The sequence below is a fragment of the Nomascus leucogenys genome, chromosome 17 (genome assembly GCF_006542625.1).
Source record: "Nomascus leucogenys isolate Asia chromosome 17, Asia_NLE_v1, whole genome shotgun sequence".
In the NCBI taxonomy this organism is placed as follows: domain Eukaryota; kingdom Metazoa; phylum Chordata; class Mammalia; order Primates; family Hylobatidae; genus Nomascus; species Nomascus leucogenys.
Window position 1 is genome coordinate 25,062,193 of NC_044397.1, and position 576,716 is coordinate 25,638,908.

General features: G+C 39.9%; 3 protein-coding genes and 1 pseudogene across 21 annotated transcripts; 1 reads left to right on the plus strand and 3 right to left on the minus strand.

Annotated features, from left to right (window-relative positions):
- Positions 1-2,240: 2,240 nt before the first annotated feature.
- On the minus strand, positions 2,241-41,255 carry ARL6IP6 (ADP ribosylation factor like GTPase 6 interacting protein 6). Its single transcript, XM_003274967.4, has 4 exons — positions 40,104-41,255; positions 38,424-38,477; positions 28,322-28,454; positions 2,241-3,658 (listed from the first exon to the last, which is right to left on the minus strand). Exons 1-4 carry the CDS (start codon positions 40,501-40,503, stop codon positions 3,565-3,567), a joined length of 681 nt encoding a protein of 226 aa, XP_003275015.1. The 5' UTR covers positions 40,504-41,255; the 3' UTR covers positions 2,241-3,564.
- A 262-nt stretch (positions 41,256-41,517) lies between these two features.
- On the plus strand, positions 41,518-107,404 carry PRPF40A (pre-mRNA processing factor 40 homolog A). 9 transcript variants are annotated; one of them, XM_030795997.1, is made up of 26 exons: positions 41,635-41,907; positions 43,014-43,145; positions 64,557-64,637; positions 66,105-66,135; positions 68,802-68,818; positions 78,260-78,370; positions 79,819-79,939; positions 80,181-80,234; positions 81,810-81,834; positions 82,505-82,879; positions 85,578-85,686; positions 86,247-86,311; positions 86,669-86,833; positions 87,912-88,020; positions 88,914-89,064; positions 90,020-90,153; positions 95,028-95,142; positions 95,301-95,404; positions 95,513-95,629; positions 96,125-96,262; positions 96,598-96,693; positions 99,937-100,023; positions 100,104-100,200; positions 100,284-100,345; positions 101,256-101,381; positions 102,759-107,404. In XM_030795997.1, exons 1-26 carry the CDS (start codon positions 41,698-41,700, stop codon positions 102,849-102,851), a joined length of 2,925 nt encoding a protein of 974 aa, XP_030651857.1. In that variant the 5' UTR covers positions 41,635-41,697; the 3' UTR covers positions 102,852-107,404. The 9 variants fall into 9 exon arrangements, with proteins under 9 accessions (XP_030651854.1, XP_030651857.1, XP_012351919.2 ...); XM_012496465.2 differs by having other exon boundaries at positions 41,636-41,907; positions 95,313-95,404; XM_030795992.1 differs by having other exon boundaries at positions 41,682-41,781.
- A 1,909-nt stretch (positions 107,405-109,313) lies between these two features.
- On the minus strand, positions 109,314-425,132 carry FMNL2 (formin like 2). 10 transcript variants are annotated; one of them, XR_004026384.1, is made up of 29 exons: positions 424,521-425,132; positions 239,335-239,418; positions 218,247-218,327; positions 211,956-212,032; positions 202,205-202,288; positions 198,464-198,616; positions 183,981-184,089; positions 180,202-180,278; positions 178,605-178,698; positions 152,332-152,406; positions 148,138-148,248; positions 144,764-144,913; positions 142,583-142,684; positions 140,622-140,934; positions 140,071-140,292; positions 137,220-137,240; positions 134,273-134,397; positions 133,103-133,305; positions 131,281-131,515; positions 130,088-130,156; positions 129,905-129,985; positions 127,376-127,505; positions 122,886-123,049; positions 121,783-121,884; positions 119,395-119,493; positions 118,537-118,660; positions 115,592-115,717; positions 113,652-113,698; positions 111,317-111,343 (listed from the first exon to the last, which is right to left on the minus strand). XR_004026384.1 is itself a non-coding variant. In XM_030796005.1 (28 exons), the coding sequence occupies exons 1-28, from the start codon at positions 424,635-424,637 to the stop codon at positions 111,305-111,307; spliced, it is 3,288 nt and encodes a 1,095-aa protein (XP_030651865.1). In that variant the 5' UTR covers positions 424,638-425,132; the 3' UTR covers positions 109,322-111,304. The 10 variants fall into 10 exon arrangements, 9 of the variants coding, with proteins under 9 accessions (XP_030651864.1, XP_030651865.1, XP_030651861.1 ...); XM_030796005.1 differs by lacking the exon at positions 115,592-115,717 and having other exon boundaries at positions 109,322-111,343; XM_030796001.1 differs by lacking the exon at positions 115,592-115,717 and having other exon boundaries at positions 109,322-111,343; positions 113,605-113,698.
- On the minus strand, positions 372,013-373,221 carry LOC101177284 (annotated as a pseudogene). The gene has a single exon (XR_001113411.2). The product of XR_001113411.2 is annotated as a nuclear migration protein nudC pseudogene (transcript).
- Positions 425,133-576,716: the final 151,584 nt, after the last annotated feature.

The window sequence follows — 576,716 nt, forward strand, 5'->3', positions numbered from 1 at the left end:
GCAGGCTGCACTGTTGGCTTCCCTTCCTTTGAGGTTTTGGGACTCGGACTGAGCCACTACTGGCTTCCTTGCTCAACTTGCATACAGCCTATTGTGGGACTTCACCTTGTGGTTCTGTGAATCAATTCTTCTTAATAAACTCCCTTTCATGTATACATACATCCTATTAGTTCTGTCCACCTACAGAACCCTAATACAGATGGTTTCTGGTACTTGACATAACCAAGAGAATGGGCAGAAATAGGAAAATAGACAAATATAGAAAATCTCTTTTTAAATCTGACTTACCAGAAGTCTCTCAATCATATCTTTTCCAGGAAACGACTTTTGGCATTGGATATTGTCCCCACTTCTTCGGTGTGAGTCTCTGTTGATTGTATCCTTATCTTTCCTATTTCCAATCTTTCTTGTGTGTGTGGTGGGGGCGGGGGTGTTACTCTGCTGCTTGTGCTTTTTATCTGCATTCTTAGCTCTTTAGTTTTCAATCGTACTTTCATACTGATAAATGTATTTGAAGTTATAAATTACCCTTACACAGTGTTTTATCTAGGTCCTACAAATTCTGACATGTAGTATTTTCACTGTAGTTTACGTATTTTGTTAAGTATTCTTCCCATTCGACAGGTAAGGAAACTGGGAAATGCTAAGATATTAAGTAACAGTTGTAGTTTAAACTCATTATATTAACCAAAGAATCATATCTTGATAACTACAGTAATATTCTTTCTGATAACACTTAAACAAGGTAGAACTGAATTTGGGGACATAATAATATCTTGATCAAACAGCAAGATTAATAATAACTAGCTTAATTTATTCTAAAATGTCTTTTCAAGTCCCTGAGACTAATCACTAGCCACAGGAATACTTACACCCTGTTTATCTTTCACAAGTAACTAAATAGAATGCTGTAAGCTACACATGAAGAGATGAGATCATCTGAGTCAGTTTCATAATAGTAATGGATTCCAGCTGCTAGATAAGCTCATTTTGACTTGTTTTGTTGCAAATGACAAAAGCCAATGTTAACAGCAAAGGCTAAAAGAGAGAAACTTATTGACTCACGTATCAAGAATGGCAGGATTGCCACTGGGCTTCAGGGACCAGGGTAATGCCATTAGCAATATCCGTATCAGCCTTATTCTTTCCCACTGAGCCTGGCTGAACTACAGCTGCCAGCATTTCCTGGGCTTGTACTTTCCCAGCTTCGTCACATCTTAATTTCAAGTTGAAAAATCCTGGGAAGAGACATACTTCATTGAAGTCATTTCTCTATTCTATTCATTGTAGCCAGGCAAAATGACATTAGGATTAGCTCAGCCAGAGTTAGGTAACTATCCTTGCCTAATCATTCTGCATATGGATGATTTATATTTTAACCCTATGTCAGACTGGAGAGAGGAGGGTCATTTCCCAAAAAAGGGCAGTAACAGTCCAGAAGAAATAGGATTCCACAAAAATATCTTACAGATACATATCTCTCTATTTCTATATTAATATATATCTTGTAGGTATATATAGTCATGTTTGGCTTAATGACAGGGATATATTCTGAGAAAAGCATCATTAGGCAATTTCATCATTGTGTGAACATCAGAGTATACTTACACAAACCTAGCCTACTACACACCTAGGCTATATGGTATAGCTTATTGCTCCTAGACTATAAACCTGTATACATGTTACTGTACTAAATATTGCAGGCAACTGTAACACAATGGTACATATTTGTGTATCTAAACAGAGAAAAGGTATAGTAAAAAATGCAGTATTATAATCTTATGGGGGGATTCACTATCCTAAGTACAGTTTGTTGTGACCAAAATGTTGTTAATATGGCACATGACTGTCTAGGGTCTACATATCTCTGGGGTCTACTGTTAATAACTTTCTTAGTCATTAGACACAAAGAATCTGGAGGGAGTTACTCACATTGGTGGTGGGTGGGAATACACAGGGGTGGAGAGAAGATAAACTGATTCTGTCACTTGTATACATCTTTGCAATGAAAGGGCTCTTTGGAGTCAAAGGGTGAGGAGTTTAAGCGTGCAGGAAGGCAGGCAGGGAGTGAAAATAGATTCACGGCAACCACCACTCTGGTAGGAATACTTAAGCCATGGGATTGATGTTTAGATACACACACACACACACACACATACACACACTTCAGATAATTTAAATTGGAGCAGTATTAGTCATTTCCAACCAAAGAGTTTTGAATAGTAAAAGAAATGCTAGACTTTTACAAACCTTGTTTAGTCGGTAACAACATTCAGTAGATAATAAGGGAGCGCACTGCACAAATTCATTTCCCACTTAGCCTGAATAAGCAGTTTGACTACATAATGGTTTCTTATTGTAAGTTTTCCTATGGCCAGGCAAAACAGCTTTGTAAATAGTCCATCTTTCTAAAATTGAGGTAACTTTCTAAACATTAAAAGTCTTTAGTAACAGAGGGGAAAAATTAAGGCTTAATTACTTAGAAAACAAAATATCACAATTACAGAAGTGCATTTAATTAGGAAAATTATAAAATTATATGAACTATATGTAGTTTTTAATATCTAGTATCAAAATACCTCTTCTACTTTGTTAACTAAATTTTTGAGATTAAGAACAAACTAGTTCAATCATTCTCACATATAAAAATTTCATGTTTATATTTATTAAAAACAAAATAATGCAAGTTCTGTTAAAGTAACAATATATACACCAAGATAAATATTTGGAATTGTGGAAATAGTAAAAATTTCAAATTTCTCAATATTTTAATGACTTAAATAATTTACCTTTTTTCGGGCATTTTTTGTTAAAAATAAACATTTAATTTTAAACTTAGGTCAATGTGCTTTTTTGTGTTTTTTAAAGAAAAAAATTAGTAAAAATGGCAGGTACTAGGTTTGCACTAGCTAAAAAAATAATGTTTACAGTTGTCTAGATGTAATAATTTTAAAAACATACAAATTCAATATGTAGTATGAAAATACATTAAAAAACACATAAGGAACTATGCCCCATAAAAAATATAAATGCAACTTCTATTAATTATATGAATATCAAAAATTAAATATTCTGATTTAAAAGTAGCTTCTATAAAAGTCGGAGTAGTAGGCATTATTTGCTTTCCTAAATGTATAAATAAGAAGTATTTCTAGCTCAACTAAACAGAAATATCAGTATTTCTTAGCAAAAAATGTAGTACATACATGAAAAGGCAAGCATTGTCCTGTATTCAAGTTTTTGAGTTTAAATTCCATTAAAATGTTTCCTACAACTTGAAAGAACTACACATACAGAAGTAAAAAGATGAGGTGAACATCTTATACTCTGAAGAAAGTACTTAAAACTTAATACTCAGATATTCCCAATTAATCTGTATCTTAATACTCAGACATTCTAAAACAATGCTTTAAAAGGTCTTCCACAATGATGACTGTGATAAATATCTGAACTACATAATGAACAGCAGGTTTCTCGGTCTTGTGAGTAGACAATGATGCTCCTTCTTGTTATTACAAAGCAATTATGATTAAGTTTTGCCAACAATATTGCTCCAGTGTGGGTTTACATGAGGCACCACGCCACAGTAAGAGCAGCTACAATGCCATTCAAAATCGCCATGCTATAGCCCATGTGGAAAGAATGTCCAGTCAGTTTCCTAGAAAAAAAGAAAAACAAATCAAAAAAGAAAAATGTAATGTGGTATAACAAAGACACCAAAAGTTTTCATCGAAAATACTTAGACCTTGGAGTGTATTTCCCAAATGTTCACACATGAATACAAAACTTAAAGAAAGAATATTGGACATCTGCAGGATAAATAGTGGACAGATCTTATTAAGTCCTGTGTCAAAACTGTACTGGTTAATAATTATAGTTGTTTCAAATCATTACTGATGAGTAATGCTGAGTTTCATCCCTGTATTTCTTTACTGTGTTTCATTGTCACTATGTGTAGCCATAACCTAATTCTAAGGTATAAGTTTTGTTATTTTACAAACAGTTCTTTCATTAATTAGTGGTGTGTTTCCGTGCTGTCTGTTCTTACTTTGATTTAACTTAAAATACATAAGTATTTGTTCTGTTTGCACCACTTTTAGGTTATATGAAGGAACTCCCTATGTCTTTTATAGATATTTCAGCTATCATTCTAATAGGTTACTTAACTGAAATGGTTTTCAATGAGTTCTTAAGAATCAGCAAAGACACATCTCTTTTATGATTGCTAGGAGTGCCAACTAGTTTACTAACTCTTATGTGCATGAATATTCCCTGACATTTGTTTCCTTTATCTTGTAACAATCTTAGAACAGTTTTTCCCACTAACTGTATTGCAATAATACTATTTGCTTATCCTAGTAAGAATGAGACATACTAAAAAGAAAAGAAGGTAGTATCCAATTGAGACTCTCTAGAAGGCAGAACAGAATAGTCTCCTTTCTGGAGCAAAACAAATTGAGGACATACAGGAAGGTGCACTAGCAGAAGTAAAAGCCAAAAGACAAAAGTAGTAAGGGCCCTGGACTGAGACGGTCATAAATACCCATATCCCCTCCTCCTTTCCTAAGGAGTAGCCAAAGACAGAGAAGCACTTAGCTGTGAATTAACACTTGAAGAGCACCTCATAGTGATTCCAGTCGCACAATATCTGTGGCAGAGATTGAAGAAGGTACATTCTTCAAAGAAGAGCCCTTTGCATTCATCTGAAGCTACATAGACCCTGATGCTTCCTGACAGTCCCTTGCTCTGTTCCAAGGGAGTTATTATTTACTCTTGTGACTCAACCTTTCTTTACCCAACTATGGCTAGTCTAAGATGCTTCTCATGTGCTATTAAGGGTTAATCTACCTAGCTATATTACCTATCTACATTGTAAAATAGGTATAATGCTTTGTCCCTTTAAAAAACAAATTCCTCAAATATATATTGATGACTAGTGAACAGAAACCTAATCATAAAATTGAACAATCAGCATTATCATTCATCATAAAATATTTAGTGATGATCCAAAAAACTTTTAAATTAATAGTTCGGTCTTCCGTATCAGTGGGTTTCACATCTGCGACATGAACCAAGCAGGTAGAACATATTTGGACCAAAAAAATGCATCAGTACAGAACACATACAGACTTTTTTCCCTTGTCAATCCCTGAACAATACAACAACTATTTATATAACATTCAAATTGTATTAGGTATAATATTATAAATAATCTAGAGATGTTTTAAAGTATATGAAAGGATATGCTTAGGTTATATGCAAATACTAAGCCATTTTTGAATGAGACGTTGAGTATCCTCAGATGTTGATACCTGTGTGGAATCCTGGAACCCATCCTTCACAGATAAAGGGGGATGAGTGTACTCACCCAATAAAGTTAATCATCAAAAGCTTTCCAGAGTTAATTGTTCTATTTTAGTAGTTTGTGATCCTCACAATCCCACAAAAATAGAAAAATCTTTAAAGTTCAGTTTACTAAGCCAACAACTACAATGTTGGTAGAACTGAATTTTACTGAGATGTACATGCTCAAATGTTCAGTGACTTCCTTACTAAACAGGCAAAGCAATGCATTTTAATGGCAATGAAAACATACTCGGGAGTAGTGGTTCCTAGTCTTTCTGTCATCTCAAATGTACCATATTCCCACTGGGAGCACTGTAGCAATTATCACAGACTACTGTTAGGTAAAGGACTTAAATCTTTGAAGAATCACTTGCTTTAATTTAAAGCTTCTTCAAAATATTCACCATGATTTTCCTCTTTGGAGGAAGACACAGACAATCCCTGCAGGCTTTCTCTCTTGTGACTCTCATTTGTGATCTCTAAAGTCTGTTAATAAAGACTGAAGCAATTATGGTTCTCTTTTGTCAAAACTCTATAGAGGACTTGTTTAAAATTGACTCAAGTAAAATGAAAATATTATCTTCAATTAATGAGTTTAATATCTTCAATAAATGATAATTAAATACAATGTCTACCTCATCCAATCTATATCTATACACGCATTTCACTTTTTTAATTAAAGTATACCAGTAAAATGTAAACGTCTAACATTTATATACAGTTCAGTGCATTTTTACTGTGGTAGACTCATATACTCACCAACCACATAAAGATAGAGAACATTTCTGGCACTGCAAAAAGCTCCCTTTTAAATATTCAACTTACCTCCTGCAGATCTTGAGGTAACTGCAATACTGAGGGCTGTCACCATGATTAGTTTCACTTGCTCTTGAAACTACATCTACATGGCATCATACAATATATATTTTTCTGTGTCTGCCTTCTTTTGCTCAGTACTGTCTTTGTGAGATTCATCCATGTTGTATGTAGTATTAGTTTGTTCTTTTTTACTGCAGTATATAGCAAAATGTATTTACCCATTTTACTACTGATGGGTGTTTCCAGTTTGGGGCTCCTAAACATAGAGATACTATCAACATGTCTTCGGTGGGTGGTGGGCATCTGCACTTATTTCTCTTGGATAGATTCTAGGAGTAGAACTGCTGAGTTACAAGGTAGATATACGTTAGGCTTTAGTAGAAAGTATGAAACATTTTCCCAAAATAGTTGTACCAATTTACACTTTCACTAGCAACATATGAGTTTAAGTTGTTCCACATCATCATGAACACTTGGTATTATCAGTGTTTTAAATTTTAACCATTTTAGTGGGTCTGCAGAGTATGTTGTAGTGGTTTTAATATTTATTTTTCTGATGATTAATGTACTTACTGACCATTCAGAAAGCCTTTTTTGATGTTTGTGTTCAAAACTTTTTCTCACTTTTTCTATTGGTTTATAGAGTTCTTTACATATTCTAGATACAAATCGTTTGTTAAAGATTATGTGTTGTGAATAATGTTTATGGTGTGTCTTTTTTTACTCTCTTAATAAGATCTTTTGATGAACAGAAGTTCTTAATTTGAATAAAGTCCAGCTAATATTTTAAAAAATGGCTAGTGCTTTTTTGGTGGCTTTTTCATTAAATCTTTGACTACTCCAAGGTTATGAAGATATTCTGTATCTTAATAAGGTTTTACTTTTCTTCTTTTGATATTTAGCTCTATAATTCATCTCAAATTAATGTGCATTTTTTGTGTTATAGGACAACTGAACACAAAAGAATGAATTTGGTCCTCTACCTTACACAATATACAAAATATAGTCAAAATGGACCAAAGACCTAAATACAAGAACTAAGACTATAAAACTCTTAGAAGGAAACATAGGTATAAATCTTCATGACCTTGAATTAAGCAACAGATTCTTAGATATGACAACAAAAGCACAAGAAACTAAAGAAAAAACATAGACATCATCTAATTAAAAACCTTTGTGCTTTCAAGGACATTATTAAGCGAAAACCCACAAAATGGAGGTAAAATTTGCAAATCATATATCTGATAGAGTCTTCTAAGATATAAAATAACTCTTATAAGTAGAAAATAAAAAGACAAAAAGTCAAATTTTTAAAAGGGCAAAGGATTTAAATAGACAATTATCCAAAGAAGATATACACATGTAAGGTCCAGCCCCACAGGGTCGGTGGGTTTTCTCCCTGTGTGTGGAGACGAGAGACTGTAGAAATAAGGACACAAGACAAAGAGATAAAAGAAAAGACAGCTGGGCCCGGGGGACCACTACCACCAAGACGCGGAGACCGGTAGTGGCCCCGAATGTCTGGCTGTGCTGTTATTTATTGGATACAAAGCAAAAGGGGCAGGGTAAAGAGTGTGAGTCATCTCCAATGATACGTAAGGTTACGTGGGTCACGTGTCCACTGGACAGGGGGCCCTTCTCCGCCTGGCAGCCGAGGCAGAGAGAGAGAGGGAGAGAGGGAGGCTTACGCCATTATTTCTGCATATCAGAGACTTTTAGTACTTTCACTAATTTTGCTACTGCTATCTAAAAGACAGAGCCAGGTGTACAGGATGGAACATGAAAGCGGACCAGGAGTGTGGCCAATGAAGCATAACACCACAGGGAGACGGTCAGGCCTCCAGATAACTGCGGGCAGGCCTGACTGATGTCAGGCCCTCCACAAGAGGTGGAGGAGTAGAGTCTTCTCTAAACTCCCCCGGGGAAAGGGAGACTCCCTTTCCCGGTCTGCTAAGTAGCGGGTGTTTTCCCTTGGCACTGACGCTACCGCTAGACCATGGTCTGCTTGGCAACGGGCATCTTCTCAGATGCTGAAGTTACCGCTAGATCAAGGAGCCCTCTGGCGGCCCTGTCCAGGCATAACAGAAGGCTCCCACTCTGTCTTCTGGTCACTTCTCACTATGTCCCCTCAGCTCCTATCTCTGTATGGCCTGGTTTTTCCTAGGTTATGATTGTAGAGAGAGGATTATTATAATATTGGAATAAAGAGTAACTGCTACAAACTAATGATTAATGACATTGATATGTAATCATATCTATGATCTATATCTAGTATAACTATTCTTATTTTATATATTTTATTATACTGGAAAAGCTCGTGCCCTCGGTCTCTTGCCTCAACACCTGGGTGGCTTGCCGCCCACATACATACAAATAGCCAATAAGGACATGAAAAGCTCATGATGGTCAATGTCATTAGTTACATGGAAATGGAAATCAAAAACCACAAGAGATACTGCACATACTACTTGGATGGTTATAATTTAAAAAAAGAAAAAGAAAACAAGTGTTGGTGAGGATGTGGGGAAATCAGAAGTCTTATACATTGCTGGTGGGAATGTAAAATGATACAGCTGCTGTAAGAAACAGTTTGGAGGTTTCTTACAAAGTTAAACATAGAGTTAACATATGACCCAACAATTCCACTCTAGGTATATATCCAAGAAAACTGAAAACAAGTCACACAAAAACTTGTACCTGAGTGTTCATAGCAACATTATTCCTAAGAGTCAAAAAGTAGAACTACCCAAATGTCCGTCAACTGATGAACGGATTAAAAAAATGGTATATCCATACAGAAAACAATGCAGCCTTAAAAAGGAATGAAGTACTGACATACGCCACAATATGGATGAACCTTGAAAACAGTATGCTAAGTGAAAGGAGTAAACACAAAAGACTATATTAAAAAAAAATCTGTATGATTCCATTTATATGAAATGTCCAGAATAGGCAAATCCATAGAGACGAAAAGTAGACTATGGGTTTCCAGGGGATAGAGGGAGGAGGAAATGGTGCAGTGATTGCTAATGGGTATGGGGTTTTCATTTTGGAGTGATAGAAATGTTCTAGCAGTGATGGTTGCTGAATATTGTTATTCAGTAGTTTTTAGTGAAAATATTAAAAACTACTTAATCCTTTTAAGAGAGTAAAGTTTTATCCTATGTAAATTATACAGAAAAAAAAAAAAAAAACACTTTACTGTCAGACATTAAAAGAGGACCTGGGCCGGGCGTGGTGGCTCACGCCTGTAATCCCAGCACATTGTGAGGCCCAGGTGGGTGGACCACAAGGTCAGGAGATCGAGACCATCTTGGCTAACACAGTGAAACCCTGTCTCTACTAAAAATACAAAAAATTAGCCGAGTGTGGTGGTGAGCGCCTGTAGTCCCAGCTACTCACGAGCCTGAGGCAGAATGGTGTGAACCCGGGAGGCAGAGCTTGCAGTGAGCCGAGACTGCACCACTGCACTCCAGCTTGGGCAACAGAGTGAGATTCCGTCAAAAAAAAAAAAAAAAAAAAAAAGAGGACCTGAATGAAGGGAGGTCTCCACCATAACCTGGGAATACTCAGCATTGTAAAGGTGTCAGTTTCTTTTTTTTTTTTTTTAAATAAACACCTATAAATTCAATGAGATCTCAGTAGTAGTTCAATAGGATTGGTAGAAAATTGGCATTTTGGTACTCAGTTCAACTGATACAATAAATGTGCAAAAAGAATAAATATTCTAAAATTTCAAATTATAACCTAAAATCAAAGTAATTTTAAAAAGAAGTAAACTGATACAGAAACAAAAAAGACATCTGAATAGACTACAGCATCTAAAAACAGATCTATGTTTCTGAGCGTATGTATGTGGGTGTTGGTGATGAGAGGTTTTACCAATAAGGCATTTTTAGGTCAGAGGAACAAAACTTATAATTATTTCTTTACAGGTTCCTTCCTTATTCCTAAGAATCAGTTTTTTATTTAGCAGTGTAGAAGTAATCAAGATTCAGCTTATTTTCAAAAGAGCTGTCATATCTACATGGAGTAAAAAGAATGGTGGCTTCCTTTCAGTCTTCTGCTTTTTTTTTTTTTTTGAGACAGGGTCTCACTCTGTTACCCAGGCAGGACTGCAGTGGCATGATCATGGCTCATTGCAGCCTCCACCTCTCGGGGCTCTGGTGATCCTCCCACTTCAGCCTCCCAAGTAGCTGGTGAGGCAGGAGAATAGGGTCTGGAGGCAGGGAATCTAAGGCCAATCTGTGCTAACTTCCTAAAAGAGAAACACCAAGGTCTAGGGGCAGGGAATCTAAGGTCAATTTGTGATAATTTCCTCAAGTTCAATCAAAGGGAAAACACCTGGGTCTAGGGCAGGGAACCTAAAGCCAATTAACGCACACTTCTTAAAGCTAAACTGAAAGGAAAAGCCCCATCTCCCCACACTGGAGTAACAAAGGATCAAAGACTACTTTTCTCCCTACAACCTTCTCACTTCCACTACACCTCAGATGGAAAGGGCAAATGTCCTGCATAGGGTGCCAATTCACCTCAGCCTTTAATCAGCAAAAGACCAAATCCTTCATCCAGATGAAGGGCAGCCAACAGGGACCTCAAAAGGTGTACTTAAAACCCAGAAAACTTTGTAACCAGGCCCTTGAGCCGCTTGCTCGGGCCCAATTCCACCCTGTGGAGCGCTTTCTCGCTTTCACAAATCCCTGCTGTCGCTGCATTATTCATGTATTTTGTTCCTTTGTTACTTTGAGGGTTTTGTTCAATTCTTTGTTCAAAACGCCAACGACCTGGACAACTTACTCAAGGCATTCCTTCAAGTAACCCTGGTACTACAGGCACGCACCACCAAACCTGGCTAATTTTTTGTAGAGATACAGTTTTGCCATGTTGCCCAGGCTTGGTTTCAGTTTTGTTCAGTTTCATCATGGAGTCTACTATGGATTCCAAAATGGTTCTTATTATTGCAGGTCATGACTTTTTATTTCCATACTCTAAAGCAGGAAAACACTGTTAGGCAAATGGTAACAGAAGGGTAGAGGGGTTTGAAAACACTGAATAGAGAATATGTAATTTTTGTTCATTGGTCCTTCTACAATTTCATGAAGAGAAAGATAAGGGAAAGGAAAGGACCTAATCCCAGAAGAATAAGCCTGATTAGAAGCAACTTACCTTTATTACGTAATTTAGATCAATAAAGCAAAATGACTATAATTTCTGAAATCCTGTGTAATAGTCTAACATGGTGATGGGAATATAAATTAATATAGCCATTATGGAAAACAGTGTTTTCTCAAAAATCTGAAAATGAAACTACCATATAATCCACCAATTCCACTACTGGGTATTTATCCAAAGGAAGGACAATCAGTATATTCAAGAGATATGTGTATCCCACGTTTACTGCAGCACCATTCACAATAGTCGAGATATGGACTCAATCTAAGTGTCCATCAACAGATGAATGGATAAAGAAAATGTGGTACATATACACAACAGAATACTATTCAGCCATTAAAAAAAATGAAATACTGTCATTCCTGGCAACATGGATGAGTCTGGGGGACATTAAGTGAAATAAGTCAGGCATAAGAAGATAAATATCACATGTTCTCACTCACATGTGTAAGCTTAAAAAAAATGGGCTCATAGAAGTAGAAAGTAGAACCGTGGTTATTCGAGGTTGAGAAGGGTGGTGGGGTAGCCGGGGAATAAACAGCAGTGGGTGGGGTGGGGGAGGATAAGCAGGAGGTTAGTTAACGGATACTAAATTACAATCAGAGAGGAGGAATGACTTCTAGTGTTCTATAGCACTTTAGGGTAAATATGGTTAACAGTAACTCATTGCATATTTTCAGAAAGCTTTAAGAGAAGATTGTGCATGCTCACAACACAAAGAAATGATAAATGACAAATGATGGATACGCTAATTAGCCTGATTTGATCATTATACACTGTATGGAACTATCATTCATTCCGTATTCCACTAATGAATATGATTATTATGTGTCAACTAAAAATAAAAAAAAAGTCAAACATGGGAAACTTGATTAGATAATTAAAAAATTTCCGTTCAAGTAAAACTACAGCATTATTTATTATTAATACTGCCAAACTTCAAAAGTGGGTAGTAGATAAGACTGCATTACTGAATGAGGTAAAAGAAAAAAACAAGAAAAAAAATCCCATGGTTTCACGGCAACATAATAGAAATGTTTCACTTTGAAGACCTTCCATTTTACTTAAAAATTTACAAGGCTTATATACTTTTTGAAAATGGCATGACTATTTGTGGAGATGTTACTACAATTATTATTTGCATATACAAATGTGACAGGTTAAAACAAATTCACAAAGAAATTCTAAGTTGCTGACATTCTCTCCATGTACTTAAATACATTGTACAGATGAATTTTCCTAAAACATTCCTTTGCTTTAAAATGCTTTTGTGTTAACTGGATATAAATGTAAACGAGCAGAGCAAACAATATTATTAACAAGGTTAAGTTTCCTTAATAATACAAGTTTTGACCCAGGTTTTAAAAGGTACAGCAATGGATTGACAGACAAAAGACGTATCATTGTGTAAAAGGAAAAGAACCAGAAGTGGAACTCCAACTTAAGATTTCATGCTTATCAGGAGAAAAACTGGACCAGATGAACCTACGGTCGCTTCTATTTCCTTCCATTTCCTTCCTTGCCCCCTCTCTCCCTTCCTTTCTCTCTCTCTCTTTTTTTTTTTTTTTTTTTTGGACAGAGTCTTGCTCTGTCACCTGGTCTGGAGTGCAGTGGTGTGATCTTGGCCCACTGCAACCTCCGCCTTTCAGGTTCAAACGATTCTCGTGCCTCAGCCTTCCAAGTAGCTGGGGTCACAAGCACACGTGCCACCACCATGCCCAGCTAATTTTTGTATTTTTAGTACAGATGGGGTTTCACCATGTTGGCCAGGCTGGTCTGGAACTCCTAACCTCAGGTGATCCACCCAGCACTCCCAAAGTGCTGGGATACAGGCGTGAGCCACTGCACCCGGTCTCAGTTCTACGTTTCTGTAAGTATTCCAGGTAGCAAGAAATAATCCTAAAAAATACCTCAAAGAGATTTTGTACAGTTTTTTACCTATTAAAACAGGTTATTGGTCAACATTACCTGTACTTAAAACTAGAACAATGATGCAGAGGATACAAATATTTCAGTCCCAAAGAGTCAATTAAGGAGACCTATCTATGATGAAAATTAATGGATATACTTTAACCTGCTACTTCAACATTGTAAGACGTGACTGTTCATTTGACCATATGAAAGAATTAGTAGCAAAATAAATAGAGTACTCAATGGCAAAACCAGAATGTTTCTTCAAGTAAAAGTCAGGATTCCTAAATGTGGATTTTATTATGCTGAGACAAAGTTCTTTTATACGGCAAAACATTTCTGAAATAAAAATGAAAATAAATAAAAATATTATTCAATAAGTCTAGAATGCCAATGGAGACGGAGTTACAAAGAAAGGCTCATTACCAACAGATCTACTTCCATATTCTGAAACATAAGCTATATAGAAGGTATGATCTTTTTCTGGTTCTGGAGAATTCCTTTCAATAATAAAAAATTCTACAATGAAGTACTTATGTAGTCCCTGATAGTGGTTAAGAGTTCAAGCTCTATGATTAGATAAACACGGGTCTGAGTGCCAGCCTTGCCTCTTACAAGGGGTATGAAGATAGCAACATTGTTTGACCTCTTTCACCTTCAATTTTCTTCTCCATACAATGGAAACAAAAATAGAATCTACCCTTACAAAGCTGTTGTGAATACCAGGTGTCTGGCACATAGTAAATGATCAATACATCTTAGCTATATAGTAAAGAAACTTAGCTACAGAAGAGATTTTTAAAAATTCTTCTGACCATCAACTTAGATTCTCCCTTCCAAGTAAAATACCTAAACCTAAGCTTGCTTTAAAACCAAAACAAAGAAACAAACAATAGTAGCATAAAAGCAAATCCAAGAAGTAGATGGAAGAAAGAAATGGGAGAATTAAAGGTCTCTCTCTTGTGTGTGTGCGTGTGTGTGTGTGTGTGTTTCTGTTTGATATTACCCTCTTCCTACATAATGACTTCTTTTATAATTCACTGGAGAACCCAGACTTCCATTATTTATATCTAGATTTTGTTCTGTGAAAATATAATGTCTAGCAATATATTTACATTACTATTAAATAGTAACTTGCAAAGTGAATATATTATAAAAGAATTATATTTTAATTATTTTCATTTTTCAGGAATGGAATACATTTAAAATATAAGATTCAAATGAATTCAATGACTGGCAATTTAAGTGACTACATTCTTACATTTTGAAGCATAAATTAAAGCACTGAATAAGCAACTTCCAAAAATTCCAAATAAATAAATTACCTTAAAAAGAAAGTTAGAGACAGAATAACAGAACTGAGCAGGTCTCTTGTCATGTTTCAGGTTGTTTATTGTTTTTATGCTAGTTTTGGTTGATCTGAACTGAATCTCTATACTATAGTACTAAACACCAGACTCCACTGTTAGAATAATTGTTCCATGCACATTTATTCTGTATTTTCTTTCCCACACAGGTATTCCCACGTCAGAGATGCTTTTATGACAGAACTCTTGTAATTTAAAATAATAACTTCATTTCCAGCTGACATTGCTTTAAGCAGAAAGCTCTCTGTGCTTGCCAGAATAAGAAGTTATGTTAAAGGCTCATATTAAGACCCAACTGGCTATTCGTTTCTGTGTCTGACTGGCTCAGAGGGAGAAGGGATGAGCTAGATGGTACTAATCTATTCCCCTTTCACACATCTGAGCTGCCTTTGATTTCTCATTCTATCTAGCCCAGGAATCTCCAATTGCTACAAGTTTTTAAGCGTATAAGCTTTGTTTGGAGTAACTACCAGTTAGTTCTTTATCTGGAATCAAAAGATCTTAACACTAAACCTGAAACTTGGAAAACAAAACAAAACAAAACAACAAGCAACACCATATTTTATTAACTTAAAAAGTATTTCCTTTTTAGAAACATAAAACTACATTAACTTTATTGTATCCTTTTGTCCTAAAAATTACTTGTTAGAAATTGCTGAAGAGCAGACAAAGTTGTATTTCAATGAACTTGACCATTGTTTTTAAGAAATTAGGGTTAGAATTTTAAAGAGAATGCTTCCCTACACTTCTTTGCTATGTCTCTCATTAAGGAAAAAAAACACACATGACTTTACCTCTAACTTTTTACTCTAAAGTTCTTTATAACTTTCTCAATTCCCTTTTCATTCACCAAGATTTACAGAATACTCGGTATCAGGTATTAAATTACATACAGGAGATAGAGAAAAGAGTAGGGCTGGATGTGGTGACTCATGCCAGTAATCCCAACACTTTGGAAGGCTGAGGCAGGAGGATGGCTTGAGGTCAGGGGTTCCAGACCAGCCTGAGCATATAGGGAGATTTTGTTTCTACAAAAAAATTTTGGCCAGGCATGGTGGCTCAGGCCTGCAATCCTAGCACTTTGGGAGGCCAAAGTGGGTGTATCACGTGAAGCCAGGAGTTTGAGACCAGCCTGGCCAACATGGTGAAACCCCATCTCTACTAAAAATACAAAAACTTAGTTGGGTGTGGTGGCCTGTAATCCTAGCTCCTCTGGAGGCTGAGGCAGGAGAACTGCTTGAACCCAGGGGGTGGAGGTTGCAGTGAGCGAAGATCATGCCACTGCACTCCAGCCTGGGTGACAGAGTGAGACTATCTCAAACCAACAACAACAACAACAAAGAGACATGAGTAAGGAGTCAGTACTGCCTTCGAAGATAACAGAATCTAGTGACATAGTAGACTAAGTTTTGCAGGCAGTATTACCAGAACATAAAGGAGCCATTCAGCTTGTAGAAAGGGAGAAAAAAATCCAAAGAAGAGCTAATACCTGAACTAAAATTGAGTATGAGGGATTTAGTGTTCTTAACACCTAACGGTATGCGCAGAAGCAAGAGACAACGGAGAGTATAGGAAGCTCAATTGTTTAATATGATCAGAATGAAAGACCTGGAAAGCTAGCTCTCTCCTCACCGAAGTTTAGTCATGGCTGTACTACTCACAGAACTATTTTAACCTACTAGAAAATCTAATTCTCAATCTTTAAAATGAGGATAATAATTCCTTTCATTAGTGTTCTTATTAAAACTAAATGAGATAATATTAACAATTACTTGTTGGCTGGGCGTGGTGGCTCATGCCTGTAATCCCAGTGTCTTGGGAGACTAGGGCAGGAGGATTGCTTGAGCTCAGGAGTTCAAGACTGTCCTGGGCAACTTAGTGAGACCCTATCTCTACAAAATAAAAATAAAAATAAAAAATTTAGCCAGGCATAGCAGCACTCGCCTGTAGTCCCAGCTACTTGGGAGGTGGAGGCAGGAGGGTTGCTTGAGCCCAGGCAGTTGAGGTTGCAGTGAGCCATGATTGTGCCACTCCGCACTTCAGCCTGGAGCAACAAAGCAAGACCCTGTCTCAAAAAAAAAAAAAAAAAAAAAAAAAAAAAAAAAAAAAAAAAAAAAAGATAAAATCTCAGGATAAATAACAATTATCCAAGAAAAGATAACTGGCAACTTGTGGTAGGCCACGGTCAGACTTCCAGCTCAAAAAACCTTAAGAAAAGAAAACCTCTGACACTATATCTGCTTTATCATCTGACATATCTGTTGCTTTAGTAAACTTAAACACATTGCCTATGAGGGTACCATTATTTTTACTCCATTTTAGAGATGAGGAAGTTATAGCTTGGATACACTAACTGACTTGCTCAAATGTCCTTCTGCTAGGGTAGGCTGGATTTGGAAGCTACCTCTCCCGACTTCAAGACCCTTTTTAATTATATCAGGCTGCCTCTGGTAATTTATAGGTTGTTAAACAAACAAAAAGGGTTCCAAGTACAAAATTGGCAAGCACTGTCGCTCAAGTATTTCTTATCAGTATTGCTCTGGGCATATGGACACTTGTGCCTCTTCAGCTACTCATATCTAACACTGTAAACAGCACAAGCAAGAGCAGCTGGGCAAGGTGGCTCATGCCTGTAATCCCAGCACTTTGGGAGGCCGAGGCAGGTGGATCACTGGAACCCAGGAGTTCGAGACCAGCTAAGGCAACGTGGTGAAACCCCGTCTCTATAAAAAATACAAAAATTAGCCAGATTAGCCAGATGTGGTGGCATATGTCTGTGGTCCCAGCTACTCAGGAGTCTGAGGTGGGAGGATCGCTTCAGCCCAGAAGGCAAAGGTTGCAGTCAGCCAAGATCATGCCACTGCAATCTAGCCTGGGCAACAAAGTGAGAACCTGTCTTAAAAAAAAAGGTACAAAGCAAGCACTCATTAGCTGTATCACTTTATGAAAACAACAAAACCAACAGTTAATACAATTTCCTAGAGGATTTTGTTACATCTATGTATATCTCCATTCAGAACAGTAATGAAATATATCTTACAAGATATGCATGTACTTTAACCCTTTACTTCAAGAAGCCGCAGTGCAATGCCATCAATATATTCATTAATAGTGACAGCACTGTAATTGATGGCTCTGAATAGTCCCCAGACAATGAGATTTCATGATACTCAAATATCAAGGCCAAGTTCCTGAACCATCTCTTTTGTCAGTAGCTTTTCTCTCCTACTGCAATTAGCCATCTGACATCTGTTTCATTAGTTCATGGCAATAAAGAATCTGATTCAACAAAGAGGCAGCTCTCCAAAATCTGTATCAAAGAGTAGTAGAGTCAATTCATTGTGCTCAATGTTAAATCTAGTCTGCATGGAAAAGAAATTTCTAATTTGAATACTAACTAACCCATTGTTTTTGACCTCCAAGGTTTATATATATGCCCAAGTTAACCTGTAACACTTGTATATTATGTTATGCTAAAGATGTCCACATATACTTATTTCCAAGGAGGAAAAGTCAATGTTTGTATTTAGTTATGAGGATAGGCTAACTGTATTAAAGAAAATTGAGTGCTGCTGGAAATTTCAAATTTCAAGCAATTCAAACAAAAATCAACTTGTTCCCTTTTCTTGAATTGCATATTATGATTTAACTGTTTTATTTGTTCTCTATCTGCCTAACCCTCAATGTGAAGAAGTCAGAGAAAACCCTAATAACAATATTTTAAAGACCCAAACTAATGTTGAATAGAAAAGTAACATTATAATACAGGATGCCAATCCTGAATCCTGAATGTTCCAGGAAATTCGCATGTCAAAGTATTTTACTATCTGCTGCTCCCTGCTACAGTTAACAACATGCTCTCACACACAAATGTTAGCATCTAATTACATACAGAACGCTTTACATAGGAAGTAACACATGTAAAAGAGTAATAGATCATGTTACTTTCTAAAATAGTTACTAAAAACAATTTACCAAAAATTAATTCAAACTAAAATTAACTTGTTCCCTTTTCTTTCTCACTTATAATTTATTTTGCAGATTCTAGATTGCATTGTAAGGCAATACAATTTTTTTAAACAAGGATGCATATAAATTATGTTACATTAAATAAAAATTAAAAGCACGTTTTCTAAAATTGAGTGTCTGGATATTTATCAAATGTTATTTGTGGTTGGAAGAAGAAATGGAAAGATGGATAATTCATAGTGATCAGATAATAAAGATTGATAGCATGAGGAAGGTAGCAGATACCCTTTGATTTGTATATTAACTGTGAAATAATGCAAATTGCCAATCTAATCTCATAGATTATATTTTAGCAGGCATTTGTGAAAAAAAGACACCACTCTTTACCTTGGCATATGCCTAGAAATCATGATGTAACACTAATAACTGTGAAGTTTCCCTGCACTTTGACCATGAACCCTATATCAAATAAGCCATAAATACAACCAATAATAATACATCTAAAGAGGAGATACCAAACTTCAAACTTCTCTAAAAATGTAAGAGTAAGTTTATGCTGACTTCTATAAAATAGACATTCAAATGTGTCTTCCAATCTGCCTAGGAAATGCACAAATGTAATAATTCAAAGGACACCTGAAGAATACTGTAACTTAAAACTGAGTCTAGTTATGATAAAAATATAATAATTTTGCTTGACTTCTGATAATTCAAAATGACTGTCTGTGAGATGACTTTGAAGGTTTTGGTCTCTTTTAAAAGCTATCTAGGAAAATTTTAAATGATGCCTTTAAAAAATATTTTTAGCATCAACATAGATGTTTGAGGTCATTTAACTGAACAAAGAGTTGTACTCAAGGTGGAGATTTCTTTTCAAAACAATTCAATCTATGCCTCAAAAAGACTCATGTTCAGTTGTAAGATTCAGGATAAGAAATCTCTTAGCATAGAAGTCAATTGAAGATTTAAAAACTGAGACATGCTCCAAAAGCTACAATGCTGTGACTGCAAGACATGCTATTTCTATTGCATTTCTCAAAACAGAGAGAAAATTATTTCAAATCAGTTTCTCACTGGATGATTCAACAATCCAGGCTTTGGATTCAGATATCCAATTCACCAGAAATCTTACTTTTATATACCTTTGATCAGCATAAGCTTGCAATTTGAAATTTCCAGCAGTACTTTATTTCCATTTATATAGTTGGCCTATCCTCATAACTTTAAATACAAGCACTCATTTTTTTTCCTCCTTGGAAATAAATATCTGTGGATATCTTTAACATAAAATAATAGTCCTATTAAGGAGCTTCCTTGGCATAGTAACTCCCTTCACAATGATTTCAGCTACGGAAATCATTACATGCTAGGGGCGCTTGCCACTGTACTCTGTATGCTTAGGTTATACAAATTAACTAGATTTAAAATTAATAAACCAACTTTACTTGCCAAGAATGACTTATTTTGGAATTCCCAGGTTGTTTTACATTCCTACAATGTTAATGTCCTACTGTGAAGGTTATTTGAGTATATGCTGTTAAATTTGACGTTTGATCTAAATAGTGAACATTCTTTCATGTCAGCAATACGACCCATCACTCATGTTATCATTTTTCCACTAAGCTTATTACTATAGAGTAACATTTCTATCCTAGATGTGACATTTATTATCAGAGTGGTTTTTATTTCTAGCACACTGAATAACTATTAACCTGCAGCTACATACTTTCACCACTATAGGAAGCTTGAGCATAGGTGATGTGAACTGTGGAGTGCAGTCTTAAAGTGGAATAAAGGTACTAGGAGAAAACAATGGAGAAGACAGAGAAAGTCTGATGTTAAGAACAGATTTTGATTTAGCAATATTGTGGGGGCAAAACTGCCACATAGCAAAAGCTCAGAGTGCCTGTTAATTGTCAATAAAATGATGCTGTTTCAATGAGTGAAATTTCTCCCATTGATGATTAATTTCATCATGCAGAGGAGGTAAGTTAGCTAGTATGATGAATAAATAACACACAGTTGCAAACTATGTTACTTGCAAATTAGTTGACTTTGTGCAAGTGGCTTAAACTTCTGAGACTTGGTTTCTTCATCTATTAAAAAATGGAAACACCAGACTAATAGTAACACCTATGAGATGGGTGGCTTAGAAGGGCATTAGTTCCCCCATAATGTTTAACAGGACTCTCTTAAGACATCCCTAGAAATCCTAGAATATTAGCTTAAAAGGTAGACTTGTTCAGAAAAATTCACTGTAAGGCACAGCTGGTATCCACAACTAACATTTTCCCAATCAAGAGGACTTAAAAGTTCTGCTGCCAATGGCCAAGCCTAGAATGAACCCCAAAGTTCTTTTATTTTTTTTTCTTTTTAAGAGCGTATCTTGCTCTGTCGCTGAGGCTGGAATGCAGAGGCACGATCATAGCTCACTGTAGCCTTGAACTCCTGGGATCAAACAATCCTTCTGCCTCAGCCTCCCAGTGGCTAGGAATACAGGCTCATTTCACCACACCTGGATGATTTTTAAAATTTTTTGTAGAGGCAGCGTCTCACTATGTTGACCAGGATGGTCTCAAACTTCTAGGCTCAAGTCATCCTCCCACCTCGGCCTCCCAAAGTGCTGGGATTACAGGCATAAGCCACCATGCCCAGCCCATGATTCTTTAAAGTTCTAGCTTTTCTTTGTATGCAGTATTTTTCCATGGGTAGGTAACACAGTTAGATGCATTAACTCCTGAAAACTATAATTAAAGCTGATAACCAAAATGTTAAATACTGACTATATATACAGTTATATTTGTCTCTTGGAAATCACTCACAAAATCCAGACAATGAAAAGGGAAAAGTGATGAGAAATGCACTGGAGATATTGAGTAGGTAGTGTAGATGAAGCAGGATAATGAATTATAACATAGTGAAACATGGGAATGCCTATTTAGATATTCCAAAAAATCTAAACTTACTGCCTCTGCCTCTTGTTCTTTAACACTGTTAACAAACCTTTAATAACAACCAAAACAAGACTTTCCATCCAGTCTACTGGATTAAATACACAAAGAAAAGGATAGCTTACTAATTGACAAGTTTATATATGTGATATTGCACTATACTTTTTAACTTAGCGAAGTTCACAAATACATGGAAGCATCTTTCCAAAAAATATGCCTGTTGAAGTCCATTAAGTACCTATCTTGAAATATATCTTGCAAAGTTCTCTATCTTGTATTTCCTAAACATCTTGTGCTTATGTAAAAGTGAAAATTGCTAAGATTTATCTAATATATAACAGTAAACATAAAACATTTTAATATAAAATGCTTTTATTTATAATCCCAACCTCTTCTTATGAATTATTGATCCAAACTGATGATTTCATTAAATATGTCACCTAATATTTACTAAACAGTAATAAATGTTACTTTTTTTCTTCCTCTGAGGGGTTTGTTTCTAGGGAAACACAATTGATTGTCACAGTAAATATGGTCTTCTCAAATGGTTTTCCCACTTCAACTATTCTGTTAAAAAAAAAACAAAACAAAACCCAGGTACTTAAGTCTGCCGAGATAGCAAAAGACTACTATTTTAACAAACCAGTTATATATGATTTATTTTACTCTCTTACAAAAAAGTATATACATTGTGATCCCAATTTCGATTTGTAAAACATGCATAAAGAATGGAAAAATATACGTCAAAATGTCAGCAGTAATTTTCCTTGATTATTTCCATTTTTCTTTTTCTTTTTTTTGGAATTTTCAACAAAGAATCTGAATTACTTTTATATAATTAGGAAAAATGCTTCCATTAATATTATTGCTTATTTTAGGTGATAAAATACATAACCTGTCACAAAGATATTTTTATAAAAGTGTGATGTTGCATATTGATAAAATATATCAATTTCATTTTGAAGAAAATAAAGTCTGAAGATTTCAACTTTCTCAAAATGTGGAGAAGTTGTTTCCCTGTACAAGGACTCACTCTACTGGTGACATAGAGAATATACTTAATCTGACATTTCTGAAATAACGGCATATTTTCCATAAACACTAGAGGGCAGGGTTTTGACTATAAAACAACTTCATTTGTATTTGTGTGTGTGTGTAAATATTTCACTTATATTGGGTATATATATCATTTATATTTGTACACATATGTACATTATTTTGTACAAATACAAAATGTATATACACATTATTTTGTATAATAAACTCCTGGGCTCAAGCAATCCTTTTGCCTCAGCCTCCCAGTAGCTAGGACTACATAATATATATATGCATTATTTTGTATTTATACACATTTATAATGTGTATATATATTCTATTTATATACAAATATATACACATACACAAACACAAATATATATACACGTCTTTTATATTTTGTATTTATAGAAATGAATGTATATTTTATCTTATTTATATTTTGTATTCATTTGTGCATATACAGCATATATTTTGTATACATTTCAAAACCATCTTTAGAGATTTATTAATAAGTACATAATCTAAGACTCTAATATGACACCATATCATATTAAAACTGGATCACTAGGCTGGGTGCAGTAGCTCATGCCTGTAATCCCAGCACTTTGAGAGGCCAAGGTGGGCAGGCTGCTTGAATTCAGGGTTTTGGGACCAGCCTGGGCACATGGCAAAATCCTGTCTCTACAAAAAATACAAAAATTATTTGGCATGGTGACACGCCTACAGTCCCAGCTCATTAGGGGGTGGAGGCAGGAGGGTCACTTGAGCCTGGGAGATGGAGGTTGCATTGAGCTGAGATCGCGCCACTGCACTCCAGCCTGGATAACAGAACCAGACCACACCTTGTCTCAAAAAAGCCCAAAAACAAAAAATGCTAATTACTAATTGATATGGTTTGGCTGTGTCCCCACCTAAATCTCATCCTGAATTGCAGTTCTCATAATCCCCACGTCATGCGAGGGACCTGGTGGGAGGTAATTGAATCATGGGGGTGGTTACCCCCATGTGGCTGTTTCGCTAATAGTGTGTGAGTCTCTTGAGACCTGATGGTTTTATAAAGGGCAGTTCCTCTGCACATGCTCTCTTGCCTGCTGCCATGTAAGATGTGCCTTTGCTCCTCCTTCACCTTTTGCCATGATTGTTAGGCCTCCCCTGCCATGTGGAACTGTGAGTCAATTAAACCTCTTTCCTTTATAAATTACCCAGTCTCAGGTATATCTTTATTAGCAGTGTGAGAACAGATTAATACAGTAAATTGGTACCGGCAGAGCGGGGTGCTGCTGTAAACATACCTGAAAATGTGGAAGCGACTTTGGAACTAGGTAACAGGGAGAGGTTGACATAGTTTGGAGGGTGCAGAAGAAGACAAGAAAATGTGGGAAAGTTTGCAACTTCCTAGAGACTTGTTGAATGGCTTTGACCAAAATGCCGATATTGATATGGACAATGAAGTCTAGGTTGAGGTGGTCTCCAACAGAGATGAGGAACTTATTGGGAACTGGAGCAGCAAAGGTGATTTTTGCTATGCTTTAGCAAAGAGACTGGGAGCATTCTGCCCCTGCCCTACAGATCTGTGGAACTTTGAACTTCAGAGAGATGTTTTAGGGTATCTGGTGGAAGAAATTTCTAAGCAGCAAAGCACTCAAGGGTTGACTTGGGTGCTCTTAAAAGCATTCAGTTTCAGCTGGGTGTGGTGGCTCATGCCCGTAATCCCAGTATTTTGGGAGGCCAAGGTGGGCGGATCATGAGGTCGGGAGATCGAGACCATCCTGGCTAACACGGTGAAACCCCGTCTCTACTAAAAATACAAAAAAAAAAATTAGCTGGGCGTGGTGGTGGGTGCCTGCAGTCCCAGCTACTCAGGAGGCTGAAGCAGGAGAATGGCATGAACCCAGGAGGCAGAGCTTGCAGTGAGCCAATATCGCGCCACTGTACTCCAGCCTGGGTGACAGAGCAAGATTCCATCTCCAAAAAAAAAAAAAAGCATTCAGTTTTATTCATTCACAAACACATGGTTTGGAATTGGAACTTATGTTTAAAGGGGAAGAAAAGCATAAAAGCTCAGAAAATTTGTACCCTGACAATGTGACAGAAAAAACAATTTTCTGAGGCGAAATTCAAGCCAGCTGTAGCAATTTGCAGAAATAATGAGGAGCCAAATGTTAATTGCCAAGAAAATGGGGAAAATGTCTCCAGGGCATGTCAGAGATCTTCATAGCAGCCTCTCCCATCACAAGCTGGGAGGCCTAGGAGAAAAAAATGGTTTCATGGGCCTTGCTGCTTTGCCACCAGTTCCTGCCAGGCAGAACTTTCCAGGGGTAACCCGCTTGGTGGTCCCCAGGCAAGAGATGGTACTATAGGGATGAAATGCCTAGATGTTCAGGTAGAGGTGTGCTACAGGGGTGGAGCCCTCATGGAGAACCTCTCTGCTAGGGCAGTGCAGAAGGGAAATGTGGGGTGGGAGCCCCCACACAAAGTCCCCACTAGGGCACTACCTAGTGGAGCTGTGAGAAGAGGGCCACCAGAATGGTAGATCCACTGACAGCTTGCACTATGTGCCTGGAAAAGCTGCAGACTCTCAATGCCAGCCTGTGAAAGCAGCCAGGAGGGAGGGAGGCTGTACCCTGCAAAGCCACAGGGGCTGAGCTGCCCAACATCATGGAAACCCACCTCTTTCATCAGTGCAACCTGGATGTGAGATATGGAGTCAAAGGAGATCATTTTGGAGCTTTATGATTTGACTGCCCTACTGAATTTCGGACTGGCATGGGCCTGTAGCCCCTTTGTTTTGGCCAATTTCTCCCATTTGGAATGGGTGTATTTACAATGCTTGTACCGCCATTGTTATCTTGGAAGTAATTAACCAGCTTTTAATTTTACAGGCTCATAGGCAGAAGAGACTTTCCCTGTCTCAGATGAGACTTTGGACTGTGGACTTATGAGTTAATGCTGAAATTTGGGGGACTGTTGGGAAGGCATGCTTGGTTTTGAAAGGTGAGGACATGAGATTTGGGAGGGGTCAGGGGCAGAATGACATGGTTTGGCTGTACCCCACCCAAATCTCATCTTGAATTGCAGTTCCCATAATTCCCAAGTGTTGTGGGAGGAACCGTGTAGGAGGTAATTAAATTATGGGGGTGGTTACCCCCATGCTGCTGTTCTCATAATAGTGAGTGAGTTTCACAAGATCTGACAGTTTTATAAAGAGCAGTTCCCCTGCACACGGTCTCTTGCCTGCCATCATATAAGATGTGCCTTTGTTCCTCCTTGGCCTTCTACCATAATTGTGAGGCCTCCCCAGCCATGTGGAACTGTGAGTCAATTAAAACTCTTTCCTTTATAAATTACCCAGTCTTGGGTATGTCTTTATTAGACAGCATGAGAACAGACTAATACATTAATAAATACATTGACAATTGAGGCTCTTTATTAAATTGATTCTAATTTAATATAAAATGCAAAGATAATTTTTTTAAAAATTAGTTAAATGCCCTCAGAACAGCAGATCTTTAACAGAATACTAAAACCTTCTCTAACCGCAAAGGCTTCTTACACTTATAAGGTTAATGAATCGTGACAGTGGTAAAAGACAACGTGAAAGGGAAAATGATACTCCAGGAAGAGAGAACAGCAAGAGTAAAATCATGACATCTCAAAATTGCATAGTTTATGAGGGGGATGTCAAGCTAATCTGGTATGTGACTACAATATAGGGTGTAGTAGGGAAATAGCTGAGGTTGGAAAAGTAGGGTAGGGTCATTTGGGGAAGGACTGTTCTGCTATACTTAAGAGTTGGACTTTATTCTGAAGGCAATAATAAAGCTACCGAAGGCTTTTAACCAATAGAGGGCTGTGACTAGATCTCTTTCTGTTAATGGAAAGACAGCAGTTCAGTTGTACCTTGGTATCCACTGGGAGATTGGTTCCAGGATTCCCACAAACACCAAAATCCATGAATGTTCAAGTCCCTTATATAAAATGGCATGGTATTTGCCTATAACGTATGCACATCCTCCCCTATACTTTAAATCATCTCTAGATTACTTATAATGCCTGATATAAAGTAAATGCTGTGTAAATAGTTGTTATACTGTTTTTTATTTGTATTACTTTTTATTGTTGTATTGTAATTTTTTTTCCCAAATATTTTTTATCCATGGTTGGTTGAATTCAAGGATGTGGAGCCCATGGATACAGAGGGCTGACTGTATATAGGGTGAATTAGAAGAGTGAGAACTTAGAGGACAGAAGGCCAAGAAGTCAAATACACTAGCCTTAAATAGTACAAAAACAGCGAAAATGCAAACAGGAAGCATTCTAATGACATTTAAAAAGTCAGGAAGGACTGGATTTGGTGAATGGACAAATACAATGAATAAGAATTTCAAGCTCTGGTGAGTGAAATGGGTGGATATTGATGGCTTCAAAGCAAAGACAAGAGTTTTAATCACTCTAAGTGCAAAACACTTTCTGAAATCCAGGTAGCAAGGTCTATTAAACAGCGAGAAACATGTGGCTAGAATTCAGGGAAGTGACATATAAATAAAAGGAAAAAATATAATTACTTTTTTGGTGATTTTTGAAATGAGTCTCATTACCTTAGACTTATACCCATTATTAAAGTAAACTTCTAATTGAGTGGTACCCATGTAAACTACGGGATGGTATTGTAATGTTAGGCTTAACTCTTAGTCAATTTGGATTATTATTTATCCACCTCAAAAACACAGAACTAAAATTTATTGGAAAGCATATGACTTATATTTCATATACACATAGGGATTAAAACATTAAAAATATATAGATATACATAATACACATATATATAAATTCACATTTCATTTGAAGTCAAGCCAAAATTTTAAAAGATATATTTATGAGACAAAAAAAATTGGGAGTTTACTAATAATGAAGGCCAGTAGTACCAATGATTATTAATAACTATACTAGTATAACTTTGCTTTTATAAAGTCTCTCAAGTAAATGTTTTTATCTCTACAACTTGTCCATGAGGTAGGCTAGAGCTGGTAGTAACAATAGTAAGTATTAGAATAACATACATAAATTTAATATAATTTAGTTTCTTGTCCTCATGTCCTCCCCAAATTTCCAGAATAAACTAAAGATCTTAGATGTTCTTATTTCGGAATTTATATTTAAAATCGGAACTTTCCTGGCATGAATAAACTAGATTAGAACACTACTGAATTTTCTAAAATTCTCTGAAACATGGAAAATATAGACCAAAGAAATTTAATACTGTTCCACTATGAAAAGCATCCAATCTGGTCTAGACATATAAATTGGGTACCATAAACGTTTGCTAATTATTACACAAAGTTAAAATCCTAAGGAAAAGTCCAATCCAATTATTATGGTTTTGTAAGTCTGACCATGTGTGAACCTAGTAAAACTTTCAAATTGTTGGCATTAATTTTGCCTTTATAAACTGTTCTAAATCAAATTCTATTCCAAAAGGACAAATAGCCATCAAAGGTTCTTAGCTCTGAGATAAGCCCCTGAATTTCAGTTTTTAGAAAACAAAGCATTATCTAGATATAGAATTTTAAATATTATTCTCATGTATCTAAAGGCTGAGCCTACAAGCTGAAAAGTCCTATGTTATTAGTGCTTTATAAAGACTGGAGCCTTAACATATCTCACAATCAGCCTCTTGCTTCTGTGTATTTTAGTATTTTCAAGAGTTGAAATGCATTTAAAAAAAAAACAGGAAACAGGAATACTTACTTGAACCTGGCAGGTGAAAGAGGAGTAGGAGGAAACATTCCCGGTTCAAAAGAATCAAAGTAAGTCACTGTCCAAGAAAAGCTGCAACAGGAGAATCCAGCAGTTAGGGATATTATAAGTAGAGTCCAGAATCCTTAACAGAAAAAGAGAGGGGAAAAAGTAAATTACTAACACCAAAACAATTTAAATTAAACCAATATTCTCATGTTCAGATCATGTATATTTCTCATCTTCTAAATTAGATGGACCTGATATTTTAAGAGATTTGAACTTATTGCAAGCTAACTTATGTAGAAATAAGTGTATATTACTAAAGCACAACTAGAAGTCGTAACATTGAATATTTTAATTAAATGATAATACATGGGAAAAAAGGGTAAATTCAACAAGAACATAACATCTTCAGTTTTATAAAATTCAACTACAGAAAACGTGGTCAAAACATTTCACAAGACTCTTAAGATGTCTTGAGGCCAGACAAGGTGGCTCATGCCTGCAATCACAATGTTTTGGGAGACTGAGGTGGGAGGATGGTTTGGGGCCAGGAGTTTGAGGTTGCAGTGTGCCTCGACTGCACCACTGCACTCCAGCCCGGGAGACAGAGTGAAACCCTGCTTCGAAAAAGAAAAAAAGGTCATCAGATTTTTCATTTAATTTCATAAATCATACCTTGCTATCTTCACTATTTAGTACTAAGTGGTTCCTTTCATTCCACACCACGCACTTTTGAAACATGCCTCAATTTGGGGGTATCTCCTCTTTACAGTTTTCTTATGAACATTATAAACCTATTTTGATTCTTTAACCTTGCTCAGTATATGAACAAAAGTTGACTCCTGATTTACAAATGTGTGGGACCCTAGATTTTATTCGCACCGTGGAACTGTATTTTCTCACAGAAGTCAAGTCAAAAGAACAATATTATAATGGACTTAAGGAAAAACGGTTGAGAAGAAGAATAGGAGGCATAAAGGGAAAAGAAAGGAGTAAGTTAATTTAAAGGTTTTTAGATACTATTCATAACCCATTAAGAATAATAAAAGGATAATGACTTGTTCTTGTAGTTATAAGAAGACAGGAAATACTGATATTTAAGTGGCCAACTCCCTTTAGTAAGAAGTACAACTTTATTTTGATGTCAAGTTTTCAAAAATTTTATAGATTAACTCACTTATTCACCCACTCAATCTATATTGAGGGGCTACTATGTGTTGATTATTGTGCTAGGTAATGGGGATACAGGGGTGAGCAAAATAAAAAAGATTGCTGTCTTCATGAAGTAATTCTAGTGGGATAGAAAGATAATAAAACATGTAAATAAATTAACGAGATAACTATACATTGTGATAACTATTTTGAATAAATAAGACGTTACCACTTTAAGGAGGTAACATCAGAATTCAGATTGAAAATGTGAGCATATTTTTCTTGGAAGAATAATAGTTAATTCTAAAATTCACATGAAATAATAAGCAAAAATAGAGACCAGTCCAACCAAATATTGAAATATTATAGGAACTGAATACCTACAACAGTGTGTACTGATACACAAATAGACGACAGGGCCGGGCGTGGTGGCTCATGCCTGTAATTCCAGCGCTTTGGGAGGCTGAAGCAAGAGGATTACTTGAGGCCAAGAGTTTGAGACCAATCTGGCCAACATGGTGAAACCACCTCTACTAAAAATACAAAAATTAGCTGGGCATGGTGGTGCATGACTGTAATCCCAGCTACCTGGGAGACTGAGGCAGGAGAATCACTTGAACCCAGAGGCAGAGGTTACAGTGAGCCGAGATAGCACCACTGCACTCCAGCCTGGGCGACAGAGTGAGACTCTTTCTCAAAAACAAACAAACAACAGAACGAAGCAGAATACAAGATTTGGAAGAAGGTGGAAGAAGGCCCAAATAGATTAATAAAAAATGTTACTAATTCAATGGGGTGACCACTTACAAAAAGGAAAAGAAGCTAGATCCATACTAGATACCCTATACCAGACTAAATTCTAAAATGTACCAAATAATCTAAATATAAAGTTGTGGAAGGAATCACTGGAAAAGTCATTTATAGCCTTGGAGAAATAAAGCCCTTTCTAACCACAATACAAAAATTCAAGACTCATATAAGACACAGAATTTCAATTATATACAGTCAACCCTTCCTATCCACAAGTTTCATTATCTGGAATTCAACCAACCTTGGATGAAAAATATTTGGAAAAAAATAAAAGTAACAATACAACAATAAAAATAATGCCAATCAAAACCAATACAGTATAACAACTATTTACATAACATTCACATTATATTAGGTATTACGGAGAGTAAATGGGAGGATGTGCATAGGTCATATACAAATACTATCCAATTTCATATAAAGGACTTGAGGATCCAGATTTTGGTATCCACAGGGGGTCCTGGAACCAATTCCTCATGGATACTGAGGGACAACTGTATATAGGTAAACACACATACTACTATATATGCATAGCAAAATAAAATGTCAAATTGAATGACAAAAAATTTTTAAATAAAATATATCTTTGCAACTTACAGCATAAGGGAAAATTTCCTGTTAATACAGATAATTCCTAGAAGCCAATTAAAAAAAAGACCAGCAATCCAAAACCCAAATATAAAGTTAAATGCAATCGCAGAATAAAAACTCTAAATGTTAAAACATGAACAGATGCTCAATTCAATACCATTAATCATCAGAGAAATTAGGTATCATTTTTTCATCAACTGACAAAAATCAAAAAGTTGGATAACATTCTCTGATGCTGAGGCTGTGAATAAACAGAAACTCTTCATGCATGGCTGTTTTGGAGAGTAAATTGTTATAGTTTCTATGGAGAGCAGTTTGACAGTATCTGTTAAAACGATGCACGTATATGTTCTTTACTCCAGTAATTTTACATGTCTTTAGGACAATATATCTCTGTATATTATAATATACAATTATATATATATATACCTTTGTATATTATACAAACCTGTATAAAATGATGTATATATGAGATTGTTCTCTGTAGCTTTGTTTGTAATAACATAGATTAGAAACAACCTAAATAATCAGTAATGAAGGTAAAGGATTGGTTAATTAAGTACATCCAGACAATAGAATACTATGCAGCTATAAAAATGAATGACAAAGCTCTTTAGGTACTGATATGGAAAGATCCTGAAAATATACTGGTGAGCTGAAAAACAAAGTTCAGAACAGCTCTAGGCATTTGTATAAATAAGGGGAAAATATGTATTATACACATACGTATGTGCATATGTTGTATATATGAAGAAATGTATATTGTACTGAGATATTTTAAAATATTTCTGGAAGGATGTAAGAATTTAACATTGGTTCTCTGAGGAGGGAGGAAAGAGTGGTTGGGAGAAAAGAGTAAGCCTTTTCAGTCTATACTCTTTTACACTTTTTGAATTTTGACCCATATGACTATTCTACCTATTCAAAATAGAACTAAGTAAACTTGTAAAAAAAAAAAAAAAATTCAGTCAGGTAGTCCTTTTTGGACAGAGGAGCAGCAGGGAGGTCGTATCAGAATCTTTGTGGACTCATTTTTAAACTGCATCTTTAAAACAGGTTTCTCAGAGTGTGTTCCATGCCTCAAGAATATAGGAAGAGTTGAGAACACTAGCAGATGACTTACGAATTGTCAAATTTCCTGACTACACAAAATTATCCACCAGTCTTATTTTAGCAAGAAGCAGGTTAAAAAGTACATGCAATGGACTGTTTGTAAATCTTGCGAAGCTCAGTAACAGACTGAAAAAACTGTTAAAGTACAGACTCAGAAGAATTATTAACAGAAAGTGTGGTAAATTATTTCTCCTGATAGTTCCCTCCTCCCATCTCCCACCTGATAAAGAGCTAATGGGCTCTGTGTTCATCTCTCCAGAGAGGGATGTGGCAAAGCAGAAAGAAGAAATAGCCTGTTTTTCTACTTTTACATTGCACAATATTTACGGAAACTAGTGTACAGATATAATCAGGGATAGGAGTGTGGATAAACACAACATGTCTTGAATGCACAGCAAAGACAATGAGTTGATTGGAGTACACATAAAATGTTTGTGTGGAACAGGGAGAAAGAGAGTGAGGGGCTTATCGACAAGTGAGAAAGATTTCCTTAGTTTATTTAAATAAAGTATGTTGTATGCATGTTTGCACTTATGTGTGTAAATGGGGAAAGTGAGTAGTGCTACTGGGGCTTCCTGACAAAAGCATCTAGAAAAGCCCACGCAAAACCACACAGGGAGTGTAGCTATGTACAGTATCTTGATAGGTAAGTACAGAGCCAAGCCTTCGGATGCCTCTGCCCTAAGCCTGGCATAGAAACACCACATGGTCATGTGGCTGGAAGTTGCTACATCTGAAAGACCATCCTGACCACAATAAAAGATATTTCGATACTCACTAGAGCAAATGTCTTGAGGATTAGTCTGCACCTTCACCCCAATATCCTGGCACGGTATCCACCTCTAGCACCTCAACCCAACCTGGAAACAGGTGAATAGAACCTTAGAATAACCTTCCTACCAACCCATCAGGATTGAGGGTCAAAAAAAAAAATTATAAGATTTAGTCTACAACTACAACTTATGGGTTGCTATATTGCCAAATAGCTGTTATTTGCTATTATTTAGATGACTATGTCTGAAGAGGGGAGAAAATAATTGACAAGTCTAAAGAGGGGAGAAAATAATTGACAAGTTTACTCAAAGTTTAACCTACTTCTCCAGAACAAAGATGATAGTTAAGAAAAATAAAGTGTTTGGGGACTGCTATAGAATGATGAAACTTCTAGACAAGTGAGGAAAGACACAAAGTAACATAAAAATAATCAAATGTGAGGCTTTCTAAAGCCTGTTAAACTTTTTCACTTGAGTGCTTTAATAGGGTACCTGTCAAATTTAATACAAGAATATTCTTGAGTTTTTCCAAAATTACTATTTCACAATCTAAGTACTTACTTCGCATTGAGCATTTTAATTATTTTATGTTCATTTTAAACTAATCAGAAGCTGCATTATGGGTAAGTCAGGTCACAATGATAGGGGTTAAAAAAGTACATTGCAATATTGTGGTCTAGAAGTGTTTATGACTCGGGAGATTACCTAATTCATTTGCAAATAAGCAGAAAAGCCACAGAAAATGGTAACTCCCCAACAAATAAATTTTTTACAAGTCAGTACCTGCAGAATCTTCATGCTAAACTTTTGATGTTTTGTAAGCCCATTTTAGAAAGAATTAACAACTTTAAAAAGGATATAAAAATGAAAGCATATTAAGTGAAATTCTTCCTTCCTCAGTTTGCCAATTTCACTCCTAAAAGTGATCAGCTAAGAGTCTGTTGTGCATCTTTCCAGAAATTATATACATATCTAGGTAATATAGGTACATATATGGAGCTAGTTATATATAAAACATATATATATCTTCTCAGCTTACTTTCCACAAGTGAGATTCTCACCAGAAAAATGGTTCTGCACTTTGCTTGTTTCACATATTCTGGAGACCTTTCATATCAGTACCCACAGCCACAGTTCTGTTGTGTTTTTTTTTTTTTAATTCTAGTTTTTCTCTATTACAAACAATGGTACAAAGAACATTCTTGTATTTAAGGGTAAAGTTGTACAAGGACATAGATGTTACAAATTTCCAGAATAACTGCTGCCAAAAGTTGCAGGCTTTTAAATAAATACACACATCCTTCAATTCTTCTCTACAGCTCAATATTCATCAGTTGATGAATACTGTACATATATACATATATTTGGTATTATTTAAATGACTATGTACATATATATACATACACACACACACACACACACACACACACACACACACACACACACAGACGAAGTCTGGCTCTGCCGCCCAGGCAACCTCTGCCTCCCAGGTTCAAGCAATTTTCTGGCACAGCCTCCCGAGTAGCTGGGATTACAGGCGCCCGCCACCACACCCAGCTCCATCTCACGCTACTGGGTCAGATATTCTGCACCATGTGAAGAGCAGCAAAATTTATCTTTCAGGTGATTCTGATGCCAGCAAACTTTTGACTTCATTAGCCTAAGAAACGTCCCTCCCAACCACCAAAGTTGACTATGGAGTACCACAAAATGTCAACCTGATTTATTGAGATTTAGGGGTCCTAATGTCTGGTTCTTATTACTGCTTTTATGTGTTAAGAAGAGTCCTGTAATAATTTCATGACTAATAATTTAGCTGCACATGGCTAATTCTTGCTGATAACCCATTCTTTTTCTGCCTTGCTATACTACCTAGACTACCTATGGTATAAAAATTATAACACATACTTTCTTGAGTTTTGGTTTAGAAGAAAATAACATTGATGGATACAGTGTAGTTGAGAATACTAGAGGAAATAACACACAAATTAATGGTTTTTGGCATATTGTAAAAGTGCAATAAATGGTGTTATTGTTAATTATTGAAACATATTATTCTCTAAACTCAAATTTGTGCTTTCCCTTAATCAAAGTTTTTCTTATTGCAAGTTACACTTATACATTGTAGAAAATAAAAATAATAAAAACAACCAATCAATTTGGAAACCCAGATAAACTAACATTTTGATTATAACCTTCCAGTCCTTTTTGGCTTTCTTTTTTTTTTTGGCCTTAGTCATCATTTCTTAAATAATACAAATAGATAATACAATTTTACAAAAATTGTGCTACAGAATAGGATATTTGTGACTTTTTAGATGAAATATTAGAGCTACCCCACCCAGCCACAGATGGCACTGTAACATTTCCTTAACAGAGTATAGGTTCAAATTATAAAGTCCACACACTGGCTAAAAAGTTTGAGTTCAGAGTTTCAATCAATTTTCATTGTAAGGATGAAACTGAGTTTTACTCAAGTTGTGTCTTTTTAAGAGAAAGGGCCACCTCCAACACATCCTCTCTCTTGGACATTTTTTAACACTTCTAATGTTTTGTATCATGAAATCATGATGGCCGAAACAAAATCTACAGGTGCTTTTAAAAAAGCAAGTCCCCAAGTGATTGTTACCCATACCAAAATGAGAATTGCTGCTATAATCTGTTCTGACTGCCATGCCAATCTTGGACTAGGATTAAATTGCAATTAAATTCTGCAGTGTACAACATTTTTATCAGTCTGTCTAGAAAAAGAAAGAGAACTCTTTCATGGTAAAGCAGTTACTGTGCTCACGTTGCTTTTTCTAAAAACCAACCTACTTTCAAACAAAGAATTGAGGCAATTTGCAGTAAATTTTAAATATGAGTCATGGAAATATTAAGCTAATAGCATGTATGGGCAATAATAAGTATGCCAAAAAATAAAGAGTAATATACAAAACAATCAAACATTATTACATTTGGCTATGAGGTTCCTAATAAACAGGACAAAATAAATAGTGAAATATAATAAAATCATTATCATCTGATAAAAGGCTGCATGGTACTTTTCCCAAACATAATGGATGACTTCAACAACATTTTCTTATTAAATATTTCAAACTGTTTCTTCATGTGAAAACTGTCTTATTAATTGTAAAAAGGATATAACTTGATAGACATCTCAGAGGTAAACTAATGAGGCAATTTTTCTTGATATCTAAGTTAATCAACTCAGCATTGATTCAGATGGAAGTCAAGTTTGAGAGAACCATCCTACCTTTTCAATTATCAGTTATCTCAAGAGGAGTTTTAACCAGAGGACAGTAGTCAATTCAAAACATTCTGTAAATAAGCTAACTTGTATTTTTCTTGAAAACAGAGAATTACAGCTTAGAAAAAAAGGCAGATGTTACCACAATCACCTCGATCTTTTGTTTTGTTTTGAGTCGGAGTCTTGCTCTGTCTCTGAGGATGGAATGCAGTGGTGCAATCTTGGCTCACTGCAACCTCCACCTCCCCAGTTCAAGTGATTCTCCTGCCTCAGCCTTCCGAGTAGCTGGGATTACAGGCCTGTGCCACCATGCCCAGCTAATTTTGTTTTTGTATTTTTAGTACAGGCGGGGGTTTCACCATGTTGTCCAGGCCGGTCTCGAACTCCTGACCTCAAGTGATCCATCCGCCTCGGCCTCCCAAAGTGTTGGGATTACAGGCGTGAGCCACCGCGCCTGGCAGATCACCTCAATCTTGGCCCTGTTTCACTGAAACAGATTTTTAAGACTCCTCTTCTGGTAGAGACAACTATTCTCTATCCACATGTTATAATACATATATCTGCTATAACTATTCTTTAAAATTAACCCCCAGGAAACTGACTGAATTAGCCCATTAAATGATATTAACTATTTTTATTCTCCATCTGATCACTGGAGCTTATCTGACCATTGGTTCAAAATAATGAGCTTTATTTTGGCATAGCTGTTGGGTTTTTTTCACCATAAAGATACAACACTTTCTGCTCATTCCTGACTCTTGATAATAAATTCATGCCATTAGCAAAATCTTAATGATCTTCCTATTTGCTGTAAAAACATTAAGTATCTATCATTCATACCTAAAAGCAATATGGGATTATTTAACCCTAAGTGGAAAAGGAAGCAGGACCATGTCAAAAGACCTATCACATTCCTTTTGATGTTGAGCAAGCCATTCCTTCAGATAACAACTGCCACTCATTCTACTCCTAAATGAGAAGTCAGGACAACTTTTAAACAGCAAAAGGTTTAGAATTCATGCCTAGTTCACAAGATTCTGTTTCCACTGCATCAAGAGGTGACAGATCAATAAAAGCTCTGAGAAGCCTAATAATCTTGGCTTATTTCTAGAGATAAAACAATGTAAAAACATACACTGATAAAATGAGTAAATAAAAAGTATGTTTTCTCATGCAAGAAGTTGACAAGAACAGACAAAAGTTTCCATGCAATATCTAGGAAACCAACTTCTTTGCAATTTGAAGATAAAGAGTTCATGTTTCCCCTTCTGCCAAAATAAGGTACACTATACTTAGTGTCACCATAAGGGTGATTAGCCATAAAGTGGTAGATTAGAGAGTTTAGGAAAGAATGGGAGAGGGGAGGACATGTGTCATAGTATCTCAACTACCTATCTACAGTGATCAAATCAAATGATTTAATTTAAAGTGATCGAATGTAGAGTGATTAAGTTTGATCTCCCCTCCCCAATTTAGAGTGATCAAAGCAAATAGGAGTAAAATACGCTGGACAGGTAAAGTTTTTAACTCTTCAGAATCATTTTGGTGGAGAGAAATATAGAACAACTATTTTCACTGGAAACCTGTGAACTATAGCATTCTACAGACACTGCAGAAACTGAGGTCTGACTCTCCTAGTCATTAACCTGTGCAAGGATGGTCAATGCTTTAAAAAAAAAAAAGCTGCACATAAAGATATTTGAACTTAAATTCCTCCTGAAGCCTACATAAGACATTATTTACCTTTGCTAAGTTAGTGAGGAAGTTCTTTTGTTTTTAAATTCCTGAGAAGAGTTGTGGGAAGCCTCTTCCAGAAGGTAATTGGAAAATGTTAAATATTTCTCTGGACCTGAGTCACATGCAGTTGTGTTTAAAATGTATTACTAGTGTGTGTGGTATATATATACACCAGTACCCATTAAAAAATTATTATTGTTTCAGACAGGGTCTCACTCAATCACAGTTCACTGCAGCCTTGAACTTTCCAGCTTAAGTGATCCTCCCACATCAGCCTCCCAAGTAGCTGGCACTACAAGCATGAGTGAAACCATGCCTGGCTAATTTTGTTTATTTTTTGCAGAGACAGGGTCTCACTATGTTGCCCAGACTGGTCTCGAACTCCTGGGCTCAAATGATTCTACTGCCTCAGCTTCCCAAAGTGTTGGGATTACAGATGTGAGCCACTGCACCTGGCCCCATTAAGAAATTATAGCAAACACAGCATATACGTACACACATACTCCACATATATAAAGGAAATCTAATAACATTTATCACCAACATATGCAAATGAAAAACATAAGACTGAATGACTGCACACAGAAATATATTAAGTATTTTATCCCAAAGTTAGTTCAAATATGATCTGGAAACATAAAAGTGAGCTCAAAACCAAAGCAAGCGGCAATTAAGTCCATACCTAATAGTCCAGTGTCTACAACATCTTCATTTTTCAAATTCTCAGCATGCAACTCTGCAAATACAAAGAGGGACTTAGGTAAGAAAGTAATATTATAATTTGAAAAGTAACTCAAGGGCTGTGAAGGCATTGTGGAGCTGTGGAAAGTGCTCTGGAGTCACAAAGAACTGGGTTCAAATTCTGATTCAATTTACCAGCTATGTGACCTTCAGCAAGCAAATGAACGTGTTGACCACTATGGGAGCCAACAGCCATATACTGTACATAGGATGAGAGTACTGTTTATTCCCTAAGGCAGTGGTAAACACTAAAGGGCATACTAGGTGGAGTTCAGTTCCCTTCTCTATTCTTCAAAACAAGCACAGTTCAATGTCTTCTGCAATGGAATTCCACTTATCATGGTTTTGTGACTTTATGATACAAAGGGAATGTCTCCGAGCAAAAGAGAAATAAACCACCTAGAAGACAAAACTATCAGAATTGCAAAAAAGGGTAAAAAGGGGGGGAGGGGAATGATAAATAATAAATGAAACATTGGCAGCCAATCATTTAAGACTGAATTTACATTTTATGCACATTCAAAAAAGGGTAAAAAAGGGGGGAGGGGAATGATAAAGAAATGAAACATTGGCAGCCAATCATTTAAGACTGACAGTTTGCATTTTATGCACATTCAGTTTACCATTTTATGAAGAGGTAAAACCCACATCAACTGGCCAAAGTGTCTTCTGTATGAAAATCAAGCATTGTAAAGGTTTTAGATGCCATGCCATCTGCAGCCCACTAAACGCTGGGAGGCAATGAGGACAAACAAAAACTGCAGTTAAATAGATTTAATTATATTTAATGAAGTACAAAAATAACACTTCAGTGACAACGTTTTGGGTGTTTTTCATACAACAAAGTTTTGGTTTTTTTTTTTTTTTTTTTTTTTTTTTTTTTTTTTTCAGTAACTTGGCAAAGGTCACAAACTAGTGAGAATGGAAATTTAAACTTAACTGCTTCTTTCCACTATAACATACACTAGCCAACTAAATTATACAACCGTATGCCTTGCAATAAACTTTCAACCCGCCAATATTTCAACTTCAGACAGAAAAATAAAATTATTAGAGGAAGAGTGGACTATACTTCCTGCAACAGAACTCCGTGCACTACACCTGGATACAAACTTAAAAACTGAGAGACTAATTATTTTACCCATAAAAGTAGAAATTTGGACTATGCGATGAAAATCTTTGTCCCTCAGGATTCTGTGTAGAGGAAATCGTGGACGGCACATCTTTATTTGTGGATGAAGGCCATTGAATATAGATAGCCCATTTTAATTATATGCACTTTTCACTGTCTCCTTTTAATGGTGGGTGTTTCGCATTTTGTTTAATCTTGACAATATTTCATCCTCCGTGTTCAAGGACTTGAAGATATTTCTTCAAGAGTACCCATTTAATCAAAAGATCCTTTTTAAAAATACGTCTCCTGATCATGGATCAGGACGCTCCACTTAGAAAAGGCAAACGGCTGGAGAGCAAAGAAAGATGCAAATGAGGACTGTGGGTGAAAGCAGCTGCCAGCCTGCGGGCTTAGGCAGCGTGAGGGAAAGGGAGATGGGTGGAGGCGAGAGCCATACCCTGGCTCAACTTTACAATGGACAGACTTTCAAGGCCTCGGCTTCAATACCTTTAACGATCAAGTAGGCGATGGCGAGGAGGAAGGCGAGAAGGATGGCGAAGAGCAGCGAGCAGAGAATAGAGAGGACCTGGACCGGCCACCGCCGAGGCTGGGCTCTGCTGCCCGCGGCCGCGGGAAAGATACCATTGCGCTTATAGGGCAGAACAGGCGACCCGTCCCCGTCCGGCGGGAGCACCGAGCCCTTTCTGGGCTCTGACCACGCCCCAGCCGAGAACTCCGCCCGCAGGTCGCGGGCCACTTGGTCGCATCCCTCCTCCTCGTCGACTTCGCCTTCACCCCAACTGTCCCCCTGAATAAAGGAGGAATACGTTGGCCGAGCCACAGGGCCCGGGGTGCCGGGACCACGGCGCCGCAAAGCCGACCGCCACCCGCTCTCCGCAAACGACATGGCGCGAAACACAACGAAACCCGCGGTGAACGAGCCTCTCCCACCCGCCCCGCCCCGGGTCCGCAACAGCCAATCCGCGGCAGTGGCCTCTACCACCAGGCCTCAGAGCCCAGGGGTAAACCACGGAGAGCAAAGGAGGGCGGCGGGTTGCAAAGGAAGCCCTAGGGCCAGAGGAGAGGCGGAATGCGCTTGGACCAGAGCTCGACCCCAGGGCTGTAGCCGGAAGCGGGAGCAGGAAAGCGCGCAGGGAGAAGTGGGCGGAGGCCCAAGGCTGTCGAGTATCCACTCCCTGCGGGGCTTCGTCCGGGCCGGAGAGCTCCGCCACCGCCGCGTCACCAACGGGAGCACGCGCCCCGACAGCCCCAAAGCCGCATCTTTTCGACGCCGGGTCCTAGCGCCCGCTCGCGCCCTCCGAGACACATTCCCGAACCTATTTGTCTTCTCCCTTCTTCCCCTCTACGCTCACACTCTTCTCTAGGTTCCCCCATTGAGGGCAGCTGTCTGCCTAGCGCTCTCGCGGTGCCCTAATTGCTCACCCCCATCTTCCTTTAGTGTGGTTCTCCCCACCCGTACCACAACTTCCCTCACGCTACTCGACACGCCTCCTTCCCCCTCCGCCCAGGCGCGCGCTCTCCACCTGGTGCGTACGGAGATCGAACCCTCTCCTCGGAACCCCTCCTTTCGCCTTCCCCGCCCCCTCCCCTCCGCCTCGAGCCCCGCGCGCGCGCATTCGGCTCCAGCCACCGCTAATACTAGAGGCTGCTTACCCCCGCCCCCTCCACCCTACCCCTGGCGGCCTCAGGTTTGTGGGGCGTACGTAACTCGGGCGGGGAGGGTGAAGGTGGCAGACCCCCACTGCCCCACTCCCTACGGGGTGAGGCGGTCTAAGCTCGGGAAGCTGGGACACGGTTGTCTTCCCTTCCCCTGGGGAAGTTGGTAGAGTTTTCCCGACGGAGGACTCGGCGCAGAAACTTCCTCCGTCCTCCTCCTTCCCCCCTCCCCATGCAGGCGACGCCGAGTGAGGCTGAGGCTGGGGGCGAATCGCCGCAGAGCTGCGTGTCGGCGGCGCATTCTGATTGGACAGCGGGGAAGCCCGTCAGCCTGTTGGCCCCGCTGATCCCGCCCCGTAGCGCAGGGCAGCCTTTAACCTTTAGCCCCAGTGGGCGCCAGCCACTCAGATCGCTTCTTGTTGGTATGTGTAGCGGCAGTGGCCGCCGGCGGAGCAGTCTGAGCCCGACGATGAGGCCGGGGACGGGAGCTGAGCGTGGAGGCCTCATGGTGAGTGAAATGGAGAGCCATCCTCCCTCGCAGGGTCCTGGGGACGGGGAGAGGAGATTGTCCGGCTCAAGCCTCTGCTCCGGCTCTTGGGTCTCTGCTGACGGCTTCCTGAGGAGACGGCCCTCGGTAAGGGATCAGTGGGGCAGGGGGAAGGCGGCACAATGAAAAACGGAGTGAGAGAAACAGGAAGCTTTCTCCGAAAGGAGAAGAAGATAAAAGTGGACGAAGGAAGAACTCGAGATGGTGGGATATGTTCTGAGGGAGAGAAGTGGAGGGTGGGGATGCACAAAGAGAAGGATGTGAGACCCTGGAAGTTTCCCCGTGGGCTTGGCCTAGACAGATGCGTGGTGAAGGTGCTGGCTCTTGGGCGGGGTGAGCGTCTTGGAGCTTTAGGCCCAATTTTAGCTGGGAGGGGGAGGCAGGGGCTTGATACTGCAAGACTTTAACAGCGGCTGCCAAAATTTGTTTTCATTAGTCGTCGGGGTGGTCTGCAGGGGGAACTGTTGGGACAATTGGCAGGAGATAATTAGCTGGTTTTAATTTAAAACATGGAACAATGGACTCATCGGTAAAGAAAGTAGTTGTCTTTTTAAACTGCGTTAAAAAGGATGAATTAGTTGTTTGCATTTAGTGTCCGTGAGTGACAGAACCTCAGTCTTTGAAAATGTATTTTTGGCAGAAGGAATTTTACCTGTCTTAAAGGTTATGTTAGGAAATAAGTTTGTTAGGAGTGAATTGTGCCTGGGTAGCCATACCGTTTGTGTTTTATAAGACTGACTCTCACCTGAGTTAATTGGATAGAGCATTTTAAAGTTTAAAATCGGTAGTGTTATAAAGTAACAATAGCTGGCTGTCTTTTATATCTGCATGAAAATAGGAGAGTTGTTGTTTTCACCGTAACAGTTTTAAAATTAGTATTCAATGTGTATCCTCGAAGCTTAGCAAGCCAGTTAGTAGCTGGTTAAGTCAGTGCTTAAAAAAAAGAGAGAAAAACCTATGATCCAGCTGTCCAGGATTCATCTTAACTTTTCCCGTTTTGTTACGGAATTTGCAAGCTCGTTTTAAATACTAGCAGAATGCATTTTGTTTGAAACAAGGTATAGACTAATCCGATGATGTTATTACACATAAGCTTAATATTATGTCGCTTCAGATAACTGATTTGTTGAAATGAGATTTTTGAGAAGCATTTAGTATTATTTGCTCATTTAAAAATGTTCACTGTTTTTCAGATGGGGCACCCTGGCATGCATTATGCCCCAATGGGAATGCACCCTATGGGTCAGAGAGCGAATATGCCTCCTGTACCTCATGGAATGATGCCGCAGATGATGCCCCCTATGGGAGGGCCACCAATGGGACAAGTAAGACTGTTTTTGTTTTATTTTGCATTTATTTATTTGTTTTTGCCTCAGGTATTCTGTCAAGATTTCAGAATCTAGGTCAGTAGTTATAGCTGTTTAGTTATTTGTTTATGCCCGAATAATTTCAAATAAGCCAAATGTTGAATCATGACTGTAACGGAAATTTGAGTAATGAAAAAGTCTTCTGAGAAATTTACTGATGACCTCAAAACTAAGAATTTTTTTCTTTATTATTTAAAATAAAGTGTGCATCTAGGCTTTTATTTTTAATGATTATTTTTTCAAGAATGCCAATTGAAGTTAATGGTCTAAGAGTAAATATTATCTGATACAGCAACATAACTGATTTTGGTGGACCATGTAAATAAATAGAATCTGAAAATAGCAATTGTTTTGGTTTAGAGCGAATTTTATTCCTGAAATATCTTCCTCTTTGTGTGTTGGAGGGTGAGGGAGGGTGGGGAGTTTGTGCTCTATAATTCTGATTCTTCGTAGGACAGTGCCAATAGGCAGTTCATTTTCCACTTACACTATTTTTTTTTTTAATGCTTGTTGCTTCTACACTCCTGCTTATGAGCTGTCCCTTCCATCTCTAGCATAAATTGTAAATGGACATTTTGTAGGAGTGATTTGGATCAAAAGGTTTTAATGCTGATTCAGTGATTTCGGTAGAACTGAGTTTCTAGAGAAGCATCCAAGAAAGGTAACAGGTTCAGTTACCATGAGTAATTTTGTGCTTCATGTTAAGTTCTATAATAGATCTTTAGGTGGCTGGGTTATTTCCATTTGAGTATTTCCATAAATCATCAAAAATTTAGTCTAACAAAATATTTTGGAAGCCAATTTCATGTGATCTTTTGCTAATTAGTACTGTTTGATAATTGTTTAAGCTTTCATGGTTAAAGTTATTGGTGAAATTGCAGTGGGAAAAGGAGCTTGCTATGTGTCTGTCTCTTTTTACTTAACCTTAAGAGTAGAAGGGCTTACTGTCAAGTGATTTTCCTCTTTTTTTTTTTAATTTGGAATATTGCCCTTAATTTTGTTAAAAAAAAAAAAAAACCTTTATTCAAAGGCACCAGCCCCAAAAGATTCTGCTTGCAGGAGTTCTTTAAATAAAAGAGCCTTTTATTCTGTTACTCTAGAATAATACAAATTTTAAAACTCTCTAGGTGATGGAGAAACAACTTTGATTCCTCTTCTGTTTCTTTCCATCTAAGCAGCAAGGAGCTCTTCTTGTTTTCTTGGTAGAGCTGCTCTAACTAGATAATGAGCTTTAAAAATATTTATTCTTTAAATGCTCTGGTTCTTATTTAAAATTAGTTTCTTTCCACAGAAAGATAAAATAAAACAATTTGCTACTGCCAGATGCTTCTCTCTTTTCTGGGGCCTTCTGTTTCCATTGGGCCAATCAAGGTAAGTTTTGCAAGGGATTGACCTGCTTACCCTTGCTGTAATGGTGCTATTGCACTACCAAAACCAAGATACCAGCTAGTCATATTTCTAGTTAAAAAAAAAAAAAAAAAAAATGCAGATTTTATTTTTTAAAAGTACTTTCATGTATCTGATTGACATAAGCTGGTCACAGTTTGCTTTATGGCCCTTTCTCTTTAGCTGTATCAGTGACCATCTTTCTAGTAAGTTTACTTGCTACTCGGTACACATCCATTCAAATAACTGATTTTTTTTGTGTGGTTTTCTTCTACTTTTTCCTAGGCTAATATATGCCATGTGCCTTTAAGTAGACCTAATTATTTAGATGTTTAGAATTCTTCTCCCTCTGAAGGCTCCTGTTAGTATAATAAATAAATGTTTTAGTACGAGTTATGCTCTGAAAGTCCCAAAAGAATCTCCACTGTTTTTGTCAGAATTATATAATTCCCTTTTCTCCCCTGAATATTTCACTAACAAATATGGGGCCCAAATCTTGGTAAAACAAATTCTTGTTTTAGCTTTATAACAGACTGGGAGAGCATGGATAATTTGAATTCTCAAATCAGAAATCTTATTTGAAACTCTGTAAACGTTGCTTTAAAAATTAAAGGTGATAATAAATAGGACAGTTGATCCTTTTTCCTGCATTATTTCTTCTGCCACTCTCGGAAGTACTCAGGAGCAGTAAGTGGTCAGAAGATAATTGAGAAGAAGCAGGATGTCTGTCTGTATCATTCACAGTAGTGACAGTTGGGAGGGTTCTGCCATGCAATTTAAAAAAGTCAGTTCACAAATTCTTTAGACTTTGGGACTGAAGGTTATGAAAACCTTCATGTATTGACTGGTTTGCATGAACATCTCATGCTGGGACTAGCTAAAGACTAAAATTGGTGGCAGTCTTAACTTGCCAAATAATTGTGGTCTTTGGAATGTTACCAATATGACATGAAACTATAAAACTTGTTTGTAAAATAATATGCAGACTGGGTAGCATAATGATGTACGGAAGCCAGGGTTCATAATTTCTCAAATGCATCAAGCTATTTAGCTTAAAGAAGTGGTGCGTTCAAATTTTTTTTTTCTTAATTCATGAGATGACCTAGAGTGCCATCTCATGCATTTAGGCTCACTCTTAGTAGTTATAAATATTTGATGATTATCAAATTGAGCTTAATATTCTTTCAGGTTTATTTCAGTTTTCTATCTTGTAGATTAAATTTGCCTCTTACTCTGTATAACTTTATAGGAAAGTCATACTTTTGGTTATAGGATCTTATAGCTGAAAGGGACCTTACAGGTTGTTTAAGCTTTAAAAAATAAGTGATTTAAGATGCTTTGAGGATCACTGGTTAAAAATGTTAGTAAAGAAAGATAAAGAATTTTCCCTGCTGGATGGCAGTACTCAAAAATTTCCCATTGGGAGGCCGAGGCGGGTGCATCGCTTGAGCTCAAGAGTTGGAGACCAGCCTGGGCAACATGGTGAAACCCTGTCTCTACAAAAACTATTTAAAAATAAGCTGGGTGTGGTGGCGTGCATCTGTCGTCCCAGCTACTTAGGGGGCTGAGGCAGAAGGATTGCTTGAACCCAGGAGGTCGAGGCTGCAGTGAGCCAAGATCGCGCCCTGCATTCCATCCTGGGTGACAAATTGAGGCCCTATCTCAAAAAAATAAAGATTTTCTGTAGAGATTTCTATCAATAAAATTATGTGTGAGGCTGTCTTCTTCCTCAGTGTCCATGGTAAATAATGTTTTCATTTCTTACTCTTTTGTCTTTTCTACACAAAGGACATGCAGGTCCTGCCATCTTTATCACAGATGATTATGCCTTTGCCCCAGAGAGTCCTGCTAGCTGGCTGTTTTTTTTCTCCCTATTTTGAGTCTTCATTTTCCTCTGTCAATGAGAAGAGTAGAGTAATTGAGTTAAGGTCCCTTTTAGCTCTAACAGCCTATGATTCAGTTCAGATCATTTGATAAGAGTAGATATCAGATTTTATGGGATGATATGGAAATAAAAGAACAGAAAATTCCTTTAGTAATGCCTCCCTAATTCTAATTATTCAGTACTTTTTTTTGGTCTTTGGTCAGTCAACTGATAAATGAATAATTGCTTTTTACAAATGAGTTTGATTTTCTTGCTCCTATATTGAGTAAGGCTGGCTCTAACAGATCTTATTTTATTTCAGTTCCTGCTACCACATGAGCCCAAGTCGTCACTCCCATGCCTAGGTTATTCAACAGTTTTTGAGTTGAGTTGGTTTTCTTGCTTCAAGGATGCCTCCCTGCCCCCACAAATTTTAGATTTCAGTGTGTTATCTCCTTGCCCAAGAATCTCCAGTACTTTCAGTGCTTATAACATAGTATCTAAATTCCACAGCTTAACTTTAAAGAACCTCCCATAGTACATGTCAAAGCAGGATTCAAGGCTGCATGTCTTTACACTCCCTAATTTGAACTTAGGCTGGTCTTTTCAGAGTGTCTTGAGTGATTACCTTAGTTCACAACTTCAAACTTAGGCTGTTCTTCTTACCCTCCTGCCCCCCGAGCTCAGTATCACCATGAGCTTTGCTTTGCTTACCTATGTTGTACTATTTCAAGTCCTGCCTTCTCCAAAAGTTTCTCAAAAATGACTTTTGCCAACATATACCTCCCCTTCAGATTATTAAAGAAAATATATGTAATCTACCCATAACTCTTACTGTTTCACTTATTTTGGCCTAGTTATTGACTTGTTTTATGGTTTCTTAATTTGCTTTAATTTTCCAACAAGTAATAGATTGTAAGCTCTTAGAGGGCAGGGGCTATGTTCTGTACTTTTTAAGAAGCCTATAGGTGCTGAGCACAGTTCTTGGCACATCATGGGTGCTCAGTAAAATACTTGTTGAATGAATGAAACAAATACACAGGTATTCTTTCCTGCAGTATAAGCCCATAAGTCAGTCAGTGTTAAATGTGACTGTTTGCAGTGGTTACTTGTGACTTTACGTTGTTACTATTTATTCTTGTTTTTAGTGTCTGCCTCTTTACTTTTACTTTTTCATTTGACAAAAATGGAAGATAAATAAGATGAAATAAATAATTTTTGTTTGGAGAATAAAACTAAAATATTTCCATTTGCAGTCGACCCTCTGTATCCAGAGATTCAAGCAACTGCGATGGAAAATAGTCTTTAAAAAAGCAACAACAAAAAAATACAAATTTTTAAAAATATAGTATAATAACTCTTTTATAGCATTTACATTGTATAAGGTATTATAAGTAATGTAGAGGTAATGTAGAGGAAAAATAATAAAGTAGAATATAGGCCTTGCAGAGAAATTCAGTGTATTGGTACCTTAGACTTACCTGACTGATTTGACAAATTTATTTGTTGCTGTTCCTTCTGAATTACCCTTCCTTTTGAGTAGCTACAGGATCCATGCCATTGAATTGGGCATTAGCCAGTGACAAAAAAGAGATAGAATTTTTGTTTTTTAGGTCATCTGCTCCTAATTCTTGAATCTGAGTAACTTCTGGGTACATGGGGATGACTCAAGCAAGTGCTTTTAAAAAATGTCTTAACTCAGACCTAATGTCTGTAAATTCTTGACTGAATGTGGTTAGATTTTTGACAAATGTTACTAGTGACACTACAGATAAGTTTATTTTAATTATCTTTAGAAAGCAGTTCATTTAAATATGAGCTCATCTATTCACAAACTTAGGGTGGAAAGATCTAAGGAGGACCACATCAGTTGAGAAGAATGACCTGTATCCCCCCCTCCCCTTTTGAAATTCACAAGGCATAATATTTACTAAAATGATGAGAAGTCTGGCAGAAGCCTTTTACAATTTTTACTTAGTATTTCTGTCTTATTTGACCACCTCCCCCAATCCCCCTTTCTCTAGTTTCTCTAACTCCCTGTTACCTGTTTGTTTTGCTTTATGTAGCACATTGTATGAATTAGCATTTTGTGAGAAATGCTGAATTAGGGCCCTTTGTTCTTTTAGTTTGCTCTTTAGGAGAAAAAGGCAACATCAAAATAAGTTAGTGTTAACACACATATGCATAAATGAAGCAGCTTGTGGAGTACAATGAATGTATTCATTAGATAGTGGATCAAAAGAGGGAACAAGTCAATAGATTAACCTTTGATTTTTAAATTAGGCTTGTTGAATATCATGATAAGACTAATAGTAGTATTAATAGATAATAAAGATTTGAGGCTGAGCATGGTGGCTCACGCCTGTAATCCCAGCACTTTGGGAGCTCAAGGTGGATGGATCACTTCAGGTCAAGAGTTCGAGACCAGCCTGACCAACACGGTGAAACCCCATCTCTACTAAAAATACAAAAATTAGTGGGACGTGGTGGCGCACACCTGTCATCTCAGCTACTTGGGAGGCTGAGGCAGGAGAATTGCTTGAACCCGGGAGGCGGAAGTCACAGTGAGCTGAGATGGCGCTATTGCACTCCAGCCTAGGCAACAATAGCAAAACTATCTCAAAAAAAAAAAAGATTTGGTACATGTGCATACACCATAGCAGTGTACTAGGGATTTGGGGGGTTTTTGTTTGTTTTGAGACAGAGTGTCTGTCACCCAGGCTGGAGTGCAGTGGTGCAATCTCCACTTATTGCAACCTCATCCTCCCAGGTTCTCCAAGCAGCTGGAATCACAGGTGTGTGCCACCATGCCTAGGTAATTTTTTTATTTTTATTAGAGTCAGTGTTTCACCATGTTGGCCAGTCTGGTCTCGAACTCCAAGGCGCAAGTGATCCTCCTGCCTTGGCCTCCTAAAGTGCTGGGATCACAGGCATGAGCCACTTTGCCCAACCTGTTTTTAACCTAGAGAAATAGGTCCGTGTTGTGAAGGTTTATAGGTAGGAATTAATAGATGACATTCCATGTAGAAATTATTAGTCTTTCGTTCTTATTTTTTTCCTTACCTTTACTTTTCTTTTATTCAGTACACATTTAAGTCTCTTGGGTGTGGTACCTAGTGTACAGGTGTTGTATGCCCTGCTCTCAAGGAGGTCATTCCTGAGATGCCATTTTGAACTCGTTTTTGTCTTCTAACTGCTGATTTGGTTGTTATGGTATTTCCGTACATTTGGAAATCTAGTAGCTATGAATATTTTATACAGGTTGAGTATCTGTAATCTGGAAACCAGAAATGCTCCAAAATCTAAAACTTTGAGTGCAAACATGACACTCAAAATAAATGCTCATTGGAATGTTTCAGATTTTTGAATTAGGGATGCTCAACCAATAGGTAAAAAGGCAAATATCTGCAAATCTGAAAAAATCCCAAACAGTCTGGTGTCAAGCATTCCGTATAAAGGCTACTCAACCTGTATTTGCCTTCTTTCACTGTCTGGTCAAGTACTTGTACATTATGTGTCACTTATTTTAAACAAGTTAGTTGTACTTAGCAGTTATTAGAGATGTGATTGTTGGAAGTAAATGTTCAGTGTTGCAAAGTGAAAATAGCACTCAGGCAAAAAGTTTTCTCAGCAAGGCAGTTTACTTCTGTAGAAGGGTGCGTCTTGCAGATGGAGCAATCGTGAGATGGACAAGGGAGGGGAAGAGGTTCTTATTCCTAACGCAGCTGGTCCCCACTGTTGTGTCTTTCCCCTACTGGCTAGGGTTGGACCGCACAATCTAAACTGACCCAGTTGACTGATGTTTGAAGTTGAACCCAGCTATCTAGGCTGGAAGGGGAAGGCTATCCATTATGACACAAGGCATGTCTAGGAGAAGGAAGAGTTTGTCTGAATAAAGTGGAGGAGAGCTGAGGAAGGTTTTGGTGAGAGCTGTTTTTATAAGTCTTTCCACTAAACTATGAGTACAGGGTATGATACAGCATTCTGTAAGAATGAGCACACCTATAACAGCTGTAAGAGAAGGATTGAGGCTATGATTCCTTTTCATTTACCGAACTACCTCTCTAGCCATCTTGAGAAAGGGTTATCGACTCTAGAATTTTTAGTTAGTTCATTGGATAAAGCGATAAGTCTTTGTAAGACCCTTGTTATGTTCCCAGTGGGGTCGGTGTTGTTTGGAATAAAGGTACAACAGTGAATTTTAATCATAACACAAACACCCCCTTTTTCGGCTAATATATCTAGGGCCATTCTGTTTTCCCAGGACATCTGGCTAGTGGGCCCCAATTGTTCTGTTACCCTTTGACAGCATCCGTGGTGTAATTAGTAAACCGCTGCTGATTATAATAAATGTAATTTATCCAATCTGTGTTTTTATTAGTTGTCACTCACAAAAATATTGACTCAAATCCTACAGCTATTTGATCTTGAGTTTTAAATTTAAGATGCATTCGCATCTTGATATCCTGTCTCAGTTGCCAAAGTTTGTTTTAGGTCTTTAACTTCTACAATAGCTACCTTGGTCTTTTCATTAGATGGAGGAGTAGCAATAGTTTTGTTGTGAGAGGTTTTGGAAGAAGGCTTAGGGGAAAGTGTAGGCAGTAGGGGATCAATGCAGCATATTTCAAAGGATCTGATAGGTTCTGTTCCTGAAACCTCAGCCCCCATGCCATAAAACCGTCTTAAAGAAGGGAACCAGCTTATAGAAGGGGAAGAACTTGGAGAGTTTGAGATAATAACCTGTATTGGATAGTACTGGTTTAGCTCACAGCTAGGGGAAGCTGTTTGTTTAGTAAAATGAATGTATGGCTTTAGGAAATTACAACTACTGGTTGGGGTTGTCTATCCGTGCTCTTTAGTGGTGTACAGAACGTTACAACTACTGGTTGGGGAAGTCCATCCGTGCTCTTTAGTGGTCTACAGAACGTTGGACCAACTGCGGCATAAAAGCCCTGTCTTGGCGGGGTGTGGGGGGCAATACTCCCAGTTGACATTGGGGTCTTTATTGAAACCTTTCCAGACTAAATGATCCCCATTCACTAATGTCCTGTCTGAGCAGAGCCAGGAAAGACAGAGGTACTTTTTTGGAGTGGAGAGCTGTCTTTGACTTGACAAGTCTCCACAGGGTATAACAAGACAAGCATCAAATATAATAGTTTGAGGTGAAATTGACTCGGTTACATTAATAATGAGGTGGTCAGCAATAGAGGAAAGAAGGAGTAATAGAATAGATGAAAGAGAGTTAAATTTTCCTTAGCTTTAGTTTGGTAGGGTTTTCCCCTGGGACTATGGCCCATGACTCTGGAGGGGGTGGCACTTTTTTGACTCGGGTGTGATGGGTCCATCCTTTTTTTGCTGTCTGGACTGTGGTTTCAGTAGTTAGGTGCACTAGGTATGGTCCTTTCCAGGCCAGTTTGAGCTTTTCGTCCTAGTTTTTGATGAGGACGTGATCCCCAGGCTGATGTTGATGTACTGGGAACTCCAGGGGCAGCGCCTGTGCTAGGAGACCTTTGGTTTTAAGAGAAGAGAAAGTAGAAGATATACCAAGTATATAATTTTTAAGGAATTGGTCTTTTGTTTCAGAGGTAGGAATGTCAGCAATGGAGTGTAAATAAGGCATTCCATAGAGCATCTCATAAGGGGAAAGACCAATATCTTCCTGAGGGGCAGTTTGGATTCTTAACAAGGCAATAGGAAGACATTTGGTCCATGGTAACCGATTCTCCAGAACCAACTTGGTTAAGTGGTTCTTCAGAGTTTGATTCATTCTTTTTACCCTCCATGATGAAGGTGGGTGTCAAGGAGTATGATATTCCCATCTAATCGCTAGTGTTTGGGATAGCTTTTTAATGATGTGTGTGGTAAAATGCGTTCCACTGTCTGAGTCAGTATTTTCTATTAACCCAAACCTAGGCACTATATTTTTAATAAAGGCTTTAACTACATTATTGGCTGTTGCATTTGAAAAGGGGATAGCTTCGACCCAGTGACTGAGGTGATCTGTCACTAGTATGTATTTTAGACGCCCTATTGGAGGCATCTCTGTGTAATCAATCTGGATACTTTGGAATGGACTTAAGCCTGGACTCCTTCCCACAAGGGGTAATCTTTTTATAGTTTGTTTATTAGTTTTTTTACAAACTAAGCAACTATCTGTAACCTGTTTGGCCAGGGTATAAATTTCTGTGCACCCATAAACTTTGAGGACTCCGTCACACATGGCTTGGGGCCCCCAATGGATCTCTTGATGCAGTTAGGGTAAGATTTCCCTCATAAGGGGTTTGGATAACATTTCTCTCTGGTTTGGCGACATCCATTTTCCTTCTGAATTCTCCTTGGCACCTATTTTTATTAGGGTTTTTTTTTTTTCCATTAGAAGAAAAAATGGGGATCATGGTAGGAAGAGGAAGGTAAGGAGTTAAGTGAAAAATAGGTGTTTTAGAGGAAACGGCAGCCTGTTTGGCTATCTGATCTGTTAGGTTATTTCCTCGATTTTCAAAAGAAAGGCTTTTCTGGTGTCTGGGGACGTGGACAATAGGTATTTCTTCTGGCAACTGAAGGTTATTCAATACTCAGGTGGTTAGCTCCTTATGAGCAAGGTCTTGACCTTTACTATTAATGAAGCCTCGTTCAGTCCAAATTTTTTCAAATGTATGAGCCACTCAAAAGGCATACTTAGAATCTGTATAGATGGGTCTTTCCTGGTTCTGCAAGTACTTTAAGGTTTGTCTGAGTGAACAGCTCGCAAGTTTGGGCAGACCAATAACTGGGCAATTTTTTTTGACTCTCTTTCTTTGAGAGTTTTTCTATCAACTACTGAATACCCATTGTGTCTTTTTCCCTCAATCACCTGGGAGGAACCATTTATAATAAGTGTCCTCCTGTCCTGAAGGGAGTTTCTCCTAGGTCTGGTCAGACCTTTGTGTGGTAATCGATTAAATCTAAACCTGTGTGCTTTTTCTTTAGATTTGGATCCCCTGTTAGGAAACCTGCTGGGTTAAGCAAATTATCAGTGGTTAATGTTAAATCATGTTTTTTTTTTTTTAAACGGAATAGCCTCATATACTTTAAGATTCTTGAGTCAGCAGGCCACCTCCCTGCTTTCTGGTTTAAGATAGTTCTAACTTAGTGGGGCGTGCGTACTGTCAATTTTTCTCCAAAGGTTAAGTTTTTGGTTTCTTTGACCAATACTGCTGTAGCTGTAATGGATTGGATGTATTGAGGCCATCCACAAGTAACTGGATCTAAGACTTTTGACAGGAAGGCCACGGGCTGCCGAAAGCCACTGTGTTCTTGAGTAAGCACTCCCAAAGCTACCGCATTATGCATGTTCACAAAAAGGTGGTACAGCTTTTCTAGGGAAGGCAAGGCTAAGACAGGCAGTTATGAGCGTTTCGTTCAGCTCTTTGACCTGATCGACTTCCTCAGAAGTCCACAGGCGATGGTCAGGCTTCCCCTGGGGAAGTTGTTGATACAAAAGTTTACTGTGCATATAAGTCAATCCATAAGTGGCAATATCCAGCTAACCCTAAAAATTTCCTGAGTTCTTGTTTAGTTTGAGGCAAGGGTAGGGACACAGTTCTCCCAACTCGTTCGGGCCCTAGTCTGCACTTACCAAGTGGCCTAAATATTTAACTTCAGGCTCCACATACTGAAGCTTTTCCTTTGAGAGTCGTAACCCCTCGAACTGCAAATGGTTAAGAATATGTGTAGAGAAGCCAGTTACTTTCTCTATATCCTCACCAGATATAAGAATATCATCAACATATTGGAGTAGGCATATTTGTTTTGGGATGACAACTTTTTCTAATACTTGTTCTAAAATTTGACCAAAAAGGTTAGGGGAGTCTGTGAACCCTTAAAGTAAGACGGTCCATCAATACTGTTGTTTCCGCCCTTAATGGGGATCTTCCCACTCAAAAGCAAATATATCTCGACTGTCTTCAGCCAGGGGACATGCCCAAGAAGCATCCTTTAAATCTATTACAGTAAACCATTGATGATTATATGGAATGTTGCTGAGAATGGTGTAAGAATTAGGGACAATGGGGTGGGTAGTTTGGACTATTTGGTTAATAGCTCTAAGGTCCTGTACCAGCCAGTATGACCCGTCTGATTTCTTGACTGGCAATATTGGGGTGTTATAAGGGGACATACAGGGCTCAAAAAGCCCGTCTTTAATAAGACCTTTAATTATAGGTTTCAACCCTATCCTGTCCTCTGGATATGGGGTATTGTTTCCTCCTTACAACTTCCCCGGGGGATTTTAGCTTGATGTGGATTGGAGAGACTCGGAGTTTCCATCAGTTCTCCTCTTTGGACCAGACATTAGGATTAATGTATTTTTCATCTGCAGTGATGAGTAGGTTTAATGAGATGAGGAATCCTCTTGGGCTGACTTGTAGGCCTATGCCTAACTTCAGCATTAAATCCCTCCCTAATAAATTAGTCCCTGCCTCAGGGATTAACAAAAACTGAATATGAGCTGATCGATCCTGGTATCTGACTTATGTGTTTTTTAAAATTTTTCTTTAAATCCTTCTCCTTTTACCCCAGAGACCAAAAGTTCCTCCAAAGAGTAGGCAGTATTAGATGGGGGAAACAAACAGGAATGAGCTGCCCCTGAATTGACCAAAAAGGTGATAAGCTCATGCTTAGGTCTCACTTCTAAATTTATCAAGGGCTCCTGGTGGGACTCAAGATAAAAGAGACAGGGCCTCTGACCCCCCTGTTCTTCCTCGAAAGTCATGAGTGTAAGGGCTTCTTTCTCCTTTTTAAATTCAGGACATTCTGTCTTGAAGTGGCCTGTTCTTCTACATTTGTAGCACCTATCTTGCCCTTACCCCCTCTCAGTTCTGGGATTCTTTGACTTTGCTTCCCCATACTCTTTAGAGGGCCTGGTAAACAAGACCCTTAGTCCTTTAAAGGAGGGTTTGGACCCTTTATGGTTCTGGCCCCTTGAAGCTCTGTTTAGAAGTATATGGGTTTGGAGTCATCTGTTGGAAGGTGGATAGCATAAGTTTTGTCTTTGTTTTTGCTTTTCCTCGTCTCTTCTCACATACACTTTTTGAGCTTCCCTGAGAAGTTCACTTAGGAGGTGATCTTCCCAATTTTCTACTTTAATTTTTTTTTGAGATGTCTGGCCATCTTCTAGTGACAAATTGGAGTTTTAATATTCCTTGCCCAAGGGGATCTTCTAAATTGAGGCCTGCATATTGTCTCATTTGCTCTTTCAGTCTATCTAGGAATCTCATAGGCCCTTTATCCTTTTTTTTGTTATATATCAAATGCTTTAGAGAGATTTGGGGTTTGGGTACTGATTCCTGAAATCCTTTTATTATCATCTCCCTTAGGTCCTGCATGTTTTTATTTTCCCACTGGGGGTCTCAGGCGGGGAATTTCTGGTCCACAGTAGGAACATTTTGACTGGGAGGACACTCATGTTCTCAAATTACCATAGCAGCCCTATGAATCATACTCTCTTTTCCTGAAAAGACGCTGTCCAAGATGGACATTAACTCTACTTAAGTGTGTAACTGAGGTCCTAAAAATTGATCAGTTTGATCTGTCACTCCATAAGGGTCATCTTGCAGTGGCTTAAGCTCTTTCTTTAAATTCTGGACCTCTGAACTGGTTAAGGGAGCATTCACAGAGCCAATGGCTCCCCCTCTTTATGGCATTTCTCTTAAGGGAAAGAGAGCAGGGGCTGACTCTTGAGTTGTAGAGGGGAAAGGGAAGTTCTGGATATCCTTTTTACATTGCTGTATTTCACACTGGAGTTTCTTTAGGGAGGGGTCCTTAGGCTGATAGGGGACAGGCTCCTGGGATGATAATTTCTAAGAGTCAGGATTGTGAGGAGGAGGAGTAACATGAGTAGGTGAAGGATCTAGAGCAGGATCTGGGGCAGCAGCAGCTGCCTGAGGAGAGGGGTTGGGGTCACTGAGCAGGGGAAGATGGTCTAGGGGATCCCATGTGCTGGAGTCTTTGAGCATTGGAACTAACTTACCTAATTTTTCCTTTTGTGATGCTAGATCAGGTTCTTTCCTAGTTGTCTCTAAGGGAAAAAGGAGGACAGGTCCCTGCCTCCAACAAAGAGCATAGTCCGTTTCCTCTTGAGAAGCTGGGCTTTTATCATTGACATATTGAATCAAAAGCTGACACATGGCACATGGCACTCTCATTCGGCCTAAACTTTGGCCAGAAGATTGAGGGTTTGAGGATGGGTCCCTGAGTCCAAATAAAACAGTAATATTTTATCATTTGTTGCTGCTTCTTATGTTTAGTCTTCTCATTATCTTTCCAGTCTTTTACCATGAGACCTAGGGGACTATCGAGGGCAATATCTTTACTGCTATCTTTATCCTTTTTACTCCCTGTCTGGCTTAGGGTATTTCCCATATCAGGTCCTAGTATTAGAGACTTCTTGCCTATTCTCTGGAGGCTCGTTAAGGCTCAGTCCCTCGTATTAGAGATTTCTTGCCTATCCTTTAGCCCCACCTCCCGGAGGCTCCTTGCATCCTTCTTTTGCTTCATCCACTCTGGCCACTTCCCTCGTGGGAATTTAGGCCCCTCTTGGCATTGGCATGCCGGCATGAACCCCACAGCAGGATCCGCCCTAAGCTATATGAAGTGACCACAGAACCGCAGATAGGACCCACTCACTCTGCACAGCAGTGGTGCTTAGTACCATTCACATAAGCAGCACTACAAGCAGTAGTGCTTGTGATCATTCACACACACTTTCATCCTCCAGAATATCCCAACCACCAAGGAAATACTTTGTCACCCCTGCGACGTTTCTTACCTTGGTCTGTACACAGAGTTACCTGGTTGCTGCAGTATATAAGAATCCTTTCCCCAAGCTGCTGGCCTGTATCTTTTCTTGTTGCTGAGAGTCTGGGTTTATTTGTTGCACTGGGTGGGTTCTGACCTCTCACACTGAGGCCACTGCAACGAGGCAATGGGATGCGCCTCCCCACGAGAAATGACCAGAGACCGGTTCCCCTGAGGAGAATGGGAATCCTGGGCAGGCCCCCAAATTGTTGGAAGTAAATGCTTGGTGTCACAAGGTGAAAATACACTCAGGCAAAAGTTTTCTCAGCAAGGTAATTTATTTCTGTAGAAGGGTGTGTCTCGCGGATGGAGCAATGGCAAGAGCACACCGGACAAGGGAGGGGAAGGGGTTCTTATTCCTAACAGCTGGTCCCTACTGTTGTGTCTTTCCCCTATTGGCTAGGGTTGGACTGCACAATCTAAACTGACTCGGTTGGCTACTGTTTGTAATTGAACACAGATATCTAGGCGGGAAGGAGAAGACTATCCCTTATGGCGTAAGGCACGTCTAGGTTTGTCAGGGCATGTCAGGGCGCGGCAAGGGCAGGAAGGATTAGTTACAGCATAGATAACTATAGAAACCAGAGAAACAAAGAACTAGAAGAACTGGGAATTAAAACCTTTTGAAGAGGAATTTACCATCTCTGTCGTGATATTTTGCATTGGTGGATTTAAAAGGAAATCCACTTCGGCTTCTTTCTTACTCAGTGAACTCAAAGTGGGAATATGAATCTTCTCCCAGTCTGAATGATTTTATTAGTCATGAAGGACTAGTGAACACTGTCTTGAGTTGAAATTCAGTTTGCTCTGTCTTAGGCTTTGATTTTTGTTTTTATTTTAACAAAATTCTTATATTTATCTTAGACTTTGATTTTTTTTTTTTTTTTTTTTTTTGAGACAGAGTCTTGGCTTTGTCGCTAGGCTGGAGTGCAGTGGTGCGATCCCAGCTCACTGCAACCTCCACCTTCCGAGTTCAAGCAAGTCCTTTGCCTCAGCCTCCCGAGTAGCTGGGACTACAGGTGCGCATCACCACACCTGGCTGATTTTTTTGTATTTTAGTAGAGACGGGGTTTCACCATGTTGGCCAGGATGGTCTCGATTTCTCGTGATCCACCCACCTTGGCCTCCCAAAGTGCTGGGATTACAGGCGTGAGCCACCGCGCCTGGCCAACTTTGATCTTTTTAAACAAAATTCACATTACATCGTGAATGGGATCCTTATCATTAGGTCTTAATCTTAAATTTAGGCTAAGACTTTTAAAACTAGCTTTTGATAAATGAATGAGCATTAAGTTCTTGTTTGCAAACACCCATTTGGACATGCAGAATCAAGAAAGTTGTTTCTTTGAAAAATGATTTTTCAGCAATCTTTAAGTCATCGTGTATTTGTGATCATGTATTTCTTAGGTATAGAAAATTAGACCCTTATACTGAAATAAAGTATAAATATTTAGCTTGATATACTACTGAATCTAGCTTGAAAGACTTGGGGAAGGGGATAATAATGGTCTTGTGTCCTTGTATACTTTTGTCTAAAAGAAAGCTTTGATGACTTTTTAGAGTAAGTTTTAAAGTCATTCTATGACTTAATTGAGGCAGTACAATTTTTGTGTATCCCCAGTTATGATTAGAGCTTTTTAAAAAATAAAGTGATACAGTTTATTGTCATTTAGCTCTATTTGTAAATTGTGTCACATAATTTGTGTCAAGAAGAATTATAACTGTCACCATGCTTATATAAACTTTGAGAGATTCGTATAGCCTATTGAATTTGATCCTCCTGACTGACAAGTAGATTGGCTAGATGGCTTGGATGTCCAGTTTACAAATGGGAATTGGAAGGCCCAGAGAGTTAGTGAGTTATTCAGTGACATTGCAGAGCCAGCACTAAACGTGATCTTAATCTGAGATTGACTTATTAACATGTATTGGTTCCTATTGAATATTATCATGGTTTTACAATATTTTCCCTAGATACCTTAAAAGAACTGAAGTACTTGAGAGCTAGATAAGGAATAGATGAGGGAAGGGACCTTGATTAAATGGAGAGCACTGATAATACCTATTATGTTATTTATTAAGCCCGTTTCTAAGTGCTCCATCTGTATTATCCCATTTGTTGTCTATAATAATCTTATCAGATGGGTAATGTTTTTTTTCATTGATGAAGAGTTTGAGGTCCAGAGAGGTCAAATAAATTAGCCCAAGATCACACCTTTGTTAACTGGGATAGGAATTCTGCCAGTCTGACTTCAGACTGCATTATCTATATATATCAGTATAAGATTATGTAATTGAGTTAATTTCGTTAGACCCTGAAGGGGTTGCTGTACTTCAGCAGTTCTAAATTCTGTAGGTTGAGAGAGTTTAGCAAATTTTGAATACTGGCACTTGTCTTATTACATGGTAAGGTTCTATTCTGCATGATAACAATTTGTACAAATATTGTCTACCCTTTATCTAAATATTTCTTATCAAAAAATGATGTTTTGAATTTATATTGCTCTAGATCAGGGGTATCCAGTCTTTTGGCTCCCCTGGGCCATTTGGAAGAAGAATAATAGTCTTGGGCCACTCATAAAATACACTAACACTAACAATATCTGATGAGCTTAAAAAAAAAACAGCCAAAAAAATCTGAATGTTTTAATAAAGCTTACAAATTTGTGTTGAGACACATTCAAAGCTGTCCTGGGCCACATGTGGCCCATGGCCTGCAGGTTGGACAGGCTCGCTTTAGATGAAGAGGAAGTAGGTTAAATGATTTCCACAAAATGCCACCAGTTACTTTTGGTTGCTAAGGATATGCTTTAAACATAGATATTTCCATTTATTTCCAATCGAATGAATATTTAGTTCTCTTTAAAGATTGGGTTTGTGCATTTATTCAGGATTTTTGGCGTTTATTTGTATGTTCATAAAATAATTTAGTGGTATATGAGATAGTTGTTTTAAAATACTAAACAGCCTTTGTAGGTTGTACTTATCTTACGGAATTTTACTTTAGCACACTTATGAAGAACCCCAAGTAAAAAGGCAGATGTGAAACTTATTTGGATTATCAATTTGCTACTACAGGTTTGCAGCAAGAATGGTTTTTAAAAAACCACCAGATTTAGGAGTTAATATTTTTTTCAGGTGATTTTGTTTGTACTACTAGACAAAAGATAGGTCCAATTGTTTGTGATTTCTTTCCAGCAGGAAAAACTTTAGTGAATAACGAGAAGGAAAGAACTTGTGAAGTCCCCATGTGAAGTTCTTCAGTTTTAAAGTGCTTTTTTTCATATCATGGTAAAATTGGATCAACCGAATTTCCACTTTGTAAAATTCACTCACTGTAGCATTGATATTGCTTCATTACTACCACTTTTTATTTTCATTTTTTAAAATATGTAGAGTGATAAATATGTTTGTTTATATCTAACATTAGAAACTTTCTGGGATGCTAAGAATGACTGAACAGGTTGTGTGATGCTTCCCTAGTGTTTTGTTCATTTATTTTTTATTTTCTTCAAACTGATGATTCTTCTGAGAACATCTTGATAATTAGTTTTATACTTATAAAAAGAATAGGAAACAGAAATGGTTTACATAGTGTAAATATACATATGGTTGGCCACTTATGAATTGTATAAAATATTATATATCAGCTATGTTTTTTAAAGGTGCCAAATTGTTCATAATATTCAGAAGTTTAACATTTTAGGAAATTTAGTTTATGTCTCAAACAACTAAAAATTTTTAATTACAGCACTTTTACATATTTACCAAAGTTGTTTAAATGGGAATTTGTAAAGCAGTACATGGTTTTGATTTTATAGTATGCTTCACATTAGGTAAATATGAACTCCACCACTTTGTAGCCTTAAGAATGATGTGGCTCATGGAATTCATTGTGGCGTTATTGTAGCCACTAAGTTAATAATTTTTCACCTTTATTATTTTGAAGCAACATCCCATTTTCATTGAACTTCAATGGTGAGACACAGTATTACATTTGTGGGCCACATAGTGCCATATTGGTAAATGACAGACTGCATACACAATGGTGCTGCTGTTAGATCATATACTACCTTATTTTTACTATATCTTTTCTATGTCTAGATATACAAATACTTAGCATTGTGTTACCGTTGGCTATAGTATTCAGTACGGTAACATGTTATAAAGGTTTGTAGCCTAGGAGCAATATGTTATGCCATAATAGCCTAGATGTGTAGTAGACTATAACCATCCAGGTTCGTGTAAGTGCATTATATGATACACAATGATGATATCTCCTGATGACACAATTCTCAGAACATATGGTCATTAAATGACACATGACTGTATTTTATGTGCCCCTAAAAGTGAAAAAAAAAAAAAAAAAAAAAACCTAAATGGAAAATCTGAAACATTCAACAGATAAAGTTGAGACACCAAAGGGCTATACCCTCCATGGAAAGAAGAAGTATACCTACCATGCCAGAGGAGACAGTAAAGAAATTTGAATGTTTTAACTCTTATTGGGATGAGGGAGGAAAAAATCACTTCTGAGGAGTTGAGCCGTAGCCAGTTCTCATGAGTTTGCATCCTGTATTCCCATTAACAGTAAGTGTTATAGATAGCTTAGAAACTTTTAATGGTCTTAGATTGATGGTGCTGCCAAAGTGACTGGCATAAATCAACACAAATTCTTTAAAAGATTCAGCTTCAAAGAAAGAGATTATAAAAAGTATATGTTGTGTATATCCTAGAATGGATAGAAAATGGGAATCATAACATTGCCACAAAGTAGATTTTTTAGACTTTGAAAAACAGACTTTTCTGGTATGCTCAGTCCTCTAAAGGAACTCTAAATTTCTCATATTCTTACAATAGTTTTTCATACAAAATACAGTATTTTGCATATTTGTGGTTTTGTTCTTTGGTTTTATGTAAACATCACAGTTTGGGTTTAAATTACATTAATGATCGATTTACTTTCAGGATATTCAGTTATATTTAATTTAGGACTTGCAGATTAGTTTGTCGGGTAAAACAAGACTAACTGGTCTTCACCCTCAGAATTTACAGAAATACCAAGGGAGAATGTAGCTTTTTATTTGACATTAAATCTCATTCTGTAATCAATACCATGATTTCCAGTCTAAAAGAACATTTTTGAGGTGTTTAAACATTTTAGGTATGGGAAGAAGGACAATTAAAGAGAGAACTCTGTCAAACTCTGTGTTCTTTAGTGATTTTCAAATACTGCCTACTGGAGGTCTCATTGGCTTGGTCTACTAAACTCTTAAATATTTGTTTTTTTGTGGCTTTGGTTTTAAGTAAGATTTTATGTGTGTGATAAAGTCAGGATATTTCAATTGGAATTTATATTTATTTATACAGTCTGCTGCTACCATAAGAGAATGTTCTTCTTTTTTTTTTTTTTTTTTTTTTTTTTGAGACGAAGTCTCTCTCTGTTGCCCAGGCTGGAGTGCAGTGGCGCAATCTCAGCTCACTGCAGCCTCCGCCTTCCAGGTTCAAGTGATTCTCCTGCCTCAGCCTCCCAAGTAGCTGGGACTACAGGCGCGTGCCACCACGCCTGGCTAATTTTTTGTATTTTTAGTAGAGACGGGGTTTCACCCTGTTAGCCAGGAAGATCTCGACTTCCTGATCTCGTGATCCACCTGCCTTGGCCTCCCAAAATGCTGGGATTACAGGAGTGAGCCACCACACTCGGCGAGAGAATGTTCTATTGCATTATGCAGATTTTACTCGACTTTAAAAAATACCTTTAATTCTTACGAGAAGTTACTTTGATTGGTTTTTCTCTTCAAGTTTTCCGACCTTGATCTCAGTTTAGCTTAGAATTCTAGTTTTGATTATGTTACTAGCTTTTGATTTTATGTATAGGTTACTTAAAGTAGCAGGCTGTTTCTCTGTTGCCTGTCATGGATCTTGGTTGCTTTCCCACACAACCAGTTATCTGATTCAGCGTATTTTACATTGGCCTAAAGCAAATTAATTATGAGGATATATCTGTTGGTGGGAGATGTATGGGCTGGTAGTAAGCCTAGTTATAGTTCTTTCTCATTTGATTGTTGTATTTTTTCTCCTTACTTTGTAAATTATTTATCTGATTCTCTTAGTCTGGATGATGGAGGCTTGCCAGTGCTGCAGTTTTCAAATTCTGTACCTTAAAAAAAAATACATATTATTTGGACCATATTCCAAGTCAGCCACCACATTCTTATAGTCACAATTTTTGTCAAAAAGTTCTTGTTTAATGATGTTTAGACAGTTTATTGGTTGTTTTTAACCCATTAACTCCATGCTACTTTATTTTAATAGGTGCTTTAGCCTCGTTCAGCTTCATGGGTTGCTTTCACAAGGAATACAATTCAGTGTATGAATGTTCTTACATACCTTTAGAAGGCTTGAATCTATATGTTCCTGCTGGCCATATGCTTATTCTTTTCTGTTGTTCCTATTTTTCAAAATGTTCATTTACTTTGAAATTGTTTAATAACTGGTTACCTTGTTCCAATACCTGTGATTATTGTATGTAATTTTTGTCCCCTTCTGAATTTCCTTAGTTCTTCTTAATGGTCATTAAAATCCAAATTGTAACGTGGGATTATACTAATATAGACGAGCATTGGGTCAAATTCTTGAGAAACTTGTGTTAATTTTCAGGATTTATATTCCAACAGTAGAATTAATTTATAGATTTGAATGGTAGTTATTGGTAAACTAGATCGAGCTCCCAAACTAATATCTTCAGATATTTATGTATGTGCCTTAAGTTTTCTGTACATGAGAGGGGATAAATGACTTGTGATTTAAAAAGGGTTTTTTAAAATTATTTTTTAAGTCATTGTTTGGATATTAAGCACCTTTGATCTAGGATTTTGAAATGTGTCACATTATAAAATTTATTCAGTGCATATATTAAAAATCAAAGGTGAAAAACACAGAAAAAATTTTATCTTAAATTCTCTTGCTCCAAAGAAGTGAGAAAAATATGAATGTTGTATTATAACTAAAAGGAGATTAATTTTTTTTTAATTCAGGCTAGAAATAACATAATAGTCCAAACTTTTAAATTTACTTGTTAAAATAATTTTGACCATATATATAAACTGTGACATAAGTATTAAAATAGATTATCAATAAAGTACTTCATTCATTCAACAAGCACTTACTAAGCATACTATTCACATGGTATAGTGTTTAGTGGTTTTTAATCTTAAGTTATGGGATTCTTAAAGTCATATTAAGTGCTTTGGTCTTATGGTAACCTTTTTTTACTTTTGTTTTAGATGCCTGGAATGATGTCGTCAGTAATGCCTGGAATGATGATGTCTCATATGTCTCAGGCTTCCATGCAGCCTGCCTTACCGGTAATCATGTGAAAATAACTATTTTCTGTGAAGTAATGTTTTGATTGTTTGCTTTTATATATGGAATAATGTCTATGTACTTTATAGGCAATCATGTTAGCTGTTGAAGTACCTCTGTAGTACTGTAATAAAATATGAGAATTACCGTGGACTTTCAGTTTCAGTTTCTTTTCTTTTCTTTGTTTTTTTGAGACAGAGTCTTGCTCTGTCACCCAGTCTGGAGTGCAGTGAGTGTTATGATAACAGCTCACCACAGCCTCAACCTCGTGGGCTCAAGTAATCCTCCGACCTCAGCCTTCTGAGTAGCTGAGACCACAGGCACGTGCCACCACGCTGAGCTAATTTTTAAATTTTTTTTGTAGAGATGAGGTCTCCCTGTGTTGCCCAAGCTGGTCTCAAACTCCTGAGCTCAAATGATCCTCCTGCCTCAGCCTCCCACAGGAGTGACAGGCATGAGTCACTGTGCTTGTCCTGGATTTAGTTTCTGTAACTTCAATGATAGGCATTTACATTTTTTCCTATATTGATATTATATGTACATCCTTAATTATTAGGTTAATTCTGTATTAAGACCAGAATACTGAAAAGTATACATTGTGAGCCAGAAGCATTTTATTGGTCTGGTAACATTTAAGTTTTAAAGGGTAAACATTTACTTCACTGAGTGCTAATTAAAAATTGGTATAATGTGATTTAATACTAGATTTGGAAATCAAGATTTAATTGGAAATCCACATTCTGAGACTTCAGCTGTCGCAAATTAATTAGAAAATCTATTGAACAGCCTTACCACCTCTGTTGGGTAGTATAGCAATATAAATTATTATGAAATTCAAGTTAGTTTAACTTCTTTATTCTTTATGTGGTTGTAATAAACAGATGTGGCATACTCCCTTGGGGTGCTAAGTTTGCAGTGTCTTTCCCAAAACCCTAAGACCAGATATATTTCAAAAATTCTTTATAATACTGGAAAGTAACACATTGCGTATAATATGTAAACATTTCCTGTGGGATCCAGGGCAATGCTGTCTAACTTAATAATGTTAATATTTTTGCAGCTAAACAAAACGGATATTCACTCTGAAGTGGGATAAATGAAGATTGTGGAGTTTCATGTTCATGTAGAGCAGGTTTTGCCACTATAGTGAGCTTTGGTACCATACTTGAAAAAAGTTGGTTTTCAGAGGGTTTTGGTTTCCAGAATTGTGGGTAAAGGATTGAGGACCTTGTGTACACTTGGTGACCATATAACATTTAAACTAGTCCCGTAGCCTCAGTTGCTGATCTCTTTTACAATTTATAGCAAGCTCGGGGAACTGAGACCACTAAAAGTTTTGCTAAGAATCTGAGTCAGAGGCTTGAGGATTATACATAGCAGGTACTGATTTCACTGTGCTTTATGAGGAACTTACATAAAATACACTTTTAAAAAGATGAATAATAATAATTTCATTTTTCTTCTTACAGCCAGGAGTAAATAGTATGGATGTAGCAGCAGGTACGTGTACTCTGTATGGTGGTATGTGTTAGACCTCATTTGGACAGTAGCAGCCCTATTATGAGGAGTAAAAGCAGTATCTCTTGGACTTTATATAACCTTCTGTTTCTTTTTTCCACAATAGGAAATTGGGATAGCATTGATAATTGAATTCTGTTTTTGTTGTTGTTTTTTTGAAACGGAGTCTCGCTCTGTCACCCAGGCTGGAGTAAGTGGCGTGATCTCGGCTCACTGCAGCCTCCGCCTCCTGGGTTCAAGCGATTCTCCTACCTCAGCCTCCCAAGTAGCTGGGACTACAGGCACATGCCCGGCTAATTTTTGTATTTTTAGTAGAGACAGGGTTTCACCATATTGGCCAGGCTGGTCTCAAATTCCTGACCTCGTGATCCACCCGCCTCAGTCTCCCAAAGTGCTGGGATTACAGGCGTGGGCCACCACACCCAGCGATAATTGAATTCTTAGGAAATTTTTACAGTTTTAGGTCAGGAGTTCTGGACCGAATTTGGTCTGCAGATATACTTTGGCCCACACAATGTTCTTCAATTTTGTAATTATTGCTAACATTTATAGTCTGCAGATTTTGAGTTTGAATTTATTTTGAAAAGTTGGATAATCTGACTATTCAATACTTAACAGTAGGCCGGGCGCGGTGGCTCAAGCCTGTAATCCCAGCACTTTGGGAGGCCGAGGCGGGCAGATCACAAGGTCAGGAGATCGAGACCATCCTGGCTAACACGGTGAAACCCCGTCTCTACTAAAAATACAAAAAATTAGCCGGGCGTGGTGGCGGGCACCTGTAATCCCAGCTACTCGGGAGGCTGAGGCAGGAGAATGGCGTGAACCCGGGAGGCGGAGCTTGCAGTGAGCCGAGGTCGCACCAGTGCACTCCAGCCTGGGGGACAGAGAAAGACTCCGTCTCAAAAAAAAAAAAAAAAAAAAAAAAAAAAAAATACTTAACAGTAGTCCTGTCAACGCAGTAGGTGCTCAGAGAGTATACATTAAATGAACTCTGGTTGAGTTCATATTTGTACTCAGCAAACACTAGAATGACGTAGTGGCTCCATTCTTTAGGTGTTTAGTCTGGGCTCTCCTTGGGGTTCTAGACTACTTCAGAGTTACTTTTCTGTCATCTCCTTGGCTCTTGTATTAATAGCCATTGGAGTAAATATCAGTTACCAATAACTGGCCATTTTGACTAGTGAGATTTTAATACATAATAGTAATGGCCGGGCGCGGTGGCTCACGCCTATAATCCCAGCACTTTGGGAGGCCGAGGCGGGCGGATCACAAGGTCAGGAGATCAAGACCATCCTGGCTAACACGGTGAAACCCTATCTCTACTAAAAATACAAAAAATTAGCCGGGCGAGGTGGCAGGTGCCTGTAGTCCCAGCTACTTGGGAGGCTGAGGCAGGAGAATGGCGTGAACCCCAGGGGACGGAGCCTGCAGTGAGCCGAGATAGCGCCACTGCACTCCAGCCTGGGCAACAGCGAGACTCCGTCTCAAAAAAAAAAAAAAAATAGTAATGCCTCCAGTCTCATGAATATATAGTTTTCCACATAAATTGATATTCCAGATGCCGAACTTTATCCCATGATTATGACAAGATTTTTTTTGTTATAAACAGTATTGGTCGAAAGGTGTTGAAAATGTACTGTGTGCTTTTCTGTGGGTTCAAATGGGACTAAATTGATTTTTTAATATGTTTCACAGATTTCATTATTTAAACTAAAATGTTCTGAAATACCTAATACAATTATTTTCTTTTATTTAGATATCTAGAGCTGGGTATTGTTACCCTCAGTAATCCTGGAAAATTACACAATTTTTTTTTTTTAGTTACTTTTAATAACTCTACAGTTATTTTCTATAGTAGCTTCTTTTGAGTGTACTCAGTATATATGAACTTAGTTTTGTTGTACATACAATCTCCGTCTTCTTTTTATTTACATGTTTAAATTACTAGTTTCTAAAGTTTGAGATTATTATTAGGAGTTTTGTGACTAACATGCATTTCAAAATCCCTTAAGGAGTTTTCTGTAGTAGTATAGGACAGTACCATCTAATAGAACTTTCTGCAGTGATGGAAATGTTCTGTAATCTGTACTGCTTAATACAGTAGCCTCTAGACACATGTAATTATTGTGTATTTGAAATGTGGCAACTGAGGAACTGAATTTTTAAATTTTTATTTAATCTTAATTTAAGTTTTAATTTAAAGGGATGTCTGGTGTCTGATCGCTACTGTATTGTACAGCACAATCTGTAATTTAGATAAAGTTACCAGGAATCTAAAGCTAATAGAATCAATGGTTAGAGGTGTTATTGTGCTTTGGTAATATACTTAGTAGAGAAGGAGGAATAAGAAAGATAGTTACCTATTATAGTAGGGAAAAGAGAAACAAAAGGCAAAGTTGAATACTTATCAAACTGCCTCCAAGTGAGTTTATACATTGAAAGTTCAAACTCTGAAAATGTTTTGCACTATAGATGTTTATTTTGTGGGAAAGATAGCAAGCACATAGGTTATATGAGACAGTCTCAGAATCTTTAGAGAGGATGAGGAGGAATAAGTACTATGAATATATGAATAAATACTAAAGCTGTTATGAAGGAGAGCATGATTTATCATGGTGTAAATATTTGGCCTGTTTTTTATTTTTTAGGTACAGCATCTGGTGCAGTAAGTACTCTTTTAACCTTTGTAATATTTTAATTTTACTATACTTTAACCTACTTTACAGTTATTCTTATTTCTGTTCTAAGGATTGTCTGCTAAATCTTTACATTAATCCATAGTTTTCCCTTTTTTTTCTATGACAAGGATTGAAAAATTGATTTATTTTAAAATCTGGTTTTGGTGGGACTTAATGAGAGATGAGAATTACATGTATCAACTTTTAAAAGGATTTAAATTCTTCTCATCACAATTAGAAGGGAAGCAGAACTTGTAGGTACACAGTGCTTAACCTAGTAATTACAAGTTAAGCGTTACATTAGGAGATAATCTTTTTTTGAGACACAGTCTCGCTCTGTCACTAAGATTGGAGTGCAGTGATGAGATCTTAGCTCACTGCAATCTCCACCTCCCGGGTTCAAGTGATTCTCATGTCTCAGCCTCCCAAGTAGATGGGCTACAGGCACCTGCCAGCATGCCCGACTAATTTTTATATTTTTAGTAGAGGTGGGGTTTTGCCATGTTGGCCAGGCTGGTCTTGAACTCCTGGCCTCAAGTGATCTGACTGCCTTAGCCTCCCAAAGTGCTGGGATTACAGGCGCGAGCCACAGTGCCCGACAGATGTTAGATGATAATTTTATATATATATATATATATGAACATTTATGTACCTTAATTTAAAAAACCCTTTTGCTATACCTTCTTAACACTGTGTTAGAAAGAAAAATGGAATATTCAGAAAAGCATTGATTTTTATTTAGGAAAGGAGAGAATAATATTTAAAGATAGCTATTTTATGCCTCTTGATATTAGCCCATGCTTTAGCTTCAAGGATTTTTTTTTTTAATTTGGCTATTCCTTAAAGATCAATGAAAGGAAGAGTTTTGTTTATAATCTCACTTAATCATAACGTTCCTGAGAGGTAGCTGTTATGCTACTGTTAGAATTAACGGAATTGATTGCAAATATGTTATTTTCGCATTTGGGGAGAAAATTTTAAAATAAGAATTTTATTTAAATGTTTTTAAAACATTCTTGTGTCTTTTGCCTTAAAAGTTGAATGGTTGCAAAATACCCTTTTTTTTTTTTTTTTGCTTGTTTGTTTTTTTTGAGACAAGAGTCTCACTCTGTTGCCCAGGTTGGAGTGCAGTGGCTTACTGCAACCTCTGCCTCCTGGGTTCAAGCGATTCTCCTGCCTCAGCCTCTTGAGTAGCTGGGACAACAGGCATGTGCCACCATGCCCGGCTAATTTTTGTATTTTGTAGAGATGGGGTTTCACCATGTTGCCCAGGATGGTCTTGAACTCCTGTCCTCCAGTGATCCGCCCACCTCGGCCTCCCAAAGTGCTGGGATTACAGGCATGAGCCACCATGCCCAGCCCATTTGGTATTATTCTACTATAAGTACCTGCTTTTATTTTTGAGAAAGGATAACTTAATGGTTTGTTCGTTTTCTTATTTAAATAATGCAGGCTCATTGGGAGGAAAACAAAGCAGACATAAGTTAAAAAGAAAGTAAAATTTATCCTTAATTTTTTGACCATGAGGGAACCGCCACCATTAATATCTTATCTGAAGATCTTTTTGCATGTTACTTAAGCATAGACAAATACATACACATTTTACATAATTGGTTCACGTTATATATGCTTAAGTTGTTAAATACACTTTTTCTTGTTTAAAACTTTATTGTGAAAATCTGTGTAAGTTCCTTAATGTAGATGTAATTTTTTAAATGACTTTATAAAGTATTCTTCGCCATAGAGACACATTAAACCATTCACTTATTAATGGAAATGCAGTTTACATGTAGGATCCCCTCCCAATTATGAATTTTTTTTTTTTTTTTTTTTTTTTTTTTACACCTAAGAAGGATTCCAGGAATAACATATTTGGGATGGAGAGTATGTAACCAGGAATAACATATTTGGGATGGAGAGTATGTAACTAGTCATGTTGTTTTTCAAGAATATAAAAGACATATCTAATACTGGTGTAGTAACATGTCTTTTTCTTCAAGAATCTCTAGCAGTAATAGTATCACTCATTTGAATTTTAGTGAGTGGACATGAGTTTAAAGTGATAGTTTTTCTTTGACTCTTAATGAAATTGAACATTTTATTTGATATTTGGATTTCTCTTCTGTTAACCTATCCCTGTCCTTTCCTGTTTTTAGGTTGGGTTATTTTTTATTTTTTCTTGTAAATTTCATTTTAAGAGTTTTTCAAATGTTATTGATGTTAACCCTTTAATAATCATGAATTTCAAATATTTTTCTTAGTCTGTCATTCGTCTGTTGATTTCGCTTTTAATGATCTTGCCACACAACCTTTTAGTATGTTAATGTGGTAATTAGATAGGTTATCGTTTAGCTAATGAGTTTATTGAAATTTTTACAAAGGTTTCTTCATTCTTATATTTTTTTGGAAGATTCTTACTGCTTTTTTTTATCATTAAGCGTTTGATTCATCTGGAATATCTGTCTATAAGATGGATAGCCAGTTGTGTCAGCTATCAAACCTTTTTTTCCGACTTTAATTGAAAGCTCTTTATTGTCGTATCTTAAATTCTCACATATTCTGGGATTTATATCTGTGTTTCGTTTTCCACTGCTTATTTCTATTTGTGTTTTTCTAAACCAATATTAATACTTTTCCTGGCCAGGTGCAGTGGCTCACACCTGTAATCCTAGCACTTTAGGAGCCCAAAGTGGGAGGATTTCTTGAGCCCAGGAGTTTGAGATCAGCTTGGGTAACATGGTGAAACCCCATCTCTACAAAAATACAAAAACTAGCCAGGCATGGTGGCACACACCTGTAGTCTCAGCTCCTTGGGAGGCTGAGGTGGGAGAATTGCTTGAGACCAGGAAGATCGAGGCTGCAGTGAGCCGAGATCACACCACCACCGCACATTAGTAGGGAGACCCCATCTCAAAAAAAAATTTTTTTTTCTTTGTTAAGGGGTATGTTTTTCTTGGTTTAGGTTTATAGCAAAATTAAGTGGATAGTTGAGTTCCCAGATTATACCCCCCGCCACAGGTAACTTACTGCTCTCCCACACTGTCAGCATGTCACCACAGATTTGGTACATACGTTACAGTTGGTGAATATACATTGACAAATTGTTACCATCCAAAGTACAGTTTATACCAGGGTTCACTGTTAATATTGTACATTCTATATATTTTGACAAATGTATAATGAATATGTATGTATCAGCCCTTGCAGTATCACACAGAATAGTTTCATTGCCCTAAAAATCAGTGCTCTGCCTATTCATTTCTTCCGCCTCTACTCCAGCAACCATTGTTTTTGTTTGTTTTTCTGCCTCCATAGTTTTGCTTTTCTAAGAATTTCATATAGTTGGAATCATACAGTATGTAGCCTTTTCAGATTGGCTTGTTTTACTTAGTAATATGCATCTAAGTTTCCTCCATTGTCTTTTTATGGCTTGATACTTCATTTCTTTTTCTCACTGAATAATACTCCATTATCTGGATGTACCACACTTTATCCATTCATGTACTGAAGAACGTTTTGGTTGTTCCCAAGATTTGGTCATTTTGAGTAAAGCTGCTATAAACATCCATGTGCAGGTTTTCTGTGTGAACGTAAGTTTTCAGCTAATTTGGGTAGATAATAATAACGAGGAGCACTATTGCTGGATTGTATAGTAAGAATATGTTTAGTTTTGTTAAGAAACCTTGAAATTGTCTTCCAAAGTGGCTGTACCACTCTGAATTCCTAACAGCAATGAACGAGAATTCCTGGTGTACCACACCTTCACCAGCATTTGATAATATCAGTGTTTTGGATTTTTGCCATTTTAGTAGGTGTATAATGTGGTATCTTGCTTTAATTTGTGGCTAATTATATGTGATGTGGAGCATCTTTTTATTTGCCATCTTTTCATCTTTGGGAAAGTGCTTCTTTGGATCTTTTGCCTATTTTTTAATCAGATTGTTTTATTATTGTAGAGTTTTAAGATAACAGGTTTTTATCACATAAGTCTTTTGCAACTATTTTCTCCCAGTTTGTGGCTTATCTTCTGATTCTTCAGACTATCTTTAACAGAGCAGAAGTTTCTAATTTTAATGAAAACTAAATCTGTTATTTCAGCCCATCAGTTATTTCATGGATTGTACCTTTGGGGAACTTTTTTTTTTATGAGCTATCCTTACTGCATTATGATCAGAAAGTACAGTCTCTAAGATGTAAAGTTCTTTACAGTTTATTAAAGCTTCATGTATGTTCTTGTTCAGGGCTAGTTTTTAAGAATATTCTGTGTGCTATATAAAGTTACTTTGTTATTCCTGCATCTTGGCATGTCTTTCATCTGCTTGGATCTACATAAGAAGATAGTGAATTAAAATCTTTAACTAGAAAAGATGAGTCATCTGTTTCTCCCTGTATTTTTCTGTTGCCTCTCTCTGAATTTCAAGGTTAAATTGCCATATGCATATGTGTTTAGGATAATTTTTGATCTGTTACTTTTTACCAGTATATAGTCTCCCACTTTTCCATTATGATTTTTGTTTTAAATTCTGTTTAGGTAAGGTAAATAGGTACCCTATTTTTAAAGTTTCTGTTTGCTTTGTAAAAATGTGTTACAAGCCTGGGCAACAAAGTGAGACCCTGTCTCTACAAAAAATAAAAAATTAGCCCAGCATAGTGGTGTGTGTCTGTAGTCCCAGCTACTGAGGAGGCTCAGGAGGGAGGATCTTTTGAGCCCAGAAGCTTGAGGCTGCAGTGAGCTGTGATCGTGCCACTGCACTCCTTCCTGGGCAACAGAGTGAGACCCTTTCTCAAAAAAAAAAATGAAAAAATTGTTACATTGTGAGTACAGTATTTCTCCTATTTTTATTTTAACCTAGTTATCGTCTATTCAGATTAATTTGTGTATTTGTCTTGTAACCAATGACATAACTAGATTTCACTGGAATTTTATATGTATAAAAATAGTAAAGGCAAGAGAACTTTACTTCTCCAAAATTTACACCAGTAATTTCATTTTATTGCTGTGGTATATTTGCTAGAATTTTAGTGATTCCAGGCATGTTTTTGTGATTTTAATGGAAGTGGCTTTAGGGTGATAACTGATTGCCTTTTAATCATTTAGGTTTTTTATTTCTTAAATTATTTCATTTGAGCATTTTGTTTTTATTTTTTTATTTTTCCAATACTTGTGAACTTAGTTTTCTGGGTGTGATTTGATCATACAAAGTTTAATAGTGGGATCACGTATTTTTTTATTTGATTAGATAGTGGAAATAATTTCTTCTGTAGATTTTCTAATATTGAACTATTATTGCACTTCTACAGTAAATTCTGCTTGGTCAGAGTGTATATGTTGTTTAATTTAAATTCATGATGCTCTTTTGGTATCTTTTCTGCTTCTTGTTAATTAATGGAGAGCATTTCATCTTTTTTTCCCCATAATCTGAAATCATGATGTAACATTGCAGTTCTGTGTTCTTTAAAGGTTGTATAACATTCTGCTGTGAAACCATCTGGTTTTGTATCTTTCTGTTGTGTCTGTGTTGTTGGGATGTTCAAGTGTGATGTGCTTTTTCTGGGGTCAATTTTGGTAAAGTGATTTGCTTGGAAATCATTTTCTCTAGGTTTTGATTGGTTGTAAATCTGTATCTGTGATTGTATTTTTCCTCAATTATGTTTATTATTTGGCTTTTTCTTTTTCTTTCTTTTTTTTTTTTTGAGACAGAGTTTTGCTCTTGTTATCCAAGCTGGAGTGCAATGGTGCGATCTTGGCTCACTGCAACCTCTGCCTCCCGGGTTCAAGTGATTCTCCTGCCTCAGCCTCCTGAGTAGCTGGGATTACAGGCATGCACCACCACGCCTAGCTAATTCTTTGTATTTTCAGTAGAAATGGGGTTTCACCATGTTAGCCAGGCTGGTCTTGAACTCCTGACCTCAGGTGATTTGCCTGCCTCGACTTCCCAAATTGCTGGGATTACAGGTGTGAGCCACCATGCCTGGACGGCTTTTTAATATTTTCCTTATTTAGAGTAGTGAGGGGATTTTTCTATTCAGTGTTTGGATTTAGCCATTTTTTCTTAGTTTTCATAAATTCAGCTTATACATTGTACAAATGCGTGTGTATATGTGTTTGTCTCCATGACACACAGAAGGTTGAGTTTGAGTATATTGAATTTCTTTAAAACTGTGTCTTGTTGACTAGCTTTTTCTGACTCTGAAGAGCTTATTACTTGTGATAGTTACATGTGTATGCTTTTTTTCCTTATGCCCAGTTTTCTTTGCATTTCAAATGATTTTTCTGTATATATTTTTGCCACTGTATCATTTGGCACTGCATTTTAGACATTTTCTATTTTATTATAAATAAGATAATCAGTAATATGAATGGACCATAATTAACCTGTTTTCCTATGGGTGTACATTGAGTTAACTGTAATTTTTCACCATTACACGTAATAATCTTGTAAACAACGTCCTTGTACATGTTTGCAACAATATGAATGGAAGTTTTCAGAGTGAAATTTCAGGTTCAAGTGGTGATGTTTGCATTTTTAATATTCGTAAGAACTGCTGAATTGCCTTTATGCTAATTTCATTCCCAACAGTAGCACATGAGAGTACCCTTTTTCTCACACACCTTTCGCATTGTATATTAATGGTCTTTGTCATTTATCTGATGAGCAAAAAGTTTTTATTAATGTGTGGTTTTTTGATTGGCTAGTGAAGTCAAACATCTAATATAATAACTATTCTGTCTGTGGCCATGTTTATTTTTCCATTAGACTGTTTTCATATTGATTGTAGATATAGTGAGGATAATTTTATCCCTTATTTTGCTGATACACTCCCAGTTTACCTACTCCCCCAAAAAATGTTGTTTTAATTGATTTCCCAGAGCTGCCGTTTCATATCTAATTTTTTATTAGCATAATAACTGTTGGTAATAAAATAATTGTGGTCTTGAAAAGCAGCTCAATGTTCTAGTGTCATTTCCCAAGTCCCTATGAGCAAGTTACCAGCCTTGCTAAACCTTGGTTTTCTTATGTATAGAAAGATAGTGATTATACCTGCTTTGTAGTGTAGTTAGTTATAAGGCTCAAATAAATAGAGAATATTAAGTTGATTTCTATTTGTTTTACTAGCTTGTGTCTCCTCTCCCTCCTCATCATTTGGTCAACTATACAGTGTCCTTTTCTTTTTTATTCTTTTATCTCCTTGTGGTTTTGCTGATTTTGCTCTTTCCTTGATGCTCCTTAGCAGATGTGACTTGAAAAGTTGAACATAGTCTACACAGTTTTGCGGCTTATGGTAGAACTCTGTTTAGGTGGTGGTGGTGCAGTTTTGAGATGCTACTGAGATAATTAGTTGTTTTTAAAAGAAAAATATAAACCCCTTTATCTGTCTTAACACCATCTAATTTGTGAAATAAAGCATTACCATATAGTTGAAGTTTCCACATTTGTGTTTCTAATCACACCACCTTTTGATGAAAAGAAGTTAAAGCAGGCTAATAGCAGAAAGCCAGATTATTTTTCCAGCACCTGTTTTATATTTGCTTAAGAGATATTATGGTGGTTTTATCCAGTTTAAAGTGCTAGAATTTAACACAGCTTTGGAATTATCTAATTATCCTGCTACAGCATGCAGAAATTTATTGCAGATGGGACCATCTAGTTGGGAGACAGTGACAGATCATCAGGCATTAGATTCTCATAAGGAGCATGCAGCCTCGCATGCACAGTTCACGATAGGGTTTGCACTCCTATGAGAAACTAATGCCACCGCTGATAGGACAGGAGGCAGAGCTCATGAGGTAATGCGAGTGATGGAGAGCGCCTGCAAATACAGACGAAGCTTTGCTCGTTCACCTACTGCTCACCTCCTGCTGTGCGGCCCGGTTCGTAACAGGCCACAGACTGGAACTGCTCCATAGTCCATGGCCTCGGGGTTGGAGACCCCTGCTGTAATCCATAGTGTCTGTGACCTCCGTTGTCAGGGTAGTAGTTGTGCATGAGTAAACAGCAAAAGTGCCAACATCAAAAGAATGGATGTCATTGGTTTCAAAGAAAATCATAAAAGTAATGGCACTCCCTTAGGAGCTAGGAATAAAATGATTATGGTGAAAAAATTGGTAAAGAAATGAATCACATCTGTTCAGTCACATTCCCAAAACAGAAATCAAAACTAGGTCAGCTCTTACTCTTTAAAGCTGATAAGAAAAAATAAAAAATCAGCCTTTTAAATAGGTACAAAAGACATTAAGAACCAGTACCAGTGATTTTTTTCACTTGTTTTATGATTTTTTTTAAGATATACTCTATTACCAACATATTTGATGCTAAAGAGCTTATATTTGGAATATGAAGGATATCAGCAACTCTGACACAGAAAGTCTCAATGTGAGGAAATTTAAGGGATCTCTTAAGTACTTTATTTGCCTATTTTTCTCATTATGTATGCATAAAAGTGGTATATGGTAAAATTAATGTGCAAGTAAGACTAACTTTCAATAAGTTTAAAGTAAAATCTGAGTGGTAAAAAAGCATATGATTGTTTGACAGTGAGTTTATTTTTTCTTAAGAGATCTTAGATTTGAGAAAATATTACATAAATCATTTTTGTAACCCTTCAAGCATAGTTAAATTTATCACCATCTGGAAAATCTGGTGCTTGAAACTAGATTTACTACCTTTGATATCATTTAGTAAATCATTCATTCATGATGCCTTTTAAAACTTTTAACCAACTTTTATCTGAGGGATGTATAGTGTTGCCTGAAGTATCATTAGCAACTTCTAGTAGGTTCTTAGTGTGTTCTGTTGACCTTAATAGTAGATTTATATTCTATAGTTTCATTCATGTAAAATTTTATCTCACCTATCTTGTTTTGAGGTATTTACATACACATTTTATCCCTGTTAAATTTCATCTTGTTGATAGTTAAATTCTGATTATTGTCCAGAAGCTGTGTTTTGACGGCTGTGTCTTTCTTTATGGCATGTCAGTTAGAACTTTGTCTAAGTTGATACAAGTATTCCTTGGACTAGAGTAGATGAATAGATGATCACATGGTCAGTTCAAATATATTAGCATCTAGTTCCTATATTTTCTTTATCCACCAGGCACATATTTGTATTCTGAAAGATTGTCTTGTGTATGTAAGCTATAAAGTTACTGTTCTTAGGAGAGTAGTCTTATCTTTGTAATTCAGACAGATCCTGAAACTTGAATTTACCCATGCTGCTTTTGAAGTACTCTTAAAAACCTTGTTTTTCAGTTCCCTTCCTACTTGTATTGATGAATTATTGTAGATTACTTAAACTGTCAAAATATGCCCAGTTTTTACTTTTAATTGATTTCTTAGTATATTTATTGCCTTGGAACTAATGATACTGATATTGTCAATGGCATTGTTACATAATTTACATCTTTTTATAATCTTCATTCTTTAGAAATCAATGTGGACTGAACATAAATCACCTGATGGAAGGACTTACTACTACAACACTGAAACCAAACAGTCTACCTGGGAGAAACCAGATGATCTTAAAACACCTGCTGAGGTAAAAGTTTGAGAGCTGGAATTCAGGGACTGTCAAGCAGACTGGGGCATATTTTTTAGGATTTTGTAAGTAGTCAATTAGCAAAGAGCAGTGCTGCTTAAATGTCAGAAGAGGATCTGTAAAGGCATTCAGAAAAAAAGAGGGTTAGTACAGTCACACCAGTCGGGAAGAAGAGCAATAAAACTCATCAGAATAATTTTATTTACTGATTTTGCCCTTGCTTAGAAAACCTAGTAGAGTGGGATCAATTTTAAAAAGGTGATTTAAAGAATAAACTGGAAGTGGGGAAGACTGTTTCTTTGCCTGCCGTTTGCTTTTTTTTTCTGATTATAGCAAAACTGGGTGATTTTAAGTGACTTCTACAGAGTTTGTAAATTTCCAGTAGGGTTAAGAGTAGTGGAGATGAAATTAAGTTACCTACAAATACTTCCTTCTCTTAGAGTGGGAAGTTTTCTCTTTGTAGGAAATACCCTTTTAAAAAGTGTGTTTTTATTTTGTGTTTTATTGTGAGTTTTATCATTCAAAATATACAGATATTAAAGAAAAAGTTAAGGTTGAAGGAATAAACTGAATTAAGCAATGTCGCATGTTGTTTAATTAGAAACTCTGGGGTGCTAAGTAAGTAAGAGTTGATCTGGCACTCCAGGCTATGCTTAAGTTTCATTCGAGCTGGGGTACACATTTTTGTTTTCTTCTCTTCCTAATGAAGGAATTTGAGAAGGAAAAAGTATTTTCCAGGTTGCCGTACTAATAAGCACAGCAGTGCTTGGGAGGGGAGGTTGGCCGATATTTAAAAACATGTATTCCAGTACTGATTTATAGCCAATGATATTAATTATATACTTTGTCCAAGACACTCTTTGTTGGGATTCACGCTTTGAATAGATTTCTCATACTACCCTAACAGGTTTTGTTTATTAGATTTTAAGTATATTATACCTACATGTTTTCTTACATAATAAGTTCATTCATTCCTAAACTACGAAACTGAAATCTAAGCATAACTAAACTAGATTTTGTTTTTTTCGAACTTTTATGGTTTTCCAACTAGTATTAGTATCAGAGAAGTCTGTTAAATATGGATGATAATCTTGACCTATAATGGGGTGTGAATGGTTACAGTAAATAGGATTTGAAATTCATATAGAACTGGTTTTGAATCTTGTCTCTGCTTTTTAATGGGTATATTACCTTAAGTTACTTTCTGACTTCAAGTAACAGTCCCTAGATACAGAATTATGTTACACATTTTGCAGTGTTATGAAGATTAAATAATGTATTCAAATGGCATCACTCAGTGAATATTCAATAATTGATAGTTTATATTATTACCATCATCTCACAAGTTTTAGAATTGTATCCATTGGTAATTTCTAGTGAAAACAGCCATGCAAATGATCAGTGATGTTAAATATATTATTATTAACAAACAGTTTTTTCCTCTTTAGCAACTCTTATCTAAATGCCCCTGGAAGGAATACAAATCAGATTCTGGAAAGCCTTACTATTATAATTCTCAAACAAAAGAATCTCGCTGGGCCAAACCTAAAGAACTTGAGGATCTTGAAGGTAAAATGGGGAAAAGTAGTTTTCAGTGTATATGTTTTATATATATATGCCATTCACTTTGAAACAGTTCCTCCAGAATAGGATTGTTCAAACAAAGGCCTTATTTTTTTTTTAATTAAATGATTAGAACATTTAAAATGGCGTATAACAGTTTTTTGGGCTCTTATTTTCTTGTTGCTTTAGATCTCAGTTCTATAGATTTTAAATAGATTTTTATTTGATTTGATTCCACTGAAACTAGGATACCAGAATACCATTGTTGCTGGAAGTCTTATTACAAAATCAAACCTGCATGGTGAGCTGCTTTGATAATTCATTTTCTGTCATACTTAACATTTTTATTAGAGTATGTCACTAATATTCACTAACCATGATTGGATAAATCTGCAGTGAAAAATCTCTAAGAATTCTTTTCATTAAAGGGTTATATTATAAATGAGCTTGTAGCTTTTAAAGTCGTACTTTGGTTTTTAGAAAAAAAAATCGTTTATCATTCAATTGAACAAGGAGTTCATATACAAAATTTCCAAATCCTACTGTGAGTGGTGCATGCATAGAACATGTGTTTTAACTCATTTCATGGTAATAGATAGTAGAGAACCTTGAATCTGTATCCATTTATATTTTGTTAGCATATTGTCAGACTATATATTTAATGCTAGTTTTGTTTAGCATAGCCTTGCAAAATAGCCTTGATATGTTCTTTATGGAAGAATTAAGGTAAACCAAGTATCATGCCTCACTTATAAAGGGAAAATTTTTCAACATTGGAACTAATCAGAATAACCCTTAAAAATCTAGAAATACTTAATGCTAAATATAAAACCTAAGACTTAAAATAGAGATAATGAGTAAGGATTGAAAATCTAGTTTTTATACTCACTTCTAATAGAATCTAGTGCATAAATTATACAAAATTAGAAGCAGCAGATCGTAGGAGAATGGGGCTAATAAAGTAGATAGTGATGTGGAATGACATCTGGCAAGAAAAAAGAATAAAAATTTCCTAAAAGACTGTCATATTAAGCCCCTTTACGTTTTCCTTGTGCCACCTCGTTAGATAGATCATCATTGTATCAGAAAAATGTTAATTTATATTACTAATGATAGCTTTTTAAGTATGTTTTTTCAGCCATCCTAAACAGATTTTCAGAAATGTTTTTCTTTAAAGGGTGATAAGTTTTAAAAATATTTTTATAAAGAGTTAGGCTTGTATTATTACTTAATGTGGAGAACCTCATTCCCTAATAATGTTAAATAAAAGATATTTTTGTTACATCCAAAGGAAAATTTACTGGAATGAAAAATGAAATTGTGCAGATCTTTAAAGCTCAATTTAAGTTATCTATACTAGCATTGGCTAATAATAATATTGTAGATAGGTAGATTCCCAGTTGATCATTTACGAAGTATCAAGCTCATTTCTGATATAACCCTACTGCAAATAGTTGGTGTGCATAACTATCTATCTACTTGTCAATGCTAGTATATATGTGCTGGAATTTTATAATAAATTTGATCCCATTTTGAACTGAGTATCTTAAAAATATATCAAACTAGTCTCATCCCTGGAGAAAATACTATTTTCTTCCAGAATTATGCAGATACTTTCATAGAGTTGTTACAGCAGCCTTTGGGAAAGCAGCAGCATGGAATAAGCTTTCCTAGTAATTACTCTTACTTAAATTTGTTTTATTCTTTATTTGCTATACTAGACTTTTGGAGCAAGAATTTGTTCTATAAAAGTGATTTTTTATTTTTTAGGATGGTAAATGAAATCCTATTGTATGATACTTTATCTTCTTTTAAAGTTTGTTTTCAGTGATTATATTTTAAAACTAGTAGGTGACTTTTTTTCTCTTTTTAATAGCAATGATCAAAGCTGAAGAAAGCAGGTAAGCAATTTTGGACATCAGTTTTTATTTACAAATTTGGTCTCCTATGATATCCTTGTGTTTTCTCAATTTTCTTCATAATACAAATAATTAACATGTTAGGCTTGATATTTTGATGTCCTTGTAGCATTTTGTTGAGGAAAAATTAGGGAGGGCGATATTTACTCAATTTGATGCTTTGCTATACAGTAATTATTAGAATTTGGACTGTATCCCTTAACAAATGAAGAAGACTGTTTACAGAAGAGTCCTAAATTCAGTTTGAGTTGATTAGGGAATGGACGAAATATATCTGTGTATCTCTTCCTTTATATAGGGTTTCCTCTAAATGGGCGAATTGGAGAAAATTTAAAGTTCTTAGAGAAATTTTTAATACAGGTCATATTTCATGGTGTAATACAGTCTGATAGATTGGGTAATTTATAAATGTGAACGCTTACTGAACTTTTGAGTGCCTTTAATACATTACCAAGAATGTTAACGGAATTAAAGTAGTACAGTTACATTCTGTGGTTTTAAAATCTTTTTTAATGGGTTTGGCATTTCTTGCTGTTTTTTCCTTCAATTATTTTTCTTACTATTTGATTTTATGACCATTTTAAAGCTACCTTTATTTAGCTTTCTGATTACGATAATGAAATGACCAGTGTTCTCTTTTTTTAATGTATAGTAAGCAAGAAGAGTGTACCACAACATCAACAGCCCCAGTCCCTACAACAGAAATTCCGACCACAATGAGCACCATGGCTGCTGCAGAAGCAGCAGCTGCTGTTGTTGCAGCAGCAGCAGCGGCAGCAGCAGCAGCAGCTGCAGCCAATGCTAATGCTTCCACTTCTACTTCTAATACTGTCAGTGGAACTGTTCCAGTTGTTCCTGAGCCTGAAGTTACTTCCATTGTTGCTACTGTTGTAGATAATGAGAATACAGTAACTATTTCAACTGAGGAACAAGCACAACTTACTAGTACCCCTGCTATTCAGGATCAAAGTGTGGAAGTATCCAGTAATACTGGAGAAGAAACATCTAAGCAAGAAACTGTAGCTGAGTAAGTTTAGTAACTTGTCTTCTGAAAATCAGTACCAGATTTCATTAATAAAAGTAATTGCCAGTTTAGTTAGTGGCCATTAATTGTTTAAGTAATTTTTTTTGAGAATCGTAATATCAAGCCGTTAAGACAGTTGATCAGTTTTCAGGCCGAATTTTGGAGGGTTATGCCAGCAAACTTGAAAAATAGTTCACTGAAATTTTAACAAGTAGAGCCAAGGCTAGGGAGTTGGGGCACAAATCTAAAAGATTGCCAAAAACCTTAGTAAGCAAGATACATCATATTTTGATGCAATATTTTACATGAGATCAGTGCAAAAATTCATGATTAACAAACTATCAGTATTTTCAGTTAAGACAGGTATATTGTTTCTTCTTTAGTTATTGGCGTTTTGGGTTTCAACTTCCTATAAATCGGTTAAAAAAATACAGCTTTGTAGAAAAATGAATTATGGGGGAAAAAAAGCAGTTTATGGCTGGGCATGGTGGCTCACACCTGTAATCCCAGCACTTTGGGAGGATGAGGCAGGAGGATCACTTGAGGCCAAGAGTTTAATATCAGCATGGGCAACATAGCAAGACTCTGTCTCTACAAAAAATTTAAAAATTAGCCAGCACTTGTAACCTCAGCTGCTGAGGAGGCTGAGGCAGGAGGATCACTTGAGCCTAGGATTTCAAGGCTGCAGTGAGCTATGATTGCACTGCTGCACTCCAGCCTGGGTGAGACAGCAAGGCCACCCTGTCAGTCTCTCTTTTTTTTTTTTGCACATGGTCTCCCTCTGTCACCCAGGCTGGAGTGCAGTGGCGTGATCAGGGCTTACTGCATCCTCGACCTCCTGGGTTCAAGCGATTCTCCCATCTCAGCCTCCTCCTGAGTAGCTGGGACTACAGGCACACACACCATGCCTAACTCATTGGCCTGCCTCAGCGTCCCAAAATGCTGGAATTATAAGTGCGAGCCACTCCACCTGGCCAAGGAAAAAAGGCAATTTACGGAGAAAGAAAGTTGTCTAGGAAGTATATGAAAAGCCATTCAGCCATAATAATAAAGAAATACAAGTCAAAATAATACTGTGATTATTTTTCTAAGTGAAAGTCAAGTAGAGAAACATTTAAAAGGTAACACCAGATACAAGAAAACTCTTTTCACTTTTAGTGAGACTATAGTAATACAACTTTTTAATAAAGCAAAGCTGTTATCTGTCAGAGTTCACAGTTTGTGTGTATTTGCATACCCTGTAGTCTAGTACGTTTTATATGGCTATGCTTTATAGAGCTTTAGAAAGTGAGGTCAAGCTAAATTTCTTGACTTTAAGGGTGCCCTCATGTTTTAAAAAAAAATAGTTAACCATAATCTCATTATTGAAACATTATCCATGTTAATATTTAAGCATGTTGCCTTCATCCATCCATCCCCTATTTTAAGTGTTCTTTTGTTTTTCGTATGTTAGTTTCCCAAAGTCAAAATAGATTTATAACTTTTTCTGATGTTTCAAAAGTTTTAAAAGAAATCTGTATGGTGTATTTGAAGGCATGAAAATGAAATTAACATTTTGTTTTATACTTTCTCCCCCTTTTCTCTACATTTAAGATACACGAATATATATCTAATATATCAGAGACATCTTCCACATTGTTAGAAATGTGTACCCATCATGTCAAATGATGGGTTATTATCATTTGATTGTGCATAAATGGAAGTGCTCCCCTATCAATAGATATTTAGGCTTTTTGGAATAACTTTATTTTGCGTCTTGTCATACTGAAAGTTTTCTTCAATAATGTGTTCCGTAAGTTTAACATTAAACAGTTGTATCCTGCTTTTTTTCATACTAGCATTTCCTTGGTATAGTGTCTGAGTCATTATAATACGCTTTTGATTTTAATTACTATAACAGAGATCATTTTTTGTCAGTATCTACTACAGTGTCTCTTCGCCTAAGCATTCTACTTATTTTTTTTTTCATCCCCCGACCCCCACCCCATGCATTCCCTTACTATGTAGAAAGTAATGTAAGGCTTCTACCATTCTTTTCTCGTCAGGAAAACCCCCAATTATTAAACAAGTTAGTACTTCTGGGTAGTGTTAAATTTTGTTTGACATCAGTATTCAGCAAACTTTCATGAAATATTAGATTGGAAATATTTTTGGATTATTTGTGTCATACAGTCTTTATATGGTGACTGAATTCAGCTGTGGTAGCACAGTCAGCGATAAACAATGTGTAAACACATGAACATGGGCATTTTCAAGTAAAACTAATTGCAAAAATTAATAGGCTGAATTTGTCTAGTGGGTTGTAGTTTGTCAATCCTGATTTAGATTGATCCTTACATCTTATTTATCTTCACATTGCCCAAATCCTTAGTTATTATAGCACTAATGTGAAACCACTGAATGAGTTTAATAAGCCATTTAAAACTATTAATCTATGGCCAGAGGAGCTAGTGTTTTAAGTCAGTTAAATGTTTATTTTGTCATTTGTCCAGGGTCTTAAAAACTGATTTAATAACTGAAGTTTTAGGAAACGATTATCTTTATTTCTTTGTCTTCAAATAAGTATTTTTAGAGTTCATATAGCTTTTATTCTAAATGTCAAATTTTATTTCAACATCAAACATTTAAACAATTTAGGCATTATTTTTCTAAGTGAAGCAAAAATTTATTTGATAAATACCACATTTGAATTTCTCTCTAGTTTTACTCCCAAAAAAGAAGAGGAGGACAGCCAACCAGCAAAGAAAACATACACTTGGAATACAAAGGAAGAGGCAAAGCAAGCTTTTAAAGAATTATTGAAAGAAAAGGTATTAATATTACAGATTTTTATTGTTTCTTAGCTTTTTGACATCAAGCATATATTATAGATTTTTATGTGATGTGTAATAATTACCCAACAAATGACGTTACTCTTTAATTAAACCTTGATGATGGTATTGATAATACCAATCTCATGAACTGTTGTAACTGAAAAGCAACTAAATATGTCCTGTTTTTTTTTTTTTTGGAAGAACACTTTTGTGAAACTTTCAACACAAAAACTATTGTGTACAAGGTACTACACAACCACATTTCTACCCAATATTTAATGTAAGGGTTTTTTTTAATTCATAATAATTATCTTTTATCCATAGTCTAAGAAAAAAGCATTTATGCTCTATTTAGATTTCAGTTAAAGTTTTCATTTTAGTTCATACGTGTATTACATAGATTTGCCTTCAATAAAAAACTATTTTTTTAAACTTATTTCAAACTCCTGCAAAGGGAAATGCTTGATGTTTGCAGTTAGTATTATACTCAGTTTCCTATTATGTGACTTAAACTATTCTTGTGTGAAATTTTAATTTTTCATTTAAATTATTTTCAGCGGGTACCATCGAATGCTTCATGGGAGCAAGCTATGAAAATGATTATTAATGATCCACGATACAGGTAGTACTTCAACTTTTTATTTACTTTTCACTTTGAGCATAGCAAGCCTAGCACATTTAAAGTTGTGTAGAAAGATAAAACATTTAACTGTTGAATTCTGTTTAGGATACCAAGTATAGAGTTGTTTTATGTCTAATAACCAAAAAGTCAAAGGCTTATCAAACAATTTGAGTACTCCGCTATATATAAAATAATAATTATTTTAAAAGTAGAAATTACTTTCTACAATCATTTGTCTTTAATAAAGTTTTGAAAAGTTTAAAATTTATATGCGTAGACAATTTTATTATTTTTTTCAAACCACTAATATTTGATTATTTTGCCTGTGTTTACTCTTACATGGTATTTTTATATTAGTGCTTTGGCAAAGTTAAGTGAAAAAAAGCAAGCCTTTAATGCCTATAAAGTCCAGACAGAAAAAGAAGAAAAAGAAGAAGCAAGATCAAAGTACAAAGAGGCTAAGGAATCCTTTCAGCGTTTTCTTGAAAATCATGAGAAAATGACTTCTACAACCAGATACAAGTAAGATGTTTAGTGCTGCATGGCCTGTGTTTACTACATTGTCGTTTGTGTCATACTTTTCTGCCATGTGCAGTAGCTGATCCAGAGCTGATTAAATAAAACTAGATGATTATGAACGTGGAAACTTCATGAGGTATAAAATAAATCTATAGTTAAATGTAGAATTTAACTTGTTGACTTAGTAAGTTTTTTAGAGACTGGAAGAAGGGGAGAAAGACTGTATTCAGTAATCAAGTTGGAGGCCAGACGTGGTGGCTCACACCTATAATTCCTACCATTTGGGAGGCCAAGGCAAGCAGATGGCTTGAGCCCAGGAGTTCAAGACCAGCCTTGGCAATATGGCAAAACCCTGTCTCTAGGAAAAAAAAAAAAATACAAAAATTAGCCAAGCATGGTGGCACATGCCTGTAGTCCCAGCTCCTTGGGAGGCTGAGGTGGAAAGATCACTTGAACCTGGGAATGTCAAGGCTGCAGTGAGCCATAATTGCACCACTGCACTCCAGGGTGACAGCGAGACCCTGTCTCAAAAAAAAAAAAAAGAAAAATCAAATTTGATTGCCTTTTACTTAAAAACATTGAAATTATTGATATTTGTGGAGTAAAAAGAGGCTATTTTCATTAAGTAGGCATAGCATTTTGAATAATTGTTTTATGTAGCATTCTTCATTTTAGATTGCTCTATTATGTAAAATTGTGGGTAATTTAATATTAAAGTTTTTTCGATATGTTATGAAGCCAATTTTCTGTATGTATTTGTTTGATCTCCTCAGTATTCCAGAGAAGTCTGTAATTTAGTTCTGTAGGCAGTTTGGTAGTCTGTGTGGCTGCCCTTAGATATAGAGGTAGTCTAGACTATAAGCAGTGCCTAATGTGAATTATCCCCTCTATCGCTAAGGAGAGAGGGAGGCATGTGTTTTTGTTTTTTTGTTTGTTTGTTTGTTTGTTTTCATAATTATCCAGGAGTTTGTCTTTAATGTATTTATGAACTTGGAATAGGAAGTATTCATTTTGTAGTTTTAAATTTAGTTTAAAAATTGGTTAAAATTAATTTTTATTGTATAATAATTTTTTTTAACAGAAAAGCAGAGCAAATGTTTGGAGAGATGGAAGTTTGGAATGCAATATCAGAACGTGATCGTCTTGAAATCTATGAAGATGTTTTGTTCTTTCTTTCAAAAAAAGAAAAGGTATTCTTTATTCTTAGTTATTGGTATTTATAGATAACACAAGATGTTTCCTCATTCTGATGAGGATTGGTTTTATAATATGTACATTTTTGTGGCTTAGTTTATCCACTTTATGTGGTATAGCAGATTTATTTATTGGAAGTAAAATTTAATGATGGAATGTATAGCTTCTATAATAATAACCTTTATCGTTCATGTAGCATAGTAAGTACTGATGTAGACTCAATGGGTATTCATTCAACTATTTGTATTGTCATTAATTGGCTATCTTATGCTCACTTTGAAAAAGAAGATACCTTTTTTGCCCATTAGGTTTAAAAATGCTGGGTTTTTTTGCTTATAACAAGCATGATTGTTACAAGAATGACAGCAATGTGCAGTTGTTTCTACTAAACTTACAACATTTTAAAATACCTATTTTACTCATGTCTCTTTTTCATTGTGCACTATTACATTTTATGTTATCTGGTTTTCAAGGAACACATATAGATGCAAGTATTATCAAATTTAAACATAGCTGAAGGTCATTGAAGACTTTAGCATTTACCTGCAATGTGACTTGTCCATAGTAACCTTAGTTTCAGACTGTCTGTAGTGCATAGTGGTAGAAAGGTTTATGTAGTATGGGGGAAAAGCCAAAAACATGGTTTCCAGATTCTGGCTTTTAGAAGGAGGTGGAAAATTTGAAGCTAAGTACCAAAGCCAAGCGCTTAGGCAAGAGCATTAGCAAAGTTAGCAGTGTGGCCATTTAAAGTAAATGAAATTTACTTGAAAATTGACTTAACCTTTGAAATTTGGTCATCCATTAGAATATAAAGAAACCATCACTAATTACAATTTAAATATCTTAATTTCTTGGAACTTTGAAACACATATTCATACTTTTGCTATAGGAACAAGCAAAGCAGTTGCGAAAGAGAAATTGGGAAGCCTTAAAAAACATACTTGACAACATGGCTAATGTAACATACTCTACCACTTGGTCTGAAGCCCAGCAGTATCTGATGGATAATCCAACTTTTGCAGAAGATGAGGAGTTACAAAGTAAGAATAATGGCTAAGTAAGAGAAATAGTTTTAAACAGCATCCTCCAGCAGCAAGGAATTATTTTCACTTTTTATGTGAGATAACTAACTGAATTTTATGCAGTTGTTTGTTTATTTCTGAAAAAGTGTTGTATTTATTTCCAAATAGGATACTTCTTTCTGATTGAGTCTGTGATTCATGACAAAATATTTTTTCAAATTTAAAGTAGCTTTATCAGGCAATCCTTGAAATATTTTAATTATAGGTCAAATTTGAAATTATGCTTAGCCATTTGTATGTAACCTGGTAAGAACTAAATGAATTACCGCATTTTACTCATGTTGTTTTCTTGAGGTAATAACATTATAGATTTGTAAAAAGAGAAAAATGTATTAGAATTATCTTACATTAGGCTTCCCTAAGTACTCTTTCTGAGTTAACCAATTGCTTTTTAAATTATAGCTTTATCAGCTACCCCTCTAAAAGTCATGCTTCAGTAGATTTTTTTATAGGGTGTACAGTTCTATACTTTGAAAAGCTTCTGGAATAATTTGATATTGCAAACATTTTATCATAACACTTTTATTTTCATTAGTTTTGCCATATGCACATCCTTTGTTTTATCCTATGACATGTTTCAGAATGTCTTTTATTGAGTTCTTCGTGAAATTTTCCTTAAAACTTTAATATGCAGATGATCACAAATCATATATGAATTTGAATACAAGTTTGTTTGTTTGTTTGTTTAGAGGCGGGGTCTTGCTGTGTTGCCCAGGCTAGTCTTGAACTCCTGGGCTCAAGCAATCCTCCCACCTCAGCCTTCCAAAGTGTTGAGATTACAGGCATGAGCCACCGCACCCTAGCCTAACTACAAGTAGTTTTGACAGGTGATTTTGAAATTTTGGGGGAGCTAATGCAAATAAACTACTTGTTGACATTTGACACTCTAAATTTTAACTTGCAAATACTTTAGATATGGACAAAGAAGATGCATTAATTTGCTTTGAAGAACACATTCGGGCTTTAGAAAAGGAGGAAGAAGAAGAAAAACAGAAGAGTTTGCTGAGAGAAAGGAGACGACAGCGAAAAAATAGGGAATCTTTCCAGGTAAAAGAAAAAGCTCTCTTTTCTAACTTCGTTTTATATTATACTTACTGAACTTTAACAGTGATACAGAGAGTTTTGAGACAACTGTTCCCAGATCATAGACTTAGGCTTTGTGATGAGGACTCATACACATTTAACTCTTTAAGTTCTACAGATGAACATTGATAAATGAGGTTTCGGTTGAGAAAAACAACAGGAGAGATGACTGGAAACAAGATATGTGTGGCGAGTCAGTAGTAGATGATATTTAGTCTCTGGAGGACAAAGGGACTGTTAGGGTATAGTTTGGGGATGGGCCATAATTTCTTAAACACTAAAAAAAGGACCTGGGATTGCATGGTTTTTAGCTAGTAGTTCATTTTCATCTTCAAGTATCATTTTTATTTTCAGTGATAGAAAATATGGAGCAATGAATTTTTTGCATTTCATATCTCACCCATTTCAATAATTATAATAGCTAATATTCTTTGATTGCTTACTGTCAATACAATTTACATTTGTAATCTCAATTTTTATGACAGTCTTGCCTTATAAGGGTACTTACTGTTTTTGTTATATAAGTTTATATAACTAAGGAAATGGAGAGGTGAAGTGACTTGCCCAAGTTCAACAGCTGCTGAATAGTGAAGCCAGAATTTGAATCCATGCAGTTTTCACTACAGGGTCTCTTCCATTAACCATTGTATTAGGATAAATGCTAGGTTACAATGGCTTAAATAAGTTTTTTCTTGAAGTAACAGTCTTTTTGGTCTAGGGCAGGGCATATTGCCATCCCTTAAGGCGGTGGTTCTCAAAATTCAGTGTGTATCAGAATGAAGTGGAGGACGTTTTAAAAATTTCTTCTGGCCAGGCACGGTAGCTTATGCCCATAATCCCAGCACCTTGAGAGGCTGAGGCTGGCAATTGCTTGAGTCCAGAAGTTCAAGACCAGCCTGGGTAACATGATGAAACCCGGTCCCTACTAAAAATACAAAATAATAATAATAATAATTAGCCAGGTGTGGTGGTGCACGCCTGTAGTCCCAGCTACTCAGGAGGCTGAGGTGGGAGAACCTGAGCCCAGGAGGTCAAGGCTGCAGTGAGCTGCAATGGCGCCACTGCACTCTAGACTGTGCGAAAGAGTGAGATCCTGTCTCCAAAAAAAAAAAAAATTATTCGCGCTGTGCCAAAGGTTACTGTCTTAAACGTCACAGCCAGTAGAATGATTTCAGTCCTTATTCAATGAAAACTTAACATTTACTACTCTTGATAGGTTCCTTTATCTTAGTGACTTCCTAGACTTGATCATGTTCTACAATGGTTAAAAACACAAATTGTTTAGCCCTACCTGAAGAATTTGAATTAGTAAGTCTAGGGTGGAGTCTGAAAATTTACATTTCTAAATTTCCAGGTGATATCGATACTGTTGGACCATACTTTGAGAACCAGTGCCCTAGCATGTTAACCTTCTCTGCAGAGTTAGGGGTATGCTGCCCCCATTTCACATTTTAACTTGGAAAAAGTCGAAAGAATAGTTCTTTTTAAAGCTAATGATGTAGAAGTTCTGCTCACCTCCTTCATTTGGGTTCAGTTGCTGAGAATTTAGTCACATGGCCACAACTAGCTACACAAAGGAGGCTAGAAAACTTAGCTTTTAGCTAAGCAGCCATGTGCCCAGGAAGAAGGGGAGGACAGATTCTTAGGAGGGCTATTATACACTCTTCCACAACTTAAGCTTTAATGTCTCTGATGAAGGTTTTGCAGTGGTTTAAAATAAGGAGACATATATGAAAAAATAATAATACAGTGAAAATAAGGTCTGGGTCATAGAAAATATGAGAATATAATGTAAACAATACTGAAGATGGAGACCGTGAGGCAAAATTTTGATGTAAAGGCTGTTACGGTTCCTTAAATAAGCCTAAATGTGGCTTTGAATCAGATTGCTATGTGTCTGGCATAGTTTCTGATTGCTACTAATATAATTGGTGTTAAGGTATTAATATTCTTTCAGATATTCAGCCTGGTAATTTTCCTGTTCTGCTACTTGAAAAGATTTATTTAGGACTTTAGTGAAATGAATTAAAAGAGAAGATTGGCATTAGACAATAAAAGATCATTATTGGAGAGCTTCTCAGTAATTACGGTTATGATGATGACTATCTTTTTATTTAGTGTTCATTTGCTAATCAGAAAATTCATCACGTCTATGACAAGGAAACTATGATCTTGTTTTTCTTCTGTCTTAAAACTGGTATTTGAAGTCAATGTTGTCTGGAAAGGATTGATCTGAGGCTTTCAGGGAGAACCAGAGGAATGTATAGTGTCTCAGAAGCCAAGAGTTTGGAATTTTAAGATAGATCATGATCCCCAGATGCACAGAATCAGTATCACCTGGGAAATTATGAAAATGCATATTCTCAAACTCCACGTCAGACTTACAGAATCAGATTCTGGAAATGGGACCTAACAATATGATTTTTTTAAACAGTCTTTCAAATGAGTCTTTGAGAAACCCCTGAGGTAAAGGAATCCACCTAAAGTAACATGTTAAGAAATTTTTATGGAATGAGGACTGAAAGAATACTGTTAAGAGTGGCATTTAAGGTGTTAAGAGTGGCGTTTAAGGTGTTTAGTGACCATTGGCATGGTAGGGAAAGTTAAAGGTCTGCCAAATAGTTGAAAGATATTCAATAAGGTGAAATTCAAATAAGCTTGCGGTTAAGAGAAAGGCTTTTCTTGGGTAAGAGAAAACCAGTTAAGAGGGAGAGAATGAAGGAAGAACTGAAAAATAAGGGTGATTCTCATTAAACGAAATCTCGGAAAGTCTGGAATTCAAGCATATATATGAATACAGTTACATTGAGAACAGTATATAAGAACAAAAAGAAGGATGAAGATGGAGAAAAATTAATACTGATTTGGATCTAAGACAGTGGTGCTCAACCAGGAAAGATTTTGTGATTGTCACTATTTGTGGGGAACATGCTACTGGTATCTAGTGTGTAGAGGCAAGAGATGCTGCTAAACATCCTGCAATGTAGTACAGGGCTCAAAAATACCCTGCCCTCAACCAAGAGAAAGAAAGAAAAAAGAATTAGTCATCCAAGATGTCATTAGTGCCACGAGAAGAAGAAACATCAAGCTCAGCCATCTTTGAAGCAACTTGCTTTCCATAATGTAAAAGTCAAGGCTTTTTCACCCCTAAAATGGGGCAAGTAAAGTAGAAGAGAATAAGAACCATACAGTTTTGTCAGAGTGGTTTTCAAACCTGAATTCACATCGGTCATCTTCTAATATTCCAAATATCTGGATATTAATTCATATTGCTTTAAAAAAAATACTCCTCAGGTGATTCTTTCAGGTTAGGGATCCACTATTGAAATAATTTCAGTCTCACACTTTGACTTTATCAGACAGATCTCACCACTCTGGAAGTGTAAGAAACACTAGCAAAACAGGTATGATAGAGTGAGGTAAGTTCTAAGGTACTAGAGCATCACTGAAGATGGTTTCCAAACTATTTTAGAGACTCAGAAGAGGGAGCAAGTGAGGAAGCTGGTGAGCACAAGAGTGGTTAAGACAAAGTTCCATTTATGTTGAAGTGTAAGGGTAGTTGACAAAAGGGTAGATACAGACAGGGTTTGAGAAAAGAATTTCAGAGTTGCAAGGGAGTATGGACATAAATCTTGTTTGAAGAGGAGTGAGTGGAGTTGTAAGTGCCTGATGTTACTTTAGGACAGCTCTATCCAATAAAAATGTGAATGCCACAAATGCGATTTTAATTTCTTATTTATTTTAGTAATTTAACCCAATATAACCAGATATTATTTTAACACGTAATCAATATTTTTAAAAATTGCTAATATTTGTGGTATTAAATCTTCAAGATCATTGTGTGTTTTATACTTAACAGCACATCACAACTCAGACTAGCTACATTTCGTGTACCCAGAAGCTACGTTTGGTCAGTGGCTACCTTATTGAACAGTGCAGGTATAGGAACTGTGGGAACACAATATAAGGTTACAGTTTCTTTTAGGCACATTTGTGTATAGCAGCGGTCCCAACCTTTTTGGCACCAGGGACCAGTTTAGTGGAAGACAGTTTTTCCTAGTAGGGTGGGGTGGGGACTTGGTATCATCAGGCATTAGATTCTCATAAGGACCACACAACCTAGATTCCTGGCATGCTCAGTTCACAATATGGTTCGCAGTCCTGTGAGAATCTGATGCCGCCACTGATCTGACAGGAGGTGAGCTCGGGCGGTAATGCCTGTTCCACCACTCACTTCTTGCTGTGTGGCTTGGTTCTGGTTCTGTGGCCGGAGGTTGGGATCCTCTGGTGTATAGGATTAAACTCCCTAAGGATTGGGTTGGAAGCAGGAAGTGTGGAAATTGAAACTAGACATGGGTTTGAATCCTAGGTCTCCAAACTACTTTGGGAAAATTACACATCCTCCTCTTAAGGCCCCTTGTTTTTAAAAGTAAATAAAAATACCTAGAACACATTAGGCACTATTTTTAAAGACAGAAAGTATACATTTAAGGAAACATGCATATACATTCTTTAGCCTCATCATTTGTAATTCAAGTTAACTTTTACCTTTTTTTTTTAAAGCTAAAAATTAGGTTCTATCTTAAAGTGTAGGAAATAGAACCTTAGGAAGATAATGTGCTGTTTCAAAAGTTACCTTCTCTAAAGGACAAAATATTTTTTTGCCTAAAGGCAATTGTTACTTTGCCCAAATAGCAAATATTCTTTGTACCCAAACAGGTTTGGGATAACATTGGTAGAAGAGTTTTAACTATGTCAAAGTTTTTGTGTGTTTTCATGTTAGACTCTTATTTCTCATGTACTTGAGATGACTTTTCAAATATAATTTTTCTCCCTAGATATTTTTAGATGAATTACATGAACATGGACAACTACATTCTATGTCATCTTGGATGGAATTGTATCCAACTATTAGTTCTGATATTAGATTCACTAATATGCTTGGTCAGCCTGGTAAGATTATTTTCTTTCCTAATTTACCATTATGGTGGTAGTTGGAATGGGCCAAATGCAAAGGTGATTGTGTTGGGGGAAAGGGTGCTTTATTTTTGTTTTTTAAACAACAAAGTAATTGCAGCTCTTTGGTTAGAGCTAGCTTTTGACTTCTTTAGTTTTTTCATTAGGATCAACTGCACTTGATCTTTTCAAGTTTTATGTTGAGGATCTTAAAGCACGTTATCATGATGAGAAGAAGATAATAAAAGACATTCTAAAGGTAAATAACTATATTTATTCTTACCTTTTAACCAATAGTATATCTTAAAAGTTAGTACTGTATTCCTTTGATTTATGCATTATTAATGTTAAGATTTCTTTTTTTTAGGATAAAGGATTTGTAGTTGAAGTAAATACTACTTTTGAAGATTTTGTGGCAATAATCAGTTCAACTAAAAGATCAACTACATTAGATGCTGGAAACATCAAATTGGCTTTCAATAGTGTAAGTTATTTTTTCTGTTGTAAATAACTAGTTTAATAGCATAGTTTTTAATTTATTCAGATAAAAGCAGCTAAGTTGCAGAGTATTGGAATAAGGGAATATGAATAGAATTTTACAGAGTAGTAGCCAGTCTTTCAGGTAAGGTAAAACAAAAAACTATATTTAGATGATGGATTGATATTAAACTTCCTTTGCTCAAATTAACTGGTATTATACATAAAATGGCCATTATAAACCAGGCATTGGGTCACACATAAAGTACACTAATGATAGCTGATGAGCTAAAAAAAAAAAAAAACTTGCAAAAAAAACCTTATAATGTTTTAAGAAAGTATACAAATTTGTGTTGAGCCACATTCAAAGCCGTCCTGGGCCACATGTGGGCAAGTTGGGCAAGCTCATTTTAAACAATGCGTGATTCCTAAATTAACAATAAATTATTTCAGCTAATAGTTATGGTAGTATTATAACTGATTAAATATGATTTTCTAATAGTTACTAGAAAAGGCAGAAGCCCGTGAACGTGAAAGAGAAAAAGAAGAGGCTCGGAAGATGAAACGAAAAGAATCTGCATTTAAGAGTATGTTAAAACAAGCTGCTCCTCCGATAGAATTGGATGCTGTCTGGGAAGATGTATGTATACCTGTTATTTTTTTCTAATGGAATTCTTTTCTTTACAATTGAGAAATTTAAAATATTTTTATTTTTCATTTTATAGCCACAAAAATAAGCTAAATTTATTTGTAGAATATATTAAATATATTTAGAATGTAATGAAAGCATTAAATCAGCTGTGACTGCGTTTAGGAATATTTGTAAAGAGTGGTTTGGACTTTTGAAGGGAGGAAATAATGGACTTTAAGGGGACTGATTCATCGCAGTTTTCACTTGCTGTTATGATTTATTTTAGATGTATTGTTGTACTTTTGTTGGTATTCATATATTTATTTTGTATCTGAATTCTTCAGATCCGTGAGAGATTTGTAAAAGAGCCAGCATTTGAGGACATAACTCTAGAATCTGAAAGAAAACGAATATTTAAAGATTTTATGCATGTGCTTGAGGTAATTTTAGAATTCTCATATACAAAATATATAAAATATAAACAAATTGAACTTAGAATGATGAAAGTACGTTACTTAATATTCACTGCTTTTATACCTGGACGGTTAGATAATTTTTTTTTCCTATAAAAACTGCTTTTAAGTGAAAGAAACTGTAAGTTTCCATGGGAATATAAAGATTTGTATGTGAAAACTATTTGTTTTGTATTTTTAGAAAGTTTTAGAAATTGAGCAGTTTGGCAGCCACATGGATTGATTGACTAATAAAGAAAACTTAAAATTTTTCTTGTAAAGCAGATAGAAAATAGTTTTTAGGCACATTTGAGGTATTATACCACATTAGAAAAGAAAGTTTCTGGAAAATAATGGAATAAATGGTAAGTTTTTGTTAAAATAAGCAATGAAACAATAACATCTCAGGTCACTTTAATAGGCAAGCTTCACTGGGCACGGTGGCTCACGCCTGTAAAACAAGCACTTTGGGAGGCTGAGTTGTGTGCTGATCACCTGAAGTCAGGAGTTTGAAACCAGTCTGGCCAACATGGCGAAATCCTGTCTCTACTAAAAATACAAAAAAAAATATCAGGGAGTGGTGGCGGGCGCCTGTAATCCGAGCCACTCAGGAGGGTGAGGCAAGAGAATTGCTTGAACCCAGGAGGCGGAGGTTGCAGTGAGCCAAGATCATGCCACTGCACTCCAGCCTGGGCAACAGAGCAGGACTCCTTCTCAAAAAAAAAAAAAAAAAAAAAAAAAAAAAGTATTTCGATGACAGTTTCAGTTAGGCCCTTGTAAGTATGCTGAATTGACCGATAATTATTGAATATTAGTATTTGATGCCTATGTTCTAATTGCTTTATGTATATGAACTTAATCCTTTCAATAAGCCTATGAAGTTAATAGGTGAACAAACTAAGGCAGAGAGAAGTGAGTTACAGGGTTGGAAGCCGGGCATGTTGACCTTGGTCAGTGCTTTTAACAAGTATGCCATGCTGTCAGTTTTAGAGTAGCTAATACTTTATAAGCTAAAAACTAGTATGTGCTTAATATTATAGTGTTGCATTGTAAATGGGCATAGAAGGTTACTAAATTGACTATTTCCTATTTCTTGATTTATTGTTCTTGATTAATGTAATGTTAACCACAGTTTTTTCTGTAACATGTACTCATATAGGCCCTATATTGTTTCACAGCTGCCTCTAGATGTGGTCCTGTTGGCTTTTTTTTTTTTTTTTTTTTTTTTTTTTTAAGCGGGGTCTCTCATCCATCCACTGCTAGGCCAGAGTGCAGCGGTGCAGTTATGGCTCACTGCAACCTTGAACTGTTGGGTTCAAACGATCCTCCTGAGTAGCTGGAACTGCAGGCACGTGCCATCACACTTGGCTTTTTGTGGGGTTTTTTTGGTTTTTGTTTTTATAAAGATGGGATCTTGCTATGTTGGGCAGGCTGACCTCAAGCAAGTCTCCTGCCTTGGCTTCCTGAAGTACTGTGATTATAGGTGTGAGCAACCATGCTGGGCCTCTAGATCTTTTCTGTGCCAAATGTAGTGCAGAACAGAAGCATCTGCATTACCTAGGAGCTTCTTAGGAGTGCAGAACCTTAGGCCCCATGGGGCAGAAATCCTGCATCTGACTCTTCATTTTAATCAGATTCCTAAGCATTAAAATATACATTTAATTTTGAGAAGCTCTGCTCTAGATATAGTGACTTACCTATTTTCCCCCAGTTCAAGAGTCCCCCAGTTCAAGAGTCTCCAGATTCTTTCATGATCTATACTTGGGGGTAAAGTAGTTAGGTGGTAAATGGAGTAAAAATGGTACCATAAGGAAGGGCTGAACACATTCAGATTTTGGGGCCTTAATAATCTGAGGCTTGAGGTATTAAAGAAAGGTAGGTTACCATTCAGTGAGATCAAAAGGAGAATAGTCCATTCTGAGATCCAGATTTTCCATTTCCACTTCTGTAACTGAGGTAGAATTTACTCTCAAAGCCACAGAAATGCTCAGGGGCAAGGAGCTTATACTGTAGCACCCCCCATCACTGCTAACCTAGTAATTGTTTTAATAAGTAGAAATCCACAAAGACAACATATGGATGTCTAACGATGTCTTGTTTGAGGAGGAAGGAAATGGCTCCTTGGGGGAGATGAAAGAGGGGTAGCAGATTTTGCATTTATTCTGACATCAACCTTACATATCTTAATTCAAGGATGGCTCTCAGGTTGTTCTTTATCTTAGTGCTTGGCCTAACTTGCTGACCAAAGCCAGATTGATCACAAAAGCCATGCCTGAGTGTCATTGTATTTCACTGTCATTAAAAGCAGACGTGACTGCATATTACACTTTTCTTCTAAACCACACCATTCTCATTCTTAAAAAATACTTTTTCGGGCTGGGCACAGTGGCTCACGCCTGTAATCCCAGCATTTTGGGAGGCCGAGGTGGGCGGATCACAAGGTCAGGAGATCGAGACCATCCTGGCTAACATGGTGTAACCCCGTCTCTACTAAAAATACAAAAAATTAGCCGGGCGTGGTGTCAGGCACCTGTAGTCCCAGCTACTTGGGAGGCTGAGGCAGGGGAATGGCGTGAACCCGGGAGGCGGAGCTTGCAGTGAGCTTAGGTCATGCCACTGCACTCCAGCCTGGGCGACAGAGTGAGACTTCGTCTCAAAAAAAACAAAAAAAAAAAAAACTTTTTCAGCTGGGTGCAGTGGCTCATGGCTGTAATCCCAGCACTTTGGGAGGCCGAGGCGGGTGGATCACCTGAGGTCAGGGGTTTGAGACCAGCCTGGCCAACATGGTGAAACCCTGTCTCTACCAAAAATACAAAAGTTAGCTGGGCATGGTGGTACGCACCTGTGATCCCAGCTACTCGGGAGGCTGAGGCAGGAGAATTGCTTGAACCTGGGAAGCGGAGGTTGCATTGAGCCAAAATCGCACCACTGCACTCCATCCAGGGTGACAGAACGAGACTTCGTCTCAAAAAAAACAAAAACAAAAAAACCCTACTTTTTCTACTAATTTAACATTGTTTTGTTTAGATGTCTAAATGAGTGGGTATAGGATGGGCAAGAAGAAAAAGAAAAAAAAATTAAGTGACAATTCTTCACAGTTTCAAGGGATTACATTTCTATGTATTGTAGAGTTTTACTCTAAGAACTTACTTCCATAGCTTTTTAAAGATTCTTTACAGTCTGTCCACAGTAAGTGTAAATTCTTGAAAATTTTTTTTTTTGTCCCCATAGCATGAATGTCAGCATCATCATTCAAAGAACAAGAAACATTCTAAGAAATCTAAAAAACATCATAGGAAACGTTCCCGCTCTCGATCGGTAAGGGAATTTATTATATGGTGCCATGAGTGTATTAAAGTGTTAGCATTATTATGAATGAAATTATTTGTGTTTTTTAGGGGTCAGATTCCGATGATGATGATAGCCATTCAAAGAAAAAAAGACAACGATCAGAGTCTCGTTCTGCTTCAGAACATTCTTCTAGTGCAGAGTCTGGTGAGCGTTTCTGTTTATTTGATTAAATCATTGACACTGATAAACTCAAATTCTGACACTTTTTATCCTTTTATGCTACTCAGAGAGAAGTTATAAAAAGTCAAAAAAGCATAAGAAGAAAAGTAAGAAGAGGAGACATAAATCTGTAAGCAAGCTTCTGATTTTTACATTTCACCTAGGCTTTTGCCCTTAACTTCCTCAGAGATCATAGAACCTTTTTCTATCTAGTTCTCTGCAGCCCAGGACAGTTCAGGTGGGCACATAAACTCAGAGTTTCGTTGTTGCTCTTCACGTTAATCTTCCATTAAAATCATTTGGTGAGCTTTGAAAAAATACACACACCAGTGTTAGGATCCCCATCTTGGTCTTTAAAATTAATCTTCTAGAAAAGAGACTCGTGCGTGCATGTGTCTTTGTGTATGTATGTATATTTGTGTGTATGTGTAGATTGCAGTTGTTGTTGAGAACCACAAGTTTAAATGTTAAAACAACCACTCTACTCTTGTAGTTCTTAATCTTAGGTGTACATTAGGATCCACCTAAGGAGTTTTTTCAAAATCTGAAGGCCTGGGTATCACCACAAACCTGTTGAATTACATTTTTTTTTATTGGAATTTGTGCATATCTAATGAAGAACCATTTAAGCACTAACGTTAAATTTTAAATAATTCCCACTCAGCAATTTCAAGAAAATAATTTTATTAATACAGCTCTCTGCCTTACGTGTTAAAGCTAACAGCAGTATACTATGTACATATATAAACCAGTATTATATTGAGTTGGTGAGAAATGTAATATCTGTCTGTATTTACGTAATAGATATTACACATATTATGTGGTAGTGAGTCTCATGAGTGGTATTTTATCCTTCCCAAGGGAAAGCTGTCCCCATGAATCTTGGGTAAATTTTACCAAATCCTTGAGGTTAACAATTCACCTTTTATTTCATCTCTCTAAGAACACATAACCTGTTACACATAGATGTTCTTAAATATTACCTATGTAAGAATGGTATCTTCATCAAAATGCTAACCTCTTATTTTCTATTCATACAGGACTCTCCAGAATCCGATGCTGAGCGAGAGAAGGATAAAAAAGAAAAAGAAAGTGAAAAAGACAGAACTAGACAAAGATCAGAATCAAAACACAAATCGCCTAAGAAAAAGACTGGAAAGGATTCTGTAAGTATTTAGAATTGTTTCATGCCTGTATTTTCAAAATGCAAAAATGGATTCTGTGCTTAAACCATGATGGTGTTGAAAGAATAGACTTTTTTCCAGGTGTGCTACCATTGAAGAAAACAGTGAAAATTCAGTTAAGTACATTTCACACAGTATCATAGTTTTTGGTCATGAATGATCCTAGATTTTATTCTCCTAAATTTGATATTTTTTAAATACAGCATTTCATAACTATAGCCTTAACTCACTAAGAAAGGATATGGTCACTAAGAAGTGCCACTGGACATTTTTTACCTAATTTTCAAATTTTCTTTTTAAGTGAGAAACTAAATCTGGGATTCTACAGATGTCTACAGTTGTCACTGTTATTAAATCCTTTGTTTCAAAAGATAGCAATTCCAGTAACTTTTAGAAATACTGATTTGGGGTGGACGAAGGGCAAATAAATAGGAGAGGAAAATATAAGCCAAAGTTAGTATTTCAATAACAGATACATAATTAGTCCTTTTCAAATATATATATATATATGAATGACAGAGCCTAATAATGCAAATGCTGTGGGTTTAGCAAGGGTAAATGCCTATGAATCATCACTGGAGAGCATAAACTATGTAGGTAAAACCTTATTAGGGATCTCTGGATATTCTGATTCGTTGGTATAGGGTGGGTTTTTTTTTTTAGAGCTGAAACTTGTGAGTCTGAGTCACATCGTAAGTGAAGAGTGAATGCTTCCTTTGTACTTCTTAGCAGCTTATGGTGGGTTAAATGAAATCCCTGGAGTGAATGAAAGAGGACGATATGTGAACTATCCACTTTTCAAAGATTGTGTCTTACAGCGCAATATTATTTTTGTTTGTTCAGCCTAAATCTTGTCCTGCTCATAAGTCTTGTGTATTTATTTGGCACAGGAGTCCATATGCTTAAAGCATACTACTTCTGTTTCTGTGAAGTATTCTGCTATGCCAGCCTGGCCAACATGGCGAAACCCCATCTCTACTAAAAATACAAAAATGAGCCGGGCTTGGTGGCAGGTGCCTGTAATCCCAGCTACTCAGGAGACTGAGGCAGGAGAATTGCTTGAACCCGGGAGGCAGAGGTTGCAGTGAGCCGAGATTGTGCCACTGCACTCCAGCCTGGGTGACAAGAACAAGACTCCATCTCAAAAAAAAAATTAGCAAGGAATATATTATCTAGGAAATGAATACCTGGCTTCCATTAAATGGAAATATTGCTTCATATTCACACAGTCTTTAAACCCTGTGAAATGTGTTTCTTTGGAAGAGAGTTTATATAGATACTGGATTCTTTTTTCAAAGGCTCAGCCCTTAAACCTCTGAGTACTGATGTCAACTATAATTGTAATCAATGTCTTTTCAGGGTAATTGGGATACTTCTGGCAGTGAACTGAGCGAAGGGGAATTGGAAAAGCGCAGAAGAACCCTTTTGGAGCAACTGGATGATGATCAATAAATTATACCAAATATATGTTTACAGTATGATTTAAAGTCTGATTCAGACCAGGGACTCTATTTTAAGTTCAACTGAAATAACACTGGGTTTTAATTATATCACAGGAAAAAAAGTGCATTTAAGTATTGTTATTGTGGACTTTATAAAAGCAAAGGAAATTGAAAATAACTTTTGATTCTGTATCAAGAATCATATTTTCATACAGTCATAACTGTCTTTCTGTGACCCTTTCACAGGGCACTGTAGGATGGATTAAAGGTGGCAATTTACTGATAACTGCAGATGTCTCTACTTTGTTCTAAAATCTAAGTCATGAGGTGATTTGATTTACTTTATAGAAGCTGGATTTTGAAGATATAATGAAAAATTTTTTGATAATACAGTAGTACAAAAAAAGCACCAGCAACTGATAAAAACTGCTTTTTTGTGCACTACCCAACTGGTTAAAGCCAATGTGATCTTTTATGGTGAAACTCCTAAGAAATAGGTGGTTTTGCTAGAAACTTGGTAGACCCTTAATTATAGTGGTGCTAATGAGCACTACTGTAATATGAAGCCACCATTATTTTTTATCAAACATCTGAATACATTTTACAAAGGCTATTGTGAGGGCATTATTTTGAGCATCTATTTTGAGGTGATGTTTAAAAAAACTTTAACATCAAATCAAATTGTAAATTAATTTAAATATATTGCCTTAAGGACCTACTAAAGAATGTGCCACCAGACTTTAAGTGATAGTTGCAATATCCTTGTCTAAAAAAAAAAAAAGTTGACTTAAACATTTTCTTTAACAGTTGTCTTTTTTTTCTAAATTCAGTCTTTCTCTTGCTTTTTTTTCCCCGTTATTGAGGAAGTATTTTGCCTTCCCTACTCACTGAGAAGTATTGACTTCGTGGTACACATTCTAAAGGATTTCTGATTTGAATATTTTTGTACATTTTTATCAATTATTAAACCTTCTCTTCTAGTGTGTACTAGTATTTATTTCTACTTAAACTGCTCAGCTCTAAAGAAATTGTATGATCATTTTAAAGGTACTAAATCCCTGAAATTTTGCTTCATCTTACCCATACTGCTAGTTTACTTTCCTTTTTTAATATTTAAGAATATTATAAATCAGTGCATTTGAGGTCCCTAGATTTGTTTTTCACCTATGAATTTTTTTACAGACTATTTTAGAGAGGCTGTGGTTTGAAGACAGAATACTCTTTACATGCTAACTTTGGAAGGTTGGTAATGTAATTTATACTATTTTCCTTCAGTGCAGGAGATTTTTTAAGTAAATAAGTAAATTTTAGCACCTATTCTTTGGTATTATCTGTGTTATTCTTTTAATGTGTACACTTGAAGAGATCCCATTTCAAGTTGGGATTTAGAAGAACAAAAAGTTTTTTTCTTACCCATCCTATTGAGTTTTGAAAGTGGGCCTGACCAGAATGTTTCTTTCCCATTTTGCCCCGTTTGAATTAAATATAATGTCTACTCTTTAAAGGCTGAAGGGGTGGGTGAGGGGATTGTTTCTCATTTTGTCTCCCAAGTCATTTTTCTGCTGTGAAATACGACCAGGCTTGTAGGAAGACTCATCTTGGAGAAAATGTGAAGTAATCAGATTGCTTGAGATTAGTCTCCTATTGTATATTAGAGCCAAAACACATAATAACTTTGGCAACAGGGAGTTGTCTAGACTCAATTTTCAGAGGTCCCATTGTAGTGAGTTAATATTGCTAATCATGTCAGTCACTTGACATGGAAATCAGTGGCAAATCTTTAAAGTATGCGTTTGATATTGGCAAATATATACTAGTGATGTTTCACAAAAGAATCTTAGAATCTGTAAAAAACATTAATTACTTCCATGAATTTCTAAAGTACAACTTTAAAGTTTTGATTTTTCTATTTAAATAAAAAGCTATTGATGTGTTTTAGCATGTCCTCAAAATAGATTCCTGTATTTCTTACAGAGATAATCTTACTATAACCGCAAATCCCTACAACACAATATAAAGTTTCCTTGTAGTTCACCCATGAAAATTATTTAACTTAAAAACAACCATAGTAGTAAACCGATTGCAATTCAAAATGCAACATACTTGCCATAAAATTGTAATTTTAAGTGACTGTGATCCTTTGTCTACCTTTCAGGATCCCATCAAATGGGATTTAGTTGCCAGAAAGATACTTGACAGTCTGAAGGCACAGGTGATAAGATTTTGTTCTCTGTGAATATTTTTTAACTAATAGATTATGTTTTTAAATCTTCAATTTGGTAAAAACTGAAACATCTTGGAATATTGGTTCTATTAGAGTTAAATATGTTAAAACAGGAAAGTGTGTTTATTTTCAGATAAGGGGAATTTATACTTTTCATTAAAGCCTCGGAGTCTTAGGAAAATGTTGAGGGTTTGTCTTCCCTCAGTGTCATTAATACTAATGAACTATTAGATCAAATTCACTTATACATTTAATATCATAGTTATTCAAAATCAGGACTTTAAATATTTTTTCTCCCAGTTCATATTTCTTTGTGCGAAAATTGAATTTGTATGAAAAGTTAGATAATTAAGCTAATCAAGTATTAAGTATACACTCTTCCTAAGTGAATTTAAATAATGTAATGCTTTTAAATAAAAGCAGTGGTCCCACCACATTTTTTTCAACATAGTAGCTGGCATTTTGTTATTAGCCAGAGTAGCTTCAGCATGTAAGTTATTGATGTTTTCCAACTTCAAAAGTGCATTTTATGCCTCCCAGTAAATTTGATAATGATTTGTCACAGCTTTGTCTTCTTTTGATTTTTGCTTATGGGCCTTACTTCGTACAACTATAACATGAAAAAGGATTGTCCTAAAGTAAGGGAATCAGTTAATGGTAGGATGAAGAAACTGTAAAAACTAGAAAAAAATCTGTGTGCGTTTTTCTGGAAAGTTTTCAGTTTCAAACTGTGTAATTCGGTTTTCATTCAATTATGTAATTTGGTTTTATGCTTTAAAAAACATTTGTTTAAGTGTTCCCGGTTTTCTTCTGGTCTTAGAGTCAGCTGAGTGCTGGCTATGCAGCCACTCTTATTTTTGCATCCAGAAAGGAGTAACCCCTTTATATGAAGATTTTTTTTTTTTTAAGCTTAGATGCTATGTAAGAGAAAACTATTTGAAATCACATAGTACCCAGGGAGGAGTGATGAATGCTTTTTTTAAAAAGGATATTTAAGTATATTATGTAATTTAAATATAAATTATAAAACTAAAAAACTTCAGCTTTTAAAACTGTTTCTAAACAAAATGAAGCAAAGTATATTAATTCCTTCTATCTTAAATCAGACTTTTTATTTTCCCTTGGGTATGTATTTCTGTCAGTGTTAGGTAGATTTTAATTCAACCATCCTACATTCTCTACATAAAATTACACTCATTTTACATGAAAGCAAAATAATGTTACTTTCATGGAACTGTGTTCTAACAGGGTTATAATCTCATTCTGTGCTTCTGGTAATGGCGTATACCAGTCTGATGATTCTTACCATCCTTATTACATTACTCTTCCAATTGTTTCGACTTAACTGGTGGTCATTAAGTTCCTCAGTGGCAGGGATTTATCTGGTTCATATACTGTTATATATCCTTGTGGAATAGGACAGTGCCTGGCATATAATAGGCACTTTTGGAATGAATGTAAAATACTAGTTGAAATATGTATTCATCTGGCATCCATGGTACCCATCATCTGTATTAAAGGGCTTAAAAAAGCATCATCGCAATAAACCATACTAACCCACCACTAAAGTCACAGTCATAATTGAAGTGCACCCAAAATAAAGTCTAGTGACTGTACCTTAGCTTTTACTTCAGACATGTCCAAAACTTGTGAGAACATACAATTTAAAGTTGAAAACTAATCATTTTGGGCTATTTTTGAATAGGGCTGAAACATGGTGACATGTCAGGCACTCAGTTTTTTGGAGCTGTCTTAAAGGTGAGGTGGAAAGTGAGAGATGATTTTGCTGTAATTACCCACACATTCTCCCTAACCCTCCATTTTAAGACACTTAGCTATAATAGCTTAAGACTATCAAAACTGCTTTTGTGATTCTCAGTAGGATCTAGTTCAAAGCCATCTCAGTGCTAGTGATTGGTAATTGTTAATTTGATGGTAATTACCCTACTTGTAAAGCTGACATTCATACTGGCTAATCCTCCCTGCCCCTAGTCATGGACAGTGAAACAGTGAGTGGCTGGTGAATTGATCAGATTCAAACTAAGCCATTCCTTGATGCTATTCTTCACTACTGTTCCTTAGGGTATCTAAATGTGTTATTTATAAACATTTTTGGGGGCTCCTGCCTGCAAACTTCAGTAGGTGTTGGTCTTCCCCACCTCTACAACTGAGCCAAGGACTTGTTCTGAAAGGTGAGTAATAAGGGAACAAGGTTTCTATTTTCTGTGTTTGTAATTACCAGATTTTCACCTCTGTTTATATATTATTCTGATGTAAAAGAACCTCATAGTTATATAAAATTAGACCTTTTGTAAATAAATATAATTTATTAGAAAAAATGGTATCTTTTACTAAATTGGATTTGTGTCAGTTTTTTCCTTTAAGCACCACTCAGGCAGCAAGCCCTATGCTGTGAGTTGCTGGAGGCCCACGTTATGTTTTCTCAGTGTAATACCTCTTTTTCTTGATAAAAAGACTTAAAAAAAAAAACAAAAACCCCATCACTTATTTGACGTACATGTTTGTTTCTTGCTTCAAATTTTTCTTGGGCATAGATGGGCTATTAGTTTAAAAAGAAATGGAAAACAAATCCTTTTGATGAAATCTGATAAATTCATCTTTGGAGACATTTCTGATAAAAATTAGGAAATACATTAGGGCTAAGAAGAGTTTTATCAAACATTAAAATAGGTATGTGTGGCTGGGCACAATGGTTTGTGCCTGTAATCCCAACACTTGGGGAGGACGAGGCAGGCAGATCACTTGAGCTCAGGAGTTTGAGACCAGCCTGGGCAACACGGCAAAACTGTTTTCTAGAAAAATTAGCCAGGTGTGGTTGTGCGTGTCTATAGTCCCAGCTACTCGGGAGGCCAAAGTGGGAGGATGGCTTGAGCCCGAGAGGCAGAGGTTGCCCTGAGCCAAGATTGTACCACTGCATTCCATCCTAGGTGATAGAGTCAGACCTTGTCTAACAAACACAATGTGTATTATGGAGCGAGTATAAGTGTATATATTTTCCAGTGTAAAATCACCTCATTCTACAGAGAAGATTCCAGTATGTTGAACCAAAGCAGAGTCAGTGAGGGGTATCAAGCCCCATTCTGTTGAGAGCAGTGTTGAGTCAGGATGGCCACTGGGCATTGCAGTGAATTTCAGTGTTAGATGATGGGGAGTGGGGAACGTGAGTATTTAATTCAAAGTCATTGGTAAATACCTTTTAAAAGATGAATGTTTATCTGTCTGCCTCATTTGAACTTAACTGCTGTAGTTGAGTTTGAAAACGTTCTGAATTTGTGGAATATTAAAAGATTTTTCTTTTACCATTAGGCACCAGTCTGATGGTAAAACAAACCAGAGATGCTTACTGATCGCAAGACTTTTTCTCTCTTTCATAAAATAAAGCTTCTAACAAACACATTTTATAACTGGTTTAGTGGAAAGTGCACTGAATTGGGAACAAAAGACCTAAGGCTTTATTATAGGCATTTATTAGATTGCACCCTGGGCAAGTCAGTTTGCTGAGTCAGTTTCTCAGTGTGCACAACAGTGTTAAATACCTCACAGGCTTCTTGTGAGGAATAAAGATTATTGCCTTTAATCTGTAAGCAGCTATGTGTGACAAATGCAAAGTACACTGTGGTAGTTGTGACAATAATTATATAAATTATAATTCCTTAAATGACTATAATTTATATGCCTCTAAATTTAAGCCACTTGAAAGTTATTCTAAAATTTAAAATTTTCCTTGTTTCCATAAAAAGAACATATGAAATGTTACACAAACTTTTGATGACTGGGAGTTTTATTACAACTGTCAGTCTGTCTGTTTGTGCAATGGGGGCCAAACTGCCTGTGTACCTTGCCAACTGGTATGGTTGTTGGGTGCAGGGTTAACTATGCAGTTAATATATAGCCGATTATCTTTATTTGTACAACATCCTAATTGAAACATTTGGTGGGGCTGCTGGGGGCGTTGTGGCATTTCACCAAACAAAGGTGCTGTTTACCCAGAAGGTGTATGTTTATAAATACAATTTTGGAGATGTAGTCTCACTTCCAAGATCCATTGTCTATGTTTTATATAGCAAGCGGTCAAGAATTCACATAGGGAGGAATCCTTCCTGAAGTTTACCAAGTATATTTGGATCCTGAATTCAAATAATAGCAAGGTATATCTGTTTCTAGAAGGTAAGTCTACATAATATTGCTAAAACCCCCTAAATTGTACCATTGAAAGATTATGACATATTACAGAATAGTAGTGTAAATAGTTTATTTGCTCATATGCCATGAAAAGACCAGAAAAGTAACATGAATTGCTTTTATAAAACATTCTAATATTGCTAAGAAGCAGGCCCATTAACAGACAGAAAAGAACATGCCAACGTTGTCTCTTTGTAGATTAATAAATAGGCAGTTATTTTAACATATATGTCAGCACTGAACTTTGGAAAACAGCTGCTTTGTAGTGGAAGTCCAACTTGGTCAAATTGCTATTTTTAATCGAAGTGAATGTTGAGTCCACAGAAAGACAAAATCTTGGCATGTTCTTTTTAAAGTACACATTTATGGGAATGTGCCCGCAGGTGGCAGTTTAATCTTTCTTTCTGTAAATAGGTACACTAAAGTGAAATGTGGTAGGTAACTTGTTCCCTAAACTGTCCTTGTAGTTAAATATATATATTAAAAAAACTATAAGTTAAAATAACATTCAGATTGTATAGCATAGGCTGATGCATTTTAAAACAATATTTACAATATTACCCAGAGGCTTAGGTGGGAATTAAAGAGAAGTGTAAAAACCATAAAAAACTGCACCGATTTTATAGCAAAATATCTGTACATTTAAAAAGATCATATAACTACACATCCAAGGAAAAGGGACCTTCACCAAGGGGTTCACGTAAGCACAACATAAAATAGGAACTTCAGCGGTTAAATACTATACAATAAACTTTACAATTAATATATTGATGTACCAAGAAGATAAGCCAGAAGCAGAATGTATATTATGAAAAGTACAAATTTAGCTTCAGTCCAGTTTTTGACTTTGGAATGGATCAAGTGCCCTGCCAGAGAGGAAGGAAAAATAACAGTGGCTTAGTGGGCCATTTAGTCCCATTACGTATTATTTAAGCTTAATACCATGTTAATACTTTTCAGCAACTTAAACTGCAATTCCCCATAAGTAGTCTGGGAAATGCATGAACAAGTTAGCCTGGATACATGATGCCAAGTGTATCTTCTCCAATTTACAAAAAAATAAGAAAAAATTGCGATTGTCAGAGGAGAATAAGGCCAGGTTCCTAACACTACTCTGCTAGCAGATGTAACCTTGAATGCTTGTTGATAGAGCTAGTAAACTTCCTTGCAAGGCACCAATTTCTGTTCTCAGAATTAATAATGGTCCTCAGAAATGCCAATGCTGATTACTGAGATGTTAATTTTAGTGCTAATAAATACACTTGCATTATTTAAAAAGCTGCCTCTAGCTGAAGAACACAGTACTGCAAATAAGTCTTATACACTATATCCCCACATTCATACCGGTGAATGCCTCTCAGAGCATCGTTCTCTAGCACAGAAGTAGTAGAATGTGAAACTGGAAATAAAGGATTGAGTGACCTTTGTGCCACTGCAATTGCATCCTGTTTGCACTTTGCCAGGGCCTGGTTATAGACAAAAGGAGTTTCATCATGTGACTTTCCTTCTTCCAAGTTGCAAGTAAAATACAAAGTTGATGGATATGGCTAAAACAAAATTCCTTCGAAGACATCTCAGCAAAGGACCCACAGCAGATGCATTGATGTTATTTACAACATCAGGAAACCAGGTGGGCCATGATGGGACAATCACCATGGCAGGTAATGAGTTTAATAAGAACTTTACATTTTGGTTAAAAAAACAACATACTGGTGTAAAAAGATACCTAATCAAATCAAATCCTATTGCTTTGATTAATCTGAACAGGTACTTCCATTTTTAGGCACTTGTTAACAAGGGTTGAAAGGAGAGCTCATTTTAAAATTCTTTTGTGTTTGCTAAATCTGAGCCCTTAAGAATTATTTTTTGTGTGTGTTCAAGGCTGCAGTTAAATGGTAGCACATAAAGTTCACGTGGGCAGTTTCATTCACGCACACCCTGTATTCATGCACGCCGGTCTCAGGTTCACATTGTTATTTCGGCACCATTAACAGAACGCAAGTTCTGATCATCAAAGCGCCGCCTGACGCTTCTCCTCACCGCATCGGCTCGTCTGTATGGTTGGTTTCTAAGATCTGTAAAGAGGAGAGTGCCAGTGAGAGAATAGCAACCTTTAACAGCATGTGTCTAAGCAAGACAAAGGCCAGCTGGCAGCCAATCAAAGCAGCTTGTGTAGAAAAGTCAGCTAATGGGCCCTTCAAACTCATCGAGCATTGAATCAAAGACATAAACATTTGCCTTCAATATTTACAATCAAACAAAATAGGATGTAATACTGGTAGGATTCTAGGACTTTGAGAGAAAAATATATAGATTATTTCTGTCACTGGCAAGAGTCTAGCTGAAGTCTTATTTTGAAATGTTTCTTAAATTAGAAGCAGCTGTAGCTTAATTTTTTTGTTTTGTTTTTATTCTGGAAGCCTGAATGAACAAACAGTAATTGCAATAAATTTTAAACTGCAAAATTAATAAAGCAGACTGTCCCGTCCCATCTTTTCCTCGCAGTTTTAACAAGAACCTAAAGACTTTCAGTTTGCAGATAAGGGCTATATTATTTTCATTCCATTAAGCTAGCTGAGTTTATTATTTTGTAAATTTTAAACAAAATGATGTTCAATTAACCATTAAATCTAAACCAAAATAATAATCTATTCCCTGGCATCCTTTTCTGCCACCTATTTTTTTTAAGAAATGGGGTCTTGTTATGTTGTCCAGGCCAGACTTGAACCAGTCTCAAGCGATTCTCCCACCTCAGCCTCCTGAAAAGTGGGGACTACCGAGCCCTACCACCCAATATTTTTTATGTTATGTCAGCAAGAAGAAGTTGTATGGGCCCTCCTGCATAAGAAAATCCTTGTTAAATGAATGAGTCAATCACTGCATACCAGTCCAAATAGGCATTTTTGCTCTGTCGGGATGAAGTGGGAGGAGCAGAGGAATTTTATACAAGAACTCAGTATGAAGGCATGCTTTCTTAAGTCAGGTAGCCTAGCCAGCAGGCTAGGCTATGCAGCCTCCCTTTGATGAAGTCAGGGCATAGTGAAAAAAGTAAAGCAGGCTTTATACTTTTCCTCTTGTTTAATTAGTATTTGCTTCCCTTTCATTAACTTAGTATTGTTGACTTCTGCTAGAATACATGCTATCTTTAGAAAGGGAAATACAAACAAATAACAGAATTAAACCAAATTGAACCTTTTGTATCCCTTTATCTACTCAAGTTGAAAATGGAGCTGATGGACCACATTTGACCCACAGAATGTTTGCTCCACTGTGCACCCCCCCTCACATATACAGTTTCCTGATGTTTAAATTGGTAATGAACAAAGACCAGGGTTTCTGGCTTCTTTTGAAAAACTGGAAGATCTGGCAAAACCGGACCCCAGTTCCTACACAGCAAAAAGAAGCTGGAGCTAAGATCTGTGCTCTAGGTTCAGCACAATTCCTACCAGGCCTGTTACCTTCCTGGCTCCTTGACTCTTTGGAATTTGTGTGACCCTGCCCTACTCTTTTCTTGGGGCGGGGGGGGGGGGGGTTGTGAGGGGAGGACAGTCTCTGTCACTGAGGCTGGAGTGTAGTGGTGGATCTCTGCTCACTTCAGCATCCACCTCCTGGGCTCAAGCGATCCACACATCTCAGCCTCCCGGGCAGCTGGGCTACAGGCATTTGCCACCATGCCTGGCTAACTTGTTTTTTTTTTTTTTTTTTCGTAGAGACGGGGGGTTTGCTTCATTGCCTAGGGTGATCTTGAACTCAAGAGATTTGTCCGCCTCAGCCTCCCAAAGTGCTGGGATTACAGATTACAGGTGTGAGGCACTGTGCCCAGCCTCTACTCTTAAATTTAAGGAAAAAATAGTTTTGCATACCCCAATCCTCTCAAGCCTCTGCTTCCTAGCCCACACTGGTAATGGAAGGCCAGAATTACACTTTTGCCTCATATGCAGCTTTGTGGTTCTTCATCCTCTGAGCAATTAGTTCTAAAGATCTTAATCCTTCAAAAGCTGTAATGTTACCTGGCCAGGACCTGCTTTCAGTCGCTTCAGATCAAAATGGGTTTAACTGAGTAACTCAAAGGCCAAGACAGCAGTAAGGGAAGGACAGCCCAACACTCAAAGCAAATACAATCATCAGCAAATACCCTTGCCCAAGCCATCACACTTGAGAACTTAAAAGCAGGCCGAGAAAGAGTCCAATAGAGAGGCTCAATCCCTGCATCATTGGAATGTGAGGTACAAAAACTCCCTGGTCAGATTCTCACCAGTATTACCCTCAGCCATAGATTGAAACCATTGATCTGCATACAGAGAGAGGAGGAAGCTAAGTAAAAAGTGATGCTTGCCAGCTCTGTGTATCCTCCACCACCGGTGTGCTAGAAGAAATCCTTACCCTCGAGTGAACATTTGGAAATTTAGTGATATTATTCTTCTTTAAGGCTAAACAGAAAAAAACAAAAACACAAAATGATGGTTAAGAAAAAATGGGATGAAAATGGAAAGCAACTCAACTTAGTGCTCAACATTCCCAGGCATGTTAGCCAACAGAGGAAGAGAATGGGAAGCCATTACTACAAGAAGTGTTAGATCAAATAAGGGAAGGATGAGTGCATCTTCCCACCCAGCTCTCTGACCACCCAGTTCCAAGCTGCTTTGAAGACTGGCTCCAGAAAGATATAGTCCAGCAGCAAAACTGATAGCAAATATCAGCCAAGCAGATGACAGTTTTCTAGCCTGTTAATAAGCACTGGTGGGTAAGTACACTGCAGAGCAGGCAATGACACTCTATGTCCTTTGATATCAGAGATAGAAGAACATACATAAGTGCAATTCATAGAATAGTTATGCCACAAAATAAACACATATCCAATTCCATGTCAGTCTCAGCACAGGAGTCAATGGCTATGTCCAATTAGAATATGTGCTTCCCTTGTCTCTTCTAATCAACTAGACACTGGAGAGAAGTTCGTTTCTTATTAGGCATCAAAAACTATCCCCAGGAAGTTACTTTGAAAAGTTTGATCCTTCCCCCCCCCAATTTAAAAACAGTGGCATTTTCCAATGATATTTGCCGTTAGTATTTCTGGTGCCACCATCCTGACCAAAGAAGCAGGTCAAGATATGATCTGATAACAGAAGAAACAGCCTGGGTTTGACATGGAACAGAGCTACCGGTGAAGATGCGTGAATGAGATAAGACAGTGGGAGGACCTAAGCCTTTGTATTCATGTCCTGCCTCACAGCTTTGCTCCAACATGGAATTACTGATAGTTGAACATTGGCATGACATTCAGAAGGAATAGAGGTGGCCCGCTAAAGTAGGGTGTCATAAAGCTATGGATTGCCTATATCTACATATACAAGCTAGGTTAAAAGGGCTCCCTGTGTTAAGCTTGTATTACGAATTCCATCATGCTATGGATGTATAAGAGAGTTAAGAAAGGCCTAATTTGCACCTGTGCATAGTTCACAGTTCCTTCTGCAAGTCATTTTGCACTTTAGAGCACTTCGCATTCCTGAGCACTTTCATATGGCAGGTGATTATGCTATCAAAGCATATTAACTGGGTATAGGATAAAAGGGCTAGGTTAATATCTGTAAACCTACTTAGAACAGAACGTTTTGTTTTGTTTTGTTGTTTTTTTTGAGACAGGGTCTCACTCTGTTGCCAAGGCTGGAGTGCAGTGGTGGGATCTCCTCTCACTGCAACCTCCACCTCCTGGGCTCAAGCAATGCTCCCACCTCAGCCTCCCGGGTAGCTGGGACTACAAGTGTGCACCACCATGCCCAGCTAATTTTTGTATTTTTTGTAAAGATGGGGCTTCACTATGTTACCCAGGCTGGTCTCAAACTCCTGGGCTCAGTGATCCTTTTGCCTCAGCCTCTCAAAGTACTGGAATTACAGGCATGTGCCACCGCATCCAACCTGAACACAGTAAGTTCTTAATACATGTTAGGTATAGCAGTTATTGTTATTAATGGCTATGATACTGTGTTGAAGGACATTAGCTCAAAAATCTTACAAGCAATCTACTTGGTACCAATCCTGATTCTCAAAGAAGTGCTCTATTTTTGCTCTATTTTTCTGAAAATTTCTGTGAACAATTCTATGAATTCAACTGTCAAACACACCCAGACTGTTACAGCAATGTGAATACATACATGTATTGAAAGTGGCAGTGAGTGAGCAATAATAATTGAAATGCAAAACCATGCAGCATGAGAACAACACAAAATATAACATGATGGAGATGGCAATTCCATGCTAGCATGTTGGTGGGCCCTGACAGACACACAGAGGGGGACATAAGACATCAAAAAACCTGTAGCAACCTTTTAAGAGCATCAGGTGAGAAAGAGTAATAGTTTAGTAATGGTATTCCTCAGTGAGAACAGGTTCGCAGAAAAACCGAGAGCCACGCTTGGCGGTGCGAGCAGTAAAGGGCACAGTCTTCAGCACTGCATTGAAAATGACAGCCAAACAACACAAACAGAAGAGAATAAAAAGCCAAGATCTATTGCATTAGTACATGGTTAGTACATTGTTAATCATACCTGGGGATGGGGGTGGGGGAGACGGGCAGCAAAGGGGGAAGGCAATATATACTCAAGTTAGTTCATAAAGGTACAAAGGAATTTATCTGGGGCTTTGGAGTGGGTCAGAAAATGAAAAATACTCCAAGGAGGATAAAAACTGCTCTATAAACAGATACTCATTCCCCTCTTCTAGTAGATTAATGACTTACATCAAGCAAATAGAAAATGTACATTCCATTCATTTTATAAAGCCAGGTGTAATTGGGATGGAGGACATACTAATGAAAAAGGAACTCCAAGTTCTTTGGTTTTTGTGTTTGTTCCGTTTTGTTTTGTTTTGTTTTGTTTTTTTGAGACAGTCTCGCTCTGTTGCCCAGGCTGGAGTGCAGTGGCACGATCTCAGCTCACTGCAACCTCCACCTCCCAGGTTCAAGCAATTCTGTCTTTCAGCCTCCCAAGTAACTGGAATTACAAACACCAGCCACCATGCCCGGCTAAGATTTTTGTATTTTTAGTAGAGATGGGGTTTCACCATGTGGCCAGGCCGGTTTTGAAGTCCTGACCTCAAGTGATCTACCTGCCACACCCTCCCAGAGTGTTTAGGATTACAGGCATGGGCCACCTCACCCGGCCAGGAACTCCAAGTTCTTAATGAACAAGGCTGGATGCTTCCCTAACTGCAAGTTCATTTTATGGCACTGAGACCAAAAAGTGCTTACCTAGGAAGGTGCTCTGCTCCTGGTCTTGCTCAGGGTGGAGTTTCTCCCCCAGCATGGAGAGTGCTACAATGAAGGTTTTATCTGGGGGGCGTCTATAAGCCACTGCAGTATGTACACTGAGATACCAATAGGCACACCTGTGCAGAGTGTGTGTGCCATGTGTAGAGAATGGCATTTTCATCAGCCACTTACTATCTAAGACTTAACACTGCTTTAATCTGGAAGGGAATTCATTATTGACTTCCTTTTTAATCTATCTAATCTACCTAATCACCTAACCTATGTAATTTCCCTGGGTTTGAGCTTGTGAGAAAAAAATTTGTGGTTTTGACCATTTAGGATCCCAATGTACAGTGTTCACTAAGCTATAACAAGAAATGAGACAGGCTGGGCACGGTGGCTCACGCCTGTAATCCCAGCACTTTGGGTGGCCAAGGCGGGCAGATCACGAGGTCAGGAGATCGAGACCATCCTGGCTAACACAGTGAAACCCCATCTCTACTAAAAATACAAAAAATTAGCCAGGCATAGTGGCAGGTGCCTGTAGTCCCAGCCTACTTGGGAGGCTGAGGCAGAAGAATGGCATGAACCCAGGAGGCAGAGCTTGCAGTGAGCTGAGATAGCACCACTGCACTCGAGCCTGGGCAACAGAATGAGACTCCACCTCAAAAAAAAAAAAAAAATGAAAATGAAATGAGACATGAAGAGTCTAGGAATTCTGTTTTTAAAAATCAGGACAATTGGGGAAATGTGAACTAATGACTAGATATTAGATATTAAGGGATTCTTAGTTAGATGTGATAATGGTGTAAAGTATGTTTTTTTTTATTATTATTTTTTTTTGAGACAGAGTCTCGCTCTGTCGCCCAGGCTGGAGTGCAGTGGCGCGATCTCGGCTCACTGCAAGCTCCGCCTCCCGGGTTCACGCCATTCTCCTGCCTCAGCCTCCGGAGTAGCTGGGACTACAGGCGCCCACCACCGCACCCAGCTAATTTTTTGTATTTTTAGTAGAGACGGGGTTTCACTGTGGTCTCGATCTCCTGACCTTGTGATCCACCCGCCTCGGCCTCCCAAAGTGCTGGGATTACAGGCGTGAGCCACCGCGCCTGGCCTTGTTTTTATTTTTTAAGAGTCCTTATCTTCTGAAGATACATACTGAAATATTTCCAAGTGAAATTCTACGTCTTGGTTGTCAAGGGTTGGATATGGGGGTAGGTAGAGTGTACATGTAACAAGATTGGCCATGAGTTCGTAATTGTTGAAATGGATGAGGGATACATGGGACCTCATCATACTATTTTCAGTACATCTGCATATTATTGGACTGGCCTATTATAAAAAGCTATTGCATCTGGAAGCTTATAAGCAACATTCATGTGCAACAGACATGAAAGAAAAGTCACTTGCTGCCTCTGCTACTAGTGCCCAAGTTATTATTCTGATCTGTAAAAGGAAGTACAGAAATTTGGGAGAATTGGTTCGAGGAGATAGCATTACACTAATTTAATCAGACAAGAACCAGGCTGGGTTAACACACAATTCTTGGCTGATAAAACCAGTTCCCAACCCTGGGCTGGAAGCCTGTTGGCTCACCCAAATTAAAGTACCTACTGACTTCAGTTACTTTGAATGAGTAAAGAGGCTCTTAAAGAGCATCCATGGACTGTGATTAGTACATTGCTGAATTGGTCTTGTCCACAGTGTTTATTAATCAGGCAGGTGGCTAGGTGTGGCCACGAGGAAAAAAAAGAAATGGAGCATGATGACATATCAATAACAATGGAAATCTTTTAAATGAAGGAGCTCTGCTGAAACCTACAGAGTTCCAATGCAGAGTATTGGGGCAGTATACATGCTGCTGTAAATGGACTTCAAAGCCTCTCTGCATCACTCTGGGTGTGAGTAAAGTCAACTAATGAACTTGACAACCCTGGACAAAAGAAGCTGCAAAGTCTGCATGCATCCCAGTCTAGGTGAGGCCAGTGGGATCTCCATGGGCCACAGTGAAGAAATATCTTTTACCTGTGATAATATCTTCAATGGCACCATCTTTCCCCTCATATACATGTCTGTTATCTTTAACTTGTCGTCTTCTTAATTCTGCAATTAACTCTTGCTGCTGCCTCTTTGATTTATGAGAAGGAGACTGACAAGAAAGAAGGGCAGAGATTAGTGAAGCCAGCACCCATTAGGAGTTTGTGAAAATCCAAAATGTGCCTGAGCATTATGTTACTAATAAGCAGCTTCGGCCAAAAACACACACACATCCCACATTCTGCTCAAATGCAGAAAACTCAAGCTTCTGGGAAGGAAACAAAAACTTTCACTGACGAACACGCAAAACTTCACCTGGCAGCAACAAGAAGGCTGGAGTCTACGGCAACAAGAGGCAACTGGTAATGACCATAGATGTCTTAAACTGTGTTGCCAGGGATCACAATGAAGAAAACTTTGCGCTGCCAGCCTTTATGCTCTTTACCTACTAATGAGGTTGCCCTCCATGAAATGTTCCCTCCATTCCTGCTAGCAAGTCCCTCCAGCTATCAAGGCCAGCACCAATGGGCATCTGCATAAAGGCTTCTCTGGATGCTAAGCCCTCTGGTCACTGGGTCATCTGGTGTGGCCTCTCTGTATATCCAACTAAGTTCCAGATGTCTATAAGCTTGGATATGCTACACAAACATGCTCTTAGCCTCATTCCAGTGGTTGCAGAACAAAGTAATCAATGAACATATTTCCATTTGCCAAATGTCCAGGCACCAGAACGAAGTGGTCAGGATCCTGGGCACACCTGGCTTGCTGGTCCTTCCTATGGCTTGCTCTGAAGAGCCCTCTCAGCCTCTCCTCACGGACCTGTCTCATGAGCGTGGCACTTCTTACCTTTGGATCCTGCTGCTCCATCAGAGCTTCTTGCTCCAGGAGTTTTTCCATGAGAGCTTGTTCCTGCTTTTTCCTCAGCTCATTTTCCTCTTCTGCTTGCTGGGTAAATCAAAAGAACCAGAAAGATCATGTTAATGGAAATGATAGCAGCCAAGATTTTTTAAAGTGATTCTTCAAGCATCCTTAGTTGAGTTGAGAATTACAATAAATGGAAGGTTGAGAAGATCTACACTTTATGCCTGTATTTAGCTCTGCTTCTGGGCTTCGCTATCTGTCACATCTCTTTAAAAGCTGGGAGCTGAGATTCAACTCATCCAGAAGTCCTTTCCTGAAGATCGCTCCCTGTTTGAACTTTCTCTTAGTCTCTGTCCCACACACTGGTGGGCACCTACCATCCTGGCAGCTGTGCTCAGTGATTTTGTTTTCCTTTCAGAGACAGTCTGCCTACCTAGAGCTCCTCTGATAGCAGGATCTAAGATTCTTCTGCCTTCTGCCTATTGTTAGGGGAAAACCCTCATTTCTTTTCGGGGCCTCACCAGAGTGACACTCTTGGACTCTCCCATGCCTCACTCCTTCCCAAGGGAGGCAGTGTGACTAGTCTGATGAATCTAGAAGAAAGTGAATAGGCTCACCTCAGCCCTGCCCTCTTGGGCACTCTTTCTTTTGAAGCCGGCCTCCCCGAAGAGACCTCTAGTTGTCAAGCTGTGAACTGATGGATAGGTCATCTACCTAATTTGCAGCTGAAGTAGAAGATCACAGACACCACATCCTCCAGCCCAGCTGTTATCAGTAATAAAGTTTACATTTGGGTCTCCATTGCTTCTGTTTTCATTTTGGTCTATATGAGAGGGATGACGTCCTAAAACCCCAACCTCTGCCTACGAAGTCCCTAGGTGAGTGCCAGGCTGGGAGGCTATTCATCATGTATAGGGCAAGAAAAACATCCTGGCAGTCACATCACTGCCTGGCACACGCTTCACTGAGTCAGCTGTGAAGATCACAGGGAGGAACAGTGAGGTGGAAGGAGCACGCTGATGGACAGGCTGGGACCTCCAACACAGCCCAGACCACCAAGGGCAGCTTCTTTTTTCCTCTGCTCCACGCATATCCCTGCTGATGCCTCAGGCTTTGAGACAAACCCCAGCCACTTCCCAACCTGTCTTAGCCGATTTTAAAATATATTTTCTCTTTTGACCTTATACTTACATGTTTTTATGTGAAAAAAAAAAATGGCACAGCACATGACAAAGGCCATCGCAGGCTATCTCTACAGCACATAAACACAGCCAGCCAGTGGGCTTGGGCTACCAAGCACTGCAGACAGCAGCAGTTGGTGGTCCACAGCCTTCTCATCACGAGCAAATCCTCAGAGTCTGGCACACGGAGTTTGTGCTGTGTTTCTGTTCACCCTGACTGCCACAGACATGTTCCTTCTACCAGCAGCTTATAGCTCTACTGCTACGTTAAGCCATGCTGAGGGAAGATGGGCTAAGAATATTTTGACTTTTTGAGTTTTAGTAAAAGGCCCGATAATGATTTTCCAGAGCCTTCAGCCCCTAGTGGTGTTAGGGAAGTGTCCCCCTATTTCCAACGGGGCTTCTCAAAAGTGTAGAGAACCCTGCCACATCCCTCCTCCCCTCTGCAATAAACATTCCTCCTACCTCCACCAATGTTATCAGTGCTACATGCAGACAAGCCTGGAGGATACAGATTGAGGTGTTTCCAAGGTCAGCTAAAATCTTCTAACATCCTTCTTGTAATTTCTCAAATGGACAAATCCTTCTGATACATGTCTCTTTGCGTCATAGGCTTTTTCAAGGCCACAGCCCTGAATTATGTCCAAGAGGGCCTCCCATTTAAAGGAAGGGCCACTTATTGATCCACACAAAGAAACAGAGTGCTCATCCTTAAAAGCACCATCCTTCAGTCCATACTAGAGAAATGCTGGTCTAAGAGGTCCTAAGCCCTGTGCTAGGACTAACACAAGCAGGCTCTCCTTAACTTCAGCTGTATCATGCACCTTCACCACAGCCCGCAGCTCACTTCTACCCATTAAACAATTCCACAAGAGGCCTGGATTTTCAAGTCCTTCCCCTTGCCTGCCTAGGTGAACGGTCAATGGGGCAGCAATGTCTTGGAGCATCTCCCTTGCCGCAAGGGGGCTGCCAAGAGCTTTGTTCTCTGGCTGAGGCAGAGGACTGGCTAGGTGGAGAAAGGGACCATAATGTCCCTCAGCCTCCACAGAGCTAGGGACTGCTATCTCGTGAATGCCACCCAGATCTGCTGTCCACAGGAACTGGGAGGCCTCTGCAGAGAGCTGGGACTCAGACACATCTCAAGGAGGGCAATTGCTTGAGAAATAAGGGCAAGGAGGGCCTTAACATTTACCTTATATGCTTTCACAAACCGGACGAAGACAGGAAAGAAGACAGAGGGTGGTGTTGTCTTGGGGTTTTCTCCAAAATACTTCACAACATCATCAAAGGCATCCTGTGAAGAAGCAAATTTTTCTTGAATTTCATTAGTTCGGCATTTGAACTGGACGCTCTGGGGGGAACGCTGACGCAAAGCAGCAGCCACGAGACAGAGGTTCCCAGGGCCTTGCATTGCTGCACCTCCCTTACCTCCCAAGATTGCCTAACACCTCCATGTTTCCTCCAAATGCCTCAGCAGAGGCAATCCGAGGAATGCAATAGTGGGGCACAGGAATTCATCTGCAGGACGTCCTGCCGCTTCTACACACATGCATGCATGCACACACACACACACGCACACACACACCCCACATACAAGAAAACCTTTCTTACAAGAGTTTCCAAAGGCCGTGGCAGAACCCTTTAAAACCAACAAGGTCAAAAGGGATCTTAGTCACTCTGACCCTAAATTCCACTTCCTTGCTTCAACACTCCCTATGACAGCCTCACACAGGGGACACTCAGTCTCTGCCTGAACTCTTCCATGACACAAGACTGCCCCAAACCAGAGGCCCTTCCACTGAATTTGCTTTCTGAGTCCCCATCCCCCAACTTTGTCTCTGCCTCTTCTGATAGTGTACTGTTCATTCTGTTTTGCAGGCCTGCCTATCTATCAGCAACCCCCAGTATAGTGTAAGATTTTCAAGGACAAGATCTACAGAAACCCAATACACAGGGAACACTGCTTTGCTGAGCATAGGCCTGATGCATGTGGGCTGAACTGAATACAGGACCCACAATGGGAGTGGGTATTGAAGTGAAAGGGGAGGGGGAGGGGGAAGGGGAGGGGGAGGGGACAGGGGAAAAAGCCCCAGATTAGAAAAGGACAATGAGGACGGGGCCCGTCCAAGAATAACCCTGGGAATGGTCCCCCCGTAATAAATAATAGCTACACAAGAAAGCTACCCTCCACAAACAGAGGGAAATGGAACATTTCTCCCCAAATACACGGCCTGCGCCACAGGCAGCTTTAATGGATGCAGCCTCTTCACAGGTTTCAGGGGCACCGATACTTGCCTGTGCGATCTTGGCATCATCCTGCAGCTTCTTCAGCTTCCCCTCATTGTTGAGGATGAACTCCTTCAGCAGCGTGTTATGGTCATGCATGGTGTACTCTCTCTTGGTCAAGTCCATTCCCCTCTGGAGCTCCTTGACATCCAGCAAAACATTCTCAAGGGAGACTGAAGCAGAGAAAGAACATCCCAGTGAAACTCAATGGGGAAAGTCACAACCACAGTGAGTCTGGCTGCTGGGCCAAGTTCTCAGGAGATTCTTAGGATTACTCAAGGGCCCTAAACCTAGCTTCCAGCTTTTGGCACAGAGATCTTTTAATACAAAGAAGCATTATAAGCACTACATTACATTCTTTGCGTGCACTAGTTCATTTGCATCATTAGCTCATTTTGTCAATGAGCAAAAGCAGCATAAAGAGGTTCCGTGGCCTGCCCTTGGTCACACTGCTAGTAGGTGGCAGAGGAGTTCAGGTAACAAATGTGGACTCTAAATCCCACACTTGCACAAAACTATTCCATTTCTCTTACAAGAATAGCCTGTGGGTGGGCCCGTAGGCTCAGAGGTCCTTATCTGCAGCAAGCCTAAGGTTTTGTGTGTCTTACAGACAAGGTCTCACAATGTCATCCAGGCTGGAGTGCAGTGGTTTCATCATAGCTCACTGCACCTTCAGACTCCTGCCCTGACTTTCCAAAGTGTTGGGATTACAGACATGAGCCACTGTCTAGCCTATTATCTTTTAGCCTCTGCCTAGCATTTTCAACTCTTTTTGCATTTCTCTGACTCTCCAGCAGGGGGCAGCCTTTTGTCTGTTGACCATAGGTTGTATTGATTACTAGGACCCAAAGCAGACTTGCACAGCTTCTTTAACAACCCCTCCCTATTCAGAAAGGTTTAGTGTGAACCTTCCTGTCTGCAGTGTGGCCCCTCCCGGGGCAGGCGCTCCCCCAGAGCCTCCTGAGCAGCTTCTGTAGGACGTCGGGTACCAGCTCTGGGCCCCCTTGCCTGACTCAACTCTGCACGTGGACAAATTATTGGTGCAAAAGTAACTGCAGTATTTGCTGAAATCTGCTGTTTGATATTGGAATACATTCTTAATGTGGTTATACATCATTTTAATGCACGCTTCTCACTTTTTTTGCTAATGACGTATTACTTGCTGTTTGTATGTATTTTAGACTACGGAAATGACGTTAGACAAAAAGCAAATTCAAGCGATTTTCTTATTTGAGCTCAAAACGGGTTGTAAAGCAGTGAGGACAACTCGCAACATCAACAATGCATTTGGCAATGCATTTGGTGGTTCAAGAAGTTTTGCAAAGGACACGAGAGCCTTGAAGATGAAGAGCTTAGTGGCCGGCCATCAGAAGTTGACAACCACCAACTGAGAGCAATCATCGAAGCTGATCCTCTTGGAACCACACAAGAAGTTGCTGAAGAACTCAACATCAACCATTCTACAGTCTTTTAAGGCAAATTTGAAAGGTGAAAAAGCTTGGTAAGTGGTGCCTTATAAGCTGAGAGAAAACTTTTTTAAAAATCGTTGCTTTCAATCGTTGCTTCTCCTCTTCTACACAACAACAAACCATTTCTCAATCGGATTATGACATGCAACAAAAAATGGATTTTATATGAGAATCAGCAATGACCAGCTCAGTGGTTGGACCAAGAAGAAGCTCCAAAGCACTTCCCAAAGCCAAACTTGCACCAAAAAAAGGTCATGGTCACCATTTGGTGGTCTGCTGCTGGTCTGATCCACTACAGCTTTCTGAATCCCAGCAAAACCATTACATCTGAGAAGTATGCTCAGCAAATCAATGAGATGCACCCCAAACAGCAACGCCTGTAGCTAGCATTGGTCAACAGAAAGGGTCCAGTTCTCCACAACAACACCCAACTGCACATTGCACAACCAACGCTTGAAAAGTTGAACAAATTGGGCTACGAAGCTTTGCCTCATCTGCCATATTCACCTGCCCTCTTGCCAACCGACTACCACTTTTTCAAGCATCTCGACAACTTTTTGCAGGGAAAATGCTTCCACAACCAGCAGGATGCGGAAAATGCTTTCCAAGAGTTGTTGAATCTAGAAGCACGGATTTTTTTCACTACAGGAATAAACAAACATATCTCATTGGCAAAAATGTGTTGATCTTAATGGTTCCTATTTTGATTACTAAAGATGTATTTTGTTCGTTTGTTTTTGAGATGGAGTCTCACTCTTTTCGCCCAGGCTGGAGTGAAGTGGTGCAGTCTCAGCTCACTGCAACCTCTGCCTCCCGGGTTCAAGCAATTCTCCTGCCTCAGCCTCCCAAGTAGCTGTGATTACAGGCATGTGCCACCATGCTCAGCTAATTTTTGTATTTTTAGTAGAGACAGGGTTTCACCGTGTTGGCCAGGCTGGTCTCAAACTCCTGACCTCAAGTGATCCGCCCACCTCAGCCTCCCAAAGTGCTAGGATTACATGAGCTACCGCACCCAGCCATAATAAAAATATGTTTGAGCCTAGTTATAATGATTGATAATTCATGGTCCAAAGTCACAACTGCTTTTGCACCAACCTACTAAAACAGTGCAGTAGGTTTTTCCCTCAGTAGACTCACACTGTCTTATCATCCTTGATTCTCTAATACTTATGATAGTGCCAAGTACATGGAGGGCACTCAAAGGTGTTCACTGGATAAATGAAGGAGTGAGTGAATACATGAGTGAAGGCGTAGAGAATCTGTGTCAGGCAACCTGGGCACCAGAGAGCAAACAGAAAGAACAGTTCTGCCAGGGAGCAACCCAGTCTCCCATTTTCCCCACCAATGTTTTTCAAATGCCACCATTTGGACCAAACAAAATGAAGTAGTACCCATTGGTCAGGTAGAAATTATAATAGCTTTTTAACATTTTTCTTAATTAGAATTGTGAGGTGTAAGAACTAATTTAGGCAAAGGGAAACTTAAAAGGAGGAAAATCACTTGGTCAGAACAGAAATTCTGCCTACTGTCTAAGTGAGCCCCAAACTCGCTCTAGGTCTATCCAGCCTGCGTCATATAGTTCTTCATAGTCAGAGTCATCTCCATCTGCCTCTCAGTCTCCAACACAGCTTCTGCAGCATTTATCCCCGTAACAGTGCATCATCTCATTCATTCATTTGTTCACTTGTTCATTCATTTATTTCCAACATCCAATTTTCAGGGGCTGAGAGAAAGAAAGATAAATAAAACCTGATATCCTTATGAAGTGCACAGATTGGCCAGGCATGGTAACTCACACCTGTACTCCCGGCACTTTAGGAGGCTGAGGCGAGAGGATCACTTGAACCCAGGAATTCAAGACCAGCCTAGGCAACATAGGGAGACCCCATCTCCACAAAAATTTTAAAAATTAGCTGGGCATAGTGGTGTGTGCCTGTGGTCCAAGCTCCTCAGGAGGCTGAGGTGGGAGGATCGTTTCAGCCTGGGAGGTCAGGACTGCAGTGAGCTGTGATCATGTCACTGCGCTGTAGCATGGGCCATAGAGCAAGACCCTGTCTAAAAAAAAAAAAAAAGTGCACAGATTGCAATGGACATGCAAATTGTTGTAATACAATATGAGAAATCTTGCACGAGAGGGTAGAACAGAGTGTTCTTTAGTGAGAACACAGAAGCAGCAGCCATTTACCCTGGCTCAGTTAGAGAAGGCCTCACCCTCCAAAATTCGAGACGCCTGAGGTACCCCACAGGAATCTGAATTTATAATAAACACTGGCTGCTTACAGTTTGATATCACAATTTGAGAATCACAGCCTATAAATGACTGTAAGGTCAATCTGTGTATCATTCCTTTTTCTAATCAAATATGCTTTTGAGGGAACATGGTACATTGGATGATACACTTCATGAGAAGTAAGACCAGGTTTCTAGTCCTGTTTCTATCACTTTCTACTCATGTGACTTTGGGCAAGACATTTAACCTCGAAAAATCTCAATTTTCTTACCTATAATAATGGAGATACTATTACCTTGTATATCCCAGCTATCTTAGAGTCACAGATGATTTAAATGAGAAAATTTATACCTTTCTTAGCAAAGTAGCAACCAAGATGTGCTGATAATTTAACTAGTGTCCAGGCAAAGGCAAAATGTTTACAACTACCACACTTGAGCAAGTAGAATGGCACAAAATCAAATTAAAAGTGTTTGTTGGGTGATGATTCTCAGAGTCTCATTCTCACATTTCATACAACAGCAGCAGAATAAAAAGGGCAGTGAATAAAAGAGGGAAGGGACATGACGCTCAGTGGCCTGTATCTTACAGAAAGGACACAGAGATCACCTTTACACCCACGTTCTCTTCTGCTCTCAGGGGTGGACAACACCACGGCCGATGTGTTCCAGCTCAGTGTGTCTGACTTTTAGCCTTGGCTTTTTAAATGGGTTCTGAAAAGTGTTTAAGCAGGGAATGGCTTCACCACAATTAAAGGCATTAAATACCCAAGACGAACGGTAATAGCTGAAATCAAGTACCTGCAGCAGCTTTTTCCACATAATGAAGCTCATTATAAAACAGGGACACTTGGTGATATTTTTCTTTCACCACATTGGATATATAGTGCAACAGTGTTTGCTTTCTGTCTGTTGACTTTGTGTCTAAGAGCTGAAAACAAAAGGGAACATGGGTTAGGTACAAGAGTAAAGGGTAACATGAGACCTACCCCTCAGATGACGATTTCCCACCCGGAGTCATTAACTGAGTAACAGTCGCCCAACAGGCTGGAGCATTCCCAGAGGAGGGTCAGGATTCCATTTGTTCCTTAGTGAACCAGTCCACTGATGCTTAACTGGCTTGAGGACTTTCCAGCCAGGGTACATACTTAACTATAGGGATGACTCTAAGCACCTAAGAATGGTTCACAGCTTTGCTCTACAGTAGTTCCTATTTACCCACAGGTTTACTTCCCATGGTTTCAGGAAACCCACAGGTTTCAGGTATCCAAAAATACTAAGTGGAAAATTACAGAAATTGGCTCACGCTTGTAATCCCAGCACTTTGGGAGGCCGAGGCGGGCGGATCACGAGGTCAGGAGGATCGAGACCGTGGTGAAACCCCGTCTCTACTAAAAATACAAAAAAATTAGCCGGGCGTAGTGGCGGGCGCCTGTAGTCCCAGCTACTCGGAGAGGCTGAGGCAGGAGAATGGCATGAACCCGGGAGGCGGAGCTTGCAGTGAGCCAAGATTGCGCCACTGCACTCCAGCCTGGGCGACAGAGCGAGACTCCGTCTCAAAAAAAAAAAAAAAAAAAGGAAATAAACAATTCATCAGATTTCAATTGCGCACCACTCTGAGCAGCATGATAAAACCTCGCACGTGCCATTCCCACCCCCTCTAGACCGAAAATCACCCCTTTGTCAAGTGGATCCACGCTGTAAACATTACCTGCCATTAGTCACTTAGTAGCCATCTGGGTTATCAGGTCAACTGCCGCCTATTGCAGTGTTTGTGTTCAAGTAACCTGTTTTATTTAACTACTTTATTTATTTATTTATTTATTTATTTTTTTTTTTTTTTTTTTTGAGATGGATTCTCGCTCTGTCGCCCAGGGTGCAGTGGCATAGTCTTGGCTCACTTACAACCTCCGCCTCCCGGGTTCAAGTGATTCTTCTGCCTTAGCCTCCCGAGTAGCTGGGATTACAGGTGCCCACTACCAAAAATTAGCCCAGCTAATTTTTCTATTTTTAGTAGAGACAGGGTTTCGCCATGTTGGCCAGGCTGCTCTCAAACTCCTGACCTCAGGTGATTCGCCTGCCTCAGCCTCCCAAAGTGCTGGGGTTACAGGTCTGAGCCACCATGCCTGGCCTATTTTATTTTTTAGTTATTGTGAATCTCTCACTGTGCCTAATTTATAAATTCAACTTTGTAACAGATATGCATCTCTAGGAAAAAAACAGTGTATATATAGGATTCAGTACTATCTGAGGTTTCAGGCATCCACTGGGGGTCTTGGATCACAGCCCCCTTGGATAAGGGGGACACTGATTACTGGACTTACATGAACTCTCCCAGCCCTGCATCTGCTATCCCACCTTCCTTGCCTTAAAAGCAGGACGGCTCTAATTTTAGTGCTCTTCAAAGTGAAGAGCCGGAGGAGAAATGGGCATGTAGAGCCAGCAGGTGCATGCAGGTGCTTCCTACACAGCAGGACTCCTATGCTCCAGTTTTTACATTTAGCTTAGCCCCTCCCTTATTTCCTAGCCTGTGAAGACCTGAAACAGACATGCTTAACTGATCATGATCTGCTAGAGGCCAGAACTGACTGGACACTCCTTATTAAATAACTAGCTCCCTGGTCTGGGGACTCAACCCACTGCCCAGCCTTCTCATGTGGCAATCACGTTAGGCCTGCACAGCCTGGAGGGAGTCCACGGAGGATTTTCTATAGTCTTGTTCACATTAGTTAAGTGACTCTGAAAATTAGAGCACCTTGCATGCAACAACAACAACAAAAATTTAAAATATAGAAAAGTACTTACAAAAAGCAGTTTGAAAAAATTCCCTGATTCCATCCAACCTCTGCTAATATTTTAACCTATTTCCATTCAGTCTTTCTCCCCACATAGTTTACTTAGCGGAAATTCAACTGTACATGCAAAGCATACCCTTCTTTCTTTTCTAAACACAAATCTTTCTTGGAACACTCTTCATCAGTATGTTAACGGTGGAAGAATAATAGTTCACTGTATTAACTAGTCTTACAGCACATTTAATCATTTCCACAGTTAGACCTTTAGATTGTTAATTTGCAATTATAAATAAAATACAGCATTCAAAATTCAGACACTTGAGAAAAAATTCCTAGAAATGGAAGTACTGAGTCAAAAGGTATGAGTAATTATAGGTTTTATGTGCTCTCTGTCAAATGGTGTTCCAGAAAATTAGTACCAGTTGATCCTCCCATGGCAGAAAATATTCATCAAAACATCCCCCACCACCCTAACTTCATCTCTGCCAGCCATCTGTCCTTCAAACAGCTCTCAGATTTCTTTTAGTCCACTCACCAGATCTAAACTCTGAAGTTTAAATCCATAAACTGCTCCTCTTTTACTGCTATTCATGTAGTTTCCAAGGGCTAAGATGATCTGCAAAAGAGAAGGTGAAAACAGAAGCCCATCAGTACAGCACATCAGGCACTGAACGCAGCTGAAGTAGCCCTTCATACCTACAAGAAAAACTGCACTTGCCTCCAGAATTTTCTTGAGTTTTTGGGACGACTTTATAGAGACAGATGCTGCTATAATCGCATGTAGTTGCTAGATTCCAATCAAAGAAAGAAAAAGGGGAAAAAAAGATGTGTTAAAAATGGGAAACTAATTGGCAAGTAAATATTAACACAGAAGAAAACAGGCCTGCATTTAGAGCATATAGTCTTCATGATGAGAGTCTACTTTTTCTAAGTATAACAAATTTAATTGTCTTGCTAGGTCTCAGGTAATATTGTTACATGCACGGTCTTTACTGAAACTGTTCACAATAGCAAGTAACATAGGCACTTGCTTATCACAAAATCTGTAACCAATCCATAACCACTAGGACTCAGAGTTAAGAGTCCACAGCTTCTTCTGGTAGAACTCAATTTCCTGCCCACCACCTCTAATCATGTCATACAATCAATATTTTTAAATCAATGGAGGAGGCATCAAAAATGAAAAACAAGGGAGGGGAATATAACACCCTCCAGAAGTTCTCAGAACATGTTTTCAACAGACACACTACTATAAGCAGAAACCAACAAATTTATTTAGAAACAGAATTGGGAAAGAACTGACTACTATAATCAGTAACAAAGTTTATTTAGAAACAGAATTGGGAGAGAACTGAAGTTTATGATATTCATAAATCTCCACCAGATTAACACAAAGGAATGAGAGACGGTTGGCTATTATGTCTATATCACCACAGTGTACTATAACAAACTTCCAAGAAAGAAAACTCTTATGGTAAATATAAAGCTTTCAGCAACAGCTTGTAAGTCTGCTCACTAAAGACGGGGCAACATTTTTAGAAATGAAAGTCTTATTTTCAGTCTTGCCAACCCCACCAGAAGACTAGTATCTTCAGAGAGGAACCACGTTTGAGAAAAGAACCAAGTTTCTTTGTCCTCTGTCCTTTTGAAATCTAGAGAACATCTGTAGACACAAAAAAATGGCATTCTTTCGGAAGAATAGCAATATGGAATATGAACATTCCCCATTTTTCAAATTTACTTTGCATACATAATGTGGAAAAGATGGCTGAAATAAAAATGCAATTTAGAAAGTTCTGGGAAGGAGTCTTTAGAACCCATCACACTGAGTGCAATTCTGGGACAGACTTTAAAAAATAATGATTCCACATTTCTTTGGACCCCCTCCCCTGCCAGAGTCAGTCCACTCACAGGAGTCAGCATCTGAATGCTTTCAGCAAAGTTCCCAATGAAAGCCATGATGGTCATCTTCTGCATGAGCCTCTCGATTTTACTAAACTGCATCATGAACCGATCTTCATCTGACAAGTTTTCCAGAGGCTTCCTTTCCCGCTCGTAGAGCCGAAGCACTTTCACTTCATTCTCAGTTGGCAGGAACCGCATCAAGCATTCCACAAAGTCTACAGGCAGTGTCTTCAAGTCAAATCTAAAGACAGATGTGGAGAGATCAGCATTAGAGAGAAAAATGTCCTACCTCCTTTTCAAGTTCATCCATCTTTTCAGGTTCATCCATCCATCATCCATCTGGTACAGCTCATCAAATACTAAATCAACAAGTCTAAGATTTCTCCAGTTGTCCTGTGAAGTCCCACCCTGGTGCTGGTTCTTGACTATGCCTCAGGTAACTTAACTGGTTCTTCCTGAAAACCTGGACCTTGTCACAACTGCCATCCTCAGTTTTTAGGGTACTGGCATAGCTCTAGTACCTAGAGCTTCATTTACTCTAGAATCAGGAGTAAATGAAAATAGGAAGAGGTAGAACCAAGGCCAAAGCATCTGATGGTTTCGTGGTTCAAAGACATAGTTGACAGGCATTGTGAAGTACAGCTAATTCAGGAGATTAACACTGTACACATTATTACAGAATATCTGGTGAATTATGTAAAATATGTCAATTAAACCAATAGTCTGGTAGTATTTTTTCTTCTTCGGAAAAAAATGCATGCAAATGCCTGTATTATCTGAATGTTTTAGGTTAAGTGCATACATTCCTTGAAGTTCTTTTTGGATATATGCTTAATTTGAACAAACGAAGTATTTGTTACAATCTCTATTCTCTATTATTCTCTGGATAATCTTTGTTCAGCTAAATAATAGAATTACACTTAATCATCATGACAAACAAGATACATAAAGATTTAAAGCCAGGCTGCACTTCAGGATTCAATGTCAGAAATCAGAACAGACTGTAGGAGGCACTGGACTACTAGATTATGACCCTGGTTGAGGACACAAAATTGGAACAAAGGATTTCTCAGGGTCATTTACACCTCTAAGCCTCTAACCAAAATGTACAAGATAATCAATTTATAAATAATTAGTTCCTAAAACATTGAATAATGTCTTCATCACATTTGAAAGTCACCATGGCCACAAGAAGAACAGAAGGATTCTTCTAATAGAGAATTAAAACCAATGCCTTCTATGCAGTTCAAGGTAAAAAATGAACTTTGTTTAACATGTCCTGAAAGTATTAAAAGCAAAACAATTCACATTCCTGTTGTTACAAATTAAAATATGCATCTGTATCATATTTGCATCTGGCATTGAACTGTATCATTCCACAAATGCCATCAAATTTGTATTCAACAAATCTGGATAAAATCCAGATACTCCAGAGAAAACTGACATTTTCTACCTTTTCTTAACATCTGCCACACTCAGCTCAACTTTCCTTTTATGTAAGCATTGCTGGAGGCCCGCATAAGAGAGTAGACCCAGATAATAAATGATGTCACAATCCAGATGTTATTCTTCTAAAACAATTAGTTACTCGTTCTAATACAACACTCCCCAGGGTGATTTCTGGTCCACCTCTTTCGTGTTGGCATCATATTCAACTTTGAAGTAGCACACACAGAGTTCAGATCTCTCAAGTGTGGATATCAAAAATTGCTCCAGCTTTTATCTTAGGTCTTGTCTCACTATTGAAATATTTGTCATCTACTAATTCATAACTTTCTCATTTTCATTTTATCATAAACTAACTAGAATATAATTTTCCTGAACTTACACATGAATAGCTTTACATATTTCATCAGCAGTCTTTCCAGCTTTCCTTAAAGTTATGGCAAGATTTTTGGCCCTGTTTGCTTCTAGTAATGTCACTTTGTTTGATCCCTTCTGTGGTATCTTCTGTTTGCTTGAAGAAAGATCAATGGCAGGACCTTGGGCTTTTGTCTTGAATATTTCCTCAAATTCATCCACATTTAAATCCTAAGGTAGAGAGGAATGACCATGGAAAATTGGATTATATTTAAAAATGAAGTCCGGAAGCCACCAGTTGGTTTCTTAAGCAAAAACGTTACTTTTTCTATTAAGTACTTGTCTTTGGCCATGGCTTGCTCTATTTTTCTTGCTTTTGTTATAGTACAACTTCTGGCACATATACAAAAGTGAACATAGGTCGGATGTGGTGGCTTATGCCTGTAATCCCAGCACTTTGGGAGGCCAAGGCGGGTGGATCACTTAAGGTCAGGAGTTTGAGACCAGCCTGGCCAACATGGTGAAACGCGCTCTCTACTAAAAATACAAAGAATAGCCAGACATGGTAGTGTGTGCCTGTAATCCCAGCTACTTGGGAGGCTAAGCCAGAGAATTGCTTGAACCTAGGAGGAAGAGGTTGCAGTGAGCTGAGATTGCACCACTGCATTCCAGCCTGGGTGACAGAGTGAGACTCCGTCTCAAAAAATAATAATTGAAAAATAAAAAAAAGTCTCGCAACAAGGTGAGACTCCAAGTAGACTACCGATTCTAACCCACTAATTCAATTGCTTTTCAATAATTAGCTTGCATAGACAGCTGCCACAGATTAAAATTATCCATCAAATAAGGCAGTGAGTGTGATAATTGAGTTCTTATTCACTTACAGTCCAAAAGTTTTTATGTCTTTCTCTCAATTAAAGGAAGGAATTATTATGTCAGATCTATATTCTGTGGCATACACTGAAGATGCTCAAAAGCATTTATGCCAATTTAACATAACTCTTTAAACACAGTTTTAGAGCCACCTTACAAAACCGTGTCAAATGTTATTCTCCAATATTACATATCTGTTTCTTCTTTACATCAAGGGACTTAAAACACTAGTACTTTATCTCTGACACTTCCAGGTTAACAGAACACCCATGTTGGCTTTGCTGCACAGAGTGCACCTCTAGTTTCTAACCAATGAGAAAAATACCTCCAGAATTCGCTCATCATCAATTTCATTGAAGACTGTGCCATTGATCTGATTGGGCTTCAGAGCAACCCAGTTAAACACTGGCATTCTGAACTTCGTCTTGATTGGCTTCTTAATTTTCACAGCTAAAGACGTCAAAGAGAATGGAATTAAGATCCCACCAAAAGCCTACGACCCTCAGGAACAATCAGACAACAGTCTTGCAGATGACACTTTAACACTGGAGGAAGGTTGGCAAGAGGCGCGCAAGTAGGTTTTTAAACCTGGAAAACAACACACATGGCCTTGGCCAGAGCCATTTGAGGTCATCATTTGGTTGACTAACACATCATTGTATTAAAAGCCATCTAAGGGCCAAGGGTTGATTTTTTTTTTTTCTTTTAACTCAGGCAACTAATTTGCTGCATTACAGTTACAATATTAGGACAATGGTTGGGACAAATAAAAAGTGTTGGAGGGCAAAGATTATTACTCAATGTTATTAGATAGCAGAGAGGGCAAAAACTTGCCATATTTGTATATCCTAAATTCTTAGTTGCAGACCACATGTTTACAAACAAACCTCAGAAGATGATCAGGGACTGCAGATAGTGGCTGACTAGACTACCAGGAGTACAACGTCATGAAGGCTGACTTTCCACCAGGCAAGACCTTCCTGTGGGTGATTCCAATAATGAAGATATATTGGCTGCTGGGTTATTTCAAGCAGACTAAGGGACATGAATGGCCTAAATGAGAAAATAGGTTTTTGAGGTCTTGCTCTGTCACCCAGGCTGCAGTGCAGTGGCGCAATCATGGCTCACTGCAGCCTTGACCTCCCAGGCTCGGGCAATCCTCCCACCTCAGCCTCCAAGTAGCTGGAACCACAGATGTGTGCCACCATGCCTGGCTAGTTTTTATATTTTTTGTAGAGGCAGAGTTTCACATGTTGCCCAGGCTGGTCTCAAACTCCTGGACTCAAGCGAGCTTCCCCACTCGGCCTCCCAGAGTGCTGGGATTACAGGCGTGAGCCATCTTGCCCAGCCTAAGAAAATGTTTAAGACAACAGAACAAAAAAGGGGGTACATACAGAGCAAGACTCTGTCTTAAAAATAAATAAAAGGGGGAAAAAAAGGAAAAGAAATTGCTGGGCATGGTGGCTCAAAGTCCTAGCACTTTGGGAGGCCAAGGCGGGTGGATCATCTGAGGTCAGGAGTTCAAGACCAGCCTGGCCAACATGGTGAAACCCTCGTCTCTACTAAAAATACAAAAATTAGCCAGTTGTGGTGGTGTGCACCTATAATCCCAGCTACTCGGAAGGCTGAGACAGGAGCATCGCTTAAACCCAGGAGGCAGAGGTTGCAGTGCACCGAGATCACGCCACTGCACTCTAGCCTGGGCAATAAGAGCGAGACTCCATCTCAAAAAAGAGGGAGGAAGGGAGGAAGGGAGGAAGGGAGGAAGGAAGGGAGGGAGGGAGGGAGGGAGGAAGGAAGGAATTGTATGGATTCTCACACTCAGAAATGGCCACAGTCCCTTGCCCTTCTTTTTGAAAAGCAAGTTCTTCCCAGGATTCAGCTGTGTTTGACTAGGAGGTATCAATACACTCATTAAAAATACTGAAAACCTCTTAATAGAGAGAATGGGATGTATCTTTAAGGGACTGTGGGGAGTGCCAACTCCTCTCACTCTGAGGGAATATGCCAAAAAAGGTAATCCATTTAAAATTATATTTATCTATCATATATCATAAAGAAGTCTTCCCAAACCATTTAGCCATATACATTCAGCTTCGTCAGTCTGTCCTGGGTAGCCCACCACACTACTTTGGAGCTTCACTGTTTGTCATTATTAGCAAGACAGGGAGAAGAACTCAGCACTTCAGTGCAGAACAAAATAAAAGCAACACACGACTAAGCTTGTAGCTGGCTGCCTGCCTGCCTGCCTGCCTCAGTTGGCGTTAACTGAGACAGACAGTGCCTCTCATTCCTCCAGAGTTACAAAGGCCATTTAAACAGCAGGAATGTCATCTGATAAATCCACACAAAAGCATGCAGAAAAACAGACACAGCTTTAGCCAAACCAGGCCTCTCCATCACCAAACATGACACCTTTGTCCCCACTACCCCACAGTGTCAGATTCCTCGCCATACAGCATTTTGTCTACGCTACCCAGGAAAATGGATGTTCTCGATGAGACAAAGGAACAGACTTTCCTCCAGCACTTGTCCCAGCATTGCCTCTAGCACTTCGGCAATGTTGGGGATCTGGGGAGCAGCAGAAGGGCTGCAGAGGAGTCTTTTCATAACCTGAGGTGACAGGTTGGTGCCAACGGCTTCCTACCTTCCTCCTACAGACATGGTAGGCGCATGACGCTCGCTAGAAGTTTGCCATTTGCAACCACCCTTCTATTTAGCAAGGTCAGGAATAAGCCTGAGATCAGAACACAGGCAAGAAAGTTCTCCTCCTTGGAACGGTTTTCCTGGCTTTAACCAGGGTGGGAGTGGGAAGAGGAGGAAGGCACACAGGTGACCACTGGACACACTGTGTCCCCATGGTTCGGGCTAAAGGCAGGTGAGTGCTCCCTGGAGTGGGCCAGAGACCAGCATGAGGGAGGGAATGGAAAAGGGGCACCTGGTACCTTTTTTTTGTTCTTAGAGTTGAAGCCTCAGATACAAATATAAAAATTAAAAGAAGAAGAAGAAAAAAAAAACCTTTTCTCAGAGGGAATGGAAGAGGGCATGTGAATCCAGGATGTCTGCTTCAAGGACAATAGTCTCTTATGTAGGCTCAACTAGAATGCATGGGCAAACCTGGAATCATCATCAGCCACTACCAAGACTTCCCGCAGACACAAAGTCAAAATGCAATGGATCAAAGCAAAATGGAGTGGACAGATGTCAAGGCACAGTGTGACCAACAGAAACACATGGCAAATACTCAACACACTCAGTGAGGAGCAACCTACAGAAAAGCTTGATTGGCCCATCTTTTGTGGAAGCAGAAAGAACAGAGAAAATACAAAAAAAAAAATTAGATATGGTTAGAGTCAAGTGGCTCAGCAGTTCACACACTCAGCGGTTCACGCACTCAGCATAGAATTTCATGCTTCTTGGACACATTTCACGAGGCAGCACAGAGCCAAAAATTCATTTCCATTCAGGCCTGCCTCCGAGACTCAACTATTTCATTTTAAAAATTATCCTTTTTAGAAGAGGGAAGAAAAAAATTATTTCATCGTAGTGGTACCAAACAGCAATACTGAACTATACTAGGCATTCCACAGGATAGGAATAATTTTTACATGAAAAACAATCAACCAAAGTCCAAATTCGCATTGTGAGGATCCAAGCACATCCTCCTAGACAGACGGTAAAGGTTCCACCTGCTCAGCAGCCTGTCTCAGGTGACCTACCCAGGGAAAGGGAGCCAGGTTGTTCTATCACAGACTTGAGGAAGGAAGCCTTATTCTTCAAATGTATATTTCACACTACTAATATTTTCTCTATAAAATACAAAGAAAACTCTCAACTAGATAAACTATGGGGCTCTCTTCTTGGTCTTCTGTCTTGGTCTCCAAGAACACACCTGCCCATTGAAGAGATAAGACCCTCATGTTGCCTGTGGATCCAGAGGCCAAGTGATGTCATAGGTTTCTGACTTCTCAGGAGGCTTCAGAATATTAGCTCAGCTCTGTCTCTTCATTCTACTGGGCATCCTGATTCTGTCTGGCCTCTTGGTTCCAGAGTGAGAGAGAGTGTTACTGAACACATTAGCAAAACATCTCACCAAATGGGCTTCAATCACTAAGTATTAACAGTCTAAATAAGGATGAATAATAAAGAGAGATTAAAGGCCTTGTAGAAATTGCCTGATCTCGAGCTATCAAAGACTCATAAGGATCTTATAATGCTTCCAAGACATCCCTCACAATCATTTAGTGGACACTTATGGAAATAAGGAGTTCCTCTATTTCCACCTACAGCCCTCTAAATTGCATGAGCCACAACAGGGACCACTTCCAAGTATAGCAAACCCTAAAAGCAGTTGGTTAACAGCCAAGCACAGAGCTCTACACCTTAAAATATTGAGGCAATTGACAGAGCCAACACATTTTTAAAATCAAGTAGTGGGAAGAGCCCAAGCAAAACAATTAATAAATAGGTCAATCACACAGGACATGGCCCCTCAGAAGGAAGCTCTGGACACATCTCAGCCTCTGGGTTCTCACTCAGCTAAGGCGGTTCTGAGGTCTATGTTAGTGCTCAGGTGTGTGGAAGTGGGTGCTAAATCACACATCAGCGTTTGTCAGAGACAAAGGAAGCAGCCCCAAATGAGACACCACAGCAGACACGTCTCACAGCAAGTGCGCCTTGGGGGCTACCAAGAGTGCCTAATCAGGGTGGCCAGGTGCACGGGACGATAATGGGTTTCCACACCCAGTTACTGACAACAGCCTGGTGATGGAACACATTCCCAGGGCTTGATATGAGGTTTCTTGTTTGTCTGTTTATATTCCATAGTCCATCAGTTCCACGATGACTCTCCTCCAACTTTTCTCCTTCAGAAGTAATAAAAGTTCTAGAAGAAAGTGGTAGATGGGGAAGATCTTGAAGGGTAGAAATAAGTCACCGATTTACTGTGGACCTTACTGTGAACTGGAATCTTGTTTGTTTCCCTGACAGTTTTATATAGAAGTCAGGGTGGAAGTAAAACCATGGATTTGATGTGGAGTGAATTTATTCTAGGTGACTCTGGGGCATCCAAAAGGGCTCCAGTCATTGGGATGAATGAGTCCCAATGACCAGCTGGCACAGCTGCAGATGGGAGCCTGGAAGGGATGGAGATTGGGAAATCTTTACAGCTAAGACTGGCTTTTAGACTTTGGGCAAAAGGCTCTGAGAACTATCACGGCCTTGGAAATGGAGGCTATTAGAGTGGTAGTTCTTTATTGCAAATAAGAGACCTCACGAACAGGCTGAAGTAAATGAGGAGGCAGAATTACCCCATGTCACAGGGATGGCAAAGCTCAGAGCAATTCCAGATGCCAGGGAACACTTCAGGACTGGGAAAATGGCTGGTAGCATCATCTTTGTTTCCGTGAGTCAAAACAAAGAGCTTAGATTTCAAGGCATTAGAGTGACTCTTCCTCCTGCTGTAACCCCTACCTCCCGTTTTATTTCTGGTGAGGTGAGGATGCTGTTTTCTATCTTCTGGTTGGCAAGAGGACATGAATTATTTGGCAGCATTTTAAGGCATGATAATATGGCTGTTGGCAGCACTTCCTCCTTGAAGTTTAAATCCACTCTAGCAAATTCTGATGTTCTCAAATGCTCAGAAGACATGCCTGGAAGCCTACATCAGGCAATTACACATAAAAGCATGTTTCCCTTTTATAGATGACATCATAAATACCATTTAAAAAAAAAAGATCCAGAAGCACTCAATGTCTGTGCCTAATACTGAGCTTTGAATACTACGGGTGTCCAGAAAGTATCTGCTGAACCCACAAAAATGCACTGATCCTCAAGCAGGTAGCTTGTCTCTCTTCCATTCTCGGCCAGTGGAAGGCAGGAAGATGGTGTAGGAGATCAGATCCTCCCATTGTGGGGTGTGGTTGTGACAAAGACTACTCAGAGCAAAGTGCCTCCCATGCACGATGACGTCCCCTCTATTGGCTACATCTGCAGGAATTTCTTATACTAGGAAGAGATACACATCATTGTAAGAGACCTGGACTTTGAAAGAATAGCTTCAACTCTCCGAGATAAGACAGCATTTCTGATATGAGTACCTGGGTTTGAATTCTGTGCTCTTACCTGCTAATCCTGAGTTGAAAACCACTGTGGGTGAAGATGTTCCAGGCAGCGGAGGTGCAGAGGGAAGGGGAGGTGCTAAGGGAGGAGCTGGTACAGTCTCAGCTGCAGGGCCTGGGAGAGGAGGAGGAGGAGGAGGAGGAGGGGGCGGTGGGGGAGGAGGAGGTGGAGGAGGGGGTGGCGGCGGCGGCGGTGGCATAGGTGGTGTTACTGGACCATTTTGCACTAGCAAAGAAAAAAGAAACAGATGGACTTTGAAAATAGGGGAATGGCTTTCCTGCAATAAGCCATGTGCATATAAAGCCATCTGAAAACAACACACTTAAAAGGACAAAGGACTGTTTTTCCCATTGACAAATGGGAAAAATATTTCAACATATGTGAAATGAGGATTTATAATTTTAATCTCAAAACGTAATTAAGAACTACTCAAGAAAACCAATTCTTAAAGAACATGCCAACGAAAACGGACAAAGGACAGAAGTGGACAGTTGGCAAAAGAAGAAATACAAATATTCCGAAACTTCCTCAGTCCTCCTGCCAAGGCTTCTTACCTGTTTCAGGTGTGTCTGATGAGGGAGGCAGTGGTGGTGGAGGAGGGGGCAAGGGTCCTGAGGAAGCGGCCCCCGTTGTGGGTCCCACAGAGTTACCTGCTACCACTTCTGACCCCATGGACAATGTGCCAGAAGCCACAACTGGCAGGATGGCGATATCCCCATCCCCTTTCTTCTGAATTTTAATGGTCCCTTGTTTCTCTAGTTCATGAATCTTTTTTTCCAGGGTAGACTGTCTTTGAATTGCTTCTTCTTTTTCTTTGACCATTTTTCTTAATGTGTGAACTTGAGTATTTGCATCTTTGTAGATTTCCTGCAATAAAGTCCAAGGTCAAGAGTTTATCTTCACATAACATTCATACTTAGTTGCATCAGATTGGCAAACTGAGGATAAAGAGAAAAAAAGATACTCATATAAATGGGAATTCTTTGGAACTCAGCCAGAACCTATAAGGTCCCATTAATTATTAGTTGTATGCTAGTAATGCATGTAATTTATTCTAGCTATTGTTGTTGGTAATGAAGTTCTTTCCATTTAATAAATGCAGCTAACTCAATTTTCCCTGCAGGTGGAAAGAAACAGAGCAGAAATGACCCTGAATGCTGACTCTGGAATCTCTTGAGGGTGTTCTGGTGGTGCATGTTTTCCTTCCTTTTATTTTAACATTCATTTGTAACTCTTAGATACACATATCAGCTAACAATAGACAAAAGGGCCCTAAATCAGACTTGGATACAAACGAGACTGGGATTAAAAATCTGCAGAGAATGGAATAATCTACTCATGAGTAACCAGGGGCTGACTGTTCCTGAATGGCTTTCTCTGGCCCTCACAACGCTCCCTTGACCAAGCTCAGGATAGCCATTGTTGTAACATTTTCCCATCGGTAATGCAGTTAACAAAACAGGCCAAAGCTTCCCTTCACTAATTACTTATTTATGTCTAGGTTTTTAGCAGAAAACAAAGAAGTTACAATTTTCAATTCAAAGGCTGTCCTGATTCCTTTTATAAGGGAGGCCCATAGAGGTTCTAGTGAAAGGGTTTTATGGAACTGAACTTCCTTGCTGGGCCTTGTACAAGCGATCTCTCACCACAAACCTCCAGCAAGCAGGGAAACATTCTTCACACCCTGTCTATTACTAATAATCTAAGAGTCTGAAGTTGAATTGAGTCCATATGCTACAACTGTGTCTCGAAGGCGTGCCAGAAAATAAATTTCCTGGACTGAACTGTAGGACATGTCAGGATATCAGACACACACAGACACGATAACCATCACATAAAAGGTGCCATTTCATTAGCAGTGGTGTAAAGGCAAGCCATTTGCCTTAAAGCTCTCCAGGCATTTTGGTGTTCTTATGTTCAGCACAATTCCAAGCACAGGGATGGCACTCCATAAATACCTGGCACAGAAGGTAAACAATACTAAGGCCAAATAAAATAGCTGGATTAGCTGATAGTAAAATGGATTGGTTTTGCTTTGCACATCCCCCCTTTTTTTTGGTGAATGCCATTAAGCCTAGCCTGTGTTGTATTTCACTGTTTCCACAGCAACTACCAAATCTGGTTTTGAGTGGAAGCAAAGCAAAAAAATACAAAGAAGCTCAAGTCCTAATAAAAATAAATAAGTGGCATGAATTAAATCCATGCTGTGTTTTTATTTCCAACCAAATGGGTGTTCCACAGAATTAACTCAGCCTCCTCCAGATGGGAAAACATTGTTGCTTCCAAAATCTGTGATAAGGAAATACTGAACCCCCAGTATCTGATTGCACACACGTGTGTATACATATGCCAACCATGTGTAGTTTTCATCTGAGCATCACCTCTCAAAGGTTTCCAATAAATATGCTGCATCAATGCATTCCTCTGAAATGAACGTACTCTGCACTCCACTGGATGAAAGCTGGAGTACGTTCCCTACCATGCCCATCTCGGCAGCTGTCATTATTATACTTACCCGAACGACATCCAGCTCCTTGTTCCTCTGCATGAGTTGCTTTTCCAGTTCCACAATCTTGGACATGGCTTCATTCTCTGTGTCTTGCAGTTTTTCAGATAACTGTAAAATTTTGGAAAGAAAGCTGTCACAATACAGGATCATCTTGATCAGCCCTCAGTTCTTAGAAAGTGCAGCTCCAAGATCATTAGGGGCCAGGGCCCTGCATGTGCTCTGCAAGTTGTTTTCTGGAAATGGTAATGTTTATAATATGGTTCTGAATACATATTTGTTTCTACCAGGAATTGATAACTTAGACATGATTCTTAATAAGACCCACATGTCCGCTCCTTAGTGTTCAACATACACAGTGTGCCTCCCTCCATTTCTGCAGGGGCTAGCAAGGGTAGAGGATGGTAAGGAGAAAGAGGAGGGAAAGTCCACCTCCATCCCCCACTCCGTGCCAAGAAAGGGCCATCAGGCTAAAGCTTTTGAAAATTGGTAACATAGTAAACTTGGTTCTTTCAATCTAGGTAGCCAGTTGAAAAACAACTACTGCTTGGTTCGACCCAAGCTATGCAAATAATAAAAGTTGGTTGCCACGCCTGTAATCTCAGCACTTTGGGAGGCCGAGGTGGGTGGATCACCTGAGGTCAGGAGTTTGAGACCAGCCTGGCCAACATGGTGAAACCCCATCTCTACTAAAAAATACAAAAATTAGCCAGGTGTGGTGGAGTACACCTGTAATCCCAGCTACTAGGGAGGCTGAGGCAGGAGAATTGCTTGAGCCCAGGATGCGGAGGTTGCAGCGAACCAAGATCGTGCCACTGCACTCCAGCCTGGGTGACAGAGTAAGACTCCATCTCAAAAAAAAAAAACCTCACAAAAATAATAATAATAAAAGTTATTTGGGGGAGGCCATTCAAATAGATTGCCTGCTACAAAAGTGGACACATAAGTATGGTCATGCAATGTTGGCTGAGGCTTCAGGAGAAAGACAGGGTGAGCCATGTGTTAAACAACTGCTTTTCACATAGGGCTCTAACACTGAGCAACTTCTGATTTCTAACATCTCCTTTAAATTCATTACAAGTAAAGAAAACCAGGGAGGCAAGGTGAGGAGGAAGAGTGGAGATTTACACTGATTGGGTTCAACATATAACACAAATCTTCTAAGGGAAGATATACTGGGCCTGTAAAATTCTCTTTTTAAGCAGATGCCAGCTGGGTCACAGGAGCACTTTTAAAGGGAGGGTTTTTGGCTCACCAACTTGGCTTACCCACAGCCACGAAGAGACCCATTTTCACAGTGATGGGGAAAGGTGAAGGAAATTGAGCATATGCAGTACTCTTTAAAAAACGTGGAGAGAAATAAATGAACTGTTCAAAGGAGAAAATAATAATCCTCCAAAAGGAGACACTTCATTTCATAATCAAGGAAAGTGCCCACCAGACTCACCAAAAGAATTTGGTCTTCATAATGCTTGGGTTTTTGAGAAGCACTATTTTTCTGTTAATTCTTTTACTACCGAAATATGTGGTTAATGAATGAATAAATAACCTCTAAAGGCCCTTAGAGTCATGTTCGAATCAGTCTACGGCAAGAAAAATCCCTCAAAGAAAAATGAGACCCTGTCCTGTGATAGAGCTGACAACGATACTGAGGACATTCTTCAAAGACAAGGATATATGAGAAAGCACACCGATGTCCTTGAAAATGCCTATTGTTGAAATGACTCTATTTAGAATTTGAGTACCCTAAGACAGGAATGTTCAGACATGCATCACAGAGGCACCAGCTAATCCTGTCCATGGGCTTGTGTGGACATAGTTGATAAGAAGATACCTCTTCACCTCAGGCCAAATCCTCATATTTCATTTCCCTCTAATCATTTACATAATGCCAATCATCAAACACCCCCACTCTGCCTGAGCCTGTAACCAAGACTGCCAGGAAATGCACCTCAGCAGAAACTGAGCAGTTAAGTGAGCTAAAGCAAAGCAACAGATTCTATCTCATTTTACATAACACATCTGCCTTTTGGAAAAAACACAGAACAGCTTCTGATAGCTCTCTCTTGCAGGGTATGGCCCATTCCTATATTCCAAATCCCTTAATTTACCACCATAAAAGCTGACATTAATTCTGCTTTGCAACCAGCTGAAATGTAAGCAATTTTTCCTTTTCTGAGATGTAGTTACATGAGAAATGTTTTCTTCCAGTTCTTCCACCCTCTCCAAGGCAGCATTCTTAGTTTCAGCATCTTCCAGTAGAGCTCCTACATCAAAAACATTGTCCAGGTAAGCCTGGATCTGGACCTGAAGCTTGTCACTCTCAGTGTGTTTCAGCTTCTAAAAACCAGAATAGGAGAGAACGTGGTGTTAGCTCATCTGTGGAAACAGAACATCATTTCCTAACAGTCCATCTTTTTTGTTTTGTTTTGAGATGGAGTTTCACTCTGTCAGCCAGGCTGGAGTGGAATGGCACAATCTCAGCTCACTGCAACCTTCACCTCCTGAGTTCAAGCGATTCTCGTGTCTAAGCCTCCCGAGTAGCTGGGATTACAGGCACACGCCACCACACCCAGCTAATTTTTGTATTTTTAGTAGAGACGGGGTTTCACCCTGTTGGCCAGGATGGTCTCGATCTCCTGACCTCATGATCCACCCAGCTCAGCCTCCCAAAGTGCTGGGATTACAGGCTGAGCCACCGCGCCCGGCCAGTCTATGTGTTTTCTTTGCGACAAATAGTCCAGCCCTTTCCGAGAGAGCTTAACATGTCATCTTCCTTAAGAGAATTATGGAGTGACTACCTAAACAGTATCATCAGATGACTTTCTGGTGAATACCCTCTCCCAAATGCACACACATTTTCCCCCAAATCCTTACTGTCCCATGTAGTAATATTCCTATGTAAAACATTTTTATATACGTGAAATTGGGACAACAGAAAAATTAAAAGCAGCTTTAACAGGTTATAGTCATGGCCACATAAAACCTGAGGGGTATCTGTGTAGTGGAAAAGACTGGAGTGTTTGGTATCTTACCTGGTTAGTGACAGTGGTTCCAGTAGGGGAAGAAGGTTAGGCGAGAGGTGGGGCAGACACCGACAGAGTTTATACTTAGCCTTGGGGATTATTTTAGAACAAATTGCTAGAGCCCAACCTCCACATATCCCTCCCTAAGTCAGTATACAGCAAGAACAGCTCAGGGCTCCCCAAAGCAGATCAGAAAGCTTTCCCCAATTCACTGCCTCCCAAACTAGGCATCCTGCAGGGACTCAGCTAGCTCTGGAAATTAGAGGTCAAATAAATCAGTGAATCTTCCCTACAAGTAACATAAGTCATGACTTTCCCTGGGGAACAGATGAGTGATTAGAATAATACCTGGCACATGGATGATGCCAATCAACATTTATTGAACAAATCAATGGCTACTTACAAGGCTGGGTTTTTGTAAACTAGTGAAGCATTTATATAGCATACATTTACATTACTCTTCTAACCACCTCTATTAGGTTCCAGAGTCAACACATGATGAAGTTAAAGAAATACAGAGTTTTGACAAAAAAATCTTACATTTTTAAGAGAAATTCCACTCTACATAAATTTTCAGAAAAATGGATTTTCCCCTAGGTTTAATCTGGAATTCTACAATACAGCTTATTCTGAAGAGAGAGTGTTCTGCTTTCATTTATGAGTCACAAGTGAGAATGGCTTCTAAATAAGGGCAAAGGCTAGAACAAAAGGAGAAGCAGCTTAATGGGATTTTTCATAAGATTCACAATGAATAACAGGTGTTCAGTGATAAGTGGGTACCTGCCGTTATGTTCTAGAGCATAAACAAGCTCTGCTCAGACACCACAAAACCAAACCCAAAACACCACTAGGAATTTATACATCCACTTTTTGTTCAAATACTGATACTTTTAGAGCATAGGAGAAAAAGGGATAGACAAACCTTGATCTCAAAGTAAGAAATAGTCTTTCTGTACAATATTCTGCCAGTGATATAAATGAGTCTTTAAATAAAAAGGAAAGTAATTCAAACAACACTTTAATGGAAATCTATTACGGCTCTCCGTGAGTAGTCTTTAGACAACAGTAGGCCCATCTATTCAAGGGCAGCCCAGCCAGTCTAGGAAGCAAGGCCTTCAGGTTTAGAGTAACCACCTCTGTGATTCCATCTCCTCATAAACTGAGGGTACAGTCTGTGCAATCCCTTGCATTTATCTCTAACAAAGACGGGCAACTGAATTCCTGAGATGCCCAAAGGAAGTACTTCTATATTCTTAGCTGGAAACAGGCTTGAAATTCAGGTCGCTGGCTGGGTGCATTACTTGAGGCAGGAGTTTGAGACTAGCCTAGCCAACATGGTGAAACCCCGTCTCTACTAAAAATACAAAAATTAGCCAGGCATGGTGCCTGTAATCCCACCTATTCAAGAGGCTGAGGCATGAGAATCGCTTGAACCCAGGAAGCAGAGGTTGCAGTGAGCCGAGATTGCACCACTGCACTCCAGCCTGGGTGACAAAGTGAAACGCTGTCTCAAAAAAAGGCAAGGAAATTGAGGTCAACAATTCTTGCTCTATCACTAGACCATTCCTATACAAAAGGGAAACAAAACTGCCTGGGTCCTCAGGTCCATTTCTTTTTCTTTTGTAGACACAGGGTCTCACTCTGCCACCCAAGCTGGAGTGCAGTGGTACAATCACAGCTTGTTGCAGCCTGGAAATCTTGGACTCAAATGATCCCCCCACTTCAGCTTCCCAAGCAGCTGGGGCCACAGGCACGTACCACCACACCTGGCTAATTTTTTGTTTTTTGTATAGATGGGGTCTCACTATGTTGCCTAGCCTGGTCTTGAACTCCTAGGCTCAAGTGATCCCCCACCTCAGCCTCCCAAAGTGCTGGAATGACAGGTGTGAGCCATCAGCCTTTTCAAGACCAATTCTGATTTTCACAAGTTTCTGTTTCTTAACTGAAGAACTTCAGGGAACTGGCTAAACTCTTCTGCAAGGGAGTAAGAAAAAGGGAAACTTTAAACCTCCTTCTCCTAAGAACTAAAAGTGGAACTTCTAAAGCCACAAACACCTGAAGCAGAATTTAGCAGCTTCAGGAGGAAGTCTCTGGTGTCCATTTCCTCATTATTTTTTTTTATGCTCTAAGCACTGACTCATCACTCTACAGTCCTGGCTTGACTTTCTCTGCCCAGATGGGGTCCCCGGAGTAACCAAGAACACAAATTGCCCAATAGCCCAGATGAAGGATGCAATGAGACCTGACCCAGACGAAGCTCAAAAGCAGAGGAAAGCTGCAGCAAGGCTGCAAAGAGGTTATCTGACTCCCGTACTAAAAGGCTGCTAGCAGAAGATGGCCTGAGATCCCAGGAGCCCTGCAAGAATCCAGCATCTCTGGCAGACTACATCACTCAGCTCAGTTCCCTTTAACTAGCACTACAGTAGTTGACTGCATAGAGCTTTAGGCATTCTTTAGCTGCTATGGAAGCGTACCTTTGAGGGTAGGCAATAATAAGTCAATTCTTATATTGGAGCCAAAGGTCACAGCTATACTCACGTCCAAGTATTCATCCAGGCCTAATTTGGTAAATTCATACTGCAGGTGAACTCTGAAATTCATATCTTCTACTGAATGGACTACAATATTAATAAACTGCATAGAAGCCACCTGAAATGAAATTGTCAAGGGGTTAGATGGGCTCCAAACTTTTTTATCAGTTTAACTGCAGAAATGTGCTTTCAATTTCACAAAAAAGGCTCACTTACCGATTTTCTTTTCCTTCATTTCATTGGTTCTTTAAAAACATATACATATATTTTTTGAAATGAAGTCTTGCTCTGTCGCCCAGACTGGAGTGCAGTGGCACGATCTCAGCTCACTGCAACTTCCGCCTCCTGGGTTCAGGCGATTCTCCTGCCTCAGCCTCCCGAGTAGCTGGGATTACAGGCAGGTGCCACCACGCCCAGCTAGTTTTTGTATTTTTAGTAGAGACGGGTTTCACCATGCTGGCCAGGCCAGTCTCAAACACCTGACCTCCTTGGCCTCCCAAAGTGCTGGGATTACAGGCATGAGCCACCACGCCCGGCCTCTTTAAAAATATTTTATAATTATTTTTAAATTCAAAAGTCACAGAGGTACCACAATAAGACACCACACCCACTCAGATGGCTATAATAAGAAATACAGTAACAAAAGTTGGGAAGGATATGGAGAAATTAAAACCCTCATCCATTGCTGGTGGTAATGTGAAAAAGGGTGGCCACTTTAAAAAGTGTGACTTTTACTCAAAATGATAAACACAGCATTATCATATAACCCAGCAATTCCGCTTCTAGATATACAGTTAAGAGAAATGAAAATATACGTCCACATAAAAATCTTTACACAGATGTTCAGAGTAACATCATTAATAACAACCAAAAAGTAGAAAGAACCCAATGTCCATTAACCAATAAACAAAATGTGGTATATCCATACAATGGAATATTATGAAACAATAAAAAGCAATAAAGTACCAACACATGTTACAACGTAAACTTGAAAACATGTTAAATGATAAAAACCAGTTATAGAAGACCACATGTTGTATGATTCCATTCATATAAAACATCCAGAACAGGCTAAACTATTGAGATAGAAAGCAGGTTAGTGGTTGCCTAGCGCTGAGGGTGGGATAAATGGGAGTGACTGCCAACGGGTACAGGACTTTTTTTGCGGGGGTGACACTGTGTCCTAAATTGTGGTAAGGATTGTACAACCCTGTGAATAGGCTAAATAGGCACTGGATTATAAATAAATTGGATGAATCTGATGGTATGTTAATTATATCTCAGTGAAAGTCATATAGGTATATAAGATAAACTGTGGAAATTACTATAGGTATGTTGTACGAAATGTGAAAATTATTACAAAGAACATTTTTTAAAGAAGAACATTTAAATCACCTACAATCTCACCACAAGGTAACCACGTCTAAAAATTCCCTGTGAATTCTTCCATATCAACAGGATAGTAACAGATCCTTGACCCATCTTTCCATATAAGCAACCAGTTTGCATTCCCTAAAAGCTTGGGGTTTACTGCTTTCTCCCCACAACTGCACCAGTGGCCCTGAGACCTGCCAAAGAGAAAACGAGTCCCCGGTTTGGTAAAAAAAGGACAGCATTCAACAGATCTATTTTGCTTTCCACAGTGACAGTCAGTCTATTTATGTGGGAAACATCTTACTAATGCTCTCCTTCCATGGCTGTCACCCAGCAGAGTCTCTGGCAAGGAGGGAACATGATTGAGGGATGCAGAGTCACACTTATTCTGAGAACGACCTTATTCCTCATCTCTCTCCAAACTTAATTTCCTTTATCTTTTAAAAAATTTTTTTATCGAGTTAGATTCTTCTTTGAAGATATGGTATACATTAGATATCTTTGGAAGATGTGTAACCTCTCTAGCTTACAAAGGACTCTACTGCAATCTACTAAAAAAAAAAAAAAAAAAAAAAAAACCACCTCGAGTTCTGTCACTAAATGAGCTTTAAAAAATATATCTTTACAAAGGCAAGTACAAAATACAAACTAGAAAAATACTTTTTAAAGAAACAAAACAGTTTTTGTTTTCTTTTGTCCACAAAAAAAATACAGAAAAAGGGTAGAAATATACTACATTAGAAAAATTTATATTATATGTTATGAGGAATATGTTGTTTCAGAGGTTGTGCAACCTAATTGCATTCCCAAGGCAGTTTATCAAAAGCCTCATTTTCTGGAGAGAAAACATGGTTAGATTCTGGCATCTTTCCATTTCTCTTCAGAAAACAGGTCTAAATGATCTACTGAGTTTTATGATATGCCTAAGAGGCAACTATCTGAAGGTGACACATGAATCTAGCACATAGAACTTGTGTAATAGCAGCCTCTAAATAAGGTACCTCATTGCATGTATATGTGAATAAACGAACTGACAGAAAATGGAACCTAGTTTGTGTATGGATAGTACAGGTGTTTTAAAGGGCTTTATATAATTGTAATTTCAGCAGAAACTCAAATGGCAAGGAGGTCTGGCAGGTATCATAAATGAGCAGGCTGGGCTGTGTGTCACGCAAAGGGAATGGTGTGGACTGTGACCAACTAGAGAGGACATCTTTGGACTAAAGCAATAGGGGCTGCTTGGCTCCAGCAGCTGACACTCTGCAGGAACAGGGGCCTAGTGTTCTCAAACATTTTCAGTTTCCAAGCAAATCAGACGTGTATTTTTTATGCATCATATCCAAATTGTTTAAGTAGGGTCATCACTGTCGGACTGAACTCATAAGCCTGTAGGTTGGCTTTAGCATGAAAGCCTGCAGTTTGCAACCTCAACTCTAACAGAATGAATAAGTTCCCCTAAAAAGGCACAAGAAAGAAACTGACATCATGAGACAAGGCACCCATCTCTTTATGTATTTATCACCAGGGCCAGCATTAGCCTTAACTTCTTTAAAAAATCCTAATAACAAGATTTTAAAAGTCAATGTAAAAATGTCCCTTGTTTCATATATGTGTGTGTGTATATATAGGTATATATATAAAGTATACAGACACATATATATATATACATATATGTGTGTATATATATAAAGTATATAGACACATATATATGTATATATATATATGTGTATATATAAAGTATATATATATAGACACACACACTTTGAAAAGCAAATAACATGCTTTATGCAACAGAAAATCTTCTCTCTAAAGGATTTCATCTTTCTCACTGATTTTGGAAGGGGCTGAGGGCTAAGACGCATATAAAACTTGAGGACTCCAAACATTTTTTTTTCACAAAAAGGGTTAGAAATTTGCAAACTTATGTTTCATGCTTTATAATCACTGAAGCAATTCAAATGAAAACTTCACTTGGCATCCTAAGCATAGGCTCTGCAAGGTAAGAAGTGATTGGTACGTCTGCTTCAGGTTAGAAGTGATCTGGGAAATTACAGCCCGGTTAGGATCTCCTGGGTCTAGAATTTCCCTACGGCAACTGGATTGGGTCAACGCCTACAGATCTGGGTGCACTCAAGGGTAAAACTTCTGGAGAAATTCACTATGGTAGATTCTATCTTCCTTCCAGATTAAGATTTACTTGTATGAATGCAGAAGTGCTGCAACTCACTTTGATGTTCCTACCCGAAAATGACAGGACTGCTGTGGAACATGTGCTTGAATGTCACCTAACCTGCCAAGGAGAGCCCCAGTATGATTATACCCTCACAGAATTACCAAAGCAGGATAGAGATCAGGGAGGAAAAAAAAATCACTGCTGCATATTCATTTTGGAGATACATACAGTCAACTCTACAAACCAAAGCACTTTAATTTTTAAGAGTATAGTCTGGGAAGGGCACTGGCAGGGGCCTGCAAACATAAAAAAGGTCAAGATTGCTTCTACCTTAAGGATTCTTACACAGCATCATCAACAATTAAACAATGGCAGCATTTGCACCAAGCATGGCTGTTTCCAACTGCATGGCTTCCCCTTTATTTGCTATGATTACTACTTCGGTCTTTACTATACCGTGTATGTAAGGAATAAAATGGAAATCAAAGAGAAAATATAGATTAAGAGGGACATTCTAGATTGGATCTATAGCATGTTAATTGCAATTCCCTGTCCTTTGTAATATAGATACGTGTGTGTGTGTGTGTGTGTGTGTGTATTTAGAAAAAAAGTATTGAAATTGAGTTAGCTTTATTGAATACTGAAATAACTCACCATAAAATCTATGTTATTGTCTTCATTCCTGAAATGTTCCATCAACTTCTCAAAGCGCTGTTTTTCTCCGCAAACCTGAAACACACATTTTCACTGTGCATGTGACTTTCTAAACATAAACATTCCAAAATTAGATGCAGAAATTTCAGCTTAATAATAATTTCCAGAATATCTATCTTTTTCTCTCTCATAAACTATTTACTTCCCTTCTAAGCTGGTTAACCCACAAACAGCCATATGAGCTGCAACCAAAAGCTGATCTTGGTTTCTTTTCCATATTCTCTTGATATTTTGAAATCCACATCAAATGTGTTTTTCTTTCATTGGTTGTCTTTGTAGTCTCACCAATTTTTTAGCATGCATTCGGAATCCAAGAATGTAGTCATGGTAAAAAAAAAAAAAAAATGACCATAGTTTCCTTTTGTAAAAAGGAAAAAAGACATGCAAAAAGATATGAGTATTTAAATTCTTTAAAAGGCACATTTAAAATGTTCATATTATATATAACTGAATCAAAAAATCTCATTGCATAAACTACAATACAGAAATTAACCCACTGAAGGTGAGTATAGAAATCTGCAGTAATTTGTGAAGTAGCATCCCAGAATCCTGAAACACATGTGTTCAGCTAATTAATGTTTTCATTGATCAGATGAAACAAACATAAAATACTGGTAACTCCAGGGCCCAAAGGTATTTGCATATACATGAAATAAAATACGTGGAGCTAAAAAAAAAAAAAGTCAAAAAAGATTTCTATCAAGTGACTCTCTGGGGACTTTTTTTTCTTTTTTTTAGATTTTAGAGACAGGGTCTCACCCTGTCAACCAGGCTGGAATGCAGTGGCACGATGATAGCTCACTATAGTCTCAACCTCCTGGGCTCAGGCAATCGTCCTGCCTCAGCCTCCCAAGTAGCTGGGACTACAAGCATGCACCACCACACCCAGCTCTGGAGACTTATTTTTAAAGTCAAAGGACAAACTTTAATTCTGTCAATGTCCTTGGTTGACTTTTTTGGGGCAAAGTCCTATCCCCACTGGTTTATTCATTTCACCTTCAGAAAATATTTCTCCAAACCACTCCTGACTGTTTGCTGCATTAGTAAGACACAGTCCCTTGGTTAACATTTTGCTAATTTAATCCAGGTTTCACATGCTAAACTCCAAATTTTCTGATTCCATTTGTGATCTCAGGGATAACTCAGGTCATTCCTCAAAAATTCTTCTAAAATGTTATTTCATAATGCAGCCATTTAATGCAGTCGTGTGAAACTCCATGTGAATATATATATTTTTTGGTGAAGAGAAAGTCCCACGAAGGCAGGAATTCTGTTTTGTTCACTACATAGCATCTATATCAATGCTTAGTACATTATAAGTTCCCAATCGTATTTGTTAAATTGTACCAAATAAAAGATAAATGAGTAATTATGTTAAAATTCACTTCCCAAAATGATGAATGACTTCCTGTTCTCCATGATGAAGCATTAAACCATGGTAGACAGGCACCACCGGGGGTAAATCCTTAGTGGTGGCCATCTCTAAACCATATGCTGGGAACGTTAAAGTGAACAGCCTTCAGCCTCTGAGGGCCTGCTAGTCTCAAAGCAGTATTTCCAACAGATTCAGATCACCATTTACTGCATTTTCATGACAACTCTCCATGAAAATTTATTTATACCTGCCTTAACAAAACATAATTTCAGAATGCAGAGGGACAGTGCATGGAAGGTAGAGTCTAAAGTAAAGTCTTTAAAATTGGCCTGGCATGGTGGCTCACACCTGTAATCCCAGGGCTTTGAGAGGCTGAAGCAGGAGGATCACTTGAGCCCCAGAGTTCAAGACTGGCCCGGGCAAAATAATGAAACCGTTGTCTGTACTAAAAATAAAAATTAAAAAATTAGCCAGGTGTGGTGGCACGCACCTGTAGCCCCAGCTACTCAGGAGGCTGAGGTGGGAGGATACTTTGAGCCCATGAGGTCGAGGCTGCAGTGAGCCATGATCATGCCATACACCAGCCTGGGCAACAGAGCCAGACCCTGTCTCAAAAATACATACACACACACTCACATGACCAATCCCACACTGGAGAGTCTAATTCAATCAGCCCAGGCGGTGCTGGGGGGACACGGGCACGCATAATTTTAAAAGCACTACGAATCATTTTGATGCTCCACAATGGCTGAGAACCGGAGATTTAAGGGGTTACCACATTCTGCCCCCATCCTCAGCTGGCCCCTCTAGACAATATACAGCAAGTTCCTGGAAATGAAAGGTTTGTTGAAGGGGCTGAGGAGTTCAGGCCCAGCTCCATTGACTATGACATCAGCCACATCTTATGCCCAAAGAGACAAGCAACCCTTGCCTGCAAAAAGGGACCTATGGGCAAAAAACCCTGGGGTTTTACATGCAAAAGGTCACAACTACAATGTGAATTTTCTTTAGCAGAAACCCCAATATAGGCTGGGCACAGTGGCTCTCGCCTGTAATCCCAGCACTTTGGGAGGATGAGGTGGGCAGATAACCTGAGGTCAGGAGTTTGAGACCAGCCTGGCCAATATGGTGAAACCCCATCTGTACTAAAAATACAAAAATTAGCCAGGAGTGGTGGCACACACCTGTAATCCCAGCTACTTGGGAGGCTGAGGAAAGAGAATTGGTTGAACCCAGAAGGCAGAGGTTGCAGTGAGCCAAGATCACACCACTGCACTCCAGCCTGGGTGACAAAGCGAGACTCTGTCTCCAAAAAAGCAGTTTACTTCGGTCTTGCTGTGGGTGATTGGTAGTGACAGTAAGAGAAAAGGAAAAGAGGCCATCCTGAATTCGGGGAGAGCTACCAGCTCTCCTGAGAAGCAGACCGTGACTCATGTTTGGTTGAGGGGCTAGGCACATGCTAAACCAAATGAGGCAACAGCTGTTCATGAACAGTTATAACAAAAGCAATTCCTAGGGAGGCAAAGCTCTTCAAAGAATGTCAGAAAGCTGAAAAATACCTTTTGCATAATCTGATGCTCTCAATTTATGAATTAGACCTACACAGAGATTAAACCTCTCTAATCTGATGAAAGGTTGAGAGAGTGGCAGAACCAAGGCTAGAACCGGGTCCCCAATGGCCAGCCTGAGGTTCCTTCTCCCACATTGCCCAGAATGCCCATATAAACATATTCCATTAAAGAAGGTAGTTAAGGCATTCCAGCAGTATCTGAGACACACAGAGATGAAAAACATTATCATTAAAAGACATAATCATTATACCATGCATACTTTGACATCCCTGCACCAGAAATTTCCATGGAACCTCTAAAAATGATAGATTCCTAGAGTCTATATTGAGACATACTGCATAAGAATCTCCCCAGATGGGCCTAGAAATCTGTGAATACTCGTGGTTGTTGGACCAGCATCTGGGAACCAATGGCTCATATAGTATCAGACTGGCTGATTAAACCCTCAGTCTTTCTGACTACCAATTATAAACTGATTAAGTAGATCATTAAATCTCCAGCTCATTCAACTTCTAACTGAGCAATACAAACACAGTTACTGTAACTGGGTATCATAGGAATGCCACAGGAATGGACCCACTGCCCCTACATAAGTGCAATGAATAATAAGGTAACCCAAAAATAATCAAGGGGTGCATGTTGGGTCTTAGAAAAAATAGGTTTTAAATGGCTGGAAAAGCACATGTGGACAGCAACAAACTACTCATAGCCTGTTACTTTAAAAGATGGCATCAAATATAGAAGAAGCAACACTAGATTTCATGGTGGATAAGGATCCCAAAAAACACATCACTAGCCTGGCAGATAGACCTGAAGTAGATGTTAAGAAGAGCCTTGAATATATGTGTTTCTTTAGAGATCCCTCATTCTGTCAACAGACGAATCCCTGCTGAGAACATGTGCATTACAAAACAGAGAAATACCTTTAATCTTAAAAAAAAAAAAAACAGACTTAAATATCTTCCTATTTATAGCTGCTATGAACTTGGCAAAAATAACCCAAATGCACAAAATGACATTATGAATACAAATGCTGGCTTTGGGAAACCTTGAAAGCAACAGAGTGACCACCCTCCACGGTAAGGACTAGAAGGACCCCTACTACCACAGCTCCACCAAGCCCAAGGCTGCTTTGCTGCCAACCTCAACTAATGAACTCAGGGTTGTGTTTCCTGACATGTTCCACAGGCACAGCATGGATTCCAGAGCCCCCCTTGTTTCTGAGGAAGGAAAGGAAGCATGCAGGCCAGGTTCACATTTGTTTCTCCATTACTTAAGCAATCATTAAACAAGTGTACACTACAATCCCAAAGGAAACAGGAAGATATGTTTGGGGAAGGTTGGTAAAAGTTGTGTCCCACATCAAAGGGAAGTCGTCTTCGTTCATACTGCTCACATCTGGAGCACCCCCACACACTGGGTGAAACAGGACCATCATGGTGGAACATGCTCTCTCCTTTGCAGTGGCCTCTTCAGAAAATCGGTGTGGATGAAAGGAACGAGACACTAATTTTCAGTTATTTTCAGAATCCATGCATTGGCCTGCATGGGAATGAACTCAAGTGCTTCATCAAAACGTTTCTAAGAGCCAGGAGCGTATTTGCACATGTACATCATTACACATTCTATATTGATGCGTATCACTTCCATTTGCCCACAAAGGCCAGATAATACATGGTGCAAAAAATTTTTAATAAAAAAGCTATATTCTTGCAGCTGAAACGTGTCATTCTTAACTTTTATATTCACTGGTATATCTCGTTCTCCCACCAGCTTTGATACCAGCTTCCAAATCAGTAACATGTACTCTATTAAGTGGGGTGGGGAGAAAGTTTAAGAGCTACAGAAAAACTGAGCCGAGTAGAGTGGCAAGGAGCCCTTCTGTGCACTGGACTGCCCTATCAGGAATTAGACGACTACTGCTAGCAGCTGGGGCTACCAGAACTTAAGTAAACCAGTAGACAAATAAAAGTATATGCCCTGGAAAAGTATGTACCCTACTGAAAACCAAGAGGCATCTTCATTATAAATCATCTATAAACCAGTTGCATGTGAAAAAATTCACGATCCCAGTTAATGCTGTGTAAAGTAAAAATGATCAGGCTCCAATCCTGGACCACAGACTTCAGTCTGCTAACACAGCCACCTATCTGCCCATCCCTGTGGGGTCCTGCCTAATACAACTGCCTCTCTTTGCACCTTCAAGGTGTAACACTGATGAGGGTAAAGGGCTATAAGGGTAGAAATGGGACTATGTGGCATATTAGACAAGACTGTAAAACCTGGGTTATAAGTCACAGTTCAGCCACTACCCTGTTGTTAGCTTGGACCACTCAGCAAACGTCCCTGGACTTCAGTTTTCACATCCATCAAGTTGAGAGCCTTAGGCCAGGTGCGGTGGCTCACACCTGTACTCCCAGCACTTTGGGAGGCCGAGGCAGGTGGATCACCTGAGGTCAGGAGTTTGAGACCAGCCTGGCCAACATGGTGAAACCCCGTTTCTACCAGAAATACAAAAATTAATCGGGCATGGTGGTGGGCGCCTGTAATCCCAGGTATTAGGATGGCTGAATCACTTGAACCTGGGAGGTGGAGGTTCCAGTGAGCCAAGGTCACATCACTGCACTCTAGCCTGGGTGACGGAGTAAGACTCCGTCTCAAAAAAAAAAAAAAAAAAAAAAAAAGAAAAGGGAGCCTTAGATGACACTGCTGGTTTGCAAGCCATACTTTAAGAAAGCAATCGGCCGGCGCGGTGGCTCATGCCTGTAATCCCAGCACTTTGGGAGGCCAAGGTGGGCGGATCACCTGAGGTCAGGAGTTCGAGACCAGCCTGGCCAACGTAATGAAAACCAGTCTCTACTAAAAATGCAAAAACTAGCTGGGTGTGGTGGCGGGCGCCTGTAATCCCAGCTATTCAGGAGGCTGAGGTAGGAGAATTGCTTGAACCTGGGAGATGGAGGTTGCAGTTAGCTGAGATCGCGCCACTGCACTCCAGCCTGGGAGACAGAGCGAGACTCCATCTCAAAAAAAAAAAAAAAAAAAAAGAAAAGAAAAGAAAGAAAGCAATCAGGGCTACAGAGGAAATAAAGGAGACGAAACTATATGGGTTACAGAGCTTTGGGAGTAAGGGGGAATTCCAAGTCAGGGGCTTGGCAGAGAAAGGGAAAGCCTAAGTAAGGTTCTTGAGAATTCCACCCTCACTATCCAGATCTTCTTTCTTCTACTTACTTAGTTGTCTGATAAGATTGCTTTTGAGGAAAACAAAAGGTTTCACTGCAAATAAAAAATTTGAAAAAAATTCTCTCCCTCAGTATTCTTGAATGTCTAAAATTTTCATCTAGCATGGCAATAGAACATGATATTGCCAAGCTGACTGGCATGGAAGCTCCCCAGAAAAAAACTCAGAGGAATGCACTTTGCTGTGCCGGCCCCGAGTACCAAACATAAAGGTCAAACCACTCTCTCGCCCCATCTGGTTCACTCCTGATTGCGAAGCTGAGAAATCCCACACCCTGCACAGATAACAGGGGCCACTCCCAGGACAAGCAAGATTCATTTTCATGTAAAGGAGAATTGAAGCAAAAGCACAACTTCTGCCAAAAAAATAACTCCAACTATGCTCTCCAACATCTGTGAAAGACATTTGTGAACAGTGTCCCAAACCATTTGGATCAATCTGGGACCCTAGAGGCAAAGGTGGCTATAGTTTAAAGCATCTCAAAGGGTGAGCAGCGGTTAGGGGATGCTTTCCCTAAAGGCTAATAGTGGAGAGGCAATGGTTTTACAAAAACCTTGGGTATTATCTTGCCAGCCAGATGTTGAAGTGAACACACTCCCAGACTTCAGCCACCTCTCTGTCCCTCTTCAAGGTCAGTAACAGTCTCTGGCTTTCCCCACAACAGCTCCCAGGGAACCATGCAAAGTCTGTAGCCAAATTGAGGCCTGACTCTTATGAGATGGCTATAAAACATGCTTCTGGGTTAGTTATATAAAAATTAAAGGCCCTTTGCTTAAGTGTTTCCTTCTTGCCTTGTTGCCTGGCGCCTGCCTCAATACTTTCTTTTTCTCTTCTTACAATAGGCCCCTGTGATCTGCAAGGCTCCCTGCAGGAAGGCACCGTTTTAGAGGCACACTCTATTATGACTGATTAGACGACCCTTCTCGGGGCCTGCCTGAGAACAAAAGTTCCGTTTTCTTTTCAGGGCCTTGTGAAGTGAACAGTTATTTCATAGTTAGTCCTAGGTGAAAACCATCTTTTACCATCTACTGAGTGCACCAGCAGTCTGAGGTTACTGACGCCATAATGGCCTGACGAAACCACTTTTCTGGGGTGTTCTGTGGCTGTCAATGGTCTGTTATTGTTGTCTCTTGAAGTGATTGGACATTTCATACACATACACCACGCGGCAGCTGTGACAGAAGCAGATCACTCCGACCTGCTGCTGGCTCTCATGTCTCCTTGGGATTTAACTGTGAATATGTCCACCCAGCTGAAATGCTCTGAAACTGAATAACCTTATCTCACTCTGCTAAAACAAAAACTAATGAAAGCTAAGCAACTAAATGTATTCTATAACCTAGTCAACCCTCCTCCTTCATAAATACAACATTTATATCAATCCTGGACCAGGAGATGACTATGAGCCTGAGGTTTCATCTGCATAATGCTAAACACCCTTGTGAAAACTTCAGTAATTTTCCAGGTGTTTCCAAATATCCAGATGTTTGGCAGGAGGCACACAGAGCAGCCAGATGACTGTCTTACTTTCCACACCTATATTTTGCTGTACTGAATAAAGAATCCAAAGGTAGAAGCAAAAGGATAGTAAAATCCCCGAAGGACGACTCATTGATGCATCACCCCTTAAAGGAGAAATGTCTTTTTACTACCTCTCTAAAAAAAAAAAAAGATGACCTTCAATAAATTCTAGAGAGTAAAACTCCTCCTTGCAATAGGTCATAAATGATCTCTTTCCAAAATATGCTTCAAGTCCTACCTGAACCTCTCTAGCTTCAATGCAAGACTCATATCTCCTGGTCATTAGGAAGGACAGAGAGTCTTTCAAGGCTACTTGTAATGGTTAACTTTATGCGTCAACTTGAGATGGTGAAGTGATGTCCAGAGAGCTGGTGAAATATTTCTGGGTGTGTCTGTGAGAGTGAGTAAAGAAGATGTCCCTCTCCAGTGTGGCTGGGCATCTCCAATCCACTGAGGGCCCGAACAGAACAAAAAGAATTTGGAGGAAGGGTGAATTCTCTCTCATCTTGAGCTGGGACATCCATCTTCTTCCCTTGCCCATGGACAATGGAGCTCTTACTTCTCAGGCCTTCAGACTTGAGCTGAATGACACCCTAGCTTTCCTGGATTTCCAGCTTACAGATGCGTATCATGGAACTTCTCTACCTCCATAACCACGTGAGCAATTCCCATAATGTTTCCTCTTATATCTACAGATATATCTATAGGTGTCCTGTTGTCTCTGTTTCTCTGGAGAGCCCTGACTAATACACCTCCATTTCTACTAGAAAGCCAAAATACCTTTCATTTCTTCAATAAAGAATGATATTTACTGATTGACTGATTGAGACAGAGTCTCGCTCTGTCACGCAGGCTGGAGTGCAGTGGCGCAATCTTGGCTCATTGCAATCTCTACCTCCTGGGGTTCAAGCAATTCTCCTGCCTCAGCCTCCTGAGTAGCTGGGATTAAAGGCACCTGCCACCAGGCCTGGCTAATTTTTATATTTTTAGTAGAAACGGGGTTTCGCCATGTTGGCCAGGCTGGTCTCGAACTCCTGGCCTCAAGTGATCCGCCCACCTTGGCCTCCCAAAGTGCTGGGATTACAGGCATGAGCCACTGCACCCAGCCTGAGAATGGTATTTAAATAACTACCTGAGGATTACATGACAAAGGCCTTCAGTCCTCTCTGGGATGACTTACCAGTCAGACCCCTCAAAGTAGAAGGAGCCTAACACTGTTCTTTATTTTCAATCATTTATCTTCACAGCTTCATCCTTTGAGCATATCCAATTAGGTCAAGCTGAGCAAGGGAAGGGACACAATGATATCTCTAGAGGTCACCACATGTTCTCTAAACCACAGCAAGAGCACGTGGCTAGAGCTGTCTAAAGCCTGCAGCAATTTCAGATCTTGGGGCCTGCGCCAAGAGACAGCTGTCAGCCCATGCTCTCCTCACACCTAAATCACTACAAATCTAATCAGTGCACGGTGTGCCATGAATGCAGAGTCCTTGAAGACAAGGACTCTTGGATAGATCAAATATCTCAGGCCAACAACAGGCAAATGCCTGCAGTTTGTCTACAGCTTGCTTCTCTCATTTCCCAACCCTTCTACTTTCATCTTTGCTTTTCCCCAAGTTCACCCTAACACCCACGGTCACCTCTGGATCTTAACCAGAAGGACTTTGCACTTAGCCAGTTGGAACCACTTCCACCCAGCCCAAGATGACAGCAGACAATGGATTTGGGTACCAGTTCTTGGTCCTTGAACACCAAGGGTACTTGAGGCCCTTTTATGAGGTTTGTGAGGGCAGCATTATTTGTATAATAATAGTAAAATGTTACTTAATACTTTCACAGAGTTGGCAGTTGGCACTGGTGGCACAAAAGGAACAATGAGTGAATACTGCCAGTGCCATAGCATGCATCAAGGCAGTGCACCAAATTATACCGGTAATCCCTGTATTCATCACAGCCATGCATTCTCAGTTTAAAAAAGCCAGTTTCACTTAAGAATTTCATCGATGAAGCAGTAAAAGGTATTAATTTTATACATCTCAACCCCTAGATACACATCTTTATGATAATCTAGATGATGAAATGAGGAGTCTGCATAAAGCATTTCTGCCGCATATTGAAGTATGGTTGTCTTCAGGAAAAAGCATTTCTGTGATTATTTCAGTTGCAAGATGAACCAGCCACTCTTTGTTCTTACTTGAAAGCATGACTGACAGATTCAGACTTAAGCACTTGGAAGGTATTTTCTTGAAAATGAACAAAGTGCACCTTTTAATTTAAAGATAACAGCTGACAATATTTGTTATCAATGATAAAAATTAAGCTTTCAAACACATGAAAACTGTACCCACCACCAAGAGTCTGACTGCTTCCCAGTATTTAAAGAATTTTCTAATGAGATTGGAGGTAAAAACAATGCATGTGACTTGTTAAAATGGTACATTAGGAAATGTGCCAATTATTAGAAGATCTAGATAACTCAGTGTAGCATTATTTTCCAAATGATCACTGAATGTTGTTACCAGTTTATAAATTCATTCAAGGTGCAATATAGGCAAATAGATTTTAATGCAACAGTATGGAAAAAGTTCATAGATACGATTTCGGATTCTACTTTGTAACTAACCTTTAAGAAATTACTACTTGTCTAGTGTTTGTATAGTATCAAAGAAGAATGTCCACTATTATCTGAAAATGCTGGTGACATAATTCTATTTCATCTACATATCTGTGTGAGGCTAAATTTTCTTCATCTACTTCAACAAAAACAACAGCAGAAGTGACTAAACGCAGAAGCAGATCTAAGAATGCAGCTATCTGCTATGAGTCAATCTCCCTAAGTGCTGAGATTACAAATGTGAGCCACCATGCCTGGCCTGAAATTTTGTTGTAATTTCTAATATGGAAAATATCAACATATAACTTGCATAAACAAAAGCTCTTTAGGGACCTCAGTGATTTTTAAGAGTATAAAAAGGGCTCCAGGGCCAAAAGTTGGAAACTACTGGATTACAGAATAGCCTCTATTTCTACAAAGATGATGAATTCTTAAACCTAAAATCTAAAGAAGCAAATAAATGGATAACTAACAGTAAAATTCCTTGCAAGATTGTTTGGGAATCAACCATACCATACAAAGAACTACTAAATGTACCACCTCTGCATAAAAATAAAGCCACATCACACAGAGACCAATAGTGTCTTCATATAGAAAGGAGCCCTCCACCATTTTCCAAGGTAGAAAAAAAAGAGCCGGGCACAGTGGCTCACGCCTGTCATTTCAGCACTTTGGGAGGCCGAGGTGGGCGGATCACTTGAGGTCAGGAGTTCAAGACCAGCCTGGCCAATATGGCAAATCCCCATCTCTACTAAAAATACAAAAATTAGCCAGGCGTTGTGGCACGTGCCTATAATCCCAGCCGTTCTGGAGGCAGAGGCGGGAGAATCACTTAAACCTGGGAGGAGGAGATTGCAGTGAGCCGAGATGGTGCCACTGCACTCCAGATTGGGCAGCAGAGCAAGACTTGGTCTAAAAGAAAAAAAAAAGACTTCCTTGCAATTCTTCTGTTTAATAAGGCCAGGTACAATCCCTGGTACTTATCAGGTTGGATGGAAGCAGCCCCTAACTGTTCTCTGATTATCTCTGGGATGTACCCACTCTGTCACATGTAGACTCATTATAAGGCTAGAAGTTATTCTTTTACCAAAGCCAGGTGAATGTTAGATTTCAAGCAAGAATATGGGAAAGGGACAGAAAGCGATCTCCTCCGCATGGGAAAAAAAATATATATAGAACACACATTCCTCAAAGTTCAGAAATTCATACTGAATGAATCCACCCAAGTAAACAAATTTGTCTGGGACGCCTGACACCATAATATCAAACAATCATGGGCCAGGCATGGTGGCTCATGCCTGTAATCTCAGCACTTTGGGAGGCCAAGGCAGGCAGATCACTTGAGGTCAGGAGTTCGAGACCAGCCTGGCCAACATGGCAAAACCCCATCTCTACTAAAATTACAAAAATTAGCTGGGTGTGGTGGCGTGTCTGTAGTCCCAACTACTCAGGAGCCTGAGGCACGAGAACTGCCTGAACTGGGGAGGTGGAGGTTGCAGTGAGCCGAGATTGTGCCACTGCACTCCAGCCTAGGTGACAAGAGCAAGACCCTGCCTCAAAAACAACAACAATCAAATCAATCAATCAATCATGAACAAATACACAAGGAACAAAATGATCATTATCTTTTACCAATGTGCTAAACATGTTCTTGACACGTTCCACATAAAAAGCACCATTTACTAATTTTACACCTATTCCTGGAAAATAGTTGAAAATGAAAAATTCAGTGTTGTTCTTGGTGGTGAACCAGTAAATCTGGGATATCACATGTGTTGCTAGTACAGTTATTGGCAGGGAAGGAGCCCTCATTTTCCACTGCCAAAACCAAACTGCCAAAACAACACAGAGCCTATAGCTCATGTTACCATGACAGCCCATTTCCACTCCCCTGTGACGCAGAGTTTGCGGGGAACATCTTGTCAGAGAGCTCAACTGCAAGATGAGGGGTGACTGACAGTGACTGGTGGACCATAAGTAGGAACCACTGGGCTATTTTCTTCTAGTGAGTGTGTTTCAGTCAATTGTGAATGAAAACCGAGTCTGACTATATATTCTTGGCAGACTGATACACAGAACTAAAGAGCTGGGCAGTAGCCACACACACCACTGTGTTGAAAGGAATAAAGAATGGCTGTTGAGCTGCAGTGGGCATAACAGTTTGGGGTAGGACAGGGGAGCTGGGAAATGAAAAGCTTAAATCAAGACTCAAAAGCTCCATCTTTCAAAAGCTACACAAGCCAGGGATGCTTCTTCCGCAGACAAGTCCTCAACAGTACCTCGTGCGGTGGTACTAACAGCATGGCCAGCACAGCCAGCTCACTCTCAGTCTAGGGAAACAGCGAGGTCCTTAGACACACGGCAGATTTTTAAAATGAAACTTGAGCCAAGGGATTGATGCAGCCACCTTCCAGGTAGTCATAAAAGGGAACTTAGGCCCGAAGTCACAAGACTGTCTACAGTCATAGTGATCTCTTTCAGGATTGTTGCGATTCTGCCAACTGGCCTCAGACATGTCAGTTTTTGTTCTTGTTTGAAAAATGAAAGCACCTATCATTTTATTATCTAGGTACCTTGTCTTCATATCTGCAGTCAAAGAAGCACTTAATCTTTCTTAGAGGGAACTATTTGAATATGTACACAAAATACATGTTACATATACAGGCATGTGTACACAAAGTTTTATATACAATCATAAAATTGTAGACTTGGAAGAGATATAAAAACCACTTGACTAACTTCTCACCTAAAGCAAAAACTTACATCACAATATACCAGACCCACCAGGAATCCTCTCATCCTCTTGACCATCTTCCCCTTTGTACTGTGCTGGTCTCTTCTGAGCATCCTTCTAGCCCATTCTAACCTTGTCTCTTCACTCTTTTCTTTCTGGACTGGGGTCCCTGTGGGGGAGTTTTCCTCCTTAGTTACTTAGTTACAATCCCTATTTCGCGCTGTCTCTCTCTCTCTCTCACACACACACACACACACTCTCTCTCTCTCTCTCTCTCTCTCTCTCTCTCTCTCTCCCTCTTTCCCTAGTCACCTCTGTTTAAACTTGTTCTCTCATTCATTACCTTCCCTGCACAGCTAAGAATCTGACCTCGGGCATTACACCCTCCCTAAAAAAAAAAAAAATTTTTTTTTTTAAAAGTTTTATTTTCTTTGCCTGAAAAAAGAAATTCCCAGATTGTATTTGTTCACTATAGTTGGGCTACTTTCCTCTTCATTAAGTGTATATTATTTGAACAGATTCTTATTCTCCTCTTGTGTCCATTCTCATATTCGGTGGATCACCCTATCTCTTGTTGCCTTTTCTTTCATTTTTTGGCTGCATATTCATTGCCATGGCCACAAACTGGGTCCAGGGCTCAGTCATTTGACAATTGAACCACCTGTCTTCCAGACTCCAGCATCTCTCCCCTCTACTGTATTTTCTGCAGAGCTACACAATACTCCTAAAGTTTTAACCAGATTACATAAAAGGCTTTTTGCAGATTTCCATAGAATCAAATGCAATATATATATAGCATTTTCTAAACTGTAAAGTATTAGGCAACTATGAATTTCTTCCCTTTCTCTTTTTTCCCTCCTATTTGTATCTATCTTCTAGTTGAGGTGGGTTTTTTTTTGTTGTTGTTTTTTTGGTTTTTTTTAATCACAGGTTTCCAGTCTCTCCACCACTGTTTCCTCAGAACCTCATTCATGCTTGCCTCTTGCCATGTTTTATTCTGTAACATGGACCCCGGTCAGATATTTTTCCTGGTTAAAGAACAAATATATTCTGACTTATGCTGCCTTTGAGACAGATTTCATGCCAATCTCTCTGCTCCCAGAATTCTCTCCATCAAATCAGGTCTCTTCCCTTCCTGATCACCCTGCTCAGGACCTACCCACTTCTCCCACTGGGCCCTGTACAAACAGCATGGTCTGTTCTGAATTTTACCAGTAATTTTAAACACCCCAATAATCTATCCAATCTCTAACCATTCCCATTAGGTTTGCTTTTTGGTGGAAAATTGAGGACAATATAAGAACATGTGTGGAAAGTGCCTGGAATGTGAGACATGTTAATGTAAGGCTGTATATGAACTCTGAGTTAAATGGATCTGTGTAAAAATCCCAGAGTTGCCATTTACTAGAGACGTCAGTAGGCCCATTTGCTCTGAGCTCTCCCTCTGTGTTCCTCCCTCAGATGGTGTATCTGAGAATTAACAAAATAATATATACTAGTCTGCCAGCACTAAGGAAACAATAAACAAACAATAAATTTTTTATTAAATAGAAAATTAACTAATAGTAGCCTTACTATTTCTGCATATGTATATGCCTTTTTATGTACATGACATAAATACACTAACATTTACAATAAAGAAGAAAATGGAATTGATTCATGAACTCTGCTCATGCTTTCTTTCTGAAGAGAATTGCTGGTTTGAAAGAAACCAACAAACAAAGCCCTTATTGACGAGAGACTCCACATAAATAAAAAACGTGCTTATGTTTTACAAGAGTTTAAATTTCAAATGAAATTTGAACTTGACTCACATAGAGAGTCAAGCTCAATACACACATTCATTGTCAGTAACACCTAATGTTTTGGTTTAAATTATACTTAGGTATAAAAATATAAATACATGCACAATTCTTAAAGTTTTAAATTACTGTCCTCTTAGTGTTGACCTGAGTGTATATTTGGTCCTCAACTAAATACCTATTAAAGTCAGTCCTGCCTTTCTCAAGGCAATACAAACTTCTGTGGCACAGAAATCATGAGTTATCTTTTTCTTTTTTTTTTTTTCTTTTTTCTTTTTTGAGACAAAGTCTCGCTCTGCCACCAGGCTGGAGTGCAGTGGCACGATCGAGGCTCACTGCAACCTCTGCCTCCCGGGTTCAAGCCATTCTCCTGCCTCAGCCTCCCGAGTAGCTGAGACTACAGGCACGTGCCACCACGCCTGGCTTATTTTTTGTATTTTTAGTAGAGAAGGGGTTTCACCATGTTGGCCAGGATGGTCTCTAACTCCAGACCCTGTGATCACCTGCCTCAGCCTCCCAAAGTGCTGGGGTTACAGGCGTGAGCCACCGCATCCGGCTGCCTTATCTTTTCTTTAGAGACAGGTTCTCGCTGTGTCGCCCAGGCTGGAGTGCAGTGGTGTGATCACGGCTCACCGCAGTCTTGACCCCCTGGACCCAAGCAATCCTCTGGCTTCAGCCTCCTGAATACCTGGGACCATAAGTGTGCACCACCATGCCTGGCTGATTTTTGTATTTTCTGTAGAGGCAGGGTCTTACCATGTTGCTCATGCTAGTTGTGAACTCCCAGGCTATAGCAATCCTTTCACCTTGGTGTCCCAGGGTGCTGGGATTACCAGCATGAGCCATCACGCCTGGCCTGAAACCTTTTATTTTCTAACGAACTCCCCTTACTCTGTAACGGGGTCATTGTAAAAAGTATATTTGTTCAACAGTCTGATGGCAATTCCAAACAGTTCTGATTCTGTTTCACAGTTTTGAAGAACAGGTGGTAGTTTAGAGAGATGTTACACAGAAGATAACTGAGCATCTTTAGAAAAGACAAATCTAGCCATATAAAATATTACCAGAGGGAGGCTGGGCACAGTGGCTCACACCTGTAATCCTAGCACTTTGGGAGGCCAAGGTGGGCGGATCACGAGGTCAGGAGTTCGAGACCAGTCTGGCCAATATGGTGAAACCCCATCTCTACTAAAAATACAAAAAAATTAGCCAGGCATGGTGGCACTCGCCTGTAGTCCCAGCTACTCGGGAGCTGAGGCAGGAGAATCGCTTGAACCTGGGAGGCGGAGGTTGCAGTGAGCTGAGATAGCGCCACTGCAACCCAGCCTGGGCGACAGAGTGAGACACCGTCTCAAAAAAAAAAAAAAAAAAAAAAGTTACTAGAGGGAAAATCTAACTCTGCACAAGAGGGATAGTCTAGCCACGTGAGGGATTATTACTTACCAAACAGTCCAAGCAACAGAAATAAACACACACAAAAGAGTTGTCCCAGTGCCACTCCAAATCCTCTCATTTGCTTCCTTTTAGGGCTTATTACTGTGCACACATATGTCTTTACACTTACTCCTATTATACACACACATATATTTAATATACATATACAAATATACAGACAAGCATGAATACACACAGATACACATATATATTATTTATATACGATTTATCTTATCCTTCTTCCTGGTTAACCATATCCAGCACCTCATAATTATTTGAACAGCTGTAGTTGAACCTACGGGTTTTTTTTGTTTTGTTTTTTGGTTTTTTTTTAAGACAGAGTCTTACTCTGTCACCTAGGCTGGAATGCAGTGGTGCGATCTCGACTCACTGCAACCTCTGCCTCCCAGGTTCAAGCGATTCTCCTGCCTCAGCTTACCGAGTAGCTGGGACTACAGGCACATGCCACCCGGCTAATTTTTTGTATTTTTAGTAGAGACAGGGTTTCACCATCTTGGCCACGCTGGTCTCGAACTACTGACCTCAGGTGATCTGCCCGCCTTGGCCTCCCAAAGTGCTGGGATTACAGGTGTAAGCCATACATGACTATTTAATAAGATGGTTAATATAACCCTGTGTGTAGGGCTTAGTACTGGACTAAATAACTGCCAAAATAAGCTATAATCAAGAATTCCTTGACACATAAAAACAATAATTTTTATTTTTACTTAATATAAAACTACTTTAAAAAGCAGCTAGAAGGCCAGACATGGTGGCTCACACTTGTAATCCTAGAACTCTGAGAGGTCAAGGTAGGAGGACTGCTTAAGGCCAGGAGTTCAAAATCGAAATGAGCCTGGGCAACATAGCAAGATCTTGTCTCCACAAGAAATTTTATATATATATTATATATAATATATATAATATATATATAATATATATAAATATATTATATATAATATATATATATATAATATATATAAATATATAATATATATTAATATATATAAATATATATTATATATAATATATATAAATATATATTATATATAATATATATAAATCAAATACAATATATATAATATATATAAATAAATATATTATATATATATATTATATATATATATAAAGCCAGGTGTGGTGGTACACACCTGTAGTCCCAGCTACTCAGGAGGCTGAGGTGGGAGGATCACTTGAGCCCAGGAGGTCCAGGAGTGAGGGAGTAAAACAGCAGGGAAGTAGCTCCTTTACACAGGAAGAGCAAACCAAGAAGATCCTTAAATAGGCCTTTCACGAAATAAATGCCAGAATGGCAACCAAATCCTGCCCGGAGACTGAAAACTTCCATTCAAATGCTTTTTAGAGTTGGTGATATTGCCAAAGCTGTCACAGTTTTGACTCTGATTTTCTGATCAGCTCACAGCAGAGTGCTTCATACTGTCCTTATGTACCTTAAACCAGACAATATCAAAATGTCAAAGAAATACTTCCCAAGTGAAAGCTCATGTTTAGGGAACAGTACCAGTCTCTGTCTCAAATTCTGCAGGGTTTAAAATAACACTCAGCTCTCACTGCTTTCTCTTGGGCTTCTCCTCGTTATCTTCCAAGAATATGAAATAAGGGCACATATGCCAACTTTTATAGTTGGCAAAGGGTATGCATTTTAGAAGCGGCATTTTTATAGGAATAGAAATACCATGGCAGCAACACCCTAACACCCTGTTTTTTTGTTGTTGTTTTTTTTTTAAGTGGCTGCTACATTTAAAATAGAGGATGAGGTTCCCTATTGTATAAAATTGTACTCAGGCTTGCGTGGAGCAGAAGGGGTCTAATTAAAGTCAAGTTGTGAAGCAAAGCATCTCTACATTTGTACAACAGATAATGTGACAATCTGGTCTGGCTCTGGGCACTGTTACCCTGCTGTACTTCCTCTTTTTTTTTTTTAAGCTCCCCCAGGACCACCAAAAAAAGGCAGTCCTGAAGACGTGATAAGTGAATGAATACGGCAGCTGATGAAGCAGATGACTCTCAGTGGAGAAAGGGGCCCAAGAAATGAGAAATATGAATGGTAAGATTTCTGAAACAAATCTCAGACCCCAAACACACCCTGCTCTATCAAAGCAACTGCATGCTGAGCCCACTGTTAACTGACTTTCAGAGCAAAACATACGAGCAAATTCTTTATTAACAGAGTCAATCTAAACAGCCAATGTGACTGGGGAGCATATTTGCTCCCTTTAGGCTGTGTGGCACTATGAAGAGCCTGGGATAAGCAAGGGGGCCTTTTCTGATCTGCCTTTAATTTCCTATCCCAATTTTTCTCTTTCCATGCCCTAATCCCTTTAAAACTGGAGATTCGGGGCAAACTAAAGTTCTCGAAGCTTTATTAAAACACTACCTTCTTGGTATAAAATGACATCCTCACTCCTTTTTATCTGGTGTGACAGGCTGAATGATGTGTGCCTCCTACCCGCCAGGATGTCCACATGCTAATTCCTGATCCCGTTGACTATGCTGCCTCATACAGTAAAAAGATAATCTCCCCATCTGAAGTTCCTTAATTTGATCATATCTGCAAAGGTATCATGATATCTGCAAAGGTATGATCAAATTAAGGGACTTCAGGAGGGGAGACTGTCTTAGATTATTATGGATGGGCCCAATGTCATCACAAGGGTCCTCAAAGGAAGAAGGCCAGAGAAGTCAGAGAGAAAAGGCAATGTGTCAATAGAAGCAGAGAGACAGAGACAAGATGCTATGTTGCTGGCTTTAAAGCTGGAGGAAGGGGCTGGAAGCCAAAGAATCTAAGTGGCCTCCGGAAGCTGACAAGGCCAAGGAAATGAAGTCTCTCCTGGAGCCTATACACTCATTTTATTCTTCTGGTCTACAGAACTGTAGAACAATAAACTGGTGTTGTTTCAAGCCACTAAGTTTGTAGTCATTTGTTACAGCAGCAATACGAAAGGAATACACCTGGTTAACCTTGTTCACCCTAAACTCTGCTCAGGCACCCTCTCCTATATATAAGGAGCCTCCTTGAGAACTCTTTCCCCATCTGCCTCCAGCCCTACTTTGTCTTGGTCAGCTGTTCCTCTTCTTTGCAGAACACCCTGCAATTACCTTTATAAAGCCTGGTATTACAACTGTCGAAGTATTTATCTGCTTCCTCAACTAGCCTGGGAGGCTCTCTTTTAAAGGTAGGGCATATGTCTGATTCATTTTCATATTCCACTATTTATCAATGTTTCTGACATATAGAGGGCACTCACATTTTTTTCAGTAAGTTAGTATGACTCATCCCTTAACGATCAGGAGGATACCAGCCTTCGTTCCCTTAACCAGATGTTAAAGACACTAATGGTAAAGAAATAACTAGTTCATTACCAGAAAATAAACTTGGACATCCTATGAAAATGGCTCCCTTCTCTACGGAAGGCTCTCACAATATCATTTGCCCATAGTAGATTCACGTGAAAGAATTAATAACTATCTTTTTTATCTCCAATCAAAAAGTTTATAAAGTTTTCAGTCAAAAGGAGAAACCAAGTATTGGATTGAGTAAAGAAGAGGGAGAAAATGAAAGACAAATAACAATAAACATTTTGGTAAATCTCATACAGTTACTGAGGTACGAGACTTACTGAGGTATACAGACTATGATGGCATGAGCCCACAGCTCTCTCTCCCACCCCACATGTTCTGCACAGTAACCCGACGCTCCAATCATGAAGAAGAGAAGGCATTGCCTTCCCCTTGCATCCAGGTTGGGCTCAGGGCCTCACTGGGAACCCAGATAACATGGCAGAAGTGACACTGTACAGCTTCTAAGACCAGCTCAGAAGACACTCAGCAGCCTCTGGCTCTTTGAATGGTGGCTCTTCAGATGCTCCTTCCTGAGGCACTCTCTCTCAGAAGCCAGATGCTATGCTGTGAGAAGCCCAAGCCACGTCGAGTCCTACATGGAGGCTCTCTGGTTGATAGTCCCAGCTGGGCCCAGCCCTTGAGAGGTATCATAGTTCAAAAACTAGATATGTGGGTGAAAGAGCCTCCAGATGGACTGGCATCCCCAGTCAATCAGATCTTCCCTGATGAGGCCCCAGACACAACAAAGAAGAGACAATCCCTGCCATGCCAGCCTGGCTTCCTGACCCACAGAAGCCAGGAGCCTAATAAAATGAAGTGTGGGGTGCTTTCGTATCCACAGCAAAAAATTGCAACAGTTGATAAACAGACAAAAAAAGTTACTCAGCAGCATTAACACCACATTAAGACTAGGGCTTTGCTTCCTAATGCTAAGAAGGAGGACCAGCCAAGAAAAATCTTGGTGAATTAGGTCAACCTAATTCTGGCCTGATACCGCAAAATACATACACACTCTAGGGCTGTGGCTCCCACAGTTTGAGATTTGAGAGAATACATTGCTTATAGTTCAATGAGAGACTAAAAAATGTGAGTACTCTTACTTTACCACTTAGGAAGTTATCTGGATGGTCTCATGCTAGATTTATAATCCTATACCCTCAAATGCTTGAGAGGTTAGATTAGATGGGATTAAACTCAGAGGGATGCTGGAAGCACACCAAAATCTTCACTCTCCTTCCTGCCCAATTTGGTCCACTATAAATAAAACTTGACAGGCTTTCTTAAATCAACTTAATAATGTGCAGCACGAGTGCCTTCAGATGCCCAGTAGCTAAACCACACATCAGCTTTCTTAGGAAGCCTTCTAGCAACAGGCAGAATAAAAGAACAACTACTGCCAAGAGTGCTGTGCACAAGAGTGCTGGTGGCCTTGAGTGACTCATTCGACATGGCTCCATCTTTCTATACTGGAAGGTCAAAAGTGGGAGGGAGTTGAACCTTTAATAACCAAACTCAGGCTTTTTCGCTAAAGCCAGATGCTGTCATTACAGAAGCAGATGAGAACCCAGTTATAATTGATCCGAAATCCTGATGAATTCCAGGCGCACCTCCCAGCAGCCTGGGAGAGCTGGTGCCTCAAAGCCCTCAGAGGATTTTATTACTCGTGTCATAGTGGCTGTCCCACTGTAGAGTCTACAGGGCCTCAGTACTTTTCCTCTTTGACTTCAAAAGGAAGCATTTTTTTTGCCAAACCTTTGGAGACACTTTTTAAAAGCAAGCCACTTTCTCAAATATATCAAAGAATATAATGGAAAAAGTAAGATGACTAAGAAAAAGTTGAGAGCAAGAGCTAGGTTGAAGACTTCAAGGCTCCCCTGGGAAATGAGATGAAGTGTAGTGTTTAGAAATCTGAAGCAGGGACTGGTTGAGGTCCTTAACCAGTAGATAGAGTTTTAGGAGCCAGCAGATTGCTAGCTATGGTCCATGTCATTTGGAAGAGAAGAAAAAGCATGACCAGAACCCCAAATGGTATTTCTGGTGGCACAGCTTCAAAGGCAGAGCCAGAGTATAGCCACATTTTAGGAATGCCTGCCCATTTTCCAAGCCTGGTTCTCCAGGCTCCTTGTCAAGTCTGTGCTTTTCTCAACATCTTTTCAATCAACCCTCTCCTCTATGTGTTAGAGTCAGTTTCTGCTTCTTGCAAAGAAGACTCTGAACTAATATAAATATCCAAAGGGTGGCCTTTACTTCCAAATGTATTTTTTTCTGTTTGGTAGTCTCGGGGCTCAAAAATATACACTGCCACACAACTAAGAAAGAATCAATTTAGGGAAGATGGTCCTATGTCCTTCCATGAGACTATTAATAAATTAGCCAATAAGAAAAAACAGATGACTCCTTGTTCTCACCCTGGTCCTTATTTCAAGACCATAAATTTTCATTAAGAGATATTTCAACACAAAACCAGATGTGTTAATCCCCTTAAAAAATTTTTTTAAGGAAAAAAGAATTCAAGGAGCGCAATGGTTGACTATTAACGATTTAGTCTTCATCTACTCAACACACTCATGTTTTCAGGCATGTCACAAACCACGCACAGTGTAAGCTTACTATCTGTATTCATGTAATTAAGACTCATTTGTCATCATATACATTGAAGCCATGTATGTGTTTGCTCAGTGACATCAGGCTTAGACCCCAATCCCATCCCCACCATAAGCAAAGCTTTGGGTTAACATTCTTGCCACCATCACATACCATTAAACTAAAGGTGCTCCCTGCCTTCCTAAAACATGCACGTCAGCTATTACAAGATTTGTAGCAAGATTTTTTAGGGAAAAAAATATAAGATTGGGATTCTAAATATTCATCAAAACATGAGAAAATGATGTAATCATATATAAAAATCTTTCAACGGCTAAATAATAACTTCCTTTAATGTACATCTGAACTAATTAATTAATGGTGGTCAAATTAGATAGAATGGATTTGTTGGCTCAAGAGGTAGAGGGGGAAAAATCCTGCTACATAAACTACTTAAGATACATGGCCTTTTAAATTTCTTTCTAGCATCTGGTTCCATATTGTGTTAGTACGCTTGGCTATGCTCTAACAGCGATCAAAGCCCAAAGGGTCTGGCTACTCTAAAGCATATTACTTTATTTGTAAAAAATAGATGTTGAACTCCCCTATTTCACCCCTCATTCCTGCCAATAAAAACAAAGATAATCCTTTCATCCTTCTTAGGCAGATGAATGGAATCCCAACTTACTAAAAAAGATAAAAAGCTTTAAAAACAATCTTCTTGAAGGCAAAGACTCTTCTTTGGTCCTCCTTCCTGGTATCCTGGTACCTGGTATGGTACTCTCTCTGCCATATGTGGCTCAAAAGGAATTATTCACTGAACAAAACCCTATCTGCACAGGCTTGCCAGAATACAATAATGAATATTATTATAAAACCAGAAGATTCCAATGACATTTTGGTTAAAGAGGTTAAAGAATTCACTTTAGTACGATGCGAAAAAAAAATTCACTCACACAAAGACGGGAGAAAAAGAGTTAGGGATTTAAGAGACTTTGACCTGTGAGTGGCATTGCATGTTTTAGAAAACAAGATCAACACAGAATAACACCTTTTGCACCTCAAGATTGGATAAATCGGTTGAGGCTCTTCTGACCTATCTATAACAACTAAGTTTGTCGGGGGCATGTTGCTACCTTGTCTTCATTCCCATGGCTATTAGGATAATAATCCATTTGCTTGGTCTGTCTATATTGTTTTGAGACAAGAATAATGCAGGATGTTTGCAGCAGAATAAAAAATTCTAAGCAGCAGTTTCATATGACTAAGCAAAAGAAAACTGCTGAAATAGCTGCAGAAGCTTGGGGCTGATAAGACCCTGAAAAACAGGGTGTGGGCCAAGCTGGCAAAGACAAACTGGGTCCAACATGGTGCTAGATTTGATCCAGGTTTCTCCTAGGACCTTATTCTATGCTCATTCACATATTCAATCATATACCCACCAGCGCCATGACAGTTCCAGAACATCCTTATTTGAGGTAAAAATGGGTAGCACCATAGTTCTGAGAAGTCTCCAGCTTTTTCCAGGAATCTCCATGAATATTCCATCCCTTGGTTAAGGAAATCCATAAGGGTAGCAGCCCCAAACCACCTTGTGTGACTCTCTCAAGCATGCCCACACTCCCCTTTCTTGAGTGTGTACTTTTTGCTTTGCAATAAATCTCTGCACTTTCACTATTTTCTAACTCATACTTGAATTCATTCTTGTGAGGATGTCAAGTGCCTAGACACCAGCAGGGGTTGAGGTCCCACCAGCATTTGAGGACCTCCCCTAGCCCACTGCTATCACCTTCTATCAGCTGCAAATGCCTATGCCAAGGACAGTACCTGAAGACCTACCATCACTCCTAATTAATTACAGAAATGAGGCCAGTTTTGGTTAAAGCTCTAAAAATTCAATGTCAAAAGTAATTTAGTTCTCATTACTATTGTCCAGCTATTAGACTTAGGATTACATTTTTCTTCAATTAAGCACATACTACACCCCAAATAGCTAAAGCATATATAAGTCTGACACCAAAGAGTTAAAACTCAATTCTGCAAGTATCTGTGGGCCTACTATGCATAAGAAAGGTACTCTATCTTACCTAGGAGAAAAAAATATTATCATTCATCTCATGAATTCCTGGCTTTTATTCTTGTTCTATACAAATATATCTTTAGGATATAATCTGACCTGCAGTATAATCAGATTCCTGTTATAATATGAGTCATTATAACAAGGGCCACTGATAACTATATAGTAAATGTTTCCAATGTGAAAAGTACTCAGCATGCAATTATTTTCAAATATGACCTAATGATAAAGATTTGGGCGTTATATAAGCAGCACATACTGTTTCTCTTTCATATTAAACCCATCCACCCAAACATACTTCCTTATTTATAAATGTAAAATTTATATATTTATACATGATATATAAAAACATTCATAGACAAGCATTCATACATTCTTGTCTCTAAAATCTATTTGTCTTGGAAGCCAGAATATGAATTTAAAGATTCACTATTATTCTTCTTCATTCTCTTGGAACCTTCACTATCTCTGGGGCTCAATAGAAAGAAAAAAAAAAAAGATAATATTTGGTTGTCTCCACAGCTGGCATTTACAAAATGGATAATATCAAAATCTTAAAGAATAGACTAGGAGTAAGGAGGCAATGCAAATAAAGGAGCAAGAGGAGTGTCTGCCCTGTTCACATCTTTGAAGCTTCCCAGCCTATGCAGAGGCTCACAGGCCGGTGTCTATAACATTTGGTAGCTGGGCAGTAAGTCCAATTAAGGAGGTAGGAGGCAGGGGAAATAGCTCCGAAGTCCTGTCTCATTCAGTATTTCCCTTATTTCCTTCAAGAGATTCACACACAATAAGGCCACAACTTCATCACATTTCAAGGAAGTTCAGGATCAGGAGCACCAAGTCCTGTTCCTGGCTCTGTCACTTATCTAGCTATGTGACCACAGGTAAACTATATATTTCAATTTCTCTAAAATCAAGATATTAATATTTGTCTGAAAGATGTTCTTATAGAACCAAATGATGCCATGCATGTAGCTGCTACAGCCCCGGTCTATAGTAGGTTCTCAATAAATACTATCAGAGTTTCTAGTTCAGGACCTTTCAGGAAAGAGGAGAGAAAACAGTCCCTCTGTGACCTGGATTTTAATCCAGCTTGGGTCTTAATCCAAAAGCATTTGGAATTAAATGGGACTGCTAGCATAATGTACCACTTGGCGAAGGGTCCTACTGTAACCTGGGCTTCCAACTGTTCTCTAAGGACTACTTTGTAATTTCTCACCTCAAAGTAGCCTCTGATGTCAGGCATATACCAGGGGAACAAACAGGTACTCTTCTTGGTCCTACAACACTGCCCACTACCCCTATGGGAAAGCAGCTACTATCCAGGTGGTGATGTTTTGATACATTGGGGCAGGATCCTCGGTGTCATATTATCTATGTGTAATCCCTCCTTTTTTGTGGTCAGACAGTCTCCGTTTTCAACCATGCTCATCTGTTGCATTATTGTTTGTCTGTGACAAGCCCACTTAAGTTTACACACTGCCAGAATCAGTGCCAGTATTTGCCAGGTTTTTCACAGCATCCAGCAAAAATAACTATGATGAAAGAGTTCATAAAATGTGCACGGTGGATGATCAAGTGTCAATATCAACCCTAATGAAAACCACATACATGTAACAAAACCGGTTTTCAAACTGGATTATTCCATGCTCTCTAAAAACATAAAAATTAAAACAAAAACAACAACAACAAAAAAAGAGTACTGCAATTATTTTTAACTTATCCTAGAAGTAAGATACCAAATTTAGACTAAGTTCATTACATTCCTCTCAGTGACATCTTAGAAATTAACTATTAAATTCCTTGGGCCCTAGAATAAATGAAAAAGTAAATAATTCTGTTCAAATATGTCCAAATGTAAGATGTGTGAGTATTCTTATGAAAACTGTAGTGTAGCCTACCTCTTTAAAGTTATCAAATGCTGATAAAATGATTTCATGCCCGCCTCTGACAAGACAAACGGCTGCCAACAGTTCTAAGACAAGGGCTTTTGTTCTGCCAAAACAAGAAGAAAGAAGAAAAACACAAATCAGTGAAAATGGCATGATGAGTCAGCTGTTCCTTCCTTCCAAGATACACGAGGATAAAATGTTTACCCTTACATTTTTAAAAAACCTTACTAAGGTACAGTTTAATCAAAAAACATTTTTAAACCTTTACTGACTACTAAATATGTGATTTGTCTAAGATGGCAAATTTGGAAGGTACATTTACCAAAACTACAAATTACTCACTAATGAAAACTAGTTTTGAGAAGAATAATCTCTTAGACCTATCATCAGGTGACTCAGTACAATAGAGATGAAAAATGTTTACTGGTACACTAAAAACAAAGGGAATGGGAATATGCTGAAAAACAAACTATTGATTAAGTATTTTCTCTGGTTTTAGAGACAGTGGTGGAACATTTGCAAAAAAAAAAAAAAAAGTTCAAAACCAACTGAAATTCATGTTCTACATTTCAAATCTGCTCATTTAGGGATAGATCCATAAATCTCCCACAAAAATACAAGTTTCTGTCTTTCTTCTTCCTATGCAGGAGATCTGGAAGGAGCTGGATTACAGCTTTACTAGCTTTACTAACACAAGAATATATTCTTTGACTCAAGAAAATAAAACTTAATCTGAAATATTTTTGGAAGGAGAACATAGAGATACACTCTAAGTTTTCAAATTCAATGTCAAGAAAGAAACAGCATTGTTTCTTCAATTGTAAGACCACTTAAGTATTTCATTTTTTTTCTGGAATAACAACTATCACCAACCTCTAAACAAAGACTGTTCTGATACTCCACAATGTCAACTGTCTTTTAAAAAATAATGTCTTCCCTGTAGTAGACGGCAGAGACACAGAGGCATGGCTACTTAGGACTCTAGTAAATGAAGGAAGGAATCGCAAAGTCGCAAAAGGTTTAATCAGGGGAAGTTTGAAAGAATAATATTCAGTAAAGAGGACTTGATAGTTTGTGTTGCATTGTCCAAATCAGAAATGGCTAATCTATAATCAGATTTTTGGATTAACAGTTTTCAGATATTCTGTCTACAGAGAGGTGTCGGATGAAAGGGAATTGCATATTTGAAGTACAGAATACTTCACCAGAATGGAAAGCACATTAAAATAACTACAATTGATGAAGACTGGTTTTCAGCAATAACTGATGTACGTAAACCTTTATCAAGACTCTCCTGGCCCCCGAGTCCTGGCAACCTGATCCTCTCCAAACTTAGCAGCAAAGATGCTGGGAACCAGGCCTCAAAAGAACAAAAGCTTGAGGAGAACAGTGAAGGGCTAGAATTGTCACCAGTTGCTCAACTCTGGCCCATGTAAGAATGTAACTTGGCTCAAAGGAAAAATTCTGCACAGCCAAAGAGTTTATAGCCAATCTTATTTCAGAGATTAACACTTGAAAGTTTCCAAAGTCAAACTTGGTTAAGTGTTGACTAGCTCTCTGTTTTCCCTAGATAGATTTAGACTTGCATACTACAAAAGAAGCTTACCTGGGATTCTTGTTGTTCAAGCTTAGTGCAATCTCATTGACAGCATGTGGATGAGACATGACCATGTTGAAACCATACTAAAATTAACATGGAAAAAAAAGAAACACAAAGCATTGGGAGACAAGTTAGGGAACTGACAGTATTGATTTAAAACCAAAAACCCGAAGTATCTACTTAATGAAACTTACACCATTATAAATGCACTTATGTCTCTAGTATATCACTGTCAGACCATATTTCTCTATTAAAAATTTCAAGAATGCCAGATGCAATGATTTGTGCCTCCAGTCCCAGCTACTCAGGGGGCTGAGGCGGGGGGTACAGCTTGAGTCCAGGACAACCAGACCCATCTCTCTCCAAAAAAAAAAAAAAAAAAAATTCGGCAATGATGCTATTATCAAGAGATCATCTTCCCATTCTTTATGAATGAACTACATGTTTCTCTTTATTAAAATGATAAAAAGGCTCTAGCCCAGTGATTCTTAACCTTGGCCGCTCCTTAAACTCACCCTGGAAGACTAAACAAAACATTTACTCCGAATCTCAATTACAGGGACCTGGCACCTGAGTTTTTTAAGCTTCCAGGGTGACTCCACGGTATACAATAGATACAACATACAAAATGTGTGTTAACAGACTATTTATGCTACCGGTGAGGTCTCCAATTATATACAGATTTTTTACTACACCAGGGATCAGTGCCCCTGACACCCCACAAAATTCAAGGGTCAACTATATTCTTTCTCCTCAAAACTCACTCTCAGCTCATGATCTTATTTCCTCTTATACTAAGAAAATACAAGAAATCAGAAAAAACATCCAGAAGCTCCTATACCACATCAGTCTACCCACACAGATCTGTGGCTTACCTCCCCACCTCCTATTAAAGAGGAACTCTTCTGTGCTCCACACTAAGGCCAATGCCTCCCATGAGTCCTTCCTCCATCCCATTCCTTCTCATCTGCTCATGAACATGGCCATGTTCCAGAAATTCCTGCATTCCCCCTTATTTTTCCCTCTCTATAGACTCACTGCCATTAGCATAAAAATATGATGCAAATTCTCTTAAGTAACAATAAAAACCTCTCTTGATACCACAACCTGTGTTCAGCCACTGCCTCTCATTTCTCTGCTATCCTTTACAGCAAAACTCCTCCATACACTCAGTATAAATCCTCACTTCCTGCTCATTCTTGAAACCACTCCAATCAAGCATTTCACCCCCACCATCCCAATGAACAGTTCTTGCCAAGATCACCAAAGAGCTGCACTTTGCTGAAGCCAATGGCCAATCCTCACTCCACATCTTACTTGACTTAGCAGCATCTAACAGAGCTAACACTCCCTTCTCCTTGAAACATGTCCCTTCACTTGGCTCCTACCTCCTTGGCTATTTTTCAGGCTCTCTAGACAGCTTTTCTTCATCTCTCTGACATTTAAACAGAGAGCCCTAGAGTTCATATTTTGGACTTCTTTACTTCTCAGTCTACCCCTACTGATCTCATTCACCCTCCTGGCTTCCTATGCCATTTATTTGCTAATTACTCTCAAATGTCTATCTCCAGCCCAGACCACTGCCTTGAAATCCAGACTGGCATATCCAGCCACCCACCTAAGATCACTATTTGAATGCCTAAGGGGAACCTCAAAGTTAAAATCCCCTAAACAGAATTCCTAATGATCTCCCTCAAATCCGTCTATCCTGCAGTCTTCCCATCTTTGTAGATGGCAAATCTATCTCACAGGTGCCCAAGACAAAAGCCCTGGTGCCACCCTCTACTCCTCACCTTCTCCCTCAAACCCAACGCTGTTGCCTTTAACATCAAAATAAAACCAGAATCTGACCACCTCTCATCATCTCTACTCCTATGATCCTAGTCCATATGACCACCAAAGCTCACCTAAATTACTGCTGACAGCCTCCTAAATGGTCTACCCCCTCTTGCCTTTGCCTGGCCAACGTCAAACCTAAACACAGAAGCCAGAGTGGTCTCATGTTAAATGCAAGTGTCAGATCATGTCCTTATAACCATTCAATAGCTTTCCACTCATACTGAAGTCAATGTCCTCTCAGCGGCCTCTAAAGCTCTACATAATCAAACTCCCCGTCACATCTGACTTCATCTTCTACTCTTCTCCCTCTTACTCATTCTGATCCAGCCAAGCCTCCTTTCTGTGCCTTGGGCAAACCAGACATTCCTGCCTCAGGGTCTCTGCACTTGCCCTTCTCTCTGCCTAGAATCTTCTTCCCCTAATATCCCTCCCTTTGCTCCCTCATTCAAGTTGTCACTAGATGTTACCCTCTCAGTGACCCTTCCCTAGCTGGCCTATTTAAAACTCACACACATTTTCAGCAGTTCCTATTTCCTATTTTTTTCTACAGTACTTAGTAATGGTTCTCTGGGTTCAAAGCCTTCCTGGGTCCAAATCTTGACTCCACTACTAATTAGCTATGTGAATTTAGGCAAATTACGAAACTTCTCTGTGTCCCAGCTTCATCAGTAAAATGGGGAGAGTAATATTATTAATCTCACAGGGCTATTTACATGACTTAAGAGGTTTAAAAGCACTAGACCTGAAAAGTGTTAACATGTAAGCATTAGCTTTCATTTCATCATTATTATCTGGAACATATACATTTTACCAACTTATTTGTTGGTCATCTGTCTCCCCTCCCTGGAAAGTAAGTACCCTGGGCTACAAATTTATTCAATGCTGTATTCTCAGTGCCTATGTGGAACAGGGGCCGTCTGGCAAAGCTCAAAAAAAAAAAAATTGAAAGAATAAATGCATGTTTCCCTTCTTAAATTCAACACAGCACCTTTTATGTTGGTTTGAACTCTAATACCAACCCTCCACCTATGTATTTATCTCCCACTTCTACTTGGACCCACTGTAGCATCCATATTAATGGAAATCAAATCCTATTTCTATATGTGAATTCCACTTTTCTAAGTGGAACCCCTGTACCCCTACTTTGCTTACCTAATTAAACTGATGACCCTGCCAGTTCACGCTAGATACTACAGGCTCTAACTTCCACTTTGTTGTTAAGATTAACCCAGCACACGTGCTCCACTGTAACTTCCAGTGTTTTTTACAGTGGGCTCAACCTGCATCTCAATTACCCAGAGGAGGAATCTGCATTTTCAACGATCTCCCAGGTGCTTCTTATAAAGATTAGGAATCACTGAGCCCAACTGCCAATAATTGTACTTTCTCGCCTGTTCGCCATATAAGCCTTTGAGAACCACTGTGTCTATCCATTCCTGGTGTTCTAGAGTTGTTTCATTACTACCTGCAACAGCAGCTTATTCAATCTTTAATAGTCACAAGCATTCACCAAGCAATCTAGGTAAGTTTCTCTCTATAGGAGGAAAACACCTTTCCTTTAAATACATCGCAAATTATATATATTTATTAAAATATGAGGGCAATGAATTAAATCTTGAGCATTAGGATGAACCAGGCCTTTCTTTTTTAATAGAATCTCGTTAAATCCTGGCATTTACTTCAAATAGAAATAATACAAAGAAGCCAAAGAGAACAAAATCTGAGTCTGGTTTTTTTTTTGTTTGTTTGATTTTTCTTCTTTTTTAAAAAAATTTCAACAGCTTTAGGGGTACAAGCAGCTTTTGGTAACAGGGATAAATTGTAGGATGATGCAGTCTGGGCTTTTACTGTACCCTTCACCCAAGTAGTGTACATTGCACCCAGCAGTAATTTCTGAGTCTGATTAATTCAGGTTTTTTTAAAAAGAACCAGAAGCTCCAACATACCTGATAATTCATGATGGCACGTAAACACATGATACAGACATGCACATCATCTTTCTTACTCACTAATCTTGAATTTTTCAGAGTTCTTCTGCTTGGCAATGTATTATATCTACAAACAAAAAGAGAAACTTCTATAAAACAACAGGTTACTTTCTTAGCATAGGCACATGCACTTAACAGACACTACTCTTTACCAGTACCAAAACAAGGATTGTAGGTTAAAACCACCACCAAATGGCAACAGTAAGATTGATTTCAACCTCTAAAATACAGCTTTATAATGTGTCACTTTGCCATAAGCCCATCTTGGGCATGCTTGTTAACACACTTTTTGGAGGTCTCAGAGACTGGTACAACTTTAAAAACAAATCACACAGCCAGTGTGACCCAAGCATATATCATCTTCTTAATCTACATCTGAAGTTCTTCCCCTTCCTCTCTTTCTTATTTTAACCTCAGTCTTGTATTTCTTTAATGGAATCACTTGTTAAGTACATGACTGTTTATTAGAAAGAGTTTTCATTTTTAATTGATAGCAATAGCTCCAGTGTAAAACAAAGTAATCTAAGATTAAGTTTTAAAAAGAAAGAGTAATTTCAATGGAATCAACTACCTTTTGTTAAATTGTATTCATATGCAGCAATGACTGAGAAGATACACTAATGAAAACCAGTGTAAGGAAAATGGGAGAGGTTATTCTCTACAGTGCCATATTTCTGCATCACTTCGAAATATTAATACATTTTCATTATTCCAGCAAGCAGACCAACCTTACACATCTGTTTCTTTTCTTTTCTTTTCTTGAGACAGTCTCGCTCTGTCACCAGGCTGGCGTGCAGTGGCACAATCTCAGCTCACTGCAACCTCCGCCTCCCAGGTTCAAGCGATTCTCCTGCCTCAGCCTCCCAGGTTCAAGCGATTCTCCTGCCTCAGCCTCCCGAGTAGCTGGGACTACAGGTGTGCACCACCATGCCCCACTAATTTTTGTATTTTTAGTAGAAACGGGGTTTCACCATGTTGGCCAGGATGCCATCCATCTCTTGATCTTGTGATCCACCCACCTCGGCCTCCTGAAGTGCTGGGGTTACAGGCGTGAGCCACCGTGCCCAGCCTTATTTGTGTTTCTTAAGAGGTGTAAAGTAATGTAGCACATTCTTTGTTTTTATTTACTGATCCAGTTCTTGATCTATATTGCAATAGTCTCTTTCTAGGAAGCCAAAATGTCCCTGTCATTATTTTATGGAGTGTAGAAAGCAACAAAATTAATTAGAATAATATTCTACTTCCCAAACATTAACATGAAGGGCTTCTATTTGTTGCAGTAGATAGCTAATCTCAAATACATTTTCTGGATCAACATTTAAAATACATTTAATATGACATATCACGTACATATTTATTAACATTAAAGGACTTTAGAAAATATGCAATATATAAATGTCAATAAAAACAATGAGAAACTTGTTTATTAGTTATATTCTATGCTCAAAAACAATAGAGCTAAACTTTTTTGTAAAATGTATGGTATTTGGTTTAAAAATCATTTTCTCCAATTATTTGTTTATGTAAAAATATAGTAATAAAAGGTAGTATCTGAACTTGTATGTCTAAAATAATAACATTATAAATTTAAAAACCTCCATCACGGCCAATAACAGCGACAACAAAATCATAGCACTGACAGCTGAAGAGCTATGGTATCATTTACTCCAATCCTTTCTTAATACAGTTAAGAAAACAGAAGCCCAGAGACATTACATCTACATAGCAAATAAGGGATGAGATGAAACCAGGCAGAACTACAAGTCTCCTCACTGCGATTTAGGACAGTCACTTTCCACGAGTTGCTCATCATCAACCTGACTCATCAACAATCTGCTGGGTGATCATGTGAAAAAGCTACCGCCTACAGCTGTCTGTGCTGGCTAGTTCCTTATCAGATGTTCACATCCTGTCATCCTGGCAGCATTTTCTGCTTCAGTCCTAGATAGGTGTCATTTCTCACCCTGAATAATTATTTCATCATGGAGAATTAAGGCTTAGTTTGTCAAAAACAGCAGCATATAGGCATCTCCTACAGAACACAGTGGCCAATACCTTGGTAAGCAAGTTTCTCTTTTTAAATCTTTATTCTATATATGACACTTATTAGGAAAGTGAGGATGTTTTTTGACTTAATAGGAAATTTTGCTCTATATTTTAGAATCATTTTAAAAGGATTTCCTCTCACTAAATAAATGCACCCTGAGAAATGTCATAATTCTTTACCTCTGAAAATATACTTGGAAAGGACTCAACTTAGGATGATCTTAAACATACAAGACTAGATTTTAGGGACTGTGCCATGGGTTAGCATGTACATTAATCAATTCTTCATCATGCATATTTTATGGAATCTGACAATTTTTGCAACTGGATATTTGGTTTCTTTGCTTTAATTACCATGTGAGTAAATGACTACTTTAAAACAAAAAAACAGGTTTTGAATTCAGCTCCAATGCATGATGTTGATACCAGGTATTTTTTGGAGACAAAGGTCTCACTTTGTCACCCAGGCTGAAGTGCAGTAGCATGATCACGGCTCCCTGCAGCCTCAAATTCCTGGGCTCAAGAGACAATGCCCAGTTAATTAAAAAAAATTTTCTTTTGTAGAGACAGGGTCTTGCTCTGTTGCCCAGGCGGGTATCAAATTCCTGGCCTCCCAAAGTGCTGGGATTAAAAGCATGAGCCACTGCGCCCTGCAGAAGCTCACACTATCTAACAACCACTTCCCTGAGGAGATGGCTTTCCTGACCCTAAAATAGCAACAGAATGAGGATTTACAAGTTATTGGCCACTTTAGCACAACAAGAACACTTAGACAAGGTAAGCAATCTAGAGGAAATGGCCTCTGGTCTCGCCACCAGCCACAGGAAATCAAACCAAATCTCTTTTTTAAGCCCCAAAGTCGGCTTTATTAAGTGCCTGTTGTTTATGCTAAACATTACTGAGATGGTCTAGGTTTAGACCTTAAGATAGAGGGCTAACTAGATAAGGGGATCATCACGCTCTTCCTCAATCACCCTGTAGGATGTCTCCTAGAGGGCCTTTTTAGATGGAGAGCTGGTCCTGATCTACCCGATGAAGCACATTTGCAGATTTCTGTGATGAGACCAAATCCCTCCACAATACATAGGACTGAAGAACCAAATATCATTAGAAAAGCTCAGCTTTGAAAATCTTACTACCTGGTGTTGCAAATGTCCACCTAGACATCAATAAGGCTGAATTCAGTGACAAACAGTTTCCACAGAAAAAAAGATGAGGCTAACTGATTAGTGCCCCAAAACTCTACTAAATATATGAGTCAGACTGATTCACTTAAGGTTGTAAAAAAAATCACAGCAGTAATCCGTCACAAATTAACATTCAAACTGCTCAAATAAAACTAGTTATAACTATATAATAATGTATGTACATGATGCTGTTGTATAATCGTCTTAACACAAATAAGTCAATTCAATATACTATCTTTGAAAGAGAGGGTAAGGCAGCCTGCATCCGGTCCTTTGCCACAGCCCTCTAGGCTAAACTTTCTTCGTTTTCCAAACACTGATCATCCTAGTTTACCTGTTTGAATAAACTTTCTACAAAGGCCTGAGCTTTGCAGGGATTAAGCCAGTGACTCAGTAGGAGGCATGAGTACCTCTGTGGTAAACCAACACCCTTGGCATGTGTTCTGTTACAGAATTACATGAAGTGACACGGTTACTATAATATTTTCTTCCTGAAGCTATTATGAAACTTCACATAATTTGAGCAGAGCCAAATTGGAGAGTGTCCCTCCAATTCACTGTGGTACACTTTAAAAGCTCCAGTGGGAGGCAGCATCAGTTTCTCCATGGACTCCCATGGATAACTGGGGCACATGAGGTTTATTTAGTCCTGTCCCATGTAATACATCTTGCATGATCCCAGACTCTGTCAACAGCTAATGGTGCATGTTCCCTAAACTGAAATTCGAAATCAGTTTCAGCAGCAATGCACTCCCCTGGGCCCTCCTCTCCACCAGTAGTTCTCAAATCTCAGAGGAGGGAGAGCCAGGAGAGGAGAAGGAGGAAAAGGGTGAGGGAGAGGTGCTTTGAAGACACTCCAACTCCATCCTGCCCCTGCCAGAGGCTGCCAGGCTGCTGGTTTGCACTGTGATTGCAGCTACTGGTTTTCAAGGCTACTGTGGAACTGGAGAGGGAGGGGTGGGAATGAGAACAAGTTAAAATGCCACAAACCTTCCTGCTCTGAGAATCAGTCCCTTTTCCTGAATAGATGCTCCCTGGGTTACTGCAAGACTTTAATTTCTAGAGTTCTGAAAGTTTATGCCAGTAATTTTTGCCAGTTTTCTTATCACTTTTATGGATGAGAACATTTTCAGAGGGCCTTAATTCAACCATTTCACCAGCATTCCATAACAGACGTTTAGAGACCATATCTGGTCCAACCTATTCATTCTGAAGTGTAACTTTCAAGTTGATGGGAACAGGTCTAAGAAGGTGCTGGAACAATCAGGTCTCTCTGGTGACTTGGGGGAGGTTCCCTGAGATGTAAGCATTGGAAAGGACTCCCTCAGATTCCAAAGAGAAAAAACAGGAAATGAAAATATAGAGAAGTTCTGACCCAATTTCTGGACCACTGAGGCTGATTATCTAAATGCCATCCTGATAGCCTTTCTTCTCCCAGGCTGGCAAGCAGAGCCTTTGGGGCCCTGGATGCTTGTACACAAAAGAAGGGCTTCCCAGAGGCAGAAAATAGCTGAGTCTAATTTTTGGAGCTCCTGCCATTTGTAGAAAAATACAATGGGGAAGGGATATCTAGGGCTGATTTTATAAGGAAACTAACAGCACCAAATTTCCCAGCCCCTCTTCTACATCAACTTAGAGAACTGCCTGCTAATTTTCCACTGAACTAAAACTCTAATGTTACCCTAGCATTCAAAGATGAGATTCTATCTTGGAAGAGTTGCCAGTTAGAATTCACAAAGCTCTGTGAATGCAGAAAGAAGCAGACTACAGATTACAAAACTGACTTAAGATCATAACCAAACAAATTACTCCAAACCCTTCTATTAGTGTTATGCATATCCCAGCAGATACCAATAGTTATATGTACACAAAATATTAATAAAAGAAAAAGTTATAAGTCAACGCTAGTATGAGCGATAGACATTAAAAAACTAAGCAACTGGCCAGGCGCGGTGGCTCACGCCTGTAATTCCAGCACTTTGGGAGGCCGAGGCGGGCGGATCACGAGGTCAGGAGATCGAGACCATCCTGGCTAACACAGTGAAACTTCGTCTCTACTAAAAATACAAAAAATCAGCTGGGCGCGGTGGCGGGCGCCTGTAGTCTCAGCTACTCGAGAGGCTGAGGCAGGAGAATGGCGTGAACCCGGGAGGCAGAGCTTGCAGTGAGCCTAGATAGCGCCACTGCAGTCCGTCCTGGGTGAAAAAGCGAGACTCTGTCTCAAAAAAAAAAAAAAAAAAAAAAAAAGCAATTTTTGCAAATATCTTTTTTTTTAGACAGAGTCTCGCTCTGTTGCCCAGGCTGGAGTGCAATAATGCAATCTTGGCTCACTGCAACCTCTGTCTCCTGGGTTCAAGCAATTCTCCTGCCTCAGCCTCCCAAGTAGCTGAGATTACAAGCATGTGCCACCATGCCAAGCTAATTTTTTTGCATTTTTAGTAGAGATGGGGTTTCACCATGTTGGCCAGGCTGGTCTCGAACTCCTGGCCTCAAGTGATCTGCCCGCCTTGGCCTCTGAAATGCTGGTATTACAGATGTGAGCCACCATACCCAGCCATAAGTATCCTTTTTTTTTTAACTTCCTTTTTTTTTTTTGAGACAGGGTCTCACTTGTCACCTAGGCTGAAGTGCAGTGGGGCATGATCTCGGCACATTGCAGCCTTGACCTCCCATGTTCAAGTGATCCTCCTGCCTCAGCTCCCCAAGGAGCTAAGACCACAGGTGGCGCCACCACGCCTGGCAAAGCAAATATCTCTTAAGAAACCGACACAGAACATTTCCTATTTAGTACTATGGTGACAACTGCACCTAGCCACCTACTTAATGCTCAACAATGAATCTATCAAGGAGCACAAACACCTCAACCTGCACAGCACCAGCAGCAGGCGCTATAGGGAAAGAAGCTATTTTTGTTAGTGAGCTCCAACCAACAAGTGAAACGTGAGTTTTTGACAGGAGGGCAAAAAGCAAGCAAGGCCAGCAAAGAAAATCTGGAGAAGCAGCTCTCACGGATCTACCGAACCATAGATCAGGAATTTCTCTTGCCAGATACATATTCATAGGCTGAATTATATATAAAGCTAGTTAGTGTTCTGGTTAAAGTCATGTTTTGCTGTCCTTAAACCACTACCCATCACAAAGGAGTCAAAAAAAAAAAAAAAAAAGATGGGGGGGTGGTGGGGGGGAGCTATAAAATTTTGAGCTAGTCCTTCATGTTTAAAAATACAAAGTAGTACATTCTTAAAAATAATAACAATGGTGGTAAATGTAAGTACTAAGTGGTGTATCTATGACAATTCTTGGAGTAGAGGAGAAAGGCCTCTACTCATAAGCTAAAAAGCTAGAAGAGATTAAACACTGGATTTACTCAGAGATTTGTATCTGTAATGATACGGTTTGGCTGTGTCTGTACCCAAATCACACTTTGCATTGTAGTTCCCATAATCCCCATGTGTCGTGGGAGGGACCCAGTAGGAGGTAATTGAATCCGGGGGTGGTTACCTCCATGCTGTTCTCATGATACTGAGTTCTCATGAGATCTGATGGTTTCATAAGAGGCATTTCTCCCTTTGCTCAGCACTTCTTATTGTCACCATGTGATGAAGGACATGTCTGTTTCCCCTTCCACTAGGACTGTAAGTTTCCTGAGGCCTCCAGAGCCATGCTGAGATGTGAGTCAATTAAACCTCTTTCCTTTATTAACTACTCAGTCTCGGGTATGTCCTTATAGCAGCATGAGAACAGGCTAATACACGTAAAGTACCAAGCACTTAGAAAACACTAAAATGGGCCAGGTGCGGTGGTTCACACCTGTAATCCCAGCACTTTGGGAGGCCAAGAGTTCAAGACCAACCTGGCCAATATGGTGAAACCCTGCTCTACTAAAAATACAAAAATTAACTGGGTGTGGTGGTGAGTGCTTGTAATTCTAGCTACTTGGGAGGGTGAGGCAAGACAATTGCTTGAACCCGGGAGGCGGAGGTTGCAGTGAGCCGAGATCACGCCACTACATCCCAGCCTAGGTAACACAGTGAGACTCCGTCTCCAAAAAAAAACCCACCAAAATGGAAACCGTTGTTCACCCAGTAATGTCCTGAAGTAACTGTGATCACCCATCTATTGTCTCAACAATATACACATATTTCTAGACATTCAGACTTATTCTAGTATGTGAGTTGTGTATATGTCTATCTTTCTCCTTGAGCTTCAATACCCAGACTGCATAATACCACAGAACCTTGAAAGAATGTTTCCTGAATTGAACTAACCAGGCTTTCCTGGAGTCTAGCAAAAAGGTTTTCCACAAGCCTTCTATGGAGCTTCCATGCCAACATTTCTGAGATTCATAATATCTAAGCCCTAATGGGAACAAGTAAAAGAAAAGCTATATTTTCTCTCTGACAAAAAGCATTTTTATAAGCAAAATGCAGTCTGTCACATTATTCAGATCTCAAACTAATATCTACCTATAAATAAAGAATAGTATAGAACTCCCTCGGAAGCTGATGTAAGGGTTCAACCCACTGAAATGCAACACCAACGAGGTATGTTACAGAATTTGGCAGAATTGTACCAGTCTTTTATGGTTCCAAGGTCTGGGCTAATAGAACTTTAACCAAGATTTGTGGTTTTAGGTTTCCTCTTTCTTATCCTTCAGACATGACATCACTTGGTCATATTTTTTCTATCAATTAAACTCATAAAATATATGATGCTAAAAAAAGGGGCCAGGCATTTTTCTGACTGTCTCTACAGCCAAAAGAAATAGAGCTGAAATAGTTGAATCCAGATAATTCAAAGGAGAGGTAGAGGGATCAGGAAGAGAAAGAGGGAAAGAAAGAAAAAAGTAAACAAAATTCCTAATGAACTTGTAAATTAGGCATTGAGATGCTGTCTATATGTCCCATTAGAGGACCAGATAAGAGCTAGATCAGAGCCTCTAATCAAAGGTTTCAGTGCATACTTTTTGAATGGAGCAAACGAAAGGGGAGGCTGGCGACCCATCATGTGAATGGAGAGTCACTATTAGCCTGATTTTTCATTATATTCCATTTGTCAAAGGCATTTGCTATTGGCGGGGCTAATTAATCAGGACATAGCCCCACGTAAAATGTGTCCAAGGAAACCATCTCACTCCTGTGACCTCTAAATGGAAATATTTCTATGTTCTTCCCATATTATCCCCTCTTTTCAAAAACCAACAAAATCATTGCCAATGAGCTGCAGTGACAATTTCACAGACTAACCTTCAGAATAGTACATAAACTGGCTCTAAACGACTTGCAGCCAGGCTCATCTCTTCACTGTCCCCTAAAGGACGCATGCGGTCTTACCACCGAACCTCCGCTCAGACCACTCTCCTGACTTCTCCCTTTTCCCAGCCACTCCTCCGGGTCTTACTCATTGCTGTTTCACATCCACACCAAGTCTCGTGAATCACTCGCTAGGTTCTGCTCTTTACTCTCACCTCTACATTTCCGTATTGTTAGAGTTCGTTACACTCACATGACATTTCATATATATGCTCATGTACACAAGCATGTGTGCACACAAACATATGTATACTTAAGTCCCTTGTCAGCCACAAATCATATACAAATATATTATTTAATACATCTTTCTGTATCCTTAGCCCTTGGCAAGGTACCCTTTACATACTAAGTCCATAATCAATCTAGCCCATGAAGGCACCGGACCACAGCTACAAGAATTTGCTGAGGCCTCCTCAGTGTTTTTTCCAAGCCTTGATAAGCCACTTCAATTCAAATCCTGCCTCCTTCACTTACTGTTCGACCCAAGGCAAGTGGTTTCACTACTGCTTCAGGCCCCAGTTTCCTCACAGTGGTATAACAGTAGCAATCTCACAGAGGCAGTAAACTGTAAACAGCAAATCCCCCGAGGCCCTTAGTACAGTGGCTGCCACACAGCAGACATTTAAGAAAAGCCTTTCTCACCAATAAAAATTACATCAACGCTATCTATATCTTTGTACCACTGAAAAATACTTTTAATAATTACTTCTATGAAAACCATCACCAGGAATGGGACTGCAGTGTTAAAAATATATAAACAAGGACCTACATTTGAATTCTTCATCTCTTCACGTAAATCCACTAAGTATACAAGTGGCAAATATTCAGATAAGGACTATTCATGAAATGCCATTCCATTAATTTTCTTGACTAGGCATGGTGGCTCATGCTTGTAATCCCAGCACTTTGAGAAGCTGAGCAGGACTGTTTGAGCCCAGGAGTTCAAGAGCAGCCTGGGCTACACAGTGAGACCGTATCTCTACAGAAAAAAACTAAAAATTAGCCAGGCATGGTGGCACACACCTGTAGGCCCAACTACTTGGGATGCTGAAGGGGGAAGATTTCTTGAGCCCAGGAGGTTGAGGCTGTAGTGAGCTATGATCGTGCCACTGTACTCCAGCCTGGGCAACAGAACAAGATCCTGTCTCAAAAAATCATCATCATCATCATCATCATAAGAAAAACAAACTCTTGCTCTGGAGGAGTGTAGAAGAAATATTAATGGTAGTTAATGTATAAAAGGCAATGTGGACTTGGTGTTGTTTTTAAAGAAAAGATATTATTTGAAAATAAACCGTTGCAATGGGAATATGTAAACTATGGGCATATTCAGGAAAGTAAAAGAAGACAAAAAACCTTTAAGGAAAAAATGAGCAGGATTACATAATTGCTTTGAAATGATCATCCTTGGTTACAAAGGTCAATAGCAAGGGTGAATCTTGGTTTCTGTCTTATGACTCTCTGTCTCCACTGGACAGCTCTCCACCTCCATCACAAAGCACGTGTTCCTGAAAGGACAGGTTCTTCCCTCTTTCCCTAGCACAGCTGATCTTTATAAAGGGCTGTGCTCAACTCATGTTCTTTCACTTCCCCTCCACCTGAAGCAACCTTTCCTTACCCTGAGGACCAACTCTGGACATTGCCTAAAGTCCAGTTTAAATTTGTCCCTTCCTCCAAACCCCAAGTTAGTACTCCATCTCTTTCTTTAAAAACTCATTTACTTACTATGTCATTTCTTCCTCGAGTTAGTGGCATTAACTTGGACCTTCTTAAAAATCAGTATTTTCTCTTGCATCTGAAATAACACAGCCTTTGTCCTCATAGATCTGATGTGCACATATGTGCCTATATGGCATTGTTAAATTTAGTTAGCTCTGTAGCCACACTGACAGAAACCTATCTTAACCGAAGGCACACCACATTCTAATTTTAGGAGACAATACAAACCAGGTCTCTACTGCATCAATAGCAACGGTTTCCCTCTAGCCAAGCTGACAAATACATGGTAATACAGAATCCCATAGCTGATATGACTCAAGGGGAATGTTACGACATACAATGTTTAACAATCAATTTTGAATAATTAAAAAGTAAAGTATGACTACAAGGAGGAAAATGTGTGTCAACATTAGAATTTGGTAAAAAAAACAAAAAAAAAACAAAAAACAAAAAAAAAACCCAACCTTGTATTTTAGAACGCAGTGTTTGTCTTTTTTTTTTCTTGAGATTGAGTCTTGCTCTGTCACCCAGGCTGGAGTGCAGTGGCATGATCTCGGCTCACTGCAACTTCTGCCTCCCAGGTTCAAGCAATTCTCATGACTCAGCCTCTCACGTAGCTGGGATTACAGGTGTGCACAACTACACCCAGCTAGTTTTTGTTGTTGTTGTTGTTGTTTGTATTTTTAGTAGAGACAGAGTTTCACTATGTTGGCCAGGCTGGTCTCGAACTTCTGACCTCAAGTGATCCTCCCACCTTGGCCTCCCAAAGTGCTGGGATTACAGGCATGAGCCACTGTGTCCAGCTGAACACAGTGTTTTTCATTTTTTCTTTAATCATGCCCATTTACAACATGTTTTAAATTTCCTGAAATCTCATTTTTTTTTCTTCCAAGATTAACCAATCCTTTTGCCAAGTGGTATCAGATAAGATTACTGTGTCTGTCTTATTATCGGGAGATTAAAAAGAAGGAACTAAAATCTGCATTTGGATACAGAAGACATATACTCATTAAACAAAGCTACCAGAATAAATCATTTTCATAGAGCATGAATTTATATTTTTTTTTTTTAAAAAAAAACCAACCTGTGCTATTAAAATGCAAGATACTATAAAGGTTCAAATTCTAAAAATGAGGAATCATAATATGATAACAGAGTGTATCAAAGTTTAAAAGGCAGCAGGCTTTATTCTAGTATGGCATGTTGGCACAAAGCCACAAGGTTATCATATTATAACATGGAGAACAGTCGGAATGCCCTGCCAGCACGCACTGTGAGCTCGCTTGGATGTCGTTTTCACCCGTGACTTAACAAGATTTTCTGGTTTGAAGCCTCATCATCAGTGTGTAAACTGAAGCTGCTCCAGAGGCAAGAGGGGAGAAGCAGCTCTAGTGGCAATGGAACTGAAAATACTCAGGCAGAGAAACCAATCTGGTGGTGGCATGAGAGATTAATAAAACCAGAGAAGGAGACAGCAGGATGAGAAAGGACAAAGTAGAAGAGGAGAAGACAATCAGAAATGAGATGGTGAAAAGAAAAGGGAGGATGGTAAAAAGAAAGCCAAAAGTGAAGGCAGTGTGTGGAGAAGAGAAAGAAAGGGGAGAGAAGGAGGAAGAGAAAAAAATGTAAACAATCTTTGGGTATATGAAAAGCAACATGTAACATATGCCTGTACTTCTGATTGCTGTTTTTATGTCACAGATGCTACATCCAATGACCAAATACAGAATTAGAATCCAGACATAAATCCACGAACCACAAGAGCTGGAAAACTATTGATAGACATTGTTTAAAAAACAAAACAAAAATCTAAGCTTCAGGTCCTTAAGTGGCATGAAAGTTACTGCCTTGTCAGCTTTCTTGAGCTACTAGAAACCATAAAGCAGAATCAAAGGAAATTTAAATGTTCTGTTCTTGAGCTTGAAAATATTAAAACACAGAACAGAAGAATGTGGTACTGGTTTCTTAGCGGGTCATCTTCAAGCACACCTACCAACCAGAAGCATCATATATATAATTCCTGTGTTTTTCCAGATACAATTTCCCTATCTGCATGCTTTTGGTCTGACTTTCCAATTTGAAATTAATTCTAGCAAGATCCACTTTGAAGCAAAACTGTGAAGCAGAACAGGCTGGCCTTGGATGTCCCTCGACCTCCAGCATCCAGGGTTACATCCCTCCTTGAACCCGGGAAGTTTCCCAGATTTTCCCGATTCTTCTGCTCTACTGGAAAAAATACTTTAAAAAGTAAGCATACTGAATTATTAACCAGAAAAACGAATCCTTATTAAGGTGGTAGCTTGGCAATATATGATACTTTCTAAGTGTCCAATGATAGAAAGCCAAATTAAAATGTACTTCGTAAATTAAATCCCTTACAAATAATTACAGTTAAACTAGTGGTGAGAATTTCCATTCCAGTACCAAGGTGATCAGGAAATTCTTCAGACAATTAGCCTTTCTTTATATATCTGCCAAATCAGCCCATATATTCCTGCCCACATGTGAAGCTGATGCAGATTAGCAGGTTGCACAACCTTTGCCCTATTGCAAATACAATGAGGTGAATTGAAACACTGCTCTTAATATTGAATCAATTCATTCCAAACCCATTAACATTTTTTTCCAGTTCTAAACAAGGAAAATCTAAATGATTTATTGGAGGTATCATACTCAAATATCAAATCCTTCAGCAGAACTTAACTTCATTACAGAGAAATGTTTAACTTTCCATGACCAAAAACCAAGTCAAAGGGACAAGAGGTAATTAGACAACCAAATCCAAAGGTCTGAAAGCCACATATTCACTGGCTGCAATCTGACATATGGATCTACTACAGTGACTGAATACCCGGAGTGATCGTAAACACTTAGAGAAATAATGTCCTCTTGCCAGATCATGCCTGAAATAAGATAGAAACACTTTAAGCTAGAAAGAGTAAGTAAGGGGGTAGGGTAGAAAAAAAGAAAAGAAAGAATAAGCAACATTTTGGAATGAGGGTCTTATTAATAAAATTTTGTGTTAAAATCATGAACCACAGAAACCTTTATAAACTTGTTCTAGATGGTATCTCTGTCCTCACAGGCAGCAGTTTGATTTATCCACCAACATACATTTAGTATTAAGTGTTATGCCTGACAAATAACAAGCACAAAAATATTTTTCAGTGAATGAATGATTGTAGGTATGAGTGAATGAACAACCTCAGCAATATTAAACCCATTACTAGTACAGGTGGTCAGCACCAATCCTCCCTTAGCGTGGTACTATTTTAGCCAGGAGAGATGAGAAAGGGAATACTTAGGAGGAAATATAAGGTTGACAACTGGCTGGGTGTGATGGCTGACGCTTGTAATCCCAATACTTTGGGAGGCCAAGGTGAGCAGATCACCTGAGGTCAGGAGTTCGAGACCAGCCTGGCCAACATGGTGAAACCCTGTCTCTACTAAAACTACAAAAAAAAATTAGCTGGGCATGGTGGCAGGTGCCTGTAATCCCAGCTAGTTGGGAGGCTGAGGCAGGAGAATCGCTTGAGCCCAGGAGGTGGAGGTTGCAGTGAGCCAAGATTGTGCCACTGCACTATAGCCTGGATAACAAGAGCGAGATTCCATCTCAAACAAACAAAAAAAAAGGTTGACAAGTGAAGCATATCTAATCAAAAGAACACTGCTTAATGGCATCTCACTAATAAAAATTATCACTTCAGCATTCTGTACCTATGGCTAAGAAAACACCCCACAGCACACAACCTGAGCTACCACTGGAGAAATGAAAGACAGCGGAAGGACAAAGGGTAGGTAACAAGAGGCAGAGATCCCAGATCTCTAAGTGCTGCCTCTACCCTGGAAACAGTACCTCCATCAGGATGTCAACATTCCCCTGGTTTCAAAACCTTATCTGCCTATGAGACTACCCTGTTCTATCACTTGGCAGCAGAATTTTCCCACCTTCCATGCTGAATCAAAGTATGGTGTTTCCAGACGCTATTTAAAGTTATCAAACATTGCCCAAGGGAAGATCCCATGAACTCCTAAAGAAACTTTCATTTAGAGTCATTGCAAATGAAAGTGCTATGTGGCAATTTATGAGACACAGTGCCCAGAATCATCAAAAGAAGTAGGAGCCTGCTTTCCCAGTGCATCCTGCCAAAGTTACCTCCTGATTAAACGAACTCACCGCAGTGCAGAATGTCTTCCAGAGCGGGAGACACTGTTGCCCACAGGTGAGGGCAGGTTGCTCCCTCTGTGCAGGTCCTCGATGGACCTACTCCAGGGCTTTGATTTGTCCACCGAGCTCTCCACAGTACTCTCCACACTTTCAAAGTCAAAACTAAAACAAAAGAGAAATGCCATTGAAGACTGAAAAATTCACATTCACATGTATAAATGAACATGTATAACTTGCTGTTCCTACAAGACATCTGCACCTTAGTATGGAAAGTCTTTGTAAACAAAGAAAACTGGAAAGGAAATACAATGGAATTTCTATGGGCTCAGTGTTAGCTTTAAAAATACAGAATGACAAATAATGGGTCTGGCAAAAGAATAATGGAACAATGAGCAGCAAAAATTAAATAGTGATGTATTATTTGTATTTTATTTTATAAGGCTTGCTAACATATAAGTCACTAACATTGGTATGATGGAAGGGGGAAAAGATCTTACAGCTATTGGCTGGGTGCGGGGGCTCACGCCTGTAATCCCAGCACTTTGGGAGGCCGAGGCGGGCGGATCACGAGGTCAGGAGATCGAAACCATCCTGGCTAATACAGTGAAACCCCATCTCTACTAAAAATACAAAAAATTAGCCGGGTGACGTCGCGGGCGCCTGTAGTCCCAGCTACGCGGGAGGCTGAGGCAGGAGAATGGCGTGAACCCCAGGGGGCAGAGCCTGCAGTGAGCCAAGATCATGCCACTGCACTCCAGCCTGGGTGACAGCAAGACTGTCTCAAAAAAAAAAAAAAAAAAAAAAAAAAAAACAAACTTACAGCTGTCTTCATTTTGCTTTAACAAGTCAATATGTTAGGCTTATACTAATTTATTCCTACCCATCAATTTTCACTAAGCATTTTCTCCTAGTGTGTTGGCAAGTGTACTTTTCCAAGCATATGTGATACATTACTAGCAAAGTTATGGATTTGCTTTGATTTTGGAGTCTCCTCCCAGTGTGGTGCTCTTTAAAGTAAGATTGTTGTTTCTCTGACATTTTTTGAGGTTATTACTCATGTTAACCATGTTAGAATAAATGACAAGTTAAGTTGCTCATTCTTGTATAGTTTTAGGAACAAAGTTTTTAAACAGACAGGCTTTTGTGCTCCATGCATTTCGCCCCTCACAGTCAGTAACTGTGCTTTCTCAAAAAAAAAAAAAAGAAGAAAAAAATTGTATTAATTAATTGTTTCTATCCATAGCAACACCGGATCAGACAGTAGAACAATCAGAAGGTAGCTACATTTCATATCCTCAGGAAAATCTTAGAGGATACTGCAGAAGAAAAAACAATAATACATACTGGAAATCAAAGTATAACTTTTTATAAAAGTATAACTGCCAAAATAAAATATCTGGTTAGAATCTTCATCTGAAAATTGGTGATGACTTTCACCTATAAAAGACTAATCAGATAGCAGAGATTGATGCACAAAGTCCATGGAGGCATCTGGTCACAATTCTGTCATGCCTTTGGCTGCAGGAGGTAATGCTGAACATAAAAGAGTTAGAATGGGGTAATCTAATAAAATTTTAACTGCTAAAAAGAGAAAGCAATCACTGAGATGAGAGAAGGTAAGACGAGGAGGGCATCCTGAAATCACTCGTGGCATTGACGCCCTCGCTAGGCTACTCTGCAGCTCCCACGCCATTCGGCGTGTGTTCCTCTCAGCTCATCCTCACTCTCACACAGCAGAAAAAGGAAACACACACAGAAATGAGTGCTTCTAGGCTGGGCACAGTGGCTCACACCTGAAATCCCAACACTTTAGGGAGGCCAAGGCAGGTGGATCATCTGAGGTCAGGAGTTCGAGAGCAGCTTGCCCAACATGGTGAAACCCCATCTCTACTAAAAATACAAAAATTAGCCAGGCATGGTGGTGGCTGCCTGTAATCCCAGCTTCTCAGGAGGCTGAGGCAGGAGAATCACTTGATCAGAGGTTGCAGTGAGCCGAGATCATGCCACTGCACTCCAGCCTGGGTGACAGAGTGAGACTCTGTCTCACCAGAAAAAAAAAGAAAGAAAAGAAATGAGTGCTTCTACTTTAGGGATGCACTATGAGCCTGTTGTCTCATATTCCATGGGCTAGGAAATTGTCACATGCCAAGGAAGAGTAAGAAATTTTTTCAGCCCATTAGTTTCAAGAAAGATGACAAACTGTATCCATATAAAATTCGTTATCTAATGAAAGCCAACCAAAACCAATAAGCAGTGTAAAGCAATTGCTTAAAAAACAAAACAAAACAAAACAAAACCCACAAAGGTACAAGATTGAGAAACAAAAGCTCTGAATTCTAATCTTTTATGCACTGTTGTCTTATGCTATAGACTACAGAAACTCCCTCACAGGAGCACCTCCTTTCCTGCTTGGTCTTATGTGAAGGTACATTTGGGAAAGCTGGCTGCAAGCTCTATTGTCATGTAGGTAAAGGATTCATTATAGCCAACTGAAAATATAGCATGCTGTTCTTACCCATTCTTCCTGACATTTCTTAGTCTTCTCTGAATTGCAAAAATATTACTCCAGATTTTAAAACACCCAACAGGGTAGGTAATAGTATTTTCTCTTGTTATATTATAGAAAGCATAAGGGAGACTCGCAGTGTTTGATGAAATGGAGATAGGAAACAACCTTTGAGAGCATTTCTCAGGAAGGTAAGAACTTGTCTGTTGGTTTTTCTTAGTCCATTACATCTAATACATGAGAGGTATCAGAACTGAAATGTATCAAGACAGTTTCAGTCAATAGTTTCGTTTCTGCATCTATAAGGTAGGAATAATTATAGCTTTCTCTTCACAAATTCTCAGGGAAATGATGGGGATTTAAGATAACATCTAGTTAAGTCTTAGGACTCTTTTGGAGTGAAGCAATTAAAAAAACAAGTTACTGCTTTTAAAACAAGAATGGAAAAGAAAAACCACCAAGGCTGAAATGTCTTTCGGTCAAATTAACGAACGAATATTATTGCTTCAATCTGTGTGTATGAGTGTGTCTGTGGATACTAAGATGCTTTTTGATTAAAGGAGAAAATGTGGAAAAGACAGTGTCTCATTCAGATGTACACTTTTGAGTCTTTTAAATCATTCCGGAAGCCAAGAAAACAGGAGAATTTTATGAAATAACAAAAACAAGGTTAAATAGGTTTATTTTTCTTTCCTGCTCTGACCCCAGTTTTTACTCCCCTTCAGCTTATGGGCAGAAAATCAAAACAATACAAATATATACCAAGGAAAAAGGAACAGCCTCTTGTTACCTCTCCCTCCAGTGCCACTACGTTTGCTATCTGTTTCTGCAATCATTTTCTATGCACTTACTAGCATATACAAATATACATGCAGACATCATTTTTAAAATAAAAAGGGAGTCACTCTTTTGCATCTCCTAGTGATTTATCACATACTTCTTTCACTAACTGCTAGACTATTCTTCCATATATGTAACTTAAGCCCTAAAGAAAGCATTACTTTTGAAAATAAGGGCTCCTTTAAGGGTGATTTTTATTCACCTGTTTTACTTCTGCCTTAAAGGCATTTCTAATACCAATTATGTGATTTGTTTTTAGTTACCCAAACAGAAACAAACCTCCCTAAGCCCTAGCACATCTGCTTCTGAGTTTCTGCCCTCTGAGTGGTGTATAATTTTACCACTGAGTAGCATCTGCTGTGACCACATAAAATTCAAATGCAAGCAAGCCAAGTTTTACTTACGTTACTGCGTACTGTGCAAATGAGAGATATTCCACTAGAACATCAAGACCTTTGTTTTCTTCATTCAGAAATTCTCTGACCCATCTGTTGCGGGAAAAAAAAAAAAATCATTGGAGAAATTGATCACATGACCTGCCATGGAAAGGACACAATGTAAAGTTTTGTTTTTTCCACCAGAAACTTTCATTGCCTGAAAGGACATAGGGAGGAAGGCCTAGACTACTTCACATGAGGCAGGAGCTTTTCAGATACGGTAACTAAGAAAACCACAACTTTTTAATGTGCAAAAATAAAGGCCAAAAAGTACACGTGGGCCATCTTTGCATTTTACTGCTTAGAGGATTTAAGATAATCTGTAAGAAACTTTCTTTAAAGAAGGCACTTGCTTAATGTACTTTTTCCACCACAATTGATCTACAGCCTGCTTGTGGAAGGAAGCAAGACTATGGACAATGAGGCAGACGGGGGACATGACAACACAACCACAAAAATCCAGGCGGGATTCCAAATCCAAGTTCAACTCCTTGGCACACTAAGCTACAGAAACCACTAAACCAGCCAATGAGAGACCAGTGTTTATGGGCTTCTAGAAATTCAATAGGGATAATGATTTGCTTAACTTTTTCCATGAATGTTAAAACCTTTTAAAAAGCCGCAGGCACCGCATACTATCATCAAGGCCGGCAGATGACAAATACCAGGTTTTTTAAAAAATTCATTTTTAAATAATACCACCTTGCATTTGAATGGTGCTCCATAGTTCATGGAGAATGCTTATACATTCTTATTTGTTCTTCATAATAATCCTGATAGGGGGGTCAAACAGAATCTTTAGGGAAGTGGATGTAAAATGTCGCCACCCCCTTTTACAGATTTCCTCCAGTGCATTCATCTTCAAACAACATATGGTACCTGATTAAACCTTCACGAAGTTTCAAACTCCAACAAATAATAAATTAAAAGATCTACTACTATCGCTGAAATGCCACTTGGGTACATCTGCCACCTGCATTCCGCAATGGTTGCTTTCCTCCAGAAACACCAAGCTAAAAAGGCTGACCAGCTATGCACATGGCAGCGACTATGGAAGCCAGTTTTGTTAGTTATTAAAATAACAGTAGGACAATTCTACCAAGTATCCCTTAAGCATGAGCAACCCCTTGAGGTCTCTGTCTTAAAAGGCAGAAAACAATCCCATGGAATCAGGATATTTGGTTTTTTGTTTGTTTGTTTGTTTGTTTTAATTTTTGGCAGGGGGAAGGGGTTCTTTGTTTCATCCTCAAGCTCATTCTTTCTTCTAGTCCTGTCATCTCCATGATGCAAACCCAGCCCAGGTTTGCAGGTAGTTCCAGAAGGCAGCAAAGTGGGAAAGTAGAAAGATTGCCTTGTTTTTTCCCCCCAAGTGCCTCAGAGAGGCAGCTGCAAAACCTATGCACTTGGCATAGCTGCCTGTAAACATATAACATTTAATTTAAGAGAGACCTGGAGTGGCAACAGTGGCAAAGAAAATACCACCTGGTAGGCCTCACAAAGTGCCTTTGTTATGAGACCTAGACAAAACTAACAGGGCTGGCTACTGGCGGAGGCTGAAGTTTCATTTCAAAACAGCCACATACACAATCTCACAGCATCTACTAGATACTTATTTTTTATTTATTTTAATTACTTTCTGTGGTGCTAGGTCTCAGGAGACATTTATCATGTTTAAATATTAGTAATTAGAAGCTTAGAAATAGTAAAAAGAATTTTTTCTTTTTTGTAACTGGCTGGAGACTTAAAGTCTGGAACTCAATATTAAAATCTGATGATTAGAAAATCTTTAAATTCAAGCCCCTTAGCCTTGCTTAGGCTTTTCCATTGGTCTGGCCTAGGGGCTCTGATTGTACAATTTAAACCGGCCCTTGGCGGTAGGTGTCTTTTTAATATGAAAAATAATCACGGCGGGGGGAGGGGGGGCAGATTTTTCAGGGCAGTCTCAGTTTTACATATTCTCAGTGGCTCATAAGAACACACTAATTTAGGAGCTAAGAGAAACAGCCATTGTCGTTTCTTCTAGTTGATTTTCCAGACGCAGCCTCTGTAGAGTGCAGACCATCCAGAATGCACTCAGTGCCTGCCCTTGTGTCAACTACTGGCAGGCACCTCCATCTCACTTGGAAAGTTCAGCCACCAATTGGACAAGGGGCAAGTGACCTATAGATGAAAAATTAAATTTTTTTAAGGTAGGAAATAGCCAAGTACAGCCAGAGCTACAATTCACTGAACATGCTAATATGCATATGTTTTAATGCAGGGATAAAGAATACTCATTGGCTTCTCTTACTTCACTTCAGTGTCCTTATCCATGCCCCCATCGCCACTTCCTGACTTTGAGTGAAAGGGCCTCGAAGACAATTTTCTGAGTAAAAGGTAACAGCCTGCTGCCTACCTCCTAAAAGGTCAGCTAAAGTGTGACATGTTCTACCCCTGATTTAATGTCATGCAGTTAACATCTTTTTCAAAGCTACAAGATCCTCCCTGGGATTTGATCTAGTCCTGACACCCCTGGCTGCTTTAGGAAAGAATGAGATCAGTCTTTCGGAACTGGCTACCTTCCCCACTTCATCAAATGGTATCAGGTTACCTTAGCAAAGTCATTTCAGCAATAAGGGTAGGGATGATAAGAAAAAAGAGCCCCCATTTTTCTAACTATTATCTCAGTCCCTACCCCTTCTTGACTTGGAACTTTCTGTATTAGAGAGAATTGGCCACTTTCAATTGGAGTTGAAAGTGAACTTCTACAGAAATGAAGGAGTAAGGAAAGAAAACAGGTAAAGATAAAAACGGGCAACTTTCAAAGCAGTATCTGGAATCTAAAGGCATTCAAAGAATATGGATGCCTCATTTTGCAGATTTATGTAAATGATCATGCAAGGACTGTATCATATATTCAGGGTTCCTATAGCAAATTATTTCCATTTCACCTCTGTGCATGCTACACACACTTTTTAATATGTTGCCAATAGGCAAACAGTTTCAAATTGGGTGATTATAGGTTTTGGCAAGTTGAATTATTTCTGACTCTGACAGAACGCATAACTTCCTGAGTGCCTCATGGATTCAATGTAATTACCATATGCTGTAAATCTGAATTTAGGCAAATTCTAAATCAGATGCTTAGGAGCTGGAAAAGACAGGGACAATGACAAATAGCTCTGGAAGAAACTGGGTGCAAGGAAGAGATGTAAGTGCCAATGCCAACAGTCACTGTTTTATTGTAGGCTGGTCACAGCTTGGTATCAAATCTTTGTTCTGTCTCCCCAAATCTTAGAACCTTATTTCTCCTCATATAGGTCTTAAGAGATGTTCCTGGCTTTCAATTTCTAAGATCAAGCCAAGTGGCCCAAAGTTGCACAACAGAAAGGAAAAAACAGTTAATTCCCTTTGCCAGCCTCCTTTAGAGAGAGGTCCTACAGACATATGTTGGGAGCTGAAGTTGATGAAAAATCATGAAAAGCAAGAGGAAGAAGCACTGTGCGGATTCAACACTGGTCATCAGATCTACTCTGTTAGGCAGTGTTGCAAACTGATTCTCAAAGTATAGCCCATACACCACTAGGGGTCCCTGAAACCCTCTCAGGCATCTGTGAAGGTAAAACTCTTTTCACAAAAATATTAGGACATTAGTTGTTTTCAATCTGTTGACACTGACACTTATAATGCCAAAGAAATACTGTATAAAACTGCTGCAACTAAAGAAGACACCTATTTATTGTATTTGTCACTCCGTGCACTCAGGAGGGGGAAAAGGCCAGCTTCACTTAAGAGGGCCCTTAGATAAGCAAGAAAAAATGTTGATTTTATTAAAGCTTTCTCATTTAGTACACCTTTTTCATTTTCAGCGTGACAAAACGGGAAGCTCACATAAAGTACTTCTGCTACCTGCCCAAGTAGCACGGTTGTCTCAAGGAAAAGCACCTGTGAAATTGTTTGAATTGTGAGCTCAACTAGCCATTTTTTCAGGGAATGTCAATTTACTTGTAAAAATAACTGACAAACTATGGTGATTCAGTTTGGGGTATGTGGCCGACATTTACTCAAATATGAAGTGAGCCCATCCTTTCAGGGACAACACAGTATTTGTTGTTGATGACCAACTTTGAGCTTTCAAACAAAAATTAGAATTCTGGAAAACCTGTATTCACCACCGTTAGTTTGACAGCTTCTCAATACTTAAAATATAGTCTAATCAGACTGGTGGTTATTAACAAATGTGATTTTTAAAAACATTGTAAAGGGATATGCTTCAACATTGCAGAAACATGATTTTACTGAGTTATTCTGATCTTCCAAATGACCAACACGATGTTAACAAATCATGTCACAAGTTCATGTATGGATAAAAAGACCCAATCAAAGTGCAAGACAGCACAAAGGATTTTTTGAGACAGGGTCTTACTTTGTTGCCCAGGCTGAAGTGCAGTGGCACAATCATGGCTTACTGCAGCCTCAACCTCCTGGGCTCAAGTGATCCTCCTACCTCAGCCTCCTGAGTAGCTGGGACTACAGGATCATGCCACCACACCTGGTTAATTTTTGTATTTTTTGTAGAAACAGGGGTTCACCATGTTACCCAGGCTGGTCTCAAACTCCCAGGCTCAAGCCATCCTGCCCACCTTGGCCTTCCAAAGTTGCTGGGACTGCAGGCCACGATGTCTGGCCAATGGATTTTAATACAACAGGGCACAAAAAGTTCATTGATATGATTTCAGACTCTACATTATAGCTATCTGTAAGAATTAGTTACCAGCCGTTCAATTTTGGGGGTACTACCAAAAAAAGAACATCCACAATTATCTGAAAAGACCATTAAAAAAAACTCATCTCTAAGTGTGTATAAGACCCAATTTTCTTCATATACATCAATCAAAACAGATCACAACAAACTGAATGTTGACTCAGATAGGAGAATCTAGCTGCCAACAATTAACCAGATGCTAAGGAGATTTGCAAAAATTAAACCAATGCAGCCTTTGTCACCAATTTTTTTTTGGATTTGAAGAATATTTTTCATAAAACAGGTCATTTAATTTATAATGTATTAATATTTATGTTAATATATAACATTTATTTTATATTTATGTATTTAAATTAAATGTTATTAAATATTACATTTTATTAAAGATGTTTAAAATTTATCAGTTTTAATTTCTAATATTGTAAACATTAATAGATTTGACACATCTAAACAAAAGCTTACTGGGGTTCAAAAATAATTTAAAAGTATAAAGGCATTCCAAAACCAAAAAAAAAAAAAAATGTGAAAATTGCTGGTTTAGTAACAAATTTTAGAAGTGACCATATCTAGGCTCAAATCTCGGTGCTTCTAACTTGTGTGGAATTGAGCGAGGTACTTAATAGATGACCCTCAGTATTCTCATCCGTAAAACAGGGATTCAGGGCTAATGGTCAATAAGATTTTTGTAGGAAATACACAGAATAACAAACGTAAAGTACCTAACACCATGCTTAATAAATGATAAAATGATTATAACCTTGATGGTTTCCAAAAAAGTACCATCTAGGAATAAGTTAATCATAAGGCAGCTTGATACACACATACACACCCATACATGTTGTATGCATGTTAAAAGCAGCCTTTGTCACTCTCCTGTCTTTCTTCTTTTGGCCTGTCTCAGCCAGCACTGATTCATAAAGGAGTCTGGCAGGCAGGAGAGAAGATGACATTAACTAAGCAGTTCCTCAGCATCTTCCCTTTTCTACAAACCTCCTTACCCTCCTTGCCAACTTGCCACATTCCTTCTGCAATCTCATGCCTGTTCTCTCTACACCATGATGAGAAAGTGAAATGAGCATCTTTCAGAACTTCTGTGACCTTGCACTGAGGATGAAAAGTAATTTTCTATCATTATAGGCAGCTTTACTACAATAAATTTCCTGCAAAGAGAGACAGCGTACACATCAGTTCCATAGAATAAAGCTGGTAAATCTGTCCAGTTCACCCTCACCACCATTTAAATCCTATCACTCTGACATCTTAAGCACCATGGCATCTGCCTACTCACACTGCATGGCCAGTGTATTCTAACACTATGTGGATCATTTCAAGGGTATTTCAAGTAATATCAAAAGCTTAGATAAGTCATAATGCAATTCTTCTCTATTATTATAGTTCCTAACAGTAAGTGAATGGGATTATTTCTAGTCCAATTCTTATTTCAATTTGACTCAAAGAAAATTAATTTTCTTTCTCAGAAGATTGTTCCATTTATAGAGTTTTAGGCTTATATCAAAACTCAGAACAAGTGTTTTGCTTGACAAAGCTGCAGCTCAGAATGTTATCTAGGTAAAGCTCAAGTCTTTAACCTTGAAAAGCCAGCATGTGCCCAGAACAATTTTTTTTAGGACAAGTAGATTGTAAATGTAATCCCTCCTTTTTAATTTCTGAGTATCATAATCTCCTGGGTGTCAGGATCATTTTAGATAAAGATGATAATACTCTCTGCCTTAGGGAATTCCTTAGAGATATATATGAGATACATATCCTTAGAGATACATAATACTATTGAATACTGCAGATAATTATTTGCAACAAGCATAACAAACAACTATCATATATTGAGTAACTATTATGTTTCAGACCCTTTATTAGGCATTTATAAGTTATGTCATCTAATCCTTACAATATTCCTATGATGTAAGTATTATACTAATTTTATCAATGAGAATTTAACTTGGGTCACATAGTACAGAAAACTTACATAACTTATCTAAGGTCAAATAACTAAAAAGGGGCATAGCAAAAATTTGAGCAAATGGGCACTGATTTTTTATTTTTATTTTTTGAGACAGGGTCTCACTCTGTTACTCAGAGACTGCAGTGGCTGCTCACTGCAGCCTCGAACTCATGGGCTCAATTGATCCTTCTGCCTCAGCATCCCGGGCATTACACATACGTGCCACTGTGACTGGCTATTATTTTATTTTTTTGTGGACACAAGGTCTCACTATGTTACCCAAGCTGCTCTCAAACTCTTGGGCTCCTGCCTCGGCCTCCCAAAGTACTGAGAATACAGGCATGGGCCACCACACTCAGCCCTGAATTATCTATTACAGTATTTTAAACAGTACAATAAAATATATGGCTTCCTTATATAGCACCTTGCATTCCAAGAATTCTTCATTTTAGTAACTGATTATTTTCATCATTATTGAGTAATTTTTCAGAAGATATCCCTATCAAGTGAGATCAAGCCAGTTAGTTTACATAACAAAGAGCGAGTTCAGGTTTGGGTTTTCAGAACAGGCAAGATGGTCACAATCTGGTTGTGTGGTTTTACTTCACGTAAGTTTATGCTAGTGATTGGTTGCATACAATCAGACAATGCATCTCCATGAATTTTTCTGCTGCTAAAGCCAAAGCTTTCAGAGTACCTCACATAGGTGGTGGGCAAGGGAAAATTTCACCTGGTAAGGATGAAAGAAATCTAAGAATCTTTCAACATGCCTATAGTATCCTCAACAACAAACCACTCCAATTGCTTGCAGACTGCACTGGCTTCAACCCAACCAAGGTTCTTCTATTCAGCCAAGTTTGTGTTGGAAATGATCATCTTCCTTTTGTATTTGATGGTCAATTTCACAGTACTTCCACAATGCTTAAAGAAAAGCTTTTTTTTTTTTTTTTTTTTTTTTTTTTTTTTTTCGGTGAGATGGAGTCTTGTTCTGTCACCCAGGCTGGAGTGCAGTGGAATGATCTCGGCTCACTGCAACTTCCGCCTCCTGGGTTCAAGTGATTCTCCTGCCTCAGCCTCCCAAGCAGCTGGGACTACAAGCATGCACCACCATGCCTGGCTAATTTTTTGTATTTTTAGTAGAGATGGGGTTTCACCATGTTGGCCAGGCTGGTGTCGAACTCCTGACCTCAGGTGATCCACCCGCCTCAGCCTCTCAAAGTGCTAGGATTACAGACGTGAACCACCACACCCAGCCTAAGAAATGCTTTCTGACAATTTGTAGAAATCCTGGCTGCAGTTCATTCCACCATTTTCAATTAAAAGGGCCAAAGGCAAAGGGTTGGACCAAACAAAATTGAATCTAGCTCCTGATCCATAAATATTGGAAAGTATTTAAATGTCCTGAGTCTAAATGCCCAAAAGTATTAAACTACCACCATCTTCATCCCCAGCAGACAAGCCTCATTGCTTTGATCCCAGATCCCTGATAATCTTATTTACTTTCAGGGAAACGGCTGCCAGCATAAGTCATACAGGAAAAGCAACAGAGCAACTTGAGCCAAAGCACCTGGCTCTACAGCTGTAGACTTTGTGCAAATCACTCACCTTCTCTGGTCTTTAATTCTTTTAATCTGTAAAACGAGGCATTAGGCAATTCTTAATCTCTCTTCCAGTTCTAAAATCATGACTCTATGATTCTTTGTTCTATAGCCCATTTTCAGGGACAAAGTCTAGAATTAATTCATTTTCTGAATATTTCATTCTCAAGGTGAAAAACCTGCTGGTTATCATTTAAAAAATGAACATTCTCACCCAAGTTCCATCACCTATCAATCACAATAGCATTTCTACAATTTCTAAAAGTTTATTTTGAAATAACTATGCTAATTAACCATTTGAATGGCTTACAGCAGTCTGAAGTAAACTTTTATCTACATAATAAATCCACATCAAGTCCTTACTTAACCTCAAATAACATTATTTCATTATGACATTGATGAGGGGAGGAAAACGTTTTATAACAACATTATTTCACTTAAACTCATGGTTTCCAAGAAGAACTATCAATGAGACAGAACTTACTGTATGTTACAGGATACTCTGTAAAACTAAAGTGCAATATATATACATCAAAATTCATTTCCAATAGACTTGCAAAGAATGTCATGGGAAAATTCTAAAAGATCTAAAAGTCGATAGTCCTCTCATTGTAAAGCTCAAAGAATCAAAACCAAAGGGGTTAAACAGCTTGCCCAATGTTACACAGGTGCTTTGGGCAGAAGGAGGGCTACAAAATAGGATACCTGATATCATTCTGCCTCAGAGAGAAGCCATCTTGTTTTAACACACAGTACAATTTGGCCACCGAGGGGTAAGGGAGAATATAATATTGCTGTTCTTGCCTGAGGCAAAGCACCAAGTTGTTGCCTGAAAGAAACTCAGAATGCTTAGTGCATAGATTCCCTGAACTTTATTTTCCCAGAGTGGATTTACACTTCATGGTCCTGAGGTTTTGAGATGTATGAAAAAGAGACTGAGAATGTGTCTGAGTGCAACGAGGTGAGTCAAGTGACATTATTCCAGCTTCCGTCCCCTTCTGGCCAGAAACTCTAGAGAATTAACAAAAGGGAAATAAAGCAGCTTCAACTAACCAACTTGGAGAACTACAGTAAAAGCTTAGAGATTTTCCAAGATCTCAGTCTACATGTACTATTGGGGGTTTCTGATTTGCCAGAGAATTGTCATGCACACATGAAACCAAGTGTCCACATTTACTGCACCCGCTCAAAGAAATATAGAATTGTTATGAATTCCAAATCAAGGACTATCTGTCTTGCTTCTGCTGATTCTTGGGCAGTAAGTAATTTGAGTACTAACAAAGGTTTCATCTACTAAAACCTCAGTCTTTTAATTTATAATGACCCACAAGGAAGCTCAATTCTTTGGATATGATTCAGTTACTTTGTAAAGTGTCCAAAAGCTTTAGAGCTAAGATGTTAAAGGGGTGTACTTACCCAATGTGGTTGGTTCTTAAAGAAATTTCCAGTTCTCTTAGCACTTGTGTAGATTCTTGAACACGCCGTCTGAATTTCTATAATTCAAGAACACATATTCTCACAAAATATTTTAGCAACTGCTATAAGTGAAGCTTAGTTATAATAAATTTAACACAATATGAAAAATATCTTCACTTCTAAAATGGGCTTCCCTCACTTTTTTGGTTGCAGAGCACACAAATTTTCCTCACCATGAAAATTAGCTACTGAGAAAGGACTACAAAATTCCTTGTTTTACGTAATGTGCCTTTCAGTAAGTAGATTTTATTTCCCTACCCCACACACACAACAATATTCACCAATATTCCTATGGGTCAGGGACCCCAGTACTACCTCCAGTTTCCATGATTCATTAGGAGCACTCAAAGGACTCAGCATACAGTCATACCCGTGGCTATGATGTATTACAGCAAAAGAATAGAAAGCAAGATCAGCAAAGAGAAAAGGTGCATGGGATAAAATGTGCAGGAAACCAGGTGCAATCTTCCAGGAGTCCTCTCCCCGAGGAGACACAAATGACAACATGCATAAAGCTCATTAGAGACTCAGTGGCCAGGTTCTTATTGGGAGCTGGTTTAATAGGCAACTCTCTGCCCAGTACATAACAGGAATTCAGACTCCCAGAAAGAAAAGAGGCATTCAGCATAAGCCATGTTGTTCTCATAAACAGTTTAGGCACAGGGAAACATTCTTATCAGGAAATGGTAGGAACTTTCCCCCGTCAAACACAAGTTCCCAGATGCCAGCCAAGGGCCAACCTTGCAAGCAGGCCCTTTACTAAGCATAGCAGTCTCAGGCCTGCTATGTTAATTTTTTTTCTGCGTGACCTAACACGTTGCAAAAATAAACATGCAGAGCTACCTCTGCCCCTTATTCCTCACTTAGAGGGTCCTTCCTCCAGAGCACACCACCCTCCTGACATGAACTGCCCTTCCTCATTCCCTTGCCTGTTAAAATCCCACCTACCCTTCCAGGACTCCCTCGGGGCTTCTTTCTTCACTGAATCCACCTCTGAAAGTAAATGTGTTAATATACACCTCTCTAGCCTCTTGACCCTAAATCGTTTCCAAGATATCAATGGGCTACATTGCACATCAGTCCTTTGGAACACATTTTCCTACAGAAATATTTATTTAAAGTGACAGTCTCAGGCCACTTTGAAGGAAGAAAACTTGATGTCAGCACCTCCTAAGCGGAGTTCCAGGCTATCTGTGCTACGAACCTGAACCACCTGTATGTCACACTGTTTATAGGAAAGAGCTTTGAGAATTCTGGCTCAGGATATAAGGACCTCTTTCCTCTGCTGCCACAATTGCAGTGGACACAGAGTCCTTCAGCTCCAAGGACAAGAAGAAAAGGAAGGAGGATGGAAGTAAGGATTCCAGAATGTGGGGTGGCAAGAGCTACGCTCACACCTGGGACTTGGTGGCCCATGAAGGCCTGAAGCTCAGCACAGCAGGCTCCTGTTACCCTGTCATCTTCTTCTGAAAGCCCCTGGCTTCCCCACCAGCTGCTTCTAAGCAGAGCCCCCAAGGAAGCAGATAGTCTCACAGTTCCTCCATAAATGCCATTCCCAAGACAATCTAAAAAGACCATGTCAGGTTTCCAGAATCCAGGTATAGTAAGAAATAGGAAATAAAAATATCCCCAATGTGATGGAAAAAAGAGAGGCATTCCCCTCTTCTGTTGAAACAGGCCTAACAAATGGTGGCATACTTGAGAGTTTGGAGGACACCCAACCCCAGAGCTTCCTAGACCACTTCCCAGCAATGAGGAGGCTCAGCACAGTACTTGGCTTGAAAAGGGAGTAATGGCCAAGCTCAGTGGCTCATGCCTGTAATCCCAGCACTTTGGGAGGCCAAGGTGGGTGGATCACCTGAGGTCAGGAGTTCGAGACCAGCTTGGACAACACAGAGAAAACCCGTCACTACTAAAAAGTACAAAAATTAGCCAGGCATGGTAGCACGAGCCTGTAATCCCAGCTACTCGGGAAGCTGAGGCACGAGAATTGCTTGCACCCGGGAGGCGGAGGATGCAGTGAGCCGAAATCATGCCACTGCACTCCAGCCTGGGTGACACGGCAAGACTCCATCTCAAAAAAAAAAAAAAAAAAAAAAAAAAAAAAGAATGGGGGCAAGTAGTGCAGGATGGGCAGCTAAAGGTATTCTCTCTCTTTAAACTCTTCCTTAGAGCTAAAAATTAGGAATAGAGTAGAGGAGAGTCAGTAGGACGGAGCAGGCAGTCTGCTGTGTATATAGAGAAGGGAAGAGAAAGGAGAAAAAAAAATTCTAGGGTCTCTGGTCACACAGCTAAGGCAACCATTTCCAGATGTGCTGGCTGCTCAATGTGGCCACTCCCATGTCAGAGTCCTAAGTCTCAGGCTGCCTGCACAGGTGGTTGTCAGAAAATAACTCAGCCTTCCAAGCTCTGTGTTGTGTGCACTTCTGACTGCAGCCTTTGCTTCTGCTGGGCCCCTGATATACTTTGGATATTTGTCCCTTCCAAATCCCACGTTGAAATAGGACCTCCAATGTTGGGGGTGGGCCTAGTGGGAGGTATTTGGGTCATAGGGGCAGATAGCGCCTGAACTGCTGGGTGCTGTCCTCGCAATAATAAGTGGCTTCTTACTCCTAAGAGTTCCTGTGAGATCTGGCTGTTTAAGAGAGGCTGGTACCTCCTCCCTCTTGCTCACCATGTGACACGCCTGCTCCCCCTGAGCCTTCCGCCATGATTGTAAACCCCGAAGCCCTCACTAGAAGCAAATGCCAGCACCACACTTCCTGTACAGCCTAAAGAACTGTAGGCCAAAATAAACCTGTTTTCCTCATAAATTACCCAGCCTTAAGTATTTCTTTATAGCAACACAAAGGAACTAACACCCAGCCCCTAATGCCGCCTTCTGCTTCCTCAGGGCAAGGTCATCCCTTACATATGCCATCAGGCACAAGGGCACCCAGCATAGTACTGAGGACATAGCAGAGTATAAAAGAGGGTCCAATGAAGGGCCAAGAGCTACGTATCGAAACCAGGTAACTAAATCAAAACACGATGAGGTAATAATAACAGCAGAAGCGCTAACGTTTTTGGGCACTGACTATGCTACCTAGGCACTACCCTTCTGCAACTGCCTGATAACGGAGGCAAACTAAACTGACTTTACTCCTGTATTACATCATCTTAGGAAAGGCTCAATTTTCGGCTAGATTCTGGGCCACAGAGAAGTCTTGGAGTCCATTTCTCTAATATATACACAATGAGTGCTAACACTTTGCACTTCTAAAATGTATCCAGAATGCTTTAAAACACCATGAAGAGAAATTATGTGCCCGTGGGGAGCCAGAGAGGATCCGTGAGCGGTCTGTACTATTCTCCCTTCCCTCCCCATCAAGGGAGGCCTGGGATGAGCCCACAGAGGCAGCTGAGCCCAGGATGAGCCCTACAATAGGTTTCATCTCACAACTGCAGCGCCAGCAAAGGACCAGACTCCTTTAAACACAGACTAATCACTTCCTGGTATTAAATAAGGAGGCTGGTTTGGAGAGTTCTGTTCATAGAAATATCTAATTTAGGTTCTTCCTTTCCTGCCCTAGAGGTTTCATTTAAAACTATTTAGAAGAAAATCTAAATAGAAAATGCTTAAAAATTGTTTTTAAAAAAAGCAAATTAAGTATCTTCTATTCAATTTGCACAAAAGATTAACAAATCAAGTATTCGAGGACTCCAGACACAGTTAAAGGAAAACTGCCCAACCTAGACTGTCTGGCTGAAATTTAAAGTCCTGATTTGAAATCTTTTTCTCCCTCACCATAATACAGCTGAAAATTTTAAGCTTATTTTAACTGCAAGCCATGTCGTATTTCAACAAATCTCCTTTTTTTCCAGGCTTTAAGCATTACAATTATGTTGTGTGGAACAGATCATTTCCTCCTGACAGAATCTTACTAAAGCAGGGGTGGTTAATCCACCATCCATTTTATTTTTTCTGAGCTGAATGACTGATCTTGAAAGGCACAGACCAAAATGGCCATTCAGGTGAACGCACATGGGCCAGGGCAGAAATGTCGGGAATGAAGGCCCAAACAGATATCTTATGTCCTGCTCCAGTTTATTATTTGTGAGGAAGCAAAACATTTTCTGGGAAGCTTATCTGTTGTTTTGTTTCACTTTGTTCTCTTTGCCTAAACCCAGAAACAGCTGATCTAAAGGAAAACTGGAACTGTGCCAGGAGGAAGCCCACCTCTTCCTTCTAAGCATTTTCCTCCATGTGGGGTATGGAAGTGGGGGCCTAAGCAGCACTCTCGAAGAGTGTGCATATTTTTTCCTTTCTATTCAGAACTGGAAAAATGTGGAAGGAATTTTTTGGAGGTAGGATGAATTCTGCATGAGGAAAGGTCTCAGTCTTCTGTATAAACATCAGCATCTGCCACACTCAGCTCAGGGTGAGCATTAGGGCTCAATGCTGAGGTCTGAGCCATCTAACCTGAAGGTTACAAGTTTGGAGATTTCAGAAAACCTTTAGAAATTGATTCTAAAATAGAATCTTGCTGTCCCTTTGCAAAGAAATAGTGCAGAAAAACACCTGTCTGGAGATGTATTTTGTGTATATGGGTGTGTCTCTATTTATTTATTTATTTATTTTTCTTTTTGAGACGCAGTTTTTTGCTCTTTTTGCCCAGGCTGGAGTGCAATGGCACAATCTCAGCTCACTGCAACCTCCGCCTCCTGGGTTCAAGTGATTCTCCTACCTCAGACTCCCGAGTAGCTGGGATTACAGGTGCCTGCCACCACGCCTGGCTCATTATTGTAGTTTTAGTAGAGACAGGGTTTCACCATGTTGGTCAGGCTGGTCTTGAACTCCTGACCTCAGGTGATCCACCCACCTCAGCTTCCCAAAGTGCTGGGATTATAGACGTGAGCCACTGTGCCCGGCCTGGGTGTATCTTCCTTTACAGAACTCTTTAAACTGATGAAATTAAGACTGCCACATTCTTAGGGAAAGGGAGAAATGAGAGAAGTTAACAAGAACTGAACAACAGTCTCATTTGTAGGACCTGACAACAGGTCTTTTAGAAAGAAATGTGTGTGCCACATTTACGAGGGGACAAGTATCATGATACTTTGACAGGTACATTCCTGGATTGAAGGTTGTGTCACATTCAAGTCACATATGACATACAGCCAGTGATGAAGTTTTGCACTACACTGTCATCATCACTACTAGATTTTATTTCCCCTTGTCTACATATTAACCGTAAGAGGAAGGCCTAGGAAACTTCCAAAAGGAAATAATAGCTGTTCTCCTTTGCTGGACTTTTTTTTTTTTTTTCTTTTTTTTGGTGGGGGGTGGGCGGTGAGGGGAGGAAGTGTTAGAGTAGAAAATAAAGAAAAAAAATTTTTTTTTAATGCAAGCATCAAGAGCCCTGGAAACAGTGGCTAACTAGGTAAAGTATACCGTTCTTTTCTCAAGAATCACACACTGAAACAACAGATAGAATCAGCCTGAGATATTTTCGCTGGAGCCTTAAAAGCAGAAGTTGTAGAAGGTCAATGGAAAAACAAATGCTATCTGGTAAAGCACCCCTTCACCCATCTTGAGCAAGGACAGCTCTGCCCTGAGACATCCCAGGACTGACTCAGGCCCACAGGGCCGTGCCAGGCTACATGCTTTACCACGAGGCATCAGTTTAAACCAATTGTGTGGCTGCACAAAGCAGAGCTTGTTTGTAAAAGGGGAGAGTCTGTTGAGAATGGAATCAGCTATTCTCTCCTTACCTTCTCAGGCCAGGGGCAGGGGTTGGGGGGGCAGCGGGAAGCTGCTAAAAGCATCAACACAGGATGTGAGTGCACAGCTGGGATGACAAAGGCCCAGTGATTTTTCAAGGTCTCTGGAAATGCAGGAACGCATAAAAAACTGAAAGGCAAGTATTCCCTTTGCAAAGCCTGCTCTTCTAGGGGCCTGAACACCTCTGGACTGCACTCACTGCCCTATGTAATTGGAAATAGCAGTGACTCAATAACCATCAGAGGTACGTGACTCTCATGTCAGGAAAGAACTTTTATACACATCTTCAAGTGAGAAGGTTGTTTTTTTTCCTTTGTCTTCTTACATTGTTGGTCTCCCAAGGCTGTTTTTTGTGGAGGCTCTGGCAGAGGTTCTAATGCAGAGGAAGGAAGGTCTCCTCCAATGCAGGAGGATTCTGCTCGCTAATAAGGAAACAACAACAAAGAGTGGAAACAAATCCATCTTACCTTCCTGGTTACAGCTGGATCCAGATAGCCTTTGAGCTTCTGAATGTATGTATGGGGAGGATTCTTCACCTGGAATCGTTCCTGCAGAAAGCACAAAAGTCCAAAGCATGAAAGGTGTGAAGCCATGACACAGTCAGCCACATCAGATTATGTTACCAAAATATGACCAAAATGCATCCACCGTATAAATGTGGCCCCGTGAGCGGTCATTTCGTACTAATTGTTTTGCATCTTGGTAGTAGATGTGATCCCCTCTTTGCATAGGAGGAAAACTGAAGCTCAGATAAATGCAGAACTCTCCTTGATGACACTGCTGGTCACATGTACATGTGGGTTTGAACCCACATCTGCTCAACTCCAGAGTCAGTACTGCTTTCTCCGTAGGGCCCTGCAGCTTCCATTCTAGGAATGGTGTTTTGCCCAACCTGTTTCAGGTCCTCCTTCAGCAGGTCTTCAATCTTCTGCATATTCTTTTGAATATCTTCAATGTTGGCAAATCTTTCTCTTTTGGATATTTATTCTATCTTTGAAAATAACAAAAGATTTGACTCAAACTGATAAAGCTAACTTTTTTCAAATACGAGCAATGAGTCGATTGCTAAATAATTGGAATGTGGGAGTGTATGTTTGCATGGGTACACATGTGTGTGCTGACATGAATGGATTCCAACCTGGAAGATCCAAAAGTATCCTGAACAAAGGCAGTCACTGGAATAAGCACAAACATACACAATATACAGTCCAAGGTGTGATATCTGAATGTAGGTCAGAGGTGGGGCCCAAGAATCAACATTTCTAACATGTTTTATGCTAATGCTGCCAAAAGAGGAACCATACTTTGAAAAATTCACGCCATGTATATCAGGTTTTATAGACCCTAATGTCCAAAGCAGAACAGGCTCCAGACACAGTTAAAGGAAAACTGCCCAACGTAGACTGTCTGGCTGAAATTTAAAGCCCCGATTTGAAATCTTTTTCTCCCTCACCATAATACAGCTGAAAATTTTAAGCTCATTTTAACTGCAAGCCATTCTACCCAGGTAAAAACCTGGGTAGAAGCCACATGTCCATAAACCATAAAATGAACAAGTACTTATATTTACGTTCATATAATGGTATACTGGCCGGGTGCGGTGGCTCACGCTTGTAATCCCAGCACTTTGGGAGGCCGAGGCGGGTGGATCACGAGGTCAGGAGATCGAGACCACGGTGAAACCCCGCCTCTACTAAAAATACAAAAAAAATTAGCCGGGCGTGGTGGCGGGCGCCTGTAGTCCCAGCTACTCGGAGAGGCTGAGCCAGGAGAATGGCGTGAACCCGGGAAGCGGAGCTTGCAGTGAGCAGAGATTGCGCCACTGCACTCCAGCCTGGGCGACAGAGTGAGACTCTGTCTCAAAAAAATATATATATATATATATATATAAAATGGTATACTAGATTACAATGAAAACAAGCCATGTACTGCATGCTCCTATGAATGGATCTCACAAACCTGATGCTGAGCCAAGAAGAACACCTGATTTCATTTCTTCACACTTATAAAATAGGCAACATTAAACTTTAATGGTTACAGATACACACTCAAGTGGTAACACTATACATATAGACATATGGTTTTATATTGTGTGTATATATGTGTACTTGGAGATGATCAGCCTGAAAGTCATGGTTGGAGGACTGAGGTAGGGAAAGTCATAATCAAAGGGAGAAATATGGCACATTCCTAAGAGGCCAGCAGTTCTATTTCTTCATCCAAGTAGCAGTTACAAAGGTGCTGGCTTTATACTACTTACTATGCTGGTTCTCGGGCTCAACTACCTTTTCTATATAGATGCTATATTTCTCACAAAAAAAAGTTTAAGTCAGCTCTAAAGGAAAAAACAAAGATTCATTAAGAAATGAGGACAAGCCTGGGTAACATGGTGAAACCCCCTCTCTACAAAAAATACAAAAAATTAGCTGGGTGTGGTAGTGCATGCCTGTAGTCCCAGCTATCCAGGAGGCTGAGGTGGGAGAATCACCTGAGCCCGGGAGGTTAAGGCTGCAGTGAGCCCTGATCATGCCACTGCACTCCAGCCTGCGTAACAGAGCGAGACCCTGTCTAAAAAAAAAAAAAAAAAAAAAAAGAAAAGAAAAAAAGAAATGAGCATAATCTTTATCATGGTCTTCTCTACCTTCAATCCAAAAGGTATTTTCTTATTTTAATTCTTTATAATCTGATTATCACTCACTCCACAATGGAATTGTTTGGTATTTCACTCTGACAACTGGCCAGCATGTACAAGCATTTGTTTATCCCATAGAAACTTATATTTCTCCAACACAGGGAACCACAACATTCTGCATGGTCCACTGAAGCCTTGCTTGCTTGTAGATTTTAAAATGCTAAAGGCCACTGTAATAATACTGAAAAGATAATCTTATTATTTAAAATCTATATTTGTTATTGTTCATCCTTGAAAATAGGGGGAAATGGTTTGTAGTGGGACACCTATTAATATTTTCCCTTTATTTAAAAATAATCAGGGTGAATTTTGTAGTATATGAACTCTATCTCAATAAAGCTGCTTTTAAAAAAAGAGCAGCATACTTTTTTTTAATTATTCCTCCAAATGTTCTATCTTGAGAGCAATTTCTAAGTAATCACAACTATTCAACATCTCTAGTGCCATCACTGTGTCTGTGTATAAACTACTTTTTTTAAATCACCATCACTTCACCAAGGAATCAGAGGGGATCCTATTGCGATGGGGATTTAGCAGTAGTCCAGCTGAGGGCTAAAATAATCACAAGAAGCTCAGAAAAATGAACTGATGAGCTATCTAGAAGCCAGTCATTATTTCCAACCTCGTGTATGACAACAGCTGATGCCAGACAGATATCAGAATATAAATAAATATTATCCTTTTAAATAATATAATTCCAATTATTCAAAAAAATTTTGTTTGAGACAGAGCCTCACTCTGTCACCCAGGCTGGAATGCAGTGGCACAATCACAGCTCACTGCAGCTTCGACTTCCCAGGTTCAAGCGATCCTCCTACTTCCGCCTCCTAAGAAGTTGGATCTATAGGTGCAGGCCACCACGCCCGGCTAATTTTCTAAAGACAAGGTCTCACCATGTTGCCCAGGCTGGTATCGAACTCCTGGGCTCAATTTTATTTTTACAATAATAAAATTTGGTGGAGTAGCACATGTAACACATTAGCATTCACTCATTTAGTGAGCCCTATCTTTGACAGTCAGTAAAGGCAGCTTTTTTTCATTTCCTATTTGGGACTGTGGCGACTCAGAAGGCCTACTCAAATACACACATTTGCTGGTCCTGTTGACTGGATTATATTTCCTTAGGACTTGAAATTATGAACAAGGTCTACATGTAATAAACTCACACCTTTTCAAATACGCTTATTTAGCATTTGTTGTTGTATTCCACATATTTTTCATTTGTTTGAACAGCTTACTAATATATTTCCAAGAAAGAGAAAACAAGGAAGCCTCATGCTTTAAACACAGTTGGTCCACATTGCATCCACTTCTAAGAAAACTCAAGTGGGGCCATTTGCCTTGGCATAGTCTGCCCATCTCCTCTTTCTACCTCCACTGCTGCCATGGAACCCGTGAAAAAGCTTGTGGCGAATGGGGAGAAGGAGGACAGAAAAAGAAGGTTCTGAAGTTCACTCTTGATTCCACCCACCCTCTAGAAGATGGAGTCATGGAAGCTGCCAATTTTGAGGGCTTTTTGCAAGAGGATCAAAGTGAACAGAAAAGCTGGGAATCTCAGTGGAGGGGTGGTAACTGTCGAAAGGAGCAAGATCACCAAGACTTCGGAGGCGCCTTTTCAATTCATGTTGATTGCTCGTCATGACTAAAGAATATGTTTGTTCCTAAGAACAACATTTCTAGACAGTGCAACTGAAGTTGGTAGCGTAATAAAGGTACTTATACCATTGATGTCGAGCAAGTAGGCAACGAGGTCCTGAAAATACCATGGGATATGAAGCAGTTTTAAAAGTGTGGGCAATGGAAAACTGCCAACCAAAGCAGTTGCGACTTTTAATACAGTATCTAAAATTCTAATATTTAGAGGGGAAAATAGATTAATTCAAATAAATAGGATGCCTATAATCCATCTGAAGTCCTTCAAAATAAATGTGTTTGGCAAAGTGCTGAAATTTTCTTATGCATTTTCCCAATGTTTCTGTTGTTCAAACTGGCCACATTGAAACGGAGAGAAAAGGTTTGGCAAATCAGGTGCTGAATTTACAACTCAAACAGTGGTTCCTTTAGATATTAGACAGGCAACCCCAAGTTTTACAAAAACAACTGGAGCTTTGTATTCTTCCTCCAAACAGTTTTATTTGAATCCCCGGATGCAGGCCGAGTTTTCTTTTCTCTTCTCCCTCTCCCTCTCTCCTTCTTTCGTGGTTCCCACAAAAGTTTTATATGAGTTTTATTTAAGAACTCATGAAAATAGAGCCGGGTGCAGTGGCTCATGCCTGTAATCCCAGCACTTTGGGAGGCTGAGGCAGGTGGATCACCTGTGGTCAGGAGATTGAGACCAGCCTGGCCAACGTGGTGAAACCCCACCTCTACTAAAAATACAAAAATTAGTCGGGCATGGTGGCGTGTGCCTGTAATCCCAGCTACTTGGGAGGCTGAGACAGGAGAATCACTTGAACCTGGGAGTTGGAGCTTGCAGTGAGCTGAGATCATGCCACTGCACTCCAGCCTGGGCGACAGAGAGAGTCTCCATCTCAAAAAAAAAAAAAAAACCTCATATAAAATATTCCAGATAATGAATTTTAATCCTCATCTTCCTGTTTTCTGAACTGGTTAATTTAGAAGTAACGTAATTAGTAACTCCTTGCCTTTAGCAACTACGTGCAATCCATCATGTAGATGATTCTTCAAATACCTTTTAGTGAGATATTTCAAATACAATTAACTTTTCATGTGGGGCAGTACTTTTTGTTTCGCCAATTTTTAACTTATCTTTCAGTGACACTTTACAGTTTATCACATTCTTTAGACCCCTTAGCTCACTCAAGCTTCTGTATCTGGCAAGTAGATATTATCTCCATTTTGCAGATGAGGGAACTGAGGCTTAAAGATTAAATGACTTACCTGAAATCATATACTCTGAGTGTGTGTGTGTGTGTGTGTGTGTGTGTGTAAGGTCTCTGATGTTTTTTCCCAATGTTTCTGCTGTTCAAACACAGGTTTTCTGACTTTTTCTGATTCTTGTTCTTTTTACTACACTATAAGCATGCTCTTCTTGAATAGTATAAACATTTTTTAAAGGGTGGAAACATGTTCTATTCTTCATTGAGTCCCAGTATGTAAAAGAATACTTGGCACACAGTTGATCTTCAATAATGTTCAAAGAATTAAACTTTTTAAAAATGTCATATACAAGTCACTTCTTTCATAAATTAAGGGTAAGTTTTAAAATGTAAAAGTACACAAAGGGACTATAAGCACACTCTACAGGATGTAACCCAGCAGGTTCAGTAGACATAAGTTAGTCAAGCTCATGTCAGAGCCAAAGAACATTTGCTGATGAGCCGCAGCTGTGTCTCTCGTAGATCTAAAGCCGTCTAATGCCTTTCATAACCATACATTTCCTCATTAACCCAATCCCCTAAGGCTTATGTTAGCTTCCTCTTTCCCTACTTGTTGCCTAGAAGGTTAGGCTGTGTATACACATACCTGCCTTGCAGACAAGGAAAAGACAAAACACTTATTGGACTCCACATAATGACCAAGTCTACTGCAACCCAAGGTGGGAAACTAGACCATTCTGCAAAGAACTAAGTGACAGGCTGTGACAGGGGTATAGTAATTTAATTAGGTAAGTCACAGCAAACAGAATTCATTGGCTATGCTACAACATGGCCTTTTCTACTAGACACAGACAGGCAGACTTAAGTTCTTTCTAAAAACCTGAACTGTTTATTTGGTTCCTCCTCTCCCTACATGTCCTCCTCCTCTTTCTCCACTTAAATCTAATAGAGTTTGTCATTGAAAGCCTTTCTGTGTAAACGTTTGAAATTGGACATTCCACTCATCTAGCTTAGCATTTCTGATCTTTTACATCCTCTCTATCCAATTACACGAGAAATTAATTGGGGTTAATTTGGTGTGAGCTAGACTCAGAACAAGCATGTTATAAGCATTTCCGCTCCATAAATCACATTTGGATACACAATCAAACAAGAATTCCCTTCCAGTTTATCTTATACCTTCATATTCTGAGGCTTAAGGAAATAAATTATAACATGACACCTGAAAATAGAAATCTCAGGGAATGAATGGCTCTCAGGGCACACACTGTTGAGTTTCTCTCCCTGTTTGGTATAGCCATACAGTCACTGGCTCTATTTCAGTGGTGTATTAGCAGAGCTACATAAACTGCTTGAACATCCTCAGGGATGAATTAGATGTCACCATCATTACGTGAGTATTAATGTTTTATTATCTTGATCCTAAAATAATTCATTTTAGATAGTAACAATTTAAAGGGCATTGTTTTTGTTCACATAATGTCACTACACTTGAATGTTTTCTTCCTGGAAGCTGGAAGTAGTTGGGCATCCTTTCCAAAGGCTGAGTAGGCAAACTGCAGTCTCTAAATGAGCCAATATTAAAACCAGCACTATTGCTATTAGTGAGTACTAATGTGTAAGATTTAGCTTAGTGCTAAGTACTCTTCAGAGTTAAGCTGACAGACATAATCCATATCCTCAAAGGTTTTACCCTCTAAAATAGATAATGCTGACACAAGTAACAGGGAGAAGAAAAGATGAGAATAGAATGTCGCAATAATATTGTATATGGACAGAAATGATTTATCCAATATGGAAGAGGCCAAGAACAGTGCACCTGCCTGGTGCGGGGTGGGCTAGGGGAGGGGAGAGGGTTGCCAAAACCAATCAGCATCCCTAAACAGGAGGACCTGAGGAAAGCCCTAACACCTTGCCCTCCCAGGGCTAACCATTTATACAAACAAAAAATGATTTACACAAATAGACCTAGATTCCCAAAGAACTGAGAGAACCAAAGTCCCCAAAAGAATGCATGCTGCTTGTTCCCCCCAAAATAAAAATTCTGAAATTTCAGAGTAGCTGGCGGACTGTCCCCATCTACAGAAAGTATGCGTATGAGCATGTTGGGCACGGTGAGATAGGAGAGGACGATTGACAGAAAATGAAAAAGTATTAAGTCTCTGCCGACTGACTATAATAGATGGCCAAGAAGGCAAGTTCAGATGAGATTCTAATTTGTATAATGACTACCAGAGGAAGCTAGTGCCAGCTGGGCTACTATTTAGAAGGATCCCGGTGGTTATTATTGGATGAAAACATTTTGCTAAATAAGCCCCTGACTCTGAACATTTTAAATCTTACTAACATGTTTGGATCCCCTGTTTCCAGGCACTAACATGAAAACTTTAAAAAAGGCTTTTTACTCTTTCACCTATCCAGAACACCTTACAGAAGATACTGTAAAAAGCACAAAAAGAATAAATTCAATTGCAAAGCATTAAATCTCATCTCTGAGATGCAACAGACATAGTTGTAATACAAAGTAGAATATGATAAGAGCCATATGTGATCCTCTCAAAGTTCAAAGAAAGGTGAGGCTCTTCCCAACTGAGATGATCAAAGGAACCTCCCTGGAGAAAGTGGCTTTTGAATTGAATTTTGGAAGGCAGGCAGTGCACAGATATCCTGGGATGGTATAAGAGGCAGGAGACAGAGGAGTTTTCCAGATGAGGAACATGGGAACAAAAGCAGAGAAAGGCAGGATATGTGGTAGTAACTTCAAGAGGTTTAGCTGAATTCTAGTAATCCAGTTTATGAAAATTGCACAAAGGATCTACATGGTAAGTCAGAACAAATAACAGTGGACGTCAAATAATAGGTTAGGATATACAGGACAGACAACAAGGAGTCTTGAATAGTGAAAATGTGCATGATTAATACTGTGTACCTCTTTCCTCCGTTCCCAACTTTTAAAGTTGGCCATTTCTGCGCTAGACTAGACTTGAAAAATCAGCACATCATTCCACAGCCATGGTTTCTTGGAGAGCCTCAAAACATTCTTCAGCTCTGAATATGAAATCATTTTGCTAGTTGAAGAGGAAAGGACAATTTTCCAAGTGTTCCATTACAGCTCTCAGAGTGAAAATAACCTCTGATGAGACTTTTCCAAATGCTTTCTTTTATTTAGACTAGCAAGAATTTATTCTAGTTCAATGAGTCTTTCCTGAACAAAACATCCTATAACTCATTTTCTAATACGTAATATTGAGTAGGTTTCTTTAATCCTACTCCTCTTACTTAGAAATGCCTTTCAAACAAAAAGAAAGTACAGATGATCTTTCAGAGTCCCCAGAGATGGTCATGTATCATACAAATAAAACATTAGGGGTTGGGAGAGAACAGAGTTCAAAATCTGATCAGGAAAAAAAAAAAAAAAGACAAAATAAGCCTTAAGAGTTCTTGTAGAAACCATTAGGCAATTCAAGAGCACTAATATTTTTCAATTACTCAAGAATTTTTTTTAAACTACAAGCTCCGATTTTAAGAATTGCTTTTTCTGACTACAGTTAAATTAATTGGCTTCTCTGAAACTCCACTGGCCTCAATTCAAACAGTGTACAAATTGTGGGTGTAATTATCATAACTTCAATAGGTTCTAGCTGAATCAAACTGAACTGGAATATTCACTGAGGCGGTTTTATTGTCAGTGAAACTTTAAAGCAAGTAGCATGGGAGGAGCTAAAGAAGCTGCTTTCCACTAAAATCAATAAGTGGTGCGAAGGGTCTGATACATGCAAAGAAAGCACGCTTGTGAACAGAATAATTGAAAATAAGAGAAATTCATCAGATCTTAATCATCCTACCCTTACCATTTGCTTTTATTTAATTTAGGCACAGATTTAAACATAAGAACAAAGCTCAGAATATTCAATTTCAACTTTTATCCAAGGCAGTTGTTTCTATTACAGAAGCCATAAAATAGTGTTTAATTATAAAACTGGGTTTTGGTAAGTACGATGATATAACATAATCCATAATCTCTCTACAAAGGCATAAATGAAGTGGTGGGAGGTTGTTCAAAAACAATATTCCTCTAGGAACAAAAAATTGGAAACATTTTTAAAATATATCCCTTAAAATAGCACCCAAAATCATGATATTTAGAGATAAATTTAAAATATGTGTAAGACCTGTATACTACTAGAAATGTCAAAAAAATTCCTGCAAGATATTAAAAACACCTAAATCAATAGAGATTACCATGTTCATAGATCAGAAGAGTCAATATTGTATAAATGTCAGCTCTACTGAAATTGATCTACAGAGTCAGTGCATCTTCTGCCAAAATCCTGGAAGGTTTTTTTCTTAGAAACTGACAAGCTGATTCTAAAATTTATATTAAAATGCAAAGGAACTAGAATAGCCAAAATAGTTTAGCAAAAAAAAAAAAGTTGGAGAATTGACACTACCTGATTTCAAGACAGTAATCAAACCAGACACATACTGGCATAAGGATAAAAATATAGATGAGTAGAACAGAATAGAGAACACAAAAATAGACCCACACGTATATGGCCAATTGGTTTTCAAAGATACCAAGGTAGTTCATGAAAAAGAGCAGTCTATTAAATAAATTGTGCTGAAACAGTTGGACGTACAGTTAGATAAATATAGAAGCATAGATGGATGGATGGACAGATGATAGACAGATGAGGAAAAAGTACAACTCCACCCTTAACTCATCCCATATATCAAAACAGATTATAGACTAAAACATAAGAACCAAAACTGTAAAATTTCCAGAAGAAAACATAAGAGATAATCTCTGTGACCTGAAGGTAGACAAAAAATTTCTTAGGAAACAAAATGCAAGAGCCACTTAAAAAATAAATTCAATTTAATCAGAAAAACTTTTGTTCTCCAGAAGATACTATTATAAATACTAAAAAGTGAGACACAAACTAATGAAATATTTGCAAAGTATTTGTTTGATAAAGACTTGTATCCAGAATATTGTTTAAAACTTCTGCAGCTCACTAAGACAAATAACTCACTTTTTAAAAATAGGCAAAAGAGGCTGGGCGCAGTGGCTCACACCTGTAATCCCAGCTCTTTGGGAGGCCAAGGCGGGTGGATCACTTGAGGTCAGGAGTTTGAGACCAGCCTGGCCAACATGGTGAAACCCTGTCTCTACTAAAAATACAAAAATTAGCTGGGCATGGTGGTGCATGCCTGTAATCCTGGCTACTCGGGAGACTGAGGCAGGAGAATCGCTTGAACCCAGGAAAAGGAGGTTGCAATGAGCCAAGATCATGCCACTCCACTCCAGCCTGGGCAACAGAGTGAGACTCCATTTCAAAAAAAAAAAAAGAAAAGAAAAAAAATTAAAAGAGGCAAAAGATTTGAACAGAGCAGATCCTTCAACAAAGATATACAAATGTCAAACAGGCACATAAAAAGATGCTCAACATCATTAGTCATTAGGGAAATGCAAATTAAAACCACAATGAGATACCGCCATATGCCCATAAAAATGGCTAGAATTTTAAAAGACTGACAATACCAAGGGTTGATGGGATTTGGAGCAAGAGGGACTCTATTACATCGCTGGTAGGAATGCAAAATGGTCTAGCCATTTTGGAAAACACAACTGGTGAATGTTATTGCATGTAAATTAGACCTCAATAAAAATAATTAAAAACAGTATATCAAAGTAATTTTAGATATTATTTATTTACGTTGTTACTGAGCACAACTCTCTTGAAAAAGTTTATCTTGCCCTAATGAAGAAGAAATGCACCAGAGACAAGCCAAATATTCATCTTTGTCAATTAATACTTTTGCAGGAAATAAAGTACTCCAAGGGATCCTATAAACCTTAGTTTTACTATTTCAAAAACATATCATTCATAATTCTATTTAAAGAATTAAAAATTATGGTAATTGCATCACAATTTTTTAGTCAGGCTAAAAATGTACCTCCATACCGCAAACCATTAACACGACTTCACTGTCATTTCATATTTGCTTAATTCACAAGCTTGATCCAACTTCTGTACCTCACCTCACCCCTAAACCACATCCCATTCTCCTAGATATATAAATATTCTCCTTCTAAAACATAAAAACTAAAGCAACATGTGCTAATAACTTGAAGACCTACATCTTAAACCCAGGCTCCAGTGATCCCACTGTATGCCTTATATCTTAGGCTGGGTACAGTAGTTCACGCCTGTAATCCCAGCACTCTGGGATCACTTGAGGTCAGAAGTTCAAAAGCAGCCTGGCCAACATGGTGAAACCCCGTCACTACTAAAAATACAAAAATTAGCTGGGCGTGGTGTCGGGCTCCTGTAGTCCCAGCTACTCTGGAGGCTGAGGCAGGAGAATCGCTTGAATCTGGGAGGGGAAGGTTGCAATGATCCGACATCGTGCCACTGCACTCCAGCCTGAGTGACAGACCGAGACTCTGTCTCAAGAAAAAAAAAAAAGATCTTACATCTTAATTTTATATTTAGCATAATAAACACAAACACCCCTTCAAATTAGCCCCATATTCTTTCTTTTCATCTTCAGATCCCATGATTAAGCAAACAATAGTTTCAATCTGTGACCCACATGGTCAAAATCAGTCATTAAGCCAAGCTTTCAAATAGGATCTAAGAATAGGCAGAGAAGGAAAGTAGAAAGGAGATCCCTCTAAATGGGTCATTGCTAAGGACAAAGATATATAAGCACACACCTAACCTGTTAGACGTGTTCATCTTATAGGGTTTTAGACTGACTTGAAGTTATACTCTATCTGAAAATATGGGTACATATATCAACAACTGAGTGGCTGTGGTCAAATCGATTGTGAAGAGAACCAACAGTGGTTTTACGGGTAAGAAACATCTGTATAATGAGATTTCTAGTACCTGAAGATGCTGCTACAAGCCTTGGACTCATCCACAGCTAGTATCCACCATGTTGATGGAGGATATACACAGTCTCTGCCCTATGTATAGCTGTTTCTTAAAAAACCCAAATCATATTTCTAATTAGTTTTCCTCCTATCTTCCTGTACTCCCAAATACCTACAGTATCATTAGAAGTTTAAACCAATTTACCTTGTATTTCTGCTACCTAAATAAATGTTATTTTACTACTGCAGCAGGGATAAAGACTGTAGACACCTCAATTTCCTCAATGACTTTAGAAAATGACTTCTTTTAAACTCTTTCCTTGAAAGTTCATCAAGAACACTGTAGGCAACCAGGAAACAGTACGTATCCGGGCTAAGAGCGTTCCATTATATACTTAGTCTTTTACAGTTTGCTTTTAGGTGTATGTCTTAATCTTTTTTCAACCTTGTTTTGAAACATTCAGCATAATATTTTCTGAAGCATGATGGTCATAGCATCTAGCATATCACGCTTCACAAGGTGAAGTTAATTATTTAATTGCTTGATGGTGGAGAAGCTACACTTGTATGGTGGTTTTCCCAAAAAACTCTTTTAAACATAAAATTTTTCACAATCAGGCATCAGTAGACTTCAGTTTTAGTTTCAGCTCAAGCACTTGCTGTACAACTTCTAGAAAGCCATTTGAGTGTGTGTGTGTGTGTGTGTGTGTGTGTGTGTGTGTGTGTGTGAAAGGTGAGCAACAACAGCCTTCCACAAACAAAGATTATGAGTTAAATGGCCAAATGTTAAAATGACATAAGGTAGTATCTGTATCACTTGGTAGAAATTCTTAGCTAACCTGCCTTAATAAATCATTTTAATTTGCTTAGCAATGATTTTCTAAAAGATAGTGTCAAAGATCAACCTCAGTGTCCTCAGGTTTATAAAAGTCATTCATATGATAAACTTTACTTCAAACAAGACAACCACGTAGTCTAAGCCAGCTCAGGCAATTAAGTCGTTTTTAAAAGGTGGGGTGGGAGTGGGGGATCTATAATTCCATTTGTATTACTAGGCAGGAAGGCAAGCACTGTGATAATACATTTTGGCAAAATACAGCCTAAAAGTTTCTGTTCTTTTTTTTCCTTCCCCACTTATCTTGCTCCTTCTAAAGCCTAAACATTTCAAACAAGACTAAGCCCCTGATGTCTAGTTCTGGCAACGAATACCAAACAGCATTTCTGACAGAGTATTTCTATCAAGCCACCAAAAAGGATGGTTTTAAAAGGAATAATTGTTTCCTTTCCTCTTTTCACTACCTTTCTTCCTTTTTCTCTCCCCCGACTCCAATCTCTGTAGGGTAGGCCAGAATTTTTCTCTCCACTATGAAAGCTACAAGCCAAAGGAAACCTCTAGAAGAGGAAAGATGTAATGTAAATTCACTTCTAGGTTCAGACCCAACTTTCCAAAACTCCAAAAGCTCAACCTACAAAGAGTTGGCATCTGCTATTTGATTGCTTTTCCAGTGTTTCAGAATCAAAGAATCAGAGACCTCGAGTGAGTCTTAAAGGAAAGGAAACTGCTTTTAGGAAGGAAATGAAAAGAAACTTGACTTCTTTTCAACAGCAATTAACTCAGTGCCTTTCCTCAGGTTTGGAGAGCTCAAGAAAATGAAGAGTCCCTTCAAAATCTCAAGCAGAAAATAGCAAAGACACAAAATGCCTCTTTTTTTCTTCTGAGGTGTGGCAAAAATAACCATGTCCCACAGCCAATTCTTGTCTGGTACATTGCTGGAACTCGGGACAAACAAATTGGTACTACCAACCATTTGGAGTCTTTTCCTTGACGTATAAGGAAAACTCATCCACACTCCATGTCTCACCTCACTCCTTCCTTTCCCTCGCCTATAAAACTAAATGCCTAGTCAATGAATAAATTAATGAATATATAAGGGCAAGTTTTAATACTGAATACAACCTAAAATAAATGAACCATAAGACTATCAAAATTGGTAATCATGGCAGACTATCAGTCGCTGTTTAATAAACATTTTCTTCTCCCTCTGGGTGCTCAGCTCGTCTCCATTTCTCATCCTTTCTTGCAGGTCCTTGTCAACAAAGTAAGAGTGCAGGTGATGCATGCCAATTCCAGGCCTGGCCCAGAGACTTCCCAGGTGTGCATCTGCATGTTCTTTCTCCCTTTGACTGGAAAGAGATGACTCCCAGGGTGAGGCGGAAGCTGTATGTTGAAAATAGCCTCATCTGGGTCCCTGATTGTGTAGAATTTGACCCTCAGTGACCAACAATATCCAACCTGTTATGTAAATTAAAACCTTACTATGTGAATCATTACACAGCTTAGTGTCTGTAGCAGACTGAATGGTGGCCCCTAAAAGATATGGCCATGTCCTAACCTCCTCCCCCAACCACCAGTGAGTATAATCATTTGTGGAAAAAAGGGTGTTTGCAGATGTCATGAAGTTAAGGATCTCAAGATGTGATCATCCCAGATTATCCATGTAGGCCCTAAATCCAATAACTGTTCTTATAAAAGACAAGAGAAGACACAGAGAAGAGGAAAAGGCCAGGTAAGGATGGAGGCAGAGATTGGATTTACACAGCCACAAGCCAAAGAATGCCCAGAGCCACCAGAAGGAAAGAGAGGAAAGGAAGGAATCTCCTTTAGGGCCTTGGGAGGGAACAAGGCCCAGTCGACAGCCTGATTTCAGACTTCTGGTCTCCAGGTCTGTGAGAGAACACATTTCTCTTATTGTAAGCCACCAAATGTGCAGTAATTTGTTATGGCAGCCGCAAGACGCTAAGATAGCATCTATTCCTTACCCTATCATTTGGTGCACAGAAAACTACAAAAAACCTTATACTACAGTCAGTAATTTAGTTAGTAATGTTTTAGGTAGTAATGATACTCATATTTGTTTTGAAAGTTTTTATATGATAGAAAAAGGTAAATAATTATATTACTGTTAGGAACCAAACATTTCATTGTAAAAGAAAGGTAACTATAAAATCAAAGAGATTAAACAAATTAATGAAAATTGATTTGAAAATATTGAATTCATAATTTCTGGACCTGTATTTTCAAGGTCTAGAAACTTACACTGAGAAGCAAATTCACTCAGCAGCTATAAAAACCTTTTGCACGCACTTCCTCATCTCCAATACCACCTCCCACTAAAAAGAAAAGGGATCTTTGGAGTAATGATTTATCCTGGGCCTGGGCAAAGAAGATACAAGTTAAGATACAAAGAAGATATGTTTCATACCATAAAACAAGCTCTCAAGGATTAATAGGGTCATGTGAAAAGGACACAAGAACCAGCACCAAGGGATTCCCATAGATCAAAGAAGTGATCATATGAGCCTCAAAAATAATATCACATTGATTGAAACATGATGAACCCATAAAAATTCATGAGTTCATAGTGATAGTCAAAAAAGGAGACCAGAGAAAACCCACTGGTCATCTTATGAGGTATCTATTAATCCAAATTCTTACTTAAAAAAATGGCAATTGAGGGGAAAAATTCCAGGAATAATTATATTCCAGGATAAACCAAGACCCAGTTGAAAGCTCTAGTTACTAGGTTACTGTATTAATAGAAGGAAAGAGAGATTAGAAAATCATCTTTTTCCAATTTGTAATGAAACTGATTCAACAAAAGATTATCAATTGGTTTCAAACCCATTAGGTACAAGGTTGATAGGTAACTGGACGTATATATGGTGTCAAAGTGACACCAAACAGAATTCTCTCCAGCACAAGGGGAAAACACAGTTACACAATGGGGCCATCAAGTTGTCATTGGCCAAACTTATTTAATGATGGGACAACCAGACATTATTTTTCTATGATATTCTTGACAAAGATGTTCAATGTCAATCTGTAATGTCTTTAAGTTTAACTTCTAGTTAACAGGAAGCTCAGGAGCTAAGACACCCCTAGGAAACAGGTAAATGCAAAAAACAAAACTTCCTACAAGAGGGCTTGCCTAGTATATTCACTACATGAGCATCATAAACAAAAGTCTACTCCAGTTTAAAGTAATTTAAGGAAAACATGGCCAGATACAATATGTGACTGATCCTGTACCAGATTCTCATTTGTGCAAACTAGAAAGGAAGAACGTCTTAAGGAAAATTGAGAACAATAAACTGGACAACAGGAGATATTAAGAAATTACTATTCATTTTAATTGTGATGACCTTCTTTGAATACAAGAGAAAAATTTGAATACAAGAGACCTTATTTGAATACAAGAGAAAAATTTGAATACAAGAGAAAAATCAGTGCACACTGATTTTTTTTAAAAAAGATGAACTAGAAAACAAATACCAAACAAAAAATCTGACTAATGCACATCAAAAGAATGAATGTATAGATAGAGGGGGAAGATCGGATATCAAAATGGTAAGAGAAAACTAAGGGTCAAAAGACAAAATTTGAAAAGAATTAAACAGATCACAAAAACCTAATAATTTTAAAATAGCATTTAATCATACCACAGAATTATGGAAACATGGTAAAAATATAACCAATTTAACACATTAAGTATAGGAAACATGTCAGTTAGCCAGAGGATAGAAGGAAGGGAGAAGAAGGAGAGGGAGAAATGGCTGTCTGCTATCCCAACAGCTGGGAGTGAGAAGCCAGAAAGGAGTGAGCATGGCTAAATGTAGAATCAAAGCCTGGAACTTGGGAAACAGGGGCTAAAAGGCAGACTGAGTCTGAAGTCTAGGAGCAAAAAGGAGGAAAAGAGGCAGGGAAAGGTTATTGCTGGCATCACCATCTTTTCCTTCAGCTTCTTCACCACTGTCTCTGCTCTTCCTATGCTTGCTCAAATGACTCTAACATAGCAGCCACCAACACCAAAGTAGGCTATAAAAATGCCACCACTGTCACTACTCATTTATTACCCCTGGTGCTCCAAGAACAAACCCTCCTTACCTGAAATGGCCCACAGGAAATAATTTATCAGGATTCTGTAGTATTTGTTTACTAGGCAGGAAAGAGCTTTAACTGGCTCACAAAAACATGAACATTAAAAAAAATAATAATCAACACTAAAAACCATGGAGATATATTTGCTCTTTAATTTTTTAGGAAATTTAATTCCAATGGCAAATTGGCTTAAATATTGACGCAAGTTCTCCAGTAAAAAACCTGCCTTTCTTTTTTAAAGAAATAGTATTAGACCACAAGTAAAGGGTTTAAAAAATAATTATATTCTTAATGATTAAATACATGTATATGGTATGGGTCAGCTGTGTTGAAAAAGACAAGAGAAAACCTCTCACAATGAGAGTAATGAGGCTTCTTAGTGCCACTGGCCTGACTCAGCTCTGGCTGAGTGGCAGCAGACGGCTTCCCCTTCCCTAGATCAGGACCCATGCCAAGCCTGGAGAGATGCAGTGTGACCTCCCTGAAACGCTTAACACAGGAAGCTGAGTCTAAGTGGCTATAATTTCCTGCTACCTCTTCACGCTCATCTTTTGTTTTGTTTTTTAATCTGCTTCACTCCATCGCTTTAAACAAGTAAAGAAAGGGGAAATTTTCCATGTCTCACCCTTCCCTTGGTCCCTTCCCCCAAGGCTACTATGCAAAGCAACAGCCAGCCATCAGGAGGCAAGGTCCACTCATGCCAAATCACCACAGAAAATAACCAATCACACCCTCAGCAACAGCAAACACAGAAGGAAGCTTTTATAGCCCAGCATAGGGATGGGTCTAACAGCTTCTGGACTGGATTATATGTTGGTGGAATCTATACCCATCCACATTAGTCATCTCCAATGACCTGAATTCTTTGACTAACCACTTCCACTTGATCATCCAGCAGAGGCAGAGTTATGAATCCACAACCCGTAAGTTCTATAGGCACCCCCTAAATCACTTGAGCAGCCACACACAAAACTTTGGTGAGAAACCCTTACCTACTATAATTTTTGCTTCAATGGCTTGTTTCCAGATCCCTGGTGTAACAGGCAACAAATGAAAAAGCTTGTGAGTAGAGTTTGGAAACAGATGTTCTTGTTTCACTATCTGGGTGACCTTGGCATTGGCCTAGTCGCTTAGGCTCTATGAACCTCAGTTTCATCATCTATAAAATAAGGGGCTTGGGGAACAGATAGGAAAGGTGAAGGGACGTGCACTTCACTCCACATGCTCCTCCACAAGCTTTCTTGGACAAGCATGTGTTAACTTTTTCAATAGAAAAAGTAAAGTCAGAGTGGCTTGGGATAAATGGTCTCTTAACAGCCCTTCTAGATATAAATGATCTAAAAGCCTAAATTCATCCAGGATCTCTAAACCCCCTACACCAGCATTTAGCCACAGTACCCACTGTGCTAAGAGCTCCAAACTTACGGGAAATGGCCAAAGCTCCAAAACCGAAACGTGCAGCACAGGGTCTGCACCAAAAACTGAGGCACAAGTGAGATTAATTTCTCTCTTTCCGTAAGTGTAAATACCACTGAAAGAGCTCTTACAGCTAAGTAGCTTCAGGGGTTTTATTTGCAGTTATCAAAGAAACCTGACATTTCTAGCTTTCTACGCTCACACTACAAAATTTGCCTCTGTGTCACCACAGAGTCCTTAAATTAATAATGTCTTCATGGGAACTCTGTTCACCTACCATAACACAGAAATGGGTACACTGGGATACACCTCACTGCACCCAAAATCCAGCAGAGATGTCTCTCTTCCATGGCTTCCGTAGCCCCACTCCCTCTAGAATTAGTTAGACACATCTCCCATCTTACTTTGACCTTTGAGACCCACTAGAAGCTCAGGTCATCTTTATATTTATACAATGAGCCAGGAAAGGACCAAGAGGCATTTCTGCGATATTATTACCATAGAAAGCTCTTTGGGATTTAATCTTAATTTGGTTAAATTTGGGACAGAATTTCTGGAATTTATTCTCTATTCCTATCAGCATCTGTCATATTAAGAAATATTTATCTTCAACATGAATGTATTTAGTACCACTGAATTATTACATTTAAAAATGGTATCCTTCTTTCTTTAAAGTAATTCCTAGAAATGAGCAGTGAATTGCTTTCCTTTACCAAAAGCAAACCACACTGACAGGTAGAGGAAAGTGAGAAGGATATGGAAACAGCAAACTTCTGCTTAGTCTTCCAGGCCACCTCTTTCAACTGCTTTCTCCCTTCTGCCCTCTCTGCCAATAATGCAACCTTCCTCTCCACTGTCTTCCATATTAGCCATTATTTCTTTCATTCAACACGTTTTCAATAAGCACATTTTCAAGCACTAGGCAAGTTGCTAGAGGCCTATATCCTAAAGGAACTTACTCTTGAGGGAGACACACTTAAATAAATACTTACAAAACAAAGTGATAGACTAATGCAATCATATAGAAGTATGAAAAAGTTGATGCCCCAAATTAAATAATGAACTGCCACTTCATGATAAAGTCAAGTCATGAGAAAGCATTTATTTTGACGCTCCATATTTGCTTCCTTAGAGAGAAGCAGAACAGATTCAATGCACCAATTTCTACAATGCCTATAGCACAGAGAACATTTCAGTTTAGTTACCAATGCAAGAATAATCTTTGTTCACCAGTAATGCTGATATATTTATATTTATCTTGTTCAAAATTGTAATTTACAAAAGTTTACAACTTCATGTAAGTGTTTTTCAGTGAGGAAATCAGTGTGGAGGGAAAATGTGGGCAGGAATAATTAGATGAAGCCATGGATGAGGTTGGTAAAACATATGTCATTGAAGTACTGTGTAGTTGGTATAAATGGTCTCTTACAACCATTTATAACAAATTTGTGGCTCAGGCCACAGATCTGGCTCTGAGAATCTTAGCAACCAAGGAAAACAATGACCAGTTCCATGATTCACCATGTCCATATGGTAATTTTTCATGGAACTGAAACCTGAAATAATTTCTCCATAGGTCCTCACACACATAGTCATATAGTTTCTTTTGGAAATCAATTTCTTTAACATTATCTATCACTTTGTGTACCTTTCCTGTAACATGTATCCTAAATAACATATACTATATCCACATTATATGCTTAAGAAGAAGTAAAATTAATATTTGTATCCAAGAAGTAAAATTAATATTTGTATTAATATTTGCATGCACACGGCATTGTGGCCCGGGGGTGTCCTGTATATTAGATACCAACACCACCCCACAGTCATCATTTTAAGGCTTCACAAATAAGATTTGCATTAATATTTTTAGACTAGAAATCTACAGCTGAGGCTTTTTCTGACAGCATCATATAACAGCTATTCAAACCATAAAGTATGTTTGGATAACAGATAATGATATATTTGTGTATTAGTCCATTTTTGTACTGCTGATAAAGACATACCTGAGACTGGGCAATTTACAAAGGAAAGACAGTTAATGGAGAACTCCCAGTTCCATGTGGTTGGGGAAGCCTCACAATCATGGTGGAAGGTGAAAGGCATGTCTCATATGGAGGCAGACAAGAGAAAAGAGCTTGTGCAGGGCAACTCCCCCTTATGATAACCATCAGATCTCATGAGACTTACTCACTATCACAAGATATCACTGTTATCACAAGAACAGCATGGGAAAGACCTGCCCCCATAATTCAATTACCTCCCACCGGGTTCCACTCATAACATGTGGGAATTCAAGATGAGATTTGGGTGGGGACACAGCCAAACCACATCAATTTGATATAACTTTCCCTGAACCTTTTGAGGACAAGTTGAAAATAAAAACAATAACGGTCACAATATTTAATATCTGGGCCCTTCAGCAGCAACAGAGGCAGCCACACAAGTTTGGAGGCACCTACTATGTGCCCAGTATTATTCTATGTACTTTACAATCAAACAAAATCAACAATAATTTCTTGGAAGCATCTCAGTCACTAATCAAATATTCCCAATTTTCTCAAGAAGCCTTTTTAATAATTAGCTTGTTCAAACTGGGATCCAAAGAAGATCCACAAAAACACATTGTTATTTCTCTGAAGTTCTCTTCTTTTTTCCTATCTCTGTTGCAGAAGCAAATATCTTGTTTTTCAATCATGATATAATTGTCATACCATCAAATTCACACTGGATCTCTTCTTTCCTTACTTTTTTCATAAAAGAGAGTGTCACTGTTTCTTACCTGATCACAAATCAGTTCCCATTTTTTCTCATTGTCATACTGCCGCAGTAACCTGGCTTTGTCAGGAGGTAGGTTCATAGCATTCTGTTAAAAAAAAAGAGAGAGAGAGAAAAGATGTCACATTCCACAGCAGGCTTCCAAATTGGTAACTTGCAGGCAGACCAAATAATATCACTATGGTTTTTTCATGACTTTCTCTCAATTCCTAGTATGTGATTAAACCAAAACACCCAGAGAAGTCACTTAAACATCAAATCGGTTAGATGAGAGGCAGGAAACTCTGAAGTTCTATGGTGGGACACATGAGATGATCTGCTTTGAACAATCAGACTTGCATTTTAGAAAAGGTGATGCCTTGTCGCTTTGGCAGACTCCCTTTCTACTCAACAAAAAGGTCACAAGGTATCCAATTTCTTTGTAAAGCACTGTAGCCCCACCAGACACAAAACAGAAAACACCAAAAGAGAACTCAATGACCAGAACCACTGACAGATTCAAATTATACTCATTCTGATAAACAACTATGAGGAAAAGAACAGATTAAAAAAACAAGACAATGATGCAACTATTTTTTGTCCCCTCTGTGCGATGACAGTATTCCTTGAGGACATATGTTAACATTTATGTCAACATTAATAACCACAATTCTCAGTTTAGCTATATTGGTTTATGAAGGTGAGTTTGCAGTAGGAAATTAATCATGAGCCAAATGAGATGTCCAGACATCAGCACTCATATAAACCCCCCTCTTAACACAGCACACCTTCTGTAGTGCTGGTCATGGAATTTTCCCAGGTACTTTCACATGTCATGAATCTAATGTCCCAAATGACACAATCATATACATTTTTAAGATACTAGGTTTGGATGCAAAGTGAGATCTTTGGCAAAAGACCATGGCAGAGTAAGAAAGCCTCAGAAAGAATTCAGATCTATTCTTTTGGCCTCCCCAAAGTTCTCATGTGCTAAACAACTGAGCTAAGTAGTCAATTAAAGTATTACATCTATTTATCATCCTGTCTATCCCCTGACATCAATACTCTAAGTCATACCTATCCCTAAATAAACAATGCAGTCCCTTATCTGGGTCAATATTCAAGCAGACAAATGCAAAGATCTTGAACTTTTAATGCTCAAGCTCCCAGCTCTCTGAAGGACTTGGCTTAGGGAGAAACAATTCCCCTGGTCATGGTTATTCTCTCATGTTATAGGGTGAAACAAGTTTAATAGAGGCAAAGGTGAGTGTGCTGTCCTGACTTAATGATAGAGAATCAACCTTTGATTATGATAAATTAACCCAAGCATTTTCCCTTAAACTCAATCTAATATCTAGATTTGTATGCCTTAAGTATATCTGTCACCTATTTGAGTCTAATCCATCAGATTTTACAATAACCTGTCTTTAAAATATTTATTTATTTATTTATTTATTTATTTATTTATTTTTGAGATGGGGTTTCACTCCTGTTGCCCAGGCTGGAGTGCAATGGCACAATCTCGGCTCACTGCAACCTCCACTTCCCAGGTTCAAGTGATTCTCCTGCCTCAGCCTCCCAAGTAGCTGGGATTACAGGAACTCGCCACCATGTCTGGCTAATTTTTGTATTCTTAATAGAGATGGGGTTTCACCATGTTGGCCAGGCTGGTCTTGAACTCCTGACCTCAGGTGATCCGCCCGCCTCAGCCTCCCAAAGTGCTGGGATTACAGGCATGAGCCACCGTGCCTGGCCTAAAATATTCAATATTTTAATCGCCCCCCTCAAAGCTGACAATTACTTTGAAGACCTTTGAACTTTATAAAGAGTTTTCAATGGCACTGCCAAAGCTTCTTAGATATAGAAACATCTAATATGGGAAAATGTTTTCATATGGCCTATCTTCATGGAATATCTACTTGAACTACAATGGGAAAAATATATTTGTAATTATTAGTTATTACAATTTGACAATGTTAAAAAATAACTCCTGGGATAAGGCAAAGGAGAATTTCACGTGTATCATTCTGAGGGAGTCTAATATTATTCACTGGTAAATGGTCGGTCCATCATTGCTTATTTGCACTCGAGAGAAGGAGGTTTTCCTCTTAAACTGGTGTTGACCTTCATGTTAGCACCACAAGTATAATTATGCATTAAGTAAGAACAATAAGATTATAAATTAAATGAGTTATTTCCCTCTTGAGTCCTCATTAATCTCGGGATATAAAGGGAATAAGAAAAAGAATGCCTGAACTCCTCCAAGGTGCCAAGCACTCCATTCAGCACTTTGCATATGTAATCTCAGTTAATACCCATAATAAGCATGTGGGATAGATACAATCTTCTCCATTTAATATAGGGAAATAGACCTGGGAGAATTTGGTTAACTTGCTCAAGGTTGCACAGCTTTACAGGAACAAAGACAGGACCTAAACTTAGCCTGCTAGGCTCCCAAGGAGGAACTCTGAAGATGCCACCAAGCTTTTTTTGCAGGAGAGCAAAATGGCAATAGCTTCTGACCTTCCATTAGTACTCTACTAGACATTTCTGTGGAAGCACTTGGCAAACATCGCCACAGGAATTACACGCAGGCTCTGTCGTTTTCTGCAAAGAGAAAGGCAAGATGCCCCTTCCAGACTAACTCTTATTTTGATTAAATAGTCTTTCATTTAACAAATGTTTATGGAGCACTGCCCCTGTACAAGCCGTGTGCAACATGCTGGGTGGCATGGTGGGAATCCAAACAGACGCGGTCCCCAGAGAGCACTGTGTTATGGTGGGGAGACACATATGAAACAAACAAAGCTTTTTAAACTCTGGTAAGGCTTGAGAAAGGTTATCAGAGGGTAGTCTTAGATTAGACAGTCTGGAAAAACCTCTCAGGAAAAAGTAACAAATGAGTCCCAATAAATGAGAAGGATTGGCCAGGCAGAGGGCAGACGAAAGCACACTGGGCACAGTGAACAAGGGAAGCCTCAAAGGCAGGAATTAGCTCTCCACATTTAAGGAGTTAAAAAAAAGTCAGAACAGCCAGAGAGAAAGTAAAAGACAAGGAATGCGAAAAAGATGAAGTTGGAAATGTGAGTCAAAGCCATATCATGCCTAGACATGCAGGCCAGGGTCAATATATTTTATTGTATCTAAAGTGCCACGGGAAGCCATTGAAGGCTTTTAAGCAAATAAATAACATAATGAATTTATTTTTCAAAGATAACAATAAGTGCTATGCAGAGAACGGACTAGAAACAGCAAAAGCAGGGAGCCAGTAGGAGGCCAGGACTAAGCAGTTCAAGTGAATGATGGCAGCTTAGATAGGGTCGATGGCACTTTGAATGAAGAAAGGTGGACAAATGTCAGAAATATTAAGTGAAACTGACTGGTTAGACTTAAGGGCTGGGGAGGATTTGTACCTTGTTTCTAGCTTGAGTCACTAAGTGAATGGGGGTACAGTTAATAAGAGGGGCACATAACAAAAGGCAAAATAAATCTGGAGGAGTTGGTGAAGAATAAGATTTATAAATGACCCTGTTTAGGTCTGAGATAGCTATGAGATAACCAAGAGAACACTCAAGCGGGCAGGTAGATACATGATTCTGGAGGTCAAAAGAAAGGTCTGAATCTCTGAACAAGAAGAGACTTAAGAAGTCTTTTTGAGCATGATTAGTTATTGTCAGAAGTAGCAGTGCAACATCAATACATCCAAACTAAAGCTCCACTGGGTAATCATTCACCAAGCATCTAAAATAACCCCTTCCATGAGCCAAGCCTCTGAGCTACTCAGACATACATTATACGGCTTAATGATTCCATAACGACCATGAGGAAACAGTTCTATTTAAAATCAGAGACTCTACAGAGGTCTGGTTAAAGTTCAGGGATATTGTGATTAGCTGGTAATAACTGCTTTTAAACTTCTTTCGAGTGAACTCATTCCTCTTGTGCTGTACAGGGCAAGACTCTGGAGTCCACGCTAAATGTTTGAGCAGGTAATTCATGAGTCCAAGTTACTGTGTGAGGAAAATATTGGCTCTATCTCCAGGTCGCTTTGCTGCCTTTATAAAAATGGACTGCTCATCTATTTGGCTGAAAATATCAATCAATTTCCAAGTTTTCCTAACATGGTGACAACTCTGCCTCACCCACACTTAGTGATATCTGTGACATAGGGCTCTCCTTTCATTCTTTTCATCCATTGTTCCATCCGACATATTTCCTGTGCTTTGACCATATAACAGAATGTCCACACTGTAGGCATCTGAGACAACTTAATCATGAAGTAACTGCCTGCAAGTATCGCCAAAGGTCGATGGAAGACGTATGATATTTGAATTGAAAAGTTCAGTGGATGTTAATTATCATTTTTCTAGATTGTACAAGTTCCTAGCTAAAATAAATTAGATCATCCAAGAGTATTATTTCTGTAAAAAATGTTCCTTTCTCTCCACCCTCAACCTGGCAAACTTAAGAATCAATTCAAATGTCATTTATCATTAGAACCTTCCCCCAACTACTCCAGGAAGACATACCCTCTCACTGGGCTCTAACAGCACTGTTTACATGTCTCTAATATAACACCTAGTACACTGTACCCTAACAATCTGTTTGCTTACCTAAATTTCCCACTGGACTGAGTGCTTCAAGAACAATTTTTGTTGTTCTTCTTAATCACCAACATATGGCACAGTATGGAAAACAGTAGGCATTAAACGGGTTGTTGAATACTGAAGAGCAAACTCAGCCCTACTGCCCAGCCTGCAAATATTATTAATGAATTAGGATTTATACTTTAGCTATTAACAGTGTCTACACACTGAACGGTATTTCGGTTTCTTGTAAAACATCATTCCATGATAATATCTGTTGTTTATTATTTTCCAAAAAAAAAAAATTCTTGGAGGAAAAAAAATCTTCAATTCTAGCAACATTTTCCTGAAAAGAAAAATGAGCGTCTTCTGCCACATATAATAAACCATGAATCTGAACTTTGTTTTGGTGCCAGTTAATTCAGATTGGTATCTATTCCAAGTGATAGTTACATGTGTGGTCTCCACTTTGGTTTTATCTGTAATTGTACAATCTTAATTTGTTTTTAAATGTGTTTTCCATCTCAGAACCTTTTGAAAATAGAAATTGTAACTACAAAATAAAGAAAAATAGAATATCCCAAAATTCCTGAGTACTTTATAAATAAAGTAATTATGGTGAAGAAGAATCTATGGTAGCCTATACGTCTCAAGTTACACCCACAGATTATCATACACAACACAGAACAGAATGATGGTGCCCAAATCATTCACAACCAAATAGATCTATGTGGTAGCAAAACAGAGTTTTCTGGTATCGGCTCCTGACCTGGTTTCATGGTAATAATGGAAACTTGTAAAATCCTTCTTTTACCCAAATATCCTCAAGACTCATACTTAGAAACCCACAGTGATATGGAGACATACAGGAGGGAAAGTGAACAGTATGAAACACACCTTATGTAATATATCTCTGCCTTATAATCTCTAAATTAAAACTCACAAGCATTCAGTCACCAGATTTTATAACAGGAACTCTTCTACTATATAACCACCTGCTTAGAGAGAAAACATGGACTTTGCAAGTAGTGCTTCTTATGGAAGCAGGGAAAATCACGCCACAAAATAAATGGCTTAGGCAATCTTTCAGAGCTCTTAAACAATAGAGATACAAAAGTTTACAGGAACTCAAAAGAAGGAGTCATTACTTTAAAAAAGAAATTTTCAGTGATTGTAGAAAACATGTATTATAAAATTTACCCTCATAACCATTTTTAAGTTTATACTTTAAGTAGTGTTTATAACTATATTAATATTTTGGTGCAACAGATCTCTAGAACTTTTCCATTTTGCAAAACAAACTCTGTACCCATCAAACAACAACTCCCTATGTCCCCTTCCCCAGAGCCATTACTTGTTGCTACAAAAAAGGAAATGGGATGGATTGCAACTGGATGGCTGGGCAGCACAATGAATTCTAATGAGGCAGTGTGAGCAAGGATTTACTAATTTATTAGTTTTACTAGTTGGGCTCTGGAATTAGACTAGCTAGATTCTAATCCTGACTCTACTAATAACTGGTGATCTTAAACCACACTATTTGAATCCTAAAGCAAATGAAATTATTAAACACCCCACAGTCGAAGAAGCCAGTAAATGTAATTCAAAATTGAAGATCAGAATCGAAATCAAGGGCCAAAAACAACAAGATGTACCATTTATTGACGGACTGATATGTCTCAGGCACTTAGGCTCTTTGCATGCATTATCCAATTTAGTCTGTCTTATAATCCTGACAAGTAGGTATTATCTTTTCCATTTAACAGAGAAGGAAATCAGAGGACAAGGAGGTTAAGTAATTCCTCCATGCATGAGGTAGGTGGCAAAGCCAGGACTCAGAATAGAGGTCTGTATGATCATCCCCCTTCTATGACACTTAAATTACAATGTTGCTAAAATATGACTTGTCTGAACTAAGCAATCCCACAATTCCACTTAAATAACCAGACACAGTCATTAGCATGAAAAGTGAAGGTGGAAATGCATGATATTAATATTTTCATATAAGATACTGGCATTTTAATTGAAGTATTCTAAGGTGTTGAAAAATATAAACTAGAACCAAAAAACTGACTGGGCTGAATATAGATAGCAAGGTACAGTGTCAAATCAATATATACTTAATAAACTCTGTCAAATAACAAATCAAGGTGAGAATACAAATACATGGTAAACTCAGTCTTTGATGAGGCATCAATGAAGCAGAAGGAAAGAAGATGAATATACAAATATAAAATGGAGCATGTCAAATAATATGACAGAACCTCAGAGAAGGAGCCATGACTTTTTTTTATGGAAAGTAGAAAATACTATGCATTGAGCCTGGATGTGTGGGGAGGATGGTAAAGAATGGCATTAAATGACACAATATGGTTTCTAATGTTTGGGCTTTGGAGATAGGCCACCTGGGCTGCAATCATGACTCTACCACTCATTTAGAGTGTCATCTCAGCTAAGTTATTTAAACTAAATCTCAGCTTCCTCACTTGTGACATGGAAATGATCACCGTGGTAGTGATGAGCATCATGATAGTCATAAGGATGGTGGTAATGTTACTACCTGCATCATAGAGTTTGGGCAAAATTAAATTGGATAATGCATGTACAGTAGCCTCACCCACATCTATGATTTTGCTTTCTGTTATTTCACTATTTCAGTTCCCTGAGTTCAACCATGGCCCTAAAATAGGTTCGTGGAGAACAATAAGATATTTTGTGAGAGAGAGAGAGAGAACACATTCACATAAACTTTTATTATAGTATATTGTTATAATAGTTTTATTTTATGACTTATTGCTAATTTCTCACTGTGCCCAATTTATAAATTAAACTTTATCGTAGGTATGTATATATAGGAAAAACAATAGTATATTAGGTTCAGTACTATATAAGGTTTCAGATATCCACTGAGGGTCTTGACAAGTATCCCCCACGGATACGGGAGGATTACTATAAAATAGTACAAAAAAGTAAGTACACGGAAAGTACTCAGTATGTTAAATGATATTATTCATATTATTCTCATTATTTTAGGTAAAAGGAAAGATACGAACAAAGGCATGAACACAGGAGAAGGCAAAGAGCTGTGCATCACACAGAATAAACCAGGAGGTAAGGAGTGGGTGGTATGAGACCAAGTTCATGTGGACATCAAACCAGATAATTTCAAACTTACTCTATGGCAGTGAGAAGTCATCGGCCAAAGAAATACCTAGGAAAAGTAAGTCTTTAAGGGGTCTTCAAATCAAACGAGGTAAATGATTTCTCCTGCTCTGTTAACTCTTCCTGCATTGACATTTTTCTTATACCATTATTGGGACATCAAGTTAAGTCACTTGGAACTGAGTAATGTACCAATTCTCCTGAGTTCACTTGAAAATTGCAACAGCTGAGGGCCTTAGCAGGCTGGCTGCAAATTCAGCACATGGCCTGCCCATCCATTCCCCTCACCTAAAATCCATTTCCTTCCATGACCTATATTCATGGTCCAAAAAACTACCTGGCATCCTAAATTTTATTATCTTCCTAGCCTAGAGGATGCTGCTAAAATCTATTCAGCTTCTTTCCTGGCACAGGTCTCAGGCAGGCAGCCAAATAGTTCCCCAAAGTTAATCACCAGTCAGTCATTTTTCATTGTCACTGTTATTTTTATTGAATCATTGAGGGTACTAATATCACCGCCGTAGCCAGTGAAGCTCACAAAGGGAGAAATTAGGCTCTCCCTAATCTAGTAACATCTTGGAAATAAAAGCTGACTAGAAAGCTGTCCTTTCTGGGGAACCTGTGGTAATGAGACATACCTCTAATCTCTCAGTCACAGTCTTAGGAAGAGTCTATTTTCTTAGAAGGCTTGCTTTCTTATGACTCCTCCATAACTTTTGTATAATCAAAAAGTACAGAGCTAGAAGAGAAGCTTGTGATACATTCATTCATTCTGTTCTGTCTTTTATAGGTGACCAAACAGACTAAAAAGGTGAAAGCATTTGTCCAAGTTCATAGAACTGGTTATTACCAATGGTAGAGCAAAGACTTCAGGCTCGGGGGACATGAAGAGATGCTGGTCAAGTTTCAGTTAGGCAGGATGAATAAATTCTGAAGATCTAATGTACAGCATGGTGACTCTAGTTAACAATACTGTATTGTACAGTTAACATTCGCTAAGAGGGTAAATCTTAAGTCCTCACCACACACACTAAAAAAGGAGGAAATGGTAACCTTGAGATATGATGGATATATTAATTAGTCTGACTGCCGTGATCATGTCTCCATGTGGTTATCATTTCTCTGTGGTGTTCACACAACGATGAAATTGCCTAATGATTTATTTCTCAGAACCTGTTCTCCATTGTTAAGCAACACAAAACTGTATATCAATACATCAGGTTATGCAGTTTAATATATACCATTTTTATGTATCCATTATATCTCAATAAAGCTGTTAAGGAGAACTCAGCCAACATGTCTGCTATTATTTGTCTTTTATCATGAAAGAAGGATCACTTACATCTGTTACGGGGTGTTTGTGCACGTGTGTGAATACACATACATAAATTTGAGAAGATCAAATCAGATAACGCATGTAAAGTAGTTGGCACACTTGAAATTTGCTACTTTAATGCACCTCCATCTTTTCCTGACTATAGTTTTCTTATACCGGAAGTGCCAGCACTTGCCACTGTCTTCATTCCTCCTTGATTTTGGGCTCCATCCACGTAAAACAACCCATTTTGTTAATTTATGAACCTCTAGAAAATCATCCATTTTTTAAACCAGTAAACACAACCTAACAGACAAAAATGAATTCCCCAAATCTCATGTGAATTATCTACTGTTTTAAAGTAGTCACACTGTTGCCATCCTTTTTAAATGGAAATAAACAGGAGTTCATTAAAAAAGGAGTTCATTATGTACATATTTATGTTTATAGTATTTATTTAATTGCAAGCCCAGATTATCATCAATACAGACCAAGCTAGGTGGGAGAGCCAATCTTGTCCACAGGACAAAAGGGTGCAGCTATAGCAGTGAAGGACAAGCTCTCCCGCAGCCCATCTTCCTACTACGCCCCATATCATTGGCTTAGTGATTCAACATCTAATAGATGCGAAAACCACACATTCCTCCTCTAGCCGAAGTGCCAGCCCCTGAAATACAGATTCCTATTGCACTGAAACACAAAGAGAATAATGGAAAGAATCACTCATGCAATTTTTTTCAAACTTCATGTCTGATTTTCATTAGACGTCTGCTGTCTGATTCCTCGACATGTTCTGGATTTCAAACAACTCTTCACCTACTGTCTGCTAACTGCTGTGCCAGGAGCTGTGTCTGCATCCACACATTTGTGTGCTGAATGAGGGAGATACACAAGAGGCCACACTTGAGTTGCTAGAAAACTCCTTCGTGGGCAATCATTAGACAACATGAGGCCAAATATATTAAGGTACTAGGCTTGCTGGCACAGACCAAAATGCATCAAAATCCAGAGAAAGTGTTCTTATTCTGCTGTTGAATGTCAACTTTCTATGTGATAAGATCTGAAGAGTAAACTCAATTTGATAACTGAAGATACCAAACTCAAATTGTAACATATTAGATATCAAGATTCTACCACAAGAAAGCCATGAGACTGCAGTCTGTATCACCTGCTGATCTGAAGCAGTATATAATTTCACCTGTCCCACTGCCCTGAAACCCTGGCCTCACTCTCCCCCAGCCCTTTCCCAGCAACATATCTGTAGTTCCCTTCTCAGGACATTAAGATTATCGCTAGTCTCCCTCTCCTCTTTCACAGCAGTCACTCTGGAAATGATTACTGAACCTGGATTCCATACTCAAGCTTGGCCCAGGTTACAGCCTCATACTATTCAATCTTATGATGGGGATCACCAAAGGAGGAAAAGAGTTCAAGTTTATGTTCAACTAAGGTCACATCTTCTGAAATAACAAGAGAAAGATTATGCTTTTGTCTTAAAAATGAATATTTTTGCCATAACCATGATCAAAATTATAGCCTCAAATTCATGGCTCCTCATTTGCAAACAGCTGCAACTTCAGAGGTAGACTTGCTGTCATAGGCAGAATAATGGCCCCCAAAGATTTCCTCATCTCTATCCCAGGAACCTGTGAATATTCCTTATATATTAAAAAGTGATTTGCAGATATGATTAAGAACCTTGTGATGGGAAGATTATCCTGGATTACCTTGGTGGGAACCAGTATAATCACAGGGTCTTTAAAAGTGAAAGAGTAATTTTAAAAGGTGGGGATGGAATAAGTGTTGGCAGGGATTTGGAAAAACTGGTACCCTTGTTTATTGTTATTGGGAATATAAAATGGTACACCTACTATGGAAATCAGTGTGGTGGTTCCTCAAAATGTTGACCATACACTTAACAGAGGACCCCACATTTCTGCAACGAGGTATATATATAAAGGAATTAAAAACAGAGACTCAGATACCTGAAGTTACGATATCCTAAGATTAAATTACCAAAAAAATTAAAAATGAAACTATCAACTCATGAAGGAGCCATGTTCTGAAGTAAAGCTCTGTACTATCCAAACACACAGTAACACTGAGACAACTTTAAGGTTTCACTACAACACGTGTTTATCAGTCTTGAGGTCCAGAGTACAGATATACCTTCTCTTATACTCCAGGCCTGGACCTGACCTGCCTGTCCTACCATCCCACTCACCTTCTCTCCATCAAACCTACATCTCAACCCAACACCTGAGTCTTCTATATACCATGTTTGGGGTCACTTTTTCTTTGTATTATCTCTAATAGCACTTGTTCAAGGGACCAAATGTGACCGTATCAGTTGCCATTTCACATGTGTACACTTTTTATCCAATGAGAAGGAAAGTTCTCTGGCATATTTTTATGCCTTCTATAATACTCAGAACATAGATACACAATACACACTTAGCAGTTATGAGTTGAGCAAAAAAAAAAAAAATCCCATAATAAAATTAATTCTGATGTGTGGTACACGGAAATTTAGAATTTATACATGCAATGCATAACAACTATGACATTAAATAATAGATTATTCATTAAATATGGCTGAGATAAATCATATTATAAACAGGTACCCTTAGATACCTCAGTAAGAAGTACCTCTTTCTTGTTGGGGCATAAGGTTTTCAATGTTTGTCTATTTGGAGATAAAAAGGTTCATGTGAAATAAAATCCATGTCATTTGAGTTATGCCTGGTTTTATATTCTCACACCACAGTGGTACATTCTAGGTGTAAAGTGCTACCCAAGTGTATGGTCTGGTTTCAGCCTAAAACAAGGAAGCATGGTGACATTTGCACTGCATGCACCAAACAAGGCAATAAGAAGAAAGCATTTTCCAGGGTGGGCGCACACCTACATTTACAGACAAAGAATTTCTGGGAAGCAGGCCCTATTAAATTCCTATTAAAACCGAATAGCAGCACTATTCCCTTTTAAGTGCTGGACTTGGTTGTGGGCAAGAAAAAGGAAAAAGAAAGCATGCATGCAAGACAGAGATGAAAATGGGCAGGGGGTGGCAGGATGCAGAAATCTGACTGTATTGACCCTCTTCGCGTCTCAGCTGGGTAAACCACAACAGTAGGCCTGAGGGACACGACCCTGGCTGCTGAACTCAGTACACCCACTCAATATGTTCTGGATATAAACACTTTTCTCTTTCCGACAAAGCAGTGTTATGCTTCTCCAAGAGAGCTACAAGGATTTGGAAGAATGCCAAAATACCACATTGACCATTCAATCTTTGCATTCTTACATTCTATAACAACTCCACCCCCGTCACTCAAGAGATGAACCATAGCTAACTCACATGAGCCAACCTATCCTTCTGCAAATTACACCTCAAGTCCTAAGGAGCCCAGGGCTAATGCAACACACTTCATCCAGTACCTAATGTTGCTTCCCACCCAAAGTGTTTGCCAACTTGAAGCATACCTCTGATTTAGATCTGTCTTCTTCCAGAGGGAAATGCAACTCCAAGTGCAAAGGAATCCCTGTTTGATTATTACGTTTTAAAGAGAAGTGACAGGATCAAGAGATTCCTAATTTTCAACTTGAGAAACTACTTAGCACTTACTCACCTTCCTAAACAAGCCTTTAAAATCTGATCCTCCACACACCGTCCTATCTCGGGGGTCTGTCGTTTCAGCATTGCTGCAGTGTTCCATCCCAGTCAGCTGCCCACTGACAAATAGGTCCATTCATTCTCTCTCTCTTCTATACATATATTTATAAATGATAAGCACAATATATTCTCTGTTATTGCACATGGTTGGGCAACAGGCACACTGTTTAATAGAGAGGTGCCACACATACCATGCATGATTTCTAAGTGAATACAATTTATCAAATTAACACAAAAGCCATACACTTAATCTTTCTTTAAGGACTCTGAAATAACTCCAGAATTTTAGAAAACGTCTTCTGGTCATCACGATAAATTACAATTACAATCTTTGGAATTACTCACACCTGGGTTCAAATTCCAATTACTAGCTGTTCACTCTGGCAAGTAACTAAATTTCTCTGAGTCTCGGTGTTTCTATTTGAAAATGAGAACAAAAAGATCTCCCTGTTAGGACCACCATGAAACACAAAAAGTACCTCTTAAAACAGTAGTAGACACATGGACGGTAGCTCAGTGTCTACAGAAGAGGCTGTGGCTGTAGACAAAGATTCTAGTCTTCAAGTAAAATAAAAAAATTTAAGTTTATATCACAGAACTGAAACTACTTGCTCGATGTTCATAGGCAAGTCACTTAATTTACTTGAACTTTAGTCTCCTCATCTGTAAAATAAGGACAGTATCTACTCCAAGCAGATTTCAGGAGGAACCTGATAGAAGAAGCTTTATATAGCAGGACTGTTATGAAAATCAAAAAGAAAATGAGAGAACACACGCAAAGTGTTTCATCAAGCTCAGTGCCTGACATAAGTTTCAATAAACTTTAGCTATTCAGTACCAGAATATGACACAACCTAATTCAAAACACGGAGGAGTAAAGTGTTGGAGCATCTTAGTTTCTTTAACACAATGGATTTGAGAGCTTCTCACATACATACATAAAACTTTGTGGTGCCATAAATACAATGGATGTTTAGCTAACAGCCAAATAATGAACTAAACAGAAATGTCTAGACCTGTGGTTCTCAAATTGAGTGCCAATGCACCCTCAAGCACTACAGTGAACTGAATGGAAGCTATGCGATTATTTCCAAAGGAAGCAACAAGACTCAAAATCAGAGACTGCACAAGCCACTAGCCTGAGGTGGTTCACAGTTTCTACCCTGAGTCACGCAACATTTCCTTTCCATAACATCTTACCTTTGCAAAACTGTTTTTTAGCAGTTGCTATGATAAAAGCAAGTAACAAGAGAAAATGAAAACTGAACAGGAAATGAAGTGTGTGTACAATCTGAATTCAACGTGTGAAAGCTGTGCAGTGCCCTATAGCTACACACATATTTATAAGTAATTATGCTTTTAAAAGAATAAAATGAAAGTTTTTTCCTCACAATTTATATGTAATTTTTCTCAAACAGCCACTAAATTAATAGGACATAAATAGTTGTTTAGACCTAAGTACTTAATAAATGGAATGGTTAGGTTTTTCTTTTGGTCTAGGAGGCACCATGAAAATTATTGAGACACTAGGCCGGGCGCGGTGGCTCACGCTTGTAATCCCAGCACTTTGTGAGGCTGAGGCGGGCGGATCACGAGGTCAGGAGATCGAGACCACAGTGAAACCCTGTCTCTACTAAAAATACAAAAAATTAGCCGGGCGTGGTGGCGGGCGCCTGTAGTCCCAGCTACTCGGAGAGGCTGAGGCAGGAGAATGGCGTGAACCCAGGAGGCGGAGCTTGCAGTGAGCCGAGATTGCGCCACTGCACTCCAGCCTGGGTGACAGAGCGAGACTCCGTCTCAAAAAAAAAAAAAAGAAAAGAAAAGAAAATTATTGAGACACTAAAGATGCTATGACTGAAAAAGTTTGGAAACCTCTAGTCTAGATACTACGTACCTCCACCCCCCTCACACCTGATATTACTACTTTCCGGCAGCACAGTACATTTTCCGTGTCCATGGGTTCCACATCTGTGGATTCAACCAACCATGGATCAAAAATATTTGAAAAAAAAAATGCATCTGTAATGAACATGTACAGACTTTCTTGCCACTATTCCCTAAACAATATAGTGTAACAACTATTTACATAACATTTATACTATATTAGGTATTATAAGTAATCTAGACATGATTTAAAGTATACGGGAGGATGTGCATAGGTTTTAGGCAAATACATTCTATCAGGGACTTGAGCATTCATTGATTTTGGTATCCATGGGGAGGGGGTCCCAGAATCAGTCCTCCATAGACACCAAGGAAAGACCATATTCTAAAATAAAAGCCCCTCTATAAAGAATTTTAATCTTAAGCTGCATAAGAGAAATTATTAAAACAGTTGGACATTGATTTGAGAAATAAATGCACAAATTTTTCAACTAAAGAAATTTTTATAATAAAAACGAGATATTTCCCTAGGGGTTCCATGTAAACAGGGTAGCACGTAGTACGCAGCATCCTAGTTACCTTGGTAAATAAACTTCAATCTAGGTAAGTTTTTTTCACACGTAACTTCTAAAGAAATCTTTCAGACTAAACATGGTTTCAAAACCATTTGCTAGAACTTAGCTTTGTGATAGAGTATAACTCTAAAATGCCTGCTGTCTTGGCATAATTATTTATTTATTTATTTTTTTTTTTGAGACAGTCTCGCTCTGTCCCCAGGCTGGAGTGCAGTGGCGCAATCTCGGCTCACTGCAAGCTCCGCCTCCCAGGTTCACGCCATTCTCCTGCCTCAGCCTCTCCAAGTAGCTGGGACTATGGGCGCCCGCCACCACGCCAGGCTAATTTTTTTTCTATTTTTAGTAGAGACGGGGTTTCACCGTGGTCTCGATCTCCTGACCTCATGATCCGCCCGCCTTGGCCTCCCAAATTGGCATAATTATTAACAATGCCCCCTTTTACTCTAAAAGTACTCCAATCTGGATGATTAATTATATGGCCACCCTGATTTACAAGCCAATTACATGTTGAAGAAATCAAGGTATGAATGTCTGCTTGTATTACTAGCTAAGCAAGAACGAAAGGTATGATTCTGGGTTTCAGTTTTTTAAATAACTCATTATCAGACACTCGAAGACACGGCTGGAGCCCGATGACCCTTAGTATCCTTCTTCTAACCTGCAGTCCTGTGACTCTGAAGTCACAATGGGTAGACAGTGAATCAGCACGTCTAGCTGCCAAAGCTACTGATGAATTAGGCTCTGTACCTTACAGATTTCATGCACGTTTTACCAAGTTGTTGATAACTTGTAATAATAAGCCAAGTAATGACTTGGGTTTCCTTATTTAAAGAAATAAGAAGAAATGAGTAAAGAAAATATTACAAGAAAAGCAATCCATTAATTCTAAATTATCCTTTGTTCAACTGTAACAAATTTAACATTTCATTTTAAAATAATCACAGTTGGAATTTTTTCTAATTCTATCCATTTTTTCCTTGAAACTCAACCTGCCCTTAGATAAATTTTCATATCTTTCTTCATACAAAACAACATTTCTTACTCATTAACACTATATTTTTTCTTCCCAAGAAACCCAGTGGCTGGTTTTCACACTTGACTCTCTACTGTTCCTTTCTCTAAAAATGGAAGGTGCAAAGATTTTCTTTCTCACAAAATCTCTCATGCTTCAGGGTTTAAAAAAAAAAAATCTTCTGACTTAGTAAATATAGACTCTCAAAGAATGAGCATACTCGTGTGTGACTTTTCATAACATACACAGGACAGAAATACTACAAATAACTTTAGATAAATAGAAGGAAATATCATGCAATATCCCTCTAACTTGATTTCTGAAGAACTGTGCTTTAAATGTGATGGCATTTCAAGACAAAATTAACTTGCTGGTTTCACCTGCTTTTTCCTTACACGTCAGTATTTTCTACATTTAAGGCCTAAGATGAACATGAATGACAGCACTCACCTTCTAGAACTCTGCGTGTCTTCAGAGTATTAATACACAGATATGCACATTCCTAAGCCCCCGCCTGGCAGTAATGATTCAGGAATTCTGAGATCTGGGCCCAGGAATCTACATCTCTTACAAGCCTCTGAGATGGGATCCGTATGTACATAATTTCCTAGGTCTACTGATAAACAAGTGCCTCAGTGCTTAAGAGATAGAAGCTTACATTCAGTAAACAACCCATTTACTCATTTCTCAAAATTTTGAGCATGAATATATTAAAACACACACACACAATGAGACACAGCTATGGAGAGACACTAGACAGGTTTTTGTTTTGTTTTGTTTTTTCTTTTTTTTTTTTTTGAGACAGAGTCTGGCTCTGTCACCCAGGCTGGAGTGCAGTGGCGCGATCTCGGCTCACTGCAAGCTCCGCCTCCCGGGTTCACGCCATTCTCCTGCCTCAGCCTCTCCGAGTAGCTGGGACTACAGGCGCCCGCCACCACGCCCAGCTAATTTTTTTGTGTGTGTTTTTAGTAGAGACAGGGTTTCACCGTGGTCTCGATCTCCTGACCTCGTGATCCGCCCGCCTCGGCCTCCCAAAGTGCTGGGATTACAAGCGTGAGCCACCGCGCCCGGCTAGACAGGTTTTTAAGAAGCCTCCCTGAGGCTTAGCGCACTGGCTCATTCCTGTAATCCCAGCACTTTGGGAGGCCAAAGCAGGCGGATCACAAGGTCAGGAGTTCGAGACCAGCCTGACCAACGTGGTGAAACCCTGTCTCTATGAAAAATAGAAAAATTAGCCAGGCGTGATGGTGCATGCCTGTAATCCCAGCTACTCAGGAGGCTGAGACAGGAGAAATCTCTTGAACCTAGGAGGCAGAGGTTGCAGTGAGCTGAGATTGGCCTGGGTGACACAGCAAGACTCCGTCTCAAAGAAAAGAAAAAAAAAAGCCTCCCTGCATGTGGGTAGGAGGCATCTTAGCAAAGGACATACTGATTGTTCTTTTTCGTTATTGTTGAGATGGAGTCTCGCTCTGTCACCCAGGCTGGAGTGCAGTGGCACGATCTTGGCTCACTGCAACCTCTGCCTCCCCGTGTTCAAGCAATTCTCATGCCCCAGCCTCCCACGTAGCTGGGACTACAGGCGCGTGCCACCACGCCCGGCTAATTTTTGTATTTTTAGTAGAGAACGGAATTTCGTCATGTTGACCAGGCTGGTCTCAAACTCCTGACCTCAAGTGACCCACCTGCCTCGGCCTCCCAAAGTGCAGAGGTTACAAGCGTGTGCCACAATGCCGGGCTTGATTGTTCTTCATTGTGGAATGTGTAAACAGTTCCCCCATCCAAAGTAAGGGTGGAAATGCAGTTGTGAGAGAACATCCTGGCTCTTGTCCTAACAATTTTCTCCCACTGCAATACCTTCCCCAAATTTGTCTGACCCTTAGTAAAGAACTCCCATCAGCTCACTCTTTTCTGCAGTTCCCTCCTTACCCAACTTAGAATCCATGGCCCAGGTAAATAATGTTCTTGATCTTGCACCAGTGTTTATTGCTCCTCTAGCTGTCTTTTCAGCACAGCCCCCAACACACCCCCAAACCTGGACAAACTCACTTACCAGTGATAAAGATTTTTTGCTTGACCAAACTTTAGTCAGGCTCCTGTACATTCTCCTACATCCATGTATACACTTCCTTATAAAATCTGGTTTTGGCAAGAACTCTGCTAAGTCAGTTTATCCAGAATTCCCCACCTCCTATGTCTAATCACCCCCACTAACTAATTGGGTTCCTCATCATCTCCCATTCCCCAGATGGTATCTGATCACCCTGGCCTGCCTTCAACAAGAATCCTATAATAGGTCAGGATCACTTTAGCCAGAATTCTCTCCCTTTCTTCCCCTACTTCACTCCCACAGCCCTGATGTTTCCTCCTAGTAATTTTCCATCCACTGACCTCCACTCCACTCCTTGGCTGTAAATTCCTATTTGTCCATGCTCTGTTCAGAATTGAGCTCAATCTCTCTCCCTCACTGCAAAAATCCCATTGCAGTGGTCCCTACACCTATCGTGATGGTACTAAATAAAGTCTGCCTCACCATCTTGAACAAGTGTCATGAGTAATTCCTCTTTAATACCATTTTGTCCCTCCTGATACAGAAGCACCTGAGACTGCAGAGAGTGCCATGCAACAGGTAGATCAGTCAACCACAGAGCACCAACTATCACTTGCCCGGAAAACATCTACCCTCAACACTGCCCAGGGAACATCTACCTTCTTCTGGTCAACCATTTACAATCTCTTCCAACCTCCAACCTCCATACCCTCTCCTCACCCCCTTCTCTCAATATAGCCTCACCCCTTGTATGTCATGAAGAAAATTAACCCCCTTATACAAGAACTCTCTCCCTTTCCTGCTACTAAACTCACAAACCCACCACACTTCTGTACCTTCCTCTCCCACTCTCCTCACAATGAAATAAAGGTGGTATTTATTTTGTTGTTTTGGGGTTTTCTGGGGTTTTTTTGAGTCAGAGTCTTGCTCTGTTGCCCAGGCTGGAGTGCAGTGGCACAACCTTGGCTCACTGCAATCTCTGCCTCCCAGGTTCAAGCAATTCTCGTGCCTCAGCCTCTCGAGTAGCTGACACTACAGGTGCCCGCCATCACACCTGGCTAATTTTTGCATTTTTAGTAGAGATGGGGTTTCACCATTTTGGCCAGGCTGATCTCGGACTCCTGACCTCAGGTGATCCACACACCTTGGCCTCCCAAAGTGCTGGAATTACAGGCATGAGCCACCACACCCGGCCCAAAGGCGGTATTTTTTCCTGTCTTGGAGACCATCCCTCTTATATTCTTCTCTCATAGACCATTCTGAAAAATAAATGTTATAACCTGTGTTTCACAAAGCACAGTTTCTGACACATTAAAAAGAATTAAATGAATAGACGCTGCTTTCACCATTAAGGAAGGTTTCCAACAGGGGTGTACCTAGTGGGTGCTCCAAGGATGAAAACAATCCTATATTTGAATGGGGACAGAGAATCAGATAAGCATATCCTCAAGCAAAATTCTCACTGTTACCGTGGCCTCGCCCAAAATAACCCAAGTGTTTATCTCCACAAGAAGAACTTACCCTATAGACTAGTAGGAAGAACAAGGGGTTAAAAAGTTAAGGCATCAACATTTTCTTGCTTTTGATTTAAAAACTTCTCAAAGCTACTGTTAAATGACAGGGCACAACAGTGAAAACTAGGTTCCTTTCCACACTTGCTACCATGCAGTTACAGTTTCTCTTTCAGGAAACTATAACTTATGGAATTTAAATCAACTAGAACGTTTGGATCACATTCAAAGTGTACACTGGACCTTCTGCCAATATGTAAATCACAGGGGGTTCACAGGACCCCATCAGAGAAACAGTACAGTATGGACTTTCACAAGATTCATTCTCATCAGCATCTTCCTTCTAAATGGAGTCTTGGCAATTACTCAAAATTTAAAAAGAAAAAAAAAAAAAAAAAGGCAAATTTACACAGATTGAAACAGAATATCTTTACTTGTTAAAGCCAGGAACACAATCAGGCTCTTTGCTACCTTCTGTGTAAATATTCCTGAGACCCTCTCACCCAAAACCCTGGACAGCCTGGGGGATTTTGCTTTTCAGCATCAGGGCAAGCTGGCTAGTTTGGTTTGGAGCCTCTGTACTGGCTGCTCATTGAAGATAAACTTGAAAATTGAATAGAGCCTTCATTAGCATTTCCATCAACCCACTGGGAGCTCTCAATATCAGCTCATAAAGAATTATGCTTTTAAGTTACATGTCTTTTAGAAGAGTCAGATACATTTTCTGAGTTCCCTTTTGGGAAGGTCATCCTTCAAGTTTCACTGAATGCAAGTAAAAGCTAACCCTATCCCCGAGCCACTTTAGAAAAGCAATTACATTCTTACATCAACAATCAAAATATCAAAATATCAAACAATCAAAATATCAAAATAAAGAGATAATCCTTAAATACATTTAGCTTAAAGGAAAGCATATTAGGTCGAGGACTCTATTTGGGAATTACTGGCCCACAGGGTTTGATTTCAGGGCATAAGGGCACAAAGAATTGTTTTTACTGCCTGTAAAACTTCTAAAACCGTCATGAAAAATGTGAAAGATTTCATAGAAGAATCAAAATTTTCATCTCATGAAAATCTGGAAGGCCTCACAGCGCCGGCCTGCCTTGCCAGTATGGGCTAAAGCCGAGTGGCGCCTGCCTCGGTCAGGGACTTTACTCACAGGCTTGCCAAGGTTCCACCACTCCCTTTTGTCTCAAATCCAGGCAGATTTTACAAATTTAAGAGACCTAACTGACTCCTGTAGACATCCGAGTTTTGATGTCCGTTTTTTTTTTGTTTGTTTGTTTTACCCAGGCTGGAGTGAAGTGGTGTGATCTCGGCTCACTGCAACCTCTGCCTCGCTGAGGTTCAAGTGATTCCCCTGCCTCAGTTTCCCGAGTAGCTAGGATTACAGGCACCCACCACCACACCCGGCTAATTTTTGTATTTTTAGTAGAAACAGGGTTTCGCCATGTTGGCTAGGCTGGTCTAGAACTCCTGACCTCAGGTGATCCACTGACCTCGACCTCCCAAAGTGCTAGGATTACAGGCGTGAGCCACCGCGACCAGCTTGATGCTCATTTTAAGGCATTGTTAGGATACTGGGATATGGTAGAGGGTAGGGGATCTATTTGCTGCGGTTGACAGCTGTTGATTCTTTAGCTGAATGAATCTCAGGTGCTTCTAAGAAAAAGGTTCTCAGCAGGTAGATGGCAGAGTTTTAATTAACCAGGTGCTGGGGAGCTAAGCAGAGAGGAGGAGGAGATAGAACACGACATTTTTCCCACCAATAAATTTTGCCTGGGATCAGTCCTGTTTTTCTTTCTGATGAATGTTATGAAATGAACATCAGACTGATTTCTTAATCTAAGTGTATTTCAGAGGATGATTTAGTTCTCACCCTCCTGCTCTCTTGGTGGGGCAGAAATATCCAATGATTCTTATTGTGATTTGTCAATTTTCCCCTGGGTGTTGCCTATAACAACATGTTCTCTTCACAGATTCCCCCACCCAAGTTGTTCTGCTCTGAAGTCAGCACTAATTCACTGCTCTGCTTTCATTAACATTTGCGGGTGAGCTCTAATAAAGTAAACCCAGCATTGCTTCAGGGGTCAATGCTCTATCTCCAGACTGCAAAAGAGAAAGCAGACAGACTTCCTCCCGGCTAGAGGAACAAGAAAAAGAAACTCGGAAGAATTATTTAGTGCATCCAGAGTCAGGTTTTAGCCAACACAATACAACTTATTTCTCCATGAACCAGTATTAGGAAAACCAAAAGTACCAGATCATCAAAATCACAAAAACAAGAACTCAGTGTACTGCTAATATGTGCATAAATGAATGTATTTATATGGATCATACTTATTCTAGGCTTGTGCCACAGAATAGAATTTTGTTAGAATCCCAAGTCTGGAAGGCTGATGGATGAGCCTGCCAACCATCTGCCAGCAGAAACCTATTCACACACAAGCTTTCTCATATAGCTTGGAACCGATTCAGTCCTAAAAGACACCTACCTTGAAAAAAGCCTACACTAAGCCTTGAGTGACCCATAACAAAGTCGGGAAATCGTTTCACGAATCAGGCCCTTTTTCACTTCTCTCCATTCTAGTCATTTCTTTGATTTAGATTTTAGGTGGCCTTGAATAACTAATAGTCATGAGTACAAGACCTTCCAGAGCTATGTTATATGAAATCCCCAACATCAGCAATCACAACAACCCAAACACTCAGCTTCCTCCAAAAGCAACCAGAAAGAGGCCTGCAGAGAGAGGGGAGCCAGGCCTCAAGGCTGGAACTCTCAGGACTTTTGACCATCATCAGGAACATCACATCCAGGCAAACTCTGATTCATTCATTCCTTTGTGCCTTTCCTTTTTCTGAAGCCTCAACAGCTTTTTGGCTGTGAAGTTGGATGAGCTTAAAAGGAGGTTCGAAATATTGATCCTCTAGAATCTGCCTTCTCATCAACACTTTTCTCCACTGGGACTTTGACTCCCCAATCAGGCTTCACAGGAAACATAGCTGACCAAGCTCCCGGAGAAGAAAAGCTCTTTACTAACACTTGGTTCTTCTATGTTAAAATGCCATTGACCCCTCTCATCCTACTCAAGTTACAGTTAACTAAGGGCCCCTTTGCCCTTCATGGTTATCGCCTTACGGAAAGAATATATGAACCACATAAGCCCTTTATGTTTACAAAGATGCCAAATTTCTTCACTAAGTTGAAGGAGGACTAATTCTGCCTCTTTCTGAAGTAGGAACCATTTGCCATGTTTTCAATAAAGCATATGAATGGTGAGGTCTCTGAACATTCAGGTAAGTACATTTGTTTGTCTTCAATTTTATTTTCTTTGATGATCTCCCAAATCTCAGTATTCTCAAGGTTTTAAAGAAAAAGGGTGGTGGTAGAGAGATTCCTGATATAAGACAGCAACAATATATGTTACACAAAAACATTATCGTCAGTAAAATCTGCCAGAAGACCGAAATGCAGAGCTGAAAGAACAATGTGACAATATTGTATGTTGTGACAACACAGAAGTAATACAACTTAAAAAAATGGAAGAAGGAAGAGTAAAACTGGAAATTTGACTAAGTTCATGGATTGGTGTACAGGAAATAGGTAAGGTTCAAGAATATCCTTAAAAACTGACAAACCAGAAATATAAAGTTAAATAAGAAACCAGTGGCTGTGGGCATTTTTTTTAAAAAAACGGTAAAATACAAACATAACACTAGAACAGAAATTCAAACCTTAACTGCCAAAATTAACATTTTAAATAAATTGAACAAAAACTCTACATCTCATGGAGAAAAAGCATAGACAATATAACAATACTTTTTCAAATTTTTGCACTTGGAGGCTATCTTGCACTTCTACCTATAGTATGCTACATGGTAAAAGCTGAATTTTAAGATAGCCACCAAGATTCCTGCTTTCTGGGGTACATGTCGTATATTATCATCTCCTCCTAACTGTAGATAGGTTATGAATATGACATGACTTCACTCCCATGATTAGGTTACATTATATGGCAAAGGTGAAAGGGGATTATCCTGGGTGGGTCTGCCCTTAAGAAGTACACCCTTTAAAGATAGTCTAGGGCTAGAGAAAATATTAGAAAAATCCAAAGCAGCAGAGACACTACTAAGAGACAAACCATGGAGAGGTCATGTGGGCAGCTTCTTGGAGATAAGGGCTTCAGTGCAACCACTGCAAGCAATGGAATTCTGCCAACAACCAGTTAGCTTGGAAAAGGACTCCCAAGCCTCAGATGATATCGAAACCCTGGCCAACACCTGAATTTCAGCCTGGTGAGACTGAGCAGAAAAGCAGAAAACCCAACTAACCCACGTCCAAACTCCTGACCCACAGAAACTATGAGCTAATACATTTGTGTTGTTTTAAGCCACTAAGTTTGTGGCAATTTTTGTGCAACAACAAAAAATACCACCTTTCAAGTATAAAAAAAGGAAATAAGAAAATACAGTATGTGTCTGCTGATGTGTGTAAAAAATATATATACAGGAAGGATAAACCAAGAAGTAATGAGATTATCTACAGAAAGAGGACAGGAAAGAGTCAGAAAGAATGAGGAAGAAATGACACCTTCTGAGCATACTTTTCATGTATTTATAAGTCTTAGAACTGTGACAATATTTGACATCACCTAAAAATAAATAAAACCGGCCGGGCGCGGTGGCTCACGCCTGTAATCCCAGCACTTTGGGAGGCCGAGGCAGATGGATCACAAGGTCAGGAGATCGAGACCATGGTGAAACCCCGTCTCTACTAAAAATACAAAAAATTAGCCGGGTGTGGTGGCAGGCGCCCATAGTCCCAGCTACTCCGGAGGCTGAGGCAGGAGAATGGCGTGAACCCGGGAGGCAGAGCTTGCAGTGAGCTGAGATCACGCCACTGCACTCCAGCCTGGGTGACAGAGCGAGACTCCGTCTCAAAATAAATAAAAAAATAAATTAATTAATTAATTAAATAAATAAAACCAACATGATTTTAATCAAAATAAAATAAGAGAACCTAATGTATTACAAATGAACAAAAGCACAAAGTAGGTAGAGAAGAACCTAAATAACTTTAGAAAACAGTACTCTAGATATTCTAAAGCTAAAAACAAAAAAAAAATGCACACAAATGTTACATTCTAGTTAGTAAATTTCTCATGGGGTATGTGTTAGCATTCTGAAACTACTATGTGTGTAGCTTAGAACTGCACAAATAAGTAAACACATTGTGGATAATGACAGCCAGGTTTCTCACATTCAGATGAAAGAGTTACATATAAGGGGGAAGTGAGAATGAACCCTAAGATTTTTAATATATAGATACAAATGTGTGCATATGTATATGTATACACATAGACTTCCTAGCTCTATCTGTTGAGAAGGGCTAGAAGTACTGACATCTTAGGAACAATAAGCACACCTAGCACCAAATTTTGGTTTCTATATACCTTTGTCTAATAAGGCAAAGTAGAGCTTCTTAGAAAAATGACTGATTCCCGGGCTGGAGCAGGAAAAGAAAAAAAAAAATCCAAGATAAGCTGGGAACATCTTATGGTACCAAAAAGTAAGAAATTGGTCCAAAAATTGGAACATATCAAAAGAACATTACAAGCCAAATTTAAGGACCTCCCAATAGCCAAATCTGGAACAATTTGAGCAACACAATAAATAATCATAGGAAGAGACTGTAACCTATAGAATAAATATCCATGAATCCATACAGATATAAATAACTGAATAAATAATAAGAGAAGAAGGAACAGCTCATCCTCACAGAATTCTAACTCATATGACAGGATGACGGAAATTTAAAATTCACTATTTGGCCAACACCACAGTGATAATTGATGCAGCCAGGAAATCAACAAATGCTAAAATTAATGAGCAAATGTAGGATGTGAAACGAGATATTTGCAGAGTTGCAAAGTATCTCCCCACAAGACACTAATTACAAAGAGAAAAATCACAGCTTTACCGTGGAGACATCTGGCAGGCCCCACCTTAACCAAGTGATCAAGTTAGCAAAGTAACGAGACATGCAGACACCACGGGCATGTGGTGATAATGCACTAATATGTACACAAGATCACTTCCACGATATTCTTGCCACAAATGCCCAGCCTGAATCAAATCCACAAACGCAAATTGAGGAATATTCTATGAAATAACTGGTCAGTAATCCCCAAAATTAACAAAATCATGAAAAATAAAGACAGACTAACTGTTCCAAATTAGAAGAAACTGGGGAGACATAACAACTAAATGCAATGTAGGAACCGGCCCTAGATCCTGGACCCAGAAAAGGGCATCAGCAGGACAAGGATTAATAGTATTGTGTCCCTGTTAATTTCCTAGTTTTGATCATCACACTATGATTATGTAAGACATTATTTGGGGAAAGTAAGAAAGATTATATTGCAACTCCTTGTACTAGTTTGCAACTTTTTTTAAAGTCTGAAATTCTTTTAAAATTAATCTTGCCACCTATAAGGTATAGGTTGATTGAAGATACACAAGCTTAATGCCGGGGTAAACATGGGGAATTACTATTGCCAACTTAACAGTGAAATGGCTAGGGTAAGAAAGAATCTAAGAAATACTAACATAGAATCAGAACAGCTATCCACATCGTTCTCTAGTTCTTAACACTAAACAAGGCATCCTAGTTGATCGGCATTTCGTATATGCTTCCTGGAGGCAGGCAGGCAGGTAGGGAAGTGTGTGTGTGTGTGTGTGTGTGTGTGTGTGTGTGTGTGTGTGTGTGTATCCTGTCCTCTCAACTAGGAGGTGTAAAAGCTTTTAGGGCATGAAAATTTTTTTTTTTTTTTTGGTGAGATGGAGTCTCACTCTGTCACCTAGGCTGGTGTGCAATTGCACTATCTCGGCTCACTGCAACCTCTGCCTCCCAGGGTTCAACGGATTTTTGTGCCTCAGCCTCCCAAGTAGCTGGGATTACAGTAATGTGCCACTACGCCCAGCTAATTTTTATATTTTTATTACGGACGGTGTTTTGCCATGTTGGCCAGGCTGGTTTCGAACTCCTGACCTCAAGTGATCCGCCCATCTCAACCTCCCAAAGTGCTAGGATTACAGGCATGAGTCACCACGCTTAGCCCGGCATGAACATCTTAATCTATCTTTACATTCTATCTGATAATATGATCTACGTAGAATAGGAACACAACAAAACTTACTGATAATACGTACTTAATACTTCAAAGAAAGTACCTGAAATAACAGAACTCCAAGAATTCTTGTAGCTCCTGAATTCCTTAGTGTTATTCCTCTTAGTATATTTTCAGTAATTTTTTTTCCTAAAAGACCATTGAACTGCCATTTACATATTCAGGCTTTGAAATGTATAGAATAACAGGAGTAGTAAGCAGGCATCACAAACAAATCGGGTGTTCCAACGCTGCATTTCCAGGTGTTATGTGTATTCCCCAACACAAAGTGTTTCCTTCTGTTAATTAAACTCAGCTATAACAAAAGAGTGGACTCTGTGTGTTGCAAGTGTTAGTAGTTCCATTTTCTACTCTACTTGTCCTCTGCATAACGGGGCCTGGCACATAATAGGTGCACAGTAAGTATCTGTCAAATGAATAGAATCCACGTGGTCCTCCTGATGATGTGATTTCAGAGCCAAGAGTCAAAAAGCATACCAGGTCACTTCTTCTAAACAGGCTGATAACCCAGGGCTTTTTCTGACAATAGTCAAGGCACGTGAGAAAGGATCACTACATCTAACTTTTTATTTTGAGGCATATTTCAAGAGTAATCTAAAATTATCATGCAATTGTTAGGATAAAAACCAATTCACCACGATGATTTTTAACATCCTTCAAACAATTGTTAATTAAACCAAAAGGACAATTCTCAAATCAAATGAATATCCTTTCTCTCTGGAAGGAGATAAACTCATAGCAGTTTAAGAAATTTTAATTCGATACCCATATTTTTTAGACCAAACTTAAAAACAATCAAGACAGGAAAAACACAATCACATAGCTCTGAAAACACTGCAGCATTATTATTGTTGTGGTAGTTTCCCTACTAATTTTGCTCTTTGTGTAGTTTATAATCCTTCTTTTACAATGAGACTCCTTCTGAATTTGACTGCCTTTTGTCAGCTCTGTCCCAAGTTACTGAGAAGATACGTGTTATTTTGGGTCAGATGCTGAGGTTGAAACACGAAGTACAATAACAGAGGTCAAACGCCTTCTACAACTTTAGTCCAACAAAACACTCTCCATACAAAAGAAAAAGCTCACAGCTTCCTGAAGATAGTCTCCCTTCCTCTGGCCTCACACTTGGGTGACCCTCGTTTATCATACCGTCTTCCAGAGGAACTGCCCCACTCTGCCCTAACCAGCACTGCACACATTCCTGGGGTGGATGGTTAAAGGGATTCACCAGGGGATGCTGCTGGCTCTATTTTCTTCCAAACTGTATTTGCTTTTGTTTTTAATCCAGCCTGTGTACACACCAAGCAAATAAGATATGTAAGCCAAATGCTTTGTTAATATCTGAAATGAGCTTTCACGGTTTTAAAAGCAAAATTACAGGGTCCTAAACACTGGCTATCCTACAAACCCAAATTAAAGGTGACTATTTGTCTTAGTCCATTTGTGTTGCTATAAAGGGATACCCAAGGCTGCGTAATTTATAAAGAAAAGGTTTATTTGGCTCGTGGTTCTCTGGGCTGTACACAAAGCATTGGGCCAGCATCTGCTCCTGGTGAGGGCCTCAGGCTGCTTCCACTTATGGCAGAAGGGGAAGAGGAACTGCTGTGTGCAGAGATCCAATGGCAACAGAGGTGCCAGGCTCTTTTAACAAACATATTTTGCGTGAACTAATAACCAGTGCATTACCACCAGTGACGACACCAAGAAGACTCATTAGGACACCAAGCCATTCATGAAGGATCCACCCCCATCACCCAAATCACCTCCCACTAGGCTCCACCTCCCAACACTGGGGATCAAATTTCAACATGAGGTTTGGAGGGTCAAATATCCAAACTACAACACTGCTCATATTAACAGCACCTTGATTTGTGCCCTTCCATAGTACCACATTCTTCTATAAAGTTAGGACATTTGAGATTTGAATGAATCAGTATCTTTCCTTTTCAGAATTCTGAGGTTCATTTTGTTAACAGGAAAAAAGAAATTACATTGGAAGCCTACCTATCAAATGCTGAATCTAAAATGAGGACAAGTTTGATGAGAAAACAATTTGAACTCTCAAATTCCTCCACCTCAAGAACATTTTCCATAATTGCATAAGAATCTCTTGCTTCTTTAAATTCCAATAGCTCTTATAGGCTGCCCCATACCATCCAGAACTTATTCTTACAGTGCTGATTTCAATCATTCATTGCTTTATGACGTACCCCTTGGGATTTCACTTCCTAACTAAATTATACATTCTTTAAGGCTAGGAAGTAGGAGTCTACTGTTTCTATCCACAATTATGGTTGGCTTCATGTTGGGCAGTGTTAGGTACTTCCTTGTTGATGGTTTCCATGAAAATCACTAGAAAGGCAATGAAATACCCTTATATAACAAGGTGACATGGAAGAAAAAAAAAAGTAGTAATATATAGGCTATTTTCTTTTTATCACCAACACATAAACACTGCCTCTTGGTTAAAACAAATTTCACTTAGGGAGTTCAATAAAGCAAAGTAGAGGAACGATAACCGATCTGCTTAGTTCCTGAGAAAAATTTAGTGTCAAAAGAAACAAGGGGTGATTAAACAAAATATTGAAACACCAGCTCTTTTAAAATGCTAGTTTTTTTGTTTGAATCAAAGCTAATTAATTCAAAACAAACATAGAAAATTATGAAAGATAACGAAAAGAAGATTCTGGTTCCACGCTGTACTTGAACACCCCCCTTACAAAGCCTTAGATAAAAATTCAAGAAAAAAATAATTTCGAAGCACTTAATATAAAATCATTCTCCAGTTGAGAAAAGCCAAAACTGTAATGACAACAGAGTATAGCTATTATTGAGAACTGAGTTGACAAAGCCAAAAATATTGAACTAATTTCCTTGCCGAAAAGCATTACAGAAATATTTCTGATACTATGCTATTTTAGAAAACGATCTTACAAAAATCTTCCCCGAAATGAAGTTCCTGTTTTTACAGGCTGTGTATGAGCCTTGATTTAATCTATCCCAGTTGCTTTTGGAGATAGAGATTGTTCTAACAAGAAATTACATAAAGCAAGGTAATTGTTCTGGGGGCAGAGGGTGGGGGACGGAATGAAGAGATGTCATTATACCATGACCGTGAGTTCAACAGACAGGACCATACCTAAATCAGGGGGTAACAAACTTCTGAAACCCACAAACTCCTTCCACTGGAACAATGCTGTGTTCATGCCAGTACTTTTTATTTTTACAAAAGCAATTTACTATTTTTCATAGTACATAAATGATTAATTTAAAATGCATACTTTAGCTCAGTATAACTCTATTTTACAATATATAATTTGTTCTTGTTGTTGTTGAGATGGAGTCTCACTCTGCCATCCAGGCTGGAGTGCAGTAGCGCAATCTCAGCTTACTGCAACCTCCGCCTCCCAAGTTCAGGCGATTCTCCTGCCTCAGCCCCCTGCGTAGCTGGGATTCCAGGTGCACGCCACCATGCCTGGCTAATTTTTGTATTTTTAGTAGAGACGAGGTTTCACCATGTTGGCCAGGCTGGTCTCAAACTCCTGACCTTAAGTGATCCTCTTGCCTCAGCCTCCCAAAATGCTGGGATTACAGGCATGAGCCACCACACCCTGGCTGATCCATAGTTCAGTTTTAAAACTATCTTTAAGTAGTCATTATGCAGATAAAATATACTATGCAATGTTAAAGCAATTTCAAGGAAAGAGACAAATAAGGCAAAATTTGGGGAGTTGGCTGGTGGGATTTAAAACAGTGAAATTTCTTGTGGTCAATTTAGCTAAGCTTATTTCTGGTTAGTGATCCAGAGACCCAGCCAACAATCCACACCCACTGTCCTTTCACAAAACTGAATCAGGATAGAAAATAGCAGCATCCTGGCAGGCCGGCAGCCGTTCAGCTGATGCACAGTGTTTTTCCAGCCTAGGCAGCAACCCCAGAGCCTCCACTCACCCTACTCGACCTCTGCCTGGCCCCCTGACCCTGATAACTGTGTAGCAAGACCTCACTCCTCAGATAGTGGCCAGTTTATACTTGAGTTACAAAGGAAGATCATAAATCTAGCAAACTTCCTCCTTAAATTGGGACAGTTTCTTTGCCCGATGTTCATTTTTACTGGCTTTTTTCACATAACAATGGGAGTGGAGAGAGGATACATTCATTATACAAGTGATTTTCAAATAGCAACACCAAAAGAGGGCAGGAGGGAAACACAGGCATCACCCAACCACCTGGGCTGTGTCCCCACCAACAGCACAATGGAGCAAAGCTGGCGAGGGAGTAGCACACAGAGGGCTTAATAGACAGCAGCATTATCCAAGGCACATGGCAGGCAAGATGGAAGGAATACAAATAATGTAACTCATTGAAGATGATGTTTTTTCCCATTTTTTGACACAGCCAGATATTACTTGGCCAGCTACACAACACATTTGCCTTTCCATCCCCACCCATCTGTAATTTTTTCTTTTTTCAATCAGATGTTCTGTTCACACACTGGTCCATAAATAACTTGCTTGGAGCCTGATAATTTTCCTTTTTTTTTTTTTTCCTTAAACTCCATAAACTGTTTCCTGTAGAGTTTTAGCCAATGTGGAAGGTGAGGCTGACCATGAGTCCCAAGTTGTGTGGGCCACTGCATGGAAGCAACAGGTTTTTTAAGTTTATCCAACACACACACACACACACACACACACACACACACACACACACACACAGTGGATAGCAAAAGCTGAAGAGAAGCATCTGCAGCCTGCACATACAACAGAGCTGTTAAATTCCTGGCTCACAAGCAACAGAGAAGAAGTCAGCTCAGAGGCCAAAGATTTCCAGGAACGTTGATGTTCGGGTAGATCATAAACTGTGGCAGTCAACTCAAGTCCTCCCAGACTCTGCCTGAGAATGATGCTGTACATTTTTGGTTTTCAAAGACAAAATGAACACAAATAGCATATCCCTGCATTTTCTTTTCCCTTGTCTTCCCAGCCCCCAAACCTCTCCCACAACCCCCAACCACTCTCACACCTTATTGTAAACTCATTCCTTACTGCTGGCCTCATGCTCACTTCTACGCACCCAATTCCCTCCTCTTTCCCCTTTTTTTGCAAGTTTCCCCGTCACCTCTACCATGGCAAAATTAATATTTTAGTACAAGTTTTAAATATCTCCCAGGCACAGGGAAAACTAGAGATGCAGCATCTGTTTTTCTATATTACAGAGAACTGAAAGGTCAGCTACACATTTTCTTTGCTAATACTTAAGTGGCTGCATGATGCTAATTAAAAACTCATTTTATTCTTTGTGGTTTATCACTAAAATACAGGTAGTATCTTTTATATCCCCTAGTGGCAACAGTTTCAGATCAGTTGATACGACTAAGAAACTCTCAATATATTTTGGCTGACAAATTTTTTTTATTAAAACTATCAGTCATGCAAACTTTGTGGATGTGAAATCTTTGGCAGGTCATCTCTATCTCCTCAGCTCAAGATGAATTTTTCTTAGACTTGTTTCAGTCTATAAAGTGTTCACTATAATCAATGAAGTAAAATCAATGTATAAGGTAGGAAGTTTACATTCTACGTCCCACATCCACCACCCCCACAAAGGAAAATACTGTCAACTATAGGTAGTCCACAACCTCCTCCAAGCCTTTTGCTTTTTCCTTACAAGTATTTCATTGTGTATATAAGCACAGAGGACCATCCAGTAGCCTAGCAGCTCTAGGTCAGCTGTTCTGTTAATCTTGCTCCTTCTTCATGTTATTCTTGTCCCTCAAACAAACAACGTTGCCTGAGCTAATCCCATCTTACTGGTACAGGTAGCTGGTGAGGTCTCCTCCACTGTAGTGTGAGGCATTTCTACATCTGGCCCCTCCCTGAAAGGGGAACGTTGAAATGCATACTGTTAAGTGGCAAACAGAGGGAATGAAGAGAAAGGCAGCCAAGCTTGGGCCTCAGAATAAGACAGGCTCAGCCCCAGACGGAGTATCTCCTTCCTGTTATAGGTGTTGCCTTTCCCATTCTACCTCTTCGGATGGCTAGGAATTACTTTGTTCTTGTTTTACCCTTTCTGCTAACCTCAGTTCTTCCCCACTGTAGGGAATGCTTCTTTTGTTGACAGCGCTCTTCTCATGGGTTTAGCCTGGGAGCAGGAGGGTGGATGCTGAACAGATTCTCCCATTCCACAGGCATCCTTTGCACTCTACCCTGCTGGACAGGGTGTCGCTGTTGCTCAGGCTGGAGTGCAGTGGTACCACCGTGGCTCACTGCAGCCTCAACCTCCTGGGCTCAAGGTATCCTCCTGCCTCAGCCTCCCAAATAGCTAGGACTGTAGGCACATGCTACCACACCTGGCTAATTTTTTATTTTTTGTAGATGGAGTCTATGTTGCACAGACTGGTCTCAAACTCCTAGCCTCATGTGATCCTCCCGAAGTGCAGGGATTATAGGCATGAGCCACCACACCTGGCTTGTGTCCTAGTTGACACCAAAACCGTTTACCAGGATCTTGCCAACTGAATCAAGCCAATCTAACTTAACTCAAAGGCATTAATGTGGCTATCAGTTTTGGAGGCAAATTAATTAAGTACTGTGATTTTAAATATATATATGTGTGTGTGTGCATATATATATATATACACACACACAGGTATATATATGTGTGCATATGTTTGTTTACAGACAGATATAGATATGCAATCTGGATCCAAAGTGGATACACAATGACTAAATTATATGTTATCTCAGTTTTTCTTTTGTGATCAGCATGTCTTGGAAAAATAAATTACATGTTACCTCAGTTTTTCTTGTGTGACCAGCATGTCTTAGAAAAATAGAACTTTTGATTGTGCAAGTATTGCTGGTGTGTCTTGGGCTTCAATGCCAATAAAACACCTAGGCTTAAGTAGCTAAAAAGCTTATTTGCGGACTTGCTTGCACTAAGGGTTTCACCAATGGTCTGACCTCTCTCTTGCCCTCAATTGTCAAATAGTAAGAAGACACTTGCTACAACCACCCACAGGCAAGCTCTTTATATAGAGGTAGAATTGCTTCATCTTGTAAGTGTGAAATGTATTTTACCATCTATAAATCACAAACCCCAACAGGACCCAGCATAGGGCCTATTCATTTCACAGTACTAAAATGAAACACTTTTGCAGATACATAGAAAATAAATTTCTAAAGGAAATAATTCATCTAGCCAGGCGTTGTGGCTCACACCTGCAATCCCAGCACTTTGAGAGGCCGAGATGGGTGGATCACTTGAGGTCAGGAGTTCAAGACCAGCCATGGTGAAACCCCGTCTCCTACTAAAAATACAAAAATTAGCTGGTGTGGTGGTGTGCGCCTGTAACCCCTGCTACTCCGGAGGCTGAGGCACATTCATCACTTGAACCCAGGAGGTGGAGGTTGCAGTGAGCCAAGATCACACCACTGCACTCCAGCCTGGGCAATAGAGTGAGACTGTGTCTCAAAAAGAAAAGAAAAAGAAAGAAAGAAAGAAAGAATTCATCTAAAAGCGTTTTATTATATTTCAAACACACATAACTATAAAGACTATAATGCATTCCCTATAAACCTAGACCCATTTCTTATCAAATCTTACCCTTTGCCATATTTTCTTCAGGTTTTTTCACGTACATTTTAAAGATGTTTTTTAATGGTCATAGTATGGCTAAATCAAGAACTAAGGGAAGACACCATTGGAAATTGGTTCCAATTTTAAGTTAAAAATCTAGACTATAAATTATTCTTAGCTTACTTCCTAGTAATTTTAGTTTTCGTTGGTATCATTGATAGATAATGTAAAACTTCTACCTTTACTTGGAGACACTAAACTCTTAGCGACATATTTGTAAGTCAGTATTAGATTTTATCTTTTAGATGGAATTAAAGCAGTCCTTTCACCTAAGTTCCCTATTTATGTTCAAGAAAAATTTCTGAGTTTTTGGTATCGATAACTTATGATTGATGAAAATAATAGTACTTTTACTTCTGGCATTAAATTTATTTTTAAGTACTGAGTGCAAAAGAAAAAAGTTGGAAAGTTCACAAAAATTTCAAACAAGGAAATAAGAACTGCTGTGACCACAAAGTCCCTTAGGGACAAGTTTCCATTGCTGCAGAAAATAAGATTTATGTGAAGGTTATCAGAGGTTAATACATTTATGCTGGTCTCATTACTGATATTACAAAACTGCCTAACATGGTATATGAAGAACACGGAGTATATACTCAATAAATATTTGTGGGATCCATATATTGTCTGGATTATGCAAAAGAGCCAACCCAACTGCCTATTAAATTAATATAACTTGACTTTAATACACACAGAAGAAAACTAAATATTTTAAGTTAAGCAATTTACTAATGGCTCATTTCTGTTATATTTTGCTAGAATATTCCTAAACTCTCAAATAGTAGGATTACGTAACTAACAAGACCTACTGGTGCATGGCACGTTACGATAGCTTTTTTATTCTGAATCTGATAAAGATACAAGAAAACAAAATTACACAGAAAAATTTATTCTTCCCCCAGAAAACAACTTAGAGAATTTAGCAGCCACGTTCAAGCCTCTTAATCCTCTGAAGAAAGCAAAGCCTGAATAACAAGCTTCATAACTCAAGGATGTTCCAAAGCACTGTTACGGACTAACTCAATGAAACATTAACTTATTTTTGAGATCTTAACATCTGAATTCCAAAAGCCAAAGGAAGAAAGTGAATAAGAAAGGTTGAGAAAAGGAAAGTGTTTGACCTTCCATTTAAAAGAAAATTCAACCAGAAACTGTCTTTTCTCCAAGTAATCCTAGTTAATTGAGGTTTTATTGTACAGTAGTTCACATAACCCCAAAGAAATATTTCCAGGTCAAAATGCTTACAGCCCAGTCCCCAGTTGTCTATTAACCAACCCAGCTATGTAAATAGCTCCTGAAAGAATCGAATATTGTTAGGAACATAAAAAGTTCTCCTTTAACAGAGGGTAGCAGGAAGCTTAAGTCTTGTGACACACAAAAGCATGCAGTGTGGCACGGGAACTTCCTGTAAATTACATTAACTTTACAGCGATTTCTTTTGCTGATTCAAGAAAAAGAGCAAATATCAAAGAGCTGAAAGGTGACAAGAATATCCTGACACAGACTTGTTCAGGATAACAATCCACTTGAGCTCGGTTCCCGGTAACCATGGGGACCAGCATGATCTGTTGCTATATATTCATCTTAGGCCTCAAGATACCCAAGTTCTGGTCCTTTCCATGAAATCAAGCAATTATTCTCGGAGATAAGAAGTTTGCCAATTATACAATAAAATCCTCCTCTAAATATTCTTTTTCAGAAATTGCATGCTCCTCCCATGTCCCTGCACAGCCTGAGGTGTGGTTTAATAAGCAATTTCGTTAAAAGCTTTCTTTTAGCAGTGAAATCACTAAGCTTTCTCTTCAAACTATTCTTTGCCCGTAGAATGAGAGGGGATGCAGTCTCTATTCTGCTACAATTGCTAGGGGAAATGGAGATGCTGCTAGCACAGAACAATACCCTTATTCAAGGAGAATCACTGGCTTTCACCTTCATGGAGTACTCCTCCCATACTTATGTTAAAACATTTGATTTTTTAAATGTATAACATTGGAATGAAGGACACATTTTGTTTTCAAAGAACCATCAGATAAATTGTCAACACACACACACACACACAACCAGTTAGAGGTTGGAAACTATATCTATCTATCTATGACAGACAGAGAGTCTTAATCTGTCCCCCAGGCTGGAGTGCAGTGGCACAATCATGGCTTGACCTCCTGGGCTCAAGCAATCCTCCCACTTCAGCCTCCCGAGTAGCTGGCACCACAGGTGTGCACCACCAGGTTCAAGCGATTCTCTTGCCTCAGCCTTCCAAGTAGCTGGGACTACAGGTGCACACCACCATGCCTGGCTAATTTTTGTATTTTTAGTAGAGACAGGGTTTCATCACATTGGCCAGGATGGTCTTGATCTCTTGACCTCGTGATTCACCCGCCTTGGCCTCCCAAAGTGCTGGGATTACAAGCATGAGCCACAGCGCCCGGCCATGCATGGCTAATTTTTAACATTATTTTGTAGGGATGAGGTCTCACCGTGTTGCCCAGAATGATCTCAAACTTCTAAGCTCATGCAGTCCTCCCACCTTGGACTCCCGAAGTGCTGGGAGCCACCATGCCCAGCCCCAGAATATTTTTAAACTACAGAATAATTTTAAAAGGTAAAAATATAAAATAACAAGCATCAAATGCCTTCTATTCTTCTACCACTGGTGAACAACCTTGAAAATGACCACGTCTCATATACAAGAGCTATTGTGAACACCCAAGAACATTGCTACACGGAGCTTTTTCCCAAGACAGGAACCATTAATGCACCAGACACTCCCCAATCCCTAAGAGCATCTTTTATTCTTTTGCAAAGTGTCACTGTTTACAGCCCAAATCCTAATTCTGTGTCACTGTTTACAGCCCAAATCCTAAAGCCATTGATAGCTCTCTTTTCATTTTATGTTTTAGAGACAGGGTCTCACTCTGTTACCCAGGCTGGAGTGCAGGCGCACCGTCACGGCTCACTGTAATCTCAAACTCCTGGGTTCAAGTGAACCTCCCATGTAAGCCTCCTGAGTAGCTGGGACTACCTACCATGCTCAGCTAATTTTTTAAGTTTTTTATAGAGATGAGGTCTCATTATGCTGCCCAGAGTGGTCTCAAACTCCTGGGCTCAACTGATACTTCTGCCTCAGCCTCCTGTGCAGCTAGAACTTTGGGTAGGTACCACCACTTCCAGCTATTTTTTAAAAGACAGAGTCTTGCTGTATTGGCCAGGCTGCTCTCAAACTCATGGCCTCAAGTGATTCTCCTACCTCAGCCTCCCAAAGTGCTGGAATTACAGGTGCAAGCTATTGCACTTGGCCCAATATCTCTCTTTTAAACTAGTCTTGTTCATTGAGAAAATGGCAACATAGACTTTTTAAATTATGTAAGCAAGAAAAAAGGTGCTGAGTCCCAAGACCTTGGACTGAGGCAGATAGTTAAAGTAATTTTGTAAATGTTAGGTATCTGATGGAAAAACTGAGACATTCTGGAATTACACACCAGTGACTCTGTTGTAATTCAGCATGGGAGGGAGGAAAGGCCAAAAGAAACCACATGCAAAGGGATCAGGGCCATTACCGTTGGAAACTACTTTCTCAGGACCTTCCAGCAATAGCTTGATTCAATACCATTGACCAGTGTAGAGGGTCCATTAGCCAATCCCATCTCAGCATACATTAAGCACTAGTGACTAACATCTGCACCCTATACAAATACATCTTAAGAGTCTTGCTCAAGCAAACTGCATTCCTTAGACAAAAACAGGATCCTGGATCGTAGGTTGTTTGGGTTTTTTTCCCCCTCTCCATGGAAACTGTGTGTGCATTTCTCTGGTTCTCAAGAGGCAACAAATGCTAGCTATTAGCTACAAATAAATAGCTTCAAGAGATGAGCAATTCATACAGTAGTCTAGAAACGTGTAGTTACAGTGCTGGCGCCTTGGCAGGCTCACTGCTAGTAAAGGAAAGCTGGAGAGTGTGGACACAGTAATGAGCTATTAAACACAAATAATGTCAACATGGAATCTTTTCCTGGGGCTTAGCATCAGAGAGGGAGGGCACAAAGGAGACAACATGAGAAGACATTGTCATTTGCTGTTCAGATCCTGATGACATTTTTTAAGGGCTCATACCTGGGAAGAGTTCCGAGTTTCCATCACCAGGTCTAGAAAGTCTACCATGCATTGTTATGTGCCAAGTCCAGGGACAGACTCCAATTGCAGTTAGCTGAACTGGGTCAAAAACCTCTTGAACACACAAGGAAAAATTGGTAGAGTTCTGTCACTTTATTTTTTTTTTTAATGTGTAATTCTGGTTATGGAAATAGTTGGTTCTAATTTTAACCAACACTTACTACTGTTTCAGCACATTCCTCTAGGTTCAAGGAAATGATGACTTTCCAGTCAGGGTCTACAGTGACACAGACATGAACTTGGAAATTTAAGCTTCCAGTTTTCAGCCACTCCACCATGTTTTTGTTTGCGTGTGTGTTTTTTTAAAGAGTCAAAATACCATGAAAAACAATGTCCAGTCTTTATGGAATTCTTACAGCAATAAAACTATTCATAAGATTCATATTAATAGCCACAAGTATTCAATACAGCTGATACACAAAAATTTTACATGGGAAGGGATTGGATTTATTTATTTATCTAGGTAAAATAAAATAGATGCCTGCCCCCAGTGAGCCTGTAATCACAGAAAGGTAAGCCTCTGACTCATGAAACAGAAGACCCCAGGAGAGACTGCCCAAAAAAAAAGTTGATCCTTTTTCTTAATAATTCACCAGTGACCTGTGTTTACTTGATGTTTTATAATTATGTCAAAGAGTAATACTAGGGACAGTATCAGGCAGTTACACCAGTAATTAGAAGGGTAGGTAGCAGCAGCAGCTAACATTTACAGAATGCCAGAAACTGTTTCAAAGGCTTGAAAGACCTCATTTGAGCCTCACTGCTGCCCTATGAGATAGGTAGCAATGATTATTCCCATTTTGTAGATGGAGAAAATATGGTTTAGAAACATCTTTTAAAAACTAAGTCCTTCAGTTATTAAGTGGAAAAGCCAGAATTCAAATCCAAAAAGTTTGAGTCTAGAACCTTAAGCACACCGCCTCACACGCAAAACCCATTGCAGCCAGTCTTAAGAAACTGATCATAAACTTCTATGGAAGCTGATGAGAATCCTAGAAGAGCAAGAATGAATCAAAAAGACTCAATGCATCCTATTATGAGTAATACACTAGTATGAGTCTTGCTGGCTAGTGGAAAAAAATATGCTATTTCACATATGAATGGAAAGGAATCCATGCGGTATATGCAGCTGGCCTATATATCCAAAAGATAAATATTTACTGGCTAGGGGAGAAAGAAAATCCCCTCTTCTAAAAAAGATTCATGTGGTAGAAAAAAATACACAGTTCCAGTAGACTTAAGTATTTTTTAATTTAAGTACACATGCTAAGGCTTTGTATTTCTTCCTTGGAAAACTTGGTTTTCATTTAGGAATTTGAAACTTTTATAGCGACCTGTCATTGACTATTTACATAGTCATCTGGCGCAGAAAGGTAAGACTGCTGCCTCCTAGGTCCCTAACAAGGCTCTACTGTGCTGAGTGTGACTGAGGTCACCAGAGTAAATCCACTGGGCTCCTCTCCATGACGGAGGAAAGTTCACCATTATTTAAATCCATTTCCATAAAGTTGACTGAGGCAGTGTGATTTAAGAGGCAACTTTGAGTACTACCTAAATAGCTGGAGTCATAAAGGAAGATAGTTATCCCCAGGCTAGCATTAAGGTTTTATTTATGCAACTAATTTTCCCGGTCAGCCTTCCAAGAATGGCCCCAAAGTACGTTGAAAATAGGAGATAGATAAAGCTGCAAACATGACACCAATTTCCTAGAAGATCTGACATTATCAGGTTGATCTGAACACTGGAGAGGACCTATCAGGACAATCCTACACGTAAAACAAATTTCAACCTGAATTGCTTAGTTTCAAAAATAAAGTTTACAAAAAAGCTGTAGCTGTAGCTGTGGCTGTCAATTCTGACTACAAGTTAGAGTCACCTGGGAGGCTTTAAAAAACTACCAGTGCCTGGGCTCCACCCCAAACAAATTAAATCAGAATCTTGGGGGAAAAGCCTGGGCAGTACTATTTTTTAAAGCTCCCCATGTGAGTCTCATGTGAAATACCAGGGTAGAAAACTATTAACAAGGCCAAAACGTTGTTTTTTGGCTGTTGAAAGTGCTATATTGAAGTCATAATCAAGTTAATCATTTGAATGAAAATGGATAATAATGAACGGGTGGGTCAAACTTCAATCAGTTAAGTGTATTTTAGGAAGACATCACACAAACTGGATAGTTTCAATTAAATGATCTATTTTGGCGAGTAAACTAGGTAAGCAGTAGACAAATGGAGGCATAACTAGACATGTTTTATCGCAAACTCTTCTGCTTAGAAGAAATTTTTTAAAATGTAAAGCTGAGCTTTTTGTTCAGTTAGTGTTTACTTTCCTTTAGAGAGCCATAAAAGAGTCCATGCAATAAATTTAGTGAAACACGCGCAGAGCCAGAATGACTATGCACAAGCACATACATATGCTTCAAATCTGCAGACTAAGATGGGAGCCACTTGTGTATATATACAGACATATCTTGCAAAATCCAATGAATGCGTAGAGAGAGACTGAAATTATGCCTAACAGAAAGGCCAAAATTTTGTTCTGAGTGTACTCAAAAATGAGTCCTTGAAGAGGAAAACACCAGGCTTCATTTCACAGGCCCTTTGAAGGTCTCACTGGAAAAACGAGCAGTGCACTCAAGGCTGGTGATACATTTTTTACTGCATGCATCTGGTTTTCATGTATACTGAATTCTTGAAAATGCCTACTGCCAAGAATCCTAAGTTACTGCATAGCCCTTGGTAGATGGACATTATCCCCAAAGTTTTTTTTGTTTTGTTTGTTTGTTTTGAGGCTGATTTTCACTTTTTTTTTTTTTTTTTTCTTTTTGAGACAGAGTCTTGCTCTGTCGCCCAGGCTGGAGTGCAATGGCATGATCTCGGCTCCCTGCAACCTCCACCTCCCAGGTTCAAGCAATTCTCCTGTCTCAGCCTCCCAAGTATCTAGGATTACAGGCACCTGCCACTCCGCCCTGCTAGTTTTTGTATTTTTAGTAAAGACGGGGTTTCATTTCATCATGTTGGCCAGGCTGGTTTTCAACTCCTGACCGCAGGTGATCCATCCGCCTCGGCCTCCCAAAGTGCTGGGATTACAGGTGTGAGCCACTGTGCCTGGCCCAAAGTTATTTTTAATTTAGAAATTATCTAACCTATCTTAAGTGTAACTTCCGGTTCTGCTAATTCAGACAAAAAAAATTGCAAGATTATTATTAGATTTGTGAGTTGTAGTGGACAAATTAGATCTGATAGGCCAACAGGTAGTCGCTGTGTGATGTATCCTAAAGATCTTCAGCCTGCCTGCTAAGGCTAAGAATCAGGTCTGCTACACCACCTATGTCATTCTGGGATCCAGGCTGAAGAGGTAGCAGGTAGCTGGGGCATAGTTTCTCATGATACTCACATTAGCACAAAATCCCAATTACATTTAAGGCACCTCATTTAAGGTATCTGCTTGCATCACATTCATTTATATTCTTCCGCCGAACCAGTTATAGGCCAAGGCCAATACCTGTAAAGCAGGACATACACTCTCATGCAACGTAAGTCACATGGCCAAAAAACCCCATCTCTACTAATACAAAAAGTTAACCAGGTGTGGTAGCACGTGCCTGTAGTCCCAGCCACTCGGGAGGCTAAGGCAAGAGAATCGCTTGAACCCTAGAGGCGGAGGTTGCAGTGAGCGGAGATCGCGCCACTGCACTCCAGCCTGGATGACAGAGCAAAAAAAAACAGCCCACAACATCCATGAATCCATCAATCTCCCAGTTATATATATATATATATTTTAGAGCCAACGTACTTAAGCTTTTTCAAGTAATTATTTTTGACATCGTAGATAATTTAGAATGTAAAAACATCAAAGTCGAGGTGCTAATGCAAAACTGATATCATACAGACTTAGAAATAAAGATGACATACTCAAACTACAGAAGGAGCCGAAAAGTGGCTCTGGTGATGAAGTAATGTTGAAGCACATGTAGGGTTTAAATAAAACTGCTTCACTAGGCCGGAAGCAGTGGCTCACTCCTGTAATCCCAGAACGTTAGGAGGCCAAGGCAGGAGGATGACTTGAGCCCAGGAATTCAGGACCAGCCTAGGCAACATAGTGACACCTCCTCCCTCCTAAAAACTTGTTTTTAATTAGCCAGGTGTGGTGGTGCACGCCTGTAGTTCCAGCTACTCAGGAAGCTGAGGCAGGAGGATTGGTTGGGCCCAGGAGTTCGAGGCTGCAGTGAGCCATGATCACATCAGTGAACTCGAGCCTGGGCAACAGAGTGAGACACTGTCTCAAAACAAAACAAACCACCACCAACAACAAAAAACTGTTTCATGAAAACTTGGAGTGGGAAAATGAAGATTTTCTAAAATTTATCTCATATTTTATATGTGTAACTAAATATTAACATACTTTCAATTATTTCACCTATATCCCAAGAAGTTTATACATTCAAACTTATTTGTTATTCTTCTTGAGAATGTGGGTACTCTCATTTGAGAGTTGTCTTTTAATCAAGCATATACTGTAGTTTTAATATACTTATTTGAAATTCACCAGGCCACAAAGTTTCATCTTTATTCTGCTTAATTTCATCCATATAAGCTTTTTAGTAAAACTCATCTTTTTATAATACTTTTTAATACTTTTTTCAGTGAATTTATATTCACTGAACCTTCCTGAAATTCAGCTCTCATCCTACATTAGTCTTTATATTATGAACATTTTTCTATACCACTCAACATTAAACAAATGATTTTCAATGTATAGAACTGCTTCCTACTAAAATAAAAACAAAATCACATCGCCACCATAATACTTGAATGGTGTTTTGCAATTTTGTTATTTGGTACACTTTACCTTTTTGTAACAATAACTAAAAAAATTTTCAGGCCGGGCACAGTAGCTCACACCTATAATCCCAGCACTTTGGGAGGCCAAGGCCAGCGGATCACGAGGTCAGGAGTTTGAGACCAGCCTGACCAACATGGTAAAACCCTGTCTCTACTAAAAATACAAAAATTAGCTGGGCACGTTGGCACGTGCCTGTAATCCCAGCTACTTAGGAGGCTGAGGCAGGAGAATCACCTGAACCCGGGAGTGAGCCGAGATCATGCCACTGTACTCCAGCCTGGGCAACACAGTAAGACTCTGTCTCAAAAGAAAAAAAAAAAAAAAAATATATATATATATATATATATATATACACATATATGTGTGTGTGTGTGTGTATTAAGTATATATATTTTAGTCAGAATTTTTCAAACAATGTAACCGAAGTTCTCAAAGTCCCCTGGAGGCCCCAGGGAGCCCAGGAACAAGGCAGTGTTTGGCTTTTAACTGTTTCATATACTGTGGTTCTGTGTAACTTTTAATTTGGGTAACAAAGGTTCTGCTATTTAAAAAAAACTTTAACCACCACTTGTGAATGATCAATAATAGTGTTTAGATGAGTTTTAAAAAGGCTCTCGGTGCCAGAAGCTTGGTTTAGCAGGCTGTGCTGACTTGTTAAAAGCTACATGTAGTATGAAGCAACACTGGGGCATTAAATTTAGCAGCTGCTATGTTCATGTGTCTATAGTTTGTGTGTATATATACACCACGTATTACCTAATTTAACCAAAGACACCTTTACTGGAACCATGTCAGACCATAATTATAAAGAATCCAAACCACTTTTCTATCGTTATTGTCCAACCTATACTCAACGTCCATCTCCGGCTTCCCTCTACTGTTTTGTTTTGTTCTAATTTGCCAGTGTAAAATTATATAAGAACCTCACCTATTTGTATTGGCTAGGACCTGAGAAGCTGCAAATAGACCAAAAACGCAAACAACAAATCAACAGACAGCCTGCTTGAGGCTCCTGTCTTGTTTGCTCCTTACTCTGAGACACCAATTTGTCATCATCTAGGATCTACAGCAATCAGAGCTGACAGGAAATCAAAGAAGAAGAAACAAGTTTGGGATGGGGGTAAAACAGCACCAAAACCTAGACACTGTGGGGTTTTTTGGAAGATTTTTCAAAAGTCATTTATTTCCAACACCCTCATTTTATAGATGAAGAATCTGAGCACCTGAGACTTCCCCAGTTTGTAGGAGTATTCCTTTACTAATGAAATTAACTAATAAAAACTATAGCTCCAAAAGTGAAGGCTAATGATGAGTAAGCTCATCTCTAATAAGTTTTTATAGATTTCAGCAGCTAGCTGTCTGCTATGGCTTACTGCACTATAATTCTTGGTAATCCTCATGGAAACTAACTTTTTGCTTAATTGTGCTAGATCTCTATGGTAAACTTTCCAAATAGAAGGTTCCAAGCTACTTGCCCTATCTTTTCAGTAAAGTTAAGCATTCCCATACTTTTTGTTTATTTCTAGCCAAGGGCATTTTCATGCATTGAAAACCAAGTGCTTACAATCCTGCTTTGAAGCTTGAGATGATAAACAAGACGTTACACAAATGATCATTCTAACTTCCCAGATAGGAATTTCTGCCCCCAAATGAATCAGAAAATGGACTCAACCTCACAGCCTAGAACTCTTCCTATGAGCTTCTATTTCTCAGATGTGAGAACTGCACATCTGAGAAATTAATATAATATAATCTGAGAATTAATATAATTATTAATATTTTTTAAACCCTAGAAACAACACCAAGTTTACACAAGGTGTTGTTCAGCCCACTATGGAGGGTTCTCATGAGGACTGCCAAACTATCTCTCATCTACAATTGTTTCTTTTTCTTTTTTTTTAAAGACAGGGTCTCCTTCTGTCATCCAGGCTGGAGTGTAGTGGTGCAATCACTGCTCACTGCAGCCTCGACCTCCAGGGTTCAAATGATCCTCCCAGGCTCAATTGATCCTCCCCCTTCAGCCTCCTGAGTAGCTGGGACAACAGGCAAGCGTCACCATGCCCAACTAATTTTTTCATTTTTTAAATAGAAACAGGGTCTCGCTATGATGCCTAGGCTGGTCTCACACTCTTGGGCTCAAGAGATCCTCCTACCTTGGCCTCCCAAAATGTTGGGATTACAAGAGTGAGCCACTATGCCCAGCCTTCTACAAAATGTTGGTACTACTACCTTTTCCTTTACTCAACAATAAATAGAAACCAAACATAAATGGTTAAAGCACATAATCAAATAGTAAACATAGCTGGTGCTTTAAGTAATAAAAATATATCATCAAATGGTAAACATAGCTGGTGTTTTAAAGCCATTCCTAGACTACTGCAATCTTGGTGCATTTTGATGCCAACCAGACTCTCTGAAAGGAAGCCACACTGCTGACATCATCCAAGGCTCCTCAGGATACCATTTGAGACAGGAATTTTGAAATGAATTGTCATTGTATTCATAAAAGAGGAGAAGGTGAAGTGCATCAAGGGGCACCCTCACCCTAAATAAAACCATACCACCCTACTCAGGGATACCTGGACTCACTAGAAACATAATTGCTCAAAGTGCTAAATCTATGATGGAGTAGAATTTTCCTATTTTTAAACTGACAATCATTGTGTATATTTATGGGGTACAATGTCATTTTAGATCTATATATACACTGTAGAAAGATTAAATAAGGCAAATTAACAAATTCATCACCTCACCAACTTGCCTTTTTTTGTAGTAAGAATGTTACTACGGTGCGGTGGCTCATGCCTGTAATTCCAGCACTTTGGGAGGCTGAGGCAGGTGGATCACTTGAGGTCAGGTGTTCAACACCAGCCTGGCCAACATGGCAAAATCCCATCTCTACTAAAATAAAAATTAAAAAAGTAGCCTGTGTGGTGGTGTGCACCTGTAATCCCAGCTACTCAGGAAGCTGAGGCAGGAGAATGGAGGGAACCTGGGAGGCGGAGGCTGCAGTGAGCCGAGATCATGCTACTGCACTCCAGCCTGGGCGACAGAGTGAGAATCTGTCTCAAACAAAACAAAACAAACAAACAAACAAAAAACTATTCTTTTAGCAATTTTGAAATATACAATACATTACTATTAACCGTGATGAGTCCTATTTTCTGTGTCAAGAACTTGGTCTAAGAGGTTGAACATCTATCTCCATCCTCTCCATATTCACATCTAAATATCAAAAAGGGAAATAAAACTAACAGCTTTCAGTCATCTACAGGCAAACTAACTTCCAGAATTTAATCAACTGCTACAAAGCATGTTAGTTATATTTTTATGGGTCCAAAGATAAATTAGATACAGATCCTATCCTCAGAAATTTTCCAATAGTCTATCACCATTCATTTTTATATTTGAATAGCAGTTACCAGTTTTCAATAATGGTTTTACACATACTTCACTTAGGTTTTGCATAATTCTTCAAGGTGAGTTCTGTACACACATTTTCCTCCTTTATAGATAAGCAAACAGGTTTTGGAAGATGAAATGACTCGCCCACAGTCACTTAGAACTTGGAGAGCAAGTTATAGGGGTGAAACTCTGAAGTTTTTCTTCCAGTCACTATTTTGTATGGCCTCCAAAAAGACAAAAACCTTGCAATCAACTTAGTGATATAAATAAGACAACATTACGCCTTTAAACGGCTCTGTGACTCTGTTCTCCTCTGCTTCCCAGACATCAGATAAAGAATTGTTAAATAAAAGCTCCATGGCTCCATAGGTCCATTCAGACCCAACTAATGGCTATCAATCACTGGCAACTAAGCACAGTCTAAACAGGTACGTGAAATAAGTGCTGACCGCATCTGTTTTTTGTTTTTGTTTTTGTTTTTGTTTTTGACAGAGTCTTGCTCCATCACCCAGGCTGGAGTGCAGTGGTACAATCTCAGCTCACTGCAAACTCCACCTCCTGGGTTCAAGCAATTCTCATGCCTCAGCTTCCCAAGTAGCTGGGACTACTACAGGCGTGCACCACCACGCCCGGCTAATTTTTTGTATTTTTAGTAGAGATGAGGTTTCACTGTGTTGGCCAGGCTGGTCTTGAATTCCTGACTTCAGGTGATCTACCTGCCTCAGCCTCTCAAAATGCTGGGATTACAGGCGTGAGCCACTGCACCCGGCTCTGACTACATCTTAATTATATAAAGTAAGTGAAGCTCATTTTCCATTTAATTAAAAAGCTTTACATTTAGAGGTAAAATTTCTCTTCAGCCAATACTCAAAAGGCAACTGTGAATCGCAGAGCTAGTGGCTTTCCTGATGTCAGAGTGTCACAGGAACAGGATGACCAGGTAACACTGGGTAAGCAAGTGAGATGGGACAAGGAAAAGTTTGGTTTTAAGTAAATTTGGGCAGGGTGCAGTGGCTCACGCCCTTAATCTCAGCATTTTGGGAGGCTGAGGCGGGCAGATCACTTGAGGCCAGGAGTTTGAGACCAGCCTGGCCAATATAGCAAAACGCTATCTCTACTAAAAATACAAAAAAAATAGCTGGGTGTGGTGGTGCACACCTGTAATCCTAGCTACTCAGGTGGCTGAGGGAGGAAAATTGTTTGAATCTGGGAGGTGGAGGTTGCAGTGAGCCAAGATTGCGTGAGCCAAGACTGCAGTGAGTCAAGACTGCACTCCAGCCTGGGTGACAGAGCAAGACTCTAAGTAAGTAAGTAAATAAATAAATTTGACTTACGATTAAACAAACTCCAAGGTGCAGAAAAGTCCAAATGTGATAAACTACACAAATACTCCATGGTCCAAGATATTCATTTATACATATTTCTTATGCTAAGACTGTCCTAACAGAAAGGTATTGTCAATATTTTCTATGAAGACTTTTCAATACTGGGTCTGCATATGTAATATGAAATAAAGAGTGAAGGCAACTATTCAGATGGTTTGAATCAGTATGAAATCTTGGGCCTTGATTTTTTGGATGGTATATGCAAAAGGAACTTTTGACTAATATCGGCCCCATGATTTTCTCAATTATCTGAATTGCCATGTGAGTATTACTTGTGTATTAGACCATCTCGGTACACTAAAAATAAGTGGACCATGAAAAACAGTTAGAGATCTATGTTCCCTGGAAAGAGTGAACAGAATAATTTTGGTATTATTAATAAAAATCTACTCCAACCTCTGTCTGTCACTCCTACAACACAAGGATCATGAGTCAGAACAAGGATCATGAGTCAGAACAAAGCTAGGTACAGTAACTTACGCGTGTAATCCCAGCAACTTGGGAGGCTGGGACAGGAGGATGGCTTGAGCCCAGGAGTTGGAGGCTGCAGTGAACAATGGCACCACTGCACTCTAGCCTGGGAGACAGAGTGAGACCCCAACTCTTAAAAAGATATATATCATACATATACAAATATGCAAGTATTGAAAAAAAGATTGCCTTTCTTTGATGAAATGCACAAATACTTTTTATTCTATTACTGTATTTCTTTTCCATATAGAATGATCTCAAGGTTACAACCTAATAGATTCCAAAACCCAATCTTGGCCCACAGCTTGAAAACAACACTTTGCTGTATATCACTGTAATTCAAGGTGGACCTCTCACCTACTAAAAGGAACCTATATTTCAGGGTTTACCATGTGCCATCACAGTGCCCAAATGAAGAACTTGTATTCACAAGTTCCTTAAACTTCCATTTCTAAAACACTCTGTGCACATTATTTCTCTTAATCTTCATAATACCCTCAAGGCGGATTATCATCATTTGCACCACTTTACAGACAGGAAACTTAGGCTCAAAAAGGTCAAGTTACTTGCCCAAGTCACACAGTGGCAGAGGGCTGGAATGAGCAGGCAAACTATGTGATTGCAAATGAGACCCTGGAATTGGCCTGATGACAACACAGGTCCACAGTCCCTTATCTGAATTGCCTGGAGCCTGATGTCTTTCACAATTCACAATTCTTTTGGAATTTGGAAAGGTAATAAAGATAGTGCCTATGCCTTGTACTCCTTAAGGCAGCCACATCTGGGGCAGCATCCCATAGTCAAAACATTAGGATGTTTGTAGTCAAACACAACTGTTCACGCTAAGTGGGATAAAGACTGTAAGTAGCTTCCCTTTAGCTGAGGTTAAGTTGGCTGCCAGGTGAGCTCAGGTCTGGCCAGGCTTTGTAAATGAAATGAGTTCTTTTAAAAGAAAAAAATCGGGCCGGGCGCGGTGGCTCACGCTTGTAATCCCAGCACTTTGGGAGACCAAGGCGGGTGGATCACGAGGTCAGGAGATCGAGACCACGGTGAAACCCTGTCTCTACTAAAAATACAAAAAAATTAGCCGGGCGTGGTGGCGGGTGCCTGTAGTCCCAGCTACTCGGAGAGGCTGAGGCAGGAGAATGGCGTGAACCCGGGAGGCGGAGCTTGCAGTGAGCCGAGATTGTGCCACTGCACTCCAGCCTGGGCGACAGAGCGAGACTCCATCTAAAACAAAAAAAAAGAAAAAAATCTCTTTTGAAGCTTTTCAATCAAAAATACTAACATAGGTTGTGGACCTGTACAAAAAAAGCACAAACTGAGACATAAGTGACCAGGATAATTTCACACACACTAATTGGACATCTAAAACCTGTTGATCTTTTATTAATGGTAATTAGAAGGTACTACCTCAAGGTACTTAAAGACCCTTCAGGACACTGCTGGGAGGTTTATATTTCGATAAAGGAAAATTATGATATACCTGGTTCATCCAGCCTGTGCTATTATAATGTAGAAAGACGAGATTAATCAAAGCAATGAGATCACTCTGTTTGATTATAATATCATAATAAGAACACTTCTGTTATGCCATCATTTTGCATTTGAAAGGAAGCTTCTTAAGGCTAGTGCACAATCCAGTCTCAGATTAGAGCAGATGTGATCAGCTGTTAGTGTTGGGTTATTGCTGGAATGAGGAGCTTAAAGAAATACTGCTACCGGAGTCGCACCACTGAAACTGTGATTCAGGCAGTACAGGGTATAGCCTGGTATTTGAAATGTTCAAAAGCTCCCCAGAAAGCTTTCATTATGCTTCTACACCTGAGAAACACTGGGTTAAAAAAACACACTAAGGTGGACTTCTGTTTCCAAAGAAAAGTCTTGGCAATGTTATTAGCAAACAACACCATTTCCCAAACATTACCGTCATCCAGAACCCCAAACGAACTTGTAACAGGCCTCCAAGCGATCTAGTATATGAAGAGGTTCCTATTTATAAAGTTCAGGGAGTGTGAGAAGCCAAGGTTAAAAGTTTCTAAATGTAACCACAAGGAAACAAATGTTGGCTCCAGTTCTGGAGTGGGGCTGCTACAGAACCAGGCGCCAGATGCCCACCCCCACGTGGACTATACTGAGAGCTCATTCTTTTGCTTATTTTTGGTCCCTTGCTTTTTTAAGGCACCCTGCAGCCAAGTGCTAGGTACAGGAAACTAAAGAGCTTTCTGGTAAATAATTTGGCTTTCTTTGTCAAGAAGAATAAATACATCTTACTTGCTCAATCTAAACAGCCTCACTCCTCAGAGGATCAAAATGAAGGGCTGAACAGCCTCATTTTGTTTTGTAAAATACTGATTTGTAACTGCATTTTCCAAAAGACAAAACGTGGTCCCAAATTACCTAGGAGTTAAACGAATATTCCTTGGCTGTTCAAATGGTACAAAGAGCAAAATGTAAGGGCAGCTCAGATAAGACTAAGAAAACGACAGCCTATGGGACTTTTCTGTTTTTTTTTTTTTTTTTTTTTTTTAAATCGCACAGCTTTGAAAATTAGATCTTCCAAACAACCTAAAATTACATTCTTTGCCTCTTTAGACATGAAAGGGAGGTCTCTTATGTGAAGCCAAACATTCTGTAACACTTCCACAGAACAGGGCTTGGTCATACTAACAGAAATGAACAGCAATGACAGTTAGCTGGTGGCAGGAGGCCAATTCTTTTTTAAAAAACTAAATTAATAGCCTTGATTAAAAGAACACACAACTACAAAGTTCCTGCTCTGCTCCCACTTTCAAATGAGGACTGTGTTTAATCCCTTAGCCACAGTACCTTTGACTAGATGTTAAATTGGCTAACTGAGCTCCTGGGTCTCTCATTCATGTGATAACCAGCACATACGATTCACTCCTTCCTGGAACTGCATATCACCATGACAATCTCTGTGATTCCATAATGCAATTCAAATCCTGCATATGATCCAAAATTAAGCCTACAAGTGGATCTAGAAGTGGCAATATGAGAAGGCTATACTGTCAACCTTTATTGATGCAACTATGTACTAATTACGGCCATAAGAGGAAAATGGGTTGATTAAGCATATTTTTTTCTCATAGGGTATAATATCTACTGTCATTTTGTAATCTAGAAGAAATAAATTTTCAATATCTTTCTATAGATGAGCCTTTCATCTTTATCAGCTTCTTGTCTCCTTTCCCATGTCCTAGTTGTCAGCCACGGTTGACAAATCATAGACAACAACCTTCCAAATACTTTCATCTAAATCTTCAAGTGATATTCTCAGAAGACAACCAATAATAATGATTAATATTTATTGAGCAATTACTAGAGAACAGGCCCTGTGCTAAGGGACATACACATCATCTGAGATTACGGGACTTGCTCAGCTCACAAAATGATTGAAAGGGCAGAAATAGAACCAGAACCCAGGTCTTCCCACTTCCTGTGTACGCCCTAAACATTGCATTATTCTGCCTCAAATATCACCCACCTCTAAAATAGCCACCTTTGTCCTTTATTAGGGAGGGGAGAGGCTATCTTTTAAGCTAAGTTATTCAAATCTATTTGAAATTTTAAAAGAAATAACACAGACACAAAGCAGGGAGGGTATGCTCAGGAAAGGGGAAACCAACAAACACTTAAATGAGACAGTCATTTTTAAAAAGCTTTCCTAGGAATAAATTACCCTCATTAATAAATGCAGTGTTTCAGTTTAATGTACTATTTCAAATCCAATGGTAGTTAACTACTCTAAAATGCAGGACACAGCCAAACATGGCACGCCATAGATTTACTGTGTTTCTCTATGATGGCATAACGCTTCTTCCGAATAGCCTTAGGATGCACATACTGCTCCCATTTTACAAGGTGGGAACACTAAAGGATGGAGACATTATTTTCGTTTTAAAAAAATTATAACCAGAAAACATAGCAGAAGAAAAAGATCAGAACGTGTATTTCCTTACTCTTAATTGCATGCTCAATTAAGCAAAGAATTTTCAACTGATGACCCCTCGAAGCGGAGCATAAGGACACAGGAGGTTCAGCATTTCCACCCAATTTGACAACCACTGCACAGCCCATGCAAGGGGGAGCAGAAGTCCTGAGAGTGAATAGGAAGGCTCAGGCAACATGCAGAATGACAAAGATATGGCATGAGTCAGAAGATGGGTGCAGCTGTGGATGCAAACAAACATTTAGGGAACATGTGGGAAAAGGGATACTAGCCAAGGAGGCTAGAGAAAAGTAGTCAGAAGTAAGTGGATAATGAGAGGTGGTGACAATAGCTGTGTCACTTCTCAAGGCATGGGGTGTCTCAAGGTAATGCAGAGACTTAATTCTGATTCCAGAGACACTGACTTCCTCCTCGGTGTTACACATGATATCAGGGAGAGCTGAAACAACATGCATGCAAAAGGTTCTCAGATCACGAGGGAAGTGGTGAGCAGCAGGCAAGAAGGCAAAAGAAGCCAGGAGGAGGCTGGTCCCAGAGGGCTTCATATGCTTAATTGCAAAATCCAGCCAAAAGGAAGAAAAACGAATCAACAGCGCCAGTGTATTCCAGCTCATGGCAGAAACAGGAAACTCATCCTGAACAAGAGTAATCGGCTCATGTTAATTTTCTCCACTTTCATTTTATCACATTGTGAGTCAAAGAGGTAATTTACAGAAAGGGCTATAAAGCATTGTGTATGTTTTGTGGAGTCTATTATGCATCATTATTACTTCATTTATATCCTAAAATAAGTACCAATTTCAACAAAGTAATCAGGTTCCATTATCTCTCCCCACTGAATGAGTTCTCTAGCCAGCTCCCACCCTCAAATCACCTATTCAATAATTATCTTTTGAGCACTTGCTTCAGTAAGGTATTGTTGTATAGGGGATATTCACATCTATGCTCCAAAATGGCATTGTCTAAAAGAATTAAAATGAGAATCACATATGGAATTAAATTTTCTAGTAGCTACTTTAAAAAGTAAAAAGAAGAAACTGATTTCAATAATGTTTTGGATATATTGGCTTAAATAAGGTATATCATTTCAATATGTAACCAACATAAAATTATTAATGAAGTAGAGGAAAAAATGCAAAATAAGCTTTTGAAATCTTGTGTATTTTTACTTACAGCACATTCTAATTCACATGCTGAATTTTCAGCAGATATGTTTAGATTTCATAAAACATACAAATGAAAAAAAACAGGTTCACATATCCAAGTTGCTCCAAATACAGAAAAAGTTTTCCAATAACTGAACTGTTTTTAAATGTAAATTAATTAAACTGAAATAAACTTAAACTGTTTGCTCCTAGGTTACACTAGCCACATTTCAAGTGCTCCACAGCCTCAAAGGCTGGTGGTTCCTGTATTGGATGGCACAGCCGTAGATCTATACACACTCACTTTTGAGGAAACAAGACAGAAATCTCATTATGTATCAGGGGAATTCGTTTCTTAATCAAAGGCCTCAAGGGCTGTAATAAAGTCAGAATTCTTCAGAATCCCTCAAATAAAGGTATCAGTGCTACACTGAAGCTATGACTACTCTATGCTTTGTCATTCAGGGGCTAAGCCAATTCCTGGTTCAATCATTTGCCTTAGCAATTTAGGAGCAGTGATTTAGAAATGGGTAAGAGCCTGAGCTCTGGAGGCCAACTGCCCAGCTTGAAAAATCCAGATCCTCTGATCACTTGCAAGTAGCTTAACCACTCCATGCTTCAGGTCCTCCTAAAATGGGGTGATGATGACAACAGTACCTACCTAACCTAGTTATTCTGACAATTAAATGAGCTAAAACACACATAGCTTAGCACAGTGCCTGGCAGATTAAGAACTCAATAAACAAATGTTGCTTGCATCAACGGTTGACCAGAGGCCTGCTCTCGGAAGAAAGAAGCACTCCATGGCAAAACCTATTGTGTGCACACATGCATACGCTGTGTACATACTGATAAAGTCCACAGCGAGCTCACTATGAAGATGGCAATCAGAATTAACCCTATACCATTTACATCCTCCACAAACAAAATAATACAAGCACAGACAGTTCCTTAAACAGCATATACTATCCAAACGAGTGCACGGCATCAAAAGATGCAGCATAACTACACAGGATGAGCTGCTGGTAAAGTCAGCAGCATTCACAGAGGAAAAGCTCTGTCAGCCTTCAATTTGTAGGAAACAGGGGCCGAGGGAAGAAGCAGGAGGCAGGAGAGTGGGGTGAAGTACCCGTTAACAAACGGGACAAGCAAGATTCCTAGTGTAAGCACATATGGTATTTATTAAGTTTGAGGAGTCTGGTTACATCTGTTTTGAGATTTGTGTGTTTCATTTCAGTTTGCCAAAGGAATGACAATCCAACAAGAATTACTGAACAGGTTCAGCACGTAGAGGAATATGTTGGCACTTCCAAGAAAAAAGAATGAGGTGCTGGGGTAGATGGTAAACAAGCAAGATCCAGCTCTTGTCAGAAAACAAAAGAGCCAAATGACCAGCAAGAAAGGAGAAGTGAGATTCTGCCCGGGAAACTGGACTTTACTCAAGGGTTAAGGTAAGGCAGTGTCAGAAACACAGTGAAGCAAGCCAAGAAGACTAAGGCTTGCCTCATTGTAGGAGTAGCTGTACCTCACTCAGCCCTCTGGCTATAAGTGAAGCTTCCCAGACTGAAGGAGGCAGGAAGAAGAAAGAATATTTCACAGCCTCAAATCTTGAGGGACAAAATCGGTGCAGGCTTATTAGGAAGAGAAGCGGCAAGCCTTAGAACACCGACCAAAAATCCATAGAAAGACATGATTTTATTGCTGGCATCCCACTCACAGCACTTCACGGGGACTGCAGAGGCTGCCATGTTTCTTTGGATCTAGTTGAGAGAGGAAGACAACTCACTCGATAAAGTACAAGGAGAGCTAAGTTCAGAAATGCCACATTTAAAGGGCAGTATACGCCACCGTCTTCTCCCCCTGCTCCTTAATACTAAGGAAAGCCTGAGGGATCTTATGAAGGAAGACAAAGGAAGGCCAATGTTAATAGGATGGTCTTTTGCCATTTTTGTTTCATGAGATGACTTCAGCTCAACTCTACTTCAAACCCAATTACTAGCCAGGCTCTGATTTTGACTACTCAAATCCAAAGTGGCCCACATTATATCCACCAACAATTAGAGATACTACAATGATGAGTGGGGATAAGGGGGCTATAAGTGGTTAAGGAGGAAGAAGATAATTCCAGATACTTCTTTGAAGTCAGGTCAGTTTAAGAAAACTTTAAAGAGAAACAAATAAAGACAGAAAAGAAAAGAAATTTTACTAGTAGTGGAAAACATTTTCTTCAAAGATAAGGTGGTTTACAAAATGCCAATGAGTCACCCAGAGGCCAGTGCAGCCCAGACCCATCAGGAGCATGGCCTCCCCGCCTCCCCCGCGGTGGGCAGGAGGGCACACATGGCGTCCGGATGGAGGCGCCAAGTGACAGGGTTCAGACAGTCCTCACACTATAAAGTGCTGCATGGTTTACCATGCCTGCTATATGCTCTCTTGAGTCTCCTAACCAGTCTCCTTATTTGCCTATTAGGAAACTATGGCTCAGAAAGATCAAGATCATCTTATTAGTTAAGGTAAAATCAAGGTTAGACCTCAAATTTCCCAAATCCTAGTCCAGTGCTTCTTTCCACAACACTAAGTTGCTTCCTGAAAATAACCAACCATAATTCTCCACTTAGCAACCTTTCTAGCAACTTTCTGGTCCTGGTCATAAACTCTCACCTCCACCATAAACTGATGCTTTTATCAGGGATATTCTATCACATCTCTATGTTCCCAAAACAGAAAGGAAGTTTTAGGGAACCCCTTTCCTTTGCTCTAGGCGCAAGCCCGCAGGTGCCCTGGAGGCAAGGTGCTAAGATAAGTGTGTTGACATCATTTTCCCGTAGAAGAAACCTGATCTCTCCAAAGAAAAGCCGAGTACTTCCAATGGACAATTCTGAGCCTTCTGTTCCCCTACTTATGCCAACTGCTTAGCTTGAGCCAGATGGGGGGTGGGGATATATCCACTAACAAAATCTGGAATAATTACTGGGGTTTAAGTGCAATGTATCCTTAAAGAAACAGAAGCAAAAGCAATTAAACTATAGCACTGTACCTGGACTCACATCCAAAAGCCTCATTCAGGATACTAAAGGAGCCATTTCTCCCCTTCCCTCCATGGATTCCTTCCCTGTGCCTTTGTCCCACTTTAACCACTTTGCCCAAATAGCCCACTGACCAGTAACATCCCAGCCAAGTATTTCCAAATCTGGCTTGGTCAGCCTTCCTGCTCTTGGGCTCCTTTAAACCTCCTGCCTGCAACACACAAAATAGCACTGAATTGAGGTCTGACACGGCTGTAAGCCAAGAAGTTAGCATTCGTGGCTCTTTTTAAACCTTTGTACATCTCGTGTCTAGCAGAGGGAAGCTGGATGGATGTCTAGCAATCAGGTCATCTCCCCTTCTCAATAAGATCCCTGAGGACAGCGATTAGGGCAATTTTTTGGTATCCCCCACAGAACCCACCACTTCACTAAGCACAAACGTCAAAGGCATAAACAGCAACAACATGCACACAGTAGCTTATTTCTCTGAGAAATAGGACAAGCATTCCCAGAGAGGCTCTGAGGAAAATGCTTTCAACTTTACCCAACTAGAGGATTTAGCGTCTGAGCCTCCTCCTCACACGCTTATCTGTTTCCACTTCATTTGTGCTAACTCATTTTACACTCAATCTAGTCTACACTGAGATCCAAGGTTATCCTCTGGGGCAAGGACAGTGAAATGGAAATTACAAAAGCTCATCAACAGACAAATGCTGGGAGAAAACATCTTGAAAGTGTACTCTGCTCCCTTCTCCCCCAAACAATTTCACTGGAGTGCACAAATTTCAGTCCGTCAGGGGGGTGCATTCCTGAGGAGCTAGAGAGAGACCTTGGGAATTATCACACCCTGAAGAATGGGAGCCAAACAAGAAATTTCTGCACTGAGCTTTTAGAAAAATAAGGCTAAAAGGAGAACATGTTTAAAGCCAGCCAAAGGAGTTAAGAATAACAAACGAACTCACCATTCTATTTGTTGGCACCCACAGAAAAGCAGAGGAGGAAGACACACTTGAAAATTAACCATCAGTGGCTGAGTGCGGGGGCTCACACCTGTAATCCCAGCACTTTGGGAGGCCAAGGTGGGCGGATCACCTGAGGTCAGGAGTTCAAGACCAGACTGGTCAACGTGGTGAAACCCTGTCTCTACTAAAAATACCAAAAAAAAAAAAAAAATTAGCCAGGCGTGGTTGCACATGCCTGTAAACCCAGCTACTCAGGAGACTGAGGCAGGAGAATCGCTTGAACCTGCGAGTCAAAGGTTGCAGTGAGCCAAGACTGCGCCACTGCACTCCAGCTTGGGCGATAGAGCGAGACTCCATCTCAAAACACACACACACACACACACACACACACACACACACACACACACACGAAGAAAGCAAATTAACCATCAAACAAAGCAGATACCTATTCTAGGTTTGAAGTGTTTTTCTCCAAATGGGAAAAGCCAGGGAGAAAAAAAAAAAAAACAACATTCAATTCATTATAAACTAACTCATTTCAAATTAAATCCTGGCTGAGCAGTACTGGGAGCTCTAGGATACCTATTAGAAAAACTAGGGAAGGGGGAAAGGGGATGGTCTGAAAGCTACCTTTGCATGGCAAGCTCACTGCTCCTAAATTTGAGACACATGAGTAGCAATATTTTCTGAAGATGCTTTCATCTAAGACTGAGGAAATATCCACCATCTATTATAAGTCTAAGAGGGGAACTTCAAAGTCACTAGTGAAATCTTGCCACCCCTTGGTACCAGTAATGCAGAAGGCAGTAAACATCCTATTAAAGGCAAATTGCACTCAGGCCACAAGGGTATGATTTAGTTCTCTGGAGCAGATAATACCATAGGCTTTGAAGCAAAACCACCTTGGTTCTAATCCCAGCTCTGTCTCTAATAAGATGTGTGACCTTCAGCAAGTCACTGAACCTTGATTTCTTCATCACCAAGAGAGGGGTAATAGGCCTTATCTCCCAGGGCTGTTGTGAGGGTTGAATTAATTCATGTCTAACATATGAAAATGGCTCAATTTTAAAAACTATTATTTAAAAAAGGTAAGAAAAAAATTTATTTCAGGGGGAAGTATAACTGCAGAAGTATAAATGTTGGTCTCCATTACAAGGCAATGATATTTTTTGACAACAATCCTTTAAGAGATAGAACAGGCAGGTTTGATAACTCCTATTCTAACAACCAGAAATCCGATGTGCTAACTGGCTAACTCAAGGTCACAAGATCATATGTTGTACCAGGAAGAGAGCAGAGAACTGCTAACACCCAACACAGTGCCCCTTAGAGGATCGCGAATCTGTTGGACTACAAACATCCAATTGTTAATGAGATTTTTCCCCCTAAATATCAAAAGAAACATTCTTTACAAATCCAAGCACAAGGGCTCTATTATGAAGAGAGAGAAAACAAGCCACGAATTAGAGGAAGCTGGCTATGCTATATTTCTCTGCTTATGTGGTGGCAGAAACATGAGATCCAGGTTTAAGACAGGACTCCATCACCCCCCAGCTATGTGACCTTCAGCAAGTCAACTAACCTTTGAATCTCTTTTTATTAGCCAAGTGGGATCATTTCTACCCCATCTAATGCACAGGGTATGATCAACTAAGAGTATATATGTAGTAGTCTTAGGAATCTAGGAAACACAAGGTATTGATGTGGTTCCTTCTTTATTTGTTCTTGTTCCTAGCAAACTTACATATAATATGAATAGCAAGGAAATAGATTTGTGGAGAATTTATAATACAAGCATAGATCTGTTCCCAAATTTGTTATACATCACAATCACCTGGGGAGCTTTGTAAACTCCAAATGACTAGGTCATCTCCATCAATTAAACCAGAATGTGTGGGAGTGGCAGACAATCAGAGGTCTTTTTTAAAAATCCCCCTATAATTCCAGTGCACAGTAATGTTTGAAAACCACTGGTCTAAGCTATTCTAATGTCTTACCATTTTCTCACTGCCTAAACTAATTCAAATTGTGGCTCCTTTATGAGTCTCTAGTTCAGTACGACAGCCACTAGCCCTATGTAGCTACTTACGCTTGAATTAAACAAGATTAAAACTCAGTTCCTAGTTGTACTTGCCACATTTCAAGTCTTCAAAAGCTACATGGGTGGCCAGGCCCAAAGGCTCCCACATGTAATCCCAACACTTTGGGAGGTTGAGGCAGGAGGATTACTTAAGCAAATCCTATCTCTACAAAAAATTTGAAAATTAGCCGGGCATGATGGTACACACCTCTAGTCCCAGTTACTTGGGAGGCTGAGGTGGGAGGATCGCTTGAGACTTGCAAGTTGAGTCTGCAGTGAGCAGTGATTGCACATCACACTCCACGCTGGGCAACAAAGCGAGATCTTGTCTCAAAAAATTAAAAAAAAAAAAAGCTATGTAGGGCTAGTGACTACACCTTTACTGGACTGGACTGTGCCAACATTGCACATTTTCATCACAGAAAGTTCTATTAGACAGTGAAGCTCTAGCTAGCCTGTAGCACAAAACTATCCTATACAAAAGCAGAACAAAATTATTTTTGTAATTACATATCACCTTGATTATTTAAGTATTAAAGGTAGAAAAGTCTTCTCTCAACATCCATATCTGTGCTGTTAAATACAGTAGCTGCCAGCCACAGAAGGCTATTGGCATTTGAAATATGGTTAGGGTGAAGAAAGAATTGAATTTTTAACATTATTAATTTAAATTAATTTTTAATTCAGATTTTAAAACATGTTTGACTCAGTTATTGAAAAACTTTTAAGTATAATTGGAACAAATTTGGTATGTGAATCTACTTTTTTGACTCTACGTTTTATAATCTAAATACAGATCAAATATTTCCAACAAAAATTCAACATCAAATTGAGATGTGCATTAGGAGTAAATCATACACCAGATCTCAAAGACTTCATATGTTAAAAAAATGTAAAATATCTCATTAGTAATCTTCATATTGATTACATGTTGAAATGATATTTTAATATACTGGGTTAAATAAAATATATTAAAACTAATTCTGAAATCTGTTCTTTTCTCATTTTTTTCACCATCTATCTAACCAGGTGAACTGTTTCTTTCTTATCTCCTAACGTGGCTACTGGGAAATTTAAAGTTCATCATATAGTTCACATATTTCTATTGTTCAGCTCTGTTCCAAATTATCAATTCTTTGAAGGCAGAAGTCATATTACTCTTTTCTTATCCTCTACAGCAGCAGCCCCCAACCTTTCTGGTACCAGGAACCAGGGACCGATTTCATGGAAGATCATTTTTCCATGGACCAGGGTAGTGGGTAGGCAAGAGGGAGATGGTTTGGGGATGATTCAAGTACATTACATTTATTGTGTGCTTTATTTCTATTATTATTACATTGTAATATATAACGAAATAATTATACAACTCACTATAATGTAGAATCAATGGAAGCCCTGAGCTTGTGTTCCTGCAACTAGACAGTCCCATCCAGGGGTGATGGGAGACGGTAACACATCATCAGGCATTGGATTCTCATAAGGAACGTATAACCTAGATCCCTCACACATGCAGTTCACAATAGGATTCACACTCCTATGAGAATCTAATGCTGCTGCTGATCTGACAGGAGGCAGGACTCAAGCAGTAATGCAAGTGATGGGGAGTGCTGTAAATACAAACAAAGCTTTGCTCACTTGCCGCTTGTGCGGCCTGGTTCCTAACAGGTCCGTGGCCCGGGGGTTGGGGACCCCTGCTCTATGAAGAGGGCAGTTGTGGGCAAGAAAGATATTCAACAAATACTGGCTCAATTCATTACAAGGCCAAAATACTTTGACCACTCTCAAGTTTGTTAAAATTACACTGTAGTGAATTTTAACTGAGCTTTGTGACAAATCAGTTTTTCATTCAGAAATGAGGCATACAGTAAGAACTTGGATGATAACTTTCTTCAGTCTTTTATCTGGCAGGACACAGTACCACATAATGGCTGCTAAAAACAAATTCAAACATACGAAACCAAATACATTAATTACCAATATTTCAATTTAGTTCTACATGGATAGAACATGCTATTCTTTGTCCCTATTGGTCCCATTTGGGTTATTTCAATCAGATATCATCAGACCACCAAATGAACATAACATGCCCACTAGGTATATAAATGAGCCCACTGAGAAAAGGACATAAATTTTCATAGCCTACTTGATTTACGGAATATTTATATTTAATAGTTAAATAGAGAACTGACTTAAATTGAATCAAACGCTGTTATTAAAGTGCCTAGCGTGATTTATCTTAGAATAGCTCTTCTTTCAACAAAAGATAATAATATGAAAAAATTTCCTATGTTTATTTGGTGACTAGGGACTCAAACGAAAATTTTGGTGATTTCTAAAACAAGTGTCTAACCACTGTGACAGCTTCCAAGAGCTCACAGAAACATCTGGGGTTTTTTTCTTTTCCACTTTATCTATTCATGTATTTTTTTTTTTTTTTTTGCAGCTTTGTTGAGATATATTTCACATACCATACAAAGCACCCATTTAATGTATGCAACACAATAGATTTTAGTGTATTCACATAGTTATCCGTTATTTTTAATACCTCATCTGGCCCAGATTAACTTGTTTTATTTACAATAGGTAGAACCCTATTATAATAGGAACTCTGAAATAGCTGATTTTTTTAAAAAAGATCTTCTCTCAATGAAAACAGATGTCTTCCCTTTCAACGTCTATAAAGTTCATAGGAAAAGTAATAAAAGGCACAAAATTGAAAGAAACAAAAAACATTTTGCTTAATATGCCTATTAGTAAGTTTTATTTTAAGCTATAAGATCCCAAAATAACGTAAAAAGGCAAAATCAATTTTGTATATAAATCAATCACTTAGACTTAACTCTTCAGGGAATCTAGAACTCTTCAGGGAATCAAGAAAATAACAAAGGCTCCACTGCAATCTTAACAAAAGCAGAAATCAAAATCATGGCATATTCATGAAAGACCTCATTCCAAAAATGCTTGGTTCAGTGGGAATTCAGATCTTTGAGTGCTCTTTGCATTCCAGTCATCAAGAAGAACTAGTTAACACAATGAGCACTGAAAGCAGAAAGTTCTCTCCATATATTCTCAAAAATTGGCCATCTTCCATTTTTTCAAATCTTTTCCACGACAAAATTTCTGCTTTTGATAATCTGCATAAAGTCCCTGAAACACAGAAAAAGTAAACAAAAAAAATCTAGAGGTTTGGTGATTTTGCCATTATAATGGTTATTACCAATTCTCAATTGTACTGTCTTACCATGTCCACTCTGGGACATAGACTGGCTCTCTGTACACTTTCGAATTTTCACACTCAGCAGTTGGTTCCAAAATGATGGTGCACAGTTTGGTGCCCTTAACTCTATTACACACTTCCCACAAGACACACTCTCTCCATTAAAACTTGCCTTCAGAAAACTGGTATCATTTCCCAGAAACATAATAACCTCCACCTACATGCAAAGCATGATGCCTATCACACTGGGTGAAAGGTCAATCATCCTCCCTCAAGGAGTTTCCCGCACAGCATCATGTGGGGCCGCCTATACCAGCATCACCCACAGAGGCCGTTTCATGCCAAACTTCTTGACCCCATACCAGAACATGTAATCAGTGTCTCTGAGGGTAAATCCCAAGACTGACTTTTTACCAAGTATTTTAGGATGGTGGTATAGATGGAAAGAGCAAATGCATTCTTGTGAAAGTTAAATAATAGTACTAGGTAATTATGATAAACTCCAAATGTGGAGTGAGCATGGCCAATGTCGCAGGATTTCATAGAAAGAATGGACAGAAATAAGGGAAGGGCACATTCTGGTTTGGAAGGAACGACGCAGGCAGGGAGTAAGAAATGTGCAGTCAACAGAACAGGGAATGAAGGGCAATGGTGAGTAAACACATCCAACCAGAACAGAGTTATTGCTCTGGACTAAGATAAGAAGGGGTAAGGACCCCACTATGGAGTTCCCTGAGTGCCAAGCCAAGGAGTATTTCTGAGTCAGGGAATAATATATCAAATGGGGCTGTCTAGCAATTATGGTACAGGTATAGAAATCTGAAGGAAAATTAATTTAGAGGCCCATTCAACGGGTTAGAGAGCCACAGGCACTACAGAAAGGGCCAAGCCCCCCTTCTTTGGTAGGCAGAATAATGGTCCCTAAAGATATCCCCATCCCAATCCCCAGAACCTATGAATATGTTACCGTACATGGCAAAGGAGACTTTGCAGATATGATTAAAGTTAAAGACCTTGTGAAAGTGAGATTATCCTGGATTATCTGGGTGGGTCCAATCTAATCACATGAATCCTCATAGATGGAGAACCTTTTGAGGCTGTAGCCAAAAAACTGGGGACATGCAAGCATGAGAAGGACTTGCCCTGACATTATTTGCATTGAATATGGAGGAAGGGGGCCACAAGCCAAGGAAGGTGGTGGCTTCTAGAAGCTGGAAATAGCCAGGAAACAGATTGTCCCCTAGAGCCCTCCAGAAGGAACACAGCCCTGCCAACACCTTGGTTTTAGCCCAGTGGGACCCACGTTGGACTTCTGACTGCCAGAACTATAAAATGATAAATCTGTGTTATTTCATGCCACTAAATGTGTGTTAATTTGTTCCAGTAGCAATAGAAAACATACATCTTCTGGTCATTTTTTTCTTACAAAGGCCTTCTCTGCTATACATCGTGACCTCAGATCCACATCCACCCACTACAAAGAGTTGAGAGAGATTTCTTAAGTTGAATGTGGACCCCAAAGTCTGTGTGGTAAGTGTCACTACTTTGGAGACTTAAAGTCACAGGTGTGAAGAAGGGATAGTTAGGCACCAGTCTAGTTAGCGCATCTTCATCTAACATCAGCTTCAAAGACTTCTCTCCCAGCCTCATTTATTTTGAAAAACAAGGGAAGTCTTACAGCAAATCCATATCACCACAATGATGGGAATGTTTAAAAGCCATCTGTTCATGTTAGTCACCCCATTTTGAGTTCCATGGAGAAGTGTTGTATTCATCTTTATTCTTCTAGATCCTAGCATAGTAGACACTCAATAAACTAACAAATCTTAATTTCTCAACTTTTTTTTTTTACCATCTCCCTCTGAGCTCTCCAAATTCGTTATCCAACTCTGATAACTTTCTTTACTTCTTGTCCACAACTCTAATTTATTTCCAATATTTACCAGACTGTTTAACAGTCAACTCCATTCTTCGGGCACTAAAAGCTACACATTATCATAGCCACAATTGGTAGCAAGTATAGTGACACTCAAAAATATTTTAATCATGAAACTCCCCCAATGGGGATTCCTTTGTAGCAATTTTTTTTTTTTTTTTTTTTTTTGAGAGGGAGTCTCGCTCTCGCTCTGTCACCAGGCTGGAGTGTAGTGGCGCAATCTCAGCTCACTGCAACCTCCACCTCCCAGGTTCAAGCGATTCTCCTGCCTCAGCCTCCTGAGTAGCTGGGATTACAGGCGACACGCCCGGCTAATTTTTGTATTTTTTTTAGTAGAGACAGGGTTTCATCATGTTGGTCAGGCTGGTCTCAAACTCCTGACCTTGTGATTCGCCCCCCTCAGTCTCCCAAAGTGCTGGGATTACAGGCATGAGCTACCGCACCCGGCCCCAAATGTTTTCAAAATACACCACTTCTCTCCATATTGTAACAAAGAAGAGTAAACTGAAGGGCATACTATAAATCAGTCTTGAATCAAGCAGCACATCACATTCTTCAGAAGCAAGAAGCCACTCCTCTAGTTTTCAGACAATGTGTTAAATTCGACATTCTTGGGCACAGTGACTCATGCCTATATTACCAGCACTTTGGGAGGCCAAGGCAGGAAGACTGCTTGAGGTCAGGAATTCAAGACCAGCCTAGGCAACATGGCGAAACCCTGTCTCCACAAAACAATCAACATTCTAGTCCTCTTCTTGCTTCTGACTCACTAAAACAGGTGAGACATCAAGGTGATCATTTATTTACCTTTTCAACCTCATCTACCAAATCCACAATTCTAAAAAATTAAGTTAATACAAAGTCTTCTTCCTCTTTCTAGTCAGAGGACAGTTGGAAAGAAAATTTGATCAAAATAAGAGCTTGTCAAATAAATTTATACCTTTAGGGAGCTTAGAGAAAGGACAAAATTTCTGACTCAAACCTTCCCTTCTTGCATTTATCTAATGTCCTACCTTTACATTCAAATGCATTAGTCAAGACATACGCTGCAGTGAAACTTTGTGGGCATCATCCAATGAAGAAAAATATGAAGCCAGGTGCAGCGGCTCATGCCTGTAATCCCAACACTTCAGGAGGCTGAGGTGGGAAGGACCACTTGAGGCTAGGAGTTAAAAGACCACGCTGGGCAACGTAGTGAGACCCCGTCTCTACAGAAATTTTAAAAATAAGCCAAGTGTGGCAGCACCTGCCTGTGGTCTCAGCTACTCAGGGGGCTGAGGTGGGAGGATCACTTGAGCCCAGGAGGTCAAGGTTGCAGTGAGCTATGATAACACTGCACTCTAGGCGGGGTGACAGAACAAGGCTCATTCTCAAAAAACAAAAGAAAAATATGATATGCCATGAAATATATATCCATATCACTACAACTATGGTAATGTTTAAAAGCTACCTGCTTATGTTTGTCATCCATTGTGAGTCCCACGAAGAACTGTGTTGTATTCATCTTTATTTTGTTAAGTCTTAGTACAGCATCCAGCCTATGGTAGGCGCTCAGTAAACAAATGGAAGCTTTGGTGGCCCCCATATCTAAATGTCGCTCCAACTCCTGAATGCTCCTTTAGAGCATCAGCTTCCATTTCAAACAAGAGCTTTCCTCCCTCCTGTGTGCTGGTTGGAACTTTCCTCTGGTGGTTTCGCCAGTGCCTTTCCTCATTCTATTGATTTGTTTGTTTCATTAACATCATCCTTCCCCTAAAAGGACTTCATCTGATTTGATTCCATCTCCTTCTTTATTTGCTTTTTCTGCTAGAGGCCTTGATCCTCTTGCCTTTTAAGTAGCCAGCCCCTACCCTATCCCCACCCTTTCTAAGTGTACTTCCCATCTGCTTCATTTTTTTCTTTTCTGTCTGCCTTCTGGTGCTGGTGTTCCCCTCGCCCTCCCTGCCTGACCTCCCCTTCTCAGCTTCTATAGGAAAGAAGAGCTGTCTCCCAGCTCCAGGGATGCTCATTTGAAGAGAAAACCTCTGAGGCCAGCTTTGAACATCCCCAGGACTTCTGTGTGGCATAGTTTCTTTCTCCATCCAGGACTCCTCACAAAGGCCTGGGGACCCTCTCAATCACATCTCTAGTTCAAAGTAAGGTATCAGGATGGGCTTTTCCCACCCTGACGCAGCACTGATGCAAGCTTCCCCTCAGCATCTGGAGCTCCTCCAGGAATGCCCTGAGAATCAGAGTAAGAACAGCTACAGGCAGTGAGTGCTTTTCTCTGAGGTTACTGCCCCTTCTTTGGCCTTTTCTCTGACCAATTAAATCAATGGCATGAACAGCCACTCTCAATCCCTTCCTCCTGCATGCTGATGAAAGGTCCAATCATTCAGTAGTCCTTGAAGAACTAGGCCTTCATCTTAATGAAGAGCTCCCAGCATCCCTTTCTGCCCACATTCCTTCACAGCAAGCCAACAATGGAGCAAATACTCCAGGAAGGTGGCAGAAATAGACAAAGTTTGTCACCTGACATAGGCTCTAAAACTCCTTCAGTAAAAATGAGCTTTTTCTGTACCTTTGCACCCTATGCTACCCGTGATCCAGCAAGATTTTAACAGTTCTTTCACAAGTGAAACATTACACCCACCCAAAGAGATATTTTCAACTTAATGTGTGAAGATTTTCACCTTAGTGTCTCCAAGATCTAGTGGGAAGTCTACAGTCTTAAATTTAATACAAGAGAAAAAATAAAGATTAAGAAAATAATCAAACGAGCCATATTTGTCACTTTATTTCATATTCCTTTCCCAACTGCAAAGAAAAAGCCCACGTTTTTTCTTTATTTGAGACAGTCTTGCTCTGTGGCCCAGGCTGGAATGCAGTGGTGCGCTAGTGGCTCACTTCAACCGCTGCCTCCAGAATTCAAGTGATTCTCCTGTGTCAGCCTCCCGAGTAGCTGAGATTACAGGCATCAGCCACCACGCCCAGCTAAATTTTTTTTGTTACTTTTAGTAGAGACAGGGTTTCACCATGTTGGCCAGGCTGGTCTCAAACTCCTGACCCTCAAGTGATCCGCCCACCTCAGCCTCCCAAAGTGCTGGGGTTATAGGCGTGAGCCACCGCACCCAGCCAGAAAAAATACAAATCTAATACTTAATTTTTCATTTCCCCCACAATACAATACCTGAGGTATCTAAGCTTTCTAAAGTGTTTTTCATTTCATTATCCTTATTTCTCATGTTTTTGAAACCATGTTCTTGGCTAGGACACGAGAGCACATTTGGGGCATGTATTGTTTCCAATTAGGCTCTAACGCCTTGGCTTTCTGTGATACACAATCTCCGTTTTCACTCTCTGCTCATAATGGCTGTGCCCTCACAGACAGCATGCAAGGGACAGAATGGCATACAATCTAAATTGGTCAATAACCTTAACAGATAGCTCAGTCTTTACCTTTCCCTCTCCTCTCTCACTCAGCTAAACTTCAACGAAGGCTGCTAACCCAAAAGCAAAAGCAGGCATTGAATCTGAACTCCTTTTGTTTCTTCCTCTAACAAAGAGGCAAATAAGCAGTAATACAGCCAGAAGGCTGGGCAGCAGGGGAGGAAGGGAACAAAACAAGCGTCCTGGCAATCCACAAACTGGATCGTCCGCTCCTCTAAGATGAAGGGCTGAGGATTCTTTGTTCCTTCCCTTCCCCACCAAGTGTTAATAATCCCCAATAAGTCACAGTTCAAACATGACACAGAAAGCTCTTTTAAATATATACGCAAAGGGTATTTCTGAGCAGACTGCTCCTAATGAAGGAGCCTGTGAATCACACTGGGTCAGTCAGGGCCCAGAATCCACTCCTGGCCTTTCATTCAGCCATATTTTCTTTCTTTCTGTAACCCCCACCCCCACCCCCTGACGCCAAGACAGAGTCTTGCTCTGTCACCCAGGCTGGAGTGTAGTGGTGTGATCTTGGCTTGCTGCAACCTCTGCCTCCAGGGTTCAAGTGATTCTCCTGCCTCAGCCTCCCGAGTAGCTGGGGTTACAGGTGCTGACCACCATGCCCAGCTAATTTTTGTATTTTTAGTAGAGACGGGGTTTCACCATGTTGGCCAGGCTGGTCTGGAACTCCTGACCTCGTGATCCGCCCACCCTGGCCTCCCAAAGTGCTGGGATTATAGGCATGAGCCACCACGCCTGGCCATTCAGCCATGTTTCCTTTCTAATCCAACACCACACTGAGGCGTAACTCTGGTTTATACTTGGACTGAGAGCTGGAGATCCAAACACTGCTGCTTCCATGGCTAACTGCATCTCACCTGGTACAGCCCTCCCCATCTGGCCCTCGACAAAGGTATGCAAAGGAATCCCTTGGCCCATGGCATCCCCTCCCACCAGCAAAGGAGTTGCTCAGTTACTGCTCCCCACCAACACACACACATACTTAACAGCCCCTCACTTCCCATAGATGGGGGAATATGAAAATATTCCAAAAGGCCCCTGTGGGAACTTCTGAGCAGTCACATTTGTCCCATTACAAGAGTGTTTTTAAGAAAACTGGGGGGGAAGAGTGCAAATTCCTACCAACCCACATTGATTCGCCTTTGCAAAGAAGTTTCTGCTCCTTCAACCCACTGCGTAGTGGTTTCTGCCCACAACAGTAAGGTGACAACCCTGACTAGACTTCCAATGGTGACTCCAGGACCAAAACTCGTGTGAGAAAAGATCCAGGCAAGCTTCTGCTGTTCTGAAATGCTAGCAGAGGCAGGAAGGAGTCATCAGGCGAGGAGGCTGCCTTCTGCCCAGCTTCTCAGAGTTAGATAAGTCATATTCCTGAAAATCAAATTTAAACGATTCCCAGATTTTTCTTCACAATCTATCACGCAAGTCCCTCAACTGTCTTTCAGGGATGGGGAAAGAAAAGAGATTCTAACACATCGAGTTGCCAAAGCAACAAACGTATTCACTTTGATGAAAAGAGTGAAGGGAACAGGGGAGCCATACAATTAGGTCAAAGTGACTGTGGCATTGTCCTGGCATGAGAAATGAAATGGGCATACAAATCAATGGCTCCCAGACTTCAGATCAAGGCCAGGGAGCCCACAGGCCGGGGTTCTTTTGGGTTTGGGGAAAATGACCTGTTTCCTCTCTTTTCTCTATAGTGTATTCTCTCCTGCTCTAATTCTTTTCCCTCCAAACTTGCCCCACACGGGCCTGGGCTTATCAAAATGTGAGGGCACATTCAGCCCACAATCGAAACTGAAGTCTGTAGAAAGAGGAATCCAGTGGCTGTACTTCTTCCACTCAAAAGTCTGGAAAAGCCACCTAATTATGTTAATGCATCCAGTTTGTTTCAAGAGTCTGGTGTTTCAGAGTGTGGACTCCGGAGCAAGCTGGCTGACCTCCAACCTCTGAATCCTAACTTGGCCACTGACTGACTATAGAACCCTGGGCAAGGTGGTTCATCTCTGTGCCCCAGTCTCCTCATCCATAAAACGGTGCTGATATTAGCACCTATGTCAATCAGGTAACGATTAAACAAATTAGTATGCATAAAAACACTGGTCACGATAAGGATTCAATTAGCATGGACCCCTCAAGTTGGAGAAATGTCAGAAATGTGAACACAGGCAGGGTGCAGTAGCTCATGCCTGTAATCCCAGCACTTCGGGAGCCCGAGGCAGGCAGGTCATCTGAGGTCAGGAGTTCAAGACCAGCCTGGCCAACATGGCAACACCCCGTCTCTACTAAAAATACAAAAATTAGCTAGGTATGGTGGCGTAAGCCTATAATCCCAGCTACTTGGGAGGCTGAGGCAGGAGAATCACTTGAACCTGGGAGGAGCAGGTTGCAGTGAGCCGAGATGGTGCCACCACACTCCAGCCTGGGCAACAGAGCAAGACTCCGTCTCAACAACAACAACAACAAAAAACGAAGGCCAAGAGTTCAAAGTTAGCACCTCCAACAGAATACAGGGAAAGACCAGCATTTCAGCAGTTATCTCCTCCCATGGTTTTCAAACTTTTCTACAACCTGGAATGTTTTATTCAACAAAATCTTACTCCAAGCGTAGAAGGCAGAACAAAAGTAGAGCTGTGCCAACTGAGGATGGGGTAAGGGCACGACCTGGAGACCCAGGGACCTGCCACATCCCAGAAGTACCTTCGAAATCCACCACCATGGGTAATGGACACATGGAGCAGGGACATCACCTCATGATCTTGTCCTGTTTGTAAAATCATTGACGGTTGTCATCTTTAAGGAACGAGTGGACAGGTAAGAGGCTATGAGCTTTTGTGAGAGCTTGGGCAGGAGACAGTGAAGTCAGGCAGAGAAGACTGCCATGGGAGGTCAGACAGCAAGAGGAGATGCCACATGGGGCTGACTTAGTGAGAAGGGAGGAGTGGGGAGGAGCTGAGGATGTCTCTGCTCCTGGCCCCTCTAACTATGGCAACTTCTGGCTGTGTGTGGTATATGTAGCAGTCTGGGTAATGAAGATGAGCCAATCTTTCTTTAAACAAAAATTTTGGGAGAATGAATGGTTTTTCGAATAAACAATCTAATTAAAATCAGAAAAGCTTTTTAGTTTTCATCTCTTAAGTACAATACTGAAATGTATTACTAGATTTCTAACTGCTGTAATTACAAAACAGAAAAGCCTATAGTACCTGAAGGTACGGTTGTCTCCACGCTCCACAGAACACTGCAGAAGGAGAGAACTGAGCTGGCTCTGTCCTCACCTCGTTATGTTACTCAGAAGGGAAACTGGTGTTGATTTGTTAAATCCTTCAGTTTTTCTTTTGTCTTGCCTCTTTCTTATTAATGTAAAGCAAAGAAAAAAATAAGGCTTAACTACAAGTTCTGATTAATACAGGCTTTATGCATTTGGTTTAGAAACATGTATAATTTTCTGCAATATATTTGTCTAATTGTTTTGCTAATACAGATATTAAAATTAGTTTTTATTCCCTAAGCTCTCAGCGATTGAAACTCCTTGCGGGCCTATTTCAAAAATTGGAATATTTCTATGTGGGTGACAGAAAGAGCCATTGTTATGGAGGACTTAAAAGTGGAAGAGAGCATAGAAGAGGCAACAGGTAGATTTGGAATAGGGTATGACTTTTTCCTCGAAATCTGTTTTAATGAGGAAAGGTTTCTGTGTAGGATGGAATGTATAAAGGTGGTGATAACTCATTAGACCACTCCGGGAAAATGCAGGAAGGTTATGTAGTCTGTCAAACATGTGGCCACATTAATGCTTTAGCAAAGTTGTTTGAAACCAGTATCCGAGAAGCTTCTTCTACAAGCAAATTCCATTTCCTAAAGTCTTTGGATTTTTTGACGACTGTCTGTATTCTAAAAAGCCACAACTCTTACATAAATCTGTTTGCACTAGGTAACCAAGCAGTGAAAACAAGATCACAAGTAGGAACATTTAGCCTATTCAACCCCAAAGTTCCTCTCAAATGATATGGACCTAAAGGGAAGGTTTTCCCTCCTCTCTGGAAGCTAAAAGCATGTAATTTTAAACCTCTCAAAGAGGCACTTACCATGAGAACCTTGACTGGTGCTTCACTGCAAGGATGGGAGCCCCCCCAGTCCTGCCATAAAACTACACACTATCTTAAGAGGAGAGGTCAGAAATTTTCTCAAAAAAATTTGAGAAACTTTACACTGTTAATTAATTTTGCAGAAATCCATCAGATGGTAGGAAAATCCTGAAAAGGAATCTCATACACCAAGGCCTATGAGCAGAGAAAAAAAGGAAAAAAGCAGTCCCAGAATCTGTTCCCTGCATATCACTGCATATTAAGCATGAAGATCACACATCTAAGAGGCTATCATGCAACAAAAAATCCCATAGTTCAGGTAAGAGAAACTAAAGAGAGAGAAACCAGACGAAGGAGGAGGGAAGAAGTGTGTCTAAAACAGACATCATCTAGGCCTTTCTAGCAACTAAGAGGCACAAAAGCATTTACAAAAAGAGAAATATTGAACACCCTTTCTGGTGTGCTTGCTTGGTGAGTTCAGTGTTTTGGGTCTTGACTACTGAGTGCCATCTTACCCAATAGACATTAGACATTAGAGGCTTCAACACGGCTTTGCCAGGCACAGGTCTTTTGGTTTCTTCTCGACAAACCCAAAGTGCACGGCTTAAAAAGCACTAAACAGTTCCGTATTTCAGAGACTCTTCAAGGGACAAGAGCATGAGAGATGTAGGAAATCCGGACACAGGCATGTAATCGGCTATCTGGGGGAAAGCTTCAACGTCTTATCAAAGCAGCACTCTCCAACGATTTTCTTTCTGCAAAAAATGTTTTTCTTACCTCACTGTGGTCACTGACCTACTTTTAAATTCAATGCTGAAAATGGTGCAAGGCTTCAAGAGAATTACAGAGCCTAATGCATAGGTGTTCAACAAATGCTTTGATGAGTGCATCTGGGTTCAGATAGTATTCTCAAGTTACAGAAAGTTTCCTTTTATGCCATACTGACAGTCCAAAAAAAGAGAAAACCCCGAGGAGTTTTACTCCACATTTAGTCTGTCTTTCCAAGTCAAAGAAGAGAGTTTTATGAACAAGTTCCTCAGTCTGTTGGTTTGAACTGAGGGGACAGTCTATGCTTATCCTGACAATTAACAATTTCAGATCACTGGAGGATTCTTTTATGTTACTCTTGTTTGAACATTACTCAAACTCCATCAAGAGTCAAAGGTACCATGTCCTTTGAACACACTCTTAGAAGCAACTCCCTAAGAGGGGACTATAAACAAACATTTTATCCAAAAATTTAAAATTAAGCAATAAATACTTAAACACTCAGCAGTGCTGAAATAAACGGATACAGAACAGCCTTCTGTTATTATGTTTTGTTTTTTGTTCTTTTTTTTTAAAAAGAAATCAGCAAATGCTAGGTGCAAAAACCTATACTGCCAAAATCTTTAAGCAGCTCCCTTACACATACGGTCAGGTATGTTTCAACGAATTCAATGGGTATAGGAGAAAACATGTGGAAACTTATCTATGACCACGAGTTCAACCTGCAGGCTTGTAATACATCAATGAAGATGCCACCTTTGGAAAATTTATTCTCTATCCAATTATAGGTAAGTATTAAAAACTAAAGAGACTAAAGGTCTTGTTACATTTTACAAATATTTTCAACTGAAGACCAGCACTGTTATATACCTACTGTCATATCATATGGTAATACACAGGCATACTTTTTATGTAACTGGCAAACAAAAAGCTACACACAAGGAAGAACAAATGGATGCTAAGTTGTTTGGTCCAAGGACAGAAGACAGTCAAAGAAAAGGAAAATCACTGGAGGAAAGGGAAGGGAAAGGGCACTTCTTGAGGGAAGACTATCCAGTAAGGAAGTTATTAGCAGCAGTAATCTAGGCAGAGGGAGGTAGGGATTGCACTAGGGGGTGAAGGTGATGTGAGATAGAAATGGGGTGAAAATGCATTTAAAGAGACATTTCAAAGTGGAAAAAGATGTTAACAAATTGACTACATCAAAAGGAAAACGTGGGCCTCGGTTACATACTGTAAAATGGCATGAAGCTCACTGCTATTTAATAAAACCACTTCTTTGCTTCCTGTAATTGTCAAAGAAATTTAAAATACTCAACTTCAATTACCATCTAGCTGAAGAAAATCTGAGATTTTTTTCTAAATCAAAAATAAGTTGATGGTTGGCCACAGTGACTCACACCAATAATCCCAAAACTTTGGGAAGCCAAGGTGGGAGGAGGATGGCTTGAGCTCAGGAGTTCAAGATCGGCCGGGGCAACACAGTGAGACTTCATCTCTGTAAAAACTTTTTAAAAATTAGCCAGGCGTGGTGGTACATGCCTATAATCCCGACTACTCGAGAAGTTGTGGCAGGAGGATTGCTAGAACCTGGGAGATCAAGGCTGCAGTGAGCTATTAGCTCACCACCCTACCCTATAGCCTGGGCAACAAAGTAAGAAACTTGTCTCAAAAAAAAAAAAAAAAAAAAGTGAGTTTATTCACACAATCTTTAGAAGATTGACAACGTCTCTTTTTTTTAAAACTCTTCTCTTTCAGGGTAAATATCATCTCTTTACTAAAAAAATCTAAACTGGGCCACCCAGAAAAGTTTAGCTGCCTATGAACTCCAGTGGTATGACTTACCACTTCCTTCCCTCATTCCTGCCTCTTTATTAAATTTATAAAATCTTTGCCTTTGTCCAAATCAAATAAAACTTTGACACATCACAGTGAGCACCAGTTGTGTTGCAAACTGTTAAGAAGAGATTATCTATAATGGTATACAGAAAAATCGGTAGGGGTGTATTTCCCCTACTTAAACACCATACACACATATGAAGTCCTTTGCATATCTGCAGATTCTTCCTTAACAACAGTCTATAATCTATTACATTTAAACAATTGCTGTTCTCTTCCATTTCCTTTAGATCATCCATTACATTCTTTATCAAGTTGAATTCCCTAAAACAAAACCAACAAACTACTTTTCATTTTTAATGTCAGTTATTTACCTGGTACTTCACGAAGATGCTGTATTTAGTTTCTCTAAGAGCATGCTTTTTTTTTTAACCTATTATGTAAAATTTCAAACAATCACAAAAGTTGAAAGAATAGTATACCGCACCTTCAACAATCATCACAATTTTGCAATCTGGTTTCAGCTACCCTCCCCCAACCAAGCCTTTAAAGTGAATCTCAGACAGCATGTCATTTCATCTGTAAATATTCCAATATGCTTTTGAGAAAGACCTTTGTATAAACAATCACCCATAAGACAGTGCTCTGTTATTCTAAAAAAAAATTTATTAGACCGTATTTGTAAGTATTAAAAATGACTTTGCCATTTGGTTAAAAAGCTACTCATTAAAAAATGATTTTAAGGACAGTCCCTCTGAGCCCAGGCTAGCCAGCATGGACGCAGAAATCACTGACTATAATGCCAAGTATGAGCTTGGCGAAGATAAAATTACTCACAGCCTACATGCGCCACACACATGGCCTAATTTCTTAAAAGATTAGAGAACAAATTAATAAAACTGGAATGAAAACCAAAGTCTGTTCAAGGCTGGAATTTCCCCAGTAGTCCAATGTTTCAGCTACTGTGGCTTTTTAGAAAGTATCATGAATCAGCCTTAAAGATGAGCTGTAACGTTTTTGGAAAAAAGAACCCAGTGTGGTTTACGGATGGGAAAGGAGGGGAGGTACTAGGCTGCTTGTCAACCAGCTGACCCGGAACCCTGATGACTGGCTGATGGCAATTCTATCTGTGTGAGTTAGCATATTAATTAAATACTAGAACAAAGTCTACAATGGTGATTCCCAAATGTGGCTTCCTCCAGGCTAGCAGCATCGCCTGGGAACTTGTTAGAAATGTAGATTTTCAACCCCTGACCCAGACCAACTGAATCAGAAACTTTGGGGAGGATAGGGCCCAGCAATCCATGTTTTAACAAGTCCTCCAGTTGATTCTGATGCATGATAAAATTTCAAAACCACTGGTCTAGAGCTACATTGTCTAACCACCTGTGACTATTAAACTCTAAAGTAATCAAAATTAAGTAAAATTTAAAATTCAGTTCCCCAGTGACACTAGCCACATTTCAACACTAACTCAGCAGCTAGTGGTTACTCGGCACGGATTATAAAATGTTCCCTTGGACAGTATTGGTCTAGGACACCTAAACTGAAGTTTAATTTACAGAATACAAGGCTTCTCTTATTCTGGGAGGAGGGGAGTACTCACCAAAAGTGAGATTCTTACTTTGACAGAATCTCAAGGGCCTTTCCCAGGTGTCCACTGCATGACTCAGTTTCCACAGGGAAAAGCATCACAGAATTGGGGAAGACAGTGGAAGAAGAAGACAACTGTTGCCCACGTTAGCCACACAGGTGAAACACAGACTGGAGTGTAAAAGGCTCCATTTCTTTAAAGAATTGAGACTCTGATGTAGTCAGGATCAATAGTATCAGCACAAACTGGCTCTTTGAAAGTTCTGCAACTTGGGATTCAAGGAGACTTCTGGGCAGATGCTTTCCATCTTTATGGAAAACCACAGTGCCAACAGCAAGATACCTCCTCCAAGTGGCTTTGCCAGAGGAGGAGAACGACAGAACTGTTTGTGAACCATGTATGATGCCCTCAGAGAGAATCAAGAGGGGTCAGGAAGAGGACCGAGATCCTGCCTACCACCTAAGTGGGCGCAATTACTGGCAACAATTAATATTGATGATCATATGACCTCATTTGTAACCTCACACATGGTGGAGCAGGGGACACTGAGTTACTCACAGGCTTGCTGAACATTCAATCGACTCTATCATATTTTAATACCATTATTGAACTGATCTCAAGGAAACAGCTGTCAAAACTGTGTTAAAATCATACAGGGCCTTTTGTCTCCACTAAATGAGAACTGAAACTAGGCAGGCTAGGACAGACTCCAGGATTCAGTCTCTTCCTCCTGAGCACTGCAAGCTCACTACCTCCCATCAGGATAAAGGGGAGCTAAGTATTTACTTGCTCGTTAGAGTCTATTTCTGTAATGTGTTATCCTGCCTGCCCCACGAATATCTTGCATATCTCTAAAGGAAAGTAATCCAAAGGAATAAATCTTTAAGGCTGGAAATTAAGGCTATGTGGCACCTAAGTGAGGCAAACCCAAATGGGGCCTTTAAGCACCCTCAAATCGGACTAAATATCAAGCTGGTTCTTGTGGGATAGTCATGCAGACCACCCATGCAGGGTCTGGGCTGTGGTCTCCTTCCCCTCCCATCCTCCCACGACATGCCTCTATCCAGCTTTTCTCTCCCTTCCAAATCTTCAATCTCTCCCTCTGAATCTGCCTATTACATTTAAACACTCTGAAGTCTCTTCCATCATCATCAGCAGCAGCATGAAAATCCCCCAGCTACCCTACCCTCTACTCTGCTGCCCTCTCTCCTTCCGGTCTTCTGGAACTTACTGCTTAAATAGTCAGTTTCTGTCCTGACCCTCCTAACCCACTGCTGGCTGCCTTCTGCTTCTTCCAAGCCACTGGAAGAAAATCTCAGTCACGGTTGAACCCTCAGCGTCTAGCGTAGAGCCTGGCCCAAAGCAGGCTGAGTCAGCACTGTGTGAATGCACGATGGACTTCCATGTTGTGAACTCAACTGAACCCTCTTTAGTACGTAATTTCCTGGCATTCCCCAGCAGCAACTGATGCTGTTTCTCTCCTCTCCTTTTTCTTCTTTTTTTTCTTTTTTTTTTTTTAGATGGAGTTTCACTCTATTGCCAAGGCTGGAGTGCAATGATGTGATCTTAGGTCACTCCATCCTCTGCCTCCCAGGTTCAAGCAATTCTCCTGCCTCAGCTTCCCAAGTACCTGGGATTACAGACGCCGGCCACCAGGCCCAGCTAACTTTTGTATTTTTTGTAGAGACGGGGTTTCTCTGTGTTGGTTAGCCTGGTCTTGAACTCCTGACCTCAAGTGATCCGCCCGCCTCAGCCTCCCAGAGTGCTAGGATTATAGGCGTGAGCCACCACGCCCAGTCTACTCTCGTCCCTTCTAAACACATCGTCCTCTTAGTCTCCACAATAGCACTGTACACTCCTGGTGTTGTGACCCTCTCTAACAATTCCTTCTCCTCTTCCTCTAGCTTCCCTTAATGAGTTGTGACCCTTGGCATTCTGTCCCAGGTGCTCTTCTCATCTACCTTCCTAGCTAATCCCATCTACTCCGATGGATTAACTATCAATCCCAAGCTGATGATTCCCAAAGTGGTAGAAGCCTCTCCCCACTGAGGTGAAGGCTAGTGCACCGACAGACTTGCAGGTCTCCACACATACCATCACATCACTATCCTGCTTCCTGACCTCTCGCAGAAAATCTGCTCATTGAGTGCTCCCTATTTCAGTGAATGGCACCACCACCCATCTGATTCCCCATGCCAGAAACCCGGGCTTCACCTCCTTCATCTCGCCTCTAATCAACTACCGTCTATAAGTATCTCTGGACAGACTCACTTTTCTCCATCATTATTTCTTACCTGAGATAGTGATACATTTTTCAGGTCATTTGCCCTGCTCCTGTCCTGCCCAACCACCCACAAATGCCCATTCATTCCTGCTGCGGCCAGAGCGATCCCTCTAAATGAGTATGATCTTCAGACTGCACCTGGGAACTCATTAGAAATGCAAATTCTCAGGCTCTAGCCCAGACCTACTGAATCATAAACTGAACTTGGAGCCCAGTAATTAGTGTTTTAACAAGCCCTTCAGACAATTCTGATGCAACATAAAGCTTGAGAACCACTGCTTTTAAATATAAATCTGCTCACATCACTCTCCTGATCGGAAAGCCTTCAGTGGTTTGTCATTGTTCCTACATTTAAGGTTAAATTTGTAGATATCTTTTATGTATTATAGAAACAACCACCCTAAAATGAAGGGTGAATAAAGTCTAAACACACAAAAGAACAGACAATAACTCAACCTTTGGGTGGGGGTATGGAGAAAGGTATTATTAGTAAATGAAATAGCATCTGAAAAAGGACAGAAATGGGCCAGGTGTGGTGGCTCACGCCTGTAATCCCAGCACTTAGGGAGGCCGAGGTGGGTGGATCACCTGAGGTCAGGCGTTTCAGACCAGCCTGGACAACATGGTGAAACATCTCTACTAAAAATACAAAAATTAGCTGGGCATGGTGGCAGGCACCTGTAATCCCAGCTACCAGGGAGGCTGAGGCAGGAGAATCACTTAAACCCGGGAGAAGGAGGTTGCAGTGAGCCAAGATTGCGCCATTGCACTCCAGCCTGGGTGACAAGAGCAAAACTCCGTCTCAAAAAAAAAAAAAAAGAAAAGAAAAAAAGAAAGAGGATAGAAGTGAGAAGTATGGCTCATTAAGGGAACTGATAACATTCAGAAGGACCAGTAGATGAGGCTGAGGAGGTTAACTATCTGAGAATATGTTAGTCCATTTCCTCCCTTTCTTTCTCAGGTGTCTAAATTTTGTCAGTTCCTCATCTGGTCACCCTGTCCCCCCCTCACCAACCAAAAACTCCCCAACAACACAGATTTAACATTAAAAAACTCCCCTAGCCACCATTTCCTATTTTAAAAAACAAACACACGCAGACACACACTGGTAGGAACTCCCACTCTCAATATCTGATCCCACAAATTATCACACACCACCAATTCTCATTTCCTATCGCAGTTCTCATCTACTTTAACTCTACTGCTCCAAGTCCCTCTCTCAATTTTTTTTTTGGTTTTTTTTTGTTTGTTTTCTTTTTTGAGACGGAGTGTCGCTCTGTCGCCCAGGCTGGAGTGCAGTGGCATGATCTTAGCTCACTGCAAACTCCGCCTCCCTGGTTCAAGCAATTCTCTGCCTCAGCCTCCTGAGTAGCTGGGATTACAGACATGCGCCACCACGCCCAACTAATTTTGTATTTTTAGTAGAGATGGGGTTTCTCCATGTTGGTCAAGCTGCTCTCGAACTCCTGACCTCAGGTGATTCGCCTGCCTCAGCCTCCCAAAGTGCTGGGATTACAGGCATGAGCCACCACGCCTGGCCTCTTCTCCCCTATTTTTAAGACAGGATCTTGCTCTGTGTCATCCAGGCTGGAGTACAGTGGCATGATTATAGCCTACTGCAGCCTCAAACTCTTGGGCTCAAGAAATCCTCCTGCCTCAGCCTCCCAAGTAGCTAGCACTGCATGCATGCACTACCACACATCTGTCTTTCCTCCCCTTTTTACTAAAATTGGTTCAAATCCCACCTCTTCCTAGAAAATGTATCACTATTATCTAGCAAACTTGTTAATACTCTGTAGATCCTCTGTATTTGAATGTGCTGGGTGTGCTTGTGAGTATCAATCACTTGCTACATCATAAAACTCGAAAATATTTATAAAGATGTGCAGCTGTTTAACTTCCTAAAGAGGCAGTAAACTTCGTCTTAATTGTCTCATTTTCAAAATAAGCAGGTTGAATAAAATTACAATTAAGGTCAACTCCAAGTCTAAAATTTCATTACCTATAAACTCATTTAGTGCTCTGCACATATTATGTAGTCCACAAATGTTGTTAAGACTATAGAAATCACACTTCCAAAAAGTCATGAAGAGGATCTTGCCTTCCCTACATCCCCTTCTTTGAAAAAGACAAGGTGAAGGGAGTTTTTCTTTGATTACCACAGTTTTGCAGAGGTTCCCATTTCAACTGCATCTGATAGGCTGGCAAGATTTAGTCATATTTCAGACTCAAATAAGAACTTAACAATCTTTCATAAGTAGTGTTCTCCTCATTCCCACAAAAGTCCTCCCTCATTTTGATGTGAAAAGATTAAGAAAATGCTTCAAAGAAAAAGAATGAAATTCACCTCTGTGTTCTGCATGCAGAGTCTTGGATAAGGACTTCCGGCACGAATAAGAATGTGTTCTCTACATGCCTTTACCTGTAACAATTTACTCTTATTTGTTGTTTAACCACAAAGTTACTCACTGTTGTGAACTACCCATATACATCAAGGAGGGCTTCTAAAACTGATGTCACAGAAATTGAATCTGGTGAAGACACTTTCAATCTTTTTTTTGAGACGGAGTCTCGCTCTGTCACCCAGGCTGGAGTGCAGTGGCGCAATCTCGGCTCACTGCGAGCTCCGCCTCCCGGGTTCACGCCATTCTCCTTCCTCAGCCTCTCCGAGTAGCTGGGACTACAGGCGCCCGCCACCACGCCCGGCTAATTTTTTGTATTTTTAGTAGAGACGGGGTTTCACCGTGGTCTCGATCTCCTGACCTCGTGATCCGCCCGCCTCAGCCTCCCAAAGTGCTGGGATTACAAGCGTGAGCCACCGCGCCCAGCCGACACTTTAAATATTAACGTTCCAAGAAAACACTATTTTTTATTCTAAGGCAAAGGGAAGAATTCCTGACTCTAAACACAGTTAAGCGGGCCATTTCCCTTGTCCTTATCAGCAATGCATTTGTCAAGAAGCAGAAGTAGATGTTAGCATTTATGGCTGTACTGACAACTGTGAGATTTTGGTTTTTTGCAAGCATAAAGTCACAGCATGCACATTCATCAAACTTTTCTCTTACCCATGTCTTCCCACCAAGCAAGCAACTTCCCAGCTGAGTTGGCTGCTGAAACGCCAAATTAACATGCAGTAAAGGCCAGACATTGTGGCTCACGCCTGTAATCCAACACTGTGGGAGGCTGAGTCAAGAGGATCACCTGAGACCAGGGATTTCAGACCAGCCTGGGCAACATAGCGAGACCTGGTGCCTACTAAAAATAAAATAATAATAAACATGCAGTAAAGCCCCAACTCTTCCATTTAGTTAAGGCAGGCTGATCCAAAGGGGTTTCAAGTCCACTTCTCATTTTGTGACTTATCCTTAGATGTTCTCAGCAGAGAGGTCCACTTGGCAATACACACAAGCTCGTTACCTGCTTTCTACTAGTGGTTCAGGTCCTGCCTTTTCTGTCCAAAATCTACAAATGTGATTTAAAAATGTATTAATGGTGCGACCACTCTAAGCACCTGCTATATGGCTATAATTTACAGAGGGTTTCATAAAAGGGGTAAATGCTGATGCCTAAAAACCGTAGACACAGCATACTAGACCAAACTAACTTAAATATGACCCCAAAACAAAAGTAGCCCAAGCTATATTCTTTCCCTAGCTAGGATCAGTATGGGGAGTCAGCACCCTCCTTGATGTCTTCGGGGTCAAAGAGAGCAAAGAAAGGAATGAGTCCCTATTACGTGGAAGTACTGCAACAGGCACATTATATATATACTCATTTAATGCTAAAGAACAATCTGCAAGATAGAGGAAACTGTTTCCAATTTATGGATGAAGGTTCAGAAAAAAGATGGTGACTTACAAAGGTCACTTTCAGGTTTCAACAAATATTTTAGGTAAAAATTGTTTTTTTAATCTGTTTTCTTATTTAATTACCGTATATCCATTACTTAAAAGTAAGAAAATGAAACCTGGCTTGATTAAAAAACCAAAACACACACATATCCAACAAAACTTGTCTTCTCTTGGGAAAAATAAACCTTGAACCTTGAAAATAATAACCTGTCTTATTTTCAAAGGTTAAATTTGATAGATTTTCAATAAAACTAGCAGTTTTTTAAAAAGACATGCAAAACTATTAACAGCTCCCCTTGAATATATTTCATTTTTGACCATTTTCATATATGACATAATTATTTTCTACACCAAGGAACTTTTTTCTCCAAAAGCCAAACCTACTAAAAAGATAAGGACATTAAACCTGCATTAAAATTAGCTATTGCCACACACACACACACACACACACACAATTAAACTCAATTCCTTCCACTTCACAGGCCAGCCAAGAATCTGAATGCCTTTTATTTCCACTTTCTTTTCAAGTAACTGAAGAGATCTTAAATTGGTTATGTTTCCAATCCCAAATAAACCATTTTTTTTGATTTCCTAATCTCAGGTACTAGAAACATAAGTGCCAGCAACTGATGATTATAGCATTTTTATAAAGTAAATAAAATTTTAGTTTATGAAAGGGTATCAAGTAACAGTAGGTTCCCCATATAGCCCCTAGAGCTTTATAAGTGATTAAAAATGGCATCAGCCCCCTGATGCTATGACTGCAAAAATGTAGCCTGATTGTTTACTCAGAGAATATGTTGCTAAACCAGAGAGCCCTCCCTGTCTATCCCATGCCAAGAAGCAAACCTGCTTTCCCTGGCCACTAAAACAGAGGCCACAGGCAGGTAGCTCTCAGGAAAATTAAGACTAGTAGACAATTTTTCACTGACCTACACAGTATCTCAAAACACCTCAGCTGACATTAAAAGTCATATGTCTCAAAAAAAAAAAAAAAAAACCTATATTTCAGCCTCCTTTAAAAGTCTGAAGACGTAACAGCACTGGTCCTATATTTCTGCATTAAGCTTCAATATCTACTTTCTCCCTCTTCCTCCAGGGACTTGATCTGTCCGCTCGCCACTCTAATTTAGAACCTGCATCACCCACTTAAGGTTACCTGCGTGGCCCTTGAGGGCATCTGAATTTGCCACGCTTTTACTTGTAGCTACCAGGTGAAGCTGACCAATTAATTTTGATTCTGGAATGACTGTTCCTAGAAAAACAGTGAGTAAATAATGCATGACACCATTTCCTAATTATTCTCTATTTAAACCCAATGCTGAACAGGCCTTCTTATTTTCTCTAATGCTTGTATAGAGAAATTTGAACATACTCTTCACTTTTAATCCAATTTTTCCTTTTCTTCACATGTCAAATGCTAACATTTGGGCATTCTGCCTCATCATTTTGGAATAAGAGAAGACAAGACCTTAAGGGCAAATTTCACTAAAACAGCTTCCAAAGTTTCCATGTAAGTCTCTTATTTATCATGTCCAAATTTAAGACTAACATCTCTCATTTCAAGCACACATTTCATAAAGGCTCTGTTTCTTCCTCACTCCACAGATTCTAATGCCTTTTACAACAGATGTGAGTGATACAGTACTGAGTGAATGGCCTCAAATTGGCCTCTTTTACATAAATCGAAGAAACAGCCAAAAGGCAGTGATATTCAAAGACCAACTATGTAACTCTTCAAGACGTGCTTAAAGACTGCCCAAGAGGGCTTGAAGACTGCCCAAGAGGGCTACTGTGTCACTTTTGTTTCTGTTGTTTGAATCTGGAATTCTTATCAAGGTACCACGGTATCCTAGCTATGAGAGTCACCAGGGTTGCTCTCAGTTTCACACAAACCGATGGACTGTAAAATATAGTTTCACACAAACTGATAGACTGTAAAAAGGCATAATCAAGGCTTGTTTCTAAAAAACAGCAGCACTAAATCAATCCAGCAATCTGCTGCAGGTCAGAAGTGGTTTCATGAAGTCAATACCATTATTGCTGGGCTAGAGCATCTTTTTCACTGCAGAGGGGGTGCATTATTACTCTTCTACCACTGTTTTTCATTTACAGTAAGTTTCTCTGCTCAATATACTATCAGACATTCTTTCTCAATTAATCTTGACAACAAGCTATGCAAACAGGCATGGCCAGTGGTGAAATATACCTCAAGAGGTACATTTGCTCCATGTCAGGTACATAGCAGCAAATCAAATGTCTAGCTCCACAATATCCATACCATCTGCTATGGAGTGAATGTTTTTGTCCCTCTTCCCCACCCCACAAATTCATATGGTGATCTCTAAATCTCCAATGTGATGGTATTTTGAGATGGGGCCTCTGGGAAATAATTAATTCACATGGGTGAAGCCCTTATGAATGGGATTAGTGCCCTTATAAAAGGATGAAGAAACCAACGGTCTCTCCACCATGTGAGGAGACAATAAGGCAGCTATCTGCAAACCATGAAGGGTACCTTCACCAGACACCAGATCTGCCAGTGCCTTGATCCTGGACTTCCTCTCTCCAGGACTGTGAGAAATGTGTTGTTGAAGCCACCCAGTCTACGGTATTTTTGTTATTTCAGCCCAAACTAAGACACTGCCCAATCCAGATTCTTGGAACATATAAATATCGTGGACAGAGGGGTCTACTTGTCCACCAAAATTCCCACTTCCCCCTTCATACTATGAACTTGTCACTGGAGGGGAGCTTTCTGCCAAGGACTACATTTACCAGGCCATTTCTATCAATTACTAGATGGGTTACTGAGACTATTTCTCACTACCAGAAACACTGGAGCAAGTGATATACGTCACTTCCAGACAAAGGTGGCAAAATGGAGAGTTTTCATCCTCTCTTTTCCATAGGCCAACTAGATTCAGAGGACTCCAAAGCCCCAGGGAATAGTAAGGCACAAAAAGAGAGAAATATGCAACCCACCTGCCAGGAACATCTATGCTGAGCTTTTAGGTCAGAGTCACAATAGGCCACTGAAATTTTCAGATGTGTTATACTAGATACCATGTAGTTCCCAACTTTTACATTAGTATGTGTAGGCCTGGAGAGACGGCTCACATCTGTAATTCCAGCACTTTGGGAGGCTGAGGTCAGCGGATTGCTTGAGTTCACGAGTTCAACCTGGGCAGCATAGTGAGACCCTCATTTCTACAAAATTAGAAAAAACAGCCAAGCATAGTAGTGTGCACCGGTAGTCCCAGCTAGTCAGCAGGCTTGAGCCTGGGAGGTGGAGGCTGCAGTGAGCCAAGATAGTGCCACTGCACTCCAGCCTGGGTGATAAAGCCAGACCCTGTCTTGAAAAAAAAAGAAAATGAAAAAAAGTAATGGGGTGAGGAAGTTGGAAAAGGCCCGAACTTATCAAGCATGGGATTGCAATACTGCATGGTGTTTTGTATTTGAGGTATCTTCAGTGAATGAAATGAGAGAAAAAAAAAAACTAAGCACGTCTTTTAGTGGCATAAACAACGTTTTATGTATATATGCTATAGCACCACAGAGGAAACCTAAAATGAAGGGAACAATCTTTGGGGCTCTAACCAGCAGTCCAGGCTGGGTCAAGGTAGTATTGTGGTGGGGGCCACCTAGTAAAGTCTCTGCACCCTGACTTATTTCTAGAAAGGGACAGTCAGGATCCTTCTAACTCCTATAAAATATCACACAATAAAACACCAGAATATTACAGCAATTGGCTGAGGACATAATTAGCAATTTGGTTTGTTAAACTATTTTTCTATTACTTCCTGAAAATTCAGCTAGCTATATCTGTCAATCCCACCTTGAACAAAATTAAAATGCTAAAATTTCTATATTCAAGAGAGATGCTCTAGAGACCTTCTCATCTCTTTTTACCACTTTTACCAATACACCATCGCTTGTGGGGGCTTTTTTTTTTTTTAGCCATTTATACTTGGTCTGAGGTTCTTCCTAATATCCTAATATCAGTGTACATCCCACTAAGTATGTGGAAAGCCATCTCATCAGTAATGGTATGCAGGTATTTACCATACGTGAAGACAAATCTTAAGCACAAGCGATAGAAGAAAAAGAGATACCCAGGTATAATAACCAATATGGGATATCTAAATATAGTTAATTTTGCTGCATACAAAATAAATTACTTTCTGAATGATTTTTACATAATCTATTCCATTTGCCCTTTAGATTTTTTGGAAAGACAGAGTTTTGCTATGTTGCCCACTCAGGTCTCAAACTCCTGGCCTCAAGTGACCCACGCACTTCAGCCTCCCAAAGTGCTGGGATTACAGCAGTGAGCCACCATGCCTGGCCTCATTTTCCCTTAAACAAGTGTGTGAAGAGAGCAAGGTGAGGGGTGTACATGTATGTACAGGTATCTAGGTCAAAAAAATTTAGGCCATATGAGTCCAATGCCTCCAGAGAGAGACTAAATATAAGAATACCTTCTAGACTGTATCTCTGGTCTCTCTGCTTGAGACTTTGACCAATGCTCCAAAGCTCCTTGGCCATAAACCATGCCATCTAGATGTTGAGTGCTAGAGCCTGCTGGACATTACTGAGCACACGTTTGTGGACCCTAGATGTGAAAAACAAACATTTGGGTACACTGCTCTGAGGGGCCATCCCAGGGATTAGTATCACATTAATGCTAATTCTGCAGTTGGCCCTGCCAAAGAATTCCCACCCAAGTCCTGGCCCTGGAACTCGGAATAAGTAGCTTAGGCTTCCACAAAGTAGCATGAATAATTAAAGGAGCTAAGCCTACCTGCCTAATTAGAGCCAATAACAAACAAATCAGCTATCTAAAAACCAATTCTCAGCCCTCTGGGGCAAGCAGGAGTAGGCTGGTTAAAAAACTTACTGCTGTGTTCTGCAGGGGCCCTTCTGCATGGGGGGAAGACCCTGCCACCACAGCACCCTGCCTTACCATGGTGCCACCTAATCACTAATCACTTCACAGAAACTAAAATCAGGGGCCAGCTGGGATCCAGCTTATGTCCAAGCCAAGGAAGCACTCAAGTTTTTGTGTGCTGGATAAGATGCATGAGATCAAATGTCTAATTCTTAGACCTAGTTTGGTTCAAAAGGATTAAAACCTCAAATTCAGATTTAGCTGCAACTAGAAACATAAACCCCAAACACAGTTTTCAAAGGGCCACCAGGTCATATGCAATGCTAATGCCTTTATTGCTCCATACCCCCTGCCATTTGTAAATTTTACATGGGCCTGACCTAATGTGGAAATTCACCGTGCATACTCTCCTGCTGTAGCTGACAGTCTGCACAAAACTTGTCTCTCTGACTCCCTTCCCTGCTGCTCTAGGTCAGACTGTATTTTGTAAATGGATGCCATGCTAATTACTAAGCAACTTTCAATAATTTGAAGAGTCCTTCTAAAATAATTCAATGGAATAATTACAGTTAAATTTTCTACTACTCAGTTTTGCCCTACCCAGCAAACTTTCCCCTCATAAATGTCCTTCTGTTTCTACTCAAAATGGGCTTTCTCCTTACATGACATTAATAGTACCAGTTTCCTCTATCATGTTAATAATAATTCGTTGTTTGGCCTTGCATTTGAGATTTTCAAAGCTACAGGAAAACAGGGCAGGACAAAGATTTTCTCCAGACTACATCAGACTGATTTTCTCCCACTGCTGTCTACAGAGCCTTTTCTTTAGAAGGTTGGGGCCAATTATGGGGGAAGAACTAGAAGAAAGCAGTAATAAGAAGAAAAGGAAATGTTGGCCTGCTTTATCCCTCAGTCTCTGATCACAGCTCAGATTAGTAAATAGTCACAGCCAACCTAAGGTGGTGACAAGTTTTCCCTAAGGACCTCCAGGCCATTATTCTCATCCCATTTACTTTGTCCAGCTGTTCCTCTGTCATCTCTCACCCAAGCACTGTGTCCAGGGGTATGCAACTTTACAGTCAGACCAACCCTGATATCCACAGTAGACTACATTAAGAATTGACTCATTACGCAAGAGAAAAGACTTCCCATTCTCAAGCTCACCCAGAGTCCAGTGGTGGGAAGAGAAGAGAAGTTGGGTTGATTTTTTACCCTCCAGAATAATGTCAACTTCCTTTGTCCACTTTTAAGTCTTCTGCTCTACAAACACATGGTAACCTATATGACTTCTCCCCTAAAATGAGCTGCCACAAACGAGAGCACATCATTTCTGTAAGACAACCTACACTCTTGCATACTGTTATTTTGCAATAGTTGAAACGCACGTAAGGCAGTGAATTGTAAGTGCTAATAAAATTATTCTCATATTATTTTTCTGATCCTCTGCTTGACGGCACACAGCAATTTCCCTTTCCTTCATTAGTTAGTTCCAGGGCCTCCTGTCCTTGAACAAAGATTTAAGAATGTGCTCTTGTGATACAAAATTAAGTGGCCTACCATTCAGCACCTATTAGGTCCTGGATCAGTTCTGGGAAATGACAGATAGATAAATACCTCCTCATTTAATGCTAACAGCTCCATGAGGTAAGCGCTGCTAGTATAGAGCAGATGCAGAACTGAAGCCCGGGTCTGCCTGACTCCAAAGTCCATACCAATGCCTGCTATGCAACCTGAAAACTTCTTCTGAAGCCAGCTCTCAGGAGATGAATCCTGGAGCTTCTCCTGTATTATCCTACACTGCAAAGCCAGCTCTCAAGAGATGGATCCTGGAGCTTCTCCTGTATTATCCTACACTGCAGGACTATCAGGGAGTAGTACCTCTAATGTTGTCTTACTCATCTTTAAAATTTGTTAGAGTCCTAAGAAAGGCTACAGTTTAATTAACGGCCCCCTATGCCAATTCAACCTCAGAAGGAACATCCAAAGACTTGAGTTTATTTATAACAACTGACAAAAGGTCTACTTGCAACGGCAGGGAAGTCTATCCTCAGAATAAATTTGCCTTTCTCCAGGCTAAAGGTCACACAAGGTACAAATTTAGAGCTTTGGATGGCCATCTGCTGATGCATCTGGAAACAAAGGGAGGAGACAGGAAAGGAACGGGAGGCAGCCAAATCCCTTCAGATGTCTCACCAGGGTGTGTGTGTGCGTGCGTGTGTGTTTCCTGGTGCATCTTTACAACAATACTGTAAATTAGGATGGGTGTATCAGACCTTACGAAAACTGGCATGATTCTCTCACAATGCTTCCGCTCTGCTTCGAATCATTGCAAAATCAGAGAATGATTGAATCATGATGTCAAGCTTTCACATGCTTGATCCACACAGGCAATGCCAGAATGGGAGCAAAGTGGAGATGAAGACAGAATCATCTGAGACTGTTAAAAAAAAAAGAAACGCAACCAACCACCAGTCCCCTATTTATGAGGAGAAAACACATATTCAGCATGTGGGCCCATTTTTCTTTTACATAGATATTAGCCAAATACTGATAACAATCACATAACCCACATTTCATAAAATTGTACGTGTATACACATATACACACAGATAACAGAGAGAGAATAAAATATTTTCTCAAAAATATTCAGAATCCTTCTCAGATTTAAATTTTCAAATCTTTTTTTTTTTTTTTTAAGATAGGGTTTCATTTTGTTGCCCAGGCCAGGAGTGCAGTGGTGTGATCACAGCTCACTGCAGCCTTGACCTCTCAGGCTCATGCAATTCTCCCAGCTCAGCCTCCCAGGAAGCTGGGACTATACGCATGTGCCACCATGTCTGGCTATTTTTTTATTTTTTGTAGAGATGAGGTCTCCCTATGTTGCCCAGGCTGGTCTCCAACTCCTGGACTCAAGCAATCTTCCTGCCTCAGCCTCCCAAAGTGCTGGGATTACAGGCATGAGCCTCACACTGGGCTCAGATTTCATTTTTAAAACGGATACATGGCACATTAATCTCTATTTAGTCAAGGTACTCCAAGTTTTATATAACAACACAGATTAGGGCACTTTAACATAAAAATGATATATTTGATGTTTTAGTGACTACAATACAAAACCACAATGGTTTCAAAAACATGTTGCTATTTTTTCAGCAGCTAGAATGAAATGTGTTTCACCTCATAATGTGATCCATAAAGAAGTTAATCTTTTTCCATTTGCTGAAAAGCTGAGCCTTTTGGATTAACCGTGCACATGCAACCAGTCGGTAGACAAAACACATTTTAAACTTTTGGTTACTAAGACATTGATAAATAATCCTAGATTAACTCAATTTCTCTGAAGTCTAATTTTCAAAGTTTTCACACCATTATCATAATTGAGCCTTATAATAAGCCTATGAGGGTGGGGATTATTTTCTCTATTTTTGGAGGAAGCAACAGAGAATTAATATTCAAGGAAGATGATTTAAAGCAGTGTTTCCTAAAGATTGCCTCTTTTTTCCTTTGTGTGAGAAAGAAAGTAACAATTGGCCTTAAAAAGGACCATTATTCTCGAGATCCCTGCAGAAAACAGCGAACAAAAAGTTAGCTGAGCATTTGGCCCCAAAAGTCATTCTGCCCCTTGTAAAGCAAAACACAATCATTCAAAACAGATGCAAGGCAATCTTGGAATTACATTTTTTAAAGGTCCACTTTTAAACATCAATCAGCAAAAATAAAAAGGGGGGAGAGTAGGGCATAATTCCAGAATTTGCTGAAATAAATAAATAAATATATATATATGTATAGATATATTTTCGAGACAGAGTCTCACTCTGTCACCCAGGCTGGAGTGCGGTGGCATGATCTTGGCTCACTGCAACCTCCACCTCCCGAGTTCAAGCAATTCTCGTGCCTCAGCCTCCCCAGTATCTGGGACTACAGGCACGCGCCACCGTGCCCTGCTAATTTTTTGTATTTTAGTAGAGACGGGGTTTCACCATGTTGCCCAGAGTGGTCTCAAACTCCTGAGCTCAGGCAATCCGCCTGCCTCGGCCTCCCAAAATGCTAGGATTACACGCGTGAGCCACCGTGCATGGCCTGAAATAAATCTTTAATCAACCTTTAAAGAAGGAGATGAATGGAAGTGAAAGTAGGTATATAAACATTAACTTGCATTACAATATTCACGTCTTCAACATACCCCATAGGCCTGGGCTGTAAGGCATGCAGAAGGCCATTAGAAAATATTTCACTCATCCCCAATTAAATGAATTAACACACCTTCAGCACAATGTTCATTTTGCCTATAACAGAACATTAATAAAAAGAAGAAAAAAGGTGAATGTACACACAAGTGCACGTTGGCAACCCGGTGCTGTCTGTCAAGGAAGAAACAAAGGATAGCCTGGTCACAAGTTCTAAAATGAACTAACGTGAGAACTCATTTCCAAAACTCAAGCACAGTACAGTCTCTTGACTTCCACATAGAAAATGAAAACCACTTATTTTGCAAGTGAAAGGATAATTAGTCATAATTTGATAAAACCAGTATTATAAAAATTTCAATATAACCAACTGCTCAGAGCACACATCTGCTGCCACTGTTTATTTTGTTTGTCTGTTTTTTGTTTTTAAGTTCAGGGGTACATGTGCAGGATGTGCAGGTTTGTTACATAAGTAAACAACGTATGCCATGGTGGTTTGCTGCACCTATCAACCAATCACCTATGCCACATCTTTTAAAAATCCAAGATAGATGTGTAAATGCAATATATGCACAGAATCGTTGAGCTGAATAAGCAAGATGTCAGATTATTTATCCCAGCACCCTCATATTACAGAGAAGAGAACTACAGCACAGAAATTTCGACCTGCTTAGTGTAACGTTCATGGCTCCCAGGGACAAAAGCAGGTCTTAGATCCCCATCATACTGTGTCAGTTCAGACACATCATCTGAGAGCATCAATTTATAAAAACCTAGAAATTAAAATCAAAGAGCATTTCCCCAAAATTGAAGATAAATTGAAGATAGATGCCACAGAAGTCTTAGAAGGAAAAAGAAAAAAAAAAAAAGACAAAAGAAGTGGGCCATCTAAGGGATCTGTCAGTAAATAGCAACCACATTAATTCGGCAACAGTTCTTTACTGCAAGTCAGCAATAGCTGGCACAATGAAATACTAAGCTTTTAGTCTTTCTCTCTTTAAATTTCAGTAAAGCCTCTATCTCTGAAACGGTGCTGAAAAGAAAAATGAATCGCTAGAGGCAGGAAGTTATTTCCAGTTCATGCTCCACTTCCCACAGCTAGGCCCTTCACTAGGCTCTAGAAAAGGATCAAGAGTTTACACACAACGTAAGGCAGGGGCACCGGCCTAGAAAGGGACAGCTCTGCATGGACACATTTGGTTGGACACTGCATGCTGTCTTCAGCTTTAACCATTTTCTTTTTTTTTTTTTTTTTTCTGTTCCTCTAAGGCTTTTTTAAATTTCCAACTTCTATTTTAAGTTCAGGGGTACATGTGCAGGATGTGCAGGTTTGTTACATAGGTAAACATGGTGATTTGCTGCACAGATCATCCCATCACCCAGGTATTAAGCCCAGCATCCATTAGCTATTCTTCCTGATGCTCTCCCTCCTCCCACCTCCCTCCTCCCTCCTCACACACAACAGGCCCCAGTGTGTGTTGCTCCCCACCATGCTCCCATGTGTTCTCATCATTTAGCTCCCACTTGTAAGTGACAATATGCAAGCTTTAACTATTTTCATGCAGCAGTGTTAGATGAATCTCTAGACAGACCAGAAAAATAGCATCAGACATTAGACTAGACATTGAGGTATATGACATATTATAAGTAGAAACACTTTCTACCCCACCACTCAAACTATCTCTATCCAAAGTCACTAATGACTTAAGACCAATAGCCACATCACATAATTATAGAACATAATTAGTCAAAACACAGGGTTTGCTATAAATTCTTATTTCAAAATACTAGAAACTTCTCAACCTCCCTAGTTACTCTATAGAAGTCCTTTCAAAAAGAATAAAATGGTATCATTTCAGGCAGATTTTTAAAAGAGAGTCCTTAAAAAGTTGGCTATCTACCATATATTTGATGCATCAAAAGGAAAAAGGCTCTTAAATTATGCAATAAGCTAACCTAGAAGACATCAAGAAACTAAATGGAAAATATATTTACAAATGAGAAGAAAAATACTGCATGCAACACAAAGAGCAATAGGCCATATTTCTATGGCATTTTAAACTTTATATTAGGCCGGGCGCGGTGGCTCACGCTTGTAATCCCAGCACTTTGGGAGGCCGAGGCGGGCGGATCACGAGGTCAGGAGATCGAGACCACGGTGAAACCCCGTCTCTACTAAAAATACAAAAAATTAGCCGGGCGTGGTGGCGGGCGCCTGTAGTCCCAGCTACTCGGAGAGGCTGAGGCAGGAGAATGGCGTGAACCCGGGAGGCGGAGCTTGCAGTGAGCCGAGATTGTGCCACTGCACTCCAGCCTGGGCGACAGAGCAAGACTCCGTCTCAAAAAAAAAAAAAAAAAAAAAAAAAACTTTATATTAAACCATAATGGCTTACTACAGCTGCCCCTTTGTTTCCATGATAAATTTGTACATAAAATAATTGTAAATTGTGGTTTACTTGTTTTTTGTCCCTCACTGCTACTAAACCACAGACATCTAGAAAAGAAGAAAGCATGGTTCTGACTTGCTTTTGTTTTGCAGGATAGAGCACGAAGACTTGCACGAAGAAGTCACTTAAAACATTTTTGGAATGAATACGTTACCAATCAGCAAACATTTTTCAAGTCTGATAAAATGCAAAGTTGGCAAGAACGGGTTGAGACAGGTACTCTCATACACCACTGGTAATTTAAATAGGTGTTGCTTTTTATAAAGGGGGAATGTGGCAATTTGGCAGTGTGGCAATATCCTTTAAAGACAATGGCAAAGTTTCCATTATATACTGTTAATTGAAAAAAGGCAAGGTATAGCACAGTACACTAAGTGTAATCCTATTTTGTATTGTTTTAAAGGTAGAGTACACTCTGCATATAGGGTGACCACGTGTGGCCAAAGGTATGTGCACTGCACAAACCCAGGGGGAGTCATTCCTACTGTAATCTAAATACAATCCATATATCCAATCCCGGAGCCCTGCTTGAATGCATACACAATTCTGGAAGGATTTATAAGAAGCTTCATAGAGGTTATCTCAGACATTAATACTGGGGAATAGAATTGACATGAAGAGGAGGAAGTCTTATCTTCCCATGTTCTACCCTTTTGAAATGTTTTCATTTCACATATTACCTTGAAAGTTTTTGTCTCATTTTTAAGAGAGATGTTATGTTGAAAAAAAAAAAAAGACAATAATGGAAATTAAAACAACAAAAAATGATTTCATTTTATTTATTTATTTTTTAAGAAGGAGTCTCACTATCGCCTAGGCTGGAGTGCAGTGGCATGATCTCGACTCACTGCAACCTGTCTCCAGGGTTCAAGTGATTCTCCTGCCTAGCTGGGACTACAGGAGCACACCACTATGCCTGGCTAACTTTTTTATTTTTAGTAGAGACTGGGTTTCACCATGTTGGCCAGGCTGGTCTCGAACTCCTGACCTCAAGTGATCCACCCATCTCAGCCTCCCAAAGCACTGGGATTATAAGTGTGAGCCACCGCACCCAGCCAAACAATGATTTTAAAGCATTAACTTCTCTCTGCTTTTAAACTTCCCATCTGGTTTCCCTCTTTCCTGTAAGTATCTTTTAGGACTCAGTGGTTACTAGCACTGATTTTCATTTTATGCTGGTTTGGGACCTAATCAGAATGATTTCCTGCTCCTAACCATTCCAACATCAGAGTAGAAGAAACAAACCAGGTTGATACAATCCTCTCCTACCAGGAGTTGGAAGAGGATTTTGTAATACAAAAACACTGACTTGCTATTACATGCCATCTGAGCCATGAAGTAGAGAGCAACGGGCATGGCAGGAAGAGTATGGGCCACAAATGCTTGATTTTTTATGTATTTCTTTAGATGGATCACTTGTGCTTAAAATTTACTTTTCTTACAAATACCTGTTAGGCTTCTTAGAGACCGCTGCCTAATGCAAACAGGTGATAAGGCTAAACTTTAAATATATTTCCTTATGGTAATTCAAGTTGACAATAGGAATAGGCTACAAACAGCTTTTCTAAATACCAAGTACTGCATATATGCAAAACAGATTGTTGTTTTATATGCTTCTGTGTTCCTTAAAAAAAAAAAAATCTCAGTATTAGCTGCCCATCAGAATCATCCGGGGAGCTTTGAAAAAACATCAGTATCTGGGCCCCACCTCTGACCAATGAAGTCAGAACCACTGTGTCAGCACTGATGATCAAAAGAAAGCATTTCACATCAAGGCTGAGTACGTATTCATCTTGTGACCTGACAAAGTGAGATGAATTTTCAAGAACTATACATATAAACAATGCCTGAGCACTGAAAGTGCATGGCCACATGGCTCCTGCCTTTGGAACACAACTCTAAGCAACTGATAAAACATATAATGGCTATGGCAACCACAACCGAGGGGCCACTGTCATGTCTCTCTACTGGCTGCTTGTCTAGGCTACTACCGGTGCTTAAAAGGTCTTCTAAATACACAAGTACCCTGTCTGACTTACTCCTAATAACAGCTGTTATTCCTACAGCTATTCTGGAGAGCATTTCAGCCACAGACACACAAAAATAGTCAATGACACACAGCTCAAGGTCCATTGTGGCCTAAAGAACCCTGAGCTTCTCTTCCTCACTCCCTTTCTCCCTGTCACTCATCTCCATTTACTCAGATGCCGTAACACTTAAATATTTTTACATAACACAATAAGGTACATGTTAAAACATCTTAATCATCCTGGAAATGATTTATCCCTACCATAAATCTATCACAACATATACCCAAAGGCTAACAGAGGAGATATTCAACCTACCAGATCAGAGAATCCTCCACAGAAAATTGCTAAAAGGTCCTGCAACCCTCTCTGTGTATTCTAGCCAAAGTTAATACAGTTTGTTTCCTGAAGTGCTCATACCAGAGAGACGGGATGCGGGAAGTCATTTGGAAACTGCCAAGAACTATTGACTAGAAACACATGGGAAACCACAAAGGCATTACACCTTGACTTCCATTAACCAAAGGAGGGTTCATATCTCTTTCCAATGTTATAGACAAGACATACTTAAACCTCCACTCAAGATGTGTTTGGGGCATGTTTCACAATAAAAATACCTGGTATAAACACGACTGTAGAACTTTAAGTGGTTCTGGCATATTAAGATATATGGCCGTTTTGTTATAATACTTTTTTATTATTAAAAAGCAGTATAATTAGTACAAGTATAAGAAGGACTACCAATCATTTATTTTTATTTTTGGCTTCTGTTTGAAAATTAAGCCAAAGAAATTTAAGACCAGAATTGTCAGAAAAAGATTATGTAATAAACAAAAGTTTCTATAACTGCCATGTACAGAGATTTTACTAACATTTTTATCACACTGCACTGAGAATCCTGAAGTCCAATTTAGGATTAATCACCAGGACAGAATGGAGGGAAATTATAAGACTACTTGGCAATTACTCCATCTCAAATAACTCTGTCTCCAATTCCTTTACTGAAGTAGCACATAGCACTCTTACTTAGAAAGTAAAATCTCATAGACCCGTCTTTAGCTTTGTAATACGGCCCATATTGGATTTTCAGGACAAAAAAGTCACCAGAAAATTAACCCAGAAAACTGGACTGCTCCTTTCATCTAACTCTTTATAGGGCTTTGGAAAACTGACTTGACTATTCTTAGGTTTCAATGCCTACTTATGTAAAATGAGCAGGTTGATTTTGAAGGTTTGCTAAAGTTCCTTTCAGCTCCAAAAATTTCTTCCAGTTTACAACTAGAACAAAAATGATACATGAAGAGTTAAAAGTGAATTAACAACACAAACTCAGCACCCTTGTATCAATGCCATCATTTGATCAAAATGTTCCTATGGGCAACTAATGTGTTATACCAGACATAGTGTTTCAAGCTTTGGCATTTTCCAATTTTTAATATATTCTAACAGTTTTGACAGAATACCCTGCATTTCACATACTCTGATTCCCTCTTGAGCATCTTCTTGTGACCTTTGATAAGTTAAAAGGGCCTTGAACTGGATGAAAGTCTGCCAGAAGCAAATGGAGGGGCATAACTTGGTAGAATACAAAGATGGTAGGCCCAGGCCAGGAGTGGTGGCTCATGCCTGTAATCCCAGCACTTTGGGAGGCCAAGACGGGCGAATCACAAGGTCAGGAGTTCGAGACCAGTCTGGCCAACATGGGGGAGCCCTGTCTCTATTAAAAATACAAAAATTAGCCAGGCATGGTGGCGCACGCCTGTAATCCCAGCTACTCAGGAGGCTGAGGCAGGAGAATCACTTGAACCCAGGAGGCAGAGGCTGCAGTGGGCCAAGATCATGCCACTGCACTCCAGCCTGGGTGACAGAGTGAGACTCCATCACAAAAAAAAAGAAAAAAAAAAAAAGATGGTAGGCCCAAAAAACACAAGCAGCAAATCAATCAATTAATAAATCCCAAGTACATTACACATTAAGTAGGAAGAGTCAAATTTTCCTCCCACCAAAATGTGCTAATCCATTATATTTACTAAATACAAAGGTGGACAGACACCCAGCACGGGGTTCTCTCATGTGTACCACCCAATACTTCCACAAGGTTTTTGTGCCCTAAGGACAGGGGAATGCTAAACAAAAACTAGAGTGGTCAGCCGGGCACGGTGGCTCACGCTTGTAATCCCAGCACTTTGGGAGGCCGAGGCGGGCGGATCACGAGGTCAAGAGATCGAGACCACGGTGAAACCCCGTCTCTACTAAAAATACAAAAAAAATTAGCCGGGCATGGTGGCGGGCACCTGTAGTCCCAGCTACTCAGAGAGGCTGAGGCAGGAGAATGGCGTGAACCCGGGAGGCGGAGCTTGCAGTGAGCCGAGATTGAGCCACTGCACTCCAGCCTGGGTGACAGAACGAGACTCCGTCTCAAAAAAAAAAAACTAGAGTGGTCATTTTCCCTTTGAGGCCAAGAGGGAATTACCATCATGGTTGCTATCTTCCAAATTGAGAGAAAGGTAATTTTTAGTGAACAGCTGAACTTAATCACTATACCAGCCTCATGAGCTTCCCTCCCCAGAATCCTAGCACACTAGGAGATCAAAAGGCCTTCCCCCTAAACAGAGAAATGGTCCCAGGCTTCAAACTAGGCCAGGTTAATGGGCAGACCCACCAACCATAATACAACCATTTGCAAAAGAGGAAGGAGGTGAGCTAAGGACATGGGGCAATGGGCCCAGTTCCTCCCACAGATCATTCCAGACCAGTCTTTTCAGACCCTCACCAAGGACCTTTTGACCAGAACACAGACACCCCCAACCCCCAACTCCCTCAGGTAAGGGACCTCAAAAGCACATCACCCTAGCTCTTTGAGGTCCAATATAGAAAGCAAAAGTCCATCAAAGCATGTTTTGCTCCCTATGATACAAAGGCAAAGGAGAGGAGGGTAAATGGACAGAGGAATCCTAGATTACTGACAAATGCCATGCAGACCACCAGAGTGGATTTATCGGATCTTATTTAATTCTGTACTAAGGCATCTGAGACCCAGGGCTATCTGAAGGTCTGGCTGCTTCCTAGAGGGTACTGGCTTACTCTTCCTGATGCCTTCCATCCATCTAGTTAGCTACTGCTTCCCCCATTCTTTCTGGTCTCATCAGGTGCTTTAGAGTGCTTAGAATAACACGTTTTGATTCCCAACTCCATCATTACCAGCTCTGTGACACTGGCCAATCTATTTACCTTTTCTATGCTTCTGTTTCTCTATCTGTAAAATGCAAATATTAAGAGTACCTTTCTCAAAGTGTGTCAAGAGGAATCAACAAATTCAATGAGTTAATCTTCACAAAGCACTTAGAACAGTGCCTGACATATGGTGAGTGCTATATTGTTTGATTAAAATTAAATAATATAACTGGATTGTTTTTAACACAAAAAATAAATGCTTCAGGGAACAGATATCCCATTTTACATTATGTGATTATTACATATTCCATGCCTGTACCAAAACATTTCATGTACCCCATAAATATATATGCCTACTATGTACCCACAAAAAATAAAAAAATTTTACTACAATAATTTTTAAAGATGATTTCTTCCTTTTCATAGCCAGCTAGAGAACCTGATAGCATATCAGAGAAGGGTACCTTAAAAGAGCAGTTTAAAACTGACACAACTGTTGCAAAGTTTCTTTTGGGGCAACGGAAGTATTTCCAAATTAGATTGTGGCAATGGTGGCACCACTCTGTAAATCTACTAAAAATCATTCAAGGCTGGTTGTGGTGGCTCACGCCTGTAATCCCAGTACTTTAGGAGCCTAGGCGGGTGAATTGCTTGAGCTCAGGAGTTCAAGACCAGCCTGGGAAACATGGCAAAATCAAGTATCTACAAAAAATACAAAAATTAGCCGAGCGGGATGGTGCATGCCTGTAGTCCCAGCTCCCCGGGAGGCTGAGATAGGAGGATGGCTTGAGGTGAGCCTGGAGCAGAGAATGCAGTGAGCCAAGATGGTGTCATTACACTTCAGCTTGGGTGACAGTGCAAGACCCTGTCTCCCAAGGAAAACTCCCCCACAAAAAAATCATTTCGGTCTATACTTTAAAATGAGTGAATTTTATGGCATTTAAAGTATACCTCAATAAAGCCATTAACAAAAAAAGAATGAGACAACCATTTATCAAATGAATCAACTATTAAGTCACAAAATCCAGGATGCCAATCTATTCCTGGTCCCCCTTCAGGCAACAGCATGACAATGATGTTCACGGGGCATCATGAACATATGTGATCTCTTCACATTGGCCATCCATGACTTAAAGAATGGGCAAAACACAGAGCGAGGGAATCCCTAGGAGGCTTTCAGCTTCTGGGAAGAATGTTTCACATACCCACAAAACAATTTAAGCCCTTTGTAACTAAGAAAACATGCCTCAACAGGCAAGTACTTCCCCTGAACTTCTTAAGCCTATTCCCCTAAACATGGGAGGCAGCAGGTTTAACCTAACGAGCTCAGGCCTTGTCAGATTTACAAAGGTGATTAGATGATTACAAATTCAGCCTGCATGGCCTAGAACAGTTTATTTTGACCTATCCACACCAGTTTCCTCATCAATAAAACTACCTAGCTTGAAGGCATTACTTAGGATTGGAGATAATAAACGTAAAACACCTAATGTTTGGCACAGGGTAGGCATCTAACACAGTAGTGCAGTAATAGCAATTACTTTATAGTTAAATACAAACATAATAAAATGCACACTGAGAGATCATCATGCAGAATAAGGGAACCAAACCTTTTCTCTACACGTATGCCATTTCTATAACATCACTCCCTGGTAATATCTCTCTGTGTGCACATGGCTCAGTACAAAGGAAATGAGCTCCCGGGTAGCCAATAATCAGTAACAGGAAAGGCACTGCTGCCAACAGAATTGAATCATCTCACATTTCTCGAAGTTCCTAGGTGAATTCAGTGTCCTCCGAGAAGACTTTGGAGAAAGCCACGTGAGGAGGAGTTTTGGGAGGCAGAATATACAACTCTCTACTCTTAGTCATGTCTGTGCATTTCACATAGTAAGTAGCCACTCCTATATTCCCCCCTTTGCAGAGCTTGTGGATGGAGACTTAACATCTCACAATTGCACTTGAGTTTCCCCAGAGAGGTTAGCACTGATTTGTTGTCCCAACACGGTTGCACATTATTAATTGTCCAGAAACAGAATGATATGGCAATGGTGCTTAGGTTGTACCTGTAACCCTAACACTGTTGCAAATATAGTAGGATAATTAATTTGTGGTTGGTTCAAATACCTCACATTACCGGCTTTGGGATAAAACAAATCACTGCCCACAATAAGCCACGAATTTATTTTTCAAAGCCTTTAAGTCGTTCATTCCACTGACTTCCTCAGAGCCAAGGATACCGACAGAAGTGTTGTACCCACTGACAAGAAAACCCTAAGAAATGCCAAAAGGGGAAATGAGTTGTTAGGGTGGCGGGGCTGGGCAGGGCGTTGTTTCATTTCAGTTTTACCATTTTACCTACTAATAACAATGCTTATACAGTATTATGTGTTTCCAAAATGTCCCCACATACAAGATGCATTGGACAGTACCCTACAATCCTTGCAGAAAGGTAAGCAACCAACGCCAGACATCTCAGGCTAATAACAGGCAAATCTGAGTCCAAAACCCAGTTCTTCCTATTCCCAGTCTTTCCTGTGCTCAATTTCATGCTGCTTCTACAACTGGGATTCAGAGTGGAACTCAGTCAAGGTTTTTCCACCTTGGTTTGTAATAACTTTACAAAGGTACCGTCAGAGAAGGCACCCCCTGCAACCTCATAGTGGAGGATAAAGTCCCTCAGGTCCATTCAAATCACTTTTCTCTTTGCTCTAGTCTGCAGGTCTCCACATTAATCAGTTGGGATGATCTGGGAGGCAGCTCAGTGCTGCACCTATCTGGCAATTTTTGGAATGAGATGTCGCTGGTCAGCTCCTTCCTGAAACATAGATGAGCTCACCATTGATACCCAATGCCCCGGTGCTGAGTACCATCCTTGTCACTTCTGCCTTGTAAGATAAGCATCAATTCTCGGAGAAAGACCTTATTAAAGCCAGTACTTTCAGATCATACTCAGAAACTGATGCTTCTTTCCAAAAACTTCAGGTTCAAAAGCAGTTACTAGGAAAGGGGTGTTTTTTTCCTACTGGCATTTTAAGTAATATTCAGCTTGTACTCTTAAAAATCATGTTTACAAATGAAACTCTACAGAAAACACTTTTTAACTCAGTTCTACCAACAGTTCCATTTGGCTTACAGGCATTCTCTGTATATTCTGAAAGTTTCTATAATTTGTGGTGACCAAATTCGTCTTTTCACAAGGCATTCACTTCTGTGTCACTACTCTCTTTTAAAGACTCTGGTGTTTACTAACCATACCCTGTAATCTCTGTTAATGGGGTAGTTCAAGATGCCTTTTCAAAGGCTTTTTGCTTTAATTACTGCTTTAGCCTTTTGGTAAAACTGGGCTTTTAGCAAACTGGCCTGCAGGGGACAAGTTTTTAAATTATTCTCAAGCTTTCCCTATCCCTTTCCAAGTTTTTCCAAACTACTTAAAAACCTCTCAGCCTTGAGGGAAGGATGATAAATTGGATGATTTTGCAGTCTTTGATGCCTGGCATTAGTCTTGGTTTAATCCATTTTTGTCTCACCAGAAACTTGCCTGTTAACAATCGGAGTCTCTCCATATTCTGCAACTTCCAGCAAGTGTATTACCTGATAAAGCTCCCCAGAGTTCCAAAATAGGTCACAGGGAGCCCAACAGTCCTCCTGGGGTGGTCTCAGGGGCGCCTAGACACAGTTTTGTCCTGTCCTCCTCTTTTCTATAGTGAAGCCCACATTTGGATTCTTGGTTCAAATGCTTTTCTTCAGAAAACTGGTAACTTCAGGATAGATCCCAGAAAAAAGCAATTAAAATTAAGTCATTTTCGATCTCAAAAATAAATTAATTTATTCCTCCTGAGGCTTGGTACCCTTTGACCATAATGTTACCATTTCCCCCAGCCCTTGGTAACCACTATTCTACTTTCTGCCTCTATGAATTCGATTGTTTTGATCCCACGTATGTAAGAACATGTAGTGTCTTTCTGTGTTTCGCTTATTTCACTTAGCATGTTTTGTAATTTCACTCATGTTGTCGCAAATGACAGAATTTCTTCCTTTTTTGAGAGCTATTCCACGGCATGGTAAATACAATAATAGCATACTGTATATTTCAATATCACTAGGAGAAAATCTCAAATGTTATAAAAAAGTTAAATATTTGAGGTGAATAGGTTAAGTAGCTTGATTTAATCATTCCACATTGAGTTCAAACATCATTACATCACTTTGTGCCCCCTTAAGTATTTACAACTATAATTTGTCCATATATAATAAAAAACAAAAAAACAGTCCTTTGAAAAGCAAAAAGAGAACATGACAAAATATTAACTGATCAAGGATGAAAAATACATACACTCTGTTTAAACATAGTTTTAAAAAACCTATGCATAAGTACAAATCAAAACCACAATGAGATGCTATTTCACACCCATCAGAATGACTATTATCAAAAAAAAAAAAAGGAAAAGACACATATCCTTTGCAAGGATATAAGGATATGGAGGGCTCGGAACCCTCGTGCATTGCTAGGGTACAGCAGCCACTGTGGAAACAGTATGATGCTTCCTCAAAAAGCTAAACATAGAATTACCATATGATTCAGCAACTCCACTTCCAGTTACATACTCAAAAGTACTGAAAGCAGAAACTTAAACAGATACTTGTAACCAATGTTCATAGTGGCATTATGTAGAATAACCTAAAGGTAGAAACAACTCAAATGTCCATCAATAGATGAATAAACAAAATGAGGTTTCTATCCATACAATGGAGTATTACTGTTCAGCCTTAAAAAAGAACGAAATTCTGACAAATGATACAACAAGAATGAACCTTACCAACATTATACTAAGTGAAATCAACGAGACACAAAAGGACACAACTTCCCTGATTCCACTTATGAGTTACATTGAATAGGCATATTCATGGGGACTGAGAAGGAGAACAGTGGTTACCAGGGGAAGGGGTGGGGGGAATGAAGAGTTACTGTTTAATGGGTAGAGAGTTTCAGTTTGGGAAGATGAAAAGTTCTGGACACAGATGGTGAAGATCGTTGTACCACCACCAATATGAATGTACTTAATGCCACTGAACTGTATGCTTAAAAATGGCAAGGATGGTAAATTTTATCTTACGTTTTACTACAGCAAAAAATAAAAATTAAAAATGTGGACAAAAAATGAAATGAAAAAGAAAACCACCATGTAAAATGCAATGGACTAAGGGGTAATTTTTCTATGTTCCAATTCTTCCAAAAGAGCTGCTATAATTTTTAAAAATTAATGCATTCGCTGGGTGCAGTGGCTTATGCCTGTAATACTAGCAGTTTGGGAGTCTAAGGCGGGCAGATTATCTGAGCTCAGGAGTTCGAGACCACCCTGGGCAACATGGTGAAACCCCATCTCTGCTAAAATACAAAAAATTAGCCAGGCATGGTGGCAAGCACCTGTAGTCCCATCTACCTGGGAGGCCGAGGCATGAGAATTGCTTAAACCCAGGAGGCAGAGGTTCAATCAGAGAGATCAGTGAGCCAAGATCATGCCACTGCACTCCAGCCTGGGCAAACAGAGACAGACTCTGTCTCAAAAGAAAAAATAATAATAATAAAAATAATGCATTTACTCACACACTCACTGGTGCACAAATAAATAGGCAGGGCAGGTCAAAATAACAGTCTGGGTTCAGTGGGAAATTTAGCTCTAACAATATGAGGCACAGAGGAGGTGAGTTACATGTCAGAGGAGGAGGCAGCAACCGTAGATGGAAGCAGGGCAAAAATACATCGGGTGCTAGCACGTTTTCTTCCTTCTGATCTTTTGCCTTGAAAGCCAGCCTTTCAGCTTAAGCCTCAAGGCCCTGATCACCTTGGGTGATGTGCACAGATCACAGGAACACCTCAATGTAAGCAAATCCAACCTCGCAATGCCCTAGACTATTACCTGATCCTCGCTTGGTCCCACTGTCAACACAGCACAACGACCAACAAGGCTGTTAACTTGCCCCAACAGTCTTACAAGTCAGCAGATTCAGCTGACAGAAAGCCAAGGAATTTTCTGTCCACATCGATGTCATTCAACAAAGACTTCTGGTTAAGCCAGAACTGTGAAGTTTTGTATCCGGAGACTTCAAGCACTAGTTCAACACGAACCTCCAACAGACACCTCTCAATCACTGGCCCTAAAGGAGCAGAAGGGCTCATCCATTCACAGATAAATGTGTGTATTTTCTAATTAGCTTAAGGAACTTTGCATATGTCAGATTTGAACGTCTATGCTACCTTATGGTTTGCTTAGGTAACTTCATGTTCCCTAAGGAGACTAGGATAAGTAATAGTGTAGAAGTTAACACAGAATTGTAATTCACTACAGATACCCACAGAGGACAACCTATGCCTGTATTGCTAAGGTTTGACTATCCAGATCTACAAATTCAAGTTGAAACTTATTTCAGCCCTCCTTGGAACAGTCCACTAATCTAGAAGACACTGGGACTATTCTTTCCGAGCAGTGAAACATCCACACAGGTTAGTAACTACAGGCTGCTCTAATTAATTACCTGAGACACAATTGGTGGATGTTAGAGTTTGTTATGTTGTTGTATTTTTAATTCCATTTGCCTACTTGACCCACATTTTCATGCTTTGGCTGTGACACTTTAGAAATTAAAGCATCCCAATAGGGTATAATTAAAAGTTAAATATAGCAGCTACAATCTAATTTCATTGAAAGTCTCCTCCAAATCACAGAAGTGCCCTGGGCTGGGCTGGCTAGAAGTCAGCACGGACAACTCTAGATTCAGGCACTTTTAACTGTGATGCATTTGTAAAAGGTGCAGCTGGGCAATGGAAAGAAGTAACATATTTGATTCTAGCTTTGGTCTTTTACTTCAAATGTTAGAGAAACGGAGACGTTATGGAAGCTTTGCCAACCATCTAAGCAGCCCTCTCCAGTGGGGGATAAACTCTGGTGCAGTTTCTTATAGAAATTAGAAAGTCAGTTCATTCTTCATAAAAGCTGAAGACAAAAGAAAAAAAAATGAGTCAGTAGTTACTATTAGCTACTAGTTCTGCTTTGATAAAAGAAGTGAACACCACTTCCCAAGTCAATTCCAGAAATGTGGTAAGTACACCACACTCCCTGCTCTGTCTCTGGAGGTATCTTTGTATGCTCTTTCACCAGCAACCTCCAGCTCTCATAGGCATCCTGGTAAGATGAGAAGACTTCCGCCTCTTCCCTTATGGTTACCGAAGAAAGTTTCAATAGTACCTCTGGAAAATGAGCAGTATGTCCATAATACTATCTCTCTACTCACCAGTCTCCCTAGAAGTAGTTCTGCAATCCTGAAAAGCCCTCCTCCATCCATGCTTGGCAGATGCTCCAATAAGTGGGGTTTTTCCAAAACTCAGTGAGGCCAACACTGAACATCCATTTCCTGCATGCCAAACTTCACATGAGCTGGCAGCCCTAGGAAGGGGCATCTGAATTCAGCTCCTGCACTTGTCTGGATAAAGACGGCTGCCATTGTTGCCCTGGTGACCACATTCACTTTGGCAGAAGCAGCTATGGTAAATATTTCTTCAGAGAATCAATTCACATCAACCGTGTCCCTTTGTTGAAGAAACAACTTGCTAATTTATCTTGGGAAAACTTTTCTCTGAAAGTTTACAATGTTTAAAGGTGGCACTATCTCTCCTCTGACTTCTATGGCATAGCATGGAGCCCAAAACTAGCTTATTTGGAACAAACTTAATATCCTAGGAGTAAATACCAACTATAGCACAGTTCAGAGGGAGAAAAAATTCTCTTGAACTCAATTATTAGTATTACCCACCTCAAAAATAAACCAGTGTCAGCAATTTCTACCTGAGGTATGCCTAGATTCTAAGTTGCCAAAATTGAAAACATCAGGCAGAAGAAAACAGAAGACACAAATCATATCTGTAGAGTGAGTCACCGTTTTCAAAAACAGGTTTAGGAAACAATATATAACCTTCTCCCTACAACAAGCCTGTGAAGTAAGCTGAGTGTTATCACTCCTATTGTACAGATAAGGCTGAGGAGGTGAGGTAATTTACCCACAGGTACTCAAAATGCAGCAGAGCTGGGTGGTGAACTGAGGTCTTGACAAATCCAAGCTGCTTCTGTATAGACCATGCTGTCTCCGAGCCAAGAACCTGCATGATTCAAAAACTCCTCCATCACTGAGAAGTGGATGTTCACATTAACATGATCAATCCCTGGGTTTTTTTTGTTTTTTTTTTTAATGTATCAGAACTCACATAAAGCTGCCATGGGGAAGAAGATTCACACCTCTGCTGTAGGCTTCTGCATCACAGCTTAAAATGACCCAAGTACTAGTGACCCACAGCACAGCTGAATCTGTAGAAAGATACTTTGTACTGGAATTTTGTGATATTTTGATAAGTCCAAGAAGAACTCAGGGATCTTTCCACACATATATCTCACATTCCCCTGACAAACAATGGCAGCTGCTAGACACCCAAGGGCTCCATCACTTCATTAAGTCTTTTGTAAGAGTATTACAGGCAGCAACCAGTGAGTGTTGAGGTACACAGGTATGGCTGACAGTTAACGTGGATGCGCATGAAAGAGGGCAACCTCAGAGTTAGGAAAAGAAGAATCATCTTCATCCAAAAGAAACAGCTAGGAAGGACTGGTAGAAGCTGCAGAGTTGTAAAGACTTGAGCTTACCTAAAACGGGCTCAAACTCTCCCGCTCACACGCTGACTCTGAGGTTGGCCCTGGCATCTGGTTTAGGTGGACCTGGTCATTCAAATCTCCACTGAGGGGCTACTGTGGGCCAGATGTCATACTAGAAAGAGACAGGATAGTCCTTGCTATGGAAGAGCTTTCAGCCTCAACGGGAGACCAGAAAGCTTCCATCTTTATTCTAGGGAGCTCACAGCTCAGCAGTGAGGATGTCCCCTTCTGACTAACACATGTCCAAGGACAAGTGATACTGGGCAATAACTTTAATGAAAGTTACAAACAGGTTCAGCAAGTAAGAGCTACTGTGAGAGAGATTCAAGTAGGAAATAAGGGTAACATCATTCCACCCCCAGTGAGATTCATTAAGAATCATGAGCTTTTCCAAAGGAAAGCAATATACAAAAACAAAGAGGTGAAAGAGTCTGTATTAGACTGTAGTAAATCAAAGATGTGTCCTATAATCTGTAGGATAACCACGAGAAGAGTAAAATACTGTGTAGTTAGCAGGTTCAGAGACAGGAAAAATGGACTGAAAATTTGTGCCTAATCCAAAGTCAAAAAGGAGAAAAAAAATACATAAAACAGGTAGATCAAATAGAAAACAAACTGTAAGATGGCAAACATAAGCTCGTGTACATCAATAATCACATTTACGGTAAACAGATACATTACTCCAATTAAAATAACCTAAAAACAAATATCTTTTTTAAATGGACAAAGACAGTGAGGAAGAAGAACAACTCAAGTACATTACAAAAAGCATGCAAGAGGATAAAAGTCACCACATGGGTCTGTCTTGCTGCCCACAAGGAGGAGTCTGCCAAGCCTATCATGGTGCTGTGTCCATCGGTATCCATATCTTTCACACCTCATTTGTTTGCCTCCATGCAGTGTTAGGAAAGCAAATCACTTTATTGGAGAAGGCCATAGAAAACTCTGCTGTCTTGCTGATTCTTTATTTAGAAAGCCCTTGTTCCTCCCTGTTAGGGCTAATTCATTTAGTGCATCCTTGCATATGCACATTAGACCCTGCATTGTATCTAGATTATCACATTGTTTTATTGGAAACTGCCTAACTACTTTTCTGGGGGACACCATTAATCATGGAAAGGGATCCACTAGTCCTACCCACATTCCTTGCCCCACCTTCTCCTCCTCCCCCATGCCCCAGCCTCCAAGTACCAGGCTCCATTAGTATAGTAATAAAACCACTACTGTTTGGTTAGCAGTAATGAGTTCTAAAAGTATCAATGGAGTGTTTCACGGAGAAGGACCATTGTTAGGTGCAGCAAACTTTCCCGGCATCAATCAACTACATACAGTATATTGTAGCAGCAGTTTTTTTTTAAGCATGTCAGGAATGCAATGAAAAATAGCACAATTCTTGCTCCTCAAGGACAATACAATGTAGCTCAGACAACTAAACACAATGACTGGTGAATAAATACACTAATTTCTACAGAGGCTGGCTCTATTGTATCCTTGTTTTAAAATCTGGGTTTCATTGTCCTAGTGTCCTAGTGTCTGTTGCTGCCTGCCCACCCCCAAAACTGTCACCTTGACTTGCCAATCTTCTACAACGGTATCTTTTATGTTTTACATCTGTTAACTCCTCAAGATGAGGAAGAGAAGAAGGAAGGAAAGTAGAGTCAAATAGTTTTGTCATAGTTTTCTATCTGCTGAGTTAGAAAGGGGTTAGCTGATTAACCCTCCTGGGGTTAATGGTTCAACGGGTTGAGCCATGAGATTGCTGCTATTCAACCATTTCTGACCTATAACAGCAGCAAGTTCATGTGGTCCAAACTAATGGCAACAGAAATACTTGACTACTTGGTTAAGAAAAGATATGGAAATAATTTCCATTTCAGTTTAGTTGTTTTTTGTTTTTTTGAAACAGGATCTCACTGTGTCACCCAGGTTGGAGTGCAGCAGCACAATCATGGCTCACTGCAGCCTCACCTCCTGAGTTCAAGTGATCCTCCCACCTCAGCCTCCCAAGTAGCTGGGAGTACAGGTGCACACAACCATACCTGGCTAATTTTTGTATTTTTTTTAAGAGATGGGGTCTTGCTATGTTGCCCAGGCTGGTCTTCAATGCCTGGGCTAAAGTGATCTGCCCACCTCTGCCTTCCAAAGTGCTGGGATTATAAGCATGAGTCACCATACCTGGCCCTGTTTCAATTTTTTTCTAATTGATATATATATAATATACAGAAGAAAGGAAGAGGAAATATAAGACTGAAGGGAGAAGAGACAGAATCAGAAAATATTCCCTCTAAAGGGCATTCCAACAAGATTCATATATAAACTGCCAATTTTTGATCCTCCTTTTTCCTCCTACCCTAGGGAAAAAGTCTATCTTTTGGTATTCTTTCTGTGCCTCTCATTTAGCTTATAAAAACAATACACAAGGGCAACCTTCAGCAGGCTCTGGCTCCAAATGCCACGTGCCAAGTGCTCGAAGACAATACTAAGAGGAAAAAAACCAGTCTCATTTATACAGGTCAGAGAAGGCTTTAATGAGTGATAACACAGGAAAGGAAATAAAAGCTTATAGTTAGCGACATTCAAGGAGATGAAGTAGCTTAGGGAGAGGGAGATTAACCCAAAATAAGTTTGTAACCTACTGTTTGGCTTCCAAATGACACTTGGGATGCTTTTATGATCTCAGCTATGGGAATACCACAATGGGGTCACACCTCCCTGGATCACAAAAGCTACACAGTAGGGCTAACACACAGCCCCGCCCACTTAAATGCTCATCAGAGAATTAGCTATAACCTCAAAGGAAAGCTGAATGTCCAAAGGGTACCAAGGTTACCTTATGGCACCCAATAAAAGGGTACCATGTGCTCAGCTCCCAGAAGTCTGGCCACATGGGAATCATTCACGTAAAATACACTGTTCAGAGTGCTAGGAATTTGCTGAGATTTAATGGGAGTGAAATGGAAGTGGAGCTAGAGACAGTGACAACACCTGGCCCTAGCTAACAGAATGAACAAATGATCAGGACTCTTCCCCAATATTTAAGGTGAGCTGTAATCCTACTTACAGTGATGGGCAAAAATAACTGGCTGGCTCTTGACTTAGCCCAAAGTGGGTTAACTTTCTCTTAGGAAGGAGATGGGAGGAGTGGATTTTAGGACCAACTTCATACACCACTTCTCACTCCAGAAGAATATTGCCAATGAAATCCATGGATAATATAAGCAAAGATGGCCTATGGGCAGATTCCTAAGGGAAGTGGTATATTTCCTGTCTTGAGCAAGCACCTACTTCTCTTTTTTCAGCATTCTTCCTCCCACTGGTAGTATGCAGAATACACACCACTTCACTGACACACACCCCCAAATACACAACCAATTATGCCCGCTGTTTGTTCGGGCTTTTATTAGGGAGTATAATTTACCTTCCCTTTCCAGAATTTCTTTTCAACTCTTATCAAAAGTCTTATCTGCTTCTATCAAATTCTCTCAGGACAGCATATTTAGCTGACTATCCCTTAGGGAAGGAAGTGAAAACTAACCAATGCCTTCATATGTTTTTTCTAATAGAAAATATTTTGCTGCGGGGCAAAGAGGGAGGGAAAGGAGGATGTTTCTTTTAAAGAGTATTGCTCTAATTAATTCAGAGACCAGGTGGCTTGCTCTTCTTTAACTAGAAGTAATTAAGAGCTATCAGTACACTTAGTGATGCTGTAGTAAGCACAGAGGGGAAATAATTTGGGGCAAAGGGAACTACCAGGGCTCTCCTCCCACAACGACCCCTCTAGGAAGTCAGCAAGCTGCCATAAGGCCACTCTGCTCACAACATTTATATTTCTCTCCCAAGGGGGGGTCTTATTTCAATCAAGTAAATCCTTCATGGGGATAGGATTCACTTTTTCACCCAGAAAAATAAGTTTATGTTAAGGGAGTAAAAAGGTTCAAGCATTCACCATGAGTCCGAAAAACCAAGCACAGACAGACACTGGTGGGGTGGGGGTGAAGGGATGGTGGTCCACCAGGGGTAAGCCCATTGACTGGTCCACTATTGGAGTCACAGTACCAAATTCAAGATTTAGCTAGCATTCCTCCTGAGTCAGTGAGAAATCGGATCAGTTACGTGTTGCTCAGCCGGGTCTGAGAATCCTGGGGCCTTGGCACAATAGCTTTCAGAATACTACATCGACTCAGCAAGAACTCTGACCATGAACGGACTCCCTCTCCTGGTTCTAAAGGTCTGATCTGGAGAAATTAGAATAAATGTAGTCCTTCCTAGAGCAGGTCTTGTCAATCAATGACTACCACTGTACGGCTGCAATGAAATGCCAATCATTTCACTGGCTAAATGAGAAGACAACGTGATGGTGTGATGTGTGAATTTGAGCTCCACTGGGAGCAGGTACTGGTCTGCTGCTAGAGTCAACACCTGTACACGTGACCAGAGCCTGGCACAAAGGCACTGTGTTCACAACCTGTGCTCCACATCGACAGCAAGCACTTGGAATGACAGCTGTTTTCTGAAGGATGAAAGATGAAATCAACACTGATGAAAAACTATTAGCTGTTCTCTAGGAAGAAGAGTCCATAAACATGACAGAGACAGAACTGTATTGTTCATTCCTGCCACCCCCATTGCTTCTTTTCCAAAACTGTCACTTAAAAACCATCTTTTTCCTACTCATTTTGTCTCAAGTTCACACACCTAGACTATTACTAAGCTATTATTGTTTCTGCCTCTAAAATATATCTTTGGGTTAATCTTTCTTTATTTTGATAACCTTGACTACATCCACCAGGTGCAGTATTGCAACACGGTTACAAATCCCAGCTTTGCCCGTAAGCAATATGACCCTGGGAAAATTATCTACTACTCCGAGCTACCATCTGAAAATGGTGACTGTAAGGATTAAATGGGGGAAAACACATACAAAGTTCTCCATAAAGTATCAATGCCATCATCAGCATCATCGTTAATCAGGGTCCGATTACTGCATAACTGTACTACTATGCCATGTCCTCTGTACCCAGAGTCACCATTAGCAGTCATGTTGGTGGCAACTCCATTTGATGTAACTCTCAACTATATCCCATATCAAATGGGAAACTTATCCACAAGACTGTGAAACTTCACCATGCCTTCTCCATGACCTCAATCACACTCCTTTCCTTAACTTGCCCCCAGTCAGGGAAACTAACTCTCCGCTCCTGACCTCCTTTTTAAACTTCTGAAAAAAGCAGCAGGAGAGGGGCTCTCAAACTAGTTTTACCCACAGCGGAGACCATGATTTTATTACCTTTCTCCATATCCTCACCAAAAAAAACCATTGCTTACATAAAGAATAAGTGGTGTCTTATCATCTTTATACTGAAGGCATTTTTGCCAGCTGCCATTTTTCTAATCCCTCACAGCAATTGAGAATTTTTTTTAAGCCTTGAATGTGGCAGTCGGATTTGAGCTAATCATTTGGAATTATACTGTCTTTATTTCTTTGGAGCATCTTTGAAGTATCTTGTTATATAAATGAAATATGGGGTGAGGAAGGAAAGGATGCACCTACGAGCACTGCTTCGAAGGTTCTTTTTTTTTTTTTTTTTTTTTTGAGACGGAGTCTCGCTCTGTCACCCAGGCTGGAGTGCAGTGGCGCCATCTCGGCTCACTGCAAGCTCCGCCTCCCGGGTTCACGCCATTCTCCTGCCTCAGCCTCTCCGAGTAGCTGGGACTACAGGCGCCCACCACCACGCCCAGCTAATTTTTTTTGTATTTTTAGTAGAGACGGGGTTTCACCGTGGTCTCAATCTCCTGACCTCGTGATCCGCCCGCCTCGGCCTCCCAAAGTGCTGGGATTACAAGCGTGAGCCACCGCGCCCGGCGAAGGTTCTTGACTCGTAACTTTAAAAGCCTGAGAAGAAATTTATGAAGCCAGTTGCAAACCGTCTTCCCTCTTAACCAGGAAACTTCTAGTTGTTTGTTGTTGTAAAGTATCTGCTAAGGATTGACTTTAGAAATCAATGCACTGCACAGCAAGCATTTCACCCATACTGACAGAACTACAGATGGTCCCTAACTTACAATTTTTCAATTTTACAATGGTGCAAAGGCGATATACATTCAGTAGAAACCGTACTTCCAGTACCCATACGACCATTCTGTTTTTTCAATTTCAGTACAGTATTCAATAAATTACATAAGATATTCAACACTTTACTATAATAGGCTTTGTGTTAGGTGGTTTTGCCAACTGTAGGCTAATGTCAGTGTTCTGAGCATGTTTAAGGTAGTCTAGGCTAGGATGTTTCATAGGGTAGCTATATTAAATGCATTTTTGACTTACAATATTTTCAATGTTTTCAACTTACAATGGGTTTATCAGGGCAAGAAAAAAACCCGTAAGTCTAGGAGCATCTGTATTTCAAGGAGAAACAAAATCTCACACACAATTCCTAAATTTCATCTAATCTCTGCTATAGCTTGGGAAAAACAGACAAGGGGGAAGAAAATGCTAAGCCAGCAGTTTGCCAGCAAATATGAAGCCCCAGATACTGCAATTTCAATTCTCACTCCCCAGAGGCTTTAAATGCATAAATGTTTAATAAACCAATTGACAAAGCTTACTCACTTGTCCTAAGAAACATAATATGACAAAGACACAGAAGAGAACATTACGGCTATGATAAAGATACAAGGTAGAATTCATTGTGTTTAAAAGTGTTTTTTTTTAAAAATTCATTGAAGATAAAAAGACCTAAGTGCTACATATGATTACTTACCACAACTACTCAATATCTATTATCCTACAGGCAGAATCCAAGGCTCTGTGTTAAGTAACTTTCAAATATGTACCTTATTCTGAGCTGGGAACAACACTAATCCACCTACCAGAGAAACTCTCCAACCCTGTTCTCTGCCACCTTCCAGCCCCCATGTCACTCAGAAGGCAGAGTGACTTTTCCAACCCAAGTTACCTAAGCTAATTCTCATCTTTTACAAACAGATCCTTCAGCAGCCCCCGGCCTACCTGCACAAAATGCTAGATACCTTGGAAGAGCTACAGGAACTGTTTCTTTCATCTACTGAGTACCTACTGTGTGCCAGGTACTGCAATGGTGATTGTTTTTTATTAGACACCACTATGATTAATTTGCTCAGCCTAGAAAATCCATTTCTCCCTGGAAGATGAAGAAAAGGGAAGACAAAGAGGTTTATTTCTAATTAAGATGAAACCAACAAACAAGCCTGACCCAGGCCATGAAATTGTACTCTCATTGGTTTATGAACACCAGAAAGAAGGCTTGATACAGCAGCAGCCAGAGCCAACAGACTCAATGGGGCAGATAAAAATTCAAAATCCAGCCAAAATGCTGAAAAGCAAGAGAAGAAACATAGGTTCCCCTCCATTTAATGCACAAGCCACTCTGGCTACTAGGCCACAACTGAGCAGACAAAAAGATTTGGGGACTTTTCCAGTGAACCGAAAAATGTCAGCAGGAGGAGGCAGGCATGAAGAGCTCCACCCACACCCCTGAAGGGAGGCGCTGTCAGGAGCCGGCAGAAAGGCAGACACTGACACACCGCATCGCCCGGGCCTGGAAGAGTTTCTCCCAAATGACTGTAAAAAAAGAAATGAAAAGGGAAACAAAAATAGTATCTGCTAATAGTAACTCCTCATATTCCATTGATGTTATGTTCACCCTATTACTAGAACTCCCTGAGGGTCGCAGGCATTTAGAGGAAATGACATTCTCAAGCCTCAGGGGGAAAGAAAAAAAACAAAAACAAAAACAGAAAGTGAAAAATATTTTAGCGTTCTTTAAGATGTTAATTTAACATCAACATAAGAATAATGGCAAACACTCATTAATTACCTTTTATGTACTAGGCACTATGCAACGAGTTTTCAGATGCTCTATTTCTAATTGTCCCAGCAACCCAGTATGGAAAATAATATTTTCCTGACTTTTTCAGGTGGGAAAACTGATGCTTAGAGAAGTTAATCTTTCCCCTCAAGATTACAAAGTGACAGAGCCAGGATGAAGTCTGGGTGCCTCAGGAAGCTTTTTTCTTCTTTTCCAGTTCATCACATTCAATACCTTTAAATCATTTATAAAAATGTTTCAGTTATAGTCCTATGCCAGGCACCAGGAAGTAATGTGAGAAAATGAAAACAATAAACTTTTCTAAATCAGTAAGAATAAAATGTAAATGAAACATCTCAGACTTAAAGTGGAACAGTACGTGGTGCCTGGAAGGTCATATGGTTAACAGTAGGAACTCTGAAGCCAGAAAGACACGTTTGAGATTCTTATGCCAGCTATAAGATTAGGGGCAAGTAACCTAAATTCTCTCAGACTAAATTTGCTCATCTGTAAAATGGAAGTGATAATAGCAAAAGCAATGACTCAACTCAGATAAAAGTTATACTTCCACACAAACACCATTTGTCAAAAATTATGCTACCATCATAACAATTCAAATCTAGGAGGAGAAAAGTGTGGGCTGTAGAAGGAATTGAGACTACCATCTCGATGGAGCTATCAAATATCTTCAATCACATCATTTAAGTCACTCAAAAGGGGAAGAAGCCCATAATAAACTGATGGGCCATAGCTCCCACACACCAATCTCTTTCCTCCTCTTCCTGACTCTTCTCTCTACTGTTAACACCAGTTGTAACCTAACAAGAGTGCTAATGTTTGCTCAAGTTCAAGCTTACACTATAGCTCTCTCTCCTCACTCAGAATGCTACTGAACACAGTAGATAACTATCTCAATTCCCTCTTTGACAAGAAAAACAACGTGAATGTAAATTACATGAAACCCATGTTCTATAATACTGGAATTAAAGAATAAGGATTTACCCACATTGCAGACATTCTCCACTACCGAAGGAAAAAAAATGTGCAGCATACACTTGTAGACATAGGGAATCATAACATTTCAGAGCCTGAAACAACAAAAGAAACTAATCTAATCCAGCCTCCTTTTGAGTAGTCACAAGAGATATATAACTTGCCCAAAATCTGTCTCAAGGCTAAATTATGACAGAATGTCCTGAAAATCAGAAGAATTTTTACTCTTCTACATCCCCCTAGCTTCTGAATAACAACTCAATGTATATCATGTATTCTTAAAGACTTTACTATGTTATAATATATGTAGTTTTAAATATCCACCCATATCAATATCATTCTGCATAGATAGAACTTCCAATAAGGCAGCCGAGTGAACTGTTCAAAATCCTACTGCAAACCATAAAAATCAAAGACCCAGAACCAGGAATCAGGAGACCCAGGTACTAATTAGTCCTGATTATCACTGACCAGTTTCTAGATCTCAAGTCACTTTACTTCAACTTGGCCTTTGTTTCTAAAACCATAAAGAGGAGTTGGACCAGTTGGTCTCTAGGGTCCTTTCCAACACCTAAAGCTCCCTAATTCTCAATCAGCTGACATGCAAGGTAGACACAGGAAAACCAACACTTTCATTACAAAAAGTCACAAGGAAAAAAATCACAAGACATCACAAGAGCTTTAAGGAAAACTGTGTTGAAGCAATGCTTGCTTTGGGGTTTTTCCAGAGGTAAGCACTGTGTTTTCCAAAGGCAAACAGTTCCCTTTCTCCAGAACAAGGACAGGATGCTGGGGACATGAGTCATTCTGTTGACATTCTAGGTACTGGTCAGTTGGAGGACAGGAACCACATCAGCTTCCTAGAGAGCCCAGAAGAAAAATCTGCTCCAAAAACGACCAGAAAGGAAGCTGCACTGAATGTCAGGAGGACCTTTGCTTCCCAAACCTTTCCAATCCAGCCTTCCAGTTAATGATAACGCCCAGCTCATTATAGCCAAAGAAGTAAAAACTTATTTCTAGAACCCCAGAGTCCATACAAGCAGCTAGATACCATGGACAAAACAGCCTCCCAATACAAGTAAGACCACCAACAATTTACAGCCTCAACTTCTGTTCCCAAGCATGTATCCTTTCTTTCTCAACATGTCAGAATACAGATGTGCCTTTACCAACCATTCTTTCCAGAGACAGGAATTAACAAAGACTGGTAAGAACCCCTGTCAGTTTTTCAAACTGGAGGAAGGTGATGCAGTACTCAGGGCCTGTCATAGGGAGGCTCTGCTTATCTGAAGCCAAAAATCAACTTGTAAATAGACATCAACACACAATGTTCTCCATCTCATGTTATTTTAACATGTGAGAAAATGCCACATGTGACCAGCTCATCCTCCTCTTCTCAAAAAAATTTTATACATATAATTTATTCCACACCCACTCTAGGACGGTAGCTAACGGCACCCACTGGATTGAATGATGCAAATAAGGATCCGTTCTGCCTTTGTTGTGTTTAATGCTGCTGCCACTGCCACCGCCACCACCACCAATTTTTGATTAGGACCCTGCTGGAGAACTCTGCAGAAAAATTAATCTAAACATAATCCTTCTGAATCCCTTACCTACATCAGAATTCCATGTCATTCCAAACATGCATTCACTCACTCACTCAGCCATCATTGGCAATCAGATGACACAAACACCCCATTACGAGTAATTCTGAGGGCTCAAGTTGTAGGAGGAAACAGAAAATGACATTATCCCCAAAGATGATGTATATTTCATTATTTTTTTCTATTTAAATTCAGCTTGGTGTCCCCTTTCTCTGTTAAGTGCCTGTGAGCCACTGCAATGCTATGGGATGTGAGGAGATACAAGATAACCAAAAAACAAAATGTTTATGTAGGAAAGGAAAAGCTTGTCCATTGATATGTATTTAATTGAACAAACTGATGATACACAGTAGTAACAGTTGCATTCATTGAAGATGCATTAATTCATTCAATAAACATGTGCTGGGGCTATAGGAAGACCCAGAGATGGAAGTCTGAAGATGTGCTTCAACATCCAAAAAAAAGGCCTGGGGGGGCGGGGGGGGGGCCAGGATTGATAACCCATGTGAGAAGCCCTTTTACATTTATTTATTTATTTATTTATTTATTTATTGAGACGGAGTCTCGCTCTGTCACCAGGCTGGAGTGCAGTGGCGTGATCTCAGCTCACTGCAACCTCCACCTCCTGAGTTCAAGCAATTCTCCTGCCTCAGCCTCCCAAGAAGCTGGGACTATAGGGGCTCACCACCACGTCCAACTAATTTTTGTATTTTTACTAGAGAGGGGGTTTCACATGTTGGCCAGGATGGTCTCAATCTCTTGGCCTCATGATCCACCTGCCTTGGCATCCCAAAGTGCTGGGATTACAGGCATGAGCCACTGCGCCCGGCCCTACATTTATTTCTTACAATTCTGTTAGCTAAAGATCATTTTAGAGACAACAGGGTCATGAAGGTGACGTGAATTGGCCAGCAGAGCTGAGACCAAAACCTTAGCTTTCAGGCCACCAAGTATGTGATCTGTCACTACTCCAACACCAGGCAGAAAGCATTACAAAGGCACATAAAAAGTCAAAGAGGAATTCTGTAGTGCCAGAAAGGAAGTACTTAAAAAAAAAAAAAAAATGAGTGTATGCCAATAAAGGGACACAGAAGCCAAGTAAGGAGCTCCCAATGGTCAAAGCTGAAATGATTCAAACAAAATAAAGCAGTATTAGATTCTAACCCAAAGGATAAAAACATCCATGAGTCTACACTGATACAAATGACTGAATACGTAAGTGGGGAAGAAGAGACAAATCTCCGAGGCAGAAGAATTCCAAATAACTTACACAGATCCTCCTCTCTCGACGTCCCACTCCTCAAGTGTACGCTGTACACAGTGACGTCCTTCCGAAGAGGATGGAGCTGTTTGGGTTTTTGGTTGTTGTTTTTACAGTTTTGTGGGGCTTTTTTTTTTTTTTTTTTTTTACAGTTTACAGTAGAGAAACTTGGCAAATGCTACCTCCGCCAAGTGATAAGGATCAGCATGTGATAAGTCACATTGATATGTGATGAAAATGACACTTTACCTCTGTCATCCTCCCCCTGGAAATCCACAACCCCAGTTGAATCGCCACGGAAAAACAACAGACAAATCTCAACTGAGGTGTATTCTACAAAACACCTGACCAGTACTCCTCGAAACTGTCAAGGTCATCAAAAACAAGGAAAGTCTGGGACACTGTCACAACCAAAAATAGCCTGAGGCTCCACGACAACTAAATGTGACCCGGCATCCTGGATGGGATCCCCGGACCGAAAAAGAACATTAAGTATCAACTGAGGAAAGGTGAATAAAGCACAGACTTTAGCTAATTATAAGGTACCCGTATTGGCTCATTAAGTGTGATGAACATACCGTTCTAACTTAAGATAATAATGGGGGAAACTAGATACAGGGTATGTGGGAATTCTCTGCATTATAGCCTCATTTTTCCCATACATCTGAAACTATACTACAACAAAAAGTTTATTTTTAAAAAAGTCAAAGAGGAAGGAATGAGAGAGCTGTGTGCAAGGGAGAGCAGATGAATGAACCTGGCCAAATTCATTTTGGCAGCAACTATCTGTCCTTGCACCTTCCTACCTTCGCTTTCCTGTCTCCATGGACCAGTAAATATCACGAAAGATCTGGAAGGCAGAATTCAGTTGAGGTCTCAATTTGCTCCTGTTAAGAGCTGGGCCACACTCAGAGGGTAGGTCAGTTTTATTTAGTGACCAGAGATCCAATTGGCACTTTCTGCTCTTTTCCAAGAGGGAAAGGATCCTGGAGCCCACTCCCCAAAAACAGCAAGGAATGTGCCTGGCCTGCTAAGGAAAGATAGTTCATGCAGGTTCCCCTCCACCCCGCCCTCTGACTTAGAGCACACCTGTTCATATCTTCATGTTTCACCACTATTTACAGATGAGAACAACCCTTAGCATTTATGGGCTTTTAAAAGATTAAACACGGCCGGGCGCAGTGGCTCACGCCTGTCATCCCAGCACTTTGGGAGGCCGAGGCGGGTGGATCACGAGGTCAGGAGATCGAGACCATCCTAGCTAACATGGTGAAACCTTGTGTCTACTAAAAATACAAAAAATTAGCTGGGCGTGGTGGCAGGCACCTGTAGTCCCAGCTACTCGGGAGGCTGAGGCAGGAGAATGGCATGAGCCCGGGAGGCGGAGGTTGTAGTGAGCCGAGATTGCGCCACTGCACTCCAGCCTGGGTGACAGAGCGAGACTCCGTCTCAAAAAAAAAAAAAAAAAAAAGATTAAACACAACATCTGAAACTACCTAAAAATAGTTCAGTTTTTTCTCTGCCTCTCTCTTTGGTCAATTTTCAAGTTTTATGAATAGCGTATTAGGCCAAACTGATTATAATAACCACTTCATCAAGCACCTCTCAGAAATGAACTTCAGGCTCAAAGGCAGGAGAGGAGCACCTGGAGAACTCTAAGAAATGGAAAAAAGCCCCAACGTGAATCAACAGCCTCCCCTCCACTGACCTAACAAGCACACCCAAATCCATGGCCAATCTCTAAATAAAGATTTCAAATGAAACTGAGAATGCCGCTGACACAGTCATGAACTTATTCTTTGATATTTTGCACAGATTAAAGCTTTTTGCCTCCAAGCACTTCTCCTTCCCCTTTCAAGATCAAAAAGGAAGAATTCTTCAAGCATAAATGACAAGCAGGATTTCAATTCAACTCAGGTAACTCATGGGCATCTACCAGGTGAAAAGGCAGTGTGCCAGGTATGCAGAAACCACTAGGACTGTGTATGCCTCCTGTGTCACTTCATTTGGAGGGGTGAGATGTCCAACATGAACTTTTCGGGACCTTTATTAGGACACACATTTATTTTCTTTGACAGGACACATTTAAATTAATAGCTTCTCCTAAAGGCATTGAAGAACTACATAGGGACTTCTGTAAAATAATACTTTTTGAAACTGATAAATTCCCCAAACTTTCAGAGCTAAAATTCCCTCCACTCCATCCCACCCCAGTGTCCATAAACGCAGTCATATCACAGGCCCAGGCCTGTTGAGAGCTACAACGAAATAGTCTTACCAGTTCACACTTCTCCTAGTACAGGAAACTGTTTCACAGGATAATTCCCAACATCTTCCTACATGTAACTTTATTGAGAACTGAGTCACAAACTGCTTGCAACCAAATGAAGGTTCAACCCTTTTGCTGGCATTGCCTGCCTCCAATTCCTCCCTGGCTGTGGTTTGGGCAGGATACACGTGGGAAGGAAAAAGAAAGACAACTACAAAATCATTACCCGTAAAGCAGTGAGGATCAACTATGGGTGACTGCCCCCCAGGGTGTATTCAGTAGTCTACAGATATTTTTGGTTGACATAATTGGGAAGAGGCAGTGCTACTCATTGTTACCCAGTGGCATACAGTGGGCAGGGACCAGGGGTGCAGCTCAGCATCCTACAAAGCACAGGACACACCTATGACATAACAGTTATCTGGTCCCAAATGCATAAATAGTGCTAAGGTTAAGAAACCTTGTTCTAAAGCCATAAAGGAAACAAACTGCACAAGAAAACAGGTAGGTGGAAAAATACAAGTTATACTGATTCCTCCTCCACACTCTTTGCAGCATCTTCCTTCTGCCCCCTAAAATTTAAGTTTTGCTCATAAGGCCATATCCTCTCCCTGCTTCCCTTGAATCTCTAAAAGAGCATTCTTTATTTTTTTTATTTTTTTTTTATTTTTTATTTTTTGAGACCGAGTCTGGCTCTGTCACCCAGGCTGGAGTGCAGTGGCACGATCTCAGCTCACTGCAACCTCCTCCACCTCCTGAATTCAAGCGAATTCTCCTGCCTCAGCCCACAGAGTAGCTGGGACTACAGGCGTGTGCCACCACATCCAGCCGCTTTTTGTATTTTTTATTAGAGACAGAGTTTCGCCATGTTGGCCAGGCTAGTCTTAAATTCCTGACCTCAAGTGATCCGCCCGCCTCGGCCTCCCAGAGTGCTGGGACCACAGGCATGAGCCACCGCGCCTGGCCCATTCTTTGTTTTTCAACCCACTTTCTATCTGTTGCCATCTCCAATCTCTGTCCAAGATGTCTAATTTTATGATTGATCACTTGCCGTGATCAACCTCAAACTCAACTCATCAAAACAAACTGCATCATCAGGGCTTCTAAGCCAAGTCCTCTGCTGCTTGTCCTGTTTCAGTAAATGTCACACCACTTTCCCCATGACCCAGGTTCAAAACCCAAAAGCCACTCTCATTCTAGTTCCTCCCCACCTATCTACTCACACAGTTCTGCTCAGCACTCTTCATCCAGTAGCTAGCACTCTGCCTGCCACATAGAACTCACCCAAATATCTAATACATATAGAAACACTATTAAAGACATTAAGGTCATCTTTAACTGCTTCATTTCCCAGCTCTCAATCAAATCGATTGCAAAGCCTTATGAATTCTGCCCCAAGGTGTAAAGGCACCAACACAAGTGCCCTCCCTAAAGTCTAAATGACCTAATCCATCCCCATAGAAATGGCAGATCAATCTTCCTCAAGCATAATCCCCATTATGTCACTACTTCACTGCCAACCCCAGAAAAAAAACTTGTCAACAGCCTATCAAATCCTTCCACCTCCACCTTGACACTGGCAGGTAGGTTCCATGTGTCCAATACCACACCTCAGTTTCCCCATCGAGGCTTTTGTCTCCTACTTCCTTTCAATGCTATGAAGAAAATACTTAATAAGCTGCTCCTCACCCACGTCCAGAGGGACCAGCATCTATTAAAAAGGCACAGCAGAGACCATTCGGGGTTCAGAAACTTCTCTAGGCTTCCGCCTTTCAACCATCATTTCAAACATCCTCCCTCATCCTGTGCTGCCACCTTCTACTCCTCCACCCTCAGATCCACAACTTTTATTTGGATTAGTCACCTACCTTCTGATTTCACTTCTCTGTCAATGTTCAGCCTCTACCACTGCCATGTGGCAACCCTGGGCAGAGAAAGCCTCACCCTCAAACCCGACCTCAGGTCTGGGATCCCAGCACCAGCTCAGGGTCCAGGGGCAGCTTCTGGGATTGGTTATCACACATCCAGTATTCTTCAGAAAGCCAGTGAAGCTGTCTGCTGCTCTGGGGCAGCACCCAAGTGTTCCTGTCTCCATGGCCACCACATTCTTCTCTCTTTGGCTCCCATGTCTGTCTCTCCACAACACACTCAATTCCTTCTATGCCCAGCTCAAATGACATCTTCTCCCTGAAGCCTGTCCTAATTTTCCTACCCAAACCAAATACAATTGCCTTCTCTTCTCAATCCTCTGGTCATGTTCACCCTTTTTAAAAATAAGTACCATGTTATGCCTTGTATTACATGTATCAGTTTCTCTCTTTATGCCTGAGCCAACCATACCACTTACTAGCTGTGCGGTCTCAGATAAATCAATCCTCTATACTATTTCTTCATCAATAAACTGGAGATAATGGTGCATATCTCATAACTGTGTATAGAAGATAAAGCCAGATAAAATGTACACATGGCTTAAAACAGTGCCTGTGCATGCAAATGCTACCTTTCATGTTTTACCTCCCTCAAGACTTAGAAAAGCCTTACATATTAATTGCGTAAAAAATCAGTTGAATGTTAATTTAGTCATCCAAAATTCCAATTACTAGAGACCTAGCAGAAAAGAAACAAGCATTTCTTAAAGACCTACCAAGTATACCAAGCAATATATAAAGCATCTTACATAGGAGAATTTGTAATTCTCGCATCTCTTTGAACTAGATATCATTCTTATTTTACAGATGAGGACTTACAAATTAGGTACTTAGCCTCAAGTCGTATAACTCATCATATAAAAAATCTGTGCTCTTTTCATGCAGCCCACTGCCTCCATAATATGGAATTTGCCTTATTCACAGGCTAGACAGCAACATAGCCTGGGGGATACAACAGGGAATAATACTTCAGCAAGCTCGCAGGCCAGAGGACAATACGCTGAGGCTTTTATTTTTATTTATTTATTTTTTTGAGATGGAGTCTCACTCTGTTGCCCAGGCTGGAGTGCAGTGGCTCAATCTCGGCTCACTGCAAAACCTCCACCTCCCAGGTTCAAGCAATTCTCCTGCCTCAGCCTCCCAAGGCTGGGATTACAGGCACCTGCCACCACGCCCAGCTAGTTTTTGTATTTTTTTTAATAGAGATGAGGTTTTGCCATGTTGGCCAGGCTGGTCTTGAACTCCTGACCTCAGGCGATCCGCCTGCCTTGGTTTCCCAAAGTGCTGGGATTACAGGTGTGAGCCACTGCACCCAGCTGAAGCTTTTATTTTTTTAAACCAATGACAACGCTGGCTCACAGAGAAGAATGACATACAAATCAGAAGTTTACAGATTTAGTGGTACTGTGTCCACTTATCTTGAAAGACCTGACCCTGATGGACAGAAGGACCAAAAGAAGGAAAGGTCCATGCTTCTGGGTGTGCAAATAAAAGAAAAAAAAAGGAGGAAGAGAGGGAGAAAAGTAAAGTAGAAAGGGGGACAGAAAGAAAGAGGGAAAACTCCAAGCCACCTGTTTCAGCCAGGAAACTCCCTGAGGTTCACAACCTGAAAGTGTCCTATCACTTTCCCCAGCATGTCTCATTTTGTTTATTTTCTTAAATCATACTAGAAAATTTAATTTTTCTCTTTTGATGTTTTTTATTCTGAAAAGTGCATGAAAAATTCCAGCAGGTAATTCTGACATCCAAAAACCTCATTTTTTTTCCCCCTAACTGGCTCAGACAGATAAAAGGAAAGGAATTGAATTTTCTGAATAATTTCCCTAAGTCTTCCCCACCTACATTACGCTCATCCAGTTTCCTTGCAAATTACCCAGGTGAACCATCTGTGCTTGTGACTTTTAAAAATTCTTCACATTGAAGTTCTTTCATTCATTAATGGGAAAAAAAAAGATTTCTTCTCAATTTTCCTCCCTGCATATCCCAGGCAAAGCAGGATTTGGTGAACCCTAACATCCTTAGGTAAAGCAACATTAAATCCAAAATACATGTAACCTTAATAGATCTTTTTCCATCAACGAATTTTACAATAATGCTAATTGCAATTTTAAAGAATGACAACATCTTCTGGATGAGCCACAGAAATAATATATTTAGTCTACAAATTCATGGAATAGTGAACAACATGCCAACTGCATTCCACTTCCATAGTCTTATGATTCTTTAAGCAAGACAGGCATTTAGAGAGCTTTAAAAATAATGATGAGGGGTGAAGGAGCAGAGCAGGGGCATAAGTTTTTTTCTTAATGATGGAATTTAGGTAATGCTCTTTGAATAACTGTTACTCTAAATGGCAAGTGGAAAGTCACATGAGCATGAATTTAAGACAAAAGAACATCTATACAAAAAGTAATTTCCCACTTATTTTAAATCTCCCTTGAAGAGGGGAGAGGGGAGAGAGGGGAGAGTTAAAGCCTGACTTAACATACTTGTTAACTGGATAAGAAATAAGACAATGTCTGAAATGTGAAAGATGTCCAGAGGCATGGAAGTTTGCCCTGATATGCAGGACTCATCTAAGCCAGGACCTCACAGGCTCTCTGGATACATGTTATCTTCGGAAATGAGGAGAAGTAGAAATGAACTACCAAAGCTATAGAGGGTTAAGCAGCAGCCTTGGATTTCATTCTAGGTTTGGCAAACATTGAAATAAATAACTGGTCAATGACAAGACTGCCCACTGTATTAGATCAAGAAATTACGAATCAGTTCTCTAAATTTAGTAGCTAGACTCATTCCCGTTTGACTTTTCAAGTCAGTTCAGCCCAGATAGCAAGTATAGTATATGACTTCTAAGGCAGAAAACGGAAAACTAATTCCCTCCCATGAAAATCCGAATTCTATCCAGCCAAGTTCTTCTAGTTCCCCCAATGTGGAAACACTTAGCAATGACTGTTCAAATGCTTAGCTGAGTTCTAAGACACTAAAAGAAAGGAGAGGGGGAGGGATGTGGGTGCAGGAGTTCATTTTTGCAGAAATGCCGTGATTAAACAACAAGACTTACATTTACAGAACCACGTTAAAGACTTCAGAATCCCATTCACTCTCTCTAGTGACAAATACGCTTAAGCAAGGACTTTCTGACTCTGTCGAAAGACAGCAGCTCTTAAGAATTATTTTAAAAATGAAACAAAAGATTCCACATGACTGTTTTGCCTGCCGCCCCCCCTCCTGCCCACCCACCCCCCACCACTCCACAACTCCCAACTTCATTTATCCTATTCATCTCACAGTTGGGTATTTGGTTGAAGCATATTTGAAAGAGGAGGATACAGCCTGGGCCAATTATCCAAAGAACAAACCGTCTTCCGTTAAAGGCTTATAAAAATAAATTTGGCTTACAAAAAGAAATTCAAGGAGATTTCCAAACCGTCCTCTCAATTTCATGTAAGCCTGTTGATTTTTTAGTCATTCTTGTTTTTCTCCAAATTCATATTGGGTGGGGAAGTTGAACAAAAATTCTAAGTGTACCATTATAGTCTAGCTAAATAAAAACATAGGTTTCAAATTTCAAATCACATCACATCTAATTTAACCTTTAATTTTAAGGGACTGGTCCAGATAGTAGCTGAGAACCATTATGGAGACAAAAAATGGGAACAAGTTTCCTAAGAAAGCTAACAGGCCATCTGGGGCATAATCTAACAATGAATCTTATCTAAACCCAATGTCCCTTGGAATGAAGTTTTTCCTCTTAGGATTAAGACATTTAGTTCTATCTCTTGCCTAGAACTTGATGGCAAGCTGTACTTTCTGTAATCTGTATCCTAAGCACTACTCATCTCTAACTCTTATGTAGGTTTTGCCACCTCATGTCCCACAGCACCATGGCAACCCAGCTGAACATACAGACATTTCCAATTCTGAAAGAACACTCTCACTGGAAACACGGGCTGACCGGACCAGGACTTCCACAGTGGGACTGTCTACTGTGAACCAAAGAATTACAAAGAAATGTTAACAGATTTTTTTTAAATTACAGCTTTATGGAAAAATAAGTTAAGGCAAATCCATCCTTGACACTAACAGCATTCCTGGTTCAGCAGGAATAACTCATAGTGCTGTCAGAAAATAAAAGCATGCTATCTATTCTTTATAGTCAACTGAATTGGGAGCAGACAAATTTTTCAGTCTCAGGAGCAAGAAAGCCATTCCTGCAAATTTGGTTTTGTAATTTTCAGCAGATCAGGGTTTTGCTTATCCTCAAATTACATTTTAGGTCACTTCGACAACCTAAAAGACTAGAAATAAAAGATCGTTCTTGTCCAATCTTATATGGTAAGCTGTGATAAATAAGTCATTTTACTTATCACAAATTTGAGTATATCTTCCAAAGGCCAAAAAAAAAAAAAAAAAAAACCCAACAGTTAATGTTGTGTAATATAAACTATTAATTGCACCTTTCTTTCCTAGTGTGGGAGATCAAGTTGTCGTTCTTCACTAAAAAAAAAAAAAAAAAAAAAAAAAAAAAAAAAAAAAAAAACCTCAAACTTTTTTTTTCAGAGAACAACTCTTTCCACATGTATCTATTAATATTTTGCCTGTAAGAGTTCTGAATTTCCTGTGAATGCCAGCTCATATGGAAACAGATGAGCCAAGAAGAACTAAGAGGAACTCATGTCACAGGTTGGTACCATACTTCTTGAACATAAACGAAAAGTGGGAAAATTATCATGCTGTAAATCTAGGATCCAAGGTACCCAAAGCACAGTTAGTGAACCCGGTACTAACCAGGAGGATTCAAAAACAACCCGCAATTGGTTTGCTGCTTGCAAAAAAATTAAATTTAGACCTCCAAATCACACTATACACAAATAAATTCCACACAAATAAAAGCGAATTCTTTAAAAAACATGTCTCCAAAGCTAAAATTAAGTCGTGTATTTTTGGATATGATCGTTAGTAAGAACATTCTAACTTTCAGAATCATGACAAAAATGGCCAGAAATTTAAAATTTGATGTTGTAAGAAATTCAAACTTCTGTAGGCCTAAAAAAATTTATCTAAAAAAGGAAGTGAGGAAAATAGTCAAAACAAATTAAATGAGTTATCATCTATTACAAGGGTCAGCAAACTATGGCCCGCTAATCAAATCCAGTCCACTGCCTGTTCTTCTACAGCCCGTGAACTAAGAATGGTTTTTACATTTTTAAATGGTTGTAAAAAATAAAGAGGAATGATACTCCAGGGCATATGAAAACTATATAATACTCACATCTCAGCGTCCATATGGGAGCACAGCCATCCTCATTAGTTGCCTATTGTCTAAGGCTGCTTTCACCCTACAGAAGCTGTATGGCCCACAAAGTCTGAAGTGTCTATTATCTGGTCCTTTATAGAAAAAGTCAGCTAACCCCTGAACTACTAAACAAAGAGCTCATGCATATGAAAAACAGTAAGACCCAATAAATAAATAGGCAAAGGAGATTTTTTTAAAGTAAAAGAAAAATACAACCTGTTAATAAAATAGAAAATGTTCACTTTCACTTCCAAATGCAAAGACTCTCTTTGGCCTATCAGATTAGGAAAGATTTGTGGAAAAGTCAACACACATTACTGTCAGGGGGACAGTCAAACAAGAGCTAAGAAGCTACAGGTGGCACTCTCAATATGTTTTACCCTTTTAGAATGCAATGCGAAAAAAAGAAACAAGTCTTAGAAAATGTCCATAACTCTCTTCTCATCTATCCTGTGGACATAATCTCAAATATAGGCAAGTTTATAAATAAAGACATTTATTATGGTCTCTTTAACACAGTGAAAACCCAGTAGCAATTTCATAGGTTTCCCTCTGTTTTAAGAGTCATGGGTGTTGTTTCTAAGTATTAATGTATCTGAAATTAAGACATATCTTATAATCATGTACATTTAATGTGCTATGTGTTTCCTCATATTAAAGTATTGATACCACAGTGTCTTACCTGTACTTTTAACAGTGTCTTACATGTACTACATAGAGGCAACTCACATAGTTTCAATGAAGACATCTGATTGAAGGACTATTTACAAAGATGAGGGAAGAGTGAAGGGTACCACAGGGGGCATTCAGGTAGAAAGTGACTTGAAGCATCAAGGAGAGGAAAGTAACCTGCTGGAGGCCTGAAAGAGGACCCACCAGGCAAGAGTGGTTTCTTGATGGGACACAGCCACTGACAAAACTGCAGCAGAGAAGCAGGCAGAGAGAAGAGATATGGCGACTGGCAGCTCTCTCCCCTCCCATTCTTAGCTCTCCTTAAGTTCCCCCTTGGCCAATCCAGTTAGAAGCCAGAGGGCAAGGAAGCCTGGAGGATCCATCTGTCAGTCAGCACCACTGCCCACTCCCAAAAGGAGGGCAGACAATAGGTGAGAGGGGGTGTTATGGTTTGAATGTGTCCCTTCCAAAATTTAGGCGTTGCCAAAGTGATGGTATTTACAAGTGGAGCCCTTAAAGGTGATTAAGCCATGATGGCTTCTCCCTCTCAATGGGATTAGGGCTCTTACAAAAGAGGCTTCACTCCGCATTTGGACGACTTGCCCTTATGCCTTCTGCCGATAAGGATGCGGCAAGAGGGCCCTCATCAAATGCTCCCAGACCAAATGCTGGCACCTCGATCGTGGACTTCCCAGTCACCTCCAGAACGGTGAGAAATAAAATTCTGTTCCTTATAAATTACCCAGTCTCAAGTATTCTGTCACTGCAGCACAAAACAGACTGAAACAGGAGGAAAAAAGGAATAACCATCTCAGTCATTCTCCAAATCACCCCACAGAAAAGATGAAAAATGCATTCCCACTGTGATGAGTGGGGTGAGAGAAAAGTCAATCCCGAGGTCTTAATTTCACTGAAATCATCCACTAAATCAGGATCCAAGTGGCTCTGGTCACCTCAAACAGAACTCTGACAAAGGAAGATGAGAAAACGGGTTTGAAAAGCCAAACATTTTAAATTTATAAAAGAAACCACCTTCCACAATGTTTAGGTACAACTAAGATATTAGGCAAATAGCTACCATGTTGGGTAGGTGGAGAACCTCATTTAAACAATATGAAAATAGCACAAAAATTTGAAATTAAAGAATGAATTATTGTAAATAGCAAGGAGGGTGGCAATCTTGCACATGAATCAAGGAGTTGGCATGTGAATAAGGATGTGAATAGATCCTAAGGTAGATGTTTTTGAGACAATATGGGTTGAAAAGAAAAAACAATTTCTAGCTCCCAGTCTTCTGTATCTTTTAATCCACTGTTTCCGGTCAGGGTTTGGTAAGGGCTCTAGCCAGCGTTATTTCATTAAGAACATACAGAGTTTAGGAGTCTAGAAAAAGGCCAATTTTAAGGGCTCAAAGAGCAACATTATTATTAATGAATAATGTGACCTTCAGGAAATCTGATACCATAGTTCCAATAACTGTTCTTGCTTCAAGTCACTATATTCAAAACCCCTATCAGGAAATATGGGAAAGTCGGTGTCTCATTCAGAACAAAAACTAACTCTGTCTAACTACAGTAAGACAAACTCTTGGTACCAACCAACAGAGTCAACTTGCCACCCCAGCACACAGCTCTACTCCTACCACACGCCTTCCTGCATGCTGCCCTTCCTTTCTCCATCCCAATTACACCTCCCAGCCAGATACACAAGATACATTTGCTGGTGAACTCCACTCCTTCCAGCTCTCTATGCATTTCCACTCAACTACCTCTACTGCCTTCAGTTATGCTTTAGTTACTCAGTTCCTTCGCCACTGTTTTCTGAAAAATTGTCTTTTATCTGTGTTTGTTGTGAAACCTCAATCTGTCAGAATCTCCCAGAAGGTCATTACCAGTTGCCAGGGTGTTTATTTGGCATTCTCTAAGTCATCCTTTGAGGATTCAAAGTGAAGTCACCCAAAAGGCATATGTGACTGCATCAAATTTAAGACACTAACTTCCACCTCTAGAATCAATTCACCAAGACGCAGTGCTATGATTCAAGTTGGAAGTTCGGGAAGCTGTGCTTTAGCTAAAAGCTGCAACAACAAATGGCAATTGAAGAAATAAAACACAACAAAGGTGTGGTTACTATTGCTATAGTATTTATTCAAGCCTCAGCACAGCCAAGAAAGGCCAGTACCTTTCAAACTAGGGTGTGAAGGTTGCCAATATCCTATCTGCCTCTGTCTCTTATAAGTCGTTTACTTTCATACCTTAACAGAACAATTACCTTAATCTTTACAATTTGGCATCACAAATGAGGAAATAAATCAGTACTTATTTCTTTTTTTGCTGGGCAAATTGCTTTAATGTGTAACAGTAGGCCACTGGGGAAGACAAGACCCCAAGCCCCAGCCTTTCTCCTGATGCCCTGGGACCTGTGTGCCTGGGCCAGTCCCATGCCTACCCCAAGCCCTGAGGCCCACAAGGGCCAGAGAAGAGTGGGAAAGAAAGTTGGATGGTTGTAGCTCAGCCCCAAGAGTTGAAGGAGGAAAAAAACACAGGCTAGTCGAATTTGGCCTTGGAAAAATCCATCTCCAGATGCTGACCCATGAACTTCTTCAAAATCTCCTGTTTCTTCTGTTCGTCTGAGATTGGCAGCCCCATGGACTTCTGTCTCTGGTCATACATCATCTTTTCCACCATGCTGCGAGTCTCATTGTCCAGGTCTGACAGCTTGGAATTCTCAGGGTTAATCATCTTGGTATTGATCTCAGGGTCACTGGACACCAAGCAGCTCCATCACTCCATCTTACTGATCTTCTCAAGATGCACAGTCATCACCTTGCCATCCTCAATGAGCCATGAGCTCTCCTCTACCTTCACTTCATTGTAGAGCTCCCCATCGATGATCGCTGGCTGCCCCTTGAGCCCCACCCGGAGGTGCTGCCCCTGGATGTCCACCACCATGTCCTTCCCTTTCAGCTGGAAGTTCACACGGAAAGGGACCGCCAGGCCCAGCTCCGACAGGCTCTGGGTCCGGCGGTAATTAGGCAGGTCTGCCCTGTTGCCTAGGTTGGGCTTCAGTTTTCCTTTGTCCTTCTCATCTTCCTCCTTCTTCTCCTGCTTTCCTGGGGAGTCAAGGCTGCCATTCTTGAGCTGGGCCTCATGATTCTCTGTATCCTTTTTCTGGTCAATCTCTAGCTGCAGCCTCTCTGCTTCTCTGCCCTTATCTGGGACCCCGAGGTCTCTGACTTGGCTTCCTTAGCCAGCCTGGCGACCCGCTCCGCCTTCTCCTGGGCTCTCTTCTCCCACCAGGCCTTCTGTGCCAGCTGATTGTCGTGGCTGAAAGTCTGTATGATAAGCTTCTCTGCCATCCCCTCTTCTCCTGCAGTGAAAAAGTCTGTTTTGCATCGAAGGAAGCTGAAGAAGGTGTTCACGAGCTCCTGCACGCCACCCTCGTGCTGCTGAGCCATGGCCAGCAACATGCCGTCGAATGGCTCCTCCTCCTGCTCTCCACCCACCGCGCCGGCTCGGATCCACGTCCCAAAGTCTGCGCTCTAGTCTGCGCTCTCTCCGCTACTTCGGGTCACGCAGGGCCCAACGACTCTAGTCTAAATCAGTCCTTATTTCTAAAAGGTACATAAGAATTCAGAGTTAAAGATCTAACTATCTGAAGACAAAGTATCTCCCACAGCCATAAACTGAAGTGTCTCCTCAAAATTCATAGGTTGAAACCTAACCCCTAAACGTAATGGTTTTAGGAGATGGGGCTCTTGGGAGGTGATTAGATCATAAACGTGAAGCCCTCATAAATGCGATTAGTGCCCCTAAAAAAGAGGTCCCACAGAGCTTACTTATCCTTTCTGCTATATGAAGATACAGCAGAAGGATGGCTGTCTCCGAACTAGGAGGCAGGTCCTCCCCTCAAATTTGCTGATGCCTTGATCTTGGACTTCCCAGTCTCCAGAACCATGAGAAATAAGTTTCCGTTCTTTAGAAGCTACCTAATTTATAGTATTTTGTTACTACACAGCAGCCTAAATGGACTAAGACACCCTAACACTGTGTGAGCCTTTATAGAAAAAAATGCTCTTTTCATTTGCAGCACCCTCCCTGTTAAGTCCAAACTGAAAAACAGCATTTAGACTTTAACCAAAAAGAAGCCATGACATTAATACTTTTACTCATGACTCCATTTATCTGGTATTTATTGCCTCATTCTGCTAGCCACCTTAAATTTCATATTTTTAACAATCATTGTTTTTAGTGAGGACTGAGGTGACTGTTTTCATTTAAATAGTCATGAGTTCTATAAACAAAAAGTAGACAGTCATAAACATCCACAGATGTGACCTCAGTAATTTTTAATCACTGGTTCTAATGTCACTTTAGTTGATGAACTTCTCTTAAAAAAAGACATTAACTTCTTTTTGAAAACTTGTGCACAAACTACCAATCAGAAGGTCCTGCAATCGTATTAGAAAATCACCAATTAAAAGAAGAAACTGTGGTGACATTAGGTACTTGAATAATTAAGCTGTGATTAGAGATAGGCTTCTAATTTAGGCAGAATATGGTTGATATGGTTTGGCTGTGTCCCCACCCAAATGTCATCTTGAATTGTAGTTCCTCACATGTCATGGGAGGGACTCCGTGGAAGGTAATTGAATCATGGGGGTAGTTAGGCTCATGCTGTTTTCAAGATAGTGAGTTCTCATGAGATCTGATGGTTTTGTAAGGGGCTTTTCTCCCACTCCACTCATACTTCTCCTTGCTGCCGCCATGTGAAGGAGGACATGTTTGCTTTCCCTTCCACCATGATTGCAAATTTCCTGAGGCCTCCCCAGCCATGCTGAACTGTGAGTCAATTAAACCTCTTTCCTTTATAAATACCCAGTCTAGGGTGGAACCCACCACAGCTCAAAGAGGCCTGCCTGCCTCTGTAGGCTCCACCTCTGGGGGCAGGGCACAGACAAACAAAAAGATAGCAGTAACCTCTGCAGACTTAAATGTCCCTGTCTGACAGCTTTGAAGAGAGTAGTGGTTCCCCCAGCACGTAGCTGGAGATCTGATAACAGGCAGACTGCCTCCTCAAGGGGGTCCCTGACCCCTGACCCCCCAAGCAGCCTAACTGGGAGGCACCCCCCTGCAGGGGCAGACTGACACCTCACATGGCCGGGTACTCCTCTGAGACAAAACTTCCAGAGGAACGATCAGGCAGCAGCATTCGCAGTTCACGAAAATCCGCTGTTCTGCAGCCTCCGCTGCTGAGACCCAGGCAAACAGGGTCTGGAGCGGACCTCTAGCAAACTCCAACAGACCTGCAGCTGAGGGTCCTGTCTGTTGGAAGGAAAACGAACAAACAGAAAGGACATCCACACCAAAAACCCATCTGTACATCACCATCATCAAAGACCAAAAGTAGATAAAACCACAAAGATGGCGAAAAAACAGAGCAGAAAAACTGGGAATTCTAAAAAGCAGAGTGCCTCTCCTTCTCCAAAGGAACGCAGTTCCTCACCAGCAACGGAACAAAGCTGGACAGAGAATGACTTTGATAAGTTGAGAGAAGAAGGCTTCAGACGATCAAACTACTCTGAGCTACAGGAGGAAATTCAAACCAAAGGCAAAGAAGTTAAAAACTTTGAAAAAAATTTAGACAAATGTTTAACTAGAATAACCAATACAGAGAAGTACTTAAAGAAGCTGATGGAGCTGAAAGCCAAGGCTCGAGAACTACGTGAAGAATGCAGAAGCCTCAGGAGCCGATGCAATCAACTGGAAGAAAGGGTGTCAGTGACGGAAGATGAAATGAATGAAATGAAGTGAGAAGGGAAGTTTAGAGAGAAAAAAGAATAAAAAGAAACAAACAAAGCCTCCAAGAAATATGGGACTATGTGAAAAGACCAAATCTACATCTGATTGGTGTACCTGAAAGTGACAGGGAGAATGGAACCAAGCTGGAAAACACTCTGCAGGATATTATCCAGGAGAACTTCCCCAATCTAATAAGGCAGGCCAACATTCAGATTCAGGAAATACAGAGAACGCCACAAAGATACTCCTCAAGAAGAGCAACTCCAAGACACATAATTGTCAGATTCACCAAAGTTGAAATGAAGGAAAAAATGTTGAGCAGCCAGAGAGAAAGTTCGGGTTACCCACAAAGGGAAGCCCATCAGACTAACAGCAGATCTCTCGGCAGAAACTCTACAAGCCAGAAGACAGTGGGGGCCAATATTCAACATTCTTTTTTTCTTTTTTTTTTTTTTTTTTTTTTTTTTTTTTGAGACGGAGTCTCGCTCTGTCACCCAGGCTGGAGTGCAGTGGCGCGATCTCGGCTCACTGCAAGCTCCGCCTCCTGGGTTCATGCCATTCTCCTGCCTCAGCCTCTCCGAGTAGCTGGAACTACAGGCACCCGCCATCACGTGCAGCTAATTTTTTGTATTTTTAGTAGAGACGGGGTTTCACTGTGGTCTCGATCTCCTGACCCTGTGATCCGCCCGCCTCGGCCTCCCAAAGTGCTGGGATTACAAGCGTGAGCCACCACGCCCGGCCTCAACATTCTTAAAGAAAAGAATTTTCAACCCAGAATTTCATATCCAGCCAAACTAAGCTTCATAAGTGAAGAGAAATAAAATCCTTTGCAGACAAGCAAATGCTGAGAGATTTTGTCACCACCAGGCCTGCCCTAAAAGAGCTCCTGAAGGAAGCACTAAACATGGAAAGGAACAACCAGTACCAGCCACTGCAAAATCATGCCAAATTGTAAAGATCATCGAGGCTAGGAAGAGACTGCATCAACTAACGAGCAAAATAACCAGCTAACATCATAATGACAGGATCAAATTCTCACATAACAATATTAACTTTAAATGTAAATGGACTAAATGCGCCAATTAAAAGACACAGACTGGCAAATTGGATAAAGAGTCAAGACCCATCAGTGTGCTGTATTCAGGAAACCCATCTCACGTGCAGAGACACACATAGGCTCAAAACAAAAGGATGGAGGAAGATCTACCAAGCAAATGGAAAACAAAAAAAGGTAGGGGTTGCAATCCTAGTCTCTGATAAAACAGACTTTAAACCAACAAAGATCAAAAGAGACAAAGAAGGCCATTACATAATGGTAAAGGGATCAATTCAACAAGAAGAGCTAACTATCCTAAATATATATGCACCGAATACAGGAGCACCCACATTCATAAAGCAAGTCCTGAGTGACCAACAAAGAGACTTAGACTCCCACACAATAATAATGGGAGACTTTAACACCCCACTGTCAACATTAGACAGATCAACGAGACAGAAAGTTAATAAGGATACCCAGGAATTGAACTCAGCTCTGCACCAAGTGGACCTAACAGACATCTAGAGAACTCTCCACCCCAAATCAACAGAATATACATTTTTTTCAGCACCACACCACACCTATTCCAAAATTGACCACATAGTTGGAAGTAAAGCTCTCCTCAGCAAATGTAAAAGAACAGAAATTATAACAAACTGTCTCTCAGACCACAGTGCAATCAAACTAGAACTCAGGATTAAGAAACTCACTCAAAACCACTCAACTAAATCATGCTGCTATAAAGACACATGCACATGTATGTTTATTGCGGCACTATTCACAATAGCAAAGAGTTGGAACCAACCCAAATGTCCAACAACAATAGACTGGATTAAGAAAATGTGGCACGTACACACCATGGAATACTATGCAGCCATAAAAAATGATGAGTTCATGTCCTTTGTAGGGACATGGATGAAACTGGAAATCATCATTCTCGGTAAACTATCGCAAGGACAAAAAACCAAACACCGCATGTTCTCACTCACAGGTGGGAATTGAACAATGAGAACACATGGACACAGGAAGGGGAACATCACACTCTGGGGACTATTGTGGGGTGGGGGGAGGGGGGAGGGACAGCATTAGGAGATATACCTAATGCTAAATGACGAGTTAATGGGTGCAGCAAACCAACATGGCACATGGATACATATGTAACAAACTTGCACATTGTGCACATGTACCCTAAAACCTAAAGTATAATAATAAAATTTAAAAAATAAAATAAATAAATAAGTAAATAAAATGTACGTTAACTGTAAAATAGTGTATTTCAAAGACTTAGTACAGAAAAGGAATGTGTGATATCACATTAATGATTATCTTGTATTTGTTATGTGTTGAAATGATAATATTTTGGATATGTTGGACTAAAGAAAATATATTATTAGAACTAAAAAAATAAAAATAAAAAAATAAATACCCAGTCTAACGTACATCTTTATTAGCAATGTGAGAACAGACTAATACAATGATAAAGATAACACTTCTTTGATTGCTTTTCTTGAGTCATTTAATCTGATCCTTAGTACACAAGTATTTTTCTCCTCTGTGAGAGCTAACCTCAATTATGTCTTTTCAGATCTAAACTACATTATCAGGAAGTACAAAATAAACACAGCAAGAATTTCTAAGAATCTTTGTCATCTAAGAACAGGTGATAAAGAAGAATCTTCCTAATTCTTATTATATTAGCCTAATTATCAGCAGGACAATGAAGCCTTTCAACAAAGGACAGAAAAAACTGTGGAAAGAAAACATGCAGCCAAGTGCAGTGGCCCACACCTGTAATCCCAGTGCTTCGGTAGGTTGAGTCAGGAGGATTGTGTGAGCCCAGAAGATCAAGACCAGCCTGGGCAACATAGTGAGACACCGTCTCTACAAAAAAATAATTTTTTTTTTTTTAAATTAGCCAGGTGTGATGACACCTAGCTACTCAGGAGGCTGAGGCAGGAGGATGGCTTGAGTCCAAAAGTTTGAAGGTGCAGTCAGCTATCATCGCACTACTGCACTCTAGCCCGTACGACAGAGAGAGACCCCAACTCCAATTCCCACCAAAAAAAAAAAAAAAAAATCACATACATTTAAAAAACAATCAGACATGGAGTTCAAACTCAAATGTGGAAATGAACTGAACCTCAGCTACTGAATGCAGTTTAAGCAGGGCTTGATAAGTCACAATTTTCCCCTTGACAAGTCATAATTATTTTATAACTTTTATATTTCATATATTTTTAGAAAAAAATTAAATTTGTTTTGTGACTGATAGTTCTTAATTACAACATATTAGTTTTAATCTAATCACACTCAGTACTCAACAAGTTAGCAAGCAATTAAATCTAACAAACATTTATCAAAGGCCTACTACAAAGCAAGGCCCTGGGCTGGTGTCTGTCATTAAGAAAAGCATCTGTCTACTGTGGAAACAGGCTAGCCACTCATCCAATAGGGATAACACAAAATTATCATTATCAGCCACAATGTGGTCTGTTAAACTAAAACTTTACTGGGAGCTTGGCAACAGCACACTATAGATAACAGCTTGGGCTTTGGTTTTTAACCCAGATCTTCTACAGTATTTATATACTGTGGTTGCCTACAAAGCAATGAAGAGCTCATTCCTACTTCCCAGGAACGGTTTAATCCCAAGACAAGCCACACTTTTTCATGAATTATCTATGAGCCAGTCCTCCCTCATGACCTTTTTCTTTTAAATCATCATTCCTCAAGCGTCTTGGAGGAATGGTGAAGGGGAAGGGGAATCTGGGAAGAAAAAACAGCAAACTTTGCCCAGGAGAGTCTCCTAGACTCCTAAAGCAACGAAGGTTTTCTCTACCTTTGTTGAGAGAAATTAAAAACATTTTGAAAGCAGAATCTACTTCCGGCATTGCTACTTAACATATTTAATTAGACTATGGTGAATAACACATAAATGGGGAGGGGGGATGCCAAAAGACAGCGATGACTTGTTTCTGAGTTATCCAGGTCAATGAAAAACACCTCTGTGTAAGAAATCTCCAGGCCTCAAGGTAATAACATCAAATCAGACCGACAATAAATTGCTGAAAAAGTAGGGTCATGAAAGTCCTAGAGGGAAAACGGATAGACACATATAAGGTGAAAAGCATGAAAATCAAAGTAAAATAACAAGCAAAGAAAGCTGCTAATGGAAAAGTTGTCAGCTAAGTCCTAGAGTTTGTTGAATGAGTTAATGAATGGTCAAACGACTTACCACAGGCACTGACTCCTCCAAGTGAAGAGGTATTTAAAATCACATAACTTATTAACTGCTATGGTAAAACATTCTCAGGGAGAAGATGACAAGTGGCAATAGCAGAGATTCCCTTTAAAAAATCAGGGTCTTTACCACGGTGAAAACCCATCTCTACTAAAAATACAAAAAATTAGCCGGGCGTGGTGGCAGGCGCCTGTAGTCCCAGCTACTTGGAGAGGCTGAGGCAGGAGAATGGCATGAACCTGGGAGGCGGAGCTTGCAGTGAGCTGAGATTGCGCCACTGCACTCCAGCCTGGGTGACACAGCGAGACTCCGTCTCAAAAAAAAAAAAAAAAAATCAGGGTCTTTATAAGAGCTTTACATTGAATGAGGTCTGGACCACACTCCCACTTACAGATCAAGAATCCAAGTGTGCACCCGGGATCACAGTGAAAGGATAAGACTCTGTACTTTGTAATTCTCCCTGTCACTGAGAGCACTGGGGATTGCATTCTACAATAGCCCCCTTGATGATGCTGGGAATAAATCTCAGCAGGGTATGCTAGGAGAAAGACAAGCTCATTTCATGTCCTCGTTTGCCCAAAACTCACCTATCTTCTATTGTCACCAACTATGGAACCTTTCCTGATACTCTTATTTTTAAAGTTCCTAAGGTAGGGAACCTGATGCTGAAGCACAGATGTTGTCTGCAGGACGGAGTATATCCCACTTAGAGTTAGGAAGCAGACAGCATATCCAGGAGAGGTGAAAGAAAGATAAATCAAGGCATTGCTGACAGCTTTTCATTACAATTTGGCAGCCAACCTGCTCAAGCGTTTTCATATGGGTAAATTGATCATCTGAAAAAAAATCCATGGCATAAGAACATAATTTAAGCCTTCAGAGTAAATATTTTGATAGTTCTCATAAGTCATTTAAATAAAAACTTCATGAACAAACCACAAAGCACGTGACTAAAACCCCAATTAATAGTAAAAAGCAATACACACTGACAGATTTCTATGGCAAACTTCTGCAGAGACCAAATCAGTTGAATGCAACTTTGCCCCTAAAGCAGACATACTTTTGCCTTATCTTACCTTTTCTCAGCCGAGATTTCCCCAGCTCCCTAATTCAAACTCACCAGGACAGTGAGCATTATATGACCATCTGGTCGACAATGTATTACACATTCATAGGGCATGGTTCTAATCACAGCACAGTTTAAACCACCACCATAGATCTCAGCAAGGTCCTCCTAAATGGAAGAATTTTATATTTTGTCTTTTAAATTGTTTTTATTGGAAGCATATTTGTGAGAACACTAAGACGTAAAAGGCCTCTGAGTCTGAGCTCATTTTCCCATCCCCAGCCTCCCTCCCTACAAACTGCCTTCTATGAATGGGATTCTATTTCATCTTTACTCTCTGCAAGAGAATGTACCTGCCAACTGATATCAAGAACAAATCACTTCATCCCCAGTTTTGATGCTGCTGCATTCTTGGGCACTTGTGTGCTTTTAGCACCAAAAAGAGTTGCTTCATGGTTCAAGGGTCGCTGTTAACTCTTTTAACAAATAGGCATTAACGGAATACAGGAGCAATCCCACACTTTGTGGGGACGGTGTCTCCCTGGAACCTCTGGATTAAAATTCTCATTGCTAAAGTCACCAAGGAGTTAGACAAAGATAGGGAGCATGGCCTCGGAGTTTCTTGCTAAAAAAGAATTCTTCCTCTAATACATTTATGGATATTAGCTACACTAACATGGGTTAGTTTACTAGGTTAGTTGATTACTGTGTGAGGATGAGGAGACAAAGTGTCACTGAAGAAACAAGAAACCAAATCTAGAGCGTAGCTATTTTTTCTTACTTTAATGAAGCAGCAGAGAGTTTGAAAAAGATTTTAGAAACGTGTGCAGGCTCTGGACCAGGGAAGGCCAATCTTAGTTGAAAATATAATGGCCCCCACCAGAAGCCCTTGCATTCCAAAATTCAGATACAAGCTTCCTAAATCCCAAGATGCCCCAGGATGAAAGAGCACTCAAGGGACCCAGGCAGGCTGCCTCCACTGAACCAAGGAGAAGAGTCCACCTTTCAGCACGATGTTTGAAGGATGCTCTTTCACTCAGGAAGCCTGAGGGAAGGCTTTGCTTCTGTCCTGGGAAACCAGTCACTGATCAAGAGTACTCTCCTGCCCTCTCACTAATGTCAGCCATCAAATGGACCATATCTCCCCACCAGCTGAGTTCTACCCACAGTCATTCCATGGCCTAGCCCCTATCCTGGCCAGCAATATTGATGTCTACACCCCAATGTCCAAGCCCTACCTCAACATCCCAAACTTCTGCTGGACCACAGGGGCTGGTAACCCAGACTCTGGAGTGAGGACAAGTCATGAGCAAAATAAATTCAGGAAAATGTGTAAGTACAACCTTAAGTAATAAAGAGAAAATGGACTTTGGAGTCAGCCAATCCTTGGTTCCAACCTGAGTACTGCCACTATCACAAAACTTTGAGCAAATTATTTTACTCCTCAGAATCAGTTTCCTCACCTGCAAAATAAAGATAAAATGCCTACTTTGCAGAGCTGCTATGAAAACTTAAAAAGATAAATACACACAAAGTAAGCATTCAGAAAAACAGAAACCAATACCCTATTTCTTTATTATATGAAAGGGTAATTCCAAATGCATATAAGCCAAGAGTGAGATTTTTACTAGACATAGTTCCTACAGTACAACTCTAGAAATGTAAGGGATAAGATCTGTATAACATATGGTAGCTCCCAGATGTAGAAAAATATGCACATACAGTTTTACAAATTCCTAGTTTATGATGTCAAAATTCTCTAAATAAAACAGATGCTAATGATCAAACTGATGATGACTTCTGCTCATTTCTTCACCATAAATAAAACCCTTGAAGATTAAATAAATGCCTTAACTTATTTTCTCTAAGTTTGGGGATGGCTAGGATTTCCTCAATGGCTTTCTTTGGTTTCCAGGGTTAGCTGCTGTGGTAATTTTCAAAGAGCACCAAGTTTGCTATAACCATTCTGGACATATAATAACAGTAAGACATTATTATAATTATGCCATTATTAATAGCAGCTATCTTTTATGAAATATTTTTTGGTTTTTTGTTTTGAGACAGGGTATTATGTTGCCCAGGCTGGTCTCGAACTCCTGTGCTCAAGCAATCACCCCATCTCAGCCTCCCTAGTAGCTAGGACTACAGACATGCACCACCACGCCAGGTTACTCTTACGGAACATTTTAAGCTTACAACATGCTGCATGAAGACAATTATCATTACAATAAACAATTAAACTCCAAAAAAGAAAACTAAATTTATCTTATAAAAGGAAATCACAAAACCCAAAGTTAGAGCCTAATACACTATTGCCCTCTAAACTACAAAAAAAAAAAAAAAAAAAAAAAAAGGATTAACGCAAGTGTCCGCACCTAAAAAGTTTCCACTAGATTCCCAGAGCCCTCTTGCTTTACTCTCCTTCCAGGGTTTCCAAGGGAGGTAAATTTAATATCTGCATCTCTCCCAGAAATTAAAACTATCTCCCTCTCTGCCCTATTTGTTGGTGTCTCCCTCACCACACTCCTATTTTTTTAAGCCAGTAACTTAGTCGTTTATGATCATTATCAAGTATCATATACTGAACTTAACTGTATGTGCTCTACATTTGCAGCACAGTAGGTTTGTTTACACCAATATCACTACAAACACGTGGGTAATGCATTGCCCTATGTTAAGGCAGCTATAATGTCACTGGATGATAGGAATTCTCAGCTCTATTATAATCTTGTGGGACCACTGTTTGTTATCCGTTTTTGATGGAAACATTATATGGCTCATGACTGCATTATTTATTGAATATGATGGACACACTTCTATTTTTTCCCCAGCTTTATTGAGGTATGACTGACAAGAATTATATATATAATAAAGGTGTATGTGATTTTCTGATATGTTTATATTGTGAAATGATTACCGCAATCAAGCTAATTAGCATTATCTATCACCTCACATCGTTTCCTTTCTTGGTGTGGGTGTGTATGGTGAGACCACTTGAGATCTACTCTCACTGCAAATTTCAAGTCTATAATACATTAAGAGCCCTAATAATGCAGTTAAAAGTTGAAGCCAAAAGTGACTCTTTAGCCTCTATTAGCATCAGGATCTCTGTGGAGGCAAGTGGACCCTCTCTCAGCCCTTCTTAAGTTCTTATTTTCTCACCAGGAAGCACTGAAAATTAGAAAAGACCTCCCACACCTGATTATCAAAAACCTCCCAGAATCTTCTACTGAAGAAAGCCAGGCTCCCTCACATCACAACACCCAGAGGAAACAAAGACACATGCGCTTTCCTTAATGACACCTCTCCTTTGACCCAATGAAGAGAAATCTACCACAGAAGCAAATGTAATTGGCTGGCACAAAAACTTCTGCACAAAAATGGAGCACAATCTACCAGTGAGGTGGTTCTTTAGGTACCATTAATGTGTGTTTCTATTAAGTATGTAACTTTCATAAGTATATTTACCTCCTATTAAGTGCTTCAAAAAGTGAAACGAAATGGTTAAAACTGGTATGTAAAGATTCTAGGCCAGGCATGGTGGCTCACTCCTGTAATCCCAGCACTTTGGGAGGCTGAGGTGGGCAAATCACTTGAACCCAGAAGTTCAAGACCAGCCTGGCCAACATGGTGAAACCCCATCTCTACAAAAAATACAAAAATTAGCTGGGTGTGATGGTGCCTGCTTGTAGTTCCAGCCTCCTCAGGAGGCTGAGGTGGGCAGATCTATTGAGCCTGGCTGCAGTGAGCTGTGATTGTGCCACTGTACTCCAGCCTGGGCTAGAGGAGACCCTATCTCAAAAAGAAAAAAAAAAAAAAAAAAAAGTTCTGCTTTGCTGTTTGTTATGCTAACTAATCAAGAGTTATCGAGTTTCTTAAAGCAGTACATTTAAAGCATTACAGCATTTTAATTTCTTTTTAAAAACTGCCACAGCAACTGTGTTAAGTACAGCAGCCAGGAAGTTCACAGGAACAATTCTCTATTTCCCTGTGAGATGCATTTTTAAAAGTAAAACAAACCATCATTTCAGAATTCAGAATAAAGACTGTGACTCTCATGACCCCACACAGAGCAGAAACCCTAACGACAGGAATATTAAACCATTTTCCATTCTGCTCTTTTTGCTGAAGAGAAGAACTTCAAATATGATCTCTGCTGTGAACAAAGATATTCAAACAAGAAGCTCCTCTCGTTGTCTCCCCAACAGCGAGCATCCCTGGAGATCTGGCTTTCCCTTCTGGAAGAGGGCACAGGCAAGGATATTTATGAGCTCGTATATCACAAACTCGTCTGCTCAGGGAAACCCTGGACACCAAGCTGAAATGTATGAAATATGCCATGGCAGAAATTTTCAAAAGTCTTTTGCTCTTATAATTTCGACCTCTCAGGCCATCCATCTTTTGTCAACTAAAACCTTAGATAATATCAGTCTCACATGCTTAAATAAATCCCAAAGCAATACAGAAAATTAGTCAGGTGTTACCAAACTCTGATAACAAAGATGTTGTGATCAATATCCTTTCATGAAATTTGGTCAGATTAACAACTCTTGGTTTCAAAACAAGGCTTCTTTTACATCATTTGAAACAGAGAAGAAAAGGAAACTCTACTTATTAGGCACCTAGCAAAAACCATTCCTAAGCATTATACACATTTTCCTGCTTAGTCATACTAAGTTTCCGTTTTGCTTATGAGAAAATTAAGGCTCAGTTTAAGTCACCTGCCATAAACTGATACAGCTTGTCTCATCTCACTGTCGCCACCCTGCATACTCTTAAACTACAACGGTCTTACAGACACTAGCTATAATGCAGCTCTAGCCCAACAGGCACTGTATAAAACAAACTCCACAGACACCTGCAAATCAACTATACTGGGTGTATAGAGCAGGAAAATAAGAGTTTTCTCAACTGATTCAAATGTTAAATTACATATGCTAGCTATGAGCTCAGCCTAGAAGGGTGGGTACAGTGAGTAATCCAGCAGGAGACAGCCAAAGCCAAGGAAGAAGGGCATTCTAGCTAAAGGGGAAAACCTGAGCCAAGGTGCAGAGGTGGAAGAATCCAGGGTGTATGGAGAACAATGAGCAACTCCTTCACTTCACTCTGGCTTCTCAATGCCAAAATTGTGAAACATTTTAAGGACACAAGCATGGCAAGAGCTTGTAAGAATTGACTACACACAATTAGGAAGGTGTGGATACAACACTGCTGTCTTAATAAAGATCAGAAAGAGATAAATCATTTGAAGGCATTTTCACTTTTTACAAAATATTTCAGTGGCTATGTCAGCACAAGCAAAAAGCTTTCCAAGGCTCGCCAAGGTTAACAACAGGCTGCCTTTGGTTCAAACACATTTGTAAAAAATGTTTCATTCAATCAGTACAGTATTTATTGAATGCTTTCTAGGTGCCAGGCACCATGCTAGATGCAAGAGATACAAAGATGAACTAACCTTATTCTTGGCTGCTCAAAGCCCAGGAGGAGATGGCCACAAAAAATAAAATGTGATGAATGCTATAGAAATAGCAGTAGAGAACGACTAATATCAATTAACCACATAGATCCATGTTGAAAGAGTAGCAGTAGAAACTACATTCACTATTCCATCCACATCTAGGCCTATCTTTGATATAACTGAATCTATTTCTAGTTTATATGTTTGAAGGCACCTTAATAAATTCTCACCCACCTCTCCATTTCTACAGCTTTCTATAGCTTTCACTACTATTTTCTATGACTACAGAAAGCAGACTACAGAAATTAGTCTCATAGAAACTGGTAGCGGAAGTTAACTTAAAATTTTGAAGTCGGAACACATTATAATCTCCCAAGCATTTAAGACTTCAGTTTCCATTAGTTTTCTTAGCATTGTGTTTGCCATACATAATAAAGCTATTGACATGGCACCCACCCAACCTGGGAACAGAGTATTCTTTCATAAACTGATTCAAACCATTCCCTTCTTCATGTTGAGCAGCTTGTTAAAGTATTTAGGTTTTAAAATTAGGGGAAAATGATATATATAACACTCTTAAAAACATTCGGTACTTGCAAATTTAAGAGCAAATTAAAGCAAAATTGAAGGATGAAGAAATAATGGAATACTAACCACATTCTGACATAACACTTTGCTTAGTTAAACACTGGCCTATATCAAGACAGCCCAGATCTCTGAGACCAGTTAAAAGCAATAATACAATTTGAAAACAAATTTTTTTTCACCACAAACCACCGTAGTTTTAAAGGAAGTTACTGCAAGAAGACTATCCAGCAGTCATATCAGAGATCACTAACAAAGTAGAAGCACTCATGATGAGGTGGCCAATAAACCAACACAGAGCTGTAACTTTGCATCCCTAGCTTCCACATCCCAGCACCTGTCCTAAAGCAGGAAAGTGGCATCTGACTTAAATGGCACCTGCCTAGTACACAGACACACTGCATGCACCTTTAAAGTATCATTATTGGTCTCTAAACAAATCTCCCTTCCTCATCAGCAGGGCTCAGCATCTCTGCTGATCTCAAAGTTTTCAAAGAATATTAGAAAATACACAGTACCGTCATCAGAAAGATACCTGGCATTCACCCCCTTCCTCTGCCCTGGCTTCTTTTTTTTTTTTTTTTTTTTTTGTAGCTGGTCTATTCAGTCCTTCTCTAGTCATCCCTCTCAACATCTAGAGTAGGTTCTCCTACTTACCTGCTTCAAGGCACACCTCTTCTCACTCTTGAAAAATCCTGCCATAAAACTCATGCCATGAAGAATCTCATTCATAGCCCACACCTCCATCTATCTCATTAAAAAGGATGCTAACAATACAGATGTTTGTGTAACAATGAGCTGTCTACACAGCATTTCACACTTAACCTTCTATCAAATCCATCAACAAAGCAATAAGGCAGACAGGTCATGGACCACTTCATATGAGCCCCTCCTAAGCCAAAACCACATTGTGATCATTTTTTGTATCCTAAGCAAATCACACAGACAATGCTTAATAAGTAAGAAAGCAAGAAGGGGATTTGGAAGAGAACAAACATTAGTTCTTCTGATTACTAACTCAATGCTCTGAAAACAAAATACAGAGGAAAAACAGAAAAGTAAGTTAAACATGAAATCAAGTACCTATTACAAATATGTAGTCATTTGTATCCAGATGATGCCAGCCAAACGGATTTATTTAATTTAAGTCTACATTGGGATCTAAAGATATAGTTCTTCCAGAGCTAAGAAAACCACTGGTATTCTGAAAATAAAGTATAAATGCTGTTAGCTTATATTCCCATAAAGAGAAAAGGATATTAAAGTGTTAAACATTACTTAGAGCAAACTCAATTCAAACATATTCTTTCTAAATGGTTCTACTTAAAAAGATACTTGCATATAAACTTTCACCTCAAAGCAAGGCAGTCCCTATGACTTGGTAGAGGTCTGGAGAGCTGGTGAGATTGTTTGCAGGGTAAACACAGGCTGAATTTATCTTTTAACTTTTTTTCTTTTTTTTTTGAGACAGGGTCTCACTCTGTCACCTAGGCTGGAGTGCAGTGGTGCAATCTTGGCTCACTGCAACCTCCACCTCCCGGGTTCCAGCAATCCTACCACCTCAGCCTCCCTAGTAGCTGGGACTACAGGCATGCGCCACCATGCCTGGCAAATTTTTGTGTTTTTAGTAGAGGCAGGGTGGTCTCGAACTTCTGGGTTCAAGCGATTTGCCTGCCTCAGGCTCCCAAAGTGCTGGGATTACAGGCATAAGCCACCGCACCCAGCCCATCTTTTATCTTTAAGTTCAAAACTTTAAGACCACTTGAGAAACAAGGGCCTCAGTGGGTCATTACTGCAAGTATGATTATTTTAGCAATCCCAAGTAATGGGATGCCAGAGTTCTAGCCACAGACAGATTCATACAAATGCAAGAATAAGCTTCTACTGAAACTCCCACTTTTTAGAGTCTTATTCCATATAGCAGTACTGTACAATGGAACTTTCTGTGATGACATACATGTTCTATCCTATATACTGTCCAGTGCAGTAGCTACTAGCCACATGTAGCTCTTGTGTACCTGTAGTGTGGCTAGAGCAACTGAGAAACTGAATTTTTATTTACATTTAATTTACATTTAAATAGCTACATATTACTGGTTGCTACCATATTGAACAGGAAACTATAGAAGATAAAAAATAAATGCATTAACTTTCAACAAGAACTCTTTAAGAGAGGATAGACTAACTCCTACACGTCTAAAAATAAGAGGAGATGCTTATCTGAGAATTTTGACACTAAAAAACCTTCAAGATCTAGTGAAGGAAAGGGAAGTTTTGTCCAAAATCAAATACATACCAACAGTTACACGGGAGGCTTGCCCTCCATCCCAGTCTCTCTGCAAGATGGCAGTTTGCCTAGAAGTTCCGCAATGAACCAGATGAAAAAGGAAATGAATAATCACAAATAATCTACAGTATGTCAGCCACTGTCACAGGATCTTTACAATTGCTGTCATATTTCATCCCTGCCACAATTCTGACAAGTGGCCATCACTATTCCTATTCAGTAACTCGAGAGAGATTGGCAAAACCAGAATTCCATCCAAGATCTATGTGACTCCACAGAGCAGGTTGTTTCCACACCACCATACTGCCTCCTTCCAGATGAACCCTTCACAGGGTCTCTATCAGTCCTCTAATCCTCAGAGTTTTGTTGTTTGCTTGATCACATGCCCTCAAAGTTTCCAAGATCTGATTACCTCCGCGGAGAATGCTGGAAACTCACTGGTGTCCTAACTAGGCACATGATAACCCTTAATTCCCAAGAAAGCAATGACAAGGTGGGTTTCTCCGGCTTTTTCTTACAGATCTTACTACCTTCAGCCCTAAAAAGCAGTGCTGCCTCTGAGAATAAAGAACAGCCAAAGGAAAAGCTTAGCACAGCCAACATTTACTAATTAATCCTCACCACTGGTGTCTGGAGGAGGTCACAATTTTCAGTAGTAACATCACCCTTTCCCTACAGATAAGGCAGCTGGCAAGTTGATTGCCCAAGGCCACACTGCACAGCTGTGCTTCAACTCTCACATTCCTGAGACATCCCTCGCTCAAAGCTCCTTCCTCGGCCCCAATGAGTCCATCCAACTCCTTGCAGAATTCTCCAGGGAGGATATTTCTGACTTCAGAGGAATCCTCCTCTCCTCCAAGAGTATTATAGGTACATGCAGTGTTCAAAGGATCCCAGTCCTAGAAGCCTCAGCTAGCAACAAAGTAAGAGTAGCTCCTAAAAAAACATGTCCACACAAAAACGTGTACAAGAATGCTCACAGCAGCATTATTCATAATAGCCAGAAAGTAGAAGCAATTTAAATGTCCACCAACTGATGAATCGAAAAATAAAATGCTGTATATTCCACAAAATTTACTAAAAATCAATTATAGTGGCTGGACACAGTGGCTCATGCCTGTAATCCCAGCACTTTGGGAGGTCAAGTGGGGGTGGATCACTTGAGGCCAGGAGTTCAAGACCAGCCTGGCCAACAGGGTGAAACCCCGTCTCTACTAAAAATACAAAACTAGGCCGGGTGCAGTGGCTCACGCTTGTAATCCCAGCACTTTGGGAGGCCGAGGTGGGCGGATCACAAGGTCAAGAGATCAAGACCATGGTGAAACCCCATCTCTACTAAAAATACAAAAAATTAGCCGGGCGTGGTGGCAGGCGCCTATAGTCCCAGCTACTCGGAGAGGCTGAGGCAGGAGAATGGCGTGAACCCAGGTGGCGGAGCTTGCAGTGAGCCGAGATTGCGCCACTGCACTCCAGCCTGGGCGACAGAGCGAGACTCCGTCTCAAAAAAAAAAAAAAAAATACAAAACTTAGCCGGGCGTGGTGGTACATGCCTGTAATCCCAGCTACTTGGGAGGCTGAGGCACGAGAATCGCTTGAACCTGGGAAGCGGAGGTTGGGGTGAGCAGAGATCACGTCACTGCACTACAGAGTGGAGGACTAAGCAAGACTGTCTCAAAAAATAATAATAATTATATATATATACATATATATAGAGAGAGAGAGATAGAGAGAGAGCAAGCTTAAATGGCTAAATGTTATAGTACTTGAAATGTCAATAAAGTCACATTTAAAAAAAATAAGAAAACTCCTAGAGAATCATAACAAAGCAATGGCAGGAGGATACAACTGTCCATTTGTATTCCAAATGAGAAAGCCAACTGATGATGTTTTCAAGGAGTCTTCCCTAAATTCAGCTGCAGATTTCACTGTCTTTCATCATAACCTTAAAACACAAAAGCCAAGATCATCTCCAACTTATAGAAATTTTAGATGATCTACAAAGAGTAGAATACTATATGTATAGATGAGGTTATCAGAAAGACCTTTTAGTAAGTCTTGTCATCTGAATTAAACTTAACATTGCTACCATTTTTTCATCCTAAATATGAATGAATTAGACCAGATCAAAATCAAGGAGTACTTGTTCTATGCCAACTCCTATTTTAAGCACATACAATCTTACATAACTTAATCCTCATAACCTACCAGGCATGAGCTTTCAAGGTTGGCAGGGCCCTACTCCAGGCCTCTGCCATGCCTTCAGAGGCTGAAGAGCTACTGCTGCTAGAGAAGGTGCTCAGCAGGGAATGGTGGACAGGGCTAGAATGCTCTGGCCCCCAACACCTCTTCAGTGCTCCAGAGAGAGGATACTGCTTCTGCAACTGCAAACTCTTATGGTTTCAATGCTCTTCCTCCATGAAAAGGTAGTAGTATTCTTAGGCACTAAAATTAAACTCAATCCTCTAAGGTTTTAACTCACTGGAGAAACAATAAATGTAAAAAATTAAAATATATGTATGTGATATATACATGTATGTGAAAAACTGTAGTAACAACATCTCACCAATGGGAAACTATAGTTCCAGTTCAATAGCACCAGTGAAAAGCAGTGACCACCTCAGTCTAAATGCATCAGGACAGCCTAGCAGGAAGCAGGGACAAAATACATACCACCAACTCACACCTCTCTGATTTCCACTGGCTGAGCCCACCTGAAAGTGAGACCTAGGGACCCTCTCATATAGTCTATAAGGGTGAGCCGGATGGAGAGTGGTTCTAGGACTAAAGGGAAAATAATCTTCATGTGGGATCACAGGCCCATTAGACGATGATCTAGCAGCCAATTGGCCTTATCTAAATGCATATTCAAATGGAAAGTAGGTTTCACGAAATGCTGGTGACAGGGTTCCACAGAAAATCATTTGTAAAGCAGTTTCTCATAGTACCTCCCAGCTGGTCTATGTCTCTGGTTTATCAGGTTTAATGCAGAATTTTTTTAAGCCATTAAAATTAAGACTTTTCCATTATCTGCCTCATTTTCATTTGATGTATACCTCTTTTTCACACATCTTAAATGAAATAACTCACTGGTACAATATCGCCTTCCAAACACATATTTACAACTGACACAAGACTAGCAGTCACCTGTCTGGAGTTGTCAAGGTATTATCTGATCAAGAAAATCTGCGTGCTAAAGGCCACAATTAATGACATTCTTCTACACATTTGTAACAAAAATATTACCCAACCCTAATAACCATGACCCTCTCCCACAGGCCAAGCAGGATAGTTCATCTCCCTTTTAGCACTTGAGAAAATAACACTCCCATCCCAGAGTGGTTATTCTTCCACACTAGTCTTTGGAATTTAGGGTGAAGGATTCCCCTTTGCAGCCTCTCTTTTAACGCTACACCTGTTATTAAGTCCCTTTATTCATTTGGGAACATTCATTTAATGACTATTACATACATAACTGAGATGTTTCCTACCCTTAATAGCAGTCTGAAGGCGAAAAGTACCTAAAGGCAAAGTCTCCATATGCCTAGAATTACATAGATCAACCAAAGTTTCAAATATTCTTTTCCTCTGCCCACATAACCAATCACAACATATGGGAAAATCCACTATTTTGTATGCAAAGGACACCTCCTAGCCTCTTCTCAAAGCCAAAAAACCTTCAACCATTAATGTGTTCTGATTTCTAGTGCAAAAAAAAAGTAATAAATTATGCTTCATGAATCAAGTTGAACTCTTATATCTGATTTCTGAGAGTTTAAAAAAAAAAAAAATAGCCTTCTGTATCCATGGGTTCCACATCTGTGGATTCAACAAAGCAGGGATATAAAATATTCAGGAAAAAAAAAAAATTCCACAAGGTTCCAGAAACCAAAACTTGAATTTGCCACATGCCAAGTACTATGTTGAATCCACAAGAATGAAGTGATGTGTAGACATTGCGTTAGGAATTATAGATAATCTATAGGTGATTTAAAGTATAAGGGTGGATGTGCGTGGGTCAGATGCAAACACTATGGCATTTTATATCGGGGACTTGAACACCCATGGATTTTGGTATCCACAGGAGGTCCTGAGACCAATCTCCCAGAACCCAAGGGACGACTATAATCTCTATCCAGGGATTTCCTTCAAAATCTCATTGAACTAAAGTGCTTCAGAAACACCAAACCCAAATCTACCCTTTTATCTACATTCTGGCACAAACTAAAACTCTCCCCAACTGTTCATGGAGAAAATATCCCAGTAACTAAACCAATCATCAGGGACCACCAGACTTCACCCATACCATTAAATGCCCAAAAAAACTTATTTTAAAAAACTGATTCTTAAAATCTCAAGTTAAAGAATTAACCTTGAATAGTCTCATAATATTTCATATCATTTATAAGAACAGTAACCAATTTTTAGTAAAATTTTAGACACAGAAGGGACAATCAAGATAACTTTGTTTAAACCCTCAATGTTATGGATCAGTAAACTGGTACAGGGAGAGATGAAATGATTAATTCCAAGTTACACAACCTGTTAGTGTTAAGGCTGGAACTAGAACCCTGATCTCTGACATGGGTCCAGGGCTGTTTGATTTCACCATGTTCCCTTATATGCCCCACCTAACCCGAAGACACTCACAATAAGAACAAAGCACACATCTTCCAACTCCCAGATACCTCTCCTTGGGGTCAGAATACTCTTCCTATTCCAAATCAGTATGTGCCTCTCAGATTTTTATCAGCCAACCAAAACAGAGAGCTAAAATAGTCTTCAATGAAACCAGAGGAAGCTGCTCTGTCTCAGATTACTGGAACACAGGCTGTAATTAATAGCAATCCATTGAGAGGAACAGCCCTTGCTTTTAATTGGTATTAAACAGCCAATGTTCAGGCCGCCCAAAGGGAACTGCAGAGAAGTTCTCAGAAGTGCAAGGTCAGCCATACAGACCCTGCCAAGGTTAAAGCACAAAGGGGGAGTTCAAGGCCCTTCATGAGCACGATGTAGTGAAAACCCTCCACTAAGTTCAAGGCCCTTCATGAGCAGGATGTAGTGAAAACCCTCCACTAACACACAATAAGCATCCCAAGAATAAATGGTTGAGAAGAAGACGCATCACCAAGAGGATCTTTACCCAGATGCAGTAACAAACTTTCTCCCAAAGAACCCTATGTCAAATTCTAAAAATAAACCAAATCCTCCCATGAACCATATAAAGAATGCACCCACGGTGCATGCTGTGCAATTTATGTAGCTATCTGAAGGCAGGCAACTAACCAAATTTCCAAAAGAACCTTCCATATAATCAACACACTAGGAAACACAAACCTGACACAAATGCTAAATTAGACTCTCCTTAGATGGACCTCTAACTATAGTTTACCTACCTACAGAGTACTCTTAGTGTTCAACAAAGGTAACAGGCTAACAATGCATGCCAAATAGTACTTGTATTTATATCAATTAAAATACCTTCATTAGCAACAGAAAAATCCTTACCCTGAGATGTATGATTTCTCCCCACCAAATTGAGGACTCTTATCTTCCATATACTACACCCGACATGTGAGCTTAAAGAAGCTGTAGTGTCACCTGGCACCATTTATTTTCTGTTGCTCATAATAAGATATCTGAAACTGGGTAATTTATAAAGAAATGGAATTTATTTCTTGTAGTTATGGAGGCTGGGAAGTTCAAGGTGGAGGGCCCACATCTGGTGAGGACTTTCTTGCTGGTGGGGACTTTCTACAGAGTCCTGAGGTGGTGCAGGCCATCGCAAGGTGAGGGGGCTAAGTCTGCTAGCTCATGTCTCTCTTCCTCTTCTTAGAAAACCACCAGTCCCACTCCCATGATAACCCATTAATTCATGAATGGATCAATTCATTCATGAAGGCAAAGCCCTCATGACCCCACTTATCAATACCACCACATTAGGGATTACATTTTCTTTCTTTTTTTTTTTTTTTTTTTTTTTGAGACAGAGTCTCACTCTGTCACCCAGGCTGGAGTGCAGTGGCGCAATCTCGGCTCACTGCAACCTCCACCTCCCAGGTTCAAGCGATCCTGCTGCCTCAGCTTCCCAAGTAGCTGGGACTACAGGCACATGGCACCACGCCCAGCTAATTTTTGTACTTTTAGTAGAGACAGGGATTCACCATGTTGGCCAGGATGGTTTCAATCTCCTGAACTCGTGATCCGCCCGCCTCAGCCTCCCAAAGTACTGGGATTACAGGCATGAGCCACCACCCTCGGCAGGGATTACATTTTGACATGAGTTTTGGAAGGAACAAATATTCAGATCATAGCACTGACAACATTAGAGAAACCAACTGAGATAAAAAGCCAATCAAGTGTCCTTTGTGGTACAACCAGCCTCCAATGATCTTAGCCAATTGATATTCATGCCCTTGTCTAGTCCGCCCATGATAAATAGGGCTGACTTGTGTTATCAGCAGAATATTGGAAAGTGATGGTAAAGAACTTCCTAAGCTAGGGAATAAAAACCACTGCAGTTTCCATCTTGCTGTCAGATTGCTCCCAGGTGCCATGTTGTGTTAACATGCAAACAGTCTGTAGAAACACCTTTATTTAGTGGCACTTAGGCTTCACATCATTAGGCAACAGCAACTTACCAACTACATCAGCGAGACACCTCTGAAGAAATCCCCGTGCCCCAGTCAAGCCATCATATGATTGTGACCTCATGAGAGGCCCTAAGGCAGAACCACCCAAATTCCTGACCCATAGACACTGGGAGATAATAAATATTTACCATAGTTTACAGCCTCTAAGCTTTGCAGTAGTTTGTTATTGTTTACACAACAAGAGATAACTATTATAATATACCTTTCCTGATGAACTCAATCCTCAGGAAATAAAAGTGTGGCATTTCCTGTTTTGGGATGATTCTTTACTTTGTCCTTCACAAAGGTTCAAGTAACAGGGCTCACCTTGATCAACTCTTCTCTGCAAAGAATGCATCATTCCTAAGGGACCAACACAGGTCCTATCATTAATGAAATACCACCTTGTTTATAGTATCAATAGATACAATAGGAAGTCATTTCCGAAAATCTACTTCCAATCAACTCAATCAATGTAGTCCTCCTAATGGTAATAAAAGCTTATATTATTTGAAGGGATGCATGGACTGAATTTTTGTGTCCCACTGCCAAATTCATTTGTTGAAATCCTAGCACCCAACTTGATGGTATTAAAAGGTGGGGCCTTTGGGAGGAAACAGGTCATGAGAGCAGAGACTTCATGAATGGGATTAGTGCCCTTATAAAAAGAGACCCCGGGGCCGGGCACGGTGGCTCATGCCTGTAATCCCAGCACTTTGGGAGGCCGAGGGGGGCAGATCACGAGGTCAGGAGATCGAGACCATCCTGGCTAACATGGTGAAACCTCATCTCTACTAAAAATACAAAAAAAAATTAGCCAGGCGCAGTGGCCGGCACCTGTAGTCCCAGCTACTCTGGAGGCTGAGGCAGGAGAACAGCGTGAACCCGGGAGGCGGAGCTTGCAGTGAGCCGAGATAGCGCCACTGCACTCCAGCCTGGGCAAAAAGAGCAAGACTCCGTCTCAAAAAATAAAAATAAAAATAAAAAGAGACCCCAGGGAACTTCCTAGTTCTCTTTCTGCCATGTGAGGATACAAGAAGTCAGCAGCATACAACCCAGAAGAAGTCACTCACCAGAGCCCAACCATATTGGGTGGCACCCTGATCTTGAACTTACAACCTCCAGAACCGTGAGAAATCAAAGTTTGTTGCTTAAGCCACTTCATCTATGCTAATTTGTTATACCAGCCTGAACTAAGACAAAAGGTATGAAGCCATAACTACGTGTTCACAAATTATCTTTAGTCATCAGAATTTTTTTCTTGGTAAAATAAGTCAAATCCCTGTACTTTTAGTGCCTCTCCATCCACCCTTCTTCCCTATAGGCTTCATATCCTATTCCCCACACATAATACACAGCAAAGAACAAATCAACACAACTCTAAAAGCAAAAAGACCCAAGGAAATGCATATAAATAATCAAACAATACTCCATTATGCTATAAATGCCTTCCCCATGTTAAAAAGAAAGAAGAAAAGTCAATGGCTGTTTTCCGGGAAACACAACAGCAGTAAGAACAACCTGAGGTTCAAATTTCCACATCCTTGCATTCTTTCACACTAACTCAGACCCCATGGTCCTGTCTAGGGAAAGTGAGAAATGCTTTACTGTTAACTATGTACATGTCCAGCCACGGAGGCTAAGTTGCACGTGTCAGTGGCCTAGACAATCAGCATGCAGTAAGTGCACCAATAAACCTCTACCCTCTTCATTCAGCCAACAGCCTTACCAGATCCACAAATTTTGAGGATTAGCAGGGATACAGGCAAACTCAATAAAATGAAATATCAAAGGCAGGGCATCAGGCAAGTACATTACTATTTAATGAAAGCCATACTTAAGGTCAATAGACTGTAATTTAACTGCATAGCAAGTGCTTGCCCAAGTTTTATTTGCCAATCAGCCATGTGACTAATCTGGATTTAAGATAAAGTAACCTTTTGGGTTCATTAAATTACAACCCAGCAAGGTAATGTTGACCCTACAACCTTGTGTAAATGTGATAGGAAGCAATTACTGAATTAGCCACTATTGTCTCCTCCTGTTGTGACAAGATGATACAGTAAATGCTGAATATGCCAAGGTTTCTCCAGCTCTTTTAATGTTTTGACACTGCACAAACATTCTTCCTTTAAAACAAAGTGGGAAGTATGATTTTAAGAATCACTTTAGAAGATATACACCCAAACTACTCTCCCTTTCTCAGGTGAATGCTTTAGTGCAGAAAACTAAGGAGCATCTCATTTAGAGCTACAACTTGCACTGAATTAAAAGATGTCCAGACTAAAAACATGCAAAAGATGATGAGTCAGATATAACCCTGATGCCTTAAAAAACACACACATAAAAACCACAAATGTAATTCCATGCAAAATTGAACCCTTCTTATAAGCAAAAGGTGGATAAAAGTCTGACCTTCAAAAGTCAGGAGGAAAAAAATGTTAATAGTTCAAAGAATTCTCCTTCATATCCCAAAACCAAAACATTTGTAAAGCAGTCACCAAAAATAAACCTCTCATTTCCCATCTGAGTGACTTTTAATAGTCTCTTCTGCTTTGAATTATTAATCTGGTTCCTTTCGCCCCCCTTTCTCTCCCTCCTTTCCTTTCTCTCTTTACTTCTTTCCCTCTTTCCATCATTCCTTCCTCTATTGTAAAATTAGCCTGAAGTACCAACCCAAAAGAATGCCAAAGGCCATTGGTCAACTTATTCCATCCTTCAGAAAAGAGAGGAGGTACTTTTTGGGTTTGATGTTCCCTCAAGGAAGAATTAATTGCTATTTTTACTGCTTAAAAAAAAACTTTTAAAATAAAACAAAACATTTAGCCAAATGCCCCTAGATCTTAAAAAATACATGAGTTGTGGCCGGGTGCAGTGGCTCACGCTTGTAATCCCAGCACTTTGGGAGGCCGAGGTGGGCGGATCACAAGGTCAGGAGATCGAGACCACAGTGAAACCCCGTCTCTACTAAAAATACAAAAAATTAGCCGGGCATGGTGGCGGGTGCCTGTAGTCCCAGCTACTCGGAGAGGCTGAGGCAGGAGAATGGCGTGAACCCGGGAGGCGGAGCTTGCAGTGAGCCGAGATCGCGCCACTGCACTCCAGCCTGGGCGACAGAGCAAGACTCCGTCTCAAAAAAAAAAAAAAAAAAAAAAATACATGAGTTGTGTTATTTTGCTTATTTAGTAGCAACCACACTCTGATAAGAGTATTCTGCCCATTTCAGAAATGACATTTTTTAAAAACTTATCTAGGAAACGAGACCAAAGGCAATAAAGGATGAAAGGCTAAAAGATCATCTTCTCTATGAAGAAAGAGATCACACAAACTTCAGTTATTAAGCTTGAAGAAGAGACAGCTTAGAGGCACCTAAATCATTATCTTTAATTCCATGAAAATGTATACTGCATGAAAGATGGTGACCAGATGTTTCTCATCACTTCTGAGGAGAAAATAAACAGAAAAAGCCTTGAACTTCAGCAAAAGGGCTCTGAGAGGCCATGTTCCTGAGCTGGTCCAGTAAGTCTCAGACTTTAATGCACATGTGAGTCACATGTGAGATCTTGTTAATATGTAGACTGGCTCAGTAGGTCAAGAACATGAACTAAGAATCTTCATTTCTAACAATTTCCCAGATGAAGCCAACATTTACAAGGGGCAAAACCGCAGAGTGCTGTGGCATGATACATATTAGTTGTCAATTCAGTTGAACATGGTCACGACAGGACTGCATGACTACAGCCATTGATACTGATGAGGAAGCTTGCCCAAAGAGAGCAAATCCTATAAGCCCTACTCAACAAATTAACTTAAAGATGAAAATCACAAGAAAACACTGAAAAATACCAGAATGCAAAATTTCTTTGCACTAGGTGCTCAGTCAGCTTCCTGGAGCCCTGAGGTATGGTTTTAACCTGGTAGAGGGGAAGCGAGACAAGATGACCTCACACACCTAAGACTGTTTTCACAATCCCCTTTCAACCTGTTCTACAAATTACCGGTGCTCATGGGGATCCAAGAAATTATCTAAGTGACGCCCCGATGCCAAAATTATTGCTTAAGAACTCTGTCAACTAAAATATCAAACATTTCAGTGCAAAAGCATTAAGTATATAGAAACAGGACCCTCTTAAATGTGATAATCCCACATTTTTTCAGCCTTATTCGGAGTATACTCCAGCTATTTCCACTCAAAGATTAACACTGTCAATGCCTACTAAATGTGCACTTTGGGAGGCTAAGGCAGGCGGATCACTTGAGGTCAGGAGTTCAAGACCAGCCTGGTCAACATGGTGAAACCCCATCTTTACTACAAATACAAAAATTAGCTGGGAGTGGCAGCAGGCACCTGTAATCCCAGCTACTCAAGAGGCTAAGGTAGGAGAATTGCTTGAACCCAGGAGGTGGACGTTGCAGTGAGCGGGGATCACGCTACTGCACTCCAGCCTGTGAGACAGAGTAAGACCCCATCTGGGAAAAAAAAAAAAAAAAAACCACACATACAATAAGAGGGTAGCCTCCTAAACTAAAGAAGCAAAATAAAACCATTGCTTAGAGCATTTAATTTAATTTATTTATTGAGACAGGGTCTCACTCTGCTGCCCTGGCTGGAATACAGTGGTGCAATCAAGGCTCACCTCCATCCTTCAGATGAAGGCCTCAACCTCTGAGGCTCAAGCAATCCTCCACTTCCACCCCCTACCCCGAGTAGCTGAGACTACAGGTACACACCACCAAGCCTGGCTAATTTTTGTATTTGTTCTAGGGATGGGGTTTCACCGTGTTGCCCAGGCTGGTCTTGTACTCCTGGGCTCAAGCCATCCACCCACCTCGGCCTCCCAAAGTACTGGGATTACAGACGTGAGCCACTGTGCCTGGCCATTTAGAGCATTTTAAACCAGAGTACACTACATTTCAAGCTACAGCTCTAGTAGGATTAATATTTATTTTTGTGTATCTAGACCCTGCATCTGGTCAAGGGTATGTTATTATAATTAATCCAGCATCAGGAGATCTTTAGCACAGGTGTTCAATAAGCACTTCAACAGGCAAATGCACTGTTCTCATTCTTATGGGGAAATCTCAATACATCCAAAATTGAACTCATCATGCCTGCTATGACCCAACTGGCCCAATCTGTCAGCTGCACCAGTAATCTTCCAAATTTCTGGGCTCTAGTAAACATGGAGGTTACTGACTCTTTTCTCTCCATCATTCTACAGATTAAGGGCTTTAAACCTGGGATCCATGACCTCTGAAAGCCTGTGAATGGATTTCTGCTACTACATGTTAATTTTTACACGGGTATATGCATATGCACTTGGCCATGGTTTTCATAAGAATCTCAGAAGTCCCTGATGCAAACAAGGATCAATTTGAATCCAAGTCCTGTCCTGTCTTTTGAGGCACCAACTCTCGGTCTCCCTTTCTTCATTCTTCCAGACACCTAGCTTAGCTATCCTCATAGCTGCTGACTGTCTGATTATGGCAGGAGACTTTGTTGTTGTTTTTGTTGTTGCTGTTGTTGTTGTTGTTTTGAGACAGAGTTTTGCTCTGTCGCCCAGGCTGGAGGGCAGTGGCGTGATCTCGGCTCACTGCAACCTCCGCCTCCCAGGTTCAAGCGATTCTCCTGCCTCAGCCTCCCTAATAGCTGGGATTATAGGCGTCCACCACCACACCCAGCTAATTTTTTGTATTTGTAGTAGAGATGGGGTTTCACCATGTTGGCCAGGCCGGTGTCAAACTCCTGACCTCAGGTGATCCTCCCACCTCAGCCTCCGAAAGTGCTAGGATTACAGACATGAGCCACCATGTCCGGCCATGGCAGGAGACTTTTGATTGGGCTAACTGTCTTTGTCCACTCTAAGCCATCCCAGCATTACTCCTAAATAACATTTCTAAAACATAAGTTTGACCACAACTTCTCTTGCCATACCCACAGAGACTATGGTCTTCTAGCCATAGCAACTATATGCAGTCTTTCAAAACATACCATACCACCATGCCTTTCCCTAGAATGACTTCCTCGCAAAACTGCTCCCCACCTCTCAATTCCAAGCCATTACATTCATCTTCCACTCTCCAATTCAAGTCAATTTTCCTTAAGTTCCTTTTCTAATTCCTTGTCAATCTCTGCCTCCAAAGAGCATATATCACCTCTAGGCTCCCATTTAATACATATTCCTATTATAGCATTAACTATATAAAGACACTGTCTTTTCATCTCTTTATACTCTAATACAGTACCCAGCACACCATGGTCACCCAATACATTGTCACTAAATGGATAATCATATATTATGTGCTGGGCACATAGGTGTGCAATACATAGGTGGATTGAAAAGACTTCAAAAATACTTTTACTTCATGTTATATCTCAATTTTCCGAATCTTCAGCTTAACTAAGGCATTATTTAGGGTTTGCAAGGAGAGTGTTCTAGACAGAAGGATAGGACCTCTCAATCTCTCAAGAACTTATTAAAAAATTTCACTCATGAGAGAGAATTCTGAATTCTCAGTATCAATACAGAAGACAGTCCAGCTAAAAGCTCTCTTGAAAAAAGCTGGATTTCAGATACTAAACAAAAACTTTACTGCGGAAACTTATTTATGTAAGATCAAAGTCACAGGCTAATTCCAAGATCTGAGTTAATCGCTAGTTGCACAATTTACCATTTTGCCAGGAAAAGTACCTAAAGCATATCTAAATAGATTAATGTATTGGAAATATTGGTCATGGAATTGCTTCAGAAATTCTGCCAAATTTGCTCTTGTTGCACTAGATTGTCTCAAGATATGTTTTATGGTTTACTAATGTTTGGGTTTAAAAGCCTGGTTCTCTGGCTAATATCATGACAACATGCAAAGGCAGGCAAGAAAGACTTAAGATAGAACTGCCAACATTTTTCTTTTCATTCACCCCTTAGGTTTAATAACTCCATGTGTATCCTATAGGTCTCTGTAAATAAAAAACAAAATTTGTTGATTAAATTTTAACCTTAATATCAAAGATCTGGTAAAAAAAAAAAAAATACACACACACACAAACCTCCTAACGGATGTGAAAATTTCATTGAAAATGACCAAATGTAGTCTGGATTTCCAAGAGACTCAATTCTTAACCCTACTTCTGCCTTCTCTGGCTCAACTCACTTGTCTGTAATCAATACATCTAAGAGAAGAAGTGTCCCAATAGAGGAGTATCTGAGGCTCTCAGGCAACTACCTCATGAGCAACTCAAGAATACACTCGGACAAATACAACGAAACTCAATGCCATGAATTCCAATGTAAACACCAACAACAACAACAAAAAATCAAATTAACTCTAAGCTATTTGGGGTCTGCTATAGCAAAAAATGTTCACGTACAGTATTGTCTAGCAGGTGCCAAATACCAAGTAGAAAACTCAGCCTACTGCAGTCGGACACAATGGCTCACATCTGTAATCCCAGCACTTTGGGAGGCCAAGGTGGGCAGATGACCTGAGGTCAGGAGTTCGAGACCAGGCTGGCCAACATGGTGAAACTCCATCTCTACTAAAAACACAAAAATCAGCCAGGCATGTTGGCAGGCGCCTGTAATCCCAGCTACCTGGGAGGCTGGAGCAGGAGAATCACTTGAACCCAGGAAGCGGAGGTTGCAGTGAGCCACGATCACACCACTGCACCCCAGCCCGGGCGACAGAGCGAGACTCTGTCTCAGGGGAAAAAAAAGAAAAAAGAAAAGAAAAAAAACTCACTGAGCCTACCATTGAAGATACCAAAATCCGATTATTCTACAAAGCACTTCAGAAACACTGAGAAACGAGAGAGAGAGATGATAAATTGTTGCAATTAGCAAGTATCTTAGTAAAAGTCCCAGGCCGGGCGCGGTGGCTCACGCTTGTAATCCCAGCACTTTGGGAGGCCGAGGCGGGCGGATCACAAGGTCAGGAGATCGAGACCACAGTGAAACCCCATCTCTACTAAAAATACAAAAAATTAGCCGGGCGTGGTAGCGGGCGCCTGTAGTCCCAGCTACTCGGAGAGGCTGAGGCAGGAGAATGGCGTGAACCCGGGAGGCGGAGCTTGCAGTGAGCCGAGATTGTGCCACTGCATTCCAGCCTGGGCCACAGAGCAAGACTCCGTCTCAAAAAAAAAAAAAAAAAAAAAAAAAAAGAAACCCTGTCTATACAAAAATACAAAAAAATTAGCCGGGCGTGGTGGCGCACACCTGTAATCCCAGCTACTCGGAAGGCTGAGACGGGAGAATTGCTTGAACCCAGGAGGCAGAGGTTGCCGTGTGCCATTGCACTCCAGCCTGGGTGACAGAGCGAGACTTCATCTCAAAAAAATAAACAAAATAAAATAAATGACCTAAAGCCACACGCATCAACATAAATACTTCTCAAATGTATAAAGATTCAAAAGTACATATGGATTATAGTGCCATTTCTATAAATTCAGAAGCAAACTATAAGTTATTTTTAACACGAGTGCATAGGAATGAGATGTGCCAATTCGGGGTAATTTTCCTCTGTAGAGGGAGAAAGGAAGTCAGGAGAGAACGAGCTTGGACTGTGTCTATAACATTTTATTTCTTTGGGTATGTATTTTAACCTAGTATTCTGTAATGCTGGGACTATTTTGTTAAGAATATGTCCATTAGAACTACCACTCAGTAGTGAAATACACTTGCTACAGAGCAACATGTTGTAGAAAAGGAAACTACTCCCTGAAATTTACAGCACATCATAGAGCAGTGCTGGAAATCATTTAACAGCGTGATGGACTATGACTGTGAGAAGGGTCTGTTTGCACAGAAGGAAAGAAGGCCTGTACAAAAGAGAGATGAAAAGGAGAGGGACAAAGGGTCAAATTTTCATTTCTAGATACACCCTGCATATCTGCTGCTCCTTTGAAGTTCATGGGAGTTTCTTCCCAGAAGGACTACATGCAGCACAGAGAACCACCCAAAAGCAAGCTTAGTCACTGGGACATGAGAAAAACCTAAAGCCCTAAAAAAATGACTCCTAAAGCAGGGGACAAGGTTTGGGAAGGAAAGCTCCTGAATGGAAACTAAGACAAGACGAATAGTTTCTATTGCCAAAGACTGGGGATGACCCATCAAGGTCTTATTTTCATTGGAATAAAGCAGTGGTTTTCTTGGGGCAATGAAAAAGATACCATCTAACTCCCAATTTTGTTTCTGCTCAAGAAAAAATAAATGTTTGTGATGCTGTTAGGTTTCATTTATAATTCTCCTCTTTGTTCACTTTTGGCAGTTACCATCATGAGCATTAGAGTAACGTCTAGCACCCCTCCAAAAATACCAGCATTGTGATTGATGTGTGATTCAAAAAAGCTGTCAAAAGGAATACTCCAAAAGAAATGAGTCACATGGCTGGGCCAGGCATGCTATTATTTTTGTACCATATTATAATTCTTTTCATCTGGACCTTCTTAGAGTTGGCTTATTACTTCCTTTCATGCTATTCTAAGCTGACTAAAGGCTACAATAAATGGCATAAGAAGCCTGACAGAATGGGTTCATACCTTCATTACTAAAATACAAAAATTAAGGCTATTTGATATGGAAATAGGGCACCAAGAAAAACACGCACACAGCTTCAGCCCACGCAATTTAAGAACCCTTAAGGGTCTGAGAAGACAGAGAATTTTATCTCAGACTAGTCCGACAGTGCTATCAAATATTCTTTTATCTCACTAACTTAAAAAAGTAGATTGCCACTATAAAAATTTAGGGCAAAAGTGATATTTATCAGCTGAGAGAAAAATGAGCAATTTTCCTCACCGGATAGTAAGAAAGATGTGTGCATCTTTAGAAAATTCCAGGCTCTCATTGCTGGATGGTGGTGATGTTTTTATTTGATTTGGGACTGGCCTTTGTTTCATAGCTTAGCTCTGTCTGACTCAGCAAGATCACATAGGACGCAACCCAAACAGATTAATATAGAACCTTCTGGAAAAAATAACGCAGGGGTTTACTGGGGAATGTAATCTGTAATGTCTTCTTTCTGTGCTTCCTAGATCAAGTCAGGTGGCACTGTATTCTTGATTTAAAACAATGCAGCTGTTATTGAACAATGCTGTTAATCAAACAGAAAACCATCTATATACAAGTTACACAATTTTTTTTTTGCTACTACTGGAATTCAGAATAAAGTCCAAATGACTCCATCCATCCCAGGATGGAGCTGGAGCCAAACAAAACTTCAACAGCAGTTTCTTCAAGGCTCAAATGGTCACAACTTCAATGTATTTTCTCATTGTGAACAAGCTGCTCAGTGGTCACAGCATCATATGTAGCACGGCAGTTGTCTGTTCCAATTATGAAAACACTAGCACTTCCATTAGGCTCTGAAATGGAATAGCCCAATGCCCTGCAACACCTGGGTCTCTTTTTCTAGAAAGAACAAAATATACAAGAGTCAACATAAAATATCCAAGCAGGGCTGCATGCATGGACCAGAACTTTGAAAACACTGATGTATCACAGAAGGTCAGTAGGTACAATTTTATGGCAAGATTAGCAAATACAAGCCACCATCAGTTCAATTCTGGGCATTCTGGGGCCCTGCTTCACTTGTTCTTCACATTTGAGGTTGATGGTGATTTAACTAAAGTTACCTGTAAAATATACTAGAATCCAGTTAAAGTTCACAGCTTGGACCCTAAAGCCAGTGCTTTAATAAAGTCAAATTTTAAAAGAGTACAAAATAATCAGAACTACCACTTCTTGTGAAGTGCTTACCTGAGTGCCACAACTTGACTGTACTAAGCAATATCATTTAATATCCATAACAAGTCAAAAAAGTAGCTCTTGAGCTCATGACAGATGTGGCTACCAAGGCTTAGAAAGGTCAATCAATTAGTAAGCAGCAAAATCCTGATTCAAACTCAGGTTTAGTCCAAAGTCCAAGATCATAAACAAGCTTTGTTAAATAGACTGCAGAAAAGACTGTGGGCTTTTTAACAAAGTGAGTACAGGGACATATACTTAGTTTCTGAAGCTTGCAACCTAGAAAAGTAACTTTTAGAGTTGACTGCCTTTGGGGTAGATTCTCCTACCACCTAAAAGGCTGATCATGGTATTAATACTTTTTACCAGATTCTTTCAAGTTGTTTGCACAGATATACCTAGACACACACTCAAATCTCTAAGCATTCAGGTACAGAGCAGAACTCATGCAATTATGTATTACAACCTTCAGCCAAAGTAAGTTGTCTAGATTTATCAGCTTAATCTAAAATATTAGAAACTTTAACCTTAATATGTCCTTCTGTAGCACATTATAAACATAACACATATACGTATGATAAATGCCTTTAAATATCCTATAATCTTCATTCTCTTGCTCCCAGTATCTCATCTACTAGGCAGTTAACTACTCAAAGGCAAAAGGGAAAATAAAATTCACCTTTGCGTCCCAGCATCTCAAGAGGCCTTGCTTGGTACACTCAAGCAAAACATTGGTTAAACAGAAATAAGATCACATGGCATTTGTTTTTTTTTAAAAAATAAGCAATCTCCAACACAAGGCCTACTAACACAATATAATAATGGTTGTTCTTCTCACATGGAAGTCCAAGTCTATGGGTTATCACTGAGGACTGAGCAAAAGGCTTACCACACAGCCTTCAAGCTGTAACAACGCAGCCATTTTACTAGGGACATTTAAAAAAACAAAGGTTCAGAAACAGTTGTCTGAAAGAGAGCCTTCAGAAAGCCTTCAGAGGACAACTGTTACTAGAAAAAAAAAAAAACGATTTGATCACAAGCTTATTTGGCCTTTACTATTTCAATAGTGAACAGTGGCTTTATTCATCCAGTTCTCATTTTATCTGTAGTTTTTCTGAAGGATATGTAGGTACTGTTGGTTCTGGGTATATAACAAAATGAACACAGACTGAAAAGATGATGAGCTTGCCATCACAGGGCTTTCAATTTACTTTCAAACATTTATATTTATTCTACATATAGCTTATATTTACATAATATTTTTGCATTGGGAGTCAAAACAGAATGTTAGGAACACAGCTTTTGAGTCTAGAAATTTGATTTTCAGCTTTATTACCTACTAGAAATATGTGTTCTCAGGCAAGATTTTTAACTTTCCTACTCCTGAGTTTCTCATATATGAGACAGGGATATACCTACCTTTCAGGTTTCCTGAGCTACCATTCATGTTTACTGAAATGATTAAAGAAATACACAAGTGACCTATATTGTATTATTACTGAACATGCATGAAATCCACATTTAAACTCACGTTAGGGCTGCCTTAAAATCCTCACAATAAACAAAGCCACTAATATGTATTTAAAGACTTATTCTGATACTGAATTGTGTAAACCTACTGGCAAGCAGGAAGATACCAAAATCCCCAACCCATTCTCCAGTCACTGCTAGAGGTCTGAGAGTTCTAAGTCAGAATTGCCCACTTTTCTTTTGTGGCTTCTCCTTTAATCATGCTTAAAGGTTCTCAAACTTTAACACGCATAAGAATTGCTTTCTAGGAGGTCATCATCACTGGTCATTAGAGAAATGCAAATCAAAACCACAATGAGATACCACCTCATGCCAGTTAGAATGGCGATTATTAAAGTCAGGAAACAACAGATGCTGGCGAGGCTGTGGAGAAATAGGAACGCTTTTACACTGTTGGTGGGAGTGTAAATTAGTTCAACCATTGTGGAAGACAGTGTGGTGATTCCTCAAGGATCTAGAACCAGAAATACCATTTGACCCAGCAATCCCATTATGGGTATATACCCAAAAGATTATAAATCATTCTATTATAAAGACACATGCACACGTACGTTTACTGCAACACTATTTACAATAGCAAAGACTTGGAACCAACCCAAATGCCCATCAATGATAGACTGGATAAAGAAAATGTGGCACATATACACCATGGAATACTATGTAGCCATAAAAAAGGATGAGTTCATGGCCTTTGCAGGGACATGGAAGAAGCTGAAGACCATCATCCTCAGCAAACTAACACAGGAACAGAAAACCAAACGCCACATGTTCTCACTCATAAGTGGGCGTTGAACAATGAGAACACATGGACTCCGGGAGGGGAACATCACACAACGGAACCTGTTGGGGTTGGGGGGAAAGGGGAGGGAGAGCATTAGGACAAATACCTAATGTATGCAGGGCTTAAAACCTAGAAGACAGGTTGATAGGTACAGCAAACCATGGCATGTATACCTATGTAACAAACCTGCACATTCTACACATGTATCTCAAAGTAAAATTTAAAAGAAATAATAATTGCTTTCTAGGGTTGTTTCACTACAGAATTGAACATGTACTTTCATGGGCAACTTCAGGTATTTTGGGGATAATTTTAACTATACACAACTTTCACCTTATTTTTATCTTTAGAATTGTACCTCTTTATAAAATTCTTTTTGAGAAAGAGTCTCACTCTGTTACCCAGGCTGGAGTGCAGTGGCATGATCTCAGCTCACTGCAGCCTCCGCCCCTCAGGTTCAAGCAATTCTCCTGCCTCAGCCTCCCAAGTAGCTGGGACTACAAGTGCGCGCCACCATATCTGGCTGATTTTTGTATTTATAGTAGAGACAGGACTTCACCGTGTTGGCCAGGCAGGTCTCAAAGTCCTGACCTCAAGTGATCTGCCCACCTCGGCCTCTCAAAGTGATGGGATTACAGGTGTGAGCCACCGTGCCCAGCCTTCTTTGTAAAATTCTTACACGCCCCTTAAAATACAGTAATTTTGTAAAGGAAATATAAAAAAGAAAAAGAGGGAAAGAATCTGAGCTACAAGATAGTAGCAAGTTAACAGCAATAAAGTAATTCTCTTCCGTAATACCTTGCCTGCCCCAGGTCAACCTATAGCTTCAAGCAGACAAAGAAAGCCATTCTAAGTACTGGCCTTCAGAGTGCCTGCATTTAGGGCACAGCTCACACTGATCAAACAGTCCATTCTCAAACAGTCTGTCCCATGGGTCTAGAACAATGGCAATTCTGAAATACTCATTTCTTTGAAAATCACCTGAATTTAACAAGAGGCAGAACTCTGGCTACACAAAACCACCTACAAGAAATGGCTCTGTTACGGACAACAGAGTGAGGGGACAGACTCCTGAGCCTCCACCTTGAGGCTGTCCCATGGGCACAGTCCAAAGCTGTCTGGGCTGAGTATATCCCATATGCTGTGGAATGACCCTTCACTTGCTCCAGGGTCCCTGGAAACTGCTCCTGAACCAGCAAACGGAGAAACAAATCACACTCTGGCTACTCCTCCCTCCCGAGGGCTCTTACCTGATCACACTGGCTGCCTGCTCCTCCTCACTCAGAACTCATCGGGATGACACCACTTCACATATCCCATTTTATTCTCCTCATGGCACTTTCCACCATCTAAACGCTCCATTTCTGTACGTGTGCATCCCCTTCAGGTCTGGCTTCCCCCTCTACACCCTCTCATTAAAATGTAGATTCTTTGGGAGCAGACGTTCAATCAGTCCCACCTCAGTACAGCATCCTCCAGTGCCTACAACACTGCCTGGCACACAGTAAGTGCTCAATAAATACTTTTGGGACTGTCTGAATAAAGTATATAAGCACCAAAGGAGCAAAAATGCCCAATGTAGAATGAAAAGTGCAGCCCAGCAGCGGTTGGGACTGAGCTAGAATCTCACCTACTTCCTATTCCAAGGAAACATTTTCTGAGCACTCAGAATTCAGAAAAGGCACCTTCTCTCCAAACCCTTAGCATATCTACATCTATACTGATTATGAAGCTCTCTGGGTTGCTTACTGTTGCCTGTTTCCCCAGCTACATCCTGAGTCGCTCGAGATTAAGGTCAGATTTTGCAGCATATAACACAAGTTGGACTCACTCAAAGCAGTTATTATATGATTTAATAAGTTTAGTACAGAGGGTATGTGAAGAACGAACAAGAAGCATACATTTAATGACATCTTATAGCTAACTCGGAAAACATAATAGTGTAGTGCAGTAGAAAGAAGCAGGCTCTCTCAGGCAGGCCTGGATTCAAACCCTGCCCCCAGGATTGGGTAGTGGCCACATTAACACCCTCAGCCCATTGTCTCATAAGTAAAAGGAAGACAATACCTCCCTGGAAAAGTTGTCATTAGCATCAACGATAATGCATATAAAGCACCTAACAGAACTCGAGAGAATTCATAAACATCATTAGTTTACAGTGGAATGCACCCCAGAGTTTTAGTATGAAGACCTAGGACTGGACCACAAACTTCACCACCTTCTTATATAACTTCAAGCCATCCAGTCTCATGCCCTATTTGTCTCATTTACTTAAAACCCTTAGAAGCACAGAAGATAATTGGAGAGCACTCTGCAAACAGCAAAGCACTAACATGCCAAAATAAAGAATGCTGCCCATTTAAACTTACCTCACTCCAACAAAAAAGAAAATATAAACTGCCCTCCTCCTCTTCTGCTAATTCACAAGGAGTCAGGGAAGCATGATGCCAACTTGTTGTCTCTGAATGTTTCGTATTCTTGGACACCTACCACAGTCAAGTGATAAGGGGAATACCAAGATGAATAAGAATCTATGACCAAGTGTCATTTCAACACAAAGGCAAGTTATGTGCAATTAATAGTCAGCCTAGTGTGGTCAGTTAAATAGGTTACCAGAGCAGCCACTCCAATTCCCAGTCCTCTTTCAGTGGGCACTGTTCTCTTATCAAGTCAGCAATCATTTGCTGGGACCCTTCCCAAAGCTAAGACAAGTAAAAGCTGTCAGACCCCGTAAGACATGATCCTTGCCTTTCAGGAGCCCACAGTGTGAACTGGCAGGTGAAACAAAGACACAAACAGATGGCTAAGAATGTAATGAGCAACTACAAAGCTACACATGAAAGCATCTCCCTATTTTACAATCAGAACTTACACAAAGTGATATTTAATCAAGTGCCTCATGAGTAAGAGATAATTCATATCACAAAGCAGTCAAAGTAAGGAGAGTTGTTTTTCTCATCGCCCCCATGCTTACGTGGGCCTGTAAGGACCCTTGGAAAAAGTGGGACTGTAGAAAACTTTGAAGGCTGGTATAGGTTCAGTAAGCACAGAAGCGAAGGGAGCCCATCCTATGCAGGGGAATCACCAGGAAAAAAAAATACAAAGGAGAGAAAGCACAGGCCTAATCTGGGGACAGGGATTAAAAAACAAAAAAAGAAAAAAAAAAAAAACCCTCCAAGTTAGGGACTTGTAAAGAAACAGAAGAGGAGATGGGTCTGGCCACATTGTAGCTGGCTTCAGGAAGAAGGCTGCGAGGGATACTGGAGTTACAAAGGAGAGAAAAGAAGAGAGACCAACAAACATGGCCATGAGCCCCGCAAATTTTATCTATTAATAATGTCTAGAATAACACAATAGGGCTGTGATGGGAAATTGAACCACAACATGAAATTCACAGTCTTGTACCTTTTAATATTTCAAGAGTCATCAAGAAGGATAACAAAAGCTAAAGGCCAGAACTTACGCTTGAGAAGGAGTACATAAATTTTGTACCTACATGTCCGTAATTCCAAGTATTAATGCCCAAAATTTCAAATGCTCATTTTCTCTGTGGCCATCCCTCCCCATTCATGCTTTACTTTGGGAACACAAATCAAAATATCCTCTTCTCAGTATTATGAAAAGAAGGGATACTATACACACAAACAAAAATACCATTAAGGTGATCAATGATGATACAACTAAAAGCAACAGGAAAATGCTGCAGTGTCAATATTTCCTAATGCTCAGGCCTACTTGGACTAGGAACACTCTCAGAGGAAGTGGTGGAAACCTCATGGTTAGAGTCACTTGGAGTCAGACCACAAGGCACAATCCTGTGGCCTACTCTCTTCCACGTGAAGTGTGACCGCTGAGAAAGTAAGTTCAGGTGAGCAGTAACTGTGGCTGGGAGACCAGAAGCCAAGTCTCACCACTTCTGAAGAACAAGAGGGAGGGAGGGATTCTGATTCCTGATCCGGGAGTTGGTTGCAACTGTGTTTGGTTTGTGAAAATATTTTTTTTTTTTTTTTTGAGATGGAATATCGCCCTGTCACCCAGACTGGAGTGCTATGGCAAGATCTCGGCTCACTGCAACCTCCGCCTCCCAGGTTCAAGCAATTCTCCTGCCTCAGCCTCCCAAGTAGGTGGGACTACAGGTGTGTGCCACTATGCCCAGCTAATTTTTTATATCTTTAGTAGATACAGGGTTTCACCATGTTGGCCAGGCTGCTCTCGAACTCCTGACCTCGTGATCTGCCCGCTTCAGCCTCCCAAAGTGCTGGGATTACAGGCATAAGCCATGGCGCCCAGTCTGCGCCACCGTGCCCGGCCATGAAAATATTTTTTTAAAAGAGGATCAGGCAATATCATTCTAAAAAATGACCAAGAAAGAATTTTTAAATTTCTCCATTATCATTAGAAACATCAGAGGAAATCAATCGTGGAACTTTTTTTGTTGTTAGAGATAGGGTATCTTACTTTGTCACCCAGGCTGGAGTACAGTGGCATGATTACAGCTCACTTCAGCCTCAAACTGCTGGGCTCAAGCAATTCTCCCACCTCAGCCTCCCAAGTAGCTAGGATTACAGGGAGTGTGCCACTAAGCCAGTTTTTTTTTTCTTTTAATTTTCATAGGCACAGGATCTTGCTGTTACCCAGGCTGGTCTCAAACTCCAGCAATCCTCCCACCTCAGCCTCCCAAAGCACTGGGACTACAGATGTGAGCCACCACACCCTGCCAGAACTTCTGATAATTACTGGTGAAATAACAAAAGTATAGGCCGAGTGTGGTGGCTCATGCCTGTAATCCCAGCATTTTGGGAGGCTGAGGGGGGCGGATCACCTGAGGTTGGGAGTTCAAGAGCAGCTTGGGCAACATGATGAAACCCTGTCTCTACTACAAATACAAAAATTAGCCGGGCATGGAGGCATGCACCTGTAATCCGAGCTACTCTGGAGGCTGAGGCAGGAGAATCGCTTGAACCCAGGAGGTGGAGGTTGCAGTGAGCCAAGATTGTGCCACTGCACTCCAGCGTGGGCAACAGAGTGAGATTCCATCTAAAAAGAAGAAAAAGAAAAAAAAAGTATAGGTGTTTAATATTAAAGAATTGTTTAATTAAATGAGAAATGAGACCTGGTAAATTCACAAATGATCTGGAGATTTCTTTTTTTTTTTTTTTTTTTGAGACGGAGTCTTGCTCTGTCGCCCAGGCTGGAGTGCAGTGGCACAATCTTGGCTCACTGCAAGCTCCGCCTCCCAGGTTCACGCCATTCTTCTGCCTCAGCCTCTCCGAGTAGCTGGGACCACAGGCACCCGCCACCACGCCCGGCTAATTTTTTGTGTTTTTAGTAGAGACGGGGTTTCACTGTGGTCTCGATCTCCTGACCTCCTGATCCGTCCGCCTCAGCCTCCCAAAGTGCTGGGATTACAAGCGTGAGCCACCGCGCCCGGCCGATCTGGAGATTTCTAAGCCAAACAATGCTTTCCAAAAACTGGACCCTGAGAACCAAACCAAACATTCTGCTGTAAAAGGCCACCGGAGGGTGTAAACACTGGCAAGGGGAAGGGCTGCACAAGCCCAGGAGGCCACACAGTTCTAAATGGCCTCTCCAGGTTCACATCTGGATGGCCAAATTAGTTGGCAGTAGAGTGACTTTATGGTAAGGCCCTGGGAATCCAAGTTTATGGCATCCTGGTCCCAAGACATTTGGCTTCCTAGGTTCACTAGGCAGAAGTCCTTGGGAATAAAGAACCCTGATTAGTCAAGATATTCCATGGTCACCAAAGAGAAAATTTCTTTGGAAGAACAACAAAGGTGACCATATCAGGGAATGAAAGGGCCAGAACTGAACCTAACAAAGCTATTCACTCAATTCACTGCCTTTGCATTTTAGGTTCTCTAGCTTTCACAAATAAGACATTTAGCAGTACTGAACTCACTGGGCAAAACTGAGTGTTGCCATGGTGCAAATCTGATCATGACATATCCAACTTCTCCTGCTATTAGTTATCATAATGCTTGCTTCTATGCCAATAAAAAAAAAGAATGTTATTCCTTTTTGATTCAATTTGTTCAATGAGGGCAGATGAGACTATTTTCAATCTTTCTGCCACTGTAAAATTGTCATTTTCTTTACCTTCCCCGCCAAAATAAAATTATTATTATCCTTTACTATTCCCATTTAAATCCATACCTTCTCTTGCCCTGTTCCCTATTATTAGAAAGTTTTATCTAGTCATAAATCAACTACTTACAGTTCCTTATAAGATTAATATTTCTAAATCAAAATGAAACAATAATTGCTACTATCCTCTCAGTTCCAGAAAACCACATATGCTGTCCTCAAACCCCAAACCACAAATGCTAAAAATTATGAATAAGAGGAATGTCTATTTGCTTACGTTATAATGAATAAAGAAATAACTAGAGTCTTGCATTGAGAACAATCAGCTCATTCTTGACCTAGCATCCTATTTATCTTTCTATTCTCAAGGCTAATTGCTTATATAAGCATGCCAATTTGCCTTGATTATAGGATTCTTAATAAATGAATGTTGTTTACATTTCACAAGTGTATTTGAATTTCACTACAGGAAGCCAAGCTCATCAAGTCTTTGTAAGTGGTAAAACCAGAGATCAAAGCAAAAGGCCTGCATTGAACCAACAAACAATTAGGCTGCAGAATGGAGGCCTAAGCAAAAATGCAATTGATTTATTGATTGTTCTACTCCAGAAGTATACTTCTGGGTCATTGCTTAATCTTACACCATATGTATAGAATTTTCTCACAAATTTTCATTATGATAATTTGGTGGTCATTTCTTAGTTAAATAAAGTCTCTCTACCATTCAACAGGATTTATCCTTTTCTTCTGTGTTTTTTCATCTTGTTGCTTTTAGTTGAATCGAGTATCTTTCATTTTTTTAACTCTTCTCAACCTTCTCAATTTTGCCTAATCTCTCCAAAATTTTAAGTTCTTAAACAATCCCTTTTCTATTACACTCATTATCTTGTTTTCTGCTGGTTTTAACTCATAGGCAAATTGGCTTGGTCTTTGGGGTAGGAAGAAAAAGGGGAAAAACATCTAGCACAGTGGCTGTCAACCTTGGCTGCACATTCAAACCTTCTAGGGAGCTTTTAAAAATCCTGATGCCCAGGTCACACTCCAGACAAATTTATCAGAATTTCTGGGAGTGGAACCCAGGCATTTGTGGGTTTTTGTTTTTGTTTTAGAGATAGTCTTGCTCTGTTGCCCATACTAGAGTGCAGTGGCATGATCACAGCTCACTGCAATCTCAAACTTCTGGGCTCAAGCAATCCTCCTGCCTCAGCCTCCCAGGTAAGCTGTGACTACAGGCATGCACCACCACACCTGGCTAATTTTCATTAGTAGTAGAGATGAGGTCTCGCTATGTTGCTCCACACTGGTCTAGGACTCCTGGCCTCAAGTGATCCTCCTGTCTTGGCCTCCCAAAGTGCTGGGATTACAGGCGTGAGCCACTGTACCTGGCCCACTTGTACTTTCTGAGGATCCCCAAGTGATGTCAATGCACAACCAAGTTTGAGAACCACTACTTTAACTTACCAATACCCTTATTCTAGCTTAAATAAGGTGTTCTGCCAAACTTCCACGGAGAGAAAAAAAGAACAAGGAAAGGAAGTCAGGATCCTGAGCAAACCCTCAATCAAGGCAGGTCTTGAGGCTAGTGAGATGTGTTATTTAAAAGCACCATCAGTCACACGTTAGTGTCCCAGCACCAGACACATGGTCAAAAATGTGAACTATTTAAGCCGGGTGTGGTGGCTTATGCCTGTAATCCCAGCACTTTGAGATGCCAAGACTGGTGGATCACTTGAGGTCAGGAGTTCAAGACCAGCCTGGCCAACATGGTGAAACCTCATCTCTACTAAAAGTACGAAAACTAGCTGGGTGTGGTGGTGCATGCCTGTAATCCTAGCTACTCAGGAGGCTGAGGCAAGAGGATCGGTTGAACCCAGGAGGCAGAGGTTGCAGTGAGCTGAGATCACGCCACTGTAGGCCAGCCCAGATGACAGAAAAAGAATCCATCTCAAAACAAAAAAATATGAACTATTTGATATTTGACATCATTCCCAAAACCAAGCCATGGGCATCTTCTATGCACAGAAGTCGGTCAAGTGAGATTACTTCTGGGGATAGCAGGGTCTAAACACCTCAAGGCTTTCAGCTTCTGTGGCAATGGTTACAGGGGCTTACAAATGCATCAGAACTTCTGCAAAGAAAAAAGCAGACTAAGGTTACATGTGAAATAAGAGTCACCAAAGTCAATTACAGGCTAAACAAGAACACTGAAGATCATGGAATCACAGAAACTATATGAAGTTTGTCCTAGAAACTATCCAAGACTAGAAATCATAGAGACTTTGTGATAACTGCCTACCAGTGAACACTGATGGTCATGTTTTTCTGTTTGTTTTTTCAGAGAGTGAAAAGAAAGTACATTTTTATCTGTCAACATCGAATACCATCATACCTGGTAAATAGGGCTGAGGGTTGCCCAATTTCAGAATTCCAAGCCCGTCTGGTCCACATCTGCGGGCCTTGGTTGAGATCACAGTTCAAGAGGCAGCTCTCCAACCTAACAGCTCTTCCCTTAGACACTGCTTCCAAATTATATCCTATCAGTTGGAAACTGCATAGTCCTTGGCATTTATGTTGAAAGACAGGTTTCTGGAAAGGAGGAAGGGGTCACTGGGGAGGAGGGAGGAAGATCACCCTGCAGTATGAAGAGACGGAATTCTAAAGGGAAGACAAGCAATGAGCTATCTCTGTCCCCAGTGTTCAAGTAGGTGAGAACTAAGAAGGTACATGAAGCCTCTCTAAGGAACCATGACTCCAAAGCCTAGGGACACACTTCTTGTTATCTGCAGGGATGGGGGTGGCACTCCATAAAGAGCTGCTCTACAAGATGAGATCTGCCAAGCAACCGTATAGCTTGTAACTCACATTCTCTCCTAAGCTCCTCTAGGCTGTTCCTTCTTTTATAATGATTCAATGCTTTGTTCGTAAAAGGATTCCAGTTACAGCGTCCTCTTGCAAAGGAGGGGCAATCATCCATAATCAGTGCTTCTTGTATTAGCTACTTTTTTGACATCTATTACTTGCTTAAACCTGAGGGCTGGAGAGACCACTTTACCTTGTCTCTATTCCCCAAGCTCGAAATATGAAAAAGAAGAGCACTGTTCATTAAGACCAAATCCTTTAGGCAACAGTTCTCATAAAGTCAAATGAATTTCCAGAACAAACATCAGCCCATACGTATCTTTTTCTTCTTTGAGCCCAGGAAGGACCTACCAGGAGATCTTTCCCCACTCTCAGGTGCTATAATTCTATGTCTAGAACCTGCAAGTGGCAGACTCACCTCAAAGAGGGTAACTTTCAAGCCAGTAACGTACTTCCTATCTTCTTGGGCTGGAAAGGGCCTTCCAGTCACCAGTGTTTGTCACACAGATTATCTGAATAACTTTAATGGAGAACTCACCATCCATTTTCGACAACTCTACAGGTTAGAATATTTTTCCCTACGCTCATATGACTTTCAGTCACTGACCCTGGGGAATTCTACTCTTTAGACCACACAGAATACCCCTACACACATTTCCACCTGAAAGCTCTTCAAAAGCCAACGTCAACTAATGAATCACAGTGTAGTATGTTCTGGAAATTCTATGTTTTCAAGTGGTATGATTTCCATCATCTCACGACTATATTAACAATTGTGCCAAATTTTATTCCCATTCACAAAGGAGGAAAACCAACGGCCAGAGGAAAGAGTTTCACTTGTCCAAGTTGGTGTGCAAATATGATTCTATAAACTAGGTCTCCTGCCTCCCAGGCCAATGCTAAATGACAGGCCACAAGCCAAAGTACTTCTTATCACTTATGGATTTAAGGCCACACATACCATCTCTCCCCAAATTTCATCACTTTACACTGTTGCCAGTCTCTTCCTGGAGCCAAACATTTGCATTTGATCAACTTCTATCCTAGATACCCCAATATATTGTCACAGTTTTTACTGGTATTATTAGGAGGAAAAAATGCATCCTGATAATGATACAGCCCTAACCATATATTCCCACTTTGGAGAATAAAACAGCTCAGGGAGTTACTGCCTAGGGTGAAACTGTAATGGTTCAAAGTGCCAACACTCCACCACTCCTCTTCCACACTCTCTTCCCCTCACAAGAGGAGAAAGAATGTGAGAAAACAAATCAGCAGCATCTGATGGCCTCACTACACTCCCACCCACCCATCTGCTCAACAGACTTTATGGCAAGTGCTTTCCTTGGAAGTGGCTGAAAGGGAGCAACACCTTGCAGTGGGAAATAAACTTAAATGTTAAAACTTGACCTTCCGGCCGGGCACAGTGGTTCACACCTGTAATCCCAGCACTTTGGGAGGCTGAGGCAGGTGGATCACGAGGTCAGGAGTTCAAGACCAGCCTGGCCAAGATGCTGAAACCCCATCTCTACTAAAAATACAAAAATTAGCCGGGCATGGTGGCACACACCTGTAATCCCAGCTACTCGGGAGGCTGAGGCAGGAGAATCACTTGAACCCGGGTAACAGAGGTTGCAGTGAGCCAATATTGCACCATTGCACTCCAGCCTGGGCGACAGAGCAAGACTCCATCTCAAAAAGAAAAACAAGCAAAAAAAAAACAACAACTTGACCTTCCTTTCCTTTTCACAGGTTTCACATTTGGAGTATATGCGTTGCACTGACAGGTTGCCTATTCCTTCTGATTTGGAGAACAAACTTTTCAACCAAGGTATTTCAAATCTGCCTTGAAAAGAAACACTGAAGAGTACCTTTTTGGACCAGATCAATTTTTAACTCCATGCTTGAAAATAGAAGAGCACAGTGAAGATGCCAAAAGGCTTGACATCTAAAGAGAAGAAACTTCAAATGCACCTCACTTCAGTCACTTCTGAAGAATTTCTGCCAACTTTATCCAGTCTGAAATTTGCACTAACCAGACAGGAATTTTTTACCGCTCGTCACAGGCCCTTTTTTTCTTCCCAGTTCTAAGCCTAAGGAAGCATAATATAAAGGAAAGGCCAGGGGGAGTAGGGAACAGATCCAAATCTCTGCTGAAAGACCAGATTGGTTATTTAATAACTGTATAATTTTAGGCAACTTAGATATCTTTTTCTTTTTTGAGACGTGGTCTCACTTTGTCACCCAGGCTGGAATGCAATGGTACGAACATGGCTCACTTCAGCCTCGACCTCCAGGACTCAAATGATCCTCCCACCTCAGCCTCTTGTGTAGCAGGGACTACAGGTGCAAGCCACCACACCTGGCTAATCTTTTTTTTTCTTTTTTCATAGAGACAGGATCTCACCATGTTGCCCAGGCTGGTCTCGAATTCCTGGGCTCAAGCGATCCTCTCACCTCAGCCCCCCAAAGTGCTAGGATTATAGGGGTGAGCCACTATGCCGAGCCTAAATAATCATTATTTATGCATCTATAATGTTGCTGATAGCGTTAGTTACCGTGAGCATTAAATGAGAACACGTAAAAGGCCTACTCATAGTAGATACTCAGAAAATGTTCCCACTCCTTCCTAAAACAAAATGACCACATTCAATCTCAGGACAAGCAGAAAAAAAATGAGAAGGAAATGGACTCAAATTAATCAGATACCAAAGCAGTTCCTGATACCAAATATAAGACAATACTGCCCTAAACCATTACTTCCTAATAATTTTAAATCTGTTGCAGTGCTGCCTGACACCTGATATTGCATAAGATACAGCAGCTAAGACACAGACTTAAAATTGTCCTTTTCTCTGAAACTCAACAAAAGAATTTTTAGGATAGCTCTTCAACAAAGGCATCCAAGGGTGTGCCTTTTAAGTTGTAAACAGTGACTGCAAGCCAAAAATGAGTGAATAATATTATGGAGTGTCTAATGTAGAAACAGGTATTCTCAGACAAAAACCATCAGTTGTTCATCACATCCACCAAGAACCACCTTCTTATCATCATCTTTAAAAATAAAGGACATGGGAGTATTTGTGGGTGTGTGTACGTAACCCAGGGGTGTCCAATCTTTTGGCTTCCCTGGGCCACAATGGAAGAATTGTCTTGGGCCACACATAAAATACACTAACACTAATGATAGCCAATGAGCTTAAAAAAAAAAAATCATGAAATAAATCTCATAATGTTTTAAGAAAGTTTATGAATTTGCGTTGGGCCCATGAGGCCCACAGGCAGTGTCTGGCAAGCTTGATGTAACCCCCAAAATTAGACAATGGTTAATAAATACAATGGAGGGCCACATGGCTATTACAGATGTGAAGAACCCCCCAAAAACACAGGCTATTACCTATGAAATATATACATCCTTACATCCTAAAAGAACAACGATTGAAGTACGTGGCTGACTTTATAATTTATGAAACACTTCCATATAAATTATACATAGGTTAGAGTACAACAGAAACATTGCACATACACACACACAAAGGCATATGCATATATATATCTAACATATATATATAACATATATATCTAACATATATATAACATATATATCTAACATATATATATAACATATATATATCTAACATATATATATATCTCACCTTCCAGCTCTACCTGAAAGGTCAGTACAGGGAAGCAAATGGTTAAATGTATACACTAAGACAGTAATCTTTTCCCTTAAATATAAGTTTTATAACTATTACTATAATGATACTGAAGATACCTATCCTTGGGAGGATTAAACTCCTAAGACTGGGATCCAATTTTTGCTAGTCACTAACTCCATTTTTTTCTATTAAAAAGATTACTTTTCAAAGTTCACCCCTCTACTCTTAATTCATTAGTCTTTTATTCTCTCATTTCCATTCATACCCACTAATTTTTTATATTCACACAATTTAACCCATATAAACTGATGGGGAGGGAGGGGATAGTCACTGAATAGGTTTGTTCTCTCTTAAGGCTTTCCTAACAAGAAATAAAATGGACTTTTGTCATTTTAATTTTTATTTACTTCTCCCTGAGGCCTTAAATATTCTAGAGCTGGAGGTTGGGAGGAACTGTTTTCCTAGCTTGAAACAGTCTGTTAATTATTGATGTAAGCCATACTTACCATGAGGTGCTTGGACACTTTTCTGTACAGTATTACTATCTGGTTTTCCTCCCAAAACATCCGTATGATCTTCATTATACAAGAAAGTTGAACTGGTATCAGTAATACCAACACAATTTCCATTGCCCTCCACATACATACTTAAAAATCTGCCACTTAAAACTTGTCCTTCAAGCTTGATGTCCAGAATTAGATGGTTTGAACTGATTTCTTAAGCAACTCATGAAGAAAAGCAAAGTTGAGATTATCACACGCACAACTCCAGGAAAAAAAAAAAAAAAAAAAAAAAAGAGAGAAATCACCAACACTGCGCACTTCTATTGGCCCACAGAGATGATCTGGAAGGTTTCAACTTCTCTCACAGATTGTCAAAGAGCCAAGTGGAGCTGACCTGGGAGAAGGAACGCATCAATGATCCAAATGCGTCCCTACGAAGAGGGTTCCCAAGCTGATATGGTCCCCCAAAAGCTTTGTCTCTACTCAAAAAAAGGTCAGCCTGGTATTGTTTTTGTTTCTTGATTGAGAGGCTTAGAATATTGTAAACAATTCTAAAAGGAATTGCACCCAGTAACTGTGACACACAGTAGTGTAAAAGTAGCCACAACAACACTGCCCCAAGAAGCTTGGGATGTACAATCATAATTGTCTAAATACTACATTTGCAACTGCTAGCCTTAACAAGAACACAAATCCACCATGTTAATGATGGGACATTATTTTTCTAAAGATTAATTCACACCATGTATTATTAATGAGCAGGGTAAATGAAAGCTCAAGCAAAAAAAAAAAATGCTATCCTAGTCAAGCAGAATTTAATTGCATTATTGTTATTATTATGGCTGCTGCACTGGTTTCCCTGTGTCACTGGCTCCTCCACCACAAGTATTCAGAGACACACACACACACATACACACAGCACCACAGCATTGATGGAAAAACAAAAAAGCCAGAGCCAGGAGGTAAGAACCATATGTCTAGGAGGAAGAGGGTTTTGAAGAAAAACTTTGTCTCTGGAAAAGCAGGTCAAGTATGCATCCAGGCCGCCTTGAGAATTATGCCTAGGCCGTTTCATTTGAGTGTCCCATCTTGCACAACGGTGGGAGCAGCTGTGGGAGATCACAGGAGATGCAAAGCAACACAAGCAACCTCATCTATCTCCCCGACGGCCACACCAGAGTTTCCAGGTGGCGGGAGAGAGAGCTCAGTTCTCCCAAAGAGCACACAGCTAACCTGCCATCCAGAACATCATTTCCCATACCAAACCATCCCTTTTTCAAGGCCTGAAGGCAGGCAATTTGAACGTCCTGTCGCTGAGCACACCTCAGAAAACCGATTTTTGATCTAGAACTCGAGTCCTCTGCCAAAGTTGTAAGTTTTCATGAAAACAAAAGAAGAAGAAAAGAAAACCCGCAGGCAGGCACAATCGTTGGCTGCCCGGATCACGAGTTTCCCTTGCTGCCTAGTCTTGTGGAGTTTAGAGGTAACCAACTAGGAAAAGAGAAGTGTCCAAGTGTCAGGAGTACGAATGCGCCCAGTCTCGCCTGTGTGTGTCCCTCCCAACATCCCTTATAAGAGGCTAGGACACTAAAACTGGAAGTCTGGGGGACCAACTGCAGTCCAGATCCTGGATGGGGCAAGCCGCCACACCCTCTGCAGCTCACAGCACAAGCCTCGGCTGGGAGGGGCCCAGACACTGTCCCAGCAGGAAAGGGAGAAAGAGGGGAGTTTTCAGAGTCCTGGATTTGAGGAGCTGGAAAGCTGGGAGAAGCGGAATGCAGGAGGGAGCGGGGGACCTGGCTGGGCGTGCAAGAGGAGGGGAGGGGTCGCCCGTGCAGTCAGGACAGCTCGCAACACGTCCCCGCAAAACTGCACATTTTTGTGGTTTAAGATTTAAGTCTAGAGGGAGCGCGCTGAGGTTCTCCCCGGCCTGGGTTTCAGATGCCCCTGCTCCTCGCCAAGGGCCGGGGCGCCGCACTGCTGTGGATCTCCCCTTTCCCCTTCGGGGAAGCTCCCCTTGGCCAAGCCGCGACGTCAGCCCTCCAAGTTCGCCTCCGCTCACCGCCCGGCGCGGCGCCCGCGGCCGGCCACACGCGCCCCATCTGCCGGGGACTTCGCAGGTCCTGGGCTGGCCGCCCGAGGGATGGTCCGCAGGGGCTCAGTGTTTTTTTTGTTTTTTTTTTAAAAAAAAAAAAGCCTAAGCGGCTCGCCGCCTCCTCCTCCCAAGCCCGCGCCACCTTCTCTTCACGCCCACGCCGCACCTCCCGGGCACACGCGCCGTGAGGTGCCTCTCCAGCCAGACAATGGGTTCGGGGCTGGCTGGGTAGCCGGCCCCGAGCCCCCATCCCCATCCCGGGACCCCGATAGGCTGAGCGCGGGGGACTGCCAGGGGGTTGAAGAGGAGTGCTGGGGGGCCACAAAGGGGAAAGTGGGAGCCTCCCCCTCGGGAACGGAGGCTCGCTCCCCGCACGGGGCGAAGGGGAGGGGTGGGGGTCAGCTGCGCCGCCCTGCCGGGGGCCCCGGGTCCCGGCGCCCGACCGCCGCCGCGCACTCACCAGCACGATGGCAAATCGCTCCTCCAGTTCACCTGGCTCGGGCATCGGCAGCTTCAAAGGCACGTTGTGCGCCCTGAAATCGGTCTGCTGCGAATCCATGCTCCCCGCGTTGCCCATGTCGGCGGCGCGCCGGGGCCGGGGGCTGCTCCGGGCCCCTAGCGTGCGCGTCGGAAATCAGAACAGCTCCCGGCGGTCGGCTGCCGCCCGCAGGCGCGACCTGCCCGGCTCCCCGCCCTCCGCCGCGCCCAGGCGGGTGTGCGGCGCGCACCGCTCACTAGCAGCGCTCCAAGCCGAGCCGTCCCCCGGCCTCCCTCATGCTCCCCGCCGCCCCAGCGCGGCCCCGGCCTCTTTTCCTCGGGAGGGGTAGTCGGGGCGCTGGGCGCCTATGTGCATGGTGTTCTGCTGGCACACCGCCCCCTGCCAGAGATCGCGGCCCCCGGCGCGTGGTCCCTCCTACTCGGCCTTCTGCCGGGCCCGCGGCCGCCGCTGACACTTCCAGCCCTAGCCGGCCACGGCTGCGCCTGCTTGGCTAGCACCTCGAGCAGACAAATGCAGCTCCGCGCTCCCCTACACAATGCCCCCTCTCGCCCGGCCCCCGCCCCCGGCCCGGCTCCGCCCACTCGCCCCGCGGACTGCCGGGACGCGTAGTTTCTGCCCAAAGTGTCCGCGCGCAGAAATCACGCCTGCTCTAGAGCGCCAGGCCGGGTTGGGACCATTTGCAGCAAGGGCGATCCGTAGTCTCCGGAGATAGCATATGTCACTTTTGACCCTCCTAACCCCAACAGTGGAATACCTACATCGTGTATATCATGTTGACACTTGGTAGGCAGGTCTGACCATGACGGAATCGAATCAATGAATGAAGGAATGCATGCCTTCTGATTAAAATTCAGAAAATCGTTGCTGTTTTTAAAAGATTTAGTTCAACAAGGAACTTCGAAAGCACTGGCAAAGTCCTGTTTCATAAACGGGGGGGTGGGTCCATGGGTGCTTGTTTATCGTTCTTTCTCCCATATATATGTTCTTTGGTGTGATTGAAATGTTTTATAAACAGATGTATAATTTATAGGTATATATAGTCAGACCCTAGGAGCTCGGTAAGGATTCAATTCAATTAAAAAAAAAAAACCTGTCAAACACCTATTATGTATGGGATATTGTGTTCCTTGGTGGGAGAAAAAAAAAAAGAGACTTGTCCTGCGCTGGAATACTTGCCAATCTAGTGAAGGAGAAAATTTACACACCCATATTTCATGTGAGATGGATATAACGATAGAGTGTTCTGGGAGGCTTTGGGATGATATTTGGCTGCAGCTCTCTTATTCCTTCACAGCAGTCTTGAGAAAGGTGTCTTACAGAAAAGATTGGACCTGACTCTGTCCTCTGGGGTGTATTTCAGACTATAACTACCCATTCTGAAACTTCGGAAATAGAAATAGCCTTATAAGAGACTTTAGCCAACTGCTCATGTGAATGTTAAGGGCATACATCTGGTTGACTTGTGGCTGAACTTCTGCAGTTAGTCCTTTCTTAGTTTAAAGCAGTGTTTCTTAATCCTAGATGTGTATCAGATTCACTTGGGAAGCTTTTTGTTAAAACTACACACACCTTGGGCTCTGCGTATTATCAGAATCTCCCTAAGCTGAGAGCGGAGCCTGGGCCGGTGTATTTTTAACAAGCTCCCAGGTGATTGTGATATGCAGGCAAGGTTGTTATCCTTTTAGTAAATAGCAAGTGTTTCTGGACAAGGTAGTACACCAAGATTCAGTCATCAAGGACATTTCATTCATCTTTACAAACTTCAAGATACTTTAAACATAGTAGACGCCCAAGAACTATTTGTGGAATTGACAAGTGACTTTTTCCAAAAGCAAATGACACAAATACACACAAATACATCATGTGTGTTCTATTAAATAAACCACTTCTAGTCTTTAAAGAATGGAGAAAGTATAAATAAATTCAACTTAAAATTCTGAATAACTGTAACCTGTATTTCTAAAGCAGTGTTTATCAAAGTTAATAGCAAATATGTTACTGATCTGAGAGAAAAGCAGGGAGGTTTAGATTTACACACACCCCAAACTAATGAAAATGAGTAAGAAAGAAAGTAGTTCAGACCAGGTGAGACATTTCTGACCCACAAATGTATTTATTTCCTTGTAATCTCTAGACATGTACTTTGGATCTGATTGACTCACAAAATCAGCCCACCCAGAGGGTTGCCCATCTGGATAAAAAAGGCTGGAATTCTTTTCTGCAGTTGAGAAAGCCTTTTTGATTACATTTATGGCTCCCTGCGGCTATATTTCTGCCAGGAACCAAGACCTTTTTCTCCCCTTAAGTCTTATCACATCTAGTCTCTCTCATAAGCTCACACTTTGAGGGAAGCCAAGGAAAAAGTATGCAAATCTATGAACCAAAAGAACTTTCCTGCCATTTCAATGTTTGGAATCTCTAATATTTGGTTGTTATTTGTGATTATTAAGAGGAGAAATAAACACTCCATAGGACTGTAAAATTTCTATAAGAATCCATCAAAATCTTAGGAAATTTTTTGGGGGAAGACGGCATGGAGGGAAACGAAAGAAAAGACATTTCTATTACCTTAATTGTAGCACTGTTCCTCCCCACAAAATTAAAATCAAGCAATCATTTAAAAATGCATATTCCACTTATTATTATTATTATATATGATTTGTTATAGCTCATGTGCAAAATATTGGCAAAAAAGAAAATGTCTGGGCCGGGCATAGTGGCTCACACCCGTAAGCCCAGCAGATTGGGAGGCCAATGCAGGAGTATTACTTGAGCCCAGGAGTTTAAGACCAGCCTGGCAACATAGAGAAACTCCATCTCTAAGAAAAATGCAAAATTATTAAGAGACAAAAATGGCGAAGTATGATCTTCCAGGTACACTCCACTGGAAAAAAAAAAAAAAAAAGAAAGCCAGAGATGGGCATGCATACAACTTCCTAAACACATTGTGTGTGCTCAATTCCCCAGGGTAAGAAGAGCACCGTGCATGCAGAAGGCCTACCCTAAGGGAAGAATCATGGGAAAGAGAGATGGGATCTCACTGTTGCCCAGGCTGGTCTCAAATTCCTGGCCTCCAGCTATCCTCCTGCCTTGGCCTCCCAAAGTGTTGGGTTTACAGGTGTGAGCCACTGTGCCAGTTTGATATTCTTTATAACAAAGCCTACAAGATTTCTTCCCATATAGAATTTTCTGAAGACAACAAAGAAGCTAATTATTAATAATTGGATGCATACTATGAGATAAGAATTATATATCTTCTTCTAGACTGTCAACTTAGAACAGAATTCAGAAAACTATGCCTGTAAACTAAATCCATTCATCTGCCTACTCTTATAAATAGTTTTATCGGAACACGGTAAAACCATTTATTTACCTACTATCTATAGCTGCTTTTGCACTGCAAGGATGGAGTTGAGTTGATATGACATAGACCATATGGCCCTCAAAGCCTGAAGTTTTTACTATCGGTCCCTTTACAGAAAATGTTTGCTGATCCCTGACTCAGAAGATACTATATTTTGCAAATTATAAGTACTATAAAGTGATATTTTTACCTATTACCTATGTCATGTAACAAAACTACCTTTAAAACCTAATGGCTTAAAATGTTTAAAAAAAAATGCAAAAAATTTTTAAAATTTTTGGTGTGTGACACACACCTGTCTTCCTAGCTGCTGCTAGGGAGGCTGAGGTGGAAGGATCGCTTGAGCCTGGGTGGTTGAGGCTGCAGTGAGCCATAGGTGTGCCACTCCACTCCAGCCTGGGCAACAGAGCAAGATCAAGGTCTTATCTTAAAAAGAAAGAAAAAAAGGAAAATGTCTATTAAAACTGTACTTAGCTTCCATGGACACTGAAATGTTAGAACATTTATCTTCTATGTGCATTTCCAAGCTATGCCAGGGATGGCTTGGTCAGGGATTCCTCTACAATGGTGTGATTGCTTTCAAAGAAGCTTTTCCATTATTCAGGACAAATACTTCTACAAGATCAGCTGTTTGAGGGATTGGAGCTAAGTTTTACTGGTATCTCCTCAGGTTCTAAATGTAAGGAACAGCTCTGCAGCTAAGTTCACTTAGTGTCTTAGAAAGGCTAACTGAACTTGGCTACAGGGTAGTAACCCTAAGATTCTCCTTGTGTGTGTAATTTTGTACAAATGAGGTCGGTGCTCTGTGAAAAATGCAACCATTGATAGTCCTGAATCAAAATTGTGAAGTAGAACTAGCTGGGATTTTAGAGGGATTGCTATTTGTCAATTTACATCTACAACATTTCTGCAAGATTGACATATTCACCTACATTTATTTGAAGAATATTTATTAAGCACTTACTATGTGCCAAGCACTGCTCTTGATTTGTAAACAAATTTTAAACATGAGTTCTTTCCCTTTTGCTTTATACAGCCTTCTTTAAACAGTTAACTTACAAAGATGTAACTTAACTCTCCAGTTCCCCTCCTCCTCCTGAATCCATTAGGAATGCTTTCACCACCCAACTAATAATGTCTTAAATAATATATTTTTCTTATAGGACAAGAAATATGGAGAAAGGTAGCTGCCAAATTTTCTTCAGCAACTCAGTAAGGCTACAGCCAGTATCTGTAGGATGGCGTGGTCCTTTCCCATGTACTTACAGACTAACGGTCAGGGTGCTATGGATCAAGTCTGCCTGTATTCCAGGCAGAAAGCAGGGGGGAAAGGGCAATGTCAGTGTCATGCCAGACCCCTAATTGACTTCAGTAGGAAGGGCACCATGTTCAAGAGGCCGAAGAAGAGACCCAGAGAATGACCCAGAGCCAGAGAATGCGATATATATATAGGTTTGTTGGGGGGACTTGCACACAGGGTAATCCAGTGGTGGTGGGCTGGACAGGAGAAGCACAACTGCTTGTAAAAAGCATGAAGTTTATATAGAATTTCACTTGGCACCTTCCCTGTAGCAACCTCCACCTGACAACCTCCATCTGACTCAAAACAAAGGGCCTCCATCCCCTACACAGCCTGGGGGCCCAGATGTTCCTCAGAGATAAGGAATGAATGAGATAGGTCACTTCCAGATCCCTTAGCTCAGAACTCCAAACACACGTTCTTCTTAAGCCACAGGGTCATTTTCAGAATGTGCTTAAGTTATGGCTGACAGGTACATCTCCTCTCCTATACACTCAGTTAAGCCTGTTCCTTTTATCAGGAAAGCAGGGGCTTGCTAGTGGTACATCAAACCACTGGCAGACTGCCAATTATTCCTCATTTTCCGCAACTGAGTAATATGCCCATTCCTAGCTGCAAGAAGAGCTGGCAGAGCCAGGTGTAACCTGTGGCTTGACATATTCCTCACCTGGATAAAATCAAGAGTCTAATAGCAAGGAGGCAATAGATGTGGGTAAACAATGGGTAAACAACAATTTTCTTCTAACTTCTTCCCCACATATTTCATACCTTTGAATAATACTTTACATTTGTATATGACTTCATAGTTTACTAAATGCCTTTACTTTATGTTATTTTATCCTATCAATACAATAGTAAGGAAGCATAGACTCAACAAAGTAATTTTTTTCTAGTTTATACAAGTGAGAGAATTAGAAATTAGGTATTTTGATTCACAAATCAGTATTCTATATTGCCTTAAAATTTTTCTCTGAAATTATCATGTATTTTTGTTTTTGTTTTTGTTTTTAGACAGGGTCTCACTCTGTCACCCAGGCTGCAGTGCAGTGGTGAGATTATGGCTCACTGCAGCCTCGGCCTCCTGGGCTCCAGTGATCCTCCCACATCAGCCTCCTGGGTAACTGGAACTACAGGCACATGCTGCTACACCCAGCTAATTATTTTATTTTTTCTAGAGATGGGGTTTCACCATGTTGTTCAGGCTGGTTTTGAACTTCTGGCCTCAAGTGATCCTCCATCCTCGGCCTCCCAAAGTTTTGGGATTAAAGGCATGAGCCACCGTGCCTGGCCCATCTATTCTTATATATAAAAGCATAATGTGACTTCTGCTTCTGATCAAGATGGAATATAAGGACCACATTTATACTCACACATGAAACTAATAAAAAACACTGGACAAATATATACGAAACAACAACCCTCAAGACATTAACCATCAGGCAATGAAGAATAGTGATCCCTGAGAGATGAGAAATAAACATAGAAAGCCCTAGGACTACCCCAGCTTACTGCCTGGAGAAAGTTCCTAGGGCACCGTGCAAAGAAGGGGAACCCAGACTGAGCCTGGGGGTATTCTTGACTGGGGAGACACAGCTGCTCGTTCAGTGAACCCAAGGAGCTAGTGTTCTCAGGACAGAGTACCAAAAAAGAGTGAGCTGCAAGAAGAGAGATCTCCAGAGATCTTCAGAGGTGGCCATTCCAGTATTCAATTGAGTACAGATCAGTACATGCATGTGAGGAAGAAACCCAAAGCTAGTCATTTAATAATAAAGAGGTGAATTCATCAGAAGAACATAACACTCAATAACAGCGTTTCAAAATACATGAACTCTGGCCAGGCACGGTGGCTCATGCCTGTAATCCCAGCACTTTGGGAGGCCGAGGCAGGTGGATCACCTGAGGTCAGGTGTTTAAGACCAGCCTGGCCAGCATGGCAAAACCCCATCTCTACTAAAAATACAAAAATTAGCCAGGCGTGGTGGTGCATGCCTGTAATCCCAGCTACTTGGTAGGCTGAGGCAGGAGAATCACTTGAACCCGGGAGGTGGAAGTTCAGTGAGCTAAGATGATGCCACTGCACTCCAGCCTGAACAACAGAGTGAGATGCCATCTCAAAACAACAACAACAACAAAAATACATGAACTCCAAGGAGAAATAGATCCACAATTATAGTCAGCAATTTCAACAACCCTCTCCATTACAAAGTCTATTCCTTTACCACAATGGAATTAAATTAGAAATCAAGAACAGAAAGATCGATGGAAAATCTGAAAACTAAATAACTAAAATTCGGGAACCAAATAATGTACTTCCAAGAACCATGGACCAATTTTTTAAAATTAAGGGGAAATTATAATGTATTTTGAATCAAATGTAAGTGAAAACACAACATATTAAAATTTGTGAGATGCAGCTAAAATGGCAGTTAGAAATTTAGAACACTAAATCCCTACGTTAGGAAAGAAGAGGCCAGGTGCCATGCCTGCAATCCCAGCACTTTGGGAGAACCAATTAAGAGGATCATTTGAGGCCAGGAGTTCAAGACCAGCCTGGGTATCACAGCAAGTCCTTGTCTATAAAAAAAAAATTGTAAAATGAACTGACTGTGATGATGTGTACCTATAGTCCAAGCTACTTGGGAGGCTGAGACGGAATGATTGCTTGAGCTCAGGAGCTCGAGGCTGCAGTGAGCTAATTGCACCGCTGCACTCCAGCCTGGGTGACAGGCCCTGTCTTTCTTTAAAATAAATAAATAAATAGAAAAGAAAAAGATTTAAAATCAATGTTCTCAATGTCTAAAGAAACTAGAAAAAAAGAAACAAGTGAAAACCAAACGAAGCAGAAAGAATAATGAAGATAAGAGCAAAAATCAATGAAATGGAAAACAGAAAAACAATAGGAAAATTGATGACACCAAAAATTAGTTCCTTAAGAATATTATACCAATGTTGTCAACATCTATTCAGATTTACCAGGAAAAAAAGGAAAAAGACACAAATAACCAGCATCATGAATGAAAAAGTTAACTACAAATTCCACACATCCTGAAAGGATAATCAGGGAATGTTTTGAACAACTATATGTCAATAAATTCTACAATGTGAATGAAATGGGTATGTCCATTCCTTAAAAGACACAATCTACCAAAGCTGATTAAAGAAGAAACAGATAACCTGAATTGCCATATATCTATTAAAGAAATGGAATCTATAGTTAAAAATCTTCCCACAAAGGGCCAGGTGCAGTGGCTCATGCCTATAAACCCAGCACATTGGGAGGTCAAGACGAGTGGATTGTTTGAGTCCAGGAATTGGAGAGCAGCCTGGGCAATGTGGTGATACCCCACCTCTACCAAAAAAATAAAATAAAATCCTCCCACAAAGAAAACAATAGGGCCAGATAGCTATATTGGGAATTTTACCACCCACTTATGGTAGAAAGGGTACCAATGCTACCTAAACAAACACTTCCAGAAAATTGAAGATGGATGAATATTTCCCACCTCATAGGTCAATATTTCCCTGATACCGAAACTGATTAAAGACATTATAAGAAAGAAAACTACAGCCAACATAAAATTCAAAATTTTAGCAAATATAAACCAATAATATATAACAAGAATAATACGTCCTGACCAAGCAGGGTTTATTCTAGGAAGGCAAGGTTGTTTTAGCATTTAAAAAAAATCAAATAATATAATTCACAATAATAACAGACTAAAAAAGGAAAGCCAAATAATTATATCACTAGACGGAGAATAAGCATTTGACAAATTCAACATCCATTCCTGATACGAGCCCTCAACTGACTAGGAATAGAAGGGAACTTGCTCAACTTGACAAAAGTTATCTACAAAAAAACCTACTTATATCGTATTTAATGGTCAAAGGCTGTGATGGTTAATTTTATGTGTTAACTTGGCTGGGACAAGTAGATATTTGGTAAAACATTATTCTGGGGGTTTCTGTGAGTGTTTTTGTGGATGGCATGAACATTTAATTCAGTGGACATTCAGTAAAGCAGATTTTTCTCCATAAGGTAAGTGGGCCATATCCAATCAGTTGAAGGCCTTAGTAAAACAAAGATTGATCTTTCCACGTAAGAAGAAATTCTGCCAGCAGACAGCCCTTGGATTTGAATCACAATATGGGCTCATCTCCAGCCTGCCAGTCCACTCTGCAGATTTTGCTTTGTTTTTTTGAGACAGGGTCTCACTCCGTCGCGCAGGCCGGAGTGCAGTGGCGCGATCTCGGCTCACCGCAACCTCCACCTCCCGGGTTCAAGTGATCATCCTGCCTCAACCTCCCAAGTAGCTGGGACTACAGGCATGTGCCATCATGCCCGACTAATTTTAGTATTTTTAGTAGAGACGGGGTTTCACCATGTTGGCCAGGCTGGTCTTGCACTCCTGACCTCGGGCGATCCACACGCCTCGGCCTCCCAAAGTGTTGGGATTACAGGCGTGAGCCACCGTACCTGGCCACCCTGCAGATTTTGAACCTGCCAGTCTCCATAATCATGTGAGCCAAATATATATATAGTAGACCCTTGAACAATTCAGGGTTTGGGGTGCTGAGCATCCCCCCAGTGTAGCTGAAAATCCACATATAACTTTTGATGCCTCCAAAACTTAAATACTAATAGCCTACTATTGACAAAAATCTTATTGATAATATAGTTCATTGACACATATTTTGTATATGTATTCTATATTGTATTTTTATAATAAAGTAAGCTAGAGAAAAGAAAATGTTATTAAGAATTATAAGGAAGAGAAAATATATTTACTATTTATTAAGTGGAAGTGATCATCATAAAGGTCTTTATCCTTGTCTTCATATGGAGTAGGCTGAGGAAGAGGAGGAAGAGAAGGGGTTGGACTTGCTATCTTACAGATGGCAGAGGTGGAAGAAAATATGTGTAGAAATGGATCCATGCAATTCAAACCCACACTGTTCAAGGGTCACAGTGTATATAGGCTGAACACTGGCTCACGCATGTAATCCCAGCACTTTGAGAGGCTGAGGCAGGTGGATCACTTGAGGTCAGGAGTTGCAGACCAGGCTGATCAACATGGTGAAATCCCATCTCTACTAAAAATACAAAAATTAGCCGGGCATGGTGGTGCCTGCCTGTAGTCCCAGCTGCTCAGGAGGCTGAACAAGAATCACTTGAACCAGGGAGGTGGAGGTTGCAGTGAGCTGAGATCGTGCCACTGAACTCCAGCCTGGGCAACAAATAGAGACTGTCTCAAAAGGAAAAAATAAAACCAACAACTGTGCGTGTGTGTGTGTGTGTGTGTGTGTGTGTGTGTTTCTGTTTCTCTGGAGAACTCCAAGAAATACAGACTAAATTCTTTCTTCCTAAAATCAGGCATAAGGCAGGAATATCCAATCTCACCCTTTTTATTCAGCATTGTCCTAAAGGTTCTGGCCATTACAATAAGTTGAGAAAGCAAAATAAAATGCATCAGGTTTGGCCCAGGTATGGTGGCTCATGCTTGTGATCCCAGCACTTTGGGAGGCCGAGGCGGGTGGATTGCCTGAGCTCAGGAGTTCAAGACAAGCCTAGGAAACATGGTGAAACCGTCTCTATTGAAAAAAGGAAAAGGCCAGGCGTGGTGGCTCGTGCCTGTAATCCCAGCACTTTGGGAGGCTGAGGTGGTGAATTGCCTGAGGTCAGGAGTTGGAGACCAGCCTGGCTAACGTGGTGAAACACCGTCTGTACTAAAAATACAAAAATTAGCTGGATTGCCTGGGCTCAGGATTTCAAGACCAGCCTAAGAAACATGGAGAAACCCTGTCTCTATTGAAAAAAGAAAAAGGCCAGTCTTGGTGGCTTACGCCTGTAATCCCAGCACTTTGTGAGGCCAAGGCGGGTGGATTACCTGAGGTCAAGAGTTCGAGACCAGCCTGGCTAACATGATGAAACCCCATCTCTACTAAAATACAAAAATTAGTCAGGCATGGTGATACATGCCTGTAGTCCCAGCTACTTGGGAGGCTGAGGCAGGAGAACTGCTTGAACCTGGGAGAGGTGGAGGTTGCAGTGAGCCGTGGTCACGCCACTGCACTCCCGCCTGGGTGACAGAGCAAGACTCTGTAAAAAAAAAAAAAAAAAAAAAGGGAAAAAAAAAGTGCCAGGTGCAGTGGCTCATGCCTGTAATCCCAGCACTTTGAGAGGCTGAGGTGGGTGGACCACCTGAGTTCAGGAGTTCAAGACCAGCCTGGCCAGCCTGGCCAACATGGTGAAACCCCATCTCTACCCAAAATACAAAAAATTAGCTGGGCGTGGTGGCAGGCACCTGTAATCCCAGCTACTGGGGAGGCTGAGGCAGGAGAATCGCTTGAATCCACGAGGCAGAGGTTGCAGTGAGCCAAGATCACACCACTGCACTCCAGACTGGGCAACAAGAGCAAGACTCCATCTCCTAAAAAAAAAAAAAAAAAAAAAGGAAAAGAAAGAAAGGGAAAAAAAAGTATCTGGTCTGGAATGAAGAAGCCAACAGTCTTTATTAACAGATGGCATGATCTTTTATGTAGAAAACCTAATGGAATCTATAAAAGTTACTAGAACTAATATGTGAATTTAACAAGGTTTCAGGATAGAAGATTGATATACAAAATTCAAATGTGTTACTCTATAGTAGAAATAAACTTTAAAAAATTGAAATTAAAAATACCATTTATGGTAGCATCAAAAATATGAAATACTTAGGTATAAATCTGGCAAAAGATATGCAAAACCTGTACACTGAAAATTACAGTATACGGTGTCCAAACTCAGAAAACTTATTATTTTTAAGACATCAATTCCCTCCAAATAGATCTACAGATTTCTTGTATTCCAAAATGAAATTCCATAAGACATTTTTTTTGTAGAAATCGGTGAGATAATTCTAAAATTTATGTGGAATTGCAAGGACCTATAATAGGAAAAACAACTTGAAAAAAAAAAATACAAGGCCAGGCTTGGTGGTCACGCCTGTAATCCCAGCACTTTGGGGCACTGAGGCGGGCAGATCACAAGGTCAGGAGATGGAGACCATCCTGGCTAACACAGTGAAACTCCGTCTCTACTAAAAATACAAAAAAATAGCCAGACGTGGTGGCACGCACCTGTAGTCCCAGCTACTCGGGAGACTGAGGCAGGAGAATTGCTTGAACCCGGGAGGTGGAGGTTGCAGTGAGCCGAGATCGCGCCACTGCACTCCAGCCTGGGAGGTAGAGTGAGACTCCATCTCAAAAAAGAAAAAGGACAAAATGGGAGGACAAATTCTACCTGATTTCAAGACTTATTATAAAGCTACATTAATTGAGTATGATATTGATATTAAGATAAAGTGATCAATAGAATAGAATGGTGAGTCCAGAGGTAAGACCACAGATAGATGGACAATGGGTTTTGACAAAGGTACAATGGCGTTTCAGTGGAGAAAGGATAGTCTTTTCAGCAAATGATTGTAACAATAGTTATACAGAAATTGGATATCCTCATGCAACAAATGAACGTTTATATATACCCACACTATTTACAACATAACTCAAAGCAATTGTAGAAATAAGTGCAAATTCCAAAACTATACAGCTTCAGAAAAAAAATATAGGAAAAGATCTTTGTTATCTTGGGTTAGGCAAAGATTTCTTAGGTATGCCAGCAAGAAAAAAAATGATAAATTGGACTTCATCCAACTAAAAACATCTACTATGCTAAAGACATGGTTAACAGAATGAAAAGATCCACTGCAGACTAAGAAAAAGTATTTACAAATTATATGTTTGATAAAGGACTTGTACCCAGAATGCATAAAGAACTCTCAAAACTAAGTAAGAATACAACGGACAAAAGACTTGAACAGATGCTTTGCCCAAGGAAATATATCCATGGCTAATAAACACATGAAAAGATGCTCCACATCATTCCTCATTAGGACAATGCAAATTAAAACTACAATGAGGCCGGGCATCCTGGCTCATGCCTGTAATCCAGCACTTTGGGAGGCCAAGGCAGGAGGATGGCCCTAGCCCAGGATTTCAAGCTTGCAATGAGCTGTGATTCTACCACTGCACTCCAGTCTGGGTGACAGAGCAAGATCCTGTCTTTAAAAAGTTAAAAACCTGCAATGAGATATATTCCTTACAGTTCTGGTGTCTCGGAAGTTCAAGATTAAGGCACCAGCATCTGATGAGAACTTTTTTTTGCATCATCCCATGGTGAAAGGACAGAGAGGGCAACAGAGAGCAAAAGGGGGCTGAACTTCTATAACGAACTCATTTTCATATAACAACATTAATCCATTCACTCCACCCTCATGGCCTAATTACCTCACATTAGACCTCAGCTCCCAACACTGTTGCACGTGGCCATACAAAGACATTTACATGATATTCACAGAAGCTTAACTTGACCAAAAACTAAAACAACTCAAGTGTTATCAACAAATGAGGAGATATGTGAATTGTGGTGTATATATAAACAGTGGAATATTACTTAGTAATAAAAAGGTATGGACCACTGATATACTCAACATGGTGGAATCTTAACTATGCAGGACTGGGCACAGTGGCTAACAATTATAATTGAAACACTTTGGAAGGCTGAGGAGAGTAGATCACTTGTGCCCCCGAACTGGAGACCAGCCTGGGCAGCATGGCAAAATCCCATTTCTATAAGAAGTACAAAAATTAGCCAGGTATAATGGCATGCACATGTAGTCCCAGCTACTCAGGAGACTGAGATGGAAGGATTAATTGAACCCAGAGGGCCGAGGCTGTAGTGAGCTGTGAATATGCCACTGCACTCACTCCAGCCTGGGCAACAGAGTGAGACCTTGTCTCAAAACAAAACAAACAAAAAAAACTATGCGGAATGAGAAAAGCCAGACAAAAAAAGTGTATGTACTGTATGATTCCATTTATATAAAATTCTAAAGAATACAAACCAATCTATAGGAACAGAAAGCAGATCAGTGATGGTTTGGGGAGGGGGGAAAAGTTGGGAGGCAAGAATTCCAAAGGTCATGAGGACACTTTTAGGGATGGTAGGTGTGATCATTAACTTGATTATGGTGACGGTTTCACGAGTGTATACATATGTCATTCTTATCAGATTGCACGATTTAAATATGTTTGGTTTATTGTTGATTAATAATACCTCAATAAGGCTGTTACAAAAAATAAATAAGTCAAAAATTAAACATTTTTTCTATTATCTTTCTTCAAGGAACTTAGAACACCAACTCAAATTTCTCCCCTCCTTTGTTCCATGTTAATGTTTTCTATTCTTTTCATTCCTCTTTGTTTCTAACTTCTATTAACCCTGGCCATTAGTAGTAGTAGTAGTAGTACTAGTAGTAGTAGTGGTAGCATAGCAAATCCTTATTTAGAGTTACCAAATGGTTACAAATTCATTTGTTTTTTCATGCTACTTTTTTCTTCTGGATTTATTTTTCTTCTTACTGAAATGCATTATTTGGCGTTTCTTTTACTTAAAGTTATTTCACTGAGAGTCATACATGCAAACTTATATGACAATGTCTTTTTGCCCTCAGTCTTGAATATAGCTTATTTGATTATAGAATTCTAAGCTGAAATGTCCTTTCCTTCCCCATTCTGAAAATATTATTTCATTATCTCCTAACCCTTATTGTTGGTAATGAGAGGTCTGTCAGTCTAATGGTCATTTTTAAAAATACAGGTGGTCCCTAATTTACAACGGTTCAACTTATGCTTTTTCTACTTCATGATGGTGTGAAAGCGATATGCGTTCAGCAGAAACCATACTTCAGTGATCCGAGCTTGAGTTCCCACAAACCTCACCACTGTGTGCTAAGGTACTCTGGGGTCCAAAATAAACTTGAAAGGCAGGCTAAGCCCCAAGGACTGCAATGCCTAGGTGAGTCCTAGTGCTGAACTGGGCCTAGAGACAGTGGATTGCGAGGGCATGCGACCTACTGAGACAACAGGTGGGGGAGTTAAGGGAGTGCTGGCCTCACCCCTCCCCTACTTCCAGGCTGTACAGATTGTAGCTCCAAAAGGGACTCTCTCTCTCCACTTGATGGGAGCAGATGGAAGAGTTTGGAGGACTTTTTCTTGCATCTTGGATACCAGCCCAGCCATGGAAGGATAGGGAACCGGTCAGAGTCATGGGTCCCCCTTTTCAGGCCCTAGCTCCCAGATGACATGTCTAGACACATTAGAAAGGAACCTACTGCCTTGAAGGTAAGGACCCAGTCCTGGCAGGATTCATCATCTGCTAACTGAAGAGCCTTTGGGCCCTGAACAACCAGCAGTGATACCCAGATACTACGTCGAGGGCTTGGGTAAGACTCTGAGACTTGGTGGCTTCAGGTGAGACTCAGCACATTTCCAGATATGCTGGCTATGGGATGAGTCTCCTTCCCATAGGAGGAGACTTGAGAAAAGTGGAGGGAAAAACAAAGGGGATTTTGTCTTGCACCTTAGGTACCAGCTTGGCCACACAGGGTAGAGCACCAAGAGGGCTTTTGGGTGGCATTTCTGGACCTGCGTTGTGTCAGAGGGAAGTCCACTGCCCTGAATAGTGAGTCACAGGCCAGGGAGCATTCACCACAGGCTGACATACGAGACCTTGGGCTTTAAGGGAACATCAGTGGTAGTCTGGCAGTAACTCCCATGGGCCTGTGGTGGTGGCCACAGGATGAGGCTCCTCTGCCTTTGGAAAGGAGAAGGAAGAGTGGTAAGGACTGCATCTTGTGGTTTGAGTGCAAACTCAGCCACAGTACAATAGAACACCAGGTAGACTTCTAAGGTTTTAAACTCTACCCTTGCTCCCAGATGGCTCCTCTGGACATGCTTGGGGCCCACGGAAACTTGCACCTTGAGGGAAGGACACAAGCCTAGCTGGCTTTGCCACCTGCTGACTATAGAGCCTCAGGGCCTTCAGTAAATATGGGCCATCCCTGGGGAGTGGTTAGAGCAGGCCTTGGGCAAGACCCAATACTGTGCTGGCTTCAGGTCTGACCCAGTGCAGTCCTTGTGGTGGTGGCCACAGGCGTGCATATGTTACACCACCCCAGCTCCAGGATGTTCAGAACAGAAAGGCTCCATTTGTTTAGAAGAAAGTAAGAGAAGAGAACAAGAGCCTCTGCCTGATAATCCAGAAAATTCTCCTGGATCTTGTCTAAGACCATCAAGGTGGTACCTTTATGAAACTGCAAGAACCACAGCAGTACTGGGCTTGGGGTGCCCCCTAAAGCAGATACAGCTTAAATCACAACACCCAAGTCCTTTCAAATATCTGGAAAGCCTTCCCAAGAAGAGTGGGTACAAACAAGCCCAGACTGAGAAGACTACAATAAATATCTAACTCTTCAAAGCCCAGGCACTGAAGAACATCAACACCATCCAGGAAAACATGACCTCACATCAGCTAAATAAGGCACTAGGGAGCAATCCTGGAGAAACAGAGCTATATGACCCTTTAGACAGATAATTCAAAATAGCTGTGTTGAGGAAATGCAAAGAAATTCAAGATAACACAGAAGAAATTCAGAATTTCATCAGATACACTTAATAAAGAGATGGAGATAATTTAAAAGAATCAAGCAGGAATTCTGGAGCTGAAAAATGAAATTGGCATACTGAAGAATGTATCAGTTTTGTTGTTTTTTTCATTTTTTTCAGACAGACTCTCACTCTGTCACCCAGGCTGGAGTGCAGTGGTGTGATCTTGGCTCACTGAAACCTCTGCCTCCCATGTTCAAGCAATTATTTTGCCTCACCCTCCCAAGTAGCTGGGACTACAGGTGAGCACCACCATATTCGGGTAATTTTTGTATTTTTAGTAGAGACAGGGTTTGACCATGTTATCCAGGCTGAACTTGAACTCCTGACCTTAGGTGATCTGCCAGCCTCAGCCTCCCAACGTGCTGGAATTACAGGTGTGAGCCATCGTGCACAATGCATCAGTCTTTTATCAGTCTTTTTTTTTTTTTTTTTTTTTTTTCTGAAATGGAGTCTCACCCTGTGGCTCAGGTTGGAGTGCAGTGGTGCAATCTCTGCAGTAATTCTCCTGCCTCAGCCTCCCAAGTAGCTGGGATTATAGGTGCATGCACCATGCCCAGCTAATTTTTGTATTTTTAGTAGAGATGGGGTTTCACCATGTTAGCCAGGCTGGTCTTGAACTCTTGACCTCAGGTGATCCACTCGCCTTGGCCTCCCAAGGTACTGGGATTACAGGCGTGAGCCACTGTGCCCGGCCCCAACATCAGTCTTTTAATAGAAGAATTGATCAAGTAGAAGAAAGAATTAGTGAGCTTGAAGGCAGGCTATTTAACAATACACAGTCAGAAGAGGAGACAGAAGAAAAAAGAAGTAAAAACAATGAAGCACACCTACAAGAGCTAGAAAATAACCTCAAAAGGGCAAATCTAATAGTTATTGGCCTTAAAGAGAAGGTAGAGAAAGAGATAGGAGTAGAAAGTTTATTCAAAGGCATAATAACAGAGAACTTCCCAAACTTAGAGAATGATATCAATATCCAAGTATAAGAAGGTTATAGAACACAAAGCAGATTTAACCCAAAGAAGACGACCTCAAGAAATTTAATAACCAAACTCCCAAAAGTCAAGGACAAAGAAAGGATCCTAAAAGCAGTAAGAGAAAAGAAACAAATAACACACAATGGAGCTCCAATACATCTAGCAGCAGATTTTGCAGTGGAAACCTTACAGGCCAGGTGAGAGTGGCAAAACATATTTAAAGTGCTGAAGGAAAAAACTTTTGTCCCAGAATAGTATATCTGGTGAAAATATCCTTCAAACATGATGGAGAAATAAAGACTTTCCCAGACAAACAAAAACTGAGGGATTTCATCAACACCAGACCTATCCTACAAGAAATGCTAAAAGGAGTGCTTCAATCAAAAAGAAAAGGATGTGAATGAGCAACAAGAAATTATGTGAATGTACAAAACTCACTGGTAATAGTAAGTACACAGAAAAACCTGGAATATTATAACACTGTAACTGTGGTATGTAAATTTCTCAGTAGAAAAACAAAATAATGAACCAACAAAAAATAATAACTACCACAACTTTTCAAGACATGGTCAATACAATAAATTATAAATAGAAACAACAAAAGGTTAAAAGGCTGGGGGATGAAGTTAAGGCATAGTCCTTATTAATTTTCTTTTTGCTTCTTTGCTTATTTATGCAAACAGTTTTGTTATCAGCTTAAAATAATGGTTTTTTTTTTTTTTGCAAGCCTCGTGGTAACCACAAACCAGTAAACACATAGTGGATACACAAAAAACAAAAAGTAAAAAACCAATTCATATCACCAGAGAAAATCACCTTCACTAAGAGGAAGACATGAAGGAAAGAAAGAAGGAAGAAAAGACCACAAAACAACCAGAAGACAAATAACAAAATGGCAGGAGCATGTTTTTACTTATCAATAATAACATTTAATGTAAATGGACTAAACTCTCCAATCAAAATACATAGAGTGAGCTGGGCGCAGTAGCTCATGCCTGTAATCCCAGCACTTTGGGATGCCAAGGCGGGCAGATCACCTGAGGTCAGGAGTTTGAGAACAGCCTGGCCAACATAGTAAAACCCCGTCTCTACCAAAAACACAAAAATTAGTCAGGTGTGGTGGCACGTGCCTGTAGTCCCAGCTACTCAGGAGGCTGAGGCAGGAGAATTGCTTGAACCTGGGAGGCAGAGGTTGGGTGACAGAGTGAGACTCCATCTCAAAAAAAAAGACACAGAATGGCTGAATGGATAAAAAAGAAGACCCAATGATCTGTTGCCTGCAAGAAACACACTTTATCTATAAAGATACACACAGACTGGAAATAAGTGAATGGAAAACAATATTCCATGCTGATGAAAGCCAAAAAAAGAGCAGGAATATTTTCTCTTATATAAGACAAAATAGATTTCAAGACAAAAACTATAAGAACAGACAAAGAAGGCCACTATATAATGATAAAGGGGTCAATTCAGCAACAGGATATAACAATTTTAAACATATGTGCACCTAACACGGGACCACCCAGGTATATAGAGCAATTATTGTTAGAGCTAAAGAAGGAGAGAGGATTCAATGCAACAATAGCTGGAGACCTCAGCACCCTACTTTCAGCACTGGACAGGTCTTTCAGACAGACAGTCAACAAAGAAACATTGGACTTAATCTGCACTATAGACCAAATGAACCTAATAGATATTTACAGAACATTTCATCCAACAGCTGCAGAATACACATTATTTTCCTCAGCACATGTATCATTCTCATGGATAGACCATATATTAGGTCACAAAACAAGTCTTAAGACATTCAAAAAAAACTGAAATAATATCAAGCATCTTCTCTGACCACAATTAAATAAAAGTAGAAATCAATAAGAAGAGAAACTTTGGAAATGATACAAACACATGGAAGTTAAACAATATGCTCCTGAATGACCAGTGGGTCAATAAAGAAATTAAAAAGGAAATTGAAATTTTTCTTAAAACAAATGACAATGGAAACACAATATACCAAAACCTATGGGATACAGCAAAAGCAGTACTAAGAGGGAAGTTTGTAGTTGTAAGTGCCTACATAAAAAAAAGAAAGAAAAACTTCAAATAAACAACTTAACAATGCATCTTAAAAAATTAGAAGAGCAAGAACAAGCCAAACCCAAAATCATTAGTAGAAAAAATGAAATAATAAAGATTAGAGCAGAAATAAATAAAATCAAAATGGAGAAAACAATACAAAAGATCAATCAAACTATAAGTTGGTTCTTCAAAAAGTTAAACAAAATTAACAAACCTTTACCAGACTAAGAACAAAAAGGAGAAGATCCAAGTAAATAAAACCAGGGATGAAAAAGGAGACATTTCAACTGATACAGCAGAAATTCAAATATCATTAGTGGCTACTATGAGCAACTATATGCCAATACATTGGAAAACTAGAAGAAATGGACAAATTCCTAGATACATACAACCTATCAAGGCTGAATCATAAAGAAATCCGAAACCTGGACACACCAATAGCAAGTAATGAGATTGAAGTCATAATTTAAAAGTCTCTGAGTAAAGAAAAGCCCATGACCCAATGGCTTTACTGCTGAATTCTACCAAACATTTGAAGAACAAATATCAATCCTACTCAAACTACTCTAAAAAATGGAGGAGGAGGGAATACTTCCAAACTCATTCTATGAAGTCAGTATTACCCTAATACCAAAATCAGAAAAAGCCACATAAAAAAAGAAAACTAAAGGCCAAATTTTCTGATAAATATTGATGCAAAAATCCCCAACAAAATACTAGCAAACTGAATTCAACAATACATTAAAAAGATAACTCATCATGTCCAAGTGGGATTTACCCCTGGGATGCAAGGATGGTTCAACATATGCAAATCAGTGTGCTATATCATATCAACAGAATGAAGGACAAAAAGATGCTGGAAAAGCATTTGATAAAATTCAGCATCCCTTCATGATAAAAACTGTCAAAAAAACTGCATATGGAAGGAACATACCTCAACTTAATAAAAGCCATATATTACAGACCCCCAGCTAGTATATCATTCTGAATGGGGAAAAACTGAAAGCCTTTCCTCTGGAACATGACAAGGATGCCCACTTTCACCACCATTATTCAACATAGCACTGGAAGTCCTAGCCAGAGCAATCAGAAAAAAAGAAAGAAAGGGCATCCAAATTGGAAAGGAAGAAGTCAAATTATCCTTGTTTGCAGACAATATAATCTTATATTTAGAAAAACCTAAAGATTCCATAAAAAGCTATTACAACTGATTGGCTGGGTGCAGTGTCTCATGCCAGTAATCCCAGCAATTTGGGAGGCCAAGGTGGGTGGATCACCTGAGGTCAGGAGTTTAAGATCAGGCTGGCCAACATGGCGAAACTCGATCTCTACTAAAAATACAAAAATTAACCAGGTGTGGTGGTGTGCACCTGTAATCCCAGGCTGAGGCATGAGAATCACTTGAACCTGGGAGGCAGAGGTTGCAGTGAGCCGAGATTGCGCCATTGCACTCCAGCCTGGGCAACAGAGTAAGACTCTGTCAAAAAAAAAAAAAAAAAAAGGCCAGGCCCGGTGGCTCACACCTGTAATCCCAATATTTTGGGAGCCCAAGGCAAGTGGATCACTTGAGGTCAGGAGTTTGAGACCAGCCTGGCCAACATGGTGAAGCCCATCTCTACTAAAAATACAAAATTAGCTGGATGTGGTGGCACATGCCTGTAGTCCCAGCTACTCAGGAGGCTGAGGCAGAAGAATCACTTGAACCCAGGATGCGGAGGCTGCAGTGAGCCAAGATCGTGCCACTGCACTCCAGCAAGAGTGCAGCAGATGGATAGAGCAAGAGTCTGTCTAGAAAAAAAAAAAAAAAACTATTAGAACTGATAAACAAATCCAGTAAAGTTGCAGGATGCAAAATCAATGTACAAAAAACATGGTATAAACATAAAACATACAAAAAATGGCATTTCTATATGCCAACAGTGAATATGATAAGACCAACAAAAAAGTGGTCCCATTTACAATAGCCACAAATAAAATTAAATACCTAGGAATTAAAGAAGTGAAAGATCTCTATAATGAAAATTATAAAACACTGATGAAAGAAATTGAGAGGACACCAGAAAGTGAAAAGATATTCCATATTCATGGATTGGAAGAATGAATATTGTTAAAATGTCCATACTACCCAAAGCAATCTACAGATTCAATTAAATCCCTATCAAAATACCAATGACATTCTTCACAGAAATAGAAAAAACAATTCAAATATTTATATGGAAGCACAACAAAAGCAAAATATCCAAAGCTATTCTAAGAAAAAAGGACAAAACTGGATGAATCACGTTACCTGACTTCAAATTATTTCACAGAGCTATAGTAACCAAAACAGTATAGTACTGGCATAAAAACAAACACATGGACCAACAGAACAGAATGGAGAATCCAGATATAAATTCACACACCTACAGTGAACTTATTTTTGACAAGGCTTCAAAAACATACACTGGGAAAAAAGACAATCTGTTCAACATATGATGCTGGGAAAACTTAATATCCATATGCAGAAGAATGAAAAAAGATCTTTATCTCTCACTATATACAAAAATCAAATTTAAATGGATTAAAGACTCAAATCTAAGACCTCAAACTATGAAACTACTATAAAACACCTTGGGGAAACTCTCCAGGACATTGGTCTGGGCCAAAATTTCTTGAATAATACCCCATAAGCACAGGCAACTAAAGCACAAATGGATAAATGGGATTACACCAAGTTAAAAACCTTCTGCACAGCAAAGGAAATGGTTAACTAAGTGAAGGGACAACCCATAGAATGGGAGAAAATATTTGCAAACTACTCATGTGACAAGGGATTAATAGGCAGAATATATAAGAGTTGCAAACAACTCTACAGGAAAAAGTCTAATAATCTGTTTAAAAATGGACAAAAGATTTGAATAGACATTTCTCAAAAGAAGACATACAAATGGGAAACGGGCATATTAAAAAGTACTCAACATCACTGATCATCAGAGAAATGCAAATCAAAGCTACAATGAGATAGCATCTCGCCCCATTTAAGATGGCTTATATCCAAAAAACAGGCAATTACAAATGGTGTGAGGCTATAGAGAAAAGGGAACTCCCATACATCGTTGGTGGGAATGTTAATTAATACAACCACTGTGGAGAACAGTTTGGAGGTTCCTCAAAAAACAAAAACAGAGCTACCATATAATCCAGTAATCCCACTGCTGGGTATATACTCCAAAAAAAGGAAATCAGTATATCAAAGAGATACATGCACTCCCATGTTTGTTGCAGCACTATTAACAATAGCCATAATTTGGAAGAACCCTAAGTGTCCATCAACAGATGAATGGATAAAGAAAATATGGTACATATACACAATGGAGTGCTATTCAGAGATGAAAAAAAAAGAATGAGATCCTATCATTTGCAACAACATGGATGGAACCAGAGGTCACTATGCTAAGTGAAATAAGCCAGGCACAAAAATACAAACATTGCATGTTCTCACTTATTTGTGGGATCTAAAAATCAAAACAATTGAACTCATGGAGGTAGAGAGCAGAAGGAGGATTACCAGAGGCTGGGAAGGGTAGTGGAAGCATGAGGGGGTTGGTTAATGAAAAAAAAAAAAAAAAGAAAGAGAGAGAGAGAAAGAAAGAAAAGAAAGAAAGAGAAAGAAAGAAAGAAAGAGAAAGAAAGAAAGGAAAGAAAGAAAGAAGAAAGAAAGAAAGAAGAAAGAAAGAAAGAAGAAAGAAAGAAAGAAAGAAAGAAAGAAAGAAAGAAAGAAAGAAAGAAAGAAAAAGAAAATTTGATAGCACAATAGGGTGTCTACAGGCAATAATAATTTAACTGTACATTTTAAAATAAAGAGTATAGGCCGGGAGCAGTGGCTCACACCTGTAATCGCAGCACTTTGGGAGGCTGAGGCGGGGGAATCACCTGAGGTCAGGAGTTCAAGATGAGCCTGGCCAACATAGTGAAACCTTGTCTCTACTAAAAATACAAAAATTAGCTGGGCGTGGTACGCATGCCTGTAATCCCAGCAACTCGGGAGGCTGACAGAGGAGAATCGCTTGAACCTGAGAGGCAGAGGATGCAGTAAGCAGAGATCGTGCCATTGCACTCCAGCTTGGGCAATAGAGCGAGACTTCATCTCAAAAATAATAAAGTAAAATACAGAGTATAATTGGATTATTTGTAACTCAAATGATAAATGCTTGAAGGAATGGATACCCCATTTTACATGATGTTATTATTATGCATTGCATGCCTGTATCAAAACATCTCATGTACCCCATAAATATATACACCTACTATGTACCCACAAAAATTAAAATTAAAAATTATCTTTTCCTCATTTTCTTTTTTTCTCCTTCTGAAGCTTACACATTGATTTTCTAGTTCTATTTATATTCTCTTAATTATTCTTTCCTATTTTTCATATCTTTATCCCTTTGCTGCATTCTGATTTCCTTAGACCTCCCAATACAGAAACTCTTTAGACATGTTCAATCTAGTGTTTTTCCTTTTCATTGAGATTTAAATTTCATTGATGCTATTTTGGTAGAAGTTCTAGGTGAGAGAGTTCTAGTAAAAGTTCCCACTCTTTTTATTTATTTATTTATTTTGAGATGGAGTGTTGCTCTGTTGCCAGGCTGGAGTGCAGTGGCTCTCAGCTCACTGCAACCTCTACCTCCCAGGTTCAAGCGATTCTCCTGCCTCAGCCTTCTGAGTAGCTAGGACTACAGGCGCACACCACCATGGATGGCTAATTTTTGGCATTAATATTTTTGGTATAGACGGGGTTTCACCATGATGGACAGGCTGGTCTGGAACTCCTGACCACAAGTGATCCACCTGCCTTGGCCTCTCAAAGTCCTGGGATTACAGGTGTGAATCCTAGCTGGCCATCATTGTGAATTTTAATTACATCTTAATAATGCTACCTTTATAATTTAAAAAATATTGGTAGATTCCAACCTCTCCAACACCATTGCAGAAAATTATTAGCTATTTGTAAATTTTGAAATTCCAGCTCTTATCTAACCTATATCTCTGAGATACCATCTTCTTTAGGCCCACATTGTATGTCACGCCACATAAACATATCCTCCAAATTTGGCAAAATTCCATCTGGGTCATTTTTTAATGATATGAAAATAGTAACATAGAAACCATTTTATTTATGTAAGTTTAATATATTTGTAAATACACACGTATAAAGAATGTATTAAAGCTTGTTTTAAAATGGCTTATGTACTAAATATATACTAAATAGGCATGTCTCTGTTGGAATCCAGACACATCAAGAATTATAAACCAATGGTAAAGGAGGAAAAAATAGGTGAAAAATTGAGGTCTTCTGAATGGGCTCTTAAATATTGGTACCCATCCCCTGCCTTGCTCCAACAATTGGCCAGTTTAAAAGCAGCAGAATTTGTGAATTTGTGAAGACTGTGTGAGTTATCATCTAGAAGTCATATGAGATGCTCTGGATGCATCTCGTGCAAAAACAAGGCAACATAAAACAAAGACGTATCACAAAATGAAAACAACGTTATCACCTATTCTCATCTTCTCCTTCATCCTGCAGTTACGTACTGTTTTGCCTCCCAAAAAATCCTCCTTAACTTCCTACCTTATAAATAATTGAATGGGAAAGTCTTACAGCCTATGATATCAACAACAATGGCAGCAACAAAGGAATATACTGCTGACTTGTGGTGTCTGCTTTTTTTTTGTTTGTTTTTGTTTTTTAGATGAAATCTTGCTCTGTCACCCAGGCTGTAGCGAGTGCAGTGCAATGGCATGATCTCGGCTCACTGCAACCTCTGCCTCCTGGGTTCAAGTGATCCTCCTGTCTCAGCCTCCCAAGCAGCTGGGACTACAAGTATGTGCCACCACACCCAGGTAATTTTTGTATTTTTAGTACAGACAGGGTTTCACTATATTGGCCAGGCTGGTGTCGAACTCCTGACCTTGTAATCCACCAGCCTCTGCCTCCTAAAGTGCTGGGATTACAGGTGTGAGCCACTGCGTCTGGCTGCTTTTTTTTTTTTTTTTTTTAAAGAAAGGGTTTTGCTCTGTCACCCAGGCTGAAGTGCAGTGGCACAACCTCGGCTCACTGCAACCACTGGCTCCTAGGCTAATGCAATCCTTCTGCTTCTGCTTCAGCCTCCAGAGTAGCTAGAAATACAAGTTCAAACCACCACTGCACAGCTAATTTTTGTATTTCTGTAGAGATGAGGTTTCTCCATGTTGCCCAGGCTGGTCTCGAACTCCTGGGCTCAAGTGATCCACCAGCCTCGGCCTCCCAAAGTGTTGGGATTACAGCCGTGAGCCACTGAGCCCGGCCAGTGTCTGCTTTTATTTGAGGGTGTCTTCCCAACTTCCCAACTGAATATTAACTTTTGTCCAAGAGGGCAAGAGTTCCTAAGTTGGGCTGCACGGGAAGCCCCGGATATCCTATCCACACTTAACGTCCTCTGCAGATAAACACAGGACTCACAATCTCCAGAGCTATCCATCTGGCACCTTTCAACACCTTCCAAGTCTAAGAAAACAAACGCTTTGAAAAACAGATTTTTTAAAACAAGAAAGCCCAAATGGGGCCTTTTTGTTTCTGGCTGCATCCACTTCAACGAGAAAAAAACTACTCGAGGGGAACAAGAAAGAGAATAAGCTGGAGTAAAATGCAATTCCACAGATACATATTACACATATTACATATCTGACTCAACAATTTTACTTACTTTTCTTATTTGTTCTTTGGGAGAGTTGATTTTTACGGGACAACTGTAAATTTCTTTCTTTTCACAGGAAGAAAAGAGGCTTGCCATCCTATGTGAGTTAATCAAACTTTCTGAAATCTCCCATCCTTTCTTCCCTCTGTTGTTTAACTCTAATATATGAGAAATTGCCTCTTCGCCGCCCCCGACACAGGGTCTTGTTCTGTCACCCAGGCTGGAGTGCAGTGGTGGCATCATAGCTCACTGCAGCCTTGGTCTACAGGCATGAGCCACTGCTGCACCTGGCCACCTTCTTCTTCTCCCCCCGATCTTTTTTTTTTTTTTGGCTTCCAGAGAAGAAAATTTCTCAAACGCATGATCCCGTAATTATTCTGTTCAGTGAATTTGAATTCCTCAACTTACAATTTATACTCTTAAGGCTAGTATCCTCGTAAGATCATGTGCTTGGTGGATTAAAGCCGTGTCTCTCTTGCTTACTGAGTGATCTAGGGAAAATTTATTAACTTCTTCAAGTCTCAGTTTCTACATGTGTAAAATGGAAATAAATACTTATGCCATGAGTTAATTTTTTTATTTTTATTTTTATTTTTGAGACAGAGTCTCGCTCTGTCGCCCAGGCAGGAGTACAGTGGTATGATCTGTGCTCACTGCAACCTTTGCCTCCCAGGTTTCAGCTATTCTCCTGCCTCAGCCTCCTGACTAGCTGCAATTACAGGCGCCCACCACCACGCCTGGTTAATTTTTGTATTTTTAGAATAGACAGGGTTTCACCATGTTGGCCAGGCTGGACTTGAACTCCTGACCTCAGGTGATCCACCTGCCTCGGCCTCCCAAAGTGCTGGGATTACAGGCATGAGCCACCTCGCCCGGCCTGAGTTAATTGTTAAGATTAAGGAAAATAATTTACGTAAACCAACCATCAGGATCATGCCTCATTCATGATAAGAGAGTTTTCCTTCCTCCTTATGTTCTTTTTCAAGGTGGTAATGGATTTAATCTTGGACCTATTATTGAAGGAATATATATATATATATATATTTTTTTTTTTTTTTTTTTTTTTGAGATAGAGTCACTCTGTTGCCCAGGCTGGAGTGTAGTGTAGTTGTGTGATCTCAGCTCACTGCAACCTTCACCTCCTGGGTTCAAGCAATCCTCATGCCTCAACCTCCCAAGAAGCTGGGATTACAGGCATGTGCCACTACGCCCAGCTAATTTTTGTATTTTTAGCAGAGACGGAGTTTCACCATGTTGGCCAGGCTGGTCTCGTACTCACGACCTCAGGTGATCAGCCCACCTCGGCCTCCCAAAGTGCTGGGATTACCAGTGTGAGTCACCACGCCCGGCCTGAAGGAATAAAATTTTCTCCAGTACCTCAATGGATAAAGGGAGAATATGTAAACACGAAGTAATTGTTTCAAATAACAGGAAGATATATTTACATAAAATAGAGCATGCATTGGTTCATAGTCAAGAGTGCTTCCTAATGTCCTGGTTCTTCCAATGACGAAACTTCATTCTGGTCACTCAGTGTAATAGTAACCACGAAGCTAATGCCACTGTCAAAGAAATCCAAACAGTGTTTCCCAATCTGCCTGATAATAAGATCCACCTAGATACTTGTTGAACATACAGATTCCCACATGCCTTCCCTAGAAATTCCAATTCAGTAGGTCTAGGGTGAGCCCTGGGATTTGTAAGTTTAACAAAAATTCCAGGTGGTTCCCATTTCAGACAAGTTTAGGAAACACTGATTAATTGCTTGGGATTGGGAAGTGACTCGTCTGCAATTAAACAATAATGCCTCTACTTATGGAGCAATACCAAGTTATTTTAAAGCTATTGAATAATTGTAGCATATACACTGCTCTAAAGATTGTATTCACTGTTATTTCAGCCAAATAAATTGTTCATTTTAAAATGTTATGCAATTTTTTTAAAGTTCTTAAAAATGTCACCAGTTCTCACATTTGCATTTTCTATGCTTTTTAGGTTTTGGAGAATAAGGCATAATTGATTCAATTATGTAAGTTGCGCAGTTACATAATTACTGCTTGGGGGGCAGCTTTGTCAGGTGTCCAAATATTGAGGTGGAATTTTGGTTATGCAAGTTTTTTTCCTGACCCCTCAATTCATATTTATATCCAAAAATAGACAATAGATGGCAAAGATTACATTTCTGCATAGAATAAATTAAATTGTCCAGAGCTACTGAGTGTTACTTAGATCATTTTGATTTTATCAGATTAATTTTACTAACAAATGTTTATTGCATTCTGTCATTCTAGTTGCAATCATTTTCCATACACAATTAAGATCAAAGAAAAGTTCACTGATGGAAGGAAGTGGGGGAGGGCTGGGCAACTAATTAGTAGAACTAAAAGATCTCTCTCAAAGGATCAAGCCCTTTGCCTGCACTGTGATCACTAGTCACAAACATCTGCAGAGCTCATCCTCTCTCAAGAGAGTGAACTCCACTAACCTCATGCATCTAACTATACAGTACTAGAAAAGTGCTGACAATAGGGGCCAGACAGGCCTGTCTTAGCTCCAATTCTCATTGCCTCTTTGCTTTGTTCTGTTGAGTTTAGGGTAGGAGGTCTTTGTTAAGACTCTTTTTTTTTCTTTTTTTTTGAGACAGAGTCTCACTCTGTTGCCCAGGCCGGAGTGCAGTGGCACAATCTCGGCCCACTGCAACCTCCGCCTCCCGGGCTCGAGCGATCCTCCTGCCTCAGACTCCTTAGTATCTGGGATTACAGGTGTGTGCCACCACCCCTGGCTAATTTTTGTATTTTTAGTAGAGACAGGGTTTCACCATGTTGGCCAGGCTGGTCTCAAACTCCTGACCCCAGGTGATCCACCCGCCTCAGTCTCCCAAAGTGCTGGGATTACAGGTGTGAGCTACCGCACCTGGCCTGTTAAGACTCTTAAAGAAACCATTCAAAATATTGAATTGAAATCCATGAGAAAGAAGCAAGCCCCCAAAGCAAAAAGAAAAAAATATATATAATTATATGTATATATATATAATTTTTTTCTTAAATCTCTATTACACTAATAATGATTAAAAGTGGGAGTTCAGGCTAGATAGGCTTATACCTGTAATCCCAGCACTTTGGGAGGCTGAGGCAGGAGGATCAAAAATTTTTTTTTTTTTTTGAGACAGAGTATCTCTCTGTCGCCCAGGCTGGAGTGCAGTGGCGTGATCTCGGCTCACTGCAACCCCCACCTCCCGGATTCATGCCATTCTCCTGCCTCAGCCTCTTGAGTAGCTGGGACTACAGGTGCCTGCCACCACACCCAGCTAATTCTTAGTATTTTCAGTAGAGACGGCATTTCACCATGTTAGCCAGGATGGTCTTGATCTCCTGACCTTGTGATCCACCCACCTCAGCCTCCCAAAGTGCTGGGATTACAGGCATGAGCCACCCATGCCCGGCCAGAAGGATCAAATTTTTTAATTAGCCAGGGCTGGGCACAGTGGCTCATGCTTGTAGTTCTCAGCACTTTGAGAGGCTGAGGCAGGAGGATGCCTTGAGCCCATAAGTTCAAGACCAGACTGGGCAACATGGCAAGACCCAGTCTCTATAAAAATAATATTAAAAAATAATATTAGCTGGGCGTGGTGGCACACAACTGTGGTCTCAGCTACTCAGCACTGTTTATTGGAAAGACATCCCAAAATTAAATTGACAGCTAACAGAGTTTCGTTTTGCTTTGTTTTGCTTTTTGAGATAGGGTCTCCCTCTGTTTCGCAGGCTGGAGTGCAGTGGCGCAATCTTGGCTCACTGCAGCCTCAATATCACAGGCTCAGGCGATCTTCCCATCTTGTCTTTCCCAGTATCTGGGACTATAGGCACAAGCCACCGTGCCTGGCTAACTTTAAAATTTTTTTTGTTGTAGAGATGAGGTCTCACTATGTTGCTCAGGCTAGTCTGAAACTCCTAGGCTCAAGCAATCCTCCCACCTCAGCTTTTCAAAGTGCTAGGATTACAGGCGTAAGCTACTGTGTCCAGCCCTAGAATTTTAACAAAAGTATCAGAAAGACCCCAAGTAGTGGACTATGATTGCTTAGGTCCTAAAGAAAACACCAGGCCAAGGTTAATAATGACAATAATAATAAATAATTTACCTTGAGTGCTAACTGTGGGCAAGCCAGGAAATTAAGTGGTTTATATATGATATATTTAATACTTACTATCACCGTATCAGTTAGGTATTATTCTTACTGCTACCTTGCAGATAAGGAAACTGACACATAATGTTGAAATCTGCCTTCACGGAGAATGTCCACTGAGAGCCCAATGTTTCTGGTGCCTCTGGAGTGACTGGCTGGTATATTGCAAAGAAGTGGCTGTTTCTTACCTTTCATCATTACCCCTGTCTTTGGCTGACTATCAGTTGCTAAGTCAGTGAAATGGACATTACCACATCAAAGGAGTTAGGACATTACCACACTCAGGCCAGAGAAGCATATTTTACATTCCCAGGCCTCTTGCTCTCCAAGTGTGGGCATGCGCCCTGGTTCCATTTCAGTCCTCCACTTTCTCCCTACACCACTCCCTGCTTCTGCTTGCAAGCCACACCCTGGAACTGCTTCTGTCTCAATAGGAAATACGCAGGGAACTTTTGGATAAAACAGAATTACCACCAGAATCAGGATCTCTTTCTTTCTAGTCATATTTTTTATCTGCAATTCTTGACTGTCCTTGATTCCTGTGGCCTTCTGCTCAGTCTCAATCACTGCTTTGCCTCAACTTCTGGAATTGCTCTGTTTTCTTATTGGGACTGTTTACTTGTCTAGCTCTAGTTTCCTATGATCACAGCTTCCTAGGAAACCCCAGGTCCATCTGCTCCCTAAACCAGCATATTTTGGTTTCCTACCTCTGCCTTGGTACCCTTCATCCTGGTCTGTCACCCTGTATACTTGACCTATTGCCACTTATGGTCCTGGCATCATCAGCTCCCTCATGACTTTCCCCAATATGGCAAATGGTATCATTCTCCTCCCATTTACCAAAGCTCACCCCTTGGAATTCTGCTTGACTCTATCTCTTTTGTAAGCCTCTTAGCTTTTCTTCCTTGTTTTCACATGTTCTAGACCACCTTGCCTTGGTCTGGATTATAGATACAGCTTCCTGCTTTTGTTACCAGAAAGGAGTCCCAAAGCAGCCCCCAGGAGAGGGTTCTTAGGTCTCATGCAAGAAAGAATTCAAGGCAAATCCATGAAGTGAAAGCAAGTTTATTAAGAAAGTAAAGAAACAAAAGAATGTCTACTCCATAGGCTGAGCAGTGGCATGGGCTGCTCAGCTGCTTATACTTATTGTTACTTCTTTATTATGTACTAAACAAGAGGTGGATTATTCATGAGTTTTCCGGAAAAGGGGTGGGCAATTCCCAGAACTGAGGGTTCTTCCCCTTTTTAGACCATATAGGATAACTTCCTGATGTTGCTATGGCATTTGTAAACTGTCATGGCACTGGTGGGTGTGTCTTTTAGCATGCTAATACATTATAATTAGCGTATACTGAGCAGTGAGAACCACCAGAGGTCACTTGCATCACCATCTTGGTTTTGGTGGGATTTGGTAGACTTCTTTACTGCATGCTGTTTAATCAGCAAGGTCTTTGTGACCTGTATCTTATACTGACCTCCTATCTCATCCTGGGACTAAGAATTCCTACCCTCCTGGGAATGCAGCCAAGTAGGTCCCAGCCTTATTTTACCCAGACCCTATTCAAGATGGAGTTGCTCTGGTTCGAATGTCCCTGACACTTTGAATCTCTTCTCACTTCAGAACACCCCAACTGGAGGCTCTAGGATAAGAAATCTCAGCTCACATTGTCATTATGCCAGTTGTTTTCTTAAGCTCCTGTTGAATCAGAGCTAAACTCTTCAGGATTCCAGGCAATGTTAACTGGTTTCCCTTTTCCTCAACCTTAGCTAACTCTTCTTCCCAGGTGTAGCTGTCTCCTGCTGATCTCTTGGCAAGTCTCCAGGCTCCTGTTCATCTTGGAGCTCAAACTTAACTGTTCAGCAAAGTCTTTCTTGATAAAACTCCTCTCTTCCTCCCACTTCATACACCCCCTAATTTCCAAGCAAAGAAACTCATTATTTTGCATTACCTTGAACATGTTTATGTTATCAGATGTCATACACACACACACATGCACACACACACACGTATTTTAAATCTTTCAGACTAGTTTATAAGTTCCAGCTGTAGAATAATGTGCTTTACAGTGTGGTTCACATCCATATGCATTTGAATCATCTAAAGTGCTTTATGAGAATGCAGATTATTAGCCTCACCCTCAGCATTTATATGGCAAGCCCAAGAAATATGCATTTTTTTTTTTTTTGAGATGGAATCTTGCTCTATCGCCCAGGCTGGAGTGCAGTGGTGCAATGTTGGTTCACTGCAACCTCTGCCTCCCAGGTTCAAGCGATTCTCCTGCCTCAGCCTCCCGAGTAGCTGAGATTACAGGTGTGAGTCACCACACTTGGCTGATTTTTGTATTTGTAGTAAAGACAGGGTTTCACCATTTTGGCCAAGCTGGTCTCAAATTCCTGACCTCAGGTGATCCACTCACCTTGGCCTCCCAAAGTGCTGGAATTACAGGCATTAGCCACCGCACCTGGCCAGAAGTATGCATTTTTTTAAAAGCTACTTAGGTAGTTCTTGTGTATACAGAGTTTGGGACCCATTGTACTGGAAGAATAGTTACTAGAATGGTAGCATTGTGGTTTTTTTTAATACTCCATATACTTTCAGTTCTATGCTTGGCACACGGAAGATTCTCACTAATTGCTTGTTGGATTAAGGAATGAATAGATCTAACTTTGGAAGAAAATCCAGTCATGGGAAATCTTTCCTACTCTATAGAAATATTTGCAATTTTCACTAAACGTGCTGCTAATACCAACTTCAATTAGTGTAATCCACATACCCTCATGAGTTAAACTACATAAATCTCCTTTGTATTTTGCTTCTTCCTAAAATAATATAATTTTAATTTACTTTGGTTGTGATGAACTATCATATCAAATTGGTTCAAATCTCTCAAGGTGTTTGTTCTTTAATTCATTTTAGACCTCTTCTTGGGTGGAAGCTAGAAAAATTCTCTCCAGTTATAACTGGAAACAAATACTAAAATGATTTTATAAGCCAAGTAAATATTGTTATAGGGACACCTAAAGAGATTTAGTGTTCTAACATATTGTTAGTTCAACAAATATTTACTGTAAACATTCAGGTTATTATTGCCAGCAGTACAAAGAAGATGCCAGTAATTCTGTATTTCTCCCTGGGAATATTAATATCTTGACTTCTTTATTCAATTAGGTTTGGAGGGGTTTTTTGCTCCCTAGCCTTGACCCATTTAAGGGTGGTCAAATCCAGGTAGATACTTTTGATTGCTGACTTTCTTTTTTTTTTTTTCTTTGAGACAGAGTCTCACTCTGTCACCCAGGCTGGAGTGCAATGGCATGATCTTGGCTCACTGCAACCTCCCACTCTGGGTTCAAACAATTCTTCTGCCTCAGCCTCCCAAGTAGCTGGGATTACAGGCACCCGCCACCTTGTCCGGCTAGTTTTTGTATTTTTAATAGAGATGGGGTTTCACCATGTTGGCCAGGCTAGTCTCGAACTCCTGACCTCAAGTGATCCACCCACCTCAGCCTCCCAACGTGCTGGGTTTATAGGCATGAGCCACCGCACCCAGCCTGATTGCTGACTTTAAAAGACCTCTAATTCACAGAGCTTCTATCAGCGTAACTCAGTAACACCTAAGCTTCACTCCAATTTATGTCTTTCTGACAGATGTTGCCTTGATCTCTTTGCTAACCTTACTTTGACTCTGAGCATGTGAAAAGGGCAATGGAGCAAAGGTGATATGACTGTGAGCTTTAAATATAGTACATTATTGCTTTTAATTTTTACACTGACTTTATGAGGCAGACAATTTTTCTCCCCATATTATAGGAGAGATATTTGAGGCCAATAGTAGTGGAATAATTTCACCAAGTCATACATCCAAGAGGAAGTGGCAGAATCAGGACTCAATTTCCCATTTCTTTGGCCCCTAGACTCATCTACTTTGTACTACACTACATTGCTTCATCACTATATTTTGCCATTTCTTGAATACTTTTCCACCTTCTCCCTGGGATGTGGGTCTTGCCCTTGGCCATATGTTGATCTCCCTATTTGGAACTGGTCTCACTGGGAGGTTTCCTAGCAATCAGATGCTCTCTTCGTGTCACTCAACAACCCTCCCTTCCAGCCCCTGCCAACTATCCTTTCCTAGTCAGTCTTACCCAAGCTTAGGCACCAGAGCACCACTTACAGAACCAAAGCAATAATATGCTCTTCTTTGATGACTTCCACGTGTCTTACTGTGGGAATGACAGGGGTATTTGTTGAAAACAAGTGTGGCTGCATTTAACATAAAACCCAACTACAGCGGCTTAAACAAAATGGGGTTTATTTTTCTCATACAGCAAGATGTCTAGAGGTAGATATTTGCTAACAACACTGCAGTGATTTTACAGCTAATGTCTCTGCAATTCTCCTAGCCTTTTCCTCCCTCATAATGGCAAGACAGCTGCTGTATCTCCAGCGATTGTATCCACCTTCAAGACCAAATGAAAGAGGGAGGCCAAGTGCTAGTTGTATTCCCTCCTGTTTATCAAGAAAGTGAACTCTTTCCCAGAACATATCCGCCTACACATACCCAGCGGACTTTATTTAAGACCTTGTCGAATAGACTGGGTCACAAGGCCCACACCCAGCCATTAAAAATGCAGAGAAAGCATGTGAAAATCAGTTAATGTAATCCATCGTATCAACAGGCTAAAGAAGAGAAATCACAATGATGTAAAACGTTTGACAAAATCTAACACCCACTTATGATAAAAACCCTCAGCAAACTAAGAGTCAAGGAAAACTTCCCAACTGGACAAAGAACATTATCTACAAAAACCCTACCGCTAACATCATTCTTAATAATGAGATATTAGAAGGTTTCCTGATAAGATCAGGAACAAGACAAAGATATATGTTTTCACCACTCCTTTTCAACACTGGAAGTCCTGCCTAATGCAGTAAGACAAGAAGGGGCAATAAAAGGTATACATACTGGGAAAAAATAACACACTCTTTGTTTGCAGGTGATACAATCATCTATGTGGAAAATCTGAGAGAATTGACAAAAATACTCCTGGAACTAATAAGTAATTATATCAAGGTTACAAGATACAAAGTTTATATGCAAAAGTCAATTGTTTTCCTATACATGAAATGAATATAGGATATGAACAAGTAACTCAATAGTAATGAACAAGTAGAATTTGAAGTTAAAAACACAATATTATTTACATTAGCACCACAAAAAATTAAGTACTTAGGTATAAATCTAACAAAATGTGTACAGTATTATGAGGAAAATTACAAAACTCTGATGAAAGAGATCAAAGAAGATCTAAACAGAGAGATATTCCATTTTCATGGATAGAAAGACTCAACAGATGTCAGTTCTTTCCAACTTGATTTATAGGTTCCATGCATTCCTAATCAAAATCACAACAAATTATTTTATGACTATTGATAAACTGATTATAAAGTTCATACAGAGAGGCAAAAGACCCAGAAGAGCCAACACAATATTAAAGGAGAAGAACAGTCAGTGGACTGACATTACCCGATTTCGATACTTACTATACAGCTATAACAATCAAGACAGTGGGATATTAGTGAAAGAATTGACAAATAGATCATGAAACAGAATTGAGAGCCCACAAAGAGCCCCATGTAAATATAGTCAACTGATTTTTGACAAAGAAGGAAAGGCAATACAATAAAGAACAGATAGTCTTTTCAACAAATAGTGCTGGAACAACTGGACATCTATGTGCAATAGATAAATAAATATAGACACAGACCTTATACCCTTTACAATAGTTAACTCAAAATTGGCCACATACTTAGATGTGAAACACAAAAGTATCAAGCTCCTAGAAGATAATATAGGAAAAAATATAGATGACCTTTGGTATGGTGGTGACTTTTTAGATGCAACACTAACAACATGATCCATAAAAGAAATAATTGATAAACTGAACTTTGTTCAAATTAAAAAACTTCTGCTTTGTGAAAGCAAAGAGAATGAGGCTGGGAGAAAATATTTGCAAAAGATGTATCTGATAAAGGAGGAACATAACTTGTATATGTTATCCAAGATATACAAAAAACTTGTAAAACCCAACAATAAGAAAATGAACAATTTGATTTTTAAACTGGGCAAAATACCTGAATAGACACCTCACCAAAGAAGGTATACAGATGGCAAGTAAGCATATGAAAAGATAAACAACATCATATATCATTAGGGATATGCCAATTAGAACAATAAGATGTCCCTACACTTCTATTTAAACAATCAAAACTCCAAACACTAACAATACCAAATGCCAGCAAGGATATGGAACAACAGGAACTCTCATTCACAGCTGATGGGAATGCAAAATGGTACACTCACTGTGGAAGACAGTTTGGCAATTTCTTAAAAGCTGAGTCATCCAATTCAGCGGTCACACTCCTTGGTATTTATTCAAATGAACTGAAATCTTTTGTCTACACAAACACCTGCATGCAAATGTGTATAGCAGCTTTATTCATAATTACCAAAACTTGGAAGCAATTAAGATGTCCTTTAGTAGGTAAATGGATAAATAAACTGTGGTACATCCAGACAATGAAATATTTATTATTCAGTGCCACAATAAATGAACTATTAAGCCATGAAAAGACATGGGAGAAACTTAAACACATATTACTAAGTGAAAGAAACCATTCTAAAAAGTCTACATCCTGTTTGTTACCAACTATATAACATTCTGGAAAAGGCAAAATCATGGAAATAGTAAAAAGATTAGTGATTGTCAGGGGTTGTGAGGAGAGAGGGTTAAATAAGCAGGACACAGAATTTTTAGGACAGTGAAATACTCTATATGATACTGCAATGGTGGATACATGACATTGTACATTTGTCAAAACCGATAGAATTTATACCACCAAGAGTGAACACTAATGTAAGCTTATGGACTGTGGGTGATAAGGATGTGTCAATGTAGGTTCATCAGTGGAAACAAATGTACCACTTTGGTGTGGGATGTGGTATGGTTGGGGAGAAGGAGTGTATAGGAATGCTCTCTACCTTTGTTCAGTTTTGCTGTGAACCTAAAACTGCTCTAAAAAGTAAAATCTGTTTTTTAAAAGGCTGAGAAAGGATGATCATGATTGACATTGACCAATCATCATTATTTGGCCTAGGTTTGGGATCACTGAAGCCCTTAACTAAATTGGAATTTTGTTAGCAAGGAAGAAGAGGCATTTCCTCCTTGTTGTTATTTTCTAACTCAGACTTTTTTGGGATATAAATATGCTACCTGACAATGCTATTGTAATCCTTGTTGTTTCACTGGATATTTTAGAGGCAACTAATGGCCTGTGTCTGCTGTATAAATGCTTCTCGGTGATTTCCAATTCTTAGTACTGAATGGACAGCCAAGGGGTGCTATCCTGGCCTCCCTGCCACCTGCTCTGACCCATTCCCTCTCTGCTTCATTTTTGTGGACAGTCAGGGTTTCAGGTACAGTCTGCAGTTATGGGACCACAGCCATAGGTGAGAATAGGAGGGGTGGGGATTGGAAGGCCTTGCTCTTAATAGCACTGGGACATAAAAACCTGTTTCTATCTTTGTTGAATGAAATCTTACATTTCATTTAAACTTCAAAGGAAGTTTAAACAAATCAGATACCATCAGAGCTGCTTGCCTGAATCTAGGGTGAGGGATGAGTAGAGCAGCTCCCCTAAACTGTTCTAGAACAGTTAAAACACCTGGCTGGAAACAAATGCTTGCCAGAGCTGACTTTTCATAAGTCTGAGAGAGTTAAAATGGTCCGGGCGTGGTGGCTCATGCCTATAATTCCAGCACTTTGGGAGGCCAAGGTGGGTGGATCACTTGAGGTCAGGAGTTCGAGACCAGCCTGGCCAACATGGTGAAACCTCATCTCTACTAAAAATACAAAAATTAGCCAGGCATGGTGGCAAGCACCTGTAGTCCCAACTATTCGGGAGGCTGAGTCAGGAGAATTGCTTGAACCCAGGAGACAGAGGTTGCAGATCACGCCATTGCATGCCAGCCTGGGCAACAAGAGCAAAACTTAATCTCAAAAAAAAGAAGACAGAGAGTTAAAATAGATGTTATTCCTGCCCTCTGGTAGTTATGGAATGACCAGCAATGTTGCTGGAAATAGAAATATATATGGTGATTACATTAAAATTTTCATGTATGTGGATTATGTTTGGTTGAAGTTAGAACTTAAGCCGATATCCTTTAAAAGGAAAGAACAGCATCATATTAATTAATGAGAATTTATGCATATACTCTTATTGTATAACAAGGCCTGACTGCTTGTCTAAACCAATCGTATAGGTTTATTACAACGATCAGAGTAACGTGTTGGAATTTCACATGTGAATGTGTGAATAACACAAGTTTTAACACTCCTTAGCAGAGTCCTAGTCTTGAGTAGTACTTTTACAGAATGGAAATTTTCACAAAGGCATAGCATTTCTTTCAACAGAGAAACATAAATTGAGCTAGAATCTTTGGCAGACCTAATATTCCTTCTTTATTTGACATTAGTCTAAGTTCATGCTTTTTTGTTAAATTTTTTATCAGGAAGCCCCCTGAATCACAGCAGATTCAGAGACTCCGTAAGTTCCTGCTTTAATTTATATGTTTTAATTATGTTTAAACCAACTTGTAAATCTGATATTGCTTCCCTCATCTCTGTGGTAGATAATGGATCATCACAAACTGTAAACTAGAGTGTTATATTCTCTCTATGTCCCTTTTCTGTTTCCCATTTTCCTACTTTCTTCATTTCCTCATGCCGCTAAAAAGATCCAAATAGGCCGGGCGCGGTGGCTCACGCTTGTAATCCCAGCACTTTGGGAGGCCGAGGCGGGCGGATCACGAGGTCAGGAGATCGAGACCACGGTGAAACCCCGTCTCTACTAAAAATACAAAAAATTAGCCGGGCGTGGTGGCGGGCGCCTGTAGTCCCAGCTACTCGGAGAGGCTGAGGCAGGAGAATGGCGCGAACCCGGGAGGCGGAGCTTGCAGTGAGCCGAGATTGCGCCACTGCACTCCAGCCTGGGCGATAGAGCGAGACTCCGTCTCAAGAAAAAAAAAAAAAAAGATCCAAATAGAATTAAAGCCATGTAAGAAACTTTTTCCTTGGTGATTTTTCCTAGTTATGACTTTTTCTTCTGGATATAAATATAGCTTCATCACGATATTATTGTAATCTCTATTTATTTATTTATTTATTTTAGATGGAGTCTCACTCTGTAGCCCAGGCTGGAGTGCAGCGGCATGATCTCGGCTCACTGCAACCTCCGCCTCCTGGGTTCAAGCGATTCTCGTGCCTCAGCCTCCAGAGTAGCTAGGACTACAGGTGCGTGCCACCACGTCCGGCTAATTTTTGTGTTTTTAGTAGAGACAGGGTTTCACCATGTTGGCCAGGCTAGTCTCGAATTCCTGACCTCAAGTGATCTGCCCGCCTCGGCCTCCCAAAGTGCTGGGATTACAGGCCTGAGCCACCACGCCTGGCCAGTAATCTCTATTATAAGTGTTTCTAATAAAGATACAGTTCTTAAAACAAAACAACAAAAAACTTATATATGGGCTGCTGTCAGAGGAGTCCTTTGCAGTGCCTGGTTAATTTTTTCAGTTATCCACAGGCACTGGGTTGAATGTTCACTAAGTTCCAGGCACTGTGGGAGCTCAACTCTTGTTTTTTTTTTTTTTTGAGACGGAGTCTCGCTCTGTCACCCAGGCTGGAGTGCAGTGGCGCAATCTCGGCTCACTGCAAGCTCCGCCTCCCGGGTTCGCGCCATTCTCCTGCCTCAGCCTCTCCGAGTAGCTGGGACTACAGGCGCCCGCCACCACGCCCGGCTAGTTTTTTGTATTTTTAGTAGAGACGGGGTTTCACCGTGTTAGCCAGGATGGTCTCGATCCCCTGCCCTCGTGATCCGCCCGCCTCGGCCTCCCAAAGTGCTGGGATTACAAGCGTGAGCCACCGCGCCCGGCCGGGAGCTCAACTCTTATCCTTAGAAGTTCACAAGACAACAGAAGACACAGATCGTAAATTACATGCTCTGACTTGACATATGCCATGACAGAAATCTAACGCAATATGCAAACCCTCATGAGAGACAAGCATGCCTCACAGGAGATGCTATTTGAACTAAATTTTGAAGACTGCTTGGCAAAGGCCTATCTCCTAGCTAGGACTTAGGAGCAGAGGTTCAGCTCTTGGGTAGTAGAAGAGCTCACTTGAGTTCCAGTCCTAGTGGGAAGCTGAGATGCCAAACTTAGAGAAACAAGAACTTAGAATGAGGCATAGATAGTATCTCTATATTACACTATTTAGCCATCAAAAAAATATGTCCTCTAATCATTCATTTAAGAAATATTCATTGAGTCTGTTTATTTATTGAACACTGTTTGCAGCAGGAGGAAAATAGTATTAAATACTTGAGAAAATGTCATGCAAAAAAGAGCTGGCTATAGAATAGTATATAGATTCATCAGTCACTGGCCGTAGAATAAAAAAAGAATAGTAGATACAGTACAATGTTGATTTTGTTACATATAAAAAGGCTAAAGGATTATTGTGTCAATTAGCTTTTGCTACATAAAAGCTTAGTGGTGGCCAGGCATGCGGTGGCTTAAGCCCGTAATCCCAGCACTTTGGGAGGCTGAAGCAGGTGGATCACCCGAGGTGGGGAGTTAGAGACCAGCCTGGCCAACATGGTGAAACCCCATCTCTACTAAAAATACAAAAATTAGGCCAGGCACGGTGGCTCATGCCTGTAATCCCAGCACTTTGGGAGGCCGAGGTGGGTGGATCACCTGAGGTCAGGAATTCGAGACCAGCCTGGCCAACATAGTGAAACCCCGTCTGTACTAAAAATGCAAAAAAGTAGCTGGGTGTGGTGGTGGGCACCCGTAATCCCAGCTACTCAGGAGGCTGAGGCAGGAGAATCACTTGAACCTGGGAGGCGGAGGTTGAAGCGAGCCGAGATCCCACCACTGCACTCCAGCCTGGGTGACAGAGCGAGACTCCTTCTCAAAAAAAAAAAAAAAAAGTAAAAGAAAAGAGAAAGCTTAGTGGTATAAGCAATACCATGTATTTAGCTTAGTGGTTTAAACAATACTATTTACTTAGCTCAGGATTCAGTGGGTTGGCACTCTGCCTTGGGCTTAGCTGTGGATCTGCTGGTCTTTTTTTTTTTTTTTAAACGGAGTCTCGCTGTCGTCCAGGCTGGAGTGCAGTGGCGCAATCTCGGCTCACTGCAGGCTCCGCCCCCCCGGGGTTCACGCCATTCTCCTGCCTCAGCCTCCTGAGTAGCTGGGACTTCAGGCGCCTGCCACCTCGCCCGGCTGATTTTTTGTATTTTTAGTAGAGACGGGGTTTCACTGTGTTAGCCAGGATGGTCTCGATCTCCTGACCTCGTGATCTGCCCGCCTCGGCCTCCCAAAGTGCTGGGATTACAGGCGTAAGCCACCGCGCCCGGCCAGTTCTGCTGGTCTTGATTAGGTTCACTCACATGTCTGTGTTCAGCTACTATCGCCTAAGGCTTTTCCTGATCACCTCAGGTGATCACCTGAGCTACCATCACCTGAGGTGTTGGCTGATGTGATGGGGCCACGTATCTCTTCATTCAACAGGCTATCAGAGGCTTGTTTACATGGTGGCAATATATTCCAAGAGCAGCAAGAAAGGGCAAGCCCAATCATAACCATTTTTAAAGTCTGCTGTGATATCTTTGCTGTTGCCCCATTGGCCAAACCCAGAGTCAGAGAGAGAAGAATATTCGAGAATATGGCTACAGGGAGGTGCTGCAACAATTTATCACAGATGCACCCAAAAAGTTTAAGGTGGTTGTCTGGGTAGTGGAATTATTATATATTGTTTCTTCTCTATTTCATAATTTTCAAATCTCCTTTCATCATCATGTAGAACTTTAATAATAAGAAAATTGAACAATATATAGGGAGAAGCCTGAAGCCCAGTGATTTGGCCTAGGGTAGAGAGGAGGAGTCAGGAGAAAAAACGTAAAAGCCAATTATCAGAGCATGAGAATATGGAGGGACCTGCAACTTGGAGCATAGCAAAGCATCCAGTGCTTGGCACAGGGCACCACATCCTGGCTCCTAGGGAGTGTATCATAATTCCTCAAGTCTGACTGTATTGGAGATGAGGGGTTTTTGCAACTTGCTTCTTGGCTCAGAAATAAACCAGATTATGATATAATCTGTATATATAAGAAATTAGAAGAGCCAATTTGGTGTGCAGGAGCAAGGATAGGCAGGAGCATAATGATGAAGGGAGCTCTCTTAGGGAAATGCAAACCTTCTACTGGAGTGAGATGAGCTGGAGAAAGATAGAAACTATGAGCCTCTTTAATAATCCTGAAATTATATACTAGAATATTGTATGCTGACAGAAGCTTCAACACCATTTTATTCAAGCTCTTCGTTACATCAAACAGAGTCTCAGAGAAGTCCCAGGGCTTGACAGGGTCACCAACATCTTGTGGCAGTGGTAGAACGAGAACCGAGGTCTTCTTAGAGCAAGTCTGGTGTTCTTTCACCTTGCTCACAGCTGCTGTGAAGGCACTGGTCCATTCATGTACAATGGAATGTTGGCAGGGTGGCATGTTTCTCTCTCTCTCTCTCTCTCTGTCACACACACACACACAAACACAAACACACACACACAGTCCCCTTATGTGTTAAGATGATCCAAGTGTTACCATTATTAATGGCCACCCTTTCTCTTGCTGTGCCCTTAAGCTTATGCCTGCAAGTTATCAGCTAAAATGCACTAAGCAAGCAATGTTTAAAAAGACATACAATTAATGAGCACTTGAAACATACAGGCTGATTTGCCAAGTCAACACTGGTGTGAGACCTGGGATTTTGCCAGGGGGATAATTATCTGCTACATTGATGGAACTTCCTTGGCTTTACTTGACTTGAGCCTATTAGTACACCCAAAGCTCTTGCCTTAAAAGAAGCACTGAGAATAAAATTTACTGTTGATTAGATGGGTGTTTTATTGTATATCAAGACTATGATGTTCCTTTTTATAATGGTCAAAACTAGATATTTTATTATTAAAGGAATATATACAATTACTTCACAACAATAAGCCCAGTTATTGCTTCTATCTAAATATATTTAAGCTAAGGGGGCAAATTCGACAATGAGGCATAAGGGAACAAGAAAAAGCGAGAGGGAGAGATGGATGAGTCACTGTCAGTATTCCAGGGGTTACAGAATTCCAAGAAGGGATGATGATTTGTATCTCATTAAAATAGGTACACATAGGAATCAGAGTTCCCTGCAAAGTGTTAGGATTTACCCATTTCTGCCACACATAGATGGGGGAATTTGTTTTGTTGTTGTTGTTGTTTTAGACAGAATTTTGCTTTGTCACCCAGGCTGGAGTGCAGTGGCAATGGCATGATCTCAGCTCATTCCCAAGTAGCTGGGACTACAGGTGTGCACCACCACACCTGGCTAATTTTTGTATTTTTTGTAGAGATGAGGTTTTGTCATGTTGCTCATACTGGTTTTGAATTCTTGGACTCAAGTGATCCACCTGCCTTGGCCTCCCAAAGTTCTGGGATTACAGGCGTGAACCACCCCGCCTAGTCCAATTATTTCTGTGTCAAGTCAAAAATGATTTAGGCTGAATGACTTGGTTTTTTGACTGACTGACTTGGATCATTACTTTATTTTGTCTTAGAGGGGGACTTGATGGTTTTCCTAATCCCATCCCTTTCCTCTCGTTCTCATTGAGAGCTCATTCAGCTTTTATCCTTGCCACCATGGGTTTAGGCTATCTGGAAAGCATATCATCTATATCAGTGGTCCCCAACCTTTTTGGCACCAGGGACTGGTTTCATGGAAGACAATTTTTCCATGGATGGTGGTGGGGTGGGGGTGAGGAGATGGTTTTGGAATAAAACTGTTCCACCTCAGATCATCAGGCATTAGATTCTCATAAGGGGTGCGAAACCTAGATCCCTCACATGGCAGTTCACAATAGGGTTTGTGATCCTGTGAGAATCTAACACTGCCACTGATCTGACAAGAGGCAGAGCTCGGGTGGCAATACTTGCTTACCCCTCACCTCCCTTTGTGTCACCTGGTTCCTAACAGGCCACAGACTGATGCCAGTCCAAGGCCCTGGGGTTGGGGACTCCTGATCTATTTGGTGATAATACATTCAAGATATTTCTACTCAATTATTGTTAAGTCCAAAAGTCCTAAAATTGGCCAGCGAGGTGGCTCACCCCTGTAATCACAGCACTTTGGGAGGCCAATGCAGGTGGATCACCTAAGGTCAGGAGTTAGACACCAGCCTGGCCAACACGGTGAAACCCTGTCTCTACTAAAATACAAAAATTAGCCGAGCGTGGTGGTGCACACCTGTAGTCCCCACTACTCGGAAGGCTGAGACAGGAGAATTGCTTGAACCCAGGAGGCAGGGATTGCAGTGAGCCAAGATCATGCCACTGCACTCCAGTCTGGGTGACAAAGTGAGACTCTGTCTCAAAAACAACAACAACAACAAAAAACAACCAAAAAACCAAAAGTCCTAAAATCTCTTCAAGAGGTGAGGGCATGGTGACTGCTCTCAGCAGCCCTGGGATTGCTCTGCATTGTCTTTGTCACCATTGCCATTTGCATTTTCCCATGTAGGTCATACAATGTGCATAATTCATCTAAGTTTGTTGCAGCTAACGAACCTTTAATCAATGAGCATCTCCAAATGTAGGGCATTTAGTTGAAGTAGGTTTGGCTCTCAACTCAATATTGCATGGGGCTTAAGGGTCACTAAATGGCAAATGACCCTCTGTTTTATATACAGTGCAATCTGGAAGGCAGATGAAGCTGCTGGTCACTGGAATCACTCTACCTTTAGGCCCCTAAGCCAGAACGAAAACTCTCACACATCGGTGATGTACAAGCTCTTGCTTTTCCACTTGGCTCTTCTCTGATTGCAAGCAGTGCCATAGAGTGAGAAGAGCCCAGGGTTCAGAGACATTAAGAACCCAAATCCCAACTCCAACACTTCTTTGGTATTGTGCCTGCCCAGGGGTCTTCCAAAGGAAATGGACAGATAATTTAGGGGAAAATTAATCTATTCTTGGACATTTCTGAATCTTTTCTATTCACAAGGAATTTAAAAGTAATTTGAATAACTTATTTATTGATTTTTTTTTTCAGTTTTTTATTTTATTTATTTATTTTTGAGACAGGGGTTTGCTCTGTCACCCAGGCTGGAGTGCAGTGGCACAAACACAGTTCACTGCAGCCTCGACCTCCTGGGCTCAAGTGATGGTTCCACCTCAGCCTCTCAAGTATCTGGGACCACAGGTGTGCATCACCACGCATGGGTAATTTTTTTTTTTTTTTCGTAGAGGCAGGTCTCACCATGTTGCCCAGTCTGATCTCGAGCTCCTGGGCTCAAGGGATCCTCCTGCCTTGGCCTCCCAAAGTGCTAGGATTACGGGTGTGAGCCACCATGCCTGGCCAATTTGAATGATTTATTAACAAATATTTATTAAATATCTACTCTGAGCCAGGCTTGTGAAGCCCACAGCCTAAAAGGGGAGCTACATCTATAAACAGATTAACCATAACATGCTGTGCTAAGCACAACAGTAAAACTGAGTGGAGGGCGTAGCAGCAGCACAGAGGGATAGTGATAAACTTTACCTTGGGGCAGAGATGCTCAGAGAAGGCCTCTAACATTTTACTCAGTAAAGCAGGCTTGGCCAATCTTTTAAGGATCCATGAGACCTATGTGAGGTACATGGAATTGGAAAATATTTGGACCAAAAAGTATCTTTAGAAACCACAATAGTCTATCTTTCTACATTTAGTTAAGGCCACATTTATAGGCCAGGCACAATGGCACAGGCCTGTAATCCCAGCACTTTTGGAAGACTGAGATGGGTGGATCACATTAGGCCAGGAGTTCAAGACCAGCTTGGCCAACATGGTGAAAACCCTGTCCCTACAAAAAATACAAAAATCAGCTGATTGTGGTGGTACACACCTGTAGTCCCAGCTATTTGGGAGGCTGGGGCAAGAGAAGCGCTTGAATCCTGGAGGCGGAGGTCGCAGTGAGCTGAGATCGTGCCACTACCCTCCAACCTGGGCAACAGAGCAAGACTCTGCCTCAAAACAAACACACAAACAACCCCCCCTCCCCCACATTTATAGATCATTCCTGCAAACAGGGCAGGCTACATAATTTGTGGAATGCTTTGTTCAAAAAGCAGGGAATAAAATGGTGTAAAAGGCACTAAAATATAAAGGATTTTTCCCTTTCTTCTGTGATCTCTCTTCTGACTTGTGATGGTTTTTATTTGCAATTTAATGTTGTTCTAAGTAAAATTCTTTTTTAATTGTTAGCATGAATCTTACTGTTCATTTCTACATTTTTCAATGCCAGTTTTAAGTGCAAACAAAAGCATTAACTAGTGTGTGGAATCAGAAATGACACAATTTTTATTTTGTAGCTTGTACACACATATGTATTTTGTTCTTACCAGAACAATGGAAATGCTGCACAAAACTAACTCAATCTTTTTATTTTACTTCTTGATATGAGTACCTTCTACCAACACTCTATCTTTGGCTTACTGATGAGAAAGGAAGATCAAAAAGTAAAAGGAACTGTGGGTTGCCCTATCTTGCCTTTCCTTCTGTCCTTTTCAATGTAAATGGCTGGCTAATCCAGGGAAGTAATATGAGTTTGAAGGGATATGAAAGGTTCTTTGGTCTTCAGGTTTCTTAGAATGCCACTGCCTTCTTTCTGCATTCTAAACAAGTTCCGGTTCAAGTAGAAAGCCTAGCCTCTTGGGGCCTGTCAGCACCTCCACTTAGGTTACGATGTAACACTTAGCATCCACTTGTTTTGAGTCTCACTGCAGGTTCACCAGAATTCTGTGTTCATCTGGTATTGGGAACACCATATGCAAATGGGGCATCCAGAAACAATGAAGGCCAGATGCGGTGGCTCACGCCTGTAAGCCCAGAACTTTGGGAGGCTGAGGCGGGTGCATCACCTGAGGTCAGGAGTTCGAGACCAGCCTGGCCAACATGATGAGACACCGACTCTACTAAAAATTAGCCAGGCGTGGTGGCAGGCGCCTGTATCCCAGCTACTCGGGAGGCTGAGACAGGAGAATCACTTGAACCCAGGGGGCAGAGGTTGCAGTGAGCCACACCATTGTACTCCAACCTGGGTGACAGGGCAAGATTCTGTCTCAAAAAAAAAAAAAAAAAAAAAAGAAAAAGAAAGAAAGTAACAGTGAACACATGTGTTGTGCATTTCTCCTCTGCTCATGTGCATGCCCCACTGTCAGATCAGACTTCACTTTACACAACACAAGTTCAAAGACAAAGTAATTAGAACTTTCATGATAGACATTCAACTAAGCACAGGGCCCATGAAGTCAGTTCTGTACACAAGTAAAGGCTAAAACTGTATTGGGGCTCAAAAAATATATGTTGAATTATTGCCTTTTATGACTTTATAATATACCACCATTGCAGCTTCTAGATAAAATTCCCATATGTAACAAATTTATATATTTATGATCTTGGTTCACATTCCTCAAAAATACAATGTTACTACCGTCATTTTTACACCAGAACATTTTGTTCAGCTACAGAAAAGAGCGATTTAGGCTGGGCACAGTGGCTCATGTCTGTAATTGGGAGGCTGAAGTGGGAAGATCTCTTGAGGCCAGGAGTTTGAGACCAGCCTGGGCAACATGGTGAAACCCCATCTTTACTAAAAATACAAAAATTAGACAGGTGTGGTGCACACCTGTAATCCCAGCCACTTGGAAAGCTGAGGCAGGAGAATTGCTTGAACCTGGGAGACAGAGGTTGCAGTGGGTCGAGATTGTGCCAATGCACTCCAGCCTGGGCAATAGAGAGAGACTCTGTCTCAAAAAAGAAAAGAGCAACTTCATCAGCTAGGTCTTCTCCCCTTCATGGGTTTACAATATAATATAGGCCACATTGACAGGGATAAATGTATAAAGTACACAAGACAATAGTGTAATACTGGCTGGCTGTGGTGGCTCATGCCTGTAATCCCAGCACGTTGGGAGGCCAAGGTGGGCAGATCACGAGGTCAGGGGATCGAGACCATCCTGGCTAACACGGTGAAACCCCGTCTCTATTAAAAATACAAAAAATTGCCAGGTGCAGTGGCTCACGCTTGTAATCCCAACACTTTGGGAGGCCGAGGCGGGCGGATCACGAGGTCAGGAGATCGAGACCACGGTGAAACCCCGTCTCTACTAAAAAAAATACAAAAAAATTAGCCGGGCGTGGTGGCGGGCACCTGTAGTCCCAGCTACTCGGAGAGGCTGAGGCAGGAGAATGGCGTGAACCCGGGAGGCGGAGCTTGCAGTGAGCCGAGATCGTGCCACTGCACCAGCCTGGACGACAGAGCGAGACTCTGTCTCAAAAAAAAAAAAAAAAGTATAATACTGAATAAAATTCCTCATTAATAAATTACATACATTATATGACCTCAGATGGATAAGTTTTTCAATTGTATAATAAAAGGCGAGACATTAAGATCACATATTTAGAGGTCAAAACACACAACTTGTCACCATTCACATAACTTTGCAGTAGAGAGTACTGTAAGTTTTCTGTGCCTGTACCATGAAATACTTTACCATTTTTTACTTTATTTTTTTGTTGTTGGTTTTTGAATAGACTTTATCTTTAGAGCAGTTTTAAGTTCATAGCAAAATTGATTAGAAAGTACAGAAAATACTCCCTGCCCGCCCCTGCTATTCTTATTTATTAATTATTTTTCACAGCATCCTTAGAAAATAGATGGGCCTCTTAATCCTTATAATGCTTTTAGAGAAACCATGGCAAAAAAATTTTACTACTTTGAGCAAAAGAATCTTAAAGATCAAGTTGATATTCCCTAAGTTTCAGCCAGTTGGGTTCTACCTGACAGATTCAGTGATATACATATGTCATACCTACTTCATAATTTCAGTGGTTTTTTTTTCAAACTACTCCACCTTTTTTACTTAAATACATTTATTTAAAAAAGAAACTTTGTCTATTCCATAACTAAGAAGGCAATTGTAAACATAGATGTGGAAGTATTACAATTTGAAATGTCTGAGGCCAGGTGCGGTGGCTCATGCCTATAATCCAAGCACTTTGGGAAGCTGAGGCAGAAGGATCACTGGAGCTCAGGAGTTCAAGACCAGCCTGGCCAACATGGCAAATCCCCCTCTCTATAAAAAGTAAAAAAATTAGCCAGGAGTGCTGGCATGTGCCTGTGGTTCCAGCTGTTTGGGGAAATGTGGTGGGAGGATCACTTGAGCCTAGGAGGTTGAGGATGCAGTGAGCCGTGATTACATTACACCACTGCACTCCAGCCTAGGTGACAAAGCAAGACCCTGTCTTGAAAAATAAAAACAATAAATTAAATAAAACATTTGCGTATGTCTAACACCTCAAATCAATTTGCAGAAGTATGCCTGTCACAGTTTAGGAAGAATTTGGTTCAGCATTCCCAGCAATTTTTCAGCTACAATGACAAGACAGGTGGTGTTCCCAGTGTGGCACTTCGCCATGGTTATATGTAGCTGTTTTAAAGGCTTTGATATAGATCAGGCAGAACACAGGTGAGGCCCAGTTTCTACATCCCCAATTTGTGATTTCACCTCTTTTTCTCCCACTGATCATGCTACCTGATTTATAGACAACACAACTGAAGCTGGGAAGGTTGAGCATCTGTTCAATTTATGCAACCTGAATTTATGTGGGCCTCCCCTACTTCTCTCCTAGTAGTTTTTGTGGTTTACTGTAAGACCTCTCCAACTGAAACTGAGATAATCAAATAATATGGTCATTAAAGGGAGCAGAAGATTAAAATTTAAAGTTGGAGTTCTCTCCTGCAAATGAGCACCAGTGTACAAACTGATCAGTGCCTTCCCAAATGTCCACCCCTGTGGTCAGCAAGAATGTAGGCCAGTGCTTCCCAGACTCTAGGAGATGCACACGAGACAGCTTGGGGGAGTACACAGAGACAACCTTGAAAAGCATGGACAACTGTATGAGAAAGTCATTCCCTTTTTTATTCTATTTTAATCCTTCTGATTATGTCAGGGAGAAAAAGCTCTTCAAGGCTTATAGGTTGTTGTTGTTGTTGTTTTGTAGAGACTGGGTTTCGCCATGTCACCCAGTCTGGTCTCGAACTCCTGGACTCAAGCGATCCACCCACCTTGGCCTCCCAAAGTGCTGGGATTATAGGTGTGAGCCACCGCGCCCCAAGGCTCATATTTTTAAAAACCTTTCCAACAGTTGCTAATCTACTTTTTTTAAAAACAAAGTGAGAGCAGAAATCACCCTTAAGGTAGGCATTTATCAGGTATTTCTCAAATTAGTATTTAATTAGTAAATTGTTTTGTTACATATGTTTTGCAATTATTCCCTATTTAGACAGGCGATTAAAAAGTTTTATTTGTGGTAGGTATATACATTTTAATGTTTTAATAAACCTATTTAGGTAAAAATAAAGGTGATTTAAAGAAAACTCGGAGGTAAATAATAGATCTAATGGATATAAATATGTGAAAATTATGCGGGAGTGGCTGAAGTTTGAGAAACACTGGCAAAATGAAACAGAATTGGTATTTATTGGTAGAACTGGTATGTGTCAAGTTCTCTCCCATACACTTGGCATTTTTTTTTTTTTTTTTTTTTTTTTTTTTTTTGAGACAGAGTCTCGCTGTCGCCCAGGCTGGAGTGCAGTGGCACGATCTCGGCTCACTGCAGGCTCCGCCCCCCGGGGTTCACGCCATTCTCCTGCCTCAGCCTCCCGAGTAGCTGGGACTACAAGGGCCCGCCACCTCGCCCAGCTAATTTTTTGTATTTTTAGTAGAGACGGGGTTTCACTGTGTTAGCCAGGATGGTCTCGATCTCCTGACCTCGTGATCCGCCCGCCTCGGCCTCCCAAAGTGCTGGGATTACAGGCATGAGCCACTGCGCCCGGCCCACTTGGCATTTTTGATGAAAATGGGAAAAGACAATTAAAACCCAAATTAACCATCAGTGCTTTTTCCTTCTGGTGGAGGTGTTGTAATTCACATCAGTGGAGAAATGAATCTCTGCTCATTTCCACAAGCAGAATCTTGTGGGAGAGAGAAGAAAATGGAAAGAAGGGAACTTCAGTCCCTCTGAGCGGGAGGTAATTCGACCATTGTTGGGAGGAGCATGTTACAGGCTGTGGAAGTGGAACAGTTGGCCAAAGAGTGAACTGGGGGAGGAAAGATTAATTACTTTTCAATTAATGAGAGGAGCCCCCAGAAAATGGGCAGAGAAGAAAAAAAGGTGTGGATGCATCTTCCTATTCCCCCCAGCATTAGTAATGTTGACCATCTGCGAACACTTTTTATTTCACTGCTGTTAATCAGGATGGAGCATAGTTGTGGGAGGGCGGGGAGGCTAGAAGGCATTGAAGAATGCCTGTCATCTCCCACTCAGGCTGTTATTGACTGTTGTCACCTATTATGTGCAAGGTGCAAGTGCCAGGCCCTGGGAACACAAAGGGGCAAAGACACACAGTCCTGACAGCATAGAACTTGCAGTCAAATAGAGGAGTGGATATATAAATAAAATACTGATATAAGTAAATACATAGTTACAGACTGTGATAAATGTTGTGGGAAAACATAACTGGGTGCCGTGGACAGTCCAGGAGGGCTTTATCAGATTCCTGCCTGCCACTTCAAATCCCTTTGGCCTCTTTTCCTATTCCAGGGATGCTATGGCAACCAGATCTAGTGCCAGCTTCCACCAGTTTCCCACAAGTGCAATCTGACTTCACCTCAAGCCTCCAGTTCCCAGGCTCCTATCCCGGAGGAAATCCACTTGCACACATGCAACTCAGAGCATGGAAGAGCTAATACCCTAGGAGGAGCCACTGCATAAATGCTTACTTCTTTCTGAAGTCGGCTGGCCGAAGGTAGTGAGTTATCTCGATTGTTCGCTTTCAGTTACAGATCAAGCTCCTTTTTCTACTCTTTCTCCCCCTCTTGCTACTGCATTTGACTAGTCTTACAATAAATAAATAAAATTCATAAATTATATTAAAACAACAGTAATAAATACTTAAGATTCATCACTTCCTAATTCTTTGACTCCATTATCTGTAGTCTTGAAGCTATTTACATCTATTGTGTCTGTTTGGTGGAAACGCTTTTTAATGGTAGGCTATGTTGCATCTCTTCCCAAGTCCACATTCAGTAACACCACATTAATAGCTTGACATTAGCCATGATGGAAGTATTTACATCACAAAAATAGGCAAATGCTACAAATTAGGATCTAATTGTTTTGTGGATTGTCTAAGCTTAAGAAAATGACAGAGAAAATGTTAATAAAATAGATTAAACTTCAAGGTATGTTATGTCTATAGCAGTTATGAATAGCACAAAAAAGCATGTCTAAACTATTATTTGACTCAGAAAAAAAACACACATCATTGATGAAAGAGTAAAGTCAATACACATCATCCTATTTTCATTTTCATCTTATTAGTGTAGATGAATCAACATTCATATTGTAATTGTACTTGCTATCAATCACAAACATAGGTTAGCTATGAATACAAGACCAGCAAAAATCAATGAAAGCATTCTGTGAACATCAATCAGCTATATAGAATTTACCATAAAAAGCAATATACATTTTGTCATTTGGAAATTATGCACTATACATAATCTATGTCAGTAAAATTTATAATAAACTCTTGTACATGCACATACATGCCTGCATTTTTTCCTGAAGAACAGGTTGCTAAACATGCATCAACACCCCACTGCTTCTTACTCATATAAGTCTTTGTTTCAGAGACTCTGCTTTGAGGTCAACCCAGGATGAGACCATTGTAATCAGGTGTGGCTGTAGAAAGTCGACCCTCAGAATAGGAATTTGGAGCTAGATCACTCACCAAAAAGATGGCAGTAGGGAGGGTGTTTATAAACCTTGGTGTGCAGTAGCATCACAGTTACTAAGACTCTTACCTGAGTGACTGTGATGAGATGCAAATGGAAGATGAAGCATTGCGCTATATGGTAGGTGTAATGCTTGAACGGTAGGGGCTATGATAATTATACAGATTATAAGGATTGCTATGATAAATACAAGGAGTATGGAGATTGCAGATCTTGGTTCTACCCATTTACTAGAGCTTTGGCTGTATTTCAGGGGCTCAAAGGTGAGGGAGTGCCCAGAGACCAACAGCTTCATTTGTTTTCAAGGTTGTACTATACTAAAAAAAAAAAAAAGTGTATCATCTAGAGAACTTTAAACGTCATATAACATTGAGCTGACAGCCAAACCTCTTTTAACAAAATACCCTACAACAGCAAATGGATAAATGGCCAAAAGGCTCTGGGATACATTTCATAAGATTCTCAGAAGGTCCTGGGTGATCAAGCAACTAGTAGCCCATAGCAGAGGTCAACTCAATAATGTATCCTTATGTTGGCTCATCTTTCTTCCTCTTTCACTCCCCTGTTCTCGCTCTTGCTATATAGTCACACAAAAGCCTTTCTCTCAGGCTCTGCTTTGGGGAACACTTGACCTAAGTCAGACATGGGTCTTATTTGGATTGAGAAGCAGAGACATGTCAATGAAAACCTTAATAATCAGGGGAGGGAAACTGAGTGGGTAAAGAAATGGTCCAAGTCAAAACGAGATTTTCTGTGAAAGTCCGGAAGTGGGGGAAGAATGTAATCTACTCCAGGTATAGAAGAAGGCTAGTGAGGCTGGAGTAGAAAAAGCACATGGGGAGAATGGCATGAGACAAAGCTGAAGAGTGGGCAGCACTTTGTATTTCCTTCTCACTTAAATTTTCTTTGTCACTAGAAAAAAACATCATTACCTTGTTCACTAAGCTACCTCATTTTCTCCATTATTCCTGCTTGAAATGTCCTTAAAATTAGGATTGTGATGAGAAAAAACAGCGAAATTGAAGAAATCTTAGCTCATATTTTGGTTCTGCCATTGAGTTTAATGTGTTGGACAAATGACAAAATCTCTATGTTAAAGTAATATGAGGACAATAAATATGTATAAATGCTCTATGTAAAATACATGATATTACTATTATCACCACAAGCTATGAAGCATGGGAGGGCATGACCACAGTCCATGTTTTACAGATAAATGAAGACCTGGAAGCATTGTCCAAAGCAAAAAGAGAACAAGATAGCTCCCTAAATCTCCACCTTTGCTTACAGCAAAATCGCAGAATTAATGATGGGATTTGAAAGCAGTCATTCATGATTAAGCATCTGCTCAAAGCTGAAGGAACCCCAGCCCAAAGCCACAGAAATGGAAAAGGCTTTGACTTCTTTATATTGATAAAGCCAGAACAGGTAACGATAAGAATTTTCCTTCAGAGAATTAAATTATCTCCCTGTTATCAGTGATACTCTAAGTGGGATTTTAAAAAAAAATCAGATGCAGTGGCTCACATCTGTAATCCCAGCACCTTGGGAAGCCAAAGCAGGAGGATCACTTGAGGCTAGGAGTTTGAGACCAACCTGGGCAACATAGCAAGACCCAATCTTTATTTTAAAAAAATCCCAGCATTTATAATGCTATCTTTAAGCAATTCCCACCTACACAATAAGCATTAAGCAATAGGTAATTATGACCTCCTGTACATATACCATGGTATAGTATAACTTTATTATTTAAAAGGCTGTTTTTCTAGTTTATATTTCAATAGTAGAAACTAATTGTGGATTGAAGTGTGATGCCAACTAGCACTACCTAGAAGGTCTGTTTCAGAAGGTATTGTCATATGCACAAGTTCATGTAATGCAATCAGGTCCATTCTATTCCATAGTCTTTGATTCCTTCTCGAGTACAAATTATTGGAAGAGACTTTGAGAATTTGTCCCATCCAGGCTGCTCTGCCTATAGAGTAGCCATTCTTTTATTTCTTTACTTTCTCAATTAAAAAAAAAAAGAATTTGTCCCATATAGACAGAGTCTTGCTTCTAAGCAAGTGCTCACCTATGATGAATGATTCTACCTGTCCTATCTTTATCCCATGCCTGGAGACTATATTAGAAACTTGGAATGAAAATATGGAGATTTATATAAAGGTTCCCAAGGCATTACTCTTTCAAAATTTTCTTTCTGGGTTAGAAGTATATCAAAATAGGCCAGGCGCGGTGGCTCACGCTTGTAATCCCAGCACTTTGGGAGGCCAAGGCGGGCAGATCACAAGGTCAAGAGATCGAGACCACGGTGAAACCCCGTCTCTACTAAAAATACAAAAAATTAGCCGGGCGTGGTGGCGGGAGCCTGTAGTCCCAGCTACTCGGAGAGGCTGAGGCAGGAGAATGGCGTGAACCCGGGAGGCGGAGCTTGCAGTGAGCCGAGATTGCGCCACTGCACTCCAGCCTGGGCGACAGAGCGAGACGCCGTCTCAAGAAAAAAAAAAAAAGAAGTATATCAAAATTATCTTATAGTCCCATACTCCACCAGATGTTGCAAGTTTTTGTTTTTGTTTCCTCTTTACTCTTTGGAAGTTTGACTCTACTGTGTTTTGGTGCGGATGTCTTTGGGTTTATCCTGTTTGGGGTTCATTCGGCTTGTTGAATCTGTAGGTTTTTCTTTTGTCAAATGTGGGCAGTTTTCAACCATATTTCTTTGAGTACTTTTTCAGCCCGTTCTCCTTCTCCTCTCTTGGAGTCATCAATGACATGAGTGTTGGATCTTTTGTTATACTCCCACAGGTTCCTGAAACTCACTTTTCTTTTAGTCTATTTTCTCTCTGTTGTTCAGTTTGGGTGATTTCTATTATTCTATCTTCAAGTTCACTGATTCTTTCCTCTGTCTCTTCTATTCTGCTGTTAAGCCCGTTCATTGAGTTTTTAATTGTGGTTATTATACTTTTTAGTTCTAAATGTTTCAAGTATTCTTCTTTATGTCTTCTGTTTCTTTGCTGAGACTTTCTAACTTTTGGTTGAGATGCTATTTTTTCACTTGTTTCAAGCATATTTATAATCGCTTGTTAAGGCATTTTTATGATGGCTACTATAAAATATTTGTCAGATAATTCTAATATCCTGTCATCTTGATATGGTAGCTACTGATTTTTTTTAAAAATTCAGTTTGAATTTTTCCTGTTTATTCTTTTTACTAGAAAAATGAGGAAATATAAATATATAAGACTCTAGATCTTATTTAAGCTGTCTGTTTAGCTGACTTCCTCTCATACCATTTCAGCAGGGGAGGGGATGGCTAATGCCTTGTTACTGGCAAATATAGATAGAATTACATGTTCTCCATTCAGCCTCATTACTGCTGAGCAGGGGTGAGAGTTCCGGCCCATCAGTGTGGCCTCCACAGACACCATGGGAGAGGGGTCCCTTTTAGCACTGGGATATGGCAAAAGTCCTAACTCTCCACCAGACATTCTCTGATATAACAGTGGAAGGGGAGAGGGACATTTTGTTACTGCTGTGTGTAGGTAAACATCCAGGCTCCCCAAGTGATCTCTACTGATATTCCAGGGAAAAAGGTGACTTCTTTCTACCCCAGTGCGGATGAAGGTCCCAGTTCTGCACTTGGCCTCTGGGATCACCCCAGCAGTGGCACTGGGGCACTGCACTAGAATCTGGCAAGGGTACAAGTCTAGGCTCTCCATGCAGCCTTTGTTGGCAGGAGTAGGGGTAGGGCCACAGTTTTGTTGTTGTTTGTTTTTTGTTTGTTTGGTTTTTGTTTTTTTATGGTGTTTGGCTGCAATAGAGCAGTTATTGCCTAAAAATCTTCTGTCTTAGCAAGATTCCCCCTTCCTGATCCTTTTGCAAGTGTACTAGTCAGGGTTCTTCAGGGAAATAGAACCAGTGGGATACATAGAGATATACAGAAAGAAATTTGTTATGAGGGATTGACTCACATGATTATGGAGGCTAAGAAGTCCTGTTGGAAGCAGGCCCCCCAAAATCTGGCCATAAACTGGCCCCAAAACTGGCCATAAACAAAATCTCTGCAGCACTGTAGCATGTTCATAATGGCCAAAACACCCACACTGGAAGGTTGTGTGTTTACCAGAATGAGGGCAAGGAACACCTGGCCCGCCCAGGGCAGAAAACCACTTAAAGGCATTCTTAAGCCACAAACAATAGCATGAGTGATCTGTGCCTTAAGGACATGCTCCTGCTGCAGTTAACTAGCCCAACCTATTCCTTTAATTTGGCCCATCCCTTCGTTTCCCATAAGGGATACTTTTAGTTAATTTCATATCTATAGAAACAATGCTAATGACTGGTTTGCTGTTAATAAATATGTGGGTAAATCTCTGTTCAGGGCTCTCAGCTCTGAAGGGTGTGAGACCCCTTATTTCCCTCTTCACACCTCTATATTTCTGTGTGTGTGTCTTTAATTCCTCTAGCACTGCTGGGTTAGGGTCTCCCCAACTGAGCTGATCTTGGCAAGTGGAGTCCATCGTGGGGGCTCGAATCCAGGTTGAAGGGTCGCCGGAGTGACGGTTGGAACGGAAAACTAGCTGGAGGACCCCCGAGTACTCTTAAAGCAATCCCCATGGTGAGTAAGAAGGGGAACTCGGAAGTGTCAGGGTAACAATGGGACAAGTGTGGGGTCTGGTTCGTTTCACCTTGGAACTTTTTCACACTGATGATGAGGAGGAATGAGAGTATAACGAAGTAACAGAAGAGGTTACAGACCAGGTTTATTTCCCAGCTAAAGCTAAAGTGGCAAAGGAGAGAGAGGTTCATCCCTACCCTTCTGCACCCCCTCCTTATTATTTTGAAGAAAAAGGCCCTCCAGATCTTTCTTTTCCAGAGGACACTGGGTGAAAAGTAGTTGCCCCAGTGACTGTTCAAGCAGCACCTCGAGCAACTGCTCTTATTTCTATTCAGGCAGGAATTCAGCAAGCTAGACGAGAGGGTGATTTAGAGGCTTGGCAGTTCCCTGTTAGAATACACCCCCCAGATCAACAGGGAAATATTACAGCTACATTTGAGCCTTTTCCTTTTAAATTACTCAAAGAATTTAAACCTAGTCAGTATGGACTAGGTTCTCCTTTTGTAGTGGGACTGTTAAAGAATGCTGCTGTTTCCAGTTGGATGATTCCTACTGACTGGGATGCTCTTACTCGAGCTTGTCTAACTCCTGCTCATTTCTTACAATTTAAAACTTGGTGGGCAGATGAAGCTTCCGTTCAGGCTGCTCACAATGCCCAGGCCCAACCTCAAATTAATATAACTGCAGACCAACTTTTGGGGGTTGGCAGCTGGGCTGGTTTAGATGCACAAGCGGTCATGCAGGAAGATGCTATAGAACAGCTTAGAGGAGTGTGCATTAGAGCTTGGGAAAAAATCACTTCAGGTGGGGAAAAATACCCTTCCTTTAGTGTTATAAAACAGGGACCAAGAGAACCATACATTGATTTTATAGCTCGGTTACAGGAGTCTCTTAAAAAGATGATTGCAGACTCGGCTGCTCAGGATATAGTGTTGCAGTTATTAGCTTTCGACAATGCTAATCCCAATTGCCAGGCTGCTCTATGACCTATTAGAGGGAAAGCACATTTAGTTGATTATATCAAGGCCTGTGATGGTATCAGAGGTAATCTGCATAAAGCTACCTTGTTGGCACAGGCAATGGCAGGACTGAGAGTGGATAAAGGAAATACTCCATTTCCTGGAGCTTGTTTTAACTGTGGGAAGCATGTCATACTAAAAATGAATGTAGAAAAAATCAGTGAGTCAGGCCACCAGATAGGAGAAAAAAGAAAACTGTTGAGCCTGAAATATGTCCAAAATGTAAAAAAGGAAAACATTGGGCTAGTCAATGTCACTCTAAGTTTGATAAAGATGGGAACCTGATTTCGGGAAATGCCATGAGGGGCCTGTCCCGGGCCCTGTTCTAAACCAGGGCATTTCCAGCTCAGGCCATTCCCTCACCCCTGTGCGATGTGTGTCCCCTGCCACAGCCGGTAGAGCCACAGTAGATTTATGCTGCATGAAAGCTGTGAGTCTTCTGCCTGGGGAACACCCGCAAAAGGTCCCAACAGGAGTCTGTGGATCCTTGCCAACGGGGACAATAGGATTACTTTCAGGAAAGTCTAGTTTAAGTTTAAAAGGGTTACAAATACATACAGGAGTCATTGATTCAGATTACAATGGGGAAATTCAAATTGTTACATCTACTTCTGTTCCCTGGAAAGCAGAGCCAGGAGAGCGCATAGCACAGCTCCTGATTGTGCTGTATGTGGGAATGGGAAAAAGTGAAATTAAATGAATAGGAGGACTTGGAAGCACAAATAAACAAGGCAAAGCAGCTTATTGGGTAAATCAAATTACAGATAAACATTCTACATGTGAAATGACTATTCAGGGAAAGAAATTTAAAGGTTTGGTAGATACAGGAGTGGACATTTCAATCATTTCTCTATAGCATTGGCCATCTGTGTGACCAATTCAACCCGCTCAATTTAACATAGTTGGAGTTGGTAAAGCTGCTGAAGTATATCAAAGTAGCTATATTTTGCATTGTGAAGGGCCCGATGGACAACCTGGGACTATTCAACCAATTATAACTTCTGCACCTATAAAGTCATGGGGAAGAGATTTGTTACAACAATGGGGAGCACAAGTTCTAATTCCAGAACAATTATATAGCCCTCGAAGTCAACATATGATGCATGAAATGGGGTATGTCCCTGGTATGGGACTAGAAAAAAAAAAATTGCAAGCTTTGCAAGAACCGCTTCAAGCAGAAAGTCAAAGTTCCTGCCAAAGATTAGGATACCATTTTTGATGGCGGCCATTGTTAAGCCTCCAGAACCTATATCTTTAAAATGGTTAACAGATAAGCCAGTTTGGATAGAACAATGGCTGCTAAGTAAAGAGAAACTGGAGGCTTTAGAGAAATTAGTTACTAAACAATTAGAAAATGGGCACATACCTCCAACATTTTCCCCTTGGAATTCTCTAGTTTTCGTAATTAACACCTACAGGACTTAGTAGAGTGGCTTTTTCTTCCAGATACTAATTCACAGACTCTAACTCCTTGTTTAGATCAAATCGCTACTATGATAGGGATTGGAGAACTTGGATTGTTAAATTACATGGATATGATCCTGGAAAAATTATTGTCCCTCTCACGAAGGCACAAATACAGCAAGCTTTTATAAATAGTCTTGCTTGGCAGACCCATTTAGCTGACTTTGTGGGTATTCTCAATAATCATTTTCCTAAAATGAAGCTGTTTCAGTTTTTGAAATTAACTAATAGGATTCTCCCCAAAATAACTAAGTTTAAACCAATTGAAGGTGCTGAGAATGTTTTTACAGATGGGTCTAGTAATGGTAAAACTCCTTATTTTGGCTCAAAAAGTAAAGTTTTCCAGACATCCTATACTTCAGCTCAAAAAGCAGAGCTTGTAGCAGTAATTGAGATATTGACTGCTTTTGATATGCCTATTAATGTGATTTCTGATTCTTCATAAGTGGTTCATTCCACACAGTTAATTGAAAATGCTCAGTTATGATTTCAAACAGATGAACAACTGATGACTTTATTTACCCAATTGCAAACAGCAGTTAGAAGTAGAATGCACCCTTTTTACATCACTCACATCAGGGCTCATACACCTCTTCCAGGACCTTTGACTGAAGGGAATCAAATGGCTGATCACCTAGTTGCTAGTGCAATATCTAATGCTAGACATTTTCACAATTTAACCCATGTTAATGCCTCTGGTCTCAAACACACATACAGCATTACCTGGAAAGAAGCTAAAGCTATTATCCAGCGATGCCTAACTTGCCAAATGGTACATTCCTCATCTTTTACAGGAGGAGTTAATCCTCGAGGATTGGAACCTAACTCTCTTTGGCAAATGGATGTCACACATGTTCCCTCATTTGGGAGACTAGCTTATGTACATATATGTGTGGACACCTTTTCCCACTTTGTCTAGGCTACATGCCAAACAGGAGAGTCTTCTACCTGTGTTAAACGTCATCTTTTGCAGTGTTTTGTGGTGATGGGCATTCCAGCTTCTATTAAAACAGATAATGCCCCAGGCTATACTAGCCAAGCTCTAGCTACATTTTTTCTATATGGAATATTAAACACATTACTGGCATCCCATACAATTCTCAAGGACAAGCCATAGTGGAAAGAATGAATCTCTCCCTAAAACAGCAGTTGCAAAAACAGAAAGGGGGAGACAGAGAATATGGAACACCGCAGATGCAACTGAATCTAGTATTATTAACTTTAAATTTTTTGAGCCTGCCCAAAGGCCAGATGTCATCAGCAGCTGAACAGCATCTACAGAAACCAGCTGCAAAGACAGAAGCAGAACAACTGATTTGGTGGACAGATCTGATAACAAAATTTGGGAAATAGGTAAAGTAATAACGGGGTAGAGGTTATGCTTGTGTTTCTCCAGGCCAAAATCAACAGCCGATTTGGATACCATCAAGACACCTGAAACCTTATCATGAGCCAGATGCTGAGGAAGAGATTCTGGGAGGATCCTGAGGACCCCTCAGTTGCAGCCATGTTGAGACTGACACTGAGGAGGACCCCAACTGTCACAAGCAACACCCGTTGAACACAGCCACCCACCTGGGGACAGATCAAGAAGCTGTCACAGATGGCGGAAGAAAACCTGAGGAAAGTGGGACAACCAGTCACAACGAGTAACTTAATGGTAGCTATGATAGCAGTTATCACCACTGCCGTTGAGTGTTCCTTCAACAAGGGCTGATACAGAGAACAAATATACTTATTGGGCATATTTATCAATCTTGGCTGGTAATAATGCCTGGATGCAATCACTCTATGACACAGTTACACGTGCTTTCTGATCTCAGTATTTACCATAATAAATCTGCTCCTATAATTGAGGCATACTGCCCTCAAAAACCTATTTGTAAATAAAACTTAACCTGGCCAGAAAAAATGAATGTACTTGTTTAGGAAGATTGCACTGCAGAACAGGCAGAGGTGCTGCACAACGATTCCTATGGAATCATTATTAATTGGTCCCCTGAGGGGATGTTTAGCTTAAATTGCACCTCTCAGTCTGCGTGCCACAGCCACACTATGTTCAGATGATCTGAACAAAATGGTCAGATGGTAGCTATAATAAGAAGTACATCAGAAGTTTCTTTTATCTGGAACCATGGTGGTATAGTAGCACCTCAACCTCAAATGATATAACCCGCTCTAGGAGCTTAACGTAAGGATTTAAAATTAAAAGAACAAATATTTAAAGCATCCCAGGCACACCTGACCTTAATGCTAGGAACTGGAGTGCTTAAAGGAGCTGAAAATGGATAAAACACTTGGAAGCTCTGGATTTCAATGATAATTATGCTTTTAATCTGTATTGTTTGTCTTTGCATAGTCTGCAGATGTGGATCCTGACTCCTGCAAGAAGTAGCTCACTGTGACAAAGCTGACTTTGTGTTTATCAATTTGCAAATCAAATAAGGGGGACATGTTGGGAGCAGGCCCCCCAAAATCTGGCCATATACTGGCCCCAAAACTGGCCATAAACAAAATCTCTGCAGCACTGTAACATATTCATAATGGCCCTAATGCCCACACTGGAAGGTTGTGGGTTTACTGGAATGAGGGCAAGGAACACCTGGCCCGCCAGGGCAGAAAACCACTTAAAGGCATTCTTAAGCCACAAACAATAGCATGAGTGATCTGTGCCTTAAGGACATGCTCCTGCTGCAGTTAACTAGCCCAACCTATTCCTTTAATTCAGCCCATCCCTTCGTTTCCCATAAGGGATACTTTTAGTTAATTTCATATCTATAGAAACAATGCTAATGACTGGCTTGCTATTAATAAATACGTGGGTAAATCTCTGTTCGGGGCTCTCAGCTCTGAAGGCTGTGAGACCCCTGATTTCCCTCTTCACATCTCTATATTTCTATGTGTGTGTCTTTAATTCCTCTAGCGCCACTGGGTTAGGGTCTCCCCGACCGAGCTGGTCTCAGCAGTCCCACAGCCTGACATCTGCAAGCTGGAGACCCAAGAAAGCCAGTGTTATGGTTCCAGTCCAAGTCCAAAGCCTGAGAACTAGTGGAGCCAGTGTTGAAAGCCCCAGTCTGAGTCTGAATGCCCAAGAACTGTGGAAGCTGTTGGCGAACACCCTGGTCCAGTCCAAAGGCCCAAGAACAAAGAGTGCTAATGTCCAAAGACTGAGAAGATGGATATCCCAGCTTGGGCAGAGAGAGCGAATTCACCATTTTTCTCCCTTTTTGTTGTTCTGTTCAGGCCCTCAATGGATGTGGTGGTGCTCACTCACTTTGGTGATGGCAGATCTTTTTTTATTTTATTTTATTTTATTATTATTATACTTCAAGTTTTAGGGTACATGTGCACAATGTGCAGGTTTGTTACATATGTATACATGTGCCATGTTGGTGTGCTGCACCCATTAACTCATCATTTAGCATTAGGTATATCTCCTAATGCTATCCCTCCCCCCTCCTCCCACCCCACAACAGTCCCTGGAGTGTGATGTTCCTCTCCCTGTGTCCATGTGTTCTCATTGTTCAATTCCCACCTATGAGTGAGAACATGCGGTGTTTGGTTTTTTTGTCTTTGCAATAGTTTACTGAGAATGATGATTTCCAGTTTCATCCATGTCCCTACAAAGGACATGAACTCATCATTTTTTATGGCTGCATAGTATTCCATGGTGTATATGTGCCACATTTTCTTAATCCAGCCTATCATTATTGGACATTTGGGTTGGTTCCAAGTCTTTGCTATTGTGAATAGTGCCGCAATAAACATACGTGTGCATGTGTCTTTATAGCAGCATGATTTATAGTCCTTTGGGTATATACCCAGTAATGGGATGGCTGGGTCAAATGGTATTTCTAGTTCTGGATCCCTGAGGAATTGCCACACTGACTGCCACAATGGTTGAACTAGTTTACAGTCCCACCAACAGTGTAAAATTGTTCCTATTTCTCCATATCCTCTCCAGCACCTGTTGTTTCCTGACTCAGGATACAAAATCAATGTACAAAAATCACAAGCATTCTTATACACCAATAACAGACAAACAGAGAGCCAAATCATGAGTGAACTCACATTCACAATTGCTTCAAAGAGAATAAAATACCTAGGAATCCAACTTACAAGGGACGTGAAGGACCTCTTCAAGGAGAACTACAAACCACTGCTCAATGAAATAAAAGAGGATACAAACAAATGGAAGAACATTCCATGCTCATGGGTTGGAAGAATCAATATCATGAAAATGGCCATATTGTCCAAGATAATTTATAGATTCAATGCCATCCCTATCTAGCTACCAATGACTTTCTTCACAGAATTGGAAAAAAACACTTTAAAGTTCATATGGAACCAAAAAAGAGCCCGCATCGCCAAGTCAATCCTAATCCAAAAGAACAAAGCTGGAGGCACCACACTACCTGACTTCAAACTATACTACAAGGCTACAGTAACCAAAACAGCATGGTACTGGTACCAAAACAGAGATATAGATCAATGGAACAGAACAGAGCCCTCAGAAATGATGTCGCATATCTACAACTATCTGATCTTTGACAAACCTGACAAAAACAAGCAATGGGGAAAGGATTCCCTATTTAATAAATGGTGCTGGGAAAACTGGCTAGCTATACGTAGAAAGCTGAAACTGGATCCCTTCCTTACACCTTATACAAAAATTAATTCAAGATGGATTAAAGACTCACATGTTAGACCTAAAACCATAAAAACCCTAGAAGAAAACCTAGGCATTACCATTCAGGACATAGGCATGGGCAAGGACTTCATGTCTAAAACACCAAAAGCAATGGCAACAAAAGCCAAAATTGACAAATGGGATCTCATTAAACTGAAGAGCTTCTGCACAGCAAAAGAAACTACCATCACAGTGAACAGGCAACCTACAAAATGGGAGAAAATTTTCGCAACCTACTCATCTGACAAAGGGTTAATATCCAGAATCTACAATGAACTCTAACAAATTTACAAGAAAAAAACAACCCCATCAACAAGTGGGCAAAGGACATGAACAGACACTTCTCAAAAGAAGACATTTATGCAGCCAAAAAACACATGAAAAAATGCTCATCATCACTCCCCATCAGAGAAATGCAAATCAAAACCACAATGAGATACCATCTCACACCAGTTAGAATGGCCATCATTAAAAAGTCAGGTGAGGGCAGATCTTTACTCAGTCTACTGATTCAAATGCTCTTCTCTCCCAGAAACACTCCCACAGACACACCCAGAAATAATGTTTCACCAGCTATCTGGGCATAGCCCATTCAAGTTGACACATAAAATTAGCCATCATAGCTAGTGAGAAAAATCTTTTCTTAAGGCTTTTTAAAATCTGCACCTATTGGCATTTCTGTGTTACTGGCTTCTCCAGCATCCAATCTGGAATATATAATGCAATTTGCAAAACCCCAGGAAACTCACTGCCACATCAGAGCCAAGGTCTTTAGTCAGTCTGTCTCCTTCCCACGTTTCAGAGTCTTTTTATGTTTGTTTTATATGCATTGTTCAGGGAGGTTTGCTGAACAAAAATGGGAAGAATAAGGAAAAAAAATGCCTACTCTATCTCTTCAGACTAGAATGGCTTTTTAGGAAATTGTCAAGCTTCTTTCCAAAGTGGTGACTATACATTCCAGTAGCATATGGGACTTTCAGTTACTCCAGAGCCTCACAACATTTGGTATCATCAGCTTTTTAATTATGGACATTCTAAAATTTGTGTAGTGGTTCCTCATTGTGGTGTTAACTCACATTACCCCCATGAAAAATTATGTTGGGCATCTTTTCATGTGCTTATTTACCATCCATATATATAATTTGGTGAAGTTTTTATTCAATCTTTTAGCCATTTAAAAAATTGGATTTTTTTTGTTATTAAAATAGTTTTGGCCAGACACAGTGGCTCATGCCTGTAATCCCACTTTGGGAAGCCAAGGTGAGAGGATCACTTGAACCCAGGAGTTTGAGACCAGCCTGAGCAACGTGGCAAGACCCCATCACTATAAAAAAATTAAAAATTAGCCAGCATGGTGGTGCATGCCTGTTGTCTCACTTGCTCAGGAGACTGAGGCAGGAAGATCACTTGAGCACAGGAGGTTGAAGCTGCAGTGAGCTGTGATTGCACCACTGCACTCCAGCCTGGGCGACAGAGCAAGATCGTCTCTGAAAATATAGTTCCGAGAGCTTTTTTTACATTCTGGATTCAAGTCTTTTTTTAAAATTTGTGATTTGCAAATATTTTTTACCAGTCTGTGGCTTGTCTTTTCACTCTCTCAAAAGTATCTTTCAAAAAGCAGAATTTTTTAATTTTGGTAAAATCTAATTTATTTTTTCCTTTATGAATCATGCTTTAGATCACAGTTTGCCTAACTCAGGATTACAAACATTTTCTATGTATTTCTCTAAAAATTTTATAGTTTTAAGTTTTACCTCTGGGCCTATTATCCATTTTGGATTAATTTTCATATATGCTATAAAGTATGAATTAAAATTCATTGTTTTGCATATGGATGTTCAGTTGTTCCAGTACCATTTGTTGAAAAGACTTTTGTTTTCTTAAATATGCCTTTCCATCTTTGTCAAAAGTCAACTGACCACACCTATAAATATCAGCCTATTTCTAAACTCTATATTCTGTTCCATTGATTTATTAAAAATATCTTTATGTCAATACTGCATTGTCTTGATTGCTTTAGCTTTACAATAAATCTTACCATCAGGTATTGCGAGTCCTTCAACTTTGTTTCTTTTTTTCAAAGATTTTTCAGTTGGTTTATTTGGGCTATTATTGGTCCTTTGCATTTCCTTTTTTCAATTTTTGCTTTTATTTAATTAAACCGTTTTGTTACTTTATTGTGGTAAGAAAACAGTGTGAGATATACCCTCAGAACTAAGTTTTAAATGTATTGTTGACCATAGATATAATACTATATAGATCTCTAATCCTTATTCTTTTGCTTAATCTATTATTTTGCATTATGCCTACTGATCAGTAACTCCTCATTTCTCCCTCTCCTCAGCCCCTAACAACCACCATTCTATTTTTTGATGCTATGAATTTGACTATTTTAGATAGCTCATATAAGTGAAAATATGCAGTATTTGTCTTTCTTTGACTGAGTTAGTTATATCATTTAATATGTCTTCAAGGTTCACTGATATTATCACAAATTGCAGAATTTCCTTCATTTTTTAAGGCTGAGTAGTATGCCATTGTATATATATAGCACATTATATTTTTCTTTCTTTTTTGGAGACAGGGTCTCACTCTGTTATACAGGCAGGAGTGCCGTGGCACAATTACAGCTCACTGCAGCCTCCATCTAATGGGCTCAATCCTCCCACCTCAGCCCCTGCAAGTAGCTGGGACTACAGGCTTATGCCATCACACCCAACTGATTTTTGTATTTTTTGTAGAGATGGGGTTTCACCCTGTTGCCCAGGCTGATCTCAAACTCCTTGGCTCAAGTGATCTGCCTGCCTTGGCCTCCCAAAGTGCTGGGATTACAGGTGTGAGCCACTGCACCCAACCTATAACACATTATCTTCATCCATGTATCCGTCAGTGAATATTTAGGTTGTGTCCATATTTTGGATATTGTGGATAGTGCTGCAATAAATATGAATGCGTTTTTCTCTGGTGTTTGGCTGCAATAAAGCATATAACTTCAAGACCCTCATTTCAATTGTTTTGGGTTAATGCCCAGAAGTGGGGTTACTGGATGATATAGCAGTTCTATTTTTTAATTTTTTGAGGAATCTACATACTGTTTTCTACAGGGGCTGCACCATTTTGCATTCCCACCAACAATGTGCAAGAGTTCTAATTTCTCCACATCCTTGCCAGCACTTATAGTCTTTTATTTATTTGTTTATTTATTTATTTATTTTATAGAGATGGGGTCTCACTATGTTGCCCAGGCTGTTCTCAAACTCCTGAGCTCAAGTGACCCTCAACTTCGGCCTCCCAAAGTGGAGGATTACAGGCGTTTGATACCATACCTGGCAGTTGTATTTTTTTTTTTTTTCAGAATAGCCATCTTGACAAGTGTGAGTTAATATCTCATTGTGGTTTTGACTTGCATTTCCCTGATGACTTGTGACCTTGAGCATTTTTTCATATACCTGTTGGCCATTTGTATGCCTTCTTCGGGTAAGTGTCTGTTCAAGTCCTTAGCCCATTTTTAAAATCAGATGATTAATTTTTTTACTACTCTGTTGCATGAGTTCTTTACATATTTTGGAGATAAACTCCTTATCAGATATATGGTTAGCAAATATTTTCTCCCATTCTGAAGGTTGCCTTTTCACTGTGTTGATAGTTTCTTTGCTGTGCAAAAACTTCATAGTTTGATTTAGTCCTATTTGTTTACTTTTGCTTTTGTTGTCTGTGCTTTGGTATTGTTTCTATGAAATCATTGCCAAGACCAATGTCATGAAGCTTTTCTGCTATTCTTCCATTTTTTTCTAGTAGTTTTGCAGTTTCAAGGCTTATGTTTATATCTTTCATCCATTTTCAGTAGATTTTTGTATATGGAGTAAGAGTCCAATTTCATTCTTTTGCATTTGAACACCCAGTTTTTAAAACAACATTCATTGAATAGACTATTCTTTCTCCACTGTGTGTTCTTGGCACCCTTATTGAAAACCAGTTTACTGTACATGTGGGTTTATTTGGGGGCTCCCTTTTCTGTCCCATTGATCTATATGTTTGTCTTTATGCCAGTACCATACTGTTGTGATGATAATACATTTGTAATATATTTTGAAATCAAAAAGTCTGATGCCTCCAGCTTTATTTTTCCTCAAAATTGATTTGGCTGTTTGTGGTCTTTTGTGGTTCCATATGAATTATAAATCTTTTTTTCTAATTTTGTAAAGAATGCTGTTGGGATTTTAACAGGAACTTCACTGAATCTGTAGATCACTTTGCATAGTATGAACATTTTAACAATATTGTCTTCTGAGCCATAAACACAGGATGTCTTTTGTTTTGTTTATGTTTTCATTAATGTATTTAATTAGTGTTTTGTAGTTTTCAGTATACAAATCTTTCAGTTCCTTAGTTGAGTTTATTCATTAATATTTTATTCTTTTTGGTGCTTTATATATGAGATTGTTTTCCTAATTTCCTTTTCAGATAGTTTGTTGTTAGTGTATTAAAGTGCATCTGATTTTTCTATGTTGATTTTGTATCGGGCAACTTTACTTAATTAGGTTATTGGTTCTAATCATTTTTGTTTATGGGGTCTTGGGGTTTTTGCTCCTTCTCTTTCTCTATGTATATAAAATATTATGTAGTCTGCAAGCAGGGACAATTTTACTTCTTTCTTTCCAATTTGGATGCCTTTTATTTCTTTTTCTTGTCTGATTGCTCTGGCTAGGACTTCAAGGACTATGTTGAAAAGAAGTAGGCCAAGTGCAATGGCTCCTGCCTGTAATCCCAGCACTTTGGGAGGCTGCAGTGAGCTGATCACTAGCGATCAGGAGTTCAAGACCAGCCTGGCCAACAAGGTGAAACCCTGTCTCTACTAAAAATACTAAAATTAGCCAGGCATGGCAGTGCTACTTGGGGGTCTGAGGCAGGAGAATTGCTCGACTCTGGGAGGCAGAGGTTGCAGTGAGCCAAGATTGTGCCATTGCATTCCAGCCTGGGCAACAGAGTGAGACTCCATCTCAATAAAAAAATAAAAAATAATAATAAATTTAAAAAATAGAAAAAAGAAAAGAACTAGGCCAACTGCAGTGGCTCATGCCTAAAATCCCAGCACTTTGGGAGGCTGAGGAGGGCAGATGGCTTGAGCCCAGAAGTTCAAGACCAGCCTAGGAAACCTGGTGAAACCTTGCCTCTACAAAAAATACAAAAATTAGCCGGATGTGGTGGCATGCACCTGTCGTCCCAGCTACTCAGGAGGCTGTGGTGGGAAAACTGCTTGAGCCTGGGAGGCGGAGGTTACAGTGAGCCATAATTGTGCCACTGCACTCCAGCCTGAGTGACAGAGTGATACCCTGTCTCAAAAAAAAGAAAAAGAAAAAGAAAGAAAAGAAGTGATAAGAACAGGCATCCTTGTTTTGTTCTTGATCTTAGAGGAAAAGATTTTAGCTTTCACCATTGAGATAATCTTAGCTGTGGGGTTTTAATTCATGGCCTTCATTATGTTCAGATACCTTCCTTCTATTCCTAGTTTGTTAAGAGTTTGGATCATGAAAGAGTGCTTAATTTTGTCAAATGATCTTTGTGCATCTACTGAGATACTCATGGAATTTTTACCCTTTACTCTGTTCATGTGGTATATCACTGTATTAGTCCATTTTCACTCATGCTTCTGATAAAGACATACCCGAGACTGGGCAATTTACAAAAGAAAGAGGTTTAATGGACTCACAGTTCTACGTGGCTGGGGAGGCCTCACATTATGGCGGAAGGCAAAATACACATCTCACATAGCGGCAGACAAGAGAACGAGAGCCAAGTGAAAGGGGTTTCCCCTTATAAAACCATCAGATCTCATGAGACTTATTCACTACTATGACAACAGTATGGGGGAAACCACCCCCATGATTCAGTTATTTGTCACTGGGTGTTCCCACAACATGAGGGAATTATGGGAGCTACAATTCAAGATGAGATTTGGGTGGGGACATAGCCAACCATATCAATCACATTAATTTATTTTTGTGTGTTAAACCATCCTTTCATCCCAGGCATAAATCCCACTTGGTCATGGCATGTGATACCTTGAATGTACTGTTGGAGCTGGTTTGCTATTTTGTTGAAAATTTTTGCATTTCTATTTATCAAGGATATTGGCCTGTACTTTCCCTGTATTGTCTTGTCTGGCTTTAGTATCAGGCTTTGTTTTATGGCCTCATGAAACAAGTTTTAAAGTGTTTCCTCTTATTCAATTTTTTGTAAGAATTTAAGAAGGATTGCCCTTAATGCTTCCTTAAATATTTGGTATTTAAATATTTGGTATCAGTTAAGCCATCTGTTCTCTCTCTCTCTGTCTCTATCTCTCTCTCACCATATATATATGTATATATACACACACACTTATATAGATATGTATAAGAATATATATGTATAAGAATGTATATAAATAAATTAATGTGATTGATATGGTTGGCTATGTCCCCACCCAAATCTCATCTTGAATTGTGGCTCCCATAATTCCCTCATGTTGTGAGAACACCCAGTGACACACACACACATATATATATGAGTATATATATATGAGTATATATATATGAGTATATATATATGAGTATATATATATATGAGTATATATATATGAGTATATATATATATATTCTTTAAATATTTGGTATCAGTTAAGTCATCTGTTCCTGGTTGGGGGAGGTTTTTGATTATTGATTCAATTTTCATACTAGTTATATATCTGTTCAGATTTTCTGTGTCTTTTTATGTCTTCTAGTCTTTCTCTGTCTTTCTATATCTTCTAGTTTTAGTAGGTTATATGTTTCCAGAAATTTATCTGTTTCCTCTAGGTTATTCAGTTTGTTGGTACATAATTGTTCATAGTAGTCTCTTACGATCCTTTTTATTTCTGTGGTATCAATTGTAATGTCTACTCTTTCATTTCTGATTTACTTGAGTCTCCTCTCCTTTTTTCTTAATTGGTCTAGCTAAGGGTTTGTCAATTTTGTTTATCTTTTCAAAAACCAACTCAGTGGTTTTGTAGATTTTTTGGTTTTTGTTTTTCCAATTTTCAATTCCGGCCAGGCACGGTGGGTCACAGCTGTAATCCCAACACTTTGGGAGGGCGAGGCAGGCAGATCACCTGAGGTCAGGAGTTCGAGACCAGTCTGGCCAACATGATGAAACCCCATCTCTGCCAAAAATACAAAAATTAGCCAGGCGTGGTGACACGTGGCTGTAATCCCAGCTACTTGGGAGGCTGAGGCAGGAGAATTGCTTGAACCTGGGTGCTGGATGTTGTAGTGAGTGAGATAGCACCATTGCACTCCAGCCTGGGTGACAGAGCAAGGCTCTGTCTCAAAAAAAAAAAAAATTCAATTATGTCTAATTCTGCCCTAATCTTTGCTGTTTTCTTCTTTCTGCTAACTTTGGGCTTGGTTTATTCATTTTCTAACTCCCTGAGTTGTAAAAATTGGTTTTTTATTTGACATCTTTATTTGAGATCTTTCTTCTTTTTAATGTAGGCATTCATCACAATAAACTTTGCTCTTAGTATTGCCTTCACTGTATCCCATAAGTTTTGGTATGTCGTGTTTTCGTTTTCACTTATCTTAAGGTATTTTCTAATTTCCTTTTGGATTTCTTCTTTGACCCTGTGGTTATTTAAGAGTATATTGTTTAATTTCCACATATTAGTAAATTTTTCAGTTTTCCTCCTGTTACTGATTTCTAGTTTCATACTATTGTGGTCACAAAAGATATTTTATATCTCAGTCTTCCTAAGTTTCTGAAGACATTTTTTTGTAACCTAATGTGATCTTTCCTGGAGGAAATTCCGTGTGCACTTGAGAAGAATGTATATTCTGTTGCTGTTGGATGGAATGTTCTATACAGGTCTGTTAGGCCCCTTTGGTCTATAATGTTGTTCAAGTTCTCTGTTTCCTTAATGATCTTCTATCTGGATGTCCTATCCATTACTGTAAATAAAGTATTAAGGTCTCCTACTATTATTAATATGTTGTCTATCTCTCCTTTCAGTTCTGTCAATATTTGCTTTACATATTTAGGTATTCTGATGTTGGGTGTACATGTATATATGTATGTATGTATGTATGTATGTATGTATTTATTTATTTATTTATTTATTTTGAGACAGAGTCTTGCTCTGTCGCCCAGGCTGGAGTGCAGTGGCGCGATCTCGGCTCACTGCAAGCTCCGCCTCCCGGGTTCACGCCATTCTCCTGCCTCAGGCCCCCCATGTAGCTGGGACTACAGGCGCCTGCCACCATGCCCGGCTGTATTTTTTTAAATATTTTTAGTAGAGACGGGGTTTCACCATGTTAGCCAGGATGGTCTCAATCTCCTGACTTTGTGATCCACCCGCCTCGGCCTCCCAAAGTGCTGGGATTATAGGCGTAAGCCACCGCGCCCGGCCGGGTGTACATGTATTTATATTATTTATATCTTGCTGGTGGACTGATCCTTTTATCATTACATAATGTCCTTCTTTGTCTCTTGTGACAGAATTTGATTTAGCCTATTTTGTCTAAGTATAGCCACCTGCTCTCTGTTACAATTTACGTGGAATATCTTTTTCTGTCCCTTCACTTTACTTTCTGCTTATATGTATCCTGAAATGCAAAGTGAGTTCCTTGTAGATAGCATAGAGTTGGGTATTTTTTTTAAAAATCCATTCAGCCACTTTATGTCTTTTGATTGGAAAGTTATTCCATTGACATTTAAAGTAGTCATTGACAGGGAAAGATTTACTATTGTCATTTGGTTAATTGTTTCCTGTTAGTCTTGTAGTTTTTTTTTTTCTGTCTTTTCCTCTCTTGCTGTCATCCTTTTGTATTTTGTTGATTTTTTGTATCGATATGCTTTCATTCCTTTCTCTTTTTCTCTTGTGTTACTTTTATAGATATGTTTTTGGGGATTAACTTGGGATTTGCATAAAATATCTTATAGTTATAACAGTCTAATTTAAGTTGATAACAACTTAAGTTGAATTGCACACAAAAACTTTAACTTCTCCTCCCTGCTGCCCTCAATACCTTGTGTTACTGTTGTCTGCATTTCCTTTAGAATTTTATTTTATTTTTAAAGACATGCTCTCACTCTGTTGCCCAGGCTGGAGTGCAGTGGCAAGATCATTGCTCACTGCAGCCTCTAACTTCTGGGCTCAGTGATCCTCTTGCCTCAGCCTGCTGAGTAGCAAGGACTACAGGCATGAGCCACTATGTCTCACTAATTTTTTAAAAAATTTATTTATTTGAGGGGCTGGGTCTTGCTATGTTGTCCAGGCTGGTCTCGTTCTCCTAGGCTCAAACAATCCTTCTGCCTCGGCCTCCCAAAGTGCTGGGGTTATAGATGTGACCCACAATGTCCAGCCTCCTTTTGAATTTTGGAATTGACTTGTCAACTTCTATAAAAACTGCTGCTGAGATTTTAATTGAGATTGCTTTGAATCTATAGGTCAAATTCGGGAGAATTAATGTCTTTTCAATATTGGCTTTTGATCCATGAGCGTGGTATATCTCTCTCCACTTATTTTTTTCTTTATCTTACAACATTCTGTAATTTGCAGATTTATTCTTATGCATTTTATATTTTCGATGCTATTGTAAGTAATATTTTCATTTATTTCCATTTCCAATTTTCTTTTCTTTTTCTTTTTTTTTTTTTTTTTGAGATGGAGTCTCGCTCTGTCACCCAGTCTAGAGTGCAGTGGCATGATCTCAGCTCACTGCAAGCTCCACCTCCCGGGTTCATGCCATTCTCCTGCTTCAGCCTCCCAAGTAGCTGGGACAACAGGCGCCCACCACCACGCCTGGCTAATTTTTTGTATTTTTAGTAGAGACAGGGTTTCTCCGTGTTAGCCAGGATGGTCTCGATCTCCTGACCTCATGATCTGCCTGCCTCGGCCTCCCAAAGTGCTAGGATTACAGGCATGAGCCACTATGCCCGGTCCGCATTTCTGATTTTCAATGCTAGTGTATAGAAGTATAATTTTTATGTACTAATCTCACATCCTGCAATCTTCATTGCTTATTTTATACATATTAAGATGATCATATTGTTTTTCTTTTGTCTGTTGTTATGGTCAATAACATTGATTGAATTTGAATGTTAAATATACCCTGCATTCATAATAATAGACAATAATTATCATTTCTCAATGGTAGATGTCTGAAGTGTGTTTTTTCAGAACATGAGCTCTGTGACATGTTAATGGATATTATGCAAACAGAGCAAATAAAATTAGTTTGGCAAATAGTAGGTTAATTAAGTTTCTTTACTTCAGGACTTCTCAGAGGCTTGAATATCCTAGAGTGAATTGCAAATCTACACATAAATTTCCACATACTTGTTTGACTATGGACTTATCTTTTCTTAGATTATTCCTCAAGGCTAGAGTTTCCATGGAACACATTCTGGGAAATGCAGTGTTATATTAGGTGGATAACATATGTCTAATCTTCTGGTTAAACTGTGAACTTGTCAATGGAAGCCATCCTATTGAAATCATAACATCTAGTACCTGCCTGGCATTCTTTTATTTATTCATTCTTTTTTATTTCAATAAATATTATTTGACCCCTTTATACACTGGATTTCATATGTGGGGAGAGAGAGATGAAAGGCATTTTTTTCTGCTCTTAAGGAGCTTAAATTCGAAAAGAGTCTTCAATAAACATTAGTCGAAGCAATATGCAAATGAAAGAACATCTAGTCATTTCACTATCAACGTAATTGTAAGCTATATAGCACTCTATGGGGAAAATAAAAAGATATTAATAATTCTTAAATGAAACCCAATTGCCTATGAGTTTCTCCAAAACAAAGACCATCTTCCCCAACGTATCTCCTACACTAGCAGAGTTTGACACTTAGTAAGTGGCCAATAAATACATATGGAATCAAACCGAATTAACGATACAGGAGTCCTTATTCTCTCCACCAAGTTCCTGGGAAACTTCAGCCAAATAATTGACATAAAAGGCCAGTATTCTTTGTACAAAACATGTATTCAGCATTAAGTTGTGCTGTTGGGAGGATCGAGCAACCTTGGGAAACATAATTACTAATATCTTGGACCGTGCTTTCTATCAAATACAGTAGTCAATACCCACATGTGACTAACTTTTAAATCAAAATTAATTAAATTTAAATAAAATCGAGTTATGCAGTCACCCCAGCTACATTTCAAGTGCTTAATAGTCACATGTGGCTAGTGGCTATTGTGTAGATAGCTTGGAATGAACATTTCTTTTTTTTTTTTTTTTTGAGACAGTCTAGCTCTGTCACCCAGGCTGGAGTGCAATGGCGCAATCTCAACTCACTGCAACCTCCACCTCCCGGGTTCAAGCAATTCTCCTGCCTCGGCCTCCTGAGTAGCTGGGATTACAGGTGCGCACCACTATGCCCAGCTAATTTTTATATTTATAGTAGAGACACGGTTTCACCATGTTGGTCAGGCTGGTCTCAAACTCCTGACCTTGAGATCCGCCAGCCTCAGCCTTCCAAAGTGCTGGGATTATAGGCATGAGCCACCACGCCCAGCCCAGAATGAACATTTCTATCACTGCAAAACGTTTTTTTGGGCACCATTTGTCCAGAGCACAGGAAATAAAACCCACAACCTTTCAATAATTAAAAAATAATTCAAGGTTGTTTTGTAAACCCAATACCCACACTGCTTTTCAGAGGGTATTTTAGCAAGTCAGTTTCTAGCTTCATGTAAAACCCAGGTGCTAAAGCTAGTTTCAGAAAAACAATAAAAAGCCCAAGCACTATGTTTATAGAACATTGAACCAAGTTGACTGTGAGACCACTTTAAATTATCCCATAATCTGACAACTAAGTGTCATTAAAGGTACCCATCCACATCTTTGTTGCTAATGTCTACAATTTGAACCCCCATCGATTTACTTAAGAAACATTTTCCAAATTCTGTGGTTCCTTAATGTGCCTGACATATAGAAGATACTTAAATACATGTTGGTTGAATGAAGAGCTTCTTTGGGAAACTATCTTAACTCTTACATCCAGATATCCCTTGAATTTAACTCTGTGAGATGAATCCACATATCACAAACCGGTTTCACAGATTTAATATGCAAGAATTTAGGTAACTGAAAATTTTGTTTATTAAAGAGAATAAATAAAAAATCTAAGGTACACGGTTATTTAAAAATTTGAGGCTGGGCGCGGTGGCTCACGCCTGTAATCCCAGCACTTTGGGAGGCTGAGGTGGGCGGATCACCTGAAGTCAGGAATTTGAGACCAGCCTGGCCAACGTGGTGAAACCCTGCCTCTACTTAAAACACAAAAAATCAGCTGGGTGTGGTGGTACGCACCTGTAATCCCAGCTACTCAGGAGGCTGAGGCAGGAGAATCTCTTGAGCCCGGGAGGCAGATGTTGCAGCAAGCCAAGATCATGCCACTGCACGCTAGCCTGGGGGACAAGAGCGAGACTTCACCTTAAAAAAAAAAAAAAAAAAAATTGATTAAGCTTTATCAAACCCTAGTATTTCGGTTTGATTAAAGTATACCATATTTTTTTCTTATGGCATTCAGTAAATAGTTACCAGAAATTTTGATCTCTATAGTAACTAATTTGCAAAATAATCATCAAAAAATCATTTAAAAATATTTTACAATTCGAGTTTCATTATTCATGACTGCAACCACAAATTCAATTCCACACAACTATTATGCTAAGTATGTATTGTCTTTCTTTTTTATTTGAGATGGAATTTCACTCTTGTTGCCCAGGCTGGAGTGCAGTGGCAAAATCTCGGCTCACTGCAACCCCCACCTCCCAGGTTCAAATGATTCTCCTGCCTCAGCTTCCCAAGTAGCTGGGATTACAGGTGTTTGCTACCATGCCTGGCTAATTTTTGTATTTTTAGTAGAGACGGGGTTTCACCACGTTGGCCAGGCTGGTCTTGAACTCCTGACCTCAGGTGATCCACCCGCCTCGGCCTCCCAAAGTGCTGGGATTACAGGCGTGAGCCACTGTGCCCAGCCTATTTTTTAATAGTTTATTTCTTTTAACCTTAAGATTCAGAGGTACATGTGCAAAGTTTGTTATGCAGATATACTCGTGTCATGGGGATTTGATATACAGATTATTTTATCACCCAGTAATAAACACAGTACCCAATAAGTATTCTTCCTGATTCTTTCTCTCCTCCCACCCTCTCCCCTGAAGTAGCCACCAGTATCTGTTGTTTCCTTCTTTGTGTTCATAGTTCTTATCATTTTACTCCCACTTATAAGTGAGAACATGCGGTAATTGGTTTTCTGTTCCCATGTTAGTTTGCTAAGGATAATGGCCTTCAGCTCCATCTATGTTGCTGCAAAGGACATGTTCTTATTCTTTTTCATGGCTGCATAGTATTCCACAGTATATATGTATCACTTTTTTTTTTAATCCAGTCTATTGTTGACAGCCATTTCAGTTGAATCAATGTCTTTGCTATTGTGAATAGTGCTGCAACGAGCATACATGTGCATGTGTCTTTGTGGCAGAATGATTTATATTCATTTGGGTATATACCCAACAATGGAATTGCTAGGTTGAATGTTAGTTTTGTTTTCAGTTATTTGAGGTATTGACACACTGCTTTCCACAATGGTTGAACTAATTTGCATTCCCACTAGCAGGGTATAAGCATTTTCTTTACCTCCCACCTTGCCAGCATCAGTTATGTCTTGACGTTTTAATAAAAGCAATTTTGGAGTGAGATGGTATCTCTTTGTGGTTTTGATTTACATTTCTCTAATGATTAGTGATGTCGAGCCTTTTTTTATACGCTTGTTGGTAGCATATATGTCTTCTTTTAAAAAGTGTCATGTCTTTTGCCCACTTTTTAATGGGGCTGTTTGTTTTTTTCTTGTAAATTTGTTTGTGTTCCTTACAGATGCTGGATATCTGACCTTTGTCAGGTGCGTAGTTTGCAAATATTTTCTCCTCTTCTGTAGGTTGCCTGTTTTTTATTGAGATGGTTTCTTTGTCATTTATTGTTTTCCAAATATAAAAGCAAATATAAACACAAGGGATACTTATGCTATATATGAATATAGAAATGGTAACATTTTGCGTTTATGTAGCATCTATCGACCACATTACAGGTTTAGAAGTCTTTAGAAGACCAATATCATTGCCTGTTTCTTTGGATTTCCATAAACCTCAGACATTTTTGCCATTCAGGTTCCAAACCAGTTTCTTATTGTTTTGAACTTCCCAACTCAGATCAGCTCCTAAAGTCTAAAGTGTTATGTGAAACCTTGCAGGAAGGGCATGCTGAAAAATTATAAAATGTGTTCTGCCATATGTTGCTTCCCACTAAACTGCAGTGAGAAATGATGGGAGACACCTCTATGAAGGAATTCTCTGAAGATCCTGGTCAGTGTCCATTTTGAGAGAAGCAGGGCATCTGAAAGGAGGAGCACTGTGCATGTTCAGAAAGCTTGGATATATCTTCTCTGGAGTTGAAAGGCATGGATAGGTATTTGACTTTTACAGGCGAGTTCTAATGATGTCTGATTGAGTTGAGCTTCTGCATTGGTCTCACTGGGAGCTGCAGACCGGAGCTCTTCCTGTTTGGCCATCTTGGCCCCTCCTCTCATGCTCATCTCTTATTTTTCACTAAAGAGCTAATTCTTTTCTTTTCTTTCTTTTTCTTGTTCTTTTCTTTTTTTCTTTTTTCTTTTCTTTTTTTTTTTTTTTTTTTTGAGATAGGGTCTTGTTCTGTTGTCCAGGCTGGAGTAGTGCAGTGATGCAATCATAGCTCACTGCAGCCTCAACCTCCTGGGCTCAAGTGATCCTCCCACCTCAGCCTCCCAAGTAGCTAGGACAGGCGCAGGCCACCATGCCTGACTAATTTTTTTATTTTTCATTTTGTAGAGATGGAGTCTCACCGTGTTGCCCAGGCTATTCTCTAGATCCTAGGCTCAAGCAATTCTCCTGCCTTGGCCTCCCAAAGTGCTGGAATTACAGATATGAGCCACCATGCCTGGTCTCTTTTGATTTTTTTGGTAAAGATTTTTATTGATATATAATGTACACACAGAAAAGTGTACAAATCATATGTCAATAGCTTGATTTTTTAAAAATAAACTGAACACATCTATATTATAACCATTAAGATCAGTCACACAGCCCTCCAGAGGCTTCCTTTAATTTTCCTCTTTGTCATTACTTTAAAAGTTCATCATTATTCTGACATAGCACCATAGATTAATTTCATCTGCTTTTATATATCATACAATAGAATTTGTGTAGTCTTTTATATCACTAACTAGACTGGAAATTATTTAAGACAGAGTCTGTGTCATATTTGTTGTTATATCTCAAAGTTTTGACCACAGTCTTGTTTAGGGTGAGAACTAGATATTTATTGAGTCAAATTGCCTACGATGTGGCATAGCAAGTTATTAGAAGGAAAGAATCAGGCTGGGTGTGGTGGTTCATGACTGTAATCCCAGCATTTTTGGAGGCCCAGGCCCGGGGATTGCTTGAGCCCGGGAGTTCAAGACCAGCCTGGGCAACATGGCAAAACCCACATCTACAAAAAATACAACAATTAGCCAGGTGTGGTGCCACGGGCCGGTAGTCCCAGCTACTTGGGAGGCTGAGGCAGTAGGATTGCTTGCACCCAGGAGGTGGAGGATGCAGTGAACTGAGAGCACGCCACTGCTTTCCAGCCTGGGTGACAGAGAGGGACCCTGTCTCAAAAAAAGTGAAGAATTAATATAGAGTAATAGCCAAATGAAGGTAGCAGTGAGGATTAAGCCAAACCATGAGCAGGGAAGGCCTCTCAGGTAAGAAAAATGGCACTGTTGACAATAGTGAACAAAGGACAGAAATGGATTGGCTCTTATTTCTTTCAAACATGCTGTTTGTTGAGCTCCTTCCATGTGCCAGTGCTTACCTAAGTGATTTCACTTGATCCCAATATAGCAACACTGAAAGTAGGGAATATTATTTCTCTCATTTTGAAGAAACTAAGGTTTAGAGAGGTTAAATAACTGGCTGTGGCTGGGCGCGGTGGCTCACGCCTGTAATTCTAGCTCCAAGGTAGGTGGATCACTTGAGCCCATGAGTTCAAGATCAGTCTGGACATATGGGGGAGAACTCGTTTCCACACACACATGTGCACACACACAAAATTAGCAGAGTGTGGTGGCTCTCCTATGTAGTGTCAGCTACTAGGGAAGTTGAGGTATGAGGATAACTTGAACCCAGGAGGTTGAGACTGCAGTGAGCTGCGAGGGTGCCACTGCACTTCAGCCTGGGTGACAGAGTTAGACACTGTCTCAAAGCAAAAAACAACCAAAAAAAAGAAAAAGAAAGAAAGAAAAAGCAGGAAAGAAACAGAAAGAGAGAAAGAGAGAAAAGAAAGGAAAGAAAGGAAAGAAGAAAGAAAGAAAGGAAGAAAGAAAGAAAGAAAGAAAGAGAGAAAGAAAGAAAGAAGAAAGAAAGACAGAAAACGAAACTGGCCTTCTCAATGTTCTTGGGAATAAATGCAGAATTACTGACTGCTTGAGACTAGTAGTCTACTCTCTTGTGTGTGTGCACATTTCTGCTTCTACCAATTAAATTCAAATTCTCCATAAGTCATTGTGTTTATTATTTTTGTTGTTGTTATTGTTATGAACAAATTAAAGGAATGAAGGATGGCTACTCCATAGGCAGAGCAGCCAATTGTGTTTATTCTTAAAACTGTTTACGCCCCTTGTACTTGTTATTATAATTAGTTCATTTAATTAAAGAGATGAAAATGCATGCAAACTTATAAAAAATAGCTTGAACTGCTTTAGAAAAACTCAGAAAAGGGCCAGGCACAGTGGCTCACGCCTGTAATCTCAGCACTTTGGGAGGCCAAGGCAGGCGGATCACTTGGGGTCAGGAGTTCGAGACCAGCCTGGCCAACATCTTGAAACCCCGACTTTACTAAAAATACAAAAATTAGCCAGGCGTGGTGGCAGGTGCCTGTAATCCCAGCTACTTGGGAGGCTGAGGCACGAGAATCACTTGAACCCGGGAGACAGAGTTTGCAGTGAGCCGAGATCGTGCCACTGCACGCCAGCCTGGGTGGTAGAGCTAAACACAGTCACGAAAAACTTCTGAAAAGGCAAATCATTGAAAAGTAATTGTGTGAATTAGATGAATGGAAAAGATCGTGGAAACAATAATAAAAATCTAGAAAGCTTTTGCATTCAAGATGCATCCCAAGTGTACTAAAGTTACTGCTGCTCTTTTTTTTTAAACAAGAAAAAATGTTAGATTTATTCAACTTACATAGAAGTTTATCATTAAAAGGGTTTTAAAGTAATTTTTAAACATAAAATTTAGAACTCTGTCACAAAAATGTATATAACCAATTTTAAATTCTATAAATTGTTTCTTTTTATATATATATGCTTTTATTTTTCCGTGATTACAAACACAACTGAATATCAAATGCACAAAGTAAGAATTATATGGGGAAAAAAAATCAGATATGTTAATATATATATCACCTTTTCAAGGCTATTTCCATCCAGAATAACCTTGGTTTGCTAGAGCCAATAGAAAGAAGTCACAAAATCGCCTTTAGTCAAATTTGTGTGTTTGCTTTCTTCTATAATTCCAATACTTCCACCATCAACGACTTGAGATAGCTGCCAAGGTGTTATATAATCAGTGCCAGTGTCTTCATTCATTCTGCAACGAAGGCTGTCACTTCACACTTGCAAGGTTGCACAGCGGCCAGGCAGAGGCGCTCCTCACTTCCCAGACGGGGCGGCCGGGCAGAGACGCTCCTCACGTCACAGACCGGGCGGGCGGGCAGAGGCTCTCCTCACGTCCCAGACGGGGCGGCCGGGCAGAGACGCTCCTCACATCCCAGACCGGGAGGGCGGGCAGAGGCGCTCCTCACGTCCCAGACGGGGAGGGCGGGCAGAGGCGCTCCTCACTTCCCAGACGGGGCGGGGCGGCCGGGCAGAGGCGCGCCTCACGTCCCAGATGATGGGAGGCCGGGCAGAGATGCTTGCTGCTCTTTCAAGAAAGGAAATGTGGAAATTTTTGACTGCTAATTATGGGTGTGGCTTATGAAAGGCAAAAACAAAATAAAAAACAAAGCAGAACTCCACTCAGCAGATCTATACTAGAAGAAAAGATCTTGGCTAAACATCAAAATGTTGGCAGATAAATATACATTTACATGTTTTAAGGTATATATGCATCACTTTCTTGGGATTTTCACTTTACTCAACCCTCCTTGATTAGAAGATCCACAACCAATCTCAGGTCAACCTCGTTAAACCTGCCATTCACTTACATTAACAGTACAAATTAGACTGCTTGCTCAGCAAGCAACCAGTGCATAATAAGAGCTCAATAAACCTTAGCTATTATTTTTACTAGCCATACATGATGTAAACTATAGTGAACTAGTAACTGCTGGGACCAACTTTGACAAAGAAGGGTAAAATGACACTTACTAGCCATCCCAATTAATTCAAACTGGATGCAGATCTCAGATTCTTGCCAAAATATGATGATGTTAACTGGGTATTGGCTTTTCCCTCATCCAGTATTATAGTCTAGGAATGCTTCCCTTGAACAGAGGAAATTTTTTTTACTTTTCAAAAGAAATCTCATAGAGTCTAAAGTGGACTGGTTTACATCAGGTCCTGGCAGAGTTAATTCGGGGGTGGCAGGCAGGAACTTCTTGAAATAGGTGACTTCAGTGAGAAACTGCAGCCCAGGCATGCCTTTGTGAGAAATGCTGTTCTAAGGACAATGTGTTTCATTTCTGCCTTTCCTTACAGTTCATTTTTAATTATTGATGTCACTCTTTCCTTCTGTCTCTGCCCAAACTAATACATCATTTAAACATTAAAGAGACTAAAGAGTCAGTGACTGAATTTTTAAAAAGAATGAACAATTAAAATAAATTCATTATTAAACTTGGTTATCTCCTGAGCTACAACTTACTCCCTCCCTTTCCTTGTGGGCAGGGATTTTAGAGACCGTCATATCAGAATACTATTCACCCTCCATCCAAGCCAGCTCTAAGGGCCACAGCAATGGAGAGCAGCAAAAGGATATGTGAATGTTGGTGAGTATGTCCTTGGGCAACTGGTCACAGTTCATCTATTTCCCTTATGTTACCCATCTGTGCTATATGCTATATGTGTTTTCTTATAGAGTCAGAGCTAAGGTTTACCTTTAAATGCATGACATTATCAAGATTTCCCGGATTAAGAAAATGTGGCACATATACACCATGGAATACTATGCAGCCATAAAAAATGATGAGTTCATGTCCTTTGTAGGGACATGGATGAAACTGGAAAACATCATTCTCAGTAAACTATCGCAAGGACAAAAAACCAAACACCGCATGTTCTCACTCATAGGTGGGAATTGAACAATGAGAACTCATGGACACAGGAAGGGGAACATCACACTCAGGGGACTGTTGTGGGGTGGGGGGGAGGGGGGAGGGACAGCATTAGGAGATATACCTAATGCTAAATGATGAGTTAATGGGTGCAGCAAACCAACATGGCACGTGGATACATATGTAACAAACCTGCACATTGTGCACATGTACCCTAAAACCTAAAGTATAATAATAAAAGAAAAAAAAAGATTTCCCTGGGGAATGTATGGAATAGTCCAGCATTTGCATGTGTGTCTGGCAGTGAGGAAAATGGTAAGAATTTTATATGCACATGACATTGATGGATCCTTAAGTTCCTATGTTACTTTTTAAAGCAGAAAGCTACCCTAGCAAGTGTTTACCAAAATATTAGATCTCTAGATCAAATGCTTTGATTAAATTTTGCAGACATTCACACACAAACTTCAAAACAGTTACAGAAGTAATATCATGGACTGGGCTCTGCCCATCATCTTGCCCCCTCCCACACCTACGCACACAAATGTACTAACTCAAGATTCCTTGGCAATACTCAGATAACACAGAAAAGTAAATTAGCCCATCAACCAACTAGGCCAGGTTCCTGTGCTTCTAACTATTCTGTTTGCCTTCTTCTCTGAACACTTACTACCTCACACAACCTAACACCTGACTGTGCAGCATGTCCCCAACTTAGAGTATGTGCCTTTGAGAATCTTTTACATAGCCAGACTAAGCTTTTTGAAGACAGGACGATGTCTTATACTTGGCTTATATATTCTTTTGTGCCTAGCACAAAACTCAACAAGAGGTAGAATGTTAAGAGGAGGACATATCTGATGAACATAGATGACTGTTCTACCCTGAACTCAAACAGCACCAAAGCCCTTCTTGGTTCAGGTCACCAGCTGTGTCACCTTCCCAAGGTTTTGACTGGCCAGTTGTAGAAATCACTGTCCTCCTCAGAAGTTGTATTTGTGTTTGTAAAACAGATTACCTTGATGTAAAATGAAAGTAATTCCTCCACTGCCAAAGTAGGGCCAATTGCCTACATGCTTTTTCAAAATGCAATTCATTTCAACCAATTTTATTATCCCCTAAGCCAGCTGCCAGTGATGCCAACTGAAAAACCCAGGCAACCTGACTCTAGAGCTGGTCCTCCCAACAATTAGCTTTTTGCTGCCTTGATTGGCTACCCCCACTGAATACAAAGGAGCCTCATTTGTTTCTTTCCCCCCCACCCTCACTGTCAGCATTCTCTATCAGGGTAAATTTCAAATACCTTTGGGGCCTTCTACACTTAGTCAAACTTCCTAGTCTCCCGAAATTCCTTGCCATATGCTGAGAGTGGGATAGGGAATCTATTAGAGGAGCTTGGCCTATTTACATGGGCACCACTCATGTGCTTAGCGTTATTAAGGGTATAAAAGGGGCATGGGCCAATGGGCTCCTGCCCACAAGTCATTTATAACTTGCAAAAACTCTCAAATAACTGGGGATCAAGCCAATAAACAATCACAAGACAACATGATATAGATGTCTAGGAGAATGGGAGAGTGAATGGAATAGGGACATAAGAAAAGATTATCAAGCAGAACCCACTCGAGGCTAGTGATCATGTATTCAAAATGAGACCAGGTGTCATGGTGACATTTTCTTTCAGTCAGTCATGCTCAGCTATGTAAAGGCGGTTGCATCATAGACAGAAAGTTGAAACTATGCCTGGATTCGAGTTTTGTTAAGCAAGTATTATAAGCAAGAGTTGAAAATATATTCAAAGGAATGATTCTAATGATCAACCATGGAGGTCAGTTACACCAGGTACAGAGGGAAGATGAGAGATGTGAGGACAATGAAAAGGTGTCATTCGATTGTAGACCACAACAGGCATAGAGAAGTGTTGGAGTCAGGGTACAAGAGGAGCCATGTGAGTTGCGTCTATGTGTGTGTGGTAGAAAATCAGAAAAGGCACAGTTCATATGGGTCAGGTAGTTAGGGGAGGCTTCTTTGAAGGTGGCAGGATTTAGGCTGAGAATAAAGAACATAGAAGAACTAAAGTTGATTAGACTAAAGATAGGACATAGAATATTCTAAATTGTAGGATACATGATTAAAGATGTGGAATCTGTACTAAAAATAATGGATTTAGAAAATACTAAGGAAACCAGCCTTACTAGGATATAAAGTTCAATTTCCTTAGTGGTAGAGCATAAATTTTGATAAGCGTTGCTAGACTATGTACTCTGACTCAGGTACAGGGAGTTCAAGGACTGTTTCATTTTCCAAATATTCCAAAATGAGTTGTAATCTTTTTCCTTTGTATTCTGGTGAGTGTGAATAAGGTCTCTGCAATTTAAATTAACAATATTGCCTCTGTTTGAAAACCTTGTCACATTTTATCAGTAACTTTCCTCCTGTTTCTAACACCTTTTATTGGCTCCCTATGGTGAATTTATGTGTTTGCCTTATAGTGTTCTGTGTTGAATAATTTAGTGCTGTTACAGTTAACTGGAGCAGAGATTCAATATATATTTCAAAGTTTCTAACAACCTAACCAAAAATGTCCAACTCAATAAATTCACACAGGGACCTAGAGTTGGTCAGAGCCATTGTCAATTGAAAATCAAACTCCTGCCAAGCGCTGTGGCCCACACCTGTAATCCCAGCACTTTGGCAGGCCAAGTCACATGGATCACTTGTAGTCAGGAGTTCAAGACCAGGCTGGCCAACATGGTGAAACCCCATTTCTACTACAAATACAAAAATTACCTGGGCGTGGTGGCGCATGCATGCAATCCCAGCTATTTGGGTGGCTGAGGCACGAGAATCGCCTGAACCTGGGAGGTGGAGGTTGCAGTGAGCCAAGATCGCATCACTGCAGAAAGAAAAGAAAAGAAAGCCCCCCAAATGCTTAAACTTTATATAATCACAATCAGTTCTCCATATTCTACATTGTTCATTAATTCATTCAACATTTGGGCCCCAACTATAAGTTGAGAACCATGGTAGGTGATGGAAATGTGGAAATGAAAGGCCCAACCCTTCCCAGGTGTATAGGTAAGACAAACAAGTAAAAGATAATAATATTAGTGCTAGATGGAGAACAACACAGGGGGCAAATAAGCAAATATTCCTTGCTTGGATGCAGATGGGAAGCCACAAAAGATGTCTAGTATCTGAGCTAAGTTTCGAAATTCCAGCAGCAGTTATCTAACCAGCTACGAATTGGCAGAGTGGGTTACTGGAGGAGGTAACAGCATATGCAAAGGTTCAAATGAAAGAAAGACCCACATGAGACAGTAAGAGAATCCCCAAGTGATTTGGCATCTTGGAGCATCAAATGGGAAGCGTGACAGAGTTGAGGCAGGAGGAATTAGCAGGGACAGATTCAAAAGACTGAGTTCTGCAGTGCACTGGAGGCACCTTGGAGACACTGATAAAATTTAAGCATCTTATGGCAGGGCGGAAGATTTGGTTATGGAAATTAGTTAGGTAACTTTTGCAGTCATTGAGGTGAGAAATTATAGGACTTTGAACAGATGGGGAGGTAAAAGAGGAAAAAAACACTACAATTGCTTAGGAAGTAGTGTCTGTTAGGTTTGGTAATTGTCTATATAAGAACTTAGGGAGGAAAGAAACCAGGTGATCCTTTTCTTTTTCCTAAAAGACCAAAGATCTCACTGGAGGTATAAAGTCAATTTATACCTTTGACGGGTCACTTTATAAATGTGAAATTCAAGTAAAAATTTGAGCCATGAAGCTTCTCTTTTATCCAGGGTAGGGTGAGGTTCCCTAGGTTTGTGCTATTGGGCTTATAGTTTACAGAAGAAAGTTTAGACAGGCTGTCTTTTAAAGGAATCTACATTTATTTACTAAATGTATTCTTTTTATGATAATGAAAAATGAATTGCCAATCATATTATACAGCCATATACTGAAGCTTTAGTTTCCTTCTGTTTGTCAGATCTTAAAAAATGCTATATGGCTAGAGCTACTCCACCTATATCCAAGCTCCTGTCATATCTACCTTATGTGATCAACGTGAGGCAAGAGTAAGCTCAGTCTTCTTTGCAGCTTCATCAGGATAAGGAAATAAGAATGAGTAGAGCGTTCCAACGTGTTTTTAGTATAATGAGATCACATTTGTCCTCAACACAGAAAAATATTGTTGCCATCTTTACAGTTAGTTTTTTTTTTTACTTAAAAATCATCCATATGTGCTAAGATTCCAAATGACAAAAGCCATTCATTTTTATCTACTTCAAGTGAAATGGAGTCATTGTTTGAAGAAAGGATTACAGGATTATAGCTAAGTCTTTTCCCCTGGGGAGTGAGTGGCAGTTTAGTAGCAATCGTGTGGTTCTGCCACATGGCTGGATCACAGCACCACATCCTCAAACCAAGGGTGGGGCAGACACAGAGTGGGGACTGGAAATCATAAGGGACAAAGGAAAGGAGAAATCTGTCATTTGAAAGGAAAAAAGAATAAACAGAAAGAAAACTCCTGAAATTCCAAGTTTTTAGATTTAAAGAGACAACGTGACACGCACAGCTGTAAGAAAAGCTGCTTCATGTCCCACATTTCTGGTCACACAAAGTTGCCGGTTCAGTCCTGCTGACTGTTTCTCTTTGCCTCACTTTTCTTTGCTAATGCTTTTCTTTGTAACATGCTGCAGTGAACAACTGGAAGAGTGACCTCCGTCCCGGTACCAAACAGGTGACTAAAACAAGCCTAGAGAACCAAATCATTGTCTTTGGACTAAAACACTCATTTAGTTCATTTGAGGCTTCTGACTTCCTTTTGGATCACTATCTTGAGATGCCCACATGTGGCCTCCAAAGCTCTTTCTTGAATAAGTTTATTTTTCAAAAGTGATATATGCCATATGTTCAAGTGTTTAATAACAGTTCTTTTTCTTGGCTGCAAGCTAGGGGATGAATAGAAGTGCAGCATAGGAAAATACGATAAAGAACACACTTAGTTGCATCTCTTGAGGAATTGAAGTTGCTTTAAAACATGTGCTAAGAATTCCTTGCCTGATCTTTGGGAGGAGTAGTTTGAAAGTTTCAGTGTTGTTGTCACCATTTTTCAGATATGGAAAGGAAGCAGACTAGTTAAGCAAGCCTGGCATGTGATGTAAAAATGTATCAGGGTCCAAGGAAATGTTTTTTAACCATTCCTGACCCTTCAACTTTTTCATGAAGTTCTCATTTAAAGTTCATAGTTATTATCTTTGCCGCATCCCACTATATTAGGCTAAGAATTACAGCACCTAAGCCTCCCCAAGAATATAAAAGCCATCTAAGGTCCAGCTGCATCAGTTATTATTTTGATTAAAAGAGGCAGAAATACATTTCAAATTGGCTTAAGCAAAAAGAAGAAGTTATTGGTTCATATAACTAAAGCCAAGGAGTATATCTAGCTTCAGGCATGGCAGGATCAAGATGCTTACATGATAATGCATGGAATCTGCCTTTTTCTCCAAGTCACAGATCTGCTTTCCTTTATGTTGGCCTCATTTTCTGATGTGGTGGCAAGATGATTATTAGCAGCCCCGGGTTTGGTAATACTAGTAGAAAGAGATTCAATTTCTTTGTAATCCTTTTGGCAATTTTAGGCAAGGCTCTCATTGGCCTGACTTAGGTCCTATGCCCATTCTCAAACCAGCCACAGTGTCAAGGGCTTGAAATATGTTTAACTGGCCCTCATGGGAGCCAAAGATGGATCCAACCTCACTCAAACCACAAGGACAGTTTGAACAGTTGCAAAGTTGCCCAAAAGACAGTCATTACTGATACCAAAATGGTAATGGATGTTTGTAGTAGGCATTGTTGGCTGCCTATCCAAAATCTACTTTCCTCCTCTTCCTTGCTAACTGAACCCTGACTATGTTTAATTATCTACTCTTCTCCATGTGGCTATGGGCTTAGATAAGGGATAAGAGAGGAGAATGGCAGCCAGGTACAAAGTGCCAGAGCCTAAGTAGGATGTCAGGGGGCATCCTGTTCACAGGACAACACTGACAGCACGTCGCAGCTCAAGTGTATTGAGCGCAGAGGGCATCCATGCAAAGAAGGGGCTCGTGATGGCCTGTGAGAGGATGATTACCTTCAGGGCAATGCTCAAAGACCTAATACATTACAAACCAGGCACGATGGCTCACCCCTGTAATCCCAGTACTTTGGGAGGCTGAGGCGGGCGATCACTTGAGGTCAGGAGTTCGAGACCTGCCTGGACAACCTGGTGAAACCCTGTGTCTACTAAAAATACAAAAATTAGCCAGGCATAGTGGTGAGCACCTGTAATTTCAGCTACTCAGGAGGTTGAGGCAGGAGAATCACTTGAACCCGGGAGGTGGAGGTTTCAGTGAGCTGAGAACATGCCACTGCACTTCAGCCTGGTGACACAGCAAGCCTCCGTCTCAAAAAACAAAAAGTAATATATTACAAATAACAGGATCCAAGTTTATTATTGCTGAAGAGAGCTATAGGTATGGAAAAGGAGAAAACTAGTGAACCCTATGGTGTTGATTGGAATTGAAGGCGTTGTGAATTCATGGTTTTCCACTTACATAGAAATATAGAGAAATAAATATAGATATAAATATGAGTCTGTGCGTGCATATACATACATACATGCATACATATGCACATATGCTATCTGGATCTGTTCACAGAAAGGTTCTAGGAACAGTAATATCTCATGGTAATGAGCACACCTACGGTTCAATGGTTGTCTTCTAAGTGCCATTCTCTATCAAATGGAACTGGTGTTCTTTATCAATGACTGATTCCAGGTCTGGGCAAAGAAAATACAAGATGAGCCTAGAATAACATGTAGTGTCAAAAACTAAGGAAGTGCTCTTGGATAAGGGCATCTTGAAGGGACACATGAACCAACTTTAAGGGGCCCCAAATGGCTAATCTGGGACGATTTGAGCAACAAAATATATAATCTTAGGAATGATTTGCAACCCATTGAATAAAGTAAGAATTTGAGTTCAAACTATTATAAATAAACAAATGAGGAAGAAGCAAATGTTCTCCCTTACAACATAATTTTAACTAATAAATGTAGAAGGAATGGTAAAAATAGAAAATGACCATTTGGCAAACACTGCAGTAATAATTGTTTCAGGCAAGACTCATCAACAGATGCTAAAATTAGAGGACAAAAGTATAGTAAGCCATTTGCCTATCTCTCCACAAATCAGTTACTCCAAGAAAGACACAACAGCACTCCTGCAGTTTTTCAGCTCAAAATACATAACTTCAATCTAATCACGAGAAAATTCACACAAACCCAAATTAAGAGATATCTACAAAATAATTGAGCAAGACTCTTAAGAAATGTTAAGGTCAGGAAAATCAAAGACCGATAAATGGTTCCAGGCTAAAGGAAACTCTAGTCTGGTAGTCTGGATCTTGGACCAGAGAAAATTAATTGGTGGGACAATTGGTGACATTTGAATAAGATCCATAGATTATTTGGACTATATTAGGTTAAGAATAATCTATTAAAATTAACTTTACCTGTTTTTTTAAAAACCTTTGAACAAGGTTACTAGAAAATTTTAAATTACAGTAGTCCCCCTTATCCAAGGGAATACATTCCAAGACCCACAGTGACTGCCCGAAACCACACATAGTACCAAACCTGAGTGCCATCAAACGGAACATGTTTCTGTTCCTGTCCTCCACCCATAAATTTAATGAATTTTATATCTTAACTAAGCTCTTGTCATACACTGTGGCTGTAACTTTTGCAGTTTGAGATGTGACAGCAAAACTAGCACAAATTTATTTTTCCTTCTTCACAATTCATGGACGAAAGATTCATTCTAACTGCAGATCTTAGCAACTTCAGCATATGAATTTTTTTTCTTTTTTTCTTTTTTTATTTTGAGACAGAGCCTTATGCTATTGCCCAGCCTGGAGTGCAGTGGCATGATCTCAGCTCACTTGCAACCTCCACCTCCTGAGTTCAAGTGATCCTCCTGCTCAGCCTCCCAAGTAGCTGAGATTACAGGCGCCTGCCACCACGCCTGGCTAATATTTGTATTTTTATTAGAGATGGGGTTTCCTATGTTGGCCAGGCTGGTCTCAAACTCCTGACCTCAAGTGATCCGCCCACCTTGGCCTCCCAAAGTGCTGGGATTACAGGCATGAGCCACTGCACTGGCTGATTTCTTTTCTTTTCTTTATTTATTTTTGAGATGGAGTTTCACTCTTGTTGCCCAGGCTGGAATGCAATGGCACAATCTTGGCTCACTGCAACCTCCACCTCTCGGGTTCCAGCAATTGTCCTGCCTCAGCCTCCTGAGTAGCTGGGATTACAGGTGCTCGCCACCATGCCCGGCTAATTTTTGTATTTTTAGTAGAGAAGGTGTTTTACCATGTTGGCCAGGCTGGTCTCAAACTCCTGACCTCAGGTGATCCACACACCTCAGCCTCCCAAATTGCTGGGATTACAGGTATGAGCCACCCTGTGCAGCCAATTTTTTTTCTTAAGTAAAGAACTTTCACCTTTTCACTGAAAGGAAGCCCTTTGTGAATTCTCTTGGGCTTTTCTGAATTACCAGGATCACTCCTCTTGAGCTTTAGGGCCACTATTAAGTAAATTAAGGGTTTCTTGAACACAAGCACTGGATACCAGGACTGCCAACATCACAACCGAGATGACTACCAAGTGACTAACAGTCTGAGAGTGTGGACAGCTTGGAGACACTGGACAAAGGGATAATTCATATTCTGGGTAGGACAGAGCAGGACAGCATGAGATTTCATCGCTACTCCGAACAGTGCACAACTTAAAATTTATGAGTTGTTTCTGAAATTTACCATTTAATATTTTCAGACCACAGTTACCTGTGGGTAACTGAAATCACAGAAACCATGGATAAGGGGGACCACTGTGCATATGTGACTTGCATTTCTATTGGACAGCATAAATCTAGATCTTTAATGTCTTTCTAGGACTCTGGGTCATTCAGTCTGAACAGCCTCCTAGTTAACCTACTAACTGCAATTGCCTAGAATACACTGTGCAGGGGGTGGGGTGGGGGGGTTTGGGGGATGGGCTTTACAGTGAGGGAGTCCTGAGCAAGATCAACAGGCTGGTATTTGTCAGAGGAATGAATCTCAGTAGCCCTTGAAGTAATATATACTTTTTGTAAATGGTGATGCTTGTTGTTCATCTAGAAGGAGGATGAAATATCAGTGGGACTGATAGAGATGCCACACCCCACAATTGTAGCCAGAGGGCCAGGACTTCTCCTCACTCATCTGATCCATTTGCCCCAGACAGTACTACCATAGCAGGGGAAGGAGACTTGAAGAATTAAAGAGTTTCCGTTGCCGGCTGCAGTGGCTCACACCTCTAATCCTAGCACTTTGGGAGGCCAAGGTGGGCACATTGCCTGAGCTCAGGAGTTTGAGACCAGCCTGGCCAACATGGTGAAACCCCTTCTCTACTAAAAATACAAAAATTAGCAGGGCATGGTGGCGCATGCCTGTAATCCCAGCTACTAGGGAGGCTGAGGCAGGAGAATTGTTTGAACCCGGGAGGCAGAGGTTGCAGTGAGCTGAGAGCACACCACTGAACTCCAGCCTGGGCAACAGAGTGAAACTCCATCTCAAAAAAAAAAAAAAAAAAAAAAAAATTTCTGCAGCAGGGCCTCAGAAGCATAAGTTTCTCAGAGATGGTAGGGGCAGCGTGTGGTTCAGGCTGTTTTCTCCAGAAAAGGAAAACACTGCTAGCTTACTTCAAATAATGTGCCAGCACTCACTAAAACATTTATTTTTGCGCCTTTGGAGAATACACTCTCCGTGATATGTCTGAAAGCCAAATTGTTGTGATCTTCAAGAGAAATGAAAGCTTTCTAGATTTTATCATTTTGAAAGGTGAAGCACATCTGCTAGAATCAACATTTTTTTTAGGATGTTAGTCTCACCACTTGGCTTCAGAAACACGTCTCCCTTTTCTTTGACTTTATTTATTAGAGTTTCAATGTCAGTTTGTTGAACAAAGGTTCTGGTGATGCCTGTGTTATGCTATGGAATTCTTATAGGAAGAGAGAGTTTTGGAGGCAAAAAATAATAATAATAATAACAACAATGGTCCAGCTGCTCAGCTGCCAACACTTCCAGAAAATTCCTTTGTGCTATATTTATGTAAACTTTGTATTCAGAATTAAAGGAACAACTAAAGTGTACTCCTTGTATTGCTAATTATGTCCTACATTATAGGCATTCATACAGATCAATTAAATGGTATGTACTACAATACGATTGCAGTATTTCTGTATAATATTGCACAACATAATAAAAAGTAAGAACCCCAAAGCTGGAATATTTGTGAAAGACCTCAGTTTGCCAGAGATCTTTCTCCCTCTCCCTCTCTTTTCCCTTCCTTCCCTCCCCTCCCTCCCTTCCTCTCTCTTTCTTTTTCTTTCCTTTTCTTTCTTTCTTTCTTTCTTTCTTTTCTTTCTTTCTTTCTTTCTTTCTTTCTTTCTTTCTTTCTTCTTTCTTTCTTTTTCTCCCTTTCTCCCTTTTTTTCTTTCCCCTTCTTCCCTCTACTTTCTTTCTTTTTTGGAGACAGGATCTCACTCTTGCCCTGTTGCCCAGGATGGGGTGTGCAGTGATACGATCGTAGCTCACTGCGAGCTTGAATTCCTGGGCTCAAGCAATCCTCTCGCCTCAGTTTCTCAACGTGCTGGGATTATAGGCGTGAGCCACTACACCTGGCTGCAAATTCTTTGTGTTCAGCAGTAACAGTGATTCAACACACCAGGGCATTAAGAGTTAAACCAAGGTTCAACTTTCCTTTCTTGAGTTTCCCAATTGGTGTAGGGATAGAGAATCTGGGTGGAAAGAGCTGATAAACTCAGCCAGGCGTAAAGACCAGACCAATAAATTACAAAGGAAAATGGGGGTCCAGGTTTAGAAAATGCCAGCCTAGATTTAAAAAAGATTTGGCAATTCTTTTGCTGCGTACATCATTAACCCTGGGGAATTCCAATTTTATTATCAAAAAGTATTCATGAATGCTCTTTGAGTTTATGGTCCTATTCAAATTTACTCCAACACCTAATGGCACTTTGAATCATGTGTGTTTCAAGTGTTTGATGAGCTTAATTTAAACAAACAATCAGTGGGGGTAGTGGCTCACACCTGTAATCTCAGCAATTTGGGAGGCCAAAGCAGGCGGATCACTTGCGGTCAGGAGTTCGAGACCAGCCTGGCCAACATTGTGAAACCCCATCTCTACTAAAAACAAAAAACAAAAAATTAGCCTGTAGTTCCAGCTATTTGGGAGGCTGAGGCAGGAGAATCGCTTGAACCCAGGAGGTGGAGGTTGCAGTGAGTCAAGATCGTGCCACTGCACTCCACCTTGGGTGACAGAGGGAGACTCCATCTCAAAAAACAAAACAAAAAACAAACAATCAATCACAAACTAGAGAGTTTCTCTGGTTACAATCTCCAGATATGAGATGTTATCTTCGTTGTGTTTCTGTGTATCTGAATATCATGATTGAGATAGATGACCCTGTGCTCAATATGATCATTTAATCTGGTCATTTGATGAAAGGCTTTGGGCTGTTTTAAAATATTTTGCCATGGGCCACACATATCAAACTTCTTACACCTAGAACTCTTCCGGATAGAGGAAAAATCCATTCACGATTTTCATTTGGAAATTTTCAGAAATCAAACTATATGGATTTTTAACCAATGATGACCAGCTAAAGGTGTAGTCTTGGAATCCATTAGACATTTAAGTACTTTTCTACTTTCACCTGAATCCAGACCATGCATTCCTGTTGGTCAAAAACCTGAGCAAAAATGCCCCAGGGAAATTGCTCCCATTTTGTCCTGAGAGGAAAAACTATTCATTTCATAAGGTCACTGCCACTTCAAAAGAAAAGCTGTGTGTGATCTTTTTCCTATCGAAATCATTGAGAGCCTCCCATCTGCTTATTCATCCTGCTCCTGCCTTCCTGTCCTTTCGTCCTTGGCACGGTGGGCACAGAATTCCCTAGACCTATGCCTGCCAGACCACCCTAGGATCCTGGAGTGAGTCGCTGGCTGGGTTCAACAGTAAGCTCTCAGTGAAGCAAAGTCACAGGGCAAGGGCTCCTCAGACAATTTGTAGGACCCAGGGCCATTGTCTAAATATAATCTCATTTTGGCCCAAAAACTATGGGGTAGATTGGTTTCTTTTTTGTGTGCTTTTCTGTAAGATCTGTATCTTCTGACAAAATCCAAAGAGAAAATTTTGCCTTGTGGGATTTCTTTTCTGTTTTGTTTGCTGGGAGATGTGCCAGACTGAAGTCCTCTCTTCCAGAGTGGACTCAGTGCAGGCAGCAGCAAGCTGACCTTTCCCACCCTTTTCATTCACACAGTTCTAGGGAGAGAACCTACTTTTGTTCTTGGTGCCTATTCAACGCTTAGCCTCTCCGCTGAGCCTGCCAATTAGTGTTCGTAATTGTGGCCAGGGTTTAAGGTCTCGACCCAGGAACACAACTGAGAAGATGGATTCATTTCAGGAACTAGACTACTAAGAAGGCATCTGCTAGAACATGGAGGAAGCAATTTGCAAGACTAAATACTCAGGGGGTTAGAGCTTCATGGTTGGACGCTATCGAAGCCTTTTCATGTTACATCCATCAACTCATTCGATTTGCCCCAAATCTTACTTGCAACAACTGAAATAGCAAAACAAAGTTAGAATTTGTTTATAAGTTTTCAACCAATTGATAGGTTTATCTTAAGATATTAAAAAATACTCGCAGACAGTTAAAATTATATATTGAATCAGGGTAAAAACTTTGAGAAACTCAAGGTCCATTTCATTTGTTCTCATCCTACTACTGGAATGGGTTTAGTAAATAGCTATAAATCAATCTTCTTTTAAAGAGGGAGACTGGAAGGCCCAGACGGTTAAGGGAGCAGTAGGATCACTAGGACTAGAATGCTATTGGGTATCACATGCTCAGGCTGGAGGGAGGGAGGTGGAGTGACTGTATGCCTGACCTTTAGCACCAGCCTTGTCTGCATTCAAGTCTCAGCTGGCTGACCTTAGACAACCTGCTTAACTTCACTATGCCTCAATCCCCCCAACCCCAACCGACAATATGGGAATAATAGTAGTTTCTAACTTACAGATTTGCTATGAGGGCTAGATGAGCTCATCTATTTCAAGTTCCTAGAACAGTATCTGATCGGTACTATGTAAGTGTTTATTAAACATAAAATACAACGGGATGGTAAATATCTTATGTTTTGCTCCTTATCTACTCACATGATCTTTTAAAAATGTTTCTCAGAAACTAATTTGCACAACATTCCTGGGATGTTGGGTAACTACAGTAGACCCAGGGTCGGGTCTGGCTGCTTGTCAGACAGTGCTGAGGTGGTGTTATGACTTGTAAAGCCCATTGCATAGTTCTCTGTGCCCACCACCAGAACTCATTGCGCACCATAATTACAACATGTTTTTCATTTGTCGGTGTTAATGAGTATCTTATTGCATGCTTTGATCAATGTTTTTGCTTCTAGAGATGGATTAGTATTTTTGAAATTTTAATTCAAAAGGAAAAGAAGCCCTTTGTCTATTCAGCACATATATTATGTAGATGTGACAATTATAGAGCTATAAAGAGGCACGCATACATGTTTAATATGCAAATTACATGTAAGAAGTAGCTCAAAGGCAACACACAGGGGTCCAAACCTCCAGTCTCAAACCTCATAACAGAAACCAATGAAATATCTATGTCAGGAAAGCACAGGCAACACATTTACATATGCATATTCTGCCATGAACAGGCAATTTACATACATATTCATGCACACACCTATTCATATATCTAGATAAAAACATATGAAACTTACTCCTACTTCATTTGTACTATACAATAACAAATAGTTCTTCAAATGAAACATGATGGGAAGAAAACTGTGAGTTACTAGGTCATAGTGAAGGGTCTCATCAGACTCTGGATCACCTCCCTAAATTTAAAGCTGTGTTTATCCTTATCGTTCTACCTCGCTTATGTAGATGTGGTTTTATTTGGTAATTACAATGGTATTTTTGAAACAGTATAAAAAAAGATTCAGAGATAGGTGAGCGTACTTATGGCATGCCTAATTCAGGATGTCTAGCATGCCGCCACAGGCCAACAGCCCTCCTGGCAATGAGAGGCACGAATGTTGGGAATTTCAGAGTGCTGTGTGCTTCTTCCCTAACATCCCTGGGCAGAGAGATGTCCTAGGACTCAATAGAGAAAAACATATATTCACCTCTCCTCATGTTTTCCATGAAGGGATGAGTAGAAGAGGATCGCTTTCAGCCTCCTTCCACTCCTCACTTAACTCTACCCCATGAGAGAAATGACTTGTCTGATTGGGTGAATTTTGAAGGACATGTTTGGCTGGGCTTGGCTCACCTCTTCTGGGATCTTTTGAGGAGCCAGCCTGGACACATGACTCTGTCATTCCAGTTTGTTCTCCAAGAGGTGATAACCTTAGCAGGAAGTTTTCTGCAGTAGGAAGTTCAATTTCTGGGGAAAAAGCCAGAAGGTTGTTTATAATCTCTTTCAGCCACACATCTAAAACTATGGGTGTAAATTAGTAATGAAGTTAACTTCTCAATCCTCATCTTCTTATCTCTGTGCCTTCATTTTTACATGATTCAAACTCGGCAATCTTAGTTTAGACCCCTAAAATGCCCAGCATCACAGAATGATGAGTTAGGATCAACAAAATTGCACATTTGCTGCCTCCCAGGGCCCCAATAATTCTCACTCATTGCACCTCTTTAAAGAGATCTTGAGTTAAGCAGTGAAGTATATATACAGTCAAGAGAGGAATCCCCAGGAAACAGAGGATGCTTGTTCAAGCTGGGGAACTGAAAGATAAATCTGAATGTGTCTTTGAGTGATGCCACCAAATTCCCTTTGACCTGGAGGAATTGAATAAAATACAGATAAAATTATTCTAAGATTTTTGAGGAAACTAAACTACACTTTTGGGAATCAAATAAAACATCTGTAACACTGATACAGAAGGAAGACTCCTCCAAGTAAATCACAGGACTGTCACACCTCAAGGAGAAGCAGTAAGACTGACATCATTCAAATAGCAAGGTCAGACCTCAGCAATAATATCAAGGTCATATTCTGAGACAACAGAAGAAGCAGTTGCTAAATAAAGTTAACAGATGGCAGAAAACAGCATTAACATTTGAAGCAGAAAAACTTGGAACATATTCTGGAAACCAGCCAAAGGATGGGAGAGAACTTGAAAAGCTACTTCTATTAGCATTAGAAGTCTTAGTCATATCCTTGTCTTTTTCCTTCAGCTGGGGTGGCCTGAGGGAAAACAGTTATAGGTCTAGACTGTGTGGTAGCTATTCACTAAAAATGGTCTCTATCTTAGTCTTTTTACTGAGGTTGTAACAGAATATCACAGGCTGGGTAATTTATAAACAATAGAGGTTTATTTGGCTCACAGTTCCAGAGACTGGGAAGTCTAAGAGCATGGTACCAGCATCTGGCAAGGGTCATCCCAGGGCAAAACACAAAAGGCAGAAGTGTGAGCACTAGAAAGAGCAGAGATTGACCCCAACTTACCCTTATATCAGGAGCCTACTCCCCTCAGTAATGAACCCACCTTTGCAATAATGACATTAATCCATTCATAGGGCAGAGCCTTCATGATATAATCACCTCTTAAAGGTTCCACCTTTCAACAGAGCTGCACTGGGGATTAAATTTCTAACACATAGACTTGGGGGGCCATATTCAAACCACAGCAGTTTCCTAATGAACCATGCCTCCCAGTATTCATTCCCCTTTGTAGTCCATTCTCTTAAAATCCATTAGTTATCACAGGATCAACAGAATGCAGTGAAAGTGATTGTGCGTGGTTCTAATGCAGGGTCAGAAGAAGCCTTGCAGTTTTCACCTTGGTCTCTTGGAATGTTCACTCCAGGGAAAGACAGTTACTATATATGGACTCTCACTATCCTGAAATTTCCATGCTGTAAGGAAACCCAAGCTAGCCACATGGAGAGGCCACATGGAGAGATATGCCCAGGCTGCCCCCAGCTATTCAAGCCATCTCAGCCCAGGTACAAGACATGAGTGAAGAACCTCTCTTGTACTGCCAATTGTGTTCCTGGATGACTCCAGCCTCAGCCAACATCTAATAAGAACTGCATAACAGACTCCAAGTTAGAATTGCCCAGCTGAACCCCTAAAATCCACAAAATTGAAGATACAAGAATAAAGTATTTTTTAAATCATTTACTGTTTAGGTAGTTATCTATAGTGGCAAATAATTAGAACAGGCTTCATCACATAGGATATGAAATTGTTTATAATAATGTCCCAGAATTTCTATAGCCAGGTGTCTTAGTCTGTTTGGGCTGCTATAACAAAAGACCACAGACTAGATAGCTTATAAACAATAGAAATTTACTTCTCAGAGTTCTGGAGGTTTGGAAAGCCCAGATCAGAGTGCCAACATGGACGGGTTCTGGTGAGGATTCACCTTCTCATAGATGGCACATTCTCCCTGTGTCCTCACATACTGGAAGGGACTAGCTGGTTCTCTGTAGTCTCTTTTATAAGCGCCCTAACCCAATCATGAAGGCTGTGCTTTCACAATGTAATCACCTCCCAGAGTTCCCTACCTCCTAATACCATCTCTTTGGGGGCTGGGATGTCAACGAATGAATTTTGGGGGAACACCAACATTCAGACCATAGCACTAGGTCTATGGAACACCTAGGAAGATTCCAAATAGGATTGCAGTAAAGTGGTATCAATATTTTACCCAATGGGGGATCCATTTTCAGCTTAGATTTCAATCATGAACTTACTTTTCCCTGCAGAAGGAACAAAAACAAACTCCAGTTCCATCAGCAATATAAACAGAATGAAAATGCTCTTGGCCAGAAAACACAGGGCCCTCATTATTGATAGGCAAATAGAGGTAATTACTGAGAAGGTAAGTGATTTGTGAGAGATATTTTAGGAAAACCTGGAAATTGAAACAAACAGAAATTGAAAAAAAAAAAAACCCTGCAAAAAGTAGTAAGAGTCTGATATACCTTAGCACAGACCACACTGCGATAGAAAGCAAGCAAAAGAGAGATGCAGGCAGAACATTGAGTTCAAGAGCTTAGCCTTTGCAATTACAGATCTGGGTTTGAATCTTGTCACTGCCACTTACTAAGCTTGGCTCTTGATATTCAAAATTTTGTTTTTGAATTAAAAACAATCCACAAAACAACACTTCTTTTTCTCTGATTCTCTTTCATGCAACTAAAAAATGCTTTGGCTTTTAGACTATTGTTTCTATTATGTATTTATAATAACTTCTTAAAAGCTGAAAACCAGGAATTCCACTAATTGCTGTGTCACCTCAATCTAGAGAAGAATCCATATAGACATAGGGTGTTCTTTTTTTTTTTTAGACAGGTTCTCATTCTGTTGCCCAGGCTGGGGTACAGTGGCGTGATCATGGCTCACTACAGCCTCAATCTCCTGGGCTCAAGTGATCTTCCCCCCACCTCAGCCTCCCAAGTAGCTGGGACTACAGGTATGAGTCACCACATCCTACTAATTTTTTTTTTTTTAGTAGAGACAAAGTCTCACTATGGTGCCCAGGCTGGTTTCAAACTCCTGGCCTCAAGCGATCCTACCCCTTGTCCTCCCAAAGTGCTGGGATTACAGGCCTGAGCCACTGCACTCAGCCTTATAGAGTGTTCTTGATACTATTAATACTTGGATGATACGGAAAGAGCAGGGGTAAATGAGATTTTCCAAATACATGATTTAATATTAAAATATTTTTCTCTAATTGAAAAGAATGAACTGACATAAGTTGGAACTGTCCTAGAAAATCCAATTGTGTAGTTGCCATAGGTTGCATTGTATATATGTAAATATTGAGGGAATTTACTATTTGGGAAAGATCACCAGTAGCCAGAGAAAGCTATGTGATTAGGCACCTAGTTAGGTATCCTGTGCCAATGGACAGATGGGCCTTTGTGCTTTCTTTAAATTTCATAAGCAATGTGTCTGCATGCGTTATCCAATTAATGTCAAATCAATGGTTCTTAAATATAGTGCTCGGAAGAATCAGCCTGAGAACTTGTTTAAAAAGGTATCTTGGGCCAGGTGCAGTGGCTCAGGCCTGTAATCCCAGCACTTTGGGAGGCTGAGGCGGGCAGATCACAAGGTCAGGAGTTTGAGACCAGCCTGGCCAACATAGTGAAACACTGTCTCTACTAAAAATACAAAAAAAAATTGGCCAGGTGCAGTGGCTCACACCTGTAATCCCAGCGCTTTGGGAGTCCGAGGCGGGTGGATCACCTGAGGGCAGGTGTTTGAGACCAGCCTGACCAACATGGAGAAATCCTGTCTGTACTGAAAATACAAAAATATTAGCTGGGCATGCTGGCGCATGCCTGTAATCCCAACTACTTGGGAGGCTGAGGCAGGAGAATTGCTTGAACCCAGGAGGCAGAGGTTGCGGTGAGCCGAGATCGCGCCATTGCACTCCAGTCTGGGCAACAAGAGCAAAACTCCGTCTCAAAACAAAACAAAACAAACAAAACAGACAAACGAAAAAAAACAAAAACAAAAAACTTAGCTGGGTGTGGTGGCAGTTGCCTGTAATCCCAGCTACTCCGGAGGCTGAGGCAGGACAATCACTTGAACCTGAGAGGCAGAGGTTGCAGTGGAGATGGCACCACTGCACTCCAGTCCAGGCGACAGTGCGAGACTCCGTCTCAAAAAAAAAGTGTATCTTGGCTGTGCACGGTGGCTCACGCTTGTAATCCCAGCACTTTGGGAGGCCGAGGTGGGTGGATCGCTTGAGTCCAGGAGTTTGAGACCAGCCTGGACAACATGATGAAACCCCCTCTCTACAAAAATTTAAAAATTAGCCAAGCATGGGGCCATGTGCCTGTAGTCCCAGCTACTCCAGGGGCTGAGGCAGGAGAATCACTTGAGCCCGGGAGGTCCAGGCTGCAGTGAGCCAAGATCACAACACTGCACTCCAACCTGGGTGACAGAGTGAGACCCTGTCTCAAAAAAAAAAAAAGCATCCAGACTCCTGAACTGTATCTGTAAAAATTGATTGATTAAGTCAGAAATAGGACCGGACTCACCTAGCAATTTTAATAGGCACCCAGATTATAACAATTCAGGTGGTCCATAGACCACACCTTGAGAAACATTAATGTCAGATCAGGGAAGGAAAGTGTCTCTTCACTCAATTGCCTTGTTCCTTACCCAAGGATCCCCTAACTCAGCATCATCTATCACCACCCTCACATGGATAGCAATGACTCTATGGGTTGCCAGGGTTCACTTAGAGAGCCTACCTGCTGTGGAAGGTGGGTGCTCACCCACAATCTCCCATGCATAATCAGCATCTCAACACCACCTGTGCTTTAAGGATTTGCTTGGCATTTTGGCCATCTGGACACAAATACACACAGCAGGTAGTGATAGGACTGCCAACTAAACTGCCTATACAGCAGCCAGCTTTTGTTCAGCAATTGGCTAGCTTTTTTGCCTTGACAATGAGTTCTCATATTTAGAGATCTGATTTTTTTTCCTTGTAGGAAAATATTATTTATCAATTCCCTCTTTAAAAATTAGCTATATGTGAAATATTCTTGTTGCTACTAAGATACACTGAAAATTACACTGGCTCCATTTGAATAGAAAGCCTAATAGGAAGATTATATTTGTCTTCATCAACAAAAGCAAGACAGCTGGCCGGGTGTGGTGGCTCACGCCTATAATCCAAGCACTCTGGGAGGCCGAGGCGGGCAGATCACTTGAGGTCGGGAATTTGAGACCAGCATGGACAACATGGTGAAACTGTGTCTCTACTAAAAATACAAAAATTAGCTGGGCATGGTGGCACATGCCTGTAGTGCCAGCTACTCAGAAGGCCGAGGCATGAGAATCGCTTGAACCCTGCAGTGAGCTGAGATTGTACCACTGCACTCCAAAAAAATAAAAAATAAAAAAGACAGCCAAGCCAATTAATTTTCTAGGCGAATGTTTAAAAAATTTTTGTTATTGTTGCCATTGTTGTTATTGCTGTTGGCATTTTTTTAAAGAGTCAAAATTCACTAGAACTCTCCCATTTCTGAACATGCATAAAAACATGTTAAATACAGATGTTTCTCCTCATTTACAACACCAATAATTCCAAAGATATTCAAAGGGCTTTTTATTATATTCTAAAGGTGAGACATTTACAAACATTCATCTAGGTAGAACAGATAGTGAGGGCTGAAGTATGTTATGCTGACTCAAATTGGTTGTAATAATTGGAACCAGGAGAGATTGTACATAAAATATGGGACTGGAACACAATAGAAAATCTTACCGAGCTTTGTCAAAATACAATAGTGCTTATTTCAAAGTGCCATGCTGGGAGAGGAATTATTTACTATCATGAGTTACAAGTAATGAGGTGAAACAAAATGCGAAAATGTAGGGAGGCTATCTGACTTCCTAGTAGTGAGACTTATTTAATAGTAAGGTATCTTCTGCCAGGGAAAAGAAATCCATATTAAATGAAGCATTGAAAACCAGCCTGGACAATGCACTAGAAACTGTACACTGAAATATTCCCCAAACAATGGGGAAATGAAAGGACTAACCAAACTTCATACACCCTCAGTACTCGAGGGCCCCATTTTACCCCTTTTCAGCACTCACCCCATTTCAGAATTCTAGGACTGAATGTTCCTAAGGAGATCATTTCTTCATATATATAGCTCAGCACGAGAAACTGTTACATCCAGCAAAAGTTAATTATAAAATTGCTCCAGTCCATAGTGAAGGCAGAGGTGATAGAAAACATTGGGGCAGACTGTGATGAATCTCCAGGCTTGGCCAGTTAGACTCCACCTCATTTCTCTCTGCCTTCATCCCTCAGCTTTCTGTAGCTTGGTCCACAATTTGCTTAGGCCTTGTCTCAGTTCTTAAGCAAATTAAAAAAAAAAAAAAATCCTGCCCCCCCCTCTACTTCTTCCCTGCCCCCAGTCTGTTAGGACTTAATATTATTAAGTTCATTACCAGCCTAGGTTTCTAGAGACTCAATTACTACTGTTGCAGCTCTGGGTTCCTTGTCCAGCATCTGAGATCTCTATTTCTTATGACCGTAAGTACAACCATGATTGTGCATGCCTTATGCCCAAGTCCCCAGCAATGACTACCTTTGCTGACATCTCCTACTGTCATCACCCATGGCCCTACAGCTTTGTACTCATGGGCTAAGATGCTAAAAACAGAACCCTTCCCCCAATGTCTCCCAGGTCCCTTCTTAAAAGAGAATGTACTATTTCTTTGCAAGAACACCACCTTATTCAAGAGTGAGGGTCTACTAGGGTACATTTATGAATATCTAGGTCCAAGTTTGTCCAAATGGGCAAGATCTTAGTGGTCCTTGGTATTAGATTTACTTGCCCAATTTCCTCAATCCAAGCTTTTCAGATCTGGGTTCTATATTGTCTTACTGACCAACAAATCTACTTTCTCTTTCTAATTCCATCTTATGTCTGTGTTCTACATTCTCCTGGCCACTGAAGAAATAAGGGCCCTACAAAGTTCTTAAGGTGCTATCAAGATCTCCGGAACACTTCGCTCAAGATCTTTTATACCATCAGATCCTACCTTGGCTCCAGTCTTACAGGACTCTGCTCATTCCTAACTCTGACTCATTCCTTTCTCTATTCTCCTTTTAATTTGTTGCATCCTTCTCATTTGGATGCCCAGAACCCACCTGTCTTTCACTGGCACCTAACCTCTCCTAGCTGTGTAGAGCATGACTGCCAAAGTAGCATATAGTTTACAGCACAGAAATTTCCAAACAAGGAGTATTCAGTATGTCACATGCAAACTGGAGAGTTAGATAGGAAGAAAGCATTCCCCAAATAAACACAATAAATTTAGGCCTAAAATGTCTGGTATGAACCTGAGCTAATATAATTAAATTTGTCCAAAATGTAGGTGCTCAAGAAGAAAAAATGCAAATGACGATTTACTAAAGTGGTGAAATCAAACAGAATGCCAATGTACAGGACTGGTGGGGTGAGAGGAAATGAGTGCTTTCATAAATGATTAATGGAAATGTAAAGCAGTACACATTTGGGAGAAAGTAATTTGGCAATCTCTATTGAAATTTAAAAGGTACATATCTTTGACCTAACAACCCCACTTTAACAAATACTTATCAAGTTAAAAACCAGAAAAACCATATTGAGCGAGGAGATTAGTCCAGACCCTCATGGAGCAAGTTTTCATGAAGGAGATAGAAAAATGAATCAAATCACCAAAGAGATTGATGTTACTAAACTACAACTGTGATGTATTTTATGAAGGAAAATGCATAATACATGCACATGAGGGGACTGATCAAGTCTTCAGAGTCAGGAAACAATTCCCTGTGGAAGTAAGATCAAAGAATGAGTAGGAATAAGCAGAGCAAAAGGGAAAAGTGTAGGAGTAAAGTGGGTGAAAAGGAGGGGAAACATACATTCCAGACAGAAAGAACAGCATATAGAAGCATTTCCTCGATCTCACCACATCCACCTATTACACAGGTCCAGCAAGCCAAGCGTATTCCCATATGAGAGTCTTTGCATTTTCTGTTCCCTTTGTCTGAATGCTCTTCCCCATCATCTCTGCATGGCTGGCTACTTTTTCATAAGGTATTATAAGAAATTATAAGAAACCGGCCGGGTTCGGTGGCTCAAGCCTGTAATCCTAGCACTTTGGGAGGCCGAGGTGGGCAGATCACGAGGTCAGGAGTTCGAGACCATCCTGGCCAACATAGTGAAACCCTGTCTCTACTAAAAATACAAAAAAATTAGCAGGGCGTGGTGGCGGGCGCCTGTAGTCCCAGGTACTCGGGAGGCTGAGGCAGGAGAATGGCGTGAACCCAGGAGGCGGAGCTTGCAGTGAGCCGAGATGGTGCCACTGCACTCCAGCCTGGGGGACAGAGCCAGACTCTGTCTCAAAAAAAAAAGAAATTATAAGAAATCCCACCTCTGCCAACTTAATAAGGAGGAGCCAGTTAATCATTTTCCTTTTTTTTTTTTTTGAGACATAGTCTCTCTCTGTCACCCAGGTTTGAGTGCAGTGGCGCCATCTCGGCTCACTGCAAGCTCCGCCTCCCGTGTTCACACCATTCTCCTGCCTCAGCCTCCCGAGTAGCTGGGATTACAGGTGTCTGCCACCATGCCTGGCTAATTTTTTGTAGAGACAGGGTTTCACCATGTTAGCCAGGATGGTCTCGATCTCCTGACCTCGTGATCCGCCAGCATCGGCCTCCCAAAGTGCTGGGATTACTGGCGTGAGCCACCGCACCCGGCCAATCATTTTCTCTTACATCAGCTTCAATATATTCTCAGCATAGTAATTTACAGTGATCACTATCTGATACTAGTCTTGCATATTTATTTTTGTGTTTGTCTTTCGTATGTCTTCTCCTGCTCCACTAGAATGTAAGCACCATTCAGAACAGAAGCCTTGCCTGTATTTTCATTGATATTACTTGAACCTTGAAGTAAACAATGATGTTCTGCAGATGGAGGGAGCGTGGGAGGACATTGGAGGAATTGAAAGAAAGCTGGTGTGGCTGAAAAGCAGAAAGTAAGGTGGGAAAGTCAATCTGGCTGTAGATGGAAACTCTATTAGAGTAGATAAGAGGGAGTGACAGAGCTCAACTAGGGAGATATTACAATGGTGAGTGATGGTAACAGCATGACTTAGTTGGGTAGCAGTGTAGATGGGGAAAGTGGATGGACCAAAGAAATATTTAGGGGTGCCGGGTGCGGTGGCTCACGCCTGTAATCCCAGCAGTTTGGGAGGCCGAGGCAGGCGGATCAGGAGGTCAGGAGATCAAGACCATCCTGGCTAACAGGGTGAAACCCTGTCTCTACTAAAAATACAAAAAAAAAAAAAAAAAATTAGCCGGGCATGGTGGCAGGCGCCTGTAGTCCCAGCTACTCGGGAGGATGAGACAGGAGAATGGCGTGAACCTGGGAGGTGGAGCTTGCTGTGAGCCGAGATCGTGCCACTGCACTCAAGCCTGGGCGACAGAGCAAGACTCTGTCTCAAAAAAAAAAAAAAAAAGAAAAAAAAGAAAAAAAAAAGGAAACATTTAGGGGGTAAAACTATGCTGGGTGATTAATTTTATAAGAGTATTTATTTCTGCTTGTACAACTGTTTGAATGGCAGTACCACTCACTAAGATAGAAATACTGGGGAGGACTGGGTTTGATGGAATTATGAGTTTAGTTTTAGATATAATGAGTTTGTGGCAGGAGGATTTATGGGTCAGGGGTCATGAAGAGAGGTATGGAGTAGAAAAATAAATCAAAAGTAATTTTAAAAGTTAACAGATATGTTTCACTCTTTATGGTTGTGGAATCCAGAGTCTTGGTGTATGTATTAGTCTGTTCTCAAGCTGCTAATAAAGACATACCTGAGACTAGGTAATTTATAAAGAAAAAGAGGTTTTATGGACTCACATTTCCACATGGCTAAAAAGGCCTCACAATCATGGCAGAAGGTGAAGGAGAAGCAAAGGCACATCTTCCATGGCGGTGGGCAAGACAGCATGTGTAGGAGAACTGCCCTTTATAAAACCATCAGATCTCGTGAGACTTATTCACTAGCATGAGAACAACATGGGAAAAACTCGCCCCCACAATTCAATTACCTCCCATGAGGTCCCTCTCATGGCACATGCAGATTATGGGAGCTACAATTCAAGATGAGATTTGGGTAGGGACACAACCAAAGCATATCAGTCTAGGATGAAGATATAAATATATGTGCCATTCTAGTTTACGTGGTAACTGAAGCCTCAGGCATTGATGAGGTTGTCTAGAGTTAGAATATAATATGCAAAGAGAAGAGTGCTGAGGCAAAACTGGAGGAAGTTGCATTGTGGAAGAGGTGGGAGCAAAGTAGACTGAGAAGAAGCAGCAAAAATGGTATGAGGAAAAGCAGAGGATTCCAAGGAACAGAGAGGATGGTCAAGTATGTGTTAAAGATAAGAAATGTCCCATTGGCTTTAACATGCTGATCATGGTGACCTTAGCAAGAACTTGTCTCTGGAGGAATCTGTCTTATATAAATGTTACCACAAACACATAAAGCCACATAATGCTCCCTCAAACAGTGTTGTCAGTAGTGTGAAAAAAAAAAATTTTGAAGGCCGGGTGTGGTGGCTCACAACTGTAATCCCAGCATTTTGGGGGGCTGAGGCAGAAGGATTGCTTAAGCCCAGGAGTTCCAGACCAACTGGGCAATGTGGTGAAACCCCATCTCTTTAAAAAATACAAAATTAGCTGCGCATGGTAGTGCATGCCTGTAGTCCCAGCTACTAAGGAGGCTGAGGTGGGAGAATTGCTTGAGCCTGGGAAGTTGAGGCTGCAGTGAGCTGTGATCGTGCCACTGCACTCCAGCTTGGGTGACAGAGCAAGACCGTGTCCAAAAAAAAAAGAAAAAGGAAAAAGAAAAAATAAATCTACCTAAAACGATTTAAATATCAATGGAGGATGCCTGCATAAATTGCAATACAGCCACATAGTGGGATGCAATGCAGTCATTGAAAGTGAGGAAATCTATGTATGATGATATAGAAAGATGTTCAGATGTATAAGGGGGAAAAGCATGTCACAGATCAGTATGGATAGCCTGATCCATTTTTGTAAAAACTGTATATATAGATTGATTAGCTGTGTAAATGGAGAAAATGGAAAAGAATTTGTATGCGCCAAATTTTTTAACAGTGGGTTCTTCTTGAGAATACTGCCAAATGATGAGAGGAGGACAGAGAGGGGTGAAACCTAAATGGTGAGATTATAGACACTAAATTTCTTTGTGCCTGAAATTAAGAAACAAAGACCGGTCATGAGCTAAATGTCCCTTTTATTTTGTGGAGCAAAAACAGTGTATAAGAACCTAGCCCAATGTAAGAGCTGAATGAATAAAATAACTGCTTTCAGAAAGATGTCAGGCAAATGGATAATGTCACAACAGGCCAAGAAAGTTCAACTGGCACATTCACTAATTGGAATTCTTTTGATATACAAAATAATTATTTTATGATTTTAAGTCAAATGCTAGACCTACTCAAAGTGGTAGCCTTCCTTAATAAATACTTTTACATCTAGTTTGAATTCCCACATTTTATACATAGTTAACAGGGATTTATGCTCACTGAGCACTTCTTGGATTAATAGTTTTGTTTTAATTTTTTAATTGATGAATGAGTTCTATTTTAAAGCAAGCATTGTTGAAAAATAGTCCAGGATTCATGGGCCTATTAATTTTTCTTTACTTTGGCAGATTTGTGGTGTGTGTATCTGTATGTTTTGGGGAGGATGAATATACATACAAATATATACTATATATTGACATTTTGTATATACATATATAAAAATAATCTTTACTCTTCCCTGTCGGGGACTGTAGTATGTCAACATCATGTGCAAACTGAGACTGTTTTTAAAAAATCTTTATACACATATATCTACATAGTTATATATGGAATTATAAATTGATTAGTATGTATATTATCACACCGAATTCTCAACATTTGCTTACTCATACAAAAATAGAATCACCTCATCTATTTTAATATTTTTAGCCACTAAAGTTCTTACCATTTTCTAAATATGTTATCAAATACACACTACAAAATTTTAGGAGATATGACATACAAGATATCTTAAGAAGTATTTTTTTTTTTTTTTTGTCACCCAGGCTGGAGTGCAATGGCACGATCTTGGCTCACTGCAACCTCCGCTTCTCAGGTTCAAGTGATTCTCCTGCCTCAGCCTCCTGAGTAGCTGGGATTACAGGTGCCTGGCACCACAACTGGCTAATTTTTGTATTTTTAGTAGGGAGACGGGGTTTCACTATATTGGCCAAGCTGGTCTCGAACTCCTGACCTCAGGTGATCTGCCCACCTCGGCCTCCCAAAGTGCTGGGATGCAGGCATGAGCCACCATGCCTGGCCTAAGAAGTTTCTTTTAACACTTAATCACCTTACATTTAATTTTAATAGATAGCAATAAGTCACTAATTGTATATTGTTGTTTGCCATTTTAATTAATTTGATTCAAAAAATCAGGACAAAGCTTGGCTCAATGGTGCACTCCTGTAGCCCCTGTTACTTGGGAGGCTAAGATGGGAGGATGAGTTGAGCACAGGTATTTAAGACCAGCCTGGGTAACAAAGCAAGAACCCACCTCAAAAAAAAAAAACAAACAAAAAAACCTCCACCAGACTGAGTGAATCACAGAATATTCTTAAAGTTATAGGAAGGCATTTAATATATGTAAAAAATATGTTTTCCATAATAAGTTGTTTTTAGTCTCATACGTGGATCAAGTTTATAAAATGTATAAAACAGGCTTGATCAAAGTCTGCTAAATTTGCGTACTTTGTAATTAAAGAGTGACTTATTAACTTGAGTTTCTTTCCATAGGTAAATTAAAGCATCTACAACCTGAAACAAATGAATGTAAGGAAGAACTTTAAGGGCAAAGAAATTTAAGAATATTTTTCCTTATTTATGTATAATTCATTAAGATTCCATCCTTCTCTGGCATATGACACTCATACTTTAGAAATAAATTATATTTATAATCCTAAAACACATAAAAAACACACAGAGTAATTGGATTTTTAAAAAGACACAAAAGGAAATCTTGATTTCTAATAAGAATCATCTTGAATGTACAAATATACTTGTTTTACTAAGTGTTCTTACACTGTAGCTCTTGCAAACCAAACTACTAATTCGAGTACAAAATTTGAAAGACACTTTTGTGAAACTGTAGAATGTTTAGGAACTCAATACTAAAGCCTCATTTTAAACACAAGCATTGCGTTTATCTATGTGAGTTGCTGGGCGGAGGTACTTAAACACTGTTTTGGTCGGTCATTCTGCTTGTAGACAGTGTCTATCTAACCATCTCAAAGGCCTTGGATGCTACTTTATTTTTAAATATTTCAGTTATGTTGATTTCACAACCTTCCTTGTGACCCATTCCAGTATTTAAAAATTCCTTTTTTTTTTTTTTTTTAGAAAGGCTTTCTCTAGGGTAACCCAGGAAGAAACAGTAAAAAGGGACTAAAAGACTTTGAAATATTCATTCCTCTGTTTGAAAAGACAGATATTCTCTTAAGGAATTTCACTGTCCTAAGTCAATTAAAAGAGTGGTGGCTTAAATATGAAGATCAAAATCTTATAGGACTGCACCTCGGGGATAGCACTTTCCTTTGTGAATGCAGACTTATGTTCACAATTGCTCCCAAGCTGGGCAAACACCCAAAAGAGCTCTCCTAGACAGAATCCCAAGGAAAGGTTTCTTCAAATTTTCACTGTGTCTCCTTGGCCAAGCTCAAGCCCTCCCCTCTCAGAGACTCTTCCTGCCTCTTTCTGTCTCCCCTAGCCTCATTACCTCATCACTATAAGAACAAGCAAGGGAAAACAATCTGAAACGGTAAAGTATTATAGAACTATATTGTCTTTTTTATTACCATCCACAGGTATGCCCCCAAACTTTCACCTTTTTTCTTTTTCTTTTTTTTCTTGAGACAGAGTTTCTCTCTGTCACTCAGGCTGGAGTGTAGTGGCATGATCTCGATTCATTGCAACCTCCATCTCCCAGGTTCAAGCAATTCTCCTGTCTAGCATCATGAGTAGCTGGAAGTACAGGTGCCTACCACCACGCCCAGGTAATTTTTGTATGTTTTGTAGAGACGGGGTTTCACCATGTTGGCCAGGCTGGTCTCGAACTCCTGGGCTCAAGTGATCCACCCACCTGGGCCTCCCAAAGTGCTGGTATTACACGCGTGAGCCACCCGGCCCAGCCTCACCTGATATTTCTTAATGCAGATTCTTATCCAGTAGCTCTGGTGTGGGTGGAGCGGGGGTGTCGGAGAGTGCCTGAGGTCCTGCGTTTCTAACAAACATGTCATGATGAAGCTGGTCCTCAGACCACACTTACAGCAACAAGTTCTTAAGACATCTAACTCATATGTGTTTTACTTAAGATATTAGTACTTCACTTTTGAAACAAACCCAGTGCGAAAATTCAACTTTGCAAAACAGATCAAATAAGAAATAATTTACATTTCTTGATGATTCTTTGCTTTATAAGAGATATCAGGATGACATTTCTGCAGTTATTGAGATACTCTAGTATACTTAAGATGATTCAGTATTTCAAAATTACATTAGTACATGGCTTCTCACAAGCACAAATACCATATAAAGCTCTGTATGCTAGCAATTTACCATGAACTTAAGTGATCTTCGATTCTATTTAATACGTAGATGATCATTCCGTTTCTGCCTATCCGAGCTAAAGTCTTAATTGAACTCAATTCAAAGAACTAATTTAACTGTTTTTCCCCACTGAGTGAAAGAGTCGCAGCTGCAGCACTTTGTGTAAGTAAAAAGCACACATTTATGATTGGACTGAAAGAATTAACACTAGACTGGGCATGGTGGCTCATGTCTGTAATCCCAACACTTTGGTAGGCCACAGCGAGCATATCGCTTGAGCTCTGGAGTTTGAAACCAGCCTGGGAAACATGGCGAAACCCTGTCTCTACTAAGAATAGAGAAATTAGCTGGGGATGGTGGCATGCACCTGTAATCCAGCTACTCAGGAGGTTGAGGCACAAGAATCGTTTGAATCCAGGAAGAGGAGGTTGCAGTGAGCTGAGATCACACCACTGCACTCCAGCATGGGCAATGAAGCAAGACTCTGTCTCAAATAATAATAATAATAATAATAATAATAATAATAATTTTTAAAAAGAAAAAAGAATTTACACTACCCAGAGCAGCGAATTGTACTATACTAGAAATAATGGAGTCTATTATTTTAGAAAAGTAGAAAGGTCTTAGTGACTCATAAAGGCAATCCTCTTTGTCGGTTTGCAAAATTTCTCTTTATCATTTTTAAGCCTGCATCTACTCCAAGTCAGAATTTACTCAGAGTTATTTAAAAGAAATTGTTCTAAAGTAGTGAACCACATGAAGCCAAAATCTTTAGACTGATGAAGACAATAGGAAAGAGAACATTGAATATGCGTGTGTGTGTATATGTGTGTTAATGTGACGACTGGTTTTGGCCAACCACTGTAGTTCTTGCAAATGTACATTGAGCCAATGAACCTAAGAATGGGAGCAGTACACAGATAATTTAAGACAGATAAGCAAAGAAACTGGAATAGAATCACAGATTTCTTAGATATTCAGCAGCAGGAATTGGCATGAAGCTTTATCTGAAAATTATATCAACGTTTAGAGTGATTTTGCAATAGGGCTGCTGGACACAACAACAAAAATAATGTGGAAAAAACAGTTTTTATTATATTATTACATACTGTAGAAGAGAAATGATCCCCACCATTGCAATTCAAAGAAGAAAAATATTTACATCTTTGTTACTCTAACTGATCTGAATAGCCTGGCACTTTTCGCCCTACTTTTCTTCCCAGTAAGTAATTGATCAGTTGGAAAGATTTTGTAAAACATGGTCTTTTCTCTTTCTGATGTTAATGGTTCCTTAAGTGACTGAATGTGGCATTGACTATAAAGACTTTTGTCAGACTTTAGTTTTATACTTATATGGTTACAGGAACACAGCAAGGATTAGGAGATACTCTATATACTTTCTCAATTTATTGAGTAGTAAAACTAGAAACAAAGACATAAGCAAAGTCAGAGATTAGACGACAGTGTAGTGGTCTTGACTGAATCCAGCTCAGGAAGATGGTTAACTGCTTCCGGAAGTACTTATAAGCATTCTGGCCATAAACGATATTTGAGCCATATTTGACTAGATATTAAAAACAGTTTGATGTACACACAAGTTCACAGCAGCACTATTCACAATAGCAAAAAGTGGAAATAGCCAGATGTCTTATCAATAGAAGAATGGATAAACAGATTGTAATATAGACATATCATGGAATATTATTCAGCCATAAAAAGGAAGAAAGTTACTGAAACATGCTACAATTTGGATGACTCTCAAAACATTGTGTTAAGTGAAAGAAGAAAGACAAAAAAGGTCACATATCATATGGATCCATATACATGAAATATCCGTAACAGGTAAACCCACAGAGACAGAAAGCATATTTGTGGTTAGCAGGGGCAGAGAGAGGGGAGAATGGGAATTGATGGCTTAGCAAGTATGGGATTTCCTTTTAGAGTGGTGAAAATGTTTTGGAACCAGATAGAGGTGGTGTTAGCCAGTTAGCCAAACATGACGGCATATGGCTGTAGTCCCAGCTACTCAGGAGGCTGAGGATAGAGGATCATTTGAGCCCAGGAGGCAAAGGTTACAGTGAGCCAAGATCACGCCACTGCACTCCCGCCTGGGTGATCGAGTGAGACTCCATCGCAAGAAAAAATAAAATATCAGCTAGGTGCAGTAGCTCATGCCTGTAATCTCGGAACTTTGGGAGGCCGAGGTGGGGAGATCACAAGGTCAGCCATTCAAGACCAGCCTGGCCAATATGGTGAAACTCTGTCTCTACTAAAAATACAAAGATTAGCCAGGCATGGTGTCAGTCACCTGTAATCCCAACTACTCGGGAGGCTGAGGCAGGAGAATCGCTTTAACCCCGGAGGTGGAGGTTGCAGTGAGCCGAGATTGCACCACTATACTCCAGCCTGGGTGACAGAGTAAGACTCCATCTAAAAAAAAAAAAAAAAAAAAAAAAAATTTAAAATATTAAAAACTAAAAACAGATAGAGGTGGGTATGTACAACATTGTGAATGTACAAAACGCACTGAATTGTTTACTTCAAAATGGTAATTTTATGTATATGAATTTTACCTCAATAAAAATAACAGTTTGAGAATGAACAACAGTTAAGTGCAATTAACACCCAATGCCTAGTTAGCATAGTGCCAGGAGGACAGTCGGTGTTCAACAAACATTTGTTGAATAATGAGTTAATTACAGAGGCCTCTTGCTACATAGTCTCTGTTCAGAAAGGCATCTTTCAGATTTTTGGACTATTTCCCCCCTCTTCTAGAAACAGTGGAACTAGAAAGCAGTATTAAAATCACTGAATTTAGAAAGGGAAGACATGTTAGATAATAAGTAGTCTAACCTCATGATTCTGTGGCTGAGAAAGCTGAGGCCCACAGATGCAACCAAGCTTAATTGGAAAACACAGCCAGTCAGTCTCATCAGTAGACTAAAATCTGAGGCTCCGGATTTCCAGCACTCTTTTTACTATTCCTCACTGCTTCAGCCATGACCCGGGGTCCCTGGAAAGGAAAGAGCCTGGTGGAGGAGGAAAGAGTTGGCCAGACAACAGCCGTAATGAAGTTAGTTTATTCTTGTGAATCAGGACTTAGGCCATATTTGGGTGTGGAGGGAACACAGCTGTATTAAGAGGAGGAAAAACAAAGTGGGTGGTAAATAAAGTATCAAAAGTATAAAATGCAAATATCCCAACGGTGGATGCAATTCTGTTCCCAAGAGACAAATATCTAGAATCATATCTCTTTTTCATTAAGGAGGTTATTTAGCTTGAAAGAAGAAAGATGAAGGTAGGTCCCATTTAAAGCCAAGGCAAATAAGTACATGTACCCCTTGTATAAATTTATTAAAATTATTTTAAATTTTATAGAATTTTAAGATAAAGGTCTATTTCAGAAGAAATTTGGCTGACAGTAGTGCTTATAGTCTCAAATTCTGTAGTAATACAGTTTGCTTGAAAGTGAGTTGTTTTTTGATCTCTCACAAAGATATTACTTTAAAATTTCCATTTTTAAAAAATCCATCATAAGAAGGCTTTTCCTATAAGATATCTCAGTGGTAAGAGATCATTAAAAGAAATTCTGAGGACTTCTTCTCTTTTTTTAATGCAAAAAAATTGTGAACTGAACTTTTGAATTGCCTGTGTATGTGTGCGCGCGCGTGTGTTTTAAAGTTCAGTGCTGATGGAAATGTGCCAAGGACTGTAATACTAAGAACTGGATGACGGCCAAGTGCCTTTGGTTTTGGAGAAGGCAAGTAGGAGCCAGAGAATGCTCTCAGTATTGGTGGGAGGTTATTTGAAGTTGAGGGGGGTCAGCATATTCGATGCCCAGGAGCAGAAAGAAACAATGGTTCTCTGATAATTAGGATAGTAATCCCAGCAGGGGAGCCCATCATCTTTGTTTCTGACAGACAGAAGTGTCTCCCGGCTATGGCTTAATCTTTCAAGGACTTTAACTTTGAGAAATCATGATATCTTTGTTAGTATGCTCCAAGCGGACCCTGCATGCTTACTTAGCAAACCCTTTCTTCCATAAACAGACATTATAGAAGGTGAAATTCCAGGATATGATCATTGTTCAAGGCATCTTGTAAATCACAGCAGCCAAAGCACTGCAAAATCACTAAGAATGTACACTTCTCATCAGTATACTTATGTCTGTTTAAATCTCTTTTTTTTGTCCTTTCTCTCTTCATATCTTTCTTTTTTTGTTATTTACTCATTTATTTAATTTGAGACAGGATCTCACCCTATTGCCTAGGCTGGAATGCAGTAGTGTGATCACGGTCACTGCAGCCTCCAGCTCAAGTAATCCTCCCACCTCAGCTTTCCAAGTAGCTGGGACTACAGGCACATGCCGCCATGCCTGGCTAATTAAAAAAAAAAAAAAAAAAAATTTACAGACAAAGTCTCACTATGTTTCCCAGGCTGGTCTCAAACTCCTGGGCTCAAGTGATGCTCCCACCTTGGCCTCCCAAAGTGCTGGAATTACAGGCATGAACTACTGTACGCAGCCTTTCTCTTTTTATATACTGTCCATTGATTCTGTTTTCTATTTCCTCAAACCCTTTTATCTTCTCCATTGTCACTATTAGAACACTTTTGTGACCTAATCCTTCAAATGTATATACAATATTTCTTATCCTGGCACTTTCGAAAGTCTCACTTTTGGAATTCTTCTTTTTTTTTTTTTTTAATCCCCTACATGCTCATAGGACAGATTTGGCCTTTTCCTAGACCTAATGCCTATGGTGCTTTTTTCTTTATTTCTTTTATTTACAGTGCTGTTGCAGTGACCTTTATTGACCTGGCCCTCTCTTTTTCATTGAGAAAAATTCAACAGCTTTTACTATTAAAAATTCTTTTGACAGTGACTATAAAACTCAAATTTTAATGATTTACATATATTCCTAATCTAGTGGTATTATTTGAATTAATCTATTTTTAGCATTTAGTTTACTTCTTGGTTCTGCAAGTTTCACTCTTGTGCAGAGCCTGACTCCTTGATTGCGCAGGTAGAAGTCACCTAAGTCTTTGGACATAATAAAATATACATTGATGTCGTTTAGCAACTACTCATGTCTAGGCTTTGCTCATTCCAGAATTTCCTTGGCACTTCAGCTCTTGGCCTGAAGTTTCTAGTGGGATCAACTAAGTTCTCTATTGTAGATGCTTTTCTGACTCACAATAAACAAAACGTTGCGTGGAAAGATGCCATGACGGCAGAAAGAAATGTTAGCAGGGAATGCTGGAAAAGCAGCCTCTTACAGACACGCTCAGGAAACAATGAACAATAAGAAGACAAACTTCACAGGCTCACTCAACTATTTTGAGAGGCTGCTGGGCTCTGCATATGCTTTATGTTGAGGCCTCAATTTGTGGGGAGGCTCTTGATATGCTCAGGGAAACACTTGGGCTCTTTTTCAGCCACTAAACTTTTAGATATGAGTATTCCAATGAAGAAGAAGAAGAATACTTTGGATTCGCCAAAATCCTTTTCAACAAGAGACCAAATTACTCATTACAGGCAAGGACAATTTGCAAAGAGGAAAACTAAAAAGCCTAGAGAAGTAAATCGAGTTGACAAAAGCAAGTCAAACTGAAATCAAGATCAAACTGAAATTTAGGTCTACTTATTTCAGAGAGTTGACAATTATTTGGTGAATGTATGCAGTCTAGACTATCAGTAAAATGTCCCATTTCCCTCAGATCATCTTAGCTAATGATTGAGGCCTCCAACTATATGCATAAAATTAACCGGCTAGACACGGATTCAGAACAAATGAAAATAACCAAGCTGTGTTACGTGTCAACTTGACTGGGTTAAGAGATATCCAGATAGCTGATAAAACATTATTCTGTGGCCAGGCATGGTGGCTCCTGCCTGTAATCCCAGCACTTTGGGAGGCCGAGGCAGGCGGATCATCTAAGGTCAGGAGTTTGAGACCAGCCTGGCCAACATGGCGAAAACCCGTCTCTACTAAATATACCAAAAAAATTAGTCGGGCGTGGTGGCATGCGCCTGTAATCCCAGCTGAGGCCGGGAGGCTCAGGCCTGTAATCGGGAGGCTGAGGCAAAAGAATCACTTGAACCTGGGAGGCAGAGGTTGCAGTGAGCTGAGATCACACCACTGCACTCCAGTCTGGGTGATAGAGCGGGACTCTGTCTCAAAAAAACAACATTATTATTTATTTCTAGATGGGTCTGTGAGGGTGTTTCCAGAATTTGAATCTATAGACTGAATAAGGAAGATCTGCGTTTCCCGGTGTGGTGAGGTATTATCCAAACCATCTAGGGCCAAGTGGAACACAACGGTGGAGGAAGGACACATTTGCTCTCTCTTCTTTTATTTTATTTTATTTTTTTTTTGAGACGGAGTCTTTCTCTGTCCCCCAGGCTGGAGTGCAGTGGCGCGATCTCGGCTCACCGCAACCTCCACCTCCTGGGTTCACGCCATTCTCCTGCCTCAGCCTCCCGAGTAGCTGGGACTACAGGCGCCCGCCAACACGCCCGGCTAATTTTTTGTATTTTTAGTAGAAATGGGGTTTCACCGTGTTAGCCAGGATGGTCTCGATCTCCTGACCTCGTGATCCACCCGCCTCGGCCTCCCAAAGTGCTGGGATTACAGGCTTGAGCCACCGCGCCCGGCCTGCTCTCTCTTCTTGAGCTGGGACATCCATCTTCTCTCGGAGCTCCTGGTTCTCATTTAAACTCAGATGGAATTACGCCACTGGCTTTCCTGGTTCTCCAGCTTGCACATGGCAGATTGTGGGGCTTCTCTGCCTCCATAATTGCATGAGCCAATTCCCCAAATAAATCTCCTCTAATACAGGTTAAGCATCCCTAATCTGAAAATCCAAAATCCTAAATGTTCCAAAATCTGACATTTTTTGAGTGTTCACATGACACTACAAGTGGAAAATTCACACCTGACCTCATGTGAAAAGTCACAGTCAAAACACAGTCAAAATATTACACAAAATTATTTAAAATATTGTAGAAAATTACCTTTAGGTGATGTGTATAAGGTCTTTATGAAACATAAATGAATTTTATGTTTAGACTTGGGTTTCATCCCCAAGATATCACATTATGTATATGTAAATGTTCCAAAATCAGAAAAAATCTGAGACACTTGTGTTCCCAAGCATTTCAAGTAAGGGATATTCAACCTCTATATCTACCTTTCAATCTATATATATCCTGTTGGTTCTGTTTCTTTGGAAAACACTGATTAATACACAAGTCAATGTTTACTCTCTGCCATATAGGGAAAAAAGAATGCAACATACTTCACAGATATTTTACTATTAAGATTACTATTCCAGCCTGGGCAACATGGTGAAACCCCATCTGTACTAAAAATACAAAAAATTAGCCAGGGATAGTGGCACCCCCTTGTACTCCCAGCTACTCAGAAGGCTGAGGTGGGAGGATAACTTAAGCCCAGGAGGCAGAGGTTGCAGTGAGCCAAGACTGCGCCATTGTATTCCAGCCTGGGTGACAAAGTGATGTCCTGTCAAAAAAAAAAAAAATGTATTAAGAAGATTTTATAAAAACAGAATTACATTAAAAAGATATAGGCGGCCGGGCACGGTGGCTTACGCCTGTAATCCCAGCACTTTGGGAGGCCGAGGCAGGCAGATCACGAGGTCAGGAGATCGAGACCATCCTGGCTAACACGGTGAAACCCTGTCTCTACTAAAAATACAAAAAATTAGCCGGGCATGGTGGTGGGCGCCTGTAGTCCCAGCTACTTGGGAGGCTGAGGCAGGAGAATGGCATGAATCTGGGAGGCGGAGCTTGCAGTGAGACGAGATTGCACCACTGCACTCCAGCCTGGGCAACAGAGCAAGACTCTGACTAAAAATAAAAATAAAAAAATAAAAATAAAAATAAAAAAATAAAAAGATATAAAACTTTAGAAAGCATAACAGCCTATTTATATTTTAAAACTAAATATATCACAGTGGTTGTCTAATCTTTAATATATACAGTCTGCCCTCCATGTCTCTGGGTTCTGAATGTGTGAATTCAACCAACTGTGGATGGAAATTTTTATTTTAATTGCATCTGTGCTGACCATGTACAGACTTTATTTCTTGTCATTATTTCCTAAACAACATAGTATAACAACCATTTACATGGTGTTTACATTGAACTAGGTATTATAAGTAACCTAGAGATGATTTAAAGTATATGAGAGGATGTGCATGGGTTATTCCAAATACTACACCATTTTACATAAGGGACTTGAGCATCAGCAGATTTTGGTATCTGTGGGAGGTCCTGGAACCCATTCCCCATGAATACCGAAGGATGACTGTAATTTTATGCAGAATATCACATATATTGTTGAAGCCAAGGGAATCCTATGTGTTTTTAGTACTTATTTAATTTTTAAGTTGAATATTCTCCCAACTACAATGCCAGCAAATGTATAATGAAAATGACGTTAGATGGATTACTCTAAGAGGCTAATAGTGGAAAAAATGAAAACTTAAGATAATAATAACATTTACAAAGACGAATGAGACATTTATGTCATTATGTAAATGTATAACATAAGATAATCTTTCTTTAATTAACATAAATTGCAGACTGTTTGAACAAATTACTAATTCAGTGTAAATGAGCTGGCTGCATAACTGGTTACTTGGCATTCAGTTACTTTGCACATGTTTAATTCCATTTTATTTCTGGTTGCAAATAAAATGCATGAAGTTATATTTTTAAACAAATCTTTTGGGAAACAATTGACTCCTCAGAAATTACAATGAAAAGGTGAAATAGCCATAAATGAAAAGTAGAATGCTAAATAAGTGCCAGTTATTCAAGATTTTGATTACCTAAAATGAGTTCGTGTCTTCTGAAATATGTATTTTTCATTAAAATTTCTCTTGCTTAATCGTATGTCTAGTTATTAGATAAACCTAATCTCCCTATTCTTGACCCATGATTAACTAAAAAAGTATTTGCTATTTTATTATGTTTTTAGTGGTTACCATAACTATTATAACAGGCATTTGTGATTTAACAAAATCTGATGTTTATTAATATGTTTACCCTTTTTCCAGAAAGTGTTAGAACCTTTGAACACTTTAACAATATTTATCTTTCTCCTAATATACTATTGTTCTGTATTTTTCCATATTTTAAAGACTGAATGTCATTATTATTACTGTTTCTGCAGGAAATACTCATTTAGATTTATCCAAATGTTTTAATTTTACTGCTTTCACTCCAATTGGGATCATTCTTTTTCTACCTACAGAATATTCTGGGACAGGCACAGTGGCTCATGCCTTTGGTAATTCCAGCAGTTTGGGAGGCAAGGCAGGAGAATCACTTGGGGCCAGGGGTCTGAGACCAGCCTGGGCAACATAGTAAGATTCTGTCTCTACAAAAAACTTAAAAATCAGTCAGGCTCAGTGGTGAGTGCCTGTAGTCCCAGCTGCAAAGGAAGCTGAGGCAGGAGGATCACTTGAGCCCAGGAGCTGGAAGCTGCAGTGAGCTATGATCACACAACTGCACTCCAGCCTGGAAGACACAGTGAGATCCTCTCTTAAAACAACAACAACAACAACAAAAAGCCTCTGTGGTATTCCCTTTAATGTAGATGTGCAAGTTACTAATTCTCCCAGTTTTTATTTGTCTGAAAATGTCTTTATTTCCCCTTCATTATTGAAGAATACTTTGACTGCATACAGATTTCTACTTGGTCATTATTATTTTTTTAACTGCCTTCGTTACCATTGTCTTCAGGCTACCGTTTCTGTTGGGAGGTTAGTTGTTGGCTCTTAGTGTAATTATTGCTCCTTTGAAGGTAATCTATTTTCCCCCTCTAGCTGCTTCTCCTCATCCCACTTGATTTTTAATATTTTCTACTTATATGTTTATAAATTTTACTGTGATGGGCCTAAGGGTAGATTTTTTTTGGTTTATCCTGTTTAGAGCTTTTAGAGATTCTTGAATTTTTAACTTATTTTTCATCAGTTTTGGGACAATTCCCAGCTATTATCTATTCAGATACTAACCCTCAGTCTCTCTCCTCTTCTTCTGGGACTTCATCTATACCTACGTTATCCTTTATCACTCTTAACCATTTGCCCTATATTTTCCATCCTTTTGTCTTTTTATGCTTCATTCTCAATAGTTTCTTTTCCATAATATGTCGAATCTAAGTTTTAATTTTAATTATTCACTTTTCATTTGTAGGATTATATTTGGTAAGATTTTCAAGTCTTTTATTTTCTATAGCTCCCAAAGCTACCAACTGTGTCTTTTTACCTTCTTGAGCATGGTAAACATACTTATTCTAAAGTCCACTTCTGGCAGGGCATTGTGGCTCATGACTGTAATCCCAGCACTTTGGGAGGCCAAGGCAGGCGGATCACTTGAGGCCAGGAGTTAGAGATCAGCCTGGCCAACATGGCAAAACCCCATCTCTACTAAAAATATGAAAATTAGCCAGGCATGGTGGTGCACACCTGTAATCCCAGTTATTTGGGAAGCTGAGGCACAAGAATCACTTGAGCCTGGGAGGTGGACGTTGCAGTAAACCAAGCAAGACTCTGTCTCAAAAAATAAAAAATAAAAAAAGTCTATTTCTGATAACTCTAATGAACCTTGAGAGTCTGTTTTTGTTGTTTATTGTTCCTGCTGGTTCTCAATTGTATTGTCATGTCTCCTTGGGTACCTGGTTATCTTTTATTGTATACTGGACATTGTATCTGAAAATGTTTATAAAAATAATTTGATGGCTAGGATAATACCACCATACTGTGGCTGGGCGCGGTGGCTCAGGCCTGTAATCCCAGCACTTTGGGAGGTGAGGCAGGTGGATCACTTGAGGTCAGGAGTTGGAGACCAGCCTGGCCAACACGGCGAAACCCCAGCTCTACTAAAAATACAAAAATTAGCTGGGCATGGTGGCATGCGAGTAATCCCAGCTACTTGGGAAGCTGAGGCAGGAGAATCGCTTGAACCCAGGGGCTGGAGGTTGCAGTGAGCCAAGATTGCGTCACTGCACTCCAGCCCGGGCAACAGAACACGACTCCATCTCAAAAAAAAAAAAAAAAAAAAAAAAATCACCTTACTACATAGTGTATTTATTTACCTTCAGGCAAGCTGTGAGACACTAGCAATTATGAATAAACAATCACACTGTGCAGATTGGGACTATGTAAACCTAGTTCCTGTGAGAACTAATCTATTTCCTGTTCACCAGTGTTTCCATGGCTCAGCCCTTTGGGGTTCATAGGTTTACCATAGCTACTCTGCTACTTGCAGGTCTTAGACTTCAACTTTTACTATCCTAACTCCATGAGGTTATTGAAAGTACTGATCAGACTATTGGCTTCTCTTCTCTAATTAGCAAATATCTCTGGGGGAAAAGTCACTGTAAAAAGAGACAAGCTGGCCGGGTGCGGTGGCTCAAGCCTGTAATCCCAGCACTTTGGGAGGCCGATGCGGGCAGATCACGAGGTGAGGAGATCGAGACCATCCTGGCTAACACGTCTCTACTAAAAATCCAAAACATTAGCCGGGCATGGTGGCAGGCGCCTGTAGTCCCAGCTACTTGGGAGGCTGAGGCAGGAGAATGGCGTGAACCCGGGAGGTGAGCTTGCAGTGAGCCGAGAATGCGCCACTGCACTCCAGCCTGGGCGACACAGCAAGACTTTGTCTCAAAAAAAAAAGAGACAAGCTTACCTTTCTGGATTTTCCACTTCTCTCAAATATTGCCCTAAAAGTCTTATTTTATTTGATCTTTGATGTCTTCAAGCAAAATTTTTAAAGTCTGGTTTGGTTTGGGCATTTGTCCAGCCTTTCAGGTTGTCCTCAGAAGAGCTGGTCCAAATTACTTGGTTCCTAATTACTGGATGTAGAAGTTGATCTGGTAGTTAGGCATTTTAGATGTTGTCAGCTAAAGATAAATACAGAAGTTTTAGAGATTGCTAACCATCACCGTATCCTCAATCTAATACTTTTTTCTGGAAACTCCCAATTATTCAGGAATGTAAGCCAACTGAGGGTCAATCAGGGACTTTGATTCTGCTCTAGAATGAATAAATTGGAAGTAGAATGTCAGTTCTCATGATCACTGTGAAATTGGGTATTCTGCAGTGTCTCTATATGTTTGACAGGCATCCTTTAGGCTGAAATTGGCCTCTAGCAATGGATAGACTCTACCTAGGTGTTTGCCTCATAAAATTAAAGCCTAAATTGATTCTTAATTTGCACATTGTAGTTATACCACAATCGGTGGAAGGAAGTTTCTCTTTAAAGAAATATTCAAGCTAATATATGACAAAGGAATGATAAAACTAATATATCACCATTTACATCCATCATGAACTAACAGAAGAAGCCTAGCTAAAAAATATAGAACCTCAATCTGATCAAACCTCCAATACAGCTACTATTTTACAGGAAATAAGAATGACACTGTTCAAGTTAACAATCTTAGAGAAAACTCTTTGTTTTCTGAAAAAGTATACATTTAATCACAGAGAAGTGTTCTTAGCCTTGCTTGTGTCCTATACCTATCACTTGGACCAAACTATCATATGTGCATCCCTACATCCAGTCCTGGTGGTGGCAAAATGATTGGCAGCTACACCAGAATTTGGTGGAAAATGAAGGAGCAGTTCCTTAAAGGAAATAAGGAAGAAAACATCAGATATGTACCACCAACAATATGATGGAGACACACACCTTGTTACATATACTTTATTACATGATGAAAGAGGGAAAAGGAAGAATTATCTGGGATAGTTGCTTAGCAATTTGATAAAAAAATTCATTACTTTTGACAAAACATTAAAATGAATTCTGAATTCTGGGGATCAGAGTTAATGGTGAAAATAATTGGCCAGGCATGGTGGCTCATACCTGTAATCCTAGCACTTTGGGAGGCTGAGGGGAGAAACAATTGAGCCCAGGAATTTGAGGCTGCCATGAGCTAGGATTGTGTTACTGCTCTCCAGCCTGCATGACAGAGTGAGACCCTGTCTCTTTAAAATAAAAAAGGTGGAAATAATTAAGTCATAGTAATCTAAAAGAAAATATATCTGAATATTTTTCTGAATTCTCAGTAGGAAATTCAGAGAAAACCACAAAACATTAAACAGGTTCTTTTCTTCTAAATTCTTCACCTAACAGATTTAAAAGCAATTATATAGTTGTGCCCATATACATACGTAAAATGCATAAATACATATTTAATTGTATGTATATATGTAAAGTGTATGTATAAAATATGTCATTGGGCCTATACATATAAATTATAATATACTTTCCAATATCCCTTATAAATATAGAGAAAAAAATCTTCAGTAGAAACTAGAAAACTGTATTTAGCAGCATATAAAAAGGATTATATACCACAGCCAAGTGGAATTTATCCCAGGAATACAAGGTTGGTTCAACATATGAAAATTAGTCAATGTAATATACCATATAAATAGAATAAAGAGGAAAAAAATTATCATCTCAATAAATACAGAAATAATATTTATCAAATTCAACACCATGATTTAAAAAAAAAAACAACCTAATAAACTGGGAATAGAAGAAAACCTTTTTTTTTTTTTGAGATGGGGTCTCACTGTGTCACCCAAGCTGGAGTACAGTGGCACAATCATAACTCACTGCAGCCTTGACTGCTTGGGCTCAAGCAATCCTCCTGCCTCAGCCTCCTGAGTAGCTGGGACCATAGGCACATGCCACCATGCCCAGCTAACTTTTGTATTATTTGTAGAGACAAGGTCCACTTTGTTGCCCAGGTTGGTCTCAAACTCCTGGGCTCAAGCAATCTTTTTACCTTGGCCTCCTAAAGTGCTAGGATTACAAGCGTGAGCCACTGCATCAAGCCAGAGGGAACTTCCTTAACCTCACAAAGGGCATCGGTGAAAAATCCACAGCTGGCTGGGGGCAATGGCTCATGCCTGTAATCCCAGCACTTTAGGAGGTGGAGGCAGGTGGATCACATGAGGTCAGGAGTTCAAGACCATCCTGGACAACACGGCGAAACCCTGTCTCTACAAAAAATACAAAAAAAATTAGCCAGATGTGGTGGCCCCCACCCTGTAATCCCAGCTACTTGGGAGCCTGAGGCATAAGAATAGCTTGAAACTGGGAGGCAGAGGTTGCAGTGAGCCAAGATGGTGCCACTGCACTCCAACCTGGGCCACAGAGCAAGACTCTGCCTCAAAAAAAAAAAAAAAAAAAGAAATATCCACAGCTAGTATTGTATTTAATGGTAAAAGACTAGATGATTTTACCATAAGATTAGCAACAAGGCAGGATATCCACTCTTGCCACTTTTATTCAACATTGTACTAGAGATTCTAGTTGGGGCAGACTGAAAAAGAAGTAAAACTAAATCTATTCTCAGATAACAAGATATTGTATATAGAAAGTCCTAAAAATTTCACTAAAAACCTATTGGACCTAATAAATGAGTTCAGCAAGTTTGCACGATGTCAGATCAATATACAAAAATCAACTGTATTTCTTTTAACTTGCAGTAAGCAATCTGAAAACGAAATTAAGAAAACAATCCCATCATAATAGCATTGAAAATAATAACATACTTAGGAATGAATTTAATGAAAGAAGTGAAAAACTTAAATTCTGAAACCTACAAAACTGTTGAAATTAATTTAAAAAGATTTAAGTAAGTGGAAAGATAACCCATATTCATGGATCAGGAGATTTAATATTGTTAAGATGGTGCTATGGTTTGGATGTGGCAATCCTTATAAAACTCAAGTTTAAATTTGATTTCCAGTGTGGCAGTAGAGACAAGGTCTCTACTTGGCAGGCAGGACCTAGTAGAGGTGTTTGGGTCACAGGGGAAGATCCCTCATGAATAGATTAATGCCCTCCCATAAGAATGATTGAATTCTCACTCTCCCAGGAATGGAATGGTTCCTAGGAGAGCAGGTTGTTAAAAACAGTCTGGCTTCCTCCATTTATCTCTTGCTTCGTCTCTTGCCACGTGATCTCTTTGCACATACCTATGCCCCTTCTGTTTTCTGCCATGAGTTGAAGCAGCATGAGGCCCTCACCAGATGCAGTTGCCAAATCTTGAACTTTTCGCCCACCAGAATCATAAGCCAAATAAACCTCTTTTCAAGTTACCCAGCATTCAGTGATAGCAACACTAAACAGGACTAAGAAAAATGGCAATAATCTCCAAACCGATCTACAGATTTAATGCAATTACTCTCAGCATCCAAGCTGGCATCTTTGTAGAAATTAACAAACTGACCCTAAAATTTATATGGAAACTCAAGGGACCCAGAATAGCTGGAACAATCTTTTAAGAAGAACAAAGTTGGGGGACTTCCCAATTTCAAAACTTACTACTAAGCAACAGTAATCAAGACAGCATGCGGCCAGGCATGGTAGCTCACGCCTATAACCCTAACAATTTGGGAGACTGAGGGGGGTGGATCACTTGAGGTCAGGAGTTTGTGACCAGCCTGGCCAACATGGTGAAACCCCCTCTCTACCAAAAAATACAAAAATTAGGTGGTCATGGTGGTGTGCACCTGTAGTCCTAGCTATTCAGGAGGCTGAGGTGGGAGAATTGCTTGAACCCAGGAGATGGAGGTTGCAGTGAGCTGAGATTACACCACTGCACTTCGGCCTGGGTGACACAGTAAGACCCTATCTCCAAAAAAAAAAAAGTGTGATGCTGGCATAAGGACAGACATAGAGATCAATGGAATAGAACTGAGAATTTACTCTAAACCCTCACATTTACAGTTATTAGCTGCCTGCAAGGATCCCAAAACAATTTAATGGAGAAAAATAGTCTTTTCAACAAACAACAATGGGACAACTGTATAGCCACAGGCAAAAGAATTATTTTGGACTCCTACCTCATACTATACAAAACTTAACTAAAAATGGATCAAACACCTAAACATTAATGTTAAAATTATAAAATGTAAGAGCTAAAATCTTCTCTTTTTTTGAGACGGAGTTTTGCTCTTGTTGCCCAGGCTGGAGTGCAATGGCACAATCTCCGCTCACCACAACCTCCGCCTCCTGGGTTCAAGCAATTCTTCTGCCTCAGCCTCCCAAGTAGCTGGGATTACAGGCATGCACCACCACACCCAGCTAATTTTGTATTTTTAGTAGAGATGGCATTTCACCATGTTGGTCAGGCTGGTCTTGAACTCCCGACCTCAGGTGATCTGCCCACCTCAGCCTCCCAAAGTGCTGGGGTTATAGGCATGAGCCACCAGGCCAGGCCTAAGAGCTAAAATCTTCTAATCTTAGAGGAGAAGATAGGAGTAAATCTTCATGACCTTGGATTCTGCAACATTTTCTTAGATATGACACTAAAGGCATGAGCAAGAAAAATAACAAAAATAGATAAATTGAGCTTCGTCAAAATTAAATACATTGGTGTGTCAAAGGATACTGTCAAGAAAGTGAGCCAAGGGCAGTGATTCATACCTGTAATCCTAGCACTTTTGGAGACCATGGCAGGAGGATCGTTTGGGCCCAGGAGTTCAAGACCAGCCCAGGCAGCATAGTGAGATCCCAGCTCTAAAAAAAAAAAAATTAGTTGGGCTTGGTGGTGTGTGCCTGTAATCCCAGCTGCTTGGGAGGCTAAGGTGGGAGGATCACTTGAGCCCAGGAGGTCAAGGCTGCAGTCAGCTGTGATTGTGCCACTGAACTCCAGCCTGGGTGACAGTAAGACCCTGTCTCAAAAAAAAGTGCAAAGACAACTCACAGAATGGGAGAAAATACTAGGAATTCATACATTGGACAAGGGCTTGTATCTAGAATATATAAAGTACTCCTACAATTAAATAATAAAAAGATAAGTAATCCAATTTAAAAATGGACAAAGGATCTTAAGACAATTCTCCAAAGAGGATATACAAACGACCAATAAACACTTGAAAAAATGTTCGACATCATTAGTTGGCAAAACCACAATGACATACCACTTCATACTCACTAGAATGATTACAATCAAAACGACAGATAAATACAAGTTTTGGTGAGGATGTAGGGAAATCAGAACCCTCATACACTGCTGGTGAGAATATGATTGTTCTGTTACTTTGAAAATCAGCCTGGCTCAAAAGCTACCATGGAGCAGTTCCACTCCTAGGTATACAATGAATGGAAATAAAAACATATGTTCACACAAAAACTTGTACCTGAATGTTTATAGCAGCAATTTTCATAATGGCCAAAAGGTAGAAACAACCCAAATGTCCAACAACTAATGAATGAATAAACAAAACATGATGTATCCACACAATGAAATATTATTTGGCCATAAAAAAGAATACTGATACACATGACAACATAGATGAACCTTGAAAATATTATGCTGGCTGGGCACAGTGGCTCAGGCCTGTAATTCCAGCACTCTGGGAAGCCCAAGGGGGATGATTGTTTGAGGCCTAGAGTTTGAGACCAGCGCCTGGGCAACATAGCAAGACTCCTCTTCAAAAAAATATTAAAAATTAGCCAGGCATGGCGGCATGAGCCTGTAGTCCCAGCTACTCAGGAGGCTGAGGCAGGAGCATCACTTGCACCTGGGAGGTTGAGGCTGCAGTAAGTATGATTGTGCCACTGCACTCCAGCCTGGGTAACAGAGCAAGACCTTGTCTTAAAAAAAAAAAGAGAGAGAGAGAGAGAAAGAAAGAAAACATTATGTCAAGTGAAAGAAGCCAGTCACAAAAGACCACATATTATGATTCCATTTATATGAAATATCCAGAATAGGCAAATCTATAGAGATAGAGAGTAGATTAGTAGTTATCTATTGTGGGAGCAAGGAGTGGGAAGATTGAGGGGTAAAAGCTAAAGGGTACAGGGTCTTCTTAGGGTGATAAAAATGTTCGAAAGTTGATTGTGGTGATAGTTGGATATATCTGTGATATATCCAGCTGTATGCTGTAGGTTTAAAAACCATTTAATTGTATACTTTAAGTAGGTAGATTGTATGTGATTATATCTTAATAAAGATTTACCAAAAGCACTTAAATGTTAAAAAGTGAGCCCTTTTTGTAAAAATGTCAGATCAATAACATTAGTGCAGAAAGTGATAATGGCAAATGTAATCTTGAAAGTCTAAATAAGGCAAAATCTGGGGAGAAGGTGAAGGAGTCTGAACTTACTTGGGAATGCACTTAAGGAAAGGGGAATACATGTAATTTCAGTTAAAAAAGAAAAGCTTTAACTTACTTTATTGCCTTAATACTTAGTGATAGAAAATGAGTTGGTGATTTTGCTACTTACTTACAAGTTAGTTTAGCTGAACGTATCATGAGAACCTGAATCCAGAAAATAAGATATTCCCAGAAGTTTGGAAAAATATTATGTGTCTCTGATAACTAGGGTCAGAATCAGCCTGTGGTAGGTATGGACATTGAGAGATATTCCCCTGTTAATGCATTCGGACTTTGTTCCAAGCTAGCTATGAAGCTAGCATGAAATAATGAAACTTATGTTTTCAATATTATGACTTGCTGTGGATAGGTCAAATTGTAAGCTTTGTATTTTGTTTTGAATGCAATATAAAAATGGATGTGAACCCTTTTTTGAAAATGACAGATGGTTTAACTTTGATTCATCGGTGTATATTATGAAATAAATATGGAACCCCAGGATTACTTTTGATGATATATGATCCCAGTCTGATTCTTAATATCCAGCTGTGTGCTGTAGGCTTGATATTTTAAAATAAAATTGCAAAATGAAAACCAACTCACTTACTATTTGCAGAAAACTGGTATATATGCAAGAAAGCAACTTGCTTTGAGAGCCAGAACAAAAGACCAGGGTGTACAGGGACTTAGAGTCTATAATCAGGATACCTTGCTCTATCAGGAATAATCTCTTCTGAGCAACCTGACCTAAGGTTGTGTTTCAATGTCTTAATGTATCATCATGTGCACATGCCACTACAATTATGATGTAACATCAGGAAGAGGTTTCTCCATAGAAGAGAATGTGGCTAATGAAGACTAGGGATTGTTCTCATTGAGAAAACTGGTGTGCTACATGACTAAACACAAAATATTATCCAAAAGTTTGCAAAACAATAATGCCTGGAGATTCCAGCATCCTCCCCCAAGAAGAAGTCATATCCTGGCAACCTACCTCTATTTTCCCAAATAAAATTAACACTTAAATGTCTTTTAACTTATTTCATCTGTAATATTTTCATAGTGATTATTAGAAGAGACAATACAATGCATCACCTGACCATAGGACTCAACAGTACGGCTAAGCAAATGGTGAAGCTTGTGCTCTGCTGTGCTTCCCACACTTGCTTCTTGATTCTCTTTCCCTTGTTTTACTACCCACACCTCCTTTACCTCGATTCCATTTCAGACTCCACGCTGCCACACTTTGTTTGGGAAGAGAATTGCTTAATAAGCGAATTCAAATTAAGATGCCAGAGACCTGAAGTTGTCCCTCTATGCAACTTTGTTTTATTTATTTGTTTGTTTATTTATTTATTATTTATTTATTTATTTTGAGATGGAGTCTCCCTCTGTCACCCAGGCTGGAGTACAGTGGCGCGATCTCAGCTCACTGCAACCTCCGCCTCCCGGGTTCAAGCGATTCTCCTGCCTCAGCCTCCCCGGTAGCTGGGATTACAGGCACCTGCCACCATGCTCAGCTAGTTTTTTTGTATTCTTAGTAGAAATGGGTTTCACCATGTTGGCCAGGCTGGTCTCAAACACCTGACCTCAAGTTATCTGCCCTCCTTGGCTTCCTAAAGGGCTGGGATTCACGTGGTCTGGTTAGTCTCCTAAAACTCCAGTTGAAATTTGATTTCCAATGTGGTTAGTCTCCCAGTGTATTAGAAAAAATTATAACTAAGCAATAAACCTAACTTTATTAGGTGCTTATTGTTAATATAGCTGTAAGTGCTTAAATAAGAAAATGATATCAACATAGAAATAAGTGCGGTGCAAAGATATGGCTGAAAAGTAGAAAGAAAACAGGCCGGGCACCCTGGCTCATGTCCTGTAATTCCAGCACTTTGGGAAGCCAAGGCAGGCAGATCACCTGAGGTCAGGAGTTCGAGACTAGACCGGCCAATGTGCTAAAACCCCGTCTCTACTAAAAATACAAAAATTAGCCGGGCGTGGTGGCACATGCCTGTAATCCCAGCTACCTGGGAGGCTGAGGCAGGAGAGTCACTTGAAGCCAGGAGATGGAGGCTTCAGTGCGTCGAGATGGTGCCACTGCACTCCAGCCTGGGCAACAGAGCCAGGCTCTGTGTGGAAAAAAAAAAAAAAAAAGTAGAAAGAAAAGTCATCATGGCGCATTGGCCACACTTTTTCCATTTAGCAATCAAGAACAGCTATAAACAGGGAAGGCAGCAAGAATCATTCTATGAAGTGAATTTCTTCCCACCTATATATGAGGAAGGGAATCAAAGACAATGTTGAATTTTTAATGAAAATCAAAGCAGTTGCATCACAAGGAATGAATGTGGGGAGGAAATATATTTGGTTAGTGATTTTGTTTTTTGATCTGGTTTGTGAAATGGTTTCATAATGCTTTTATTTTAAATGGCCATGATGATATCCGAAAGATTAAACGCTTTTCATAGGTTTATGGGCCATTTCTGTTTCGGTTTGGTGAAATTTCTGGTCATTTCTTTTGACCATCTTTCTATTGGAGTGTTTGTATTTTTCTTATTAAAATCACAGGAATTCAGCCAGCCACGGTGCCTCATGCCTGTAATCCCAGCACTTTGGAACGCCAAGGTGGGCAGGTCACTGAGGTCAGGAGTTTGAGACCAGCCTGGCCAACATGGTGAAACCCCCTCTCTACTAAAAATACAAAAAATGGCCTGTAATTCCAGCTACTTGGGAGGCTGAGGCAGGAGAATTGCTTGAAGCGGGAGGCAGAGGCTGCAGTGAGCCAAGATTGTGCCACTGCACTACAGCCTGGGAGACAGAACACAACTCTGTCTCAAAAATAAAAATTAAAAATAAATAAATAAATTTTAAAAATCACAAAAATTCTCTACACATTTTGGACTAATCCTTTATTGGTTATACATGCTGCAATTATCTCCCAGTTTATGGTTTGTCTTTTCACTCTCTTCCTGGTGTCCTTTGAGGAATAAAAGTTCTAAACTTAAATGTAGTTGATTCACCATTTTCCCCTTATTTTTTACACTTCTCTGTTTTAAGAAATCTTTCCCCATTATGATGTTATAAAGATAACCAATTTTGCCTTCTGAAAACTCAATTGTATTGTTATTCCATTAGGTCTCTAATCTGTCTTTCTTGTGTGTATGTTATGAAGGGGTGCAATTTCTTTTTTTTTTCCGTATGTTTATCCATTTGTTGCAAGACCACTCTTTCCTTGTTCATTTGCAAGATAATCTCATTCACGTATCAAATATCCATATTTGCAAGAGTCTATTTCTGGACTCTCAATTCTGCCCCTTAGTCTTTTTTTCCTGTCACTGTACAAACACCACATAATTTTTTTTTTTTTTTTGAGACCAAGTCTCACTTTGTTGCCCAAGCTGGAGTGCAGTGGCATGATCTCGGCTCACTGCAACCTCCGCCTCCCAAGTTCAAGTGATTCTCCTGTCTCAGCCTCCTGAGCAGCTGGGATTACAGGTGCCCACCAGCACCCCTGGCTAATTTTTGTATTTTAACTAAAGACAGGGTTTCATCATGTTGTCCAGGCTGGTCTAGAACTCCTGATCTCAGGTGATCTGCCCGCCTCAGACTCCCAAAATGCTGGGATTACAGGCACGAGCCACCACGCCCAGCCAACACCATACCATTTTAATTGCTACGACTTTATAAAATAATTTTATAACTGGTAGGTTAAGTATGCTCCTCCTTATTTATTTTCTTTAAGAGGGTGTTGGTTATTACTGGCCTTTGCTCTTCCGTATAAAGTTTAGGATTAGTATGTTCAAATTTAACAAAGTAAATACCCTGGGATATTGATTGGAATTATATAAAACCTATAGAGCAATTTGGGGAGAAATGGCATCTTTACAATATTGAGTCTTTCAACCATGAACATGGCATCTCTCCATTAATTTAGTTGTTTTTTTGTTTGTTTGTTTGTTTTTAACCAGGCTCATGGCTTCAAGGTCTTTTAAAAATGTCTTTAAATTAAATTGTATTATTTAATTTCATTTTTACATATGTATTTACTTATTTATTTATTTATTTTTAAGAGATGGGGTCTTGCTCTGTAGCACTTTGGGAGGCTGAGGTGGGAGGATCTCTTTGAGCCTAGGAGTTCAAGACCAGCCTGGCCAACATGGTGGGGTCCTTTCTCTAAAAAAGGTTTTTTAAAATTAGCTAGGCATGGTGGTGTGTGCCTGTAGTCCCAGCTACATGGGAGGACAAAGTGGGAAGATCATTTGAGGCCACAGTGTGCTGTGTTCTCATCACTGCATTCAGGCTGGGTGACAGGGTGAGAGCTTGTCTTAAAAAAAAAAAGATTTTATAACTCTCTTCTTATATTTATTCCTAAGTATTTAATATCTTTAATGCTGTTATAAATATTATTTTAAATTTTTTTATTTTTGAAGCATTTGTTGATGGTTTACAAAAATGCAATATATACATTTTTTTTTCAACTAACACTTTGCTCATGGAAACAATGAATAAATACTGATGTGGCTAGCAACCTTGCTTAATTTTTAAAGGTAATTCCAATAAGTAATCCATAGATTACTTTGGGTTTTTTATGTGGACAATCATATCACCTGCAAAATAGTGGGCTTTCTGTTTCTTCCTTTTAATCTCGATTCCTTTTCTTTCTGCCTTTCTGCTTTGCCTAGGACGGCCAGTAAATTGCTGAATAGCAATAACTACTGTGGCTAACCTTGTCATTTTCCTGATCTAGAAAGTGTACTTTCATTGTTTCACAAATAACATTTGATGTCTTATTTTATATATAACCCTTGTCAAATTTAGAAAGTTCTCTTCCTAGTTTTCTAAGAGTTTTATCATAAATGTTATTAGCAAATACATTTTCTGCATTTATGAAGATAATCATATATCTCCATTAAGTTGTTAAAAATATAAATTAAATATTATATTTAGCTAAACCCAATTTTGTAAGGAGACATCCACTGTCTCTCTTTTTTTCTTTTTTAACCAAGTTCCCAAGAGCTAAAAAAGGATACATCCTCTTTTTTAGCTGGACTCAATTTGCTAATAGTTTGTTTAGGGTTTTTGCATTTCAATTCATGAATGATATTGCCTTATAAATTTCCCTTTTTATACTGTCCTCTTACGCTTTTCTTTCCTTCTTTTTTTTTTTTTTTTTTTTTGAGACGGAGTCATGCTCTATCACCCAGGCTGGAGTGCAATGCAATGGCAAGATCTCAGCTCACTGCACCCTCCACCTCCTGGGCTCAAGCGATTCTCCTGCCTCAGCCTCCCAAGTAGCTGGGATTACAGGTGTCCACCAACATGTCAGGCTAATTTTTGTACTTTTAGTAGAGACGGGGTTTTACCATGTTGGCCAGGCTGGTTTTGAACTCCTGACCTCAGGTGATCTGCCTGCCTCGGACTTCCAAAGTGCTGGGATTACAAGTGTGAGCCACCGCGCCCTGCCTTTCTGAGATTTCTGTCTCACTCTCTGGAAATCCTTGATACCCCAGGTTCTGTCCCGATTGCTCATGCCAGAAGACGGTTGACTTTCTGTCAGTCTTAGCTGCTTTGTCTGCAGTCTAGGCTTGAAGCCACACTGCAAGAAAACAGGAAATTCACCCCATGCTGGTCACATCTTCCAAGTTTTAATTTCCCTCCAAAATGTGCTGCCTTTTGTTCACTCTTCAGAACTCTCAGGTAGTTAGTTGGTTTTTATGTTTTTATCTGAGGGAGTTTCAGTCTGTTAGGAGCTTATGCCACTATGCTAAAAGAGGAACTTTTCCATATCTTCAGTTTCAAAGTCATATTTAAGAAGCAATGTTAGCTGAATAGATGCTTAAAATTTATTGACAGTTGACATAAATAAAGTATGCCCTGGCACACCATTACACGTTTATTGGTGAGACAGTGAAAGAGCTTTCTCCCATTATTATAGCCATGCCATAGCCGGACTAACCTACTTGCAGCTGTTTTAGGATTGTTCCTAAAGGCAAGAAGGGTTGTGAATAAGCTGGGGATGATTCTGTCATAAGCCTTTTGGATGTCCCTTATAGCATAGTCCCCTGTAAATCGCTGATTTTCAGCATGAAGAACTAGCCCCTTTGAGACTGTTCAGAACCTCTTGCTTTTTCACAGTCACCAATCACTAATGGATTTACAATGTTGTGGCAACAATTTTCCAGAGCAGACGTCACTTTAATAGTGCTTTCTAGATGGCAGAGGTCATTTACCTCAGAGACACTTCGAAAGTGTTCATTACTGTATTAAAAAAAAAAAAAAAGGATGGAAGGTGAATTGCCTGAAGGCTGTACAAATCCCAAGTAGCTGGATTACAGTGTCCAACATGCAGGCTATTTTTTTTTTAGTAGACTTTTATGTTGCTGGTTTTGACTCTGACCTCAGTGATTCTGCTCGATTCCAAATGTGGATTAAAGTTGAGGCCTGCTTTTGATTTCTGTTTCTTGAAGTCTTGATACCAGTTCTGTCCGATTGCTCATGCAAAACGGTTACTTTTGTCATCTTAGTTTTTTTTTTAGCTGCTATGGTTAACGTATGGTGGGATAACCAAGGTCCCTAGGAGTCCTAATAGCATGTTAGAAGGTGACTAATGATAGATCGTATAGGATGCTGGACATATACTTATATGCCAACTCGTCGTAAACATTATGTTTTTCATTGTTCCCATGTTTACTAACAAAGTAATCTCAATAAAATTTGGCAAGTTTGAAAATGTTCTAAGATCCTTACATTGGCCTGTAATTCTGGTAATAATAGTTATAGGTAGGAGATGGTGAGAGAAGACTATGCCCTTTAGATCTCAAATCTTCTTGTTGTGTTGTTTGAAATAGGTATCTCAAGTCATGTTTAAGTATATTTTATAACAATGTGTTATATATAGTTTTGATGCCACAAAAGAAATAGCAGTCGAATATAAAATTTTCTTTTTAATTCTCAGCAAGGCAAGGTACTTCTATAGAAGGGTGCACCCTTACAGATGGAGCAATGGTGAGCACACACTTGGACAAGGGAGGGGAAGGGGTTCTTATCCCTGACGCACATGGCCCCTGCTGCTGTGTGGTTCCCCTATTGGCTAGGGTTAGACTGCACAGGGTAAACTAATTCCGATTAGCTAATTTAAAGAGCATGACAGGGTAGGTGCTTTGGCGGGAGTCAAGGCAGAGCAGGTAGCAGGTAATCAGAATGAGTTAGGGTGGAGCAGGTGATCAGAATGAATTAGGGTGGGGCAGGTGATTGAAAAAGGTTGCTTTACAAGGAAGTTAAGTTTAAAAGTAGAAGGCAAAGAAGTGAACATACTGACATATTAATTCTTTGAAAAGAAATTTAGAATTCATATCTAACAACTGTTTCTCAAAATGTGGCCCAATTATTTTAATGCATTAAAATCTCCTGTGGTGTTGCTAAAAATGCACATTCCTAACCTTACCTCAGCCCTGCAATATCAAGACCCCAAATAGAAGGGGTAGAAGGGATGGGACCTTTCTACTTGAGTTTTGTCACGTTCTTCTAGGTGAGTCTCACCCACATGAAGGAAAATAATTATATTAGATTCTCAGAAAGATTTCTTCAGTATCAAGATCATACAAGAAAGAAATGTCAAGCCATGAAAAAGACACAGCCAATCTCAGAAGGCTGTACATACTGCATGATTCCAATTATATGACGTTCTGGAAAAGGTTAAACTGTAGAGGCAGCAAAAAGATCAGTGGTTGTTGGCTGGGTGCAGTGGTTCATGCCTGTAATCCCAGCACTTTGGGAGGCTGAGGCGGGCAGATCACGAGGTCAGTAGATCGAGACCATCCTGGCTAACACGGTGAAACTCCGTCTCTACTAAAAAGACAAAAAATTAGCTGGGCATGGTGGCAGGCGCCTGTAGTCCCAGCTACTTGGGAGGCTGAGGCAGGAGAATGGCATGAACCCGGGAGGCGGAGCTTGCAGTGAGCCGAGATCACGCCACTGCACTCCAGCCTGGGCGACAGAGTGAGACTCCGTCTCAAAAAAAAAAAAAAAAAAAATCAGTGGTTGTCAGGGGTTGGTGGAGGAAGGGATGAATCGGTGGAATACAGAAGATTTTTACAGCCATGAAAACATTTTATATGATACTACACAGAGTACACTACATGGTGGATCCATGTCATTATACATTTGTCCAAACCCACAGAGTGTGCAACACCAAGAGTGCACCGTAATGTCAACTATGGACTTTGGATTATAATGATGTGTTCATGTAAGTTCATCAATTGTAAAAAATGTATCACTCTGGTGGGAGATTTTGATAGTTGGGAGTTTGTGTGTGTGATGGCAGGAGGTATATGGGAAATCTCTGACCTTCTGTTCAATTTTGCCATGAACCTAAAACTAGTCTAAAAAATGTCTTTTAAAAAAATCATGGTAAAATGATTTAGTAAGTTCTGAAGGTTTTTTTCTTTTTATTTAATACATTTACTATATGCCTCCAAAGTTCAGAACATTATGCTAGGTGCTGAGGAAATAAGAAGATGACTAATATGGAGGTTTCTGTACTCAAAGTGATTCTGTTCTGCTAAGGGAAGAGTAGAGTGCCCAGAATGGCTTGATTAAGAAAAAAAAATAAAGTACTCAGGGTTCTAACTGCAGTTATGACTTGCAATGAATTTAAAACCCCCACCTCATATCTAATGAGTTTCTCAAGTGATCTAGATTCCAAAAATGTTAATGAGTGACCACATTATAGATCCATCTCAGAGATAGCTATAAAAACTGAGACCAAAAAAAGGAATTCCGAAAGATATTTTAAAACAGAATTTTCATGTCTTAGTTAGGTTCCTAGAAGCGGAGCTTAGACAGGAGTTCATATGCAATTGATTTACTGAGAGAGTGCTTTCCTGAGACACTGTAAGGGAGTGAGGGAAGGGGAAGAAGCAAGTCAAAGGTGTGGTTTCAGGAGATGTCTAGGCTCAGCTTCAGCCTGCGTGGGTACAGGCAGCGCCGGAGCATGGAGCAAGTAGAGCACTTCACACAGAGGTTTTCCTGCCTGGAGGCAAGAGGGCTGGGCTAGTATACACTCGCACAGTGACTCATTGGCCATGAGCCACCACCAGCCGCCTTCCAGGCTTTCTAATCATATCCTGTCAGCCAAGGACAACGCCCCTCACCCCCTCAAAGGGTGCAGCTGTGAGTCAGGAGCAGCCAGTACTCACAGTGGCTGGGGTTGGGTGCACCGCCCAATAAGGGGATCAGGGAGGACACTGAAGGCATCTGTCACATAAAGAAATGAACTGTCACATAAAGTTCAATGAAAAGGTTCTTAATTGCCTTTCCAGTTTTAACTGTTCTTACTCCTTTTTATCAGCTGTTTTCATGATTTTAGTCTCAGGAATTATCTTCATTTCTAAGAATTATTGAGGCCCCCAAACAGCTTTCTTTTATGTCGAGTTCATCTGCTGATATTTACCATAATTGAAATTAAAACTGAGAAACACTGAAAAGATTGATTCATTTAAAAATCAGTGGTGTCTGAAATGATTCATCCTCTATGCTGGACACTCTTCTGTCCAGGCTCTGCAGTCAGGCCGTGTGGCTTCAAATCTTAGTTTCATCCCTTACTTGCTATCTTCCATTAGCATCTTTGTGCTTTAGTATCTTCATCTTTAAAATGCACTTTGTAAAAGTTAACTATTAGATTGTTGAGAAGATAATGAGATAATCGACACCAAGTGCCTGACACATAGTAAGCACGTCACAAATTTTAGCAAATACTAGCTAATATTTTCATTCCCTCACTATACCCTTCATTAAGACCTCAATTACCTTGTGTCTACAGAATTCCATCAGTTTCCTGCCTGGCTTCTCCAGTTTCTCACTATGTCTCCCTCCATCAAAACATAGTAAACAGACTCATACGCATACTTTTTCAAATGATTCCACACATATATACATATATACTAGAGTTTTTGTCCTAAAAATTTTTTTCATCATATTATCTCTCTGCTCAAAGTCATTATTTCCATGATTTAAAACAAAAATCCCTATTTTAGCTTGCAATTCAAGTGGTTTCACAGCTTGGCTCTTCCTAGTCTTTCCAGTTGTGACTGTTGTTATTCCTTTGTATCAACTGTTCTCATAATTTTGCTCTCAGAACTTCTCTGTTTGTAAGAATTACTGAGGCCCCCAAAGGGCTTTCTTTTATGTTGACTATATCTATTGATATTTACCATATTTGAAATTAAAACTGAGAAACATTGAAAAGATTGATTCATTTAAAAATAAACATATTACATATTATCATGAACACCATAGGTTTTATTAAAAAATAAAGATGTTTTCTAAATTAAACAAATTTCATGAAAAAAGCATCACTTTCACATTTGCAAATCTCTTTAATATCTGGCTTAATAAAATACAGCTGCATTCTCATATCTGCTTCTGCATTCAATATGTTACAAATATGTTGTTTTGGTTCAAGTATATGAAGAAAATCTGGCCTCTCACAGATAAGTAGTTGGAAGAGGGAGAGAAGTAGTTTAAATCTTTATGGTTAGCTATAGATATTTTTCTGATACAACACTCATATTCAAAAAATGGTAGTTTCTCAAAGGTTAGCTGCAATGAGGAATCTGTAACTGTATCAATGGTCTTTCCATGCTCTGTTATATTAAAATCCGTTTGGCTATTTTGCGTTCTGTGAGGATACTTGTGCGTGATTTTGATCTTACAGACTCCCTGACGGGTCTCAGGCATCCCAGGGTTCCTCAGACTGCATTTCAAGAACCACTGCTCTATACGAACTCTCTGTATTTCTTGTTCTAAAATGTACCTGGGATTTTGTTTTTATTCAGGTATGGTGAGGTCAACAGGTCAGGCAGGAGGCAATTGTCGCTGAAAAAGGTAATTTGTTATTCACAGCTCTCAAGAGAAGGGGGCACTCCATTCCATGCAGAGCCACATGGGGAAGCCACCAGGGTCAGTTAGGCAGCAGACGATGCAAGGAGGAGGCATGGGCAAAAGCCTTTATTGTGGTTTTCATGTGAAGGAATGCACAAGGCAGGATAAGGAGCTGGGCAGGCTTAGGATTGGATAGCTTGAATAATTTTGGCGGGCTCTGGACTATAGGGGTGGTCTCTAGTTGTCCAGTACCTGGCCCTAGGGTGGCTGAGGTCAGGAGGACACTGCAGGAGTCCGATGGAAGGAGGAGCTGGGGGTGTGGTTGGTTTGTATATCAAAGGCATTCTCAAAGCCAAGTTGTTTGCTATCTCTAGGAATTCGCTATCCCTGAGAGGGGCAGTCCCTCCCTGAATCCACAAAACCCCAATATGTCAAAGCCTCACAAAATATAGAAAATGAAAGACATGATTAATACACCTCCCAGGTTCGTTTAATTACTTTCCCATAATATATCAGATATATACTTTTTTCACTTTTTTAAAAATTATACTTTAAGTTCTGGGATACATGTGCAGAACGTGCAGGTTTGACATATAGGTATACACATCCCATGGTGGTTTGCTGCACCCATCAACCCGTCATCTACATTAGGTATTTCTCCTAATGCTATCCCTTCCTTAGACCCCCACCCCACAACATGCCCCAGTGTGTGATTTTCCCCTCCCTGTGTCCATGTGTTCTCATTGTTCAACTCCCACTTATGAGTAAGAACATGCAGTGTTTGGTTTTCTGTTCCTGTGTTAGTTTGCTGAAAATGATGGTCTCCAGCTTCATCCAGGTCCCTGCAAAGGACATGAACTCATCCTTTTTCGTGGCTGCATAGTATTTCATGGTGTATGTGTGCCACATTTTCTTTATCCAGTCTATGATTGATGGGCATGTGGATTGGTTCCAAGTCTTTGCTATTGTGAACAGTGCTGCAATAAACATACGTGTGCATGTGTCTTTATAGAATGACTTATAATCCTTTGGGTATATACCCAGTAATGGGATTGCTGGGTCAAATGGTATTTGTGGTTCTAGGTCCTTGAGGAATTGCCATACTGTCTCCCACAATGGTTGAACTAATTTACACTCCCACCAACAGTGTATAAGCATTCCTATTTCTCCACATCCTCTCCAACATCTGTTGTTTCCTGACTTTTTAATGATGGACATTCTAACTGGCATGAGATGGTATCTCATTGTGGTTTTGTTTGCATTTCTCTAATGACCAGTGATGATGAGCTTTTTTATGATTCATATGTTTGTTGGCCGCATAAATGTCTTCTTTTGAGAAGTATCTGTTCATATCCTTTGCCCACTTTTTGATGGGGTTGTTGGTTTTTTTCTTGTAAATTTGTTTAAGTTCTTTGTAGATTCTGGATATTAGCCCTTTGTCAGATGAATAGATTGCAAAAATTTTCTCTCATTCAGTAGGTTGCCTGTTCACTCTGATGACAGTTTCTTTTGCTGTGCAAAAGCTCCTTAGTTTAATTAGATCCCATTTGTCAATTTCGGTTTTTGTTGCTATTGCTTTTGGTGTTTCAATCATGAAATCTTTGCCCATGTCTATGTCCTGAATGGTATTGTCTAGGTTTTCTTCTAGGATTTTCATGTTTTTAGGTCTTACATTTAAGTCTTTAATCCATCTTGAGTTAAGTTTTGTATAAAGTGTAAGGAAGGGGTCCAGTTTCAGTTTTCTGCATATGGCTAGCCAGTTTTCCCAACACCATTTATTAAATAGGGAATCCTTTCCCCATTGCTTGTTTTTGTAAGGTTTGTCTAAGATCAGATGGTTGTAGATGTGTGGCATTATTTCTGAGGCCTCTGTTCTGTTCCATTGGTTCATATATGTTTTGGTACCAGTACCATGCTGTTTTGGTTTCTGCAGCCTTGTAGTAGAGTTTGAAGTCAGGTAGTGTGATGCCTCCAGCTTTGATCTTTTTGCTTAGGATTCTCTTGGCTATATGGGTTCTTTTTTGGTTCCATATGAAATTTAAAGTAGTTTTTTCTAATTCTGTGAAGAAATTCAGTGGTAGCTTGATGAGGATAGCACTGAATCTATAAATTACTTTGGGCAGTATGGCCATTTTCACAATATTGATTCTTCTTATCCATGAGCATGGAATGTTTTTCCATTTGTTTGTGTCCTCTCTTATTGCCTTGAGCAGTGGTTTGTAGTTCTCCTTGAAAAGATCCTTCATATCCCTTGTAAGTTATATTCCTAGGTATTTTATTCTCTTTTTAGCAATTGTGAATCAGAGTTCACTCATGATTTGGCTCTGTTTGTCGATTACTGGTGATAGGAATGCTTGTGATTTTTGCACATTGATTTTGTATCCTGAGACTTTGCTGAAGTTGCTTATCAGCTTAAGGAGTTTTTGGGCTGAGATGATGGGGTTTTCTAAATGTACAATCATGTCATCTGCAAACAGAGACAATTTGACTTCCTCTCTTCCTATTTGAACACCCTTTATTTCTTTCTCTCACCCGAATGCCCTGGCCAGAACTTCCAATACTATGTTGAATAGAAGCAGTGAGAGAGGGCATCCTTGTCTTGTGCTGGTTTTCAAAGGGAACGCTTCTAGCTTTTGCTCATTCAGTATGATATTGGCTGTGGGTTTGTCATAAATAGCTCTTATTATTTTGAGATACGTTCCATCAATACCTAGTTTATAGAGAGTTTTTAGCATGAAGTGCTGTTGGATTTTGTTGAAGGCCTTTTCTGCATCTATTGAGATAATCATGTGGTTTTTGTCATTGATTCTGTTTATATGATGGATTACGCTTATTGATTTGCGTATGTTGAACCAACCTTGCATCCCAGAGATGAAGTTGACTTGATCGTGGTGGATAAGATTTTTGATGTGCTGCTGGATTCGGTCTACCAGTATTTTATTGAGGATTTTTGCATTGATGTTAATCAGGGATATTGGCCTGAAATTTTCTTTTTTTGTTGTGTCTCTGCCAGGTTTTGGTATCAGGATGGTGCTGGCCTCGTAAAATGAGTTAGGGAGGAGTCACTCTTTTTCTATTGTTTGGAACAGTTTCAGAAGGAATAGTACCAGCTCCTTCCTCTTTGTACCTCTGGTAGAATTTGGCTGTGAATCCGTCTGGTCCTGGGCTTTTTTTGGCTGGTAGGCTATTAATTAATTACTGCCTCAATTCCAGAACTTGTTATTGATCTATTCATGGATTCAACTTCTTCCTGGTTTAGTCTTGGGAGGGTGTATGTGCCCAGGAATTTATCCATTTCTTCTAGATTTTCTAGTTTATTTGGATAGAGGTGTTTATAGTATTCTCTGATGGTTGTTTGTATTTCTGTGGGATCAGTGGTGATATCCCCTTTATCATTTTTTATTGTGTCTATTTGATTCTTCTCTCTTTTCTTCTTTATTAGTCTGGCTAGTGGTCTATTTTGTTAATCTTTTCAAAAACCCAGCTCCTGGATTCATTGATTTTTTGAAGGTTTTTTTTTTTTTTTTTGGTCTCTATCTCCTTCAGTTCTGCTCTGATCTTAGTTATTTCTTGTCTTCGGCTAGCTTTTGAATTTGTTTGCTCTTGCTTCTCTAGTTCTTTTAATTGTGATGTTAGGGTGTCAATTTTAGATCTTTTCCACTTTCTCCTGTGGGCATTTAGTGCTATAAATTTCCCTCTAAACACTGCTTTAGCTGTGTCCTCGAGATTCTGGTATGTTGTGTCTTTGTTCTCATTGGTTTCAAAAACTTGTTTCTGCCTTAATTTCTTTAGTTACCCAGTAGACATTCAGGAGCAGGTTGTTCAGTTTCCATGTAGTTGTGAGGTTTTGAGTGAGTTTCTTAATCCTGAGTTCTAATTTGATTGCGCTGTGGTCTGAGAGACTGTTATGATTTCAGTTCTTCTGCATTTGCTGAGGAGTGTTTTCCTTCCAATTGTGTGGTCAATTTTAGAATAAGTGCAGTGTGGTGCTGAGAAGAATGTATATTCTGTTGATTTGGGGTGGAGAGTTCTGTAGATGTCTATTAGGTCTGCTTGGTCCAGAGCTGAGTTCAATTTCTGAATATCTTTGTTAATTCTCTATCTCAGTCTGTCTAATATTGACAGTGGGTGTTAAAGTCTCCCACTATTATTGTGTGGCAGTCTAAGTCTCTCTGTAGGTCTCCAATAACTCACTTTATGAATCTGGGTGCTCCTGTATTGGGTGCATATATATTTAGGATAGTTAGCTCTTCTTGTTGCGTTGATCCCTTTACCATTATATAATGCCCTTCTTTGTCTTTTTTGATCTTTGTTGGTTTAAGGTCTGTTTTATCAGAGACTAGGATTGCAACCTCTGCTTTTTTTTACTTTCCATTTGCTTGGTAAATATTCCTCCATCCTTTATTTTGAGCCTATGTGTGTCTTTGCACATGAGATGGGTCTCCTGAATACAGCATACCAGTTGGTCTTGACTCTATCTAGTTTGCCAGTCCATGTCTTTTAACTGGGGCATGAAGCCATTTACATTTAAGGTTAATATTGTTATGTATGAATTTGATCCTGTCATTATGATGCTAGCTGGTTATTTTGCCCGTTAGTTGATGCAGTTTCTTCATAGTGTCGATGGTCTTTACAATTTGGTATGTTTTTGTAGTGGCTGGTAGCAGTTTTTCCTTTCCATATTTAGTGCTTCCTTCAGAACTCTTGTAAGGTTGGCCTGGTGGTGACAAAATCTCTCAGCATTTGCTTGTAAAGGATTTTATTTCTCCTTTGCTTATGAAGCTTAGTCTGGCTGGATATGAAATTCTGGGTTGAAAATTCTTTTCTTTAAGAATGTTGAGGCTGGGCGTGGTGGCTCACACCTGTAATCCCAGCACTTTGGGAGGCTGAGGCAGGTGGATCATGAAGTCAGGAGCTAGAGACCAGCCTAGCAAATATGATGAAACCCTGTCTCTACTAAAAATAGAAAAATCAGCCAGGCAGGGTGTTGTGTGCCTGTAGTCCCAGCTACTCGGGAGGCTGAGGCAGAAGAATCACTTGAACCCAGAAGGTGGAGGTTCAGTGAGCTGAGATCATGCCACTGCACTACAGCCTGGGTGACATGGTGAGGCTCTGCCTCAAAAAAAAAAAAAAAAGAAAGTTGAATATTGGCCCCCACTCTCTTCTGGCTTATAGGGTTTCTGCTAAGAGATCCACTGTTAGTTTGACAGGCTTCCCTTTGTGGGTAACCCGACCTTTCTCTCTGGCTGCCCTTCACATTTTTTCCTCCATTTCAACCTTGGCAAATCTGACGATTGTGTGTCTTGGGGTTGCTCTTCTCGAGGAGTATCTTTGTGGTGTTCTCTGTATTTACTGAATTTGAATGTTGGCCTGTCTTGCTAGGTTGGGGAAGTTCTCCTGGATAATATCCTGAAGAGTGTTTTCCAACTTGGTTCCATTCTCCTCATCACCTAGGTTAGGTCTTTTCACATAGTCCCATATTTCTTGGAGGCTTTGTTCATTCCTTTTCATTCTTTTTTTTCTAATCTTGTCTTCATGCTTTATTTCATTAAGTTGATCTTATACCAGATATATTTCAAACCCCTTCCTTTTATTAACTCTGTTAATCTCCATATTTGTTTTACCTCTTTGAACTCTTCTCATTCATCAAAGACTGAACTCAAAGCTCCTCTCTACTTTGAAGCCTTCCCTGACTAATAATTTGGTATTTAACTAATCATACAAGGTTTTGCAACATCACTTGAATTATTGTTCGGTGTTATTTCCCTTTCCATTGGTGTAAACCCTGTCTCTCCAACTATAGTGTCCATTTCTTAAGATCAGCAACCTCATTTTATACTGTTTGATGCTATTCTTATCTTCCAGAGTGTCTGTCCTTACTCTCTGCAGGTGTATAAACCTGCAGCATCCCTCTGGAAAAAGCCTCTAGTTTCTTGCCCTGTCTTGTCTCATACTAGTTTGCCAGCCTGCTCTTTGTCTCCTTGCCCTTGACTTGTTGACCAGTCTTCTTTCTGTATTCTTTCCCTCTGGACTAGACAGATGCGTACTTTTGCTTCTTTGGTGCTGCCCTTGCCTCTACTTCTCAGCAAGAGTCTGCACTTGTTCCTCACATCACATTTGCTACTGGCTCCTGCACATCTCTGAGATCTTTCCTCAACTTTCCTTTGAGTTGTGGGAAGGGTAAAACAGACACAAGGCTCTGATTATTGTAGACCTTGTATACATGTCTGTAAAATTATAGCTTCAAAGTCCTTTGAGTCATATTGTTTCCAGTGATTTGAAATCATTTATACTTGATTGTGTTGCTTAAAAAATCAGGCCGGGCACACACCTGTAATCCCAGGACTTTGGCAGGCCAAGGCAGGAGGATCACTTGAGCCTAGGAGTTCCAAAACCAGCCTGAGCAACATAGTGAGAACCTATCTCCACAAAAAAAAAAAAAAAAAAAAAAGTTTAAAATTAATTGACCAGCCATGGTGGCACATGCCAAGTAGTCCCAGATACACAGGAAGCTGAGGTGGGAGGACTGCTTGAGCCCACGAGGTTAAGGCCGCAGTGACCCACGATCGTGTCACTGCACTCTAGTCCTGGTGACAGAGCAAGAGCCTGTCTCAAAAAAAAAAAAAAAAAAGTTAAATGCTCTAAAGAGCCTCTTCTGTGTTCCCCTCTCTTTGCATGTCTTAAGAACATTAAGATAATTTGTGAAAAATATCTAAACACTTTGTTTTCATTGTCTTGCATGTCATGAAAATCTTTGCATAAAAAAACCTGAAAAGCCATCTCAATGTTGTTTGATTTGGCTAAATGAGTGGTATTGGAGAGATTATTATGAAACAGATATTAACACCTCATGTCATCATAACTAAAAAGTGTCAACTACAGATTATGTTGGAGTACTTTAAAACTATCCTTTTCTTAGCTCTGGCCCAATATCACAGCCTGATTTGTACTATAGTTAGATTAGATGTAGTCAAAAGGCTTTTTAAAAAGGCATTTGGGAACTAGCTAAAGCAGAGACATATTTTTCATTTGTCTTATTTGTTTGTTTTGTTCCGTTTTGTTTTCAAGACAGAGTCTTGCTCTGACACCCAGGCTGGAGTGCAGTGGCATGATCTTGGCTCACTACAACCTCCTGGGTTCAAGCGATTCCTATGCTTCAGCCACCCTAGTAGCTGGGACTTTTAACAGGTGCATACCATCCCACCTGGCTAATTTTTATATTTTTAGTAGAGACGGGTTTTCACCATGTTGGCTAGGCTGGTCTCGAACTCCTGGCCTCAAATGATCCTCCCAAAGTGCTGGGATTACAGGCATTAGCCATTGTGCAGGGTCCATTTTTCTTTTTTTTTAAGCCTCCAGATCCCTTTATGAATACAAAAATCATGAACATTTTATTTTCTAACTGAAGTCAGAACAGGGAATACACGTGTTGAGTATTTGTGTGGTAAAGTCATTCATTTGTTACACTTAGGGTTTCATTTTGCCATTTCTCTAACCAGGGATAGGCCTGGATTCTACTAAGGTGCTAGTGAATTTACAAAGCAATGGTTGTTCTCATTTTGAGTAAGTGGAATAAGGAAGATGGAATATGGAATCTTATGACTGAAGGTTAGTCCTTATGTAGTAATTTTGTTGTGTATTAAGATTCGCAAACAGGATATTTAGGTGAATACAGCAATGTACTTAATTCCATGTGACATCTGCTTTCAGCATCTAAGGTTTGGCTCTACCATAGACCATGGAGATGCTTTGTTGAAAAACACTGTCCTCTATTTTTTCCTAGCAACTCATTACGTATATATCATCTATACACTGATCTTAATATTCTTTGAAATTAGCTGGATGCAGTGGCTCACACCTGTAATCCCAACACTTTGGGAGGTCAAGACAGGAGGACTGCTGGAGCCCAGGAGTTTCAGACCAGCCTGGACAACATAGCGAGATGTTGTCTCTACCAAAAAATTAAAAAATTGTCTATTTAGTATATAAGCCATTTTAAAAGAAGCTTTAGGCGAGGCGCGGTGGCTCACGCCTGTAATCTCAGCACTTTGGGAGGCCGAGGTGGGCAGATCATGAGGTCAGGAGTTCGAGACCAGCCTGGCTGATATGGTGAAACTCTGTCTCTACTAAAAATACAAAAATTAGCCGGACGTGACGACATGTGCCTGTAATTCCAGCTACTCCAAAGGCTGAGGCAGGAGAATCGCTTGAACTTGCGAGGTGGAGGTTGCAGTGAGCTGAGATAGCGCCACTGCACTCCAGCCTGGGCGACAGAACAAGACTCCATCTCAAAAAAAAAAAAGAGGTAAATGTTAGGATAACTAAAATTTACTACTCTATAGCATATATTGCCTTAAAGTGATGTTTTAAATTTCAACTTATGTTGTGCAATTTGGATTATATCTGTCTTTAGTGCACCACCCAGATAACTGCTTTTCTCTGCACATGTGCAGAAATTAAGTTCTTGTCATAGAAGACATAATAAACATTTGCTGAATGACCAGCACACATGAAATTAAGTAGAAATAAATACCTACCTTTACATTAAACTATAAAGGAGATAATTTATTATATTATGATAATAAAGATTCAGTGAATATTAATTTTTAAGATAGCACATCCTGGTTTATTGACATTCACTGGCAAAATGAATTATTCAACATATGAATTTTTACTAAACACTGAATGTAGAATATTTAGCAATTTGGCACATAATTGGCATATTATAATGGCATATTACTGACATGACCTTATAAGGCAATGCTTTAATTTTTGGCCAAATTAGGATCCTGAAATTTGTTTCAATGTTTGCCTCTGTTTTGTACTTCTAGGCCGTTCAGTTGATTCTGGGAGTGAAGCACTGTTGCCACCTACTGTGCAGAGTGCGGTAATGATGATGACAAAGGAAAATGAATGGAGAGTAATAATGGAGTTTTAAATAAATTATGAAGTAAAAATTAAGCGGATCCATCCATACAAGTTACAGTACTCTTGAACTGAATTGCCAGTAAAAACAGTTACTGAATAGAATGAACCAGGTCCGCTAGGAGTCCTGCGAAGCCAGGCCTTTGGAGCTGTGGGAATTTTTTTTTTTTTTAATAGATGGGGTCTTACTGTGTAGCCCAGGCCAGGCTCAAACTCTTGGGCTCAGTGATCCTCCCCTGTAGCTGAGACTACAAGAATGCACCACCATGCCTGGCTAAGGATCTATGGGCTTTTAAGATAGCCTTCCTTGAAGTTTTTGATTTAGGGATTTTTTTTTTTTTTGAGACAGGGTCTCGCCGTATGGCCCACGCTGGAGTGCAGTTGCGTGATCACAGTTCACTGCAGACTTGACCTCCTGCAGGCGATCCTCCCACCTCAGCCTCCAGAATAGCTAGGACCACAGGTATAGGTTACCATGCCTAGCTGAAGG

Excerpts from the sequence above, each read along its gene's own strand:
- ARL6IP6 (XM_003274967.4), bottom strand. The coding sequence starts at position 40,503 with ATGTCGTTTGCGGAGAGCGGGTGGCGGTCGGCTTTGCGGCGCCGTGGT. Across the intron at positions 38,478-40,103 it reads CGCCTACTTGATCGTTAAAG|AGTTGCATGCTGAGAATTTG; the intron begins GTATTGAAGCCG and ends TTGTATTTGCAG. Across the intron at positions 3,659-28,321 it reads CTTTCACCTGCCAGGTTCAA|GAAACTGACTGGACATTCTT; the intron begins GTAAGTATTCCT and ends CTTTTTTTCTAG.
- PRPF40A (XM_030795997.1), top strand. The coding sequence starts at position 41,698 with ATGTGTAGCGGCAGTGGCCGCCGGCGGAGCAGTCTGAGCCCGACGATG. Across the intron at positions 82,880-85,577 it reads AAGCAAGAAACTGTAGCTGA|TTTTACTCCCAAAAAAGAAG; the intron begins GTAAGTTTAGTA and ends ATTTCTCTCTAG. Across the intron at positions 100,201-100,283 it reads TTCTTCTAGTGCAGAGTCTG|AGAGAAGTTATAAAAAGTCA; the intron begins GTGAGCGTTTCT and ends TATGCTACTCAG.
- FMNL2 (XM_030796000.1), bottom strand. The coding sequence starts at position 424,637 with ATGGGCAACGCGGGGAGCATGGATTCGCAGCAGACCGATTTCAGGGCG. Across the intron at positions 212,033-218,246 it reads ATCCAGCTGTAACCAGGAAG|AAATTCAGACGGCGTGTTCA; the intron begins GTAAGATGGATT and ends CTTGAATTATAG. Across the intron at positions 133,306-134,272 it reads ATGATGAGCGAATTCTGGAG|GATTTAAATGTGGATGAATT; the intron begins GTATTTTTCTCA and ends TCTCTACCTTAG.